Source organism: Arvicanthis niloticus, chromosome 16 (genome assembly GCF_011762505.2).
Source record: "Arvicanthis niloticus isolate mArvNil1 chromosome 16, mArvNil1.pat.X, whole genome shotgun sequence".
NCBI classification, from domain to species: domain Eukaryota; kingdom Metazoa; phylum Chordata; class Mammalia; order Rodentia; family Muridae; genus Arvicanthis; species Arvicanthis niloticus.
The window spans coordinates 65,715,013-66,291,728 of record NC_047673.1 but is presented as its reverse complement, the minus strand read 5'-3'; the positions used below and the strand labels follow the sequence as shown (position 1 = coordinate 66,291,728).

Genomic DNA, 576,716 nt, shown 5'->3' with positions numbered 1-576,716 from the left:
TCGTGTTTGACTATTTCTTTGTGTTTGACTAACTTAGTCTTTGTTTTTTCATAGTTTCTGCTTTGACTTCTACAAAACACTATTTTAACATTGGTTAAACAGTTCGAAGGGGGGATGGGTTATGCCAGCAGATTGGCTCTTCTGCCTCCTCATGTCTGTTCAGCTCCCATGGCTCCACTGTGACTTCCTGCTAGGGACTATCTGGTGCTAACAGGATTGATTTCTTAACATCTCAGGCTTTTCAGCTTCTCGGGAGGAAGGGAGTCTACAGAACTATGGAATCTGTTTTATATGGCCACAGTTCATTAGATAGACCATGGGTAGTTCCCACAACAACTCCTAGATGTGGAGAAAGAACCCTAGCTTTTAAGATCTATGCCAAATGGCCAGAAGACACAAGCTAGAAATGCAATTATATTGAGTCCCTCTGGGGTTTGACTTTGACAAGAAAGAACTAGGAGATGGAGAAGAGCCAGCAAACGGTTTCTCCTTCTGCCCTGCATCCTGCTGCAGGGAGAAGTCCTGAACTGTACTCCTCTCCTTTCCTTATAGTGCATCCTCTCCCCGACCTTATACTGACTGGCCCAAAAGTGTGCCTTTCAGTCACCCCTTCATATGTTTTTACCTCAGGCTTCATATTTCTCTGGACCCTAGGCTAAGCTAGAGACCTGAAGAGAGTTGATTTCAGGACTTAGTGATGGGCCAACTTTTGAAGATCAAGTTCAAACTCCCACCTGCCTGAGAAAATGGCCTGCTGCATTTCTGAGCATGTCTAACACGGGAATGCCCACACTCAGATAATCCCTCAGTTTCTCTGTAGAGAATATTGCATGTGGACATTTCTTTCTTGCCTTGGTACTACATGGAGACCATCAGAGAGGACCACTCGTTCACAGTTTAGGGTCAACTGAAAGTCTTTATTTCAGCCAGCTAGAACTACACTTATCTATTCAGGACCTAAATGTAGTCCTGAGCAAGATATTTTAAAGATTAAAAACCAAGATTTTTTTTTTGAGTTTTTTATTAGATATTTTATTTACACTTCAGATGCCATCCCCTTTCCCCATTCCCCCCTTAGAAAACCCCTATCCCATGCCCCCTTTTCCTTTTTGCATTTATACATTTTTTTTAAAATAATGTTAATCATAAGCTTTATAAGTTTGGAATTGTTCAATCAGAGGTGTAACCCACTGACCAACAACTATCTTTGACTGGTGGAGATACATGAATAACTGCCTCCCTGTCTCCCCCCTCTTTCTCTCTTTCATCACCTAGCTTCTCCTATCCTTCTTCTCCTCCTCTTCTTACTCCTTTTCTTCCTCTCAGTACTCCTCCTACCTTAGCTCCTCCTACACATCACCCTTCCTGTTAAAATGAAACTTTTCTCTCAATATACAATTAGAGTATAATTATGCCAATTTGTATCAGTGAGGTACAAGATAGTTCTAATACCCCGTCCATCCTTTTGTTGACTAACCAGCACCTCTGTCATCTATCTTAACTAAAACATTTAGTTCTGAACCTGGCTTTAGGATGAATGTCAGCTGACGACCATCCACTCAAATCTTTTCTCTTAAGGTAAATAGCTATAAGTTTTCAACCCCGTCAGAAATCCAGAATGACTGCGTTAACTATAATTGTGGGAAGCACAAAGCATAGCTTCTAAAACTTAGCCAATTTATAGAGACCTCTGAACACCTGAAAAGCCCCTATACTACTGAACGTTGGAGTATCAAATCTTCAGTCTTCTGGCCCAGAATCATCTGACAGACTTTGGTGATGCAGGATTATTAAGGACTGATTACTCTGTCTAGGCAGATATAATCAGTCGACTATTCTGCATGTGTGTCCTTTTCTGGACAGTAATTTGTCTGTAGATGGAGAGAGGCAATTCTTGCCTAGTGGCTGTTACCACACAACTGGAGTAACTCCAAGGATGCTCAATTTCTTCTTAGAATCCACGACAGGAAGCTGTCAGGAGCAGACAGGTCTCTAATCAATATGAACATTAATATATAAATATTTGTAGCGTCAGTTCTATGGACTTCTGATGTTTTGAAAACCAACTATTCATGTAAGGTAACCTGGACTGTTGTCGGTTCACTCCTCTCAGCTATTTCTAAATAAAATATGGAAAACACCCTAACAATAAACTCAAAAATATGAATATGCTATAGTCCCTTAACTCATAGGTTAACCGTCCCAAATCAGTTAAAAAAGTTAAAAAAGGGCTGGGTCTAGGCATTGTATTCCTAAATGTGTTATACAGGCACAATGCCCATGAGCGTAAAAATATTCATCTCATTTTTATATTAATAAGAGGCTTGTACCAAGGAAAACCTTAAATTTGAGATCAAAGTAAATTTTGTACCATTTAAGAAATTATAACTTCATCTTGATAATAATTATACAGATTTCTACCAGTAGGTTATGGCTATGCAATAAGTCCTAGCTAATCCCCCCTGTTCCAACAAAACCACTACTTGTCCCTAGAAAGACAGACCATTATTAACCACATTAGTCCCCAAGCTCAGGGAATAGGGGCACTGACTCTTCTTTAACTTCTTCAAGCTGATTAAGGGTGTTGAGATTTTAGAAGAGGGGTGGGGGGAAGAGTAAGTTGATAAGCCTCTGATGCTGTGTCTTCACTGAATCCAGATGGAATTCCAGGACATCAGAGGTTTGGGCAGGTCTGCTCAGTATGCTTGATGAGTAGATACACCAAGGCTGTGTATTCTGCAATATACAATTCTCAGAACAAGTTTTAGTATCAAGAAAAAAAATTTCCCACCCCAGGGGGCTGACATTTTTTTTTAAAGATGTTGGTTCTGAAGACTTTTTTTTTCCCTGCTTGTTAAAATTGTTTGTAATATTTACGTTTCAGATTTTATCCCCTTAGCCTACTTCCTCCCACCACCCAGAAACCTCCTATACCATCCCCCTCTTCATGCTTCTATGAGGCAGTGACTGCACCTACCCCCCCCCCACTATCCCCTCCCCGCCCTCACATTCCCCCCCCCCACTGTGTGTTCATTTTTTTTTATGGGACCAAGAAACTCCTCTTCCACCTATGTCCGACAAGGCCATCCTCCCCTACATATACCTCTGGAGTCTTGGGTCCCTCCCTATGTGTTCCCAGGCTGGTGGTTTAGACCCTGGGGGGCTCTGGTTGTTTGGTATTGTTGCTTTCCACCTGGGGTCAATAACCCTTTCTGCTCCTTCAGTCCTCTCACTAAGTTCTCCATTGGGAAACCCCTGGTCATATCAGTGGTTAATTGTGAACATTATCCTCTGAGTGTGTTAGTCTTTGGCTGACCTCTAAGGAGACAGCTATATCATGTTCCTCACATTATGCACTTCCAGCCATCCACAACAGTGTTTAGATTAGGTGGTTGTACATGGGGTGAATACCCAGGTGGAATGGTCTCCTGATGGCCCCTCCTTCAGTTTCTGTTCCATGTTTTGTTTCCCTATTTGCTCCCTTGAGCATTTTTGTTTCTCGTTCTAAGTAGAACTGAGGCATCTCCTCTTGGTCTTCCTTCTTCATGAGCTTCATGTGGTCTGTGGGTTGAGTCTTCGCTAATCCAAGCTTTTGGGCTAACATCCGTGGAGATATGTTTGTGTAACTATCTTCTTTTGGGGTTTTTGGAAGATTACTTTCTTGCTTTTTCTAGGTTGTAGTTTCCCTCCTTGTGTTGGAGTTTTCCACCAATTATTCTTTGAAGTGCTGGATTTGTGTTGAGATACTGTGTAAATTTGGATTTGTCATGGAATATTTTGGTTTCTCCATCAATAATGATTGACAGTTTTGCTGGGTATAGTAGTCTGGGCTGGCATTTGTGTTCTCTTAGGGTCTGTATGATATTGGTCCAGGATCTTCTGGCTTTTATGGTCACTAGTGAGAAGTCTGGTGTAATTCTTATAGGTCTGCCTTTATATGTTACTTTGTCTTTTTCCCTTACTGCTTTTAGTATTTTTTCTTTGTTTTGTACATTTGATGTTTTGACTATTATATGGCGGGAAGTATTTCTTTTCTGGTCTAAACTATTTGGAGTTCTGTAAGCTTCTTGTATATTTATGAACATCTCTTTCTTTAGGTTAGGGAAGTTTTCCTCTATAATTTTGTTGAGGATATTTACTGGTCCTTTTAGTTAGGAGTCTTCCCCTCATCTATACCTATTATCCTTAGGTTTGGCCTTCTCATTGTGTCTTGGATTTCTTGTATATTTTGGGTTAGTAGCTTTTTGTATTTTGCATTTTCTTTGACAGTTGTGTCAATGTTTTCCATGGTATCTTCTGCACATGAGATTCTCTCTTCCATCTCTTGTATTCTGTTGGTGATACTTGTGTCTATGACTCCTGATTTTTTTTTAGGTTTTCTATCTCCAGGGTATTGTCCCTTTGTGATTTCTTTATTGTTTCTACTTCCATTTTAGATCCTGCATGGTTCTGTTTAATTCCTTTTCCCATTTGGTTGCATTTTCTTGCAATTCCTTAAGGGCTTTTTGTGTTTCCTCTTTAAGGGTTTCTATCTGTCTACCAGTGCTCTCCTTAAGTTCTTTGAGAGTGTTATTTATGTCTTTCTTAAAGCCCTCTATCATCATCATGAGAAGTGATTTTAATTCTGATTCCTGCTTTTCTGGTGTGATGGGGTGTTCAGTGCTTGCTCTGATGGGGGAGCTGGGTTCTGATGATGCCATGTAACTTTGGTTTCTGTTGCTTACATTCTTGCTCTTGCCTTTTGTCATCTGGTTAACTCTAGTGCTGCCTGTACTTGCTGCCTCTGACTGAAGCCTGTCTTTCTAGTTATCTAGCTTGTGTCTGATCTCCTAGGGGTCCAGATGTCTCTGTGATCTTTTCCAGCTGCACTGATTACAGTGGTACCTCTAGGATGCCTCAGGATATGGTGCCTCCAAGGTAGCAGTCCAGCTAGTTGTCTGCTGTTCTGGGTGCAGTGTCTCCTCTAGAATATATCCGGATATGCTGTCTGATGCTCTGAGTTCAGTTGTTCCTCTGTGGCTCTGGGTTGAGTGGACCTTCCAGTATGTCTCAGGTGGAATCTGGGGTCCACACAACAGCAGACCTGGCAGAGGTCTGATCCAGGCCTCAGATCTCAGAACTAGTTTCTAAGACACTGTCCAAGTTAGAGCGCCTGGGATCCCTGCTTCCTCTGGGTTCTTGGAGGTTGGGGACAGAGCTGCCACCCAAGATCTGCTCAGTGCTCTGGCCCAGACCAGAAGGGAAAACCAAGATATTTAAAAGATAAAAAGATAAAATGGAAATATAGATACCATTCTGGTATCCTACTCTGCAGCTGCAGGGAGGAGGTTTGCACAATCAGTCAGTTTAATAGAGGCTAAGGTAAGTTAGCTGGGGCATTTTGGCCTCAGGTCCTAAACTAAAATTGGGTAATTTTCCACGGGTTTCTCCATCAAGGAGAGCAAGTTCTAGTTAAAACTAAAATGGCCTCGGCAAGAATACAAGTTGGAGGAATCTCTGCACTGTTTTGCCCTGTCACACTGTGACTGAAATCTATACTTTTAAAATTCCAATTAATTTAAATATCTACATTCATTAAAATCATAGGACATTGTTTATAAGTGAACTTTTGCTCTAAGTAGGCCTAGCAGACTAGACCAGACCAGACCAAACTGCGGTTACTCACACTAAATGCATTTAATCAAATCAAACATTATGCCTGGAGACCCAAGACATAGACCGGCTGAAAGCACCAGGTTCCAATTTATCTGTATCAGTGTCATGAGAAAAGTCTTTCTGCTTTAGTTCTTATGATGGTTAGTATATGCTCAGCCCAGGGAGTGGCAGTATTAGAAGGTGTGTCCCTGTTGGAATTGGTGTGTCACTGTCGGTGTGGGTTATAAGACTCTCATCCTACCTGCCTGGAAGCCAGTATTCTGCTAGCAGACTTCAGATAAAGATGTAGAACTCTCAGATCCTCCTATGCCATGCCTGCCTGGATGCTGCCATGTTCCTACCTTGATGATACTGGACTGAACCTCTGAACCTATCAGCTAGCCCCAATGAAATGTTCTTATAAGAGATGTCTTGGTCATGGTGTCTCTTCACAGCAATTAAACCTTAAGACAGTTCTCTTACATAGGAAACTGGAAGGTTATAAGACCTGGAGGATGGAGAGGAGTCCCATGAAGCATCATCTTCTGGATATGACTTGGTTATAGCTACCAGCACAAGAGCTGCGTGTGCACACAAGACATCAAAGTAGGCGGTGAAGGCTCATTGGAAAGGAAGGGTTCTGTAGGAATGAGAGAGGATAGTGGGGTGGACATGCCATCTATATAAAATTGTCAAAAATTAGATTGAAATAGTGATAGAAGATAAATGCATTGTGGGCATCAGTCTCTCTTTTACTGTTCTGCTTCCTCTTTTCTTTAATAAAGTGCACTATTCACTCACACCAGATGAGAGCACTCCATGTACCTGCAGGTTGCAGCTGCTCTGATTCATGAACCATAAATCTAAGTCATTTGGGTCTATAATGAAATCTATTGTAATTTGTCCTGTCAAAGCTCTTGCAATTGAATGCCAAACTTTAATGAAAACCATGATGCCAGGGAACCCTCTGGGAATCAGGGACCTGAAAAGGGAGCATCAGCTATCTTTGCACTGCTTTCATCTGTTTGTAAGTATCACTTACAAGAAGGTATTGAAACCAAAATAAGCCCCTTTATTTAATTAACATTCCCAGTTAACCGATGGATAAGTGCCATGTTGTGTTCCTAGTTGGTTTGTCTATCTCTCTGCATTCCAAATGAAGTTTACTTAAGTTGAATAAAGAGTGAGCTGTTATGCAATGCTTCTCTGTGGAGTGTGCTTCAAGCTTGGTTGGTCACCAAAGCACCAAAGTCATTTCCTACAGACATTTTCTGCTTCTCTCCATTCACTGTCTCCTTCTCTTGTTCATGAAATCTGTCTGATTGTTTCCTTCCTTTCTTCATTCATTGTCTTCTTTATTTTCTTTCACAGAGTCTCACATAGCACAAACTGACCTTAGATTCTCTGTGTAGCCAGACATGACCTTGAAACCTTGAGCACAGCAGCTGAGATGGATTGCAGGCTTGCACCAGCATACCTGGGCAACATTATAAACCACTTTTGTTTATGTCTGCCTTTTGCCAAAGTTCAGAACTGCTATCTTCATATTTATGACTTATCACTGTCTCTGATGCCTGTGATTGAGCCCATATCCATTATCCCTTACTTTGTAGACCTAAATATATAAGGTTAACTAATATCCTATTTCTCAACTTTAGGTTTGTGTGTTTAACTTGGAGTGTCTGTGGAAGCCAGGAGAGGAGAAAGATACCATTGGAGGGGATGGAGAAGAAAGATCTTTTTTTTTAATTTAATATTTTTCTAGCCTTTTAAATTATTTTTATTTAATATTTTATTTATTTACATTTCAGATGCCATCCACCTTCCCCATTCCCCTAATCCATTAATCCCCTATCCAATTTCTCCTCCTTCTTTTTTGCCTTTATACTGTTTAAATTACATGCAAGTGTTAAGGTCAGTTCTAGGTTGAGGAACTAGCAATACAATAGATGCAAATAGTCCAGGAAGGCAATTAACCCAGATAATCAAAGAACAAGCATGACAATAAACAGAGTCCCATCATCACTCTTGTGATCACTATTTCTAAGGGCTTATCAGGATGATCAAAATATCTGCACCTACTTCCCGGTCCTAGCCCAAAGTCATTTTCTTGCCTGAAGCCTACTTCTTTGTTCTAGCTTAAGATTTAGAATTCTGCCTATAATTATTTCTTTGTTCTAGCCTAGGATTTAGATTCCTGTGTGAAATTTCTTATTTGTTCTAGCCTGGGATTTAGATTTCTGTCTGAAGTTACTTCTTTGTTCTAGCTTAATGTCAGATTCCTGCCTTCAGTCCATTTCCTTGTCCTTGGCCTATGTCAGACTCCTGCCAGGCAGCCCCAAAAGCTCTCCACATATCTTCCTTTTTATTACATAAACCAGACCGAGCCTTTCTTAGGTCTTTCTGACAAGAATGCCTTCCTTACTCATAGTGGAATATGCATTATTATGGGCAATGTATTTCTGTCTTAGGTTAGTAAGGCTCTGTGCAGAATCTTACCCATGCTTGGCTTGGCAGCCTGTTAAATTAATAACTCTGTTTGGGGGTTCATTTTCAGTTTCAAGTCATATACATTGGCTGCCAGTCTGTTGATGTATTTAGAGACAAGCTTTAACACTATGGGTAGGAATAAAAGTATTCCCAGGACAAGAAGGGCTTGCATAATTAAGCTATATATGCCATTCATGAGGTTTGACCAAAATGGAAATACTGACCTCAGGCCATGGATAATTTTACTGGCATTATCTGCAGCATCAAAGCTTAACAGAGCAACATTTTTTAAATTCATAATCTCACTATGCAAAGTTAACACACCCAGAGAGGTGTTAGGATTATGCCAAATACCCTACAGGGGTCTTTATATTTTTTCTAATTATAATGTTAATCATTGTAAATTTTAGAAGTAACACTTCTCCAATGATATTTGTCATGACACTTGGGATGGCTCCTAACTCTTGAACCCTGAACCTCCTTCAGATAATTTGAATAGGTTATAGAGCATCAATCTGTTGTTCCAGATACCTATATAAATCCTTTTGTATACTCAATACATTAGTAACATTTTTTTTGCTAGATGGTTAACAAAAATAGTTGTCTTAACTCCTTGTTCAATGCTATTGCAGAAGCAGTGGTGCTAGCAATTAATGTAATTAAAGCAATAATCAAGCCCACTATCCTCCTGCTTCTGCTTAAAGCCTAACTCACTTCTTCCAGCACTTTCAAGCTGTTTTCAGAGAATCAAGGTTTTCTACCACTCAGGGCAGTAAGACAAAAGCTGGTTGATAGACCCCCATAACAGACATGCAAGGTTCCAACACACTAACACAACTGGAAATTATATAGTCAATGCAACTTACAATAAATACTGTAGAAGAGAACCAGTTTTAGCTTGACAATTATAAGAGCCTTACAACATACAATAACCCTTGTTTGAAATCCAGATCCTGTTGCAACTTTATCTCTTGCTGTCATAACATCATAGTGAACTACAGCTAACTTCCAAATGTGTCTCTGAAAATGTCCAGCTCCAACCTTCCAAATGTAGTCTGTTATTTCCAATATTGGATTGATTTCTAGGCCAGTACCTGATTGAGTCCTAATAGCTGGTTGCCTTTAAGAAAAATACAAGAGTCATTATAATTTCTCTTTTTGATTCTCTGTTCCACAAGGTCTAAAACCTTGAGGCAAGGAAGCTTGTCCCATCTGGGATATAGGCAAGCAAATGTGGGTCAGGAACATATGTCCAATACAGCTCTCCAGTCACCCTTGCCAGGGCACTCAGTAAGCTCACAGGTCTGCATCATTCTTTGTCCCACAACAGCATGTCTCACCAATCTTTTTAAAGTTCCATGGGCCTGTTCCATAATACCTTATCCTTGAGGATTATACAGAATCCCCATAATAAATTGTTGACAAAAAGTCTCAACTGCTCAACTACAATTGCCACTTCCATTATCTGTTTTTTATTGAATATTTTATTTATTTACCTTTCAAAGGTTATCCTCTCTCCCAATCCCCCCAAAACCCCTTATCCCATCCTCCCTCCTCCTACTTCTATGCAGGTATGCCCTGACCCTGACGCATACACCATTCCAACCTCCCTGTTCTCAAATTCCCCAATACTAGGGCATCCAAATTTTCATGGATCAAGGCTCTCCTCTTCCACTGATGCATGACAAGGCTGTCCTCAACTACCTATACAGGTGGAGCCATAAGTCCCTCCCTTTGTGTTCCCAGGCTGGAGGTTTAGACCCTGGGAACTCTGGTTGAGTATTTTGATATTCCTTCTAAGAAGGACAAAATCACCCACACTTTGGTCTTCCTTCCTCTTCTTGAGCTTCATGTGGTCTATGCATTGTATCTTAGGTACTGTGGACTTTTGGGCTAATACCCACTTATCAGTGAGTGCATACTATGTGTGTTCTTTTGTGATTGGGTTACAGAGGAAAGATCTTAAAGGGCAGTTGTAGAGTACCAATAATTTGATGGAGAAAGAAGAAGGGAAGTGAAGTTTAAATAGGGAGAAGATAGGAAGAAGGAACCGAGGCGGGAAGGGGTAATAATTAACACTAAGGATGCTTGAAAAGGCCACACAGAAACCTACTATTTGATAAGCTTCCTAAAAGAGCTTAATTGAAGTTATCGTATATAGGCTAATCATATAGAGTTACCCTACACAAAAAGTCTCCTTGCAGAAGCTATAGGTTGTACATAAAGAGCCTGTTGCCCAGTGTGAAATTCCTCTTCACAAATGGTTGAGCTAGGGTATTACAGAGACCTCCCAAAGCAATACAAACTATTGTGATTGCTCGTTGTTGGCCATCAGAAGGAGATGGTAAGACCCTATGTTGAAAACATCACGCTTGTCCAGGGACATGAAGAAATGGAATTGGTTTTGTCCATAAAGTTTCCTCCTTGCTGGTTAGTTTTCATGGCTTTGGGTGGTGCTGTCCAGGCTGCTGGGGGAGAAAAGTCATCAACAGCTTTTAACCATCTGTGAGTACTGTGAGGTACAATAACAACCAACCTGGCAAGTTAGCCATGGGTCCAGTAGTGTTACAAATGTTATAAGGCTAACCAACTGATTTATGACTGGATTTAAGGCTTGTTTCACAGGAGTAAGCACATTCCTGGTTTACTATATCTGGCCAAGAAGCCATACCTGGGAAGCTTCCAGGCCCTAATCTACTAATATTATGGTACTATCTGGACATGAAGACTTGAAATCAAACCATCTTCAAATTTGTCTCTCCAAATCCAGCGATTGCTATAGCTCTCAGATCTCATCAGAGAAGTTGCTATGTGCAGTAACTCATGGTTAACACAGAAACTGACAACTGGTCAAAGTTCAGAAAATAAGTTTGTGGGGAGGCTTGGTAATTTTAGTCATACATGGGACATCTAGATCATTCTTCTTTCCCACAAAACCCTATTGACCATTCTATAGTGGGCTGAAGGATTTAAGAGCCAGAGGTCTGGAAAGACTGGGATGAAACAGTGCCTTCTAGGCATGACAGGACCTGCACACTCAGAACTCATAGCGGCTGGGGTTGCCTATACAAGACCTGCACAAGATCAAGCCAGTCAATACTTCAGCACCTAGTGGGAAAGAGCTCATAAGCCCCACCCCTAGCTAATGGCCTCTAGAGGAGGGACAGACAGTTTTCTTTAAGGGTGTGACCCCTGATAGGTTGGCTATTCTCTCGAGTGGATGGCTCTATACTTGTGAATACATGAGTAGCACAAATTGAACTCAGTGGGTTATTAAAAAAATAGAGGAAATAAAGTGTTGGGAGGTAGACTTGAAAGGAGTTGGGGAAGCAAGGAGATGAATATGATTTACATACATTGTATGCAGACATTAAATTTTCAAGGAATTAATTAAAATACATTTTAAAAAGAATATCAAAACATGAGGAACTGCTTCACTGTCAAGTCAGGGTGATTGCTACTGAATTACTAAGACAGGGCACCTGGAAATTGTACTATCTTTTCTAGACTTGAGAAAGGAAACACAACAGCAGTGTTTTAGCATTCTCAGTAATGTTTGGGTGACTGAGCTGAATAGGAAGGTGGCAGCAGAGCTATTTTTTAATTCTCCTCCCCTTTAATTCTTGGCTCGCCTTTGTTTTTCTGACATCAAAGTTCTTTGTCTTCTGAATAGAGCTTCTTGACTCCTCTCCTGGATCTCTGAAGAGGGCCTCAGGGCCAGAGTCTGCATGATTCTCAGAACCATTACCTGTGAAACTTGGGCTGTTTTGAAAAAGCATGCTTGGATGCAGGCACAATGGTATTCTTATTTTCAATCTTTCTTAAAAGGCTTATCCTGACCTATTCTCCAGGACTAAAGTCGGACATAGTTATCATTTTCTGTCTGGTTTTTACAAACGTCAAGTTAAGAGGCATATCTATATAGGAAGAGTGGGACATAGTATTTGAATTTCATTTTCTCTCACTGGTGATGGGCTTGGATGTCTTCATTCACCTTTATCATGTCCATTTCTTATGATGAATGATACGACTTTCTCAATTATAAAATACAATGATAGTTGCACTTAAGAGTGATAATAAAGTTAGGGGCTGAACTACTCCAAGGTAACCATTGCCTAGCTAGCTACAGGAATGTCTACGTGTGTTGTCTGACAAGGGTTAAGAGGTCTTCCTGAGGAAATTGTACTCTTTCACCCAGAATCAAATTTTGAGAATGCAAGTTAAACTTAAAAAAACAAAACAAAACAAAACAAAACAAAACAAAACAAAACAAAACGAGTGTATTAGTCAGCTTTCTTTCACTGTGACAAAACACTGAACACAACCGACTTACAACAAGGAAAGATTTGCAGATTCAGTCTGTGGTTCCTTGACCCTATTTATTTGGGTCTAAAGTGGAAGAATCATGTAGCAGAAGAAGGTATTTACCTCACAATAGCTGTGTGCTGGGCTATATACATCTATAATTATAGCACTTGATATGTGGAGGCATATCTTCTGATCAAGACTTATAGGCCAGTGGTGTTCAACCTTCCTAATGCTATGACCCTTTAATACAGTTTCTTACATTGTGGTGACCCCCAATCATAAAATTATTTTGTTGCTATTTCCTAACTGTAATTTTGTTACTGGTATGAATTGTAATGTAAATATCTGCTACCCAAGATATCTAATAAAAGCAATCCTTAGAGAGGTCTTGACCCATAGGTTGAGAACTGGGGTTGTAGGCCATTCTGTTACTTAGTTTCAGGCCAGCCTGGGGTACATGAAACCAGGTCACCCCAAAATGTAATGAAAATTAAAGGTACAAAATAATCTTAAAAAATTTAGGTCATCCCAGCCATCGGCACCTATGAGTGCTCTATTACTTGGCCAGCAATTTAGCCAGCAATGGAGGGGGATTCCTTGGAGGTTTTGAGGAGGCAGAGGCAGGGGTGAATGTCAAGATTTTCTTTCAGGGTAATATTAAATGAGTAAAGTCCTGGGGAGCTGTTGAGGAGTACAGACTATAGTTAGAGGCAGGTGGAGGAGTAGACTTGTCACTACCCTGTCCAGGACAGGAGGAAGAAGGATAAGCGTGGTAGGTCATGACAAAGTTGTCACATGAAAGCTCAGTTTTGTCATCTGCCTTCTGTCTCCTCCTGACACAAATTTTCTGTATTTACTTTGAGGTAAATGGGACTTGTTGGCAATCAGCAGTGGGAGGAAGCAAATGGAAAAGTCCCTAGCCCACCATCTTCCTTTAAGTAGACTGCCCTCCTAGCTTGGAATCTGTTTAGAACTGTACTGGAGAGTGCTTACAAAACAGCAGAGTGGACCAGTGCCCTGTAATTTTACTCCCATTTCTTCTCTTCCTCTCCAAATTCCCACCCACAAGTTCATCAAAATAATGCCAGAGACTGAGAAATACACAGACTCAAGACTATATTGCTTCAGGAAGGTTCTTCCAGCTCTGGAGCCAACTTTGCAAAATGCCAAGAGAATGTTCAACCTGTTTAAACGTTGCTTTCACCTCTAAGGTTCTTTTTCTCAACCTGAAAATCCAACAATCTTTGCATTGGATCCAACTTTCCTATTCCATCTACTACACAGAACTGGAAAGCACCAGGACAGAGAATGCCTGCATAATATATCAAAGCTAACAGCACTTACTAAAGCTTTATTCATCCCTTGTGCCTACTAACGTAACCCCCTGGATGGCACCATTCATGGCTGGAGACTTGGTTTTACTGCTCAGCTGTCCATTCTTTGAATTTATAATAACTAAACTCTTTTTTTCAGAGCACAGCTGCGGGATGTGTTCATAACTCTGCAAAGTCATGGGGAGCGTTTATGGCCATTATTATTGAATCTGAGGTATCAAAAGCTATAAAATGGAAACAGTCGCACTGTGAAACCTCAGGAGCAAAATGCTGACCAATTAATTCAGTGCCTGAAAGCTGTGGATGAAAGCTTTTTAATATGAAGGAAAATTAATCCAGCTGGGTTCTAAGACACTAAGTAAAATGCCCCCCCCAAAAAAAAAATACAGAAAATGAGCCTTTATCTTTGCTGAAACTCCAGATGTGCAAGGGAGTGTCTTAACATAAGCTGAGTATTGTTAACCTGTGTACTGCTCTGTACTGCTCTGTGGTAGACTTGCTATGGCAGCTCAACTCCCTGGCCCTGTCAACATATGTCATGAGCATCAAAACTGAGAGCCTTAGATAGTAGATTTAGCTCCTTTCCTGCTTCCTGGTTACACTTTGATATAGGATGGGTCATTTAAATGTAACACATCACCTTCTTTGTTTAGAAAGCAAGGTTCATAGAATATACATCTTTCATCCTGTCTATTTAAGACAGAAAGTACTTTTAAGTCTCTACTGATGCCTGTCATGACCCTCCCCTTGGCCTCTGCCTCACTGCACTTCACGGACAGGAAGACAACAAAAGGGAAGGCAGAATGAAGCCAAATATAAAATGAAGCTCAAAGTATGTCTGAAGCAGGAACAAAAGCAGGAAAAACAACGGGCTCATTTCATTCTGTTTTCTCCTGCCTCAGGTCATGCTCAGATCTCTGAGAAGCTGTACACAGTGTTGGAGACCCACAAAGTCATTACCTTCCTGATAGGCATTCCCTTAGTGAAGATGAAGAATTAAAGATGCTGTAGCTGTGTCTACGTTATTTATAATTTGCTCACTCTAGGGTTGTGCTTTGTCTGACCAAGAGTCAGACACAGTAAGGATCAGTCCTTGTTGTGTCTCAGAGTGTCCCCTTATCCTTTGGTAAGTAGCAGATATGGAGGTAGGAATGTACAGAGTTCTGCAGCTAAAAGTGTGGAACCAGGTTGCTACTAGCCATGGTGGTTTTCCTCATAGTTCTGAACTGGATTTTCACCCATGGTGGCCAAAAAGCTGAATATCACATATGATATGTGAATATCTGCCTCCATGTCTCCCTCTCTCTTTCTCTCTCTCATCACCTAGCTCATCCTCTCCTTCTCCTGCTCTTCTCCTTACTCTTCCTCTTCCTCTCCGTAATCCTCCCACTTTAGCTTCTCCTACATATCACCCTTCCTGTTAAAATAAAACTTTTCTCTCAAAATATAATTAAAGCATAACTATACCAATTTGTGTCAGTAAGGTGCAAGATAGACATAATACCCAGTCTATCATTTTGTTGACAAAGCAGAACCTCTGTCATCTCTCCTAACTAAAAGACTTAGTTCTGAACCTGGCTTTTTTTCTTGGCTTTAGAATGAATGTCAGCTGAAAACCATCCTCTCAAATCTTTTCTCTCAAAATAAATAGCCAGACTATAAGTTTTCAACCCCGTCAGAAATCCAGAATGACTGAGTTAACTGAAAATATGGGAAGCACAAAGCATAGCTTCTAAAACATAGTCAATTTATAGATACCGCTGAACACCTGGACAATTTCTATACTACAAAATGTTGGAGCATCCGATCTTCAGCCTTATAGCCCAGGATGATCTGACAGACCTAGTGATGCAGGATTATTAAGGACTGATTACTCTGTCTAGGCAGATATAATCAGTCAACTATTCTGCAAGTGTGTCCTTTTCTGGACAGTAATTTGTCTGTAGATGGAAGGAGGCAATTCTTGCCTAGTGCCTGTCTCACCACCACTGGAGTAACTCCAAAGATGCTCAATTTCTTCTTAGAATCCAAGACAGGAAGCTGTCAGGACAGACAGTTCTCTAATCAAAATGAACATCAATACAGAAATGTTTGTAATTCTGTGGACTTCTGATGTTTTGAAAACCAACTATCCATGTAAAGTAATCTGGACTGTTGTCTGTTAACTCCTCTCAGCTATTTCTAAATAAAATATAGAAAACACCCTAACAATAAACTCAAAGCCATGAATTTGCTATAGGCCCTTAACTCACAGGCTAACCATCTCAAATCAATTAGAAAAGTTAAAGAAGGACTGGGTTTAAGCCTTGTATTCCTAAATGTGCTATACAGGCACAATGCCTATGAGAGTAACAATATTCATGTCACTTTTATATCAGTAAGAACCTTGTACCAATGAAAACCTTAAATTTGAAATCAAAGTAAATTTTGTACCATTTAAGAAATTACAACTTCATCTTAATAACAACTATACATATTTCTACCAGTAGGTTATGGCTATGCAATAAATCCTAGCTAACCCTTCCTGTTCCAACAAAACCACTAATTTTCCCTAGAAAGCCAGCCCAATATTAACCACCTCAGTCTCCAAGCCCAGGGAATAGGGGCACCAACTCTTTATTAACTTCTTCAAGCTGATTATGGGCATTGAGATATTAGAAGAGGAGCAGGGGAAAGAGTAAATTGATAAGCCTCTGACACTGTGTCTTTACTGCATCCAGCTGAAATTCCAGGACATCAGAGGTTCAAGCAGGTGTGCTCAGCTTGCTTGATGAGTAGATACACCAAGACTATGTATTCTACAATATACAATTCTCAAAACAAATTTTAGTATCAAGATAATTTTTTGTTTGAATTCTGGAATCTAGTTTTCTGGCAGCCTGCCTGTGTTATGTCTAATCCATATAATTCTGGGAGTTTCTATGAGGGTGTGCTCTCACCATCCTCCAATTTTTGCCTCCCTGCTCTCAAATTCTCCAACACTAGGGAATCCAAACTTTCAGGCACTGAAGAGAGCCGCGGCGAGCGGTGACAACATGCGCCATTACAAGATGGCGCTGCCATCCGGTGCTCCTATAAGTAAACAACTAAACTGCGCAAGTGCAAGTGGTGAAAGTGCACCAAGTCACTGCCCATCCCAGGGCGTAATATGGGGTGATGAGTAAGCAGCCAATCAGAAGTGAACACGCCACTCTAGGGTGTATATAAGCAGTGCCTTTTTGGGGCCTGGGGTCTTCCGCTTTATCCTGCAATAAAGTGTGCTGTAGTAATACCTGACAACCGCCTCCCGTGTCTCACTTGTGGGCGAGGGGACGCCAAGGAGGTGCAGACCCTGACATCTGGCGCCGAAACACGGGAACTTTGAGGCACCGCGGAGACCCCTTTGGACTCGGGGCGGGTTAAAAGACTACAGGATTCAGGTACGTTTCTGAAAGGTATGTTTGGAGTAGGAGCCTTGGTTGCAAGCGGATTTTCAGCCTCCGCCACGGCAGAGATTGTTGACCTTTCGCTTGTTCTGCTTGTATTTTTTGTCTTTTTGTGTTGCACTCACTCTGCCCATCGTGGATTTATTTAGAACGCATAAGGCAGACGTAGATAGGCTGCGGCATTTTCAGAGGGAGTGTTAGACAGATGCAGATAGACTGCAACCCTCCGTCTTCTGTTGTCCTGTGAGTAAGTTCCACGTAGATAAGTGGACAATATGGGACAAACCCACTCAGTGGTCGTGTCGGTCAAGTCGCTCCTAAGACATCGCGACATTAATCTTTCTGATAAATGTATCTGCTCTTTTGTCAAGGAGGTGGAACGAGTAGCGCCGTGGTTTGCTGTATCGGGCTCACTCACGATCCCCTCTTGGAACAAGCTGAAGAAAGATCTTGAGCGAGAAAAATGCGAGGGCAAGTTACATTTAGCCGCTTTATCTGTCTGGCAGCTTGTATATAATTGTCTAGAGGACCCAACATGCAGCGCAGCGGTTACCGCAAGCCAAGAAATCTTAGAAGAGGTTCATTCCAGCATATCAGAATCAGAACAGGTTAGCCGGTGACAGGCCAAAGAGCCTGGAGGAAAGAAAGATGGTTTGAAAAAAGAGTTTAAGGAAACTAAGGCCACCGCAGGGCCTACCAAGAATAGTAGCCCTCCACCGGCTGGTGGAGAGAAAGTACAGGTTAAAAAGATTCACCTCTATCCTATAAAAGAACTCGCAGCTGTAGGATTGAGTGATTCAGATGATGAACTGTCCACGGAAGAGGAGGAGGATCTTGAGGAAGAAGCAGCTGCCAATGAACAAGATAGATATGGGTCGGCGGCCACATGCCCTAAGGCAAAAACAGGAAGGGCCCTTGGCAGCAGCCCCACTGCCCCCCCCATTGCCTCCACCCTACGCCTCGGGCCCTCCCTCTAGCTCATTTTTTAGCCCCGAAGACCGGAAACAGCTACAGCTGGCATTTCCTGTTTTTGAAGGGGCAGAGGGAGCCCGTGTTCATGCCCCAGTAGAGTATAGACAGGTCAAAGAATTAGCTGAGGCAGTACGCACATATGGAGTTGGGGCTAATTTTACCGTATCCCAAGTGGAGAGATTAAGTGCAGTTGCCATGACACCAGGAGACTGGCAAGATACCGTCAAGGCGGTGCTTACCAACATGGGCCAATGCCTAGAGTGGAAGGCCTTGTGGCACGAGGCACTACAAGCACAAGCCAGAATTAATTCTAACACTGAGGGACAACAGTTATGGACCTTTGACATGCTGGCAGGAGTTGGCGCACATGCCAATGACCAGACCGCTCACCCTTGGCAGGTATACGCACAAATAGCGACAGCTGCTGTTAAGGCCTGGAAGTCTCTCCCCAGGCGAGAAGGGAGTAATCTTTATTTGTCCAAAATAACTCAGGGGACCCGTGAGTCCTTCTCTGAAATTGTGGCCCGTATGACTGAGGCAGCTGGCAGAATCTTTGGGGATCCAGAGCAAGCAATGCCATTAATTGAACAGATGATCTTTGAAAACGCCACAGCTGAATGTCGTGCAGCCATTGCCCCTCGGAGAGCCAAGGGACTACAAGACTGGTTAAGAATCTGTCGCAGCCTGGGGGGCCCCCTTACTAATGCAGGACTCGAGGCAGCTAATTTAGAGATGGCTGCTGTCCTTCTACAAGGTCAGGGACTCGATAGACCCCCGCCACGGCCTGCAATTAAGTGCTTTGCCTGTGATTAATAACAAGGTCTCATCCAAACAATACCATGAAACCTCACCTCAAATTGTGGAATGTTTAGTGGTGTTAGAGGTTCTGGAAATTTTTCCAGGTCCCTTAAATATTGTTTCAGATTCCTGTTATGTGGTTAATGCAGTAAAAGTTTTAGAATTGGCAGGAATAATTAAGACATCCAGTAGACTTGTAGAAGTTTTTCAAAAGATTCAGTTTACCTTGGTTAATAGAAGATTCCCTGTTTTTATTACACATATTAGGGCTCACTCAGGCCTACTGGGACCCATGTCCCGTGGAAATGACCTGGCAGATTGAGCCACAAAGTTGATTATGATTGCTGTTTCACCAAAATTGGACTTGGCTAAAGACTTTCATAAAAGATTCCATGTGACAGCTGAGATGTTACGTTGTCGATTTGACATAACTAGAAAAAAGGCTAGGGATATAGTGACTCAATGTCAAAATTACTGTCAATTCTTACCTGTGCCTCATGTTGGAATTAACCCTGGAGGAATCCGGCTACTACAGATCTGGCAAATGGATGTTACTCACATCCCATCTTTTGGCAAATTACAATATTTGCATGTTTCCATTGATACTTGTTCTGGAATTATATTTGCTTCTCCATTAGCTGGAGAAAAAGCAGCCCACATTATCCAACATTGCCTGGAGGCATGGAGTGCCTAGGGCAAACCAAAAATCCTGAAAACAGGCAATGGACCCGCTTATACCTCTCAAAAATTTCAACAATTTTGTTGCCAAATAGAAGTTACACATCTAACTGGCCTTCCTTATAACCCTCAAGGACAAGGCATTATAGAACGGGCTCATCGCACTCTCAAGTCTTATTTAATAAGACAAAAAGGGGGAGTCGAGGAAGCTCTACCCTCAGTGCCACGAGTAGCCATTTCTATAGCACTGTTCACTCTTAATTTTCTGAACCTGGATAATCAGGGCCATATGGCGGCTGACCGTCATTGTTTAGAGCCTGATAGGCCAAAGGAGATGGTCAAATGGAAAGATGTCTTGACTGGTCAATGGAAAGGCCCGGATCCTATTTTGATAAGATCCAGGGGAGCTGTTTGTGTTTTTCCACAGGAAGAAGATAACCCGTTCTGGTTACTTGAGAGATTGACGAGAAAGAACCTAACACCTGGAAATGAACCGATGGATTCCTTGGAAGTTAATTCCAGTTCTCACGATGATTCTCCAGAATTGGGTTCCTAGTATTTGGGGAGAATATCGTTGGGCTATTCTATCTGCCTTTCCAAAACCTATGCCGGTCAGACATGATGCAGCAGTTTTTCCTAAAATCTTCACAACAAATAAGACTCTAGATTTGCCCTACATGCCATATGACCCTACAAGGGCCCCATTAGGTGAGAGCCGCTCCTTGCCAAAATGAGGCTCTCTTTGTTTTCAAACAACTGAGGACTGAGACTGTATACCTCTCTTGAGGAGGGCTTTGAGATGGTTTTATGATAAGAGAGAATGGGCAAAAATGACAATTAAGAGAGACAATACCCATACATCTACTACAGCCCAGCTAAAAGGCAGGCTGATGGTTGTTAACCAACGCCTTGATTTAGTGGAAGAGAGATTAGACATCCTCTTTCAATTGGCCCAATTGGGATGTGAAAGAAAGCTTGGAGTGCTTTGCATTGCTATCGTACAGTATGCAAATTTTACTCGAACTGCCAATTTGTCTAGAAAATTGTCTTTATATCTTACAGGAAACTGATCTGAAGGATTTGAGGAAACCATGGAGTCATTGAGAACAGCGATTGTGACCATCAACGCAACACGAATTGACCTGTCGCTGACTGAAGGACTTTCCTCTTAGATTTCTTCAGCCTTTTCTTTCTTTAAAGAGTGGGTGGGGGTAGGCCTGTTTGGTGCAGCCCTATGTTGTGGATTAGTGTTCATGTTATGGTTGATCTGCAAGCTCAGAGCCCAACAAAAACGTGACAAGGTCGTTATTGCCCAAGCACTCATAGCCTTGGAACAAGGATCATCCCCTGAAATTTGGCTATCTATGCTAGAAAGTAACTGATGACTGAGACCCTCAGTCGATGCACCCCAAGGGTTCAGCCCATTCCACTGGGTCGATGAGAGGTCTAAGTCTAGCCAGCCCTTGCCTGAACAACCATGGTACCTGAATAGTTTGAGGTGTTTGCGAGTGGGTACTTGACAGGGAATGTTCTACGAGTATGGATAGATTTCCCGAAAGTATGCCTGATTGCACAAAGGTTTGATGCCAAAAACCTCTTCTCCTGGTGGCGCCCCAGGGCGGAGGCTCCCTTTCCCCGTCAAAAGGCATTGAGATGGGTATGGGGAGTATTGCTCATTGCACAACGACAAGAGGAGAAACCCATTACAATATCTCAGATTTCACAGAGGATCAGGCCTCTGCTTTCCCTCACTGAGTTGGTGCCGCGCTTGATAGGCAATAGGCAGTTCCATCTTAATAAAATAAAAAGCGGGAGATGTAGAGAGCCGCTGCGAGCGGTGACAACATTCGCCATTACAAGATGGCACTGCCATCCGGTGCTCCTACAAGTGAACAACTAAACTGTGCAAGTGCAAGTGGCGAAAGCGCACCAAGTCACTGCCCATCCCTGGGTGTAATATGGGGTGATGAGTAAGCAGCCAATCAGAAGTGAACACGCCACTCTAGGGTGTATATAAGCAGTGCCTTTTTGGGGCTTGGGGTCTTCCGCTTCATCCTGCAATAAAGTGTGTTGTAGTAATACCCGACAACCGCCTCCCGTGTCTCACTTGCGGGCGAGGGGACGCTGAGGAGGAGCAGACCCTGACAAGGCACCAAGGCCCTTCACTTCCACTGATGCCTAACCCCTTACCCTATCCCCCCTCCTTCAATTAGTATGAGGGTGTGCTCCCACCATCCTCTCATTCCCACCTCCCAAGCAGAGTCTTTCTTATGTCTGAGAGAAGTAAGAATTCAGCAGGACAGAAACCTAGAGAAGAGTCCAGCAAATATGGATGCCTACTTGAAACTGAGGTACATGAAACAAGACTGGACAGCAGAATAGAGAGTAGTTACAGTAACTCCTGAATGGTCACAGTGACACTGTTTTTTAATATCTTGGTTTTTGTCTCTGTTTACAAAGAACAATGCTAAACTTCAGGTTTTTAAAAATTAATATTAGCTCTGACCTGGCCACTTGGAGGCTAGCCTTGAAGAGCTCACAGGGTAGTGAGACAGTCAGGAATGCTGACCAACTCAGTGTGGTAAAAGGCACAACAGAAGTCTGAGAAGCAGAGGACACAGATATGACTTTGCAAATCCTATCCCCTTCATTTTACCTTGAGTGTGATAGCTCTTTACCTGTCTACTAGGTTTCCTGCCATGGAATGTGTCTGCTAGAATTCTGGCCATTTGTCTTTCAAATACCTCATTACATCAAGCAGCCAATGAATGATCAATAAACACAGAATTGGCTGTCGATTTCTGACTACAGATGATGTTGGGAGTATATTCTTACTAGGAAGCCCAGATGAACAAGAAGAGGGCTGGGAATGTGTTTCCACCAAGGAATCATGTCATTCCTATTCTATAACAACCATAGCTGCTCTTGTGCATATCACCATGTCTTCTTAATTCCTGTGCTTGGAATCAACATCTCCCTGACATGGGAAGAAGAATTTTCCTATGATTTCAGAGCCTGAGACATAGGATGAGTATGTTTAAACAAGTTTAGAACAATGATTAGCCACTTTGAATGAAAAAAGGCTTTGGATATGAAGACTTAAATGATAAGAGATGTTTGCATAGTAAAGGAGTTTTGGAACTTCTTAAATGATTCTATTTATCCAAGATTTACAGACATGAAATTGCAATTATTGTGTGTTCCTTATCTCCCTCTTTGATTAGATAAGTTGCCACGACTGCACCCAATCACACAAAAGCCAGAGGGGGCTGAAATCCCAGGAGTTCTAACATGATCAGGAACATAGGATCATAGGATCACTGGATCTCAGGAGATTGATCACACCAGGATTTCAGGATCCCAGGGGCAGCCTGACTCTAGGAGCTCTTACACCCACAATCTCAGGATCACAGGATCACAGAGACAGCTGGACTCTGAGGAATTCTGATGCAACCAATGTAACAGGAAAGACAGGCACCAGTCAGAGACAGTGAGTGCAGGTAGCACTAAAGATAACCAGATGGCAAAAAGCAAGCACAAGAACATAAGCATCAGCAATCAAGGGTACTTGGCATCATCAGAACCTAGATCTACCAACATAGCAAGTCCCAAATACCCCATCACAACAGAAAAGCAAGATTCAGATTTAAACTCACTTCTCATGATGATGATAGAGGACTTAAGGAAGGACATAAATAACACTCTCAAAGAAATTGAGGAGAGCACAGGTAAATAGGTAGAAGCCCTTAAAGAGAAAACACAAAACTCCCTTAAAGAATTACAAGAAAACACAACCAAACAGGTGAAGAAATTAAACAAAACCATCCAGGACATAAAAATAGAGGTAGAAACAATAAAAAAAAATCACAAAGGGAAACTACACTGGAGATAGAAAACCTAGAAAAGAGATCAGGAGTCATAGATACATGTTGGGGTCCACACTAGCCCCACGTTGGAGCGGCCAAAATAAATGTTGCAGCCCAGGCAAAATGTTGAGGCCCGGGCCGACCCACGTTTGGGCAGCCACTGTATCCTGGCCCAAGCTGCTGCTCCGGTCTGCGGGTTGGGGTTCAGCAAGAGCAAGGGTGCGGGCAGACTCAAAGAATGGAGACCAGACAGGGTGTGATTCAATCCCGTTTATTCTTCAGTCTCTCTTCCTCTAAGTGTCTCCTGTCTGATTCTCCCTCTATAGTCTGATTCCTACTGTCTGCCTCTGCCTTTTATATGTCTTACTTCTAAGCCACGCCTCTAAGTTACACCTTTAATCATGCCTTTAGGTCTTGTCTCTAACTCTGATCTCTATACTTCTAAGTCATACTCTTAAGTCACACACCTTTAATCTCACACACCTTTAATCTCAAGGTATCTAAACCAAGATTATTGGAGTGTGCTCAGCTGTTGTAGGCTATTGTAATCCAAATCTCATGTCAGGGTATATGGCTCAAGATGGCTGCAAAGCTGATAGCTGCTTTCTGCTAAAAGTCGGCCCCCAACAGATACAAGCATCACCAACAGAATACAAGAGATAGAAGAGAGAATCCCAAGTGCAGAAGATACCATAGAAAATATTGACATAACTATTGAAGAAAATGCAAAGTATTAAAGCTCCTAACCCAAAACATCCAGGAAATTCAAGACACAGTGAGAAGACCAAACCTAAAGATAATAGGTATAGAAGAGAGTGACAATTTCCAACTTAAAAGGCCAATAAATATCTTCAGCAAAATTATAGAAGAAAACTTCCCTAACCTAAAGAAAGAGATGTCCATGAACATACAAGAAGCCTACAGAACTCCAAATAGACTAAACCAGAAAAGAAATTCCTTCCATCAAATAATAATCAAAACATCAAATGCACAAAACAAAGAATATTAAAAGTAGTAAGGTAAAAGGTCAAGAAACATATAAAGGCAGACCTGTCAGAATTATAACAGATATCTCACCAGAAACTATAAAATTCAGAAGATCCTAGACAGATGTCATATAGACCATAAGAGAACACAAATGCTAGCCCAGGCTACTATACCCAGCAAAACTATCAATTACCATAGATGGAAAAGCCAAGATATTCCATGACAAAACCAAATTTACAGAGTATCTTTCCACAACTCCAGCACTACAAAGGATAATAGAGGGAAAACTCCAATACAAGGAGAGAAATTATATCCTTGAAAAAGCAAGAAAGTCATCTTCCGACAAATCCAAAAGAAGATAGACACACAAAGCTAATTCCACTGCTAATAACAAAAACAATAGGAAGCAACAATCACCTTTCCTTAATATCTCTTAATATCAATGGACTCAATTCCCCAATAAAAAGACATAGACTAATGGACTGGATATGTAAATAGGACCCAGCAGTTTGCTGCATACAGGAAATACACCTCAGTGACAAAGACAGACACTACCTTACAGTATAAGGCTGGAAAACAATTTTTCAAGCAAATGGTCGTAAGAAAAAAGCTGGAGTAGCTATTCTAATATTGAATAAAATAAACTTTTAAATAAAAGCTATTAAAAAAGATAAGGAAGGACACTTCATACTCATCAAAGGAGAAGTCAACCAAAATGAACTCTCAATTCTGAACATCTATGCTCCAAACACAAGGGTACCCACTTTCATAAAAGAAACCTTACTAAAGCTCAAAGCACACATTGCACCACACACAGTAATAATGTGAGAGCTAAACACCCCACTCTCAGCAATGGACATATCATGAAAACAGAAACTAAACAGAGACAAGTGAAACTAACAGAAGTTAAGAACCAAATGGATTTAAGAGATATCTATAGAACATTTCATCCTAAAACAAAAGAATATACCTCCTTCTCAGCACCTCATGGTACCTTCTCCAAAATTGATCATATAATTGTTCACAAAACAGACCTCAACAGATACAAGAAAATTGAAATAATCTCATGCATCCTATCAGATCACCATGAATTAAGACTGGTCTTCAATAATGACAAAAACAATGGAAAGCCCACATACACATGGGAACTGAACAATACTCTACTCAATGATAGTGTGGTCAGGGAAGAAATAAAGAAAGAAATTGAAGACTTTTTTAGAATTTAATGAAAATAAAGACACATCATACCAAAACTTATGGGACACAATGAAAGCAGTGCTAAGAGGAAAACTCAGCTCTAAGTGCCTACAAAAAGAAACTCCATTTTGGAACTATGAAAAAAAAAAAAAGAGTGAGCATACACTAGCAGCTTGACAACACACCTGAAAGCTCTAGAACAAAAAGAAGCAAAAACACCAATGAGAAGTAGATTGCAGAAAATAATCAAACTCAGGGCTGAAATCAACCAAGCAGAAACAAAAAGAACTATACAAAGAATCAACAAAACCAGGAGCTGGTTCTTTGAGAAAATCAACAAGATAGATAAACCCTAAGCCAGATTAATCAGAGGGCAGAAACACAGTATTCAAATTATTAAAATCCTAGCTGAAAAGGGAGACAGAACAACAGAAACCAAAAAAATTTTTAAAAAAATCATTAAATCCCACTACAAAAGCCTATGCTCAACAAAATTGGAAAATCTGGATGAAATGGTCAATTTTCTAGACAGAAACAAGTTGCCAAAGTTAAATCAGGCCAGATAAACCATGTAAGCAGTCCCATCACCCCAAAGGAAATAGCAGCAGTCATTAAAAATGAAAAGTCTCCCCATCCAAAAACAAGGGGGCAGGGGGCAGGACCAGATGTTTTCAATACAGAGTTCTATCAGACCTTCAAAAAAGACCTAATACAAATTCTCTTTAAACTATTCCATAAAATAAAAACAGAAAGAACACTACACAATTCATTTTAGGAAACCACAATTATGTTCATATCTAAATCACACAAAAACCCCAAAAAAGAAAGTGAATTTCACACCAATATCTCTTATGAATACCAATGCAAAATACTCAATAAAATTCTCACAAACTGAATCCAAGAACACATCAAAACAATCATCCACCATGATCAAGTAAGCTTTATCCTAGGAATGCAGGGATGGTTCAATATATAGAAATTCATCAATGTAATCTACTGTATAAACAAACTTGAAGAAAAAAAAACACATGATTATCTCATTAGATTCTGAGAAAGCGTTTGACAAAATTCAACACCCCTTTATGGTAAAAGTCTTATAAATATCAGAAATTCAAGGCCCATACCTAAACATAGTAAAAGCAATATACAGCAAGCCAGTAGCCAACATCAAACTAAATGGAGAAAAACTTGAAGCAATCTCACTAAATTCAGGGACTAGACAAGGCTGCCCACTCTCTCCCTACCTATTCAATATAGTACTGGAAGTCCTAGCCAGAGCAATTAGACAACAAAAGGAGGTCAAAGGGATACAAATTAGAAAGGAAGATGTCAAAATACCACTATTTGCAGATGATATGATAATATACTTAACTGACACAAAACTTCCACCAGACAACTCCTTTTTTAAACATATGATATAAATTTATTTTCTCTTTTTATGCAAATAGTCATAACAACTAAAATGTACCAACAGATAGAAAGTTAATGAACAGAGCTAAACTGTTTAACATATATAAAATGTATGGAGGAAAGATATGTAATATTAAATTTAAAGGTAAATCATATTTGATTTTAAAAGTGAAATGTATCCATTTACATCACTTCCATGAGGTAATTATACATTATCACTATTATTGTTTTTTTTTTAAATCAAATCATAATTTTTACTTTTTTACACAGGGGTTATAAACACAAAAAGGCAGGATGTAGGGAAGGGGATGACATAGGAGCATAGGTGTTCAGGGGGAACACAGATATCTTTCACAACAGGGTATCGACTGGGTGAAGGTTCAGGGGTCAGGTCACTATGACTCTGCCTATGATTCACTTGTCCTTATCTAAGTTGGTACTATCCACCAAGGCTGCCTATTTACAAGGTCTATGACTACTCAGGCTGGTAAATTTCCATAGAAGCTGCCAGTTTACAATAGCTTATAGCCATCTGTTTCAATGTTTTTCCACAGAGACCCAAGACTTTGTGTTAGCAGGCATGTATGTCTGGCCTATTGCCAATTTTGGGCCTATGGCTGATTTTAGGCCTTCAGTGTATAAGCAGGGCTGCCTCTGACATCTCCTCCCTTCTCCAAGTATAGAAGGGCCACAGCAATTCTGATCTTGTGAAGGTGGGGATAGAGGCCCAATCTCCAGTAATTAAAGGGGACCTTGTAATGGCTCTGGTCCTCCTATCATTGTCCAGTGAGGCATAAGGGCCATACCCATCCGATGTCTTTTCCTGGAGAGGGGATACTTTTGACATCAACCCCTATGCAGTCAGGCTTGTCCCTCAGGGAACACAGAAAGATATTTTTAACTTTTATTTATACTCCCTTGCAGTGCTTAGCCTCCCAGCCTAAGCAAGAATTCAGATAGCCAGTCAGAGGGGGTTCTGGGTAGCCCCTCTCTGCTTGGTCTAGGGGCGGAAGTCCCCCCTTTTAGGTTGGGTGGAGATGGGTTTTGGGAACACCCTGGATAAAGTAACAACTTTATTTTGAGTCTCGTGGTCCTTTATAGCTAACTTATGATAATGTATCTGAATAGGTTTTGCTACCAAATTATCTATCTGTTGTTTCACAAAGTTAGTCAGCCTATTTAAGGCTCAGAGACCAAAAGAAATAAGTAAAAATAACCCAATTAATGTTCCCAAGATGGAAGGAAGTAGGGTTGGCAACCATGGAGAGGTTGAAAACCAATTCTTGTACCAGCACTCATCTTTCTTTTTCTCTCACTGTCTTTTCTCAAGGCCTTCTCCGACCTTTTTCATGCTCCACCAGAGAACTCCTAAACCTGATAAACAACTTCAACAAAGTGGCTGGATATAAAATTAATTCAAACAAATCACTAGCTTTCTTCTACTCAAAAGACAAACAGGCTGAAGAAGACATTAGGGAAAGGACACCATTCCCAATGGTCACAAATAATATGAAATAGCTTGGTGTGAATCTAACCAAGCAAGTAAAAGATCTGTATAACAATAACTTCAAGTCCCTGAAGAAAAAAATCAAAGGCGATCTCACAAGATGGAAAGATCTCCCATGCTTGTGGATTGGCAGGATTAATATTGTAAATATAGCCATCTTGCTGAGAGCAATCTAAAGATTTAATGCAATCCCCATCAAAATTCTAACTCAATTCTTCACAGAGTTACAAAGAGCAGTTCTCAAATTCATTTGGAATAACAAAAAAGCCCAGGATAGTGAAATCTATCCTCAACAATAAAAGAACTTCTGGGGAAATCACCATCCCTGACCTCAAGCTGTACTACAGAGCAATAGTGATAAAAACTGTATGGTATTGGTACAGAGACAGGCAGGAAGATTGATGGAATGGAATTAAAGACCCATAAATGAACCCAGATACCTATGGTCACTTGATCTTTGACAAAGGAGCTAAAACCATACAGTGGAAAAAACACTGCATTTTCAACAAATGGATCAACTGGAGGTCCGCATGTAAAAGAATGCAAATTAATCCATTCTTATTTCCTTGTACAAAGTTCAAGTTCAAGTGGATCAAGTACCTTCACTTAAAACCAGATACACTGAAACTAGTAGAAGAAAAAATATGGAAAAGCCTGGAACACATGGTAGGCACAGGGAAAGAGTTCCTGAACAGAACACCAAAGGCTTATACTCTATGATCAAGAATTGACAAATGGGACCCAATAAAACTGCAAAGCTTCTGTAAAGCAAAGGACACTGTCAAAAGGACAAAACAGCAACCAAGAAATTGAGAAAAGATCTTTACCAATCCTACATTCGATAGAGGGCTAATATCCAATGTACACAAGAACTGAAGAATTTAGACTCTAGAAAATCAAATAACCTGCTTAAAAAATGGGATAAAGGGCTAAACAAAGAATTCTCAACCGAGGAATCTCGAATGGTTGAAAAGCAGCTAAAGAAGTGTTCAATATCCTTAGTCATCAGGGAAATACAAATCAAAACAACCTTAGATTCCATCTCACACTAGTCAGAGTGGCTAAGATCAAAAACTCAGGTGACAGCAGATGCTGGTGAGGATGTGGAAAAATAGAAATACTCCTCCATTGTTGGTGGGATTGTAAGCTGGTACAACCACCATGGAAACTAGTCTGGTGATTCCTCAGAAAATTGGACATAGTATTACCTGAGGACCCAGCTATACCACTCCTTGGGCATATACCCAAAAGTTGCTCCAACATATTACAGGGACACATGCTCTACTATGTTTATAGCAGCCTTATTTATAATAGCCAGAAGCTGAAAAGAACCCAGATGTTCTTCAACAGAGGAATGGATACAAAAAATGTGGTACATTTATATAATGGAGTACTACTCAGCTATTAAAAACAATGAATTCATGAGATTCTTAGGCAAATGGATGGAACTGGAAAATATCATCCTGAGTGAGGTAACCAAATCACAAAAGAACACACATGGTAAGTACTCACTGAAAAGTGGATATTAGCCCAATAGCTCATAATACCTAATATACAATTGACAGACTACATGAAGCTCAAGAAGAAGGAAGACCAAAGTATAGGTGCTTTGGTCCTTGTTAGAAGGAGTAACAAAATACTCATGGGAGGATGTAATAAAACCAAGAGTGCAGCAGAGACTGGAGTATGGACAGTCTGGAAGCTGCCCCACCTGGGGATCTATCTCATGTGCAGTCACCAAATGCAGACACTGTTGTGGATGCTAGGAAATGCATGTTGACAGGAACCTGACATACCTTTCTCCTGAGAGGCTCCTTCAATGCCTCACATAAACAGAGGCACATGCTCACAGCTAACCATTGAACTGATCACAGGGTCCCCAATGGAGGAGTTAGAAAGATGACTGAAGGAACTGAAGGGTCTGGCAGCCCCATGGGGAGAGGGACAATACCAACCAACCAGAGCTCCCAGGGTCTAAACCACCAGCCTGGAAACACAAAAGGAGGAACCCATGGTTTCACCTGTATAGGTAGTTGAGGATGTCCTTGTCAGGCATCAGTGGAAGAAGAAGATCTTGGTCTCTGAAAGTCTGGATGCCCTAGTCTTGGGGAATTCAAGAGCAGGGAGGTGAGAATGGGTGGATGGGTGGGGGGCGAGAATGGGTGGATGGGTGGGGGGCACACCCTCATAGAAGTAGGAGGAGAGGGAATGAAATAAGGGGCTTGGGGAAGGAGTGGGGAGAGGAAATAACCTCTGAAAGGTAAATAAATAAAATATCCAATAAAATAACAGATAATGTAACTGGCAATTGTAGTTGAACAGTTAAGACTTTTTGTCAACAGTTTATTATGGGGATTCCTTATAATCCTCAATGACAAGGTATTGTGGAAGGGGCTCATAGAACTTTAAAACAGTATCTTCATAAAATAAAAAGGGAGGAGATATATTCCCATACACCACAAATTTATTTAAATCATGCTTTTTATTTAATTATTTTTTAAAAATTGCATTTTAAGGAACATTCTGTTGAGTATTTATGGCACCCTGCAACTAGACATACTTATGCTTAGGTATAAAGGAAGGATCCACTTACTGGCATTATGGCATGATCCGGACAGATATGTAATATGGGGAAGAGGGCATGTTTGTGTTTTTCTGCATGATGCTGAAGGAGCATGGTGGCTGCCAGAATGATTGGTGAGACATACTGTTGCTGAGACAAAGTGACGCTGACCTATGAGCTTGCTGAGTGCCCTGACAAGGGTGAATAGGAAACTGTATTGGACATAAGTTCCTGACCCACCTTTGCTTGCCTATATCCCAGATGGGATAAGCTGTCTTGCTTTAAGTTTTTAGACCTTGTGGGACAGAGAATCAAAAAGAGAAATTATAATGACTCTTGTATTTTTCTTAAAGGTGCCCAGTTATTCAGACTCAAACATGTACTGGTCTAGAAATTAATCCAATATTGGAAATCACAGTTTTCTTTTGGAAGCTGGGAACTGGACATTTTCAGAGACACATTTGGAAGTTAGCTGTAGTTCACTATGATGTTATGATAACAAGAGATAAAGTTGGGACAGGATCTGGATTTCAAACAAGGGTTAGTGCATGTTTTAAGGCTCTTATAATTGTCAAGCTAAAATTGGTTTTGTCTCTTCTACAGCATTATTGTAAGTTGCATTGACTGTATAATTTCCAGTTGTGTTAATGTGCTGAAACCTGGCATGTCTGTTATGGGTGTCTATCAACCATCTTTTGTCTTACTGATCTGAGTATTAGAAAACCTTGATATCTGAAAAAAGCTTGAAAGTGCTGGAAGAAGTGAATTAGGCTTTAAGCAGAAGCAAGAGGGTAGTGGGCTTGATTATTGCTGGTATAACAGCTTTAATTATAGTAATTGGTAGCACCACTGCTTTTGCAATAGCTTTGACACAAGATGTTAAGACAGCTACTTTTGTTAATCATCTAGCAAAAAAATGTTACTAAAGTGTTGAGTACACAAAAGGATTTATATAGGTATCTGGAACAACAGATTGATGCTCTATATCCTATTCTAATTATCTGAAGGAGGTTCAGGATTTAAGAGTTAGGAACCATCTCGAGTGTCATAACAAATACAATTGGAGTGGTGTTACTTCTAAAATTTACAATGATAGTCATTATAATTAGAAAAAAAGTTTAAAGACACCTGTAGAGTATTTGGTATAATTCTAACACCTCTCTGGATGTTTAACTTTGCATAGTGAGATTATGAATTTAAAAAAATGCTACTCTCCTTCCGGTCTGGACCAGAGCATTGAGCAGATCTTGGGTGGCAGCTCTGCCCCCAATCTCCAAGAACCCAGAGGAAGTGGGGATCCTAGGTGCTCTAACTTGGGCAGTATCCTGTCTGAGCTTGAGCACTGAGCAGATCTTGGGTGGCAGCTTTGCCCCCAATCTCCAAAACCCAGAGGAAGTGGGGATCCCAGGTGCTCTAACCTGGGCAGTATCCTGTCTGAGCTTGAGCACTGAGCAGATCTTGGGTGGCAGCTCTGCCCCCAATCTCCAAGAACCCAGAGGAAGCGGGGATCCTAGGTGCTCTAACTTGGGCAGTATCCTGTCTGAGCTTGAGCACTGAGCAGATTTTGGGCCCCAGCGCTTACCCCAGTAGTTACACCCACCCCACAAATTCTGATACAACCAAGAAAATAGGAAAGACAGTCTCCAGTCAGGGAGAGGGCAGGTAGCACTAAGGAGATACAGATAGCAAAAGGCAAGCACAAGAACATAAGCATCAGTAACCCGGGGTACTTCGCATCATTAGAACCTAGTTCTCCCACACAAGGAAGTCCTGAAGTCCCCATATCACTAGGAAAGCAAGATTCAGATTTAAAATCACTTCTAATGATGATGATAGAGGACTTTAAGAAGGACATAAATAACACTCTCAAAGAATTTGAGGAGAACACAGGTAAACAGGTAGAAGCCCTAAAAGTGGAAACACAAAAATCCCTTAAAGACTTAAAAGAGAACACAGCCAAACAGGTGAAGGAATTGAACAAAACCATCCAGGACATAAAAAATGAAAGTAGAAACAATCAAGAAATCACAAAGGGAGACTACCCTGGAAATAGAAAACCTAAGAAAGAAATCAGGTGTCATAGACACAAGCATCACCAACAGAATACAAGAGATAGAAGAGAGAATCTCAGGTGCAGAAGATATCATAGAAAATATTGACACTGTCAAAGAAAATGCAAAATGCAATAAGTTCTTTACACAAAACATCCAGGAAATTCAGGACACAATGAGAAGAGCAAACCTAAGGATAATAGGTATAGATGAGAGTGAAGATTCCCAACTTAAAGGGCCAATGAATATCTTCAACAAAATTATAGAAGAAAACTTCCCTAAAGAACAAGATGCCCATAAACATACAAGAAGCCTATAGAACGCCAAATAGACTAGACCAGAAAAGAAATACCTCCCGTCACATAATAATCAAAACACCAAGTGCACAAAACAAAGAAAGAATATTAAATGCAGTAAGGGAGAAAGGCCAAGTAACATACAAAGGCAGACCTATCAGAATTACACCAGACTTCTCACCAGATACTATAAAAGCTAGAAGATGCTGGAAAGATGTCATACAGACCCTAAGAGAACACAAATGCCAGCCCAGGCTACTATACCCAGCAAAACTCTCAATTACCATAGATGGAGAAATCAAGATATTCCACGACAAAACCAAATTTACACAATATCTTTCCACAAACCCAGCATTACAAAGGATAATAGCAGGAAAGCTCCAATACAAGGAGGGAAATTATACCCTAGAAAGAGTAAGAAAGTAACCCTCTTCCAACAAATCCAAAAGAAGATAGCCACACAAAGATAACTTCACCTCTAATAACAAAAATAACAGGAGACAACAATCACTGTTCCTTGATATATCTTAACATCAATGGACTCAATTCCGAAATTAAAAGACATAGGCTAATGGACTGGATACATAAATGGGACCCAGCATTTTACTGCATACAGGAAACCCACCTCAGTACAAAGACAGACTCTACCTTAGAGTAAAAGGCCGGAAAACTGTGGGGAAAAAATCTCGAGGGGGAGAGTCAGGCGGTGGGGGTCCCACCTGAAGGGCGCAGGTTAAATGGAGTTACCTTGTCTAAGGCCCAACATCCCACTCTCTTTTCTTTCATAAAAAGAGGGGCGACTCTGCATCATCTGTAGTCTGTAAGGTGCAGGTTAATGAGAGATGTGGACCGTGTGGAGTAGTCTGGAATCTGGGAGCATGGGGAGATAATTGCCGTCCCTGACAGGCCATGTTCTGTTGGGTCCCCGGCTATCTCAAACCCAGTGCTCTACCAGGGAGACCAAACCATCTCTTTATGGCCCAAATCTCACTCTTTTTTAGTGAAAATTTTGGATGAGGTGGTCAAAAGAAAACACTATGTAGGCCAGAGGGTGCAGCATAACTAAGCCAAGGGTAATGGGAATTGAGAGTAGGGTTTGGAAGGCAGGGGATCATTGAAACAATTAAACACAGGTTGTACAGCTTCAGGGTAATGACATCTGATTAATCTAAATAGACATTATGTTTTCCTCACTAACATGTAACCTTGGCTATGTGACTTTGGCAAAAGAGTTCATTTGTAGCTGGAAGGTCTCGATCTGTCTTCTGTAGTGAGTGTCTCTGGGTTTTGGTGTGCATCTCTGGATCTCAGCATGCTCTGGGGTCTTCAGTCAGACCTGGAAGAAGGCAGCTTGGCAGGTTCCAGGAGGTGGTGCTGTCTCTGGATCTCAGCGTGTCTCTGGAGTCTGTAGTCAGATGAGGTGGCTGGGAGAAAGCAGCTTGGCATCTCAGGCAGGTTCCAGAGGATGGCGTGGACTCTGTTGGATCTGTGGATATACTTGTAGGATAATCACAGCAGGAAAGCAGCATCTCTGGCAGGGAGATGTCTGTAAAGGCTGGATATTGAGCATTAAACTGCTTGGGAACAAGCACATTATGGTCTGTCGTTAAGATCCTGGAAAAGCAAAGGTATTTGAGGAAAGTTTAGTCCTGGAAGGTATCTTTGAGTCTGTTTTTGGATGGCTGATGGAGAAAAACAATGTTAATTATGCATCTGGGATTGGCAGCAACAGTTTGTCTGTAAAAGAAATTAGTTGTTAATTAAGACTCAAGAAATGGTTATCAGCACGTTGACTTAACCTGTGGAAAAAAATCAGATGGCTTTTGAACCTTGAAGAAATTATAAAGGTTGAAAAAAAATGTTGGACATATATCACGAGTGTTAGAGAGAAAAGGCAGCATTAAAACAACAAAAAATAACAAAATTTTTGGTTAAAAAGCACAAACATTGTTGTTTTAGGTGTTCCTGTTAGGGAGAAAAAGATATGTTTAAAATTTTTGGTTGAAAAACAGGAACGTTTGTTGTTGCAGGTCCTCCTGTTGGGGAGAAGGAGCAGTAATGGCAGGCTTAGAAGCAGTGTGTGTGTTGGGGGGGGGGGGGGTCCTTGCTCTGCCATGTGGTGTCTGGGTGCTCTGGCAGACAGGTTCTGTATTCCCCTTTTCTTTTTCTTAGCTGGTAAATTTTAAATGTAGAGAAGAAGAGGAAAGGCCAACTTTGAAGAAAAGTTTAAGGCAAGCAAGAAGCATTGGAGCTTGATAGGAGAGCTAAGTAAGAGTCAGAAAGAGTGAAAGTCTGTGTCTATGGGAAAGACATGTGGAAGTTGGATTGGAGCCAGGCAGAAAACAATTTTTCAAGCAAATGGTCCTAAGAAACAAGCTGGAGTAGCCCTTCTAAAATCTCCAGCCCGAAAACACAAAAGGAGGGACTCATGGCTCCACCTGTAGAGGTAGTTGAGGGTGGCCTTGCCAGGCAACAGTGGAAGTGGACAGCCTTGGTACCTTAAAGTTTGGATTCACTAGTGTTGGGGAATTTCAAGAGCAGGGAGGTAGGAATGAGGGGATGGTGGGAGCACACCCTCATAGTAATTGGAGGAGGAAAGATAGGGTAAGGTGTTAGGAATCAGTGGAAGTAGAGGGCCTTGGTGCCTGAAAGTGTGGATCCCCAAGTGTTGAGGAATTTCAAGAGCAGGGAGGCAGGAATGAGAGGATGGTGGGAGCACACCCTTATAGTAATTGGAGGGGGGTAAGGAGTTAGGCATCAGTGGAAGTGGAGGGCCTTGGTGCCTCAAAGATTGGATTCCCTGGTGTTGAGGAATTTGAGAACAGGGAGGCAAAAATGGGAAGATGGTGGGAGCACACCTTCATAGAAACCCCCAGAATTATATGGATTAGACATGATAGAAGCAGGCAGCCAGAAGACTAAGACTCCAGAATTAAAACAAACAATTATCTTGATACTAAAATTTGTTTTGAGAATTGTATATTGCAGAATACATAGCCTTGGTGTATTTACTCATCAGGCAAGCTGAGCAGACCTGCTCAAACCTCTGATGTCCTGGAATTCCAGCTGGATGCAGTAAAGACACAGTGTCAGAGGCTTATCAATTTATTCTTTCCCCAACCCCTCTTCTAATATCTTAACACCCACAATCAGCTTGAAGATGTTAATAAAGACTCGGTGCCCCTATTCCCTGGGCTTGGGGACTGAGGTGGTTAATATTGGTCTGTCTTTCTAGGGAAAATTAGTGGTTTTGGTGGAACAGTAAGGATTAGCTAGGATTTATTGCATAGCCATAACTTACTGGTAGAAATATGTATAATTGTTATTAAGATGAAGTTGTAATTTCTTAAATGGTACAAAATTTACTTTGATTTCAAATTTAAGGTTTTTATTGGTACGAGCTTCTTATAAATATAAAAGTGAGATGAATAGTGTTACTATCATAGGCATTGCAGAATACAAGGCTTAGACCCAGTCCTTCTTTAACTTTTTTAACTTACTTGAGATGGTTAGACTGTGAGTTAAGGGCCTATAGCAAATTCATGGCTTTGAGTTTATTGTTAGGGAGTTTTCTTCAGCTGACATTCATTCTAAAGCCAAGAAAAAAAAAAAAAGCCAGGCTCAGAACTACGTCTTTAATTTAGGAGAGATGACAGAGGTTCTGCTTAGTCAACAAAATGATGGACTGGGTAGTAGGTCTATCTTGCACCTTACTGACATAAATTAGTATAGTTATGCTCTAACTGTATTTTGAGAGAAAAGTTTTATTTTAACAGGAAGGGTGATATGTAGGAGGAGCTAGGGTGGGAGGGTACAGAGAGGAGGAGGAGAAGAGGAGGAGCTAGGTGATGAGAGAGAAAGAGAGAGGGGGTCAGACATGGAGGCAGATATTCACATGTCTCTGCCAGTCAAAGATAGTTGATATATCTAGATTGGGTATTAGGTTACACTTCTGATTGATATTGAGCATTACCAAACTTATAAAGCCATTGGTTAACATTTTAAAAAATTGTATAAAAGCAAAAAGGAGAAGGGGGCATGGGATAGGGGTTTTCTAGGGAGGGGAAATGGGGAAAAGGGATGGCATCTGAAATGAAAATAAAATATCCAATAAAAATAAATTTAAAAAAGAAAGAAAAACAGCAGAAAAAATCCTACTCTGTTGAGCTTTGATGCTGCAGATAATGCCGGTAAAATTATCCATGGCTTTGAAAGGGTTAAAAATTTTCAAAAACTCCTAGCAGGCTGAACAGAACCAAGAGTGCAGGTCAGCTTGGTCGTGAGCTCTGTGTTTCAGGAACTTGGCTGACCACAAGATAGATGGTTGATTATGAATAGGCTCTTAGAGAATAGCCTATACAAAATGTTCCCCATGACTGTTCCTTGGACCCTGTCACAAACTGAAAAATGGGCTGGGACTTTCCACAGGTACTCTCCAATAACCCTCCTTCACTCCCCCTGGATTGTGGTTTCCCCCCTGAGTTGTGGTTTTTGGCTTTAAATTCTCTCTGTCTCCAATGCCCTGGGGTCAGACCCCACTGCCCCTCCTTGGGTCATGGGTCTTGACCTCAACATGTTGATTGAAATATACCTCTTGCTGATTGCATCAAGTTTGGTGCCTTGTGAGTTACTGGGTGGCCACAAATTCCTGAGGCTTGGGTGAGGTCCTCCCTTCATAGGGGCTTTACAGCTTGAGGTCAGTGTAAGGCCCCCACGAAGGGAGGATGTCACCCAAGCCTCAGGAATTTGCAGCCACCCAATAGCTCACAAGACACTGAACTTAATGCAATCAGCAAGAGGTATATTTTGATCAGCATACTGATGTTAAGACCCATGACCCAAGGAGGGGCAGTGGGGTCTGACCCTGGGGCTTTGGAGACAGAAAAAATTTAAAGGCAAAAACCACAAGGAAAAACCCACAACCCAGGGGGGAAACCACAACCCAGGAGGAGTGAAGGAGGGTTATTGGAGAGTACCTGTGAAAAGTTTTAGCCCATTATTTAGTTTGTGACAGGGTGCAAGGAACAGTCATGGGGAACATTTTGTATAGGCTGTTCTCAAAGAGCCTATTTGTATTCAACCATCTATCTTGTGGTCAGCCAAGTTCCTGAAACACAGAGCTTATGACCAAGCTGACCTGCACTCTTGGCTCTACTCAGCCTGCTAGGAGTTTTTGAAAATTTTTAACCCTTTCATAGTATTTCCATTTTGGTCAGATCTCAGGAGTGGCATATATAGCTTGATCAGGTGAGCCACTTTTGTCCTGGGAATACTTTTTTCTTTGCCCATCTTGTTAAAGCTTGAGTCTAAATACATCAACAGGTTGGCAGCCAACCTATATGACTTGAAACTGAAAATGGACCCCCAAACAGAGTTATTAATTTAACAGGCTGGCAAGCCAAGGATGGGTAAGATTCTGCACAGAGCCTTACCAACCTAAGACAGAAATACATTGCTCATGATAATGCATATTCCACTATGAGTAAGGAAGGCTTTCTTGTCAGAACAACCTAAGAAAGGCTCAGTCTGGTTTATGCAATAAAAAGGGGGAGATGTAAAGAGCTTTTGGGGCTGCCTGGCAGGAATCTGTCATTGGTTAAGGACAAGGAAATAAACTGCAGGCAGGAATCTGACATTAGGCTAGAACAAAGAAGTAGGCTTCAGGCATGAAAATGACTTTGGGCTAGGAAAGGGAAGTAGGCTCAGATATTTTGGACACCCTCATAAGCCCTTAGAAATATTGATCACAGGAATAATCTCAGGACTCTGTTTATTGTCCAGCATGTTCTTTGACTATCTGGGTTTATTGTCTTGCTTGTCCCTTGACTATTTGCATCTATTGTATTGCTAGTTCCTCAACCTAGAACTGACCTTAATACTTGCATGTAATTTAAATGGTATAAAAACAAAAAAGGAGGAGGAGGGATGGAATAGGGCATTAAAGGGGGGGCTGATGGGGAAAATGGGGAAAGGGGATAACATCTGAATTGTAAATAAATAAAATATCGAATTGAAAAAAAAAAAAGTTGCCATGGTCCTTTCTCAAAAAAAGCACTGCAAGTTGGTAATGTTCTTCTCTGTTGTTATCCTTTCCAGTAGGGCTTGACTTTGGTCAGCTTGGACCTGAGTCCCCCATGTGCTTTTCACAAATTTTCTGAATGGCTACTTTTTTTTCTGTCTCAATTTTCAACAAAAGAAAATGGGGCTAAGAGTTAGACCTGTTTTGCATGATGGATTTGAGAATTCAAGAAGAGGTGCTAAGTTTTTAAACACTGAGGAAATAGTACTTTACTCTTGGGATAGAACACGTTCCTGATATGTTCTTAGAGCCATGTCCTCTCCTTTAGAGGTCTCTAGCCTTAAAAAAAAATAGAGGGTTCTAAGTTATTGGTTTTAGGTACACTTAAAGTATAATAAAGTTTTATTGAAGTAGTATATCTAATGTTTATAGATTGGATGGTGTCAGTTTTAATCTTGCTAAGACAGCATTTGTTTTTATACAAAGAAGGATGACTAATAATATCTCCCCCATATGTTTTTGGAAAGATGAAGTGAGCTAATGTATGCAACTTAGCAAGACATTTAATAAAATGGCCATTCTTGGTGTCTGTTGTACTGAAGAAATGGCTCTTCCCACCATCTGCAGAGACTTAAGCAGCAAGTTTTGCAGACTGTCCACTGCTGAGACTTGTTGGATTAGGACACAAGGCAGCAATATACTGATTAATTGGTTGTAAAAAGAAAAATGCCTAAGAAAGATTAGTTGGACTAATCATTTGCTTTCCTTGAAATGTGAATTGAGAAAACAAGGAGACAATTAGCCGTCAGCAGTAGAGTAAATGAGACAGGGAAAGACAATGAAGTGCAGTCCAGACCATGAGGGTGCATGACAAATTTCAATTATGAATCAGCAGAAGCTATGGCTGTGAGGGAAGATACACAGAATAGGAACTGAGGAAAATGGAAAGAAGAAAATAGATCAAACATCTGAAAATATTTGAGTTCCTCTCATGGTCAAATACCTTAGGGGATAAAAGAACCAAAAAATTGTCAATAATTTCTTCAGAGCAGTCTCATGAAGCTTAGAAAATCTCTGATTTTTTTATACAGCCTTGTGTTCTCTAACCTACAGTATTCCTTCTCCAACCCTTTTTCTTTTGTTGAATTAGTTTATAAACAGCCCAAAGAGTTTTAATTGAAATACAAGCACACCAAGACCACCTCCTCTAAAACCAAGCTATCATTATCCACTTGCAAATTCATAGAGCACTAGAGTCACATCAGTGAAGCCAGTAAAGAAAGTGGCAAATGATGAGAGAGGTGAAGGAAAATTCAAAGGACCCATGATTAAATATGTAGTTTGTAGTGGGATATCCTCCATTGCATGCATAGAAAACTCGGCAATTGGGCTGTGTGAGTGGTCAGAGTGAGGAGTCAGAAGGAGAAGAAAGAGGAGGAGGTAAGAGAGAGGACAGAGATGTAGGAGCCATGGAGAGCCATGCATGTACATGGAGAGCAGTCCTGGGTAACAACTTATATATCTAGGTTAGTTAATTGGTTAACATTTCTAATTGTGTGGGCATCTTGATATTTGAGCATTACCAAATATGTAAAGCTATTAGATAATCTTTAAACAATAGAGTCATTTCTACTGGGTACCACATGGATGGTAGGATGGTCTGGGCTAAGCCCAACCTTGTGGAGACAGCATGGGAGATTGGCAGAGCCTTTTCCCACTGTGGCATCTTGTGGTTGGCAGGGCCGATGTCTTTGGCTGCCTGAGCCAGTGGCCTGAGCCAAGCAGCTGCAGAACATACCACAGCCACCACTTGTGGCCTAGGCCTTGCCTAGTCAGGAAGATGGCAGTCCTTAACTACAAGCTAGATCGGGTGCCGCCATTATAAATAATACACTAACAGTAGTTTAGCAGTTTAGAAGCATGCCAGACTCTAAGTAGAGTCATGAGAAATAAGACTCATTTTTTCATCAGAAACACTAGAAATTACACTGTGTAGAGACTGGTCATTCCCAAAAAAAGATGTGTCTTATTTGTATAGAATAAAATTTAAAAGTTTCATGCAGGCTCTAGAGATAGTAAACCCCAGCTAAGATAATGTGCTTCCCACAGCAGAGAGTACTCTTGAATAGAACACATACACACACACACACACACACACACACACACGCACACGCACACGCACACGCACACATGCAGGTGGAGGACAGGTGAACATCCAGTGACAGAAGAAAACACTTCTCGAATGTTAGCATGTCAATGCTCAAACATTCATCCTTCAGCACTTGTGAAGGACACAAACACTATACCAGGTGAAAGTCAGTATCTCTGACTAGGACCAAATCTCCAGGACTGGCAAGGCTCAGAAAGGAGAGTTTTAAGATGAACCCAGCAAGAGAATGCTCTTCTAAACAGCACATTTTAAAATCTTCTGCAACCTAATGTATCATAACACACATACACAAACACACACATATACACACTTATATACATACACATATATGTATATAATACATTTAATCTTGCTTTTTCTGGTGCACCGTCTCCTGCATAGTGAGGCTCTTTTGTATATCAGTGAGATTCCACTTGGAAAGGGCTTTAGGACAAAGGTGAGTCAGCAGAATAACGGAGCCGTAAGTAGAGGGTTGGGATTTTAACCTCTCTCCCTTGTAGCCTGTATCATTGACGTCCATTGGAGCATCCTAGTATGAGTTTAAAGCAAACACATCAAAGGTGGTACCCATTGCAGACTCTTTCTTTCTGACTTTTACTTCCATGCATGATGCTCCCACTGGGGATAATAAACATTACAGTGACCTGGCCCCCCAAAGGTCAACCAACACCCTATCTATCTATACAAAGCTCTATCTATACAAAGGAATAATTACCAGAAATATGACAGAGACAAAGCACAGATTTTCCCAAAACCCACTAGAACAAAAAGCCAATCCATATGTAGTTAAATGATCAAAGGCTCTATGTCCTCTGATCACCAAACATCATCTCTTTAGGAATTTCTCTCCCTTTGGGCTCTTTACACGGAGACAGTTTCCCCTAACCTCATTTCCATTTACAATATTTGTATGGCCAGAGTCTAGGAAGACATAGTTATGAATGCATGAAGCAACCCTATTATTTACATTTTGCATCTTGTTTATTGCTCGGTGGCTGCCAGAACAGGACAGGCTTCACTACAGCTGGCATCCTTGTGATTCTGAGCACAGCAGCTGCCTGCTCATTGTGCACTGCAGTCATGCCCAAGCTGAGAACTGCGTAGGGCAGAGATTCCCTCCTCAGCATCCTCCCACGTCACTGTGCACAGGAGCGAAGTGACACAGTGATTTGTCAAGGCTGGCTTCTGCCACCTCTGGCTGCTCCGTGTACATTATGTATTCTCCACATGCTGGCGACTTTTCCATTTCTCTGTGCAGGTGGTCACAGGTCATGTTCTGAATATGGCAGGAGACCAGGGTGTGGATGCTGAGAAAGGAGGAGACGCATCCTGAATGTGAGCGTTCACTGAGAAGTGCTCACGGACACACTGCAGTGTGAAATGGATGGCATTAGAGAATCCCTGTTTCCTCAGAAACCCTAATGACTGAGCCCTTGAGAGAAAGCCTGAAAGGCAGCCTGCCTTCCAGAAGGTTGCAGAGCCTGGCTATTTGCTCCCAGGGAAACAGGAAAACAGACCTTGCAAACTTGCATTCTCTCAAATGCAAATGAACCCCAGTGGTCCCTTGAGGACTATTATATGTTGTGTTGTGTGCAGACAAATTGCGAGGATGTGACACTTGTGTGGAAAACAAAGCCCAGAGTCCTTCCATTTCTCCCTGCTGCTTACGATTTTTAACTCAGTTCCTACAAATAGAAGCCAATCTCCCACAGATAACTCAGGGTACAACAGTTCTCACTCATCCAGCCTTGGGGCCACCAGATTGCCACTATAAAAGAGGAGCCTTCTTCTATACTCACCTTTGACAAGAAAGGAGGAGGAGGAAGAGGAGGAGGGGGAGGAGAAAAAAATGAGCACCAATGTCCCAAGAATGTGACTTCAAAGTCAGTGGGTGTTGTTTTAATTTTTCTCATGGACGACATGTTAAGCTCTAGAAAAGTAGAGTGAGGTAATGTCCTTCATTATGCAATTGTGCAGTTGTTTAGATGTGCTTAGAGGTCATTTTCTCCACATTTTATAGTCTCATTGATCCATTATTCTCCTTCCCCATCTCCCCTTCCCTCTCCTTCTTCCCTCCTCCTCTATCCCCACCTCACTCTCCCCCTCTCTTCTCCCTCCCTGTCTTTCCATTATGACCAGAGAATTTTAGAACTAGAAAGCTTCACAAGATGGCAGATGGTATAGGTCCTGCTAGTTATCTGCCTGGCTGCTGAAAAAATACCAGTTTAAATCTCCCAGCCTTGTGGTTTTAACATAAAGCCTCTTATTTTTCGATCAGTAGCATCTAGCCATAGTGAGCTGTGGGGTGGCCCAAACACTGAGGCTAACAAAGGTTTATATCCTGTGAGCCATCACTTCAGGATATAGGGAGGGTCCATAACAAACTCTGCTAGATGCCTATGCTGTAGATCACATGACACACCAGAACTTGTTCTGTGACTCTGCTGGAGCTCAAGAGGTCAGAATGTGAGCATCAGGTCCAGCAGGTTCTGTAAACAGTAGCTACTCCCAGATCATCATTCCTTCATGGTCTGCAATACGATTTTGTTTAGCTACCAAAAAGCTACCAGCAAGAACACCCTATCCAGAGGTCACTGGTGGGACTCCTGATGTAAATGGAAAGACAAGTGCACCTGCTGCCAGAGATTTGAGTCTGATTTTCCTTTGTGTCTGCACTATGGTTCTCTAACTTGCTGCTGGTGAACAGCTGCTGGAGATAGGCCTCTTCACTGTGCCTTACACTCTTTGGCTTCAGAGAATCTCCAGCCTGAAGGGATCCAAGAGAACCCACTCAGGGGACCTTCATGGCAACAGTGTCTCTACCCCATGCATCTACAGCTACTGTTTAAAGACATACAAGCCCATGTCCATACCGTTGTCTGATCTTTCAAGCTTGTCCCTGAAAGAGGTTTTCCAAGGTATGCTGGGCTCTACAGTTTTTAAAAGTAGATTAAAATTAAAATAAACTTCTTTCTCTGCCTCTTTCTCTGTCTCTGTCTGTCTGTCTGTCTGTCTGTCTCTCTCTGTGTATGTGTATGTAAAATCTCTCTCTATATTATATATATAATCTATCTATATATAAAATATATATAATCTACCTCCCTTTACCTCTATATATGTGTATATGATATATAACAATGTCCTCTATTGGAAGTTTTAATATATATATATATATATATATATATATATATATATACTAAAACTATACATACATACATATATATATATATATATATATTCATACAACAATGTCCTCTATTGGAAGTTTTAGTATTTTCATTGCATGAAGGTATTCTATATTCAGTATGTCATTACTAATAATTTGTTATCAACAACTGTATGACAGGTTATATATTAATTGTATATGAAAGGTCAGGTGTTCTTTAGTCACTTTAAGAAGGGAAGTGTCCACAGGAGTCTACTCCTCCTTACTATTACTGACTTTCTTGTCAGCTCCCCATAGCTTTTTCTGCAACACAAAATGATACCAACTTTAGTGTCCACAAGAATCTGTACACATTGATTGCTATTTGTTGTGTATCTTTTTCCTGTCTCTTTATAACTTTGTTGAATTTTTGCAACATTTCTCCTCAAAATCACTATCTGCTAAGAAGCTCATATTTTGGGGTGATCAAGATAAATATTATTTCTGATCATTAGAAAGTCATGATTGAAGGACCAGAAGGAATCCCATGAAATACTGTCTAGTTTTTGTCTTCGAAGCTGAAAAAGTAAAGTTTTTCTACTTTTTGGTCATGCATGCCTGAGAGAGCACTGACCTGAAAACTATGTTTCAGCACAACTTGAAATTAGCTATGTGGTTTGAAATTTAAGAGATATATTCTAAGATATCTATTTCCATATATAGATATCCATAAACTAAGATACATACATATAGCTATAACTAAGCTATCTTTGTTTCTTAATTTCTTAATAAAACTGGAAAAAGGCTTGAGGATCTGGCTCTCTTGGCCAGTACTTGTGGAGCACATACAGAATTTTTTTTTGATCCCCAGCAGTACATAAAATTAATTATGGTGGCACATGCCTATAATCCCAACACTTGGGGGATGGATACAAGCAAAGCTCAATTTTAAGGTCATCTTTAACTACCTTGGAAGTTCGAGTCCAAATTGGGGTACATGACATTTTGTCATAAAAAGACAAACCAAAACCAACCAACCAACCAAACAAACAAACAAACATAGTAGTAGTAGCAAGTACAGTAATAAATTGTCTCATTTTTCATATATTCAAGTTTTTCAGAATAAACTCTGCACACTAATTTTTAACTTTTACATTGTAAAACCAGAACTAAATGGACACAAAGACATTTATATTCTGATTATTTCACTATGGATAATATGTCTGTGTCTCACGGTGAAATTATTATCATGTTTGGTTAGGAGTATCCTACAAATGCTTGAGTGTGTGTGTGTTTGTGTGTGTGTGTGTTTGAGTGTATGTGTGTGTTTACTTCTTTAATATAGAAAAGAATTTGAGTTCCAAGCTATACAGAGCATTATATTGCATGAAGGATGAACACTTGATTATTACTCTTCTACAGACAAGGAAACTGAGTGACAGAGACATTGATTCGTCCGAGGTCACATAGCTAAAAGGTCTCAGGATAGGCTCAAGCTCAGTCAGCATAAATAACTGCTTTATGCTTTACTACTTTTAAATAGCCACAATGTTATCACTAGTACAAAGCTGATAGCAAAGAAATAATTACTTCTATTTCTATGTATGTTTTCTGCATTTAATATAACCTTGCCTTGTACCCTCTTCAGTTACTGAAGAATGACCTCGTGGTGTAAAATGCATTGTCTTGGTTATTGCAAACAGTCTCAGCTCTTAAAGATGCAAACACCTTTAAAAAATAATCAAAACACATTAAAATTACAATAATCAATGATGTTCCTCCCTCCTCCAATGATTGAATATAAGACCTCATGCATTCTGGTTAAGTACTCTGCCACTAGGCTCTGTTCTTTAGTGGTTAATAATTGATTTTGATATCAGGAAAGTGAACAATGATAGGCAGTAATAAATTGAGTTGAACAAATTAGATAGATCAGACCTAACCTATGGAAATCATAATTCATAAAGTAAAAGGCAAAACTGAATCAGCTGTGCAATGGGTCAGAGTTAAATAATTGAGGAGAAAGCAAGGCTTTGTTTTGAAAACAGAACAAAGTGGTTCATATTAGAGGAAAGTGTTTTTTAAAAGACCCTAATAATTGAAAAGAGAGGGGCCTGCCTATTCCATGGTTTTACGTGTGAATAGAAATTAGAATTTTCTTCCAAGCACCACGGACAGCCAAAGAGAGCTTGGAATGAGAAATGGCACATTCATAATTATGCAGACTGAGATAATCTCATACAGCAAGAGCATACGGGGTAAATTTGACAAATTTTACAAACATCAGGAAAAGCAAACAAGGAGCCCAAATGCCAGTCAATTGTTCTAAATGACCTTGTACTTGATAGAGGCAAGCCAAGGCTCTCATGGTGTACTGCAAATTCTCCCAGTCTTCCAACACCCTCTACAAATGACATTTCTGGAACACAAAACATTAGTAAGAATACTAAAAATCTCACGGATACCCTAGGAGAAAGAGAAGACCCTCCAGGACTCTATAGATTACAGCCATATTTCAGACTGTTTAATTGCACTTCATATATTCTTGTCTAGATTGGAGAGTTTAGCCAAGGACTAAAACCATTTAAAAAGGGCATAGGTCTGGAGACAAATCAACCAGGAAAATTAAAAATTTAAAAAGTCAAGAGCTGAAATAAAGCATGTGGTAAATGACCTCTGAGATCACACACAGCTGTGTAGAGAGTCACAGAAAGTCCTAGAAACAGTGGTGTACAGACTCTACATCTCAGAAGCTCACACATGGCAACAACAAGAAGAGTAAAGGATGGGGTCTGGAGGTTAGACAGAAGGACCCTGAGAAAAGAACACAGGAAACAAAAAACCCCAAAATACTTACAAGTGCATGTACACATCCCAAAAGGGAGAGACAGATATAGTGAAACTAGTCTTCTACATATATATATATATATACATATATATATGTGTGTGTATATATATATACACATATATATGTATATATGTGTGTGTATATACATATATATACATACATATATACATATACATACACATATATACATACACATATATACATACACATATATACATACACATATATACATATACATATATATCGTATTCATATATTTATTATTCATATATATAACTAATTTTTAAAGTTCTAGCTAGAAGACAACAAACAGTAACTCTCAAGCAGAGCAAATATACTCACATACATACAAATAAATACAAATATCATACAAATAAATACACGATGTGTGTACAATTGTATAAGCACACATACTTAGTCAGAAGATCGTGACTGCTAATCCCCAGAAACAGCACTTAGCACATGGTCATTAAAGCACAGGAGGAGGATGTTATGTGCAATTGAGGTTGATGGACTTGAAACCAAATAAGAGCACTGAAGTAATGAACACCTGTAGAAGGTACCAGTGTCACAGAAGGGACATAAAAAGAAAGAGAAAACTGTGTTCTCTATAATCAAATATATATGGACAAATTACTCATTAGTGATTTGGAATTTATAGATTTAATGGAAGTACACAACTTTTAATCTTATCAATAACCAAATTTATATTAAAATTACTATTTTCATTCACTTCAAAATATAATCTACCCACAAATGAATTTTTTAAAACTAGACAAAATATTATGTAGAGAACTACATTTTGATGGAAACTTCAAATGATCTGAATGAGTCAAGAGATGTGTTACAAGTCTTTTAAAATGTTAATAATTCACAGGTTGATCCAGCTCAATGTAATCCCAGGTGGCTGTTTTATACATCTTGGTCATCTTATTTGAATATGTAGGGGAAAATACGGAGCATAAATAGCCAAAACAGAAATGGAAAACAATTTATGAGAAGCTGTTCTGTCAGCAACAATATTTATTGGAAAGGAATGTCCAATTTATCACTGCCCTGGAAATAGGCTAATAGACATCAGAACACAGTAGGGGTTCCCAGGATAAGTTTCCTTATGCACTAAGTCTTAATTTGGGACAAAGGCAACATGGAAGGACAGTAGGGGGTAAACACCTCTCCTTAATAAATGGTGTAGAAGCAGATAAATATCCATAGAAATGTTGGCTTCACATCAAAACTCAATTCCGGGTCTAAGTGAGAAAATTCCATACAGGAACGTTAGAAGCAGTACACAGAGTCTCTTTAGGTTCTCATGACAATGAAAGAAATTTTAAGCAAAAATAGTAAAAGAAAACTGAGGCGGAGTCTCCCAAGCTCTTCTATTAATCAAAAGTTACAAGAGACAATGGAACACTGACTGGATTTAGAAGATTATATAAAAAGACATGAAGTTGGGAGGGAGTGGCTTCATAGGAGGAAGTGGAGGTACGAAATGTGAGTAGAATTCTCAAAGATAGATCTTTTTAAAGAAGCATATTGAATGATGAGTTGGGCTGACTGAGTGGGTAAAGGCACTTGCCACCAGCCAGAGACGTGAGTTTGATCCCCAGAACTCACACAATGGAGGAAAAGAACTGACTCATGCAAGTTATCCTCTGACTGCCACATGCTGTGGCATGAACTTATGCATGCATACATAGACACGCATACACACACACACACACACACACACACACACAAACACACACGCGCGCGTGATCCACAAGTAAGTTAATAAATAAATAAATACACATATATAGCTTTTAGATAACATGAAAAGATAAACCCTGAATGAGAGGTAGCACACATGCCTATCTGGGTATTATTTCTGTTACCATAACAACCAAAAAAATCCCAGACTGGGTAATTTTTACTGAAAAGAAAGGTTTGTTGTTATTGTTGTTGTTGTTGTTATAGCTGCTGTTGTTTGTTTTGTTTTGTTTTGTTTTGTTTTGTTTTCCAGTTTGGTTTGGTTTGGTTTTGCTAGTAGTTCTATAGCCTGAAAGGTCCAAGCTCTAGTGACAAAGGCCATGTGCTGCAATTCTTGGAAAAAAAATACCAACAGCAAAAAAATGAAAGAGAAAGAAAGAAAAGGAAGTCAAATTCTCAAAATATGTTACCTCTTTCCAAGAGAAAACCATGTATCCACAAGACTCCCATCCATATAACACTAATCTTCCATTAAGCCCCACCACTCAGCACAACCCCCACAGCAAGCAAATTTCAGCATGATTTTTCAGGAGGGGATAAAGTATATTCAGTCATTTCAAGCCAACTAAGGTGCTGGTTCCTGAGCATATAAAGACATGTAAATAAAAAAAAAAAAAAAAAAAAAAAAACCCTCAAGCATCCCATTAGGAATTTAAAAAAATAGATTGAACAAGGAACATCAGAGTAGACATTGAAATGGCCAACAGTCATGTGGTAAGATGTCAGTGCTTTTAATATGAGAGAAATGTCCATTAAAATCACCAGGAGAAACCAACAGCACGAAAAACTTCTCCCAGACATAAGATTGAACAACCTCAATGATAATAACAGGTCAACACTCGAGAATTTCTCCTGTATGATTTCATTTATACAAGGCTCAAGATTAGTCAAGGCTGACATCCTAATTTTGACATTCTAATTTTAGAAGTGCAAACGAAAGAGGTAAAAGTGTGTGGGGAAACAAGGAAATAACAGAGATAGCTATTAGGAGAATGATTCTGTTTGGAAAGGTGAAAGGGATTTGTGATCAGTAGTGAGGAGTGGGGGTGTAGGATGTCAGCATTGCTGACAATAATGCTTTCTATCTTACCTGCGGTTAAGATGTTTGTATTTAAGCTGAACGTTAAGTTGAACAGCTGGCATTCAGATAATCGTATATAAGGGCGGTAGTCAATAATAGTTATACCTTCAAGAAGAGGATTCACAAATACTTTTATAAAAGCTCTTTGAAGCATGGTTGGATGTGGTGAACACTGACTACACGGACAAATAAATGGTTATAGTCAGAGCATAAAGTAAGATTTTAAAATAATATTGGTGGGAAGAGATGGTAATACTGGTTTAAAGACTAGTTAACATGGCAATCTGATTGGTATGAGACTAATGAAGTGTGCATTTTCATATTCCTCTAAGGCATTTTCTTTGCTTCCTAAATATCAGCCAAACCCAGTTTCTGGAACACTGAAAAGTGAGTGATTCTTTCAAGCATCATTCATTCATTTGTTCATTCATTCATTCATTCATTCATACTTTTTACAGACATATGCTTAGTCTCTGCTATGTGCCTAGTGTGTGTGTCTATGTGCCTAGTGATAAAATGTAGGACCATTTCAAGGTTTACACATGCAATCCTGGAGAGCATGACAAACATGCACAGGCCAACATTAGCACTACATGAGACATAAGTACCCAGTACAGTGGAGAAAGCACTAGCTGTCAGCAATGTGCTGGCTGGTATGAACTAAACTATTTGTGTTGGTTGGGGTTTTTATTGCTCTGATAAAACACCATGACCAAAAGCAACTTGTAAAGGAAAAAGTTTTATTTCTCATATAGTTTCCATATCATAGTCCATCACTGAGGGAATTCTGGGTAGGAATTCAAACAGGACAAGAACTTAAAGGCAGGAACTGATGCAGAGACCATGGAAGAACGTTGCTTACTGGATTGCTCCTATGCTTTCTTATAACATTCTGGACTACCAGGCCAGGATGACACTGTCCACAGTGATCTCAGCCCTATCATATTAATTTTCAATCAAGAGTGCATCACAGGTCAATTCTGGTAAGAACATTTTCTCAGTTGAGGTTTTTTCTTCTAAAATGATTCAGTTTGAATCAAGTTGACATAAAATCAACTAGAACCATTGTCCCTCCATTCCATATTAGTACTAGTGAGAGATGCTGAATGGCTAAAATGTACATACATGCTCAAGACATCTTCCAAGGACTGGGTGGTGAAGTGCAACAGGAGAACCACTTGGGTCTGGCATGTGTCGTGTCCCAGGTTTAATTCACACTATTGAAAAATAAAAGAAACTATTGACTTGAGGGTTGCATTAATGGTACTTCCATAAATACTCCCTTGCAATGAGACTTCTGAGTGAAAATAATTTTCTCAGTTAGAGCATTTATGGTATGCAAAAAGCAAAGGTAAGGGAGGGCTTTCATGAACTTACTGCCCATTCTGCTGGTATGCGGGGTCAAGGCAGTGAGCGACAGATTTCCCTGCTACAGCATATGCTATGGTCTAAATGCCCTCTGTAAGACTCATGGGTCAGCAGTGCAAACCCAGTGCTACAGCTCTGAGAAGCTGGAACTTCAAGAGGTGAGCATGCAGTGATGCCTCTGCCCTGGAGGATTAACCACTGACATCACTATGAGAGATGAGTTACTTATTATAGGAGTGGGTTCCTCATAAAAGGTTGACTTGGATCTCCCTATCCTTTTCTGAACACATGCTTTCTGGCCATCTGATCCTTTCCACCATGCCATGATCCAGCCTGGAGACTCTTGATAGCTACAGGCAGCTTGGCCTTAGGCTTCCCAGGCTCTAAAACTGTGTACTGAACACATTTATTTTCATCTTAAATGACCATCCAGTGTTTCATTGCAGGGACATTAACCTGAAAAGACAGTGTACCTACATCTACTCACCAGGGTCATTGGTTTCAAGAAGTCACTGAGAGAGTTCTTGTTTTATAATCAGGCTCCCTAGTTCCTGAATTGCCACTGTCCCTCAACCAATTGGGTACCAGGGTACTACTGCTTCCAGTAGTGCTCCTGAGGTATCTTTGGAGGTAACAATCATTCTAATGAAGTCCTTTTCTATAGTGTCTTTTTCTTTAATGTGTTCTTTTCTATACCTTCCTGCAGGGTCAGCTAACACCAGTTGCCAGTCTCTTCAACATTTCTTATGATATGCTACAAGCTCCCTTCCTCTGTCTGACTCTGTTTTGAGTGACTTCTGCCTTCTACATGTGAGGGTAGGGGTGAGTGCTGGAATTTTCATTTGTTTCACTGAACAACTGAAGTTTAGACTTTAAGACTTTTCTCATTGTAATTGGCACCGAGAGAGCTGCTATGACTCTAATTAGTGCCTTTCTTTAGGAAAAACTATTTTTCAGGAGCTTGTCACTGCACCACCCAAGGCAAAATGAAAACATATAAAAACATATTTCCTTGCCAACAGTGATGATTTAAACACTTTCTTGTTTGTTGAATACCTTTTTCTTTGATGAAGGTGCATAAGGATACATGCTATGATATGGGGGAAAAAAAGGCTTAAGCCGTATACTTTTAAGAAATATCACAATTCAAAGGGTGAATTAGCTTAAGTATCAAGTAAAACATGGTGTGATAGGTTTCCTAGCTTATTCTACAATGAATAGATTAAACAGATAAGTAGGGCACATACACTCCAAGCACCTTTGTTCAAATGATTTTGAGCCTCAGCACTAGGAATTTTCCTCAGGGAAATCTATTCTTTGAATTCCCAAGAGAGAAGGATAAAGAAAGCGAATTTGCAAATGCTGATTCACCAGCCTGGTTCCTTGAAAACTACAGTCCCCTGAGCACAATAAGAAACCAGCCAGGTAGAATTCATTGCAAGCTTCTAATCAGGAAAAGTCATATCTCACTAGTTAACAAGGGAGTCTTTGTCTTTTCTTCTCCATGCTGCTCCCTTAGATATGGGGAGCCTTCTTAATCTCTATTTTCCCCATGGGCAGGATTCAGAAAGATAAAGCAGAGAGCTTACACAGAGTACTCAGAGTGTCTCCTGATCCTGTTGTTACCCGATAAGTAAACCCACAAGCAAGTCCACAGATTTTCTGCAAGACTGGATGGTCACATCTAGTGAGCAGTAACTATCTCAGCATTTATCAGCCCTTTAAGTAATTGTGCTTTGTTTAAAACTCATCAATTCCCTGTGAAATGTATTCTGCCACTATCTTCAGTCCATAGGAAGATGAGTTTTGCTGAGTCAAACGACCAGGAAATTAGAGTCAGAGAGATAGTCATGGGTAGTTCCACAGTTCCAGAGAGTTGGAGTACATGACCATAATGTCAAGGCATGTAAGAAATCAGGGTTCTGTGCTGGAGGAATAATGCACCTAGAACTTGACTTTGTGGCAAGAGTTATACACAGCTCAGGCTCACAATCTCTCATGATTCCACATTTCACAAAGTTTCTGGAACAACTACAGATCAAAGACTGCCATTTCCCAAGGAATATGGGTTTTGACAGAACAAGATCAAGGCCCCATCTCTGTGTGTGTGTGTGGGGGGGTGTCAGAAAACCGGGTTATAGGATGCACAGTTCGGATGGTGAGGTAGATTGTGTTTCTTCTCCAGGCATGTGGTCACTTGAAGAGGGAGCAGTGGTGTGCAGAGGCAGGCAGGCATTCCTATAGGTCTGTACCCAGTGAAAAAAAAAGTTTACTGTGAACTCTTAGGAAATTTCAAAGCCAAAGAGCACAATGTTAACAGTCAAACCAAGAGTTAAAATTCAAAGTTCATCAGTCATGCCAGATACTTTTCTGTTGCTGTGACCAAACAGCATGACCAGGTAACTTATAAATGAAAGCATTTAATTTGAGAGCTCATGGTTCCATAGAGTTAGAGTCCATGATAATAACATCAAAGAGCAGGCAGGCAGGTATGGCACTGAAAACAGCCATAGCAGTAGCTGAAAGCTTATATATCCCATGAGACAAAACTGGCAAGGAAGAGAGAGCTAAGTGTGGGCTTCAGAACCTCACAGCCCAACCTCAGTGACACACTTCCTTTAACAAAGCCATGACTTTTGTTTAAATATTTTATTAGATATTTTATTTACATTTCAGATGTAATCCCCTCCCCCCCCCAGGAACCCCCGATCCCAATCCCCCCTCCTGCTTCTATGAGGATATGTCCCTACCCACCCTCCCATTCTCACCTCCCACCCATGATTTCTCCCACACTGGGGTGTCCAGCCTTCACTGGACCAAGGACTTCCTCACCCACCTATGCCTGACACTGTCATCCTACCTGACATATACAGCTGGGGCCATGGGTTTCTCCCTATGTTCTCCCAGGCTGGTGGTTTAGGTCCTGGAGCTCTGGTTGGTTGGTATTCTTGCTCTCCTCATGGGGCTGCAAATCTTTTCAGCTTCTTCAGTCTTCTCTCTCCCTCCTCCATTGGGAACTCCATGATCAGCTCAATGGCTCCCTGTAAGCTTCCGCCTCTGTATATTTTAGGTTCTGGCAGACCTCTAAGAAGACAGCTATATCAGGCTCCTGTCAGCATGCACTTCCTGGCATTCACATCAGTGTCTACCTTTGGTGAATACACAAGGGGTAGATACCCAGGTGGAGCAGTCTCTGGATGGCCCCTCCTTCAGTTCTGTCCCATGCTTTATCTTCATCATTACTCCCATGAGCACCTTCACAATAGTCCCAAATAATATAAAATACCTTGGTGTGAATCTAACCAAGCAAGTGAAAGATCTGTATGACAAGAACTTCAAGTCTCTGAAGAAAGAAATTGAAGAAGATCTCAGAAGATGGAAAGATCTCCCATGCTCATGGATTGGCAGGATTAATATAGTAAAAATGGCCATCTTGCTAAAAGCAATCTACAGATTCAATGCAATCTCCATCAAAATTCCAAATCAATTCTTCAAGAGATAGAAAGAGCAATTTGCAAATTCATTTGGAATAACAAAAAATCTAGGACAGTGAGAACTATTCTCAACAATAAAAGAACTTCTGGGGAAATCGCCATCCCTGACCTCAAGCTGTATTACAGAGCAGTAGGGATAAAAACTGCATGGTATTGGTACAGAGACAGGCAGGAAGATCAATGGAATAGAATTGAAGACCCAGAAATGAACCCACACACCTATGGTCACTTGATCTTTGACAAAGAAGCTAAAACTGTCCAGTGCAAAAAGGACAGTATTTTCAATAAATGGTGCTGGTTCAACTGGAGGTCAGCATGTAGAAGAATGCAAATTGATTCATTCTTATCCCCTTGTACAAAGCTCAACTCCAAGTGGATAAAGGACCTTCATGTAAAACCAGATACACTGAAACTAATAGAAGAGAAGGTGGGGAAGACCCTCGAATACCTAGGCACAGTGGAAAAGTTCATGAACAGAACACCAATGGCTCATGCTCTAAGATCAAGAATCAACAAATGGGACTTCATCAAATTGTAAAGCTACTGTAAGGCAAAGGACATTGTCAATATGACAAAATGGCAACCAACAGATTGAGAAAAGATCATTACCAATCCTACATCTGATAGAGGGCTAATATTGAATATATACAAAGAACTCAAGAAATTAGACACCAGACAACAAAATAACCCCATTAAAAATGGGGTACAGAGTTAAACAAAGAGTTCTCAACTGAGGAAACTCAAATGGCCGAGAAGCACCTTAAGAAATGCTCAACATCCTTAGTCATCAGGGAAATGCAAATTAAAACAACCCTGAGATACCACCTCACACCAGTCAGAATGGCTAAGATCAAAAACTCAGATGATAGTAGATACTGGCGAGGATGTGGAGAAAGAGGAACACTCCTGCATTGTTGGTGGGATTGCAAGCTGGTATAACCACTCTGGAAATCAGTCTGGTGGTACCTCAGAAAATTGGACATAGCACTACCCGAGGACCCAGCTGTACCACTTCTGGGCATATACCCAGAAGATGATCCAACATATAACAAGGACACATGTTCCACTATGTACATAGAAGTCTAATTTATAATAGCCAGAAGCTGGAAAGAACCCAGATGTCCTTCAACAGAGGAATGGATACAGAAAATGTGATATATTTACACAATGAAATATTACTCAGCTATTAAAAAAAACGAATTTGAGAAATTCTTAGGTAAATGGATGGAAGTCACAACTTCTAATCCTTTCCAAACAGTTCTACCACCTGGGGACCAAGCCTTCAAAATATGAGCTGCAGAGTTCATTCTCGTGCAAACCACCATCTCAGTGAATCCTGTTTTGTCAAAAATGCTTTACTTACCTCTTTACATATGAATCTTGCTAACTCCAAAATTCAAAAAATATGATATAGAAAAAAATTTGAAAAAATTAGTGAATTGCTTCAAATATTAATGGTCGAACTGGGACTTCCCATGGAGGAGTATTTTGTGCATTCTCCAAGAGATAGAAAAATAAAAAGTATCAATCAATACAGGCATCAAATAATTTACTTATTCATTTAGTATCTGTCATTCTAAGACAGATACAGAAGTCATATTTATTGACCAATTTATTGACAAGACCTTTCAAGTCCATTATGACACTTAATAAACCATAAATACTTATATAAATTTCAGTTTTATGCAATGATTGTTTTTAGTGTCTTCACAAATAACATGAGACTAAGGCCAATGCACAGTAAGCTAGCATCCCATTATTTGGATACAGTTACTTTTCTCACTGTGACAAAAATACCTGTCAGAAAGCAAGTTTAAAAATGAGGATTCATTTTAGCTTACACTTTGAGAATGTGCTATCCATCATGTGGGAAGGGTGTGGTGATGAGTTTGATTGCTCACATTTGAGGCAGATCACACAACTCTTCCTGCTTTCTTCTTCTTTTATTTAGTCTGGGTCTCCAGTCCATGGACTGGTGCTACCCAAGTTTAATATGAGTGTTCTTTCCTCTCCTCTGTTTGACCACAGGCATGTTCAGAGCTGTGTCTCCTGGGTAATTCTTAATGCAGTTGAGTTGACCATAAAGAGTAACTAAAGATAAAGTAATATTAGTCTATGCCCTGATAAAGGACTAGGCCACCATTTTGGATTCCTTATTAAGTTTGAGCCATGGAACTACAGATGCTTCAGAGTTTAGCATGATTAGGATTCTCTAGGCTATGGATGGTCATCTATTATTACAGAATGGTCTGAGCATGACTATGAAGCATTCTTCTCTGTCTCTGTCTATAAAAGAATTATTTATACATTTTGTCACTAGACATAGAGAAAGAGCCCAGAGTCAAGTGGCTGAGCCAAGAGTCATTTGGTTTATGGGCAGACATATAAGAATTTCATTGTAATGGCTGAATGTGTTCCTCCAAAAGCCCTATGTTACAGTTTCAGTTCTCCCAGTGTCATAGTACTAGGAGATGGAGACCTTGGGGTGTGATTAGATCCTGAGGGTAGAGTCTTAAAGATATTCGAACCCTGATAAGCTGGGACATGAGACCTTGCTCTCTACACTCTACCATGTGAGGAAAAGTAACTATGTCTATGTATAAACCAGAAAGTATCCTCATCAGACATCAGATCCTTTGACAGGCTGATTGTGGACTGCTAGGAGCCCCAAACAATTAGAAATAAAGATTTGTCTATGGTATTCTATAAAAGCAAACTACCACCTTAACATTCCCAAAACAAAGATTGATGGCTCCATGAGAAGTCAATGTCCTTTTAGGTTTCCCTTCATGCTCTAAGAAGTGTATGGGGTACTGGGTACAGCTTTAAATAGGGCTATGTAAGGGTATGTTTGAGAAGAGGTTCTCTGAGCTTGAGTTGTCACTTAGGTGAGGTTGGAGTAGAGTTTTGTGTTCCAAGTCAAGGTTCTTGTTTGCCCCAATAAAACTTCTAAAATACAGGCAAACTGTATCAGTGGTGTGTATGTGTGTGTGTGTGTGTGTGTGTGTGTGTGTGTAGTTCATCAAGAACTCAAAGGGAAGCAAGATTTATAAAAGAAGTCATACTTGGCCTTCGAAACACAACCAGGAGGTCAACCCCAAAGGAGAAGAAGACATTCATTAAAGGAGCCATTAAAAAGTGGTTTTAGTGAGAAAGATCCCCATAGGCTCATATATCTGAACTCTTGGTTCTTAGTTGGTGGCACTCTTCAGGAGAGGTTATAGACCCGTTAGGAACTTGGCTGGAGGAAATACACATTGGCCTGGGCTTGGGGTTTTATAGTCTTGACCTATTTTCTTTTCTTCTCCTCCTTCCCCCTTCCCTCCCTCTCTTCCTTTCTCTCTCTTTGCTTCCCATGTGTGGATAAAATGTGATCAGAGATCTTTCTGCTTCTGTAGCCATCCCTATCATGATAGACACTATCCCTCTGTAATTGAAAGATAATTAAACCCCTTATTTCCTAAGTTGTTTTTTTGTTGGGGAATTTAATCACCACAACAGTAAAGTAAGTAGAACACCACTTGATCAGAACTATGGATCGGACCCTGAGAAGCAGCATCCTCTTCTGGAGTGATAAACACTTGGCATTATTTCTGGAGCCAGTCATGTTCCTTGCATTCAGACCCCACCTAAGACTGCCCTCTAAATTATGTCCCATCAGATTACTATGACAATGTAGATTTCAGAAGATTGCTGGTCTTAGCAATGGCCCTGGGCATAGCGATGTCATTGTTTTGATGCAAGTTACAACTTTTACTTTGCCAGTCAAGCCACCCTACTTCTCTCATAGTCAGGAAATGGAGTCTTCAGAGACCCTCACAGAGAGAGGCTGTTACTGACATCAGTGCCAAATTACTAGAGGCTTGTCTCAGTTCAATGTACTACTGCACTAGAAAAAAGAGTCAGATGTGCATTGAAGTTGCAGCTCTAATACCGGGTCTCTGATTTGGTTAAGTTATTAAGCAACTGCAATGGGATTACATTCCAATAAGTACATTCTTTGGGCACCTATACCCTCACATTTACATTTGTATGAATTAGTGGGTCTGCCATGTTCTTATATGGTGGTAACCCTCGGGCTACATATATAGGGTAAGATACTGGACACTAGATCACAACCAAATTCTAATTCTGTTCAGTAGCAAAGGATGTAGAATTTGGTAGCCATGTCTACCACTATGTGAAGAAACATGGTCTATAAAGAAAAGGTTGAAAGAATATCAGAGAAAAATTGGAAGAAAAGCGATTTCTTGACTACCTTCACATTGAAGGTTCTAAGGCTCAAATGATTTCTGCTTTTCATACTGTCTGGTTATTTGATTTCTGGTTATATCTTTTCTAAGACATAAACACTTTGGGTCAGATGTTTTGTAGTCTAATCCAAGAACGTTGTCTAAAATAGAATCTATTACTCAGCCAGCTTGCCCAGTTCTACTGTAAAATGAAGAGGAAGACCCCCGTTGAGCACCCAGGCTGTCAACAGTTTAGAGAATATTGATGTTCTCTGATGGGGCATACCATTGTGGTGAACAGCCCAGGAGCTCCAGTCACATCAAGATGGAGCTTCATCTCCTTGGAAAGAAAAACTAAGAGGCTCCTAGTTGAAAAATATAAGGGATAGAAAGGAATGGGCTGTCATTCCCACTACCTGCAGTCATGACCAGAACTCAATCGGGAGTGTCACACTGGGCTTTCATTAAGTCTGTGTATGCTCATGTGGCCATCAGTATCATTATTCAGGAGAATCAGTCTTGTTGAAAATTGAAATGTCTTGGGTGAAAAATACATCTGCAGGGCTTAGATGAGGGCGGGGATTGCTTGTTCTGCATTTCAAGCCCAGAAAGATGAGTTAATCCTCGAAGTAAATGACATTGAACTTATTCAAATTCAGCTGCTTTCGTTCAGCAAGCCATGACTTTTAAAAAGAAGGATAGCCAAAAATTTGGAGATAATATTTCTGTCTCTGAAAAAGGAACAGTTCAGCAGGCTGATAAATAAGAATTAAGAGCTGTTCAGGTACAGAAATAAGAAGTTGGGTTATAAAAATAGATTGTAATACATGCTATGTGTTTGCATGTGAGTAAGTGTACATGAGTGTATGTTACGTTTGACTATGTGTGTGTGCTTGTGAGTGTGACTATATATGTGCATGTGTTGGGTCTGTGCGTGCTTGTGGGTATGTGTGCATATATGATATGTGAGTGTGTATGTGCTTGTGAGTATGTGTATGCTTGTGTGAGTGTATGAATGTGTATACATGTGTGTACATGTGTATAGGTAATCTAGAGGATAATCTAGATTGTTTTTCCTTAAACATTGTTTATGTATTTTATTTTATATTTTATATTATTTTATTTCATTTCATTTCATTTTTATACAAAGTCTCTCACGAGCCTAGAACTCACCAAATAGGCTAGGTCGACTGGTCAGAAAGCTGCCTGTCTCTACCTGCCCAGAAAGAATTACAAGCATGCCATGATGCCTATATTTTAAAAACAGCATAGATTCTGGGAATCAAACCCAAGTCCACACGTTTTCAAAACAAAAACTTGGCCACTGAGCCAGATCCTCAGCTCCCAGTTTGTGTGTGTGTGTGTGTGTATGTATGTGTGTGTTTGTGTGTGTTGTTGTTGTTGTTGTTTTGGTTTTTGTTTTGTTTTTTAATCCAGTAAAAAAATGTTGCCAAAAAGTTTTTTTTAAAAAAAAAAATCTTCCCATTGTCTTTTGGTTGAGTGAGATTGTAACATATAACCCTGGAGGTGTGTGGGATTACATTCCCATAAAACAACCCTCAGGTACAATGAGAGTTGCACAAAGAGTTTAAAATGTGTTCTGTTACTGTACAGTGATTGGGATTGTTTCTGGTGAATTCTTAGGTCTGTAGCTGGAAACGGATAAATGGCTTAAGCAGATGTTAATTTGCTTATATTTTTATTTTTATATTCCATTTTTTTCATTGTGTGTATACATGTGTGACACAAGCATGCCATAGCACACATGTGAATGTAAGGAGGTCAGAGGACAATTGGAAGTCAGTTCTGTCCTGTCATGTGACTCCTGGAGATAGAATCCAGGCACTCAGGGTTGGTATCAGGAGCTTCCATTTGCTGAACCATTTTGCTCCTCACTGTGGGAATGTCTGGTTTACATCTCACGAGAGAGAGGCACCAACTCATCAGTGAAAGTTCATCAGTGACTCAGAGGTAGAAGACTCATTGTCCTTTCAGGACCCCATAAATTTCAGTCTTTCTGTTCTGCCTCACCCTAATTTGGAAAACCAAAAAGTCTTCCTAATTGTGACTTTGTTCCAGTTGTTCCAGACATGTTTGGAACATTTATCATTTTCTTTGCTTTAAAAAAAAAAAGTCATGATTCCTCACTTGTTCAGTGCCACACGTAATTGTCAAGATGTTTCCAGGAAGCAAACTCAAATTTATGTAATGTCTGGCTCAGGCTTTTTCTACTACAGCCATAATTATAACTGATTGATTAGTTTTTACTTGTCTATAGACTTGAATAATTTGTGGTATCTCAGAAGGTTTGTGGATTGGACTGTGTGTGTGCAAAGCTTCTCTGAAGGCTGTAAAAAGAAAGTACACCATTAAATATTATCATGGACCCCAGTAAAGTCTGGGAGGATTTCTCTCTGCAATTTTAAATGGAAATCGGCATTACCCGAGACTAGTAGCCCCAGTCTGGGCAAACCCAGAAATAGTTCTTTACTACAGATGTTTCAATTATCTCAGATTTTAGATTATTTTTCTTTTTTCTATTGTTTTGTTTTAGAGCCAATCAATAATTATTGATTGAATGAGTGAATCTTTACATAAATAATTTAGATAATGTTTCTTTTGTCTACGATCTCATGTAGTAGGATGATTTTGAAACTATAGAAGCTTTTTGCCACTAAATTTCTAAAGAGAAAAATTAATAAATATAGACAAGACAGAAAGAAACAGATAAAAGTCAAGAACCATGAACACTTTCAAACTTCTTTTGATTTACCAAATTAGTAGACTTTACAACTAAATTCACAAGATTTGATCTGTGTGTGTGTGTGTGTGTGTGTATCTGGTGTGTTATACAACCTGCTTCTATAAGTGATGTGTAAAATTGAAAACTAGGAGTCTATTCCAGCTTTTGTTCTGGATCACATCATCTTATGACTGACTACTGCAGCCACAGGCAATCCATCCTTCCATTCCATGAAGTTGCTAATGCAAGAAAGATGTTTTAATATGAAGCCATCATGTTGAAATCTTGGCAATGGATTTGCAAGGTTAGAGACAACAGTTTATCTCTAACTTTGATCTCTAACCTACTTTTCAATTTTTATCAGAGTACAGAGATTGCTATATCAATGTTGATATCTTGCCTTCTCGATACCTTTGTATAATGTGCTCTCTGGCATTTGTTCATGGAATTAACACATTATCCTATGATTTATCCCAACTGTCCTCCATGTAGGATGGTTGGCCTCCGTACATTGGCCTGTAAAGAGTCCAGAGATTAATCTAAGATTGTCTTGTTTGCAGTTTTGGATGAATTCAAGCATATAGCAAGCCAAAGTAAAAGAATGGACAGATAAATACATAGAAAGATAGATAATAGATACATGATAGACAGATAGATAGATAGATAGATAGATAGATAGATAGATAGACTAATGATAGATGAGAGATAGATGATAGAGATAGATAGATAGGAGAGAGAGAGAAAGAGAGAGAGAGAGAGAGAGAGAGAGAGAGAGAGAGAGAGAGAGAGAGAGAGAGAGAGAAAGTCATCAATTAGTTGCTCCAAACACCCCTGGGAAAATCTCCTTAAGACCTTATACAGGAGTCTCTTTGAGCTCTCTCTCCATGGATGAGCATCCCATGGCTGACCTTCTGACTTCTCTTTCCCACTGTAGACACCTTTATATTATCAGATAAACTATAGGAGCCTATAGCAGAGATAGTTCACTTTCCAGCTGTTCTAAAGGATACATTTTTACTCTTGAGCTGTCTTGATCTTCCTCTCTCCTTTGCACAGAATTAGGGGGACCCCTCCACTCCCAGATAAGCAATCTTGGAGGACACTTTGACACAAAAATGCTAGAGTCTGAAATGGGCAAGGAGACAATCTCACTCCCAAAGCCAGCTACTCAGTGGGCTTAAATAGCACATAACAGTTTATCAGTATATTATACATTACATGCACACTGTTCCAAATTCCCAGAGATGCTGAGAGGTCAAATTCCGGTGTCAGTCAATCTAGTCTAAGTGTTTTATCATCCCTTACAAGCCTCATGATCCAGTTTGTTACTTCCCTGTCTGTTTCGTCGTCTGAATACAGACTCAGTACTAACCTCTTAGTGGATCAAGTGATACATCTGGAAGCATTTGTTAAATGTTTACGTGCAGATGCTGTGTTTTTTTGTTTGTTTGTTTTTTTGTGTGATTTTTTTCTCTTGTGTTTTTCTTTTACCTTCCTTTGTCTTCTTAGCATTTCCCATGCTGGGCTCTGTATCACACCTTGTCTCTTCTATTTATCTTCTTCACGCATCCTCATATGATGCAGTTGCATAAAATTGTGCTTGTATTTTCCTCTGGTATGTGCTGCTGTTCTTTCCCCTTAAGTTACAGCCCCTGCAGGTTTCTAGAACTCCATGCTGTGCCTAGACTTCTGGTAACACTCCACCTGCTTAAACCTGTTTGTATTTTTGTTTCTGTGTCTTCTTCTCAGTATCTGAGGTATATTCTTAGTTGTTAATTGCATTGGCAAAGTGTTGGGGTGTTGGGCTGTATTGAGCTTGCCATTGAAATATATGGTACTGATACCTGCATCTACCATTAACTGGATGTGTTGTATTAGAAAAGTTACACAGGTGTCCTGTGCAGATACTATGACTTCTGGAAAATTAAATGAGATAACGTTTGTGAAAATTTCTTTGTAAACTAGGAAGTGCCTCATATAACTTAGTTATTGATCTCTTAAATGTATCATTCTTTTGGACCAAAAAAAAAAAAAAAAAAAAAAAAAAATCCTCCTAGGAAGAGCCATCGGAAAGGTCATGTCTCTAAAAAAAGAAACACATTCTTTTTCCACATGCTTCCCATGACCTGATTTATAAGGTTTTTATGACTCTTGGAGAACTCATTTATACTTTCTAGTTTAAAAAGTATTAACAACTTGTGCCTGGGACAAAAACAAGTATGCCTCTCACTTGCTTACTCATGCAAAGTTATTACTTTGACATTGCCAGTGAGCCTTAATATTTACATCTTTCTCTTTGGGGTACAAGGATACAGAAAAATCCATACTAATTTGTATTCATTTCACTTACAATATGTATTAATCATGCATAATGCATAGCTGTCATTTATCTTTGCCCTATTGATTAGACATAAAGTTTCCTGAATGATAACTATTTAATTAGTAGTACCTAGTGATACTGCATATTTTGCAGTTAACTTAAAAACACAGTTAATGATGACAGCTGGTACTATGCATGATTCTAAGTGCTATGTATAAACTCACCTAGAATTTGGCATAATGGTTTTAAAACATTCTTATCTAGCTAGTCCTTCACAATTTCTGCTTCACTTAAGGTATCTCAGATGGTTCTGGGCCAGAAGGCTGGAAATAGATGCACCAACGTGTTGAAGAATAGCGGACTGTCCAGGTAGTCAGCCACTTCTGCAATTTGTTTAAGTTTTGGAAACTATGTTTTTGTGCTTCTTATATATTCAGGCAATATTTAATTCATTCTCAGATCTCTGGTGGGGTTGACCACCAATTATAGTCTCATAATCAAATTTAAGTTGTTTAGCACTGAGGAAGGTGATGTAGGTTTGAAAGGATGGTTTTCAGATGGTAATGCAAGTTAAAATCAAAACATAATTTAGGTATAGAATTGTAAACTCTTTAAGTTAGGATAGATGTTAGAGAGATGTACCTAAATTGATAAAATTGATGGACTGGACATTATAGTGTATATCATACCTTATAGTTTACATAACTGTTATGACTATATTCATTGTATATTTGAGAGAAAAGACCTTTTAATAGATGAAAAGGGGGAAAATGTTGTAGATTTGGTTTAATGCTTGTATTATGTTATTTGGGTTTCCAAAATTGCATGAGAATCCTGCATATAAGATGCTGAGGGTCACTGCTTCCAGTTGGTTCTGACTGGTAAATAAAGTTGCCAGTGGCCAATGGCTGGGCAGGGAGACAGAGACAGGACTTTAGGATTCATGAGCAAGGGGAGCAGAGATGAAGAGGAATCACCATTTGCCAGGAAAGAAGTAAGATACAAAGCTGAGAAAAGAGCTTGAGAGCTGTAGAAGAGAGAACCAATCACGTAAGAGTTGGGAAAGAGCAGCCCCAGGCCCTGCCCCCACTGGGTCTTGGTTAGCAAAGATAGAATATAGATTTTTACTAAGTAATAACTCAGGAGTATCGGAGAGGCGGTGTTAGCAATGTGGAAGTTGGGGAGTGTCCCGCCATTGAACCATTAAGGCATATTTAAATTTAAGACTCTCTCTCTCTCTCTCTCTCTCTCTCTCTCTCTCTCTCTCTTTCTCTCTCTCTCTCTGTCTCTCTCTCTGTCTCTCTCTCTCTCTGTGTGTGTGTGTGTGTGTGTGTGTGTGTGTGTGTGTATCTTTCATTCGGGAACTCAGAAGATTGGGCAGGTGCCAAGGAATGCTGCTGGGAGATTAGAGTAGATTAACCACCTACTGCTACAATTGTTGACCCCAATTTTTATATAAAATTATTTTTTTAAAATTATGATGATCACTATTGATGGAAATAAATAGTGCAGTCATATTGGAAGACAGTTTCATGGCTCTTTAAAAGACACACATACTGCTGCCAGAGGATCCAGCCAAGTTACATATCCTGTCATTAGCCATCAACACTCCATGGTATTTACTTGTGAGTTAAAGTATGTGTCCCCATGAAAATATGCACATGAGTTTCTGAAGCAGTTTCACTTACGATTCAGAAACATGAAATCAAACAAGATACCCTCTGAAGGTGAATGAGTAATGGTAGTACATTCAAGGTACATCTATGGGAGATGACTTAGAGATAAACAGAAATGAGCATAAGAAGTGGCTTAGTGATAGAGCACATTCTTAGTATGCTCAAGACTCGAAGTTCAATACCTAAAGTCTGAAAAAGAGAGTGAGGGAGAACTATAAAGCTACAGAAATGCATGGGGGAAACTTAGGGACATACTTTAAGTGAAAGAAGCCAACTTATATTGTATGCATTAGGGATATTCAGTTAAAAAATCAGTATGGTATATGTGTAAAGATTTGCTATAATAAGCCCGATAATATGATTTTGGAGGCTGTGAAGTATATCTTTTGTCAGTAAGATGAGGACTTAGGAGAGTCAGTGGTGCGGCTCCACCCCACATTCAAGACTGAAGAGAGGAGACTTACATCCTAGCTTGAGGAGAGACAGTCTATGGGAGAAAATGAGGCCTTGCTCAGTCTTCTTACTCTATATCCAGGCTTTTAATACTCTGACTGAAGTTCAGCTTTGCATGAAGAAGCATGTCCCATATATAGCCAAAATAATGTTCAGCCAGGTATCTGGAAACCATGTGGCTAGTCAAAGTCGATGCATGAGATTAACTATGCCATACAATTCTAACTTCATGGAAAAACCAACCATGATACTATTAAAATGATCATGTTTTGCAGGAATCTCATGGAGAAAAAGATGAATGGATACAACATGGTTTCATTTTTAAAGCATGATAAAACTATTCTGCATGGTTTGGTTATAGTAGTTCACGACATTTTGCATTTGTCAAAATCCTTAGGTTATACAACCTCAATGGGTATGAATTCTCAACTTTTGTGGGGGCTTTCTTGTCTGTTATTTCTGGTCTTAACACATGCTAGACAGGCACTGTACCACTGGTTCCAGCCAAGTTTTCTACTTATGTTTTAAGTTCTCATTACATTACCTAGGTTGGTCTTGAACTCAGTGTGCAGCCCAGGAAGGTCGTGAACTTGAAATCTTCCTGCCCCAGTATTTCTATATGCTGGTATTAAAGGACTGTGCAATTGCATCCAGCTAAAGCATTTTCAGATAGAAAAAAAAAAAAACGCTAAAGTTTTTGGGTTTAACAGAAAACATCACCAAATAGAAGCTCAAACCTCTGGAAGAAATGAAGCGTGCTGGTGTTCACAAATGTGAATAAATGTAAAGAATTTATTTTCCTTATTTTACTGCTCCTCTTAATGATTTTATTAGTTAACATAATGTCACCCCAAGGCTAGTTAATATGAGAGAAAACTGCAAATTAATTTTTCAAAAATAGTCAGTAATGTATATTCTTATCATTTAAAACATCCATTTATCCTAATTAAGTTGAATTTGTAAGATTCCACCAATAGGGTATAAATTGTAATAGAAAAATAATTAGATAAAATAATTTTTGCTTTTGACCTCCGAATTTAGAGTAGATCAGTCTGGTCTTGTCTGGCAACCAAGGGGTGGGAGTTTCTGATGGCTGCAGGAGAGATCGGTGAAGCACATCTGCTTTGTGCCTGTTATTCCCTCTACCTGCAGCTATTGCAGTGCCCTTGGGATTCACAACATCATTCAAGCTAAAAACATGAGAAGATCCTCTCCTGGGCATCTACAGCCAGTGAAAAGGGGGTGGGTGGAGGTAGGGCTGGGACTGTAGGGAATATGATGGGATGGTATAGTGTCCAGACTCAAATGTGAAAGTAAGTCATTGTGTGTACAGGTGTGAACAGAGGGGAAGGGGTGGGAGTAAACCAGCTTATGTTTTCACAGGGTCCCTTTCGCTGCTGTGTCCAGAACAGCCACTGAGTCAGCAAAGGCATGCCCCTGGTCCACTTCTTCTGTGGAATGTGCTTTTTTCCAACACCCACGTCTTCAGCCTCTTTGTTGTCAGGGCTTGATTCAAAGTTATTCAGTTTCAAATAAACTCTTCAGGAAAAAAAATGTTTTGTGTTCTCTAGAATTTTATCTTACTGACGCCTACTAGATTCCATTGCAGTAGGGTTAATAATTTTTGGAGGAGTAATATTGTCTTAGTTTTTCGTGTTTCTTATGTTACCACATTGAGATAACATATCTGCTCTTAGTACTTTGTTTGGTTTCTTTCTTTATTTTTATTGACTATGTTCCTTCAGTTGAAGTATCTCCCATATTCATGTGTTGAATATGTATTTCAGAAAATAGTTCCTCAGATTACAGGCTCTGGATACCTGGTGTGAGCTCTATTCTACTGCCTGAATAGGATATGAACTGGGATAGCAACAACAGCTGTTTGACATCACCACCATACAGTTGTTGTGGTAGCTAATTAATAACTGTGTCCCCTTAAGCTTCAATATTTATTGGAGGATAAATAATGAAGGGTGGTGTGTAGGGGTTGGGGATTTAGCTCAATGGTAGAGCACTTCCCTAGCAAGCACAAAGCCCTGGGTTCAGTCCTCAGCCCTGGAAAAAAAACTGACATATGGTGTGGAGTATACTCAGATATTTTGCTAATGAGATTACAAGTGAGAGAGAAGTAGAGTGGTCAAGGATAAGAATTAAGTATAAGATTGATTTTGACTGCTCCCATGAAGACACCATATCCTGAGCCATCCTAGAGGAACCACTGCACTCAGAGCAGCAGGATTTCGGGGTCCCAGAGGCGGCTTGAGTCCCAACAGTTCTTCTATCCAGGAGCTCAGGATCACAGAGACATCTGGACTCTGAGGAGTTTTGACACAAACAAGAAAACTGGAAAGACAGGCTCCAGTCTGAGACTCTGAGTTCAGACAGCATTAGAGTTAACCAGATAGCAAAAGGCAAGCTCAAGAAAGTAAGCAACAGAAACCAACGTTACTAGTTCTCCCACCACAGCAAGCCCTGGACACCCCATCACACCAGAAAGCAGGATTCAGAATTAAAATTACTTCTCATGATGATGAGACTTTAAGAGGGATATAAATAACCCCCTTAAAGAAGTACAGGAAAATACAGGTAAACAGGTAGAAGCCCTTAAAGAGAAAACACAAAAATCCCTTAAAGAACTGCAAGAAAACACAACCAAACAGGTGAAGAAATTAAACATAACTATCCAGGATCTAAAAATGGAAACAATAATGAAATCTCAAAGAGATTTATTATTATGGACGTAGAAAACCTAGGAAAAAGATCAGGAGTCATAGATGCAAGTATTACCAACAGAATACAAGAGATAGAACAAAGAATCTCATGTGCAGAAGATACTGTGGAAAACACTAAAACAACTGTCAAAGAAAATGCAAAAAGCTACTAACCCAAAACATCCAGGAAACCCAGGACACAATTAGAAGACAAAACCTAAGGATAATGGGTATAGATGAGAGTGAAGATTCCCAACTTAAAGAGCCAGTAAACATCTTCAACAAAATTATAGAGGAAAACTTCCCTAACCTAAAGAAAGAAATGTCCATATACATATAAGAAGCCTACAGAACTCCAAATAGACTAGACCAGAAAAGAAATCCCTCCTGTCACATAATAATCAAAACATCAAATGCACAAAACAAAGAAAAAATACTAAAAGCAGTAAGGGAAAAGGGTAAAGTAACATATAAAGGCAGACCTATCAGAATTATACCAGACTTCTCACCAGAGACTATAAAAGCAAGAAGATCCTGGTCAAATATCATACAGACCCTAAGAGAACACAAATGCCAGCCCAGGCTACCATACCCAGCAAAACTCTCAATTACCATAGATGGAGAAAACAAGATATTCCATGACAAAACCAAATTTACACAATATCTTCCCACAAATCCAGCACTTCAAAGGATAATCGATGAAAAACTCCAACACAAGGAGGGAAACTACAACCTAGAAAAAGCAAGAAGGTAATCTTCCAACAACCCTAAAAGAAGATAGCTACCCAAACATAATTCCAACTCTAATAACAAAAATAACAGGAAGCAACAATCATTTTTCCTTAATATTTCTTAACATCAAATGACTCAACTCCCCAATAAAAAGACTTAGACTATCAGACTGGATATATAAACAGGATCCAGAATTTAGCTGCATACAGGAAACGCGCTTCAATGACAAAGACAGACACTACCTCAGAGTAAAAGGATGGAAAATAATTTTCCAAACAAATAGTCCTAAGAAACAAGCTGGAGTAGCCATTCAAACATCAAATAAAATCAACTTTCAACCAAGAGTAATAAAAAAAGATAAGAAAGAACATGTCATACTTGTCAAAGAAAAAATCTACCAAGATGAACTCCCCATTCTGAACATCTATGCTCCAAATGCAAGGGCACCCACATACATAAAACAAACTTTACTAAAGCTCAAAACATACATTGCACCTCACACAATAATAGTGGGAGATTTTGACACCCCACTCTCAGCAATGGACAGATTATGGAAACAGAAAATAAACAGAGACACAATGAAATTAACAGAAGTTATGAACAAAATGGATTTAACAGGTATCTATAGAACATTTCATCCTAAAACAAAAGAATATACCTTTTTCTCAGCACCTCATGGTACCATCTCCAAAATAAACTATATAATTGGTTACAAAACAGGCCTCAACAGATACAAAAAGATTGAAAGAATCCCTTGCATCCTATCAGACCACCTTGGACTAAGGCTGGTCTTCAATAATAACAAAAACAATGGAAAGCCCACATACACGAGGAAACTGAACAATGCTCTATTCAATGATGGCTTGGTCAAGGAAGTTATAAAGAAAGAAATTAAAGCCTTTTTAGAATTTAATGAAAATGAGGACGCATCATACCAAAACTTGTAGGACTTCATGAAAGTAGTGCTAAGAGGAAAACTCATAGTTTTAAGTGCCTACAAAAACAACTTAGAGAAAGCATACACTAACAACTTGAGAGCACTCCTGAAAAATCTAGGACAAAAAGAGGCAAATACACCAAAGAGGAGTAGACAGCCGGAAATAATCAAACTCAGGGCTGAAATCAACCAAGTAGAAACAGAAAGAACTACACAAAGAATCAATAAAACCAGGTGCTGGTTCTTTGAGAAAATCAGCAAGATAGATAAACCCTTAGCCAGACTAACTAGAGGGCCCAGAGACAGTATCTAAATTAATAAAATCAGAACTGAAAAGGGAGACATAACAACAGAAACTGAGGAAATTCAAAAAAATCATCAGATCCTAATACAAAAGCCTATATTCAACAAAATTGGAAAATCTGGATAAATGGACAACTTTCTAGACAGATAGCAGGTACCAAAGTTAAATCAGGAGTAGATAAATCATCTAAACAGTCCTATAACCCCTAAAGAAGTAGCAGCAGTCATTAAAAGTCTCCCCACGAAAGAAAGCCCAGGACCAGAAGGTTTTAGTGCAGAATTCTGTCAGACCTTCAAGGAATACCTAATACCAATCCTCTTCAAACTAGTCCACAAAATAGAAACAGAAGAAAGACTATCCAATTCATTCTATGAAGCCACAATCACACTCATACATAAACCTCATAAAGACCCAACAAAGAAAGAGAATTTCAGATCAATCTCTCTTATGAATATCGATGCAAAAATAGTCAATAAAAATCTCACAAACTGAATCCAAGAACACATCAAAACAATCATCCATCATGATCAAGTAGGCTTTATCCCAGGAATGCAGGGATGGTTCAATATTCAGAAATCCATCAATGTAATCCACTACATAAATAAACTCAAAGAAAAAAACCACATGATCATCCCACTAGATATTGAGAAAGCATTTGATAAAATTCAACATCCCTTCATGGTAAAAGTCTTGCAAAGACCAGGAATTCAAGGCCCATACCTAAACATACTAAAAGTAATATACAGCAAACCAGTGGCCAACATCAAACTAAATGGAGAGAAACTTGAAGCAATCCCACTAAAATCAGGGACAGACAAGGCTGCCCACTCTCTCCCTACCTATTCAATATTGTACTAGAAGTCCTAGACAGAGCAAATAGACAACAAAAGGAAGTCAAGGGGATAAAAATAGGAAAGGAAGAAATCAAAATTTTACTATTTGCAGATGGTATGATAGTATACTTAAGTGACCCTAAAACTTCCATCAGACAACTCCTAAACCTAATAAACCACTTCAGCAAATTGGCTAGATATAAAATGAACTCAAACAAATCAATAGCCTTCCTCTACGCAAAGGATAAATAGGGTGAGAAAGAAATTAGAGAAATGACACCCTTCACAATAGTCACAAATAATATAAAAATACCTTGGTGTGAACCTAACCAAGCAAGTGAAAGATCTGTATGACAAGAACTTCAAGTCTCTGAAGAAAGAAATCGAAGAAGATCTCAGAAGATGGAAAGACCTCCCATGCTCATGGATTGGCAGGATTAATATAGTAAAAATGGCCATCTTGCTAAAAGCAATCTACAGATTCAATGCAATCTCCATCAAAATTCCAAATCAATTCTTCAAGAGATAGAAAGAGCAATTTGCAAATTCATTTGGAATAACAAAAAGCCCAGGATAGCGAGAACTATTCTCAACAATAAAAGAACTTCTGGGGAAATCACCATCCCTGACCTCAAGCTGTACTACAAAGCAATAGTGATAAAAACTGCATGGTATTGGTACAGAGACAGGCAGGAAGATCAATGGAATAGAATTGAAGACCCAGAAGTGAACCCACACACCTATGGTCAATTGATCTTTGACAAAGAAGCTAAAACTGTCCAGTGGAAAAAGGTCAGCATTTTCAACAAATGGTGCTGATTCAACTGGAGGTCAGCATGTAGAAGAATGCAAATTGATCCATTCTTATCCCCTTGTACAAAGCTCAAGTCCAAGTGGATAAAGGACCTTCATGTAAAACCAGATACACTGAAACTAATATAGGAGAAGGTGGGGAAGACCCTCGAATACGTAGGCACAGGGGAAAAGTTCCTGAACAGAACACCAATGGCTCATGCTCTAAGATCAAGAATCAACAAATGAGACCTCATGAAATTGCAAAGCTTTTGTAAGGCAAAGGACACTGTCAATAAGACAAAACAGCAACCAAAAGATTGGGAAAAAATCATTACCAATCCTACATCCAATAGAGGGCTAATATTGAATATATACAAAGAACTCAAGAAATTAGACACCAGACAACAAAATAACCCCATTAAAAATGGGGTACAGAGTTAAACAAAGAATTCTCAACTGAGGAAACTCAAATGGCCAAGAAGCACCTTAAGAAATGCTCAACATCCTTAGTCATCAGGGAAATGCAAATTAAAACAACCCTGAGATACCACCTCACACCAATCAGAATGGCTAAGATCAAAAACTCAGATGATAGTAGATGCTGGTGAGGATGTGGAGAAAGAGGAACACTCCTGCATTGTTGGTGGGATTGCAAGCTGGTACAACCACTTTGGAAGTCAGTCTGGCGGTTCCTCAGAAAATTGGACACAGCACTACCTGAGGACCCAGCTGTACCACTTCTGGGCATATACCCAGAAGATGATCCAACATATAACAAGGACACATGCTCTACTATGTACATAGAAGTCTTATTTATAATAGCCAGAAGCTGGAAAGAACCCAGATGTCCTTCAACAGAGGAATGGATACGGAAAATGTGGTGCATTTACTCAGCTAGTAAAAACAATGAATCAAGAAATCCTTAGGTAAATGGATGGAACTAGAAAATATCATCTTGAGTGAGGTAACCAAATCACTAAAGAGCACATATGGTATGCACTCACTGATAATTGGATATTAGCCCAAAAGCTCATAATATCCAAGATGCAACTCGTAGACCACATGAATTTCATGAACAAGGAATAACAAAGTGTGGGTGCTTTGGCCTTTCTTAGAAGGAGTAACAAAATACTCATGGGAGCAAATATGGAGACAAAGTATGGGACTGAAACTGAAGGAGGAGCCGTCCAGAGACTGCTCCACCTGGGTATCCATTCCTTGTGCAGTCACCAAAAGTAGACACTGATGTGGATGCCAGGAAGTGCATGCTGAGGGGAGCCTGATATAGCTGTCTCCTAGAGGTCTGTCAGAGCCTGACATAAACAGAGGTGGATGTTCACAGCTAACCATTGAACTGATCATGTGATTCCCAATGGAGGAGTTAGAGAGAAGACTGAAGGAGCTAAAAGAGTTTGTGGCCACGTGGGGAGAGCAACAATACCAACCAATCAGAGCTCCCAGGGTCTAAACCACCAGCCTGAGAGCACATAGGGAGGGGCCCATGGTTCCAGCTGTACATATAGGGGAGGATGACGGTGTCAGGCATAGGTGGGTGAGGAAGTCCTTGGTCCAGTGAAGGCTGGATGCCCCAGTGTGGGGGAAATTGTAGGTGAGGAAATAGGAGTGGGAGGGTTGGTGTGGGCATATCCTCATAGAAGCAGGAGGAGGGCGGATGTGATAGGGGATTCCTGGGTGGGGGAAAATGGGATTACATCAGAAATGTAAATAAAATATCCAGTAAAAAAGATTGATTTTGAAAAGATAGGGGGGAGCTTGACAGACAGATCCAGAGACAAGAGCATACACTGCTGTTTTAGAAGAACCATGTTCAGATCCCAGCACCCACGTTGGGCAGATCACATTTACCTGTAACTGGCTCCAGGAGATCCAACACCCACTTCCAGCCTCCATGAACACTGCACTCATGTGCACACACTTACTCATAAGTTAAAATCTTTTTACAAAAAGATTATAAGCACATACTCATAGTTAAAATCTTTTTTAAAAATTAAAGAAAAGATGGGGCGGGTAAGAATAATGATTAAGTATCAGATGAACTTTGAAAAGACAAATACTGAGGTGTGTAAAGGAGCTGGGAGGGGAAGGCTGAGACACTTCTAGGGTGTACAGATTTTACAGACAAAAAACAAAACCCAAACCAAACCAAAACCCCCAAAATAAACCAACCAACCAACCAACCAACCAACCAACCAACCAACCAACCAACAACAGCTACAAAACTATGGAGGTGATAATTAAGAGTAAGAGGAAGGGAGAAGGACTGAGAAAGAAGACAAAGCATTGGAATAAGGTAGGAGTGCGTGAAATGCAGCTGCGAGACATGTATGCAAAAGTGGAAACCAATTAATAGCAAAAAGGGATAAGAGATATAGTTGTTGGATGAAGGGCTGGCACAGCTATGCTGGCTTGAAAGGTGGACTTCTCAGATCCTCCTGGATCTAACAGGTCCCACATAGTGCTGTGCAACAGAGAGGAACATGGGATACACTTGTCTCTGTAGTCTTGGCATCCCTGAGGTTTTCTGAGGATGCTGGAGTGGGAAGCCTGGTCTCTGGTCCTATCTTATCTATCACCAGGAGGCCTGGTTCCATACCACATACTTTCTTTTTATTTAACTTATTTTTATTTTTATTGTTATTAATAATAACAATCTTTAGAGACAAGGTCTTTATCTCTGTAGCCTTGGTTATCCTAAAACTCTCTCTGTAGACCAGGTTGGTCTCACAGAGATCCTTCTGCCTCTACCTTCTGAGTGCTGGAATTAAAGGCATGGGCCACCATCACTACTTGGCCAAACTTTCTTTTCAATAAGCAAACTGCCTTGTTGTTTGGAGAGAGATTCTTTCCCTACGACCTCAGACTGATTAAAAGGCAAGAAGACTTACAGTCAAGGGATCTTCCTGCCTCTGCCTCCCACAGCTCAGCGTTTGCCATCACACCTTGTATTTTATGTTGGTGCTGAGCATCAAAATCAGGTTCCCATTGTGTGGACACACTATAGAATCTGAGCTCTTAATTTTCCTGTAGTTCTGTGGAGTGCTTACTCACACACACGCACGCATGCACGCACGCACGCACACACGCACGCATGCACGTATGTATGTATGTTCATCTTGATTCTGAAGAGAGGCTTTGAGTAGCATCACCTTACCTCCTTTAGGGTTTTAATTCCACCAGTAAATTTTCACTTATTAAAATAAAATATCTCTTCATTTTAACAGGAAGGGTGATGTGTAGGAGGAGTACTGAGAGGAAGAAAAGGAGTAAGAAGAGGAGAAGAAGAAGGAGAGGAGAAGCTAGGTGATGAAAGAGAGAAAGAGGGGGGAGACAGGGAGGCAGATGTTCATGTATCTCCACCAGTCAAAGATAGTTGTTATATCTAGGTTGGTCAGTGGGTTACACCTCTGATTGAACAATTCCAAACTTATAACGCTTATAATTAACATTATTTTTAAACAATGTATAAATGCAAAAAGGAAAAGGGGACATGGGATAGGGGTTTTCTAAGGGGTGGGGGAATGGGGAAAGGGGATGGCATCTGAAGTGTAAATAAAATATCTAATAAAAAATAAAAAAAATAAAAAAAACAAAAAAACAAAAAAAACAAAAAAAAAAACAAAAAAAAAATAAATAAAATATCTCTGCTTGGGGCTGAAGAGTGGTTAAGAGCACTCACTCTTGCAGATGACCAGGATTAAGTATATAGCACCCCTGTTGTGGCTCATAGTCATCCATAACTCCAGTTCCAGGGGATATGACACCCTCTGATACCTGAGGGTATCCAGCATACCTGCAGCACATATACATACGTGTAGGCAAAACACCCATACATATAAAATGAAATAAATAATTTAAAGTAAAACATCAGTATTAACAAAATTAGTACTTTTTGAGAGAAATAAAATGTTCTCTCCCATATGCATATAGCTTTAAGCTATTGCAGAGTCAGCCAGATGCAGTCCAGATGCGGTGTCCATGGTTTTGCTCTTTCCAAGCTTAACTGTTGGAGTAAGTTGTAAGAAGCACAAGTTCAGGCACAAATGAGCAGTGCCAAAGAGGAGATTGGAATCAGACAAACAAGCCAAGATTTAGAGTTAGTGAGGTGGTTATCATTGACCAGGCTTGACACAGACCACTGTAGAGTGCCAGATGATAAGACTTCTAGAATTGTTCTGGGTGAATCTAACATCACAAACTGTGCATGCTCCTGAGCAAGTCACAACATCTTGTTTCGCTAGCTTTAGAAATGTGGACATGGGGCAGAGCAAGACTTGTCCATGCCATGAAGGTCTGTGCGTACCTAATTTTATCCCAGGCAAAGGTACAGGTTCATGAGTTGTGCCTGCCTCTACACACAAGCACTTCTTTCTCTGTCATGTCAGACTGGATGAAGTTGGAGAGTAGCAGACAGGAACTTGGGGAGTTAGGGAAGAATCCAGCTGAAGTAGTCGCTGGAGCCCTTCTAGTAGAAGGGAGAGTGCCTTTAGCACTAAAGAAGAGTCATTGTGAAGCTTTGGAGAGCCAATGAAACCAAAGACAACCACTGGACATTCCCCTCATCCTCAGGACTGTCCTATTGCTTCTTTGGCACAGGTGTTCTAGAACCACTTCGTCATGGTCATTGACTGGAAGCACCAGGAAGGTGGGGCTTACGAATACAATCTGGCCAATGCAGGGGTGCAACTTTGTAGTTGCATCTCCTGAGCCAGCAAGGTGAGCAGGAGAGAAGTGGGAAGCCCTGAAGTGTTCTACTTATAAAGATCGTGGTCTGCTCAGTGCCAGCTCCTTAGATCATTTTAACATAGGCTATGGAGCTATCACACTTGCTGTGCCTCATGTGTCACAGAACTGTGCTGCTCTGATGAGCCTGAGAGCCTATCTACAGTCTACTAAAATGTTGCCTGAGGAGCCTGCCTCTGATTTATGAAGTCCTTGACTGAGTTTTTTACTTCACAATCAGGAGTTAAAGAACTCTCCGGGGCAAAGACAGTGCTTCAAGGACAAACCAAACACACTAGTTCCTGTCCTCAAAATCGGTATTAATAGGTACTTTTTGGTAATGCCTGTAATTTCTCTTCTGGACTTTGAAGGGACCTCAAAGATCAATCTTTCCAGGAGTATGTTTGAAAGATTACATTATATATTTGTAGGGAAAAAAAAACCACCAAAGGGACTTGGAAGATGGTTAGTTCAGTAGATTGCTTTTCAAAGAAGCATGAGAACCTGCCCAAGATGGTGAGCCTAGCATTGTGCACCTGTAATCCTAGCACCAGGGAAGCAGAGGCAGGAAGATCTTGGGGGTTCACTGGCCAGCATATCTAGCTAGACTGTGACACCCAGGTTCTGTGAGAGACCCAGACTAAAAAAAAAAAAAATCCTAAAATCCATTCCTAACACACACACACACACACCACAAACACACACACACCACAAACACACACACCACACATACACACACACACACACACACCAGATGTTCCTAATGATATAGGCTTTTAATTCCTGCACTCAAAAAGTTGAGGCAGGAGGATGATGTATTCAAAACCAGCCACATATCACGATATTGTCTCAAAAGCCCCAAAGAGACTCCCAGTAGCATACATTTAAAGCTTTGAGACTTTTCTTACTAAACACTATCTGTAACAATATGGGCTGACTATCAATTCTGAGCTTTGGGGGGAGGGCTTCTGAGCTACCCACCCCAAGTTTTAGGCTGCTCAGACACCAATTCCACTCTCTGGATTCTGATTTAATTTTCTGCCAACTTTGATGTGAACTTCAATAATAACATTTACGTCCTTCCTGTGAAGTCCTGTGCTGCCTGGTTGAACCTAGGCTCAGATTTTGATTAATTTTAGCCTTCATTTGTTCTGTGTACTCTCGTGGTGGAATTAATTATTTCTAGGGGCCCCACTGCTAAGCTTGGCAGTACAATCAATGGGTGTCTCCAGAGCCCAGAATGGAGCACTGCTTCCCCATTCCTTCTTTCTCAAGGGCTGTATTTCATCAGAGATGGAAAATTCTCTACCAGATTTATACACAAATGGTCCCAAGTCTTGCAGAAAGCATTGAGTTCTGTAAATCTTGAGAAAATGCTACACACATTTCTACCCTGGTGTTGTAAATATTCTCAGTACTTCCTCTTTAGCAACAATATTGCCTACTTCTAGGGAAATTCCTGTCCTAGCTTCTCTCTCAAGACTTCTTCTGGTTGGTAGAAAATGTGCCTCATCAGTCATTAGTTCCTGGTAATCAAGGTCATGAAAACCTATATTCCATTTAATATCAAATGAGGTGTATTTATGGCCTAGAAAGATGGCACAGTAGCTAAGACCACTTGTTTGCAAATGTGAGGATCCAAGTTCAAATCTCCAGAACCCAAGTAAAAACTGTGTGTGGCTGTGTGTGCCTGTAAGTCCAGCATTGAGGGATGGAGACAGGTGCATTCTGAGAGCTCACTCAGCTTAGTTGAAATAGAAAGCTTCTGGTTCAGTGAATCTGTCTCAGATAGATAGATAGATAGATAGATAGATAGATAGATAGATAGATAGATAGATAATAGGTAGGTAAGTAGATAGATAGATCCATAGATAGTAGGTAGGCAGACAAATAGATAGACAGACAGACAAAAGTGAAGAGACACTGAGACACATCATGTCCTCCTGAACTTCTGTACATGCATGCACAAGTAACGCATATGTATGCTTGAGCATAGGCACCACACACATGTGACCCACATGCCACCCAGGAATACATATTTTTAAAAAGAAGAGTGTTTTGTCTTAAACGTAGAAGCTGAGGTTAAGCATTCTGAATGCTATAGAATCATGGTAACTCTCCCATGTGTTGGGCAGTTGATTAGAACTACAAATGGAACAGAAGAAGAAGCTCCCTTCTGGTAAATGGGTCACACATTAATCATCCTGAGTGGTGAACTTCAATCCTAGACAAATTGCTTCTCACCATGCAGTCTAAGGGCACACTCACATCAGGTTCAAACTGCAGAGCGATCCATCCAATTAATTCAGGGAACTAGTCTCTGCTCCCACTTTCCTTTAGAAATCTTTTGGCTTATTATACATTGCACTAATGTTAGATACCATTGAAAACTAAAATATGACCTTTGGTGGCTTCTAATTTTATAAGAAGCAGGTGATATTAGGTCAAACCAATTCTCACTTAACCATGATTGCATTTTATGTTATCCTATGGTATCACCTAATGTGTCTGACAGTTTACTCAAATTTTGGTCTTTGCTCAGTGGTTACAAGTAAGCATATTGCTATGCTGTGCACTGTTATGGACCCTGTGGCTAAATGCTTACAGATTCAGAACTGCTAAGCATGGCACTGAGAAATACAATTGTCCTTTCATAAGCAGGGAGACTGAGGTTACAGAAGGAGAGGAGCCAGCAGCACACCAGTAGACCAGGCTCTGACAAAAAGAATTGTCTGGAGAAAATTCCCATGGGAAAGAGGTATCTGAGGGCATTTCTACAACTATAATATGACATCAGCATTTCAAGTTGTCACCTCTCTGATTGCCTACTCATCTTATACCATCTTATGATATATCAGAGACCTTTAAACATGAAAGAGCATTCTAGCTGGTGCAGTCTTGTGTCGGTGTGTGAAGAAAATGTAAGAAGTGACCAATAAAGGAAGGCATGAGCCTGTCTGTGTCTACCTGCCAAGCCTCTAACATATCTCCTAACGCCAAGGAGGCCTGGGACACAAGAGCTTTAAGAATAGTAGCCTTCAAGAAGAATCAAAGGGTGTCAAGTCTAGAAGAGACCAATGGGATGGGGGCAGTCACTGTTTATGAATGGGAAGCCTTAGAAGGAAGACTTTCAGTTAGAGATAGGCTAAGCCTGATACTGCTCTCCAGTTATGGAAGGCATTATGAAGTGTCCTTGGTACCTACAATGCTTAAGTTTTACTCCTCAACATACATCTTTAGAGCCTAGACCTACAGAGAACTAGTGATGAACTAGTGATGGTTAACTTTCAATATAAACTTGACAATCACGTACAATCACCTGGAAAAAAATCTAAATAGCAGATTATCTATATCAGGTTGGCTGTGTGCATGACATTATGGGGGTATTATCTAATTAAGTTAATTTGATATGAGAAGACCCACCCAGGTGTGGATAACATCATTTCTTACATGAGAACTACATGTTCTCAACTACATGAGAACAGGAGAAACTGAGCTAAGCATGAGCAAGCAAAACAAGTTGAGCATGAACGCATTCATTCTTCCATTTTTGATGTCCTGAGAACGTGATGTGAGGAGCTGTTTGAATTTCTTGCCTTAACTTCTCCACAACGATGGAATGTAATCTGAAATTATAAGCAGCAATAAAGCTTTTCTCCCCTAACCTCTTTTTTGTCAGTGTTTTATTACAGCAACAGAAACAAAACTGGAACACAAGAGTTACTTGCTTTCATTTCTTTCTATCTGAAAGATAAGACTGTGTGTATTAAGACATGTGTGTATTTAAAGAGCTATTCATTTTTTTTCCCATGACAGAATAGATGGGATGGATCCAGAGTGACATGATCAGTGAGAGGAACTCTCCTATCTTTATCTGCCACCACTCTCTGTCACACTGTCCTGCCCCAACAGGCACACCACCTAGAAAACCGAAAGGAAGCTGGCTTTGTACACTTAAACCTGCAAATCATACGCACCAGTGTCTGATATTTCTAGAAGAACAGTGATTTGTTAGGTAGCTGTTGGGATCTATATCTTGTCAAATGGAAGGTACAGGGATGGCATTCACTGAACCATCACTCACAGATCTCCAGGTAGATCTCAGCACATACACACCACTATCAGATAATTCTCATCCTACTGAGGTCAGTGGAGGGGGGCTGTGCTGAGTCTCAAATTCCATAAGCCAATCTCAGAGAAGGAAGTCTCCCAGGGAAACAGGGGGAGGATAAATCCACACATTGGCCATTTTCCTCAAAGAAAAAGAAAATGAAAGCAAGCACCAGTACCCTGACAGAGAGAAGACACTCCTGCTGAGAGAGTAGGGGAATCTTTTCAGAAGATGAAAACTACTGTATCCATCCTTGCCATCTTTTGTTGTGGAATTGATTTAACAGTTGTATTATGTTAATTGGGTTCCCAAAAAAATTACACAAAAATTCCACATGCCAGACAGTGCTGCAGGTCCCTGTCCACAGTTGATTCTAATTGGTAAATAAAATTGTCAGTGGCCTATGGCTGGGCAGCGAGACAGAGGTGGGACTTTAGATTTCCCGGGCAAGGGAACCAAGTGAAGAGGAGGGATTTGGAATCATCATGCCACAAAAGGAATAAGATCTGGGTTTGAGAGCAGCAGGTGGAGGCAAAGATAGAATATAGATTTTAGTAGTAAGTAATAACTCAGGAGTATTGGAGGGGAGTAGGTAGCAATGTGGAAGTTTGGGAGTGGCCCAGCTGTTGAGCTAATTAAGCCATATTAAATATAAGGCTGCATATGTGTCTCTTTCATTTGAGAATCCAGAACATTGGGGTGGGTATTGAGGAACTAACTTGTGCTACTCAGAAGACTAAAACAAATTAATCAACTACTGCCACAGTCTTCCGTTGGCATAAACCAGTGATGGCCTTGTTGGAAGATGATTTTATTCTGTGCTCTCCAGTGGGAGCATTGCCTACATTACAGAACAATTCTGTCTTATTAAATGACCCTCACTACACAGCTTCATTATGGGAGATTTAAAGTATTTCTAGTCACTCTTCTTGTTTTTTACACCCTTTTTGTTTAGTAACTACCCTTCCTTTTAAAAACTGTGCTTATGGAATTCCCACGATAGAATGGTGGAAGAAGCAGAGGCTTTGCAAATCTATTTGAGTTTAAAAGCTACAGTCAGGCACACGAAGTGCTTTGGAGATGTCGTTTGTCTGATTTTCTCTTCAGTGGAAGTTAGAGACCAGGTGTCTCCTTTTCAGAAAGTGAGTGCCAAATCTGGAAGAGGATTAGTTTGAAAGTTCCAGGCCTGTGATGGGGTCTTCATCAACACTCATCTCCCACACTTTCTTTATCTTTTAGGTTTCTTTCAAAGCATTCTTTGGCCTGGGTTCCTATGCATGAAGTCTAGATCATGGTAACTGTGCCTTGCCATCCCTTCTGGGAAACCAAGCTTTATTTGAACCCACATGTTTTGCACTCCATATTGTCTGCTTGCTTTCCTGCTACAAAGTTAACAAGCTGCTCACAGGGATCTAAGAGGACCCCATAGCCAAAGATGTTCATCATCTCCCCTTTAGAGGGAATATTTGCAGACACTAGGTTCAGAGCAATGATGGGATCAATAGGGATTTGAGTTAGTAACTGAATTATGAATATAACTTTCCTCTACTGATACTCTCCTCAACACACCAACCTATACACAATCAGATGTCTTGTTATAGTACTTAGCTTTATTTGCCTTAGCCAGGAAGTCCAGAACTCTTGTCAGATAAATATTAGATGACTACAATTATAAGTAAAAATTGATGGAAGACATTTATGAGTAGGATCATATTGTGGGTTGCTTTCTTCCTCAGAGTGGAGGTGAATTTTGGCAAGTTAGACTCAAGATGTTCAAATGTTTCGGCAGACTTTCATTCTGAATGTGTATGTCTGTGGATGGAAAACATTGTCCGAGGATGGGATTCAGAGCAAAATTTTTATTAATGGATGAATGGTTTTTCAGCTGTTGATCACATGGGACTGAAGATGAATGCAAATGTGGCCTCAGATGTGCTGATGTCACTTGAATTGCTGTCAGCCCTTCCTTTCTCAGCTGCACTCATATCCTCGGCTTTTGTCATAAATTGCTACATACTGTAGTTTACATAGCAAAACTGTTCCTCAAAGACCCACAAGTCAAAGCTTTGTTCTACAGTATGATGTTACTGGGGGTGAGGGAAGCTTCAAGGTATAGACGCTATAGACATTAGAGACCAGTGCCTTGGGTCATTTGGGTACATAACACTGCAGAGGGATTCTCTCTCTCTCTCTCTCTCTCTCTCTCTCTCTCTCTCTCTCTCTCTCTCTCTCACACACACACACACACTATAAATGACTGCTCAATTTGCTAACTCCTCTCCCCCATTAGGTGCTACCTTGCCACAGGCCCAAAGTATTAGCCCCAACTAACTGTGAACTGAATCCTCTGCAACCACAAACCCAAGTAAACGTACTCTAGGTGTTTATTGGAATGCTGGGAAGCTGTCTAATGCATCATGATTGCCCACACTGAGAGAAACTGGGATGTCTGTGAGAGCCACACTCTAATCTGGATTCTTTGTAAGCATTACAGTACTTTATCCTTTCAACAAGAGCAGGAGGTTAATTTAGTATGCTTATTTAGAGTTATATTATTCATTGATTTATTTATACTGTGGTTAAAGAAAAGAAACTTTCTACCAACCACTCCTACTGTAAGTGGCAACCATGACCATGAATAAGCAGCTCTGAAGCCTGCCTTCCTTCTATAACAATACTCAACCTGAAATCTAGCAGTACACAGCATGCCTGCAATGGTGTCTTATTAGAATTATGGTGTCTATCATGGTTAATATTGGAACTGACAGGATCTAGAATGATGGGAAAGACAGATCTCTGTGCATGTCTGTGAGAAATCAACTACACTAGGTTAAATGACATGGGAAGATGTACCCTAAATTTGTTTTCTTCCTTGGGCTGGTGTCTCTAACTACGTAAAAAGGAGAAAACCAGCTGACCATAAACGTCCACTGCTTTCTGCTTCTTGACTGTGGGTGTCATGTGATCAGCTGTGTCTGACTCATGCCACTGTGACTCCCTGCCATGATGGACTGTATCCTTGAACTGTCCACAAAATAAAGCCTTCCTGATGTTGCTTCTGTCAGGTGTTGAGTTTCTGCCACAAGACAAGCCATTTGCATAACTCTCTCACTGTCATCCCTGTTCACTGCTTAGGCCTTTGCTGGTTTTCATTTTGAATCATAGGCATCTGAGAAATCACCTGACTCAATCATCCATCCACCAGGCTCTTTTCTCTGTAAATAGCACAAGATGGAGACCCATGGCTTCATAAGTCATCCCAGGGAAAGTCTTATCAATAATTATGTTTGTATTTTTACTGGGTCTAATATCTCACCAGCCTGGCCTAATGAATAATCTCATTACAATCTTGTGAGGGAAGGAAATAAGAGTTATTTTATTCCTGTGCTTAGTATTGATTGCTGGAAGCCAGGCCTACAAATATTAAATTGTCTGCTTCTGATATTCATAATATCAGACAGCATCTATGTTATAGTCCCAGCCTCTCCCCCATGATTGTGTACGAAGTGTGTTTGGATAAAACCACCCTACTCATCTAGGCACTAGCTCGCCTGTACCTCACCTACTCAAGACCATTACTCCAGCTACTCTCCTTTGTCTCACCTCTGTTACTGATTACTTGCTCTCCACTGGAGCATTGTGTCTGCATACAAATAAGCTCCTCTATATGTGTGCTTCAAAAACTTCCTCATTAGACCTGATGACAGGGACCAGCTACTTTCTTGATTTCTTCTTCAAAGAATTTTGACTTTATTGATATTCATTAATACTAATCCCATATTCCTAGCACTTAGGCATTTTAAAAAGAAGAACAATTTAACATGAAGGCAAAGGTTTATCAAGTGCATTTACCTGGATAGCCTAGACAAAATATAGAACCTGCCTGCTACAATTCTCATGTGTTCCTTTTCAATTATCTTTTTTCCCTAGAAGTATCCATCACTCTGACTTCTCTTGCTGCAGATTCATATCACTTATTACTGAGTTTCACACATTAGAAATTATCCAGTATTAAATATGTTCGATTTGACTCCTTTTTCTAATAGAGTTTGTTAGAGCCTCAGCTGCATCAGTATTTTTAAGCTTTTTAATGTGAATTGTTACTAATAATGATTTAATTACTAGCCTTAGCTAACTTTGTAAAATCTTCTCACCTTTGTCATATGCTATAACATAATCATAAGAGTGGCAAGCATCAAGTTCTCAGAGCCTGCCCACAAGGAAAATACTGGAGAGGATTTATGACCCATGGGTAAGAACCTTGGGGACCATAATTTAATTATACCATATAATATTTCTCTAAACAGTTAGATGGGTAGATAGATAGATAGATAGATAGATAGATAGATAGATCAAATATCTTCTGAATAAAAGTCTCTTTCACATATGGGTATTGCAAATGTTTTCTCCCAAATTCTAGTTTCAGAACACTTAGTTAGTGGTGTCATTTGTCTGTGCATTGGTTTTGTTTTGTTTCTTTTAAGGCAGGGTCTTGTGCAGCACATGCTGATCTCAAACTTGCTATGCAGATAAGTATGATCTTGAACTCTTGATCCTCCCCCTAACTCCCAAGTGCTGAGGTTATAAACTTGGTCCACCATGCATGACTAATAACTTTTGATGAGCAAAAGTTTTAAATTTTAATAAATAGCAGTATATAATTATGCTCTTTTATGGTGATTTTTTTTTATCTCTTGTTCAAGACATGTTGTCTTCCCCATATATTGCTTTTATACATTGTAGGCTTTTTTCCCCTCAAAGCTACAAAGTGTTGCTTGTATATTCATCCTAGGATCTACTTAACAAACATTGTGTGTATGTGTGTGTGGGTACACATGCTGTGAGATAGTGTAGTGAGCCACTGTTTCAGTGGCTACACATTTGCATTTCCAAGATGGCGCTGGCCGCATGTTTCCCCAGCAGTAAACATTCATTCTGCGCAACTGCCAGGCAGAAAGAGCGCCAGGTCACTGGCCTATCCCGAGGCGTAATATTGGGTGGTGAGCGAGCAGCCATTCAGAAGTGAATACGTCACTCTAGGGTGTATTTAAGGGAGCCTCTTCCGGTTTCTTCGGTCTTTTCCGCTTTTGCTGTTACCAGTAAAGCCTTGTCTGTAGTGATACCCGATTACTGCCTCCGTGTCCTTATTCGCGGGCGAAGGGGACACAGAAGAGGTGCGTGTAACAAGATAGGATTCAGGTTCATTTTTCATTCAAGTACAGTATAATAAATAAAACAAAAGCCAAAAGATCATTTTATTTCTCTTCCAAATTATTTTGATGCCTTCACCAAAAATTAGTTCTTTATAACCCCTTGTCTGTCTAATCTACATGGCAACCATTATGTCAAGAGTACACTCTCCGTTAGTATAAATCTTATAACCATATAATGTCCTCCAGCTATGTTCCCCTTTAAGGGCTGTAGTGACAGCAGCAGCAGCATGTCTTAGTCATCCTTTTTCACACACTAGAGAAAGTCTGTGAATGGGATCCTGGTAGGAGTAGAAACTCTCTATATCACTGCTTCATAAGGACGCTGTCCTATTACACTAGCCCACACTTGCCTTGAAGTCATTCACTGCCCACTTGCATGGCTCTGGCTCCTTGTCTCACAGATGAGAAGCCTCATGTCTTGTCTCCAAGCAAAGAAGGAACTTTCCTTTCTGACATTTTAAGCTTCCCCCCCCCCCCCCGGAACTATGCATCTTTGAATGCTCTAAAACACATTGTGATCGTGTGGTTTACTCAACTTATTTTGTTTATTTGTTGTTATGGTTGTGGTTGTTATGTGATCTTCATTGATGTTTGTTTTTCCCTTCCTGACATAGATAGTCCCGTTAAAATGTTTTGACTTAGAATTTCTAGAATGATACAAAAGTGATCCAATAGCTGGGCATGCCTGTAGTCATAGCACTCAAGAGGCTGAGGCTGGGAGACTATGAGTTTAAGGACAGCGTTGGCTGCAAAGTGAGACATTCAGTTGGAGCTGTATCCCTAATTTTCTAGGTGTGTGGGTGGGGCATGGTGGTGGGAAGGTGCTGGGCAAGTGGAAACATGCCACCAGACAGAGAACTGGTAAGGTCAAAGTTGATTCAAAAACCCCCAGTAAATCTCATAATTCAGAACTGGCAGGTGCTAGAATCAGTTCCTGGCCAGACTACCTATCCTGAAACATGTGACCACGACATCCCACTAAGAGGACCATGACAACTCGGTCAAGTAGCACAAATACCTAGAATTCTCCATGCTAATGAGGTATCTAAGTAGGCCTTGAGTATTTAGCCAATGAGCTTCTCTTCCTGGGCATCCCTTCCTATGAAAAGTATTTAAGCTCTGGTTTACCTTAAGTAAGACATATGCTTCCTCTTCCAACTATGAATAAAATAGTTTGGACAAACAAGGACCTTCTTCTTCATCAAGGACTGCTAGAGGTCGGGGGCTTCATCATACAGAGCCATGCCTAAGTCTCCTGTAGAAGGCGAAGGCACCTCTTCCAACCCCTCTGTATGTTGGCACTCACTCAGAGACAAGTTGGATTCTGCCTTGTCCCAGCCTCAGTGTGGGCCCTTGGACCCATTCTCAACTCCCACTGAGAACTGTGGCATCTGGGCACACAGGAATTTGAGAACCATAACACCCATTCCAGATTCCACTGTTTCTTGAAGAACATGGAATGGGACCCTTGCCCTAGACTGTTCTGCCTTCCCTGAGTACTCTGGGTCCCAGCAGAAACTCAGCAGTGAGAGACGGAAGGAGGAAGGGAGAGAAACAGGGCTTGTGCATACATATGAGAGTTTGGTCTCATAGATAGCCTGTGGACATGTGTGCAGACAACAGAGGAGGATATGGTTGTTTTTCTCTATCATTCTGCATCTTATTCCCTTGAAACAGGATCTTGTTGTGCTAAAACCTTGCCACATTGGCTACACTGGCAGACCAGTGCACACCTAGTGAGTTACAAACGCTGCTGCTGCATCCTGGAGCCTGTGGGTAACAACTCAGGGTCTTATGCTTGAACTCTGATCTCTTTTCTCACTCAGCCATTTTCCTATGCCCCTGATATGGCAATCACAATATTTATGGTTTCTTACTTTTTCTTGATCAGTTTTGTGGAGAGTTTTAAATTGTATTAAGCTTTTTAATTAAATAAATTTCAGCACTGTCAACACTGTTAATCTTCTGTTTCTACCAGTTTTCTGTTTTCTGATTTCCACTCTTATCTTTATTGCTTTCTTTTACAGACTCTGGGTTAGACTTGCTTTTCCTTGTCACTTCTTAACATGAAAGCCTAGATAATTGAGCGTGAGTCTTTGTTCTGCCCTGCTATAAACATTTGTGGTTATAAATTTCTAAGGACTTCCTTAGCTTCATCCCACAAAGTCAGTTTTCATTGAAGCTTTCACTTCCATTCATTTTAAAATAGCTCTTCATTCTTCCTTTATCGAGGAGGACACCGGGGTTTGGCACATGGTGCAGGGAGAAGAGGGTCTTAATCTCCTGATATTTAAAATTTTTTCTGTCTATCGTTTTGTTGCCAGTTTTTAATTTCGATTTTTTGTTTTTGGTCCGAGACTATACTTTTAGAGATTTCAAACTTCAGTGTGAAGATTACTGAGACTTGTTTTTAGGATCTAGGTTGTTTTTTTTGTTTTGTTTTGTTTTGTTTTTGTTTTGGTTTTGGTTTTGGTTAATGTCTTTCATACACTTGAAACTAATGTTTTTACTTTACAGTTGTTAGGTATCATGTACAAATGTCATTCAGTTCGTGGTTCATGGTTGTTGTTCAAATATCTGTGGTGGTTCATCTTCATTGTCAACTTGACTGGATTTGGAATTATGTAGAAGACACAGCTCTAGGTGTGTCTTTAATGGCCTTTCTGGGAAGGCTTAACTGTGAAGATTTGCCCTCAATGTAAACAACACCATTCCATGGGTTGAGGTCTTTATTAAATTAAAAGAAAAAGGGGAGAAGTGAGCAACACACTAGCAGTCTTCTCTGTCTAGTTTTGAGATTGGATTTGCAAGGGGTTAAATATAATGTAACCCAGGAAAACTGAAGCTGTCTTGATAGCTGTGTCTCCTACTGATCAAAATTCCCCTTTGTGATTAAACTTTCCTGACATCACAGTTTGAATATTTGCCAGAAACCCAAGAGTTATGACACTTTCCTAATTGATACCCCCTACAAACACACACACACACACACACACACACACACACTACACAGGTCTGCATTCTCAGAACACTCAGCTTTATTATTGGATAATTTGTATGTGGTTGAGTTCATTTTGTCCTAAAGAAAGCATGTCCTAAGAAGGACACCATGATTTGGAGAAGGAAATAATGCTACCTCACTCTCATGAATATATCATACAACTCATAAATATTCATGAAACTGTCTTGAAAGTCCATAATACAGCACCCAATACCACTCTTTTCTGGTAAGCCTGCTCCCATTTTTTTTTTCTGTCCTTTGCTTCGCTTTCCTAAGTACACTTCTACTTTTAGCTATCTCTCAGCTAAATTCTTTCCTTTGAGAGGAAGCCACTGAGGAGAAACCATCACGCAGGAAGTTTCAGTTTGGTCTGATTTTGCTCACACTCCGAACTCTCAGGAAATAGTTAGCTAGGATGGCTGTACAAGCCTTATGATTTTTTGCTTTTATTGTTCTAAATTGTTTTCCTTCCCTCTAGCTCTGTCTGGTGTCAGTATGATCACCCAGAATGTCTTATGATTAGAGACAACAAGGTGAACTTTTTACACATCTTTTATTTTCATCTGATGGTGCTTTCAGATATAAAATACTTCCTTGTAAATAGCATGTAGTTGAGTCTTTTTAAAAATCCATTTCAACAAACACTTTCTTTTAGTTGTATTATTTAATCCATTAACATTTAATATTTACAAGTATGACAAGGTTCAACTCTACCAATTTTGTCTTTTTGTTTATTCATTCCCAAGTATAAGTTCCTCGTGCTTTTGGGGAGGGGTTGTTATTGAAATAGTAGCTATTCAATTCTGCTAAGAATGACTTTGAGTGATCAGTGTGATGTAGATCTTTCTAAATTGAAGCTGTCCTGGTTCCATCTCTAACTTCTCATATGTTACTTATGCCCCTTTAATTGTGTTATCAGTCAAATTGGAAAGGAACTGGAAACTCCAGTAAAAAACAACAAAAGAAAATAACACCTATCTGAAGGCTGCATAACTCCTCTTTTGCACCGCAACTTTCTCTACAACATTTATGTAATGATAGGCGATGTCTTGGTCAGGGTTTCTATTGCTGTGATAAAACAGAACAACTAAAAAGCAAGTTGGGAAAAAAAAGGTTTATTTCGCCCACAGTTCCATAGAACAGTTCATTATCAAAAGTAGTGAGGACAGGAACTCAAGCATGGCAGGAACCTGGAGGCAGGAACTGATGCAGAGGCCATGAAGGAGTGCTGCTGACTGGCTTGCTCATCATGGCTTGCTCAGCTGGCTTTCTTAAAAAACCTGGGATCACCAGCCCAGGAGTGGAACCACCCACAATGGGCTGGGCCCTCCCACACCAATCAATAATTAAGAAAATGCTTTATAGCTCCATCTTACTAAGGTATTTTCTCAATTGACATCGCCTCCTTTCAGATAACTCTGCTTAGGTAAAGTTGACTTAGAACTACCCAGCACAGGGGGTGAGCTAGGTAAGGTGAACTGATTGTTTCCTTTTCAGTCTGTCACTGCCTGCCTCCCTCCCTTCTTTCCTTCCTTCTTTCTCTTTCTTTCTTCCCTTCTTTCTTTTTCTTTCTTTCCTTCCTTCCTTCCTTCTCCCATTCTTCTCTTCTTATTTTTCACTCCATTGATTTTTCTTGTTGAGCCCTATGCTGGTTTGTTTTTGGCAACTTGCCAAAAACTAGGATCACCTGGGAAGAGCAAATCTTGGTTTAAAAATTTCGTCCATCCTGAGTAGTCACAGACCTTGTAAATAGGCAGGCTTGGCGGATAGTACCAACTTAGATAAGGACAAGTGAATCATAGGCAGAGTCATAGTGACCTGTCCCCTGAACCTTTACCCAGCTGATACCCTGTTCTGAAAGATATCTGTACTCCCCCTGAACACCTATGCTCCTGTGTCATCCCCTTCCCCACATTCTGCATTTTTGTGTTTATAACCCCTGTGTTAAAAAGTAAAAATTATGATTTGATAATAAAAAAATGTGTCCATCAAATTGACCTGTGATTATTATATGTGGGATTTTTTTTTGATTAATGATTGATAGGGAAGAACCAGACCTACCATGGGCAGTGCCATTCCATAGTCAGGTGGTCCTGGGTTATATAAAAAAGAAAGCTGAACATGCCATGGGGAGCAAACCAGTAAGCAGCTTTTCTCCATGGTTCCTGCCTGTGATCCTGGTTGAGTTCCTACCCTGACTTGCCTTCAGTGATCTTCTGTGATAGGTATGTGTAAGTCAAATAAACTCTTTCCCCCTTAAGTTGCTTTTGGTTATGGTGTCTTTTATCACAATCAAAATCAAACTAGGGCAGGAATTGGTATGAGAAAGTAGAATACTACCATGATTAACCTGACTGTGTTGGTTTGGAGGGAAAGATGATTGTTAGTGTTTGGAATCTTGGGCCAGAAAAGTCATCGAGTGCTCAGAGTTTAATGGACTGTTCTCTGAATGATTGTAAAATAGGAACATTGAAGCATTTACATTGGAAACTCACCTTGTAAAGTTTCAGAGGGAAGAAAAGATTCCTTATATAGGGGCTGTTCGTGTTAAATATTTAAGTCAAGAATCCTTGGAAGTTGGAGCTGTGTTCTGCACAAACCATTGATCTGCGCAGTGGGCCCAGTTGTGGTTTTCTATGATTGTCTCAATATGATGTAAAAGGAAGCTTTTTTGATGAGGAGCGAGAGCTATGCTTATCTCTGGGTATAAGAATAAGTTTTATAATGCAGCTAGCAATTATCATGATCTAGAACACTGATAACAATCAATTCTTTTCCAAGATGCATAACCTCACTAGCACTGGGTTGTTGGCTAGGTTTCTGCTACCAGGTGCAATTTCCCTTCTGTTGAGTGGGCCTTGAGACCTGTTAGACAGCTGTTGGTTATTGCAAAGATATGAGTGCCACTCTAGCACCATTAGTGCTAGCTTGCTTTGTTGGTTATTGTTATAGTTCACAGATGAAGAGGACTACTGACTGTTTACTTCCCTTGACAGCTCACCCAGGACTTTCTGGCACTATGGAAGCAAGACTGCAGGAAGAAAGCTGCTTAGATCCAGACAGACTATTCCCCGTGTTGTATCTAAATTGTTCAGTGTATTAAGCAATAGGGATTTACTGCCAACCTCTGAGGGGGGGAACTAAGGGCAACAAAAATAGCCTACATTATTTTGGGAATTAATGGGACTATACTGACCAACAACTCAAAAGAATATTTCTCATGCCTAGTACCATGTTTTTTGTTAACAGTCTATAGCTCTTGTAAGGAACATTGTTAGATTAAGTAGCATTACATAGCAATACAGAGAGAGAGAGAGAGAGAGAGAGAGAGAGACAGAGACAGAGACAGAGACAGAGAGACAGAGAGAAAGTGTGTGTGTGTGTCTGTGTGTGTAACAATAATAAACAAAAATGGCCATTAACTTGACAGGGAGAAAGGGGTAAGAGATGGGAGGAAAGTCAAAGAAAAGGGAAAGTGTGATAATTATATTTTAGTTTTAAGAGATTAATAATAATAAAAGTGTAAAAGGAAACAAATAGAATCTGTGGCAGTTATACCTCTGCTTACTAAGACAAAGGATGCTGGTTACTAGGAACTGTAAAGTTCCTCAGCTGTGAGTAATATGAGGTCAGCATCATCGGGGAACAATGTTGCAAGTATTTCCTGGGAGTTGGCACACAGAATCTGTGGTTCAAAAGAGGCCAAAGCTGCCTCTCAAGCTGGTAGGTGAAAGCAGTGATTGGTATAGTGCTGGTTTTGAAGGCCTTCAGTCTAAGGACAGACTAACTTTTCTTGCTTCTGCCAAGTTTCTCTTCCTGTAGATCTGCTTTTTTGTTTGCCTGGATCAACGTGAATGCTACCAGACTCTCTGACGTCCTCTGCATGATCATTTTTTTTTTTTTGGGTGGGGGAATTCAATCTATCATAATATCTTTGCCTCAAAATTTCTTTGCTAGGCCCAAAGAAAAATATGATTATCATTGCCCCATGTTTTTCATTTTGTTACCATAGGAACAAAGAACTTTCATATCATTCATATGGAAACTAGAACATCTTCCAGGGTCTCATTTTTTTTAATACACTTTAGTTAGGCTTTCTTTCTTTCAGAGTACTCAGGTGAAGCATCCTTTGTCAAAGTCAACAATGATTTTTATGTTATTAAATATATTGGCTAATAATTAGTCTTCTGATTAATCATATTTTTTTCAAATGCTGTCACTGTGCTTCACATGGCTCCTAAAACATCCATTTCTACTATCTCCTGCCTTACACCATGGCTGATATTCATTCTCTCTCTCTCTCTCTCTCTCTCTCTCTCTCTGTGTGTGTGTGTGTGTGTGTGTGTGTGTGTGTGTGTGTGTGTGTGTGTGCGTGCGCGTGATGCATGGGTTTCTCAGTCTTCCTTACTTCTTATTGGAGTGTAAGTGTCCTTTGTTACATCTGTCCATAGTTATGACTCCTCTCCCTGAATAATCCTATCCATCCTTATGACATCAAAATGCCACTCTTTGATTTATATTTTGAGCTTATATTTCTTATTGAACTCCAGACTATTATATATATTTCATATATAATATATTATAATACGTTTAATATATAATTATATATAGTATTATTATAACATAATATATTGTATAGTCACCTATATAATATTATAGTTTAGTATGCAACAAACTAGACATGCTTGGAGTGAAACTTACTGGTTCTTCATCCAAAGTTCATTTTCTCTGTGTTGTCTCTTCAAAATACATGGAAATACCATTTCTTTAGTTGCTCAGGTCAAAACCCATGAATTCCTTTTGATTTCTTTTTTTTAATTTCACTTTAAGAATTTGCAGATAACCTGACAGCAAATCCTGTGAATCTATCTTCAAATCCCAACTAGAATCCTAACACCCTAATCACCTTGTTCCAATGCCCCAAGCCACCTTCCCTGGATCATCACAGACTTCCTTACCAGTCTTCCAGATTCCAGCCTCCCTTTCACTGGTTACCACACTGTGTTTGGTACTCTCATCCATGTAGCTATGAGAAAATCTGGTAAGCCCTCAAGCAAATCATCTAATTGTTCTGTCAAGAATTTCTAATTGTTTCTTCTCTTGTTCAAAGGAAATACTGAAGTCTTCTGGTAGATTTAAAGACCATAGTTGACTTGGTTCCTTTTACATCCTTGAACTCCATCAAGTCCTTGGCCCTACCTGTTAAGTTCCCTCCCTGCTCTGTCCCATCCATGCATGCCTCCTTGTACTTCTTCACACACAGTAAACAATTTTGCTTTGGTCTTTGGTCCCGTTGTTCTCTACTAGAACTTTTTCTGTCAGAAAGCTTCACATTTGTTTCTAATTTCATTTGAGTCTCATATCAAATATCAGGAACTAGTCTTTCCTGACAGTTCTCTATGCACAGTGACATCCCCTACAAGACCCATTCAGCCCGCTGTTCACCCTTCTGCTTTATAGTTCAGTAAAGCTCCCATTTCTCTGTGACGTGGTACATGGAGTCATTTGTCTACTGTCTATCTCTATATAGTATTCTTAATTATAACAAGAATCTTTGTGCTTCTTTGTATAATGTTATCACCAGGTTCTACAAAATGTCAGGTAGTTCACAGTAGATGCTCAAGAATGCCCACAGTGGGTAGGAGACCCCCTTACTCCCTTCTACTGTTCCTCTCATACTGTGACTCAGACTCACACTTGCCAGTGAACACTCTGGAACTTTGAGCCCTGCTGGCATCATTTAAGGAAAACGTTACCAGGTCATAATCACTGAGTCTCACCTCTGGGAAGCCAGTGATGAACATCTGAGGCAGTGACAAGTTGTTCAATGCCAGCTGTGACATCCTTTTTGTCCTACTGTCTTCCCCAACTCCATGTCTCTCTATCAAGTCAGTGACACCAGAGCTCTGTTTACCATGTCGCTTTTCAATCTTTCACTGCTGTCACAAACCACAGTGATCCAGGAGTGGCTCAAAACTCAGCAAATGCTACCTCCCACAGATTAATAGGCATGGGCTATTCTAGTATCTGTAAGTTCTAATGCAAAAAAAAAAATAAATAAAAACAAAACAAAAAAAAAACCAAACAAACAAAAACATGATCCTAGGAATGATTTGTAGTTGTGAGCATATATCAAAAATTAAAATAGAAAGAAAGAATAAGCAATAACCCTCTGTACCATTACACAGTATTGGCTCTTTTCTTTCTCTTTGCAGACCAAAGCAGCAGACTCCAGTGACATGGGTCCTGTATGTATGTAAGGGACTTAGGTCCTGCATTGTCTCTGGCTATGGCTTTGTTAAGTAAAGTGACCTGAGGTGTCACCTGTCCTCTTGGTCTCTCAGGCCTGAAGCTTTGTGTTCATTGCAAACATCCTCTTTCCTTTAGTAGCCTGCTCACCACCCCTTAGGAAACATATGGATTCATCTTCAAATTGTGTCTGGAATTTAAGCACCAGCTTCGTTAATATCCCCTAATTAGAGCCATCGTCTTACCTTGCCTGTGTCTCCATTTTATTTTTCCAAGTTCGATATTGCCTCAATTTGCCTTAATCTCTTTTCCTCCCAGGTGTTATGAACTTGGAACTGCAGAGATTTTGATGTATCTTCCCATTAGTGAACCACTGCACGGCTTTTCCTGGAAAAATGTGGACAAATGTCATCCCAGATAGGACACTAACAACAGACCCTGCCCCCCCCCCCAAAAAAAAAAAAACATTGCATCCCAGTTCAGCATGGTGAGCCGATAGGCTTACTGGGGTTATTTACAGGAACATGGGGGAAGGGTACTTACAGGAGCAAGATGACTTAAAGACAGCTGCATTAGCAAAAATGCTCACCCCAGCATGGGTGACTGTTCATGGAAGGTGGATCTCAAGAGCTCCCGGCACAACTAAAGTCAGTCCTACTGAAGAGATTGTTCTCACCCCAGCAATAAATTTTTGCCTTTATAACCCTACGAAAGATGCTTAAGAATTTTGTAATGTCCTGAGAGCCCTGAGGCTCCTAAGTTCCCCTGGCTTTTGAGCCCTGTAAGGCTGTCTACCCATCTTACGGCTGGATTCCAAGTGTGAGCACTGGACTGAGTTTATTGTTTGTGCATTGAAGCCAGTGCTTGGTGCATGCAAGGCAGCAGTCTGCCAGCTGAGCTACATCTTCAGTCCTCAAATATAACTTTTGACTCAAAAAATTAAATTTTACTTCTTACTAAAAATTAAAATCCAAAGGTAAGCATTTTGGAGGTCTTTTCTGCCATGAATACCTCTACAAATTACAATATACTTATTGACTATTAATTCCCTAATTCAGGGTGAAACTTCATTTTCCAACATAAAATTGACAAGAGTGGAAGTGAAAAGTGTATTTATGCCTCTGTGCTCTCCACTGGGTAGGTAATGAGGCATGGGTTCTCTTTTGCTGCGGCATGAAAGAAATAATAGGAAGGTTGGATAAGGTTGCAAATCTTTCACCTTGGCATTTAGGACCTGCCTAATCTCATTATTGCCACCAGTACATCCAAGAAAGAATGGCAAGACATGAGAAAGAAGAAAAGAAGTCTCTTCCTTTGGTCATTTTAATTTATAGGCTAACAGATTCATTTCCACAGAAATAAACACAAAGATCTTACCCAAGGCAAGCAGTGTGTCATCTTCATAACACTGCAATATGATTTTCATTCTCTCTTCTTCTTGTCTCCAATGTGTCATATCTCAGAAATTCTGTCTTCTCCAGAGCCCGAGTCAGTGTGGGTCCTTTAAGGATTTGGTCAGTAGGAAGGGGGACCTTGCAGGAGCATGCTATGGTGTAGATGGTAGTGGCTTGGAAGCCATCACTTTGCACATGTCGGGTCTGATGTTGTTGCTTTTTTTGTTTGTTTTCTGTTTGGAGGGACAATTTGATTAGGCACTAGGATACAGCCTATCATTCATCCCATGATGATTAGTAAGTCTCTGGAGATTTGTTTTTCATTCTTCTTTTATTCTGGACAGAAATTACCAGCCCCATCTCTCTCCTGTCACAGGACTTCCTGTGGTCCTTCATGTGTTTTTGCTTCTGTATTTGCTATGTCTTTCCTAAATTCCAAGACAGCACATATGAGATTCAGCACTTTTTAAGCAGAGGGAAGTGTTAGCCACTTTAAAAATAAGTCCTCAAGGGTTGTATTAACGTGCATTCTTGATTTTCAAGTTAGTTTTGTACTGGCTGATATCCTTTTCCAACACTCACAATGTTTACAGCAGTCTGATTTGGGGTAGGTTTTCATTCTCATGGAAGTGGAAGATGGGGTGTTGTAAAGACTTGGTTTGGGGGAAACCTAGAAAAAAGATTAAGTAGTGTTATGTATAGACTTTACTATCTTTATGTCATGGTCCGTGTCTGAGGACAGAAGTTTTGGGTCTAGCTATCCAAAGGCTAAAACTTTGCAGCTTATTCCTTTCTCTTCAAATACTTTCCTCCTTGCCTCCTTCTCTTTTTTTTCTTTCTCCCTTTCTCTTCTCATGATCCTGGCAGCATGGTTTTGGCTGTGGATCAGACTTATATAAAACAGATTTTTTTTTTTATCTTTACATAGGAACTCTTCAATTCTTCCATGGGTCTGCAAACCATCTGCAGCTCTGAAGGTTTTATGCAAGGGGTCAGCCTGCCCTTGGTTCTTTTGTAGCACAGCACAGCTTTGGAGTGACACATTAATTCTTGCACATGTTAATTAGCTTTCCTTAGGCAGGCTACTTTGGATCTCTGCACCTCATTCTGTAGACCTGAGAGATAAAGAAAATAATGCTAACTGAGAGGAAACTCATGAATGTTAAAGCAATCGTTATAAAGACTTTGTCCTCAATAGACCCTTGGAAAAATATCTGACTTTATATGTAAGATGTATCTTCACCCAGTCTTGGTATAATTGTGCTATGGAGGCACCCTTATATTAGAAGTTGGAGATTAGTGGGTAGTAGAAGCTATAGGCAAGCATAATGTCTGGGATTGGAATATGAGGGTTTGGGGGAGTGGTGGTCTTCAATTAGCAAAGTATGGTGTGGGGATGGGAGACTAGATTTCCAAAGAGTTTTTATAAACATAGGTCAAGATGTTAGAGTAGCAATAAAGGCCCATTAAGGAAAAAGTTCTTCTAGTCAAGAGACTGTAATCTTTGGCCTGAGCAGAGACGCAATATTTCATTAGGCCTGTCAATCACCTAGCCAAGAGACCCCCTCTCAGAAACAACCCATAGGAAGTGAGGCTTGTCTTAAGTCTTGCTAAAGAGATGAGTGGAATAATGTAATTAAGTACTGAACTTTTCCTTCCCAGAATTCCCACCTCTAGCTCAGCAGCTTACAAAGCATGGGCCTGGCTCTCTGTAAGTACTGCTTTCCTGGGTTACTTAGAAGCAAATGATATTTCCTTTTCTCCAGTCTTGCCTTATTCTAATCACGCCTTCCCAATGCTTTGTGCTTTACTCTTTCTGTAATGTCACAATCCCTGCCTGTCACTGCCTACCACGTGGCTGGCTCCATGCCAGCTTAACTACATACTATAACTTTTTCTCTCTTCTCCATTGTGCTCCTCTGGGCAGCTGCTCCCACTTACAGCTTGCCTGATCTGAGATTCTTCTTCCAATTTCTACAAACTTGTTCTCAGGCTTTCATTTGTCTCTGTTATTACAGTAAGGCCAAGAGCCCCAAAAGGAGCCCCCATTTCCCTAATATCACCTCATAACCACAAAGTACCCACAAAGGGAGGTCAAAGACTTCTCAGCCTTTTCTCTTTCTTTCCTGTGTCCTAGGCTGACCTCAAACTTGTGATGTAGATGAGGATGGCCCTGACATCCTGATCTTCCTGTCTCAACTCTCCCTCTCCTGAGATTATAGGCAAGCACCACCAGGCCTGTTTTCTGTGGTACTGGCAATCAAACCCAGGGGTTTGTAGAAGTTAGCCGATCACTCCGCCAACAGAGCATTACATCCCCAGTCCTTTAAACACAGTCAATTGATTGTCCTTGGCTGGTTTAGGCAAAGATCTTTCTGGCCATTCCATTACTGCAGTCTATCCAGCCAGAATACTGGGGACCTCTACCATTCCCAGAGAGTGTGAAGCAGTAGAATCAGTACCTCAACCCAGAGCCACAGTCCCATCATGTGCTCTTTACTATCCATCACAATTGCTTCAACTGGGTCATGAGAGAAAGACTGGAAAAGTGAAGGTGCACAGAAAGGGAAGCTCCTCATTGTAAAGTCTGGTCTAGCCTCTTGCCAGCTGAGAATCGACAATACAGACACAGAAACACATGCTGTGAATGTTATGGTAGGAGTGTTCTTTTTGCATAGCTCTATTTTAAATATGAATGCTAAAATATCAGTGAATGAGCTAGGCCTACACATAGATAGCCTTTTTTCCTTTTCTAGATGAAAATCTGAAAATTTCTAGGAATCTCATAAGAAACTCCATTTTCATATAAATGTAGTAGAAGTCATGCATTAACTTGCTTGCATAACCCTTGTGAGCCATGACGGAGACCTAAATAAAAAGCCATGTCTGCCACAGAGAACATAGACAAGGAAAGCAAGCAGGGGTCCTTCCCTTAGGAAAGGATTACAACTAAATATTCCTGCTTTTCACCTTTGTCTTATGGCTTTTGATAAATTCAAAATTGTAAGATGGCTACTGACATAGGCATGGTAGAAAGGAAATTAATTTTGCCACCCTCTCTACTTAGCCAAACTGTAAAAAGAAAAGTCCATTTTTCTTTTATCAATTCTGGTTTCCTGTTTTCTTTTGGATCATAGAGAAACTGAAGTGGAAGGTTCATGGACTTGGACATTGAGAAATGCCACTAAGTATTAGTAAACTTAGGAAGAGGTAGCTGGCTAGCTGATCATGGTCTCTCTAATAAAAGGTCCAAGGACCAGAAAACCAAAACAGCCATGATCTCTCCTCAAACATTCTAGAGTTTGTGATGAAGATATGTATGATGATGTAAAATGACCAAGTGTTTATAAAGAACACCTATCTAAACATTACTGTTAAATTTGGGGAGTCCCTTTTTGTGTGTTTAGTATTTTTAATAAAATAAATTTTGAAAACTGACTCAGTAAGAAGTTTGAAGACAATTCTATCAGACTCTGAGATAAAACAACAGAGCAACAAGCTGTAAGTTTTGGCAGCCACTGGGGGAAGAAGAAAGAGGAAAGGAACAAAGCAAGCTATGCTTTTTAGACATGGAGTTCATCAAGCAGTTACCAGGAGGTCAAGCAGATGAATGCTAAATTGGAGGATGCATCAGAGAAAGCATGGCCAGGTTCTGACCAATAGCCAAAAGAAAGAAAAAAGTTTTTTTGTTTTTTGTTTTTAAAGAAAAAAAATTTCACTTTTCTGAGTAATTCAGAAAAGTGGGCAGATTTATCAGAAGAACCCCACGATGGCAGCCCCATAAGTGAGAGTGGGATTCACTGAGGGGATTATTATTCTTTAGATAAATCAGCCTTCCTAGCAGGGTGCTTTGTAGTCAAGTAGTTGACAAGCCAACTGGGAGGAGACAATAGTATAAAATGTTCTGATCTTTGGAGCAAGTGTCTACCCAAGGCCAGAGGTATTATGTTCTTTTCACTATGACTTAAAAGGTGGCAAAGCTGAGTTTTACCTTTCTAGCATAACTATGGTAATGGAAGGTGAGACCCAAAGTTTCAGAGGCCTCCAAGCCTATTGTGACATATGTATCCATCTTTTGTTGTATTCTTATGTGTATGTATGTCTGTAATATACAGATTCGTATGGGGGCCACTATTACTGTAAATTCTATTTGACAATGTAAAAGCTTTCCCCTCATAGTGGATAAGAGATCATTTATTTTGGAGCCAAATATGAGTGAGCACAGCCTGGGAACAGAGTTAAGTTATCTCCACCTCCAGGTTCAAACAAAGAGAGTCATAAGTGAAGACTATTTCCAGATATACTGGTGAGTACATCAGGAAGGTGTGTGCTATATCAAGGTGGAGGGAGTCTCAACTGTAAGCTTCAGATGTTATCTGATGGCACCTTTAATTTTGGGGTTAGTAGAAGGCAGGGTCTCTGTACACACATTTCAAAGGATTTACCAATAGTCACAGAGATGTTCACATGCACAGAAATGATGTATAAATGACTATTTATCGGAGGCTAAGATAACTTAAGATAATTTTTCATTATGCTCTGGAGCTGCGACAGTCCAACCTTTCCACAACTACTGAAGTCCTCCTAATCAGTTATCTAGTCTTTGTGAAATGTTCACTGTTTAAGGTTCAGCTTCTGGCCAGGGACTTCCTTTCATACAACCATGTTGTTATTAATCTCAACTTTTTGTTCCCTTGTCCTATAAGACAAATTCTCATCCAAGCTTGATAACTACTTTTTACTGATCAAAAAGCACTTCAGAAAAAAACTTGAATTGGTACACATTTTCATTTGATATCAGAAAATTAAAATACCTTTGAATAAAATGTAGAAATGGTAAAATAATGAATCACCTTTTTTTTTCAATTATCACTCTTAAGACTTTTTTCTTCAATGTTTAAAAAGTCTCTTGGTTAAAGTATGTTTAATTAATAAACTAATTCAGTCATCAAATTGATGCTATTGGCTATTATGTCCTGTCCTGGTAAATCTTAAGTTTTTTCAGGCAAGAACCAAGTCTCATTCAACTTTCTATTTCTGAATTTTCTCTTTCCCCCACAAGGCCTATATCTCAATGACTTGTACCTAGTGAGTATTCGATAAATGTTCCTGAATCATATTTTGCATGAAAATTGTAGAAGCCCTGGGAATAAAGAGTCAAGTGTCAAATGAAAAATGAGTTTTAAATTGAAGACATAGTAATAAAGTATCTACAATGTTCCCAGGAGACCAGCTTCATTTCGAATATGCACTTGGCATTGGAGTTTCCATTTTCTCCAAGATAAGTATGTTCCAGTTTATTGGGTCCATTCAAGGCACCAGCACATTCCTGTCACTCAAATCAAGTCAGCCTACAGAAATGGACTTAGGCAAGGGGAACATGCAAAGGAGATTTTGATTAACAAATGTCCCTGCTCAGTCTCCCTAAGGAAATGGCAGAATTGCTTTCTCATGATAAAAGAGGATTAACTAAATGAACAACTGCAGCTAATCTCTGAGGATCCAGATTATTCAGGGGTGCTCTTTTCCAAAATAAGGTTGGGAGGTGCCTATTCCACTGGAGTTTTTCATCCAGCCTCATTCAGTCTGCAAAGTGAATGAGTTATAAAGGGTGTGTGTGAGGTGGACATTCTCACCTTAGCCTGAAAGTTTGAATTTTATTTAGTTATTATTTGCTTTTTTCTGTTTTTAAAATCTTGATGTGTGGATGAAGCATGTGTGTGTGCACTGTGTATATACGTGTCTCTATGTCTATGAGCAGGTGCATGAATACACAGTGGAGGTCAAAAGACAACCTCCCCATGTGGAGGTCAGAGGTCAACTCAGGGTGTTGGTCCTTGTGCTCTACTTTGTTTTAGACATTTCCTTTCTGTTGTTCATACTTGAAAAAAATTGAATTCAGAGAGTCCAAGTACTGCTGTCAACCAAGCCTGCCAGCCCTGACAGGAATTTGCATTTGTATCTTCAACCCTGAGGTTCAGACAGATAAATGACTTGTTAAAAATATATCCGATTAATGAAAACCAAGGATTCAAACAAGATTTGTTAACTCCAGATCCCATTATCCTATGTGCCACAAGCCCTTCACTGGTACCCTCTATGCTCACTATCAAGTGTGGGTACAGGTGGGATTGAAGAAGCTATAGGGTACCCAGGTGTCAGGGTTTGCTGAGAACACCAGAAGTCAGACAGCAAGTATGAATATAAGCTTCGGCCATTAGGGGAATGGTAAAAGGCAGACGTCTACTGAGAATCAATTCTATATCAAGCAGAGTTTCAGGAACTTCTGAAGGTAATAAACTGTATGGTAGATTCGATCAACAAAATAATAAATAACTTTTGCTTTTGAAACTTAGTATTTCCAGTCCTAAGATCTATGGAAGACTGATTTTCTTGAGTCCTATACATCCACACATCTCACTCTTGGTGAGGGATTCTTAAATTTTCTCCACTAAGACATATTCACACACTGTGTGCATGTAGCTACATCAAATAGATACAGCAATCAAATACCTACTGATAATAAATCCTAAAGTCATTTATTTTCAAACAGTTCTTTGGAGTTTGAGACTTGACTCAGTGCTTCCTTCCCAGCTAGCACAGGGCCTGGCTTTCAACTCCAGCACCACAAACACAAATAAATAAACACCAACAACACAGACAACTTATATATTAGATATATAAAACAATTTAAACATTAACAATATGATGTGTTCATGTTCACATAAAGATTAAATATTGACCGAATATTTGATACTACAGGATATTTTTAGAGTGGACAAATATTTTCATTTCATGCTTATCAGTTATGAGAAGCTGTGCACAATATATACATATATATCTAAATAATAAGATATGGGTAAAATTTTCTCCCACTTAGGTAAAAACAAAGTTGAATTACTAATGTTTATGGACACTCAGTAGGATCTTATGCTAGAATGACTAGGGTTAAGAAACAAATAAAACATAACACCTTCCTCCATCCACACACAATACAAGATGTATGCACAAATTCATACAGGATGACATATGCCAAGCATCGCACACAAAAAGACAAATGAGGAAAACAAGGAGATGACGGTCTTAAACATAAGAAAATGTGAGAACTATTTCACTGCCCTTGAATTTCAAGACTCAGTTTGCAAACTTAGGGAGAAAAATAAAACCTTTTGTTCTTGCATGTAAAACAACTGCCAAACTACTCACTAAATGACTAATGGTAAGAGCCAGGGGTATGGCTTGGGAGCCATCTGCCAGGACTTACTGCTTGCACTTGGTGCCAGTGGGATTTATAGAGAGGAGAGCGGCTTGTTGAGCTTCAATCAGATGCATGTGTGTGAACAGGCTTTCCTGGCTGACAGTACATCTTTGCAAAATGGATATGGTTGCTGGTATCCTCATGGCTCCCAAGTCATCGCCTGTGGAACCTTTCTTACATCTCCCGGCAAGGGCAATTTGTTTACTCTCAGAGGCCAAATGCAATTGTATATCCCTCCATAACTCTTGCAACCCTGGTGAATTCTAATTGGTCTATTTTCTGATGTTTTGTCTTGATCATTTCCAAATGCCTTCAAATCGTTTTGCAAGAAAACAAATGGAGTTCATTGAAGGTTACTAATGCGATACATGGAAAGGAGAGAAATGCCACGTCTGGATGCTGAGTTTGTTTGCTTATAACGGAAATAACGGAAGGGCCGAAAACCAAAGTGCAAATGCTGTGAAACTCATAAGGTAATAGGGCCATGCAGGGTCATGGGAAACAGCATGCTGGATAAGGACTGTACCTCTGTACTATAATCTAATATTCTGCTAAAATAAAACTTTCATTATAACAAAACAGAAAAAAATCATCCCCTCCCCTTTAATTCTTCTCCCACTCTTCTTCTAGGTATATAAAATACGGAAAGCGTTTTAACACTTGACTCTTTGGAATAGGGCTAGGAGTGAAGTCCTGCCTTGGAGTGTTGACGGGTCCCCAATATATCTTTATCATTGCTGAGGTCATGCTATCAACCAGAAGCCACAGAACACAGAGTCTAGAAGTCATAGTTATCTGGGGATGGCAGTGTTCTCAGTGTTACATACCACACTGCATGAGCAGGAATGTACAAGGGACACTGTAGTCTGGACCACACAGTAGAATAGACCCATATATCTCTTATGGTTGATTCCTGGCTTGGCAAAGCATTGCATTCAACCAAGACAACTGAGTTACTATGATATCATCACAGTGAGGACTGAATTTTTATGTGTTTTCTGTCCAAGTAGACGATAGCAGCATGATTGACCCTAAAAATAAGAGCTACTACTTAAAGCTGATTCCTCATTGCCTATATTTACACATGGCTCTGCGCTTTCCTGGCAAGTCACAGAATTAAGTACTTTGCAGAGCCTCTTCTGGTAAATGATTGTAATTCCTTAGTGTCATTTGTATCCCCAGGGACACTCTGGGATAGCCATAACATAATGTAGCAGGGAATCCCTTCGGAAATATTTTTATCATCAAACAATTTCTGCTGAGGCTCTTAAAATAATTTCATCTCCTTTCCTCTAGATAGCCTGCTCGTGGAGTTCAAATTGCTATATCAGAGTTGGGACAAGAAGACAAGTTATGGCAAATAAAAAGAAATGATTTCTAGGGCTCATGGTCTTTCTTGTCTTTGTTTCCTTTTTCTTTGATGCAGAGCCAGTCATCCTGTGAACTCTTCCTAGGAAATAGACACACACTCCATCACTCTGTGCTGTCAATGTAATGTAACACTTTACACTATGTCCATCACAAAATTCCATGCATTTTTCCACCTTGTCCACTCTTCCTCCTCTCCCTTAGAATTCATCTTAGGAACCAGATGTGTTACAGTATTCTATCTGTGCAAGGGAGTCATGAGATCTGCAGCTATTTAAAATGGATTCATTGCTCTCCCCACAATGCCTACCATCAGAGAACTTAGCTTCCCTCACAGTTTTGGCTTCTTAGCTCTTTGAAACAATTGTTTCCTCTGGGTTCTTGACTAAGAGCTCACAAGGGACAAAACAAGACAAAGAATGCTAGCAGTCTGCCAGTGTAGATCCATTTGAGAGAAAGGACAAGGTGCAGGCAGAGGCAGGGGATTCGTGGCTAGGACAGCAAGGTGCTGATAACACTTTGTAAGGAGCTCAGTGTCTTTGTACATGATGACATCCTTATGTTCTTTGCTTCTTGATTGCATTTGAAGCTGTGAATTCATAATCCAGGATTTCCTAAAAAACACTTGTGGATGTATTGAAATGTAATGAGCCCTTTCCCCACCAGTTACAGACTGTACTTTTGTTTTATTAAAGCCCAGAGGAAGAATTACAATCCTTCCTTCCAAGAGCATTCAAGGTGAGGCTCTTGGTTTTTTTCTTTCCCAGGGCAGCTCTTAACAAGTATAGTTTTTGCAGCTAGGGAGAAGGTTTGGTGAAAAATGGCATTTTCTGCCCAAACATGAACAGACCTGTGTTCAGATCTCCAGAACTCACAGTCACAAATGTAACTATAACCCTGGCACTGTGGTGGACCAAGGCAGGAGTATCTCTGGTGCTTGATGGCTGCCAGCCAGCAGTGCTCTAGGTTCAGACAGACACCCTGTATCTAAGGAATAGAAAACCATAGAGCAGGACCCCTGACATCCTCCTCCAGAGTTTGGGTACGCATAGTCACAGACACACACAGACACACACACACACACACGCATGTGCACACACAGACACACACACACACACACATACACACACACACACACACACACACACACACACACAAACACACACACACACACACTGGGAAGAGAGTATTCTCCAGCTTTTTTTAGCAATACTGTCCAGTGCCTTAACACCCCATGATGCCTTTGAGTCCTGAAACAGAATATCTACTTGATAAAAATATGTTTCATGAATAAATAGAACAGTCCTTGGACTATGATATGGAGACATTCTCTCTTCTGTTTTATGCTGGACAAGCACCAGTAAAGGAGGTACTGCCTACTAGCATCTCTGGGTGATGGTTGTCACCTGAATCTAATGAGTACTTGAGACTATATTTGTTCTTTAGATTTACTTTTTGAAAACCTAAAATATTTTCTAATTATAAACCACCTAATTCTCTCCCTTCCTCTTTCCTTCCTTCTTTCCCTTTCTTCTTTTCTCCCTTCCTTTTCTTCTCTTCTTCAAGACAGAGTCTCATCCTATTACTCAGGCCTGGAAATCTATGTAACACAGGCTGGCCTTGAACTCATGCCAATCTTGCCTCAGCCTTTTAAATGCTAAGATTACAGACATGAGCTTTCATGCCCAGCAGCCCAGTTGTTTCTGTACCCTACTAGTGTTAGCCCTTGCTGACTGACCATGTGTATTTGTTCCTTGCCTTGTCACTTGTTACATAATGGCCAAGGAAATGAACAAATCAATAAATGTACCTGTACCTTTGTAAGCAAGACCAAGTGACTCCATCAAGAAAATAAGCACTTCCCACAGTTTTCCTGAGGAAAAACCCATAACCGGATGGATGCTGTGTTTGCTGGCTCAGATTTGGACTGTGGGGAGTTCCAAGCTGAGTGGGGTTAGCTGGAGATTTGTTTGGTGGCTCAGTATGGTATCAGTTATCCCAACATATTTTACCCAATAATTTATTTATTATGAATGGAGGGATGGGAGTTTCTAGCCCATCTTATAGAGCTATTTAGCTATGCATTGTGGAGACATGAGCAAAAGCAGTTGAAAATTGTAAAGTGATATTAACTCACGGTGATATAAACCAGACTTCTATTGATGACTACCATATAGCCTGTCCTACACTTCAGTCAAGAGCTGTTCTCTTTTAGTTCCTGGGATGTGTTGCCTAATTTCTTTCTTAACCTTAACACCTGCTGTGCAAAGGCGAGCACAGTGTCTTATGTGTTCTTCACACCCTGGATGGCAGAGTGAGAATTGAGCCGAGCCCCTGCCAAGTCCCTCAGGAATGATTAAAACTCTGTGGCCACGACAGAACACAGGCACTCAAAGGCACTAGAAATAGGCACTTGATATTTGAACTATTTTTCCTTACCACTTAAGCTGATAGTCTCCCTAGACCATTTTAGGGTACATATGTATGTTCAGGTCTAGGGTGTGGTGATTGATTATATTCTCTAATACAGAATATATTCTCTGTATAACCCTGTGAAACTTGTCTCTGACATCCTGGCAAAGTACAAGAGTGACCTCATCAGTTCCCCAAATGCAAAAGCGAAGGCAACTCCTGAGTGACTGAGAGCAAACTATCAGAGTAAAGTAAAATACAAATGTCCTTGGTCAGAAAGATCGCCTGGACTTTCTTCTTTAAAATGTGTCGCCCTTAACTTGCCTGTTCTAGTTAGCCTTAAGTGTCAATTTGAGATAGCCTAGGTCACCTGAGAGGGAATCTCAATTGTGGGATTGCTCAGATCAGATTTGCTTGTGGATATATCTGTAGAAAAATGTTGTGATTGTTAATTGATGTGTTCTGCCCACTGTGGGAAGCACTATTCCCTGGGCAGGTGGTCTAGAACTCTCTAAGGATGTCATCTAAGCATGAGAGTTAGCAGCAAGCCAGCAAATAGTGTTCCCCTATAGTCGCTGCTCTGCATCCTTGGCTGTGAGTTTCTTGGTCAGAGGAAATGCTGTATGGAATAGCAAGCAGGCCTGGTTCCAAGTTCTTTGCTTAAGTTCCTGCCATGACTTCAGTTAATGGTGGGTGGTGTCCTGTAAGCTAAAATACACTCATAATCCTTCTAAATTGCTCTTGCTCAGTGTTTTATCACAGCAACAGAAAGGAGAACAAGACAGATCCTGATCTTGACAAAGGAAGTCAAGTTTTAAAATGTATAGGAATGTATATAACTTATTAATAAATCTTATCTACAGAGCCATCATGTTGAAGAGATAGGAAGACAGGGGTATTCCAAAAATTTGATATATAGTACCCTTCTTGTATGAGTCCAGATTGCTTTTTCCTGTAACAGATAAGTTGTCTGCCCTTGACATTCTATAGGAAAGGCTAGTATGGGTGCTACTGACATCTTTACAGTGGCATCCCTCAAAATACCAAAAAAACCTGTTTAAGATGCCCCTGTGAAGGCTGCAATGTCGAAGCCACAAAGTCTCTACTTTTTGCTGGGACAAGCAGAAAGCAGGATGTTGTTGCTTTAAAAATAGACAATGATACTTTTCACCTGTGCTGAATTAAAGACTCATAAAAATGTAGCACTATTTGGAATAAGTAAACTAGAATTCAGATGGGTAGAGATTAATTCTTAAAGTCAATGGTCAAGTCCAGCAGTTTGCTCAGGGCTGATGCCTGCAGAAACTTCCCTCAGATCTGTAAAGTAAGAAAGCAATTTGAGATAGTCCTTGACAGCTGGAGTCCATTCTAAATCAATGTAGTAATGGCATCGTGCAAAAGGAACATATGCAACATGGGACATTGGAGTCATGTCCTATCAGCCATATGATGTATGTGTGTCTGTGTGTCTGTGTGTGTGTGTGTGTGTGAGAGAGAGAGAGAGAGAGAGAGAGAGAGAGAGAGAGAGAGAGAGCTGTAGGCATGTGGAGGTGCCACGAATCTTCCTCTATTCATTTTCAACTTATTTTTTGAGAGAGAGTCTCTTGCTGACTCAGTTGTCTGAACTCACTGACCAGTGAGCTCCAATATCCACCTCTCTCACATTCCCAGAGCTGCTGTTACAGACTTGCAGTACCATTCCAGGCTTCTATGTTTCATCTGAAATCAGATTCTCATGCTCACATAGCAAGCCCTTTCCCTACTGACCCATTTATCTCTCAAGAGCCCCAGTCACTGTTTTTGGAAGGTCTTGTCTTAAGCTGTGAGTGCTCTTCTCTCTTCTTGCTCATTCCATTCCCTTCACTTCCTTCTCTGCTTCTTCCATCTCATCCTCTTTGTCTCTTATTTTCTCTCTCTTTGGTGACCTCTGAGGTGAGAAGAAACCTGCTTTGCTGTGGTAATTTTGAGTACCCATCTCTACCCTTGGGGAGAGCAAGCCAGTTTGGAGAGAGAACTGACAGAGGCAGTCTAATGAGACCCAATATCAAATGATATATTCAGTTTCAGAACTCCAACAAAGACTTTCTTAGAAGAGGATTTCAAGAACTCCCAATGTGCTAGACCCCTTTTGCAACACCCACTCCAAAAATCAATTCTTCCATTATAAGTTCAGAGAGAGGGAGAGGAAGAGGGAGAGGGAGAAGAAGGATGAGAGGGAGAGGGAGAGAATAAATTCCCAGAGGGTTGAAGAAGGCCAGATAGGAAGGATTTTTCAGAGGGAGGAATACTCTTCTCTAGCCAACTCACATCAAGTGAAGGGCCATTCAGAGAGTGAATCTGGAACTCAGCAGGTGATCTCTAAAGTTTTATGGACTCTAAACTTAATAACAGATATATTCCTGGGAAAACCTAGCAGTAAAAGAGCTTCCTGCACATATGGAAAGATAGTAACCAAGATGCCCAATCTTGCGGGCAAAAAGTACTCCCAATAGATATTTCTGACATATCGTCTTTGGGTAATTCATGAAGGATCATGCCTGGAGGGTAAAGTGACCCAGAAGAAAGATGGGCTTAGAGACCAGAATGGAAGCATACTGAGAAGGGATAGCAGCCTCAGTGACAGTGTCAACTATGAACTTGAGGAGAAAGGTGATATATTGCTGAGAAAACCTTCAAAGAACCAGGAAGAGCCAGGAGAGGAAACCTTTGGGGTATGCCACATGTAAGAGCATCAGGACTAGATAACCTTCTTATTCTTCTCTATGGTGGATGTTTTGTGTGCAGAATTGACATCAGTCTTTAATTTTAAAAAATCCAATCCAAGAATCATTTGCAGTTGAAGCACCCTCCTTCCTCCACTTTAGAGTCAGAATCAGACTTGGAAACTTACAGTGGGGGAGGGAGGCACCTCCATGACACCTAACCCTTATTAGCTACTCTGTGTGGCTCCTGTAGGTCTGATATAGAATAAGCAATTTTACAACTTGGGTTCCCCAAGAAGCAGACTTTTTGAGGAAGGGAAGGTGCAACCAAGACCAGTCCCCAGAAAAGAAAAGCTTTTCCCCTAGTTTCAAGAATAATGTGTAAGATGACACTCGGCCTCCGGCCTTCTTTGAATATTGCCTTTCCTGAAGAAGGGGATGCCTTGACCAGTGTTCTTTCTAGTGAAGCATTTCATCTTCCAATTGATCAAAGAGGGACACAAGTGAATCTTCACCTTGTAAAATGTGACCAGCTACTTCACCTTGCTCTGACACCAGATGGACAACTCAGAAGGACATCCTCAGCTGGGTCTTAGGAATTAAATTATGTTAGAATTGTTCAAAGTCTGCCTATGCTCCACCATAAATGTGATCCCAGGAGTATTTTTTGCACCTTTCCTTCCTCAAAAAGTCTGCTTCTTGGGGAACTCAAGTTGTAAAATTGCTTATTCTATATCAGACCTACAGGAGCCACACAGAGTAGCCAATAAGGGTTAGGTGTCATGGAGGTGCCTCCCTCCCCCACTGTAAGTTTCCAAGTCTGACTCTGACTCTAAAGTGGAGGAAGGAGGGTGCTTCAACTGCAAATGATTCTTGGATTGGATTTTTTAAAATTAAAGACTGATGTCAATTCTGCACACAAAACAATCTAGTTGTCCACTGTGTGATGCTACTGGAGGAGAAAAATGATCATCAGCTTCACCCAGCTACAAACCTACAACCTGTAACAGCAGCTTGCCTGCAAGATACACTGCTGAAGGAATGGCACGTATGTTATGGGAGTAACCAACCACTCTACAAAATTATATTAAAGGTCCACTCCATGACATAGAAACCATTTCTGACATGCTTCTAAAGTGGCCAAGATCCTGAGACTAGATAGGTCATGGGCTTAGAGGAAAATTTATTACTATTATTCTGTTAAAGGAACATAGCAATAAAATAACTCCTAATAACAACAGCTGTATTCCTAGATCAGTGTTTCACTCCACATCGAGCAGAGAAGCTTATTCTTGCAGTAGATGGGAATGAATCCAGAGTCCACGACTGGACACTGTGTGGCAAGTGAAAGACTTTGGAACACTCAGTCCTAAATGGGATGTTTTCATCAACCCCCTCCCCTCAAGGCTCAGACATTTATGTGGTGGGGGGGGCACAAAGATAGAGCCAGAAGTGACAGATGATCCCAAGGAAACAGTGTCTTGCTGACTCAAGAAGAATGATGCACATATGAACTCACAGAGACTGTGGCAGCAACACTCACTGTACCTGCACAGGTTCAAGCCACATGATCTCTCAACACTGAGAAGGGAAAGTGTACATGGATCCTACCTTTAACTAAGAGGCTATTTGTAACCAATATTCACTGGCAAAGAGACAATCAATTGTCTCCAATGGAGTGCTTCTGTTATATCAACCACACTCCAGGCCAGGCCCCATGCCCAGGAGTAGCTGCCCAGCACAAAACTAATTCCATATTCTTTTTGGGGGTGAGAAGCATTCATTTTGTTTGTTTGAGCATTTTTGTTTTATTGTGAGGTTATTTGTTTTTTTTTGTTTTTTGTTTTTTGGTTTTTTTTGTTTTTTTTTGTTTTTTTTTTTGTTTTTTTTTTTTTTTAGAGTGGAAGAAGAAAGAGAGCATAAAGTTGGGTGAGTAGGGAGGTAGGAAGGACCGGACCTGGGAGGAGTTGGAGGAGAATAAAATATTTGATCAAAATATATTGTATAAAAGTTAATTTTAAAAATTATGGAAAAAAATTAAAGAATGGATTGACTAGATTAAAAATACAATAAATATGTCTTTCTTGAGCAGGAACATTGAATGTCTTAAGACAGGCTTGGTGTATAGCTGTGCTCATTAGTTAATGAGCCAATTGCAATAGAGTGAGATTAAGAATCTGGATTTGGACTCCCGGCCCGGAACACTGGTTCCTTCCAGTCTGGGCCAGAGCACTGAGCAGATCTTGGGTGGCAGCTCTGTCCCTAACCTCTAAGAACCCAGAGGAAGCAGGGATCTCAGGCGCTCGAACTCAGGCAGTATCTTAGATAAGCAGACAGCAGGGCCCGCCCTAAACAGGGAGTAACTGGGAACCAAAAGGACCCAGGAAGTCACTCCCGGCCCAGAACTCTGGTTCCTTCCAGTCTGGGCCAGAGCACTGAGCAGATCTTGGGTAGCAGCTCTGTCCCCAACCTCCAAGAACCCAGAGGAAGCAGGGATCCCAGGCGCTCTAACTTGGACAGTGTCTTAGAAACTAGTTCTCAGATCTGAGGCCTGGATCAGACCTCTGCCAGGTCTGCTGTTGTGTGGACCCCGGATTCCACCTGAGACATACTGGAAGGTCCACTCAATCCAGAGCCACAGAAGAACAAATGAACTCAGAGCTTCAGACAACATATCCTGAGATATTCTAGAGGAGACACTGCACCCAAAACAGCAGACACCTAGCTGAACTACTACCTTGGAGGCACCATATCCTGAGGCATCCTAGAGGTACCACTGTAATCAGTGCAGCTGGAAAAGATCACAGAGACATCTGGACCCCTAGGAGATCAGATACAAGCTAGATAACTAGAAAGACAGGCTTCAATCAGAGACAGCAAGTACAGGCAGCACTAGAGTTAACCAGATGGCAAAAGGCAAGAGCAAGAATGTAAGCAACAGAAACCAAAGTTACATAGCATCATCAGAACCCAGCTCCCCCATCAGAGCAAGCCCTGAACACCCCATCACACCAGAAAAGCAGGAATCAGAATTAAAATCACTTCTCATGATGATGATAGAAGGCTTTAAGAAAGACATAAATAACACTCTCAAAGAACTTAAGGAGAGCACTGGTAGACAGATAGAAACCCTTAAAGAGGAAACACAAAAAGCCCTTAAGGAATTGCAAGAAAATGCAACCAAATGGGAAAAGGAATTAAACAGAACCATGCAGGATCTAAAAGTGGAAGTAGAAACAATAAAGAAATCACAAAGGGACAATACCCTGGAGATAGAAAACCTAAAAAAAAGATCAGGAGTCATAGACACAAGTATCACCAACAGAATACAAGAGATGGAAGAGAGAATCTCATGTGCAGAAGATACCATGGAAAACATTGACACAACTGTCAAAGAAAATGCAAAATACAAAAAGCTACTAACACAAAATATACAAGAAATCCAAGACACAATGAGAAGGCCAAACCTAAGGATAATAGGTATAGATGAGGGGGAAGACTCCCAACTAAAAGGACCAGTAAATATCCTTAACAAAATTATAGAGGAAAACTTCCCTAACCTAAAGAAAGAGATGTCCATAAATATACAAGAAGCTTACAGAACTCCAAATAGTTTAGACCAGAAAAGAAATACTTCCCGCCATATAATAGTCAAAACATCAAATGTACAAAACAAAGAAAAAATACTAAAAGCAGTAAGGGAAAAAGGCAAAGTAACATATAAAGGCAGACCTATAAGAATTACACCAGACTTCTCACCAGAGACCATAAAAGCCAGAAGATCCTGGACCGATATCATACAGACCCTAAGAGAACACAAATGCCAGCCCAGACTACTATACCCAGCAAAACTGTCAATCATTATTGATGGAGAAACCAAAATATTCCATGACAAATCCAAATTTACACAGTATCTCAACACAAATCCAGCACTTCAAAGAATAATTGGTGGAAAACTCCAACACAAGGAGGGAAACTACAACCTAGAAAAAGCAAGAAAGTAATCTTCCAAAAACCCCAAAAGAAGATAGTTACACAAACATATCTCCATGGATGTTAGCCCAAAAGCTTGGATTAGCGAAGACTCAACCCACAGACCACATGAAGCTCATGAAGAAGGAAGACCAAGAGGGGATGCCTCAGTTCTACTTAGAACGAGAAACAAAAATGCTCAAGGGAGCAAATAGGGAAACAAAACATGGAACAGAAACTGAAGGAGGGGCCATCAGGAGACCATTCCACCTGGGTATTCACCCCATGTACAGCCACCTAATCTAAACACTGTTGTGGATGGCTGGAAGTGCATAATGTGAGAAACATGATATAGCTGTCTCCTTAGAGGTCAGCCAAAGACTAACACACTCAGAGGACAATGTTCACAATTAACCACTGATATGATCAGGGGTTTCCCAATGGAGAACTTAGTGAGAGGACTGAAGGAGCAGAAAGGGTTATTGACCCCAGGTGGAAAGCAACAATACCAAACAACCAGAGCCCCCCAGGGTCTAAACCACCAGCCTGGGAACACATAGGGAGGGACCCAAGACTCCAGAGGTATATGTAGGGGAGGATGGCCTTGTCGGACATAGGTGGGAGAGGAGTTTCTTGGTCCCATAAAAAAAAAAATGAACACACAGTGGGGGGGGGAATGTGAGGGCTGGGAGGGGATAGTGAGGGGGGTAGGTGCAGTCACTGCCTCATAGAAGCATGAGGAGGGGGATGGGATAGGAGGTTTCTGGGTGGTGGGAGGAAGTAGGCTAAGGGGATAAAATCTAAAACGTAAATACTACAACCAATTTTAACAAGCGGGAAAAAAAAGCCTTCAGAACCAACATCTTTAAAAAAAAATGTCAGCCCCCTGGGTGTGGGAAATTTTTTTTTTCTTGATACTAAAACTTGTTCTGAGAATTGTATATTGCAGAATACACAGCCTTGGTGTATCTACTCATCAAGCATACTGAGCAGACCTGCCCAAACCTCTGATGTCCTGGAATTCCATCTGGATTCAGTGAAGACACAGCATCAGAGGCTTATCAACTTACTCTTCCCTCCACCCCTCTTCTAAAATCTCAATGCCCTTAATCAGCTTGAAGAAGTTAAAGAAGAGTCAGCACCCCTATTCCCTGAGCTTGGGGACTAATATGGTTAATAATGGTCTGTCTTTCTAGGGACAAGTCGTGGTTTTGTTGGAACAGGGGGGACTAGCTAGGACTTATTGCATAGCCATAACCTATTGGTAGAAATCTGTATAACTATTATCAAGATGAATTTATAATTTCTTAAATGGTACAAAATTTACTTTGATCTCAAATTTAAGGTTTTCATTGGTAAGAGCCTCTTATTAATACAAAAATGAGATGAATATTGATATGCTCATGGGCGTTGTGCCTGTATAACACATTTAGGAATACAATGCCTAGACCCAGCCCTTTTTTAACTGATTTGGGACGGTTAACCTATGAATTAAGGGACTATAGCAAATTCATATTTTTGAGTTTATTGTTGGGGTGTTTTCCATATTTTATTTAGAAATAGCTGAGAGGAGTGAACAGACAACAGTCCAGGTTACCTTACATGGATAGTTGGTTTTCAAAACATCAGAAGTCCATAGAACTGATGCTACAAATATTTATATATTAATGTTCATATTGATTAGAGACCTGTCTGCTCCTGACAGCTTCCTGTCGTGGATTCTAAGAAGAAATTGAGCATCCTTGGAGTTACTCCAGTTGTGAGGTAACAGCCACTAGGCAAGAATTGCCTCTCTCCATCTACAGACAAATTACTGTCCAGAAAAGGACACACATGCAGAATAGTCGACTGATTATATCTGCCTAGACAGAGTAATCAGTCCTTAATAATCCTGCATCACCAAGGTCTGTCAGATGATTCTGGGCCAGAAGGCTGAAGATTTGATCCTCCAACGTTTGGTAGTATAGGGGCTTTTCAGGTGTTCAGAGGTCTCTATAAATTGGCTAAGTTTTAGAAGCTATGCTTTGTGCTTCCCACAATTATAGTTAACTCAGTCATTCTGGATTTCTGATGGGGTTGAAAACTTATAGCTATTTACCGTAAGAGAAAAGATTTGAGTGGATGGTCGTCAGGTGACAGTCATCCTAAAGCCAGGTTCAGAACTAAATGTTTTAGTTAGGATAGATGACAAAGGTGCTGGTTAGTCAACAAAAGGATGGACAGGGTATTAGGACTATCTTGTACCTCACTGGTACAAATTGGCATAATTATGCTCTAAATGTATTTTGAGAGAAAAGTTTCATTTTAACAGGAAGGGTGATGTGTAGGTGGAGCTAAAGTAGGAGGAGTACTGAGAGGAAGAAAAGGAATAAGAAGAGGAGAAGAAGAAGGAGAGGAGAAGCTAGGTGATGAAAGAGAGAAAGAGGGGGAGACAGGGAGGCAGATATTCATGTATCTCCATCAGTCAAAGATAGTTGTTATATCTAGGTCGGTCAGTGGGTTACACCTCTGATTGAACAATTCCAAACTTATAATGCTTATGATTGACATTATTTAAAAAAATGTATAAATGCAAAAAGGAAAAGGGGGAATGGGATAGGGGTTTTCTAAGGGGTGGGGGGATGGGGAAAGGGGATGGCATCTGAAGTGTAAATAAAATATCTAATAAAAAAATTAAAAAATTAAAAAAAAAAGAATCTGGATTTGAAGTCAATCTTGGGTTCAATTTCAGCCTGTGTCACTTACCTGTAATGTGTCATTGTCTTTAACTTCTTGATGTCATAGTCTTAAAATATGAGACAGGGAGAAGAGAAGATCGCCATGGGAGAAAAGGAGAATGTAAGCAAAGCTCTTAGTGTAGGACATGGCAGGCAGTCAGCATCCAGCAAGGAGTCAACATCCAGATCAGCTCTCAGTGTAGGACATGGCAGGCAGTCAGCATCCAGCAGAGAGTCAACATCCAGATCAGCTCTCAGTGTAGGACATGGCAGACAGGCAGCACCCAGCTCCCTCCTCAGTAGATTCTGTCTTTTCTGCCCATGACAAGAAAATGATGTTTCCAGGCACGTTTTGTCTCTTCTCATGTGCAAAGCACAAAAGAGAAAAAAATCAGGACAAGACTTCATATGGATTCCCTTAGCATTTTATTCCCATAATAAAATTATAAATGGAATTAATAATTCTCTGCAACTTCAATTGGCTTGTCGCAGTATCTTTGACAAGTTGCATTTGGTTTACCAGACCCACTTGTGAGAATAAATGATTTCTTCTGTACTTACATGGCAGGTTCCTGTCAGACTGTTGAGAAGACAGGCATCTGAAGATGTTGTGGACATGTTTCCTGTTCTCTGTTCCTGTTTCTACCCAAGATTGCCTTCTGAAGAGATATGCATTCTCCTCTGTTGCACACTGAAAACTGTTTCTGGTTATAACTTGTTCCATTATTATTCCATTGGAATCTATTTCCTCATTGCTGGCATTCATAGCCTCTCTAGCCAGTCATGTGCAAGTGACCTCACTTCTGGTAAGTGATGGCATGGCAGCCTCTTCATAGTGTGCATACTGAAAGTTTAGAATGACGTAGACATAGAATAGTAGATATAGAACAGTTTAAATGGGTGAAATAAGTTACTAGCTAGTCAGCGAATGAGCCAAAGCTTATAGCCTAGGCATTTGTTAATAAATAATTAGTCGCGGAGTTGTCATTTCAGGAGCTTGGAAAGAAAGAAATGGATTATTAAAATTATTTTAACAAAGGATATTTCAGAATAATTTTAAGAACACTGAAGGCTTACCATGCTAGAACTCTGACGTATGTGTAGATAGGAGATAAAGAATTGTGCACATGAATGACAAAGGAGACGAACAGCACAGGCCCTTTATTGCTGCATAAGTATGAGACATTTCTCACACATCCACTTACAATAAAGAGATTAAGGATGCAGAGCTTATTTTCTCATTCCTAAACTGAAAATTACACATTGTAACTCCAAGTCTAAGGGAAGAGCAGGCTCAGCTGTTTAGTTTTGAAGGCGGCCTGAACATCCATCTTATTCCACAGAAATATGTGACCTGTATCTTTCCAACACTGTCTTTTCTAGAGAAGGTATTTTTCTACCTTTAGCTCAAACAACTCTAAAGACCAACTTCAGACTGACAATGAACTCACTTTCAGCCACTTGGACACTCCCTCCCAAACCAGGATGCACACTCCAAATTCTGGGGGGAAGTATTTTTACCAGCTTAAAATGGCATCTCATTTGGGAACTATTGATTTAACATTTATTTTCTGTGTCATGAACCTTACCATCTTGTCATAAGCTTATGGTATATATGGCTTTATTAGAGCCTGTCTGTTAGGTAGGAATCTAAATCTTAGGCTAGAACAAAGAAGTAATTTCAGGTAGGAATATAAATATTAGGCTAGAACAAAGAAATAATTTCAGGCAGGAATCTAAATTTTAGGCAAAAACAAAGTAGGCTTCAGACATGAAAATGACTTTGGGCTAGGATAGGGAAGTTGGCTCAGATATTTTGGTCATCCTGATAAGCCTTTAGAAACAGTGATCAAGGAAGTGTTCACAGAATTGTGTTTAATGCCTTGCTTGTTCCTTGACTATTTGCATGTATTATATTGCTAGTTCAAGCTAGAACTGATCTTAAAACATGCATGTAATCAAAACGGTATAAAAGCAAAAAGGAGGGGGAATGGGATGAGGGGTCTAGGAAGGGAAAATGGGGAAAGGGGATGACATCTGAAATGTAAATAAATAAAATATCCAATAATAAAAAAGAACCTGTCTGTTTATAAAACCATCAGTCCCTTTAAGCTGGCGATCATGGTTTCTCAGAATTTTGACTCTTCATGGTATTTGCCAAACTTACTGTTCACTAGAAACTCAATACATATTTGTCAAGTAGAAATTGTAAGTTCTAGCTCAGCAAACCCAACTCTCACTCTTCTAGCTAGGATCATCCAGATATCCAAACGTGCAGCCTTACTTTCCTTGAGAACTTTGTCTCCACATATGAAAATTTCTTTTATACCTTCCCCAGATCAACCTGAGTCCAGGCAGATTGGCAAGAACCAGGAGTTGTACTACAGGGATTGTCTGCTTTCCTGAGCAGACTAGGCTGGAGTGACATTTAACCTTGTTTTTTTTTTTTTTTTTTTTTTTTTTTTAATATCTTGTGTCTCTATGGTCTAGCACACATCAGTTTTTAAAATGAATGCTCTCAGAAAGAATAAAAACCAACAGGGCTGACTTGAACATAATTAGAGAAGAAATATTAAAAGAAGGAAATGACAGATATTTAATATGCCTCTTCCAACTTTGTATATCAATTTAATACTTTATATAACTTGGAACCTATCCATCAGTCTGATGTGTTGTGAGGCAGACTTGGTGCATGATAGATTAACTAATTCTTCATCTATTATTTATATTCTGCCTGTATTAAAAATGTCATTAGAGCAGCATAGAGTAAAAAGAAAACAAAGGCCACAAAAATAACATCATTACAGGAAGGTACGAAACCGGAACTTCAAAATCAGGATGGAAATCAGAAAACCTAAGAGCAAGAAAAACTTGAGTCACTAAACATAAAAATTAGCTCTGTGAGCCAGGTGCAGTGGCATGTACCTACAAGTCTAGTATTTGGGAGGTGAAGGCAGGATGGTCAGTTCAAGGTCAGCCTGGGCTACAAGAGACCCTGCCTCAAAAATATAAACAAACAAATGAACAAAGAGGCAAGTGAAAAAAATGACCTCTGGGTTTTCTTAATTTTGTTGTCAGGAAATACAAACCCAATTCCTCCTCTTTTCACCTATGCTGTGACATGGACAGACCTACCAACAATGGCTTAGGCAAGCACTGAGACTGCTTGTTGGGCTACACTTGTTTAAGTGATTTACCATAGGAACATTTACTCTGTATGTCAGGAATGAAGTTCTGAGGTCCCTCTTTAGCACAGCGAGCAGATGGTGGGTGTCAGAGATGTTCGGATTGTTTTATGACACTAATTCTATATTGTTCTTCTCAATAACAACAGGGCCTTAAAGCAGAAGGGAAGCTTTACAGGCTCTGAACAAGAGCGCAGTCAACACCCACTGTTCAAGATGTTCACACGCAGTAAGTACCATTCTCACCTCATTTGATTTAAGAGTAGATATCAGTTTCAAGGATCTACAGATGTGTAAGAAATTCAGTCCCGTTAGAGATTTTCTTCCTCACTGTTGAGTAGGACAAACTTTTTTTCTGGGGAGCATGTTATGCAGATCATCCTAGGTATATTATAGCTTGCATATTGAATACTTCACAGAAGCCTGTGTATTAAAACGTTTATACCCAGCATGGTGCTACCGGAAATGTTAAACCTTTTAGAAGGTAAGGTCTATCCAGTGAGTCAAATTGTGCGTGCATCCTTGAAAGAGATTTTGGGACAAGAGATGTAAGTTGTTTCACTCTGCCATCCAGTCCCAACTCTTGCCACCTCAGTCTCCTACTTGAAACTCCAAATAATGTAGCTCCTCAATCATGGTCTACAACAACCACCTTTCCATTAAACACACCCTTCATCTTTTGAATTAATTTCTTAGCTATTTTGTTATAGTAATGGAAAGTTGACTAATACAATAAATAATTAAAATGAAATTTGGACTATTGGGAAATAACTTTGAAGTACTCAATTAATATTTTATAATTATTTAATCATAACTCCTAAGCCACGGGCACAATGACCAAATGAGATGGCAGTTTAGTCAACTGTCTGACTAATCCATCCATACCATGAGCTGGGAGAACTGAAATGTTGTGTATCTTACTGGAAACTTTGAGGTATACTGAATTATTCAGTTAACTCTATCAACTACCTTCTTTATGCATTTGTTACCCAGTGAAGCATTGTTACATTTCCTGTCCAAGATAGTGACCAGACATTAGCAACCTGAAAGATTGACTAAGCAAATCAACTCACTTGAGTCTCCACATTTGGTACCTTGTAAACTGAGCTGGGCAAACCTCAGAACATTCCAGTGCCATGTGATTTGGTTCCTCTTGTGTTGATAAAATTGTAAGTTTCATATCATATCATTGTAGTTTAGTGTATTGGCTTGTTGCCTGAGTCCTCCATTCTTCCCAGCATTCCCCTTGTGGGCAGTGGGTGAAAAGGTGCTGTATCAGTGACACAGACTCCAGGAGCAGGCAAGAATGCAGAAACAAACTCCTTTATTAATTCTCGGAGAGCGCCCTTTATACCCTCCACCTTGTCCAATTAGTTTGAAGCAAACAGGTCCTCCAAGTAGCAGTTCCTGAGTAGCTGTTATCATCCGTGTCACCAATCTCTACGCTCTCAGGCAGGCTTCAGTTTGACCCTCATGTGGAAGTTGCCTCCCAGCTGTGTGGCCTCACTCACTGTTTACCCGAAGTGTATAAGGAAGCAACCACCACACTGCCAGTGAGGCCCACCATTACTCCTACACTGGCTGTGTGAAAAGGCACTTGGGATGGAGCCCCTATAGCAGACATGATGCTTTTACATCCCTTGCAACTTTGAGTCATTATTTCCTCATTGTCAACATGGTTTCAAATGTGCCACCTCAATTCATTATTAGACATGTGATCCCAATGCAGTGATACTGGGATGTGGCCTAGTGAGAGGTGGTAAGTTTGCTTGTACATAGAGTAGAGCTGTAACAGACAGAGTAGGTTTGTTGCTATGAGAAGGGGTTGTAACAGCATCTCTGCCCTGTGGGTTTTATCGTTTGTACACAATTTCACCGTCTGTTCCAATGCAACATGAAATCACTCTCCATACATGACCTACTGACAGCTAAATAAATTTCTATTCATAACTTACATAGTCTGTGCTGATCTAACAGCAGAAGGCAGATTCTTACACATGGGAATAGCTCTGTTTATCTTGCAGGATTTTTGTGAGAATTAAATAAGATGCCATCAAAGACCAGGCAGCACAGTGCTTAGCACAGACCCCCAAATGGGAACTGCTCATCTGAAGTGTGTGTGGGTAGACACACCTACTTTATTAGTAAGTTAACATCTCTTAGAAATTCATTTTCTACCTAACCAATAACTTTTAAAATAAAGACAATAATACAAACTAAAGCATATGTCTTAGTAAGTATGAATGTTTGCATAGTCACTCAGAAAACATTTTAAATCTGAGGATACTCTAATTTTGTTCAAATTAGAGTACTTCATTTAAATTTTCTACAGAAATAAGCTTGTAATTAACATCTATTTTGAAAAGCAATGTCATCTTAGCCGTTACATATGCTTTTTGATAACAGAGAATAGAGACATTCTTGAACCTATGTTTCAGCACAGGCTTGCAGAGTATAAAAGTCATTAGGATTTATCAGGGAAGTTGTAATTATTGAAATTTTTTGTTCATTAGTGGTAAGCCTCTAACAAAATCCAGTAACACGTAATGAAAATACACATGCAAGAAAAATAGAATTGAGAAGTGGCTGACGGATGGCTCGGTTGGTAAAGCACTTGCTGCACAACCATAAGTCTGGTTGCTCAGCTCCCACATCAAAGGCTGGGTGTGAGAGGTCTGTATTTGTAACCCCAGGTCTAAGAGAGCAGCAGAGACAGGTGAATTCCATGGGCTCACCCGCCACCAGGCAGTCTAACCGAAATGCTTAGTAAAGAGACCCTTGTGGAGAGCAATGGAGAAAGCCACCCAATGTCTACTTTTGGGCTCACACTCATAAACACGTGTGTACCCCCACACACATATACATAGACACTAAGAAATAATCATTTGAGGTTTTTAAAGGCTACGCAATGTGGAATGAATCTTTAGTTAGAATTAGGGAGACATTCTGTGACTTACTAGACAGTGGATTTGAGCAGGTATTTAATGCCCCTGAACTTTAAATTTCTATGTCAAGAAAAAAAAATGGAGCTGGCAGCAAATAGCAAAAGTGCTTTCAGGTCATTTTTTTCCCCCTGAAAGGAATGTGATAAAGGGAGTAGGCATGTGCCACAGATGAGGATATTATGGAAATATCAGGTATCAACATAGCTGTGGGGGCTTTAACAAGATATTCTGTTACTTCTTATTATGTTAGATCTTAGGTTTCATGCTCATGCAGAAAGGTTAGATCCACACAATATTAACAGGTCATGGTCAAGGACATTTTTAAAGTTTGGGTTTGAAATGAATAGCTTTGTGTTTTCCGTGCTACTTCATGTGGTTTTAAAGCATAAAAGCACATATAGCCACTGTACAATAAAACTCTAGAATAAATACAAATATCAGCAAAACATGAGTTTGTGGCTGAATGCAGTTTCTGCACTAAACACTTTTGATTACTCAAGTGATAGAACCATTGATGGGAAAGATAACACGTGTTACGGTAATGCAGAGAACATTCCAGTGCCTGGCAATTCCTAGAACGATAAGGTCTCCGAAGTTCAGGCAATATTTTCTCAGTCTATTCCCATCACAATCATTGAAGCAAAGCAAAAGTGATTACTCTTGTGGTTTTGAATAAGACTTCCTCAAAGGCCCATGTTGCTTAAAGGCTTGGTTTCCAGCTTGTGGGCACATTAGAAGGTGGAGGAACCTTTAAGACATGGAGGCCTGTGGGAAGTATTCTGGTCATTAGGGGGATGCCATAAAGGGATATAGGGGCCTCAGCTACTGCCTCTTTCTTCCTTTGCTTCCTCACTAGGAGGAGAGCAGCTTACCATCTGCTGTGACATGCTGCTTTTCTGCTGGTCCTAAACAGTAGGCAATCAGTCATGGACAAAGCCCTCCAACACTGAACCCAAATAAGCCTTCTCTTTCTAAATGTTGACTGCCTCAGGTATTTCTTACAGTAACAGAAAGCTGACTAATACATCTCCAATTGTTTTGTGAACTTGAAGCTAGTAGAAACCAAATATAAAAACTGAGGAAGTCATAACTAAGCAATTAAAATAGGTGGTTCTAAAATCTAAATATTTCATTTATCTGTTTTGCTTTTGTGGTGGTGGGGCTGTGAGAGGGTCCCATGGAGGGCCTGTAGAGGCAGAGGACATCTTGCAGGAGTTAGTTGTCTCCTCCTACCCCGTGCATTTCAGGAATCAAACTCAAGTTGTCAAGCTTGGTGGCAAGTGCCCCTAATATACTGAGCCATCTAGCTGGCCCTGAACTCTGACTATTCTAATTTTGAATTCTCACAAAGAAAAACACAACAAAACTGGATTATGGGGGTGTTAGCATTCATTAATATGTTCTGCATGGTTTATTGTGTGATCGTCATCAATGAATGAGGCATTATCAGCACAGTAAAGGATCATGTATGGCTTCAGTTTACAAGAAGCCAATGGGCTGGTAAGATAAATTATGCATAATACGTACACTGCATTCAGCAGACCAAAGGGCTGTGAAAATGCTCGAGAATAAGTGTTATGGGGGTAATTTGTGAGTTCCATAAAGTTAATCTTCTCCTAATATTTCTTCCAGTGCAGCAATCCTATATAAACGATCATCTTCAGACATCTTTTTCTTCCTTCCAGTGGTTGGAATCAAATTCAATTTGATATAAATATTCTTTTGAACATCAACCAGAAAGTTCCATATTAATGTCACAAATAATAAACTTGGACAAGAGTCAAAGATAGAAGGAAAGACTGTGAATAAAAATACAGACACTTACTAGACTCATTGAGTCCACTTTAACCCTGGTGTGCTACACTAACGAAGGTCAGCCTGATGCAGTAGGAATTCATGCTTGACCTGATGGTTTTTGAACATAGCAGACATTATCTGCAAGTCGCTGACAATGCTCAGTTCAGTAGTTTACTGTCACATATATGCAGTGCTACATACACACTCCTTTTGCAGTCTTGAAAAACTGGAGATGATAGGAACTTCCAGAATGTTTTCCCTTATAAAAGCATAAAATCAACTCAGCTCAAAAACTGGCTTGACGTGGAAAACATTTGTTTAAATTCTTCTGTGGTAAGACACATCATTACTTCATTATTACTCCGAATTGGCTATTACGCTCCAAGGTGTGGAAGCTACACACTACATTCAGCATCTTCCCTGTGGGCAAAAGAAAAACCCTTCCCAGAAAGGCAATCAGTGTACAGCCATTGTATCTAATTGTATCTCTTCGCAGTGTATGTTTATACTTAAAAGTTGTAATAGTAAAAACTGAGATGATGAATAATACGATAGATTATTATAGTATAAAATGGAAGATATTATACAGTGGAATGTATTGTACAATGGAATTCTTAATCTATTGTTGTAAGGATTGGAGTCAAGATTAGGTAAGCAGTTGACCAAAGAGCTACAAACCTAAGCTTCACAGTGTTTAAAGCCCGGCTCAGGTACTTGTGTTTGCAAGTAGTTTCTCCTTCAGCTACAGATCCCTCACTGGAAAATGGGCTTCATAATGTTTATCTTGCAGAATCAGCTGTGAAGTTTAGCTCCCGCCTATAGGTCACTCTGCCCAGTAGCTTAGACGTTAAAACTGAAAATTGTCTGTTTGTATTCAGTTGCTTCTTCCTCACATGGGCTGCCCACGGATTCTATTTCAGCCATTATTTTTTGCATAGCATTTGGAGAGGCTGTGTGAGCCAGGGCTTGGTCATGCAAAGTCTGGACTCAATCTCCTGGTATAGCCCTCCCGGCTACTTTTATAAAATGTGGACTCTGAACAGATATGAGACGGTTGTCTTCACGAGTTTGACAGATTCCAACATTGGAATGTCTTTCTTTGAAACCAACCTCAGAGTAAGAATGTTGGGAGTTAGCTGGATATGGGGTTGGGGTAGGGGGCACTGACAAGAGCTGGATAAGTTTACCCTCTGTAGCGCAGCGTTTTCAAACTCTCCGGGTGGTTCTCAAATTTACATTGACTTTCCAGGCTTTTAAACCTGGACCTCACAATCATTAACAATAGTTAAGTTTCAGTTTTCTGATTAAAACAACAAACCAAAAAATATTTTCAGCCATGGACTACAAGGGAGAGTGAAGAATAAATTAACATGCCACCTTAATCCTCAGTCTTGGTTGTCTTAGATTAGGCTTGGTGGTCAAGTCCTTGTGAGCCTAGAAGCTGCAGAAAGAACTGTACAGGAGTCAGCCACACACATCTAAGGAACAAAATCCAAGTAGTAGATGTAGGCTGGTGCTGGGTGGCCTCTCCTGAGGTATCACGTCCGGACAGTTTCGGGGACCCTGAGAACCAAAAAGTGACAAATCCTACAAGGTGGACAGGAGAGGACTACCCTGGTTGGTGGAGAGGCATGCATCGCATCGCGACATCCTCAGATGAAGTACAGTGCAAGGTTCACAAAAATGTACGTCCTCTAAGCCATTTTCTGGGGTCACTCTTGGCCAAGTCCCCAGAGATGAGATGCCTGTGCGCCCGAGGTGGGAAGTTAGTGAACTTTCAGAGCAAGGATAGATAGTGGAGTCAGAAGGAACTGGAACTGTGCGGAGCGAAACGGAGGTGGTGGATTCCTGGATCGTCGTTCTCCCAAGTCTTGCCCGCAATCGCGCGCGGACAGCGCTCACTTCCCCAACGCTCGGTGGTTTGCCGGTGAGAACCGGCGCGGGTGAGGGCTAGGGCGAGGGCAGGGCGAGGCAGGCAGGCTGGGGAGAGGAGCGCGCAGAGGGCGGTGGCCGGACTCAGAGCTCGCCTCCGGGCGGCTCCTCACTGCATCAACCTGCGGGCTCCGGCTCGGCCTCTGGGCCCCTCCCACCGCACCCCACCCCCGCCGCCCGCCCGCCTCGGGCCCGGGTTCCAGTTGGTGCGGAGCAGCCGCGAGCGGAGCTCCTGCTCGGGACCGCTGCGACAGGCAACGTCGCGGCCACCTCCGCTGCACCCTGACTTCTGCCACTTGGGAGCAGGCATCCACTCCTTCCCTGTCTCCCTTTGTCCAGTCCCCCCTCCCCACCACTCCCTCCCCCATCCCTTCTTCCATCCCCTACCCTGCGACACCCACCCTCCTCTATCCCTCTCTCCTTGTCCCCGCTCCCGTGCCTCCAGCCAGCGTGCTGCACACCCCTTGGACGATTGCACCCCGTGCTTTCCGAGGGCGATCAGCACCCTGTGCACCTCTCTGTCTCCTTCAGCTCCATCTCACTGCCCGCCTGGCCTCTTGCTCGCCGGCGGCTCCCTGCTCCCATCCCGAGTGGGTTGCGCGTCAGGCAGCCGCCTGGTCATGTCAGGATGGAGATCCGGCAGCACGAGTGGCTCTCGGCCTCCCCCCACGAGGGCTTCGAGCAGATGAGGTTGAAAAGCCGCCCCAAGGAACCCTCGCCCAGCCTGACCCGAGTGGGCGCGAACTTCTACAGCAGTGTCAAGCAGCAGGACTACAGCGCCAGCGTCTGGCTCCGGAGGAAAGATAAGCTGGAACACGTAAGGACCACTCGCTCCTGGGAGCACTGGGGGAGGCTAGGTGGTCGATCGATCGGAGCACTAAGGGTGTAGGAGCCCCAGTGGGGACTCCAACGGGCACCCCGCCGTCAGGGCCAGGGTGCTTGTGTAGTTTGTCAACCCTGAGGCATCTCCTGCACTTTCTTGCTTAATGACTCAACTGCATGGAGAAAAGAAAGGTTCACTTTAGGTACCTGGCATCCTAGAGCTCTCCTGACTGGCTAGTCCCTGTAGGGTTTATGTTCACCGTGAATTACCTGCGAGAAGAGTGGTTGATTGCAGGACTAGGCTTTGCACAAGAAGGGTTTCAGTGGGATGTTCACCTGGTTCTTTGAAGCTGTTTTACTCGGTGCAGAAACTACAAAAACACTGCAATAAAGTTGTCGCTGGCGAACCAGAGCTTTTGGCAGTGTCTGCTGCGATGCTAGCAGGAGTTTTTAGGTAGTCTCTCCACCTGAGCCCAAGTGGAGAGAGACTGTGCTGAGAAAGGACCGATCAGAGGTCCCCAGCAATCTGCCACTCTGAAGTGAGACCCAGCAGATGTGGATCCCCGCCTCACCCTTCTCTTTCCAGTGAGGAGCTGGGTCTTTGGCTCTAGGGCTGAGTCCTTAAGTTTAGAAAGAAAACAAGGACCTTTTGGGAATCCACACTTAAAAAAATCTGACCCACCAACATCTCCTTAACCAAATGTTAAAATGAAACTAAGAATCTCGAGTGGGCCAGCAGTAGGTGAGAACTGCGGTTAACCTCAACAGACCTGCAGAATCCAAACTGAGCCTGCTAAAGGGAGGTGGAGGTTTCCTGGTGTTTGGGTCACCACATCATTAAGGATAAAAGATAAGGTGATGGAAAACTCTGGAAACTCACAAATCCCCCAGTGCTGTACCACCTGAATTCCGTCTGACCCCCAAACACATTCCCGAGCTTTGCCTCACCAACAGTATCCCTAGGGAGAAGCGTGGAAGTGGGTATTTCTGTTAGAAGCCGAAAGGACAGCCAGTGCCTTTTAGTGGGCCGGATTAAGTCATAGCAATGACTAATTCTAAAGCCCTTATTTAAAGCTCCTAGTTGAGTTGAGTAACAGGCTGTGTTTTCATGTAGGGAACCACAAGGATGCCTTGGATCCTTAAGATGGGGTGGGGGGGGTGTCTCTGAAGGATGGCTAGGGCAGCAGTGCAAGTTGGCTGTTTGAAAGGCAACAGCAATACCTGTTTCAGAACCCTCACTCCAGGGTGATGCCTTAAAGGAAGTGATCAGTAATGTCTGGAGTTTATAGAGGATAGATAGAATTATTACCTTCAGGTAACATAGCTCTGGGGTCAGAAAACTGGCCCCAGCCTCAGGCCTCAGAGTGGTAACAGAATACCCTCTATTTTCATTTAGTCATAATTTTGTGTTCATTTGCAGTGGGTGCTCTAGGCTGCCCCATTTCCTTTATACTCTTAGTGAAAATCGATAGCGCAACCTTCTGCGAGTGTGTCATCCGGAGTCCCAGACGCTGCTGCATACATTACACGGAAATGCTTTTCTACTTTTTGATTTGCGTTGAAAATGTTAGGTCTACCTCGTAGACCACAGCAGCTTTCTGCTTTGAGTGTAGAATGCTTGGCTCTCCTGAGGATGAGGCACGTATGTGAGCATCTGCACTTCTCCCTCAGATGTCCTAAAGAGAGCATGGCATTCTTAAAACAAAAACAAAAACAAAAAAAAAATCGTGTGCCTCGTTTGATGTTTAAATCAGAGTATCATTTGTTTTGCTTTTAAAACTATAAGATATGTGTTCTATCTTCTATATTTGTATTCTATTAGAAGTGGAGCTTTTATTTCGAATGATTTTTGGTATATTCTCTGGCCTCTTTAAAATATTGTCATTTTAATGAGTTAGTGTTTATAAGCATGTTATGAAAAGATAAAGTTATATAAAGATACAAATTTTATTTGAACTCAAGTACTTAGTGTTTATATATCCTGTTTTGTGTGCTATGATAGTTAGGGAGATTGCTGTTAATTCATATTTCAGTATATGAGATTTTAAAGTCTATAACATATGTAACCTGGTATACAGGTTACTACTTAGAGCATGGAAATATCACATTTAAGTTCATTATAAACCACATGCCTCTAGTTTAGGTGTCACAGGAAGCAAGTTGAGTTTGTCATAGAAAGTCAAGGGTAAGTTAGAAATCATTTTCCTGGTCTGTTTAATCAGATAGATGACCACCATTTTTTTATTATGTTGAAAAAATGAAGAAATAATTGTGATGGAGGTGGTGGAGATAATATGCCTGAAAACAGCCTACTTGGCTGTTTGGTGCTTTGAAAGCCAATCTAAATATTTAGGGAATAAATAAATTATGACTTCAAATGACACATGCATTTAGTCATCACAGTAATGGGATTCCCCTAGATGAATTGTGGCACTATGTGGATTCTAGCCAGGCTTTAGAGGCATGGCTTAATCCGAAAGTCAATAACATGGTATAAAGTGACGGCTAAATACTATATTTCTGCCCACTTTGCTAAAAATGAGACTAAGTTATCTCTTACTTTGGCTGAAAGACATCAGATGAATCTCAGGCTGTACCAGAAGAAAGTGACATAAGCTGGATTAGAATATATTCACTTGATCTTACACTTGATTACATTAGTTAGTTGACTTAAAATGAAGATTTGTAGGTAATGCCCCAAATCCCAGTACTGGGTGCTGCTAATGCAGGGACAGTCTGGGATGCTTAATGCTTTCTGGGTCTTCGTGGGGCCTCAGGGTGAAAATAAATACCTGTTCAGACATAGTGTCACCTGTCCGAGATCCCAGTCTTTAGTATGCTGAAGCAACAGGATCTGCAGTCCAAAGCCAGCCTGGGCTACAAAATGTGCTATCTCAAAACACTGACATAACCAACAGAAAGACAGAAATGTACATAGAGAAATGTCCTATTCCTAAGTCACAATTAGAATGTGCAAGAAGGCTCTGTTCTGTACCGTAAACTGAACTTCAAACTCTGCGTGTACATTTGAGAAAATTGTAAGTTTTGGTTGCACTCAGAATATTTTCTTACTTGTTATGAGTGAGGCTTTTGGTGCTTAAAACAGTGGTTCTTAACCTTTCTATTGCTGTGACCCTTTAATACAGTTTCTCATGTTGTGACTTCCAACCACAAAATTATTATGTTGTTGCTTCATGACTATAATTTTGCTACTGTTATGAGTTGAAATGTAAATATGTGATATGCAGAATATCTGCTATGTCATGACCTCTTTGAGGGACCCACAGGTTGAGAACTGCTGGTTTAAAGTGTTTTGCATCCTGTTCTGTTTCAGAATTCCTACAGCTTGAGAGAGCAATGGGGTTGGAAAGCAATAAAAGCCTTATTTAGTATAGTATTCTAGTATTTTCTTGAGGGATATTATGAAATGTTATGGTTTAGCATATGGGTGGGAGCCACCCCTGGAATCTCCCTAGGTTGGGTCTGTTTGAAGATTTTGATTGTTTCAGAGGACAGTGTGACATTTGGTGTCATTTGTCACTGGATTCTGTTCTTGAACTTTCTGCTATAGTTTTCTGTTGGGGAGAGGGTGATATGAGTTTGTTCTGCTCAGTTGTCTGTTTTATGACAGCAGTGTGAGTTTCCAGGTTATATGGGTGAAGGGGAAACCTTGCTTTGTTCTCTGGGTAGTCCACTGGGTCTTGTTAACATGGTTGTAAAAGAAGGTTCTAGTTAGACAGACCTGACCTCAAATTTCACTTCATTTTCAGAAACAGAGACAACTATTGGTGAAGGGCTTCAAGTCATACAGTCACATTTCAAAAGCTAAGCAATTGCAAAGGTCATTACATGGGGTATACTCTCTCTGTATTTCAGAAACAGATGTCCTATATGTGTCAGGCAGACTTTTTATTGCCCTCCTCATCTGTAATAGCCGGTAGGATTCCTCCTCTTCTGAGTCCACCTGACTGGCAGAAGGAAATGCCAGTGCTGTTGTTCATTTCCCCTATTGCCATGGAAGCTTAGACGTTAAGAGAATCTAGAAGCTCCTGAAGCTTCTACGCACAAGTGATGCATCTGTATAGCACAAACCTATTAACCAAAGAAAGTTTCATGGCAGAGGTTCACTTGAAAGGGATGTAAAAGAGGATAAGACAAAACCCAGAAAGAAGGAAGTGCATCTTTTTCTAGCTCTCCTTAGGACCACCATGAAGCACTCAGTGTATTCTTAGGACTGTGTTAGATGATCGTTCCCTCACCTAGAGGTAAAATGACTTCTCTGGTCTTTGCTGATCTCTGCCTAAGCATGTCTACTCCTCGTGGTTTTTACATTTAGCATCAGCTTGCCTGTATTATAATCCTATCCTCAAAGCATATGGACTTTTGGGCCGTTAAAGATGCTTCTTGTCTTTGTCTGATTTTCTGGGAATTTGACTCTTCCTGGCCAGTGGCTCTTGGCTTAACACCTGCCTGATCATTCTCATCTGGCTTCTTTGCCTCTCTTGATCTCTGATGGCCAATGCAAGTGAACCCAGATCTTTATAGCTGTCCCTGATTCCTGTTTCCTTCTTGGCTTGTGCCAATGAGAGAGTTACAAGATTGGTCAGGGAATTTCTTTAAACTGGAAGGAGAAAGATGAAGAGGAGACTGGTGATGAGTAAATGACAAGGGACTGGCTCTGTTGGTAGAGGGCTTGCCACAAGCATGAGGGACCAAGTTGGGATCTTTAGCACCTACATGAAATCTCAGAGCTGCAGTATGTATCTGTAATTTCAGAGCTGAGATAGATGGAGTCAGGCAGATCTCCAAAACTCACTGGCAGTCAGTCTGGATGACCTGGCGAAGCTCCAGGCTCACTGTGTGGCTCTGTCTCAAAAAAGCAGTGGAGGGTGACTAAAAAAGATACCTGTCATTGACCTCTGGCTACAAGCACACACCCTTCCTCTTACATGTCTGTACAAAACGCAAGCACATAAACACACACACACACACACACACACACACACACGATAATTTCTAATATTCTCACTTAGAATAAGCATTGTATCTTGGTCTAGTGTCTTAACTTAAAAAAAAACCTGTCTCCTCTAAGTGTGTTTTTTATACCTGCTTTAATTGTTTGTGTTACCAGCAAATAGTAAATAAATGTCAAGTTCACACTTGCCTCCTGCAATGAATTATTCACATGGTGGGCAAAGAATAGAGCAAAATTGGCCACTGTGGTGTAGACTTGTGTTATATAATGCCATTAATGTCCTACAGAGCACACCCATGGAAGAACTGTGCCCCACTGAGCCAATCAAGTAAAGCATGGAGACATAATTCAACCCCAGGGGATGAATCTTTAAAATGCTCCATTAAAAAGCAACCAAACGCCGAGATTGGCAAACCCTGAAGGACAGTGATGTTCACCAGGATTAGTTCCTGTGATTTTAAATAAACGAAATGGAAAATCTGGGCAGAAGTAATGTTCTCTGCCTCTCTAACTCATCCACCGAGAAGGGTACATTAGGTGTCTCAAGGGCTCTTTCTAATGGATATTAGTGGGTCCATATATTGCCCTTGTCCCCACCACAGTTAACATGTATTTTGCACTAATGGACTTCTCTCCCTAAGGATCAGCACAACAGCTTGTTTTGAAGTTTTGTTTTCTCTGACTTTTATTGGGTATGGCTTATTATTGATTATTGAATTTAACCATGGTCTGTGACATATCACATTCAATACATTGAATTTGAGAAGCTCAAGATGATTAAACTGAAGCTTTATCTTCTCATCTTTATAGCAGTAAAAAATAGCAATTTCTGATTCGTATTTCTAAGTTTTCCTTACAGACTTCTGTGTCTATCTCAGGCATACACCTGTAGAACAATTTTCAATATTTCTATTTTAGCTTGAAGGTTCAAGAGATCCAATAATGGTTTTTAGCCTCTAGCATATGACAGTAGCAATCGTATGTTCTCATACCAAATTGACAGGAAAATGGTATGCAGGTAGAATGGTGTGCCAAAATCTTACCCCAAAAATATCACCTGAGCTGGCAACATCTGGGCAGTGAGTTAGCTGGAGTCTATACCTTTGCCATTTGTGCTGTGAAATCTTAAGATGCAACATAAACACCCTGGTATAGTAGAGGTGTCAAACTGCCATGCTTAAAAATACAATACACACCTTCTAAACAAAAGGTACGCAATCGTTTCTCTCTTCCTCATTCTTTTCCCTTTCCTTTCTACTCACCTCCTTTCTCTCTCCTTCCTCTTATCCTCTTTCTTCTTCCAATATTTTCTCTGGCTCGTCATGTAATCCATTGGTCCTGAAACTCTCAGTGTAATTCAACTTTTAAGTGATTCTACTGTTTCTGCCTCTCTTGCTCTGGGGTTACATGTTTGTGTCACAAGGCCCAACTTTATAATTTTTGTTTGAACCTGGAAAGATTAGTTATTTTTTTTTAAATCACAAATCTAGCCCTTAATTTAAATGGAGACTGTGGCAAATTTTCCCAGGTAGCCCTACCTTCATTACAGCATTCACTCTCATCTGACCTGTGTGTAAGATTCAAACCAAAGATGGATGCTATGACCACTGGATGATAAATGTGCTGCTTTATTCTCCAGAACATAGAGAGCCTTGTAGACACGGTATTTACCTGCAGTGAGCTGTGGCCACTGTTCTTCTCCCAGGAAGCTGTGAGATTAGATCCAGAAGTAGCCTGAAGATTTAGATTGGGAACATGGTACCCACTGACACAAAACCACCATTAATAATCTCACCATGGAGACACAGTTGCTGAGATTCACTTTTATGTGAAAAACAATGTTTTTCTGTGAGGTGAGGGCTTCAATTCAACAAGTATTACCTGAAATATAAACTTGTTGAACCTCAGTAATATGCAAAGACTAGGCTAGGGTACTTTTTTGCAACCTGTTTATAGTTTTATAAGTACAGTTACAATATGATTATAGTTTTGTGACTAATAAAGAAAAAGCAAAACAATATAATACTGTTGTCAAGAGAATCATTGTTTAGAATGGGATAAACTACAGTTCAAAATAAGTAATTAATACTCTTAGATGCTGATAAAATAACTTGACAAACTAGTTTCTTCCAATAATATAAAATTTAAACAACATTTTATAATTAATTAATTTTAAAATTATAATTAATTAATTAATTTTAAAATTATAATTAATTAATTAATTTTAAAATTATAATTAATTAATTAATTATAAAATTATAATTAATGTAATTTATCACATTATCAAGACTAATAGAAAAAGATATATCTGTATATCGGTATCTGTGGTAGTTAGTTTTAACTTTTAACTCAACACAATTTAGAATCACTTGGGAAGAGAGTCTCAATGAGGAGTCTTCTAGATCAAGATGGCTTGTGACATATCTGTGGGAGATTGGCTCCATTACATTAATTCAGGTGAGGAGGTCCACCTGGTGTGGAGAGAACCATTCTCTGGTTTTGGATGTTAGACTTTGTACGAGTAGAGCAAGAGGAGATGAAAAAGAGAAGCATGCATGTATCCACTTCTCTCTGCTTCTGTGTGCAGACGTGGTATGTCTAATTGTCTCAGGATCCTAAACTCTTGACTTCCCTAAAGATAACAGATGGAGAAAAAGTAATGCGTTTGATTATTTGATGAGATCAAGTATCTAAACATGATAAAATTCTCAATGAGAAATAAAAAAACAACCTTAATATTCTGATAATGAATTTCTTGGAGAAGAATCCATGTAACGGTGAAACATTAAGAATTATCTGCCTAGATTGTGTGTGAGATGCATAGATCATGCTTCTATTCACCAATGCATCAGAACTCATAGGCAATGCAACCAGGCAAGAAAAAGAAATAAAAAGTATAAAAATTAAAAAGAAAATAATAAAAAATTATTGTTGCCAGATGATGTGATTATCCACATTTGAAAATCAAAGATTAACTATAGATATCCTATATGAATAAATAATTCTACTGGATTCGACAGGTAACACAATCAGATAAGAAAAAGACACTTAAAATGAGAATTTTAAAAGGAAGTTATTGGTTCTTAGGGGACAGTGCAACTGTGAACATCAAAAGTAAGCTGCAGACATATTTAACAAATTAGCAATGTCTTTGGACTTATCATGCTCACTGGATTAAAAGGTCATTTTGTAAAATTAAGTACTAAAAATAATTCCCAAGTAAAATTAAAGTTGGTATCACTTATATTGTCATAAAATAACAAACACTAGGAATAAGTTTAATATAAAGGCTCTTTTTAAATCTTCCACCAGAAGCAATTCCTAATTAAGATCTCAGCAAGTTTGTCTGTATATGTATGCAAACTAAAGTTTGTATGGAAAGCAGAAGTTTGAGAACAGACGAGACAATGGTGAAGCAGGAAGAAGACTGATTGTAGACATCATCACTTGTAATAAAGATGGATTCACTTACTCAGTATTGTGGCAGTGTGTATGAAAATGGCTTCATAGGCTTATGGATTTGAATACCTGGTCCCCAGTGGGTGGCACTGTTTGGGGAGGTTTAGGAGGTGTAGCCTTGTTAGAGGAAGTGTGTCACTATAGGGGAACTTTGAGATTGTAAAGACCAAACATGTTTGCTGCAGCCATGACTGTCTCCTGCCTTTCCTCTGCTTCGCCATCATGGCCTCATATCCCTCTAGAACCATAAGCCAAAATAAAATCTCCTATAAGTTAATGTGGTCATAGTATTTTATCACAGCAGCTAAAAAATAATAATATGAGTATGATCCTGGCACAGGATGAACAGATGGATTGATATTTGTGAAATGTAGGAAAAGATCTATGACCAGCAACTGTCAGTTGAATGTGACTTACAGACTTTAAGTATCAACTGAAACAATGAAACTCCTAGAATCAGTAAGAAAAAAAAAAAAAAAAAAAAAAAAAAACTTCATTAACTTGAACCAGAAAAAGAGTCTTAGCATTTTTAATAATCACAATGTATTAGGATAAATAAACTTGACCACAGTGAAATTACTCACTTTATCTCTGGAAAATTACATTTAGAAAGTAAAGGCAAGTCACATGCTAGAATGTTGTATTTTCCATTTATACTCTCACAAAGGGTTCATATTCAAATTTATAGAGCACCTACCTACAAATCAGTAAAAAACATACAACCCAACAGAAACTTGAGTATGGCATTTGAAAAGGAACTTAACAAAACAGTACATCTAAATAACTCTTGTCACCAGATATCAAGAATATACACTGGTTTGGTCTTATACCACATAACCATCAAACAGCTAAAATTAAAATGATAGACAGTATCTAAAATGTTAATGAAAATAAAGACCATCTATACTTCAATATCTCCTGGTACAACTTTAATACATAGAGCAATTATAGAAGACTGCAAAATTAAGTGTATGCATATCTTGTGAACCAGTGATTAGGATTCTATGTGTGTATTGATTACATGTATACTCATGTACACCAAGGATAAACAAAAATATTTATTTAACCACTAACTTAACAGCATCCAAAAAGATATATCTCCAATATGCATCCATAGCTGAGTGACAATGTAATTTATTTGTGTGAAAAGGGATGACACATGTATGTTTGTTGCACATGCATGTGATACTGTAAATGCCTCATTTAGACACAGTAGTAGTGAGAAAGAGAAGTCACATACAGATGGTACGATTCCATCTGTAATGACAACAGACAAATCTTAGTTAGGGAGATAAAATTTTAATGACCACCTTTGGGGCTTAAGTGAGTCTTAAGGGAGGAGTCTGCACAGCCAGTAATGTTTCCTCTTTTTTGAATAGTGGTTATAAACACAGATGACTCCTAAATTCACTTCCTTCATATGGCCTCTTCCTGGGTCCTTTCCTCAGTTCAGCCTGCCATGCTACCCTGTGCACATTTTAGAGTTCATTTGAGTTGAGTGTTTATTTACCACCTCTACTAGAGGGCTCTAGTAAATTCTTACTAAGCTCTCTACAGGAGCTCAGTGAACTGGCACTTGAGCAAAGATACCTCTGTACTTGCTACATTTTTGTCAACTTGACACAAACTAGAGCCACTTGGCAAGAGTAACACACAACTGAAAAGTTGCCTATGTCAGATTGGCCTCTGGTTATGTTTGTGAGGGATTTTCTCAATATCTAGTTGATGTACAAGAGCCCAGGGCACTGTGGGTTGTACCATCCCCAGATAAGTGGGCCTGGGATCTCTAACAAAGGTAGATGAGCAAACCAGGTACAATGAGCCTGTAAGTAGCCTTGTTCCATGGTTTCTGCTTCAGTTCCTGCCTACAAGTTCATGCCTTGACTTCCTCTGATAATGGACTAAGTATTAGTCAGGGTTCTCTAGAGGAAAAGAACCAATGGGATGAGTATTTATATTCAGGAATTTATAAAATTAACTGTGTAAACATAGTAAAGCAAACAAACAGCTGAATCACACCTAAGAGCCTGAGAACCCTATAGTTGCTCATGGTAGAGGCTGACTGCTTCAGGAGTTGGAGTCCTACAGTGATGGTCTGCCTCAGCAGTTCCAATCTGATGTTGAGAAACTAGATGGTTTTTTGAGGGCTACTGCTCCTTAGCCCAAGATGGAAACCTGGAAGTGCTGGTTCTGAAATCAGTGAAGGAATCAGCAGTGAGTAAGTAAATCAACTCAAGAGGCAAGAGGGAAGGCCAAGCAAGCAAGAACCCAGTTATCCACCTTATTTATTTGGACTGCTATGAGAGGGTGCCTGAATTTGGGATATTGGTATTAATTCTCCTAGAAATCTGTATTGGAATTGTCAAAGAAATCACAAGAAGTGTTGGAAGAATTAAAGAGGCACAGATATAAGACATACCATCAATTAAGAGTTTTAAGGTTTTGGTGCTGGGTTATATGTTGAGTGTCTTAGGAAGCACTTTCATTTGTTGAATGCCATGAATGTTCCAAAAATTCCAGCTGGCATTATGAAGCCAATAATGAACAGAACAGTTTTGAAAAAAATCACTGAGTTGGAATTCTGCCATGTTCAGTTTTGTTTGTTGGACCCAAGACATTGGTATTGTCTCAATCTATATTATCAATATTATTATTGATCATCACTAGGTGCCAGTACCTGCTTGTTACTAACTTCAAGCTATGAAAGATTAAGATGTATACAACTAGTCTTTTCTCTTGGGTCAGTTATGATTTAATTGTCCTTCAGAACTCAAATGACATTTCCTAACCCATAAATCTAAAGTCTGGATGGGTGCCTACATTTGTTGGATTTTTAAAAATGCTGTCATGTATTTGACAAAAGCAGTACAAGATGGGAAGAGCTGGTTTTGCCTCATGGTTTTAAGAGGAAGGCGTGGCAGCTGGGAAGGCATAGCAAGCAAGCATAGCTCTGTGGTGGCTGCAGTGTGAAGCAGGTGGTCATGTTGCATCTGTGGTCATGAAGCTGAGAGAGATGAAGGCATTTCAACTCACTTCCTCTTCTCTTCTCCCCTTTCATCCAGTCCATAAACATAGTGTTGTCAATATTTAGGCTGTGTTTTCCCTCCTCAGTTAAATCCCCATAGAAACATCCTCACAGACATGATCAGAGGTATATCTTCAAGGAGATTCTCAACTGACAGTCAAGATTAAGCAACACAGCTCCCTTGTCTTATCCTCCAACACCTTGACAGGCATCAGTTACATCACTCAGCAAAACTCTTAAAAATTGCCTCATGGTCTATCTTCTTTTTGGTCACTTGGGAAAAACCCAAGCATCTGGCAAGTTTTGTCATTGTAGCATTGTTAATTTTTTTTCTTTTTCATGCTTATTGTCCAAAATTAAGTCCCAGATGCCCACATTCAACAGCTCCTGGAATAAAGAGAAATGGCATTTATTTTTTGAATATATTTTTAGGGAGATTTATCTTTTTTCCTCTAATATTAATTTGTCCAATTTTTGTTTATATTAGTAGAATTCTTCTATGTTTATATGTTCAAAATGATTTGAATTTTGTGTATATATGTGATACAGGTCCTTGTATGTGTATGTCTTTGTGTCAGTATGTGCTCTTGAGTGCTGCCACCCATAGATGCCCAAGGCATTAGATTCCTTTGGAGGTGGGGTTATAGGTGGTTGTGACCCACCTGATGCTGGGAACCCAATTCGGGTCCTCTGCAAGAACAGTACACATGCTTAATTTCTGAGCCAGCACCTGGTGTTTCTCTGATACTGGAATTATGAACCAGTTTTTGTTTGTTCCTTAAAGTTTTTCTGGTTTGGTCATTGGGGGCCAGCAGATTGACTCCTCTAATCCTGGGACAGGCTTGCATCCTTTCATTTTGAAACTGTTCCTTACTTTCTGATGTACCAGAGTTCTCCAAGCTTGTTTTGTATTTTCCCTACTCCTTCTTAATATATTCTTAGAAACTTTAAAAAAAATAAGTATTATTTGGTTTAACTAAGTCTAATCTCACAAGGCTTCAGCAAGAGAGGTCTTCAGTTACATAACATTTCTAATAAAAGCTCAATGTACATGTCCTGAAGAGGCTGAAGCATCTTTACTTAAACTGATTCTAGTCTTTAGTGTATATATGCAAGCTGATGTAAGCCTGGGGAGAGTATAATATTTAGAAAGGAGGAAAAGTCAGGACACTCTTAAGTGATGGGAAAACGGAACACAGGCACATACACATGAATCATAAGACAGGATGGAACACTAGATACTTTCTAGTTTTAATTCTGTCTTTTTTTTGTAATTGGTAAATGCATAGAACATGTAATTGATAGTAACCCATAAAATCCTAAGTGAAGCTCCATAGCTACAGAATAGCTGTTCTAACTGTATAGAAGTTCATTGAGCTGGATAATGTTTATATCATAAAAATTAAATAATAGCAGAGATTCCAAGTAACACAGTGACTTTATGGTGTATCTCAAGGTGTGTGTGTGTGTGTGTGTATGTGTGTGTGTGTGTGTGTGCTCATGTACATGTGTATATGCCTGCAGTGCATAGATGTATTTATGTACTTTTTCTGTTGTCAGAACATCAACCCCTACCTGTGAGACTTAGGATCTTTATGAAGCATTGAAGAATAAACACAGGGCTGTATGTACTAGGTAAGAACTCTCCCTCTGAGCTGCAATCCCTAGCCCTGTACTTGGGAATTAAATTCCTCATTCATATTTCCTGTTTCCTAAGTTGGCATCATTCCTCCATCCTCCTTTTTAATGCTTAGAATGTTTGGTCAGGGTACAGAAAGGGGGTTTTCAGTGATCATGTGTCTTCTTGTTTTTTATGTTTTGAGTTAAGATACTGACATCTGAGCTTTGAAATTTTCTTCAAAAACTTAGCTTAAGAACTTCTCAATGCCAACATTCAAAACCAAGAGAGGATCTCCAAAAGACCAAGAAAAGACATGGAAAAAAAGAGAAAGAACGCTCATGAGATAAGCATTGAACTGTTTGTGTCTTGTAGCACAGCACAGACACTGACTTTTGGTGGGGTGCTTCAGGAGAAGAAAACCTTGAAGAATGACCTTTATGTCAGTTTCCCACCCAGTTGTAGGATGCTTGTCTTCCATTCTGCCTTGCCTATAAAAAATGGAGTAACAGACAAGTCCCGAGGCTTTGCAGAAAGCAGCATGAAGAGTGGGTTTCATATCCCTGCCTGTTTTTGCTTAGCACAGATGAATTGGAAACCCATCCTGTGAGTGGGAGGAAGAAGAAGAGACTGCAGGTTCCTATGGCTCCGGGGGAACAGAGGATAGGTGATGGTTGCATCAGTACTATAAGGACTTCAGCAGTGAGCTATGTGCAAGGAGACATTCAAAACAGGCAGCCACTGGCGCTCTATGGCTTCTCCATGGTCGTGGATCTTATTTTATGAGACTATTGTTTTCTGTCTTTCGTTTCAGGGAAGTTTTCACTAGGTTTAGAATAACTGTCACAGAGTTGGTAACAAAACCAAGGAAAGATTGATATGCTTGAACAAAATAGGAATAGTAAGAAGACCATATTTAGGCAGAAGGCTTACAGATGGCAGTGAGCCAATGGGCATGGGTAACCTAGTTGCCTTCCTTAGGTGTTTATTTCCTGTGTCTGAATGGTGAAAAGGAGGGGTATATGCTTACCATCATATTAGCTTAGAGAGCCTCTTGATATCAGACAGAAAGCTTTGCAATGTACTTGATCTTTTCACTTATGCATTTAATTTTTGTGGTTTAAAAATATATCTCTTTAGTTTAGAAACCAGCTAGCTATTGGCTAACAGATATTTCTGTAAGATTGCAGATCGGTATTGGAAAAAAAATGATTAAACAAGTCTTCCTTGATAACATTATTTAGAAGGAAAATGTTAATGTCTTTCATGGAGGGAGAAAATAATTCCCACAATCATTAATTAAATTTAATTCTCACTAAAACAAGTCAGTCAGTGCCAAGTCTGGTTTGCATGCTTCTACATTGAAATAAAGATAAATGCTTTTGGATAAACTACTAACTTGTAGTTTGAGCTGTTGATATAGAAAGACTTTTGGAATTGTATCATTGTAGTCAGTAGGCTTATTTAAATGAAAAGGAGACCTGATTTAATAGTTGCCAGACATACTTTCAAGATTAGTCATCTAGTTTGAAGCTATACTAGGTGTATAGATTTAACGTGGCCTCAGTATTTACTTCGACAATAATCCACAAGGTATAGACACCCACGTGGAGAATATGACACTGTTGGCTGTCACCAACACTGTGACAGCCCACTAAGTATCTACCCTAAAGACATATTTCTTCCTAAAGAAATGGTGAAGCCAACTATTTCTTTCTTAAACACAGGAGCAGCAAAGCTGCCTTCACCTGTAGAGGGTAGGAAGCCACAGGCCGGAGTCGCTGATGTGTGACATCTAAGATTCAGATTCATGTGCCAGGATTTCATAAATTGCTTCATTGCAGTGATCTCAGGATTGCTTGTGAAAATTCCCGACCAACTGTACTAAGCAACTGTGTTGTTCTTGTACCTTTCTACATTTACTCATGTTTTTCTCTAAGTTCTTACATATTTATTTTTGAGACAGGGTCTGGTGCTATAGCCTTGACTGTGTTACAACTCAAGTTACTTCTGACTCAACCTCCCAAGTGCAGGGATCACAGGCAGGTGTCACTCCATCCTGCTTGCAGCATTTAAAATTAGGAACAAAGTTATCTTAGTGTTAAGATTTTTAGTGACCAGGCATCCAAAGAATTTCAAGATACTAGCTTTGCCAGGGATCACTCTTCTAATTCCCATAGCTGGGTAGAGTGATAATGAATCACAGAGGCAGCCTGGCAAGTCAAGGTAATAGACCCTTGCTATAAGGATAATATGCCCAGCTGCCCGCAAAGCTGTGGAGGCACCTACCTGCCTATGTCTCTGCTGCTTCCTCTGCTGAGCACAGTGGCTGCACTGTGTCACCTTCCTCTTGGCCATGCTGTTCTGCTATTTACCCCTTTTCAGACTGGGGTCTGAGGCCAGTACTTCAATTCAGTCTGCTAACTGATGCTGTCTTACCAGAATTGAATTGCTGTTTCCACTGATGTTTGGATTTTCTAGCAATGGTGCTTTACAGAATCTCTGGAATCTTCTGAGGAAACCAACTACTGTCTCCATCTCCATCCCCTTCTTAGGACCAATATCTTTACAGAGACAAATCTTCTGGTAGAGCCGAGAGGCAAGAAATACATCTCCCCCCCCCCCCCATAACTTCGTGTGTTTGCCCCTCCTACTCTCTTTCTGCCATCTTCCCTCGCTGTCAGCATGGTATGAATGAATGTTCTGGTGGATGCTCTCAAGAGCATCAACAATGCTAAGAAGGGAGGCAAACACCAGGTCCTCATCAGGCCATGTTCTAAAGTCATCGTTCGGTTCTTAACTGTGATGATGAAACATGGCTACATTGGTAAATTTGAGATCATTGATGATCACAGAGCTGGGAAGATGGTTGTGAACCTCACAGGCAGGTTGAACAAGTGTGGAGTTATAAGCCCTAGATTTGATGTTCAACTCAAAGACGTAGAAAAATGGCAGAACAATCTGCGCCCATCACGCCAGTTCGGTTTCATTGTGCTGACAACCTCTGCTGGTATCGTGGACCATGAAGAGGCCAGACTAAAACATACCGGAGGGAAAATCCTGGGATTCTTTTTGTAAATGTAAAGCATAAATAAAAAGCCTTCGTGGACTGTGAAGAAAAAAAAAAAAGAAATACATCTTTCTTGAAAGTGGCTCTCAAGTGCCAGGGGCACATCTTGACCTTACATTTCTGCCCTCAACCTTCCCAGGGTGCATCAGTTCCTTGGAATCCACCAGTGCTTCATACATAATCCCCTTCCCTGGTGGCTCTGCCTAGCAAGTTCCTCTTCGTTGTCTGAAGTCTTTATGGGTAGCAAAGGTAGATGGTTCAGGAACAGGATAGCATCACTACCTGGTCTCACATCCCAGAACCTCACACTACGCAATAACTGCCATGCAATTTAATGTCCCCAATATAGACTACTAACACATGCATGCAACATGCATATCAGCCTCTTCCTCTTTCACTGTTTCACTTCCTAACTACAGTGATGTGCAGAGTTGAGCAATCTCCTCCACTATGGGCTTCTGCCATGGGCTGTGCTGCCACAGACCCCAAATCAACAGGATCAAATAACCATAGGGTGAAAGAATGAGGCAAGAAAACCTTTTTCTTTTATTAAGTGGATCCTGTCTGGTATTTTGCAGTAGAAAAAGAAAGCTGACTAGTAGAAACAAACTAAAGCACAATTAGTCAACTCAATAGTTTATTTTTTAAAGGAAGATGTCTTCGATCCATAAGAATAACTTCATAGTAATGTCAATTTTATAATTTTTGATTCAGATATTATTATGCTACATTTAATCAAAGTTATAATTTGCAAGAGATATTTTGAAGTTAAGAATGATTTAAAAAGTTAAATTTTCAAAATCCAAATAGGGTAACTTATCATTTATTTAGGGAAAGTGCTCAATACTTTATTTTTTTTTAGAGTTAACAATCTAAGATAAAAAGTAAGCTTAAGCAATGAATTGGTTTTAGGAATATCTTAGAATTTATTTTTATAAGTCACATATAAGAGATGTTTTCATGGATCTTACAATCATCCTCTGAGTATTCACCTTGTTTAAACTGAAAACAAATTGGGGATCCTTCTGGCTTCGTGCAGGGATGATGATACCAAAGGGCCCTGTGGACTGTAAAATCCTAGAGTTTGCAATGATGTACAATTTGAGTTTAATGGAACCCGTAAGGATGGTGAATGATACCAGTATCTGTCCCTTTGAACTCAGAAAAGTCCAAAGAAATCAACTGAAGGCAGATAATGCCCTTGATTTTGACAGGAGTCAAAGGACCACCTTGATTACTTTTGAAAGGCATCTAAACATTCAGTTCATTTTGTCTTTTTTTTTTTTTAATGTCAATGGGACTTCCTCTCTCTCTCTTTTGGTATATTTAAGCTTTGATTATCTTACATCTGCAAATTATGTAAAAATCATTTCCTATTGTTTTATGAGAAAAGAAATGCCATCTATTTTATTACATGCAAAAAATGCACACTAGAAAATAAAAATGTTTTTCTCTACAAGAGAATGTTCTAGAAAACACTAGAAAAATGTTCTAGAAAACACTAGAAAATAAAAATGCTTTAAGTTTTCCTAATGCTGGCATATTTAGTCCTGTTGTAATTTCAGGCTCATTGCTGTGATAAAATGTCCTGACATGAAGCTACTTAGAGAAGAAAAGGTTTGTTTTGCTTACAATTCCAGCTTACAGTTTATTTCTGCAGGAACATCAAGGCAGGAATTTAAAGTGTAACACCCATAGTTAACAGCAGAGAGAAAATAATATATATAAATCCAATAAATGGGTTCTTCTTTGGCGGACTGTTTTCAGCCAGGTTTCTCCTCTCATACATGGCTGAGGACTGCCTCCCTCTCCCAACCTAGGACTTACAATGGACCCTGTCTTCCTGTATCAGTTATTGGTCAAGATAATCTCTCATTAAGACTCTCTTCCCAGGCAATTCAGGCCAAATGAAGTTTATAGGTAAAGCCAACCAGTGTAAGCCTTAACTAAGCAAATACCCAAATAAGGAAGTCTTAAATAATAAGAGAACCTGTTATATCACATAAAAATTTTGTTGGACTGATAATTCAGTAGCTTCGCAGCAAGGTTGAGGTTTCTGAATTCTTCATCTTTCTACCGTATCCCAACCTCTAGCTGTCCCAGATGAGAAAATGCCACCAGTAGTATCCTTGTTGAGAAAAACATTAAAGGCTGGTTTACCACCTGACTTTATGTCCCTGGCCAGAGCTATACAAGACCATTTCTAAACTAATTGTTAGGAGGGGAAACTACGAACCTTTTATCCTAGGCTAGTGGCAAGGTGAACTTCTTTAAATGCAGGGCTTGTAAGAACATCCAAACTGGGAACCTCTTCTCAATGAAGATGGCAGAGAGACTAAGGAGATGATACAGTAACTTAGAGGTTCTTTATGCTATGCTTTATGCTTTTATCTTTCTCCACCTCAAATTGTCTGCAAAAGTTAGGAGATGCACAAACCTGCATATATACATGAACATATACCAGTACCTACAAATAAGTAATTATATATGATTTGATGGATTACTTATAGACATCTTGAGGCCATCTTAAATAATAACAAGAAAATATATCTTATATGTAATAATGCTATGTGACCTATTATACTTTTAGTATTTGAAAAATAGCGGTTTTACTATTTACTATTAGAGTATATAATCCTATTGTGTTACTATTCTGCATCAGACTCTTGTTCCCTGATCTTCTTTAAGGGGGGCCATATGTGTTCTTGCTTGCTACTGGATAAGGGGTGTGATCAAAGTATTAGCTTTCCTCTGTTAGATAACATTCTAGACAATGGCTGTCAAGGCTGTTAGCCTAAAGGCAGGCTCAGAATTTCAAGTGACTGATGATGACTTATGTTTTGAGTGTGTTTAGTTTGAGGTTCTTGGGAGGTAACAAGAAACAGGTTTTGGTTTCCAGTAAAGAGCTGGAAGTATGCACAAGATTCCAGAAGATGAGGATGTAGGAGTGGTCAGCACAGGACATATGAGATGACTCAACTGCTTCATAACATCATAGTCTAAATCTTTCATAGTTGACCATAGCTTTCAAGTCTCACCATCTCTATGCACAGTGCTATTAAAGTTTGAATACCTTCATTTTCAATTGTCCAATTGATTTCATTCAATGCAATTCATCATTCAATGACTACCTTCATTGACCAAACATTAGAAAAATAAATCTTTTATGTTTATCCCCTGCTCCCCACCCCCCAGTACACAATGCGTTCTATAGTTTAAAAGATGCAATATTGGAATTTTTTTCCTTGCCTTAGTCCTCAGCAATGCAGATCTCTCAATCCCAGTAAGAAATGTTTGGCCTCAAGACAAATAGAGGACTGTTTGGCTTACTCCATTTCTATTATGAACATTTGTGATTAAGAATGTATAGTGTCTGTCTCAATGAAATAGAAGGATAGTGGGCCCTAAGGAAGACTGTAATCATGGGAAAGCTAGAAGAGAGAAGAGAGACTGTTAAGAGAGTCATGAGTTGAGAGCAGCAGCTAAAGCTATGGCCTGACGTGTGCTGGTGTGGTGGGAGGTGATTCCTTGAGCAGCTCAAGGCTGTGTTCTGAGACTTTTCATAGCTCCTGGGAAGGAGAGAATTTAGGAGGTGTAGGCTTGTTGGGTAGACTTGAGTATCTCTCAAACAAAAAATAATTCCTTCTGTTCTCTTTTAATGTTGCCCATGAAGCAAAGAGGGAAAAAACAAAACAAAACAAACAAACAAAAAAAACCCAAAACAAGAAACAAGCCTCAATTCAGTTTACCAAGTCTTTGATAACTGTCAGTCATTAATCTCTCTTATTGGTAGTTAGAAAAAGACAGGGAAAGAAAAATCTAGAAGTAATAGTTTCCCATGTATGATACAAATACAAACTTTCTTCATTTTTATATAAACATATAGTCTGCCTTCTGTATTTTTGGGTTATAATTCATAGATTCAACCAACATTGAGTCAAAGGTACTGAGGGAGAAAGTGCCGGTATGAACACGAAGACCTTCCCTCTTGTTGTCATTGTCTTCTAGACCCCCATCTGTGACACTTATAGTTCCTCATCTTGTGGTGACACTAACCATAAAGTTATTTTGTTTGTGCTGTTTCTAACTGTAATTCTGTTACTTTTATAAATAAGTAATGCAAATATCAGATATGTAGAATATCTGATATGAAACCCTCAGAAGGGTCATGACCCACAGGTTGAGAACCACTGTCTCAGACACTGCACTGTGACAACTATCTATGTCACAATCACATTTATTAGAAATGAAAAACCTAGAGATAAGTAGAGAGAGAGAGAGAGAGAGAGAGAGAGAGAGAGAGAGAGAGAGAGAGAGAGAGAGGAAATTTGAGGTTAAATGCAAATAGGACACTTTAAAGGATTTGTCATCCATGGACCTTGATGCTGAAGAGAGTCTAATAATGAATCATCTGAGACTACCCAGATGATATAACTACTAGCTATATTTAGGTTTTAAAGAAGTGAGCTGACTTACTGTTAAATAACACTGTGATATATAGTAGGCATATGGATTCTAATGTTAAAGATTTATAGATGTAGATGCAGATAGAGAAAGAGAAGATACAGATAGCAAGGACTTTTCTATACTTTTAACATAGTTCTTTTATTAGTACATTTTACCTCTCAATTCTTTGTATGTTTATATCTATTGAAGTTTCTTCCCAGAAATTGTCATTATTTCTGTTAATTTATGTTTTCTGTGGAAACTACTTGTTACATGTAAAAGCCTAAGAAAGAAGAAACATCCAAACATCTCCCTGAGTCATTCTCTTGCCCATGTTAGTGAGCAACTCATACATGAAATAGCTTATCTCTTCAAGGACTAGAGTTGGAAATAAAAGAAGAGCTTTTAATGTTCTAAAAATAATACTCATTAAACACTGAAGAATATGAGTTTGGTGGCTTCTCCCTGTAAACTTAACTAGTGAAGAGTCTGAGGCAGGAGGATTATCATGAGTTGGAGGCCAGCCTGAATTGCAATGTGAAACTGTGTCTCAAACAAGAACAACAAAACAAACAAAAAATATAAATTATTAGTGAAGATACAGAGAAATGAGATTTTTCTTTGGGGGTGAATAATTTATAACCATTATTGTCTAATAACTTGATGCCATACATCAAAAGTTAACAATGCTAATTCTTTGGCTCTCAAGTCTTTCCCTCTTCCAGTCATTTACTTAATAGTCATGTTAATACAAGCAATGGTCTTGATCTCAGAGGTGTTTTACTGATGATGGTCAACTCAGTGGCTGTGCTGGGCCTCGGTTCTTGTGAGGAACCAAGCAATAAGCCATCCACATATGATCTATTTTTAAAATTCTAGTTGTGATGAAGAGGCAAAGAACAGCTGTGGAGAGGGGAAAATACTTGAAAGCCATTGGGGAAATACCCTCAAGAATGTATTGTTAGATTAGCGGCAGTCTTAATGGAAAGAGGAAAGGATTCAATATCCTCCAGCAGGGACTTTCAAATGAGCACCAGTACTTCTAGGCAAGGGAATATAACTGAACGGTTGAAATAGTAATAGCATATGATTTCACAAATTAATTTTGATAGTTTTTAAAAAGAAAACAGTCTAATGTATTTTGCATATTTTTATAGCTTGTCTGAATGTAAGGCTACATTCAACATAGATGAAATAAAAGGAAGGATATATTCCCAGATACTAGCAATGCTTATTTCTGAATAGTCAAATTAAGAAAAAATATGTACTCTAAAAGCACCACAATTTATATGGATTGCCTCATAAAAGGAAGTTTTTTAAAATGTTATTGAACTATTCTTTTAAACTATAGCCATTTTTTTTTCCACCCATGAAAAAGCCCCACAAGGACAGCCACCCTCTGCTAAATTTTCCAATTATTTTCCAAGACCATGGTATGTGGTACTTTATAAATAATTACTTAGTGAATAACTATATACAGGTGCAAAAGAAAGTATTTATTAAATACTCCTTCGTATGCCAAGTGTCAGTACTTAAAATATATGCTATCCCAATTAGCGTCTGCAGCAACAGCTTGGTAGGATGAAATTTTTTCCTGACCAGCAAACAGGCTTATAGAAATTAGGTAATATATTTAAATAGATAAGGAGGGAAACTGGGACTTAAGCCCCAGCCTATTGCATTGGATGGTAGGTCTTAATTTTGTCACCCCAGCATCAGCACTACTTTGTCCCAGCTCCTGGCAAGTCTGTGGAGCATTTTCACACACACACACACACACACACACACACACACACACACACACACGATGTGACTCATAAATAAATAGGTTTTTTTTATAAAAGAGAAACATCTTTTGGGGTATTTTTTGATAATTTGAATCTAAGAGGTCATTTCTCTTTTACTAGCAAGAATATAATATGTTAGTCAGTTTCTTATTTTGTGATAAAATACTGGATATTATCAACTCCAAAACAAGAAAGAGATTTGGAATTGGGGTTGTGGGTCAGGGAGAACAGTTGCCTAATGTGTCCCTAGGCCCTGGGTCCAATCTCCAGCTCTGCATAGAGTCAGAAGGAAAGATATATGTCTACAGCTCATGTATTCAGACTGTAGCTTGGCCCTATTGCTTTCCTACTGTGTGGTGGTACAGCTCTTCATGACATCCAGGAAACAAGGAAAGAATAGAAGGGGCCACTTTCCCCATGTCCCTTGGGCCAACACTCTTCATATGACTTGACTTTCCCCTTTAAAGATGTGATTCCCCAAGCTTCTGCCTCTCAGGAGCATCAAGACATGTTTGGTTTTTCTGTTTGTTTGCTTGTTTGTTTTGTTGTTTTGTTTTTTGTTTTGGTTTTTGGAGGAGCAACAAGGTAAGACCAACTCCACAAGACATAGACTTTGTGGGAGGGTCTATTTCAGATCCAAAATCTAATAATACAGTATAATGAGACCTAATTTGGTGTAGGTAAATATTAAGAAATTATTAATAGTTTGTAAAATGTGACAGAAGAATATAGTTTTAAACATGTCAACTATTTCTTAGGATTATTTGGTAGATGTAAAACTGGGTTGGGATGGGGTGGAAAGAGAGTGTGTAGCTTAGTGGCAAGACATACTTGACACACAGCATGCCCGGAGTTCAACACCTATGCCCTAGTTTGTTTTCTATTGGATTGATAAAACATCAATCAAGACCAACTTTTGGAGGAAAGGGTTTATTCAGTTTATATGTCCCAGGTCATAATCAAACCCTGAGGGAAGTCAGAGCGGGAATTTAATGAAACAACCTGGAGTCAAGAACTAAAGCAGAGGCCAGGGAAAATGCTGCTTATTAGTTTGCAAACCATGAATAACTCAGTCTTCTTTCTTATACCATCTAGGGCTACCTATGTAGGGGATGATACCTCCCACAGTGGTCTGGGCCCTCTCACGTCAATCAAAACATATCCCATAGATTTCCCTACAGGCCAATCTGATGGAGGCTTTTTCCTCAATGAAGGGTCACTCTATCCAGATCACTCTAACTAGTGTCACTTTGACAAGAAACCAATCAACACAGCCTAGCACTATAAAAACAACCAAACAACAACAGAAACAAAACCAATCCAAACCAAACAAACAAGCAAAACCCCTTAAAAAAAACTGTAAGAAAAATGCGAAAGCAAGAAAACTGGTGCCTAGGAGGCCTGGATGTCAGTCTCAGGATAGTGTGGCATCTTTACTGTTACAGTTTGGGCCACATGTCTCAGAACACTGGGCCCAATGACTTGCAAAGCTGGAACTTCATTTCTCATGCAGGAGCAAGTTGGAACTTCATTTCTCATGCAGGAGCCCACATGCAGGCAGCTCATGAGCTTGTGCAGAGACTCCACTATCTCTCTGAATCCGCCAGCTTCTACAGTATGTGGATCCATTTTTTTTTTCAGCTTCAGGATGGCAGATATGCAAGAAGAGGACCTCCTCCTCCCTGTTAACTAGAAAATGTATCATTGCAAACCCCACTCACCTCATCGTCTAGAGCTCAGTCGACTGCACACATCACAGCAGGGGAGGCTGGGTAGCGATGTGCCTCTTTCTCTTAGGAGTGCAGGGTCCTGAACACAGTTGGGAATCCATGCCACAATTTCCTAAAGGTCCTTAGGTTCTTAGTTCCTAGTACTCTGGTTCTTTAGTTATCTCTAAAAACACCTGTTTTGTGCGTGCGTGCGTGCGTGCGTGTGTGTGTGTGTGTGTGTGTGTGTGTGTGCATGTGTGAGTTCATGTGTGTGTGTGTGTGTATGTGTGTGTTATATATATGAAGACAAAAGGAGAGAATTAAAATGAGAATATAAGTAGTTTTTAAAGTTGCCATTCTAATTAATCATCCAGGCGAAACAATCTTGTAAAAGTCAGATGAAGTGCAAAGAACCCAAATCCACCCAGAAATGGCTTTGTAAAAAAAAAAAAAAAACTGGCAGCAGGCACATAATCAAGCAATGTTTGATAAGGCTGCAGTAGAAGCTGTTACATTTTTACCTTATATGACATTAATGAACAGAAACTTTCATTTTGAAAGAATTATTGAAAGGAGTGTCAGCCTGTGCTCACTGAAGTCAAAACTGGCATTTTCAAGAGTAATTATATGGAATAATATTTCCTTCAAAGCTGCTTTCTGTCGTGGGAGAACAGAAAATTCAAGCAAGACAGGTCTTTCCCTTTTCTTCCTGGCTTTATCTGCGTCTACAGTTAAAAAGACAATTAAGCCTATTTTAGTTGGATGACTTTTTTTTCTCATTGAAAAAAAAAAATCCAGGAGGCATATAATTCAGAGTTCTGAGACACTGGTGTGGTCTGAGAAGCATTCCTGGTTGTACAGCAGGTACACTAAAGAGAGCAGCGCTTCACCTGCCAGTGATGGCTGCAAAACTAAAAGGCAGCATTGGAATGTAAGTCCTCACAATAATTTCTTTTCTTACATTTTGCCACTTTGATGCTCAGAGTTAATGGGAGGTGTTGTGGTTCTATAATTTAATACAGATATGGCATGTTAGGACCTTATGCTAATACTCTTTCTATTTTTTTTTATAACACAGTGAGTTCTGATTATAAATAGCATATTCAGTACTGTGGTATTTCTAACATGTAAATGAATAATGGGAATGTCGTTTCTCTGAGGAAGTGTTCTCTGAGCCACTGGAAGTCTGAGTCCAGATGAGGCTGCGCTGGACTGCTGGCCCACAGTTATTAGAAATGCAAATCACACTAATCATATTTACCCTCTGAGGCTTTTCTTGTCTCATTCATGGTCCCATTATTTTTTTTCTCCATATTTCTCCTTCACCCATTTTCTCATTCAGAGATTTTCTTTGAACATGCACATGTCTGCAACAAGATTATGTTAAAGGCGTTCCAAAATAGACATAACAGCTGAGCAATAGTGAATGGATTATTTCACATCTAATTTTAGAAGGGTTGCTCCATCTTTGCCTGTGTTTCTGCCTGGGATTGTGCTGGGTCTGCTTGGTTGTTTTCACTTGTGTATTTGTTTAGAATCCAATTCTTCTAGGACTTCCCTTTTTTTTCTCTTCTTGAAAAAGGAAAAAAAAGAAACCAATAGATGGGTGTAGGAAGAATCTGAGTTGGTCCAGATCAGGACTCACACTGGGCAAAGAGTGCCAGGTTCTGGTGGACAACCAGCTAGGGCCACATCCAGGAGCTGCACAATGGGTGGGTCACTGGGGAGAGGCTTGGATACTGAGTAGTAGAGAGGTTGGTCCCTTCTTCTAGAGGGAGGGATCTGAATAATTTGTTAAATTTGGCTTTTGGTCTAGGCTTATGCATCTGACTTGGCAAAATGATGTTTCCATGTGTGCAAACATCTCTTAAAGTAGACAGAGTAATAACATTATTTTTTTAATGTCTTAGGAATCTAGTTACTACAATGACAGTATAGGCTCTTGCTTTTACTGGGGGTCTTGAGGACTAACTGGTGTGCTAAGAGAAAAAAAAAACCTGACAAATGAGAAGCAAATGAGAGTGTCCGGAAACAACTATAACAACAGCAACAGATAAGGCAAGAGACAGGCACTAGACACTGAGGGGTGACTGCAGGCTCTGATTTCTCTCCAGACTGGATTTTCACTTGAACTTGATAGAGCTTTTAAGTAAGTTGCAGTATAGGCAGAATCCACATGAGTGAAACTAACAGATTGTAAGAATACACCGAAGCAAGCATGGGAAATGTGGCTGTATTCTTCATAAAAGTTAAAAGAGCAATGCATTATCATGCTCACTGATGGCCCTTGACTCACAGTGAGATTACACCCTGATATTCTGATGAGACATTGAGAAGGCAAGTTAGTCTAAGTGACCAGACTTCAAAAAGGCACACATAGGCAGGTTACACCCTCTTTGGTAGTCCCAGTGACTTGGGAGTTGTGACTTGTTGGCCCTGCCCAGCTTGACAATAGAAAATTGTTCCATCTGTCACTAGCCTGGGAAAAGATCAAAATTTGGAATTTGAAGTGTGGCTTCTCCTGAGGGCACATTGTTAACCATTGCAAAGCTGCCAGTGGAGTCATCATAAGTTGAGGATGATCTGTATTCTGATAATGGAGAGGACTGGGGGGAGGGAGGTGATGGAAACTGAGACACGGACATCATGCTAGAACCTTCTTCACAATAGTTAATGAGGAGGTGATATTTCTTCCTGTTGTTGCAGTTCTGTGGGTGAGAGCTGTGTTTGAGACTGTTTATGGTCATTTTAGAACAACAGATCATAAACCTTGCAGGGTTGAGGTGATATACAACAAAGAACTCCTTATGCCAGGTAGGTCTCTTATGTAAAGCCTGATGTCGGGGCAGCCTGGCTGGCTTTGGGATCTGCAGGGTAGTCGAGCAAGTAATCCCTGAGATGGGAGAGCAAGGATGATGGGAAACCTGTGTCCTCTGAGTCTGGGATAAGTTATCTGTGCAGGAAGTTAGCAGGAAGGAAGGGGTCTCCACTGCAGACCTCCACTGCAATTCACATGGATCTGCTGGGCATGTTATTAGGGACCATCACACACCAAAGTGTGCTGAGATGACAGAGGGGGGATTCTGTGGGTTGACAGGTAGAAATGGCATTTTGTGTGACCTATAGGAAGAGTAAGCGTCGGTGGCTAACGTTAGAAGCAGGAAGAGAAGTCAGGAAGGATGCTTAACCTTAGAAATCAAAAAGAAAAACAGGAGTACATCAAGGTGAAGGCAAGTTTGTTAGAGGTAATGAAAGAGAAAGGGTGAAGGGGTTTGTTTGGTTGGTTGGTTGGTTTTGTTTGGTTGGTTTAGTTTTTCTTTTTTTCTTTTTTCTCTTTTCTCTTTTCATATTTTTTTTTGAGATGCCTGGAATGCCCTAAGGGCCATAAATGCAAAAGCTCATGGCTTTGTTCCATTCTGGCAGAGCCCAGTTGTGACAGAGGCTGCGGTCTAGAATGCTAAGAAGGAGCTGGAGTGGACATGGATTAAAATGCATTGAATTGTGAGCTCCTTCCCACCGGGGCTCACTAAGGGGTGTCTTAGTTAGTGACATAGACAGGAGCAATGTCTCATTTGAGGCGGCTTGGGTATGGGGACGAGTGATGTGTTCTGACTCCCATGAGGCCCAGCCTGCTCACCAATGGGCCATCTTTCTCAAGAGGTTCTCCTGGAGAGCCCTGGACTAGCCTCTGACTTTTTAGATAAATGGGGGATCCTAACAGCAGTCACGTGGCTTTAACCAGCCTGCCCTCTTGCTCTGACTAACCCTTGTTGCTGAGGCTTGACTGAGCTGAGGTTTACTGTGACATCAATAGGAACTGCATGAAGGGGTGAGCTATCTCCTTGTCATCCCTGTAGAGTTTTCCAAGTTTAATTTTTTTCCCTTCAAGTCTATAGCTTATTCTGCTTTCTCATTCTAAAAGCAAATTAGTGTGCACTGGCAGTCACTGGCACATGAGGGCAGTAATTGGAAATGGCCAATGACATTCTTAATACAATTTGGAAAACTGGGGAATCCTAAGTGTATTAGTCATTTCTGTTGCTGTAAAAATACCTGAGACAAGAAACTTAACAAGAAGAAAGGTTTCTTTTGGCACCTAGTTTCAGTGGCTTCAGGCTGTGCCCACTAGCTTTGTTGCTTGAGGTCCATGAAAGCACAATGCATCATAGCCAGGAAGGAAGCCACTTGAGGAAGATTGCTTGCCACATGGTAGCAGAGACAACAAAGGATATCAATGGGAAGGGGTCACTGTTCCAATATCTCCAACAGGTCACACTTCAGTGGCCTGACTTCTTCTTACTAGTTCCCACCTCCTAAAGGTGCCACCACCTCCTACCATAGCCTGGGGTCTAAGCCTTTGATATACAGTTCTTTAGAGGACATCCATGATATACACTGTAGCAGAGAGTAAATGCTAGGCTATTTCCGACAGCTTTTCCTAATGTGCCTTAGCTAGAAAGGTGTGCATGTGATGGGTACAGATGACTGGTCTAATGCTGCCCTGGTCTTGGATTTCCTCATATCCAGAACTGAAGAAAGTAATGTTTCTCATTAAATCACCAAGTCCCTGGCAGTTATAGAAGCCTGACCTACAATATGCAGGTTGCTTTGCAAACTTATCTGTTGTGTGGGGTTGCAATTTTTTGAAATCATATACTGTGCAATGCATAACACAGTCATAAAATGCTCTGCTCATTGTTATGACACAGTAGCACACATGCTTTGGCACTGGTGACTAGGAAAAGGAGACAAAATGTTAGAGAGTAAGGTGTGTGCATAGACTCCTGGTCTGTCCAAATGGACAGCAGATGCTCTTGGGAAAGATTATTTAATACATTGAAAAGCAGTAGACTAAGAGGACAATAAGAAAAAGACATGTTGAGGCTGATATGTTGCCTACACAAATGAAAGTAATGTTGACGAGCAGAGAGATGGATTGTGGATTTCAGGCCTACGATAAATAACTGGAGTTCCAGCTCAGGAGCCACAGATGCTGTCAATTGCTCAGTCTCCTGTAAGGAGAGTGAGAAGAAAAGACATAAGTGAGCAGAGGTTTCAGAATATGCACAGAAACAAACTTCCATGACTTCATCCACATGTCTAAAGAATGATGCTCCATACAATAGCACAAAGTCAATTTTCAAAGCAAAGAGCAAAAGGCTGTCATCAGGAACATAGAAAACCCCAGAGGCAGCTTTAGGAGAAAGGAGAAGGCAACCATCAGTGGGGAAGTAAGAGCAGGGAAAGTAGATGAAGCAGTGGGAAACTTCTCCAAAGGACAAAACTAATCTCGTGGAGCAAGTTAAATTTCTGAAGTATTTAGATGTTTTTATTTTTCTACTATTTTATTACTTGGGTTTTTAAACAATTATTTTACTTTGATTAACATGTATTACTTATAGACATTAATTGTGTCTTGGTATGGTGTTTCTTCAAAGTGCACTCATGCATGGATTAGACTCAGCCCACCTTGATCTACCTCCCAGACCACACACCCTCCCAGCTTCTCGTACTTACTAGTCTACATTTTGAGTTTTCTTAAGTCTGGAATTGGAGCAAGTTTTTTCTGTAAAGATGTGACAGCTTTTCCAGTTTTTTTCCCGTAAGAGGGGGCTCTTTTGAGATTGAGTGTCTTCTAACAGTCCTGGCTGTCCTAAAACTCAATATGTAGACCAGACTAGTCTCTAACTCACAGACATCTGTCTGCCTCTGTCTCCCGAGTGCTGGATTTATAGGCATGTACCACCACACCTGGCTTTTTCCAGTTTTCTTAAGCAGTGATATGTGTGTGTGTGTGTGGATAGTCATTACTGATTCTGTGTACTCTATGACTCTCTGTGGATCATCTGTCAATCAGTCGATCGATCCATCTGTGTATCTTCCTACCCATCTATCTAGAGTGATATGGAAGAGAGGGAGGCACTTCACTTTTACCTTCTCTTCTAGAATGTGACTTGAAAACCCAGAGAGGAAGGGACTTAACTTAGACATGACCACTGCCTGTGGTGATGCAACCTCAAATTCCAGCACTTTGGAAGCTGAGGAAAGAGAAGGAAGAGTTCTAAAGCAACACTAGCTCTACACTGTGAAACCTAACCTCAGCACAACAATGATGGGTCTGGAGTGGTTAAAAGCACTTGCTGCACAGCATGGGGATTTGAGTTCAAATCCCAGAACTCACATAAGGAGCTGAGTGCCCAGTACAAGCCTTAACCTGAGCCCAGAAGAGACAAAACCAAAGAGAATCACTTACTGGAGCCTGCTCACACACATACACTTAAACATGAGACACAAACACATGACAAATAAATACATGTTTGTGAAAAACAAAGACAAGAAAATATCCTAAAAGCATCAATATGAGATGAAATTAGATGATGAAGAAGAGGGGGCACTGCCAAGACGTTCCAAGCATACAAGATTACCTGTGGGAATTAGAAGTATGATTGAGACCAGCTGAACCTGAAAAATCTTTTAGTCAAGGTTAAGGCCATTCCCCAAGGGTCTATGTAGTTTTAAAAAAATCATGCTTGGAAGGCTGAAACTCTTGGCAAACCTTTCTGCTCTAAATGTCTGCAAAGGGCCAGCTGCTTCTTCAGGAATCTTGCTGGAAATGCAGAATCTCAGATGTCTCTTCCAACAGAACTAGATCAGGGATGAAAATAACCAACCATGCTTTGATTGACTCTAAATTCTATTCCACAAGATAAAACCCGTATCTGGCATCATATCTGGAGCAAGAACTTATGGCTAGATAAGTCATAGAGAGAATCTATTACCATTCTTTTGGCAGATGGACATAGTATTAAACCAATGATTATTATAGCTATACATAGAGTAATACATATGTGTATATATATATATATATATATATATATATATATATATATATATATGTAAAATTATAGTTACATCTGTAGATCAAGGCACCTCTCACCCTCATCTGAGAGCATTTATTTGCAATAATGGTGATTAACATAGAGACCTGCTCCCTGCCCCTGACTGGCCAAGGTACAGAGAATAAGAGACTAGAGAATACTCATTCCTAAATGGAACATATAAACTGCACACCTGCCCATCTACCAGTGCTCAGGGATCATTGCTGAAGAAGAGGCAGAAAGAGTATGAGAGTCAGAGATGATGGAGGACGGAGACAGAACAAGATTGGGGGTTACAGTTACTAAGTTTGCAGTACTACTTGAAGGACATTAGAACATCTGAACTCTTCTTGGGGTCCTGAGTGGTTTTGCTAGTCAGAATTTCTAGGCACTGATGAAATCCTCAAGACTGAAGAAGAGATGTACAATGAGAATACTCTATAATGTAGATTCAGGCTCAAGACAAAGTGTGGGTAAGAGTGTACCCTCACCATGTTCTCCAGAAATGAAATGGACAGTTCAGTTCACAGGTTAACAGAGGCACTTGGGAACACTTTACAGATACACCAGAAGTCCAGTTAGGTAAAGTAGAGATAGCAAACATGAATTTACAGCAGTGGTACTACCCAGGAGAGTCTGCCAGGCTTCAGCCTCAGCACAAGTCAGCAGGAGGGACCACAGTTAGCAGGAATGCCAGAAGTTCTCAGCTGTGCCTCTCTCAGTGAAATGAAGACCAGCAAAGATGCAAGACCAACAAGCATTGCATAGCTAGCTCAAGCCCTACAAGTAAGCCAAGCTCTGCCTTTACCACTGCTCATCGAGTCCTATTTACACCCTCCAAACATCATGTGTCCTCCATGGATCTTGCCTCAGCATGTGTGGAAGCAGCAAAAAATTGTGGTATACCATCAGAAGTTTTTTGGTGCATTTCTCTATATGGGGTCTCAACAAATGGAGCTCAACTACATAATGTAAGACAGACTGACACATGCATGTAGTTAGCAAAGAATCCTTCATCATGTGTCCTTTTATGTGCTTGCTTTAGTAGACCATTCCTTCACCTGTGTCTGCTTCAGCCAAATGTTCCTTCATGTGTCTTAGCCTTACATCTCTGCCCATTTTAGAACAACATTTTTTTTCATGTGTCTGCTCCAGCAAAACACCATCTAACACAACTGACTTTTGAAAGAACCCTTAAGTTTCCACTTCAACTTAGCATGTATCATTTGTGTACTGGCTGCTTTCTCTTAACCTTATGCACCCAGAGACCCCTTTGTCTTTTTATGACATTATCATTCATTTCTTGTCAGTACCGAATAATGGTCCTTCTACATGTGTGTTATAGGATGTGTGTGTGTATGTGTATGAGTGTGTGTGAGTGTGTGTGTGTGTGTGTGTGTGTGTGTGTGTGTACAGGCATACGTATGCTAAAGTTAAACAAAAAATGTTTGTGCCAAACAAAGGCCACATATAGACATTCTAGGTGTTTTATAATTTTATATTTTTATGAAAAATGTATAGCTTTGACTCACTGAAGAAGTTTTGTGAAAGGTAAAAGATATAAACTATATTCCCCTCTCCTATTTGTTTGTTCTGTATGTTTTATAAGCACATGAAATTCAATCTTCTTTGTTGATGATAAGTAATAACAGGGAGTATATTCTGATACTAATACACCACATTTTCCTTGCTATTCATCCATTGATATAAATTCTCATTGTCTGTTGTAAGTAGATGCTAGTGTCCCTATGGTCACATCTTGTGTTTTGGTTACTATGAACAGTCAGGTTAGAAGTCTATAGGGTTGAAGTTTTTACTTATCATACATCAAAACCTAGGATTGTGATGGGCAGGTAATGTGCTAAATGTACCCTTATTTTATTATAATTGATTTTTAAAAACTGTAAACTATTTTTCAAATGGTCATATCAATTTAATCCTCCACTATCAATGTAAAATAGCGATTTTCTCCACATCCTTGCTAGCACTTATTGTGTTACTCCTTCATTAATATGTGTACTTGTAGTTCATCTTATTAAATTTATATTTGCCTAATTACTAATGGTGTTGAATGTCTCTTTATTGGAAATTTGTATTAAGTATTCACTCAGGTATTTTGCAAATTATGATAGATCATCTTATTCTAGGAATTTCTCCCTGGGTTTACATACAAATCTTTTTTTTCAACTATGTAATACAAATATATTCTCTCTCTCTCTCTCTAGTTTGCACGTTCACTTTCATAATGGTGCCTTTTGTAGAACAGATCTTTTTCACTTTGACGACATCTACGGTATTGCATCTTTTTTATGGTTAATAGTGTTTATGCCTTCATTGAGGTATTTTTGGCATCATGGTCTTGGTGGCACATGCCTGCTACCCTGGTACTCAGAAGGTCAAGGCAAGAGGATCATGAGTTTGAGAGCAGCCTCGACTACCAGTAAAAACCTGAATTTGTCTCAAAAAAAAGGGTTTATGAAAACATATTTTTGCTTACCCCAAGTGTTTCAATGTTTTCCTCTTCGAGGTTTAGAATATTGGCTTTTACACTTGCCTGCTATCTACATTTCATTGAATAGTGTGAGATAGAGGCCTAAGTTCATTATTTTTAAATTGAGACTGCCGTCCCTTAGTTCCAGCAATGAGTTTTGGAAAACACTACCCAGGCTCCATTAATTTTTCTTAGCACCATTACAAAAATTAATAGACCAGATTTGGGTTAATCTGTCTCTTGAGTCACTGTGTCTTCCATTAATCCATGTGCTACCCCATGCCAATATGACTCTTTCTTGATTACCTCCATTTCCCAGCCACCCTTGAAATCAGATTTTGTAAGCGTCCCATGCTCCTCCTCATCTCAAACATTGGTCCTTGGCTGATCTACACCATTTTCATTCTGCAGAAAGTTTGATTGCAATTGTGTTAAATCACCAACCGGTATAAGGGAACTGAATTCATAACAAAATCCATTCCTTAATCTTTAAGCATAGAATGTTTTTCCATTTATTTAGAGTTTCTTTTATTTCTTTCATTCACATTCTAACAGGGATTGTTCAACTTAACCTAAACCACACATGCTTTAGTGGTTCAATAAATTGTGATCTTAATCACCTTCACACACTTGCAAGTTCCTTGCTTGGATATAAGAGTATGGTTTATTTTTGTTTGTTGGTTGGTTGGTTTGTTTGTTTTAAATTTGTCTTTGGTTAGTTTTATTGATTATTATTATATGACCTTTCTAAACTTCAGTTGGTTCTAGTGGCTTTATATAAATTCCTCACTTCTGCAATCCATAGGCTCCCATTTTGTGTGGGAGTAGACAGTTGAATTCCTTAGTGTGCCTACTGCATTCCTTGCCTCATCTGCTGTGTTGCCCACAGTCCTGTGTCTAAAAACAAATTCCATAAGTTTTGTTCAATTTCCCAACTGCTCACACTGGTGAGTTTAATCTGGCTAATAGTTTATCATCACTAGATAATGGTATATTAAGAAATTAACTTTAACAGAGTCTTACTTATCTTACTTTGTTTGCTACTTTTAAAGTGGATGTTGTTCAATATTTTTATGTTGTTAAAAATGTTTCCATAAAATCTCCCCTTGAAAGGCTGTCTAGTATTTCACCATGTGAATTTAATGTAGTTTATTCAGTAATCCCTTAGTGTCAGATTATTAGAAGACTTTTATTAGTTGAAATATTGTTATCACAGATCTTTTAAAATCTTGTTTCCCCCAGAAAACAAATAGGTCTTGGTTTTCTGTAAGAAGTGGCTTACCTGGAAATATGTCTTCAATGTATGTAAGTTACAAGATTTTCCAGAAACATCTACTAACTTACATATATCACATATATCCACTCCTGTTTCTATTTCTATCAACTCAGACTGTGTCCTATGAATCCACACAGCCACCTGGATGTCTTGAGAGTTTGTGCTCCGATGTTGAATATTTTTCTCCAGCATCAGACAAACACTATGAGCCTTCTTATGACATGTGCTATCCCATGGTTGAATTCATAGTACCCTCTCTTTCCTTCAAGCCAGTTTTCATGTACAACTGGAGCCAGCCTTTGATAAAATCCCACTCCTTACTTGTTCCAAACTTGATGGCCAGGTATTGGCTCATCCCATCAGTCAAATTTGCAAGGCTCTTAACCACCAATTAATACGAGTAATTACCTATTGCTTACCTAGGTACCACCCTTCACCCTCTGCTGCCTGGTTCCTTGGATCTGATATCCCGCCCTCCCAGAATACTATTCTACTCCCATCTGTGTCTTCTGTAGGTGTAGTTCAGTATTCTAGTTGGGGAGTAGGTCATGGCATTCTTCCCTTAATCACCAGGAAGCTATACTTCTCTATACTTATTGTTTTAAGTGTTTCCAAACCATGTTGCTAGGTCCAAACACTGTGCATGGTATGGGAAGGCAGCTTTATCAACCTTACACATACCCTGCTGTCTTCTTGACACAAGTGTGATCAGCATTACATTCAAGCACTTATTAACAATTACCATGAAATAGCTTCCCTTCTGTCTTAGTTAGGTTTCCTGCTGTGATAAAACACCATGACCAAAAGCAACTTGGAAAAGAGTTTATTTCAGTTTACAATTGTTATGTCACACTGCATCACTGGGAGATGTCAGAGCAGGAACTAACAGAAAGGGACAAATGGAAGCAGAAACTGGAAGAACGCTGATTACTGCCCTGCTCTCCGTGGTTTATATATCCCAGGACCAACTGCCCAGGCATGGATGGCTCTCCACATCAACCGCTAACTAAGAAAATGTCCCATGGGCTCATCTTCAGGCCAATCTTATGCAGACATTTTCTTGTTACCCTCTTCTCAGGTAACTCAGACTTGTAACACGTTGACAAAACACTCACTCGGGATACCCTTCCTACACTTTTTGGTCCTGAAAAGAATGTCTTTCTAAGGGTTTCATAGCTACTTCTTCTGTTGCTTTATTCATATACACCACAGTAGGCTTCTATGGTGCTTACTCTATATAGTGCATAACTGTCATTTTGTGGTCCAGAAAGTCCTATGCCTTTCATGTCAATCAATAGAGGAGAACAATTCTACTGTGGAGGAAAAACAGAAAAGGTAACAAAGAACCAGAATTCCAGTTTGATCTGGTCGTGATCTCTGCCATCCTGTGTTACTTAAGTGAAGTCTTACCTAAGATACAGTCTATTTACAGAAGTGCTTTGAACACCTGAGGGTTGATCTTGCCCCTGGGTGTAATTGAAGAGGATGTCTTTTTCAATGATCATAGAATATCAGTACTAGATGCTATCTTGACAGTGACCTCATCCTAATGATTGGCCCTTCTTCATGTTGAGCTGAACTACAAGTCAAATGGAATATGATTCCAATATATTTCTCTACCTAGCGTCAGACTTTCTGATACTTACAGACAAACCTCATTTCATGTAGGGGCCATATTTGCCTGAGCAGATCTTCCACATTGGGTACATATATGTATTGTATTATAACAGATGAAATTACACAGAGGATGTGTCTAAAATAATAATAATAAAGTTTGCCATCCTCACCTGTTCTTCAGGCCCAAGACCAAGGTGTGAGCAGGTCTGGTTTCTTCTGAGAGTGCAGGGGCAAACATGTTTTACAGAACTGCCCTCTTACCAGTCACAGGGTGATACTTCTTAGGAAAACCTCAGCCTCACTCTTGATTTGATTGTCTCTAAATATCTTACCTGTTTGGTTTCTTGGGGATGCTTCTTTTTCCTTTTTTTTTTTTTTTTGCCTGCCTGCTCTCTCTCTCTCTCTCTCTCTCTCTCTCTCTCTCTCTCTCTCTCTCTCTTCTTTTCTTCCCCTTTCCCCTTCTTTCCTCCTCTCTCCTTCCCTCCCTGTTCTCTTCCTCCTTCCTTTTCTCCTTTCTTTCTTTTTCTTTCAATTTCTGGGCTATGAAATCAAGGGGTCAAACCCCAGCAAGACATAAAATCCAGATTGGTGTTATTCACCTGTAATCCTAGTACCACTGAGGTAGAAGACTTCAGGGATAGCCTGGGATTCCTTGTCTTGACTACATAGCTAATTCTAGGCTAGCCTGGATGAGGCTCTGGGAGAGTGGTTTCTACATTGCATTTTGAAGAAAAGCATGTTACTGAGAGTCTCTGCACGGTTTGGTTGTTAATATGATGCTTCTGGACTCTGTCTTGAACAGGTTGTCTTAGGAACAGGCACAGGTAATTTCAGACACAGATTTTGTTTGAAAAATAATAGGAAGCCTCAAGGTAGAACTTGACTATTATTGTTTTCTTGATCTTTGTTCTCTCTCTCTCTCTCTCTCTCTCTCTCTCTCTCTCTCTCTCTCTCTCTCTCTCTCTCTCTCTCTCTCTCTCTCTCTCTCTCTCTCTCTCTCTCTCTCTCTCTCTCTCTCTCTGTGTGTGTGTATGTGTCCAGAATTATAGGACAGAAGTCTTGATTCAGGAAGCTTCAACATCCTACACTCTGACACCTGTCCCAGTACACCAATTAAAGAGTAGGTGAAAAGCAGAAAGAGATTTAATCAGTGCTTGTTTGGATGTTTGGAAACAAATTCCTTTAGGCATCCAGTGACCCCAGGACATCTTCATGGGATAGCTATGAGCTTCAGTATGAGTCTAGGAAGAATTAGCATAGGGTTAGGAGGTATGCATAATCAAGTCTCTTCAAGGTGCATTCTTGAAGATTCTTGGCTCATCTCTGGTCCTGAAAGATGGACTCATAAGAAGTTATTGCTTGAGGGGACAAGCTGATTCTTAGCTAGTGCTCCATCCTGCTTCAAGGTACAACCTCAGATAGTGGCTATATGCCATTGTTTGGCTCTGCTGCTCCTAGAATCAAAGGTGATTGACTGTATGTTAGGATGATGACTAGAGAATTTAAGTGCCCTTTGGAGATCGGAACAGTACCTGAAGCGTCTGTAATCTTTGTGTCTTGATCTCTGAAGGAGAATGGCATAGGTTCATGTTACTATTCTCATGTTAAGCTCCTTGTGGGAACTTACTGTGTGATTTACATGCCTACATACATACACAGCACTTTGCCCAACATAGAAAAAACAGATGGTATCTCTGTCTTCATCTCCATCTCTTTTAACTTAGCTTGTAGGCCCAAGTGAGGAATCCATGCTTTTTAGCAAAACAGCTTCTAACTGTATGTTATTTGTGTGTGTGTGTGTGTGTGTGTGTGTGTGTGTGTGTGTATCATGTGTGTTTGTGTGTGTGCAGGCAAATGGATGCCTTGTGTCTGTTGCTTAGCCACCAAGATCAATTTCTCTCTTATCTGACATAGAAAAGTAGCTGGCCTTTCCCTCCTCACTGGTGCAAACTTTCCAGCTTAACATTCATTTCTTGATTTCTGCTTCTCCAGGTGTCATGGACCCAAGAGACAAGAAATAGCTCTGGCCATAAACTCATAAGTTATGGACAATTTGCATATTTACACATATTGCAATGCAATGTGCTAACTGTAGTAAAGAATTAGGAGCAGCCTACAGACCTGGCACAGCAAAGGTGCCGACCCACAGAGAGCAGATGTGGAAGAGGTTGCTAGAAAGGGTTTCAATTAGCACAGTATTGATAGATACTATGGCAGCTGTATATGCTTTGGAAATACCCATGATTTTGAGAATGGCAATACATAAACATGGAGATGAAGGAAAGGTGAATGATGCTATTGCTTGGAAAGGAGTAGCTCATGCTGGATCTTCTGCTTTCACTGAGCGATGTTCAGAGACGTACAGTTCTATCAGGTTCTGTATTTAGCTAATAGTTTGGTGATATTATAAAAGAACATGGCAGAGGGGTCAGTTGAGACTGTCTCTATTGCAGTATTTTGCAGTATAAGAGGCAATAAGGAGCTATGTTAAAGAAATGGCCATTGATATGAGGGACTTGATGTGAGGGACTTGATGTGAGGGACTTCCTTGAGGAATGTCACAGGAGAGACTTGGAAACCGATGAAATTCAGATTAGCGGCAGGGAGGAAGGGTGGCTTGTATCTTGGTCCTGAAGTTATTGGCTGAGCACTGGGCATAGAGGAAGCACAGATTTAGGCTTTTGGATGTAACTTTTGCACCTGGGTGCACACTCACCTTGGAGTCCTTCTACTCATGGCCAAGAAGGTGATATGGGCCCATCTCTTCTTCCCTTGAAGGTCCCCATTCAGAGAAGTGTCTCTTTGGAATTCATTCTGTCATGCCTAAGTGATAAAGCTATTATGGCACAGTTTAACAGGCCATTTGGTACTGGATTTATTTGTATTAGAAACTCAATAGATTTACAGTAATTTACAGTAATTCTACAGGATTACTCTCTTGAGAAATAACACATTCTCCAGCAGCTGAACCTTATTTTAAAAATAAAACTGAAACTAAAAACTACGACTTAACAGTCATGCATTAGTTTCTGTAATTTCTTTATTCAGATTCCTTCCCATTATTAGAGACCATGTCAATACTTTGATCCAATACTAGCTTGTATTAGCCCAGTAAACCCTCTTAACAAACAAACCTGCTGAGTTTTCTTCCCTTGTTACCAGGAAGGATGAAGCCCTTGCCAATACCCTGATGCCCACACCTCACCTGTGAATCTTGTGGTCTGTTCCCTTGTCCATTTGCTACAAGATAATTCTATTTCATGGGGGGAAAGCCTTTATATGATAATGTATATTTCAATGAGCTCATAGCACAGCATAGAACACATCTACTCTCATATTTAGCAAGACTTGAAACCCAGTGGAGTTCCTTTTTCTAATATCATTAGTGTTTTAGTTACCCTATGTCTCGTGGTTACACCATACACGGTACTTACTGTGTCCCATCTCTTTTGTCTTCACACTGTCCCTCCAAAAAGGAAAATGGATCAAAATTGAGAAGCTGCATTTGACTCAGACTTATTGCAAATCAGCATTGAGTCAGAGAGAGCCCAGATTCTAGTTTCTTTTGTCTTCTCAATTCTATTTCTATGTACTTGTTTTAAGTTTCTCTAGTTATTTTTAACACAGAAGAACGATAAAATGTCTTTAAATCTCAGCTTTGGGAATCTGACAGCATGACATGTATTGCTAATTGAAACGTCCTTTGGGGGCTCTCATGACACATCTTTGCTCTACCGGATGCTGGCATGCTATTTTAGACGGTTGCCTCTACTGATACTGGAGCTTTCTTCTCTATGTTCCTTCTAACTCTTCTCTTCTTCTATTCTCTTCTTCATAAAAGTCTCAAGGGACTTGGGGATTAAGAACATAGAGGGGAAGATTTGCTCCTCACTATTGCCTTGCTTTTAAAACACTCTTTAAGGCCTAGATGATCCCAAAATTGTGTATCCATGTTTTAAAGGATGCACTAAGGCGTTCCGTCCATCCATGGACTCTGTACCTGGAAGCCCTATGTTCCGGATGTATGTATTAGATAAAATGGAGACTGTGAGCTAGGAAGGCAAGATATTTCACTCTTGTTTTTTTTTTTTTATTTCAAAATGTTATTTGGCTGTTTATGTTTAGCCTAACAGACTCACGGAAGTAGGACATATTAAAGGGGTGCACCAGTAGCCTTCTTGCCATTCACTTTTTACTCTCTTGTAGGCAAATGAGAGAAGATGGGGTCCTCAAGAGAATAACAGAGAGAAGATGGGGTCCTCAGGAGAGTTACTGAGACAAGATGGAGTCCTCTTCCACAGATGATAGAAAGAGGAAAGAAAAACCCTAGAAAATGATCATTGATTTTTTTTCACCTGAAATAATTACTTGTATTCTGCAACAGAAAAATGTCACAAAAAAAGAAAAAAAAAAGTCACGAGCTGTAACAAAGAGATTTGTAGGTTAAGGACAGGAGCAGCAAAGTCCACAGGATCTTTCTTTCTCTGTCTCTCTCTCTCTCTCTCTCTCTCTCTCTCTCTCTCTCTCTCTCTCTCTCTCTCTCTCTCTCTCTCTCTCTGCCACTCTGGGCTATGGAGTCTAAGTAGGAATCTCAGGCTGGCTGCATGTCAGTTACAAAGATTTTTTTTTTATCAATGTAAGATTATGGATATACACTGTTTTGTTTAGGAATATAATTAGTAATACATCCTATCTATTTTCTCCCTGTTCAAAATTATGACCATTTTCAAGTTATCTCTTAAAATGACAACCTATCTACAATTTATAAAATAACCATAACCAGACACCCAAACCCAAGGGATTGAGATGATGACATCTCCATAAGAGTGATGAGAAATTCTTTAAAGGGGTGGGGAGGGGTAGGAAAATTAGAAAAAAAAAGTGGTTAGACTTAAGAAAGTTGGCTTTAGCATCTGCTATCCAGTCTCTGTATGCTTAGAAGGCTCAGGACTTGACTGAAGTTTTGACTGGATCTGTCTGAAAAGCTAGATGAAGCAAATCCATGGGGAATTAGCAGCAATCCCTGAAGCTGTTCTAGAAGCAAGTCTCTGAACAGCATCAAAAAGCAAGAGGCTGGAACAGTAGGTCAGTTCAGCATCTTGGACAATGAATTTTGCCAAAGGTGTACATTCTGTAATATATGAATCTCATAATCAAAATCTTAGTACCATTAAGATATTTGTATGGATTGTGCAAGATAACAAATCAGTTAAGGATGAATTTTGTTCCTTCTTTGAGCCAGGTAAAAGACATCTTTTTATGAGTTAATTTAATCAATAACCAATTATAATAAATCTCTATTTGTGCCATATAAAAAGGGGCACAAAGAATCTTAACCAACAAGAATCCACAACTAACAAGTTTTATTGTCTAATTTTAGCTTAAGTTTTGGCTAGAGACATTTTCAGGTCTAGGCCAGTTACTGGGCTGTCCCTAAGTCGAGGAATCAGCAGATCAAGTAAGTCCTGTTTGAGTTTTTTCGAATTTTTCTTTTCAGTACCCAAAATCTTCAGGGGTTCTTCCCCTGTCATATCTGATCCATATCACTCTGGAAAGGGAAGGAGAGTGTTTGCTAGCCACAGGAAGGATTAGAAGTGTCCAGTGAGCTATCCAAGGCATTTTAAAATTATCTGGTGTGTGTGTGTGTGTGTTTGTGTGTTATTCAAGAATTCAGAAGGCTCTGGTGGGTGGCTGGGAGCGCAACCTGCCAGGAGCACAAAGCAGTTAGCCAAAACTACCGTCACACACACACATGCACATTTTAAAAACTCCAAATACCAATTTCTAAGAAGACTTTAGAACAATTTATATTCAGATATGCCCTAACTTTTGACATTGTCATATATAAGGTTCACACTTGAGAACCCTAAAATCAAGTCACCAAAACAAAATTGCAAAATAATAATAATAATTAGTTTAAAAATCTCATAATATTTTAAGTGAGCATATGGTTTTGCATTGGACCATGCTCTTAGCTGTCCTCAGCTGCAAATCAGACATGTCAAAATTAGTGTAGCCTGGTACTTGAAAGCATTGAACTGGTTGCCCCTATCTCACTATCTCTGTGACCTCTGAGGATATTACTGATACACCAGTTTTCCTATCCATGGAAAGGAGTAAGTAGCACTGCCTTACAAGGTTCTTGTAGTGAGATTGAACTAGAATGCACACACCTTCGGAAACAGGTACATTGTAGCATAAAAGAAGTTTTATGGTCTCCCCTTGCCTAGATTTTCACACTCAGTAGTTTTTGTGAACTGTAACCTAACCTGAGTAACAAAATACTAAGTAGCAAATCCCACAAATAAAGGACTTCTGAGTTTAAAACAATTTTCATTATAGTATGCTATTGTAATTTTTTTGCATTATATTACCGGGGGTTGTGATTCTTATTACCAGTGGTTGTTAATCTCTAGGTGTAAACAGCATCACCACGGTTGTCAACAGGGAAGGGTTGTCAATTCCTATATCATTCTTGGTCTGGTAATCCTCCATCAGCTAGTTTTCTGCCACTAGAGTAAAAAGCCAGATGCATGCCCCTTTGAAACCACAGGAATTAGGCTTTAATTGTAGTTTTGGCGGTGTCAAAGCACGAGATAGGCAACCCCATAGGTTTGTTCTTGGAGAGTGTGTGGTAATCTTGGTTCTTACAGCTGGAGCACAGAGAGGAGAATCGGGATCCTCCACCTTCAGAGGACACAACCCCTCAACCAAACAGCTTCTATAGGACCTTACCTCTGAAAGGTCTTCTACAACACCTCAAGTTAAACATCATTGTGGGTACCAAACCTTCAAGGACAGTGAATGTTGCAGGAATGTTAGTTATTTTTTTTTTAATGGTACCCAAGTGACCTTCAGGGGGCACACATGATTCTACTATGAAACGTTAGGGATGTGGAGGGCTGTTCTGGAACAGTGTGTATGGTGACATTCCATTTAGTAAAATAAAATTATATTTAAAGGTCTCCAAGTGACTGCATGGAAGCAGCAGCGGAGATGGAGGCGGGAAGCTATGTAAATAATTAAGTAAGACTAGCAGGATAGGAAATAAGGGGAAAGGGAAACCCTACATCTCACTGTCCAAATCTCTACGCTACTTTCATTTTCTGTAAGACTCTGTCACTTCTGCTGTGAGGAAGTCAACAGAATTTACCATCCTGGCAAGAACGTCATGAGCGTGTTATATAACCTATGAAGGGTTCATCTAAGCTCAGTGCTGGATTATCTGGCAGTTGCTGGCATAGCTGAAAATGAATGTATTCAAAATTTGGTTCCGTTAGAGTCTACGAGTGCGTAAAGCAGTGAATTAGTAAAAACTCTACCATTTGGGAACGCGACTTGTTTTGAAACTCAAAATTCTTTGGCTAAGTTAAAAGACCTTGTTTTGAAAATAACAGATTTTCGTTTCCTCTCTAATTTTATGACTCTTGGCAATGCAACCTGTGTTTTGCCGTGGAATGTTAGAGGAGGGAATGAGTGCAGACAGACACTGAGGATTTCAGTTTTCTTCTTGTTGTTGTTGTTTCGAAATAAATCCACATTTAAGGCTGCCTACATATCATGGTGCTATGAAATATAGGGTACTGCTGAGAAAGGGACCTCAGGAAGTGTGGAAGGGGCTTTCCTGGGAATTCTGAACTTCAGTTCCATGACCAATTCACACATAGACTCAAATAGCTCGAGAACTCTGCTACATGGGATATTTACAAGCAGGTTTCCTGGGATGCTTGGGAACCCGGTATTCCCGAGGACAGACAGCGACGCCCGTGCACGCACGCCACCTGGTGGGCACTCATAGCAACTTCACAGTGGGCCGACTTGGTTGCAGCTTGCCGTTTCAGAGGGTGATGACCTTGTATTTGTATCCACAACTCTGAGGGATCCTTACATGACAAAGAGATGGCTGAGGTAACTGGTAAACGACTGTATGTTATCAATAAAGAAAATTTCCATGGGAAGTCTAAGAGAAGGACCTTGTTTTTGTTGTTGTGTTATTGCATTTGTCCTAGAAGAGCAAAGAACGTTTCAGCAGTCAAAAATATTTATTTTTAAAATCTTATTTTTAGTTAACAAATGATAATTGCACATACTTATGGAATACAGGATAATACTTTGATGCCTGTTTCTACAGTTAAATGTGTAAATTAAAAGGATTGATAGAATAAACCCACCACCAGAGTCCTGGGGTTCACACTTGGAATCTCAGCTACTCTTTCCTCAGAGCTGAGACAGGAGGATGGCGTGGGTCTGTGATCAACCCAGGCAGCATGACAAGACAACTCCAAACAGATAAAAAAAAAAAAAAAACATTTCTGAATTGATATTCCTATGCTTGTTATTACGGAAGAATATTTTAAATACACTCTTTCTGCATGTTTGCAATCTGTGTTAGTAGAGTTAGCAGGAGCTGCGCTGTGCACTCAGTCTCCAAGGCTCGCCTTCTAACTGAACCAGTACATCCTTTGTTTGTTAGCTCCCTGTTACGCTGTCCTTTCCAATAATCCCATCCTCCTTAAAATGGATGCTAATCTTACTTTTATGAGTTTGACTCCTTCAGAGTCCAGAAGTAAGTGGGACCATACGGTATTTGTCTCTCTGTGCCTGAAGTCCTTCATTTAGCCTATTATCCTCAGGGTTTACCCACAAATTTCTTAATAACAGGTGTGTGTGTGTGTGTGTGTGTGTGTGTGTGTGTGTGTGTGTGTGTAGTGTGTATTGCTTAGACTCAGACCCTTACATCTGATGGGGCCCATGCACTACCCACTAGGCTACTGTTCTTTCTTTAGAGGCTAAATTACATTCCACTAAATAAATACATGTTTCATGGTTTCCTTATCTTAAACGAATCTCCTTTGAACCTATCCATAGTCTCATGTGATTCCTAATTTCCTTTCAATCACTACTATTATTTGGGTTAATATCTTTAAGGTAAGTTTTTCTGTTTGGAAGTTCAACTCAATAAATTTCACAAATTATCTTGTATTGACATCAGGTACTACTTTGGTACCTAGAATATGTTAGAGAATAAAACAGAGTAAGAGACAACTCCTACTCACAATGTTTTCACTCTAAGAAGGGAGTGTAAGCAACATATTACTCTTAACAAGGGGATATAAGCAATCTATTGCATTAGAAAAAAAGCACACAGTGGGGGAAAATAAAATCGGAATGGGTAAAGGAGAATCAGAATTAATGTAATACATGGACAGTTTGTAGTACAAAATGGGTCAGTCAGGATAAGCCTCTTTGACAAGGGGAGATTTGAGCAAAGACTTGAAAGAGATGCAAGAATTAACTGAGAGATTTCTCAAGAAGAAAGGCATCCAGGGTAGTTTCTGTATTTCTGATCTGTAGGAGGCAACCAGGGCTGCTTTGGAGAAAACAAATCAAAGAATAAAAGAATAACAAAGTAGAAGCACCCAGGTGGAAACTGGATCCCACCATTATGGGCGGGACTTGGGACTGTCCTCAAAACTTTAGCTCTTACCCTTAAGAAGGATGGGAAGCCACCCCAAGGTTCAAATTGGCCACTGCCTGAGCCAAGTTGTTCCCAGTGCTGAGAAGTCATCAGAAGAAAAATGAAAGAGAGTGACCAGGAGTGTGTTGTAGTCACCTAAAGAAGAGAAATAGCCAATGCTGTTTAGTCATGTCTTGTACAACAAGATAAAAAGGTGAAGTGACCAGTTCTGGCTGTGTCCTGAAATTAAAGGCAGAATTCTGACAGATTCAGAACATCAGGTAAAGAAGTCTTTTCTAAATTATTATTGTTGTTGTTGTTGTTGTTGTTATTATCATTATCATTATCACTATTATTGAAGTGAGACTTGCATAATTTAAAAAGTGCTTTTGGGGAGGTGTTTTTTATTTGTTTGTTTGTTTGTTTGTTTGTTTGTGAGACAGCATTCCTCTGTGTATCTTTGGTTATCTCAATGTCCTGGAACTCACTTTGCAGACTAAGCTGGCCTCAAATTCAGAGATCCGTTTGCCTCTGCCTCCCAAGTGCTAGGATTAAAGGCACAAACTGCCCAACTAAAAGTGCATAATTTTAAAGCATATGATTCAGTGGCATCTACACTTGCACAAAAAGTCAGTTATTTTTCTTGATTCACTTGGCATTAGATTGGTGTTGCTAAAACAAATACCTTAAATTATGCCCACAAATATAACTGAAAATCTTACTCAGATTTATGCATAAGCAGACCCCCTTTTCAACTCATCAGATTTGAGGGTTTGTGTGTGTGTGTGTGTGTGTGTGTGTACCTGTATTGTGTGTGATGTATATATTGAGTGTATGTATGAATGTGTGGTATATAGTGTGTACTCTATATCAGTGTGGTATATGTATGTGTATACATACCTACATGGTATGTGTATTATGTGGTATTTATGAGATTAGCTGTAGATAAATATGTAGTGTGTGTGTACGTGTCTGTGTGTGTGTGCACGCACGTGAATGTGTTATTACATGTGTGGAGATCAGAAGACAGCTTGCAGGAGTTGGTTCTCACCTTCACTATGTGTGAGCCAAGGATGAAATTCAGGTAAGGTTTAGTGGAAGTTTCTTTACCCACCAAGTCACCTCACCAGCCCCAAGGTCCTCATTTTAAAGGTTGGAAACAAGTTCTACCATGTTGCCAACAAAGCAGAAGCCAACTAACACACCCATCCTACAGGTGGCCAGTTTCCTCGGGCATCTTCAAACAAATGCTCTCACTTAAAAGCATCAGTATGCTGTAGGCCGTGAGGCCCATGTGCTGGCCTGTACACAGGCTGTGAAGATGTTTCTGCCTTCTCAGATTTCACAAATTCTTAAAGTCCTGCAGAACTTTTGTGCCTAACAGAACATCCTGAGGTGATGTTTGAGTTCTGAAAGAGCATTGTCCAGCACAGCTCCACCCCGGGATCAACTAAGGTCTTGTGACTCAGACCATGTGACTTAAGGGACTGAGTTTTAAGTTTTATTAATCACAGTTAATCTATACTTGAGTTTAGATGGCCTCACACAGGAACTAGCTATAAAGCCTTGTCTGGCTGGGCGGTGATGGCACACGCCTTTAAGCCCAGCACTTGGGAGGCAGAGGCAGGCGGATTTCTGAGTTCGAGGCCAGCCTGGTCTACAGAGTGAGTTCCAGGACAGCCAGGGCTACACAGAGAAACCCTGTCTCGAAAAACAAAACAAAAACAAAACAAAACAAAACAAAAAAGCCTTGCCTGGAGGTCCCTGTGTAATTCTCATTCCTGCAGAGACTCAGCCTGGAGTCACTGACTTGTTCAACAAAACCAAGATACACTTTTGACGAAACAATAGGTAAGAAGAAAAGAGAGCAAGTCTACCCAGCAAGGGTGGGGCCATGACAAAATTTCATGTCTAAATAGATGAAATTTAACATTCAGGTTGGTACAGCCTTAAACAGAATATTTCCAGCCCAGTCTCCAGCCTATAAAAGCATCCCTTTAGCAGCCTAGAAGGCCAGTGCAAATTTAGAATTCCTATACTACTAGAGTTCTACCTCAGAACAGTCTGAGGGCATCTGTCCTCTGACCACACACATGTACCTTGGCCCTGTGTAGCCTGGAAAGAATGAACTTAACAAAGCTGGCGCTCAGGGACCGTCTTAGGGTAGCTCCTGAACCTCTTATGAGGTGACATTTTCTGCCCCATAGATGTAGTAGTGGCACTGATGTGAACATAGGGCACAAAGTTACATGGAACTGCCACAGGATATGCACTCGTATAGTGATCTGAGGACCAGCTCCCATGGGGACAACCACTATGATCTAATCAATGCCATTTGGGATTCTGTGTGAGCACTCACGTCATTGCCTACTAATTAAGGGATAATCTCTGTGTGTGTATGTGTGTGTGTGTGTGTGTGTGTGTGTGTGTTGGAATGTTTGCTTTGTTTGTTTGTTTTCTAAATGGGCATGTGTTGAATTCCTCTGAGGCAAATTATAAGTAGTCTATTGGCTGCTGCTTTGAGTGCGCTGAAGAGCTGAAGCAAGGGGCAGGTACCAATGTGACTTTGAACAAAGGTTATTAAGTAGAGTTTGCTTCATTAATTAAATTGCTCATTCGCTGTCACTGAATGTCCTCAAAGTGTGGACACTTTGGAAGACTTTGTGCGCTTGGATTAATCATTTATGCCTAAGGAATCAGTGAGTAGAAGATTAATTACAGACTGCTTTTAATCCATGTTTTTTAAAAAAAAGATTAGTCCAATGAATTCCATTGGATTGCAGTTATTAGTTTAAGAAAATCAGGCGTAAAGTGTATCTGGATTATAATTTAAATAAAATCTTTCAAGTGATTTGTGCATTCTGGTGTAAAAGTAGACAGAAGAGGATTAACAATGGTCACACTTTTTGCACACATGAATGTATCTGTTGGAGGACAACTGATGAAGCTTTACGTTTTATTTTGTCTGAGCTAAGGCCTCATGGAGCCCAGGCTAGCCTCCAACTCAGTATGCAGCCAAGGCTAGTGTTGAACTCTTGATCTTACTACTCCTGCCTCGCAAGTGCTGGGTTTGCAAACATGTGGTATCACACCTAGCTCTGTAGTGTGTGTTGAAGAACAAATGTATCACTTTTGTTGTTGTTTTGACTGTAGGCATGCATGCCAGGGTTGCCACTCTTAGTAAAAAACCATTCTCTTAGTGGACATGCAGCCGTTACACGTTACAGCTCCCTCTTGTGGAGGAAAGGGCTGGGTATACAGAAGATTGGTTCTGAGTGCAACTGAAAATGACTACTGGGACTGGGGTGGCCTCAGAGACTGTTTATGTGTAATGCACATTTTCCCCCCTGAACAGAAGACTCCTTGTTTTCTGGAGGACTCAGTTTCCAAAGCACTGTGGTACATGACTGCAACTTCCTGGCCAGCAGTTTGCATTGCTGCCTTAGCTTCTTCCCTATTGTGGTTGGGTTAGAAACCATCCTGTTTAATTTTGTATCTCAGAAATGATAAACTAATTTATGCCAATGTGAATATTTTCCTGAAATGCTGAAATGTAACCCCACATCACTCTGTTCATACATGGGAATGCTGGCAACTTTCCAGTGGTTTTAGGAAGTGATTCTCTTCCTCCTCCTCCTCCTCCTCCTCCTCCTCCTCCTCCTCCTCCTCCTCCTCCTCCTCCCCCTCCCCCTCCTTCTTCCCTGTCTCCTCTTCCTCCTTTTAATCCTTTCCTCTTTTTCCTCTGCCTCCTCCTCTTCCTTCTTCTCCTCTTCCTCCTTTTCCTCCTCCTCCTCCTCCTCCTCCTCCTCCTCCTCCTCCTCCTCCTCCTCTTCCCAGCTCTGACCTATTCTGTCTCTCTTAGCATTTATTAGGTTCATTGAAAGAGAAACTCTTAATCCCAGCACTTGTGAAGCAGAGGCAGGTGGATTTCTGAGTTCGAGGCCAGCCTGGTCTACAGAGTGAGCTCCAGGACAGCCAGGGATACAGAGAGAAACCCTGTCTCGAAAAACAAAACAAACAGAAAGAAAGAAAGAAAGAAAGAAAGAAAGAAAGAAAGAAAGAAAGAAAGACCTTTGAAATCATACTAAGAACTGAGAGGCACCCCTTTGTGCTCCATGCCTCTCCATGCTCCATGATTCCTTGACTTATGTGATTTGAGAGCACCCCTTTGTGCTCCATGCCTCTCCATGCTCCATGATTCCTTGACTCATGTGATTTGAGAGCACCCCTTTGTTTTCCATGCCTCTCCATGCTCCATGATTCCTTGACTCATGTGATTTGAGAGCACTCTTTTGCCTGGGTGATAACTCTGTAGTCACTGGTCCATGAAGGCTCTCTAGCCAGACACCTTGGGTTGTCTGTGTTGATAAAACTGGGAAGAAATGCATGAGTCTAAATATATGGGATAGGGGATTGAAACTGGAGACAAGAGAGGCCAGCAGGAAAAAAAAGAAATAGTCCAGGCTTTCTCTAGGGAGCAGGGTGCATGGATGTTAGGTTGCTGGTTAGGAGTAACTGAAAGTTTCTGTTCTTCATTTCTTCTACATTTTCACCAATGAGAGAGGCCTGGTTTGAGTGGGTGTCACCACAAACTTAGAAGGGTCCAAAGTTGTGACTATGTGTTAAAATATGTAGTAGTACATTCTCCATCAATACCTGTTCAACACTCTAAGATATTGAACAGGTGAATTATGAGTATTCCATGGGGAGAGGTAATCATTTTCATGTTAGGCTACTCAGATACATTTTAAACACCTTTTAAAGGTGTAATAAAGTTTTTGTTAAAAAGATAAGACCTGACCATCAGAAAACATTAAATGAAATAGGTGCTACTAATGTACACGTTGTCTTTGTTCAGATGCCAGATGCTGTCAGTTAGGTGAATCACAGGCAATGATCACTTATTGCTCACAGTGCTGGAAGCTGGGCAGTTGAAGATGAAGGCCCTGGCAGCTTAGGCTTATAGTGAGGGAAGACTTGGTCTCTACTTCTTAGAGGCAGTTCATACCTTCTAAGAAGTGTGTGTGCTCACGGCCAGAGGAGCAAGTAGACTCCCTCCGGACTCTTGTATAAGGGCACATGTCCTCGTCATCTCCCATGGTCCCACCTACTCCTCCTCTGAATACCTTTAAAATGGAGTGTTGAGGAGGAAGGCAAAAGGCAGACACCATGCCTGGTGAGGGTCGTCCCTCCCTCGCACCTTTCACACTCCCAGTAGTTCTCCCTGGGTCCTTTACACTGTTGATGTTAGGCATTTCACTATTCCAGGTGGGTGTTCCATCTGTTAAAATGTGTGCAGGGCTGTGGTTTCAGGGCTGCAGAGAAAAGACTGGCCTCTTGGATATCCACATTCATTTTAATGAAAATATACAAATTTCTCATTTATAGAAAGTTTCACATGTTTTTCCACTTCTCTCTGCAAACATTTAAATTTTTTCTTACTGTTGATGTCTGGGACTCAGACACTGAGATGACTCTAACAAAATCAGGTGAAGAAGTCTAAAAATTTTGAAGAACACAAGTGCTCATCTATTTTTAAAATCAGTAAAATCACTCTCCGGATCCCTGTGGCTGGAGCAGACACCCAGCCAGTCTGCTTCCGAGTGGAAACCATATCCTGATACATCCCAAAGAGGCCACTAACCTCAGAGAGGCAGGTAAGATCAGCTGCCCACTGCCCTATGCCCCAGAACCACAACTGGGAGCAGGAAGCTCGAAGGATCCACCAGACACCCAAACCCCGCCCCTGTGGAATGCCACTCCCCTTCCACCCCTCTCCAGATCTGTTGCTTCTCTATCCGACCAGCAGACAGGAACGACACAACTCGGAGTTCTTCTCAATGCAGTTTATTCAGGATCCTTAACCATTCTCTCTTTCTCAAAACCCCTCTCTCCTCTCTCTCTCTCTGGAAGCCCTTCTGTCCTCTCTTTCTAGAAGTTCTTCTGTCCTCTCCTCTTTCTGGATGCCCTTCTGTCCTCTCCTCTCTCTGGATGCCTTTCTGTCCTCTCCTCTCTCTGGATGTCCTTCTGTCCTCTCCTCTCTCTGGATGCCTTTCTGTCTTTTCCTCTCTCTGGATGCCCTTCTGTCCTCTCCTCTCTCTGGATGCCCTTCTGTTCCAGCCCCTTAACAGCCATCCTTTTTATACCCCTGCCTGTTCCAATCAGCACCTGCCATGTGGGCATGCCTCATTGGTGCACCTCAAACAGCCCGATCCTGCATGGTAGTGAGTCTGCACAGTAGTTCTGCAGTTGTGGCTCAGTTAGGGAAAAGCGTGCGGGGTGCAAACCGCCAAGAAGCAGCGCTCGAGTGCACCCGCTCCTCACAATTTTGCACCAAGAAGAGGCGCTTGAGCGCACCTGCTCCTCACAATTCCCCCTTATTTATTAATTTTGGCAGAGAGTGCCTGTCTTAGGTTGCCCCTTTCAAGCAACACTCCTTACCCATCATGGGGAGTCAAACAGCTTTGGGTTGGTCCCTGTCTTAGGTTGGTGCCCAAGGAGTCTTACCCATCATTGACTACCTCTCTAGCATGCCAAGCCACACTTGGGGAGACTGTCCGTCTCCACTGCTGCAAATGCTTGTTCTGAGATGTTTTCTGTTGGGCTTTCATCTGACACATGCACCAGAAGGCAAGGCAACTGATATGAACCAAGCACATAGCAACCTCCCTGATTCCCACTCACTCCTTGATGTGGGACATTGTTTGAGGAGTCCAGCTGGTTAATTCAGAGGCCAGGGAGGCATCCACTCTGGTAACAATGGACTGTCATAATTCTCTTGATCAATTTTCTGTAAGAAACTGAGAAAGGCTTTTGAAAAGATTATTAGCATGGCTTATAAAAGAAATACTGAGCTTTCAAAGGTGAGACTTCCATAATAAAAACTAGCATTGCTCCTTATCGCTGGTAGCATCCACATCAGCAGAAGAGTCTTTCTTAGCATCTCCATTCCTGTCTTTTTACTGTATAACTCTAGTAAGTCTTTCTGGAACCCAAATTGGCTGATGCTGATCCTGAGGAAACACACAAACAGACCCTCTCGCCCACACCAATACTGGGTCAGGGCCACTCCATTTTCCTGTCAATATGTCCTTCCACATTACCATGCCTTTATGGGTAGCATCAGGATCAGCATGGCGATCAGCTGCAGACCGTCCCTGCTTATCCAGAGTCAAAAAATTTAGGGTAAAGAGGGCTATAGCCACTCTCTCTCTCTAGGCTTGCGGCCAAAGTCTATTCTCCCTCTTTGTTTAAGAAGACATTCCTTTAGGGTGCAGTGTGCCTGTTCAGCAATGCCCTGCCCCTGAGGATTATAAGGCAAACCATGGTTAAGGTGAACTCCCATGGTCTTACAAAAGGACACAAAGAAAGTAGAGGTGTACACCGGTCCATTATCTGTCTTTAAACATTTAGGCATGCCCCAGGCTCCCCAGGCTTCAAAACAATGAGCAATGACATGGCAAGCCTTCTCCCCAGAATGCAGGGAGGCAAACATAATTCCAGAAGCAGTATCTATAGATACATGAATATATTTTAATCTTCCAAACTCAGGGAAATGGGTGACATCCATTTGCCATAAATGTAGGGGGCATAGGCCTCAGGGATTAACCCCAATTCCCATCTTGGGTAATAATGGGGCAGAAGCTTGACAAGCTTTCACTATATCTCTAGCATCAGCACGAGAAATGCCAAAGCAAGATGATAGGGTTTTAGAATTTACATGAAACTGGCTATGAAAGTATCTTGCTAACTCCAGGGAATCATAGAGCACAAAATTTGCAACATTAAAACAGGTCTTTGAAGCTTTATCAACAATATCATTTCCTTCAGTCAATGAACCAGGTAAACAATTATGGGCACGAATATGTTGAATAAAAAAGGGTTGTTCCCTATTCCAAATAAGAAATTGCAATTGGGTAAGTAACTCTCCTATGGTGGACTTTAGGCTTATTTTACCTACAATTTCCAATTGTTTAATAGCATTTACTACATACTGACTATCAGATATCAAATTAAAGGAACGAGAAAATCATTCAAAAATCTTTATCACAATCTGTAATTCTATAACTTGAGGGGACGCTGGAGGAAATTGGATGGTTACAGGCAATGATCCTGCAACCAAAAACGCTCCACATCCTGTCTTAGAACCATCTGTAAAAATAGTAGGGCAATTTAACAAAGGCTTTCTATGGGTGATCCGTGGAAAGACCACAGGATGAGCATTAATCAATTGTAATATAAGGTCTTTTGGAAAATGACTATCCATTGTCCCATTAAAAGTACATCTCAAAATTGCCCAATCATCCACAGTGGCTGTCAATACTTCGAGTTGAGTGGCTGTATATGGTACAATTAGGCTTGTAGGTTGAATGCCAAAGTGTTGAACACTCTGATGAATTCTGAGCATGGCTAATTGGGCTACTGCAGTTGGATAATGAGTGAGTGTCTGAGCAGGAGAAACTTTTGGATGCACCCAAAGTAAAGGGGCCCTTTGCCATAATACTCCTGTAGGCTGATATTCAGTTGGCAATATGCATAATGTAATATCCTGGGATTCATCTCTACACCTCAAGGCTGCATCTTGTATGCCCCTTTCTACTAATGTTAATGCCACTCTAGCTTCATTAGTTAAATGTCTAGGGGAGTTGAGGTCCGAATCACCTGGTAAAATATTATATAATGGCTGTAGCTGCCTATTGGATAAGCGAAGGTACAGTCTTACCCATTGTTTATCTCCCAATAATCTTTGAAAGTCATTCAATGTCCACAGGACATCTGTACAAATATGAATCTTTTGGGGAACTATCTATTCGGCTGATATCCTAGTTCCCAAGTACTCAACAATACTACCCTTTTGTACCTTTTCTGGGGCTATGACTAATTGTTTTGTCTTTAGACTGGATAAAACAAAATTGTAGGCATCATCAAGCATTTGTTCTGTAAACCATCTATCATTCTGCAGTCTAAAACTAGTGAGACTTCCAAACTACAACAGTCTGACTTAACAACGTATTAATAATGAACACATGACCTGAACTTTCACTCTCTTGCTTGATGCAATGTTTGTCTTAAAAGTTAAGAAATCAAGTATTAGAAGCACAAGGGCCTTTTATTTTTAATGCAATTAAAAAAGAAATCCCTTAAATACTGTGTGTTGTTCTTATTCAAGGGCTAGGCTAGTACCAAAGTTTACTGAAAATTAAGAGGGGTGCATCAATTCACTACACTTTCTTAAGCCAATTTAAAAACACCCAAACTTTTGCTGACCTCGTTCCTTCGATAGATACTAATAGAGGGGGGAAAAAGAAACAAAGATGGTTTCATACTCCTGGAAAAACTTCTGTGGTTGGTATCGAGTGCCTTTTACTCCCGTGACTAGTACCCCTCGTTCCTTGGCTGTCTTAAAGTCCTTTCCCAAAACTGAAACCTTATCCACGGCCTGTAAGAACTTTTCCTTTTGCTTTTTACTTGTCCCAAAACTGAGAACTTATACTTTCGCTTTCAACTCGTGGGAACTTATATTGTCTCCTATCCGAGAACTTAACTTGTCCTACTTGCCTGGGAACTTTATAGTCTCTGAACCGAGAGCTTTCTTTTGTCCCACTTACCTGGGAATTTACCAGCTAACTGCCCTGACTGCATTGAGTTCTGAACTCTCCCCATACAGGCCACCACTTGGCGCTTCTCTATCTGACCAGCAGACAGGATCCTTAACCATTCTCTCTCAAAACCCCTCTCTCCTATCTCTCTCTCTGGAAGCTCTTCTGTCCTCTCCTCTCTCTGGATGCCCTTCTGTCCTCTCCTCTCTCTGGATGCCCTTCTGTCCTCTCCTCTCTCTGGATGTCAAAACAACCCTGAGATAACACCTCACACCAGTCAGAATGGCTAAGATCAAAAACTCAGGTGATAGTAGATGCTGTCGAGGATGTGGAGAAAGAGGAACACTCCTCCATTGTTGGTGGGATTGCAAGCTGGTATAACCACTCTGGAAATCAGTCTGGCAGTTCCTCAGAAAATTGGACATAGCATTACCTGAGGACCCAGCTATAGCACTCCTGGGCATATACCCAGAAGATGCTCCAACATATAACAAGGACATGTGCTCCACTATGTTCATAGCAGCCTTATTTATAATAGCCAGAAGCTGGAAAGAACCCAGATGTCCTTCAACAGAGGAATGGATACAAAAAAATGTGGTACATTTACACAATGGAGTATTACTCAGCTATTAAAAATAATGAATTTGAGAAATTCTTAGGTAAATGGATGGAACTAGAAAATATCATCCTGAGTGAGTTAACCCAATCACAAAAGAACACACATAGTATTTAATCACTGATAAATGGATATTAGCCCCAACGCTTGAAACAGCCAAGATTCAACTCACAGACCACATTGAAGCTCATGAAGAAGGAAGACCAAGTGTGGGTGCCTTGGTCCTACTTAGAATGAGTAACGAAATACTCAAGGGAGCAAATATGGAGACAAAGTGTGGGACAGAAACTGAAGGAGGGGCTGTCTGGAGACCATTCCCCCTGGGTATTCATCCCATGTGCAGTCACCAAAGGTAGATGCTGATGTGGATGTCAGGAATTGCATGCTGACAAGAGCATGATATAGCTGTCTTTTTAGAGGTTTGCAAGAGTCTGTCATATTTAGAGGCAGATGCTCACAGCTAACCACTGATCTGATCAAGGGTTTCCCAATGGAGAAGTTAGAGAGAAGACTGAAAAAGCTGAAAGGGTTTGTGGCCCCATGGGGAGAGCAACAATACCAACCAACCAGAGCTACCCAGGTTTTAAACCACCAGCCTGGGAGCACATAGGGAGGGACCCATAGCTCCAGCTGTACATGTAGGGGAGAATGGCCTTGTTGGGCATAGGTGGGAGAGGAGATCCTTGGTCCCATGAAGGCTGAACACTGATTGAGGGGGAATTCAAGGGTGGGTAGGTGGGAATGAGTGATAGGTGGGGGCACATCCTCATAGAAGCAGGAGGAGGGGCGATGGGATTAGGAGGTTCCTGGGTGGTGAGGGGAATTAGTAAGGGGATAAAATTTGAAATGTAAATATAATATCCAAAAAGAAAAAAATAAATCAGTAAAATCCTATTTCTCTTTCTTTTTTTTTTTTTTAAAAAAAAAAAGGCAAATGATTGCATGGAAATATTTTTCCATCGTGTCATCGGAAAAAAAATGAATGGCCTCTTTCTTATGAAAAAAAAAAAAGGTGCCAATACACTGCATGAACATTTCTTAGTCATACAGAGCACTGATCCTAAATCTACTCATGTTTCTGTGGGGCTCTGACAAAGCCACAGGGACAGTACACACTGAGAATTAATGCACATTCTGTCTTCAATCTGTCATTTGGGGATGGGGAAGGGAGATGGCAAAGACTGTGCTGGTAGAGCAATGATGTCTATGGGGACAGTTGTTCAAAACCATCCCTGGTGGAGAGCACCAGGTAACAAAGCCAGGTAGCAAGACTAAGCACAGTATTTCAAGGGGGCTGTGAAGAGTTCTTTGCAATTAAATATAAGGAACCTGTAGGGGTGTGGAAGAAGTTTCAAGGAGTGCCTTTGTGTAGAATCTTAAACAGCACAAAGAATAATCGTGATGTGTGTTAGTTACCAGTAAGGATTAAATCCAAGAATTTTAAACAGAATCCAGGGTGCAGGAGAGAATAATTATTAAGCATGTAGGAGGTCCCTCGAACACAACAAAAGTAACCTGAGATTAAATGCATGATTGCTAGACCTGTGCCTCTCACACTGGTGGGACAAGTTGTCGTGATTGCAGTCATCAGAGAGGTTGTCCAGAAGATGGAAAGTATAGTGCTGCCTTTGAATAACCGATAGAAGAAAAGACAGTGTTTCCCTAATGGTGTGTTGTGGGCTTCCATTGTCTGCAAGAACAAAGGTTAGTGGAAAGGGGAAGATAAGGAAGAGTTGAGGCTGTGTACCCATGTGTCCTCAAGAAGGGGATTAAGTTATATCTCAAAGTAGGCAGTGTGGGTCATCCCAGCTTGGGAACAAATATCTGACCTCCCAGAACTGAGTGGCACTTTGCAGGTGTTATGAGCATCCAGGATGTGTCTAGAATACAAGCACCAAGCTATATCTTGTCCATATACTATCTTCTCTGGGTACCATATTTGCCCTCTCTGCCAGGTTATCTGTTCTGAATGACTGGCTGCCCACAAGAAGCAGAAATCTGAGAGATTGTCCCAGAGTGTTGAGTTAGCTATGTCTAAATGCTATCCAGACTGATAAATGCCACAGAGACTTCTACAGGCTCAGATTCCTTGGTCATTGCATGAATTTCAGTCCTTGGCTTAATCAGTTCTGAGACATGAGCTTAACTGTGCTGGAACTTTCACCTGCTCTTTCTAGATCTAACTAGAAGTGTGTTTCCTACCTCTGTTCACCTGTGTGTGATGTATGTGTGGATGTCAGTGAGCTGACTCATGCAGGTGCATGGAGAAGTCAGACTTCGACCAGTTTTCTACCCTACGTGTTTGAGACATGGTTAGACTGGCTGACTAGCTGGCTCCATGTGACTCTGCTTCTCAGTTCTGGTATTATAGGTCCATGTTACTGTGTCTGGGTTTTTTATGTGAGTGCTGGATTTGAACTCAGGTCCTTATTCTCACATAGTAAGCACCTTATGCACTGTCATCTCCCCAGATGCCAAATATTACCTCTTTGAAAAGTGGAAACACAATTATGGGAGGAATTCAGGGTAAGCTGAGAGTATTCCTCTAGTAAATAGTTATAATGATATAAATTCTGTGCCGGGAGTGATGAACGTGGTTAGCTACCCTGTTAGAACTTACAAAAGGCTGAGGCAGGTGAGTGATTTGAGCATCAGTACAGCTTTTTACTTACATATACTGCTCCTCATGAGCTGAATTTTGGTGGGGAACCATCACTGTGTAGTGATTGAACCCTTAATAGTAGTGTAGTGTAGACATGAAATATTCAGACAGTAAAACACAGTCAACACATAGGGAAAGGAAAGAGCCCATTAGCTTGTTGTGACAGGACAAGAGGAATGCCTTTTAGGAAAGAAAGCCTTGCATTTGAAGAAGTTCGAGTTTATTCTGGAAGGTAGGCAATCTCCACGGAGAACTTTTCTTCCCACCTCTCCAAATCAGACAGCCTCACAGAATGAATTAGTCTGGTTTTTGCATAAACTCCAGAGGCTGTAGCCACAGAGTGCTTTGCAGCCCAGTTCCTCTGCCTTGCTCTCTGTCTAGGTAGGTTTCTCCTTTTCTCTGATTTAGGAAGCAGTCTTTTTTTCTTTTTCTTTTTTTTCTTTTTCTTTTTTTTTCCCCCTCAGGTTGATTTGATGGCATGTGGCCATCTACACATTGAGTGCCTGCATCTTCCATCTCCAGGGTCAGTGTGAGCCTGTGCTGTAATTTCACTCCAGGAAGCTGCACGGCTGTTCTCAACTGAAGAGGAAAAGCCAAAGAAATGTGACTGAGCTCTGCAGCCCTCCGTGTTTGCTAAAATGCTAAATGAGGGGCCCGTGGTTTTCAGAGCATATTCCATGGGAAATGCGGAGCTCATGAGCTGCAGCCCTCTCCCTTCACGATTGGGCTGGCTGATTGCCAGAGCATCCAGGCCAGTGATTAAGGGACTGAAATATAATCGGTGGTGCTACGTTTGCACCACCACATGAGACCTGCTCTGCCTTGGAAAGCTCCAGTGGCCGTGGGAAGCAGCAGCTGGGGGCAGCTAAGACTCTGCGAGGCAGGAGGATCTCATCGCAATGGTAAGGCTCTTGGGAGTTTTCTGCAGACCTCATTTGTAACCTGGGGAAGGAGGATTAGTGGGTGTTGGCAACCATGGCTATTGGTAGCCTGAGAGTGAGCAGTCTTGAGCTCTGAGACACAGTCAGGTATCACTAGAGGATAAAGGACACCCTTCACGCCAAAGCCTGATTTTTTTTCTTAAATGACACCTTCATGCTAGGGGTAATAGGTAACTGTGCCTTGTAATGAATAATAATTAATAAGAAGCACTTGCTGGCCTTTGTCAGGAAAGGACATTTCCGTGGTGACCTGGAATTTCAGCCCTCTCTTAAGACTGTGTCTGAGTACACTTTTCCTCTGAAAATAGCTCTAATTTCCATGTGACTCTTCAAAGAACTGATGGGTTGTCTTCTCGATGTTTTCATGGGGGCACAGGCTCTTTGTACTAAACCAGCTTTCTTTTCTGCCTCCTGAGTTGTCAGAGTTCTGTGTGCCTTGCACTCTCCTGCAGATATGCCACAGTCCTGGAGAAAACTTCTAAGTGGTTTTCTCTTTCAAAACTGTTGGCAGGTGACAGCAACAGGAGCTCAAGAGGTCAAGGAAAGCTTTGTGTGAAGTTGGTTCAATTCACTCCAGCCATTGCCAGAGTGAAGTGCACCTTACCATAGATACGGTCTTGGAATTCTCAGGGGACGTGACAAGAGGCTATTCCATGGTCTCAGTTGCCTTTGTGGCTTTTTTAACTACTTCCCTAGTCATTGTCATCCCTGACACAGGAGGGACAAAGTAGAAAAATTTATATTAAGTGAAGACTTTGTTTCCTCTGAAGAATGAAAGGGTGAAGGATGTTGGTAACCACAAAATTATATAACATTTAAAAGAAAACAAAAACTACAATTACACAGGAGGGGTGCCTGAAATATACTTATCTGACTGCACAGCTGATGTGTGGGAAATCATTATTCTGTGTCTAATGCAGATGAATGGAGAGACTTCTGATGGAGTGAGGGGATTTTTAGATGCCTGTCTGTCTTTCCAATTATTCTGAAAAAGAGAAAACTGAAAAGCAGACTTCCAGGGATACCTCCCTTCCTTTGCTGAATCCCTGCTGGGCCCTGAGTGTCTCCTAAGGGAAATACAGCAGCAAGGCCAAGGTCAAGGTCTCCACTCTCTTGTGATCATCATCTGCTGCCATTCATTCTTGTGAACATTTTAGCAGCTTCTTCAACCTGTTGAGAAAAATAAACCTCATCCCTTTCTCCCCAGCTATGAGGATGGGAAAAACAACCACAAAACAAAACCAGCATTCTCAGCCTGAACCTGAAATGAGACTCTTTGTGTTCTGATGCGTTTTGCTTGAATTCTTGAAGCATCATGATTTTCCTTTCTTCTTTCTTCTGAGAACATTCCTTTGGGGATTACCAAGGACCAGGCTGAACTGTTGCCAGTGCTCTGCTGTACATACTAGGCATAGTCACAGGCATAAACACAAGGCCAGTGTTTTACAGTTCAGACATGAGACGAGGAAGAAGTCAGGGGCTAAGGTTGTTGAATTGTTATAGTAAACTTGTAGCATGGAGGAATGCAGGTCCTTAAGGACAGCCGACTTCACCTTAGAAGTGAAGGAAAGTATAGTAGGGATGGTAAATTCAAGATGCTTGCATCTAGTCATCCTCCGGGTGTGGTGATTAATTGCTATTAAGAAGTTGGAAAAAAATTCCTGAGTTATACCTGGTCTGAATGGGCTCTTCTTAATGACAGACTCCAAAATAGAAAGTGCTTACCGGGAAGACATTGTAAGCAGTAATTCCACTTCTAGACTAAAAACTATGAGTTGGAGGTGAGGCAGTCTTTGATTGGAAGGGAAAATTAGTTCCTCATGAAGGTTTTTTTTTTTTTTTTCCACAAGGGAAGAAAAGCAATCAGGCTTCTCACCATCCAAACCTGATCAGGTTTCCTATTTCCCAGAGAGAAGACATTGCTTAGAATGTTCTCCTTGACCTCATTAGAAACGGGAGCCTGTTGGGGCTTGCTGTGTGTTATAACAAATAACCAGTCCCTCCAGGACTCTGTCCTCTGATTCTTCTTTTTTTTTTTTTTTTAATTTGTTTTATTTAGAAACATAAAGGGCATGTGAATAATGAAAGCCAACCTGCACGGTTGCAAACAGTTTAAAGTTATTTCAAAGCAACAGAAATGTGTGGATACTTCCAGACAGTAGTTTACAAAAATGTACTTAGTAGTTTGGTTTTTTTTTTTTTTTATCTTTGTCTTGAAGTATATATTTTAGAATTGTTCATACTTGCATTGATGGATGGCACACTGAAGTGCTTTTGTATAGACACACAGCTAACTATTCCTTGATTTTATAGTGTGTGTGTGTGTGTGTGTGTTTGTGTGTGTGTGTGTGTGTGTGTGTGTGTGTTTATGTGGACTTGTACACCTGTGTGTGCATGTGTAAGGCCAGGGATTGACATCGATTGTCTCTGTTAGTCTCTTTCCACCTTTTGCTGCTGCTGTTGTTGTTGTTGCTGTTGTTGTTATTCTTTTGAGACTGGGATTCCTACTGACCCTAGAGCTCACCGATTAGTTAGACTGGCTGGTCAGTGAGTGCCAAGTACCCACCTTCCTTCCATGCCTCAGCACTGGGAGATTCAAATGCACATACAGGGCATTCACACTGCGTCTCCATGCTTGCATGGCTATCACTTTACAAATGGAACCGTCTCCTTATACCAGAAGCCCTACTCAGCACACCGTCTTGCAAGCTTATAGGAGGAGAGCCAGACCTAGACAGGCTCATGGCAGGAAGTTATGGAACCCTCTGAGACAGTCTCAACATTCAATTCCCTAGATTTCTTCTCCTATGTTCTCAGTGTCACCTATTTGAGTTTTTTGTCATTTGTTTGGTTTGGGTCATATAATGAAATAGCTTACAAAAAACAAAACAGGCTAATTTTGTAAAGAAAGAATGCTTATTTAGCCCCCAATCTGGAGGTTAAATGTTGGGATCAGCTCATGTCTGCTACGGACTTCCTGGTGGACAAGATGGTGGCAGAAATGAGTATGAGAGTGAAGTTGCCAGGCAGGAAGGTTGAGAGCTATTATTGTCAGTCTCAGCTTTTATAGTAAGTTGATGTTTTGAGATCTAAGTCAAGGGTCCTACAAGAACTACCTTGATCCCTTAAGGCTCTCGGAGACCTAAAGACTTCCTTCCAGGCCTCATTTCCTTAGGTGCTACCCTGATAATCCAACACACAAAGTATTTTGTGACATACTGGGTTAGATCTATTGGAAGTGTCCTTCAATCGGGACTGCTAGGAGACATGAGAAGGAAACCGAAGCAGGCTATGTCATAAAGGAGACATTTGTCCACACTGGCCACTGGTCAGAGCCCAGTGTGAAAAATGGCAAAGATTGGCATGTGAAGCAAGTAGCACAAGAAGTGTGAAGGAAGGGCCCCTTGTAATTCATCCATCGCTGGTTAGGGTCTCTGCCTTAGTCTCTTCAGATTATTATAACAAAATATTTCAAAATATTACAAAATTTCTTAGCCTTCCATGGGCCACAAGTCTAACGTCACATCTCCTGTATCTTTAGTGTCTGGTGACACTTCATAGATAATCTGTTCTGGCCTTGTCCCCATAGGGTGGAAGAGACTAGCTTGTTCTCTGGGCTTCTGTGTAATTGTACCCATCTCATTTATATAGCAGGTTCTATAGGGCCTCATTGCCTCCCAAATATCCACCTTATGTTATTAGCAAGCTACAAGTCAGGATTCAGTGAAAGATGATTGGTGGAAAAAGAAATATTCAGATTAAGGGCAGTGTCTTTTGAATAGAAGGTTCTGTGTGTGGTTCATTAATAAAATTAAAAATATAAGTATAGGAAGAAAAATATAAGCATATACTTCTATGTATCATATAGTTATATCACATCATATCTAGATATATCTATACATGGTATATATTATTTTGTTTATTGTACCATAGATAACAGGCAATAGAAGACATATCATATAGTTAAATATGTATATTGAAATTGTGAAATATATATACCTCTGCTTTCTGTCATTACTCATGTATGAGTACTCACACATAATATGAAGCCAGTCCTATAGATTTTTACCCAAAGTCTAATGAAGTGTCTTGAAGTGATTTGGTATTTACTTCAACAGTGTAGTGTGTTCTGGGAGGATGCTGTAGGTTGAAAGTATGAACTAGCATTTTGATTATGTTTCCAGTCACAGAATGTGGATGAGAGGAACAGAGGAATACAGAACACTGTTCACACATCCACAGGTTGTAGGTTTAGGGACTGGTGTGTAGAGGACAAATTGAATATGGCTAGCTATTAGTGGTGACTGCAGTGCTGTCTCCTTAGTCACTTGAAGCCACATGGGTGATGAATGAAAGATGAGAAGGACAACGAGTGTCTACAGAAGACCTTGTCCCCAGCCCCAAACCAAGGCACGTACAAGAAAAGTATGCATGGCCTCAATTACATGGACAAGCTGCTGACTGTTGGGGAAGGAGAACTGAATATGTTGTTTGGCTCTGAGTTTCTTCTTAAAGATCGTGCCAAAAGCATTAAAAATTATAGCACACATGCCAATGCTATATTGAGAGCAAATGTCTCTCTTATTTATTTTTTGTAGTATTTTAGGAAGGGCCCGCTCATAAAGCTGAAAATAAACAAATTGGAACTTGACTCATCTTGTCATCCTATAGAACCACTGCATGGACACTGATGGCCCACTGTGGAGACTGCATCAGTCCCATGAGGTCATGAGGCAAAAAATTCTATATGTGGAGTACTGGAGAAAATGTCACTGACCTAGTTAATGACTACAATGCTTTTGTCTGATGTTGGGTGTAAAAATCACTATGATAGACACAAGGCTTTGAAAGACATGAAGTAGCTGGTAGTTAGAGTTTAAATAGGCTTGATGAGTGAAATCTCTAAGGAGATGCTGGTAGCATTTGTCCCCATCCTTGACTGCAGCTGAAATGTCTTTCTCTAAATATGAGCACAACAGTAGCATGCAGGCTTCCGGGATCCTTTAGCTTAAGCTCACACTGCCATCCTCTCTCCTGTCCTTACTCTTTGCTTGCTTGAATTCTCTTCACTGGTTGACCCCCTCAGGCTCCCGTTAGTGTTTATTGTACATCACCTTGATTAAGTACTTAAGTAGATGAATAACTGTCCCAATTTATACCCTATTGTTATATGTAAGACTCCTCCAATTTTTATTTGTAGGTTATGAATATTCTTTACAAAACTGTTTGCAACTTAATTATAATACCAATGAAGAAAAACCAATACTCATTTATCCAACCTAACACTTGTAAGAGCTGCCTGTTTAAGTTGTGTGCAAATGCATTAACAAATAATGAATTAATTTTTTAAGGCACAGAAAATTAAATGCTACACAAAAAATTGATTTTGCTGCACTCAGGACTGTATACATTTCTCCCTGCCTGTCTTCTTAATTTGTTTGGCATGCTGATTTACTTAATCAGGGTTCTTTTGAGTAAAGTGATCTGTTAAGCTAACATCAGAACTGAAAAATGTGCATAAATCATAAATGTACAGATCATATGTTTGCAAATTAAGCTCAGAGAATATGCTATCACTGGCTCCTGGAAGCCGTGGTGCAGCTGCTCACAATCCCCTTTATCACCCTCAAGTTCAAGTTGACTTATTTCTGAGCTGTACATGCACTTCTTTGTTTTAACTTTTAAAAGTAAGTGAATGGTCTCATTGCTTAAAATCCTGTTGGGGAATGCTGTTTGTGCAGGGACAGAGGTGAGGAGTGAGCTTCCCACAACACTGACAGTGCTAGAGCTGGGAGCATGGATATACATCTTCTACAAAGAAAAACTCATACAAACACTTTTCATGGGGACTATGCTGTTTAGAGTAAGCTCTTGGGGTTCTCTGGAATGGACTGAACTACAACACCCTGTATATTCCCTGGAGGCCAAGGCCAGGCCACACTTTATGCCCCAGGATATGGGTTCTGGGCCCATCAGAGAGTCTCTAAGCAGTCAGCAGGAAGGCCCTTCCCTTTTGCTTGAAAGGGAGAACTGAGCTTGTAAAAGTACCAGGGACTTTTAAATAGAAGAGATAAATTATATATTACAAAGACTAAAGTATGTCACAAGTTAATTTCTGCATATCTTTATGAGAACTCAGAAATAATTTAATAGCCTTTTGAGGGCTGTCATATTGAGATGTAATGGATGTTTTGGTGTTGGCAGAAATTCAGTTATACAGAATTGCCAAGTTCCAGCATCAGCCTCCCTGGACCTCTGAGAACTTTTCTCTCAAAGCTTACTATTACTCTTGCCTTTCATTGTTTTCATTGTTTAGTATGTCTTTTGTTTCTTTAGTTAGGGTCTTGGTATGGAACACAGGCTGTCCTGGAACCTATGACCCAGCCCCAGCTTTCTTACTATTGGGATTACAGGAGTGAACTACTATACCTTGTTTATTTAAATGTACTAAAGAAGTATATACTCAAAGGTCAGGATGTCTAAATTTTTTACTTACTTTAAGGGAAAATCAGAAGAGCTTGTAACTCCAAATGTAAGGATAGCCTAATATGTAATAATAATAAAGCAAGAGAAGTTTAGTGTGTGTGTGTCCATATATATATATATATGTGTGTGTGTGTGTGTGTGTGTGTGTATGTATACATGTATAAGTGTATTTTATACAAATATATAATTTACATTTATTCATATATATATATATATATATATATATATATATATATAATTATATATATATTCCAGACCTGAAGAGATGAGTGGTTAAGAGTGCTTGCTGTTTTTCCATAAGACCAAAGCTTTGAAACTCAAGTCAAGTCAGGTGCCTACAGCTTTATCTCCAAGAGGTCCAGTACACACACACACACACACACACACACACACACACAAATAAATTTTTAATAAATAAATAAATAAAATTTTTTCAGATTTTTAAAGATGCCCATGATAATTACAGAATATTGATAATGTGCTGAAAAGGTTGAGATCACTCAGGACCAGCAGATGCTGGATTCTGAGCTTTGTTCTTGCACATCTACACATACACACATGCAGTTCACACACATGCCCAAGCATTGATAATGGCCATTGGTAAGGTTTCCAGTTTTTCTAAACTGTATCCTGCCATTTTGCCTCATGTTGAGGGTCAGTTTAAAAGGGTTAAACCAAGTGTGCTGACCTGTGCGTGTCAAGTCAGTGCATGGGATGTGTACAAGAGGCAGGGGCGGGAGGAGGAGTTTAAGGCCACTCTGGGCCACCAGAGACTGTCACAAACAAACAAGCAAAAATTTTAAGTGAACTGGTAGACAGAGTCATGAAAGCAGGCAAGTTAAGGAAGAGATAAACATTTTTGAAGAGGATAGAGTTGTATATTTAGATTGTGGGTTGTGTTTACTTTGAATATAGAGAAGGGAGTGGCCAGTCAAGAAAAATTAACATGGATGGGTCCAGCAGTCAGATGCTTTGTAGCTTAAGTCTCTAACTCTGAAACTGGACCACCTTGAAGCACAGACTCTCTTACCCAGCTTTGTTCCTTCTTTGGTTCTGTTGGTTCAGACATATAGACTTTTGCAGATGAGTTATGGTCTAGCCTTGACTAGGTATAGGATACAATCAGCCTTGTGTACTTACTGGCCAGCCTCTAAGCATTGCACATTGAGCATGATGATTTAAGAACAGAGCTCAAGTGGGGTGTAGCCTGTCTACCCTGGATGTGCAAAGGAATCATTCCAACTTACCCACCCAGGACAGAATAGTTGACTCATCTTGGTAAAGTCATGACCCACTAGTAACCTGATTTTTCAAACTTCTAACTTTTTGGAAAACCAGCGCTTGCTCTCTAGAATTATTCAAAACTATACAGTTGCCTAAAAAAAGATGAATTATAAATTTTTAAACTTAAAACTACTTTTAAGGACACACTTGCAGAATAGTCGACTGATTATATCTGCCTAGACAGAGTAATCAGCCCTTAATAATTCTGCATCACTAAGGTCTGTCAGATGATCCTGAGCCAGAAGGCTGAAGATCAGATGCTCCAACGTTCTGTAGTATAGGGACTGTCCAGGTGTTCAGTGGTCTCTATAAATTGGCTAAGTTTTAGAAGTTTTATGCTTTGTGCTTCCCATAATTTCACTTAACTCAGCCATTCTGGATTTCTGGTAGGGTTGAAAACATATAGTCTCATAGCCAATCCTGGCTATTTACTTTGAGAGAAAAGATTTGAGTAGATGGTTTTCAGCTAACATTCATTCTAAAGCCAAGAAAAAAGCCAGGTTCAGAACTAAGTGTTTTAGTTAGGAGAGATGACAGAGGTTCTGGTTAGTCAACAAAATGATGGACTATCTTGTACCTCACTCATACAAATTGGTATAATTATGCTTTAATTGTATTTTGAGAGAAAAGTTTTATTTTAACAGGAAGGGTGATATGTAGGAGGAGCTAAGGTGAAAAGAAGAGAAGGAGTAAGGAGAGGAGGAGAAGAAGGAGAGGAGAAGCTAGGTGATGAGAGAGAAAAAGAGAGCAAAAGAGGAGCGGGGCATGGAGGCAGATGTTCGTGTGTCTCTACCAGTCAAAGATAGTTGATACATCTAGGTTGGGTATTGGGTTACACTTCTGATTGAGCATTACCAAACTTATAAAGCCTTTAATTAACATTTTAAAAAATTGTATAAAAGCAAAAAGGAAAAGGGGGCATGGGATAGGGGTTTTCTAGGGAGGGGAAGTGGGGAAAGGGAATGGCATCTGAAATGTAAATAAAATATCCAATAAAATTTTTTTTTTTAAAAAAAAGTACTTTTAAAATTTTTCAACAAAGCACTTCATGTTACTGGAGCTTGTCTAGTAAATTTCAGATTGAACTATATCCTGGAATTTGTTTGCCAGTATCAAGGTCAGAAGACCTATGAAAACCTCTTTGAAACATTTTGTATTCCTACTCATTATTCAGGAAGATATTTAAAGAATTGAAGTCTAGAGGGAAACACACACACACACACGCACACACACACACACGCACACACACACACACACACAGTGCTGGCCCCAGCACTCACTAGCTATTGGGCATGTATGATGACATCAAGCCTCCCAGTCTGAACCCTGGTCTATGTAGAATTTAGGGCTATCCAAGGCTTCCGGCATCCCTCGCGCTGTTTCTCTTGATACTTAAGCAACATAAAGATTTTGCTTTGCATTTTTTCCCTTTAAAAATTTATTTAATTTATTAAGCACAAGCATGACTTACATGAGCTTATTTTAGAGAGCTGGAATTTAGGGAAAGGCTCTGAAATTTTTTGGTGTTTGCTACATGTGGGAAGACATGGATAAAACATACGTTCATACCTACAGTAACAGTGCCGTGTCAGAGCCAACTGGGTGGTCCTCAAGTTTGGATACTATACGTCCTCCCAAAGACTATGTGTTAAAAACTTAATCTTTAGCTTAGCATTGTTGGAAGGTAGTAAACTTTTAAGAGGTGGGACCTAAGTAGATGTCTGGTAATTGGAATGGATTAGTGGACCTAGGCCCTTTTTTTTCTTCTTACTTCACCATAAAAAGCTTTGCTTTCATGTGTCCTGTCACAAGAAAGTGTTCCCTCACCACAGACCCAAAAACAACAGAGCCAATGACTCACAGACCCCAACTTTTAAAACTGAGATTGTCTGAGTAGAAAATCTACCTTTTCCTCTTACAAGTTGCTTATCTCAAGTGTTTGGAAAAGTAATGGAAACTGAACAATGGGTGGACAGAAACTGCTGTTCCCATAGGAAAAGGTGCCATCTACTCAAACATAGCAAGGGCAGCCTAGCTTCCTTCTTCCTTGACCCCTTAACTACTTCTGGAACAGGTATTTGTGGCCGTCTGACTGCTCACCAGCTAGCGGGCACTTGCCTCCCATCCCCAGACATACAAGTATACCCCATTTCCCTTGCTTTCCCAGTGATCGGGTATGAAGACCAGGTCAGTTGCATATGGATATTTCCAGACCTGCATAAGCACTCCCTACACATTCTTGGCCAGTGACAGGAATGCCTACAATCCATGTTGCAAATGTGGCAAAGCTATCATCAGTCTTCAGGGGACCATTCTAAGCAAAACACTCTTCTTCCACATGTGCCTCTGACTTGATTTCTGCATGAGCAAAAGTAACATTTCCTTTAAGCTGAGCCATTTCTCATCTTCCTCCATTTTTTTTTTTACAGCAGCAAATGATCTTTGTTTTATCTTCTAGGTTTAGACTTTATGGCACGTGAAGAGGAATTATTAATGCCTAGGAAAAATGAGGTCTCTGCCTAAGACTTGGGTCTCCATGGGGGAGGGAAACAGAAAACATGAAAAGAATAAACAGAAACTTTATATCTGGGGATAAATGCTACTGTGGAAAAAATTAACAGGGCGAGAAGCTTGTTAAGTCCCTCAGAAGCTGCCTGGCTTTATGGGAAATGGAGATCTTTACACTAAGTAGGAGTTATTTGTGACAGTCTGAAAGGAGGAAAATAAGTATTGATGAACTATCACAGAAACATATGACAGCATCCCACACTTACCTTCTCAACCTAGCCTCATAGTTTTCATGAAAATTAAAAAAAAAAAAAAAAAAGTGCAGGTCGTGTTACAACCAGCAAGTTGAAGGTGGTTGTTTAGGATGTGTGGTCTGGGATAGTATCCAAGATGGCTCTTGAAGATTTCAAAGGCAAGTGCAAAGATGATTGCTCTCAGTGGTCCCAACTGGCTTGATTTGTATTGATTTTTGTTCCTTTTGATGTCTTTAATGATCAAAGGGAAAATAGCATTGAATAAAGGACACAAGGGGATTTCTATAAGGTTTGAATGACCCTTTGTAAAACAGTAATTTGAGAAAGGTACTTTTTCCCCCTTTTTTTTCTTTTTGAAGGATGCCCTTCAAAACACAGGTAAAATCAGGACTTTAAGTTTACATTGAAAGTACCAACTTACCTGTGTCACAGGTTAAAAACCTTTTTTCTTTTTTCTTTTTTGGATATTTTATTTTTTTTACAATACAGATGTCATCCACTTTCCCATTTCCCCTATCCTATTCCCCTCTTCCTTTATGCTTTTATACCATTTTAATTACATGCATGTATTAAGGTCAGTTCTAGGTTGAGGGTCTAGCAATACAATAGATGCAAATAGTCAAGGAACAAGCAATACAATAAACACAAATAGTCAAAGAAAAAGCAAGGCATTAAACCCAGTTACATGAACACTCCCATGATCACTGTTTCTAAGGGCTTATCAGGATGACCAAAGTATCTGAGTCTACTTCCCTATCCTAGTCCAAGGTCATTTTCATGTCTGAAGCCTACTTCCTTGTTCTAGCCTAAAATTTAGATTCCTGCCTGAAATTACTTCTTTGTTCTAGCCTAATATTTAAGATCCTGCCTGAGATTACTTATTTGTTCTAGCCTAAGATCTAGATTCCTACCTGAGATCATTTCTTTGTTCTAGCCTAATGTCAGATTCCTGCCTGAAGCCCACTTCCTTGTCCTTGGCCAATGTCATATTTCTGCCAAGTAGCCCATTTCCTTGTCCTTGGCCCATGTCAGATTCTTGCCAAGCAGCCTCAAAGGCTCTCTGCTTCTCCCCCCTTTTTTATTTCATTAATAAGACTGAGCCTGTCTTAGGTCATTTTGACAAGAATGCCTTTGTTACCCATCATGGAATATGCATTATCAAAGGCAATGCACTTATGTCTTAGGTTGATAAGGCTCTATGCAGAATCTTACCCATACAGGTTAAAATCGTATTCATGGAAGTTTATTGTTGTTGTTGTTGTTGTTGTTGTTGTTGTTGCTACTGCTGCTGCTGTGTTGTGTTTTATCTAAGATATGGAAGAATGCTCAAAATATCCTAAGTTAATTTTTAAAATTGATATTATGAGTAACTAGGGTTTTCTGACTGTGGAGAGTCTTCCAGCAGGGGCTTCACTATCTCCCTGTCTCACATCTCTGTTTTATCAGCTCAATTCTGTTATCACTTGCCTCTGTCTAGACCATGTTCTTGGCATCTTGTTTAAAGAAATGGAGAATGACATACAAATAGCAAAGCAAAAAAGAGTTTACTCAGAAGCAAAGTAAAAGCAGAGAGAAGCACCACCGCTAGGGAACAGCAGCCTCCAGATTGGATTTGCTCAAGAGTCCCTAGTTACTGATGGAAATTTTCCTCTGTGGGACCTGAAGGAGGAGTTACTTGTGCAGGCTGGGGTGGAGGTTCTGTTTTAATAGATAGTATTATATATACTCCAGGCAAGCTTGGTGCACTGTTCCTAATTCTAAGATAATACACAGGATGTGTTTGACCACAAGAAGGGAGTAACTAGAGGCTGCCAGGGAGTTGCTAGGAATTGTTGGGGTAGAGTGTCCTCAACTTTGTTTGGAAAGTGTATGTGTATAACTCAAAGTAGGTAGGAGTCACATGTTAGTGAGCTATCCCTGCAAACTCTCTGCCTCAGTTCTCCTGGTTTTCTTGAAGACTTCTGTTCACAGCACATTTATTAACAAGTCAGTACACAAGACTGTCTCTCACTAGACCTTCTGACATAGTTGTCAGATCTAGGTGATTGGAGTGTCTGCACCCCACCCTCAGATACCTCAGCACTATAATGTACACCCTATCTTCTCTCTGTGTAGACACTGATTTGGTTAGCTGTGTCTGGGAGCATAGCTCATCCTGGTCAAACTTCTGCTTCCCAGGAGTCATGTGAGGACCTGATAAAAGATAATGTCAATGTGAAGGTGAGGAATAACACATCTGTCATCTTCCACTGAAAGACCATACACATACCTTCTTCTCATCTATACAGCCCTGCTCTTCAGGCCTAGTCTTACAAATTCCCAAACAACCAATCAGCCATATATGACATCACACCCCTTCCCAACTACATGTGCGCTAAATATACCTAGTGCATCCAGAGCAGATTTGGGGACCTTTGAGAAGTTCCTTGTTAGTTTTAGACATAACATCCAAACATCTCTAGTCAAAACACTCCAAAATGCTTGCAACTCCTTATCCCCACTAAAGTATAAAGACCTGAGAGAAAAAGAAAGAAGTACAACTTTCAAATAAAGGAATGAGAACAGTCCTTCATGGTATCACCATTTGTGAGTTACAGAGTGTAATAAATGCTTTTCTGTTGCTAAAATACTGTGACTAGGCTAAATTACAGAAGTATGAGTTTATTTGAGCTCATGGGTCCAGGAGGCCAGAGTCCTTCACTGAAGAGAGGCATGGCAGCAGGTAGGCATGGTAGCTGAAGAAGAGAACAGTGTGCTCACATTCTCAACAGCAAGAATGAAGAAAACAAAGCAAGCTAGAAGTAGAAAAGTTTGCTGGCTGTCAGTGTTGATTTCCCAGGGACAAACTTTCTCCAACAAGGGTGCACTTTTAAACCTCTCTATTCAGCACCATCAACCAAAGACCCTGTGTGCAAATATCTGAGCCTATAGGAGACAGTTTCATTAAAAACATGATACTAAGTCAAGCAACACAAAGGTGGGAGTGTGAGAGTGGGGAGACCAGATTTGGATCTCAGTTTGCCAGTCACTGAGTGTGTGGCCTTATACAAAGTACTTCTCTGTATCTCTGTTTCTTCAAAGTCATTGCTGCCTTAGAGGATGAAATGTAAATAAGTAAATACTTATGAAGTGCAGAGGGTATTTATAATACTGCCATAGTATTTATGTAAGCTCAGTCAACTCTCAGAGAACGGAAGTAGGAGGGGAAATAAAGAGGAAGGATGAGTCACAGGGGTCAGTTTTTCTAGTTGCTTCCTTGGCAAGCAGGATTGCTGTGATCTTAAAATGACCTTAAAATGTCAACTACTACAGAAACTACTTGCTGAAAAGACCACAGTTTTCCCCAGCGTCCTTTGCCACCTGTGAGGACTTGGGAAAGACTCCTTCACAAACAAGGATACCACTGCTCCCAGGCCTGAAACTTGGCCACCAGGATAGAGAACTCTGACTCCTTGTATGCTATAATAAAAACGCAAATACTTTATCTTTGTCCCTGTTATCTGAGACAACTACCCAAGGCGTTTGGGATTTCCAGAGTGGTAGAAATGAGTTATCCATGAAACCCTTTGCCCTGGACTCCAGTTATAGTAATTGCAACAGATGACTCCAGGCCACCCATAAAAATTTAAGACATGACCAAAAGGAACTAGCATTAATTTACAGTCAGAAACTGTCACCCTCACCCTTTACATGCTCCTTCCAGTACCTCTTGGGAGGGGAAAGGTACTAGAAATTGAGTTGACTTGCCAGTAGCAATCCTATTAATCATTTATGTGACCATAGTAGACTTTCATTGATCTCTGAGACAGCAAGGCTAGAGAGAGAGTTTCCATCAATATGTGGGGCACATAGTGATGTGCTGGAAGGCACTGCTCTAAAGAAGGCATTGGAGCAAGCACCTTTCCTCATACTTTGCCATACAGGTCTCTTCCATTTGTCTATTCCTCTGCTCTATCCTTTATAATCAAACTGTCTTTGTAATTGCAGTTCTTCCCTGTGTTTCATGAGTTATCTTCTAGAACTACTGAACTTAGGAGAAAGAAATTGCAGGTATCCATTGTTGAGAACAGTCCCCTGGACAGAAGTACAGGCATATAAAGTCTTCATTCCAGGCAGGTGTGAAGAAATGACACATGGTGTTGATGTGCCCTCTTATCATGTAGGATATATGCTAATTCTAGATAGTCTCCGAATTGCAGGACTCTATCCTTAATTTTTTTTCTGGTGTGTGTGGTGTGTGTGTGTGTGTGTGTGTGTGTGTGTGTGTGTGTACACTAAGTAGTAATGTCAAGATTGAATTACAGGAAATAAAACAACAGCAGCACTGGCCAGGCTACACTGGAAAATAACTGGCTTGATCTACAGATGTGAGCTGTGGCATTGTATGGTAGACTCTTTAAAGAGGCAAAACTGGAAAACTCACAGGTAACCCCATCTATTCTGGCTTCTTTTTTTTTCTCTAATAAAATATTCTGACTAAAAGTAACTTCAGAAAGAAAAGATTTCATTTCATATTATAATTTCAGGATACAGTCTATCACTGTAGAGGAATCCCAAGGCTGGAATGTTATACATCTAATCACATCATATCTAGAGTTAAGGACATATAAAGATATATGTCCTATGCATATATTCTCACTTGCTTGCTTTCTTGAGCTAAGTTCAGTTTCCTCACTATAGAGAACTCCCTGCCTAGAGAGTGGTGCTACCCACACTTGACTGGGTCTTTCAACATCAATTAACTTAATTAAGACCATTCCTCATAGACATACAAACAGACGAACCCAAATGTAGACAAACCCTCTGTCCTATTTAGAGTTCTACTACTGTGAAGAGGCACCATGACCAAGATAATTCTTATAAGAAAAACATTCAATTAGGGGCTTGTTTACAGTTTTAGAGAATTACTCTACTATCATCATGGCAGGAAACAGCAGCAGGCATGGTGCTGGAGTGGTAATCGAGAGCTGCCTGATCCACAGACAGAGGTAGAGAGACACTGGGCCTGGAATGGGCTTTGAAACCCCAGTTAACTCATCTCCTCCAATGACACAACTACTCCATGTGTAATCCTTCCAAGTGGTTCACCAATTGGGAGCCAGACATGCAAATATGTGAGCCTATGGGGGCCATTTTCATTTAAACCACCACATTTGCTCCTTGGCCTCCACCAGCTTTTAGCCATGTCATAATATAAAATGCATTTGATACAACTTTATAACTTCCCATAGTCTTTCAGTTGGGCCTTCTTTACCGTTCTTATCCAAACCACTATGCTGTCATTGAGACTCTCTTCCCAGATGATCCAAGATTGTGTCAAGTAAGCAAGGCTAACCATTATCCCATATTCACCCTAGGAATTTAACTTTGATGACCTATGTAATTTGTGCTGTCACTATTCTGTGTCTAAACTTTATAAGCATAGGCTGTGTGTACATGCCATCCACTTTGTTTTGTTTTGTTTTGTTTAAAACAAGGTCTCTCGTTGGCCTAGAGCTTACCAAGTAAGCCAGGCTTTCAAAGATGCACAGAGTTTGCTGGTCCATCATAACATGCTTCGATCCCAGAAACCCAAGTGATTCATCTGAAGCTTCTAGTAAAGTGTTCCAATTCCCAGGATCCCTAGATGGTACATTAGTCACTGTTTTGCTAACCACATGATGGTTTAGCTTTATAACCCAAGGAATTTCTCTTTCTCTTACTGCTTTTAATTTCCAGGCTCATTTCTTGGAATATATAAATTTATTTTCAGATTCAAAGTCTTATGTTGCCCAGGCTGGCCTTGTACTGGCTAGGTAGCTAAGGATGACCTTGAACTGTTGACCCTTCTGTTTCCACCTCCCAAGTGCTGAGATCACAGGTATATAACACCACAGCTGCCTCATTGGAATAGTCATTATCCAGGATAGAGAAATACTTAACAACACAGTGGTAGACAGGAAACAGTGCAATTGAACCAATGTCCAAACTATAGGATTTATTTGTCTCTTCAAAAATTGAAGAATAAGATAATTACAAGACACACTGCCAGTTAGGACTGAAAACAATTGATACCTGATCTTTTACTTGGGTCCCCAAACCCCCAAAGTGGGCCTGTTCTAAAAACAAGTCAATAACCCATCAAAACCCCTTGTAATTAGCTTGCATTTATAGGATGAGAGTCTTTATTTTTATTTGTTTTTTTTTGGAGGGGGGGTTGATTAAAAGCTTTTATTATCTGTATGCCTGAGTTATTGTATTTAAAAATTAACATGGTTTCCTTTAAAGGTACATCTAATTTTTTAAAACTTTTTTTTAAGTACATCTAATTTTTAAAAAGCAAATCTTTAAGTAGGAAAAGCAAGAGAATAATTACATATTAAAATAGTTGCTAATGGGGAGCTTCCCAGTTAAACGTTAAGGACTAGTTGTGGGCTCTGGAGTAGCACATAGAAATAGCCATTATCAGTGGATCGTTCAATGGGGAAGAAATTAAAGGATTAAAAAAATAAGCCCTGAGAAAGAATGTTTAAGGTGGATAAAGACAATTTTATGTAGAAGATTGGAAAGCATAGAGTGGTTGAATATGCTTGAGTGTATGAAGGAATAAGACCAGACCTAGTGACTAATAGTTTTGATGTTACCATAAACTGTGTAGAGGGTTTGGATTGACCATCTCTTTATGGGTCTTCTGGTTTCTCCTCATCAATCACTGTAGTTGGAATGGCCATTCTGAAGTCCATCTGCTAGGCTGCTCCTGTGCTCTCAATGTGTCAGTGACTGTCCACATCACTCAGAATGAAGAGTGTTTGGCTTTCAGTTACCATTATCTTCCCCCCGCCCCCCCCCCCCCACTAGACGCGGGAGGAGGCGAGCGGGAGCGAGCGGGATTCGAACACGCGGGTCAGAGAGAGAGCACAGAGGGACCCGCGCCCTCTGCAGGCGGACGCCTTGCGGATGCCTGACGGGCTGCGTGCGCCCTTACTGTCTGTGCCACCGCCTGTTCACTGACCATTATCTTCATAATCTGGTTGCCATTCCTTAGTCTCTGACCTCACTTCCTGTCTTTCTCTCCCCTGTTAATCTGTGCTGGCCATGATGAGCTTGTGTTCATCCTCAGTAACTTGAATATTTCTGAGACCTTTATAGATATTCTGCCTTCTCTCTGGAAAGATTTCCTTCTGATATCTGCATGATCTGCTCTTGAGGTCATTACTGATGTGTCTGTAGGTAGGATGAGCCTCTTCACTCCCAAACCAAACTATTTCTACGGATACAACTGGAAACGACCATATCAAGGGAAGTTCTCAGTCTCAGAGACTGTCATTTGTTATTTCTTTTGTGTTTCCTAGATTTTACAGAGATATGTAAGGTTGTTTATGAATATGTGACACAAGAGCAAAGTGATACCATGTAAAGGGACAAGGAACCAATGGAGTGATTTAAAGGAGGAGCATATTCAGTATACAGTATAGGTACATGAAAAAACTTAAAGAGGCCCTGGGTCATGTAAGTGGTAATAGAAACAAAGTTTAAACTCTGCCTTAAAAAAGTCACTGTTGTGTCAAGTTGTATTTACATTCTATCCCATGAACATTTAGGGATGCTTCAGACACATACTACATACATATATACCCAATGCTTTGAAAAATCAAAACATGACAGCTTTTTCCATTCCCCTGCATAAATTCCCCTGCATAATCCTGACCCAGTGTCAATTTTCTGGACACTGGTTTGTTCTATGACATTCTCAACTACATAGAAGGTCCTTCAAAGCAAAGACATGTTTCCTGAAGTATCAAGTTTTCAGATTATGAATAGGGGCACATTCAGTTGAATGAATGAATGAATGAATGGTACCTTCAAAACAGTACCTGAGAAAAACGAGGGCACAGAGAAGTTGTTTAGATCTCACTGTTTTCATATGAAGGGGACCAAGCTTGTACCCTCTCTATCTTAATATTATAATGACTTCCTGGAACCTATGATCCAGCCTCAGCATTCTTCTGTCTAGAAAGGACTGCTGAAAGAGGGAACTGTCTTGAGGGGGGATGTAGCCACATTCACTAAACATCACACACCTTTTAGAACCACATGATAACCCTCCCTGGAAGACTCCAAGGGGACAGGTTAAGCTCAGCTTCACCCTAAAGCACTCTATTAGCAGAAGCCATGGTGTATGAGTCACTTCAGGAAACCAGTATATGTTTCCTCTTCCTGAAGTATTCCTGAACTCGTCATTGCTTTGTGTATTTCAAGACGTGTGTGTGTGTGTGTGTGTGTGTGTGTGTGTGTGTGTGCGCGCGCGGACGCTTTTGTTTATGTGTGGATTTTATTCTTTTTATTATAAGAAAAATAATAAAATGATTGACATTTCTGGGTCATTCTGTGCCCTGCCATCTGCCGCTGAAGGTTTGAGACTAGGAAGAGATGGGCAGTGAGTCAAGTTGGCAGTGTCTTGAATGCTATTTCCATCTGTAAATTTGAAGTGCTGTGTGGCAGTCTTACAGTACAGTGCCACCTTTTATGGTGAAAACCTTCCTTCTGTCTCTTGGACTTTTCTTGCTTCCTGTGGCTTCCCCCCCCACCCCCCGATGGCCTTCCAATTGGGTTACTGGAGCTGCAAATACACTTGGGCACAATGAACAAAGATGGTCTGAAGGTGGTCTTTGTCAGCCTTGTTTTATCCTCTGCTGGGCTTCACTCCTGTGACCTCAAACACTCAGCAGCCAGCCAGGCTGTCCGCTTAGACCTCTTCCTAAGCATACCTTGGAATAAGGTGCATGGTATTCGCTTCTTTATAGTCATGCTTCAGCCTGAATGTCCTCAAAAAAAAGTCCCCAAAGCCATCAGGAGGGCCAGCTAGATTGTGTAGTGGGTAAAGGAGCTGGCTGCCAAAGCTTAGTGAGCTAAGTTCATGCCCCTAGATACACACAGTGGAAGAGGATTGCAGAAACTTGTCCACTTGTCCTCCAAACATGTGCTGCAGCATGCACGTATATACAAATAAATGCATGTTTTACAAAAGGACAAAGCCATCAGGAGCTTCCATTTTTGTAAATGGCAGGTTTCTAAAGCTCCCTTTATCAGCACAGAGCAGAGGTGAGTGAAGAGCCACCTATGGAAAGATGAGTCCTTAACCACATGAGGAATCCTCTACCGAAGTAGAGTCTCTCCTGCCTTTGTCTGCAAATGAACTATTTTCTCCTGACTTCATGATCTGGTTTTTATCAGCTAGAGAAAAACAAACAAAACAACAACAACAAAAACGAACTACTTAAGGCATTTTCTTTTTAGGCCATTGGAACCAAACTTCACTAAGATAGAATGAAGAAGTACCTCAGAAATAATCAAAGGCTTGACAGTTCATCTGATGCGAATTTCTATGGCTCTAGTGAAAAAGTCCCATTTGTTGTGAGGCAGGTGATGGACAAAGTTCACAATTGCTATGAATTCCTCTTGTGTTTGTTTCCACCTAAAAGAGTAAGAACAAAACATACACACAGGCCATAAATGAAAAACAGCAGTGCCATGGTGAGTAAGACTGGTCCACTCAAACTCACTTCATCCACTGAGATCCAGAGAGTTCGTGTTAGTAGGAGCATGGTGGAAGGATTCTATTACCACAGAGAACTGACTCAGCTCATACTTTAAATCTCTGCTAAGCATCACCTGAGAGCATTCTTTTTCTCTTTTAAAAGAGATCCTGTTATGAAACATAATACAGCAGGGTCAGGGGAGTACCTGGCGGGCCAATGTTGCCCTCTAAGAAATCCCGCCATGCAATAGACCTGGTATAAAAGGGGGGTTATTTGAGGGGAGGGAGGCCTGGAAAAGAAGTAGAAGCAGACAGACAGAAGCAGAGCTATGAGGGCAGAGACCAGGTGACAAAGAAAGACAGAAAGGGGGGAGAGGAGGGAACACTTGGGAACAGAGAGAGGGAACCATCTGGAGTGGTAAGCAACCTTTACCTGCTGCAGCCCTCAGAGCCTGGCTTAATGATGATGTAAACCATTGCTAGGTCCCTGGGAGGAGCCTAGTGGAATCACCTGTAAGCTAACAGACCCCATGGATGTCCTACTCAGGCATCTGTGCTCCTCCAAAGAGAATGGGTTGATCCAGACTTATTTGGTTTTTTGTAATTGATTAATCTTTTTTGTGTGTGTGAGAATTTCATGTGCAAGTCTAGTATATATATTCTGATGGCTATCCCTCTGTTAAGTTTTCTTATCTTTCTCCTATCTGTCTGTTTTCCCGATCATGACTTTGTCTTTGTTTTGTGACCCATTCAGTTGAACTAGTGTCATCTCTGTGACTACTGGTTTGGAACCATTTACTGGAGCCTGATGGAGTCATGACTTTACACAGCAATATTTAAATGAAAACTCCTTTCTCTAGAGAAACTATGGAATCATCTTAAATAAACATTTACTAATAGATTAGTTAATTTGGAGCTCTGTAGCTCAAACCTAAGGTCTCAAGCATGCTAAGGAAGTGTGCCCCACTGGGCTGACCCCAGTCTTTTCCTGGTTTGTTTTTCTGTATATCCTCTGCTTCTTGGAGTGGGGTTTCTTTTTATTCTTCGAAAAATTTCATGAATCCTCTGCAGAGATTTCACACATTCCTATGGCATTTATTACAAGCTAACTGAAGAGTTTAAGTTAGTATCAAAAACTGTTCTGGGATTTAGTTCTCTGATTACTGCTGCTCTATAGGAAAGTAGCAGAAGGTTCCAGCTGGACATGGTGATGCATGCCTTTAATCCCAGCACTTGGGAGGCCGAGGCAAGTGGGTCTGTGAGTCTGAGGACAGCCTGGTCTACAAAGTGAGTTCCGGGACAGCCAGAACTAAATAGTGGGACCTTGTTTCAAAAATAAAATGAAATAGTTCCATCCAGACTTTTCTAAGTATCAGTGATTTGTGAGAGAAGACTCTGGACTTTTTTTTTCCACAACAAGATTACCAGTAAAAAATGATTTTGTTTCCTTCCAACTCTCATATTTCTCCTCACTTTAATACAACCAGCAATATTAATATAAAGCTGGATAGAAATAATGATTGTGCATATTTTTTTATAATCTCTAAATACAGATGGACACTATCAACATTCATCATTATGTAACATTTGGGAAGTAAAGCCAAGTAAATTTAATGATAAAAACAAAGAATATCACATACAATTCTACTAGCCAAAGACAAATCACTATATTAATATTTTCAGTATTTATAATTTTGAAATTTTAAACTGTATTCCATTGTGTAGCCTAATATTTATATACAAACACATGTGATTGTAAACTAGGATCCACACATGAGAAACTGTGACTTTTGCACTTAGTTCACACAGTTTATGTTTAATGGAGGGTGACGGTTTTATGTGATAAAAAGGGTTCATGGATGGTGGTGACAGTTACACAACACTGTGGGCATATTAAATGACTTTGCATGACACTTGTCAAATGGTAATGATTGGGTAATGTATGTTGTCTGTATTTAACCACATATTTTTGAAAAGTATTGGAGACATGTGTAATGATTTGGGGCTTAGACACAAAGCTTGTGGTTGGCTTCCAAGAGCACAGAGTAGACAGGACCGGGAAAAATGGCAGGCACAAGATCAGTTCCTGCTTCCCAGTGCAAATTAAATGAATGCCAAGCATCAATTTCAGAGTACACACATGCACACACACACACACACACACACACACACACACACACACACACACACACCCCACACACAAGGCTTTATGGAAAATGCACTGTCAGAACTCATTCTGACTTGCTGATTGTTGAGAACAAGTGTTGCAGATGTAACTCCTAAGCTGAGCAAGACTCTTAGCCTTTGTTGGGGCTGCCTCCATAAGCTGGGTGTTACACTCCAGACATGGGAAGTTACTCTGCATCAGGAAGGAACGACTTATGAGGATATAGAAGGGTGCAGGTTGCCTATGCAGATAAACAAGGCAGCCACTATGAGCAAGATTGGGGGTAGGATAAGGACAAGCACTGGATGATCCACAGTCAATTTTGGGTGCTATGAAACTGAATGCTGCTGGTGCCCTCAAATTTTTATACTAGGATTCTTAGCAGACAGGGCTGTTGAGGGATGATAAGGTTCAGATGATGTCATCATGGTGGATCCCATTAATAGAGGAAAAGAGACGAATAAAGACACAAAGAGAAGGTGGCCTTTGTAAACCAGGAAGAAGGTCTTACCTAGGACCTGAATTGACAGCCACCTTGCTACTGAATGACTGATTCCAGAACTGTTAGAAATCTATTTCTCAGGGGCTGGAGAGATGGTGCAATGATTGAGAGTACATTTTGATCTTGCAGAGGACCTAGGCTTGGTTTTCAATACACACATGTTAGCTCCGAACTATTGATAACTCCAGCTCCAAGGGGTCCAATGCTCTCTTCTGACTTTTGTGGGCACCAGACATGTATGTACGTGATGTACAGACATACATGTAGGCAAAACACTGCTACACATAAAATGAACACATCTAAAAATTAAGTTAAATGTTTAAAAATTTTTTAAAAGTCCATTTATTGTTGTCTAGGCAACCTTCATTTTCCCTAAAATGAAGGCTTTCTCTTTACTACAATGCACTGTGCTCAGACCTAAGCAATGGGGCCGAGTGATTTGGACATAAACTTCTGAAGCCAAACATTTCCCTATATTGAACTTATTCTCTCTAGTGTTTTGTCACAGTAACTCAGTCATAATGGTGTCCTCCCTTTCTTCTTCCTCTACTGCTGCCACTTCAGAGCATGTCCTTTTGCAGTAGTAATCCAAACAGAAAATGACATCTAGGATGTCATATGCTGAGCCTGAAGCCCCTGCAAGGGTCTGGAAACTAACAATATCAGTATTATTTTTGGATTTAAGAGATATGCAGATTCCAAAGTGGCAAGAGCCACTAAGTGGATGTTTAAGCACCGTGGCCTAAGTCTTCGCTAGTGTTTTTTCTGTGGTGAAGCTAGGTACTGAAAAATATTGACTCTTGTATCTTTGGTTGGGGTATTAAAAAGTCAGTGGTGAGGAGAATAAATTGTCTAGAAAAACTACTCATAAATGAATTCCAAATTTGTCTCAGGAAGAAAAATTGCATTCATATTATAAATATTCTCACTTCAAGATTATTGCGTAACTAAATGTTATTTGAAGAAAGAATGGGGATTGGCTGTTTTAATCCACTTATTTGCATTTGGCCTTTTACTTTATGGTCAAATAGTTGTGCTGACTTAACCAAGCAGAAGCGGTGATTAATCTTGATTAGAAAAGAAGGAAACAGTGATTTAGATGCTGTTGGGAATGTACTCGGAAAAAAGGAGTAAAAAATGCAATCAGGCAAGCAGCTAAAGGGCTTCATGCTGCTTTCCTGTATGGTTGCTGCTCTCCAGAGCCTTGTTGATAAACCCATGAGAAACTATGCCATTGTTGCTCACAGCTCCTGCCGTTAAACATAGATGGTTGATGTGCTTTTCTGTAGCTTTATTTCTGGAATATTTTCTTTCTCACTCCTGGGTTAAATGCAAACGTTCTCTGCCAAGCCAAAGAAGTCAAATGGCTTCTGGCTGACTTTAAGTTGGATCAGCATCCAAGGAAATGCCGTTGGGTGTGGAGGGTTATTTGAACTTTCTTGAGATCAGATAGATGTTCCTTTCACTTCAGTAGGACAGGTGATACCTTGTTTCCCACAAGATGAAGGTTTTATTGCTGTCGTTTGATTTTGATCCTTCATCTTTGAACTGGAGTTCAGTCCCTGATCCTGACTAGTTGAATGATTGTTCTTTCTTTTGTCCTGTGTGTGCCAGTGTCTATTATCAGCGTGGCTGTAATTTAATCTTTACTGTTCTCCAAATCCCAGGTGAATACTTGGTCTCCAACCTGTTCAGGATAAATAAATAAATAAATAAATAAATAAATAAATAAATGGCAGAGATCCATAAGAGATGGTCCAGCGGGAGGAAGATGGCTCATTGGAACATGCCCCCAAAAGGATATCAGGACTGTAACCCCTTATCTCTGCTCTCTGTCTAGGTTCCCTAAAGTAGAGACCTCCTCTCTATCATGATGTAATGTGCTTAGACTTAAAGCAATGGGGCCAAGTAACCATGGACAAAAACCTCTGAGAGCAAACCTTTCTCCATGTTAAGTTCATTTCCTCTGGTGTTCTGTTACAGTAGCACGATTACCGAGACCTCTCCCCATTTCCCTGTTCTTCCACTGCTACCACTTCCAATCCCCAAATCAGTACAACGTAAACTCCATTCTATGAGGGCACGTGTCTCAGTATAAAATCATAATGCGTGGTTATGAAGCTCTAAGAAAATACAGTCTGGGGAACTTTGTGTCATGGAAGAAGCTGATCAGGTTAACTATGATGTTGAATGAATAATTAGCCTGCAGCTGAGAGCCGAGCCAACTAAAAGTGTGTGTCACACCCCCGAATTTGAGAGACAACCTGACATTTTACAGAGATAGCAGCCTTGCTTAAAAACTGGGCTAAGGTGCCTCTATTTTGGAATGGAAGCATCCATCCCCACTTCTGACTACACAATAAAAACTCTACTTACTAAGCTAAGGTTTGTTTTGAGAGTAAATATTGGGAGAGTGATTGGGTTATTTTTCTTTCCAACCATAAAATAAATACTTCCTCCATCCAGAGCAGAACTATGAGAGTCTGTGATTGGTTTATAAGCTGAGACACTAGAAGGCAAGCTAGCAAGCAGCCTCAGCTTTCACCTGTGTCTACAGCAGATTTCAGCAATGGGCATTTTCATTTACTTTAAAAGCTCACTGTATCAGAGAATCTAAAATAGCTGTTCCTGGAGGCTTTGATGGCACCTTTCCTAAGCATCTGTTAGAATTCCTTATGTCTGCTTCAAATGGAGACAAGGGGACACCAGGATTATCACAGAACTGCTTGTGGAAGTTTCTGAACAACTCCGAGGGTGAAGCGGCTCCTATATTAGTTCAGAAGAAATTCACCTGGGATTCAGAACAGTTTTGATCTGACTACATTCTTTTCTTCTTTGCTTTCCCATCTTTTTAACTTTTCTTGTTATTTATATTTTTATTAATTTATTTATTCATTTTACATCTTGATATGAACCCCCCCCCATACCTCCTCACACAGATCCTCCCCCATCCCTCTCCCCTTCTCTTCTGAGGAGAACCCCCTGGTTAGCACCTTAGGCCACCATTCACCAAGTCATGCAGCTGTGTGACTGGCCACCCAATAAGGAGTCGTGGCCCACAGTATAAGAAGCTATGATTTACTGCCTGGAGGGTAACTTAGTTGGTATAGAACTTGCCACTCAAGAAGACTTAAGTTCCATCCCCAGAACACACATTAAATAGGCCAGATGTGATAACAGGTGCTTATTATACCATCTCTTTGGAGAAATGTGTACACACACACACACATACACAAGCGTGCATGCAGAGAGAAATGAGAGAGAGAGAGAGAGAGAGAGAGAGAGAGAGAGAGAGAGAGAGAGAGAGAGAGAGAGAGAGAGGAAGACAGGAGGCAGGGACAAAAAGAGCCAGAGATAGAGGCAGAGACAGAGATTTGGATGTCCTAGTATTTCCTCCTCATCAAAATATAAACAAAGGAACTTAGTTGGGGGAGTTTTTAATTTGGCAACAGCAGCAATTCAGTTATCAGTGACAGTTAATGAGGATGCTACCATCTGCAGTAAGACTTTTGATCCTCCGAATCAACAACTTAATACTTAGTAGACAATAATTGTAGTTCACAATCATGTGTCCATTAGGATATGTTTCAGCCATTCTCAAATAGCAGTGATTTAGAAAATTTTGTCTGTTTTTGTTTGTTAGTTTGTTTGTTTGGGTTTTTGTGGTTTTCTTTTTTGTTGTTTTGTTTTTTATTTTGTTTTTGGTTTTTGTCTCCACTGAAGTTCAACCTCTGTGGCCCTTTGTCTGAACAGTGATGCAGGGGCCATCCACCTTGTCTTATCACCTTCATCTTGTGGCTCACAGGTGCCGAAGTTCATTAACTGAAGCCATGGAACCATGAAAGAACAATTTCTATTGTCTGGGGTGGGAGAACTGGAGCTGTGTTAATTTTGCTCACACCCTATTGGCTGACTCTCAGGCACAGGGCCACACCCATCTACCAAAAAAGGCTGGAGATGCAGCTTAACTGAATTCTCAAAACAAAAACAACCAAACAACAAAATAAACCAAAAACTTCTCTTTCCTAATAATCTAACAGCAGATTTATATAACCTTTGTTGTTCCTGCTGCAGCTTTTATCGCCTTTCCCAAGTTTTAAATAGAAGGTCCTGTCACATTTATGCTTAATTTAAAATAGAGAAATATTTAGGGAAGTTTTTAGTTGTGTAGGCAGGAAGCAAGGGAGGAAGGAAGGAAGAGAAAGATATGTGAGAAGGGAGAGAGAGCCAGTGGGCGAGGGGGTAAGGAGGGAGGGAGGGAGGGAGGGAGGGAGGGAGGGAAGGAGGGAGGGAGGGAGGGAAGGAGGGATGAGTGAGCTGCTGCACGAACACCCTGGCAATGTACTCCATACCTTTTAAAATGCAGTTAGCAATATTTGTCACTAAGTAAAGCAATAGCTTTGTGTCTGAGAGAAGGGACTTACTTCAAGGAGAATTCCCAGATACAGAGGAGGGGACTTGATTTTTTTTTTTATTAGATCTGAGGTTTCAGGAAGAGAGGAGTCAAGGATCAGTCTGATTTTCCCCTTAGAAAGCAAAGCCATTTAGAATAAAGCTTAGGAAAATGACAAGAGGGATGAACTCAGTTCTATCCATGAACTGGGTGGTAGCCAGAGGGAGGAAATGTTCTGGAAACAATTGGAAGTTACATCTGTAATTGAGAGAAGACCCAGGGCTTGGATCATTGCCTATCAGCAGGGTCTTTGAAGTCGGGGGATCAGCTCAGTTTATCCAGAAAGTGCAAGTTGGGGTGTATTAGGGGCTTCAGGCAGGCTGGTGGCTAAGAACCCTGGCTTGGCATTTAGGAGACACTGAAGAAATTATCATTAGGGAAGATAGGGCAGAAGTTGAATAGAAGTGGGTTAAAAGTAAAGTGGAAAATAAGTTTTAAAAAAAGTGGAAGTACAAAAGATTAGTATCTGGATAATAATAATAATAATAATAATAGATAGATAGATAGATAGATAGATAGACAGACAGACAGATAGACAGATATAACATATATTATATTAACTTACCTATTCTGCATATATGTTATGTGAATATGTACCACAGCATCTGAGTGGAAGTCAAAAGACAACTTTCAGGATTTAGTTCTTTTCTTCTACCCCTGGATCCCAGGCATCAAATCCAACCACACTGAGGCAAGCGCCTTTACCTGGTGAGCCATCTGGGCAGAAAGCAGTATCTATAAAGAAAGGGACATACACACGAATCTCATTCTCACCATGACCCCCAAGCAAATGCAGAGCAGAGGAAAGTGACCCTGGTCAGCAGCATTACTGTCACCGTGATGACATCGTTTTTTGCCCGTCCTATGTGGAGTCAGTCGAACATCCCAAGGAGTTTTCTGGCACCCGCCTCATTCAAAAGGGGAGTACCTGAACTTTACCTGAACGGTGAGAATTTATCAGATGATGATGGAGGTGAGAGGGAAAGCATTTCATCTCTGTGATGAATGACCTCCCTTCTAGTATCTCTCCAACCATAGTCACTGAATTCTCCAGTGCTGTGTAGAATGTTCCACTAGAAAGCCCAGGCAGGGCAGTGAACCAGAGAGCGCCTTGCTCATGGAGTCTAGCCTTCCAAAAACTGGTGGACATGGCAGTGTGTATAAGCAAACTTTATGATAGAAGCATTTACACACCAGGTGCCATTGATGTGAGGTTTTGGCCACGAGGCTGAACAGCTCATTCCCCTTTTATAAATAAAGAGGGTGCAGGGCAAATAGCCTAAGAGTCTTCAGGGTCACCAGTTAAGTCTCCAGTGTCTAAATATAAAGGTAACTCAGACTGCATCTCCAGTACCTTTTTGGCCAAAGTATTCTATCCTCCCAGAAATGAGACTTCTGTCACTCTACCATGTGTCACTATGATCTCACATCTCCTACATCACCTTTGAGCTCTGCTGAGATGTCATCCTATTTCTCACTTTCTGATGCATTTGCATTTATCGTCTGCCATCCCCAGGTATATATACATATGCACCTACATATATGTGTATGTGGACACATATAGACATATACATATACACATGCATGCACATACACATACATATATGCATACACATACATATATACATACATGTACATATATACACATATATATCTACATGCAAATATATTTGTACAAGCTGAAATCCCAGCAATTTCTAAGAAATGTACCTAAGAATGACTTACTATACATATTCTCTTATTACAAAAATGTTTTTTCAATCATCCTTCATGTTGAAGTACAACTTTTTTCCTCCTAACATAGGATGATGATCTAGAAGCTGGCATGGTCTGGAAAACAACGTTGAGGTAAATGAACATACCAGCCAAAAATGTCTTGCTAAGCACTTGGTAGTTTGTTTTTTAGCAGATGCTGCCTTTCCCATGCCTCCTTTCCTGCCCTTCCTCTTCACGGTAAATATGTAGGGAACAGTATGTATATATTTGGTATTTTCCATAGTGCTTTGCATAAAACTAAGCATCACTAGCAAAAAGGAAATAGACTGACTCATAAAAATACTTAGGAAGCAGACTGGAGAATCAGGACCTTTTAGAACCAGATGGAATTAGAATCAGGTCTAAGGGTTGGATTGCAATTCCTTTTTGTATGTCGTGTTTTCTTCGGTTGAATTGCATTATGCTTCTGCAAGCAAAATAGGGGATGTTGTGATTGAGTGTACCAAGGCAACTCCAAGAACCATGCTGCTAATCACACGTGTTCATCCCAAAGATACAATGTAGGGAGGAATGCCACAGACTCAATATCAGGGCCAAATTAGTTAACAGAAGCAATTGATTAAAGCAAGTGTTTTTATTTGTGTACACAGGCTGCCTTCCCTAAAGGTGGGATTCAAGAGATCAACTTTGGATGTAAAGAAGACAACGATTTAATAGCTCATGGGTAGGAGGTTTCTAAATGGGGTATTTTGAGGGGAAACAAGTAGCCAGGGTTACAGAAACAGAACAGAACAAGGAAGTCATAACAGTGTAGTCATAACAACCTTTTAAAACAAAGGAAGGATTGCAAGGTGTTTTTTTTTAATAAAGAAATTGTTGCCATTTTCTAGAACAAGCAGTACAGAAACATTTGCAGTTAAAGTTACAGCTCAAGCATAGCTCAATCCTTGAGAAAGAGAGGTTTAATCATACACAGGAATGAGCCTGCTTTGTCTTTATTATAATATGGCTTTCCAGCCCAAGATGGAGACAAGCTGGCTCCTCACAGGCTGCAGACAGCATTTGCACTACACAAGAACTCTTTGTTTCATCAGGTTTTTTTTTTTTCTTTAAAATTGGGGCTATTTTAATATTTTCAACATGCATTTGAGTTTACTGAAAGCACAGCAAGGACAGTGGGAAACTTGCATGTAACACTCCATCTATAGCAACTAGGACTAGGATCTCTGAAAAACTTCTAAATGTTCTTAACTGACACAATTGCATGGCTCTTCATGTCCTGGTTCCCAGGCCTTTAACTTCCACATCCTGTGATCAAGCTTGGCTATGATCTGTTTGACAAATAGAAATTCAGTGCTACATTATACCCCATGGGGAGGAATTGCATCCCCAGAAGCAGTTTCTTCAGCCTTGTTTCCAGAGCCCAGCTTGTTACCTGGAATATAATTTACTTATTCAACAAACTGTTAGGAAATGCTTAGGTGACACAAAAAGATAAAAACATCTTTATTTTCATACAGCTAAAATTAAGTAATGTAAGTATTCCTATTAACACTAAATACAAAAACCATTAGGAAGAAGATTGATTGTTATTTTTTAAGGTCTCACTATGTTGTCTAGGCTAGCCTGGAAGTTTCAACCTTCCTGCTGCCTCATCCACTGGAGTGCTGGGATTATAAGCATGCCTACCATCCCCAGGTGGCATTCCTTTAAAATAGAGAGCATTACAATGTTGTGAATATTTATATTTCTGATTCAACAAACTCCTCATAGCCTGAGGTACATATCATGACATCCATTTTAGCTGGAAAGTTCAGGAAGCTTTGACTGGCAGGTATAGGTATGAGGTGAGATTGGGGTGTTTAAATAGAAGTGTTGGAGGCTATGCCATACATCTATTGAGTCTTTCTAATCCTGGAATCATTGTATCTATGTAGGAGAATAAATCATAAAAGGCATGGAATTTTCCATTGAATTATATCAGGAGAAGTCGGTATAAAACCAAACTTTTAGGAGCATTACCACCATTGTTCATAGCATTAGTAATTCCATTTCTGTATTGTGAAATCTATCACTTATATATCAGATGTAAACATAAAATTTATATACATGATATAATTTGTGTTTACATTTTTCATATTTACAGAGTTAAGTAACAACCCAGGAGTAAGAAATCAGTCATAAAACATCTCAGTTACACTGTAATGTAAATGTAGGGTTTGAGGTTGTAAAACTGAAGTGCCACCTCATTCAGGACCCCTTCCCAGAAGTAGAGGAAGCATGACATGTGACTGGAGACTGAAAGCCTGGGTTGGTCCTGTGTTTGATGGTTTGGTGATTGTGAGAGCTTGGGAAAATAATCTTTCTTAATCTCCGTTTTCTCATGTATTTGATAGATCCAGCTCATGAAGGCTTTGTGAGTCTTAATGAGATCATGCACAGTTTCCTGTTGGGAATGATGCCAAGGTTCCTTGTAATTAATTGCCCAACACAGGTCATTGTGTCTGCAACCTCAACAGAAAGGCTGGAAACCTTTCTATAGCAAGAATCAAGAATCTCATATGCAGTGAGTTTAGTGAGGAATTCTCCAAACGTCCCTGGTATGGTTTTATTTCTTGCCTGGGAATCCCTAAGCAAATGCTACTTTTTAATGAGATTTGTTTGTATTACTGAAGCAGAAAAGCTGTGGATTAAACTTGGGCTGATATAATTCAACTTTGATTCAGGGGTATGAGTTGAGCTACTAAAGCTTTTTAAAATGCGACAGGCAAGGGTGGACTCAGGGACTCATGAACTACTTTGTACTTGGGCAGTCTGAGCCCAGTATTCCCAGTTGCTTATAATCAAATTCAGGAACATACTCAGAGTTCACCGTAAACTGAGTCTAATATGAGACAGCATGAGAACACACTAGCCTTTGTTATAAATGCTCTGTCCTCTGATGACCACTGAGAGGAGTTCTCTGCTTTCCTTCATGATAGGAGAAACATCGCTCAGGTGATGAGATTAATACTCTACCTGTCTGTCACCACCATCCTAAGAATGAGCCTGTGCTGTAGGTGGGAATCTCAGTATCCCCTTTGGACTATAGATATTGTTTATCTTCCTTTTACCTTCAGAATGATCCTAAGAGGCAGAATTAAAGCCTGTGTTAACTCTAACTTGATGGGAACTCAAATTCTCTGTACAAAGTCTCATTCATTTAGGGCTCATTTCTAGATATAGCCCTGGAACTAAGATACTGATTCTGAATCTAATAATGTGTAGATCCCAGTGATCATTTTACAGTTTAAGTTATTAAACAGTGCTAGCATTGCCACAAGCCTCTGGGATAAAGGAAACCTCTTTTAGGGACCCTTGGTCAAGAGTGTGTAGCCGTAGCTTCATAGATAACAGAGGCATTGCTGGGTGGAGCAGAACACAGGATGCGTGGTAGGTGTTGAATTTGTCAATGAAACTGAGAAAAGAAGTCATGTGCAAGAAGGCTTTGGGTGCTCAGCCACTGTTGTGTAGTCTGTTGGGAGCCCTGGGCTGATTAAGTAGCTTGATTTCTGCTCTAAGAAATGCCAGCCTTGATGAGCTTCCAAATTCTCATCTCCTGGCTCTCCTGAGTTCACTTTCGGTAATCACACTGCATTTAACTGATATTGAAACATTGAGGTAGCCTAATGTATTTCTTTTTTTAAAAAAAGAAAGTTATTTAATTCTTTAAAAATATGTGCACATGTGTGGGGGCATGTGCACATGAGCAGTGTGCCCATAGAGGCCAGAAGAGAGAGTCAGATTCCCTTGGAACTGCAGTTACATGTAGTTGTGACACACTGATGCTGGGAGCTGAACTCTGCTCCTCTGCAAGAGCAGTAAGTCCTTGTAAGCTCGGAGCCATCTCTCTATCACCAATGTACTTATCTGAATCTCACCAGCCAGTGTCTCTAAGAACCACGCCCTTCAACTTTGTTCCCACTGCTTGCTCATTCCAGGCAAATGCTCACTGTGTCTGTCCAGTGGCCACTTGACTTTACCAAGCCCTTTGCTTTTACCTCAAAACGAGTTAGACTGCATCGTTTCTCATCTAATCAGTGGAAACTCTCTTCTTTTAGTTGTTAAAGTCAAAAACTTCAGAGCTTCACTTGTCTCTGATCTCTGCTCTTGGACTCTAGGTCCTTGTCTATAAATAAATATAGAACTTTTCAAAGCATATTCCAATTTTAATAATTTTTTCAGAACTTCTGGTGGGATGTCCTACCTTAACATCAGGTCCACTGGTGGGAAGATGGATGCAGTCAGAAGCAGGTAACAGGCATTCCTTACGTTGCATCTTATGGGGTGCCTCTTGGATAGCAAACCTTGGGTCTTAGAGTTAAGTGAGTAAGGACACCTGGTGATGAACCTCTTCCTGTTCTCACCTGATGTCAGCTGTCTCCAGAAAATATGAGTAAGGATGAAATGCCAGAGAGGCATAGGACACAGAGGGCATACACAGAGGTTTGCATGTCATACTTGCAACTAGTGGCACAGCTGTTAGGAAAGTGTCACTGCTCCAACTGTTAGAAAATACACAGGAGAAAGAAGAGGGACAGAAAGGAGTACATTGTAGTCAGAGGATGTGCAATTGCACTCAAGAAACTACAAATATCCTGTCAGATCAAATGAAATCATTAAATTTCTGGCTTCTAAGGTCAAACTGGCAATTTCATGGAGTGCAAACTACCATTTTCTTGTGGCTGCAGAAGAGAAAGATGAGATGAAATGGCAAAAGGTGAGTCACAAGCTGAGTGTGGCTAGATGTGGACAGAGCATCCACACACTTTAAGTTGAGTAATTCCAGTTGTGTAAATTATAAAATATTTAACAGAATCTCTGGTCTCCAATCAGGTACCCACATCTTTCTTTATCAGCTCTGATAACAACAACAATAAAACAACCAAAACACAGACTTTGAAAGAAGTCCTCCTAGGAGTCCATTGGCTCAGTTGAGAAACACCACAAAAGGAGCTGAACCCAGAAAAGCATGGACACAATTCACTGAGAATATTGGGTTTGTTCTGATACAAAATGCATTCTCAGAGAACAGAAAGGGATACAGAACCACATGAAGCTATCGTGACAAGTGTGCAAAGAGGAAGGACAGACATAGGAACAGCAAGGAAGAAGATGGTGTAGTTTGAAAACTTGATCATGAGAGTCTGGTAGGGGAGAGGAAAGGTGGATGGAAGGAAGGATTCCATCTCAGATCACATTCATGGTCAGAGGGAAAGAGAGAAAGCCTAGCAGTCAGGGTTTGGCCACAGTCAGTAGTACCATGTCAGGAAGGAACCTGATAGAATGTTCCTGTCTGAGACAGGATGGAAAGGTGATCGTTGGAAGTGTTCCTGACCAATGCTCACAAGGACGGCCCCTCCAGTCTTTTCATTCCTGCCCTGCACATCATCTTCTAGAAACCAACTGTAAACATTAGATCTTCATATTGTCTAAGAGTAAAAAGGACTGATTCTCTTGGGACCTCCATGTGCCTTTCCTGCCCCAAGTAATCTCAATGTCAAATTCTTTTGCCATTTCTTCATCTGCCACTTTCTTGGAGGTCCTAAAACCTACTTCATCAGGAAATCCTCCCATGAACTCTCTCCACAGTCCTAGTTTAGATGTGCTTTTATAATTATTTCCTACCGTGTGTGTGTGCATGTGTATGTGTGTGTGTGCATGAGTATGTGTGTGCATGTGTGCATACATGTATGGTGTGCATGTGTGTGTATGTGTATGTGTTTGGTACCTTCCTCCAATGATGGTTTGCTTGCTTTGCCTCTTTAGTCTGTAAGTTCAGTGGGAACAGGGAGACATTAACATTGCTACTGCTTGGTCAGCAGCATCTGGCATGGAGCCTGTCATACAGACTGTGACCAGGGCTGGGGATGTAGCTAAGTGACAGAGCATGTCCCTAGGTGTGCAAAATATTGGGTCCCATTCCAACCACTGTAAAACAATAACATTTTGTAATAATTATATAATAATGTGGATGACCAACAAATAAGTTTGAACAACTGTTCCAATTTTGACATGTTTCTGAGGTTGGGGACAGTGTAGATTGTGTGTGTGTGTGTGTGTGTGTGTGTGTGTGTGTGTGTGTGTGTGTGTTTACACAGAATTGGCAGAAAACTCAAAGCTCTTCACATTCTCACTAAGTGGAACTGAAGACAGGGGTCAAAGGAAGAAAAGCCCACCCAGAGCTTGTGCTCTCAAGGCCTTCCTGTGGGCATATGGGGCCCATCCCAGTGAGGAATACAGCAAATCCATACCCAGTGACTAATGGAGAGAAGCCCAAATTCATGTATTCTTGAAGAACTGCTCTGGGTGGTAATCGCCCCCATGATTTTGGCATGCACTTCTATGCTCCTGTAGCAGGATTGTGTTCAGTGTTTCAAAGACATTCTGTAGAGGGAAAGGAGTTTGGAACTACATAGGCCTAGCCACAGCCAGTAGCAGAGACTGAAGGTCCATTGGACAAGACTGAGAGACATATAGTAATTGAACTTGTACAGCCTCTAATTGATGGCCTTTGAATCTGGAGCTCAGCTGCTAAGTCATGGGGAAGACACTACTGTGCGTTCCCCCAAGGAGGTAAGCAAACGTCTTTCAGAAAGTAAACCACCTCCACAAGATCTCTCTCTCTCTCTCTCTCTCTCTCTCTCTCTCTCTCTCTCTCTCTCTCTCTCTCTCTCTCTCCCTCCCTCCCTCTGAGGCGCTGAGGCTTGTGCTTGAAGGATCAGTGGGTAAAGTGAGAAGAGGGTTGTAGAAGATTCTGCTCTGGAAGTGACATGAAAATGTGGACTTTAAAGTGGTCTCCTGTCCTTTTTGTTTTGAAATGAATCTTAAAATTATATTTTAAAGGTAGAACACATATAGTTCATCACACAATGAAATATCTGAGACAGTGTTCTCCTGTTCCTATTCACCACTGTGTATTTGATTACTGTAGCAGAATGCATGTAACTCCTGTCACCATTATTGGACTCTAAAGGCCTTCTTCACTTCTCAGTCACTGTGAAGCATGATTAGTCCACATAAAAATTTCATCCACTCTATCCCCAGCTCCCTTTGTATCCACAGTGAGATGTGATGCCATTTTTCATTTTGAATGGAAACTTCCTCTTGAATGCTTTCATATTATCTGGAAAAATGCGCCTGGATATTAAACAACAAAATGTTTTGATTTATAGGGAGAATTATCTCATTTGTAGGCATCGAAAATAAAATCTATCTTCCATCGAGACATTAAATCCATATTTTATAAAATAGTACCAATACTGTGTTTGTGTGAATATCCATGGACAAATAAATAGTAATTTAATACTATAATTCTTCCAATATATAAGTAAATGTTGTATAAGGTAGGCAACCATATACTTTAATTATTACTCCTATTTTAAATGACGTCCTTTTGTGTTATACAGAGCTACTTTGACATTTATTATTTTCCTTCTAACTCTATATTCTGTCTTTTTATAATGTGCAAGAAATCTTCGGTAAAAATAGCTCTTTGGAAGACTTGATTAATGCAACAAAGGTCAATGTGGCAAACATTGTGCAAAGATGTGTTCTGTTTGTAATGTTCTATTTTTATTATGGAAGCTGTAAAACTATGAATAATCTTATTTATTCCATTTATTCTCTAGTTTATATAAAATTATATCCTACAGTTATCCTGTCACAAACATAATTGACCAGCCTGCTGCCTGAAATGCATTCCATTTTATCTTCTCAGCATGAATAGACTTGAAATCTCCTGGTCATTTTTTAAAGGAGCCCTGATGGTTGGGAGAATATCATGTGTAGAACAAAGGCTGAAGCACATGCAAGAAAACAATGCATATGGAAAACAAATAGATTCGTTTTCTTTAACCTTGGAACATGACTCCAGTGTCCTACATTTCTTCATTCCACAATTGCTGACCCTATGCCAGCAGCTGCTGTAAGGACTGGGCATGCAAAGGTGAACCCAGGCAGGTTTGATGCCTTACTGGGGGTTCTGTGATCATGAAAGCAGAGTGCGTGAGAAAGTGCTAGCATTCAAACCAATAGCAGCCATGGAAGAATAAAATGGATTAGGGATAGAGAGCATAGAGTTGTCCTTCTTGAGCAGGTCTGTCAAAGGTGGTCCAAGTGAGTGTGCAGAGATTGGAAGAATGACATCCACGTGTCTGAAAGAACACGTAGCGAGATCCTAGAGAAGAGCTGTTAGGGTCCTGTGTGTCACATCCACATGGCTAAGGAACCCTGAGGTGAGAAACATGGTGGGACAAGGGAATGAAGAGTCGGCAAGGACCAGATCATGGTGGCTCCCATGGGCCATAGGAAGGAATCTGGGTTCTAGCGCAAGAGTGATGGGGAAGGTAGAGAGGAGACTTAGAAAGATCCCCTTTCAGGCTACGTAGACTACTCCAGCTACTGGCTGGACATAGGGTGTAGGGTTCTCAATGGACACAAAAGATCCATCAAACTACCTGGGCAAGAGGTAAGGACAGTTGGGATGACCTTGTTGATGGGAATGAAAGGACGAGCTCCAGTTTTGATGGGAGTTTAGAAATACGGCTAGCGTGGATCAGTGATGCAGTCAGTACAGAGAAGACACAATCAAGGATCATCCCTAAGCTTGGTACTTACAGGATTAGTTGCCTTCAGTGGTGTGTGGTTTGGTGTGTGTTTGTGTGTGTGTGTGTCTGTGTGTGTGTGTGTGTGTGTGTGTGTGTGTGTCTGTCTGTCTGTCTGTCTGTCTCTGTGTGTGTCTGTGTGTGTGTGTGTGTGTGTGTGTGTGTGTGTCTGTGTCTGTGTCTCTGTGTGTGTGTTCTATTAATTCCAGATTTTTCTCTTGTGTCATAGCCATAGTCTATCTAGGCTTATGCCTTCTCTGGTCTATCTTTCTCCCCAGTATTCTCTGAAAAATCCAAATACATTGATTTTAACTGAAGTTCCCAGGGGGCGCTGAAAGAGCATCCAGATGCTGGGGAAAAATTCCAAGACTTTGAACCAGAGACCTTGAATCAAGGTCTGTCTTGGGCCATTCTCCCTTTCAAGCTCAAGTGCTTTATCTGAAAAAATTGCGGAAATAGTAGTTACCATGGAATGACAGAAGAGTTTGTGTAAGTTATAATCATGGTTGCTTAACATTAATTGACTAAGCCTTGTGTGTATGCTGTAGTCGTGTGTTACTTAACAATGGGATGAGTTCTGAGACATGCATCATTACATGATTTTAATGTTGGGAAACACCATAGATTATAATATATTGATTGTGCTTACACAGCTCTATATGATATCAATCTGTCCCTCTGTGTGATCTCTTGATGTAACCAAGTGATTCCTTACACAAATGATTTATGAGGAAGCTGATTGCTGAACACAACATACCATTTTACAGTAAGAAAATTAGGTAGAAGGAATGACTAACATACAGGAGTCTAAAAGCCGCTGGTCAATGAGATAAGGCAGAAAATAGGAGATGGGACATTTGCAGGAAGAGAGAGAATCCTGGGAAACAGTAAGAGATAAAAGAGAGATGTGAAGAAAGCCTCAGGGGACGAGATGAGAGATGAGGCAGGAGACAGAATGAGGAGAGACTTAAATCAGCAGGTAGAGGAACTCTGAGATGCTGACGAGATGCTAATGGAGAAAGAAGCAGGCCTGGACTGAAGGAGAGGTAACTAAGCAAGTGGTAGACATAGAATAGATTAAATGGTTAAATAAGTTAAGAGCTAGTCAGGGAGTGAGCTGAAGTTTATGGCCTAGGCACTTAATAATAACTAATTAGTCTCATTCTGGGAGCTGGGACTGGGAAAGGAAAACTAGCAACTCAAAAATTAGTTTTTAAGAGAAGGCCCTGCATTTGATCCCATTAAAACAAAAGAAAAATTAAAAATGAGTAAGAAAGTAAAGTGTATCCTGAGACAGTGGACATCCTGAATAGTAAAAGGAAGTGTTTGCCATTTTTCAACATCTCATACTGAGTATAATTTGATGATGTGCACACTAGCACCCTGCCTACACCAGCCTCACCGCATTCAGAAGTAATAGATGGCTTTAAAATATTACAATTGCTATGTCAATAGGTAATAGGAATCTTTATTTCCATTGGGTTTTTTCTCCTCCTCATCCCCCTTTCTTTTCCTTCCCCCACCCCCTGCCTCCTCCTCATTCCTCTCCTCTTTCTCATTCTTTTTCAAAACAGGGTTTTTCTCTGTGTCCCTGGCTGTCCTGGAACTCACTCTGTACCAGGATTGCCTCAAACTCAGAGATCTGCCTGTCTCTGCCTCTCTAGTGCTGGGATTAAAAGTGAGCATCACCTCTGCCTAGCTCTTTTTTTTTAAACAGAGTCTCACTACGCATCCTGGCCTGGCCTTGAACTTAACTACTGTTCTGTCTCAGCCTCCCTAACATGAGAATTATTGAGTTGCATCACTCTGACTAGCATTTCCTGAATCACAGAAACACTGTTGTGTATGAGATTTGCCAGACCACAGATAAGTAGATGGAGATACAATACATGCTTGGAGCTTTTAATTAAAGATGAGTTTTAATCTTATCTTAAGATATCCATCTAGGATTACACATTTCTTTCTTTCTATAGCTAAAGTCTTAGGGAAAGTTTACTTTTCATCAGAAGCAGCTTCAATACAGTAACTTTATTTTTTAAAGCATTATACCAGAATTGTTTGACATTCTGTACATTGTAAGAAAAATATTATCAAAGCTGGCATGTTTTTTTTTCCGACTTAGCCACCATTGCCTCCCCAACAAAGCCCAGAGATAACAGGTTGACTCATCACTAAGAATCCTTTTTTTTTTTGTTTTGTTTTGTTTTATGATTAAAACCCATTTCTGAGAGCCAGTAAGGCTTTATTCTCCAGTAGCATGCCAGTGATGGGGCTGCACGGAAAGCATAAATAGGCTCAGCTAATCTTATATATCCTGCATTTTCTTAATTGTTGTTAGCTGGTTTTATTTTATTTTATTTCATCCAGAACACATTTAATTTGGAATCATTCCCAAGACATGTAAAAGGGAGTGCCAACATCTTTTCAAACACAAATTGGATTTAATAACGTTTATGTTGAACACGAGCAATTTAGTTATTTCTTTTCACATAAATGTCTTCTCCTCATGCTGAGCAGACCTCCAGGAGACTGACACTTATTATAGATTTTCTCAATCAATTAATATTTATTGAGCCTCTAGTATGTGTGGAAACCAGCACTAAGCATGGGAGGAATTCAGAAATTAAGTGTAGTTTGCTCTCTAGCTTACAAAAATTAATTATTGAGAGGAAGCTGAGCAGCCAGCCACCTCTGTGAGGAAGAACATTCCCAGAGGAACCTAAGGCTGAAGGAGCCCAGGATCCTCCCTCCTCACCTCCTGCTCAACTGGATCTATACACAGATTCTTCTCATCTCACCCTTTCCTTCCATTTGGGGGATGATCAAGTCTCTGTGCTTTCTTGTGGGGGTTTCAGAAACATTTGATGCTTAAAGTTATGTTATAGTCTGGTATACAGATCTCTGAGAGCTTTTCTTGACCTTCATATTCCCATTTACTTCCAGATCTACAAAAATTTGGAGATCTCTAAAGTTTCATGTTTGGTGTATTAGTGTTCATATAATGTTGAAAGTTTGTAAAGGGCATTCCATGCTTTCTCCATACAATGGTAGTGAGACATGTGCTAGCCTTCTGTTACGGTAACAAGTATGTGAAACAATCAGGTTATAAGGAAGAAAGGCATGTCTGGATTCATGGTTTTGAAGATTTCAAGTTCTTGTCTTTGAGACCATGGCAAGGCATTGTATGGCAAAATCCTTTGCCTCATTTCCAGGACAGGGATGCAGAGATCGGGTCCCACAATAGTCTTTAAGACTTCACCTTCTAAATATTCCACAACTTCTAATAGTGCCAAGGGCTGGGGACTGGGCCTTTAACACAAGAACCTTTTATGAACACTTATCCAAACCATAGCAAGGATAAAGTACTATTTCCCCATTTATCAGTAAGGATACCATACTTTAGAGTTCAGCTGCTCAGCTATGCACCCAGCTAGACAACAAATATTTAAACTGTGAGGTTATAACTCTGAAATCTGTGTATGTTCCACCTAACCATGACATCTGCGATTACAAGAGGCACTACAAAGTCCTTGATGATCAATAGCCAAACACTAGGGGAGAGACACCTGCTATGCTACAGGCAAATCAAAGGGCTGTATGGAGGAAAGGAAACACATCTCTTCTCCATCCCTGCCTTGCTGTGGCCCGAACATTATAGAGGAGATGTTTCCAATGGATTGTAATATTTTTAAAGAAATAATTTAAAGATTGTTTGAGTAGTGAGAACTTTCTGTGGATAAACACGGCCCTTAAAGTATTTTATCTATAGTAAGTATATTTAATACGCCACAGTAGATTTTATCCACGGTGAGCCTATAAAGTAGAGGAGAAGTCACCTTAGTCATTTTCGCCCTTAGCTTACATGTAACTGCCTGTATTTCTGGGTGATGTGTGTGTGCTGTATAATGCTGGGTCTTTTGGCCACCTGTGGTATAAACATGTGAGGGGTTTTCTGCTGTTCTGTGCCTTTATTTAGTCTTTTTTTGGGGGGGGGGGGCATTGACTTATCCTTATTTCCTGAGAGTCTGTATTTGATTCCATAATTAATAGGGGAGCTTTAATCTGGGAAGCAAATCTTCAAGTGTTTTCATGAGAAGCGCTGGAGTTTATGTGTCTAGAATTGAGGCTTTTTTTTTTTTTTTCATGATTCTTAGCTCTGCCAGTTGTTGCCCAGCTTTTAGAATGGCACGAACGGCAATCTGAAGCACGTCCTACCTCATACATCTTTCTAAGTAAATATCTGTACATGTTTCTGCTCTGTGATAGAAACTCCGGGATGTGCAAGACGTTCCCAGGGAAGGTGATAATAGGGAAATCTTAAGTGGCCTAGATAGTGAGCACATTATTGCAGAAAGACGCTGTGTCTCCTAAGCTTTGTTTCTACCTAAACAGAGAACTCTTTTCTCTTGTTCCTCTTGGAACAGAACACAGATCATGGTGGTTTATATGCTTTGGCCTTGTGGGTATTTCTGACTGCAGGGTCACAGATTCTTCTTCTATACTGATATGTTGTATACTTCTCTATTTCATGCTTCTTCTCTTTTTTATTAATTTATTAATTAATTATTTATTAAATTATTTATTAATTTTCAGTAGTTTCATAGATTACATAATTTGATTATTTCACCCCCTGTTGCCTTCTCTTGGTGCCTCCCACTTCTACTGAACCCCTTCTTCTTGACTAAGCTTCTATTTCTGTGTTTTGGGGGAGACCATTGAGCTTAAGTAGTAGGGTGGTTTGCATGAGCGTGGTTGGGAAGTTATCTGCTGGACCATGAGAAATCTGCTGAAGGAAACAGCTGTTTCTTCTTCTAGAGCCCATAGCCAATAGTCCCTTAGGAGAAGGGTGTGAGGGCCCATGCTCCCCTCTCTACCTATGATGGAATATCTGTGAGCCTGATCTTGTACAGTTAACCATGGATGGTCTGCAGCCATGAGCACAATGCCCACACTGTGTGTTGAGGATGGTTTCATAGCACTGTTCCCCACTTACCAAGCTCTTACATTCTCTCTGCCCACTCTCTTGTGTAGTTCCCTAAGTCACAGGATGGGTAATACAATCAGAAATATCCACAAGACCAGAGCATACAAACCACCATGATCTGTGTTCTGTTCCAAGGATGGGTGCACTTCTCTCTTATTCTCAGCTCTTTGGGCAGCTATGAGTTTCTGAGACCTTTCTCTACATATAATGACAATTTGATTTTTCCAGTTTGGATGCCATTTGCTTATTGATGGTTTAATAGTTTGTTTATGCTGTTGTCCACTCACTCTACTTAGAACTTCCAGTATTGTGTTGTAAGAGAGTTTGAGCATGAGCATCCTCTTCTTGCTCCACATCTACAGGAGAACGTTTTTGACCTTCCTTCATTCTATAAAGTTAGCTGCTGTCTTATTATAAGTGGGCTTGATTATATAAGAAAATCCAGCCTTCCATCTTTGGAATGGAATATTTTAGAAGAATGAGAAACATTGTTATTGGTAGAGCAAGGAAAGTGAGAGCTGAGAGCTGTGCCGGCCATATGGAGGTCCTGGGATACCTGGCACTGACAGTCTGTCTCCAAAGTAGTGACAGCCAGAGACAATGATTGTAAATACTGTGAAATAATTATTGTGGAAGTCTTAGTGTGGTACCAAGAGAGGGGCAGTAAATATTTATTTTTTTAATCGTTACTTCTTAGAGGCATTTCTGCTATTGACACAGCTATTCTATTGTCAAGCTCACTAGAAATTATGCTGTATATTTTGCTTTAGTAGCTTAAAAAAAAAAAAAACTTGATTGCCAGTGTGGTTGCTCTGTAAAGTCTGTTTAGTTCTCTTTCACTAAGGTCAATATCTGTTTGTGGTCTGTGTGGCCATGAGTCATTATTCTCTTCTTATTGCCAGAGAGTTCCAAGACTACCCCTCCCTCTCCCCCCAGCCCTCTAAGCATCTCCAATATTTAGCGTATACTGCAAACCTTGGTTGCTTTATACCTCCTGACTCCTGGCTATTATTACCCACTTCTTGTTCCCTAATTCTGTAATGAGTCTTCAAAAAAAAAAAAAACAGAAGGTAACCTAAATGTTCAGTGCTTGCTTTGCTTTAGTGTATAAATAAGGTCTGTATTCAAACAGAAAAAAATAGGCAGAAAATAAATTTCATGTAGGGAAAAGAGATAAGAACACAGATGGACTGGAGGGTACTGTATCAACTGAAATTTGTCAAGCACAGAAGGACAGACGCTGTATGATCTCACTTATAAATATGATCTAAAGCTATCAATCATATAAAAGCTGAGAGAAGAGTGGTTACTAGATATATAGACAGAGGTAGAAGGAAAAGTGGGGGGCATCCATCAACCAGCAAAATACCATTTGGTAGAGGGAGTAAGTCCTGGTATTCTGTAGCCCTATGGAATGAATGCCATTAACAGCAATGCATTAAATACTATAGAATGCTTAAGAGTATTCACATTGAGAAAGTATTTACCAAACACGATAGACATTTAGATGAGAGATATGCTACTTACTTTGTGTTGAGTACCACTTTACATATATGAATCAAAGCTTATATGGGGCTGTGGATGTAGCTCAGTGGTGAAGGGCTTGGTGGAAAGGGCTCTAAGTTTGATGTTCTTCACTGCAAAGAACAGGGCTGACAATACTGTGTTGATTAAAACAGTTAAAAACTGAATTGGTACCTAAATACCAGGTTGAACAGCTTGAAAACTAATTACTGCCTATGAAGCCAAATTTTAAGAACTAATTTTCGAGATGGTAAATGAAAACACCTAGGATAGTTAATGGTTTTTGTTTTGGAAATGTTACAATTAAACACATTTAAAGGCTCATCTAATATGACTTGTGAACCGTCTTCACTGTAAACCACATCTGAGCAGAGAAAACAGGAGTAACACGTGTTCAAAGCTTCTCTCTTCATATTTCCCTGTCCCCCAACTGGGAACTTCCTGACTTACTCCCTGCCTCCCTGTCCTCCCTTCCATCTTCGTGGGCCTCCAGCTTCTGAGAAGATGTCAGGTTAGTTAGGTAAAACCAGTTTTGATCACAGACTGCTAGAAATGTCAGAAGCACAGAGAGAAAGGGCCATGTGCTTTGTCCCATGGGCTGGTTCTCCTCTGAGCCTCCTTGCTGTCATGAGCCAGGTGTGATTCCCCAAAGACAGCTTTTGCCCAAGGCTTCCTCTAGCCCCAGTCTTCAGGAGACAGCACAGATAACTTGGGGGAGAAGCTTGCAGGCTGATGTGCTCCCTTAAATGGCATTACTTTTGACAGACTGGTATTTCCTCTTACCCCTCTCCAAAGCATGCCCTGAGGCAGAGAGAGTATCAGTGGTGCCAGACATCACTTGCTTTATTCATAGTAAACCTCACTTCTCAACATGGATGCCCTGTTTCTTAGACAACCTTATATAGATACTATGAAGTCCCATGGAAACTTTTGTTTGGTCAAATTATTTCATTACTGACTACCTTCACTTGTGTGAGCTAAAAGAATATAAACACTTTTCTTCAGTTAAATTCTTGGTATCTCCACGCCTATAAGCTAAAATCCCCTTTAAAACCAGTATTTAATTTTATCATTTGCCAGACATTAATATCTTTCCATACTTTTAAATTGTATTTAAAAATTTCTAAACAAGCTAGACAGTGGTGGCACACGCCTTTAATCCCAGCACATGGGAGGCAGAGGCAGGTGGATTTCTGAGTTCGAGGCCAGCCTGGTCTACAGAGTGAGTTCCAGGACAGCCAGGGCTACACAGAGAAACCCTGTCTCAAAAAAACAAAAAACAAAACAAAAAACAAACAAAAAAAAATCTAAACAATCCTTTTTGCCTCTCATTTTCTATTTGCTGTGTAATAGAATTATTGAAATAATGATCACCCCTTAAAAACTGTAAAAATAAAATCAATGTACACATCAGGTGGAGCCCCAACTTTTGACCATCATAGAAGCTATAGCTTTTCTGTCATTTTAAACAGACATGTTTTCGTGAACATTTTCCAAGGTCTTTTGCATGAGGAATGGGGATAAGCTCATTAGGGTAAATACAGTCTCGCTGCAGACTAAGCTAGATGTATTCTCCTGGGTCTTACTGAGAACAGAATTGTATAGTGGGCTGCATACGAAAATGAAAAGATTGTATATTTTTTTTCATTGCAGTATCAACACGCTATTGGATATTTGTAGTCTGTTATTTTCTCCTTCAGCAGCAAATAACCATCTGTGTTATTTTCAGGTTTTTAGTGATTGGGATAAACAATCCCACCAGGGTCATCAAATACCAGACGCTTTATAGGGTTTGGCTCACACAATGTTGTATACGCATATTCCTTTGTTTGGTATCATAATAAAGACTGAATCTCACATCCGAGAGCTGAAAAGAGTCCGAGCATCGAACAGCAAAAAGATACAAGCAAAAGTTTTTCACGTATCTTTTCGTTATCTCTGCCTGACTCGGGAATAAGCATCACTTGGTGAAGTCTTTTTCTCCCCAGATGGTCAGCAGGTGACCTTCTTCACTTATTAGTACAAAGTCCTCTGGGAAGTGCCTTTGCTGATTTGTATGTTTATGCCCAGGACAGGGTGCCAGAATGGCTACCTACTCTAGCCACAGCATGGCAGAGTCTAACTGTACCTCACAGTATGGAGAACATGTCCTCTCATTGTGATTATATATGGCTTCTTTAGAAAGGTTGATATGTCCAGGTTTAGTGGGTTGTATATAAATACCCACACTTTCCTGCTTCTTGGAGCTAATATATATATATCTCCTATTGTTTATTAATCTCCCAATGAAACTTAACTGCCCATTGTAGAAAGGTGATTGGTATGCATGCCTATTATTCAAACTAGCTTGGCTCTAGTTATATCAGTCTATATTAGACAAGAGAGCATAGGAAATCTAAAAAGGCTGTCTCCTTCTTGTTCTGTTTCTTTAGATATATTACCAAAGATCTTAGTTACCCTTTCCTTTAAAGCTGCGATTCTCAACCTTCCTAATGCTGTGACCTTTTAGTACAGCTCTTCATGTCATGTCATGATGACCCCCAACCATAAAGTTATTTTGTTGTTACTTCATAACTGTAATTTCTCTACTGTTAGGAATTGTAATGCAAATATCTGATATGCAGGGTATCTGATATGTGACTCCTAAAGGGGTCATGATCCACAGGTTTGGAACCACTGCCTCATTGGATACTTAAGAGGTTTTCTTCCCAGTATAGTTTCCATCATCCTATAAAAAACTTATTAGGCGTAGTTGTAGATACCATGTATAACCATAGTGGTATCATTTAAAAAATCTAAACAGGGTTCTTTGTAAGAGATACATAATTCTTATTCTGTTTGCTCAGCTTATGCAAATTATCATAGATAGCAAACCTTTTGAGAATAAGACGTGCATTAAATTACAAATCCTCTTTTTATTAATTATCCAGAATTTAGCATGTACATCCAGGAACTGGTTTTTAAAGTTTGTTAATTATTATGTTTTTATACTCAATGTAATAGGTCCTTGTGAAAAAAAATGGAGCCTCAACCAACAGCACATGGAAGCTCTCACCTCATGGTTTACATGAGAGAATACAATGTAACTTTATGGTACACTTTTTACAAAATCAGAACCAAAGACATCATCCATTCATGTCTGCATGTGCGATGGGTTGGGATATTGTAAGAGGACTCTGGAGTCCCTGGTACAGTCGAAAAGAATGTGAAATGCAAATACAAATAGCACTGGTTACAAATGGAATCATAAAGCCCATGACTGCAATGGTTCATGAAATAGCCATCCTTTGGGTAAACTGGGCTTTACAGTGGATTCAATAGCAATGCTCACAATTTTGTCAAGCATCCATCCCAGTGATTGCACTGACTCTTGTCACAATGAATGCCATGATCAGGGGATTTTGTCATCCAGGAAGAGCTAGACGCTGTGTTTGGACAAACAAACATACATCAGGTCTTTCCAGTCAGTAACCCATGACAGCAAAGGTTATTTTGAAAAGATCGCAAAAGAACACCAAAGCACTTTGTGTCATGTGTGGAATTGTGCGACGTGTGAATGCAGCCTTGTCTTTAAATTAAAAACTCGTGATTTTTCTAGTGTTCTGAGATTGTGCTAAATGTATGTATTAAAACAAAAAAGTGAGCTGATGCTGTGTTTATGAAAATTAGCACAGACAGCTTCCATAGAAATAGGAAACAAAGCCAAGCTTATGCAGAAGCTTTCAGAGCAGTGAAGGAGAAGAAAACTAAACAAAGGAGAACTTAAAGTAGAAATCCCAGGAAGGAAAATGGGTGGTGGGGAGGTAAATATAAAGCGAAAATAAGACGGAAAGAATTATGTTTTACACGTAAGGTGTGTGTGTGTGTGTGTGTGTGTGTGTGTGTGTGAAAAATCTTAAAAGTTAAAAGAGAATTAGATAGGGAAAATTTTGAGAAGCACTCACTCTTGAGTGGCAAATAAAATTCAAGGTAAATGAAGTGGGAGTTTCAGCTGAGAACTGCTGATTCCGTTTCAGCAGCCACCTCTTGTGAAGAATGGGAGTGGAATGAGGTGCTAGACCCACATACGGTAGACAGCTGATGTCTGCTTCTAGTCCAAGCCAAACCGTCCATGGAGAAGCTAATTCTATCTTGAAAGCTATCACTTCTGACCCAAAAGAAATGATTTTACAACTGCAAATAGTTCATGAAAATGTAAGGCCCTCACAAAGGGAGGGCCTCACCCAAGCCTCAGGAATTTGCAGCCACCCAGTAACTCACAAGACACCGAACTTGATGCAATCAGCAAGAGGTATATTTCAATCAACATGTTGAGGTCAAGACCCATGACCCACACAGGGGAAGTGGGGTTTGACCCCAGGGCTTTGGAAACAGAGAAAATTTAAAAGCAAAAACCACAACTCAGGGGGGAAACCACAACCCAGTGGAAGTGAAGGAGGGTTATTGGAGAGTACCTGTGGAAAGTCCCAGCCCATTATTCAGTTTGTGACAGGGTCCAAGGAATAGTCATGGGGAACATTTTGTATAGGCTATTCTCAAAGAGCCTATTCATAATCAACCATCTATCTTGTGGTCAGCCAAGTTCCTGAAACACAGAGCTCATGACCAAGCTGACCTGCACTCCTGGTTCTGCTCAACCTGCTAGGAGTTTCTGAAAATTTTTGACTCTTTCAAAAACACAGCAGTCTTTGAAGAAATTTGAGACATCACACACACACACACACACACACACACACACACACACACACACACACATATGATAAAATATATACTTTAAGCTCTTATTTTCCTGGGGATGCTTTATTACTTACTTCTGAGACCCTTTGAAATTTTTAAGTATGTGTATGTGTGTCTGGGGAAGGATGTGTGAAGATGAGTCAGGTGCCTGCAAAGGTTAGCTCCCCTGGAGTCATGGGTGGCAGTGAGCATCACAGTGTAGGTGCTGGGGACCAACTCCGGTCCTCTACAAGACCAGAAAAAGCTCTTAAAGGCTATCTCTCCAACTCCCCAGACTTACTTTTAAAGGCACATTAATGAATCTTTTGTGGACTATTTCAATCCGGAAGATTTCTTTTAAGTTCTCCATAATGTTGGGGAAAAATGTCTTGTATTCACTCTTCAGTGACCTGTAGCCATTCTTTCATGCCTACATGTGATGTATGTACAGACACATGCAGCTGCATGTTAAGGCCAAAGATCATGAGTGTGTCTTCCTCTACTATTTTCTTTCTTACTGTGAGACGAGATCTGTCACTGAACTGACACCAAGTGTGCAAGCTACTTGCAGGTCCTTCTCAGTAAAGCTGAGTTCAGACCTTTCACCCTCACTAGGCACCCTGAGGACTTGTTGTCTGTAGGGACACAAGTCTGGGCTACTCTGTTAATTAAATCTGAGGTAAGCTGCTTGGGGCTCAACCAAACAACCTACACAAAGTAATTCGCAAAGTGAAATGGGTTTATTTGCAGTTTGGGCTATGATGCAGAGAAAAATTCTAGGCTTTTCTCAGCCTTGCCCACAGCAGTGTGACACATGAAACAAAAACCAGAAAATGTTCATGTGTGGATTTAGCAGTGAGGTAAGCCACAGAACCACAGGATTCTCCCTCCTCCTCCCCACCCCATGTGACAACTTCCTTCAGCAGCTCTGGCCCTGGTGCCAGGGCTTGGGGCTATCCTCGTGCTGGGTACTTCCTCAAGAAATTTTTATTCTTTAGGGTCTTTGACACATAATTATGGTCTGTGAGGTTTGCTCTGTTGCTATGAATTGTAATTCTAAATACTGGCCCCAAGGTCTGGTTGCCCTCGGGGATGAGGAGGTCCTCATGTACACCAAGTGATGCTATGTAACCTTGTTCCTTAATTTAAAACTATTGGTTGAACAAAGATGCCTACAGCCTGTGGCTGGGCAGAAGACAAGTAGGGGGCCTCTTCAGTTTCTGGGCTTGAGGTCTGAGGCAGAGACCACAAGGCAGAGAGGAAGAGACAAGACACCATGAGGTAAGGGATTGTGAGACCAAGCCATGAGCGCTGACCAGCTGCAGTAAGGTCGGCCCAGACAGAACATGGGAAGTTATCCTGGGGTGATTGGTCGATACTAATAGTTTAAAGGGAGACACCTGCCCAGCTCTAGTGCTGACTCAGGCTTATTATAAATATAGACGTTTGCGTCTTTCATCTGGGAACTGAATGATCTAAGATGGAGTGGAAACCCCCGACTGAGATTAAATATTTACCACAACAGTGATCCCTCTTTTTTTCTTGTCCGTCTTGAGAGATTTGGGGTGATTCTGGAAATATGACTGTGCTGAAACACCATGAACAGAGTATAGTAGGAGAAGTACAGTGCTGTCAGAAGATGCCCAGTTGGTACTGGGTGACCATGCTTAAGAACTCTTTCTTAATAATCTCTCGGCTCCATTTTGGAAAGGTTGGCATAAGTAACTCCATTTTGTGTGTGTGTGTGTGTGTGTGTGTGTGTGTGTGTGTGTGTGTGTGTGTGTGTGTGTTTATATTGGTTGTTGAGATGGGGCCTTGCTATGAACTTGTAATCCTCTGGCTTTGTCATAATGTCTGTCATAATTCCATTTTGGTGCTGACAACTTCCTTCTTGTCTTTTTGCTAAAGACATTACTGATAACCAACCTGTGGTTTGGTTTTAACTGTCCTTTTGGTGAGATGAAATCTGTCCCAGTCGGTCTGACCCCACACTGGTAGTTGGCAGTTAATGCCAAAAAGACCCTTTGGGCCAAATTCAAACATCTGAGAGGTCAAAGAGGAAGGCTTCTAGGATGAGTTTATCCAGAAGCCATTTTTTTTTACATTGAATTTGTCCATTGTCTTTGCTACAAGTTGTTATTGTGGAAACTAACATGCAATAATTATAAGACTTTACAAGGAAATTACAAAAGCAAACCAAGGAAGATCTAGTCACTTAGAAAACACTCTTTTCTGTTTTTAAAATGGCACTGTTGGAATGTGCGTAAGCACATAGAATTATTTGTACCTTATACAGTGATTGTAATATAATAGTATGACATTGGCTTGGTGAGTGCCTGCCTAAGCTTTGTATCTTAGAAGGCTTCACTAGTGGAAGGATACAAATTTATAAACCAAACCAAAGTATAAGGGGTAATCTATACATCAAAAGTAAAAGTTAACTTCATATACGTGTGTGTGTCTGTGTGTGTGTGTGTGTGTGTGTGTGTGTGTAAAGCTAACTTTCACTTTTGAAGTAAAATTTAAAACATTTATAGCTTTAGACCTATACAAATTTAGTGAAGAGTACTTATGATCAAAGTAGACTTATCATCTTATATACGAGTACATCTCATATGCACAATGACACCAACAATTATTTAGTTAGTTAGACCAAACAGATGTAGAGCATCTTCTCAGTATCAGGACTACCCAAGTAATAAAGTCCCTTTATCAGAATGCTAATGAATGCAAACAGCAGAAAAGCCAAGACCTTTCTTATATTGGAGGTATTTAAGGTCTAGTCTAGATGCCGCATGTCCTATATAAAAGCCAATATGTATTGACTACCTTGTGTGTATTAAGCCTGTGTGCCCTTAATGCTACAGACTTTTCATAACATTTACATAAAGCTTAGACACACCTCATTCTAAGCTCTCTGATGCATATACATCTAGAGTTACAGACATACATAGGCACCAAGCATAATAACCTAAAGCAGTGTTTACTTAACCACTCTTAAAATGTAATCATGGAAGACTTTAAAACACATGCCCACTTTTGATGTGATTTAGTTTGTCAAAGCAGCAAAAATATACTATAGAGCAGAAGTCAAAAGATATTATCTTGACAAACACAAAATATTAGTGCATTTTCTTTAAACAAGTTTTTGTACGCATTCCTAATGGCAGATCAGTGTCTTCAGAAAGCCTTCAGTGGCTTCTTACAATTTAATAAAGTCTCAGGAAGCTTTATTTGAAACATATAAAACATGGACCCTGTGTTTTAAGGAGTTAATGGTTATAAATATAAATACAGGCAAGACATGTGTTAACATCTTTGGAATTTTTTCTATTTTTCTCTTGACAACAAAGATAACATTTCTTAAACATCTATCTGTTTAAGTCCTATGCGCTAAATAGAGTTTGGGATAATTTAACAGTTTCAATTTATGTGAGCACTTATTTACCTGTAAGTTAATTTGGCCCCATAGAAACAATACACAAATATAACATGTGTGCATTTAGACATTTATTGTATACATACACAGCTGTACATAAAATACACATGTGGATTTCACTGTTGGAGCCACTCTCTGATGGTTTTAGAGAGCTGCTCTGCTCATTTCCTCCACAGCACTAAGCAACCCTCAGTCCTAACTCTACTTCAAAACCATGGCTGTAGTTCAAAGACACTAATGATACACAGGACATAACCTCAATGTCACAGAGAAGGGCCTAAGAGGCCAGTGAATGCAAAACAAAAACAAACAAAAAGCCAAAGCTGAGACTTGTCATGTAGATTTATGATCCTTATTTTAAGAGTTAGCCAGACTTGGGAGGCAGAGGCAGGTGGATTTCTGAGTTCGAGGCCAGCCTGGTCTACAGAGTGAGTTCCAGGACAGCCAGGACTACACAGAGAAACCCTGTCTCGAAAACCCAAAAAAAAAAAAAAAAAAAAAAAAAAAAAAAAAAAGAGTTAGCCAGATGGACATGGTGGGACATCAGAACTTGAGAGGTAGAGTCAGAAAGGTTACTAAGTCCAAGGTCATTATTGCTATGTGAGGGTATTTTAAAGTTCTGTTTGTAGGTGGTATACGCACAGCTGTGTGTGCATGTGTCTAAGCCTGCGCACGTGAGCAAAGCCTAGATGGGGGCGTCTACTACCCTGCTCTATAGCATCCCAAACTTATTCCCAGGAGACATGGTTTCTCACTGACTAAAGCTAGACTGGCAGCCAGGAAGTCCCAAGGAACCCTGCTGCCTCCAACCCCCACACTGAACCAGGCTACAGGAATGTGCACTGCCACAGTGAACTCTTTATGTGGGTATTGGAGACTCAAATTCAAGTCTTCGTGCTTCCTCAGTGCACGCTCTTACCCATGCCAGCCGTTTGTCCTGCTTCTACACAGGAATTTTAAAGCCAATGTGAGTTACATGAATCCTTTTTTAAGAAGGGGGAGGCTAATAAAGCCTCCCTTGAGTTCACTCTTCTCTCTTTCTCATACCAGAGTAGGTGAGGCCCAGAATCTGAAAACTGTGTGTCTAGAATGCAAGAAAGCAGACAAGAAAGCAGGATCTTCTGTTGGGTCCAGTACAAAAATCAAGCAAATCAAAAACCAGTGGTTCAGTGAAAACAGAGAATCTAATATTGCTTCTTCTAAGTAATACTGACTCTATCCCAATAACCTTGTAAGCGTTTCCAGTAGTCATAATGTATATGGCCAGTTAGGTCTTAAAATACTTAGCCAAACATAGGCCAGGTGTGGTGGCACACACTTTAATCCACGTCCTTGGGAGGCAGAGGCAGGTTGATCTATGTGAGGTTAGGACAGCCTGGTGTGCACTGTGAGTTCCAAGACAGCGGGGCTATGTAGAAAGAACCTGTTAAAAGCAAACAAACAAGCAAAAAATTTAACCAAACAGCACTGTTTATGATCAGGCGTACAACATATCCATCAGCAAAGAGCTAATGTTGGGTTGTCTTACTGTTGAGTAGCAACTCTACGCTCGTGGAGGAAATAGCCACCCTTAACGTCTATAAAATATCTGTGTGTCTCTTGTATTCTCACATGCATACTGGAAGCTATGCAAGACTGTCTTTGCATGTATACCCAGCCTCTTAGTTAACAAATCTTCATTTTAAATTTGCCTAGTGCGAAGTCATCTTGAGACTCCTGAGAACTGGCAAAGTCACATTTTATAATTTACCCCTCAAATGCAAAACATCTGTCACCTCCCTTCTTGGCAAGACTTTATATTATATTTGGAACAACAACAAAAGCCTACCCAACCCCAAATGCTATTGTTCAGACAGGCTGGGTATCTTCCAGAACTTCATCATGAGCATGAAGGTTTGTGCCATACAAATTTATCCAACATCTTTGACAAACAATATATGGCAATTTTTATAGAAACAGCAGTATTAGTTAGGCACTATAATCTTAGCTATGGAAGACCACTGCTAGACAAAGGATCATTGTTGTAAGTTAAAGCCCAACCTGCCTACATAGCAGGCCCTGTCTTAAAAAAAAGGCAAAAAAATTCCTAATAAAATATTCAATTTAATAACTGTATATTAAAATATGCTTAGCTATTTTAAACACTAGTATGTTTAACATTATATATATGACATCATATGTGTGTGTAGATATGTATAGATAAACACACACATACACATATGGTATGTGAACCAATCATTCTTAAAAATCAAAGACTAAAACTTTAAAGCAATGGCAGTTACTCATTTGACTATTTTATAACACAAATACCAAGCAATTTACCCTGATGTCAGTTGTTAGATAGGAGACAGAAGGCAATCACAATACATAGCTGATAAGGGGAGGTCAAACCATTATTCCTATTTGCTAGTTTAAATGCACTTGCTCACTCTTAGCAAGGCAACAACAGGATGTGTTAACTACAGGCATGGGACTAGGAGGCTCTGATACATATTTGTTTCCTGGATGAATTTTTCTACCCCTGCATTTGTAGCTATTTTGAGACAGGAGACCTATGTAGCCCTTTCAATATGACCACAGACTTGTAATGTGGCTGAAGAGGCTGTGGAATTGCACTCAGTCTTGCTTCTAAGTGCTTGGTTACGTAGCCGCCTCACCCCTCGTTGGTTACCTCTGCATTTTAATGATTAGGCATTCTACATAATGCATCTTCAAAATACATCTATGAGAATATTCCATAATGTGTAGCTTCTGTCTTGGGAAATGGAAGTCTACCCAAAGCTATGAACTATGTCGCTGTTCCTTTGCTAAGTCAAGTTCCTATCTATGGATTTAGTTGCTTATTGTGAAATAAGCAATGTCATTAAAAAATCTTGGTTTCCATGGCTACTGCTTTTTACTAGACCTTGGCTTGGGAAGGAAGGTTCCCCCTTAATAATGATCCTTTCTGCCAGGTAGGGGTGGCACATGCCTTTAATCCCAACTCTCTGGAGGCAGAGGCACATAAATCTCTGAGTTCAATGCCAGTCTGGTCTACAGAGCAAGTTACAGAACAGCTAGAACTACAGAGAGAAACCCTGGCTTGAAAAATCCAAGCAGAAACAACAACAAAAAGAATAATGACCCTTTCCGTTTCTAACTCTGGCCTTAGGCTCATTCCTACCCTCCACTGATTAAAATATATACCAAGAGTATGCTGATAGTTGCCTTATCCATTCCATAAACATTATATTTGTTGTTTCCGCATGGTTTCATTGGGGGAAAGTCTTTTATTACTGAATGCATTATAAATGTTAAAATAATACAATACAGTATACACTAGTGAAGCTTCAAGATGATATAGATTCATCATGACCTTGGTCATCTCAGTTTCATTGTAACTATGGCATAGAGAATGATATCAATTGGATTCTAAGTTAAATGTGCAATTCTCATTAGTAAGAGGAAGTTGTATACTTCACTAAGATGCATTATCTTTTTGTTGTGTGTATGCACATGTGTGTGTATGTGTACATGTGTGTACTGTAAATCATAAACAATGGTACTATGAATTCACTGCAACTTATTGCTTAACAGAGTCTCTGTTGATTTATGCTATTCTTTGGTTGGAATTGGTAAGTCTGATATTTTATTGTTGTTAATCACATCTTTATCTGTTTTAAGAGGCTTTTGACATTGTTAATTCTGGGGAGATGATCTCTTCCAGGGTGTCTAATTCTTAAGTATAGAAAATGATTTACTTGCAGATATTCTTTTCATATGCAAACTGTTTTCTTTATCTTAATCTTTCACCCCAAGTTAGTATGTCTCCTGCCCTGATTCACTTGAGGTTTAGATATGAGACAGCTAGAGACTACCTCTGTGTTCCAGAGCCCTCTAGCATTTCTCTAACTGCCCAGAGCTAAACTTGCTCAAGTTTGCCTACCCTGCCTTTTTTATTCCTTCCCACATAAAGGCTCTGGCTTCTGCTCTCATGTCTGCTAACACTGCTTTTTCTGTGTGGCCTTAGACAAGATGGAGTGCCTCTTCCTTTTGGTTACTGTTCATACTAAACTCTTCCTTCATGTTATTAATCTCTGCATCTGTTGTTTTATAATAGCTGAGAAAGAAAAATCACAATTATCATTCAAACCAGTTATACAACACAGAAAACATATATTCAAGCCATCTTCTAATCCCCAAGGGTTTGTGGTTCTATTGTTTTGACACCTTTGATGGAAACGAAAATAATTATCTGTCTATTTCCTCTCCATTCCTCTTGTTCTTTTTAGTTATTTTTTCTTTTCTGTGTAAATTCATGTAGAGCAGTGAGCTGTGTCTGGAAGTAGGGCTTAATTATACTGTAACCTGAAGAAACATCATTCTTTAGTTTACACATACCCTGATTGCAACACTGAAGGTAAGCATTTGCACACAAGCAAAGCTTTGATTCACAAAACCAGGCCATAACCTTTATATTTTGCTGGGAATACAGCATAACCATGGAGATAGAAAATGTACTTGTTTCTCCAACACCAACCACAGGCCCTGGAGACTACACTGAGTATACTCATGGAAAATATACTAACACAAACAGTAGGGTTAAAGGATGTTACAAAATATCAGATAGCAAGGGGAGATAGGAACTGCATTAAAGGATTTCCCAATGAGTGGATCTCAAGGTACTTTGAACATAGAGGTACTAAAATCTGAAAATGAGTTAAAATGCTTTATAATGAGCTATAGATGAAATTTTTTCAAAGAACTAGATTCCCTAAAATGGGCTCTGGGGTGCTGAGTCAGACCCGGGGAAGGGACAGGTCTCTAAGAAGGGAATCCAGAGTGAGTGCCCCTGAGATCTGAGGCTATCTCTGGGGCTATAGTTCAGGGTTGTGCTGGGCTATGTTTGCCCTCACTGCAGCACATCTGTAGGCTCATGACTCATTCCTGGCCGATTCCATAATCTATCAGCATGACAGTGTTTCTGTAGGATCGACAAATAAACTTCCTGCTGGAATACTCCAAAGGCAGGAAAAAGCATATACCATTTCCACGAGTTTAAGGAATTTCCCCTCTGCAAATAGGATATTTCCTATTAATATCATATACTATCTAAATAAAATATATGTGAACATTTCACTCTGTACCAAATATGGAAGAGTCAAGAACTTCCATAGATGTTAACTTTGATACATCATCCTATTGATCTGAAATAGGCCCCAAATGTTCTGAAAGGGTCATCAAGAAAGAGATCAAAAGGAAATGCTTTCAAGGCTGGCCCTTTGGCACTGGAGAAGACTACTTCTCCCAGTTTCAGCATTCCTTAGTTTCCTGTAATTCCTTGTCTATGCTTGAGGCCTTGTGGGCTTTTTCCCATTAATGTTAGCAAGTCTATGGGTGTCTCATCATTGTTCAGGTCATGCTTAGGTGACACTTCTGACATTCCTAGGAGACATGTGCCACAGCAAACTCTCTGTTTCTTTGGCTCTTAAAAGCTTTCAGCCCCACTCTTTTACAATGATCCTCAGCCACACACACACACACACACACACACACACACACACACACACGTTTATTATGTTTATATATTTATATGTATATATGAACCATATATGTGTATAATATATTATATGTATAGTACATGTATATGTATGTATATGCATATCATATCAACAATTAAAGAAAAAGAAGCCACAAACTAGAAAGAGACAAGGGGTGGATACATAAATTGGTTTGGAGGAAGAAAAGGGACAGAGGAAATGAGGTCATTATACTTTAAACAAAAAATTTGAAAAACATATTTTTAAAACAAAGTATTCTGAACAAAGTTGTTAACATCCATTAATGTATTGATATGGGCTTACTTTTGTAATTTGTGGAAGAGTGATGTTACAGTGTTGGAACTCTAAAAGGGTGAGGGCAATAGAAAGCAGAAGAGAAGGCTCCATGTTTGAATGAGGTCTTTTGCACAAGCACAATAGAAAGCAGAAGAAAATGGGCAAGGATATCCATCTTCTCCAAATATAACTGTTGAAATGTCAGGAAAAGAAACAGCAGCCCAGTTTGATACATTGTCTCCGCCTCTCTGTTTGATCTCAGACACCGTGGAAACTCTTTGTAACAAGAGAAAGAGACTAGGGTGAAGGGAGCAGAGACTTGCTGCTGCCTGCTGGGATTGCATAACTGAATTACCCTTTCCTGGAAGCCCTTGTGCTGGTTATTCAAGGAAGAATTCTCATAGCTCCATGGTTCTTGGAACACATTCCCTCCCTTATCCTCAACATCTCATATCTTAGCAGTGCTGGTTGTGTCTCCACTCCCTCTAGAATGTATATACACAGTTTATTCACATAATCACTTGAGTTTAGGGGATAAGCAGAGATTGATTGAAAGAAAGCCAAAACCAGGTTAATTCAAAGGACAGTCTGTGAAGATGAAGGCTGGTCCCCAGGTATCTAGGTACATTCCAGTGCACCCCAGCACTATGGAGCCTAGTGGGTTATTGGTGAGAGCGCAGTTTGTCACCCATGATGAGTTTATAAAAAGATAAAGAGAGAGGGGGTATGTTTGGTGGAGTTGTAGTCAGTTATGGGGGAAGAGGGTAACTCTGTGGGCCCATGCTGAGGCATCCTTTTCTCCTGAGGGACCAGCCAGAAGGTATAGTATAGAATAGAGTTTATTTGGGGAATGGGGAAGGGAATTAAGAGGGTAGTAGAAGCAGAGAAAAGCAGAGAGAAAGAGAGGAGGGAGGGGGAAAAGAGAAGAGAAGAGAAGAGAAGAGAAGAGAAGAGAAGAGAAGAGAAGAGAAGAGAAGAGAAGAGAAATAGAGGAGTAGAGGCCAGCTATGAGTGCATGGAAAGGAGGTGGGGAGGGAATGGGGAGAAAGGGGAAAGGGATGAGAGGACAGAGTGGGAGCAGGAAAGTACAAACAAGAGCAAGAAAGAGGAGGGAGCAAACAACCCTTTTTATAGTGAGTCAGGCATACCTGTTGGTTGCCAGGTAACTGTGGGGCAGAGCTTAGACAAAATGCTAACAATCCAGGTTATCAGCCCTGAGCACAGGACTGAACACCGCATGCAGAGTGCAGTGTCTACCACTTTGTGTATATTGATGTAAATCTGTTAACCCCAGGTTCCTCACAGCTGGCTTAAACAGTTCTCTTGCTGTCCCATGGGCAGGAAGAGCACGGAGCAAAATCTAAAATTACTGAATTTGCATCGCATAGAATGAAAGGAAGGTTTGGAAGTTTTGAAGGTCATGGAATGAGATGACAGGGAGATAAGGTCTCAGAAGGAGACTTTGGTCTCCTTATGATTTCTCCTGTAAACTACTTTTTTTATTGTGATGTAGCTTGCGTTCTAACATGTCTGTATAGCTCAGTGGTGTGAAATGCTTACAAGACACAACCATCATCATATCCAACCCTATTCTATACCCATACTATACTCCAGCCCTGGTCACTGTTCATCGTCCATATGAACTTGATTCTCTTATGTCTCATATAAATGAAATTATTCAGCATTTATCCTTTTACGTGGGTGTTAATCAGTTTAGCAAGTCTAGGTGCTGTTGTACATGTGTCAGAAGCTCCTTAGTAGGGATAAGTAATATTTCCTTGACTATATATACAACATTTTGTTTATTTATTAACCTGCTGATTTAAATTGTTTCTACATTCAGCAGTTATAAATCAAGTTGCCATAAACATTGGCACACAGATCTGTGATGGGCATGCTGTTACCCATTCCTTTGACGGTACATTAGTCCTTACTTAACCACAATTTTCCCTTTCTGTGGCTTTAGTTACAAATTTTCAACTGTGATCTGAAAAATGTTAAATGGAAAGTCCTAGAAATAAGTGGTTCATAAGTGTGACATGTGATCTGAAGGTCATTAGTATGGTAAGGTCCCTTTACAATGCCTGTGTCAGTCTGCTTACTGCTTCTCATCAAGAAGGTAGTATATACTCTCACATCATTAAAAGATACAAAAGCAGCAAGTACAAGACACATAGTTCCTTTCATAGTCTTTTCATATGACATTGTTATAATTATTCAATTATTAATTACTGGTAATGTCTTGCTGTGCCTGTTATAAATAAAACTTTATTATAGGCATGTGTTTCCCAGAATTCTCTTTATATATTCCTGCCATCAGTGTACAAGGGAGGGATCCCATTCCTCTACATGGTCAAGACCGATTTCTATGCTTTGGATATTGTTGTTTCACTTTGCTCTTTTTGTTTTAAGTCTTGCCCCTATTTGTGTACGTGTGGGTGAGCACACATACACACGTGCACTCATGTCATATAGTATATGTGCCATGCCATGTGTGTAGCGGTCAGAAGACTGCGTGTAAGGGTTAGTTATCTCCCTCCATAGTGTGGGCTCTAGGCATGACACTCAGGCCCTCAGGCTTGGCAGCAAGCATGCGTTACCCACTGAGCCAGGTGACCAGCCTGCTACTGGCATTTCCAATGAGTGTGAAATTATCTTATGGGTTTTATGTATAATCTCTTTTAGAGACATGGGATGGTATTTATGTACCTATTGGTCATTGCACATCATCATCTTTGGAAAATGCATCTTCAAGTCCTTTTCCAGTATTGGACGGGGTTATTTTGTGGGTTTTGTATTATTTTTGTTTACTTTGGCTTTTTATCAGCTTTTTGTATCCATACTTCCAGAGCTGTTCACATCTGGTATAAGAAGCCTTCACTGCATAGTTGTCCTAAGAATGGAGTCACAGCCCTAACCAGAATGCAAAATCCCATTGTTTAGATAAAACAGCAGAAAAGTACTCACTAAGCTTTTGTGGAAATCACTTGTTTTTTCTGTTGTTGTTGTTGTTATTATTATTTTGTTTGTTTGTTTTGATATGTTTTGTTTTCAAGACAGGGTTTCTCTGTATAACAGCCTTGGCTTGCTTTGTAGACCAAGCTGGCCTCGAACTCACAGAGATCTGCCTGCCTCTGCCTTCCAAGTGCTGGGATTAAAGGTGTGTACTATGCCTGGGTCATTTGTTGGTTTCTAAAGATTAAATTGTGTTGTAGGAAAATTATGCAACCCTCAGTCTGAAGTCTGACCTCTCAGAGAACTAAAACCACAGGTTCTGGAGCCAGTACCTGTATACCCTTGAGAAAAATGGGGTCCCTTTACACATTATGGACAGACAACACTGCAAGAAACTTATGAGGTATCATCCCTCAAATTACATACTCTGCCAAGATGCAGCCCTAATCCTTTAATCTGTTTTCATCATCTGAGAGAGAAACTAGGGGTGCATGGTGAAGCCAGACTGGAAGGTCAGCAGCTCAGAAAAATGGTGATCAAAGAGAGGGGACAGGAAAGGTAAGAAGAGGGGTAATTAGACTGTCACCTCAGAGCAGAGTATGAAGCTGTATACTGGTGCTGTGTGGGAAACCTGAGCTCTAAAGTAGAGCCTGAGGCAAGTGGCAAAGAATGGAGAAATAGAAGGAACGTTTATCTGAGGAAAGAAAGAATATATAAGCCATGCTTACTCCTTGCCTCTTTCTAGGTCCATAATAGTCTAATAATTTATTCTGTGGTTCAGGAGTTTGTAAGGTATTTGTGCTGCTTTTGAAGAAGTGATAAATATTTATGTCCTGCTACAGAAGCATGGAGGGATGAAGAACAAGGCTGTCAATAACTAAGCCAAAGATTTATGAACAGCCTGAATGTCACTTAGACCTGCACGAGCCACAGCCACCCTCCCAGTAGAAAGCAATAGCTGTAAGAAGGCCAGTGGAGGAAGCTTGGTGGCCCAGGTTACGTTCCGATTTCCTTGTACTGACTCCCTGCCATGAGCCAATGGATTGCCCCGCTGTGGATGGAAACAGCAGAGCTGTGTGGACGGCTTGTGATGAGATTTTTACCTGAGTCTTTGAACACTGATAAATTAAAGGTGAAGGGTGGATAGTGTTGGCTTCCACAGAAGCAACAGGCTGTGTTTCATTCCCATGGTGAGGTCGACTAGACAAGATTCTCTGCATCTGTCACTCTAGCTGCTAAAATATTTAGCCTTGCCTTTCCTCCTGGCTCAATGACTCCACTGGTCTCTGCTATAGAGACACCTTTCTTCACCTGTGCTCAAGGATACTCCCATTGTGTGTCTGTAGACCTCATGTGATGGGGACAACAGGCCCCCGTGTCCTGCAGGAAAGCCCAGTATAGACTTAGTTGTAGATGTAAGCCAGAGGGGACACCATAGAATGAAGAGAGAAATGGGGCAGCACTGAGAGATTTGAAAGGGAGCAAAAATAGAGGCTGATTTGGAAAAAGCGACAAGAGAGAGGTCGTAAAAGATGATGTCTTAGTTAGGGTTTACTGCTGTGAGCAGACACCATGACCAAGGCAACTCTTATAAGGACATTTAATTGGGGACGACTTACAGGTTCAGAGGTTCAGTCCATTATCATTATGGTGAGAACATGACAGCATCTAGGCAGGCATGGTGAAAGCAGAGCCGAGAGTTCTACATCTTCATCTAAAGGCTGCTAGACCAAGACTGACTTCCAGACAGCTAAGACTAGGGCATTATAGCCCACACCCACAGTGACACACCTACTCTAACAAGACCACACCTCCTAATAGTGCCACTCCCTGGCCCAAGCATATACAAACCATCACAGATGATATAAAGCTTTTTGTTTTCTAGTTTCAACTCTATCATAGATTTTTGGTTATTATTCATTCATTCATTTATTCATTCATTCATTTGTTTTTTGACTTTCTAGTTATCAAAGTAGTAAGAACTATGTTTGCAACCAGAAGACTTTAATGCAAGTTATTTCTTAAAGTGGTACCTGTGAACACTGGGTTCGTCTTTTGTTATTATTATTGCCTATTTGTTTTTATCGTTTTTTATGAGTATGTGTGTCTATACACACACGTGTGTGGATGTCCACAGAGGGCTTCAGTTTCCCTGAAACTGGAGTTAGAGTGGTAGAGCTGTATTTAAGAGCTGAATGATGTGGGTGCTAGAAACTGAACTCTAGTTGTCTGCAGGAACGGCACATACTCTTAACAACTGATCCATATCTCTAGCCCCTGGGATTTCTTTTTAATATCAAGTTAGACATGAGTGGTAACTACATACATTTGTTATATCGAACCACTTACAAAGAGTGATTTTTTTTAAAAAAATATATTTTTGAGGGAAAGGTTTTGTAACCTGAAATTTTTCATCTTTTATTTTTTTCTATTCAAAGCATTCTAGTATAGCATTATTTAATATATAAATATATAATATTTAAATAATATATAAATCATGCCTTTGTTAAGAAAAAGAAAAATGTCTCAAAGAAGAGACATATAAGGAAGCCAGAAGGTGGGATAGGGAAGAGAGATCTCAGGAAGAGTGCGCCCAGGAAGATGCTCTTAGAGGAGCAGGGCCTGTCCATGAGAATGTTTACTTGTGATGTTCAGCATCCTTTGCTCATCATTGTTTACATTTCTTGTTGCTATGACAATAGCCTGACAAATGCAGCATAAGATGAAGAAGGCTTTATTTTAACTTACAATTCCTCCTTTAGGAAATATTCTCCCTGCTAAAGTTATTGAGAAATACTCTCCCTGCCAAGGTTATTAGGGAATGTCCTCTCTGCCAAGGTTAGTGACTCCATGATAATCAGAGACAGCATGAGTCTAGAAGGTGAGGGTGTGTCTATGTCCTTAGCAAAAATTAGGGAGCAATGTGGCCTTTGGGACAGCCCTTAAGGCTATGGGAAAGAACTCTGAAAATATAAGTTCAAAGAATATATAATTTTTCAACTATGCAAAATAAAAGGATGCAATATGAATTGTATAAGGACCCTCATGGACCTAAAAGAACAGAGGCAGCTGCACTATGAGCCAGTTTGTCAGAATATTAAGGAAGGAGACAAAAAGATTTGAGGAGTAGTGATCACAGAGCAAGATCCTGCCCAGCTAAGTTTATTGTTTCTGATTACAAAGGCAGGCAGATTCCTGAGTTCAAGGTCAGCCTGGGACAGAAATGTTTAGGCCCAAGTGTGGTGGAAAAGGCAATCTCAGAGTGATATCCCACCCAGCTAACTTAATGTCTGTGCTTACAAAGGCAGGCAGATCTCTGAATTTATTTGCAACATTAAGAAAAGAGAAAAGAAAAAGAATATATTTTCTGTTGTTTTCTAAGAGTCTTGGAGCTGGGGTCAGGGGATGCTGATTTGTGGAATAATCAAAGGGGAACCTGGGGTGAACTACTAAATTGATATGTAAATAAAAGACTAGGCTTTGGTCTACAAGAGCTGAGCTATCTGGATGAGCTGTGTGGAGATCTCCCAGAATGCTTTCTCAAGTAGAACACAGGCTATCAGCTTGTTTCCAGGATTTGACTTTGAGCTATTTCTCTCATCACTCTCAAACATCCCTTTCTCAGGACCCCTGACCAAGGCAAGGCTGGTCTTTGGCAGGCAAACATTTGATTGGGGCTGGCTTACAGGTTCAGAGGTTCATCATGGTGGGAAGCATGGATTCTTTTAGGCAGACTCGGTTCTGGAGGAGCCAAGTGTTCTACATTTTTCTCTAAAGGCAGCTAGAGGAGACTATCTTCTGCACTGGGCAGAGCCTGAGCATAGAACCTCAAAATCCACCTCCACAATGACACACTTCCTCCAGCAAAGCCACACCTCCTAATAGTGCCACTCCCTATGGCCCAAGCATTCAAACACATGAATCTATGGAGGCCAAATCTATTCAAAGCACCATACACTCATTTATGCTTTCTCCCTTGTTTCTTTTTAATCAGCCCTGGACTCTAGCCCATGAGATGGCATAATATACATTTAGGGTAGGTCTTTCCTCCTCAGTTAAACCTCTCTGGACACTTCCCTCTCAGATATACCCAGATGTGTATCCTAGACCATTCCAAATCCAACCAAGTTAACCATATAGGTGATGACATATTACAAACCCGTGAAGAGAAACCTAGAAACCAGTGGTGCCTCACTAAGTAGTGGTGTGGGTGTTAGTAGTGTCAAATCAGAGGATATTGTAGGTCCTCAAGGCAGGAGTACTTAAGGAAAGGTCTCAACCACTTTCCCTCCCATTCCTTGTTTAAGCTCAGAGTGGATGCTCATGAAGGTATCTGTGCTGTAACCAGGCATTTTCTTTTTTAAAAGAAATAGAAAAATGAAAACCAGGGACACCAAGCAAGATGAATTTTTGCTTTTTAATTTCTTTGCGATTTTGCCCCAAGTCAACTTTGCATTTGATTTAGTATGAAGGTTATTGACTTTTGTCAACCGTGCTGTTGGATTTTTTTTCCTTACTGATTGGATGAACTATCAACCTTTGAGGCCACTGGAAAATAAATAACTTAGAAAAGAAACCTGAAACCATTGTGATCAGCTATCTTCAGAATAAATCTCCATCAAAGCAGAAAGAACCTTGACTTGGTTTGATGTATTGAAATGTTCAAAGCTTTCTTCAGCTTGTTAAGGCCAAGTGTGGAGCTCAAGTTGCCCAAACAGCCATCCATTTATCAAAGGCCAACTGGCAATTTCTTGTCATTTGCTGCTTGCTTTTATCTGTAATGAGTGGGAGGGATGCTGAGAACATGAAAGTGTAGCGTCTTAGCTGTTGAATCCTGGCTGCTTTGTCTTGACATCCACAGTGTTCTTAGTCATATGCTGATATTCAACATCACTCTGTCTGCTTTGTGAGTACAAGGGGAATCCTTTATTCTATATGGAGGAGTTACTCGAATTAAGGAAGATTCAACTCTTTTGTGAAATGGAACACTTAGCCTTTTCTGTCTCTGACTCAGTTCTTACAACACTAGAATGATATCTCCACCCTGAAACACACACACACACACACACACACACACACACACATACACACACACACACACACACACACATACAGTTCAATTGCAAAGTCCTATTGTCAAGAGTTTCCTTTCTTTTTTTATTGGATATTTTATTTATTTACATTTCAGATGTTATTCCCTTTCCACACCCCCCCCCACCAATCCTCATCCAATCCCTACTTCTCCCTTTTGCTTTTATACTATTTTAATTATATGCAAGTATTAAGGTCAGTTCTAGATTGAGGAACTAGCAATACAATAGATGCAAATAGTCTAAGGACAAGCAAGACAATAAACAAAATCCTGTGATCACTCCCATGATCACTGTTTCTAAGGCCTTATCAAAATGACCAAAATATCTGAGCCTACTTCCCTGTCCTAGTCCAAAATCATTTAAATGCCTGAAGCCTACTTCTTTGTTCTAGCCTAAGATTTATATTCCTGCCTGAAATTATTTCTTTGTCCTAGTCTAATGTCAGATTTCTGGCTGAAGCCCATTTCTTTGTCCTTGGCCCATGTCAGATTTCTTCCAAGTAGCCCATTTCCTTGTCTTTGGCCAATGGCAGATTCCTGCCAAGCAGCCCCCAAAACTCTCCACATCTCCTCCTTTTTTATTTCATAAACAAAACTGAGCCTGTCATAAGTTGTTTTGACAAGAATGCCTTCCTTTCCCATTATGAAATATGCATTACCAAAAGCAATGCCCTTCTGTCTTAGGTTGGTTAGGCTCTGTGCAGAATCTTACCTGTTCTTGGCTTGACAGCCTGTTAAATTAATAACTCTGTCTAGGGATCCATTTTCAGTTTCAAGTCATGTACTTTGGCTGCCAACATGTTGATGTTGTTAAAGACAAGCTTTCACATGATGGGCAGGAATAAAAGTATTCCCAGGACAAAAATGGCTAGTGTGGTCAAGCTATATATGCCATTCTTGACGCTTCATTAAGAGTTTCTCAATAAAGGGCCATGAATGTGAATTACCTGTGTGTGTATAACATGCATACACTACCTTCATAAAATAAGGAAGAAAATAAACACTAGGGATATAAAAGACAAATTTTGTTCTTTGCAAAATCCTCTTTTAAATATCCAGAACACCCAGAAATCATGTGATCATGTTGTTCAACCCTCCACTTTATCTTTTTCTTGGTAAACATACATTTGTTACCTGCTTGATATACATTTTTAATTGAACAAAGCACATCTTTCTTCTCTTTCCCAGTGCCTCCAATGACTACAAGCTAAAGCAAGGCACCAGTGAGATTTCTTTAATATTTGCAGGGTCCAACCCACTGGGGAGTGTCAGGAACACTTGCTGTCTAGGCAGACTGACACACTGGTCTTTTGTGAAAACTAGAATTCCTTTGATATGAGGGAATAACATTCAACTAAGTAAATATAGGGGCAGGCAGAAAAACAACTGGGAACCAGTCCCCTACTGCCAGTGACTTCTTTACCGAGAAAAAGATAAAATAGAAGGTTGAACAAGATGATCTCTAGGTGTTCTGGATGTTTAAAAGTGGCTTTCCAGTTGCCCTCATAGTTTGTAAACTGTGTATTAGAGTATATCCTCCACTTAAGTAAATGTAGAGGTCATGCCTGATTATGATTAGTAGTAAGTTGAGACAAATATATAGTGGAGCTCTGGTAGTGTAGCTTAGTGGTTGAAAACTTTCCTAGCACACACAAGCCCTGGGTTCTATCCTCAGTATTCCAAAGTCAGTCAGTCAAGCAATTAATCAACCAACCAATTAACCAACCAACCATGGGGAGCCAACAGAAGGCAGCTATCATCCTTGTAGCCATCTTAAGCCATATACCCTGACAAAAGACTTGATTACAATAGCCTACAACAGCTGAGCACACTCTGATAACATCTTGCTTTAGATACCCAGGATTTCCCTTGGGTGTGTGAGACTTAAAGGTGTGTGACTTAAGCTCGTGACTTAGAGATCAGATTTAGAGACAAGACCTAAAGGCATGACTTAAAGGCATGGCTTAGAAGTGAGACATATAAAAGGCTAGAGGCAGACAGAAGAAATTATTATTAGGTATTAAGTATTAGGCACTTGGAGGAAGAACTTGGAATTAGACATTAGACACTGAGCACTTGGAAGAAGAAACTTAGAACTTGGAGGCACTAGGGACTAGGAACTAGGGACTAGGAACTCAAGGCTAAGGACTTGGAGAAAAGAAGAGAGACTGAAGAATAAACGGGATTGAATCACACTCTGTCTGGTCTCCATTCCTCATCAGTCCTCATTCTTTCTCTTGTTGAACCCCGACCTGCAGACCTGAGCAGCTTGGGGCAGTGTGGGCTTTAACAGTTTAGCCCCCAAGGCTTTTGGCAGTGCGGGTTCCAACATTGATAGAGTGGTCCCCGACATTTTGGCCCCCAAACATGGGCCAGAGTGGTTCTCAACATTTTTGGCGCCCAACGTGGGGCAGCTCGGGCTGCAAAACAAACCAACCAACCAATCACCCAACTAATCATCCAACAATTCAATCAACCAATCAATCAAATAGCATTGTATTGTGGATAAATAACTTGTTCTGGGGCAGGTGTAGTCCAGTAGACAGCTAGTTCTCTTCTTTCTTGCTATGAGAGATAATTTAGATTCAGGTCTTATATAAAATTCCAAACAGTGAGGAAAAATGCAGATTAAACTTTGTGTACCATAAACAGTGCACCTTAGTCTCCCACACAGGCCTCTTTCTTCACCACAGATATGCACTGATGGTGTCATATTTGATCCCATGATTTTTCTGTTATTCACAAGCATACATGAAACTATTAGGGCTGAAAATATGACATAGAATCTCTGAATGAAATCTTCTGTTTTTAAGTACATTACTTCACAGATTTACTCTTAATCAAAGCACTGCAGTCGACTTCTTTACGGCTGTACATCTGTGCACATGTGCACAATTGCAAACCATTTAATGAAATTAAGTCTTGAAATGTGAATGTGAGAGACAAGCATATTGCATACTTTCAACTGTTATCCAAGCAAACTCTGTCGAGTTGAGTGTTTAACAAATGCTCATGACCCTAATTCCTATTACCTCTTAGTCAGTCTCCTGGATTTTTACCAGACTAAAGTGAAAAAGAAAAGCATTCATTTGGACAAAATCTATTCCACGTATTGAAGTTTTCCATCCTCTGTTTTTATTTTTGTTTTTTTATGAATAATAGTCCTACTATCTCAGTGTTTGCAATGAGGAGAAATTACTTGATAGGTACTGACTCCTAGATTTAATCTCTGCTTCCTGAGTTTTGCCCACACATTAAGACTATTTCAAGATTAACTGGAGCACATTACATTTACTGAAAATAAAAACCTATTGGTAATATAGTGATTCATGAGTTGGATGTTCTTAGAACACAGGTACTTTTGCTTATTTTGAATTTACCACAATATTTCATTATTCCCACTAACTTGCCTATTTGGACTTTAGCAGACTCTTTTTCTGTCTAAATTTTTATAATTAAATTTATAATTAAATAATTTTATAATTAAAATTAAAGGCTACTTATTTAATTCTGTAAACATACCTGTAACCATTTCATTGGCCGACTCTCATGCAGCTTTGATATAGTATACTTTTATTTTCATTCAATTTAAGATTCTGATTCTTTTCTTGATTTTTTTAAACCTATGGTTTATGCAAATTAGTTTAAAATTCCAAATATTGGAGGATTTATCAGAGACCTTTCTTTTATTGGTTTATATTTGATTTTGTTATAGTCCTAGAATTCAGGAGTACTGGAGTCCCTGTTGCTCCACTGAGACTTGTTTGAAATTCAGAATGTGGTCTTTTAGGTGAATGTTCTATGTGATCTCAAATAAAGGCTGACTTCTGCCAAGTCTTTACTAGAATGCTCCATAAATCTAAGTCAATGAAATTAGTCATTAGTATTCTTCAAATTTTCTACATGCAAACTGGTTTCTCACCACATAACTCAACTCATTAATGAGAAAAGGTTTTTTTTAAAAAAAAAAAAGTCACTGAATAGATGAGAATTTTAAATTTCTCATTCTGTTTGAGCCATTTTCGTTTAATGCATTTATGTTAACTTATTAGTTGCATATATGCCTTGCATTAGCCCTCTTGGTTCTGTGTTGGAGAGTCCTGCTATTAAGGTCAAAGTCCACTATGTCTGGATGACTCTTCGAGCACCTCACAAAATGGAGGACTCCCTTTCTCAGTGAGGCTTTCCTTTAGCTACCTAAGTCTACTTGGAGAGAGCCTCCGAACATAGATGACCAATATTATCTGAAGAACTACCCTGTGCAGAGCTCTCCAGAAGTGCTGCATGATTCAGCACAGGATTCCCACTCTGGTTCCTCACACACATAATTAAGCGTTGTGTTATGACCAATCAGCCCTTTCCACTTGTAACCCTAAGAGCCCTTATATACCATATGCCTGGAACAATAAAGTTCCTGAATGGATACTGATAGTAAAATGTTTTCTATTGTATTCTTTATTTCCATACAGGTCACTACATTGTTTCTTATGTTGTAGTTAATCTGCTAATTCTCTTCGATGACTTTTTTTAATGTCTAAAATTTAGATTATGTTACTTATATACTTTATTTATCTTACTTTTTCATAATCATCTTTTTTAACATCATGTGGTTTCTGGGGCTTGGTGCCCATGTATTATAGGATACTCCCTTCACCCAGATACTCTGGGCATCAGGAATAGTAGCTCTCTTTGTTCCTATTGTAACTCAAAGGTTATTCTACTCATTTCTTTCAAGTGCATCTCTTACAAGTGGCTCACCCACATATGTGTGCTAATCTGTATTCAACTCAAAACTCGGTGAGACTTTCTGAAGCTCTTCTGTGGATCTCTCTCTCTCTCTCTCCCTTTCTCTCTCTCTCTCTTTCTCTCTCTCCCTCCCTCCCTCCCTTCCTTAACCCCCTCTCTTTCTTTCTCCTGCTAGCTTTAGCTGACTTGATCTTTGTAAACTCCCTTTGCTATACTGTTTTTCACAGGGCTTATTCAGCATTCCTCTGGTGTGCTGGTGTGCAGGATCCATGCTAGGTCACTGACCACATTTTATATGAGTTTGGCAGAAAATTAGCATAGTTCATGGAAGGGCTGCAGAGGACAGAGGTATCACACTAAGAACCCTAAAGAATATGAGGAAGAAATGGTGTTCACAGTAACGATTCCCTCCAAACCCCTTTTGCAGTACATAGTCTAGATTCTACCTAGAAATCATTTGGTTCTACCATGAAACCATTATCCTACAACTTGGTAAGTCACCGAAAAAGATGACTCTGGATCTTCTAGGGACCATGGGTAAGAACTCAAAATATAATATATCCTGAATTAATAATACAGATCCAGCAACTCTGTGATGTCACAGCACAGAGCCAACTGTTCAACCTTGGTTTCTACCATTGGAGATCTGTTGACTAAAACTAATGACAATAACAAGATAACTACATTTGATGTTAAGTAGAAAATGAAGGCAAAAACTTGAAAATCATAAAGAAAAATACTTAAATTTATAAACATATCTATAGTATCTGGATCTAGAACCCCAAATTAACCAACCAGATTATTTCCAACTTTTTGGGTCATCTTTATCATTGAATCACTCAAATGTCTTTGAGTCTTTGTTGATACATCTCTCCTTGGAAAAATTTTTTTCTAGATATCCCAGCTTTGCAGGGGTTAAGAGGTAGATAAATAAAATAAGTGTGTTGTATTTTTAAACCTGACCATGTTTTTAAAACCTTGTTAATTTGTTTTGAAAATAACTTAACACTATATAGACTGAGTGGGTTATATTTAGAAAAATACATATATGTACCATATATTTAATATATATGTGACAGCATTTAATGACAGAAAAGGCCATGATTTGAAGGAGAATTTAGAGGCATACTTGGGGAAGTTTGGAGTGAGAGAAAGAAAGGGAGAAATATTATAATTATATTATAAACTCAAAAATAAATAGAACTTGTAAATAATGAAAGACAACATGAATTTTTAAATTTCACCTTTATGTTTATGGGTGCAAATTTCTCACTGCTTGTTAGATAATATAGAAACCTTGTTGGAAATATTTCTAATTCTCAAGTATAATACTCTATCTCTAGTCAGAGATAGTCTTATGTATCTATTTCTTACTTGAGGTAAAGTGCATATAATAAACATATAAACTTTCAAATACTTTGAATGTTAGTGTAAGTGTATTTCTTGACCAAGAACCCAACTTATTTGCATTTATAGAAGAACTTCAGTGGAAAGCTTGACTAGTTGATTTTTTTCAATCTTCAGTTTCTTTTCACATGCTGAGTGTATCAATGAAGTTGGGATTGTATGCATGTCTATTGGTTCTTCTTAAAAACTATTTCCTTTGAGTCAGTTCAATAGAAACATGAAAGTATGGTTTATACCAGTTTCTGGAATGATCTATTCAGGAGTTAAAATGAAAAATTCTCTTTATAACCCGAAGTTTGGTCTCATGAGACTTTTACACAATCATTTGAATATATTTTTTTCACTTTGATGAGATAGAAATTAAATGAAATAGTCTTAGTGACCTTATATTGTTAAAGTACAGTGCTCCAAGGACTCATTTTGAAATGAGTGTCAGAGTCTGGGCGTCTCTTCTTTGGTAAATTAAAACAAAAATACTAGCTAAACTGCTCTAACAGAATTTAATAACATGGAATTAAATTAATAGAAGTTAATGAGAATGTGAAGGTTTATTACATCAAAGAACTTCCAATAAAAAACAAATTAGGCAGGGTTTTCATTTACTGATTTGCCATGACATTGAGAACAAAGAGAAACAAATCAATATTGTTCTAGTTTAGGCATTTAGTTTTCACTAGGGCCCATTTGTCAGCTCCTACTCTAACATATACTCCTACTGTAACATATACTCTTGGTATATGTTACAGATGCTATGTACAGGTTTGTTTTTTTTAGATAATGTGTAATTATATTGTCCATGTTTAGCTCCCTGTACTGGGGCTTTTAATGAGTAAATAGGTTTTTATTAGTTTAAACTCTTCTAAAAGCTTTTGTTGTTTATTTCTGTGCACAGCTTCTAGCAAAAGTGTAGGAAATTAATCCAAGCACATGAGAGTATGAGGCCAAAGGACTATGAATTTGAAGCTAATCTAGACTGTACAGTGAACAAAGACCTTAATGGAAGCCCTAAAACTTTGAAAGTCTGGGAACAGAAAACTAGGGGAAATGGCTCAAAGTATAAGCACAGAATGACTTTTTGAATAAGACTCCAACCATTCTGGAAATAATTATAAGAACTGACATGTGGGCTCACATGAAGTTAGAAAGCTTTGACAAAGTATCAGAAATGACCCCTGGAATGGGTGAAGAATCCTTGCCAGCTATTCAGACACAGAGGTGTGTCTCACCAGTGAGCAGTGTTCATGGAGTGTATCACCTAGTCATGACACAGGTCATCTGCATAAACTAACTCACTTCATTTGCGTTGATTCCTCACTGCACCCTTAAAAAGCAGCTGATGTTGTTATCCCTGTTTTACAAGCAGGCAGGATGAAACAGGCACAAAGGGCATCATTCCTGGCTCTGCCTCCTAACACATTACAAAGGACAGCGATTCTCTCTAGGATTCTTACATCACTTCTTGGTTAAGGAAGGCTCTACTTTCACAACCTACTGCCTTCCAGAAAACTCTAACCTCAAAAGCCATCAATGCGGAGGGCACATGGTGGGTTGATTTAGCATAAACTTGAGAAATGAGCACAACCAGTCGGACACCTGCAGAGGGAAAGCAGGCTACAACCATTTGTCCAGGTGCTCATGAATCTCACCCACTTACCCCTCTCCACTATCTTGAGCCACAGGACTCTATATAGAAGCATTTGAATTGCAGTGTTTGGACTTGAAGAATGAGACAACTAGTGGCCTTCACAGCCAGCCCCTTCAACTTCTAATTGAAAATCAAGTGTTGAATGTTATTCATGGCATCGAGAGAAGGAAAAAAAAAAAAAAACAAAAGCTATGTCCATTGCATAGGTCACCACTCTGGCATCTGTACTTCTAGATCGTGTGGCTACTGTTTGTAGCCATCATTTGTAGCCTGTCTTTGGGTTGGAAAGGACAGGCTGGTCCTGAAGCCTGCATACATACCACTGAGAGTTGTTTAATCTACTAGGGTGTTGAAGACTGTGTTGCTGGATAAACATAAAAACCTTCGGCATTTCCACCTGAAGAGTGACCCTTTTCTAGTCGCTACATAGTAATGAATCCCAGAGGACACGCTGGTGTTTTGAAAAGTCTCAGCGTCCTCCGGCCCGCGGCCCCTGACGTTTCTCCCTTCTCCCTTTCCAGTCCCAGCAGAAGTGCATCGTGATCTTTGCTCTGGTCTGCTGCTTCGCTGTCCTGGTCGCACTGATCTTTTCAGCTGTGGACATCATGGGAGAGGATGAGGACGGACTCTCAGAGAAGAATTGCCAAAATAAATGTCGGTAAGAGGTAACAAACAAAAATTCTCTTTTAGGGGGTGGGTAAGAAATCCAGGGATGGGCCTGGACAGGGAAGAGAGAAGTGTCTGCTCGGATCTTGCTTTCAGCAGGACTTAGCTGAGGCCTGGCTGTCCTCGGAGATGCTGATGTTTAGGTCAGGCCCTAGGCATGATTGGCGGTTTCATTCGCTCTACAACCTGGCCCTATTCTACATAGAGAGCAGGTTGGCAATACAATATTCGAGCAGTCTCCATTTCTAGAGACTTCTGTGTATGACATTTTAATTCACTCCCTGATAAAGCCTGGCAAAGGCAGGTGCCCCGATGGACAGAGAACATAGTTCTATTTGTTTATGCAGTAGAAGTTAACTCATGCATCTTAAGATTGGCTGCGCCTTAGCATGTAGTTGTTTATGTGCTTATTCATTTTAATCTAGATATTATACCAGCTTTACTAATCACTTCTTATCACAGACCATATCTTGAGATCTCAGTAGCTCAGATATTCCTGGGAACCCACAAGAGTCATTGCATACTGATGGAAATGCAAATATACTGTGCTGTTCACATGGTGATGAGATCAAGTAAAGATATGTTTCTCAGAGCATGTCTTTTTGCATATACATGGTTATATTGTGTGACTTCAGTTGTGTTATGTAATGTATTCCTGGGACTCTTCCTTACCTGTAGAGCCCTCATGGCATGAATTCAGCCCAAGTTTTCACTCTTCCCTGAGCTGTGACATTTTATACTTTGTATGTATGTATGTATGTATGTATGTATGTATGTATGTATGCATTTAGTGTGTGAGAGGTGTGTGTGTTTGTAAATATGTGGACACATGAGCCAGAGCTCTCAAGTGGAGGTCAGAGAACAAGCCATGAAAGTTGATTCTTTCCTTCCAGGGTGTGGTGGTTTAAATATGCTTGGCCCATGAGAAGTGGTACTATTAGGAGGTATGGCTTTGTTGGAATGAGTATGGCCTTATTGGAGGAAAAGTGTCACTGTGTAGGCAGGCTTTGAGGGCTCCTAGTGCCCAAATTCCACTCAATGTAGAGTTTCCTCCTGGCTGCCTTCAGATCAAGATGTAGATCTCTCAGCTCTTCTATCACCAACACTATGTGTGCCTAGACGCTACCATGCTTCCTGCCACAATGACAATGGACTGAACCTCTGAAACTGTAAGCCAGCACCAGTTAAATGTTTGTCTTCTAAGAGTTGCCTTGGTCATGGTGTCTACTCATAACAATGGAAACTCCAACTGAAACACAGGGATTGACCTCAGGTTGTTAAGGCCCTGCAGCAAACCCCTTTACCACTAAGCCATTTTCCTGCTCCTGACTTTTTTTTTTTTTTCATTTTGGGAATTGGAGACTGAGGTAGAAACATACCAAGAAGAAGCTGTTGTTGATGTTAAGCTAGAAAACATGAGTGCTCACTCTGATATAAACTACAATTTAAACGCATGCTCAGCTCTCTTCAATAATTGCTATCTGAATTCTGTGGCCTCAGTTCAGCTCTACAGTGACATCTCCATAAAAGAGATCACATTGGACAGAAGCCTGATACTGGATACACAACATTTCACCCCAGATATTTTTCCTGGAATTCAAATGTTCTAGCATAAGAAATGTCCTGGAAAAAAAAATGGACTCTTTCTCCTCTTTGATCCATTGCTCTGCATTCCTCCAGGCACTGATGCAACTAATAAAAATGACCAAGCCTCTCCAACAGAGTTGGAGTTCCTGAGATGCCCACCCCACCCCCCAGTTAGGTCAGTAGGTGCTCCTTAGAAGGCTAGCCTCAGCCTCCCCTTCATCATCATCAACCTTCTCCCTCTCACTGCCTCACTGCTCTGACTCTTCTTAGATTTTACTCTATTGTGGCACTCACTAGATCAACTGACTTTACTCTCCAATTGTGTGATCCCACAGAGGTAGTTTCTCTGTAGTCTTCCCTGCTTTGGGGGGTGTTACTAAAAACAGTGCCATATCCTCACTGCAACCTTTGCTGAGATCTGCAACTTAGAAATTCAAGTCTGCCTGTGTTTGTCTCTCCACTCACTCCTGAAAGTCAAGTGCAGCCTGGCAGCTCTCTTCCTCTGTGTTTTGATAGCTTCTCCCCAAGTTCTTTTTTACACCCTGTTCTTTTCCAAGTCTCTCCCTGTAATTCATCTCACTCCACTCACTAGCCCATCTATCCTGTGATGCATCTCTAGTCTGAATCACACTGCTCAGTCAGCTGCCCCAACTTTTATGCTTTTATTAATGTGTCTCACCGTGGTCTTTTCTGTCTGCTTTGCTCTATTTCTTTGTCCCACATGTTACTTTTCTGCCATGTGACTTTACTAATAGAAGATAATCATACATTTACCTAACAAAAATTATAAAATGCAAATTATTCAAAAATGCTCCTCTCGATACCTTTTATTGAAGTTTAAAGATGGGATTGCTCAGCACTAAGCTTTTACTAGGCAATAATTTTTATATGATCCAAGTCTAAATTTATGAGATTTTACTGTTCATTGGGGTGATAATGCCTGACATTTCTTATGTCTCCATAGTAGAATTTTCTGTGGGGTAACAGCTGAGGATTATGAAAGCAAAGACCAAAGTGTATAGTCCAGTGATACAACTGGAGACTGATGAAAACACAAAGTTCTGATCTTCCACTTCTCAATGACAGAGTTATGGAAAAAGAAGTAGCTTTACAACAACAAGCTTTGCCTTTGGATGATAACAGCCCCCTTTGCCCTATGAGGATAATCTTTGGTACAGTGTTTCAAAGGAAGGCATATGAACTCCAGGCAGATGGATGCCTTGACTGTCAGCAGAAAGCAGCTCTTTGTGGAAGGTAGCTGTGCCTTACCTCATTTACATGGACCCATGACAGTAGGATCCAGAGCATCTCAGGAAGATTTAATTGATAAGCATTCTGTGGTTAAAACACCCTGTGCTTAGCTTTCATGACCAGAGTGCATGACAAGTTCCTCCCCTACCAGCAAACTTCTTCATTAACCTGAGACCAGGGACAGCGGGTGTCAGGGACAGGGCTTGTGAATCACTAGCTAACCTCAAGATTCAGTGGGTGGGAGCTTATCCCTAAGAGGCAGAACCAGCAGGAGCAGAAAGACAATGTCCTACTAAAGTGAAATTGAATAATTTAAGACTATGATTTCTTTTTCTAACTGGCATTGAGTAAATAACTTTCAACAACAATTAGAAGCAGAAGATGAAAGCTTAATTCTGAGTGAAGGCAAAGAGAATCCTCTAAACATATTTCAGTACAGACATTTTTAGCTCTGAACTTGACTTTCAAGCATAATAGCACATATTAACATTTTGTTTCACTATTGAGTCCAATCAAATTTATATTTCCTACATTATGAGAGATTTTTATTAGTAATATTACTCAGAAAATTTTGTTTATATAACCCCCAGTTAAAAAATATCTGAGATTATTTTTGAAATAATTTCTTATCTTTAACACATGCTGCTTTAAAAGAGGAAATCTGGGTGAGCATGACACTTCCTTGTGGTCTGTAATTACCTCTCGGGGAAGCAGCAGAAGCTAATTATTTCAAAGTTTTGATTTTAATGAAACTTAATATACAACTAATGATGCTGACATTTCCTGTTGCTGGTTTGGTTCTCCAGGAAGAGTATTTGAATGTGGTGTATATTTCTCAAAAAGTTCACTGAACTCTTATAGGCAGAGCCATACCCAATAACCATGACAAATGCCAAGAACAGTTGTCATTGATGGACAGCAAGGATCATATCCCTGTGAAGCCATTCTTAATGTGCCAAGGAGAACACAGAGTTAACCAGAAGCTCAGAAACATTGGCAGAAAACATTACTGTTGCTATGTCATGTATCCCAGTAGAGGTCAAAGGCATGCATGCATGTGAAGGTCAGAATGGCAACTTGTAGGAACCAATTCTCTCTCCATCATATGGGTCCCAGGGTTCAAACTCAGGTTTCTAACCTTAGTTTTAAGTCCCCTTACCAGCTGAACAATCTCACCAGCCCTTTGCTATACCTTTTGAGCCCAAAATTTATTTGCAGTATTGGTTTAGACCAGTGGTTCTCAACCTCCCTAATGCTGCCTTTAATACAGTTCCTCATGTTGTGGTGACTCCCAACCATAAAATTGTTCCATTGCTACTTCATAACTGTAATTCTGCTACTGCTATAAATCTTAATAAGATTCCCTGATATCCAGGATATTGGATATGTAAACCCCAAAGGCATTGCAACCCACAGGTTGAGAACCACTAGTTTAGAAGATTGTTTTTCTACGTAAGTTAATTTTCTTGGAAATCTCTCTGCTTTACTACATATATGCTCTGCTCACATCCTGCCATCCCAACCAGCTCCATTTCTAGATGTTCCCCATCTTTGCCAATGTCCACCCACAGCTGTGCTTGCTGCACATGGCTCCCTGAGCTGCAAACACCAGATCTCAGTGTCTGTCTGTGCATCACTCGCTTGGCTGGATGCAGCCTTTGTGCCTGTCTCCATCTCAGAGGTAGCTCGGGCTACCCTGCTTCTGGAAGATTTTACGCTGCCCAGAGCTGACCTCTGCCAGAATGCCCTAGCTACTGACAAACACTAGTGTTAGTTATGGGTTTTTACTCCCAGTCATTTAACTCATCCTATCACCCACAGTAGTCTCATGTTGCCAAATATGTATATTGAAGTCCATGAAAATTCCCATTAGAAATCTGGATGAGGCAGGCTTGGCCATGCATGGCAGTAATTCCAGCACTCGAGAGGCTACAGTGAAGGAACATGGGTTCCAGAAGAGCATGAGCTACAGAGCAAGACCCTTCCTCAGGGAGAGAGAAAGAAAACTTAGTAGAAGATGGATAAAAAAGGAGAAAGGGAAAAAAAATAAAGAAAAAGAACAATAGACACTTTTAGCACAGCCCACAGTATTAACTGAACTTCTGGATGTAGGGAGTCTTGAGTCTGATTGTCACTCTTTGTCCTGTTGTTTATTTTGTTTGTTATTAGAACAACCAAGCAAACAAACCACAGAAGCATGGCTAAGAGGGGAAACGTTCCTTCCCAGTTTGAACACATCATGAGTACTGCACATTGAATGTTCTAGAATTCCCAAAACATTCAGATCAATGCCTTTTTATCTCTCAAAATGCTCTTAGACGAGTATTGAGTTTGGATCTCACTTTGCTGTAAGTGAAAGTTGAATCAAGGATGTTTTAACTTAAGACACGCTCAATGGAAGTAGAATCAGTCTAGCCTGGAAATGTGATATTACAGATTGATTACATTGCTTTGTATCTACCAAAACTCCTTTCAGGTTTAAACATTGATAATTATACCCAAGCTGAATTTAGATTCCCAGAATGCAAATAAAAGTCTTCGGAGCAGTGTGCACCTGTAACTCCAGCACCAAAAGACAGGAGGTTCCCAGAGGTTCATGAGCCAGACAGTCTAGAAAGAGAGACAGGTTCGATTGGAGACCCAAGCACACACTTACAAACATGAAAAGCAATAGGGGCCTCAATGCCTTCCTCTGGGATCTATAGGTATACCACAGGTTCATACACACATACATGTTCAAACATACACACACACACACACACACATACATGTGCGTGCACACACACACATGCACAGAGAGAGAGAGAAAGAGAGACAGAGAGAAACAGACAGAGAGGAGAAAAGTATTATGCCTTCAGATGGCACAGTTTATATTCTATTAAAACAGTCTCCCTTCAGACATTGTTCCTCCTCTTCCTCTTCCCTTCATCTTCCTCCTCCTGCTCTTCCTCCTCCCTCTCTCACTTCTTTACTTCTTCTGGCATTTGTCTGACAGATGAGACTAGACAAGCCTTCTTGTATATATGTTTAATCTCTCTTTATCTGATTGACCTTTTGGTCCCTATTACAGCTTTAGCAAATAATGGAGAAGCGACATTTGTCTTTGTAAACATTTATCATCAAATTTGCATTTCTTGTTGGGTCCCAGGGATGCTTGCCATGTCAAGGAGCACACCCTTTTTGTCACTGCAAGCCCTTGGGAGAATCCATCCTAATTGCTGCATCCCAAGCTGTCTGCTCTTCTAGACTACATGTTTGCTAGAATTGGAAATGCCTCTTACTGATATTTGAGTTTCTGGCAACTGGCACACTGCCAGAATGTTTGAAGTACCTAAATGCTGAGAACAGAAGGGATGAAGGAATCCAACCCTGACATAATATGTCTTCTAATATTGCCCACAAAGAGTGGGCAGTCAAATCAGTTATAAACTAGGCTATGGAGGAGAACAAGATAATATGAGAAGAAAGAGAAACCAGGTCAGAGAAAGCAAAACTCATATATCTGCTGAACTAGTTAAGGAAACCTCTTCTGGATTCAGATATTCTTATCTGGTTAAAAAGAAATAAAAAGGCAACCATCTAAGATGACCTATTAAATGTTTTCTTTCTCTAAACTATTTAAGTTTATAAAATACCCAGAAACTAAGAGAGATGATGACATGTTTCATTAACACATTGGCAAAATGCCTAATCATAGCTACATAATTTTTAAGCTATTTGGATTATCTGTCAAAGCTTAATTGATGGATGGGCTGGGTTTTCTATCAAGGAGCTGTGTTGTGGGGGGACTATGTTAAATCTAAAGCTAAAGAGAAATGATTAGTCACTATCATTAAGAATACCTGAGATGGATGAGTTCAGACACATGCTCATCACTCATCACTGTGTAAGAGTCTTAAACTGAAGGATGGCTACTGTCAAGGAGTCACAGACAGGAGCCAATGACTAAGGAACAGCAAAGCTGGTCACTGCATTAAAACATTACTAGCAAAGACTTGAGATGCAAGCTCAGCCTAAGGACAGCAGGTTCTGGGCTCTGTGCTGGAACACAGAGTGTGAGCAAAATCAAAGGAAGAAGGAATACTTTATGATCACTACACTGGGCCACACGTACCAGGCTTGGAAACCTGGGCTTCGTTTTGAAACTCACTGGGAGCCACTAAATAGTTAAGACTTCAGGAACTGGAGAGTTGACTCTGGTTAAGAGCACTTGTTCATCTTGAAGAGAGCTCAGATGTGGTCTATGCCATGCACATGCTGACTCTTAACCCTCCATAACCCCAGTTGTAGGAAATCCAATGCCTCCTTCTGACCTCTATTGATCTCCATAAGCCCAAGTTTCTAAGCCTGGTACATGTGGCCCCATGTAGTGATCATAATCTAGTCCTTCTTCCTTTGTTTCTTGCTTACATTCTGTGCTCCAGCACAGAGCCCAGAACAGGTACACACATGACATACCTACAAACATGTAGACAAACCAGCTACACACATAAAATAAATCTTTTAGAAAATCTTTGGAAAGAATGTGGATATGATTCCATTTGCATTTCAGGAGAACATGGTGATCTGGCCATGGTAGGTAGACCAATGAATTATTTCTCAAACACATTCTTAAATGCCCGCCTTAGAATCATGTAAGTAATTGGAAATACCCATTACTGGGCTTGACAAACCATAAACATCCCATGAGTTTGACTTAGAAATCTTCATTAATGAAATACAACTTGCTATTGGCAGATTACAGCATGGGAAGTTGTGGGAAAGTTGGTGCAAAAAACCTCACAAGATTTTGAAGCTAGGTAAACACCAAGTCTCAGTTCTATCTAATACTGGTCTTATTTTAATCAAAGTTACTCCTCTCTCTGAGGCTGTTCTTCGCTTTCAGTAGATGGGTTTGAGAGTCCCTACTTTATAATGTTGCAGTTAGGGTTAGTTAGGATAGTATATTTAAAACACCTAACAGTATGTGCCATGCAAAATCTCACAATTAAGTCACTCATATGACATGCAAGAAACTCTCAAATAATTCTAGTTAGTAACCAAGAATCAGACAAAATGTTGCCTAGCTCCTGCTAGCTATAGTTTGGATCTTATGTGGTCCTTAAAGATCTATGTTTTTCAGGCTTAGTCCCCAGTCCATGATACTACTAGAAGATGGTAGAAGCCTTAAGAGTTGGAACCTAATGGAAGGAAGTTGGTCTTTGGGCAGCATGCCCTTGGAGGAGAGATGAGATCTCAGATCCTTCCTGCCTTTTTCTTTGCTTCCTGCCTGCCAGGAGGTGAACAGGTTCCTCTGGCACATGTTCTCTCCATAGTGTACTTCTCTGTCTCATGTCCAATGTATCAGGGCTAAGAAGCCATGGATTAAAGGCTCTGAAACCACGAGCCAACATAATCCTTTTCTTTGTAAAGTGATTAGTCTCAGGTTGATTGTTAGCAGTAGAAAGCTAACTAATGTCGCTCTTTCTTGTGAAAGACAGTGGCCATGAAGATAGTCAAAAGCTGGAAGTTGTCCTTGTTTTTGAGACAAAGTCTGGCCTCAAACTCCCTATTTAGTCCAAACTGACTTTTGACTCCTATTCCTTCTGCCTCCACCTTATTCACTCTGGGACTACAAGACTGTGCTATCACGCCAGGCTAGAAGGAGGTAAATTTAAGATTTAAAACAAACAAACAAACAAACAAGCGTAGATGACTGTTCAGTTTTTGACTGTGTCAAATGTGGATGGGAAGTTCAGTTCTGTCTGGTACTGTATCCTCTTATCTATGTGGAAAGGTTAGGGTGCAGCTTGCCCCCCACACACAGGGCTCTGGGTTCCAGCCACATAACCACTGTCTTCTATGTGGAGATGTCCAGAGCTAATGCAAAAATGTGAGCAGACACTACTGGTGGACAAGGGCCTATCTCAAGTGTGAGACATCACAGTAGTAACACAGAGGGGTGTGGTCTCCCAGGAGTCCAATAAAGAGTACAAAAGGGTCTCATGAATGCCTCTAAGTCAATACCACATTTTAAAGTTTTTCAGAGAAATAAAAATGGCGAGGGAAATTGAAAACAAATGCAAAGAGAAAGAGAGCCAGAGAAACACACTAAGAGGTGCTGCATAATGCCACAGTAAGCCAAGCAAGACAGAAGCACTTTAAAGCAGTAATCCTGTTCTGCCCTTTTGGAACATAGTAGCTGGTTACATGATATTAATTCCGGACAAACATGGTGTCTTTTGGCTTTATATTCTTGCCAGCAATATCTAATAAAACCAGAGGGAGAAACTTGTTTGTGTGCTACTCTTTGAGTGGAGAGAATATTTCTGAAGATCTATTAGTCTCTAAAATGATCTTACATGAATAGCTGACAGGAGGGATAATCTTGGAAAGGCTATGTCCTCTAGAAAAATCATGATGCTTTTTAGTCAAGAACTCATGCCTCCTCCTAATGGGTTGATTTCTCTCTAGTTAGTTATCTAATAACTTTTGTCCAATTATTTCTCTATTCTTCCATAAATGTACTTATTTATGCATGCAGCTTGCTGTATTTTTCAGTGTGGATTTAAATTGTCAAGACTGCCTGATTCACTCATTTCTTCAAAATCAATTATATTAAATGAGCCGAATGTAGTCAGAGCAGCAACATTTCTTCATAAAAGATAGAAAAGGATCCAAAACAACTCCTGCCCATTAAATTTCAAGCAGAGAATATCCAAAAATAAAAAATAAAATCAACTGTTAATTTTTTTTCAAGCAGAGAAAGGGTACGGGTACAGTGTTTACCTTAGTTTTTTCTTTTCTGAAGTCAGGAATAGAAATGGTAAATGATCCAGTGATTTTGTATCATAGCCATTGTCTTATTAGAGTTTCTACTGCCCCAGTGACACACTTCCTCCAACAAGGTCCCATCTACACCATCAATGCCATACCTCCTAACACTGCTACTCTTCTAAGAGCCTACAGGGGCCATTTTTATTCAATACACCATAGTCATGTGCAAGAAAAGTTAAATAATTGGTGTCTTCTCATGCTTTAACTAGGCTTGGAGAAAAGACATGATGTAACCACACACAGATTGCCTAGCTGAGAATCCAGGCCTGTTACCCAGGAGCCCAGAATCAGCATGTGGCCCTACTCAAAGTAAACAGAGCAATAGCATTATTTATCATTTGTTTAAAAATAGCTGCCAGGTTTGACTCCCAGAGTCCTGAAAGTCTTTTTGCACTCTCTTGGCTTCCTGGAAAAAACTCACAGTAAGCAGATTCACAGGAGGAGAGGCTCTAACAAATGTACTAACTTGGAGAAACAGAAAGTCACAAAAAAGTATGAGACTCCAGGAAGCCAGAGGGTTGAGGGCTTAAACCTCATCTTCATAGGAAAGAAGGAGATGCAGTTGGGTGTTTCAGGCAATTTTAGAGGGATAGTCAATGATGGTTAGAGAGGTGGGATGGACTGGGGAGGCAGAAAGGACTATGATCCTGTGGGATTTGCATGAGTACATGGACATGTCCAGACATGGTTATAGTCCTCTCTTGCTTTCGGTAGTCCTCTTCAGCGGGTCGAGTGAGTTCAGGAGAGAGCCTCTCCCTCTGCATTGGTTTCTGGGAGAGAAATAAGACAAGGTTAGAGGGAAGGGTCTTGACTCTGAGGCAGCTTCTAAGGCTGCCTTGTCATCATGCCAATCTATGGAGTATCTTTTTTCTGAACCCCAACAGAAGCATAATTTTAAACAAATAGAAAAAGGACAATGTGGATGCTTTAATTTCTAATCAGAAATGCTGCCTAACTATGATACAGTAAGACTCTATTTCAAGTTCTTGGCTCTTGGCATAACATTAAAATGGATCTCTGATGTAAGTGTACTAGGTCAGAAACACACTTGGACATGGTTGTTCTCCAGTGTCTGTATTTATTGAGCAACAATAAGCTGCAATGGGTTTGTTGGCCCCAATTCACTACGTTTTCCAGATTTCCCTTGATAGCTGGCTGGGGCAAACACAGATTCTCTTATCTAAGTCTTATTATTTTCTGACCACACATGAAACATCATACAGTATATTTCTCTATCTATATGACATGTCTATGTTACAGAATGGTTATAAGGAGTGAAATCAAATACAGCAAAGCTCAAGATAAGAGAGACAGAGACAGAGACAGAGACAGAGACAGAGACAGAGACAGAGAGGAGTACACTTCCTGAGACGCAAAGCAAGTCTCTGTAGGAATTAAATAAATCTTTTTGGAAGTCTGTTGGAGACATAACTGTCTAGGGCAGCAACAGAACCACAGTAACCAGAGAGACAAAGGAGAGGACTGAGCTGAAGACTCTGGGACAGATAGAGCACTCCTGGGTCCTTTTATGACACTGGGTGATCAGATGGCAGGCCAGTGATGGCAGTCACCTCACAGTGATTGCTATCCTCTTTATGAAAGACAGGTGAGGGTGTTGCACATCTTCCTTAGTCTGGTGTGTTCAGTAGGTCCTCAGGCCTGGTTTTGTAGATAAGATTTTAATATACCAACGTGCTCACAATTTCACTTTGGTAAACTGATAGGATGGCACCCTTTTTACATTTAGTAACAAATTACCAGGCTTTGCCTAATGGATGGTTCGGGACAGATGGTGTTATTTGTGTGCTCACTGAGGTATAATCATTCTGCCTGTATTTATACTCAAATGGAGCTAAATACTGCAAATAGAGTTGCCCAGAGCAAGGCGCAGCCTGAAAACCCACAGTTTTATACAACATCAACTAACTTAGTGCAGGCCATGGCCTGATCTTAGCATTCTAAATAGTTACAGAGAGCTTCAAGATTTCAAGGAAAGGGCACACCTCCTGAGAGGTCCTGTGTGGGTGTGTTTCTGTCACTCTTGTTACTCCAAATGACAAAGACTTCAGGCTCCAGGCATAATGGAGAGTGATAGCTGTATAGCAAGGGCTGGGGTCTACTGAGGATCAGCATCCTTTCTTTTGAGAATATAAGAATTAAGATGTGTGTGTATATGTATGTGTGTGTGTCTGCGTGTGTGTATCTGTGTCTGTGTGTGTGGGTATCTGTGTGGGTGTCTGTGTGTGTGTCTGTGTGTGTGTCTCTGTGTGTGTGTGTCTGTGTGTGTCTATATGTGTCTGTGTGTGTGTCTGTGTGTGTATCTGTGTATCTGTATTGTGTCTGTGTCTGTGTGTGTGTTCACTCTTCAATTGCTTTTCTTCTTTTTTTGTTGTTTGTTTGTTTGTTTGTTTGTTTTTCGAGACAGGGTTTCTCTGTATAGCCCGGGCTGTCCTGGAACTCACTCTGTAGACCAGGCTGGCTTCGAACTCAGAAATCCGCCTGCCTCTGCCTCCCAAGTGCTGGGATTAAAGGCGTGCACCACCACCGCCCGGCTTCAATTGCTTTTCTACTTTATGGTTTTTGAGACAGCATCTCTCTTGAATCTAGAACTCACTGATTTGGCTAGACTTGGTCAGCAAGCCACAGGAACCCTTCTCTCTCTGCCTTCCTGGTGCTGGGGTTGTAGGCACACTGATGCTGGACCAGGTTCTTGTGTGAATCCTAGGGATCCAATTCAGATCTGCATGCTTGTGCAGCCTGCACTCTATTGAGCAAACCATTTCCCCAGTCCTGATGTTTTTTAAAGCAACTGTAGACTCAGAAATTTTAATCCATGGCATTAGCCATTCATCACTTGGACCTTAACTTTCCTTTCATAGCTGGTTGCACAATAAAGGGGGTCCACACAGAGCCTGCAACAGCCTGGAGAGTAACCTTATAGACTCTAGAACCTCTGCTTATTTTTGTGGAGGATGTTCTAGAGGCATGGCATGTTTTTGACCTTTGTGCTCAATAAACACTTTACCCATGCAAGTATGTACCCCACACTCTGCTTACCTCGTGTTTAACAGAGAATAGTTGAAATCATTTCTGCTTAGCACACAGATTATCTTTGTCTTTGAAATGCAGTTCTGCCTTGGATCGCTATAATGAACCCAGCCTGACTTACCTAGATTTATTCTCATATCATATCGTGGGTTGGCACTTAGTACTCCTTTTATATTTTAGGCACCCCATTTGTCTAAAAATAGTCCCAAGGGTTGCCTCTCAGAGTGCAGTTACAACAGATTGCTTTGTTGTGAAGCAGAAGGTAAAGTCTGTTTTCTGTCTCTCACTCAAAATTTTGTTTCTCATTTGATGCACTCGAAGATAATGATGTTAGCACCTGGTTGCGGAGATTTGATCTCTTCCTTTGAAAATAAAACGCTTCTCCAGAATCCAGCCTGGAGGACACTCCATTAGCTAACTTTATTTCTTTTCTCCTTGAGTTGTCCATGGTTTCCTCCTCCCTTGAAATAATCACCTAGTGACCATCTGGGCAACCTCTGATCCTAGATACTTAGTTCATTAAAATAGTTCAGGGCTAGAAGAGGTCAAATCTTGTTAAAATGCCTTTTTTTTTTTTTTTTTTTTTTTTTTTTTTTCCATTACACTGGAAGCAAAACTAAGTGTTGTGATGTGTTTTCCTAATGGGTAAGTGCTTAAGAGTTTACATGTAGAATTCTAAATAGGGCAGCATCCCAGAGAACTCAAGAAAAGCTATAGGCATTGCTAGCAAGGGGCTGCCAGGAATCTGCTGTGTTACCCTATCAGAATAACACCTGATAGGAATCAGAGCTGTAGAAAGAGGAGCATAACCATAAGTGTGGTGCTCTCTCCTGATCTCAGCACTCAGGGGAATGCCTGTTGACAGACTGGAAGGTGACTATCAGATGTCTCCTTTGGAAATGACACTAGCTCACTAACTTCAAAGGAGGGAGGGGAAGATCACCAAAGAGAGAATTAGCCAGCCCAGTTGCTGCAAACCCCATGCAGGTCCTTTGGCTGTCTTGCTGTAAGAACCCAGAAGATCAACAGCCAACGAAAGCTTTCTCACGTCCCTTAGGCTTGTAGTTTGGAATCCGATTTTATCTGTTTTGCTTTTTAACTGAACAAGCTTTTTTTTCCAAAAAAATGATTTCTGTCATTGATAATAGAAATAACAGGTTTCAAGTTGGCTCATTTCACACGCTGCCATGCCTTGTAAGTTGAGTTTGTTGTGTATGCAGAGACATGAACTAAATACAATAAAAATTAAAAATAGAAATAACAATATACTGTAATCTTACCAAAGCTTTTGTCACTCAACAATTCACTTAATGACAAACAAGACTGAGCTTTGTCTGTTGGAAAAGAGGAGACCAGGGAGAAGGCACAAGACAGGTAAGACAGCTCTGTCCTGGGGACCTTAGACTGTAGCAGGAGATAACCAAGAATCAACCAAAAGAGATCAGCAGGTAGAAAGGCAGACACAGGGATGGATGAGTAAATAATGCTAGAGAGTGGAAATGCACAGAAAGAAGGAAGTGCCTACATAAGGAACATGGGATAGGAGAGTGAACTATTTTGTACATAATTTTGTTTTTACCAATGATTTTAGAAACCTCAACATAAGGTTATTTGATTTTCTTATTAAGCAGAGAACATTTGCCCATTCACTTACTGGAGGCACTTAGTAGGTATTGGCTGATGTAGGACTCACAGGAACCATTGGGGTGGTGCCAGATTCCTAGGTCTCTGTGCAAGAACTGAGCAAAGACACCCAGTTGCAATAGAAATATAGGCAGTTTATTAAGTGACAGAACATTTCTGAGGCTGGAAAGATGGCCCAGTCAGCAAAGTGCTTGCCGTGCAAGCCTGACTTCAATCCCTAGAACACACATAAAAAGCCAAGCATTATGGCCTACACCTGCTATTGCAGCCCTGAAGAGACAGAGTCCAGAGCATTCCTGGAGCTTACTGGCCAGCCATTGAACAAATTTAGTGAGGTCCGAGCTCAGTGAGAGAATCTGTCTTAAAAAATGATGGAAGAAGATACCTACCATCAACCTCTGACCTTTAACATGCACATATGCACACAGATACGCGTGCACGCAACAAACAAAACAGGAAAGAGGAAATATAAAATAGAGAGGTAGTTCACATTCAAGGGAAAGAAGTTGAGAGAAACATTTAAGAGCTCAAAATGGCTTGGCTACAAAGGATGGAGGATTTTATGTCATAAGGAAGGCCTTGGGAACATTTGCACAGTGGATGCTTTCAGATTCTCTGCTGGATGCAATTCTCTATACAACTTCATGCTTGCAGGTCTTGTTAGCATCTTGCATCTCCACCAGGGGGTTGCATAAAGCCTTCTGAACCTCCACTCTCTGTCTCATTCCCCTGCCTCAAGTTAATTGCTTTTTTACTTACACATCTGGGTTGCAATTGTGGCTAATCTCAAATGTTGGTGCCCTTGTTCAAGTAAGCAAGGGTTACAAGAACACAAACCTGTTCTGTCTATCTAATAGCTAGGATAGCTGCTGGTACCCACAACCCAGATAGCTGAACAAAACAGTGATGCACATCTTTCTGGAACATAGTGGTATTACATTAAAGTTCGTCCTGCTTTCTAGAATAGCCTATAATGTATATTTTATGAAATGTTTATTTATGGCATGAATAGTTTCGTATCACAGTTGACTGAGTCTGTAGACAGTGGACCCATGAATAGGAAAAGACAGCTACTCCACTCAGTTCATCCTCAGATTTGGAAGGTACTCAGACATGAAGGAGATGTATATGAAGGAAAGAAAGTTCTGGAAGGAATGGGGTGCTATATGGCTGGCATGTTGGAGAAATGACAGATGGTACAGCCACAACAAAATGAATGATCACATGGCATAGGGTCAACCTGTGGATTTTGACCTCTTTGAGGTTCAAATGACCCTTTCACAAGGGTCACCTAAGGCTGTCAAGAAAACACAGATATTTACATTACAATTCATAACAGTAGTAAAGTTATGGTTATAAAGTAACAATGAAAATAATTTTATGGTTGGGAGTCACCATAACCTGAGGGTATTAAAAGGTTGCAGCATTAGGAAGGTTGAGAACCACTTTATCTATAGCAAGGTATCTGGTATAGAACCAGGGCTGCAGGGACAGTGGGAGCATTGCCTTCAAAGAGCCCTTATCAGCTAGAGAACTATAAGACTGTCTTGAAGTAACTTAGGGACTGTCCTAGGAACTGCCTTGAAGACTTGTGTTGCTGTGACGGAATACCTAGGAAATAGAACTTAAAAGACGAAAGGTAAGCATGAGTAATAGCAAATGCCCATCCTTCCAGGACCTCATAGGCTGCAACAAGAGAATTCCTGAGTCCCAGGCCAACTTGCACTATATGACAAAACCTTGTTCTCCCTATCCTTCCCAACAGTATATATATATATATATATATATATATATATATATATATATATATATATTCTGGTTCAAAGATTCACAACAACTTATAGCTACTTGGGGCAGAGAGTGAGAATGTACACAGTCATAATGCCCCTTTTCAGGGCATGACTCCAACAAGCTTATTTTCTGCCAATACTAGTAGGCTCCATCTTTTAAAGTTCCACCAATTCTCAATAGCAACAGGCTGGAGACCAAAATGTTTAACACATGGGCCCTTAAGGGACATGCAAGATATGAATAACAGCAGTGGTCTTTGAAATTTTTTGTGACATTGACATCTGTCTTGAGAACACCCAGGCACTTCATTTGCATTGTCCACCACTGTCTCTGACACTTTGATGAACAAACTATCTTTCAGGTTATTAGACCCATCAAGGTTTTATAGTGAAAAAAAATGTAAATGACTGCTTATGGCCTGCTTTATTTTATTCTACTCTGAGTCATTTGCAAATTAGTTTAAACATCTCTTCCAAGGGGATCTTTTTCTCAACTCACTGGGAAAGAATTCTCAGCTGTGTCTTAGAGCCACCTGAAGAGCTTTCCAGCCCCACCCTCTGGAGATTCAAATCGGGATCTTTATAAGTTGCCCTTAAAGTTCTACCAAGCTGAGAACCCCTACTCAAGTGATTGGACCTAATATGGCTGCCAACTTATTGTAGGCAAGTGCCAATAAGGTTTGGTTTTTTTTTTTAATCTATTGGTATGTTGGTGTCTGCTTTTTCAATTTCTATGACTCTAAAGGCCAGACCTTAAAACATCTCATCCTATCTTCTCAGCTTAATTTATGACTTGTTCACACACTCCAGGTCCAAAACCAGAGCTGGCATGTGATTCAACTTCTGTATGCATGCGACACCCATTCCAGCTGCTTGTGTTTGGGACAGCTCTCCAGATATAGATCTAGGGCCTCTGAAAGTAGAACAACTCACTTTGTGGCTCGACTGCCAAGGTTCCCCTCAGCTCTGCCTGGTCCCTACACTGCTGTCTCTATGGCAGCTGGCTGTATTCTGCCATTTTCATTAGAAGGCCTGTGAGAGAATGTAGGTTTAAAATGTGACTAGACAGAGTATCCCCAAGTCACATGTGAGAACCATACTCCATACTTCACTATGCAGCGTGGTCTCACTGTTGCCTTTATTGATACTGGAGAGCAATCACCAAATATGTAAATACCACAAATTGATGCAATATTAACATTATCTAATTGCCTTTGCAATAAACATCTATGTATGTCAGCATGTGAGAGAACATACACAATCCTTACATCTGTATGTACACAAGTGCTTATGTGTGTGCATGTATATGTATCAGTGTACATGTGTATTATCATTACAAATACAATTTTCCTGAAAACCAGCTACAGTAGCCACCTGTGGCCGTGGACAAGCTCGGTCCACCTGAAAGGGGGGCTGGAAATGAAAAAGGATGGAGAGGCGAGAGAAGCATAAAGCCAAGACAAAGTTTTCTGATCAAAGCTCAATGTTTAATGTTCATCTCTTGTAATATATAGAAAAAGCCCCACCAAACCCATTCTTTGTTTCAGCTGCAAAGCAGGCTTAGCAGCAGTCTCTTCTTTAAAGTTCTTGCTGAAAGTTGCAAGTATAAACAAAGCAGCAGGATTCACCTAGGTGTTAAGGTCTTGTACGAAGTTACAAGTATAGACACAGCAGCAGGATTCACCTAGGTGTTAAGGTCCTGTGTGGAAGACAAGGTCTGTTCAGACTGCTCAAGGCTGGGGAGGGCACAATTCTCCCTTTTTAGATTTTAAAGATGAGCAGTGCCAGTAGGTGGATGGGGACACAAGATTTTATTTGTTTTCCATTATCCCATCTAGGGTAAAGAGTGGCCAGTCGACTGTGCCTGTCTTAGGTTGGTGTCTATATTTCTCCTTATTACCTGTGCTGGAGAGCGTACATAGCATTGATGTATGCCTCTGTCTTAAGTTTATAGGAGCTCAAGAACACTCTTACCTGTCTTTGACTACTGGCCATCAATAGCACACTCTTTCCCATGTAAATCAAAGCCACATAGGCATACAGACCAAAGGACCTGTGAGCATACACTTAATGCATTTCTTTGTAGCGATGGATTACTGCCATGGTGAATAGCCCGAGATTGCTGAAAGTAATCCTGTGTGAAGGCAACCAATCTGTTTAAGATACAAGGTTGAAAGGTTAAAAGCAAGTGGTGTTGAAAATAAAGTTGTAAGTGAGAATGTTCCAGGTATCTAATCCAGCTGCTAATTGGCAGGGATCAGACACAAAGTCTGGCCACCAGGCTTATACAGAATGGCTTTAAGCATTGGAAAAAAAAAACACTCTCCAGTAAGAGTGGAGACTATATGCCAGGTTAACTCAGTTGGCTGATAGGGATTTTGAGCCATCTTCATCATTAGTATCATAATTATTAGGCTCAAGATCTGTGTCCACTTGACAAACCAATCTTTCAGGCAGCCATCAAACTCCATTTACTTTTTGTGAAAAAACACAGACAGAACCACAACTCCAAGTTAAAACAGGGTCGGGACCATTCTATGTATTAGTTAGGGGGTCTCTCCATTTGACCCTGGCAAATGAGCTGGAAGTGACTGGATGTCTGTGGCAATCTGCTGAAGACTAGCCTTTAGCATCAGTTTGCAAAAAATTTAAAACAAATAAGACGAAAGCAAGGTGTGCTTTTGGTGACCTTGGAGGGTATAATTCCTCCTCTTTAGTTTTTAAAAGCCAATTTTTCAGAGTTTCTTGGAAAAAAAAAAAACAGGGCAGAAGTGCCAGTAGCTGTTCTTCCCACACTCAGAGAGTTATGAAGATATTATTTATATATTATGAAGAATTATTACAAGCTACCATATCTTCAGAGGGCTACTTTTATCCCTGAAGAGTTTTGCCATTGGGTGAAGGATGTGAAATTTGTGCTTTATTGATAACATTCCGACTGAAGTTGCGGGATCCCCTCCCCCCCTTCTGAAAAATAAAAAGTAAACAGTTCAGTCTTATCCAATGTTACTTTTCTTAATTTTACTGGTTCATTATTTTAAAACAAAACCAACGAAAATTTGATGTAGGGCTCCAGCATCCAGAAGAGTTTCTTGAGTTTGTTCCTGCCCCTCCATAGCTCACAGTGTCAGCCCTTCAGTAGCATCCCTAGACCTCAGCTCATCAAGATGGTTTCATCATCCTTTGATTTCCTTTCATTTTCTAAATGCCTGATTTTCTCAAATTCCACATTAAAAAAGAAAATACAAGGTTGGGAATATAGCTCAATGATCTAGTGTGTGCTTAGCATGTCTGGCCCAAAATGTGATCCTCATAACCTTTTAGAAATGTGTTTATTTACAGGTGAGGTTAACATTTTCCGGAAGCATGCTTCTCACAGCCCTGCCTGAGAACAAAATAGTTCCATGCAATCCAAAATGCAATGTAATAACTGTGTGACCTCACAGAATGTAGGATCTTCTGTGAAGGCAGAGGTGGACTCCCACCCCCACCCCACATGTTTGCCTGAGAGTTGGCACAAAGATATCCAGGTCCTGGCAGTAGATAGTGGGTAGCACAACGGAGAATACTGAAAGATAGTAAACTCACCTCCTGTCCTATAAAGCGAATATAATGGCCTCTCAGGGTCCCAGGGCTTGGCCTGTTGGCCTGGAGTGCTTATATTGCCCCTTCTTAACTCTTCCTTCACAGCCACAGGGCACATTACACTGTCTATTCCATAGTATTCCAACATCCTCATTTTACAGCTTTCTCCTTCAAGTAGCAGATAAAATCTCTAATATAGGCAAAACATATTGTTTGTTTGACACAGGGTCTCATGTAATTCAGACTGAATTGGAACTCACTACATAGCTGATGCTAAGCTTGAAACCCTCATCTTCTGTCTGCTACCTTCCAGGTGCTGGGGTCACAGGTGTTGGCTGCCATGCCTGACTTAAGTAAAGTGTCTGTATACTGTCTCCTGGACCAGGTATACTGACCTTATTTTCTTCAGCCATAGGACTCAGAAGCATTGACTGAGAGTGAAATTCACTGACCCTCCATCCAAAGAAGGGCAAGGCAACTTCCTGGCAGACTCTGTGCCCTCCATCTTTAGCAAATACTTCTTTGGTACTTTTCTTAGAAATCTCATGATTGCCCTGGAATAGAAAATAGCTTATTTTGAACAGGGAACACTGCCAAGGCTTTTTTTTTTCTTTTTTTTTAATGAGGTTCTTAGCTATGAATTTATTTCTTCTTTAACTACCTTCTGACCCAGTTCATAGGATTATCTGCAAAACCAGAGCTTAACACAGAATGTAGTTCCTGCTTCATGAAGTTGAAAAACGAATGGGATAAAGTCTTATGGGAAAAGTGTTGTTCATTCTGAGATGAGGCAACTGGCTTTGGTTTGAGCTCTGCTTTATGACTATCCGAATCAGAGTAGGAAAGAGGATGAATTTAATGTTTTTCTAAGAAAAAAATACTTGAAAAACTTGTGACTATTTCTCAACTATAGGTTCATTTATAAAGATAATTCATAGTTTATTTATTGAGTAATTATTAAATAATTGATAACTTTAGATTTGCACATTCCCTCATTGGTAATGATGGTAGCCAGAAATGAAGCTAACCATATCTGAAAAGGTATCTCAAGGTCCTCTTATCCACAGATTGCACTATTCCAAAGTGATTGTCACCTTGCAAGTGCTATGGTGTCTTGACAGTGACCCTGGCTTCATTGGCTTAACCATGTCTTCTTCACTAGAAGATCAACGAAGCATGTTTTCTATAAAGGTAGTACATACCTTTTGAAAAATAATTTATTGTATTTGTTTATCCAGAGAGAGGGAGACAGAGAAAGGGAGAGAAAGGAAAAAAGACAATTGGAATGAGAGAACCAGGCTCTTTATTTAACTACATGTACTTAGTAAGGCAGCTTCTTACTAAAAACATGGACAATCCTAAAGCTAGGACCAGAATAAAGTGATTTAATCTTCTACTATTTTGTCACATGTAAGCGTGCTAAAATAAAGTCTGGGCATCCATAAGTGAAAGATAATATGAGCATCTATGTGCAGGATCTACACATCACCAAGATAATGGATGAGAAGGAAAACTGCTCTGAAAACTGGGAAACAAATGTAATCTGGGAATCCTGAAGCAGGACAGCCAAATGTCTTCCCTATAAGAGCAGGTTACTTCCCTTGTAACACGTACTCTTTGTGGATAACAGAGACACCATAGCAGAGCAGAGAAAGATAGGTGCTGATGTGAATTAGTCAAATGTCAGTGTTGGGAAGATGTGCTGGTTTGAATGTGCATGGCCCAGGAAGTGGCACTATTAGTAGGTATGACCTTCTTGGGGTAGGCATGGCCTTGTTGGAGGAAGTGTGTTATTGTGGATATGGGCTTTAAGACCTGAAAGTCAGTCTTCCACTAGCAGCCTTCAAATGAAGAAGTATATCTCTCAGATCCTCCTGTACCATGTCTGACTGGATGCTGCCATGCTCTAGCCTTGATGATAATGGACTGAACTTCTGAACATATAAACCATTCCTAGTTAAATGTTGTCTTTAGAGGAGTTGCCTTGGTTATGGTGTCTGTTCACAGCAGTAGAACACTAAGACAGAAGAAAATTAGAGACATATATTGTATGAAAAGCCTTCATTTTTATTTAAAAAAAAAAAGAAAAAAAGAAAAATGAGCTGCCACCTACAAGGGTCCTCAATAAGAAGCGCATCAGCACTGGATGACCAGGAACAGTTATGTAACTTACCTGGAATCAGTAAGTAACAAATAGTGGACTTGAACTCAAGGCCCCACAATTCAAGGTTATGTTTGTAACTAGTGGTTCTGAGTGTGGCTCTGGGGCAACAATAGCAATATGACCTGTAAAGTGGTTAGGAGTCAGAATAAGAGACTGCAGGAGAGTGGCAGCAATCTTTCTATTAGTATGGAAACCACTGTCAACCATCAAAGTACAACAGCTCTTCTACTTTGAAATGCTGGAAAATTTGCCTTCACCCCGCTTCTGTGGAAGATGCTTAGTTTTCATGAAAGTACAATCCATTAAATATAGCTTTAAAAATCAAAACAAGGGCTGGCGAGATAGTTTAGTGGATAAAAGCACTTGGGACCAAGCCTTAAAACCAGAGTTCAGTCCTCAATAGCCACATAGTGGGAGGAGGGAAGTGACTTTTTAAAGTTTTCCTCTGACTTCTGCAATGTGTTACCTGCATACACACATACATACACGCTACATAATGTACATACATACTAAGCATACACAATAAAAATTAATTTGTGGTGACAAAAATTTAAAACAATTGGCTACTTAGGGTTTCATTTGCAAACTGTGAAAACTTTCATTTACCTATACATTTACCTATAGAGTGGAACATAGTCTACCCAAGGTATTACCTCCAGAGTCCACCAAGGCTTTTTGTTTGCAGTGTAGGCATGGTGAATATACATGGCACTAAGGTTTTACACAAAGAACTATACATTGGCTTGATAATGAAGAATTACTAGGCTAAGCTGCTGGAAGCCTAAGGCTAAACCAGACCTTCTTCTAGAGGAGGCTGGCTCTGCTCATTTGAAGGCAAAAGGCCAAAGTTTTTCAATCTTCCTTATGCTGCAACCCTTTAATATAGTTTCTTGTGTTGTGGTGACCCCCAGCCATGAAATTATTTCATTGTCACTTTATAACTGTAATTTTGTTACTGTTATGTGTCATAATATAATTATCTGAGATGCAGGATATGTGACCCCATGGGAGTTGTAACCTATAGGTTGAGAACAAGTGCAGTAAACTCTCTTTGCCTCATTTTCTACCCTGAAAATAGACATTGAAATAGCCAGCCACACAGTCTCTGGTACTCCTATTTATGTGGGGGGGGGGGTGCAGGGGGAAGGGTAAGGGAAGATGGGGTGGGGGTGTACCAAAGCATTGGCTTATTGCTATATCCATAATTCTATCCTTACTCTTCCCCAGCTTCTGCCCACCTGGGGCTCAGAAAGTAGATATTCTGACCACCCAAGAACTGTAAAATAAAAAATTCTATGCACTTCCCAACAGACATGCAGTTATTATCATTCATATCATGGAATAATAGTCCTAGTAAGTTTGAAAGGTATTGTTGCTATACTCAGAGTTTAGGGAAATATGGTTCTATCAAGTGTGCTTGCAAAGAAATGAAAGAATCCCATTGGTCTCCCTCGGAGGATATCTAAACCATAGGAATCACGTAGGCCTGTGTACATCCTGCAAGGGAGAACAAGTAAGACAGGTGCCAACATCTTGGGCTGACTAATCACAGCATGTATATGCAGGGAACTCAACCTGCTTGAGATGGAATCTCAGATTCTCACAGAATCTTGGTAGCATTGCTGCTCAATAGCCCTGATAGATTTCACTTTTTGTTTAAATAAATAAATAAAAGTCCATCCCATGACTAAATCATGCTTGGCACAAAATCAACTATCCAAAATCAAGCTTTACATGCCACAGTTTGCCTGCTAGTTGTTGTTCTGGTTTTTATTTCTTATGTTTCTTTCTTTGAAATTGGGTTTCATACCGCAACCCAGACTCTATCCCTGACTAGTCTTGAACTCCCTGTATAAACCAGTCTGGGTTCAACTTCAAGGTGATCCTCCTGCTTTCATCTCCCCAGCTCTAAGATAACAGATGCGAGCCACCAGGCTCAGCCTCCATTTGTCTTTCACCATAGTGTTCCATTGACCTTCTCCAGGTGAAATTTGCTGCCATGCTGGCAAGGATAAAGCAGCCTCAGCAGATCCATTCTTCCCAGACAAGAGCTTGCCCAAAATGTCCATATTGAGGAATTTTAGATGTCTTGGAGGTTCCCATTTTCATCATGAAATGTGATCAGAAATAACTGGTTGAATTCCAGAGAGGGAACAAGGGAAAGGAAGATACATACGCAGTTCCAGTGACAAATCCTGAAGGATAAAAGGTGCCTGCAAATTCTTCACAGCCTCTTCCTCCTTAAAGAACCAATGTCTTTAATTTTTATCAGGCTTTTATTAACCTTAGTTCTTGCCTCAGGCTAGACCACCATCTAGTCTTTCTTACAAGTCTTCTCCCACACACCTCCAAAGTCCAAAGTAACAAATTCAGAAGAGGATACCTGATTGTTCAGTGGTAGTCAAGATTGAATAAGCAGGAATGAGGACTCTTCTTTTTCTTCTTCTTCTTTTTCTTCTTCTTCTTCTTCTTCTTCTTCTTCTTCTTCTTCTTCTTCTTCTTCTTCTTCTTCTTCTTCCTCTTCCTCTTCCTCTTCCTCTTCCTCCTCCTCCTCTTCCTCCTCCTTCTCCTCCTCCTCCTCCTCTTCCTCCTCCTCCTCTTCTTCTTCTTCTTCCTTGTCTTCTTCTTCCTCCTCCTCTTCTTTTTGTTTGCCTGATCAAAACACTGCTTTCCTATAGTGTATAAGACTGCATTAAAAAGTGACTAAACAATTTAGAAGAACTAATTGGGTAAGCCTTTCCCAGTAATAACAGCTTGAAAAGGCTAAATTTACTGTTTAGAACTGAATGGTTTTTAAACCAAGGAACTGGTAATCCAAACATTTAGAAACCTGTGGCTAGTGTCTGAGACCAGCCTGAGCTTCATAGTTAAGACCCTACCTTGAAAAGTTTTTAAAAATTAATAAATGTTTACTTTACATTTAACATATTTCAACCTAGAGCCTACTGTCAACATTTACTGTAGTTTCCTTATTATAAAAAAGTTATTTCTGATATCATATGTGATAACTATAATACACATATATAAACCTATATTTTACATACATGTATCTATATATCTATAGATATATATCTAAATTTTTCATTATTTTAATGAATTTAAATGATCTTATTAATTTAAAAATGAATAACATTTACATTATTATTTCTAAGTCTTTACATGTTTATATTACACAGAGAGGGACACCAAGAGTGCCCACTGTAACCTCATCATAGTACAAGGGGTAAAGCTGTAATTTGAATGGGAGACAGACTCCAGCCTGGAGTCAGGTTCTTGTAACTTCAAGCTCAGCCTTTCTCGGCTAAATTCAGTATCCTCTATAGAGATTCTAATTTTGCCTTATGAATTTTTAAATTTCCAAGATTAGAGAATTATAATATTGAATTTTTTCATAGCCTTGTTGCAATGAGAGCAAATATAAATTAGGAGGTGATTGGAAGTGAATCAAGAGTCCAAATTTATAGCTTCTAGGGTGCTACTTAAATTAAAAAGTTAATTATAATGTGAAATGTGAATACGGATGAGAGGTTTATTGCTCATTATTTAAAATATTTACATATTTATAAGAAACTTCATAGAAGGTACTTGAATGTTAATTTTTCTTGTGTCTATACTAACATAATAACTTCATCATATTGTGTAACAGAGTTCATAAGTTTTAAAATATGTTACAATCCATAGAGACATTAAGGAGAGAAATTATACTCCTGAGAGCATTGAATAGTCTTTTGAAAGACTGATAACAACTGTTGTAGCTAGAATTGGCTAATTAATATAGTACTTACAGTGTTAAAAATTTACCAATGTATTAATGGAGTATAAACAATATTTGAAAGAGATAATAAGTATGTTTTTTATCAAACAAAAAGGAAACAAAGAAAAAGTCTAGCTTGAGAACATTCTTTTGAGCTCATGCCCACCTGGTGGCTCTTGCTCATTCCCCTTGGGCTGCCTTTGCATGTTCCCTGGCATGGCAATATACATTACAAACAATACAGGGGACATCAAGGGTGAGATATTAATCAACAAGGTAGACTTTGGCACCAAACAGAACAAGCTAGGGAAAACAAGACTAGCCAATGAAAACAGAGCATGGGAAAGACTGACGAATGGGTACAAAGCTACAATTCAGCCAGAGCAAGAAGCTGTAGTGTGCTGTTGCATGACAGCGGCCCTACATGTAGCAGTTATGTTCTGTGTATTGCAAGCTAGAAGACAGGAGTCAGAATGTATTCACTACAACGAACTGCCTGAAAGATATAGTCTGATTTGAGCATTACACAGTCTATCCCTGTATAAAAAACAGCACCTGGTACTCTGCAAATCTGTACAACTTTTATGTTTTTAATCTGTTCATTAGATAAACAAAAAATTACAATAAGATAGCCAATACTTACATCACACACACACAAGTGATGTGATTGTATAGCTGACACATGTTCATTTTTAATCCTTGCCACCGTATCACCGTGATCAGCATTGTATTCATTATCATCATTGCCGTTGTGATTCCAATATCTAAGAGTAAAAGGCTATAATGGCACCTACATTGCATTTTTCCAATGATTTCTAATGTTTACAATATTGCTCATTCTCTGAGATGAGAGGCATCATCTGTTGACAAAAATAAGCTTGTGCAATTCCGTTGACAAAAACAAGCTTGTGCAGTTCCTTATTGATGTTTGCTGCAGAAACAGTAAAGATACAGGAGGATCCAACTTAGTATTCTGCATCTAGACCAGACACTCCACGGTACCTGGAGGATTCCTTTTCAGTAACATTTAAATCTCTCACCAGAGACAAATAAGCCATCTAATGAAGCTTTGCCCTATAAATCAATAATGAGTCAGGAGCAAATAGCAGCTCCTTCCAAGACACACAACTTTGGCTCCTTTGATCCATCCTCTGGGAAGCTTGCTGCAATTTCTCTATCAAAAAGTTAATGGGAAATGCCACCTCCCAACAAGGGAATTGCTGTGTCACTGCCATAAAATTAAGAGTTTTGTGGGATGAGTTAAGGTTTGCCCAGGTAAATTTCTGTTTGCATCCTGTACTTAAAAAGATGTTTGTCCATAAGGATGTCCATAATGATGTTCATTACAATTGTTACAAAATCCGATTTCCCACAAAGCATGGTGGCTCTCTAGTCTAAGCCCTCAGGAGGCTAAGGTAGAAGGCATGAGAGGTCAGGGCCAGTCAAAGCTATAAAACAAGACCCTGTCTCAAAAAATAAAATGAACCAAATTTAGATTCTCATCTGTGTAATACTTTTGACAATAAAACTTTTCTGTTTGTTTCCCTGATAGAGTTGGCTTGTAAAAGGGAAAGCATAAATTATGCTGGGTGTAGTGGCTGCCATTTGTAGTCCTTACCACTTCAGTGGTGATGGCAGGAAGATCACTGAGCCCAGGAATTCAAGGCCAGTTTGAACAACATGATGAGCCCCCTCATCCCCTAACAAAATTACAAATCTAAACATCCTCTAGTCTTCCCTTTATTCTTAGAGGAGCAAGTGTTTGTCTTTGCAGACAGACTTGTATAAATTATATTTAAAAGACAGCATTGCCTAGAGAACGTCTTTAGTTTTTTTCTTCTATTGACCTCTGGTCTATACCCATAACTAGGTGCAGCCACAGGATGCTCTGTATGTGTCATAGACTTGTTATAGCCTACTGAGCCGGCAGCACAGGAAGCGACTCTCGGGATCACCTTAAAGTCTGACCAAGGGCTGCATTTATGTCACAGCTATGAATCTCAGCTCCTAAATTTCCATGCACTGGGGAATCCGATCATTTGAAAAATCAGATTTAAATAAACCTGGATTGAACAACAAGTGTTATTGACCTGCCAGAGTGATGACTGTAAGAATTTAGGCTCAGCACTGACTCCCCAAGATTCTACAAAATCCTACAGATTTCTCAGCATCAATCTTTGGAGCCCTTGGGCTATTTCCCAGGCCCTGACTGCTGTATATGGATTATAATCCATATACATTGTGTCCTTTCAGTCCTAGAACCTATAAAACTGGGTCCCTAAGCCTAGAGACATATTTAATTCTTGCTGCCCTGGGAGAGGTTTCTCTCTGCTAGGCTGTCCTGGGTGCTGGTCATAAATCTTTTCCTACTTGCAAGACAGTATTGCTCCCCCAGTTTTAGGCATGGCAACGTACTCCTCTCTATCCCTGTTTCTAGCAGCATTCCTCTATCCCCTTCTGCCCAGGAGCATTCAGTGTCATCTCTCCACAGTTCAGGATTTAGGACAACAAAGTACAGAAAGAGAAAGGTTATGTCTGTAGGGAGCCTTAGTTTGGGGCTCTTGAATAAACCTATCCTAAAGTTTCTCTTTCTTCCTGATGAGTACAAGAAGAAAACAAGTGTATCTTAAGGAACTAGTCTACATGCTTCGAAAGATCAAACCAGAGTTGGTGGGTTCATGAGTGTGAATGCAGAGAATAGTTCAGTTGCAGGAAATAACTACTACTAATAAAGGCTGACTATGAACTAGAGATCCTGGGCACACTGCCACAAGAAGTGGGTTTGCTTTATCCTGAGGACCATCTGCAGCATTTGAATTTATTTAACCTATGCATGCAAGGCTTCCTGCATATATAGAGAAGTTTCTTTGACTCTGAGAAATGAAACAGGATAATTGATTTAAATAACAATTCTCTTTGTTATTAAAAAAAAACAAAAAACTGTAAGTATGGTGATGTAGGCCTGTAGTCCCAGAATTCTGGAGGTAATCCCAGAAGAGGCAGGAAGAACAGAAGTTCAAAGTCACCTTCAGCTACAGCTTAAAGTAATAAAACAATATGATCTAGACACTGAATCTCAGTTAAAAGGACTCCTTCACTCATAGAAGCATCTAATATATCAGTTTCTTTCAACAAACTGTTTGAAGTTATTTTTCTCCATTGATTGGTTTAAAAAATATGAATGTTAGATTTCATTCAAATTTAGATTTGAGTGTTAAAACTCTTTATGCATATAAAGTTGGCAGAAACTAATTTAGTGCCTTGTTCTGGTTAGCATTTGCCATCAACTTGACTCAGCCTAGAGTCATCTGAGAAGATAGTTCTCAGCTAAGGAATTGCCTGGATCCGTTTGGTCTGTGGGCATGTCTGTGAAGGGCTGTCTTGATTCTGAATTGATGTAGGAGGACCTAGGCCATTGTGGGTGACAGCATTTCTCTAAGCACAAGCCAGTGAGTAAGCCAGAGAATGAGCCCAAATTCAATGTTCGGTCTGGTTCTCGCCTCAAGAACTGCCCCGAATTCCCTCAATGATGGATTGTGACCTAAAGATAAAAGCCAAATAAATCCTTTTCTCCTAAGGTTGGTCAGTTTTTGGTCAAAGTATTTTATCATAGTAGAAAAAGGGAAGAAATGTGTTAAGAAAAATCTTTGCATGTAGGCTTCTGTGCTGCCAGTCTTGGGGCTCTGACAGGCAGAATTTATTTGATCGTCCAAGCACAATTCAGTCATGACAAAGTCATTCCATCCTTTCTCCCTCATGAAGAAGCTTAAGTCACATCTGATCTGTAAAAAAACACATTTAGAAGGACTATTTTAAATCTCTGTTGGTGGCACATGTTTGAAGATGAGGAGGACCGAGCCTGGTGAACGTGGAGTACAGCCATTTAAAACATCTTCATGCTGATCGATGATGGTCTCCAAGGATGAGGCTGCTGAAGGGCTCAGCAGGCACCTGATGGCTTGAGTGTCTCATTCCAGCTGGGCCACTGCTTTCACACTTATCCTTCTCAGAACCCTCCATGTCAGTTTCCAAGTAGTGCCAGTGACATGAACCTTTACTGAATGAAAAAAAAAAAAAAAAAAAAAACTCGGGTTGCTTTCCTGATCCTAGTTCTTACAAGAGTGAGTCTTCTCACTTGAGGAGTCTTCTCAAGGAATAGAGAATTTACCTAAGCAAGGTGTTGGACTCCATGGAGGCCAACAGTCACCAGTGTCCATGAGGTACACATGCTCAGTGCAGCACAGCTTTTGATGCAGGGGAAAAAAGAATTTGCCAAATAATATGATGAAATGAGATGGCTTTGAGTTCTGAGAGTTGCTGGGATTCAACATCAGGGACAAGGGGGGGAAAGATGGAAAAAAGATGAAGAATATGGGGCAAAAGACCAGACTGCCACTCTCCAGTTGTGATGGAGCAAAGTGTAATTGCTTTCTGGTTATTGGGTAAAGAGTTAGTATCATGGCTGGAATGTGGCTCGTTGGTAGCTCACAAGCCCTCTGGGTTCCATCCCTAGCATGGGAAGAAGAACAACAACCATGCCAGTATCAACCCCTCTACCTAGTTCCTGGTCCTTACTTCAGAAGCAGCCAATCATGACAGCGACTCTCAATTAACTAAAAATCACCAGGCTTTAGTTTAAATCAGAGACAACTTGGATCTGAAGGTTATTAGTTTAGAATTTATTTTAAAATATATAAATCCAGCTAGAAATCAGATTCACAGATGCCCCAATATAGAGGTTGGGGCCCTTACTTTAAAATACTCCACATCTCCGTACTTGTTTCTATCTCCAAAACTCAAGCCCCTAACTTTTATCCTATTCCTGGGTGACTCTTCCTCTTCATCCTCCCCCTCATCTTCTTCCTCCTCTCCCTCATTTTTCTCTTCTTCCTTTTTCTCTTCCTCCTCCTCTTCCTCTTGTGCTAGGGATTGAAACCAGTACCTCCCCTGTGTTAAACATGGACTGTACCACTGACCACATCCCTGCAGGGCCAGCTAACCGGCCTCCTGCTGAGCTCCTCACTCCCCACTTTTCTGTCAGTCTTCATTTCCTATTTGCTCCTATGTGTGGAAATACTAAACCAAGAAAATATATAACTTTCCGGCCTTGTAGATTTCCTGGCTGCTATAGAGTGATAACATAATGCATAGAACGAAGGGTCTCAGGAAAGAAGCCACTCGTTCACATCTTCCTGCCCTTCATCTCCAGATGAGATCAGAATTTTAGTCCAAGCTAGTGCTCCATGGACGCAAGAGCCTCTTCTCTCTATCATCAATCTGATTTGCTCGCTGCCCATGGACTCCACTTAGAGCAGACTCCTTGGGAGAAGACATAGCACCCGCCATGGTGCATCCAATATACAGAAGCTCAGACAGTGCTGAGAGAGAGGCTGGATCTGTAGCATTCTCAATAGCTAGATGACATCTGACCACAGCATCCATTCCCTCTTCATGTTCAATGTGAAGATTCAATGCCCTCAAAACTGCTGCAATGGCTATTTCACACAGCTGGACACAACTGTGGGAGATTTTTTTTTTTTTTTTCTTATTTGATGAAATGGGAAGATCCACCTTTAATCTGAAGCACAATTTCTGCTGGCAAGCCTATATAAAGGACATGGGAGAAGGAAGCTTGCTCTCTCTTTACCTGCTTACTCTCACTCTCCCTAGCAAGTCCATTTCTTTTCTGGCATTAAAGCCTACTTCTTCAGGATTCTGGCTTATACTAAAGACAAGCTACGATACCCAGCCTCATGGACAGAACAACTACTGAATTCTTGGACGTTCTATTTGAAGACAGCCATTGTTGGACTGACAGGCTGAGCCACAGCTGTAAGCCACTTAATAAATCCCCTTTCTCTAGATAGATAGTGTTGGCAATTCCTCTGGCCTCCACGCAACAGCTACATGGCAACAGTTTGCTAGCCACCAGCCAGTTGCTCGCAAACCTGGTGTATAAGGACAGCTCAGCTACTCTGTCTCCATGTCTCTCTGTTTTTTTCTCTCTAGATATGGATAGACAGACAGACAGATTCAGAGAAGCCTGGAAAATACAAGTACATTCCATCTATAATCTGCAGAGATACTAGATATAATTATAATTCTCAACAGGCACAGTGCCTTTCTCTAAAGCAACAGAACACGCCCCTTCCCCATAGCTGTTCTTCATTTAAAACAATCCCAGGTTTTCATCTGCCCAATTCATCTATGCAGAAGGAAGGCCAACTCAAACTCAACTTGAGCTCTCTGCAGCTGCTCTCCTTTTTAAGCTATGACTGGTAATCTGACACCCTGGAGGCTGAGGCAGGATGACCAGAGTTGGAGGCCAGCCTGCATTGCTTAGTGAGATTCTATCTCAAAACAAAACAAACAAACAAACAAACACCCACAAAGGAAACTGCAAACAGGCAAGAAACAGATATCATTTTAAAAGTTAATAAAAATAAAACCACTGTGAGAAAAAGAAAGCATCAGACATGGAAGCCACAGGCTGGAGGAGTTGGTCATTGTTGGGAGCACTTACTACTCTTGCAGAGGACCTGGGTTCAGTTCCTAGCACCACCCCAAGTGGCTCACAGTCTCCTTTAACTCACACTCCTGGGGATCTAAGGAGTGTTGTCAAGATAATAATAATTTTTAAAATGCCAGTTGGCGAGCAGCTCAGTAAACCTGCTCATTCAAGAATCACAGGTGGAAGTGTATTAAATCACCAAATGAAATATTAAAGAGGAACTTACTTCTGCCACCTAAGCCAGCTGTGCACAAGTGACCCATTATAGAGGGGAGAAAGGCCCTGCTTAGTTGAAGAAAGAGGACATACCTTCCAATGAGTGTGAATAAACTTAGTGTCACTACCAATGGGAGAAACCAACATCCCCCAGAACCTGACATAATACTCTGAAAACAATACACCATCCATGCCGTTTCCCTGCCAAAAATATTTAACCTCAATCTAATCATGAGGCGAGGATCAAGCAAATCTAAATCCAGTACTAGTCAGCAAAAGAAGTGGCCCGAGAGATAGTGAAATACCAGTGCTCTGGGCTCTACTTGTAAAAAGTGGGCTCTCCAAGGTTAACAGAGAGGAAAGACACAGCAAGCAAGTGTACCAAGTGTAGTACAACAAAACTAATTAAGAAACTGGGACAAAGATGTAGCTGGGACAAGGAAATTTGAATGTTAGACAACAAAGCTCTATTAATGTCCTATCTCCTGTGTGATATTGTATTTTGGTTATTTAGAAAAATTGACTTTCAGAACATGGAAGCCCATACCTATAATCCCAACTTTTAGGAGGTTGGGTCAAGAGAATGAAAATTTCAAATCCAGCTTGGTCACCACAGTGAGTTCTCCCCTCAAGAAAACGACAAAGCTCAGGCTAACACCTAGAATGCCTGTTAAAGCTCACAACTACAGATTTCACCTTTTACCAGCTTAGTACAGGGACACACACACACACACACACACACACACACACACACACACACACGAGATTGGACAGTCTCAATTCCTAGATTTAAAACGTTGTTTGATCACAGTAAGTTTAGAGAATAAACACATACTATTAATGAGGGAATTCTATTTTAAACTTCGTAACAAGGTAAGAGGATTTTTCTTACATCTGGTCCTTCTAGTTCCCTCCGCTTCCAGGGTCCACAGCATCCATAGTTTATTTTAAAGCATCATGAAAAGAGACATAAGCCTGTTGCTGCCTCCTGTCCTCCTACCCCTTTCTTCCCTATTATTTGGTGTCAGAAGGTGCTGTGGCCTTAGGCTGAGTTCTCCTAGAGACAGAGCAACCCTCATAGGGATTTGCTCAAAGATGTATTTTAATGGGCTCTGCCTACTTCTTTATTTCTTTCCTTTCTGGAGATCATAGCTGGGGTGGTAATGGCATGCAAATGAGTTCTGAGCATCAACTAATTAGAGAGAGCCCCTGGAGAGTAGCCAGCTGTTGGTTGTAAAAGGAAATAACAGGTCACAGCAATAAGTCAAATCGTTTTGAAGCTGAATTCCAGGCACTTTCCCTTGCTGGAAATACTAAGCAAACAGAGGTGGCAGTGAAGACCTTCAGGTAAAGGGAATCACTGTTTCTGGAATCTTCCCCTGGAGTCCCTTTCCAAAGTGAATCTGAACACACGCCCTCCTCCACCCCACCCCACCCCCCAACACACACACCGTGAGTGCTATCTCCATTTGTATTTTTACTCTAAATTCATAATTTGATAGTCATTAAAAGTAAAAATAAAGTTGGTTTCCCCGACTTTCCAGGTAAATGTGCATCTCCTTCTGTTCAGTTCTCTCCTGGACTTTCTGTCTTTCTCCTGTCTCAGTTTCTCTACTAACCGAATCAATTAGGCATTTACTATATTTGGCTTTGACCCAATTCTCTTGAAAGTCGCTTCCGTTGCCACAATGTCAGACATGAAGGAAATAAAGCTACGTGAAATAAAGAAAGGGGATCGATGGTCAATGATCTATGATAAAAAGGCTCATCCATTTAAGGACATCTTTTTTACCCTTCCCATGCCGGGGACAGCGCACTGGGATCATTCCCACAGTTCTAAACCGGTGATGGCATCTTGGGAGCTCTTGGCAATAGCTGTCACTGTAAGAAGTTTTTGCTTTATTTAACTTTTCTTTTTTTCTTCTTCTTCTTCTTTTTGAAGACAGGAGTCTCACTCTATAGCACTGGCTGACTTCAATCTCCCAATCCTCCTGCCTCAGCCTTGTGAGTACTGGGATTATAAGCATGCATGCACTATCGTGCCCAGCTTATTTTGAAAATTTAAAACATCTTTATTCATTTATAGGACAGATACAGCTCTCCACTAAAATTTTTCTTTCAATATGTCTGTCTATCTATAGCTAAAAAAAGAACACACAAGGTCATAGATATAGTTTCAAAAATGAGAAGACTTTTGAGAGGTTACAATTGCAAATGGGCACAAAGTTATTCTGTGCACATCAATGTGCTAAACAAAGTGTGTGTGTGTGTGTGTGTGTGTGTGTGTGTGTGTGTGTGTGTGTGTGTTGATTTGATTTCTGTTAATCAAATGACTTTCTGTGAATTTTAACGCAGTTCTGAATCTTTACCTATGTCTAAGTCTTCCAGCCTGGAGGATACTCTCTTTAGGAACACTCTTCCTGGCTTCATCCTGGTTTCTGCTTGTTTTTTCTCTTCTCTTCTCTCCTCTCCTCTCCTCTCCTCTCCTCTCCTCTCCTCTCCTCTCCTCTCCTCTCCTCTCCTCTCCTCTCCTCTTCTCTTCTCTTCTCCTCTTTTTGATTTCTTTCTTCTCTTCCTCCTCCTCCTCTTCCTCTTTCCCCTTCTTTTTTGAACTCAGTTGATTCCAGGTTCTTCTTTAGATCCTATTGTAATCATTTAATTAATTACTTAAATAATCCATTTATTTGGATCCTTCATAAGGTCTTCAGAAGTTGACTGAAAGGCAACTTCCCATGATTGTGTCTACAGGACAAGAGTGAGCTCCAGGTTGGGTATACTCCAGTGCAGAGTCCTTGCCTGCTGTGTGGAAGACCCGGGTTCAATTCTCAGCACTTACAGAAAACGAAGAATGAATAACTGCCAAATCTTGACTCTTGTTATTTCTTGCTTCCTGCTTTGTAGCTTTCAAATCTCCCATGATTGATTGATTTGTATTTGTTTTTATTTTTTCTCTGCATCTCTCTCTGTCTGTGTGTGTGTGTGTGTGTGTGTGTGTGTGTGTGTGTGCGCGCGCACCTGCCTGCCAGCCTGCCTGGCTGTTTGTTTTTATTTTATTTTGTTTTAAGACAAGGTCTTGCTGTTTACCCAAGACTCTTCCTTAACTAGTGACCTGTCTGCCTCTGCCTCTGCCTCTGCCTCTGCCTCTGGCTTTCAGGGACTATTGTGCTGATTTCTTTAAGCTGAGATCTGTAAACAAGTCTAGTCTCTTTGCTGAGTACTTCAAGTGGAACTCCTTGGTAAGCTACTGTTCTGTGGAAATACTCCATTAAAAACTTGCAACCAAGAATCCTGCAGTAATTCTGCATCTAACAGCAATTCTCCTTGGATGAGGCATGGTATAAAAGCCAAATTATGTACCCAGCATTAAAATGTGACCTGTGAGCACAGGTTGATGACAGTGTGGCTGACTATCTAAACACAAGAAAACTGTAGAATCACAACCCACAATAAAGAAATAAATATGCAGTGTTTAATATTTAATTTAAATAAAGTCCATTTATTCTGTCAGAGTCTCCAATCTAGCTAGGCCTAGAATGTCTAGTTTTGACTCATTGCAAGGACCAATTCCACAGTCAAAATTCAGGATCACATTTCAATTTGAAAATTTTCATTTTGAAAGCATAAACAACATGAAGCTCAGTAGAACTGTTATTCAAAACACAAACTAAGTCATGTGGCTTGGTGTCTGTAGCTCTACAATATTTGCATTTATATAGGGTATTTAGGGTAAGAAATTATTCCTTTTGGAACCAGTGAGATGTCTCCAACAGATAAAGGCACTTGGTTGCAAAGCCTGAAGACCTGACTTCAATCCCTAGAGTTCACATGGTGGAAGGGACAGCTGACCCCTGCAAGTTCTCTACCCCCCCCCCAAACACACACACACACACACACACACACACACACACACACACACACTCACATTCACATTCACATTTATGCATATGTGCACACAAACACACCTTACATATAAACAAGTATTATTGAAGCATGGAAATTATTTCCCTTGATAAGTGATGGTCTTTCAATGTTTTATTTTTTTCTTTTCCTTTGTTAGTATATATTAACTCTACAGAACTTTAGGTTTCATTATGACATTTCTTGCATATAATGACCTTTGCTCTTGCTCACCTCCTATGAGTCTCTCTGCCTATGCCATTAGTACTTGTCCTCCTCCCCCTTGTCTTCCTCTTCCACATTCTTCTTTCTCCTCTTTCACCACTCTTTAAAGACTTGCATGTGCCATCTTTGGGACTTGTGCAGGAGCTACTTTGAGGTATGAAATAGGAGTGGCCATCTGCATCACACACTTCCATTATTCTTCAGAGCTGTGCCCAGTCATCCTTAAAGGTGCTTTGCTGGCTAAAGGTCTGTGACACAGTGCACTGTAGATGCAGGACTACAGCAGTCTAACATGTGAGGGTCCATCTTTACTTGTTGGGATGTAACACCCTTATACTTGCACTAGAGATGATATCATGAACCATTAAATGTTCTTCAAATGTAATTTATCTGGAGTTGTGTTAGAGTAGATGTTTTCAAAGAATGAAACTTCACCAGTAACATTTGAGTCATGAGTGATTGCATCTTCAGGTCTGGATTGGTACCAGATGTCTTTTGTTTTCTTTCCCTAGGTGGGAGATTCTAATGTAACCCATTTTTTTACATTCTAAATTATAGGTTCAATATCTATATTATCTTGACAGTAATGAAAAGTTGCCATGTGGTTAAGACACTAGTTCTTGGTAAGAATTCATACCAAACTGCCTTTGGGAAGATCATGGAACACAGTGGTCTATTGTCTTAGGGTTTTCATTACTGTAAAGAGACCCCTCGACCATGGTAACTCTTATGAGGAAACCATTTAATTGGGACTGGCTTAAAGTTTCAGAGGTTCACTCCAGTATCGTAATGATAGGAAGCATGGCAGTATGCAGGCAGACATGGTGCTGGAGGAGCCAAGACTTCTACCTCTTGATCGAAAATCAACCAGGAGGAGACTCTTCCAAAGCCTACCTACACAGTGACACACTTCTTCCAACAAGGCCAGACCTATTCCAACAAAGCCATACCTCCTAATAGTGCCACTAAAATTTCTTTGTTTTATTTGCTGTGTTGGGAAATGCTGAATTTGAATTAGAGACTAAGCAAAATAAAAATTTCAAAATCCAAGTTTATAAATCATCCATGAATTCTATATAGATTCAGTGAAAAGAATACCAGGATTTCCAAATAAGGTGAGGGATCCTGACTTATTTATATGCTCAGCCATGACCACATGACACCCTTGAAAGAATGGCTTGGTGTAAATCGATTTACAATTGCACCATCGTTCTGTAACCTTCTATTGTGTTTTCAGATTGATGGGTGATGCTTTACTGCTTGTTGTATGGTTTTTAAATGTGTGAATTGCTTGTCAGGAGCCTGAAACCGCTGATGATCTTGAATCATTTATTCCCACTCTGTCTACCTTCTAACAGATAATTGGAGTTCACATGTGGATGAAATTAAAATACCTACCTTGAGCCACTGTTCACTGCCTCTGTGTGTTTGAGAGTAGACAACTTTTAACCCTCTCTCACCCTGACTTCCCAAACACTCATTTCTCCTGAACCTGGCTTGGCTCCCTTCATGAATGGTCCCCCTGAATCTTCTCATTGGCTTCTCATTCTACCAACCATAAAAACAAGCATTACTTTTACATCAGACTTTAAAGTGGTTTTCTCTTCATATTTTCTACCTTTGTAACCATGTCAAGTTTCATCTTACCTTCTATTTCAAGTTTCTTATTATCTTTAACTGACCCAATCACCATCTATATCCAGCTGTTCAGATTTTAATGAAAGATGGTTTACAGATTTTTGGGCACCTTCTGCACAGTGTGTTAGGTACTGGGGATGTAAACCTGGACCAAATAAACATGTTCTTTGTTTCATACATACGTATATACACATGGACACATAGTCACACACAGAGAGATGCAAATATACACACAACATACACAGAGACATATACACAAACACAGATGCACATATACAACAAACACACACATAAAACGTGACACACATACACACAACATTGTACTACACAACACAGATGCATATACACAGAGATGCATACATACATACAGATGCACACATACATGCACACACATGCACATACACAAATACATGGGCACAGATGCATACATACACAAATACAAACACAGATGCATAGCATACACACAACACATACACACATACACACACACAACACACACAGCAATGTACTGCAACACAATACACACAGGAATACACACATACACACACACACACATGCACACACATAACATACAGACACAGACACACACAGACCACAATCTAGGAAAACAATCTTGAACATGAAAATTTTGAGAGTAATACATAGGATGACAGGGGAAGAACATGTTACCTTGGACACATAATAAAGAAATGTCACCTATGTTGTGGTCATAGAGGAGCCTATTGAGAAATGATGTTTAAATCAGAAATTAGAAAGTTTAAGAGATCATGCATGGCTGGTATAGGAATTGGGACATGGGGTGCACTTGCTGCCTTAGAGACTAGAGAGAAGAGCAGCAAAGAAAAAGAAAGATGCTACTGTGGTTGAATCCTCAGACACATCATTTGAGTCCAAGGGAGCTACAGAGAATCAGGCAGCGGGAAAATATGTGCCATCCTCAGTGTGGGTAGTGGGTGGAAGCAGCCTAAGGCCAGTGGGAACCGTCAAAGGCAGGTTCAAATTGGGCAGAGCCCTTGAATTCACTCTTTCTTAGTTCAACCATGGGGGAAAATGGCTTGAAAAAGAACACAAGTCTCTGTAAGGAGACCATTGATGGTGACTCTAGAGCCAGCTCAGAGTCGACACGCTATCCCTTCAGGAAAATCAGAGTCCATGTGATCTGTCTGGTTCTCATTTACACATTCCTGTGCTCATAATACCAGAACATATTTAAGATATGGCTTTTAAAATGCCCGCTGCATGCTTTTTATCCCCATGTACTTAATTCAAACTCCCCGTTTTTCTTGCCAGAAGTATTGCAACCTTCTCTACCCTTTCCTAGTCAACAACTAATCCCCCATGTCTCCCTTCAAGTCATATGCAGGTGTACTGGCAGAGTTAGCTCTCAGAAACACATCCACTTGCTGCCAAATGCATCAAAACCATGTCCAAACTCCTCCCCTCTGTCCACAGTCTCCATGGGATTGGCTCTACGGATGTTTCTGGTCTCCACCTCATGAGCTGCTACCTCACGTTCCTACCTCACTTGCTTCTTGGTTCACCAACTCAAAAATGTTCAGATATACTAAACATTTTCCTCAACCCTGATCACCTTCATCTTCTGGCTTACTCCTCAAAGCTCCCAAGTCTCAGATTCATGTCAAACGCAGTCTCCTCCAATTCCAGATGTCCTGGCCAGAATCATCATTTTCCTCTTTGCCCGTGTTCTGGACATTTCTACCCATCCACATCTTGTCTCTCACCACGGTGTGCTTTCTACTCAAGTCAGTGTGGACTTGAGTAGTTCCAGACTCAAGTCTGGAACAAGCTTTCTAGCAGTTGTAAATTCCTGAGGACTAAGGAGGATGTTAACAGTCACTTCTGTGTTACATGTTGTGACTTGATTGTCCTTTCCTACTAGGAAATCAATAAACATTAGTGAGTTTATAGGTAGATGTAGAATGATAGCTCTCCAACACAAAGAATGTCTTGGGCCATGAATTCAAATCTTAGTCTAGCTCTGGCATTCCAGATTCATCCCTCATGAATTTGTTTTTGCAATTGTTTTTTTATTTCTGGTTTAGGCTAAATAGAGTTTTAAAAAGAGTACCAGTTTATAATTTTACTAAGAAATGCTAAACTGTGTGGTGAAAGCTAAAATTCATTTGATAATCATTTACTGAGCGAGTGTTTGTGTGTGTGTGTGTGTGTGTGTGTACTAAGAATCAAACCCATGACCTCATGTATGATCAGGATATGATCTACCACTGAGCTCCATTCCAGCCCTGAACTATCTGCCATCCAACTCTCTGGTCATTCAACTGTGAATAAATCAGATACTTGTGATGCAAACATTTTAACACATAATTCCATTCTCCATTTACAGAAGAATGTACATTTAGTAAACTGGAAACAAAATTTCTATCCTTTCATTAAGAATCTATGTGTCTGCAATAACAGTTGATGAAAAATAGGGGGCCATGAATTTGTAGAAGAATGGGGAGAGGTGTAGGGAAGGGCTTGAACAGAGGAAGGGGGAGGGAGAAATATAGTGGTTATAAATGCAATCTTACAAATGAACAACAACCAAAGAATCTATGTGTCACCTAAATCAATAGTGGGAAACAATTTGAAGTGTAATGCCAAAGGGAGCTGCCCATGGTAGACATGTTACCGTTATATTAGAAATATACAAGCAGAAAGAACTCTAGGATGTTGTTGATTTATCTAAGTTATAATTATTACCATCATTTTACATATTCTTTTTAGTGGGAAGTTCTACACAGTATTTATTTGTGTAGCCCTGACTATTCTGGAACTTGCTCTACACACCAGACTGGCCTCAAAGTCACAGAGATCCACCTGCCTTTGACTCTGCTTCCCAAGTGCTGGGATTAGAGGTGGATACCCTTACCACCTAGCTATTTTACATATTTTTTATCTCTGACTTTAAGGCAGTTCTAAGTTTTATAACTTCTATCTCAATGTTGCTTTTCTCCTTGAGCTGGGAGGCACCTAGAGGAGAGTTAAGCTGTAATAACTACATTTATTGAATTCCAATAGATCCAACATTGTATTAGATACTGTGGATATGAAAAATTTAATGCATGCTCTCAAACAGCTTTCAGAAGTGGTATATTATAAAAGAATTGGATTGTGCCAGGGGAAACATTAGGAGCATGATTCTAAAGAGGAAAATACATTCATAGGAAGCACTGGTATATTTTCATTTTCAAGATTAATTTAAAACACATTAATGGCATGTGCTAGATTTTTCTGAAATACAGGGGAATGCAAACTAAAGAAAAACAACATCAACTTTCAAAACTCCTCAGGTTAGGGTACAGAATGTGTAAGGGGAATTTGATAGACAAACAGAAATTTTTAGAAAAAACAATATATAACTGAAAAACTTAAAGATCACTTTCCATGTTTCTCTGAATGCAGGTGATAAGATCAATGGCTTCAAATTTGACACGTTTTTGTTTGTTTTCAAAATCTTTTTAAAGAATTGCTCTTGTGGAAAACATTCCTGAAGGCCTTAACTACTCTGAAGATGCCCCATTTCACTTACCGCTTTTCCAAGGCTGGATGAACTTACTCAACATGGCCAAAAAGTCTGTTGACATAGTGTCTTCCCATTGGGACCTCAACCACACCCATCCATCCGCATGTCAGGTAAGCCACATTCTCTATGCCTGTGATGGTTTTATGTGCACTTTACCCTCCTTACCGTCCTTACCCTCAACAAGACCAGAGCAGCTCAGTTTACAAATCCCATCTCCCCTGTGAGCATATGGACAGTTATGTGTTTATGCATGTATGGAACTGTTCCATTATTAGTCATGTGTCATTCCATTACTATGATCATCCAAGGTTTGTTCAAGGCAAGATCATGTTCCATCTTTGTCTACAAGAGGCTCTGTGTACAGTGCTGCCAAGCAGCATGGCTTTGAGGATGCCACCCACATCATAGCACCTTCCTACAGCATGGCCTAGAATTCTGTGTTGTGTAGTTTGTGGGCTTACAGATCTATCTGCCTTCTGAGATGTGTATTGGGTCCAATTGTGTTATACAATTCATCTTCATGTCTCTGAACTAACTTTTTAAAATAACGAAGTCAAACTTCTCAGGATAGTTATATTTTTTGGCTCTGTCACTTTTGTGTAGATAAGAAACGGTGATTTCTGAATTAAATACTCTGAAGGAAAAATGAAAAATATCCTTGTAACCTTAATGTCTTTTTCTTTATATTGGTTAACTATAATGGTTTACATTGAGCTCCTATCCATGTATATGAACACTGGCCTATATTTAAATGCCCTGTATGGGTTCTGGGTCAAAGAAGTTTTGTTTCTTTGCATACAAGTCATATTGACAAGCCTTATCAGCACTCTTGACTGCTATCTTGAAATCTGTTATTCATCCAGTTATACCACTTTGACTGTTTTAAAGTTATCAGAAAATAAGTAAAAAGAAACAAAAACCATAACAGTCATACTGAAGACTTTGAGTAAACTTATTAAAAGTATATTGTGTTCAACATGTTCCTACTTCTACCATTTCAAGCATATGTTTCAGGTTTTATTACTACATAATGTATCATCCACAACTTAGTAAGTGGGAGAACAAAGATCACTTACTTACTTGTGGTTTGGGCCAGGGTTTGGCAGACAATAAGCTATGCCGTGACTGGGGGGTGGATTACCTGAGGCCAGAGGAGCCAGATTGAAAGGAATACATTCAGCATTTCAACTGTGAATGCTGAAATGTGTGGAGTGGCTGGGTCTCTTGCTGGTTTTCTCTTAGGATTCTGTAAATGAACTTGAGTTCTTTATATTGTGGTTGGATCCATTAAAGGAGAGCAGAAGCTCAGAGACCCGTTAGCTTGATATCTGGTGTTCCAGGGTGTGGCGTCCATCTATTGTATTTCATTGGTTTAAGCAAGTCAAGTACACAAGATAAGAGGAGACACATCTAGGAACTGAGTGTACAAGTTGGTTGCTGTCTTTGGAAATGGTACAACACAAACCACTTTCTGACCACAGCAATTTGCTCTCTTTTACATACAAAATACAAATCAGTACATCCTCAAATGTAATTAAATCTGTGGCATGAGAGCCTCATGGCTCTGGATCTGCATGCGGGATTCTCTTGCTTTGGAAACATGTGAGTTTAATAGACTGTTTATATGCCCAAAGGACATCCCAAACACCCAGCGTCAAGACAGAGGTAAAATGATCATGGCCACTTTTGTTCATAAGGAAAGAAAAGGAGAATATGGGCTAAGAAAACTCATTCATTATTAGTCTGTGGTGAGGCCAGATCCAGCCTGGCACAAATCTTGAGTTTTACAACTTTAGATGCAGGAATGTGTTCTAGGATCTAACCGTGGCTCTTTTGTTGTTCATTTGTATTTTGTTTGTTTGTTTTGAGACAGGATAGCCTAGGTATTCCTGGCTGTCCTGAAACTTGTTATACAGAACTGGCTGGCCTTGGATTCTCTGAGATCCTCCTGTATCTGCCTTCCAAGTGCTGGGTTCAAGCCATGGGACCCATGCTCAGCTAGGATCTAGTTCTTTACAAGAGGTTTCCTAACCTGCTCATTCCATATGCTGCAGCTGACTGTGTGTTTTTCTTTAATTGTGCAGAGAATAATTGAACCCAGGACCTTGTATATGCCAGAAAAATGTTCCATTGTGAAGCCACACCCTCAGCCTATATTCTTTTCCCAAAAGAAACGGATCAAGTTTCCTTCATGCTCTTTGTTATGATAGTGGATTTCTTTCTTTCTTTCTTTCTTTCTTTCTTTCTTTCTTTCTTTCTTTCTTTCTCTCTTTCTTTTCCTTTTGTTTTTGTTTTTTGTTTTGTTTTGTTTTGAGATGGAGTCTCAAGTATCTTAGGCTGCCCTTAAACCTGCTGTGTAGCCAAGGTTGTCCTGAATGCCTGGTCCTCTAGCCTTTACCCTTCATTGTATGGGATAGCTGAAGTAGGCCACCACATGTATGCAGTGCTGGGATTGAAGCCAGGGTCTCCTGCATGTAAGACCAGCTCTCTACCCACTTTCACATTCGCAGCCCCTTCTTCATCGCTTTTAAAGAAACTATCTTATCTAATGGAGAATAGTCAAACATGACAGTTATTTCAAAACTAACAGAGCATTCAGAGTGCTCAAGGGGACCATAAGCAGCAGAGAGATGAGCAGGACTTATAACCCAAAGCAGCTATTTATTACAATGTGGTAAAATATTTCATAGAACTTTACACTCTGGCAGGCAAGCCCAGCTCAGCAGCAGACAGACACAAATAAACACATCCCTGGGGTCAGTGTCTCATCTAGATGAGAGGTGAGCTTGTAAGAAGAAGTGGCAGCTGTTATTAGCAAGAATGATAAATGTGGACTTTACAAAAGTATTGCCTAGGAACTGACATTGCTTAAAAGTGTATTATATATTTGACTCCGAAATACTGCACTGTATGAATGTATGTGTGTGCACATGTATGTGTGTGAGGGTTCACATGTGTATGTATACTTGCCTGTGAAAGGATAGAGGTCAACTTCAGGTATCATTCCTTAGAAACTGCACACCTCGTATACAAAGACAGAGTCTCTGAATGGGTCACCTCAACGGTAATTAGGCTGGACTGCTGAGCCAGTGAGCCCAGAGATCTACCTTGGCCTACTTCTCCAGCACTGGCATTACACTAGCACTGTACCAAGCCCAAATTATCATGAGTCCTGGGTATTGAGCATGGGCCTTCACGTTTACGCGAACAGCACCCATTGAGCTGTCTCCAACAGATGCTGTCCTGATTCCTATCCAAATTTTATCTTCCCTACACCTAAATGGGGTCATCAGCCTTCACGCCTGTTTCCTTCTGTTCTTTGCACTGTCTCGATACACAGTTGAAGGCTAGTGGAGCCTACAAAGCCATGGCAACCATACCTTGAAATTAATGAAAACACTTGGTTAGGAAAAAGAGATTTTACTTCCATGATGATAACTTCTTCTAATACAAATATTAAAATTTCTAGGAAATTTTGATTGCTAATTTATGAGATAAAATGATAGGATTTTTATGAAATCAAGATGTTTTGGGGAAAGTCGAGAAACATGGCTACTGGAGGCTGATCAGTAAACCTACCTGATCTGTGCAGAGAGAGTACCCATTTTTTCCAATTTCACTGTGAGATACCAAATGAAATAATTAATGAGCTGAAACAATGGAATGTTGAAGAGATGCATTTATGGGAAGTCAATTAGATGCTGGCCTCCCAGAGAGCTCCCAACTGGCATGATTGCCAACTGATGATACTTTGAAATTGTTTGATTTGGGAAAATTTGGATAGTTTTTAAATTGCACAGGATTTGGCCGAGTTAATGAGGCATGAGAGAGCGCAATGATCCAGAAGGTCATTTGCAAAGTACAGCTCGGGTCCTCTCTGCACACATTAGGTGATTAGCAGATTTCAGAAAGCTTGTAGGATTTGCCTACAAGCAGCTGTGTGACCTCAACCAGGATACAGGACCGCCTGTGCCTCCATTTTCTCAGCATCACAGCTAGGGTGTATATTCACTCCTCTGTGCATACACCACAGCTGTGTTCCAGTCAGTTTAACACTGTTCGCCATTAATGATCTAGAAACTTCACTGTGACGGAAACTTACCTGTTTAAAAAAGAAAAGGCAATTTTTTCCAAAGGTGAGGATTAGATAAACTATGATAATGTGTGTGTGAATTCTGACCTTCATTTTATTTGTCATGGATTTTTACGAATGCATACACACACATTCACACACACACATACACATAGGGGGGAAGGAGAGAGAGAGAGAGAGAGAGAGAGAGAGAGAGAGAGAGAGAGAGAGAGAGAGAGAGAGAGAGAGAGAGAGAGAGAGAGAGAGAGAGAGAGCGCTAGCAGATAGGTAGTCTTACTCTCAGCCATCTGCTTACCCACTGAAGAACATCTTCCCTCCCTCTGGTGTTCAGGAAGTCAGGGTCCACTTTGTCTTCAGTAAAGATCTGAAACATATGCCCCCACCAACATCTCAAAACCCGCTCTTCAGAATTCTATATACTTTTCTCTTTACCTTTCCATTGGTTTGTCAGTTGTTATCTTGTACAGTTTTTATGTGCTAATAATATTTTTGACATGTTAGATCCTGGAAAAGTAATATTTTATTAGAAAATAATCTTCAACCTCAATCTTTATTTTCTGAGATGAAAACTAAAACAAGCCAGGCTTGGTGGTACCTGTCTATAATCCCAGTATGCAGGAGTATGAAGGACTTAAAGCCAGCCCATGCTACATGGCACAGGGAGGGTGTAGCCTGATGTCCTGACTCATTTGGCTGTACCCGTGGTGGACTCCTATCTCCAGAGTCTGCCTGGAGCCATGCTCATTCCTCCCTTGCAGTACCCAATGTTATAACTGACTCTTGCTAAGGCTTGGCCAGTGGCCAAGGGCCTTTGTTTCCTCTAACTTATAATGCTTTTCCTTGGCATGCTTGTTTCACAACCATCTTATGATTAATTCATAAATGATACTGGCATTTTTTATTATAATTACTTCTCATATTAGTCCATATCCCTTGTTCCCAGTCTCCATCTCCTCAATTCTCCATCATCAGTGGCTCTCTAAGTCCCTCTGCCTTCCATCTCTGTCCCTACCTCTCTTGATGGTCCTTATTCCTTCTTCAGGTCTTGCAATCTGAAGACTTGTGATATTTCTTCACCTCTCATATCCATGGTCAGATTCCACTTTGTAATAAAATACTATGTCTGGAGCCCAGAAGAATCCTATTTTTCAGTGGTATTATAGGTTATATATTATTTTTTATATTTAATGTTTTTTTTGAGTGGCACATATTCATCCATATTTAGGAGATATGATGTATGTACTAAATATGTGAAATAATGATTAGCTCAGAGAAATTAGTATATGTATTTCTTCTGTCATTTCTTGACAGCAAATATATCCAATTTTTTTCTAGCTATATTGAGGTGTATAAGTCATTAGTGTCAGTTATATTCACCCTGTGAGGCACAGAATAATAGAACATATTTCACTTGTCAAACAATGGAATCACACCTCTTGGTCCCAAAGGTCCCTTTTCCCCTTATGCCACCAACCTATTCTCTGTCTAGTCTCTGGTAACCACTGTTAGTATTCCATGAGTTTTGTTGTTTACATTCCACTTATGAGGGAGACCATCAGCATTTTTATTTCTGTGCCTAACTTATTTCACTCAACATAATGCCCTTCAGGTCTATCTATGTTGTCATGGTGACAGACTCTCAAGTACTGGGGACCATTGCGAAGTAGTGGAAACTTGGAAATGTAGGGGCCTTGTGAAAAGTCCTTAGGCCAGTGAGGGTATGCCACCAGCTCTCAAAGAGGATTGTGAGATGATGGATTTATTTTTTCCTCCTCTTCTTCTGACTTATAACCCATGTGGTGAGTGGCTTCTTCAGACATGGCTTCCACTCTGAGGTGCTGCTTCATCTGAAGCCCAACGTTATGGAGCCATTGTTCACAGAAGCTCCAAAAGTAAGAGCCACATGAATGAGTAAATTCATATTTGCCATATATTCTGTTGTAATATGAAAAACTACTACTATAATCACAGTCTTTTCACTATGATATATGCCACTGACTATAGGGACCCATGGGGGACCTACAACATACCACAGATATAGAGTTTGGCATTTGATGTATTTTATATACTTAGTGGTTTAATAGCTGTGGCCACTTTGAGCAAGTGCCATAACCCCTACAATTCTTATTTCTTCATCTAGAAAACATATAGGAGGCTGGACAGTGGTGGTGCACTCCTTTAATCCCAGCACTTGGGAGGCAGAGGCAAGTGGATTTCTGAGTTTGAGGCCAGCCTGGTCTACAGAGTGAGTTCCAGGACAGCCAAGGCTAACAGAGAAACCCTGTCTCAAAAAAAAAAAAAAAAAAAAAAGAAAGAAAGAAAGAAAACATACAGGATAATGTCTACTTCATATTGCTTTGTACAGTGATGAAACAGGGCTCAAGAAGGCACTACTTCTGTTTTCCACACTCATGACCTTAAATTTAGTGGATACCCAACTCTGAATCATTGTAAGACAGGAGTGATATCTGGTGCCCACAAAGACTTCCGCCTCTGTGAGAAGCGGCTAAGCTTCTATCCAGAACATGCATTTCTATTGTCCTATAGGCTTAGGTAAAGAAAGGAGAAGGACAAATGTGCTTTGTCCTCTGTAGGTCCTCAGTTTCCACTCCTGATGTGGCCGTTTATAACCATGACTACCCAGAGTAACCTGAAAATAGATGGATGTGCCCCCCCTCCACACCACTAGAGCACTTTTACAGTATAACATTTGGAAAGAGGCCAAGCTTAGAATAACTAGAGGAGTCCACTGGGCAGCCAAGAATGGCTGGTAGAAAATATGCCAGCGTAATAAACATAGTTTGAGTTCCATGGTTTAAGACAGTCCCAGGTTGTTCCTTTCCCCAGCTGGCTTGGCAAGCTGATTTTTGCTCACTTCAATTTAATCCCGTGCACCATCGTTATTCTCTCAGGAACCAGACAGCAGCTTATGTTTGAGGAACTCATGGATTCCTGGACTGTGGGGCCTGGGTGGTATTTATCCCTGTGTCTTGATTGTCTAGCATCCACCCAGGAGGAGCTGTGGGTTGATGTCAACCATAAATGAGATCTACCTGTCATCTCCAGACTGAACATAATTTCAGCAGACTTCCTGGTTCAGTGTCAGCATGAGCCAGCTGAGCCTAAGAGGAAAGGTGTCTCTTGTCAAAATACCACCTTTCCCCAGCTTTGCACTGGCAACGCTAAGCAAATGCTTACTTACATCAGCATTCTCCAATTTTAAAAATGTGACAACGAACCGTTTTCAATGTGCCTCCATTGAGCAGAATGTTTATGGGGGATTGTGCTGTTTGATGGAAATACAAAAAATCAAATACACAAGGGAGACCCCCCCCCAAAAAAAAAACCCACCTATGAACACTCAGAAAGAAAATACACGCCATGCTAGGAGCTGCAAGAGAATGTTCTGAGAGGCCTGCCTCTGCCCTTTGGGACTCAGCAACTCTCCGGCTTCCATGGATTCTGTCCTCCCCTGATTTTCTCTTTCTGTACTTAGTTTGTACTTTCTGCTGCTTCTGCATGCTCCTATCTCCCCATCTGTTGACAAATTATGATTATGCTCCTGCTTGCATTCCAGTATATTTCCAAGGGAGATCATTTTTCTGATACAAATGCATAAATAACATTCTTGGCAGGTCTTTAACCTGTGTTATTTCTCCCAAAGCCAGTGATGTAGGTGTCAATAAATCATGGTTCCAAAGGCATTGTTCTTCATTCTCTGGATCAAATGAAGACTAGGCTTGTCCTATAGTCTTAGGGCTTTGTTTGTTTGCTTGTTTTCTCTTTTCTGCCTCTATGCATTTCCTATCTTATAATCTCTCTCTCTCTCTCTCTCTCTCTCTCTCTCTCTCTCTCTCTCTCTCTCTCTCTCTTCCTCATACACACACACACACACACACACACACACACACACCCCTCCTTTCTCTCTGATGTTGTGTTTTTCATTTTTGGCTTGATGTTTTGAGTTATGATGAGGTCTCACTAGATATCTGTAGATGACCTCAAATTTGCAGCAATTCTCCTGTCTCTACTGACTGAGTGCAAGGATTATTGGTAGGCACCAGCATCTGTGGCTCAGTACTTTATTTATTTTCTCATTATGTTGCAATAGCCTCTTGCTATAAATATCTGGAAAAGCTGCAGTTTGAAAAAGGTAAATCATCTCTCTGTGGTTATTAAAAAGTTTTGGACAGTTTATAGTCCATGCATAATTTATACACACAAATGCATACAAAACACACACATATAGATATACACACTCACATGTGCACACACTCTCACACAACACACACACACACACACACACACACACACACACACACGGATTCATTACACAGGAGACAACTTCTTTTCTGGCACCACAACTCACCCTGCATGGATTCCCTGGAGAAATTTTAATTCTTTGGGGTCTATTATTTCAGGGGCCCTGATGCACCTGCTCCTGTTTTACATCATGCATTACTTCTATTAAGAATCTTTATTTAGCAAATGCATTAAATATTAATGCAGAAAATATTATGCCCTGCTCATCATTTCTTTTCCCTTCCATCTTCTTTTACAGTGTTCAGAGGGTTTTTTTTTCTTCTTACATTCGATTAGAGCCTTTCCTTAAAGCTTTTCCTCATATAGGATATGCAGGCAGGACAGTTGCTAAGTCTCTAAATATCTACAAATTTTTCTGTTTCACCCCCACATGTGAAGTTCTTGTACAGCACAAGATTCTTGGCTAGGTCTACCCACTGGTGGAACTTAGCGCTGTGGCAGCTGGCTCCTTGCCAGTCACATATGAATTCCTTCTGAGTCACCCCCTCTCTTCCTTTTATCAGAGGCATATAAGAATTCCAATCTCTGATGTCCAGCTGCTTTACAAAAGCATCCAGGTCTTCTCTCCCGGAAAATGTGCCTCTGCTCTCAGTTGTGTTTTAAGCTCCTTTTTAGATTTATGTCTTTTCTGAGTTGGACAGTTTTTTTTCTACTTCTTCAGACTTACTTTGCCTACTTCTTTTTTCTTCCACTGCATTGATTAGCTAAATATTCCTTCTGCCTAGCAGATTATTCTCCTCCTGTTTGTGTGTGCATGTGTGTGTACATATGTACATATTATGAATGTATGTATATTTATGTACATGTATACATACATGCACATGGATGCTTTAAAACAGTTCAAAACTTGGTTCTCAGGCTGTGTCTTAGTTATATTTTTCATTCCTTTGAAGAGACACTATAACCAAGGCAGCTCTTATAAAGGAAACATTTAATTGGGGCTAGCTTGCAGTTTTAGAGGTTTAGCCCATTATCATCATGACAAGAAAAATGGTAGTGTGCAGGCAGACATGTTGCTGGAAAAGGAGCTGAGAAGTCTACATCTTATCTAAAGATGGCCAGAAGGAGACCATCTTCTGCAGGCTCTGGATCACACTGGCCAGACTTGAGCATGTATATGAGACCTCAAAGCTTTGCCTCCACACATCCTCTGACAATGCTATATATCCTCCAATAAGGTCATACCTCCCATCAGCCAAGCATTTCAAATGACCACAGGCCACTAGCTTGAACCTGAACCATGGCTGTAGGTTGTCTAAGTTTGTGCTGAAGTTCTATTTTCCATCCCAACCACATCTCTGCATCTTGGAGTATTCACATGTAGTTGGGTCTTGGCTTCTGGCTTCTGTATCATCAGGTGCCCACTTTGTTTGTGTTAAGTCAGCTTTCCATTCCTCTGGTGAAAACTTAAGACAGTAAGTTTATAAAGAGCAAAATTTTATTTCTACTCACAGCATTGCAAAGTGCAGGCCATGGTCGGGTGGCTCTACTGTTTAGAAACTTAAGGCAGATCAGTAGGACTCGGCTGATGGATAGGCAGTAGAAATGAAAGGTGGAGGGATGTCTCCCACTCCCTTCAAGGGGCATCACCAAGATCTGAAGACCTCTCAGACCTCTTACTAGGCCCCACCTCCTCATGTCCCCCTCTCCTACCAGTAATGTCAACTAGGAGACCTAGATGGTAACATATAATATTCTGGAGGACACTCAAGACTCCAGCCATGGCAATGTTCAAACATTCATAACTTTTGTGTTGGATCAATTTCAATGTATGGGTACTTCTCTTTATCAGAATGCCAAGGCTTTTTTTTCTTTCATGTGGATACTAGTAAACGCTGGAAGAATTTACTGGGGCATGTGGAGAATGATTGATTCCCATCAATTCCTTCTTCTCAGCCCCAGGCCTGGGGATGCTACTGGAAAATAGAACATCTCTGGGTCATTCAAGTGAGGTGAAGAGAACTCTCAGGTGCCTTTGCTCCCCAGACTTTAACTCTGCTGCTGTGGGAATGTTTTTTCTGAGAAATGCTGTTTAAACCACCAGTGTTTCATCCAACCTATAACCAAGTTAATAATCTACTTTGAGATTCTTTACACCTGTGTGCTCATTCTGCTTATATATTCTGCAGGCAACCTGTTTAGAGTTAACTGACTTCTAAGAAAGACATTGTAATCAGTCCTACTCTACTGTGGATATTCAATTTCATTAACTCCTCCAAACTCTGTGGAATGCACAGCCTTGGCTGTATCACATTGCTTACTTTTCCCTTGTGACCCATTCCGGCCCCTGACTCAGAACAATGAATGTATATGTGAGTGAGATGTGGTGACCAGGTCTAAAAGACACTCACTGTAAGTAACAAGGCATTGAAAGTACTTCCTACACACAAAAGATGTTGGAAGCAACATTGTGGTGTGATAAGACCAGAGTGTGGCTTTGTGTGCTGTCCTGAGTCAGACAGGAAAAACAGAACATGCAGATACACACACACACACACACACACACACACACACACACACTCCCTTGAGGCACCTGTAAAAGGAGCATAGAGATAAAAGTTTCTTATTGCTTTTGTTATCACATTTCTAGTTTTCTGAGGCTAGACTCTAGTTAGAACAGACCAAAACACTGCTGAGTAAGTCAGAACCACTCTAAGGCAAACAGCACCAAGAGTAAGTCTTTCTTCTCTTAAGGTGCATCTTCGAATGCTAGTCAACAGTTGCCCCCTAGCCTGAACTGTTTGGCTTAGGAGACACAAATAAACTGTAGCTCGGGAAAAGGGAGCCAAAAAACCTGAAAGTAACTCTTTCGCAACAAAATGGCTCTGTAGGCAGAGCTGCAGTGACTGAGGACAGGGCTCTTAGGCCTGCCTTGCCACCAGCAAGCTTGAGTATCATCAGCTCTCCCTTGTGTTCTGTTTCTTTGTTTTTATTGTGTATTTTTTGTTGTTTTGTTTCTGTTTGTTTGATTGTTTTGCTGCTCTTGTTCTTCTATGTCCTTATTTACAAAAAGAGATTGGTAGATCTCTAGAGTATCTTCTATCTATGGGATTCCCATTTAGTTATCAAATCTTAGAATCTTGCTTCTATACCATACTTCATGATGAAGAGGTAAAACTCAGTGGCTTTCCCAAGTGCTCTGTGGAGCCCCTGAGTTCTATACAGAAGAATATAGAAAGGGTCAAGGAAATGTTAAGTGTAAGATTTTAGGGCCAAGGGAAATAGTTCTATTGGTAAAGCACTTTTTTTTTTTATAATCATGAGGACTGTCTTAGAGTTTTATTGCTGTGAAGAGACACCATGACATAGCAACTCTTATAAAATTATGTAAATATTTTATTAGGACTGGCCTATAATTTTAGAGGTTAGTCCATTATCATCATGGTGGGAAGCATGGCAATATGCAGGCATGCATGGTGGTGGAGAAGGAGCTGAGAGTTCTACATTTTGATCCTCAGGCAGCAGGAGAGATCTTATGTTACACTGAGCATAGCTTGAGCATAGAAGACATCAAAGCCCGCCCCCACAGTGACACACTTCCTCCAACAAGGCCACACTTACTCCAACAAGGCCACACCTTCTAAATGTGCCTCTCCCTATGGGCCAAGCATTCAAACACATGAAACTATGTGGGCCATTTCTGTTTAAACCACCACAAGAATGTAAGTTCAATTCCCAAAACTCACATACAAAGCTGGACATAGTGTGGTAAGATGGAGTTACATTACATTACTATTGCCCTGAAGCGTGCTGGCCAGCTAACTTTATATACTTTGAGAAGTTCCAGTCCAATGAACAACCCTTTAAACAAAAGTTTGAAGGCACGTAAGAAGCAATACCCTAGGTTGCCTTCTGAACTCCACACACATACACATGTGTACATGTACACAAACATGAACACTTGTGGGGCTGTGGGCAGTGAGAGGCAGCTGCGTACTTGGTTGAGCACATGCCTCGAACCCAGGATACCCTAAAGGGACAGTAGGTGTTTGGCCTTGCTCCATGACCCTGGTTCCTTTCCCTCAGGACAGCCCTCTACAGCCCCTCCCAAGGAGAGGTTTGTGTCACATAGTACATGTAGAGGGCATGACTACAGGCCACAGAGCCTCAAGAGATCTCCATATTAATGAGATACCTAAAGGCCAGAGGACATAGCCAATTAAGCATCCCTTCCCAGATTCTCATCCTTTCAAAAGATATTTAACCTCAGGCCCACTCTGAGGATGCGGGGTACAGCTTTAGCAGCTTCTGCCATGACAATAAAACCATGGACTTCTTGTCTTTGCTTTGGGCCCACCGTGGAGAACCGTAGAGGGGGCCTTCAACCAATGAGCCTCTGCCTAATCTCCCGTCCAAAGACTTCTCTGTGTTCCAGCCACGGAGTCCACCAACTCAAGCAAGCTAGCTAAGCCAGCCATGACCCAGCCAAGAGAGTCACCTCAACCAAGAGTCTCATCTACCCCAAGGAGTGCCACCAGAGCTTCTCTCCCTCGCCTCTCCCCCCACCCCCAGTCTTTCTGCAGTCTCTCAGCCCCACTTCTGCCCCCCTGAGACACCTGGGGCAGCAGACATGTGGGACCCACAATTCAGCTGAACAGGACTGACGTACACTCATGGGCACCACAGACTCACAAACACTCACATGTACATACACATATGAAATAAAAACACATGTAAACAGAGTGTTAGATTGTAAGGCAAGGTTGAGAACAATAAGTGACACACTTCCCTAAAAATTATTTTACCAAGTTCATTGTCCCAAGCATGACTTCTCTGCTGGGCTGAGTATTTTTGCTTTTTCCTTTCATGCTATATTTGAGCATTTCATTCTCTGTTCTGGTTAATTTGAGACAACAGATACAAGAATAGATTTATTAACTCCACTCATAAGTCATCAAATGGTACCAGAATCAAAATACGGTGTCCCAAAATATGCATCTTAAACATACAGATTATCTTGCCTAATGACAAGTGAGAACCAGCATGTGTAGGTAAAGCTCCTTTTACCTCTGAACAGTGCATTGTCTCTTTTTTATTGTAAAGGGTAGTTTCATTTATAAAGGAAAATCCTTCCATACAGCACTGGCAAGAGAGCTACTCCTGAAGACAACTCCTATCATCTGAGAGACTTGTCTCCTGTAGGCACAGCAAGGCTACCTAACCTGATCACACATGTCCTCTGATCACTTTCCCCTAAGTGTCTTCCTTGTCTCAGGGATCCAGCTTCATTTTCACTGTCTATGTTAAGATGTGTAAAGACCTTACTCTTTTGGCCACATCAAGTCTCATTTCTTTCTGGGGAATCTCTCTTAGTTACTTTTCTGTTGGCTGTGATAAAATACCCTAACATATCAGGGACTGCTCTGCCAAATGTTGGAATCCTCACTGCCAAAAGCTTAGGGGCCAAAATTGTTAGAGCCCTCACTGCCCCAAGCTTTGGGGGTTAAATTGTCCCGGCTCATACTGCTGCTCCGGTCTGCGGGTCAGGGTTCAACAAGAGAGAGAGTGAGGGCAGACACGAAGAATGGAGACCAGACAGGGTGTGATTCAGTCCCATTTATTCTCAAGTCTCTCTTCTTCTCTCTTTCCAAGTCCCTTGTTCCTAGTCCAAGTCCCAAGTCTTGAGTTCCTAGTCCCTAGTGCCTCCAAGTTCCAAGTTTCCAGTCCCCAAGTTTTCCAGTCCCCTCTTCTGTCTGCCTCTTGCCTTTTAAAAGTCTCACTTCTTAAGTCACACCTTTAAGTCACACACACCCAAGGGAAAATCCTGGGTATATAAAACAAGATGCTATCAGAGTGTGCTCAGCTGTTGTAGGCTATTGAAAACAAGTCTCTTGTCAGGGTATATGGCTCAAGATGGCTGCAAGGATCATAGCGGCCTTCTGTAGGCTCCCCACGCCAACAAAATTAAATTAAGGAAGGGTTAATTTTTGGGTCATAGCTCCAGAATATAGTAAATGATGATATGGATGTCATAGTGGTAGGAAACTGAGCCAGCTGGTCATGTTGATAGTATCCACTGCAGGAAGCAGAGAAAAATGAGTGCCAATATTTAACTCACTTTTCTCCCTTTTGTTTTCACTAACTCTCAGGATGGTGCCACCCACAGTTAAGGTGGGATTTCCCACCTCAATTAACCTAATCTAGGTAATCTCTCAATGGTTTGTATCCTGGGTAGCTATAGATACTGTGAGATTAACAATCAACTTTAGCCATCATAGGATCCCATATATTTGTCTTGATATATGAACATAATTTAAAAATCAATCATACTTTCATGTTTGGTTCATGAGTCTAGCAAGTGGCTAATAGTTTTCAGCAGAAAGGATAAAATTTTTACTTAAAGGACAAGATGCTTTTTTTTTTTTAAGTAAATTGAACACAGAGAACATTATTGGAGACCCATGCACAGCACAGTTCACTTTGAAAGTGTGGGCTACAGAGATGGTAAAGAGTATGTACTCCTCTGGCAGAGGACCCAAGTAAAGTAGCTCATAAGCACCTAAAATTTCAGTTCTAAGGATCCCATAGCCTCTTCTGGTCTCTGTGTGCCCCCACACAGACACACATACATAAGCATATTTAAATCTGTAAAACTTGTACATTCTGACGTTGAGAAGATGGCGATAAACTGCTTGATACGCAAACATGATGACTAGAAATTAATCCCTAGAAGCCATGCAAAACAAAAATGAACAAACAAACAAAAACAAAACAGACATGATGGCATGAGCTTGTACTCCCAGCACTTGAGAGACTGAAATAGATGGATTCCTGGGACTTGCTAACTAGCCTGCCTAGCTCTGTCTCAAAAACAACTCAAAAAACAAGGTAAATGGTGTCTGAGAAATTGTAGAGGGATTTTAATTCAGCAACATGGCTGCTCTGGCAAGGGATTACATCCAAAGATCTGATCCAAATGGAATGCAGACATACCCTTAATTACAATATGATCTGGCTGAAATATGGACCTACCCTTAATATATATGTTTAATCCCTAATAAAGAAGGTAAGGTTTAGTTTGTAGAAGAAGCAGCCATGTTTGAAAGTGACATCTAATTGAGGGGCAGACAAAGTGATGAATCAGAGAAAGATTTGACAGAATGAGTCAGAGATAGGATACGCCCAACTCTCAGGAGAACTTCAAAGCATGGAGAGACAAAAAGATGATATGGTATGTGGTGAGTGTGTATGGCAGTTCTACTCAGACAGTTTTATAGACTGGTGGCAGAGAGAACAAGCTAGACACAGTGAAGACAGAACGAGCCAGAAGATTAGAATATATTGCCAAAGTCAGTATGAGGCCAAGCAGAACAATTCAATGAGAATCTGAGAGAAGCTAAATTGAATCAGTCAGCCTGGAAGATAAGATTATACAGAGGGTAGAATCTTCCAGGCCTGGACCTGGGATAGTTAGAACAGAAAAAAAAAAAATGCTCTGGGCTCAGCCCAGTGTATTTACACAGCTTGGGTATTGTTGGCCCTCATCTCATCACTTCATCTAAGGAATAAAGGAAACATTTATAAAGAATGATATCCCAAACTAACCTCGAGTTACCATATAAACACACAGAGAGACACATGTAGCTTCCATCATATGCATACGTATTATATGCACATACATACTCTACACACACACACACACACACACAGAGAGAGAGAGAGAGAGAGAGAGAGAGAGAGAGAGAGATAGAGAGAGAGAGAATGTTGACACATTCTAAATGTTAAAACAAAAGTGTTGGGACAGAAACATAACATGTCCAAAACAGATGACTTAATAGAAGTTCCACTCAAGTCCATGTATAAAAGTTCCACAGCCCAAGTTTATCACGGTGAGTGTTACTGCTGAACTGTTCAGAAGCCCTAGCATAAGTAACTGCCACATTCTAAAGGCGGAAAGCAGCTTCATTTAATGGCAGCCTGCCTGTGTCTGTAGGTTTCAGAGTTTCTATTTTCATTCATGTATAAGAGTTCTGGTCTTTGTTTTAAATTTCACAAAAGAATGCAAGGGGAGTAAGCTCAAAATATAGGGCCATGAATGAAGACAGTACAGGTGACAGCCTATATTTTATTTGTGCTAAATATGTTTTGTTAACTAAAATTCTAAAAATAAAAGAACTTAAGAAAAATACTGGTCTACTATTTGGATATTGCCAAAGCACAAAATGGATTTTGTGTGTGTGTGTGAAAGAGGAAAATGCAACCAACTGGTGTGAATATATGTTGACCAGGGTGAGGGGTGGGATAGCAGTCTGCCCCATGCAGACAGAACCTAACTTTCATCAGTATGTGGCAGGCACAGCATGGGGCCAAAGTTGACAAGACTTGCTGATATGGAGCAGAAAAAGCCGTAGGCCTCGCAATGTAGGTTCACCCTCATATTGTGTTTGAAACCTCTTCTAGACTATTCCATCACTTAAAATTCACACTCCAAGGGGAATGGAGAAGGGCTCAATGATTAAGACCACATGGTGCTGTTCCAGAGGACGAAGGTTCAGTTCCCAGTACACATGTTCAATAGCTCACAACCACTAGTAGATCCAGCCGCAGAGCATCTGATATTTGTGTCTGGGCTCCATCAACCCCTGAATACATGGAAGACATTGGTTCACACTCATACAGACGTACACAAAAAATACAAAAAGATAAAATAAATTATATGGGAGAAAAAGCCTCATATACCAAGACAACAAACTAGCAAACCTGCCTAGGGGTCACTATCTTCCACTTTCTCTTTAGGCCTTTATTAAAAGGTGTTTGCATCTATTAATTACACCCCTACACATACACTATTTGTTAGGGGTGAAGTTGCCCCAGGCTCTGGAGTACTGAGAACTTTCAGGGTCTGGGTTAAGTGCCACAAGGTCAACCTTAACCTCTACTAACAGGCTGCGTGACAGAGGGTGTCCTTCAGTACCCAAGGGATATGGAACTTTGGCTGCTGGCCAGCTCTGGGCTAGAGCACACTGCCAGGTGACTGTGCCAGACACCTTTTTCTGCTGTCAGCTGTCACACCAGCTCCTTGGAGTATTAGATTTTTAATCTTTGATCTTTCTGCTCCACCAGGAGGTTTTTCAGGAATCACTGCTTGGATCCTCATTTGTATCCTCATTTGCATGTTCATTTGCATGCTCATCTGAATCCTCATTTGCATCTTTATTTGCTTCATCAACTCCTCCCAGTCACCAAATCCTTTATAAATAATCATTACCAACCACAGATTTTTATCAAGATAAGCTTAATAGTACACTTGGGGCCCATTAAGACCTAAGCCTTTTTATCTGGCTAGCTCTTCTGAAGGTATTTGTGTTTGAGGTCCATACAAGCAAACATGGAAAGTCAGAAACAATAGACCAGTTCCTTTTTAAGATAAGAAGTGTCCATCTAAACACAGAGAGAAAGCAAATACTATAATATTGCAGTCTCGTTCCTGGAGATAAAATCATACCTGAATCCATCATCACTCAGTCTACCAGAAATAAATCTTATCAAGATTACATGCTTGTAAGCAAAGCCTACATTTTACATTTTTATTTAGTTTTATACAGAGCAATTTTTTCTGTTCAATGAAATAGGTTTTAAATAAGACAAAGTAAATCATAACTGCCCACAGTAGTTTCAAGGATTTCTGTTGACACTATAGAAACCTTTCAAAGTTAAGTAGAGTTTGCATTTACAAAGAAAGGAGCTAGAGACCAGTGAGGTTAAAAAGCACGATTTGTAAATGAGAGGAACACTTGGTTTTCCTGTGCCAAATGCAATGACTGAATATTTTAACTGTCTCTTTAAAAGGAAAAGGGAAGTAAATTTGCATTGTGTTATCAAAATTATCATTGCTCATTGCTGGATTGCACAGGGCTGGAAAACAGAGTGCCTTCTACGTTTGTGTTTCTATTCTAGTCATGAAACCCGGGGAATTTCACACATCTGTCATTGAAGCGCTTGCCTTTTACAAACTGAATACATAAAGTTTAAAAAGTTTATTTATACCAAACTCAAAATGGCAAACATTTAGGTTTCTCTCTTCCTTTGTCTCTGAATATTTTTCCCAGGGTCAACGTCTCTTTGAGAAATTGCTCCAGCTGACGTCGCAAAATATTGAAGTCAAGCTGGTGAGCGACGTGACTGCAGATTCAAAGGTATTAGAAGCCTTGAAGTTAAAGGGTAAGGCCAAGGTTGATGCTACTTACCATGGACGTTCTGTGACGATTCCTTGAATTTCACATGAAAATGATTTGTCATTTCTCTCATCAGTACATTCCACTTAATATGTTTCTTAGTTCTCCTTGACAAACAAACAAAAACAACAACAAAAATCCAGCCTGATTAAAGCTTCTGAGGGAACGAATTAAACAGTGCTACTGGCTTTGTAAAGCGGTGTTTTGTATATTAGTTTACAAGAAAGAATCTACTATCCACTAAATGATATTTAGTTAAAAAATCAGTCCTTTGACACATGTCAATAATTTGACCAGAAGAAACAGAAGAAAAGAGCCACTTCCAGGGAATCAAGTACTCTGTTCCTGTTTCTCTCTCCCCCAGTGCAGTGGAAATCTTCTTTGTGTTATGCAATCCTCATTGCAATTGGGTCTGGAGACCTTTGAAGCACGTGGTTTCTGCCTTCAGGACAATCCCACAGAAAACACCACTCACCTTGCACACATTCTGTAGTGTGTCCCAACATTGGCCATCCTGGAATCTCTTCCTGGACTCTAGTTGGACTCTCTTCCAAACATTTTTTAGATATGTAGTACAAATCATTTATTCAGCATTTCCTATGCAAACTGCTAATCTAGAGAAAAGATTGACACATGTAAGCCAGTCAGAATGTTCACACTGCAGGAAGATGAGCAGGCGATATACTCAGTGACTCTTCATGTTTTACCTCGTGGTGGTAGAGCTCAGGTATTTGCTGTTTGAACATAGCGGCCATGCTTTTTTGTCACTGTTCCTACATCATGACATAACAGTAGTTTCTAAACCTAGACAAATCGACACAAGTAAGTGAGCCCAAGTGGCATTAGACATGTTGAAACAGGGAAATAAAAATATCCATCACTTACTTGTGATGGATACATACATCGTCCTTGTATAGTCTGGCTTACATGGCTGAAACAAAATATCCAAGACAACTAACTTACTAAGGAAATGTTTTCCTTTGACAGATCGCTTTTGTAGTTGAGTCTATTGTCACTTGCCCCTGTTGCCTGGCCTTGTGGTAAGTAGTTCAGCGTGGGAAGAAGCTCATGGTAGAGAAGGTTGTTCAGCTTAAGCCAGCTACAAAGCTTATCAGAAAAACAAGGAGGGACCAAGGTGTCAATATTCGTTTCAAGGGCCTGAATTCTGCAGTGTAGCTGCCTTCTTCTAGGCCTTAGGACTCCTAAAGGCTCCTTTCCATATGATACCACAGGATGAAGACCAAGCCTTTCTCACATGAGGCTTTCAGGAACATTTGTCACAAAAACTATCACCATGTTACTATGGCCAATGCTATTGTTTTGTTTCATTTTGCTTTGGTCTTTTGAGATAGAATCTCACTATACAACCCTGGCTGTCCTAGGCTTCACTATGTAGACCAGGATAACCTCAAATTCTCAGCTGTCCTCCTGCTTCTGTCCCTGGAGTGCTGAGATTCCCAGACATGAGCAAGTACACCTACAGTTGTTTAGGTTTTTTTTTTTTTTTTTCTGTGTATAGGAAAGTTTAAATATGTACAAGATATTGCTGAATGTCAAATTTTTCAATTATCCTTTTGTTTTTCAATCAGCTATACCATTTTAAAACTAGTCATGCCCAGCTCATATACAGTCAGTGTGGCTTTGAAATATGTTGTTACTTTTCTCATTTGAAAATATCGAATTGAGTCCTTGCCATCCAAGCATTTGCTAAACTAACACACACTTTTTAGGAAGGGATTCTCTTTGGTTAACTAGGGAGTGGGGCTGCACTTGTAGTTTGCAGGCTGTCTTTCTCAATGAATCTGTGTGGGAAAAAACTGGCGGGGTAGTCCAGCAGCAGGGACAAAGTTGCGAGGGCCAGTGGCAGAGACCTGAGTGGGCTTCCCACACCGTTGGCGGAGGGTCCCACATTCACGCAGCCACTGCAGGCAGGCTTGTAGCTGCATCAGGAAGGTTCAGGGTTCCAAAGGCTGGGAACCTGGTGGCAGGCCCAGGAGACACGTGGAGTCCTGGTAGTTTTCCAAAGCATTTTTGTTCATGGCATGGTGGTGAATGGGTGTAGATGGTTCCCGCTCCCCCCCCCCCCCAAAGCCAGGGGAGCCTGGCTTTTATAGGGAGGGAGAAAAGGGGAGGGAATAACTTAATTAGCTACGCCCTCCCCCCGCCTTTAGATAACTCATTAATATTTTAATCTCTGGAGGTGGAGACCTCTTAATCACGCCCTCTACCTGTGTCCTACGTGACTGAAGGGTGCAGGTTGAATAGAGATTAGATCTGGTGTCAGGAGCCTGCGTTCTGGGGGCATGGCTGACACTCACAACCCAAGAACCAGGACACCCTTCCACGGCCCAACAAATCTGCTTGCATCTCCTTGTGTATATAAATGGAGAAAGAGGAGACCTGAGAGTTATCATGTCTTCCTAGTTGTAACCCTAGCTAAATCTTGAAAACTCAATCAAAAATTAAACTGAGGCATTAGGGGAGCACATTGTCCTAGACATTGCTGAATGAGAATCAACACAGCTGTTGACAAAGACCTGTTTTCCTTCCTGCTGTGAACTGAGGTTAAACTCCATGACAGTTATTGTGTCTCAGAGAAAAGAGGCTGTCTGAATTTCAAGCCTATGCAGGTCCTGTACATAAGAAAAGTTTCTATCACAACAAGAAAATAACTGCCGGGGTGGTGGTGGCACACACCTTTAATCCCAACACTTGGGAGGCAGAGGCAGGCGAATTTCTGAGTTTGAGGCCAACCTGGTCTACAGAGTGAGTTCCAGGACAGCCAGGGCTACACAGAGAAACCCTGTCTCGAAAAACCAAAAAAAAAAAAAAAAAAAAAAATAACTGGTTTGCTTTTACATTGGTGAGTCAGTAGTACCTTTGCACCTGGAGTTAGGCATACCTGGCTTGTAGTAGGTGCTGCATGTATGTATAGCCTCAGTATGACATACCTACTATGTATAGTCTCAGTACAAGATACCTACTATGTATAGTCTCAGTACAAGATACACAAAACTTTACAGTCCAGTCACTACTGCTGTCTACCATCTCCCCTTAGTATATTAAATAATATATATTAAATAATATATATTAAAGAATATTAAATAATAGCCTCCTATGCTTACAAAATCATCTAACATTTGTTTTTTAGTATCTTGCTTGAGAAAGAGCTTTAGCCTTTTTAGGGAGAAAGTAGCCTTTCAGTACACTTTTTAAAGTTGTATCCAAATATACAGAAACCAACACAAAATATATAAAAGCTATCCATGAATTATTGCAGTTGCCGGGGTGTTACAGAACACAGAAAAGAATCAAATATTTTGTAAAAAATAGGAGGATGAAGCTTACCAATAAGGTATGGAGAAAGAGACAGACAAACAGATGATGGTTAAGTGGATGGATGGATGGATGGATGGATGGATGGATGGATGGATGGATGGGTAGATGGATGGGTGGATGGATAGGTGGATGGATGAATGGGTAGATGGATAGGTAGATGGTTGGATGAATAGGTGGATGGATAGGTGAATGAATGGATGGGTGGGTGGGTAGATGGATGGGTGGATGGATAGGTGGATGGATGAATGGGTGGATGGATAGGTAGATGGGTGGATGGATAGGTGAATGAATGGATGGGTGGGTGGGTAGATGGATGGGTGGATTGATAGGTGGATGGATGGATGGGTGGATGGCTAGGTGGATGGTTGAATGGATGGGTAGATGGATAGGTGGATGGATGGATGGGTGGATGGCTAGGTGGATGGTTGAATGGATGGGTAGATGGATAGGTGGATGAATGAATGGGTGGGTGGGTAGATAGATGGGTGGACAGATGATACATAGGCAATATCATACTCAGATTATGTTGCTCTAACTAAATGTCAGTGGCTGACAAATTTATAAAGAACAGAAACATATATTCTCACAGTGTGAAGTCTGAAACTTCAGCATCAAAGCATTCAATAGTGTCTGGTAAGAGCCTCTTCTCTATTTCTAAAGTAGACCCTTGTGTCAGTATCCCCCCCGCTCTGTCACTATGGGAAAAAAAAGATAAAGTGATAGACATCACATAGCAATTTCCAAAGGCCACTTCTTATTGCCACCACAAGAGGATAAATGTCTACATGAGAATTTGGGGGAAATTTTAGATCATAGCCAATACAAAAATGTAGTAGGTAGGTAGGTTAGTAGGTAGGTAGGTAGGTAGGTAGGTAGGTAGGTACAGACAGACAGACAGACAGACAGACAGACAGACCGATACACAGTGACAGATAGGTCTTCATATCTTGCTATGAAGTTTTAAAATTAAAGTTCCAGATTTTTCTCTTTTTTTTCTTTTTATTCATATTGCCTTCTTTAAAAAAAAAAAATTCTGTAAGAGGTTTCACTATATTGCCCAGGTTGACCCTGAATTCTTAAACTGGAGCAATCCTCCTGTCTCTGGAGTAGTGCAATTACAGGCATGTACCACTGACCTTTCTCAATTCTATTATCCTTTGTTTTAAGGATAATGCATGTGGGCCTGGGTAGACTCTCCATCACCATGACAATGCTCAGACTCAGTATCCTCTGCATCATCATCTGTGTCTTTTGTGACTAAGATCTTGTTAGGTGATTCATATATATGCCAGCTGTGGTTTCAATGGAGTTGACATTTGGGACTTCCTTCATTAGCAGGTGAGCTCAGTAGACAGGCTTCTCTGTGTTGCTGAACAATGGACAGACATGGGACCTTACTGATCACCAGGGAATCTTCAACATCAGTCATTCCATGATCGTAATTCATTTGCGAATGTTTTCTGAGGCAGTGTCACACTGTGACCCAGACTGGTTTAGAACTCACAGTGTTGCCCAGGCTGGCTTAGAACTCACAGCATTCATTCACCCTCAGCCTCATAAGTACTAGAACGAGAGGCATCAGCTACAGTAGCTGACTTTACATCAAAAATTTAAATGTGAAACGATACTAAAAAGTCCTTTTACCAGTGACAACGTGTTTATAAGTTACCGTGCTGTGGCTTTCTTTTGCTACTTATTTAAAGAGAAAAGCAGTGAGTTTCTGTTATCAAAGTCCAAAAGCCATCCCCACCTTTACTTATTTGAATCCAAGGGATCTGTACTCATCCTCCCATGATAACTTGCTTTCATTTTTTATATCCACTGGCTGGACTTAACAAGACTTCAAAGGAAAGCAGTTTATGTCTAAGGTTTGACGTTCAAACTTTAAAATCAATAAAGTCGATGTGGTTTCCGACTTGAACATTTTATGGTGGCCTCTGAGCCAATTACTCCAGATGAGCAGATTATAACTTAAGACGCTGTGACTACTGAGTGTGTGTGACTCAGGTCATGCTGATTTGTCACTATTACAAAGTCTAGCTCTCAGGTATGTAAGGGTGTCTGCCTTAACTTCACATCAGTATTGAGGAGTCTGTTTTGGTGGTTTCGCTAGAGGTCACACCATCTGGAAGCTTGCCGATGGGAAAGAACTTGAAGGTCGAAGTGGTCCTCTGTTGTAAAGAAGCTTTTCCCCATGTTTTCTACACAGTATGGAAGCCTTGAACTAAAGCATCTGTCATGTCTTCAATCTATCCTGGCAGTGGCCCAGACAAAGGTCAAGATGTCCTACTGCCACCCAGGTGTAATTCTCTACTGGCCCTGGCTCTTATAACACCCCTTTCAAAGGTGATGCCCTTGGACACATGCTAGAGAACATAAAGCTGGTACTTTCGCTTCATATCTGCCACTTAGCATTCAAAGAGCTCTGTCTTCCTGTCTTTTTCACAGCACACTAAAATATTTAGAAGAGCAGGTATGCATCTGCACACAGTATGCTCTCCTGCTATCAGGCAGTGACCAGCATAGCATTTAGACACAGGTCCTTCTGTGTCATACACAAAGGCTGTGCTAAAATGCTGGGCTTGCCATTTACTGTGAAGTAAAGTATTAGGTAATTATTTTTTCTGAACCTCAGTGTCCTTTTCAATAAAGCAGTGACAATAGTGATTTTCCGAAAGGGTATGGGAGTTAAACCAATGTTGTTTGCCTTGGCCACTAGTGTAATTTGTAATATTATTCCACGCCGCCCCAAGCCCCCTTCACCCTCGAAAGAGACACGAGAGGCAGTATTCGGGTAGTTACCACAGAGAGGCTTTATTCTCATACCAGTTGAAGTGGAAGACCCCGAACCCGGAAGAGGCACTGGTATATGTACCCTAGAGTGTCGTGTTCACTTCTGATTTGCTGTTCACTCATCACCCCTTGTTACGCCTCGGGATTGGCAGTGGCTTAGTGTGCTTTCGCCTCTTGCACCTGCGCAGTTAGTTGTTTACTTGTGAGAGCACAGGATGCCAGCGCCATCTTGTAATGGCGGATGTTATCACCGCTAACCACAGCTCCCTACATAATATGTTACTTTAGTATTTTGTGTCTTAGTCTATACTGCTTCATTTCTTCCCCTACAACTTACCCATAGCCTGTGATCTTCTAGTGAATGGGAAGTCCAGTTTTAACTCTGTTACGGGCATCTATGAGAAGATCATAGGTTCCCCTACATTTATGTTTAGGCAGTGGCTCTAGGTAGGCACCAGCTTGACTTCTCCATGTTCAGTAAGTTCTGCAGGTGTTTCAAAACCCAGGCTTTTGCCAAAACAACCTCTAAAATTCCTATTCCAATTTGGGCTTTTATATTCTGTCTCTGGGAACAAGCACAAATGACATTGTAAAAACTCTAGCCTTCTGTGTTCTAGTCTCCACATAAAAGAACGCTGCTAAAAAAGGATACAATGAAATGAAGAGGCAAATGCCCTCCTTCCTTGCTTATCTGAACATTTCTCAGCAGCTTACACTCATCATTAGTCTTATGCCCCAACCAAGAGCACCAATTGCATAGGCAGTACGTGAGTTGATTTTTAACGTTCTTTTTGGTTTGATTTTTTTCATTGTTTTAAATTTGAATGTGTTTGTTTACTAAATATTGGGATAATATAACTAATATGCTAGACATGTTATTTTATAATATGATGACAAGAAAAGGCTAAGTTACAAACTGAGTCACTTTAAATTTGACTTAAACATAATTAATGATGCACAGGTCTGAGACAGGATTGGGAATGAGCCACGCTAGTCAGTCACAGTTCACATGTGGAAACAAAGGAAGGAAGGAAGGAAGGAAGGAAATAAATAAATAAATAAAAAAGAAAGACACTCAAATGGCTGATGAGAAGAACCACTCCAGATCCTTCCTCAGGGTTCTCCCTTCACTAAGCTCTAGGCTCCTCTGCATAGCCCCAAGCACCAAAACATTCTCCCTCATGGATGTCACTGTGCTGCAACACCATTTCTTCCTCTAGACTTTCACTTAAGTGAGGGCAGGAAGAGTAGTTGGTGTCCAGCATACCTAGGCAATAAATTGTCTTAGTTAGGGTTTCATTGCTGTGAACAGATATCATGACCAAGGCAACTCTTATAAAAGACAACACTTAATTAGAGCTGGCTTACAGGTTCTGAGATTCAGTCCATTATCATCATGGCAGGAAACATGACAGTGTCCAGGCAGACATGGTGTTGGAGGAGCTAAGAGTTCTATATCATGTTCCAAAGGCAGACAGGAGCAGACTGGCTTCCCAGAAGCTAGGAGGAGAGTCTCAAAGCTCACCCTCACAGTGACACACTTCCTCCAACATGGCCACACCTTCTAATCCTGCTGCTCTCTGGCCCAAGCATATTCAAACCACCACATAAATGTTTGATGCAATAACTCAAGGCTGCCTATAGAAGATCACAGACCCTTTTGACTCTTCCATATCTCCCTGGTGTCTATAAAACAGGTGCTGTGTCTGTTTGCCATGTTTAAAATCAGGAGATTTGATAGAGCTGGACAATTTTACCCAATGTGATAAAGACCTGGTGAATTTCAAAGGAATGTTTTCTCTGTGATGAGAGAAATCTACTAAACAGTGATGACCTACAATTGTACCTTAAGATGCTTCTCAGTGGCTGTCCTAGTTGCCAAACGATGTGACAAGCATTTGGATGCATAAATGCTGTATGTTCTGCAATACTGTTAATGCTGACTGTCTCGCCTATGTGCATGTGTTAAGGAACAGGACCAGTCCATTGGGAGGCAGTACAACCTTTAAGAGGTAGAGCCTGGTGGGCAGATATTTAAGTCACAGGGACATGGGTCTTTGAAGGGGACCATGGGACTCTGGTCTCTTCCTCAGTCTGGCTTATTTTCTGGCCATCAGTTTTTGTTCTGCCACAGGCTCCCGGCATCAGGCAATATGACACCACATGACCCAAATGGAGTGACTAGATCATAGACTGGAACAAACTGGAACTGAGAAAAGTAACTCTGACCTTCTCACAAGTTCCTTGTCTTAGTTGCTTGTTACAGTAACAGAAAGCTACCACCAATGCTGACTCAATGGAAATGCGCATGGTGTCTTCCTCCTAACAGAAAAGGATGGCAGAAGGGTTATTGGAACTCAAACTAGTCTGGCTTGTCAGTATTATTTTTAATAAGTCCCTGTGGAGATCAGAGCCAAGTGCCTTTCCCCATGGTCACATGTTCAGGTGGATGGGCAGGAAGTCTTGCAGTTTGCTGAGGTGTCTGACTTCTTCATCCATGTGGCTAATTAACGGAGACAGGCAGAGGCATGGCGTGATTCCAGAACAGAAGGTTAAGAACACAGATGCTTGACTGCCTCCCTTGTAGCTTTTTGCTGACTGTCCTTTTTATTTGGAAGAAAGCTTAATGCTGTTTTATCCTGCTATGGCAGAATACTCAAAGACTGGGTCATTTTAAAAGAACAGAAGTTTCTCTCAATTTGAGAGGCTGGGAAATATAAGGGCAAGGTCTAAGCAGCTGGTGAAGGCTTTCTTTCTGTGTCATCTCGTGGTAGAAGGCAGGAAGGCCAAAGAGAGGACCAAGTCTTATAAGGACCTTAGTCAAAATCCCAAGTGGTATGCATTATATAGTCACATTTTAAACCCCACCTAGTTATAATATTGGTCATTAAGCTCTACACATGTTGAAAGAACGACAGTTATATCCCACTGGAAGAGAAATGGAGATACATAGTCTCCTAGAACTTGGGTTCATCTTGAGTAAAGGTCACGTGCAAACTAACTATGTGGCAACATGTAAAATAACTAATAACTATGAAATCACTGCATTGTAGTTTTACAAACAGACAGAATAAAATTATTTTTCAACATGTGCTTTTACCAGAGTTGTGACAACTTTTACAGAAAGTTGCCAGACCAGTGGCGGTAGCATTTTGCTAGTAAATTTGTCGTGACCTCAATAGAAATGAACTTAAGGTGGAAAATTTCTTCATTGTTTTCCAGGCCTGTTTCCCTCAGGTTGCCATAGCAGCTGCTGTGAGAAAGGTTCACAAGAAAATTATGCACGACAGGGAGCCAGTCATCCCATAGAGAACACGCTGAGGGATACCAATCAGCGATGTGGGAAATGCTCAGATGCTGTTGCTAAGAGAAAAGCAGTCACTGCAAGATGGAAGCCACTGTGTCATTCCATCCTTTCAGGAATGACTTTAGAGTGTTCATATGGTTGTCTATAAGTGATGAGATCACAGCTGCTTTTGTTCGTGTGTGTGTGTGTGTGTGTGTGTGTGTGTGATGGTGGTGATGGTAATGGTAGTGATGAAGGTTAAGATGATGGCATGATGATGGTGATAATGTGATGGTAATGGTGGTGGTTGTAGTGTTGGTATTGGTGGTGGTAGTGATGATGGGTGGTGATGGTTGTGGTGGCATTTCTATGGAACTGTAGGGTATAAGACCAAAAGCTCTAGAGAGAGGAATGTGTCCTTGGCTTTGCTCTTATGGAACTCTGAAGTATTTAACTTCTTAAAATTTGTCTTCTAATTTCTATATTGACTAACAGTAGCAGTTGCTGTATAATGCTATCAATGAAATAATTCACAGAATGTATTTAGCATGGTACCTGTTAGGAACTTAAACAATTTTTTTTTCAAAAACAATTTTCTTTTGGCTTTTTGAGACAGGGGTTCTTTGTGTAGCCTTGACTATCCTGGAGCTTACTCTGTAGACCAGGCTGGCCTTAAACTCATCCTGCTTCTGCCTCCCAAATGCTGGAATTAAAGGGGTGTTCTGCCACTACTTGGCTCATAAATCTTTTTTAAAGAGGATTTTTCTCTAAGTGTGGAATGCATGTCTTTACTCTAGTACTTGGGAGGTAAAGGCAGAAGGATCTCTTGTGAGTTTGAGGCCAGCTTGGTCTACATGGTGAGTTATAGGAAAGCTAGGGCCATATAGAAAGACCCTGACTCAAACCAACAGCAACAATAGTAATAATAATAATAAATATTAAAATGATAAACATGAGCACTTTTATAAAGGGAAAATTATTAGGAAAAGAGGGAAGGGAGAAGAAGAAAGGACCACAGGGGAGAAGAATCAGGGTGGACATTAGTCCATGAATGTTGCCTGAAGATTTGCTAATGGTCTCTGTAGTGAGGGCTACAGTGCTGAGCCTACAACACCAGAGCAGAGTCTTGGTCAGCACATATCATATGTCCTTGGGGCTTGTAGCCATAAGGGCAGCTCTGCACCCCTCCCCTGATCTCCTGAGAACTTTCCTCTCATATACCCTAAAGGATTTCTTGGCTAAAAATTCCAACACATAAATATTAGATATGAATCACCTAAACCTCCAGTGACAACTAAATCTTTTCCTGCTTCACAGAAGATAAGACCTACATCATGCCCCAGCCTTGAGTTTGTGTCTGTACTTTTTTATGAGACCAAATTTTCCACATGGGGCCTGCACCTTGGGGCTGCACAAAGTGTGAAGAACAAGAGGGCTCTGATTGGAGGCTGTTACATTCACTAAAAATGTTGATGAACAAATCTGTTCCTATGCAAAGCTAAAGAGAAGGCACATGCAGCCTTGGGAGCTCAGCCTATGCCTCTTAGTTTCCTCGGTTGTCCTCAGTGCCGGCCATTCTTAACTTTAAGTTACCCTTCTAAAAGGCTTTTACTCCCCCTGCCCCGCCCCCACCAAATCAACACTTAGTGCTATAGTGGTCTGAGGAGGAAAAACAGGAATATGTCATATGTTATTGGAAATTTAACAGCATAACAATTCGCTTGCAAGAATTCTTGAGATTCCCAGAATAATTGTTATTTCATAAAATTCATTTATAAGTTTAATTTAATATGACTTCAATTGGGGATGGGGTTATTGTTTAAAGAGCAATTTTTAAGTGTGTGTGTGTGTGTGTGTGTGTGTGTGTGTGTGTGTGTGTGTGTGAATACCACCTGTAAGTGAGTGCTCATAGCTGGCCAGAAGAGGACATCGGATTCCCGGAGTCTGTGGTTAACAAAGTACTTGTAAGTGGTCCAACTTGGGTGCTTGGAACCAAACCAATGGGCTGGGAAGCTGACTAAGGTGCTTAATTGCTTTGATGTATGAGCATGAGGACTTGAATTCAGATCCTCAGTCTCATTCAAAAGCTGGTCACAGCAATACATTCCTTCAATCCTAGTGCTTGGGGTGGGCAGGACAGGAAGGTACCTGGAACTCGCTGGCCAGCCTAGTGGATCCATGAGCTTCAAATTCAGTGAGAAACCTGCCCAAAAAGCACAGTGGGATGTGACTAATATCAAACTCTTATCTCCATGTGTGTATGTATGTGTGCACATACATGCACACACACACACATATTATGCATTCTATGGCCATACTTACATATAATCTAATTATTTTATAACTTCTCTTATGGCATTTGGCAAAGCACAGTTGTTGGCTTTCAGAAAAACTAGCTAAAAAGCAAGGGCTGGCACTATTCCCAGATTCTGAGTAAAGCTACATGGTGTGATAAACTAAGAAAGACCCTCTAGACCAGTGATTCTCACAGTCCTAATGCTGTGAACCTTTAATACAGTTCCTCATGTTATGGTGATCCCCTATCATAAGATTATTTTTGTTGCTACTTCATAACTGTAATTCTGCTGATAGTCAAATCATAATGTAAATATATGATTTAAAAGATATCTGATATGCAACTCCATGAAAGGGCCATTTGACCCCTAAATGGGTCACAACCCACAGGTTGAAAAACCACTGTCCTAAAAGCTTCAGCAATATAACCATCCATCCATCCATCCATCCATCCATCCATCCATCCTTCCATCCATCCATCCATCCATTATTTTAAAGAATATTTATTGTGTTTCTGCAACCTGGCAGGCTCTGTTGGAAATTATCTGAACTTTTAAAGATGATTTTGGCTATTTGTAGAGGATGAGCTAGAGGGAATTGAGGTAGGGAAACAAACTAGTGGTGTGTGGGTGAACCCTGGGCAAAAGACAAAGGTGCCCTGGACTAACACGAACAGAAGGAAATACACATACATATTCAAAAGTACATGTTGGGACTAGAAATAGAAGAAATTATATATATACATATATATATATATATATATATATATATATATATATATATATATATGAGAGAGAGAGAGAGACTATGAGGATGGTTAGAGATGAATCAAGAATGGCTGTCAGAGTTTTCCTATGAATGACAGGATACAAGCTGTCACCATCTCCTGACATGGAAGTTTAGTAGGAGAAACAGCTTGCCTCTTGGGGCAGATGCAGAGCACTGTCTGATTTAGTGATCTCAGCTTTGTGCTTCCTACATAGCCAAGCAGAGAGATTGATTTAGGTCTTGTTTCTTGTGAGTTTAATGTACAAAGAAGAGTCAGGATTAGAAATACAGTCTGGGAAGTCACCAGCATCTAGATAGTATTTGTAGCCACACACCTGGATAAGACTCTCGCTCCTGAGACTTAAAACATATGGGAAATTAACATAAAGACAAAAATAGGGCAGGAAAGCAGAGAGAGGCACAGAGTTTTTGCTAGTGTGAGTTTGTGCCATGCCCATAGTATGTAGTAGGTCCTATGGAAGTATCAATTTAAGTTAGCTTCTACTGATTCAAAAACACAGTTATAAAGTTCATGGTTACTACTGAATGAGTGGATTAGACAATTGGAAAACTAATTGCAGTTTGATGCTTTTAATATTTTATCAATTATACTAAATAAAAATTGTCTAAATCCTCAAGCTAGATGATAAAATCAAGTTGGATTAATATATGTGCACATTCACGTATCTATACACATCCCACTTCATGTATTTTAGGTCACAGAAAGTGTGGCAGAGAAAAGTACTGGTAAATATCTTACATGGGATATTTACTACAGAAAAATTAATATGCCTACCCTAATGCCAAATGACACTATCATTTGTCATCACCAAAAACAAAGCAGTTTTTCCATAAAAATTAGACAGCACTTGCAGAGAAAAACCATAACTCTAATAAATTCATATGAAGAAAAGTATCAAACAATGAAAAACATAAGCTGGCAGAGTTAAAAGGAGACACATTTAATTAGAAATTTAAACACTAATAAAGCCACAAGGAAAGTCAGTACAGCGCTAACGGCTTGAGCAGTGCTAAACATGACCTAAGTAATGTATTCAGAAAACTTTGACAAGCGCACACTGTTTCCAACTGGAGTGTCCTAAAAAGAATACAGCCTAAAAATGATGATCTAGAAAGCAAACTCAACACATATCACAGAATTTTAATTATGCCGAACATGTTCTCTGACTACAGTGAAACCAAGCTGAAAAAGTTATATTGTGTATATATACATATATACATATACATACACATACATACACAAACACACACACATATTTGCATATATATATGTTCAACCAAAACCTCACAATATAAATAAAGAATTCTTAAAACTTTTCCATAACATAACATATCAAAATTTGCAATAGCTAACTTGGTGTTTAGAGGCTTTCGCTGATCTTTTTGTTTGGTTTGATTTTATAAGACAGGGTTTCTCCATGTAGCCTTAGCTGCCCTGGAACTCACTCTATAGACCAGGCTGAACTTGGACTCAGAGATCTGCCTGCCTCTGCCTCCCAAGTGCTGGGATTAAAGCCCTGTGTCACCAAAGCCCAGTCGATGTTGTCTTCTTAAACACCCATGTGCTAAAAGAAGAAAAGCTTGAGAGATGTCACCCATGCATCATCTATCTCAACAAAATCCTGATTTCAAAAACACAACAGAGAAGACAAATTATTAAACACAAAATTTTTCTAAATTAAATAGATGCACCACAGAAACCTCAGTCAAAGCAAAGTTGAGTTTTGAGGTAATTGATAATTCTATAACCCACTTGGTAGGTAGACTACAATAATAATAATAATAATAATAATAATAATAATAATAATAATAATAATAATAATACAGAATACAAATACAGAATACAAAATGGAAAGGAAAAGCCTTGCTGATACTGGGAATGGAAAAAGGAACATGACACAGAAATATCAGGAATTTGCTATACTTAGAAACTAGTGAAAGAGTAGTGTTGAACATGGACAAATACCTTGGGAACTAAGTAACTGACACAGGAAATAATAGAACATAGAGTAGACTCCAGGAAGGCTTTGAGAATTTGAGGATATTGTATGCAAAGCACCAGGGTTGAGATTTGTCTTGTGTCGTCTCCTGATGAGTGACTGTTCATGTCAATGGATCAATACAGAGAAGGCAACAGAGCTCCAAGAATCCCTAGCTCTAGTCAACATTAACTTTCAATTTGTCACAGCCTAGAGTCATCTGAGAGGCAAGAGTCCATTGAGGAATTGTCTGTGAGCATATGTGTGGGGGATTGCCTTGATTGATAATTGACGTAGGTGGCCTTAGCACACTATGGGCAGTAGCATTCTCTGGGCAAATGGTCTGGGAATAGCTGAACTTGAGCATGAGTGAGCCAGCTCACACAGTAAGCCACCAAGCAGCATGGTCCCTGCCTCCAGGCTCCTGCCTTGAGTTCCTACCCTGTCTTCCTGTAATGATGGAGTGTGAGCTGAACATATAAACTGAAATCACTCTTTCCTTCGCTAAGCTGATTTGACTATGGTGTTTATCACACCAGTTGATGAACTAGAGCACCCAATAAGGAAATGACAATCATACATGATCAAGACCACTGGGGTCTTTTTGTAAATTCCCAGGTGTAGTTGTCATGTGAAATACGGAGGTTGGGACAGAGCCCCTGGCACAGGCTAGATCTTGAGAAGCAGCTGTAGAACAGGCAAAACATTGACCATGATCCTTGTCCTTAAGAATGTCATACCGACGTGAAGGTACATTGGAAACCACACCACCAGGTGTCCGATAACAACTGGAATGTATAAGGATATATAACATCATGTTAGAGGCCCAGCATGAAAACTTTCCAACTTTACCTTATAAAATTCATTATCAAGTAATAGCTGCACACCTACCCTTGCTCGTGCTTGACCTCACTAATTTTTGTGATGTTTCACAGGCACCTTTTCTTGAATTTAAAATGTATGAAATGAAGCTGAGGGACTATCAGTGGGGGACTCTTATTTGGCATGAGCAAGGCCCGGAGAGTTCTCTATCGGCCGCACAATTAATTGATTACATTCTGCATAAAAGACAAACAGCTTTTATACAAATACACTTTACAATTATAATTATTTGTCATTATAAAAATATGAATAGCCACAATTTTTAAATGGATAGAAATGAAGACTAGAAGAACCCTACTTTGAACTTAAGACAGATGGCTACTCAAGAGGGCCAAGTAAGGGGTAAGTCTGAGATAACCACCAGACCAGTTCCAGGCAGGCCCAGATGAGCTCCCAGGACAGGAAGCAAGCCAGAGATTAGTGAGGACCCCACCTTGGATTTGAGACATGGCATCTCAAATTATTGAATATGAAAAATAGAGAAAATGTAAAATAGAAAAAAAGGGAATCAAGATTTTAAAAAAGTTTGGTTGACTTGACTTGCCATCACCACCTTTCCTGCCTCCCTACTCCATTCCGCTTTAAGCCTTCCCAGGTCGAAGATCCCCCTTCTGTTTCTCTTTCTCTTCCATTTCTCCACCACTTACTTGCTCTTCTTAGTGGTGCCCAGAGTGAGCAGGGGTCATCTCAAATATGGTCTGTCCCTGCAGGCCTGTGTGGTGATGACAAGTGTTCATCTGAGGTCCATCATCTCGGTCCCTGTCCAGACCCCCTGGTGCCAGTCTGGTGGTTGTCTCAAGCTTGTTTCTCTCCTGGCCTGCCTGAGTGGCCATGTCTCAAATCCAAGGTGGGGTCCTCACTAATCTCTGGCTTGCTTCCTGTCCTGGGAGCTCATCTGGGCCTGCCTGGAACTGGTCTGGTGGTTATCTCAGACTTACCCCTTACTTGGCCCTCTTGAGTAGCCATCTGTCTTAAGTTCAAAGTAGGGTTCTTCTAGTCTCTGGCTTGCTTCAAGTCCTAGGAGCTCACCTGGGCCTGCCTGGCACTGAACTGGTGGTTATCTCAGGCTAGCGCCCTGTCAAAGTCCCCTAGAGCCAGACAGATGGTGATCTTAGGTTTGTTTGTTTGTTTTTACAGGGAATGGTAGGCTACTTATCATTCATCTGTTCATAGGTGAGAACACTATGCGTAGACATAGCCTTCTCCTCTTTGTCACCTACTGATGTGCATGTGACACAGCAGCTACAACCGCAACACCTATAGGGCAGGGTGTATTATTTTTAAAAATCAATGAAGTAATGTTATCAATGGCTCTTATATTTAAAAAGATTAAACAATGGGCTGCTGAGATGTCTCAGCAAGTAATGGTGCTTGCTGCCAAAGCTGATGACCTGAACTTGATCCTTGGGAGCCACATGATACAATGGAAGTGAAGAACTAACACCCGAAAACTGTCCTGTGACCTACACACGCTTGCCATGGTGCACATGCATTCCAGCTTAAACACACTAAATAAGTAAATCACTGCAACAATCAAAATGAAGATAAAAGCCAATGAGATTTTTTTGTGTGTGTGGCTGATGTGAATGTAATTGATTTTGGATAATTTAACTTCTGGGGATTTGTTTCCTTCTCCATAAAAGTATATGTATATATGTGTGTATGCATGCATGCTTATGTGTGTGTGTATGTATGTACATATGGATGTTTGTGATATATATATAAATAAACTGATATAAAGCAATTTTTTAAAAATGTCTTTAAGATCCTCATAAGTAACCCAGAAATAAATAATGGAGAATCAGCAGAATTTGAAGCAGGTATAGATGCCATTCTGAGTAAACTGGTGGGCATGAAGGCTGGAGAAACCTCTACCTATGCCAGCTTGAACACATGTCCAGCCAGTGGCCCCTTGGATCTGCCAAATGTCATGAATTATTTTTTGTCCTGCAGAGATGGTTTCCAGGCAGCTAAATCACCATAGTTGACAGAGCAGCAGATTCTAGCAAATCACCTTATCTGTCACATAGCTCGTTGAAATAACTATGCTGTCAGGTCTGGGATGCTGCCTACGAGATGCGCTCCAATGAGATTTGTGAAAGTTCTGTTGTCACTTGGAAATGACATGTGCTATAAGAAAAGAACATTGTGTTCGGATGTTTTGCTTCTGTGGTTTAAACATTAGGTTCTTGAGTTGAAAGAAAATTTAGAGACTTTCTGAGATACTTATAACTCATGGGGACTCTTAAAAGGTAGTGTTTGTCTTTATTTTTCTTTTTTTTTTTTTTTCCTGATCTGATTGAGTACTTGGTTACCACAATAAAAAAAATAACTAATACATGACTTAGAGTTTTATGGCTTAAAGGTGTCTCATAAAAAGAAAGCATTCAACTGGGGCTGGCTTACAGATTCAGAGGTTCAGTCCATTATTCCCATGGCAGGAAGCATGGCAGTGTGCAGGCAGATATGATGCTGGAGGAGCTGAGAGTTCTACAGCGTGATCTGAAGGCAGCCAGAAGGAGACTGTCCTTCTTCCAGAAGGAGACTGGAATTCCATACTGGGTGTAGCTTAAGCATAGGAGATCTCAAAGCCCATCCCCCACAGTGACACACTTCCTCCAACAAGGCCACACCTCCTCATAGTACCACTCCCTGCAAGCCAAGCATTCAAACACATGAGTCTATGGGGCCAAACCTATTCAAACCACCACATAATGTGGATAACATTACCCAACTAATGTTTTTGCACATGCCATTTTCTCTTTTCTCCTGCAAGTGTTGTACACTTCTCTATGTGTTATTGGCCGATAGAGACCACAAAGAGCGTAGAATAAAGGAAAATTGGTGTGAAGAATTACTTCCCTTTGATGATTCAAAATTGACTGGATACTATAAAAATTATGCACATTACCTTGGAGATGAGGGAAACTAAGGACAGAGTTCAGCCATGCTGGAAAAGGTATGCTTGTGATCCAGTGGGTTTCAAAGTCCCTGGTTTGCATAGTCTATAGTGACTGGGAAACTGAAAAACAGCAACTAAGTCCTACCAAAGCATGCTAATATGCCCAAACTGTAATGGTAATGGCAGGCTCATAGGCTATGTTGCATGTATTAATGTATGGGAATCGAAGAGTAGCCTTCCTCAGATTAATGTTAGTAGAAAAAAAATGTAAGAGTCAAAATGTAAGTATGACTCAAATGCTATGTGGTCTGCACTTCTAGGAAGTACTACATCAATGCTATTGCTGTTTACTTGAGATTCTAATTTAACTGGGAATTTGTCTTATTCTCTTCCATCTGGCAGTCTTGAACTAGGGTACAGGCAGAGTACAGGTGAGCCATGGTGGGTACCCAGCAAGCAAAGAAACCAAGAAATTGGGAGTTCTAGTAACAGAAGGAGACTCCAATCCAATGTATCAACATGGGAAGGTTTCTTGGAAGCATACTACCAGGCCAGGGTTCAAAGTTGTGTGTGTGTGTGTGTGTGTGTGTGTGTGTGTGTGTGTGTGTGTGTGTGTCTGCTCATCCTCATACCCATACCACCCTGAGACAGCTGGATACAGCGAGAGAGTCCTCCCCTCTACATGGTCCCGGGAACACCTCTACTCAGAAAGCTGAAGAAGTGCTCACTATTTGGACAGGACACTTAGGAGAATTGCTTCCATCAGTCTGGAGTATGTACTGAAGAGCAAATTGGAACAAGAAATAATAAGTTATTAAGCACCAAATGAAGCTTTTTTTCGCTCCCAGCCACCAACGGAAATATTTTTATTTACCTGTTCTATAAAGTTCCTTTCCTGTGACATGAAATATAATAGATGTAATGCATTACTCACATGCATTTTTTCACAGAAGAAAATGACACACTATCTTTGGTATTTGTACAGGGTTGTGGAATCTGTTCATTTCTTTGCCCAATCCCCTCAGTATTTTTTTTTCTTCAAGCATTTATACTTGCTTTTATTCAAAGTCTCGTGATCAAGTATCTTGTAACCATCTGTCATACGTGGTGTGCCTTGCATACCACAAGATTTTATTTCTAAGAGGAATGGAAGTAGAAACATCAGGGACCAAGGCATCAGTGGATTTGGTGTCTATCAGGGATCTGCCTTCTGATTCATAGATGGCATAGGTGTCTACATTGGGTACTAGAAGGGGATTTCTTTATGAGGATACAATCCTATTCACGTGTGACATGTGACCCCATCTAGACCAGAGCACCCACCCATCTCAGTCCCCTGTACACCTACCTGAGAAACGTTTTTGCTGACCACAATGGTCAGGACAGGAACTGGTTTAAGCTCTCTCTTCCTTATCAGTGGCCGTTTCCTAAAGAATTCCTCCCATTCTCTGCATTGACTGTCATGAGGGAGGAGCCAAAAGGATTGCAGTCTATAGTGTAGGTATCTGGGAGGTGTGTGACAGGGAGCTCAGGCCAGAATAGCCCTTCACTGAAAGGAAGCAGGGTACCAACAACTGTAGGAAGAGCAGGGAACATGACAAGTTCTCAACTTCCTCATCATTATCTGACCTGAATTTCATACGTGTCTGTTTATATGTGTTCATATGTGTTCATAACACAAATTCACATGTTTTCATTCTCTTCCATGTACTTTCCTCTCCTCCCCTCACCTCTCTCTCCTCTCTGTCTCCCTCCTCTCTCTCTCTCCTCTCTGTCTCCTCCTCTCTCCTCTCTCTCTCTCTCTCTCTCTCTCTCTCTCTCTCTCTCTCTCTCATATTTTTGGTTCTCAATTTCTTTCATGTCTTGGAAACATTTTCTACTTCAAACTTTTGAGTTTCCCAGGCTGAATGATGAAGAGTTGGGGGCTCCCTGGTTATGCCCTGAGTTTTCTGCTGGGTGTGGTCGATCAACATTAATCATGAAGAATTTAATTTTAGAGTTTGACTACTCCCGGTGACTCGGTATATGATTATTTTGCCATGAGGTTATAAAGTGTGTGCTGTGATCTCTCAGTGATTTTTGAAGGAAGTGTATCTATATGAGGTTCTTCTACAGAAATTGGCTACATGTTTCCAAACGATATAAGCCAGAGCTCGTTCTTCCCTCATGAGGCTTACACTCTAATAAGGAAGGCTGGGTTCAGCAAGGAATAAAATGACATTGAAGGATGGTTACAGAAAACAGTTTCACATGGCTTCACATTTCACAGCCTTCACTGAACGAACCTGCCTCTGTCTCTTAGAACAGAGGTCTCATGATAGTTACCTAAGAAATCTGTTCTCATCAAATCCCCACTTATACAGAGAAAACTAAAGCACAGAAAGCTAAAAACTGTTCCTCAGAGACTCTCAGCCGCTAAGCAGCAGAGGTTCAAACAAGGAGGTTTGACACAGGACCCTTTCTCAAGGCTAGGACTAGCTAGAGATGTCTTCCATATTTATGATTTCCCTCCTGACCTGCAGTTTTAACTCCCTCTCTCATCTTGTAGTCTTTTCCTTCCCATCTAATCCTTCCATTAGGTTTACTGGTAGAACAGATAAATATAGGACAGTGAGTCAGTACAGGCATGTCTAGTGCTAGGATGTGTATGGAGATGCCTGGATCCTGTTATGCGGTCAAGATTCAGGCAGACCTCAATAGGCCAGTAAACTCCCAGAAGACACATGCTGAGTTGATAGGTCAGATGCTGAAACCTATTCCCTAAGTTGGGAGAGTGTGCTGTCTTGCCACTGGGGTGCCGGGAGCAGCGCCAGCATGATGCTCAGAGGAGGCAAATGTGGTCTGTAATGGGGTCCTCAGTCCAAGTTTTCTTAGTTGGGAAACAATTGAGTCTGGAACGATTGCCGTGGTTCCCAGTCTTCTGTGCACTCTGGTGCCCCTGGTTGGTGGACTGCTGGGCGTTGGGAACAGGATCCCCAATCCAGGCTTCCCCAGTGGGTGTTCATGTGCCAGACAGGAAGGGGAAGACAAAGCCCCCAAAAGGGGAGGAACCCTCTTTGGTTCCAAGTGAGTGCCAAGAGTACAGAGGAGCTGGGAGAGAGGCCCTCTTCAGGAGATTCAGGCTCAGCTCTTTCCAAGAAGGCCTCCTCCCCACAGAGATCCTTGGTGAAGAGATGTCTCTTGCATATTCAAATTGCTTTATTTGATGGTGGATGTGAATGCATACACCTTCCTGAGGATGAACCAAGGATTAAATACCCTTTGCAGGAGAGAATGCCAGAAAGGAAACTACATTGACTGAACACTCAGGGCCTATCTAGATACCTCATTCGCATGGAGAACTCAAGGTTTTTATGCTACCTGACTGATTGCCATGGTCTTCTCAGTGGTGTGTCATGGTTACATGTTCCAGAGCATGTAGAGTTAGGTATGAAGTGATCTCCTACTTTTACTATTCTCAATTCTGAGATTTATGGAGTTTGAGTCACTCAGTCTGTCTGGTAGTATGCCCCATTGTCTTAGTCAGGGTTTCTATTCCTGTACAAGCATCATAACCAAAAAGCAAGTTGGGGAGGAAAGGGTTTATTCAGCTTATACTTTCACATTGCTATTCATCACCAAAGGAAGTCAGGACTGTAACTCAAGCAGGTCAGGAAGCAGGAGCTGATGCAGAGGCCATGGAGAGATGTTACTTACTGGTTTGCTCAGCTTGCTCTCTTATAGAACCCAGGACTACCAGCTCAGGGATGGCACCACCCACAATGGGCTCTGCCCTCCCCATTTGATCACTAATTGAGAAAATGCCTTACAACTGGATCTCATGGAGGCATTTCCTCAAGGGAGGCTCCTTTCTCTGTGATAACTCCATCTTGTGTCAAGCTGACACACAAAATAAACCAGTACACCCATACTAAGTCACTGTTTTCTGCCCTACCAACTATCTCCCCAGTGAGTGGCTTTAGCTCCCCCATGCCCACAGTGATTTGGTTCTCACTGTTGTCTGGTTCCTCTGCACAATGTTCTCATCTCATATTTTATTTAATTTTTACCCATGGCAACTTTACAGAGTGTTTCAATATCCTTGTCTTTGTGCTGTCATACATACGGACGGACGTACAAGTACGTACGTGTACACACACACACACACACACACACACACATTTAATAGGAGCTCAGAACTAATGGCCACTGGGTGGGTTGGTAAGAAGACTGAGAAAAAAGCAAATAAGAACTTAAGGCCCTTTCTTCCTTCCCTTTCTGTGAGTTCTGTGAGAAGTTGATAAAAGAATGAATTTCTATCTCTTTTGCAAGGGAACACATCATTCTTGAAAGAAGAATAGTGTTGAAACTATTGGTTCTCAAACGAAGGAAGAATTAAAATGTCAACATTTGAGAGTTTTATTTAAATCACATTACTAAGTACTGTCTAGTTGTCTGATGTTTCCTTTTGTTATGAATTTGGCTTGGAATGGAAGCATACTTCCCACATGCAAAGGATTCTCCTATCTTATTTGCTTCACAGTGCTAGGGCCTTTGCTGCTCACTAGGTCTACTTGGTCTTAATGGAGGTCACAAGTGATTGCCTAAGCCCTAAACAGACATGAGGTGCTCACATTCATTCATTCATTCATTCATTCAATTTGTCTCAGTGTCTTTTCATGTCTATTGGCCTAAAACATGGCCATCATCCAGCTACCTTCTCGGGTTAATGAGTGAAGCCCAGACATTGAAGGTGTTCTAAAATGAATGAATCCTAGACATTGAAGGTGTTCCACGTTTTCCTTCTTTCCATTATTCTGTTCTTCTTCCCCTCCTTATTTTTCTTATTTTCTTTTCACTTTCTGTTAAGAATATTGAGTATCTTTTGATTTGTTTCTTTCAAGCGTCTCCACTTGTAAGAGTCTCTATAGTTATAAGAAAAAATTGTCATGTGACTCTGATTATGAATTGAGCTGAGTCCTGACTTGGCAGTCAAGACCTTGGGTCCAGGGCTGAGGTTGTATCTCAGTGCTTACTTATCACATGCAAGGCCGTGGATCCCCAGAGTACTGCAAAAAGAGAAAGAGAGAGCGAGCAGGGGATGGGAGAATTTACCAGTATGACATCAGGAAAGTCATAGTCTTCCCCTGAGACACATTTCCTTGTGCTTGCCATAGATATAAAACTAGAGGAGAATGAGCTAATTCTTCCATCCAAGTACTAACCAGGCCTAACCCTGTTCAGTTTCTAAAATTGAATTGGCCATCCTCAGGGCAGTATGCCTATATATAACAATGAGCCAGTTCTCTGTAATTCTTTGGTGTCTTTTTTATTGTCAAGCATCAAGTGAATACAGTGACTTTAGTAAGACACTCATAAGCGTTGGCTTGATTGCATGACATTGATCATGCATTTAAAAATTAAAATCTAATGAGTTCCCCTGCTAGTGAATATGACAAAATTTGCAGTATTACAGTTCTGACCACTGTTGTCCTCAGTAAAATTAAATTCACCTACCCGGAATTACATAGGTATAAAAACCTATTTGTAAATAATATTTTAAAATTTTATCAGTTCCTAGAAGACTTTCTTAACTAGAAAAACAAAATAGTTTTACCTTCAATCTTTGTTACAAGCACAAATTTATTTGCTCCCAGCTTCCTAGGTTTTTGTTTTTACCATTAAAAATCATGTTAAATAATTCTTGTATGTTATCATTTTGGCTTGTTCAATTCACTCCAACAGCTTCTGGGATCTCCATTGGCAGCTTATGATGTGTGGGGTCTATTCTATTTTCTTATCAGCTATCAGTGGGCTTTTAAACTTTTTTTCTTCAGTTTTTAGAGATTTTGCTTTATTTTATAGTTTCTTCCACTCTAACTTTGGTTCTCTCTAGAACTGCTAGGACTGGATTACAGACATAGAAATAGTGACTTTTCTGGTTACTTTGACTAAAACCCTGCCACAACGCAATTTTAAAAAGAGATGTATTTGGACTGATACTTCCAGGGGCACACTACCATAGCAGGAAAGCATAGCTATGGGAATAGGTAGCCATCTTGTCACATTACCTTAGCAAACAGGAAGTGAAGCAGCAAGTCAACAGGAAATAGGAAAGGTTAGAAATTTTCAAAGCCCCTCATCAGTGATCCACTTTCTCCAGTAAGGCTCCATCTCTTAAATGTTCTACCAACTTCCAACCCAGGGTCACCAGCTGCAGACCAAGTGTTCACACACATGATCCTCTGGGAGACATTTTAATCACATGAATCATCTGTGTCAAACTCTGCCATTTCTTACTTCATGCTTCAGTCACCATCTTTATAATTTCCCTGCTTTGGAGGAAATTTCTTTTTCTTTCCTTGAGAGTTCCCTTGAGGTTTTAACTGGCCCAGACAACTCTGTCATGCATGGACTTTTTCAATATGTTTTAGTCTCTTTGTGTACTGTGTTGTCAATTATTAAGTTATTAGAATGTTTGGATCCTCACTTGTTTCCAGCACTGCCAATCAAATAGCTGATTGCTTTGATTGAATTTTTAAAACTTCTAATCATGAGCATACCTTTAATCCCAGTAGTCAGGAGACAAAGATAAGTGAATCTCTATGAATTCCAGGCCAAGAGCTGCATAGTGAAACCCCATCTCAAAAACAAAGACAAGAACAAAAACAAAAAGTTTCTAATCATTTCACTGTGTTGGTTTTTGGTTATTTCGAAAGAACACTTGGGATTCCTAACCAAGATGCAAGGAAGGTTTCTTTGGCTTTCAGTTTCATAGATTTAAATCCAGAGTCTTAGTCTCTTGTTCTCGAGCCTGTGGCTTCTCATGTCATGGTATTCAGGAGGCAAGGAGAGGAAAGACTCCTGCAATCCCTTTCATATGCATATCCCAGCACCCTAATTTCCTTCTGCTAAGTCTCACTTCTAGGAGGTTGCATCAGCTCCTAGTAGCAACACAGAGCAGTAGCTAACCTTTAACATGGGAGCCTCAGAGGATATTCAACGTGTCTTATTCTTAGATTATTCTTTATTATTTTAAAAATGCCCTTTTTAATGTCCCAATGAATACTTGTGTCTTTCATTCAATCTGACCAGTGGTAGTCATGTGACTCTTCTACCTGGTGAGCCTCCAAACTGTTGAAGTGTCAGGTGTAATATAAGCACATGAATCACTCTCAGACTCTTGGGATGCAGCCTCTGGAGGCTGGCCCTGCTGGATAGTAAATGGCAAAGCAAGCAAAGTCTTGTGGGGATCAGAAGTGTTTCTTAGCCTTCTCTCCCCAGCTTGGTGGTTGAGAAGGTAGCTATGGGGACTCGTGGAAGGCGCATGTGTATGTCACAAGCATGGGTCCTTGCTACTGGACCTTATCATCATCTCCCTTAATGGTGAGCCACTGTAGTAAAGAGCTCTGCTTGTAAATTTTGTGTTTAGAATTTTGCATGTTTAAGAATAATTAAAGGGTACTATTAAGAAAATTTTATTTTCTGATCAGAGTGATTCTTAATCTTTTTTAATTCTTAATTTTTTTTAAATCAGAATTTGTACTAATGGTTTCTAAAATCACCATTTCTATAGGTAACCTAATTGATAAAGTATGAAATAATAATCAAAGCATAGTTTTCTGAAGGAGTTAGGATATCCCAATTGTTAGAAAAACATGTAGGGTGGAAGAAACAGCTTCTAAAAATTGCCCCTGTGAGTCCAAACGAGAAAAGTAAAGACAGACTTTTATGAGCCACTTAAAAAATTCCTCATCATGGTTTCAAGATATTTGAATAGATGTTGGAACTGCACTGAGCTCTTAAGTTTCACTATGTGTGCATGTGTGTTGTATGTACATGTAGGTATGTACATACATATGTGTGTATACACATTCATGTGGGAGAGTGTATATATGGGTATATGTACATACATATATGAGTGTGTAATACATGTGTATATATACATATGTATGTACAAAATATGTATGTATGCATATATGTACATATATGTGTGTGTTTGTGTACATTTGTGTGTATGCCATATGTACCATGATGTAAATGTGGAGGTCAAAGATAAACCTTGGATGTTGGCTCACACTTCATCTTGTTTGAAACACAATGTACTGTTAGCCTCTGCATATGTCGGTTGAGCTTGCCCACAGCTTCCAGGGAGTCTCCTGTCTCTTTTCCATCTTACCATGGGAGCACTGGAATTGCAAGTGTGAGATACCATCAGGGATGTGGGGCAAATGCTTCAAGCACTGAGCCATCTCCCTAGCCCAGGATTCATTCTTTCCACGACTGGAGTTTTAACTGACACTTTTAAAGTTTCCTATCCCTTACTGAACAGTTTGAGAGCAGAGAATGTGTCATTATACTCTTCAATACTCCCCTTTAGCCTTCAAGCCAATGACTTCTAAATGCTATGAAGTAAATTGATTGAATCATGCTGGGTAATACAAATGAAGCTTATAAGAACAGACTGACTGTGATCCTTTTCTGAGGAGAAGATAGATTAATAAGATAGATTCTGCCACAGACCTGTGAAAACATCTTTCAGGAAACATCTGAAAGCCTTTCCAGAATCTATAATAACTGATGTGACTCCTGTTGATATAGTGTGAGGCTCATTAGTCACTGGTTCAGAAGTTAGTGACAAAGATATTTTTGTATTGCTATTTGGGACCCATATATATATATATAATGTGTGTAACTTTAATTTTTTCTTTTTCTTTTTTTCTTTCTTTTATTTTTTTTAATTTATTTTTTATTGGATATTTTATTTACATTTCAGATGCCATCCCCTTTCCCCATTTCCCCTCCCTAGAAAAGCCCTATCCTATGTCCCCTTCTCCTTTTTGTTTTTATATAATTTTTTAATGTTAACCAAAGGCTTTATAAGTTTGCTAATGCTCAATATCAATCAGAAGTGTAACCCAATAACCAACCTAGATATATCAACTATCTTTGACTGGCAAAGACATGTGAATGTCCTCCTCCATGTCTGTCCCCCCAACCCCATTTCTCTCTCTCTTGTCACCTACCTCCTCCTCTCCTTCTCCCCCTCTTCCTCTCTGTACTCGTCCCACCTTAACTTCTCCTACATATCACCATTCCTGTTAAAATAAAACTTTTCTCTCAAAATACAGTTAGAGCATAACTATACCAATTTATGTCAGTAAGGTGCAAGATAGACCTAATAACCAGTCCATCATATTATTGGCTAAGCAGAACCTCTGTCATCTCTCCTAACTAAAAGACTTAGTTCTGAACCTGGCTTTTTTTCTTGGCTTTAGAATGAATGTCAGCTGAAAACCATCCACTCAAATCTTTTCTCTCAAAGTAAATAGCAAGGATTGGCTATGAGACTATAAGTTTTCAACCCCGTCAGAAATCCAGAATGACTGAGTTAACTGAAATTATGGGAAGCACAAAACATAGCTTCTAAAACTTAGCCAATTTATAGAGACCACTGAACACCTGGATAGTCCTTATACTACAGAACGTTGGAGCATCAAATCTTCAGCCTTTTGGCCCAGGATCATCTGACAGACCTAGTGATGCAGAATTATTAAGGGCTGATTACTCTGTCTTGGCAGATATAATCAGTCAACTATTCTACAAGTGTGTCCTTTTCTGGACAGTTATTTGTCTGTAGATGGAAAGAGGCAGTTCTTGCCTAATGGCTGTGTCACCACAATTGGAATAACTCCAAAGATGCTCAATTCTTCTTAGAATCCAAAATAGGAAGCTATCAGAAACAGACAGGTCTCTAATCAAAATGAACATTAATACAGAAATGTTTGTTATGTCAATTCTGTGGATTTCTGATGTTTTGAAAACCAACTATCCATGTAAGGTAATCTGGACTGTTGTCTGTTAACTCCTCTCAGCTATTTCTAAAGAAAATATAGAAAACACCCTAACAATAAACTCAAAGACATGAATTTGCCATAGGCCCTTAAGTCACAGGCTAATTATCTCAAATCAGTTAGAAAAGTTAAAGAAGGACTGGGTCTAAGCCTTGTATTCCTAAATGTGTTATACAGGCACAATGCCTATGAGAGTAACGATATTCATCTCACTTTTATGTCAGTAAGAAGCTTGTACCAATGAAAAACTTAAATTTGAAATCAAGGTAAATTTTGTACCATTTAAGAAATTATAACTTCATCTTAATAACAGTTATACATATTTCTACCAGTAGGTTATGGCTATGCAATAAATCCTAGCTAATCCTCCCTGTTCCAACAAAACCGCAACTTTTCCCTAGAAAGACAGCCCAATATTAACCACCTCAGTCCCCAAGCCCAGGGAATAGGGGCACCAACTCTTCATTAACTTCTTCAAGCTGATTATGGGTGTTGAGATATTAGAAGAGGGGCAGGGGGAAGAGTAAATTAATAAGCCTCTGACACTGTGTCTTCACTGCATTCAGCTGGAATTCCAGGACATCAGAGGTTTGAGGAGTTCTGCTCAGCTTGCTTGATGAGTAGATACACCAAGGCTGTGTATTCAGCAATATACAGTTCTCAAAACAAATTTTAGTATCAAGATAATTTTTTGTTTGAATTCTGGAATCTAGTCTTCTGGCAGACTGCCTCTGTCATGTCTAATCCATATAATTCTGGGAGTTTCTATGAGGATGTGCTCCTACCATCCTCCCATTTTTGCCTTCCTGCTCTCAAATTTCCCAACATAAGGGAATCCAAACTTTCAGGAACCAAGGCCCTCCACTTCCACTGATGCCTAACCCCTAACCACATCCCCCCCTCCTCCAATTACTATGAGAGTATGCTTCCACCATCCTCTTATTCCTGCCTCCCTGCTCTTGCAATTTCCCAACACTAGGGAATCCAAACTTTCAGGTAACAAGGCCGACCGCCCACTCCCACTGATGCCTGGCAAGGCCACTCTCAACTACCTATACAGGTGGAGCCATGAGTCCCTCCCTTTGTGTTCTCGGGCTGGATGTTTTAGAATGGCTACTCAAGCTTGTTTCTTAGGACCATTTGCTTGAAAAATTGTTTTCCAGCCCTTTACTCTAAGGTAGAGTCTGTCTTTGTCACTGAGGTGGGTTTCCTGTATGCAGCAAAATGCTGGGTCCTGTTTATGTATCCAGTCCATTCGCCTATTTCTTTTAATTGGTGAATTGAGTTCATTGATGTTAAGAGATATTAAGGAACAGTGATTGTTGCTTCCTGTTATTTTTGTTATTAGAGGTGAAACTATCTTTGTGTGGCTATCTTCTTTTGGAGTTGTTGGAAGAAGGTTACTTTTTTGCTCTTTCTAGGTTATAATTTCCCTCCTTGTATTGGAGCTTTCCTGCTATTGTCCTTTGTAATGCCGGGTTTGTGGCAAGATATTGTGTAAGTTTGGTTTTGTCGTGGAATATCTTGGTTTCTCCATCTATGGTAATTGAGACTTTTGCTGGGTAGAGTAGCCTGGGCTGGCATTTGTGTTCTCTTAGGGTCTGTATGACATCTGTCCAGCATCTTCTAGCTTTTATAGTATCTGGTGAGAAGTCTGGTATAATTCTGATAGGTCTGCCTTTATATGTTACTTGGCTTTTCTCCCTTACTGCATTTAATATTCTTTCTTTGTTTTGTGCATTTGGTGTTTTGATTATTATGTGACAGGAGGTATGTCTTTTCTGGTCTAGTCTATTTGGCGTTCTATAGGCTTCTTGTATGTTTATGGGCATCTTGTTCTTTAGATTAGGGAAGTTTTCTTCTATAATTTTGTTGAAGATATTTATTGGCCCTTTAAGTTGGGAATCTTCACTCTCATCTATACCTATTATCCTTAGGTTTGTTCTTCTCATTGTGTCCTGGATTTCCTGGATATTTTGTGTTAAGAACTTTTTGCATTTTGCATTTTCTTTGACAATTGTGTCAATATTTTCTATCGTATCTTCTGCACCTGAGATTCTCTCTTCTATCTCCTTAGTGCTACCTGCCCTGTCTCTGACTGGAGCCTGTCTTTCCTATTATCTTGGTTGTATCAGAACTGTGTGGGATAGTTGTTACTACTGGGATAAGAGCTGGGGCCCAAAATCTGCTCAGTTCTCAGGTGCAGACAGGATACTGCCCAGGTTAGAGCTCCTGGGAGCCCCACTTTCTCTGGGTTTTTAGAGATAGGGGGCAGAGCTGCTGTCCAAGATCTGCTCAGTGCTCTGGCCCAGACTGGAAGGAACCAGTGCTCCAGGCCAGGAGTGATTTCTTGGGTCCTTGTGGGTCCCAGTTACTCCCTGTTTGGGGCGAGCGTTGCTGTCTGCTTACCTAAGATACTGTCTGGGTTAGAGCTCCTGGGAGCCCCGCTTCCTCTGGGTTCTGTGCGATTGGGGGCAGAGCTGCCATCCGGGATCTGCTCAGTGCTCAAGCCCAGACCTTTTAATTTTTTTCAAAGCAAACTTTTAATGATGGTTCTTAAACCTTTAACCTCCCTTTTAGCCCACCACCCACCAGAGGTAGTGGGGAAAAAGGATATGAGGACAGTGGACCTGTTTAGCAAGGTTCTTTGGAGCAACTCCTACTGTCTATGTTGTCTGGAAATTGACAGTTCAGTTCACAGGTTAGCAGCAGCAGGCAGCTCTATCCACTCACAAACACACCAGCAGTCCAGTTTTGTAGAGTCAGGATAGCAAACATGAATCAGCAATGGTGGCACGACCTAGCAGAGACAGCCAGACCTCAGCCTCAACAAAAGTCAGCAGAAGGGACCAAGGAGGAACACCAGGAAATGTTTTCAGTTGTGCCTCTTGAGGCAAAGTGAAGATCAGTGAAGATGCAAGACTAACAAGCATTGCACAGCTAGCTCTATAAGCAAGCCTAGCTCCCTCTCCATCACTGTCCATTAAGCCCTCTATATTCTCTCCAAACACTACGTGTCCTCCACTAGTCTTGGCTCAGCATGTGCATCTGTCTCAGTTGACATCACTCTGCCAATCAGCCTGAGTCAGCAGAAACGGCAAGAAGCAGCAGCACACCACCAGAAGTTTTTTGGTGCCTTTTTCTCTATGGAATCCCAACAATGCAGCTCAACTATGCAATGTAAGGCAGACCAATACTTGCATGTCCTTAGCAAAGACTCCTTCATCATGTGTCCTTTCATGAGCTTGCTTTAGCAGAACACCCTTTCTCCTGTGTCTGCTTTAGTGAAACATTCATTCATGAGTCTGCCTTAGTCTTTCACCAATGTCTGCTTCAATGAAATGCTCCTTCATGTGTTTGCCCCCAAAAAACACCATCCAATATAACTGACTTTCCGAAGAACCACTTCATATATGAGAAAATACGTATTTACGAGCAAGAAGATGTTGGGCAGAGAATTTTGAATATGATTATAGAAACAGCAGGGATACAGGGTCACACACACACACACACACACACACACACAGAGCTATATACAGGATTTCTCATCCTAGGGATTGATTGACGCTGAGGACTAGGTGACTCTTTTCTGAGGCTTAGTCTACACTTTGAGGAATATTTAGCAATCTATTTACTGAGTGGTAATAATATTCCCTTGAGGCTTGCAATCTAGGAAATGTCCCCAGACATTGCAATATGTCCTCCAGAGAAGTTTAACAAAAGAGAAATGATATTATTATGTATTGCTTGGTCCCCACTTTTGTAAGAGTGCCTCTAGCCCTGGAATAAGTATGAATCAGTCACTGTCTTTCTTGGTCTCAGCCTTCTCATGGTTTTCCCTCCTACAGTGATGAGGACTGTTCCTTTCTTATCTCTCTCAAATGAACCATGTCCTGGTTATTGTAATGAGTGCACTGTTCTGGTCTGTGAAAAATTTCTATGTTGAAATCCTGACATTTAAGGCAATGGTTTTAGAAAACAGCATTTTTAGGAAGTTATTGAATCATAAACATGAAACTTTTTAAAATAAGATTAGTGACCCTAGATGAGGTTATACATTTTTCTAGTCTCTGTACTCTGGAAGCTAAGGCAGGAGGATTGTGAATTTGAAGCCAATGTTGGCTACATAGTGAGGCCTTTTTAATTAGAGACAGATACAGAGAGACAGACCTGAGAGCAGCTGTCTGCCACTTCCACTATGAGAAGACAAAATAAGGACATCTATGAAAGAGAAAGCAGACCCGTGGCCAATAGTGAATCAAATGATGGCTGGATCTTGAGCCCCTCAGCCTCTGGCACTATACAAAGGAAATCTCGGTGTTTATAACTGTCCAGTTTAGAGTGCTTTCCTGAGGCAGCCTGGGTGATCTGAGAATACATTAGCAAGCCTGAATTGTAATCAGTCAGGTTATACCTTTTATCTTGACTTTTATCCAGAAGTCTAATATAGTAAACATTTGCCAAAGAAAAGTCACTTTCTTTGTAACATAATAATTTTAGGTATCTGTAAGTATCTACAGAGGCTATAGTCAGAGGTTCAGCCAAGTCCCAATGCACTCCAAATGCAAACTATATAGTCTAAATTGCAAGTGAAGTTGCTCCACTTAGCAATATGCAGCAACATGTAAGCAGCATGAGGTGAAGTCAAAGAGGAGAGTTTCCATGGACCTTTCAGATTAGACGTTTTAGCTCCAGTGGCTTAGTGAGCTGGGACTTCAGCCGACCTAGCAAGAACAGATGGGTAAGTTAGAACCTAATCAAGAGTACCCAGAAGATAACAACTGGTCCTCAGCCAAGATTTAAATGCTGTATGAGTGGCAGACAATATCTCAGAGAGTTCAAATTGTTTCTAGACAGGATAAAAAGAATTTGGCTGGAGCTAGGTACTACAGATAGAATCTGGGCCAGGCCCCAAAGGTGCCTTTGTTCTCTTGCAGAAGAAGGGAATGTCCTTCTTTCAGTGCCGGCCATTTTATTACTGTCGAAAAGTTACAGCCAGTTAAAGTTGAATTACATTCCCTAAAAGACGCACTGGAGACTTTTCCCTCTGTGCCAAAGAAAGTCACCTTAGGTGAGACTAGTGCTATTGCAAATATAAGTAGTTTAAATGAGGTGTCTATGGAAGGGCTGGTCCTTCATGGAGTGTGACTAGTGTCCTGATAAGAAAATAAGCCCAGGAAGAAGATAACAAGAGAAAAGAAAGGCAGACTGAAGTGTTGCAGCCAAAAGCCAAGAGCACCTAGAAGCCAGGCTGGGGTAAGGGAGATTCTCACTAGTATCAGAGGAAATGTGGCCCTCCTCAAAGCTTTGAGTTTAGACTTCCCTCAGGTAGCTTGAGTTGGTTTGGTTTAGTATGTTCTGATCTAGTCTGATCTATTCTGTTCTGGTCTGGTCTGGTCTGGTCTGGTCTGGTCTGGTCTGGTCTGGCAATGCTGAGAACAGCCCAGGGCCTCATGTGTGCCAGGCAAGTGTTCCACCATTACACTCAAGATCATCCTTAGTTTGGACTGCAAACTCCCAGAAGTGAGACATTCAGTTGTTTTAAGCCCCTGTGGCACTCTGGCATAGAAGACCTATGCCATCTCCAAGGACAAACATCATTGTTCTCTATGTCCCCTCCAAGCAGACTCAGATCCCTCCACAGTTGTCATGGATGATGACCTCTTGATGTTTAAATTCTGCTCTACCTGGTGGCTCCTCTTCTGGGAATTACCACTCTTCCTCAGCTGTTCTTACACCTCCAGGATGACTACAAGCTAGGAACCACATAGGCATTGCTTCCAGAATGAAAAGGGACAGGAAGAACAAAGATGGTCCACTCTCAGAGAAAATCTGCTTGGGTGTCCCTGTGTCCCTGATGCTTCTCTATGGCTCCTCTTTTCATCCTTGCCAGGAAGCATATCTTATGTTTTCCCTGGGAGAGGCCAGGTTCATGTGTAAACCAACATCAGTGGCCATCAAAATGTCTGCATCCAGAGAGCACTGAGACACTTACAGCATTTCTTTTTTAAATTTGGGATGCCAAGGACTGAGTTCAACATGCTTTCTACCACTGGGGTACATTCCCCCAATCTTCTTTCCTTTCAATTATCCCAGCAGTGTCCTAATGTGTGTGATGTTATATGTTATATATCCCTGGTAATCATGAGCCTCACAAGGAGATGTATCAGTGGGATGTGTTCTCTTCATTACTTCTGAATATCTAAAAACAGACTCGCTTAGTTCATTATCTACATACATGTAAGCCTGCTCTTTCGAGAGAATTTACTTTAATACACTTACAATGGCCTTGTGTCAGAATGACACAAGGGAGGGCAATATTTCAAGACAGGACAGCAGATTGTACCACATTCTGATTCAAACAACTGGTCACATCCAGCTGTTGGAGTGTTTTTGATTTTTGTATCAGTCTTAGTGACAGTTTACTGCTCTGCGTTCTATCTTATTAAGACCTGGAGAATCACGGCTTGAATTAGGAAGTATTAAAGAAAGGGCAAGAAGAGATGAAATCCCAATTACAATGTGACATAGTAAGTGAGGAAGCAAGCAAAGGCAACGGAAAGAGCAAAATCATAAAATAAGGGATGGGAAACATGAGCCAGTTGGTCTCCTACTGGGGCAGACGTAACAGTAAATGAAATGTTCTTTGAAAAATTACTAATTTTATTGCCATTATTCCAAAATCTTAAGGAAGAGGTGTGTGCTGTACTGACCTCATCATCCAGGTAACCAGCAGGAATGGGGTTTTCTTGCTGATCAGCATGACTTGAGAAGCCATGGTCTTGTCACTGTGGACAAAACCTTCTCTGTATAAACATGGCAAATGCTTTTATTTCTTTTAGCATGGGGAGCAATATAGCATTATAAGAGCCTTCATTTCCAAAGCCTTGTGCAAGTACCTGGCTCCCCCAGTATCCACTGTGCTCAGCACAGCCCTGGGTACCAGTGTTTGTAGATGCTGATTGCTGATGGATGCAGGGTCTGAGAGTGGAGGCTGACTGGAGTCTGCTTGACCTCCTAGGTGCTGAGGTGACATACATGAACATGACCGCCTACAACAAGGGCCGGCTGCAGTCATCCTTCTGGATTGTGGACAAACAACATGTGTACATCGGCAGTGCAGGTTTAGACTGGCGATCACTTGGACAGGTAATCGACCCACTATACCTAAACTCTAAGTCTGTGACCATCAAAATGTCTCCCTCCAAAGAGTGCTCTCAGATAGTTACAGCTTTTTTTTTTTTTAATTTAGAATGCCAAGGACTGAGTTCAGCATGCTTTCCACCATTGAGGTACATTCCCTAATCCAGTGTTTCTTATGTTTAGCTGCCTGTTTCCAAGAGGCTTGACTTTGTTTAATGTGGAAAGACAAACTTTTCCTAGGGAGAATCATTTTATCTGATAAACAACATGACCACCGTTGGGTCAAAGCTTAGGAACTCAGATGCTACTGTGAGCATCTTCAGACCAAGTTCCACATGGGTTATAGTACCTAGACTCCAGTACTAGGGATGATATTGCACCATCAGTGAGGTGGGAAACCATGCCAGCTTAACACAAAACAGTGTGATTTAGGACAGAAGTCATGTGGAGTATGATAATCTTAAGATGGAAATGTTATCATACTCTTCACAGCCAATTAATGTCAAATGTCTTGAAGATAAATTTGCATAGTCCTCTAATTTTCATATATTTGTGCTGGCCAGAGCTGATCCACAGAGGATTATAAAACTATTGTGTTCCGGTGTGTCTATGGGAATGAGAACCTCCTAGTCACTGGGTGCTTCAGGCACCTGACCACTTATACTGCGGAGCCCACACAAGCCCATCCTAGCCAGGTTTTGGGTAAGGAGCACTAAGGAGAGACAGCACCAAGATGCCAGTAATTCTTTGACCCACAGAGAAAGATGGCAACTGGCATGGGAGGTGGTGTGAGTACTGACTGCTTTACGTACCTAACCATTTGCCTCTCTGGTTCCATTCGTTCCTTCACCTTCTTAAGCTTCTGTCTTTTCTGTTCCCTCTCTTCATCTGGTTCTCCTAGTTTATGGTGAGGCAGGCAAGCACGCTCAGGTATAGAAGAAACAGGCAGTATGTAAATGGGGTGTCAGCAACTCAGTTGTTTTCCTCTGCACTGAAGTGTTGGTATACTTCTAAAAGAAAACTTACTAAGTGTGTTGATATCACATTAAGAAATAAGACCAAGCTTCCTCTAGAATAGAATGATCTAGAGCAAGCCCAAATTTGAATTCTCATTTCTTTCCATGGGTCATCCATCTTTCTGTGATTACTAGCCAGTCTGTAGGTTCTCTCTTGTGTCTAACCTGTCTCTGCTGCCTGTCTGCTGTGCTTATGTATCACATGGCTGTGTCTTTTTGTCTATCTATCTATCTATCTATCTATCTATCTATCTATCTATCTATCTATCTGTCTCTGCGTGTGTGTGTGTGTATGTGTTTGCATGCATCAGTCTGTCTGTCAGTCTGTCTGTCTGTCTGTCTGTCTGATGTCTGTCTGTTGTATCTGTGTTGCCTGCCCCTAGCAAAGGACATTGTTCTGTATTTGTTGAACACTAAAGAAAACATACAGAAAAACAATGAGAGTTTCTTGTTTGGTTGGTTGGTTGGTTGGTTGGTTGGTTGGTTTTTTTTTTTTTTTTCAAGACAGGGCTTCTCTGTGTAGCCCTAACTGTCCTGGAACTCACTTTGTAGACCAGGCTGGCCTTGAACTCAGAAATCCACCTGCCTCTGCCTCCCAAGTGCTGGGATTAAAGGTATGCACCATCAGCTTTACATTTTGTGAGTTTTTCTAGTGAAATCTAGATTGTTGCTAATAATGGTCTCTGAAATCTATGCTAAGTGACAGAAATGATCAGAGCTGATCTTCCGACTTCTCTGTACCTTGGCCCTTCTCTATGTCAGGCTTCTCTCTCAGCACATGGAGGGCACAAGTTCCTTCCATTTTCACCATGTCTCTTACTTGTAAGTAATTCTACCATCATTTCATTCTACAGTGGAAGAGAGGCCATAGGTCAGTTTGGGGTCCTGTGACCTTAGAGGAAATGGTGACGCTAAAATTCAAATCTATGCCCTTCAATACTAAAGTTTTCACTTTTATTTGACCTTGACCACCACTAATTTTTAAAAGTAAGATATGCTTACTGAAAACTATGTTTATATTACTTCATTAGGGTGAGAAAAATCAAGTCGTAATTCTTTCAGAAATCCCGTTTGCTTGCATCCAACAACATGCCCTGCATTGCCCCAGCAATATGCAACGTGGTGGCCCTGAAATGGCATCTCTTATTCATTTCTGAAGCTTTGCAAACTCCCTACATCTCAGGGTTAGATTCCAAAGCCCTGGAGGCCCTGCATATATGTTTGCTTCTGTTGGTTTTTTTTTTTTTTTTTTCCCAAGGACTCCTTTAGAATTCCCACAGCCCACAAGGAGTCCTGCGGGAAGAAAGAACACCTCTGTACACTTCTCACTTTGTGAGCACCTCAACACACCAGGGAGGAAAAGGAAACTGTAGCTTGCAAAAAGGGAACAAAAGGCCAGCTAGTTCAAGAAAGGAAGGCATTCAGCAGTCTCAGGCTCTGGAGGCGAGAAGCTGAAATGGGAGAAGCTGGGGAGGGAAATATGAAAATCAGGCTTTTAGAAAAAGTTACATTTATAGTCTTTGAACAAACCTCTTAGCTTGGAGTCAAAAGGTGGGATTCAATAGGTCCATTGACATCAAGAACCTGGCAACTAGGAAAGGGAGAGAAATTTAAGTATTGTTCTTTAATAAAATTATTGTATTATACTATATGGAGTTATTTAAATAGTGTTCTTTAGTGAGAATGCAACAAAAAATAGGCCTATTTAAACCCTGAGCATGTGCACATTTTCATCATAGCTACTTTCATTGTGGAAGAAATTAAAAGGTACACATGAAAATAAATCAGCTTTTGGCCAGGGGAGTGTAGGGATGGGGAGAGCAGAACTTACATGAGTATCTTAGTCAGGGTTTCTATTCTTGAATAAACACCATGACCAAGAAGCAAGTTGGGGAGGAAAGGTTTATTCAGCTCACACTTTCACATTGCTGTTCATCACCAAAGGAAGCCAGGACTGGAACTCAAGCAGGTCAGGAAGCAGGAGCTGATGCAGAGGCCATTGAGGGATGTTACTTGCTCAGCTTGCTTTCTTATAGAACCCAGGACTGCCAGCTCAGGGATGGCACCACCCACAATGGGCCCTCCCCCTTTGATGACTAATTGAGAAAATGTCTTACAGCTGGATCTCGTGGAGGCATTTCCTCAAGGGAGGCTCCTTCCCCTGTGATAACTCCACCTTGTGTCAAGTTGACACACAAAGCCTCCCAGTACAATGAGGAAGACTTCAATACTCAGCACTTTGCTCAGCCTCCTGCTGCATGGCAAGGGAACCAACCACCTGACCAGCCCAGGACCTGAGTGATAAGTTGGATCATAAGCTTTTAATCTTGGGGCTTTTAATCTGGCACTGACTCATTTTCTAAGCTGTATATTATAGCGTGTCATTTCAGGGACACGGTCTTGGTCATTGCCTGGGAAAAAGACTCTCACCAACAAAGACTGAGAAATTTTAAGTTTCCTTTATATAGATTTCTTTAGTGTGCTAAGGCGATATGGAGAGGGTGTGGCTGTCATCATGCCTGATTGACTTTGAAACACTTCTCATGGTTAATTTTATAGATCCTTAAAGCCTACACTTAGGGACACTGAGATAGAATCTGGAGCTGAAGGCTACCTCTAACCTACAGAGGTCTGGGCTCTGTAACTGTTTCATAGCCACAAGTTCAAGCAACTGCAATCACTGTGATACAGACAGTGAGCAAGAGCAGAAAGAAATATTTGATGGGAGAGAGAGCTGGCAGAGTGGTGTCACAGTGACTGGTGGGCCATGAAGCAGGAAGCAGAGAGAGCAGGTAGCACAGTTCCCAGCACCTGGAGCTGGGCCACCAGAAGAGGACAACACTGTCAGTAGAGACAGTCTGTCTTCAGAGGGTATTCCTGACGTCCTGTGGGCTGTTAGAGAAACGTAAGGAGATGGACCACTGTAACTATCACTGGAGCACCTGAACAGTGATAACGCCTCTAATGATGCTGAGTTTATCACAGCTGCTGTTTCTAGCAATGACCACTTGGTGGACATTAACAGGAGTCCAAGTCACAGATGTCACTATAGCCTGGGATTTATAATGAAAAAGTCACTAAGACCTACCCTGTCTTTGAGTGCCTCTCTTGTGTATTTGAGTGTGTGTGTGTGATATATATATATATATATATATATATATATATATATATGCACATGTATACATGTATACATGTTATGTATCAGAGGACAGAGGCCAGCTGCATGTGTTGATCCTCAGGATGGTATCCTTATTCCCCCTCCCCCATCCCACCCTACCACAACCCACCCTACCTTTTGAGACAAGGTCTCCCACTTTTATCTGGAGTTTTTCAGTTAGGCTAGTCCTGAGAATCCACCCATCTTTGCCTCCCCAGCTCTGAAGTTACAAGCATATGCTACCTTGTCTGGTGTTATATAAAGTGTATTCTGAGGGATTAGGGATGACAATGGGGTCCTTCATGATTACCCAGCAAGTAATTTGCTGACTCATCCATCTCCCCAGCCCTTGAGTCTGTCTTGTTTCTGATGTTTTTTTTTTTTTTTTCTATTCACAGAAAAGGTCACAGGCAAAGCTGGAGCTCCATTGAGTGCAGTGGGCAGGAGTCACTCAGGCCACTGAGTGCAGGAGCAGGCGGCTCAGTCTTTCCTATTTGGTGCTGGCACTGAGCTGATGTTTTTCTTAGAATTTACAAGCTTCTGAAGGCAAGGCATGCTCCAGCACCTAGGGAAGGGGTGCACCAGTAATTCAAGTAACCAGTTATCAAGAACGAAATGTAAATGAAAAGGCAAAAGGCAATTCAAGCGCAAATACAGCAGGGAATAATTAATAGTGCTTAGAAAACATTTAACAAAGGGAAGCAAATAATTAGCTCTTCCTTACTGGTTGAAAGATTACCTGTGCAGCTCGGAAAAGCCATTTTGTTTGCACATGCATATTAAAGTAAATGAGGGGGTGGAAGTCCATGCTTTTAATAAAATATATGTATAAGGAAACAGTGTTTTCAATAACAAAGCTATGCAAATTTTCTACAATTTCTATAGTGGCAGTTCCACAAGTAATATTCGAAAGAGCATAAATAAATAAATAAATAAATCTTTTCTTCTGTCTCCTATGGGAACCGTTCTTTCAAAGTTCCTGAATCGTCTCCTGCCTCTGTTTATGTGATGTCATGGAGGAACAAGAGCTTGTTTTGCCTTTGTCCTGCCTGTCCTAGCACAAGGAACAGTCATAGCTTCGTTTCTGAGTAAAGTGTATGTCTGAGCTTGTATTCAGTGTCCTATCCACTTTCACTTTTCTTTTCTAAAGGGCATGATGGCCTGATGTCTCCTGATGTGGCTTGTCTTGAGATATCTGTCCTGTTCACTTAAAAAAAATTCATATATACATATATATCTATATGTATATATAGATATAGATATAGATATAGATAGATATGTTATTTTGTGTGTGACAGACCGTGTGTGCTATGCCTGTGTGTGTGTGTGTGTGTGTGTGCAGGTTTCTTTACATGGGTTTCTGTGATTGAAATCCAGTTCCTTCCTTCAGCTTACATTGTCAGGCAGCAAGAACCTTTGCCTGCTCAGCCATCTTGTTGGCTCCTGATCATTTCCCCCTACATATAGAGCACTGGATTAAAGGCTCTTCTAACTTATGACTCCCTTGAGTTCAAGTGAAAGACTTGCCTTCAAACCAATTCAAAAATTCCCCTAGCTGTGAACTTTCCTCTCTTCAGTGATGCTCTGACCCTGGGAGCCAGGTGCTACTGCTAGGTTTCCCGTTCTCGCATCTCATTGTTTGTGTTGATTGTTTCTAAGCTGTTGTCCTGCACTGAAACACAGGTTGAAGTCAGAATGGAAACTGACTTTTTTTTTTTTTTTTTTTTTTTTTTTTTTTTTTTTTTTTTTGCTCTCATGCCATCTCTTTGAGTTTTCATTTGTTCATTTCTACAATTGAACTAACAATAATCATCTATGGTGTTGCTGGGGAACCAAAAGAGTTCCTAAAACTTACCTGGCATCACACCTGAAGCATGGGGACTGTCAATAAGCTATGCATTGAGCTGATGCCTGGGAACCAGAGTTGTTTAAACCGAGAAGGAATGCCAGTATTAATGCTTATTTCCTGGCATCGATGATGGGGCCATCCACCTCTTTCACAAACAAACACATGGCCTTCTTAACAGCACAGTATGGGGCACAATAGCATGACAGGAGCATGGCCCACTGACTGCGACCCACTGAAGGCAAAGCCTTAATGACCTGCCATAGAGCTTTATTTTGTGGTTATTATCAAAGGCAATGCCTAGATAATTAAGCAATCTTAAACAAATATGAAAAATGGAGCCAAAGCCATAGCATTTAGAAACTAGACTTGAATGTTCACATGAGTCAGGCCAATGCTCACCAGAGAAAGTTGAGGGGGGACACAGACATAATAGAGAAAAGTCTCAAGCTGGACTCAAGATGTGGAAGCTGTATCATACATGCTTTTTATATTAGTCATAAGTTGGAAGCAAAGACAAAAGCCAAGGAAACCGGAAGTCACTAGTCAGGCTCTGGCCACTGGTGCTGATTGCTAAAACCTGATGTTGTTGACTCGCTGCAAGGACAGTGGCAGCCAGGAGAGCTCTGGCTGGTTGCTGCAGGTTGTAGGTCAGAGTTCCAACTTTACATGTTGTCTGGCTGTCTTCCAGCTGTGTCTTAGTTAGTTAGAGTTTCTATTGCTGCAGCGAAACAAATAACCAGAAAGTAAGTTGGGGAGGAAAGGTTTTATTTGGCTTACACTTCTGCATTGCTGTATTGCTGTTTATTGCCAAAGAAAGTTAGGGCAGAAACTCAAACAGGGCAGGAACTGGAGGCAGGAGCTAATGCACAGGCCATGGAGGGGTGCTGCCTACTGACTTCTACTTACTATTCCTCTAGACTTGCTCAGCCTATTTTCTTATAGAACCCAGGATCACTAGCCCAGGGATATCACTACCCACCATGTGCTGGACCCTCTCCCTTGATCACTAATTGAGGAAAAGCCTTACAGCTCGATTTCATGAGGCATTTTCTCTACTGAAGCTCCTTCCTCGCTGACAAAACCAACCAGTACAGGCTGTGTTGTATATTCAAGATCAGAGATCAGATAAAAACATCAAAACATCCTCACGTTCACACACTGTCTCCTCCTAAATTGCTTTTTTTCAATCTCTTGTGGGTATTAGGAGCCCATACTGAAGATTGTGATAGATGTCTCCTGAGTGTGGTTAATGACATGAAATCCCAGTTTCCTTCATTTCTGCCGGTTATCCCCTTTTTTCTCTTGCCCCCTCCCTACCTCAGTCACTTGGGTTTCAACTTGTATTTGGGTTTGCATCATTGGTTAACTCTTACTTTTGAATCCTTGCTTATCAATTTTTGACTTATCAATTTGACTAAGTATCAAATAAGATGATGATTATTCTTCCTATTCTGTGATCTTCTCAGAAGGAGATTTCATTTTCCCAAATCTCTTGAATACCCTCCTGAGTAGAGGCATCAGATAGAATCCTCCATGAGATGCAGACACACATCCACGGGGGCGGTAGGGGCTCAGACTCTGGCACTAGATCCATCTCTAAGTGTAGAATTGCCTGCCAGAGTCTCCAAGATTCATCTCAAACAGATGGAAAATGTCAGCCTTAGATGTTTTTGTTTTCAAGTTATTTTTAGTTGTCATTGTCATTTCTGTAGTGTTTGTGCACAACACTCAGAAAAAGAGTTGTCACTAAAGAAAACGCTTGGCTCACTGTTTCAAACACTAACAGGAAGAACTAAAGGACAGGAGAACATGGCCTGAGAATATTTTCCAAGAAGAAGAAAATGCTTTAGGGGAGCTTGTCTCTCTTCCTATTTATACCAGAGCTCTCCTAGACAGCACCCTCCATTAGTGACAAGCTCCCACTGCAGGCACACAAGTGATGGGGTACACTCCTGCCTGAGTATTTTATTCCTGGATTTCTCTTAAAAATCATCTTCCTTGGTGTTAATCCCAAATCTTTTCCTAAGCTCTTGGTTAAGGTCTGGCATGCATGCTCCCATAGACTTCAGCAAAATGACATCAATTCACACTATGGTATAAGTGAGCATCCAGTGTGAAGATTATTACACCGTAAGAAAACAGGAAAGTGAGGACCTGGCCTTTGAGGCCATACGTTCCAGTGTTGTCTGGGATATAGTGGGGTTCTGGTATTTAAATGGAACTCTATCTAGACCTTTCATGGAGAAGTGTAACATTGGACCCTTCATGTCTAAACCCACCACAGATGCACAGAGGAGATAATGGTTATGTATCTGAGGTTTTCATAAAAAGTTCCACATTTTGTCAGCTCCTTGGAGGGAAAACTCTTAAATAGAATACTGTCACAGCAAATAAGAATAATGACTTTTGTGGATTTTGCATAGTTCCTTTCACATTCATTTTTCTGATCCTCTCAAAGCCTATGACAGCAACAAGAGTCACAGAGGCTGAGAATCAGATGCTAAACAGCTAGCCCAAGGACATGGTGCCAAGAAGGGGCTACACTATGGCAACAGGTCTCCTCTCCACCATAGAAAATGAATGGGTAGCAGCCTGGTGAGAGGCACTTAGACTATTGGCTTACTGCTCCAGCTTTTAGCCAAAGTTTAAGCAGAGGAAAATGCTTCCTTTGGTCCCAATTCTAGGAGCAATCTGGAAAGCAGTGGCCCTGGCTCTGTATTATTTGCAAAGTGAGCCCCTCAGTGGAGACTGTTCCACTGTGGCTGACCTTCTCCAGGAAATTTGCTCTCTCCCCAGAAGAAGCTATTTAAACCCCTTGACTCTTTTCTTATTATCTTAGACATGCACACACACACACACACACACACACACACACACTCAAAGTCCTCCCCGAATCCTCAGATGTCCCCAAAACAATATTAGGAGTCTGTTAGCTTTCTGTTACTGTGATCAATACCTGCTATGATTAATTAATAAAGAGAAATTTTTGAATTTTTCTAAAGGTGATAAAGACAAACTATGCTGCCAATCTGAGGGTGGATTTCAGTATGCAACTGAGCCCAGTTATATAAATAAATGCAGGGCTGGGGATTTCTTTCTTGCAAGTAGGGTCAGGCACATCAGTGGATAGACAGTTGTAAGAGGAGCTCTGAGTATACTAAACTGGCCTAACAGAATTCGTCCTAAGGCCAGCTTATAAATATATAGCAAGCAAAAGTAAAAGAACAAATAGCAAGTGGTGAGTACATAGCAGAACATCTAACCAGGCATGATAGCATCCAAAAATAATAGTCTTGCTCATCCATACCCTAGGATACACAATAGTAACCTCTATTGGAAATGATTTACTTCCTAGCTATTCTCAAAGGTACAGTGCTTCTAATAACCTTTGCCGGGTTGCTGTTCTTTCTCTTTATCACAGTGCCAGGGAGGCAGCCTGTTCTAGGACAAGAAATCTCAGAGGTACTTGAACAAACAGAAATCTGAGACAAAGGTTCCTGTTTTGTTCTCAGAGTCTGCTCACAAGAAACACAAATAGCTCATGACAATTTACCGATATCATTTATGCTATAGAAATAAAAATAGAGCAACAGAAAAGTATTTCTTTGATGTCAATGGGTGTGGAATTTGAAGGAAGAGTTTGACTACAGAAGAAATAGCTGAAGGAATAAAGTAGGTTTTGACTGACACCGAGAAAGGAATAAATAGAGTGTGGTGATAAATGATAAAGGCACAGTAAGAAGAGAGTATTCTCTAAAAATGGAAGACATAAACCTACCTGGTAGTAATTATTATCAATGAGGAGATGGCAGAGCAGGAGTCCCTGTGAGAAATGAAGGACTTGCAGAACTTCCCTAATGTCTTATCATTATGGCATGATGGCAAAGCCCTGAATATCCAACACCAACACAGTAGGTTGGGGACTAGGAAGAGGCCACACATTCCCTTGGCCCCTTTCTTTTCCTTCCTTGCCATTCTGGGGTCTGTATTCCATCTCCCTTCCAACATGCCACTGCCAGAACCTTCAATAGCCTCAAGCGTGTCAAGAACTTTATGGAACTGCTTCCTCTGCTCCAGTAGCATGCTGTCCATGTAATGTGGCTCCTGGGTACAACTAGCTGCTTCCTTGTGAGCGTTTTCTTACTTTTTGAAGAACGTTCCCCAACAAAAATGCCGTGACTTAGACACAATAGGAATGTGTTTAGCCTCCCCTCCTATGCATCTCTCTTGTAGCTTTCATTGGAAGTGCAGTGAAGGATTTGTGTCAAAATGTCTGAACTGTCTGTGATTAGGTCACTCTTATTGATCTATGCATGGGACAAGGATAGGATGAAGTATGACTACAAACAGCATGTGGGGACAGAGACTGTTTGTAACTTCTGGTGGACAGTCGCACACCTAGACTCAGGGAGGCCCAGGCAATGATGATGTCAACCTCTATTCTGACATCTGGGTGGGAGGGAAGAACTGGGATTTTTAATTTTAAGATACCTATACGAAATCTAAGAAGCAATGTCATCTAAGCAGTTAAGCAACAAGCTTAGTGATGAAGGAGACAGATGTACTACTGTGAGACCTCACAACCTGATAGAACACTGTGCTCTGTCCAGCTGCCAAATTTCTGCCTAGTCATACGTTCTAGTTCTAGTAGTCTCTGTGAAAGTATTAGCAGACGGACATGGGTCTCTATATTCTTGTTCTGCTCACATATCCTCGACCTACCATTGCCTTACAAATAAATGCAGACAACATTTTTCATCTCCTTCCTCCCCTCAAAATAATCTCTCTTTCTACACTTTAACTGTTCTTCATCCACTTTGCCTCAAAGCTCCAGCCATCGTTAATTTCCCTCTCCTTTCTCCTTCCTCGTCTATACATACAGTTAATTCCCAAGTAGTAAGAGGTCTTTACTCTTCATTCCATGGATAGAGTTACGTCACTTATATGCACACTTGAGTATGATGTCAGCCACTTTTTCTGGAACTGATGAGTCTCAGTGGCTTATATTTGCCTTTGGCTTCTTATTGTCACTAATTCTGATCTCTATTCAGAGATCATATTCCTAAGTGACCCCATTTCCCAGTACTCAGACACTTCAGGAACTCTCCTCATCCTGACACGAAACGTTCTCCTTGATTTCATTCTTATCTATCAATAGCTCTTCTAGTAACTTCTATGGCCCCACCCATGAGCCAACTGATGTTATTAACTATTCACCGAGCAAAACTTTAATTTCTCATCTCTTTGTCTTTGTGCATCCTCCTCACTTCCTGCTCAGTGTCATCTTTAGCCCATTACATATTCAAAATGTAAAAAAAAAAAAAAGATAGATACAAGGATTAATGTATAGTGACTGCAAAGGCAAAAAAAACTATGCATGTAAGGGGGCTAAAATTAATAGTACCAACCAAATTTACTTAAACCATGTGCAGGCATTAGATATTACACATTTAGAACATAGTTAATGAAAAGCTCGATTTTCAAAATTATATGTATGGAAGGGTGTCTGAATATATAATAACATTAATAGTGTATCTCAATATCAAAGCATTTCTAAAAATAACAATAAAAGCTAGTATAGATTTAGTGTGTGTGTGTGTGTGTGTGTGTGTGTGTGTGTGTGTAAGCCAGAAACTAACATCTCAGTGACATATTGTTGTCTATCCCCCACCTGACCCCTCTTCCTCTCGATGAAGTAGGGTCTTCAGAATCCAGCTGTTTTATGTAGGAAACATCTCATAGCCATAGTCATGTCTGTGTTTTCATCCTCATGCTCACATTTGGGACTTTATGCTTAAGGGGGAAAAGTTCACCTTCTTTTATTAATTATCACCAGATAATAAGGTGACAGATAGTGCACTAGGCAGAGAACAAAGTTTCTAGGAGTGTGAGTCTTGGCCTAGGTGACCTCCCTAGCCTCTATTCTTACCTCCAGGTTTCTGGAAATGTCTAACTGGGGAAAAGATGTTATGATTGAACACTGAGCCAACCAACCAACCATGCTTACCTGGATATGCCTGGGGAATTAGCCTGTGGAAAATTGCCAATCACTTACAGTATTAGACAATTTTGCATGTGTAATTTTTATATGAGCAAAGCAGACAAAAGATAGTTTTACTTGAAAATGGTAAGAAAAGAAACTCCCCATCTGCCATGCTCTGTCACAGGTGAGCCTGTTGTGAAGGCCTCATTTTAATGAATTATTGTATTGTTTTCTTTTGTTTGCCTCAAGTGACATGTGAAAAGAGAATAGTTTCTTAAAAATTAGAATTCTATTCCTTATGTATCCATGACAAAATTGCACAGACTTTAAAAAACCTGTTTCCAGATCTATAAAATAGTTGTTTACTTCTCTTATGAACCTTTTGAAGAATATATGGAAATTCAATGAAGAAATACCAAGGGTGCTTAGTAATTTCTCCATAGCTACTTCTCTTCCTTGTAGGAACTCACAAAATACACAATTTTTTTTCATGGTGCCTCTATGTTGCCTTCTATGGTAGCTAGCTGCATAGCTCAGCTTTTTCCTACAAAAGCAATGACATTTTCTTTTTAATTCCCATAGAATACAAAATAGTCTCTAGCCCTCAATACATGACCAATAAATAGATTAAGCTGCTAGTTAATTAATTGAATTATCCATTACAGGCTAAGTGCAACTGCATGGTTCCTTCCTTTATCCCTGGAGCTGCAATATGGGTAATGACCTGGGACTGTCACCAGGCACCTATTTCTGGTTGATCCCTGAAGCAGTGCTGACAGATGCTGGCTCCACAGCAGTCATCAGGGAGATGAAGGGGTCCTGGGTCTTCTGGAACACTGTCAACACCACAAGCTGTGAAGATTTTTTTTTTATTCTTTCCAAGAATTTTTAAAAAGAGAACAAAATAAAATATCAAGTTAAATTTAAACCACCAATCTTTTCTGGAAAAAAAAAAAAGAAAGAAAGAAAGAAAAAGAAACAAGAAAACAACTACTCAAGTGAAGGCTTTTTTTTTTTTTTTTTTCATTTTATTTTCAGTGACATACGGAGTTTAAATGGCAAAGAGATGCATTAAAGTTCTATTTAAGAGAAAGAGAGCCACCCAGGAGATTGTGAGTCTGATCCTCTGGCAAATAAACAACTTCCCTTCTATAATCTCTTTAAGCCCCAGGCAAGCCCTGTGGTACTTTCTTATCTGAGAAAGTAACAGAATCTTCTATCAGGCCGTCTAGAAAATAGCCCTCAAATCAAAAATTATAAAAAGGATATATATTAGTCATCATTATTATTAATATTCTTCAAAATAACATATGTGTGTATTCATTCTCTTCTCCAAGTTTTTACTTGGATGCAGTCATAATTGCTTTTACTGAGCTTCACTCCCCTTACTCTTTAGCTTCACATGTTTGGAAGCCTTGAGCCTGTGGTAGGTTTCCATGGTATCTAAGAAATAAGGTGTTCCTTGTGTGCATGGTGGTGTGAACTGCTTTGAAGTTTTGAGGACGGAATGAGCTCTTGTGTGGATAGATGGTTCCATATGACATAAGCATAGACAGTAAGGTCTTTGTGAGTCATCACTGCCCAGGTCTTCAGCTCATTGTTTTATGAAATGGGATCTAAGTCAATCCACCATGCTTAATAACCCAGCTATGATGTTGAGAAGAAGTGAGAATAGCTTTGGATTGCTTGGAAGTTTGGGTGGTCCTCCCCCAGACCTGATTATTAGATAATATCTAAGAATGTGTTGCCCTGCCCCACTGACACAGTCTTGTTCCTATGTACAGCCTACTTTTTCTTAACATTCCATCTTTTCCTGCTAGAACATTAAGTGGTGAATACCATCAATGAAGAGTAATGAGTTTGAAATTTCAATTTTTTATTTTGCTTTACTGAGATTTTGTCAAGGACTGCTCTGCCAAATGTTGGAACCCACACTGCCAAAAGCCTTGGGGGATAAGTTGTTAGAGCCCGCACTGCCCCAAGCTGCTCCGGTCCATGGGTTAGGGTTCAGTGAGAGAGAGTGAGGACAGAGTCCAGAGTCGAAGAATGGAGACCAGACAGAGTGTGATTCAATCCCATTTATTCTTCAGTCTCTCTTCTTCTCTCCAGGTCCCTAGTTCCAAGTCTCTAGTTCCTAGCACCAAGCCTCAGGTCCTAAACTTAGTCCCAGCTGTAATAAGTCTCAAGTCCTTGCTAGTCTCTTGCCCAGTTCCAAGTTCTCTTCCAAGTCTCAAGTCTCAAGTGTCTAGTTCCTAGTTGCTTTCTTCTGTCTGCCTCTCACCTTTTATATGTCTCACTTCTAAGTCATGCCTTTAAGTCACACCTTTAAGTCTTGTCTCTAAATCACATCTTTAAGTCATGCCTTTTGGGTTTGTTGGAAGATTACTTTTTTGCTTTTTCTAGGTTGTAGTTTTTCTCCTTGTGTTGGAGTTTTCTATCTATTATGTTTTGTAGGGCTGGATTTGTGGGAAGATATTGTGTAAATTTGGGTTTGTCGTGGAATATCTTACTTTCTCCATCTATAGTGATTGAGTGTTTTGCTGGGTATAGTAGTCTGGGCTGGCATTTGTGATCTCTTAGGGTCTTTATATCAATCCAGGATCTTCTGGCTTTTATAGTCTCTGGTGAGAAGTCTGGTGTAATTCTCATAGGTCTGCCTTTATATGTTATTTGACCTTTTTCCCTTACTGCTTTTACAATTTTTCCTTTGTTTCATACATTTGAAGTTTTGATTATTATGTGATAGGAGAAATTTTTTTCTGGTCTCATCTATTTGGAGTTCTGTAGGCTTCTTGAATGTTCATGGGCATCTATTTCTTTAGGTTAGGAAAGTTTTCCTCTATAATTTTGTTGAAGATATTTACTGACCCTTTAAGTTGGGAATCTTCACTCTCATCTATACCTATTATCCTTAGGTTTGGTCTTCTCATTGTGTCCTGGATTTTCTGGATGTTTTGGGTTAGGAGCTTTTTGCATTTTGCCTTTTCTTTGACAGTTGTGTCAATGTTTTCCATGGTATCTTCTGCACCTGAGATTCTCTCTTCTATCTCTTGTATTCTGTTGGAGATGCTTACATCTATGACTCCTGATTTCTTTCCTAGGTTTTCTAGCTCCATGGTAGTCTGCCTTTGAGATTTCTTTATTGTTTCTACTTCTATTTTTAGATCCTGGATGGTTTTGCTTAATTCTATCACCTGTTTGGTTGTGTTTTCTTGTAATTCTTTAAGGGATTTTTGTGTTTTCTCTTTAAGGGCTTCTACCTGTTTACCTGTGTTCTCCTGTGTTTCTTTAAGGGAGTTGTTTATGTCCTTCTTAAAGTCCTCTATCAACCTCATGAGAAGTGGTTTTTAAATCTGAATCTTGCTTTTCTGGTGTTATGGGGTGTTCAGGACTTGCTATGGTAGGAGAACTGGGTTCTGATGATGCGAGTTAACTCTGTTGCTTATGTTCTTGAGCTTTCCTTTCGCCATCTGGTTAACTCTAGTGCTACCTGTACTTGCTGTTTCTGACCGGAGATTGTCTTTCCAGTTATCTTGCTTTTGTCAGAACTCCTTAGGGTCCAGATGTCTCTGTGATCTTGTGATCCTGAGCTCCTAAGTGGAAGAGCTCCTGGGACTCAGGCTTCCTCTAGGATCCTGAAATCCTGCTGCTCTGAGTATAGTGGTTCTACCACTGCTGTAAGATGGTTCAAGATATGGTGTCTTCACAGGAGCAGACCTGCTAGGTCAAAATTTCAATTTTTAAAAAAATCCTTTTTACTTCTCAGTGTCAGCACATAATATACAGATGTCCCAAACTACATATTTAGGTATTCTGGGAGATTGCAGCAGATCCACGTCTGTAAAACATGTACAGCAAAAATTATTGCTGTATTTGATCACCTTGGAATTCTTGAAGTAATTCATCATTTTAGTTGCTTCAATAAACCCTGTTGTTGGTAGAAATTACAATTTTGACTTTCCCAACTAAGTAAAGATTAAAATAAGCTACCCCAAAAGCACATGGTAGGCCAGACTGTTCTAGAAAACACTTTCTCAATATTGATCACAATCATCACTAGTCAAACAGAAAGCTGACACTTCAGGCTTTGTCTTGAAAGAAGCAATTATCCATAAATTGGAAAAGAAGATTAGGTAGACTACTGGTGGTCTGGAATGCTGAGAGTCAAACTTAACATTTACCTTTCAAGGCAATGGAAAGCCATTAATGCTATTAGATATTGGCTTTATGCATCACTTAAAGAGAACTGTCATTAAAAGCAGCAGGAAGAAGACAAAACAGTCAGTGATGCTTTAAGAACCTTCATTTTGAAGCATCTTCAAGAATAATGTTGGACTCACTGGTAGAAGGCAATGCCTGTGCTCTGCAGCAGTGCTAAACAACAGCCTCACAAGAATCATGCACACTACTTTACATTTTCTACATATGAAAAAATAATTTAAATATTAAATAATTAAACTATAAGATAGATCCAAGAGTAAAAGTACTTGTTACACAAACCTACCACCTGAGTTTGATCCCTAAATGTCACATAAAGATAGAAGGAGAGAAGCAACTCCATAAAAGTGTCTTCTGGCCTCTACACATACAACATAGGACATGTTGTCCCCCTCCTCAGCATCATCAACACATACATAGAGTAGTAATGTTAAAATTAAAGTCTAAGAGTAATCAATGTTTTATTTAACCCAAGATATCACTAATGCTAACATTTTAGATATAATCAGTATGGAATACTTTGAAAGTTTTTCCCTCTAAATTCAGTGTGTGTGTTATACTTATCCATACTTCTCAATTCAGACTAGGCCTGTCTTAGGTGCCTAGTAGCTATGAATGGCTATTTGCTGCCACACAAGGAGAAGACAGCTCTGGAGCTTCACTCTGCAAGTGTGATCTACACAGCACTTACCATAGTAATGTCATCGGAAACATCCTAAAAATTTAAAATTCTCGTACTTGTCTATATCTGACCTGTTGACTCTTCATCTAAGTTCTAGTGACATGTTCAGATGTGCATGGTAAAGTTTGAGAATCACCTTCTTCTAGAGCAGTGGTTCTTAACCAGCCTACTGCTATGACTCTTTAATACAGTTCCTCATGGTATGGTAACCCCCAACCATAAAATTAGTTTTGCTTCTACTTCATAATTGTAAATCTGCTACTTTTACAAATTGTAATGTAAATATCTGTGTTTTCCAATGGTCTTAGGTGACCCCTGTGAAAGAGTTGTTCCAAAGGGATCATGACCCACAGGTCAAGAACCACTATTCCAGAACAATGACAGTTTCTCACTATCATTACTCAAGAACATATGTCTTCACTGACTTCATAGGGAGGGTGACGGGGTACAGAGTCAAGAATACACATGGCTCACAGGAGAAGGGAATATAACATTAAATTACTGACATCATTCCCCATGAGAATTTCTCACTGATCTAGACTAAAAGCTACCCTCTGCTCAGCACCTCTTGTCTTGGGTATTGTATTGTATATCTTGCTCATATTTCCTCTCACCTCTTTCAAACTCTTTGCATGGTAGACAGGAATACCCACACCCCTCCAGGTAAGAGCACCTAGCTGACCAAGGTCACTTTAATGCATGTTCATAGCACTTACTCCTTCCCTCAGCCTTGCCCTACTGGGTTTAAATATTTGAAACTGAAAGCCAGAGTGCATGAGGTTCCATGAAAGTGAACATTTAAAACTGTAAGAAAAGCCCTCAGGGTAACTGAATAAGCTGCTCCCCTCATCATCACCCATGCCCAGACTGTGCCAGGTAGAACCACTTCAGGTTAGAACCTACAGCCCAGGGCCACCCAGGAACAGAAGACCAAAGACCCCAGGGGCAACATCTTCTACACTGAATTCATGGTGGGAAAGTAGTGAGGATGTTATGGAGGCATAAGAAAGGGGCAGAAGACATCTAGCTCTCTGTTGGTCCAGGAAGATTGCTTAATCACAGACTTTGTTTCAAATTGCTGGTTCAAGGTAAGCAAGTGGATCTTGTCTGTTTTAACATCCTTCATTTCCCTGGAGAGAAATATTCTCTTACTGTCCTAGCCAAGGCAAACGTGAGGCAAACTGATTCACATTGCCCTCTCCATCCCCTGTTCTTCCTCTTCCTTACAGAAAACCATGGTGGAAGGAGGGGTTGCTAAAGGTCTCCCTTGTTGATTTCCCAAAGTATGAAACACTTACCTTTGAGGGCATAAGAAATAAATTCTAAACCAGATGTAAGCTCACACTCATAATCCTAACACTCAGTAAACAGAGGCAGGAGGATGAGTTCCAGGCCATCTACATACTGAGTCTCAGACCATTCATTCTGAACTATGTAAGACCCTGTGTACCCCACTCCCAATCAAAAAACAACCAAACAATCAAACAACCAGACAAACAGAGAAACACCAGGGCCTGGAAGATGCTCCAGTTAGTACAATGTCTGCCACCCAATCACACAGACTTAAAGTTCATGTCCCCAGCATCCAGCATCCATGTAAAAGCAGAGCAAGGTAATGAGTTTCTGTAACCTCCATGCTCGTGGGGAAAGCGCAGAGTAAAGCAGAATGCCAAAACTTCCTGCCAGTCAGTCTAAATGGTCAGTAAGCTCTAGGCTCAGTGAGATATTCTATCCCCAAAATACAGTAAAAAAGTGACAGAGAAAGACAGTAACATCAACTGCTGGACTCTAAAGATTCAAAACCAGGGGACACCTATTCCGAGCCCCTCCGTGTCCCCTTCGCCCTCGAAAGAGACACATGAGGCAGTGTTTGGGTGGTTACCACAGTGAGGCTTTATTCTTGTATCAGCAGAAGTGGAAAGACCCCAAGCCCGGAAAAGGCACTGCTATATGTACCCTAGAGTGGTGTGTTCACTTCTGATTGGCTGTTCAGGCATTACCCATAATACGCCCCGGGATGGGCAGTGACTTTGGCGCGCTTTTTGCCTTTTGCACCTGCGTAGTTAGTTGTTTACTTGTGGGAGGACTGGATGCCCGTGTCATCTTGTAATGGCGAATGCTATCAGCTCATGCGGCTCCTAACATCTCCCCCTATCAATTTTATTAAGATGGAACAGCCTTTTGCCTATCAAGCGCGGCACCAACTCAGTGAGGGAAAGCAGAGGCCTGATCCCCTGTGCAAAATGAGATATTGTAATGAGTTTCTTCTCTTGTCATCGTGCCATGAGGAATACTTCCCATACCCATCTCGATGCCTTTTGATGGGGAAAGGGAGCCTCCATTCTGGGGCTCCACCAGGGGAGGGGGTTTTTGGCATCAAACATTTGTGGAATCAGGCATAATTTCAGGAAATCTATTCACACTCGTGGAACATTTCCTGTCAAGTACCCACTCACAACACCTCTAAATATACAGGTACCACAGTTATTCAGGCAAGGGCTGGCTAGACTTAGACCTCTCATCGACCCAGTGCAATGGGCTGAACCCTTGGGGTGCATCGACTGAGGGTCTCAGTCATCAGCTACTTTCTTAGCATAGATAGCCAAATTTCAGGGGAAGATGCTTGTTCAAGGCTGCGAGTGCTTAGGCAATAGCGATCTTGTCACGTTTTTGTTGGGCTCTGAGCTTACAGACCAACCATAACATGAACACTAATCCACAACATAGGACTGCACCAAACAGGCCTATCCCCACCCTTTAAAAAAGAAAGAAAAGGCAGAGGTAAGCCAAGAAGTAAAATCACCAGGAGTAACGGGGTCCACTCGTGTTCCATTAAGGCTCGAAATCCAGATCTGCAATTGCTGCTGCATCTGGTCCAGCTCCCTAGTCCACTTCCCTTGTAAATAAGCAGAAAGATTATGGCTTTGAATAAATGTAGCATTCATAAATCTCAGAGGTGTAATACATAGATGTGGGGTTGCTGACACGCAGCTCATTTGAACCACATCCGTGAGCTGCTCCACATGGGCTTGGAGCAAATCAACTCTCTGATTGACCAACAGGATGCCTGATGCCAGGTATGCATCCACTTTCTGTAGAGTGGTCAAAGCCTCAGAGGTCTTTTCTGAAATTTGATTAACAACAGTAGCTGCTGTAACCTGATTAGCCAAGGCCATGCCGGCTGTCACAGCTGCAGCTGCAGAGATGGCAACAGCAGTGATAATGGCTGCAGTTATATCAAAATCTCTCTTCTGTCGAAATAAGGTCAAGGTCCCAGATGTCTGAACGGGGATATGGATCCATAGTGGTATACTGGCTATTAGGGCCTGCTTATAGACAAGAGCAGACCAGCACTGGGACATAAAGCAAGTTACATTGGTACAAGTTAGCAGAATCAGCGCCTTTTAAGAAGGCAAGGGCATAGGTTTTGGAAAAGCAGATAGGATAGCCATCTAAATTCACTATATATACTAGGAACCCAATTTAGGAGAGTCCAAATGAGAACTGAGAGCGTCTGCAGATGAATCCTTCGGAGGGTCATTTTCAGGAACCGCGAGTCGCCTCGTCAGTCGCTCTGGCAGCCAAAATGGGTTGTCTTCTTCCTGTGGAAAAACACAAACCACTCCCCGGGATCTTATTAAAATAGGATCTGGGCCTTTCCATTGACCAGTCAAAACATCTTTCCATTTTATCATTTCTTTTGGCCTAGTTGGTTCTAGGCAATGGCGATCAGCCGCAGTATTGCCCTGACTGTCCAAATTCAAAAAGTTGAGAGTAAAAAGTGCCAGAGAAACAGTAGCTCGTGGCACCATGGGCAGAGCTTCCTCAACTTCTCCTTTTTGTTTTATCAAATAAGTTTTAAGGGTACGATGAGCACGCTCAATGATGCCCTGTCCCTGAGGGTTGTAAGGAAGACCCGTCAGGTGTGTCACCTCCATATGGCGACAAAATTGTTGAAATTTTTGAGAAGTGTAGGCTGGTCCATTGTCAGTTTTAAGGATTTTAGGCTTTCCCCAGGCACTCCAAGCCTCGAGGCAATGTTGAATAACATGGGCCGCCTTTTCTCCGGTCAATGGAGAGGGGAACATAACTCCAGAACAGGTCTCAATGGAGACATGCAAATATTGTAATTTGCCAAAGGATGGGATGTGAGTAACATCCATTTGCCAGATCTGTAATGGCCTAATTCCCCGAGGGTTAATTCCTGTATGGGGAACAGGTAGGAATTGACAGCAGTTTTGGCATTGAGTCACGATATCTCTAGCCTCCTTTCTAGAGATGTTAAACCGACATCGTAGTGTCTCAGCTGTCACATGAAACCTTTTATGAAAGGCTTTAGCCAAATCTAATTTTGGCGAAAGGGCAATTGCAATCAACTTTGTGGCTTGATCTGCCAGGTCATTTCCACGGGACATAGGTCCCAGTAAGCCTGAGTGAGACCTAATATGAGTTATAAAGACAGGGAATCTTCGCTTAGCCAGGGTAAGCTGAATCTTTTGAAAAACTTCTACAAGTCTGCTAGATGTCTTAATTAACCCAGCAACTTCTAATGCTTTTACTGCATTAACCACATAGAAGGAATCTGAAACAATATTTAAGGGACCTGGAAAGATTTCCAGAACCTCTGACACTACTAAGCATTGCACAATTTGAGGTGAGGTTTCATGGTATTGTTTGGATGTAACCTTATCATTAACCACATAGGCACCCACTCCTGTTTTTGACCCATCCGTATAAACTACCATTCTATCTGGGAGTGGCTCCTGAGACACAATATGTGGAAATATGATAGCTTGAGTTAAGGCAAATTGTAAGATGGGATGCTTGGGATAATGATTATCTATCTGACTATTGAAGGAAGTAACCAGCACTGCCCAAACATCAGAGGTCGCCATTAATATTTGGACTTGATGGGCAGTATAAGACACTATCAAAACCTTAGGCTCCCTTCCAAAATGGGTAATGGCTGCTTTTAGTCCATGAAGGGCAAGTTGAGCAACTGTATCTGGATACCTTTCAATAATCTTTTGAAAGATTATTAAGGCCCTCGGTTAAGGCCCTCGGTGAGGAAATATGAGCATCCCCTTCCAAAATATCAAATAAAGGTTTCAGCTCGGCTGAGGGAATTTTTAAAAATGGTCTTAACCAATTTATATCACCTAATAATTTCTGAAGATCATTCAAAGTATGTAAATGGTCTCTACGAATCTCTAATTTCTGAGAAATTATCTTTACTGGATAGATAACCATCCCTATAAAGGAGCCAATTTCTGAAAATTGAACTTTCTCAGTAGCAACATGTAGACCCCACTGCATATAAGTAAGTAAGTAAGTAAGTAAGTAAGTAAGGGGACCTCCCAAGCTGCAACAGACTCTTAACCAGTCTTGTAGCCCCTTGGCTCTCCGAGGAGCAATGGCTGCACGGCATTCAGCTGTGGCATTTTCAAAGATCATCTGTTCTATCAATGGCATTGCCTGCTCTGGTTCCCCAAAGATTCTGCCAGCTGCCTCAGTCATTCGGGCCACAAAGTCAGAGAAAGACTCATTAGATGTCTGAATTATCTTGGACAAATAAAGGTTACTGCCTTCCTTCCTAGGGAGGGACTTCCATGCCTTTATTGTAGCTGATGCCATCTGTACGTAGACCTGGCAGAGATAAGCGGTCTGGTCATTCGAATGTACGCCAACTCCAGCCAGCATGTCAAAAGTCCATAATTGTTGTCCCTCAGTGTTTGCATTAATCCTGGCTTGTGCTTATAGTGCCTCATGCCACAAGGCCTTCCACTCTAGGTATTGGCCCATATTGTTAAGTACCACCTTCACTGTGTCCTGCCAGTCTCCTGGCATCATAGCAGCTGTACTTAATCTCTCCGCTTGGGATACAGTAAAATTAGCCCCAATTCCATATGTACGTACTGCCTCAGCTAATTCTTTGACCTGTCTATACTCTACTGGGGCATGGACACGAGCGCCTTCTGCCACTTCAAAGACCGGAAATGCAAGCTGTAGTTGTCTCCGATCTCCTAGGCTGAGAAATGAATTAGAGGCGCTGCCCGAGGCATACGCCAGAGGCAAGGGTGGGGCCGAGGGATTCAAGGTCTTTCTTATTCTTATCCCAGAACGGCTATTTTTTGCATAGGCGGCTGCTTCCTGCTCTAGGCTCTCTTCCTCTCCTTGTGTTAGTTCTTCCTCGGAGCTGCTAAGGTCTATGGAAGCAGGCTTCTTAGTGGGGTACAGGAGGGTCCCCTTGAACTCCACTCTCTGTTCACCAGCCAGTGAAGGGTTCTTAACCTTAACAGGCCCTGCAGTGGCCCCTGTTCCTTTTGAGTACTCTTTCCTATGACCAGGCTCCTTGGCCTGCTTCTGTTGCCCAGGCATTTTTGCCTGCTTCTCCTTTCCAGGCTCTTTGGCCTGATGCTGGCTAACACGCCCTGTTTCTGATACTCTGGAGTGGACCTCTCCTGAAACCTCTTGACTTGCATTAATAGCTGTGTTGCAAGCTGGATCTTTACAACACAAATAAGCTAAAAGCAAAAGCAACACAAGCAAGAGGCCAACTATTGCTGCGGCGGCAATGGGTGAATATCCGCCCGCAACAAAAGCTTCCACCCCAAACATATCTCTCAGAGACATACCTCGATCCTGTAGTCTTTTAACCCACCCTGAGTCTTGGGGGGCCTTCCGCGGCGCCTTGAAGAACCCGGGTTTCGGCACCAGATATTCCGAGCCCCTCCGTGTCCCCTTCGCCCGCAAAAGAGACATGTAAGGCAGTGTTCGGGTGGTTACCACAGCGAGGCTTTATTCTTGTATCAGCAGAAGCGGAAAGACCCCAAGCCCGGAAAAGGCACTGCTATATGTACCCTAGAGTGGCGTGTTCACTTCTGATTGGCTGTTCACTCATGACCCATAATACACCCCGGGATGGGCAGTGACTTTGGCGAGCTTTTTGCCTTTTGCACCTGCGTAGTTAGTTGTTTACTTGTGAAAGGACAGGATGCCCACGCCATCTTGTAATGGCGAATGCTATCAGCTCACGTGGCTCCTAACAGACACCCTCCCCCAGAGACACTCATGGACGGGATTCACTGCAATAGCATGAGGTTTATTGATGATAAGATGACAAGATGACAACCAGTATACTGGGGTTCTCTTGCATGCAGGGAAGAAAAACCCCGAATTAAAGCTAAGGGCAGCTTATATACTATTTTTACAGAATTTATGAGGGCAGTTATACAATTACTTCTTAAACAATAACCATAAAGGCCAAACTCCAACAGCTGTTCCCAGGCCTGGTTTCTAAGTAACTCAAATTTGAACCTTATTTTTTTACAACAAAGAAAGTCAGCTTAAGTAGCTTCTTTTTACCCAGGTTTACTGTGTTAAGGGCTCATAAACTCCTATCTTGGGTCTTTCTTCCTGAAATGTTTGTTTGAGTCTTTGGAATGTGTTCTTCCTGGGATGTGCCTCCAGGGCAGCTAATATTTGACTCAAACTTAAGGATTTTTTAATTTTTAAGTTCAAGCTGAGACCTGAAATTACATTCTTACACAACCTCTGCCTTTTATATGAACACATACTCACTTGCCTATACACATATGTAGTATGCATGTTAGGGACTGGCTATGGTTCCACATCCTCTTTTTCCTCCCTCAGGGTGTCCAGACATTGCTGTACACCAGGCTAGAAGGTTGAATTAAAGTTGGGAATGGATGGGGTCTACTGCATGATCCTGGTCCAGCTGCGAGTGGTTAGGGGGAGAGGCACTTCCCAAGGAAGGTCTTCTCTAAGGACTTTTAATATTACAGCTCTTTTAGGCAATATTCAATGGACTAGCTCTCTTAGATGATCTTCAGTGACATAGCTGGTGCATGTACACATTATTGGGGTGACCAAGGGCTGTGTATGAGCCTTGGAGACTAGGAAAGACAGAGGAAGTTGAACTTGTAGGCCTGCCAAGGACTACTTGACCTTCCTCAGGTGGGATTCTGGCTCCTTTATTAATGTAACAGAAGGGAAACCTTGCTGAAAAAAGGGAGATCTCTACTTTGCTCCAGGCTAACAGGAGCTACCTGGACATGGAAGACTTCAACCTTAAGTAGCAGGGCTTCCCAACACAAACACACACTTGTGCGTGCTTGCACGCATGCACACACAGAGAAACCAAAAAGGGGGGAGGGGGAGAGAAACAACAAAAACACCATAGTGAAATCTACCCTATAAAAATCTTCATCTGAAAAGACATCTTTTTACCTCCTCTCCCTCACATGCCTTTGTGGCTCACCTGACAGGCTCATGGCGTTATCCAGAGCAATCATGTCAACATTCAAATATAACTGCTGAAATAGTCTCTTTGGAGTCCCTCAAATATGTAGCTTCTAATATGAGAAGGAATGTAATGCTAGGGAGAAGCCTGACATTTTCTCAGCTCTTCTCACAGTGTGTTTTCAGTGGAAGGCCATTTTCCTAAACCATAAAATGTGTGCATCCTTTCTTCCTCATAGAACGGTCAGTGGCTTTGTGATGGAGCCCAATTCAGTACTTGTTTTCTGAATCCAGCCATCATTTTTGTTTCTTTCTGTAACAGCATGAATTCTACAACATGGCAGCAGATTGTAATTTGGTGGAGATTACATTGTGCTTTGAGTGCTAATTAATGCATTCATAGCTGGCAACAAAATATGAACATCCTGTTCACCCAACAGAAACGTGGAAATGGAACCTTCTTGTCTTCCTTGAAAACTTAATGCTTGACAAAGGGGAAAATCAACACCAAAGTAGTTAGAAGAAAGGCACTATAAAGAAAACTCTGGCCTTAGAATGAGTTCATAGAGAGAGATTTCCATTTACTCCAGGGCACAGTATTGGACCCCATAGAAAAAAATCAATAAAACAGGGCACTGTGTGAGGATGTAGGGGAGATGCAATTAGTGGGAAGATCTGTTCCGCCTCCAGTTGAGTAGAAGAAGCAGAAACACCTACAATACCTACAGAAAAGTGGACAAGTTAGTGGTCCACGATGAATGTGCAGTGCTTAATTCTAACAGGGACAGACACAGTAGCAGTTCAGTATGCAGAGAGGCATGAAGGTGGTTCTAGATGCCAAGTCTTTAACCCGGAGGCTGCATTTGAATGTCGGGCAGCTTAAAGGATTCATTTGTCCTCCATCAGCTCAATTTACAAGATGCAAATAAATAACTTGTCCTCTGAGAGTCGAGAGGTGTGGCTCCCAAGAGTATTCTCAAAAGAAGAATAGTTACTCACAGATTTTAAGAGAAAGTATGAGTTTATTGGGAGTTTTCAGTGTGCAAAGATGAAGTCAGTTAAGGTAGACTTGCCAAATATAATTTAAAGCCACTTGGCCAGGACTATTCTCTGGGTTTTGAGATATAGTAATGGTTGGAAAGTGTCTTAATATTTTATTGCTGTGAAGAGACACCAGGAGGAAAGCAACTCTTATAAAGAGAAACATTTAATTGGGGCTGGCTTACAGGTTCAGAGGTTTAGTCCATTATTTTCACAGTGGGAAACATTGTAACATGCAGGCAGACATATTGCTTGAGAGCTAGCTGAAAAGTTCTGCATCAGGACCAGCAGGCAGCAGGAAGAGAGAGACTCTGGCCCTAGATGGAACATTTGAAACCTCAAAGCCCACTCCCCAGGGATACACTCCCTGCTTCCCCCAATAAAGTCACACCTACTCGAACAAGGCCACACCTCCTAAAAATGCCACTCCTGATAGCCCTCTGGAAGTCAGTTTTATTTGAACCACCACAGAGAGAACGGAGGCGCCTGTGTACCTTCTAACTGTTACTCTGAGCTGGTTATGAAGGAGTTAAATCACCTTTCTATTACTTATGATTGGTGCTGATGTCCATGAAAGCCTCCTTATTCTTTGTCTTTATGAGGAGCAGAGGCCCAGAGGCTCAGCGTATAAAACGAAATTAATTTGGAAATGTTATGGGTAATCTGTGTGGATGAGTGAAGGTTAATATATGGAATATACTAAAGGAAATGCTAGTTTGATGTTTAAAACACATATTTCATACACAGCACCACAGTGGCCGCAGACACTGCTCCCTAACCGCTGCGCAGCGGCAAATTGCTCTCTTAATGAACCAATAACTCACTCTTAACCAGCCTCCTTTGCACACCAGTGGTGGTATTCAAGTCACACTGATGTGATTAAGTTCTCACTGCTGTCCCGGTAGCCCTCCAGGTCCTCTCTCTTCACTATTAACTATGGTTCCAGCATCATTCTTACCAGCTCCCCTCCCCGACCCCTGTTTTTTACTGAAGCTTTAAAAAACTAATTTCTTGAAATTATACTATAATTTTATCATTTTCCTCTTCTCTTTCCTCCCCATTCTATATCTATATGTACCTGAGATAGAGAGAGAGCCTAAATATATAAATACAACCTTCTTAGACTGTATAATAATGTTACTTGTTATTATGGCTTTATGTGTTTTTATGGCTGCCTGTTTGGTGTTGGATAACCAATTACTGTGCTCTTTCCTGGGGAGGAGGATCTCTCCCACTCAGTATTCCTTAGTTGTTTTTCTGTTTATGGTTGAGGTCTGATGAGCCTTCCCCTGTCCATGTTAACAAAATCATCATAACTTTAAATTTACAGTGTTAAAAATGAACAGGTAATTCCCAGGTCCTCTGTGAACATGGACTTATATACAGGCAGTAGGGAGGTAAGTGGGACTGCTGTTACAGGAAACAGTATGGAAATGCCTCAAAAACTAACAAGAAAATCCAATATGATTCAGCAGTTCTACTCCTGAGTACACAGGAGATGAGATTGCTCTATGAGAGAGGCCTGCGGATACACACTTATTCACTACAGCTAAAGCTATGAACTCAGCCTAGATGCCATCAGTGCGTGAGTGGATGAATGATTTTAAGCAGACAGTTCATACACAGGTTATTATTCAGTTATAGAAGAAGAAATGCTTTCATGTTTAGCAACATGGACGGAACTGAAAGCCTTCAGGTGAAATGCACCAGTCACAGAAAGACAGAGATCACAAGCTCTCATTCATGGAAACGAGACTTGGCCTGGAAAGAATAGATGAGGAGGGGTAGACGTGAGACTAAAGGGCCGGAGGAGTTGACAGGGAAAGACGCAGATAAAGGGCACCAGATCAGAGAAGAAGGATTAGCTGTGGTTTTCTATAGCACAAAAAGGTTACAGCAATGGATGATGTGTTACAAAATGACAGAAAAAGGAAAGCACAGAAAGCAAAACACACAAAAAAATGATTTCACACTGACAGCGATTAAAGGGACCTTTTATCCCCAATGTGATTTATTATGGAATCTATGCATGTGCCAAGTCTCCATAATACACATAACTAGATACAAATACTTTCTCTATTTAAAATAAAAACCATAGTAGCTAATGAGATAGAAAAGATCTTGGCGAGTAAATTCAGTAGCTTCCCCAGTATCTTCTCTTTTAACTGTCTTGGAGTCTAAGGAGCCTGGTTCACTGCATGCTTCTATGCCAAAGACAAAACAGTTGAATGTGTGGGCCATGCTGTCTATGTGCCTTGGTTTTCATTTGTCCTTTGATCGAGTACATAGGTCCAGGAAGGACCTATGGGTAGCTTGTTGTTTTCTGGATGTTTCCTTCCACTTTGTGAGGGTTTGAAAGACATTTCTGCATAACCTATATTTCATGTTGTACTAGACACTAGGAACCAATTGTTCGCTTTAAGGCCACATACACGTGCTATTTATCTGGATAAAGATGCGAACAGACTTTTCTTAATTTTCCATAAAGAAAAGCTACATCTTGTGGTAGAAGAAATACCCCCTGCAAAAGGTCAATGAAACCTCAATTTAGTGTGATCTGGCATCCTGTCAATATTGCTGGGCCAGGCATCTTCAACCACAATCCCTTGTTTTTCTTGTAGAAAAGCCAAACCAGGTCTTTGTTCTCTCTCACTAGAAAGAGAGCTTTACTACCTTGTAAATGAAGATGTGAATGAGAAGAGAGGGGTGGGTAGAAAGGTCATCAGGGGGAGAAGTCTTACCACAGTATTGTCTTCCCCGTGGAGAATGGCTTCTTCTGCCTGGAAAGAAATGATACATTTCTTGTGAAGCCTGGGTGGATAGTAGCAGGTGGGACAACAGTGGGACCTGCTTTCTGTGCCAGGCTAGAAACAGAATGTGCCCTTTAGTCAGAGCAGCAGGAAATCCATAAAAGAAAAGGACCGCAAAGATTTACAAGTGGGGTTTAAATGCACAGAAATTAATCACATACAAACCGAGGGCAGAGGTGTTAGGCAGCTGTACAATAAGTTACAGATGTAGTTGGAGGCTCAAGTGAGACTTAGGAGGGGCTCCCAATGTGTGTTCCACTCTGAAGGCTTGAACCTGAAAAGACTCCTTCAGGTACAGGAGAGGTGGGAGTTCCCCTATAGTTACAGCCGTCACAAAGACCCAGCACCTCTGACTAATGAATGCATGCACTGAGTGAGCATTAACTTCCACACTTAAGAAAAACATTGTGCTTAAGAAAATCATTTTTCTAATTTTCAATTCTATTCATTGTTGTATTATGTGGGTGTGTGCCCTATGGCATACGAAGCTGTCAGAGGACTTTGTGAAGTCAGCTCTCCCCCACCCCCTTCTGTGGGTTCCAGGTTTGGGTTGTGCAGCAAATGCTCTACCCACTGAGCCATCTGGCCAGTCCTAAAAGAGACATTTTTGAAGCTCCCTTTCCTCACCTTCTTATGCATCTTTCTCTTGCTTTAAATTTCATTGCAAATGGAATATCCACGCCATGGTTACTCACTCATTGACTGTTCAGTATTTGCAAGATTATCAGTGAATTGAGACACTGGCTGTGCCTCAAGAATGATGCTGGAGAACATTCTTGGAGCTCTAAAACATCCCCCAATGCACTGGATATCCTAGGGAGGGTTTCTTTTTCTACGATGAAACACCATGACCAAAAGGTTTATTTGGTTTATGCTTCCATATCACTTTTTATCCTTGAAGGGAGTCAGAGCAGGAACTCAAACCAGACTGGAACCTAGAGGTGAAAAACCCCCGAGAGGGGAGACCCTCACTTAAGTCTCGGGATGTCACGGCCACCCAATAATTCACAAGACACCGATCTAGATGCAATCAGCAAGAGGTATATTTTGGGATCAACTGGCTGATGGTCAATCCATAACTCACGCAGGAGCAGAGGAATTGACAAGACAGCCAGGCTAGGGGAGGTCTTATATAGGGGAACCCACAAACCGGGTGGGGGCAGTGAAGGGGTAACTAAGGAAACATAACATAAAAACAGTGGAAAGTCCCAAGAAGTCCCAACCCATAATTCAGTCAGGGTCATGCGGAAACATCTTGTACACTCATCTTTCGAAAGAATGTAACCTTGCCCAACCATCCGTGCTTTGGGCCTTCCCCACCCTCAGGTGGGTTCTCTTCCCTGAGGTCTGAGGAATGTTAATCAGCCTCTCTCTTCCTCTCCTGAATGTTAATCCAGCAAGTGTCCTCTGACTCAGGAGTAATGTACTCCTCCCAGAATGTAGAATGTATCCAGGGGCAGTGAAGACCTAAAATCTCACATTTAGTTCTTCTTTCTTTGTGGAACTAGTGAACTGGCTGGCCTGCATTTATTTTGCTCAGGTGTAGGGGGTCATAAAAACGTTTTATACTTTTAAGTTTTTGATACCTTTAAGAGGCAGGAGCTGATGCAGGGGCCGTGGAGGGATGCTGCTTACTAATTTGCTCCTCATGGCTTGCTCAGCCTGCTTTCCTATGAAACCCAGGACTACCAGTCCAGGAATAGCATCACCCACAATGAGGTGTCCTCTCCATATCAGTCACTAATTAAGAAAATACCTTACAGATGGATCTTACACAGGCATTTTCTCAACTGAGGTTCCTTTCTTTCAGGTAATTCTAGCTTGTGTCAAGATGAAAGGAATCAAGCCAGCATACTGGGGAAACATGGTGGAACCTTATAGCTCCATTTGCATAAAGTATGGAAGTCCCCACAGTTTTAACATCCATGGGGGCTGATAGAGCAGCTTTCATTTAAAATAGTTTTCATTAGAACAAGAGAGACATTTCAGTGGTTAAGAGCACTGGCTCATTTCCAACACCTGTATGGTGTCTCACAACCATCCATAAGCCTAGTCAAGAAGGATCTGCTGCCCTTTTCTGGTGTCCTTGGGCACAAGGCATGCATGTGGGTAAATGGGCACACAGACAGACGTATATATAGCTCAAACATCCATACACATTCAAATAAATAAACAACAACAACAAAAACCTTTCCATAAATCACTCATAACTGCATGCATTTACGCCTCTATGTTCAGATACAAAATCAATGCTGAGACTCCCTTGTCCACTAGCATGTCTCTCAGTCCTGGCATCATTTGGTTCTTGTTTATGCAGCCATATTGTTACAGTATCATGGGTGGAGATACAGTCACACAGGAAACTTCCTATTTCTCTGGCTCTTGCAGTCTTTCGGCTCCCTCCATGGTGTTCCCTGAACCTTAGACACAGGCACTGGCAATACCAGGATCTTGATCCTAAGAGGGAACTGAACGTTTGCTGGAGATAGTCAAACAGAAGCACATTGATATTCTGTGTAGTTGCAAGAGACTCTTCCTGAGGCAGGTTTCTTATTTCTTTTTAATACATTCAAGTTGTCCATAGAACTAAGCAAAACCAAATAACTTAGCCTCAGAAATAACAGACACTAGCTGCCTAGGAGTCCCAGGCCAGACGGTTTCCTTTGTATATCAGGTTTCTCAGTTACAGACTGACAATTCTCCTATTGACCTGCTTCATAGGTAATGGCTGTAGTCTTGCCTAGTAGCTGTTCAGCTGACAAATTAGCGACCTGCTGAGGATGAACAATTGATGGCAGGTAACAAAGGAAAGGCCCTTTAGCTGCTACTACACACAGCAATAAAGCTTCCTTTTATTCAGAGGAGAAAGAGCTGCTCTTCCCTATTGAGTCTAAACAAAGGCTTCCACTTTCTCTCTTCCTGATTCTTTCCTTCCCGGATGTCAGCCTTGGGAAATTGTAATTGGAAATCCAGTTTTGTTTAAAGACTTAAAGCAGACTTCAACTTCCAAACCAATTTGTTACTTGAATAAATGTCATCTTGATGAAGTTTATTTTGCTTAAAAAAGTATGCCAAGTAAGGAGGTGGGAAGATGGTTCAGTAAGAATGTTAGAAGTGTAAGTATAACGACCTGAAGCCAAATCTCTAGCATCTACATGAAAACTGGGAGGGATTATGCATGTGCCTTGTAATACTGGTACATTCTAAACTCTTCGTGGCTGCAAGAAACTCAGGTCTTTTTCTTGAATAAAGCATGGAACTGACAGTGTAATCAATCACTACAGGACAAAGAAACATGACACAGGCACTGAGTTGGCCTCCTTCTGTAGGTACTGATAACTAAGCATTGTTTCTAATGATTTCATAGAAGCAAATTTGTCTCCCAAAAGACCAAAGTGCTGAGGATAATACTTCTGTATTACCAAAAGATACAGAACCCAGTCCCAAGTTTTTCCATGGACCTTGCCATGTATCAGGAAAGTTACTGTCGAGACTCATATGGAAGCTGCTTATCACATGAGTGGGGAGTATGTGGAAGGAAGCCTTGCTTGTCATGTGAGTGTGGGTTCAGAAACAACAACTGCTGCTAAGAGATAAGTGGGTTCTTCTCCCCTGGCTGTTCTTAGACTACTAGGGAGGTGGTAACAAACTATGCCCTTAGGGGATTGATAAAAATAAAATTTATGTTGTGGGGATAGAACTCCAAACCCTCTTCCCCTAGTAGGTAGGGAAGGTGATATTCACCAATCACAGACCCCAGTTGGAGGTAGAAGGGTATGACTTGAAATCCCCTACCTCTGAGAACCATACACACAGTGACTGAGAGTAAAGCTTCTCAGAAAAGTAAGTTAATTTCTACTAGGAGCTAGGAGGGATTTTCTTGTTAGAAAAGGGAAAAGCATGTGGAAAATGGTACTGAGAGCCAGTGCAAAGCAGAGTCTGGAGCTGCAGAGGAGGCACTGATGTCACCCCTTTTTGTAAGCCATGCTCACCCCAAAGCAGTGTGGGAATATGAAGGTCCTGATTGGTTCACTTTTCCCTCACTCAGTAATTAAGTGCCTGTCATCTACAACCATAAAAGTTGTTTGTCTCCATCTGTGTGCTATCTCATGCAAGACAACCAGCTTTCATGAAAAAATAAAAATGTCTATGTTATACAATATAAAAGCATGGTTTTTACAAAGACACAACAATTCAAAGAATCACAGTCATGCATAAAATAGGTATCACCACAATCAGAGAATTAAAATAACTATGGCTAATATATTAATACGGTTATTAGAAAAAGTGACTCCATGCTGGGACACATGGACAATTTTGTTATAGAGGTGGAATATGTTGAAACTTTAAATGAAAGTGCTAGATCCCAAAAGCACACAGACAACAAAGAATTCTGTCAACTAAGTGCATCAGACTACTGGACGTAACTGAAGAAAGAATGAAAAAAAAAAAAAAAAAAAAAAAAAAAACTAGACCACTGGTCAGTAGAAACTACTCAAGCTGAAAGGACAAAGGAAAATATTCTAAAAGCTAAGTGGGTCAGAGCCCAAAAGCTGAACCATGTCAAACACTGGACTTTTAGTTGAATTATCAAAAAGAGAAGAGAAAATGAGACAGAAAAAAAAATCTAAATAACTAAAAAGCTCCTGAAATTGATGGTCACAGGGAATCATGCCTCCAGGAAGTGAGACCATGGGGCATTAGCAATGCAAAGGGAAGTGTTCATTCATAGCCTTCTCAGCCAGGTGGGGATAAAGAGGGCTTATGTAAGCAGGAGGAAGACCATTAACACATCTATGACAATGATTTTAACAATTTAGATGGAGTGTCTTGAAAGCCACCAGCTATCAAAGTCCAATTAAGAAAAAAAAAAATGACCAGAATACCATTACTTTGTCTGCTAAAGAAGTTGAAAAGGAGATAAATAATTCATATCACAAAAATGCCAGCCCCAGATGGCTTCACCTGAATATTCTATTAAATATTTAATGATAAAACAGAAGCAGTTTTGCATAAACTTTTCCACAGTATGAAAGAAGAAAGAACTTGCCAGCTTCTTTCATGATGCCAGCACCTCCCAAATACCAGAATTAGACAGATATCTGATCAGGAAGACCGATTATCATGAAGATCAGCTATCAACACAGATGTGAAGGTCCTAACAACCCACAAGTAGATCAAATGCAATAATATAGTAAAAGATAGTACACTGTGATCAAGTAGCATTCATCCCAGAAATGCAAAGTCACTTTAGCATTTAAAATCTAATCAGAATAGTATATCTGAATGCTTTAAAAGCATTATAAAATTATCATCACAAGGGGTACAAATAATACCTTTTCAAAAGATTTCTAATACTGTGTGTGTATGTTCATGATGTTTGTGATGTGCATGTCACAGTGTGTGTGTGTGTGTGTAAATCAGAAGACAACTAAGTGGGGTCAGTTCTCTCTTATCTTTCCATAGGTTTCAGAGATTGAACTCTGCTCAGCAGGTTTGTTTGATGGCAAGTGTCCTTACCCACTGAGCCACTGTTGGACTCAAAAGATTCAAAACCAGGGGATGCGCTCCCCCAGAGACACTCACGAATGGGATTCACTGCAATAACATGAGATTTATTAATAAATTGATAAAAACACAGGCCTACAGAAGTATAGCTCATTTCTTTTTAACAAAAGCACAAAACAGCTAAAAATCAGTTAATAATACTGCTGTAGAAGCTGGCTGTCTGTGGGCTGGAGAGGTGGCTGGTGGTTCCCAGCTCTTGATACTCTTTCAGGGCCAGAGTTTGGTTCCTGGCATCCACATTATGGATTGCAATCCCTTGTAATGCCAGCTCCCAGGGATTCATCGCCCTCTTCTGGCCTCCACAGATACTACAATCTCATGCACAACCCGTTTACCCTACACTGCCAAACACACACATACATGGAATTTTAAAAATATTTTTAATTGGATGTCCATAAACAAACTTAGGAAAGATTCAGACTTCATACCTTTTGAAAGAAACAACTCAAATGTGTTGTAGACTTAAACAAAAGGATAAAAACTACTAAAACTTCCAGAAGAAAATATAGAAATATTTATAACTAGATGATAGAAAAATTTTTCTAAAAACATACAAACCAGTGTATATAAAGGAAAAATGGCTAAAGATTGGAACTGATTAAAACCAAGAGCATTTGGTGTAAACTGCTTTTAAGGTAAAAATACAAACCTATACCCATAAAGAGTTTCTTTCCAAAGTATGCAAGAGTCTTAACATGAATGAACCTCTCAAAATTTATTGATAAAAGAAACAATCCATTTTTAAAATGTGAAAAATATACAAACGGCCACTTTCTTTGTGGAAGGTGAGAAGCTCACAACATATACCATCAGTCACCAAAGAAATGTGAACTCTGATCACAGTGCAGCACCACAACCTGGACATTAGAAAAACAAAATGAAACCTTGGAAAACCTAAAATAAAAAAAAAATAAAGTTAAAAACATCAATATCAGCCAGGACATCAAGCAACTCAAACTAATGTGTGGATTACAGAATGAAAAAGGGACACTGGTAATTTTGTGTAAAGTTAAGCGTGTGTTTACAATATGTCTCAACAGCCTCACTGGAAATGAAGCCAAAAAACTGTGTCCTCATCCCACCCACCCCCAAAATATGTATGAGAATGTGTGTAGCAGCTTTGTGTGCAGTAACACAAAGCTACACAACTAGAGAATAAACTGTGGAATGCCATATACAATGAAATAATATTGAGTAGATAGAGAGGAAGAGGAAGACACACAGAGAGAGAGAGAGAGAGAGAGAGAGAGAGAGAGAGAGAGAGAGAGAGAGAGAGACAGAGACAGAGACAGAGACAGAGACAGAGAGAGACAGAGCTAGGGAGAACAAGCTGATACTGTGCTCAGCATGAGTAGCTCTCAATGTCTCCTGCTAAGTTGAAGAAACCATGTTCTAAGGACCATGTGCTCTGCCAACCATCATTATGGCATGCTTGTGGATATAAATCTGGGGAACAGAAAGCCATATGAATGGTTATCCATGGCTGGGGTATAAAGAGGCATGGGTAGAAGGTTCTAGTGGTGGTGCTATTTTGTTTCTTGAGTTGTAGCAGTTTCCTGGGTAAGGTGAATTGTATAATATATAAATTGTACCACAATACAAATGAAAAATAATTTCCTTAAGGCCTGTGGTTTTATAATAGTATTGGCTTTAAAAACTGTCACTGGGAGCTGAAGAGACAACTCAGCAGTTAAGAGTACTTGCTGCTGTTTCAAGGGACCAAGATTTGGTTCCCAGCATCCACACAGCAGCTCATAGGAATTTTGTGACTCTAGTTCCAGGGATTTAATGCCCTCTTCTGGTCTCTAATAGCGCCAGCTTTGCACATGGTACATGTATATACATTCAGACTAACATACACATAAAATAAAAATAAATATTTTTCAAATATATAAACACTGTCATTAAAGTGAATATATTTTCATGTATTAGCAGTCTGGTGGTATAGAGCAGTCTGGTAGGTCCTGAACAAGCAGGCACATCAGTTCCTCTGGGTCCTGTGTCCTGTGGAGGTGTAGCAAACATTCATGTTATGTGTTTACTCTAGTGTCCAAGGCCAGGTTCTGACTCAGAACACAGGCAGCACTCTAGACTCTTTGGTCCTACAGACTGGAGCCCATCACTCACCAGACACCCTCTGCATCAACCTCTGCTCATGACTGTTCCACGCCCCTTTTTGAGTCCCCTTTGCCCGTGAAAGAGACACGTGAGGCAGTGTTCGGGTAGTTACTACAGCGAGGCTTTATTCTTGTATCAGCAGAAGCGGAAAGACCCAAAGCCCAGGAAAGGCACTGCTATATGTACCCTAGAGTGGCGTGTTCACTTCTGATTGGCTGTTCACTCATCACCCCATATTACGCCCTGGGATGGGCAGTGGCTTGGCGCTCTTTTGCCTTTTGCACCTGCGCAGTTAGTTGTTTACTTGTGGGAGCACAGGATGCCAGCGCCATCTTGTAATGGCGAATGCTATCACGCTCACTCGGCTCCTAACACATGACCTTTCTGTTCCCTTTGAAGTGCATCTTCCCAACTATCTTTTGAGACTTTAGCTATAGTTTCAAGGTAATTTCAAACCTCCCAACCTCCACACATTCATTTCAGCAGAGATCTGCCAGTTGAGCTTGTAGCTATTTTAACCCCAGAACATGATGAAAAAGCCTGTAAAGTATCTCCTTAAAGCTGTGTAGGTGCACACTTCACTGCTGAGCCCCACACTTAGTTCAGGGCTTGTAAACCCATCCTAATCTGGTAGAATTCCTTTACATCAAATCCTGGAGAACAATGGTGGTATCTTCTTTACACTGCTTCTTCAATTCTCTTTTGCCTCATTGTTTTTCAGGTGTGCTTTTTTTCCCTCCCTACTTAACATCACTGACTGCTTCACACAGACACCCCTTATACATCAGGGATGTCAGCTTATCCTATGTGCCTAACTCAGGGCTTCACACATCAGAGATGCCAAATTTTTAATTGTTGAATTGAATTGTTTTACAAACCTTGAATACCATGCTATGGGCTGATTAAGCAGCTGCCAGCTTTCTATACAAATGGCATTACTAATAAGATTAGGGAAATTATTTTGTTGTTACATATGACAGCACACCTTTCTGGTAATCTTTGATTGCCAAACTGTTTCCTTTGATATAACTGCCCTTAAGCCTTTGTTCATTTGAATTATTGATGACAGCCATGTCTTAGTAATTCCCAACCAGGTTTTTTAAAAAAGGAATAATACAGCTTTCATTGTCAGTCTAAACAAGTAATTTGAAATCGGCAGACATGGCATCTGCCATCTCCTTTCTGGGCATCCAACAGGCACTGTCTCCATTGACTCTTCCCCTGGTATCTGGTCTTTCTGAGGTTGCAATGTGTTTCTGAAGGTGTTCACAGGTGGGACCCAGGTTCTGGATTCTGTTGCTGTCCCACCCATGCTAGACTTGGACACACTCTATATGATGGCTCTAACGATGCAGAATTCTGCATGTTCAAACCTTCTTGGGCTGGCTGATGGACAACACTCCAACTTTTCTTTCTATTGGATTCTTTAATACATTCCCATCATGTACATTTGCTAATGTACTTCCGAGTAAGAAGCCTCTAAGACCCGGATGTTATTGTTTGATTTAAAGACAATATTGGCCCTATTCCTGGGGAAGCACTATTACATTGTTTGCTGTTTGCTGTATGCTTTCCTACTCTTATCTATGTGCCCCTTCCATAGCTTCTGGCAGCCTCTGTCAGCAGCTTTTTGGATTGTCTATCTCCTGCCTCCTTTCAAGATGGATCCACTCTGACTCTTAGGAGAATTCCATCTTGGGAGCTGCAAAATTGATTCTGAGAACTTTGAACCTGTGAAGTTCCTACAAGATAAGATCCTGGGATTTTGATTACTTGAGAGTTTTGATACTTTCTCCAACATTGCTGTTTCGAGATCAAGAGATGGACACTGCAGGACAATTGGTGCACCACAGGGTCACAAACCTGTTGCCACAGTCTCACCTGGCTCTGTATTGGCTACTTTATGGAAATTAAGCTTTATGAACATGGATCTAGGATTAGCCAAAGATATAGTCTATGTCAGTTGTGTTTTCATAGTCTAACCTGTGGGTACAATTTCAGTTTATTTGGCACAGCCATATCCACTGGAAATGGTAAAAGTCATGAAGCCAGCATAGCTGGTTGACACGGCTCCAGCAAAGCTGACCCGAATGCTACCATCACTGTCATTATGTCTCTCACTTCTAGGTTTTGGTCTCTATGTGTTGCATTCTTGGAGACTTTTTGCATTATGAGTCATTTTATGTCTTTTCTGGAGAAAATTATGTCTGAGTCTGTTTAGAAAAGGCCTAAACTAACTATTCTTTCTGTTTTTTTAGGGAAATAACTTTATCTGGCCTTATTTGGAAGCCTTTCTCATGCCCTGGAGATCATAATAAGCAGACAAGCACAAAAAAGCTAGGGGTTTCTAAATGAGACTGTGATCCCAGGGAACTTTTGGGGTATCTGCCCTTAAGCAAACTGAAACAGTATAATTGGGACAGGGTAACCTTAGAGATGGGTGACAGACTCTGACTGGCCAGGATTCAGATTCAGACAGGTAACAGATACAAGGGCTTTTTTTTTTTTTTTTTTTTTTTAAATATGTATAAAGGTTTCTGAAAATGTAGTTTAGACATAAGGGATCATACAGGGTACACCTCAGATGAATAGAATTCAGTAAATAAGATAGATGGACTAAAATAATTGTTTCCTACTTAATAATCTAGGCAATGAAAGACTATCAGGAGTTAGATGTTAGTATTTGCTATTCCTAAAAGACTGGTTCAGATATTTATTTCTATTTGTGTGAAGCACTTTAAAGTGGCAAACACGGCCAGCCTAAAAGCAGGCTGTCTTATAATAAATGCGTTTGCTTTGGTGGAGACATTCTTTAGATTTTTGAATTGCAGTTATAGAGCTGGTAATAAAAATAAAATTTGTTCAATTTGTACTTTCTAGTTGTGACTGAACTTGTGACCCTAGACATGTAATGAAAAAAATCCAAAGCATGTCCAGAAACAAAATGATGTAATCTGCACTTCTTGGGTAATCATTAGTCTGTTCTTGTTCTGTGAAACCTGTATAAACAAAGAAGCAAACTGATTGCTAGTCAGACAGAGCTGCAAGATTCCCCTTACCAGTGCTCCTGACTCCTCATCTTCTCTCAGAAACTGTATCAACTACCAGTGCTGCTCCCTGGCACTAGCAGTTTAAAATTAATAGTTATAATTATTATTATATTAATATTAATAATTATAATTTAATATTGATATTAATCAATAGTGGAACCTATCAGTCAATGCTCCATTCAGATCATTGCGTGGGGAGTGGTAGCAAATACTAAGAAAAAAATTGATTGGAATGTTCATACCTGATTCAAACCAGTGAGAATGATCACAAGAAGGAGAATATAGCTGAGAGTGTTGGATACAGAGACTTTGGAACTTTTAAGATGCCAAAAATACTATCCTAATTTCATGAGCTCTGTGACATTTTTTAATGTCTCTAAGAATCAGAAAACGATAGACAGATGTCCTTTTGTTACTGGTAAAGTCACAATGGAAGGTGTCGTTTAAGATATGCTCTGTGTGTGATCAAGCCTGGGCCTCCTTCAACTTCCCTAGCATTGACTTTTTTAAAGTTAAATGAATGTACCATCCATACATCTGTGGGTCATTTCTAGATAAGAAGATCTCATTTCTGTGCAGGCCCAAGATACCCAGAGGCTAGGCTGCTGGACTAAGGAGAAAACAGGGAGCTGCACGCTGAGCTCATTACCAGTCCCTCTAGATGGCCTCATTCTGCCTGCCATAGGAAGAGGAATGCATGGTAGTGAGAAGGTAGAAGTTATGGTTCTCAATACTTCCAATTAAGTGCAAGTTCTTAATCTTTGGACCAAAGCAAGCCTTAGGCAAGGTGGGATAACTAGGAGAGGAGAGTATGGATGTGGGAGTCTGGATAGAGACACTGATGACCAGGTACTATGGGAGACTATAGGTAGGGATTCAGTCACGAGTCACCATTCTGTATTTTAGACAATCTTATTAACTATTTTTATGTGAATGGCTCATCCTGCTATAATCTGCAACCCCCTTCCCTCAATTTCTCTTAGGAAGCTTCCCTGGATGTTTTGTTTATCAGCTTGCAATAGTGATAATCTGAGTTGTGGAAAATACCTAATCAGGTGAATTTCCCACTTGAAACTAGGAAGAGAGAAAAGAACAATCTGAGCCAGGGCACAGAGAGTTCTCTGTGTTTTCCATATACAAGTGCAGCAGGTCACTGGGTGTCTGACAGAAGAGTGTGGATTTACTGATGAGTGTAGATGTGACAGAAGTGGGGAGCCAGCTGTTAACCAGCCAGCATGATCACTTCTGATTCCTGTTTGCCTAGAAGGTGGATTGTGGAAAGGAGGAAAAAGATGCTGAATCGGGGAAAAGAGGAGAAAGGATAGCAAATACTTATTATTTTATGTGCAAGACTTCAACCTGTACACACACACACACACACACACATACCACATGAATACTGTGGTGGTTCAAATGATATGTTTTCCTCCTCCCCCAGTCTTAGGCAGTTTGTAAATCTGTTTGGGGAGATATAAGCGACATAGTATAGTCTTGATGGAGGAAGTATGTCACTGGGAGGAGGCTTTGAGAGTTAAAAGATTCACACTGTTCCCAGTTTGCTCTTCATTTCCTGCTTGCAGTTCCAGAACTTGAGCTCTAGGCTCCACTCACCATACCTGCCTGATGCCACAATTGCCTCTTATTCCTGTGGAATCAAAAGCCCAGTTAAACCCTTCTATAAACTTCCTTGATTATGGTGTTATATTACAGCAATAGAAATGTAGCTAATACATATACATATATATGCATATTTATGGATATGTATATATGTATAAATAGTCAAGCATATATTTATTTTGTTTTTTAAATTAAAATATAATTACATGATTTTCCCTCCGTCTTCTTCCTCCCATATCCTTCTCCTGCTCCTTTTCAAATTATTTCATTATTAGTGTGTATGTGTTTATGTGTGTGTGTGTGTGTGTGTGTGTGTGTGTGTGTGTCTGCATCTATGTCTGTGTGTGTACTATGTCCATTTGGTGTTGTTTGTATGAAAAATTTTCAGGAACTGACCACTTGTGAACAGATAACTATTTGGGGTGCTCCTTTCTGGTGAAAGCTAATTTTACCTGTCTCAGCAGATTTTCAATTACCTATAGCTCTTTACTAGGGGATTGGATCCTTGAGGTTCCCCTCATCCATATTACCTGTCAACTGGGTTGTCACTGTTCAGGTTTAGATTAAGTGACCGCTATACTTGTCTGTGGGGATAAGGTTGAGGATTTACAGTACCCTTGGGAATTACACCAGGAAGTAGAAGAAAGAGGTTCTTTGCAATGTACCCGACATGATGTCCCTCCGTCCAACTGGCCTAAAGGTCAATTAGAACGCTGTTGGTTACCTCCCAAATAGGAGTACCACTATTACACCTTGGGGGATATTATTTGCTATGCAGATATAATTGTTGTGATTCCCAGGTGTCACAGCTTGGTAGGACCACTGAATGCTTTTCTCCCTTGGCAGATTTTATAGCATTTTCTGCTATTATAAAAGCTAGTCCTCAGGGAGGAGCCTTTTGAGTCAGATTCTTCTAAATCCTATGTTCTTAGTTCTTTGTCCACAGATATATTAAGGAAGCTGTCAGTTCAGTTACAGGCACAAAAGGGTGAGAAGCTTTCCCCCAAGCAGGAGGGAGGTAGTTAAAATTCAATCCTGAGCCCTTGTTCACCTCACCAGCCAGATGAACTCCAAGGATGGCCATCTGTTGCAAAGAGTTTCACCTGGTCTCTAGAGGCAGCCCATCCCCAAAATAAAAATTCAAGATTTTTTTTAAATAGTTAAATTATCTTTTATTGGGACAAACACATAAAGAAACAATACTTAGCTAAAGTAGACCCAGGTGAAAGATGAAGACAGACTCATAATCATTTGGCTAAAACTAATACAGAAAAATAGAATGCTTTGCTAAAACAAACATGTAAAAAACATATAATAGATGCTTTTATTAATGACATATATATATATATATATATATATATATATATATATATATATATATATATATATATACCGGTCACCTTACACTGAGTAGTTGAGCTCCATTTGTCAAGAATCCATAGGAAAAAACTCACAAGTCAAGAAACTTCTAGGGGTGTGCTGTGGCTTTTTTGCCACTTCCTCGGACTCGGGCTGATTGGCAGAGTGATGTCAGCTGAAACAGAGTCACATGCCGAGGCGGGACACATAACGGACACATGATGTTTAGAGGTGTATAAATGAGACTCGATAAACTATAACAGAGACTGAGCGAGGCTTGCTTATAGAGCTAGCTATATAAGACTGTTGGTCTCATGTCTTCACTGACCTTCGCTTCTCTGAGAGAGGCACAGCCGAAAACTTTTCCTGACATTCCTCCTGGTCCCTCTTATTGACTTGAGACAAGGCTGAGGCCTGGCTGTCTCTGTTAAGTAATGTCACCATCACTGATTTGTGTTTGCTATCCTGCCACTGTTGAACTAGACTGCTGACGTATCTATAAAATGTTTGTGAATAGATCAAGCTGCTGCTGTTGACCTGTGAACTGAACTGCTGATTTTCAGACAACACAGACGGGAGTTTCTCCAAAGAACCTTTTGAAATAGGTCCACTTCCTCCAGATCATTTCTTTCCCAGTACTTCTAGTGAGTCATGGGATAACAAAAAGGTTAAAGCATTAAAGAAATCATTAAAAATAAAATTTAAAAAACTTAAATTTACAGAGCCCTATGGTCTACAGAATCCATACATACTTATCTCCTCTAGTCATCCTGGGATTCCCAGAGCCATGTGGGCAGGAAAAAGGGGAGACCGATGATGTTGGAAATCTAAGTGTGATATTTCTTTCTGAAAGACTCGCCAAACCTCATTTGTCCTACTGCTAGGGTACAAGTGCCTTCCCAACTCAGAGGCAATCTGGAAAAGACTGGGGCCCTGCACTCTGAATTTAGAAGGAGCCAACAGGAGGAACAATGGGAGTCATTGTCCTCTGAAAAACGTTCAAACCAAAACCTTCCTATATCTCAAGACTTCCAACTAGGTCCTGAACATTTAGTTAGTTTTGCAAAAATATAAACTATAAGTTGAAAGTTACTCATTCCATCCACTTGTCTGTTTCCCTCTAATCTGATGACTTGACTTTAACAATGAAAAGTAGAACTAGATCCACACAGTTCCCAAGGTACTTGTAGAGGAAATGTTCTCTCCCCTTCTGGCTTCCTCAATAACTTCGTCTCTACATGTCTGATGATGATGATGATGATGGTGGTGGTGGTGGTGGTGGCAGTAATGGTGATGGTGATGATGATGGTGGTGATGGTGATGGTGGTGGTGGTGGTGGTGGTGGTGGTGGTGGTGGTGGTGGTGGCAGTAATGGTGATGGTGATGGTGATGGTGATGATGATGGTGATGGTGATGATGATGATGGTGATGATGGTGATGATGGTGATGGTGATGATGATGATGGTGATGATGATGATGGTGGTGGTGGTGGCAGTAATGGTGATGGTGATGATGATGGTGATGGTGGTGGTGATGGTGATGATAGTTAATTTAAGGAATGGGATGTTTTATAAATGTGAAGGGAAGACAGAGTTTCTCAGATCTGGCCCCATGTTTTATCAGAGCCGGCATATTTTCAGGGACTTGAAAAGATTACCAAATACAGTCACCCAAAGCTGAGATGATTTCAACTTGTCTGTGGTCATTGAGAGAGCAAGAAGGCAGAAGACAGGTGTGGTGGTACATATCTCTAATCCCAGCACTTTGGAGACTGAGGGAGGAGAATGAGAGTCTGAAACAGCCTAGGCTACACAGTAAGACCGTCAGTAAGACCACAGTAAGATTTCTCCATGAAAATTCCACTGTTCTTAACCTGTCAAAGTTTTGCCTAATTATTTTTTTCTGCAATAAGATCATGATATTTCTGTATGGATTTTTGCAACAGAACTGAACTATTAATTAAAAAATGGTAGTCTGGAAAGTTGTGAGATCCTTAAAAAAGATGAAGCATTGGGAACAGTGAGATAGCTTAGCAGGTAAAAGTACCTGCCCCAAACCTGGCAGTTTGAGGGTGATCTCAGAATACACAGAGTAAAATGAGAGAAGTCACTCCCATATGTTAGTATCTGACCTCTACTCGTGTGCACGAACATAAAGCATGTTTTAAAAAATTAAGCATTGTTGAAACTGGGATAAAAGAAGGGAAGAAGAGAGGAAAGGGGATGGAACTCAGGTAAACAAATGACACGGTGCTTCCATAGCTTTGGAAAAGCTCTTGCTTGAGTCCCAACTTTAGGAGGCATCATTTCATGATAAGATAACGAACAATCTTATCATAAAATAGTAGCTTCCATTTCCTTAGTTTTGAAGCAAGGTTGGGCTTGCTGTCCTGAGATTCTTGCACCTTTGCTTGTCTCTTCCATTAGGCCTGTTCCTTCAGGCAGGCTCTGTTATTCCATGTGACAGACATAAAAAGTAGACAAATAGAAAATAGTGAGTTAAATGGTACCAGCTACGTACTTGGGAGTAAGAGACCAGGACATTGGGTGTGTTTCTGGACAGGAGCTGTCTTGGAGCTCTCAAGGTGGTATTATTTATTTGTTTATCATGAGTACCAAAGAGTTCACCTTCAAGGCTGAAATAAAATGAGGCTAGAGCTCGAAGTGATTAAGTTTCCTGCAGTAACTCAAAATAACAACCAGTAGCTAACTGGGCACCTGGAAGTTGTCCACACTTGCAGGATCTTTTGTCTTTGTCAGGAAAAATTTTTAAATACTTGTTTACATTTCTATGAAATTATGAAAACAACAGTCTGGAATATGCTGATGATAAATTAGACTGTAGTTGGCTAGTTGCAACAATTACTCTGAAGTGCAGCCGACAATGAGGCTAATGCCTCTCAGTTCCCTGTGACACTGACAAGAGCATCTGTCAGATGCCTGCCCTGGCTGCTGAGCTACAAACCCATCCAGCCTGGCTGATGTTAAGCTTCTACTGGTGTCCTACTGACAAGGAGTCTCTTCACTCCGATCCCTGCCCTCCACCAATCTTAAGAAAACAGTAAATAGTATTCCACGCCGCCCTGTGTCCCCTTCGCCCGCGAAAGAGACATGTGAGGCAGTGTTCGGGTAGTTACTACAGCAAGGCTTTATTCTTGTATCAGCAGAAGCGGAAAGAACCCAAACCCGGAAAAGGCACTGCTATATGTACCCTAGAGTGGTGTGTTCACTTCTGGTTGGCTGTTCACTCATTACCCATAATATGCCCCGGGATGGGCAGTGACTTTGGCGCACTTTTTGCCTTTTGCACCTGCGTAGTTAGTTGTTTACTTGTGGGAGGACAGGATGCCCGCGCCATCTTGTAATGGCGAATGCTATCACACTCACACGGCTCCTAACAAAATAGAAATGAGCACTCTGCAAACCCTGAAGTAAGGGATAAAGGTGGGGGGATCACTATTCATCCAAGGCCAGCCTGGTCTACATGACAACTTCTAGACCAGCCAAGGCTACATTGTGAAACCCTATTTCAAACAAATAAAAGGTAAATGAAAAAGAAAAGATTTAGTGTGATATCACGTTTTCCCTAAGTTTTATTTAATTTTGAGATGCAGAATGCCTGATCAGACAAAAGGAGGACACAGAACCAACAGTGAACTTGGCCTGTACCTCCATTTGATCTCCTCATACATCAGTTTCCTTGCACATGAAGTAGATGCCACAAAAAGTTTGAGAAAGCACATGTGTTCATGGTAGCCAAGTTACAGATGAGGCTAGGTGTCCACCAGCAGCTGGACAGATGAAGAAAATGTGGAATAAATGCACAACGTGGTATTATTTGGCCATGAGAGAGAACAAAGGTGGGCATTTCCATGAAGATGAATGTGACAGATCATGATATTACATGAACTGCATCACTCAGGAAAGCAAACGTCATGTTTTTTCACATTTGTAGATCTTCTGTTTTATGAGGATCTATGAAACCATGTTCTATATAAGACATGAAAATCCAGTGAGATGGCCTGGCCTAAAGAAACGGAGATAACAAGACGGAGAGATAAGAAAGGGCAGGAGAGTAAATGTGGTCCAAGTACATGACAGACTTACGTAAAAATGTCTCTGGAAAACTCAACCTTGTGTGTGCCAGCATAAAAAGGATGCCTACTAAAGAAAACGACTTTAAACCACGGGTGTGGGAGACATTTGCAGCAGTCCCTAGAACACAGTGACCAATACATGCTGCTTCTGTTATTTTTCCCCAAGAAGCTGGTTGAGCTTACGCCCTAGATCCTATGAAACCCAAATGCCCTTTGCTAAGACTCCTGCTCTTTAGTGCCCCAGTGCAAACAAGGAAGAGAAACATTAGGACAAATTTATTAGGCAAAATAATCACTGTATTGCAGCATATTGATCATACAGAGTGGTCACCTGAGACCTTGGGCCTCTCTTAGCGCCACTGAATAGTTTGTCCATTTTTTGGAAATTAAAAAAAAAAAAAGTGACCTCATCCCCAGAATAATCCTCTTCCAAGAGTAAACAGCAATAAGCCATCAGCTTTTTCAAGATGGTTTCATTTTGAACAGTTGAACTACCCATCAACCAACAACTGTATTGATCAGCTGAATACCTCAACTGTAAAGTCAGGGGAGCCAGCAGGATTTCCAGTTGCGTGTGTGCTGAGGCTGAATCGGGCTGGACATCAGCCACCAGGCTCAGGCAGTCGCTGGCAGGTAAAATCGGTCTTGCTGCCAATTTTAAATATTAAATATGGCTACCACCAATCTACTACGCCGTTAGCTTTTTTTCTTCTTTTATATGTACCAAAATTCACCAGAGTGATTTCATGCAGAGAATTTATGCAGAGTTTGCTTTCTATATTAAAAATCTACAAGACAAAAGCCAATTTCAAAATTATATCTTCAACAGCAGTCTCAAGCCAATATGTATGTTAGGGTTAGAATGAGCATGGCTCTCCACAGAATCGTGTTTGAACACTTACTTCCCAGCTGGTGAACTGTCTTCGGAGGTTGTGGAGCCTCTTAGACATGGGGCCATAAGCAGCCTAGATCCAACTTAGGTGCCCTCAGCTTCCTCTTCTCTGGAAGGGTGGGTCACAGAAGCCCTCAACCCTGGACCAAGCTAATCCCACTGCTGCTCTTTCCCTACCACAGTTGACCACTTCCCCATAGACTAGAGCTCAAATAATCCTTACTCCCTTGATTTACTTATTGCCCGTCAGGTATTTGGTCCTGGCATAGAAAAAAATTATTGCAATATACAATAATTAGAAATGTGCTTATGCCTCTTGAGTTTGACTCTCTGCATCTTGAGCAAGTGAGGCTGAGCTCTCTTGTGCCTTCAGATCCTACAGCTGTCAGTAAGTCCCAGGATAGAGTCTAGGCAGTGCAAACAAGAGCTCCCAAACCACTCTACAGTTCCCACAACAGGGGGTAGGGGAGGCTGAGGCTTTGCTTGAAGTTAGTCACTGAAATAAAGAAGCTACAGTAAGAGAAACCCTAAAAGGAGCATGAAGAAAGCATGCCTGCTTGTGTCTTCACAGTGACCATCGGGTGAGGAAAGGGAGAGTCAGGGGCTGAGAATGTCACTTCCCTTCACCTGAATACATCTAATGGGACAAATATCACACACAATTGTGGTGCCATAAAAGAAGCACTTTTATTTCATGCTTCTAATGTATTATTCCCATTCGCCGTTGAAGATTTGACTCACCGGATACCCTGATTCAAGTGGGTGGTGGTACAGGTTTCAAGATGAACTCTTGTCACAAAAAGAGGAAACAGAAATATCTCAAGAGCACTATTTGGCTGTATGTGCCAGTGGGCAAGCCCCTTCCAAAGACACCACACTCCTCTATGCTTGTCCACAGGCAACACTATTGCCTTCATGTGTTTATTTCCCCTGAGTAGTTTTGCACTGCTGCCAAACAACTTGACACTTTAAAGTGATCCCGGATACCTAGCACTTTGTCTGAAAGTAACTTGTAGAGCATTGCACACTCTGCTGCTACACTGGTCTGTCTGCCCTCACAGTCCTATGACATGTGTGTAAGAATTAGGTAGTGTCACTGCCCTCAGCCAAAGGCCAACAGGAATAGGGAGACAGCCAGCTGTTGTGAGGTTTGTGAGACATCTCAGTAAGGGGGTTCTAGGGTGTGTTATGGTTTGGGGGTTTCTGCTGGGTGGTTTGAGGAAGTGCTTGAGAAAGCTTTGTTCATAATTAGATGCTGGTGGGAAGAGATGGAGATTCTGTTTGGATGTTTTAGTAAGTCTCATCGATATGGGTGGCAATAAGAGAGTAAGCTAAACAATAGAGAATAAGCCATAGTGGGTAGGCTTGGCTGAGGGAGGCTTGATCATTTTCATGGATTGAATGATGGTTACGTTTGCATGTGTGCATGTGTGCGTGTGTTCAGACATGACTACTCAGTCTTGCTTTCAGCTTGATTCATCCATGAATGCCCACAGAGTGACCTTGTCTGTGACAGTGTTCTATGGAACCGTTTGACAGCAAGCTGAAGGTTCAGGCCAGATGCCAGAAACACAAAGTCCTGCTGTGGATTGCAGGCCAGTCCCCAGGTGTCATGGTGGTTTTTCTCTTTCTCAGGGATAAAAAGAAGCTGGAGGGCTTTTCTGCAGTCACACAGCTGATGAACTGATGGGCCATGATGCTAAAACAATTCTTCTTTGTCCCTGAGTTTACTCCTACAGTGGTGATACAAGCTTATGAAAAAGTCTATTTTATCTGCCTGATTTCCCAGGAGAGTCCCTCTGTGCTTGTTGGCAGAACCCATGGAAAGAAGTGCATTTAGCATGGAGAACAGTGCTGTCTGCTGATCTCAGCGAGACCCCAAGCCTAATTAACTTACCTAATTTCAGTGGCAACCGGTTTCTCTCCCTTTTCCACATCTCTGATTGAGATGGGCTTTTGCTCACCTAATCACACCTATATGAAGAAACAAGGCGAACTGATAATCTCCACTGAGGCTTATTTTAGAGCGCATCATGATTTCATGATACATGTTATTTCTCTTCTGTGACTGTATGCTGTGAGTGTGGAGATGAGAACTGTGTCAGCTTTGGGGCTAGGTAATAGGAGCTGCTCAGAATTTGTCTATTGTGTACATGTCTGGCCCTGGAAATAACTGTCAGTCTGAAACGCAAACAAGCCCTGTTCTAACCAGACGCTGATCTCAAGACTTGATTTTAACAGAACAGGCTTTGTGGTGCAAGCACCCAGAAATAAAAAAGCTGAAGATGGTCATAGAGAGACCACCTGGTAAAGCTACCCTAAGACCCATCTGGAGACTTCCACAAGCCTGACTGAGGCTCAATCATCATTAAGAAAGTCTAGCCTTAGATGGGTCAGTGAGCCATCTCTCCTCTGCCGAAGCTCCCGACACCTACAACAAAGGGGTGGAGCCTAACACAGGGTGTGGCTTTTAAGCCATGGACTGAAGGAAGCAGATGATGTCCTTGGTGAATGCGTCTTGTAGACACGTAAAGGAGTGTTACTTAAACACTCAGACACACAGATGTTTGTCTCTGCGACAAACTCTGCAAACAGTTAACTTGAGCTGAGAAATCATTAAGAGTTAATGTGGGGTGCTGGAGAGCAGGCTCGGCAGCCAAAAGCACTTACTGCTCCTGCATAGGACCCAGGTTTGGTTTCTAGCACCGACATAATGGATCCCACGCATCTGTAACTCCCGTTCCCGGAGATCTGTTGCCCTTTTATGGCCTCTGCATGCACTTCATGCAGATGATGGCCATGAAACTCACAAAAGAACACAAATATAAAATTGGAAGTTTTTTTTTTTTTTTTTAAACAAAAGGGTTCCTTTGGCCTGAAATGGCTCAGTGGTTAAGAGTGCATACCGCTCTTGCAGAGAACCGGAGTATGGCTCCCAGCACCCACGTCAAAGAGGCTCACAACTGCTTACAACTTCGGCTCCAGGAGATCTGATATCTTCTAGACTCCTCAAGCATCTGCACTCATAAAAACATGTCCATAGGAAGATTCACATGTATTCACATAATTAAAAATAAAAAAAAATATATTAAAGGTGTTACTGTGGGTGGTTTCTGTAAATCTCTGAGACTAGCAGACACATGTGAACATGGAAATTTCCCTGTCAGACACTGCCAAAGCCCGAGGACTGAATCCCCTGACTTCAGCTGCCCATGTTTTGCACCTCCTCTTCACACTATACCAAGGAAAATCTCCAAATCACAGCCTGACAGTGTCCGTCCCCTTGTTATCTGTCTTCCCATGGCCTTCAGTACAAACACCAAACTGTTCCTCCCAGCCCCAAAGTCCCTGGGGTCCAACATCCTCACCCTCTAGTTTTGCCCTGTTGCCTAGAAACAGATGTCTGCACACATAGACCTGCATATTCATTCTGCCCTTCTTCTTAGCTCCAGCCACTCAGCTCTGATTAGATGCCTGGTGTTAATGGTGTCTTTGTATATTCCTGAGCCACCTGCCCACTTAAACCTTTCAGTTTCTTAACCTTAATGTATCTGTCCCTCTGACTGTAATACTCAATACTGAAGAAATACTGGTACAAACACAGACAGGAATACATTCAAGGATGTTCATGTTATTATATTTTTTTGCATTAGCAAGAAAATGGAGACATGTTCTTGAGTGGGTTAAATAATCTCTGTATATCTATTTTGTGGTTGTTGTGGACCTAGAAAAATGAAGACAGGTCAGAATAGATGACCATAGAAAGGCCCCCATAGTATGTTGTACTGGGACCCCTAGGGGCAATGGCATGCATATCCCTACACCATAGACAATCTCTCTTGCAGAAAGAGATAGATGGGCAGGAAATTTCATCTTCCTGGGCTTTGGCTCCTCAGTAGCTCAGGACTCCCAAATAACCCTTAGCTGAGAGATGAAGTCACATGACTAATGCACATCCCACTCTTCTCCAATCAAACTGTTACACTGTTAATTTGAGTAAATCAGATATAATGAATCGTTTCCACAAGGCACTGAAATTCAGAGAAAGCCATTGCAGTCTTCGTACATCTGTTCACCATTCACAAAACCTGAAGTCCAACTCTTAACTTGCACCAGTTCATTCTCTGGCTTGTAATTTTTCTTAGCTGTTTGGATTTCACTTTCCTTCTCATTCACTGAAGAAACAGGGACAAAAGTGACCCCCACAGACTCTTTGGTACAGGGTGTTAGTCTACTACTGTCAAAGGATATGCAATTTTAGTGAGAGTAACACTTGCCATTTTTTTTCAATTTATTTTATTGCTTTTATTTCTTTTACAGTCCAGCCATCTCCCCCTCCCAGTCCCCCATCCCAGAGATCCTCATCCCATTCCTCCTACCTCCCTGTCTCCAAGAGGATGCCCCTCACCCCTGTCAGGCCTCCCTGAGGCCTCAAGTCTCTGGGGAGTTAGGCGTGTCTTCTCCCACTGAGACTTTTTAATGATTATAATCACTGTTCTTATGTATACTAGCCAGTCTATCATAACAACTCTACCTATGCAGTTAACATATTACCACTACTTTATGAAGGAAGACATTGAGGTCCAGAGATGAAGTATATTGCCCTCAAATCACAGCTCTGTGGAGCTGGAGACCAATATCTAGGCAGCAGGGCTCCAGAATCTATGATGATAACCACTCTGCGATGTTGCAATGGAGGGTCATTGTCTTGCTGCTGAGTTGTTCATTTAAAAGATGGTGTTGAGGGGGAAAATATGAGAAGCCAAATATTAAAACTGTAGCTGGTAAGATTGTCTCTGTAAAAGGCCAAATGCAAAAAGGGAGGAAAAGTTCTATTCCTGTACATGAGCATTTTAGGATACATTTCTTCTACATGCTATACTGTGGTTCTATCTACAAACTTCTATGTAACAAAAATGCATAAAAAGATGTCTCTGCTACAGTGTTCTTATGAATTTTTCCTCTGAAAATAACAGCATCAATTGTACCCCACGTTAATGCTCTTGATTTTAATTTCACAGATGAAAGAACTCGGTGTCATCTTCTACAACTGCAGCTGCCTGGTCCTAGATTTACAAAGGATATTTGCTTTATACAGCTCATTAAAATTCAAGAGCAGAGTACCTCAGACCTGGTCCAAGAGGCTCTATGGAGTCTATGACAATGAAAAGAAGCTTCAGCTCCAATTGAATGAAACCAAGTCGCAGGCCTTTGTGTCGGTGAGTCATGCTCCTCCACTGCTTCATTCCCCAACTTTTGTCCTCTAACGGCTGTGTTTCCTAGCCTCTCTGACTCCATCAGGCTCCCCCTCACATCTCGACCTCAGCCTTTTTCTTTCTGTCTCTTCCAGTTAGCACTGCTCATGTGGGCATGGGTAAGGCCACAGAGTAAAGCAAGGGCAGCATACCAAAGGCCTTTGAGGAAAACTGACCCTTCCTCTCCTAGACACCATGAATTGCCAATAGACTCAGTTAAGGGTGGTGCCTTGTGAACCCCTTCCCCATCCTGGAATGTTGACTGGTGGGTCAATCATGAATGTCTTACAGACAACCACAATTGCTGTGTGAGTTCATAAATAAAACAGCGCTGTCGTGTCCAGAAGATACTACTGTTCAACAGTTCCTACTGACCTCTGGCTCTTACAATATTTCTGCACCCTCTTTTGCAATTTCCCTGAGCTCATGGGGATGGTGTGATAGAGAAGACACTAAAACTTTCTGGTGGTACAAAGTTCATCTCATGGAAAGCATCATGGAGGCCCCAGCTCCTGGGGATGACTGATACCACAGCTAATGTGCCCTTAATCCATGATTCCCAGATGTATCTAACAGTAGAACCCTTATAAGACAAATCTGAGGCAACCCAATATGTAAAACAGACAAAGCCAGTGCTAATGCTTGGGGCAGGCCAGCACAAGGTTACCCCTGATGTCTGAGGCTTCTCTGACTCTGGTGAAAACTAACACTCCATCTTCACCCCATGTCCCAATACCCCACTACCCACCCAATCAAGCTGTCACTAGGAACTGTGAGTGTGTATATCTGGGCCTCCAACCCTGGTCTCCAACTTCTAGAACAACTAAGAATCAGCTAGGGAGCATTTTACAGTGTAAATTTATAGGCCCCCAAAGTCACCCTGGATCTCACCCACAAAATGTGGGGTGGGACTTCACCAGTCTGACCTGGGTCATACTCTTGAGTTCATCCTGATGCTTGGCAAGGACTCTCTAGACCATGTTCCCAAGTGACTGTTGTTCTTTGTCCCTGGATGGGTACCAGGGTGCTTATGTACTCCAGAGTAGAAAACTACATCCTCTTTACCTTTTCACATGAAAGCACTCGTGATCTGAATATTCGGAAGACAGTACAAAACAGTCGAAAGGAGGTTAAAGTTGTTTGTCTAAAATAAAAGAATGCATATAAATGAATTCTGTGAAGAGCAGAAAACAGATATGAAGGATTTTAGTGGAGCTGTGGGACATTTTTTTTTAAGGTGGAGAATGCAGTAGCAAATAGAACCACTAGAGGAAGCCTTTTAGAAGAAGCACTTTCATTGTTTCTCAAGATAACAATAGTACTCGAAGTGGATTCCTATTGTTCAGAAGCAGCAGTAGGAAACAAGGTGATGCCTCAAGCAAGGGATCCAGAGAAACAGATTAGAGGCAACAAGAAATAAATTAACAAATGAGCAGTGCTTTGTGCTATTGTATAGCTTGATTTTAAGGTGTGAATCTTAGAGATAAGCAAGTTTTGGTCTACATTTAAAAGGGAGGTCTTTGCCACTGTTGATTTTGTTAGACAATGAAGATATAACTTTGCTATAGCTACCACAGAGCACCCTGGGTCTTTAGTTAAATCCTTTGAAACTACAAGGTCTTTGGTGGTTTGTTTGTTTGTTTGATTGATTGATTGATTTTGTATTTTGAGACAGAGTCTAGAACTAGCTCTGTAGATCAGGCTGGCCTCAAAATCACAAAGATCTGCCTTCCTTTGTCTCCTGAGTGCTGGGATTTAAGTCATATGCCACCTGTGTCACCACCACCTGGTTTCTGAGCCCTGTGCATTAGAAATGACAGTGAAATCTTTCCTTTAGTCTAAGCAAACTTAAAAATTGACTTTTCATCCAAGAGATAGCCAACCAATGAACTGAAAAACACATATTCTGGTAGGTTTTTTTTCAATTACATAATGTTTATTTTCTATTTTCATTTATTAAATTTGTTATTTTATTTTTTAATTCATAGTATCAAATCTACCTTTAATTTAAATCTCATTGATACTGAATAAAAACTGGATATCTTACAGAATATCTTACAGAATTATATCTTACAGAATTAGTATATCTTACAGAATTAGTATATCTTACAGAATTAGTACTGATAATCTATAAAGACCTCAAACATTAAACATCCCAAAACTGTATCATCCAATCAACAAATAAGGTGAGTCAAGCAGACAATTTTCAAATGAAGAAAAACAAATGGCCAATAAAAACTCATTTAAAAAAATAATCAACATTTTTAGCCATCAAGCTAATCTCATGAAGAGATTTTTTTTTCCCCAGTTAAGATTCCCTCTTCCTGGGCTGGAGAGATGGTTCAGCAGTTAAGAGTACTGACTGGTCTTCCAGAGGTCCTGAATTCAATTCTTAGCAACCACATGGTGGCTCACAGCCATCTGTAATAGGTTCTGATGCCCTCTTCTGGCGTGTCTGAAGACAGCTACAGTGTACTCACATACATAAAATGAATAAATAAAAAAAAGATTCTTCCTGATGTGTTTAGTCCTTCAACAACTTGATGTCCCAGGATGGGGTAGTACCCAAGGGAGCGGGTACTGAGAAGAGGGGTTTATGAGGGTAGGACTGGAAGGAGGGGAGGGAGCGTGTAAAGTGAATAAATAAATAATGCAAAAAAAGGTTAGAAACAACAACAACAAAAAAGTAAAGTGAATTTACAGTGTTTTATTTATGGTTTTTAGACAACTGATATTGAACTCACTACGTAACTTCAAGAATGGCCTTGAACTTCTGATCCTCCTGAGTGCTCTGATTGGAGGCCTATGTATGTATATATAAAGAGAAAGAGCAGGAGAGCTGTGAATTTATTTATTTATTTATTTATTTATCATCTCCCTCAAAATTAAAAAGGACTGAGGTATAAGGGAAGGAAAGATTCCCTCTCCCCAAATATGTTTAGGTTTTATATAAAATTGATAATAACCTACCAACATACTGTATACAGTTTAAATATATGTGTGTGCATATATATATCTGTCTATGTGTATACACACACACACACATAAACCTAGTTTTGAGTAAATATCAAGTCTTATCTTTATTTAAAAAAATCTAAGAGAAGTCTTACCATCAGAACTGGGCTCCTTGCTCTCACCCTGGTGTTTACCAAGACTGAAATTATTTGTTTATGATGATTTCCCTATAATTCTGTAAGGCTCTGAAAATTCCACACCCTCTTTATAACTGATATTTCCAGGACCCAACTCAATGCTTTGAAAGCAGCAACAAATAAATAAATGTTAGGTTGAGTTTATTGGTAGTAATATTGGTGGGAAATTACAGAATATATATAGCTTTTCCAGTAATATGTGCCAAGCAAATGCCAAGGCAAACTAATTTAAGTTCAATATATTTGTTGTATAAAAAAAATCTTAAAATAGTACTTCATATTTTTGGAAGCTGACAGTCCTAAAACTAAGTTGAACACATGCAGAGAATATGTTCTGAAGACTTGGAGAATCCTCAGCCCTAAAATTACAGTTTTGATAATTGCTAACTCACTACAATTAAATATCAATTTCCAGTTATGATATAGAATTTTCATCATTCATAACTCAGTTCTATTAATTTTCAGTTAGAATATAAGTAGGGATTATTTATAATTTTCTCATGGACCACAAATTGGTACTTGGTTAGAATTACCTGTATGACTTCTAGTGACTGGGTTCCAGATAATTGAAGTAATGTACTTGAAGGACAGAGCTTAGTTTGTCCACAGTCTTCTTAGGTTCATCTGGGTGTGAGGTAGGCTTTATTTCTTGTTCTTATTCCGTTCAGTTGCCCATCCATCATGGAGACAGAGCTGAATTTCTGAGAGGTGAAGACACTGAGAAGAACTTATGTCTGCCATGGGAAAAAAATATGCCATCTTCCTTCTTAAAGCTTCCCCTTTATTTTACTACTCACACTTTAACACCTTTATTGACATACAAGTCAGTTACCATAAACTTCTTCCTTCTAGAGCCCCATGAGCTTGTGGTGTGACACTGTCAAATTTCAGAATGCTTTCTTCACCATAAAAGAACCCCCATAATCATTTAGCAGTTACATCCTGTTTTCCCCTCTCTGGGCCCTGGAAAACTCGGACCCAGACTTTCCTGTATGTACCCTCCCAAGGAGACTTTTGTCTAACTACTACAGTATTACAAAATGTCTACCGTCTTTCTCCACCCTTACCCCTTCCAACCCCACAACACTGGGTGGGAGAGGTTAGAGGGGAAAGGGGGTGTCTGTCTCATCAGACTACTTCCTGCTGATTGGGACATCAAGTTCCTTGGGGCAAGTCCAATCTTCATTGTCAGGATGTCCAATTTCTTCTTCTAGTCTCTTTGCTAATGATCACTTGACAAATGACAGCTACAGGAACCAACTGCAGAAGGAGCAACCACCACTTCTCTCGGGGCTCTGGCATTTTTATACCCTCTCAAGCACTCCCAGAATTCTAAATGTAAACTATCTTCAGCTGGAGGAATCACGCCCCTGCCAGAGCCCAGAATAAATCATAGTCGGCTCTTGTGGATAATCTGAAGCAGCCCCATGTTCCACACCTGGGAGTAAAACAGAAAACATATTCACATAACATAACTGGGATTTTTAAGAAACCAAAATATCACTACAGGGTTAGGAAGAGCATTTGGCAGCATAAAGTCTCAACACCAGGGACTGAGTGATCCTGAATAAGAGAGAGGATCAAACAGACCAGATGTCCAAAGGATACGGAAGTTCTCTGTTTCAGTGAGATGGAGTATATTCTCTCTCTCTCTTTCTCTCTTTCTCTCTCTCTCTCTCTCTCTCTCTCTCTCTCTCTCTCTCTCTCTCTCTCTCTCTCTCTCTCTTTCTCTCCCTCTCTCTCTCTCTCATGTGTATGTATTTGTGTGCGCGCGCACATGCTCTCGCACACTGGGGAAAGCACAGGACTGTCCTTGCTCTGATGTTTTTTTTTTTAATACATCTTTCCCACTAAAGAATGAAAATTTATCTTCATTCTCAAAGAAAAATAACTAATCAGAAGTATACCCTGCCTATCACTGGCCAAGAGGACTTTATTACTTACCTTTAACACTGCTATGTCCAGATATCTGATGAGAACAGCTTAAGGGAGGAGGGGTTTATTTCGGCTTACAGTTCAAGGGGAGGTCCATTCTGGTGGGGAAGGCATAGCAACAGGAGCAGGAGGCTGCGGCTCACATCACGCCTGCAGTTGAGAAAGGTCGAAAGAGGAAAGCTGGGTCTCGGCTTGCTTTCTTTTTTTATGCAGTTTAGGATCCCACCCACAGAAGAGGGCTACTCACAGGAAGGGTGGGTCATCTCAGTTTACCGAATCTAAAAATTCTCTCAAAGGCATGCTCACAGGCTCATCTCTTCGATGATTCTAGAGCATGTCCGGTTAATCAATATTAACTATCACAAGGACTTTTTGCCCCTTCTGTCGGGGAGGGCTATCCATCCCGGAACCTTCATTCTGTGAACCATGTAGTTGAATTGGATTCCTACCAACGCAGGTCTGGAACTGTGGACAAAGGACTCGGGGTTGTTATTGTCTGGTGCTCCCCTTCATTCCAGGCATTCCAGAAACTTTTATCCTTTCTTTGGTGTTTCTATGCTTAACTCAGGCAACTTTTTGTCAGATAAAGGTGAGACTTACAGGAAACACTCTCTCCAATCCTCTCCACTGGAAAAATAATGAACACTCTGAAGTATGTCTTTTTCTTGCTATACCAACTCCATCTAAAGACAACCTATTTTTATAAGAAAGTTCGAATGTATGAAAAGTACCTCCAGAATAATTTTTCCTCTTTTTCCATTTTGCTGATGTCTGGCAGAATATCCTTTTCCTCTGCCTCTCTTGATGAATTTGGGCATCACAGTAACTTCTGTTTTCCTTGGAGGGTTATTGATGGCATTCTATACAATCAGCATTTCTCTTCCTGGCCCTATGAAAGATCCAGGGGAAAAAATAGAAGTTTTTAAACTTGTGTCTGGAATGTTTTTATGGCCAGTATCACTTCCCAGATGATACGAATTTCTCGAATAAATGTCTTACTATCTGTGTATACGTCTGTAAATAATACTTTAGAAAAATCATCAGCCACATAAAACAGGGAGGGATCCTAGAATCATATAAGGTTGAAGTAGGCTACTCTCAAAGTAGCAAGACCTACACTGGAAGCAAAAATTCCCTCTTGAGACAGCCCTCAAGGACATGAAACAACTCTTGCCTCAGCTTTGAGAAAACACAAAGTATCTTTGTTGTAATCTGATCAAGAAGCAAAAAGGAGGTTTAAATACCATGTAATTAACAATGTACCAAGGCCAACCAACACAAATTCAAAAACACTTTAAATGTTTTTAATGTTTAAATGTCTACAACTCAACTCTAACGTCTTGGGTTTTATATCTTCACAGAACTCTCCCAAACTCTTTTGCCCTAAAAACAGAAGCTTTGACATCGATGCCATCTACAGTGTGATTGATGATGCCAAACAGTATGTGTACATTGCCGTCACAGACTACCTGCCTATCTCCAGCACAAGCACCAAAAGGTCAGGGACTTCCCAATGTGTATCATGGGGTCCTCAGGCCTCTGGGCTCTGAGATGCTGTCATGCTGTATGTATCAGGAAGAGCACACACTCTTCCAGTGTCCCTTGTATGCAGCTGCAATTTTCCCATCATGCCTTTCTTCTTCTAGTGTGTCCAATTTAAATGTTCAGGGTCTCACTCCACAGGAGTAAGTCACTAGTTTATCCCACAATTACAGGAACAGTCTCAGAAAGAAGGTTGGGTAATTAATAGAACATTGTATTCCTCTGTGCCTTCATTTCGAGGGTGAAGGAGATTTAAAACACATGCTTTCAAAAGCAAAAAGGAGGTGGGGGGAATGGGATAGGGGGTTTCTAGGAAGAAGAAATGAGGAAAGGGGAAGGCATCTGAAATGTAAATAAATAAAATATCCAATTAAAAAAAAAAATCACATGCTTTCAGAGAGCGCACCCTTCCGAATGAGAAAGTTATCTTTACAGTGTATAGCTTCTCAATTCCTGTTTGATCACACAGTAACTTGGAAATGATTCAGAGACAGAAGATACTACACAGTTTCAGGGAGAATAATCACACATAATCCGGGACCACACCCAGGCATTCCCGCTCTTGCTTGCGGGAAGGGCAGCTCTTTGGGTGCTTGTCAGTGTATTCAACAATTAAGTTTAACCAGGAAATGCTTTTCAAAATGCACGTTTCTGACTGCAAATGAAGACTTTCATCATCCAGAAAATTATAATTTCAAAGTAGCCATTTAGTTAGCTTAAATGATTAAGTGTGCCAAATATTACTCGAATACCGTTTCATCTGGCCAATCCCACATATACATAATATGTAGCATCTTTATGCAAATGGTTGTAAGATTGCAAAAAACCTGCCAGAAACGCATTGCTTTATGACAGTGGGAAAGCATTTTGAGCCATAAGACTCACATTATTAAGACAGAGCTACTTGTGTGCCTTTTGAATGTTCATGGATTTTCCCACATGCTTTCTCATTGTCCCCCTCTTTGCACTTCTCTCATTTCATGTTTTTTTTTTTTTACTTTAGTCTAAATTTTAGATGTCTGCTTCTCTTTGGAAACAACACTCACATGGTGTCTGGTTGTCCTATAACCAAAGAGGATGGGGGCCAAGTTTATGGGGTTCTAGTATGTTGATGGCCAAGACTAAAACTTTGTTCGATGGCTTCCCACAGGCAAAGCAGGTCTTCCATAGGGTGGGAGGTTTTGGTGGGTGGTGGTACACACCTGTAACCCCAGACCTTGGGAGGCTGAGACAGAATTTTATGAGTTCAAGATCATCCAGGACTACATAGTTTAAAACGAGGCTAGGCTACCGGGTAAAACCTTGTCTCAAAGAAACTAAAATCTTACAATTAGAGGAAATGTAAAGAATGTGAAAAGAGATAGAGAAACTGAAATGTTAAAGAACCAAACAGAAATCCCATGTCTTGATTTCCATTCTGGCTATTATTTAAATTATTTAAGTACTCCCCATGCAGTGTGTGGAGATGCCATGATGAATGAAACTCACTGTTTTGTGTGCTAACCTTAAAGAATTAATTTAAGAAAATAAACATTTATTCACCTCAAATATAGAGAGACTCAACAAACCAAAGAAAGATTCCACTAAACCCAGGTCAGCAAATAAATAAGCTTATTGGGGCTCCTACATGGATGTGATGGAAACAAAATAAAATATCAAGCCTATACTCGTAGCTTTCAAAACAAAAGAGAAATGTAGAGATCAGACATTTGGATTATAATTACATTCTTCTCAACCATATGAATGAAATTTACTTAGAAATCAAACTGCCTTGTGTTTACATAACCCGTAAAGAAGGGGAGGTTCAAAAGCGAATTCGGTGTGTTTGTAGAACTAATTAGTATCTTTGACTTAAAATTTAGTCTCTTCTCTGACAAATACCTAAATGAAAGATGGTAAGTCATGAACTTTTGAGTCAGAAATTATCTAAACAGACATCATCTCTTGGAAAGGATGTTGGAATTTCTGCCTTTCAGGGTAACAGAGAGTCTCATAGTGATGCAATAAATCCTGCAAAGAAAAAAAAAATCAGAAGCCCAGACAGAGAGCCCTTGCCTAACATTTGCAAGTTTCTGAGTTTATCCCCAGCACCATAAACCAACAGTGACAGCCAAAAGCAAGAAATGAAAGCAAGGCACAATGGCAGATACGCATGAAGGTGCCATGGTGAAACCTGTTGCCTTTGATGCTAAACTAAAACGTTATTTTTTAAAATTACAATAAAAAGAAAAAAAACCAGAAAGGCTGATTTCAGCTGTTCCTTTGAGAACAGACAAGCACTCTTTCTTTCCATGATTCACCACCTAGGTCTCAGCTTGGAGCTGTCCCTGATTTGTCTTTTCAGTAATGTGAGGTGCATCTTTCAGAAAGAGATAGGTAAATGTGTGAAGGACTAGTAAAAATGTGACCTGATTCACCTTTAAGCTTCAATAACCCTCTCCCTCTGCAGTTTAACGAGAGTCTGAAAATATCAAATGGAAAGTTCCAGAAAAAAAGCTATTAGTGGAGGAGGATGAATATGATCAAAATATATTGTATGAAATTCTCAAAGGAGTAGTAATATATACTTTTAAAAAAGAATTTATGAGTTTTAAATAGATTTTTATCATAGTATAAAATTACATAATATTGCTAAAATTGTATTAGTTGTTATTGCCAATTCCTTATTTGCTGAGTCTGCACATTGAAGAACAGAAGTTTTCCAAGACTCCATTTGGCCGGGGGTTTGGGGGAGGTGTCCTTCTCAATCCTGGGAAACTACTATGCTAACTGTTCTCATTTAACAAGTGTCTGTTGACATGTATGCATTTATGATTAAAGCGTGAACACACATGGTCCCTGAAACGCCACCTAAAGGGGACAGAGGGGCACAGGGAAAGTTATTAGAATACAGATGTGTATATGGGAGTGAAGGTATGTACAGAGAACAGGACCGTGAAAGGCACCCACGATGCCATGGCAAATTTAGAGGAATTTTTTCCAGGTGGAAGGGACAGTATGAACAAACATCAGGATGGAGACACATGCCTGCCAGGTTCTGTGCTGGGTTGAGAGCCTAAGGTAAGGCCCTGGAAAACCACACTGGAGAGGAAGCAGGGATGGGAGTGGAGGAGGCGGCTTGCTAGAGAGTCTCATGGTTTGGGTGAGGCTCTGGTGTTCTAATGAAAGGAGTAACAGGACCACGCTTGCTTTTAGACAGTCACATTGGTGGTCACAGGGATAAGAGCTGAGGCACAGTAATCAATGTAGAATACAAGACTGAGGTGACTGTTCCCAGCAGTCCCTGGAAATTGACAGAATTCTAGCACTGCCCAGGATTTAGGTCATAAAAGGATTAAGAGGGAGGTAGAGGGACAAGTACAGGTGGACGTAACTGGAATTGGGTTGCCCAGGCAAGAGAGACAAGGAGGAGCCGAGGAAGCTGGAAATCGTAAATCTGTCACCCACCAGGACTAAAGAATAGGCTGTATGTGATAAGAGAGGGAGCTCCCAGGGCAGGAGCATCAGATACAAACAGCAGCCTCCGGGAGATGTTGTGGTTATAATACTGACAGGCCACCATGCCCAATAACATGGCCTGAGTCCAAACAGTGACAATGCCTGGAATAAGGGCAGAATTTGAGTGAGAAAATAGAATCCCTACAAAGAGATGAGAGAAGATAGCATGAGTTGAGGCTTAGTTAAGATAGGACCATGTTCTGATTTGTCTTAACATGGCACTTCTGAGGTGACTTGATGGAAAATAGAGAGAACAGAAGGCTACACAAACTCCTTAAGCCAGGGGGTTAAATGGTAATAGGAACCCACAGCAAGAGCCATGAAGCCATGCCTTCTGGAAGACTCAGTGTGGGAAGAAGCTTAGGTGATAGAGGAGACAGATGGCGGATTCTAGCATCCAACTCAGAGGAGGGAGAGAGGGGAGCTGTGGGAGGCAGGTTTGGGAAGGTGGTGCTAAGGACCATCAAACATGGGACAGCTCAGATAACCAAACAGAAGTCCATCGGTGAACGGGGGTGTTTTCAAAGAATCCCCATGACATGGGGATAGCATGAAATCCAGGAGGAGGGATGCAAGGCTCCTAGATAGAATTCCACTCAAAAGTGAATGCTCACACCATGATGAGGCCTGGATAGTGTTGAAGGTCTAGTGAAGACAACCCAGAGTGGTGAGTCCATCTGATTACTAGATCCACATAGCTTCATCCTATGGACTTGAGACCTTCTATAAGGCAGCAAAAGGTCCCAGAAAAGTCTCATCTCTTGGTGGCTAACTCCAAAGGCCTGTATCATCGTCAATCTGCAAGATGGCTGACATGTTACAGAATAAAGTAACATGCAAAGTAACAACTAAACATGCCATTGTCTTGTAAAATTTCTTTCACAAAGAGTTTTCTTTATGTGTCTTTCTGCAGGACATATTGGCCAGATTTAGATGGGAAAATAAGAGAAGCATTAGTTTTACGAAGCGTTAAAGTCCGGCTGCTCATAAGCTTCTGGAAGGAGACTGATCCCCTCACATTTAACTTCATCTCGTCTCTTAAAGCTATTTGCACTGAAGTAGCCAACTGCAGCTTGAAAGTTGTAAGTGTTATATTGACTGTGTTATTAAATAAAAAGGGCTTATTCCCTTTGCATGTCTATGAAAGCTATTGGTGCCCACACACACACACACACACACACACACACACACACACACACACACACACGTGCAAGCACACATGGCAGGGGAGTGCATGTAGAGGCCAGAGGTCAACATCAGGTCTCTTTCTCAGTAACTCTCCACCTTACTGTTTTGAGACAGGGTCTCTCACTGAATCTGAAGCTCACTGATTTGGCTGGAGTAGCTAGTCACCAAGCTCCATGGGCTACCTGTCTCCATCAGTCCCCCAGGACTAATGTTATTGACAGCTGCCGGCCAAGCTTTATGTGGATGCTAGGAATCCAAGCTCAGATTTTCCTGCATGTGCAGCAAGCAGTTTACCTCCTAGCCGTCTTCTCAGCCCCTTCAGTACACACTTCATCTGAATTGCTTCCTTCACCTACTAACCTTATTTGTAACATTGACAAAGAGTTGAATCATCCGTCAATACACACGGACCCTGCCCACTAATGCGCTAGTCCAGACTCCTGGGCTTGTTCCAATCTCTTGTGTCACATGCTAATCCATCTCAGGATGCCTAGAGGAAAGCAAAGTGGGGAACTGCTGGTTCCTTGTTTCTGTGACTTTTGTCATTACAGTGACTGAAGACCTGACAAGAAGCTATTTAAAGGAGGAATGATTGATCCGAGTCCACAGTTCTAGGGTGGCTAGGACTCGTGCCAGGGGCTGGCATGAATTGATAATTTGACTTGTTCCATCCTACCCTGTCATAAAATACAGATCTGGCACTCTTTCTAGGGACAAGATGTAACCCATAAATCCCACTCCTGCCCATAAACCTACCTCTTCAGATAGGTCCTTCTCCTAAAGGTTCCCCATCCTCCCAAAATAACACCACCCACTAAAGACTAAGTGTTGAAAACATGAGCCCATGGGAGACATTTCACATTCAAACCATAGAACACATGAAATGTGTGAATGTAACTCTCAGGTTCCTTGAGTTTTCTTGCCTCCTCCCCTCAGGACTTTTGTGTGTGCTTTCCTCTCCAGAACACCCTCCTCCACCTTCATCTGACTGATGCATATTAATCATTTAGGCCTCAGTTTTCAAACCAAATCTCCTATGCACTCAACAGCTGTGTGTTGAGACCACACTCTGGCAGGCCTGTGCTTCCTGAGGCATTTGTCTACATGTGATGACAGGGTCTCTGAAGTATCCATCTTGAGTCAGCTTCCAGCAAGTCCCCGACCATCTGTATCCCAGAGACAAGGGGGAGTAGTGGGAGACTTGAGGGTCAGACCTAGAGGTGGTTTTCAGCTTTTGTTTCGTTACAGACATTGCTCACAGGGTGATACCAAAGGGCAAGGGAGGCTTATGGGTATGTTCAGAACAGTAGCTGTGCCCCACCTGGTCAAAGGAATAGGCTTAAGGATTAACCTGGTAAGACAGTCTTAGCACCTGTGTCACTTCTTCCCACAGAGAACCCTAGAACTTCCCTTCCTACCTGTGTACAACTCTACACTTAACTGTTTGATTTTAAAAGCTGAAGCAGGCACCCCTATGTAAATAAGTTCTTAAATCATTGTAAGTGTTGGAAATATGAAAACAGGTCTGTGACTACCATCAACCATCTGTCTTGTAGGTCAGATTTAAAAGAATATATGACATGGCCATAGTGTAGATGCTAACTGAGATGCAAAGTCAAATACTGGGGGTGGAAGCAGAGGCTAAAAAGAGGGGGCCAAGAAAGGCCTGAAAGACCAGCCCAGCTGTGTTTGATACCTCTTCATAGAGAAGAGAATGCTGGGGTTGATTCAGCTCAGGGACAGCATCATCCAGGACACTGAAGTAGCATTCAAGACTCCAGGGAACTCATATGATGCAGAAACCAGATGCCTAGTCACTATCTGTTCCTAATGCCTGCCATGAGGCTAAAATGTGCTAAAGTGGTAGATTCACAAATGAAGGCAGTAAAAGAAAAGGGCTGAGAAAGGCAATGATAGGAGAGATTCTATCATCAGTTAGGAAAGACAAGAGAACCTAGAGCCCAAGTCTTTTCTCCCCAGTGAGTCTCACTGTAGCTGTCTGCAGAAGCATGGGTGGTAACTTGTTTACAGGAGGGAGCATAGGCTCCCCTTATGAGTAGCTATGCCCCTAAAGGAAATGCTTCTCCCTTTCCCCACCACCCATGAACTGCTTATAAATCATCAGGGAAGGGTGAAACCACACGATCTCATCCCACCACACCTCTACCCCCACCTCACTTCCAAAACAGAGCGCTATATAGAAATTTTGTGCACATTATCACTTTTTTTTTATTTTAAGGATGTAACAGGCATGTCACTCCCAAAAATGTAAGGGTTTTCCACCTCTCCATGCTCATTCTCCCAGCTCTTCCATACTTTCTGATGTTCCCTGTGCCTTGAAGTATAGATGTTCCATCTACTGGGCATTTAATAGTCATTTCTCTTCAGTACTTTGACCAATTATGAGTCTCTGTATTAACTACTGACCCCTGCAGAAAAATGCTTCACAGACCAAAGTTGATTGCAACATGAATCTGTGTACATAAACATAGCTATTTGAAGGCAATTTGACAGGCACATCATGCTCAGTAAGCAAAACAAAGGCAATAGCTTTCCTAATGGGGCGTACAGCCTCCCAGACATGGGCCTTCGCCTGGGTTTGCAGTACCAGACATGGATCCCGTGGCTCTTGTGGATCAAGCATTTCCCAGAGGTTTCTTTTTTTTTTTTTGGTTTTCTTTTTGTTTTATTTTTTGGTTTTTTGTTTATTTGTTTGTTTGTTTTGTTTTTCGAGACAGGGTTTCTCTGTGTAGCCCTGGCTGTCCTGGAACTAACTCTGTAGACCAGGCTGGCCTCGAACTCAGAAATCCGCTTGCCTCTGCCTCCCAAGTGCTGGGATTAAAGGCGTGCGCCACCACCGCCCGGCTCCCAGAGCTTTCTTAATTGTCTTCTATGATCTGGTATCCCCAGTGTGCATCATGCATCCTGGAGGTCAGTGAGGGAAATCAGAGGATCTGCTGTCAAGTTCATGAAGTTTCCAGGAGCTTGTGCATACAGCCTGACACATTCACTCCCATGGTTACTCATGATCTCCCTTCATCCAAAGTCAGGGGTTTTCCCCACTATGCTGCTTCCTGATCCACAGCATTCTTGAATCTAAGGCCCTTGCATCTGAAATCCTACAAGGAAAGAAAATTCCATGATAGGAGCCCTTGCAAGATTTCATCCGCATCACCATTTAGACACAGATGGTCATGAATCTTGAATAAACCATACATTAAATAGCTTACTGCTGGCCATTTTATAAAACAGAGGCCATGTATTTTTAAATGTCAAGACAAGCCTGGGTGGGAAGACAATTTATGGCCCCATCTAGGACACAGATGGCTAGTGAGCACTTACAAGAAAAGTAGAGTATAGCAACTTTGGAGACAGTATATCTTCAGGAGGCACGGAGCCCTGACTAGGCAGATAACTGACCTGGGACCCGGCAGGATGCTCTGACCTTGGAAAGTAGATGCTTGCATCACCTATCCAGATGTGGCTTGGTATCATTGAGGAAAACAGAAAGACTGCTGCTTAGAAGATTGTCTCAGTTCAGGGCTACAGAGATGGCTCAGCAAATAAGAGCATGTACTGCTCTTGCGAAGAACCAGAGTTCAGTTCCCAACAGTCAGATAAGCTGATTCGGGTGACTTACAACCATCTATACCTCCAGCTCCATGGAATTAGACACCTCTGGTCTCTGTAGACACTTGCACTTATATGCATATACACACACTTCAACATACATACATACATACATACATACACACACATAATTTCCTAAAAAATTTAATCCAAAAATAATATTTATTATGGCTGACTTGAGTTGGTTTACTTAGTAAATTACCCAATTGTTTTTGGTCATTTTGCTTTTCTTCCAACATATTAAAACCTCTAGTAATGTCAGAGACTATAGAGTTTGGGAGAACATCTGGAACCTTAGTGATCACCAGGTTACCCTTCCCCCAGCATGAAGCATAGTGCTAGACCAACTCTCATTACCTCTCCAAACCAAACAGGAACAAGCAGACCTTTGAAATTATACAAAATTATCCATGAAGAGTCATCTCCCACAGATGCCCTCTGCCTCTGCTTCCCTCCCAGCATACAGAGACTAGAGCTGAAAGACATTCTAGACTCCAAGTTCTCCACTGCAGTGGAGACCTGAAATCCTTGTCTTCAATGTGTGTCTCCTCTAAGCTCAGTCCTTATAGTCCCATCAGCTCATCCACAATGGACACTTAATCCAACACTGCCCAAATTTCTAAGGCCTTTCCTCTCTGTAGCTCATTTCCCACATTCCTCAAATTCCTCCATTTGAGGCCTTGGGTGAATTAGACTCCATCATCCTCACCATCATCATCCTCATCATCATCATCATCATCATCTGGAGTCATACCAACCTTAGTTCAAATTTGTAATTTTTTTTTTAAGTTGCCTATTCAAAAATGCCCTGAAGGTGTTCCAACAGAAACTATTTGTTCTTGTGACAAAGTCTCTTTTGACCTTTGCAGATTCTCAGATGAATCAGTTAGTCATTGACATAATATATGTACTGGGTAAGAATATTCATTCAGTTTGTTGTCATGCATGACACAGAGCACCTGGAGGCTGCTCCCAGTGCCAGTGTGCCCTGCTGAATAAGACCATGAGAATTAAGCAGACTTCTATCCCTCACCCTGCTCAGAAAATGAATTTTGTGTTCATTTGTTAGCTTTGCAGAGTTAATTATAGAGCTAATTGAACATGCTAATTTTCTTTGTTGTTGCCTATATGGATGGAAAGTAAAAATAGCTTCCTCTATACAAAGTAACAGGGGCGCCATTTTAATAACCCAATATGAGGTCTATTGTTGATATTTGGATAATAGACTCCTTTGTGCTTGTGAACAAGACCCAAAACATTCTCAATTGACCTGCTTTGCTTTCTTACTTTTCTTTTGTCTTACAGAAATTTTTTGATCTGGAAAGAGAGAACGCTTGTGCAACAAAAGAACAAAAGAACCAGACCTTTCCCAAATTAAACCGCAACAAGTACATGGTGACAGATGGAGCAGCTTACATTGGTAGGTATGGGGGTTGAAAAGCTCCTCAGGGGTCACAGGAGGACAGCCGGGGGAGGTGATACCTTGGAAGCTGTAGCCACTGAGGAGGTAATGCAGGTAAGAAGCAGGAGGCTGGAGCCAAGAGCTCTTTGGCTCCATAGACCCTCTCTCTACTCCATGGCTGGAGATCATGGAAAACAGTTTTCCATCTACATTCTGCAGACATTCTCTGGTCCATTTGGCTGATTTTATAAGTGAGGAGACACAGGGCTCATCAGAGGTGAGTTCCAGCAGGGGACAAACACAGTGCTCATCCACTTGTCTACAGTGTCATGGGACATCCCATCTTGGGGTTCTAGGAAACAATTATTCTGTCTGGGCAGCAAAGACATCCACGCCATCTTCTCATGACACCTCTGCCATTGTCTAAATACCTAATGTGGAACAATTCCCTGGAGCTCCCTGAATTTCAGTTCACTGATTTGTAAGATGAAGCTTGTGTCAGTTTTGACTTTATAGGGTGACGTTTAAATGAGAGATAATATACACAAAGCACCTGGCATGTGGATGATGCCTAATTAATGTTAGCTATTATTATTAAGGCAATAAAGTTCCATTATTACATTGGTGGGATTATTCTAAGTCTTCACGGTGTGTGGGAGGCAAGGGTAATTCCTTCACTGGAGCTATCACAGATAGAGCTGACATTGTCTATAAAAAGAGGTCGTTCAAACCTGAAGAACGAGGAGATTATTACATCACACAGATGAAGCCGTGGCCTCCACAGAAAAGAGAAACACATCTGTGGGATGCAAGAATTAATATGGAGTCCATATCAGTTATTTCTCTAAGTTTCATGGGTGAATTTAAAAAAAAATAAAAACCATACTTCAGGAAGCACTTTTGCACTGCTATCAACGGAGAGAAGATTGTATTCCAGGCTTAGAAGTAAGGCTATGGGGTGTGAGGAAGGAGGTAACTAGGCCACACAGGTGTCCAGTTCGAGCTACGAGGTCACTGAAATTTCAGACTCAGAATATCAGTCTCTATTTTTCCTAATTATACCATTGCCTTCTTTAAAATAGAGTATTTAGATAGATTTTCCTTCCCTCTTTCTCTCTCTCTCTCTCTCTCTCTCTCTCTCTCTCTCTCTCTCTCTCTCTCTCCCTCTCTCTCTCTCTGTCTCTCTCTCTCTCTGTTCTTTTTAATACATGGGGCTGCATGCAGAGATGGCTGACTGGTCAGTAGCATTTGTTGCTTGTTCTTCTGAAGTTCAGTTCACAGCACTTTTTGTTGGGAGTTTCACAACCTCCTTTATCTTTGGCTCCAGTCAATCTGACACTCTTCTGGCCTCCAAGGGTAGTATACTCACATGCACACATCCATACACAGACACATACAGATATGCACAATTAAAGATAAAATAAAGTTTCTTTTAAAGACGGTTTTCCCAGGCATGAAGTGCATGTTTTTAAACTCAACACTGAGGTGGTGGAGGCAGGAGGATTTCTGTGCATTCAAGGCAAGTCTGGTCTACATAGTGAGTTCCAGAACAGCCAGGGCAATATAGAAAGACTGTCTCAAAAAAAAAAAATTTAAATATGTAATTGTTTTACATTACAAGCACATTCAAAGATGATTCAAAATGATATTGGTTGAATTTCCTCATTTTTCTCAGTTTATGATGGAAAATAAAATGAAACTAGCTTTTTTGGGGGTGGGGGAGGGTTTTTTTTTTTTTTTTTTTTTTTTTTTTTTTTTTTTTTTTTTTGAGTCAGGATTTCTCTGTGTAACAAGTCCTGGCTGTCCTAGACTTGCCTTGTAGACCAGGCTGGACTCCCTTGAACTCACAGAGATACACATGTCTTTATTTCCCAAGTGTTGGGATATTAGAGGCATGTAACACCACTCCTGGACTTTTGTTTTGGTTTGGTGCTCTGAAGCAGGGTTTCTTTGTGTTATCCTCTCCGTCCTGGAACTTGCTCTGTAGACAAGGCTAGCCTTGAACTCACAGACATGCACCTGTCTTTACTTCCCAAAGCATGCACCATCACACCAGAGATAGCTTCTTTTTCCTGTTTGTTATTTCTTTTTTAAGCAAGGAGCAAGGAGCAGAGAGATGCTCAGCAGTTTAGAGCACTTGATGCCCTTGCAGAGAAGACCTGGAACCCATTGAGGGGGTCACAACATCCATTAATGCCAGTCCTAGGGTATTCATTGCCCTTTTCTGACCTTTGAGAACACCTGGCACATAAGTGGCACACATATATACATGCAGGCAATACATTAAAAAATATTAAATAAATAAATAATAAACCACGTAAAAATTTGAAAAGCAAATGAAGAAAAACCACCAAAATTGCTTATTAAAAAATAGAAACTTCTAGCTAAATTAGTCAAAATGTAAGGATGAATCCAGGTGTACTCAGTTGGTTAAGACCACAAATCAAAATATTTTATTGTAGCATTTATTAAAAGTAAGGTGTCATGTGCACATTCAGTGGCTCTTTAACCAAAGAAGAAAACAGAACTCAAGCAAGACCAGATGTAGGCTGGCAGTAGATTGTAAACTAATGTTTATTGATCTTGAAATGGCTCACCTGATGTCCAAACATTTCTTGGACAAATTAAATAAGTGTTTTGGAATCAGAAAAATCTATATTTGAATTACAGCAGTGATACAAACTAGGAGATGGTAGCAATCCATGTAATCTCTTGTAAGCCTCAGTCTCTCTATCTGTGAAAGGGGGATAATAGCACCCACCCTTTGGTGGTAGTGTGGTAATTAAATGAGATAATATATGAATGGCTCTAAACAGGGTCTTAGTAAACATGGGCTAAGACATTATTAAGTAACTTCATTTTATAGACAACAGTTTTAGCAAAGCACTGATTCTCTAGAGAGAAGCAGAGTTCCAATACAAAAATATTCAAAGCACATAAAAAGGGAAATTCAGTGATGCCTTAAATAATTCCTAACATGCTCTAAGATGTCCTAAGTCATTTCGTAGATACTCATTGATAGTGTGGAAACAAGAAAAATCCCAGGGTGTGGGAGTATAACTCCATTAAGTTTGTATGAGACTTCCAGAAGACTTTTCAGACAGCATGGTCTTTTTCATTTTAAACTGTCCAAAATGTATCTGAGTTAAACTTAGAAATTTTGTTAGAAAGCTGTCTGAGCAATTAGACAGCTAAGGGGGATGGGGAGGTAATTGAAGGTGCTGGAAAGATGTCCAAGGCTGCCTACCAAGAAGGTGAGCTTTCTGGTACCCTAAGACAGACAGACAGACAGACAGACACACACACACACACACACACGAGGGGGGAGGGCACACTACATTCTGGATATTGAAACCTTAGTGTGCATTCTGAAAAACTAAAATAATCTCAAAAAATAAATTTAAAAAAAATTATAGCCCAGCTTCAAAAAAAAAATTATGGAAGCATGTCACCTTGAAGGTCCGCCAAAATTTCTGTGTCAGCATGAAGTTTCCCAGAGCTGTCGCGAAAGAAGCCAACTAAGGCATTTGAAATCCACAAACAGCCTGCTCTTGGCTCATTTTCTGTATGGCAGGGAAAAAGCTAGGTTTACAAGCTAAGGCCCCAAACTCCTCACCCCCCTCTATCCTTTTTTCTCTTCCCAGGGATGCCCCTTTAGTATTTACCTATGTGTGTTTTCTCCAGAAATTTTGATCTTTCAGTGCATACAGCAGAAATCTCAGAATGGCTGCAAAGCCCCAGAGCCTGAGGTTAAGTCATTGTCCAGGGTGAAGTGGGCAGTGGACACCTTTAGAGTCAAAGGTGAAGTACAGGCTCTAGAGTTAAATTTGGCGTTGAACTGCAGCTCCAATGGTTCTCAGTGAAGCACTGTTGGTTAGCCATGAACCATGGGACAGCTGTATGGATCTCTCTGAACATCTCCTTTCTCATGGCAAATCCCTCCCATCATACAAAATATTGTACATAAACACAAGTACTATGCTTTGCCTAAAGTAGACGGTAACTCACAGTTGCTCTTCCCTCAGACTCTCTTGCAGCTTGACTACATCCCCTAATAGTCCAGACTTCCAACCTGTTCTCTGCCTACAAGATATCACCCTCCTTCTTAGAACCTGGATTTCTCTTGTCCTAGTTAAGCTTGAGGGCATCTCTCATTAATCCACATACAGCTTCTTCTTGACACACTAAGCCAGGGACAAAAATTTTTCTCTCTGGTGCTTGTGGCACTGGGTATGAAATCCTGGTGTGCTCTTTCTTACCATCTGTGTTCTAGTGACTCTTTCTTTCTAGAATTCCTTTTCAGTTTTATAATCTACACTCTTAAAATCGGACCTGGTAGACATTAGGTAACTCAGTGAACAACACAGAAGAATGAAGATCTAATAAATAATTGGTACTGCCCCCCTTCTAAGGACAGACCTTGGTTTTGACACCAAAGAAAAATACATGGGAGATGAGCCATGTCCTGTACCTTTGTTTTAGCTGGTGTTCTATGGCTATGAAGAGACACCATGACCAAGGCAAATCTTACAAAGGAAAGTATTTTAATTGGGAGCTTGCTTACAGTGTCACAGGCTTACTCTGTTATCATCATGGTGGAGAGTATGGTAGCATGCACTCAGGTATGGTGCTGGAGAAGTAGCTGAGAACTTTACAACCTGACCCTATTGCAGCAGACATGCAGACAGAGGAAGACACTGGAGCCTGGAGTGGGTTTTTGAAAGCTCAAAGCCTACCCTTAGTGTCTTCATTGGGATTTCCATTGTTGTGAGAGACACCATAACCAAGGCTACTCTTATAAAAGAAAACAATTTTATTGGGGCTGGCTTACAGGTGCAGAAATTCAGGCCATTATCAAGGCAGAGAGCATGATGCTGGAGGAGGTGAGAGTTCTACATCTTATTCTGAAAGTAAACAGGAGAAGACTGGCTTCTAGGCAGCTAAGAGGAGAGTCTCAAAGCCTACTGCCACAGTGACACACTTCTTCCAACAAGGCCATGCCTACTCCAACAAGGCCACACTTCCTAATAAGTACCACTCCCTGGGCCGTGCATATTCACACCATCTAGTGACACCCCACCTCCAAGAAGACCACAGCTCCTAATCCTTTCCTGACAGCTATCCAACAGGAGACTAAGCATGCAAATATATGAGCCAGTGATGGTCATTTTTATTCAACCCCTCTGAGCCTTAGAGATAGATACAGCACTAATAGCATAGCCATTATCAACCTCTTCCAAGATGGTCCCAACCTCAAAAACCATATGTGGAAGTCCTGATTCTTAGTATGAGATATTGTGGTTAAGGAAAATCACTCTCAAGTGAGGCCATTCAGGTGAGCATTAATCTACTGTGGCCAATGTCCTTTAAAAACAAAACACAGAGGAACTGTGTGTGCATGGTGCCTCATGCCTGTAATCCTAGCTCTCAGAAGGCTGAGGGGGAAGGATTGTTGTGAGTAGGAGGCCAGCCTGAACTATCTAATAACACCCAGCTTCAAAAACAAAACAAGGAAGAAGGCTAATAAGGGCATGCGTAGAGGAAAGATGATTTGGAGAGACAGGGAGAAAAGCGCCACCCAGGAGAGGGAGTTGGAGTGCATCCTCTCCCTCCTAGTTTGCTTCCCCGTTCCTGTGATGAACAACGAGAGCAAACGCAGTCTAGGAAGGAAAGGGTTTGTTTCACTTGCAGATTATGGTCCAGCATCAAGAGAAGGCACTCGAGACAGGGTCTTGAAGCAGCCAGCACAGGCGCTACACTGCTTTTACTGTCTTGATCTCAAAGCTCATGGCCAGCTACCTTTCCTATCCAGCCCAGGGCCACTTACCCAAGGATGGCGATGCCTACAGTGGGCTGAACCCACCCTCTGACATCGGTTAGCCATCAAGGGAATGCCCCTTTCACATGGCCAGAGGCTAATTTGATGGTTATAGTTCTTCCTAGAGGTGTTTAGTTGGCAACAAAAATTAGCCATCACACTTCCCATAGTTCTCAGAAGGAACCAACCTTGATTTTTGTCTCTGAAGTCATGATAATACATTTTTTTTTCTGTTTAAACCAACTAGTTTCTGGCACTTCGTGAAGACGGTTCTGAAAAAAACAAATCGGCCATCTATCCTGGCTGAGCTGCCGGTCCTGCCCTGGGGAGTGCCTTCCAGTCTCTTTAGGGAGTGCTGTAGTCACATCTCTGCCTTCTGCTTTGTCTCAATGGCGAAGCATCTCTGCATGATAATGTTTATACATATGGATTCGATGTTGTCTCTTTGAGAAGGTAGTAATGGTTCACAGGATTTTTAAGTGTATTCCTATATATTTTAAATGTTGCTGTATTTAGTGTGTCTTGTGAACATCAATAAAAAATAACATTTACAGGAAAAGGAACAGCAGATTTCTTGTTTTGAGTTTCGACTTGAGAGAAGCTGAAGAAAATGCCAAAATAATATGCAAATATTATCCACCAGATGTGGAGCTTCTTGTAATTTTTTTCCCCCGGGAACTGTCAACAATATTCTGCCTCTCTTGTTATTCCTGGGTATTTATTTATTTATTCATTTATTTTAAATCCACTGTGTATTTAATTATATTGGGAATGTTCCCAGTGGATCATACCTTCTCATCATAATTTTTTTATTTGCAGGAAATTTTGACTGGGTAGGGAATGAGTTTACCCAGAATGCTGGCACGGGCCTTGTCATCAACCAGGCAGACGTGAGAGACAACAGGAGCATCATTAAGCAACTTAAAGATGTGTTTGAGAGGGACTGGTATTCGCCTTATGCCAAATCCATACAGCCAACCAAACAGCCGAACTGTTCAAGCCTGTCCAAACTCAAGTCTCTTTCCAACCAACCTGCCATTTCCAATGCCACGGGGAGGGAGCCCTGAGTGTATAGCTCACTAAAAGACACGCAAGGCTTCAGACCAAACACAGGGAGGACTAGAGGAAATGATTTACTACATCTTTTCTTTTTAAAAGAGATTAAAAAGCACACTTATTAAAAAACGTTCTCTGAATGACATGTAATATCTAGCTAACAACATCTTAGCATCGTGTATTAAATTTAAAACTTTTGTATCTATGAGCTCTGACAGAGAATGTTGTTCTGGCATAGGAGTTAGTTTTTAATGACTGCAAACACATTTTACAACTTGGTTCTTGTCTCCTGATTCTTACTGGTTTTAGAACCTTTTCTGCTGACCTACCTGCACTGGTTGTAAGAAGCATAGCATGAAGTGAGCCCTTTCCTTTAATATTGCTGAATTCTGGAATTAGAGGAAGGGGGGAGAGACACAGACAGAACCAAGCATCTGCCCTGATAGATCAACTCTAAGACCTAGCCAGGCAGCTGAGTACAGGCACCTCCATTTCATGCTAGCCATCAAGACTCCTGAGAAACCCTCGTGTCTGTCCCCTTGTTCCTTGTCTTTTGATACCAGAGTTTTTGGAGTTATCAGTCTGTTTTCTGACAAACATGTTCTGGTTTTACATTGGCCCTGGATTCACCTCAGCACTTGCTCAGAGAGTGATAATGTCTTAGGGAACAGTTTGAATTCCCAGAATGTATACAAAATGGAAATCAGTTTTTCACTTTCTCCTCCCAATCACATTTTTCCCATCCCAAATTGATTATTTTTAAAAACCACAGTCTTCTCTCTCTCTCTCTCTCTCTCTCTCTCTCTCTCTCTCTCTCTCTCTCTCTCTCTCTGCCTGTCTCATATCTCATATATATATGAAGAATATATACATATATGTGTATACACACACTATATATATATATATATATATATATATATATCCTTTCCTCAAGCTCAGAAAAATGAAGTGACCCTGCTAATACCCAGCAAGCCATTAAGTCTGCATTTGAAGAATAAAGCAGTTTCACATTTGTGTTTGGTTAACAGTATTATAAAGGAAAGGTCTATGCGTTGGTGGATTTTAATTTATTTAGAATTATTATGCTGTTAAGAGTTTAAGAGTATGCCAGCAAATGTTTATAATAGAGCTATTTAATATACCAAATGCTTTTCAGACAAATGCAATTTAAATATTGTGCTTAACATATTTTACTAAGAAACAGAAATATTGGATTATTGTTCTATAATGTCATTGTGTGTTGTTGTTTTATATCTATCTAATATATAATCCTGTATTAACGGAGACTGTTGCTACATGAGAGAGGTGTGACCTCTTCAGGGCCCAGAGCAAATAGCCAAGATGCCTACACCCAGTATGGCTCCTGACTTTATGCTCAGAACAGAGCCCGTCCCTCGTTGGCCTCTGGTTTCTATTGTTAATGTAGACAATAATACTCACCTACCTCGCAAGGATGCTGTCATGGTAGGCGATATTTATAAGTTGTTTTGGAATCAAAAGAACCTATATAAATGCTAAGCATTACATGGCATAATCTTTTTCTGGAAATAATCTCTGTGGTATCCTGGTAGAACCAGTACCAGGCACTCCCTGCAAGAATCTGGAGAGGGAAATAAAGCATCTTCTATTTGCAAACACAGGTGATGTGAATGGGGGAGCCAGGGTGGAGAAGGTTGGTCCAAGTGACAATCTGGATTGTAGATATTTGAATGGAACATTCAGCCTGGTCACCGTGACATAAATAATAACACATAACTAGATGCTGTGCTGCAAATTGACCATTAGCAGCAGTGTGTACATGGGTTTTTAGAACAAGGATGCGCAATCTCATTATTTACACTTATCTCTCGAGACTTGGTTTTAAAGATGCCAAAAGAGCTCCTTACTTACAGGCCTACTGACACAGAATGGTTGTCCCCAGTCCTACTGATCACTCCTATTCCTTTCCTACCATGACCACCTGTCACCTCACTGGGTGTTTAAAATCAGTCAAGGGAGCTGGGACAGTATCTTTGTGAGTTGGAGAGTTCATAGAGTGTTCCAGGACAGCCAAGGCTACATAGAGAGAGACCCTGTCTCAAAAAACAAACAAATAAAAAATAACCGAGAAAGAAAAGGAGAGACAGAGATGAAGAGAGAGACAGAGCATCCCATGAGAAAGCTGTGATTTAAGGGTATCAAGTTTCATGAGCTGATTTAAAGACTCAGTGATATTTTTCGTTAATAATTGCCAGCCCACAAGACTCTAAGTATTTACTATATACTCCATTCTTGAATTGGGTGTCATCCTGGCAGTTGTCCAAACGTAGCTTTGGGGATAGTTTTCAAACAAAGGAAGAAAGGCAATAATTTGAGGTGGGGGCAAACCAGCCTGTTTACTCTTGAACAGAAAAAGGGAACCTGGGTTGATCCAAAGGTGAGTGCAAGGAAAACTTCAAAGATTGCCTCTCTTTGGGCTCTGCTGAGGTTTGAGGGCATGGGCCCTTTCCCTGTTGCTGTCTTGGGTATTGTGCAAATGAAAGGAGAACATTGTCACTTACGAAATGACCAGGATGTATGTCACTTATTTCCAAACCAACCAGCATGGCAGCTCTAGACATGTGTCACAGGCATCTGCCACACACCAGCATCAGTGGAGCCCTGCCTGACCTGGTAACCCATCACAGCTAAGCACCTCTCCCACCATGCAACACTCTCCTTCTGCAGCACCCAGGTAAATAAGCCCTGTGCAGTGCCCAGTGTCATCTGTTCCCTGAGACTAATTCAAAAAAATCTAATTCAGGAGACTGATCTCTTTCAGGAGGATGCTGTCCTACAAAGGGGACCTTTATCTTTTAGACTTTAAATCTCTGCTAGATAAATAACTAACTTATATTCTTTCCCTTCCAAGTAGCTTAGGATCCATTTCTCAAAAACACTCTGAGACCACTTATAATTTTGGGATATAACCCAATGGAAAATATGAAGAAGGTAACTATGATCTTACATATTTTTTTTCTCCATGAATATTCTGGGGACTGTTCTCCAAGGGAATGGAGACCAAACACAGTTTGAGATACATTTTGGATTTCTCCACTAAAACTTAGTGCCTTGTTTATTCTCAAACACTGGTTTTCAAAATTCAACAGTGACCACATATAGGCCACATCTGCTCACTTTGGAGTCCAGTATGGCCTCAGACAGACCAACTTGTTGAAAGCAAGCATGTAGAACCCACAGTTTCTATGGGTCCCACTGGTTTCCCAAGAGACATAAAATCCTCACCAGTCATTGGTACACACTTTCCTATTGGCAACACTGTCCTGTTGGCTTCTGCTACACTGTCACTGGTTGCTCATATATGAAGTCACAGAGCTAGCAGGCCACAGAAAAGGAAGGGGAACAAGGAATTGTAGCTACACTCTGCAAATATTATATTTTGTGAGCCTGAAAATGACAGAACTGAGACACACTGGAAATGCCTCCCCAGTCCAACCCCCACTTCTGTGCTGTCTTTAAGGAGCCTGTAAGAAATGCTGCCAAAGTCCTGTGGAACATAACTTGAAAATTAATGTCTTTGAGTCTCACAGGCTCAGCAAGAGAAATGAAAGATGAGTGGAAGCTTCTGCTTTTGTGTTGCTCCGGGCAGTGTTTCCCTGGAATCTGCTCAGTTTTATCTGAGACTCTGAGGTCATTCTTAGTCGGATTGGTTGGATCACATTCTGTTGATTGATCTTACTTTACTCTTTGAAAAAGGTGTTTTATTAACACACAAGGTTACTGGCCTGTCAGAAATATTTCATTGAACATGGGATGAGCAGAGGTTCATATCTCACTGACCTTAAGTGACTTGGATTCGTTCATCCTGAGATTCCTATTTGCTTATAGAAACTTATGAAACTAAGTTCCAGGAGGAGAAAATTAAAAAAAAAAAAAAAAAAAAAAAGACAGTGTGTGAAATTCTTGGTGGGATCAGACCCAGAGTCCACCTGTCTCAGGAATTCTATCCTTTTGAAATCTATATTTTTCCCCTAAATGCATGAATTTTTATAAGGGTCTTTCTCCAAATTCTATTCTATTATTTTTTAATTATTTTTAATTCCATTAAATTTAAATTCCATTATAATTAAATAAATTCCAATATTTTAAATTATTTAAAAGTTCCACAAATTTTAAATTTAAATATTTTAAATATTATTTCATGTGAAACTGTGCCCTTCCCCTGCATAGAACAGTCAGCTTCTATAATGAAAACACTTCGTTGTAATTATTCAAACTCCATCCTATCAACAGCCCTGTGGATAATGGGTGAATTTTTCTCCCTTGCCTTTGTATTCTCAATGAATTGCTGTACCCTATTATAAGAAGTATGGCTAAGAACATAGATTGGATAAATTATTCTGTAGCCCATGCTTTCCAGCTTGCTATGGAGTCATACCCTTCTTTGTCCCCTTATAGCTTGTCTTAGTTAGGGTTTTACTGCTTTGAACAGACACCATGACCAATGCAAGCCTTATAAAAGACAACATGTCATTGGAGCTGGCTTACAGGTTTAGAAGTTCAGTCCAGTATCATCAAGGCTAGGACATGGCAGCATCCAGGCAGGCATGGTACAGGAAGAGCTGAGAGTTCTAGATCTTCATCTGAAGGCTGCTAGTGGAAGACTGACTTCCAGGCAACTAGGATGAGCATCTTAAGCCCACACCCACAGTGACACACCTACTCCAACAAGTCCATACCTCCTAATAGGGCCACTCCCTGGGCCAAGCATATACAAACTATCACATAACTCATTAACCAGAGAGCTACCTGTCATTTCTAACCTTAATGAAATAAGGAAGGCTACTCCCAACTCTTAGTCTACTTTTTCCATTTGAGAGAATCCCCACCTTTGGATAAACTAGAATGCATTGCTTTTTATGGTAACTAGACGGGTATTCTAAAGAAGTCTCTTGAGACCGTGAAATTGAGTCTTCTTACTTTTGACCCACAGGCAGTCTTATACCTGGGATTGTAAAAGTCCACTGGTCACTTGGCTTCTGTTAGAAATCTAACAAAGGGAAATGTGATACTTAACTGTGTGAGGAGGTGTGTATGTAGGATCCCAGAACTTAAGTGGTAAGGAGTCAGGAATTCTATGTCATCTCTATCCACACAGTAACCACAAGACCAACCTGGACTACATGAGACTCTGTCTGGCAAAATGGCTACGGGTGAAGACACACACCACCAAACCTGACAACCTGAGTTCAACCCCCAGAACCTGCGGATGGAAAGAAAAACTGACTCAGCAAACTGTTCTCTAACTCCCACAAATGTGCCTTGGCACAAATGCTTTTGTGTGGTAAACACAAACACACATACACACACACATACATGTATGCACTAAATGAATACATAATAAACATCTAAAATAAACAAAAACAAAAAAGTTAAGAAATGTAAGATTTAATAAGTTCTTCTGCATTTTCTTTTGTTATATGCAACTACTGACTTAACTCTGGTCCAAGGGACATTTGTGTCTCTAATACACCCTTATATAAACTGGATAAACTTATATCTGGGCATATCAATCTTCCGATAATTAACTAAACTGGTTAATAAAAGGCTGAATGGGGCGGGGGCTTTATAGTGATCAATCCTTCTATGTAACCAAACACCAAGGCTTTCTTTTTCAAGCACAAGTATTATAAAACTTTGTCATACTGTGAAGCTAGCCATTTCTTTTTCCCTCAGCTTGATCTCAGAAGGCAGGGACTGCTGTAAGCAGCGAGTAAGGGAGCTACAGTTGACCCTGCAGAGCTTGGACCACTGTGGAGTGTTTCACCCATCAGACATCTTTGTAATACTATTCTCATCTGATGATTTTTTTTTTTAAGTTTGTCGCCAGGATATATAGACTTTAAGAAAATAAGCAATCACTGTTTTATGAAAAGGTATCATATAGATCATGTCCTGAACTATAGCCGGTCCAGCTGTCTATACTATTCATGCATTGCCCAATCTCAGATCTATGCCTAAAATCTATAGTAATACACCTGTGTCTCCTCTGCAAACTTCCTTTGGTTTCGGGGTAATTTGCAATGCTAAAAATCAAAGCCAAGGCCCTTGAGGACATTAGCAAGTGTTCTGCTGCCAAGCTACACCCTGCCCCCATTGAACCCCATTTGTGGTCTGAAGTTTAGAACTTATTCTGAAAGATGTCTAAGCCAGCAAACTACCATTATATGAACAGCCTTTCCAGTTTGCCATGCAGAGGCTGAGGAAGCTCTCCCATTCAAACAACCCAAATCATGTAGTACAAAGCCTTGCTCGGGACCCATATGAATGAATTGTTGATTTACTATAGTAATTTGTATATTCTATGGCAAGACTTACCGCTGAAGGAAGGTATTCACACATGCATAAGGTGAGCACCCTTGAGGGAGACATCTGAGGTACACTTTCTTCAAAGTTGTCACTTGAGGTTTTAGCAGAGACTTAGTAAAGTAAATTTTCTGAATCTTCAAGTCAGTAATTTTATTTGATCAGCTGTATCTGTGTCTTATAGCTTCATGTTTTTTAAAAATCAATATAATACAGCTTTATAGAAATATATGCAATTAAGTCATAGCAAGGTAAAGATTACTTATAATTTATTTTTATTTCCCTCTATAGGAACATTAGTAAAGGGGGTATTGTTTTTGCAAAACTGATAACTGGCTCTCACTAGTCCTCGGGGCCACAGATATACTGACAAGTTAATTCAACTATCAACTCTACCTTCCTCCACCCCCCCACTGCCATAGGTAGAAAATCCTTAGGTACAGCAGAAACACTGAGCAGACAGACAGGCTTGGTTTCTAATCCAGAAGTTCTTGTCTGGGTTCGCAAACCATCTTGGGAGCAATGACCTCAATTTCCAGGATTAAAAATATTGAAATTGCATTTGAATTTCCAGCTTAAATAAAGATGGACATTTTAAAGGACAACTCAGACCATCTAATTTAACATCATCCGTGAATAATGGTTTCACCTACACCTCCATCTTCCTTCACTTTTATTTCTTTATCAAGTGCTTATATGATTTATATAGGCAGCATCCAAGACACATAGCCCCAGAATGGTGATAGCAAAGCTTCAGAACCCTCATAGTACTGTGCGAGTACTTTATGCCACTGGGAAACAAAGGTATTCAGCTCCTAGTAAAGCTTTCTGTTACTTCCTATGCTCCAAGGCAGGATTTAAGTTTCCTCCAGCGATCAGACAGACCTCCATAAAGAGAATCATGTTTTATGCCTTGTGAGCTTCCCACACTGGTCACAGATGCCCACTTTACCTCCAGGGACAGATTGACAGATAGGTGGCTGTCCTAACCATCTGAGTCTCAGTATGAAAGATAGAAAGTAAGCAAGAAGCAGTAAGATGTAGCCAGGGCAGGCCTCCCTCCCTGTGTGGCCATCTTTAAGCAGGAAAGACAGTTGTGTCCACATTGACAGCCAGTGTCCCCTCTGAGTCACCGTTACTGCTTTTTATTACTAAAGAAATGGCTGAGTCTTAACAAGGACTTTGAACTTGTGGATACTGGGTTGTTTTCCTATCTTCCTTACTTTCATATGTGTTGGCGTAAATAAACTCATAATAACTGGCATATCTTAACTACCTGTTTATTCTTTGTGGTCCAGGGGCTCCTGACTTACAATGGAATGAAGTGAAAGCAGTTCTTTCTTAATTTCTGGGGTTTTTTTCCCCTTTCTTGTTTTGTTGTGTGTGATTGGTTAACTGGGGTGGGGGTGAGTGGGAGGGGTTAGCTCAGTGCTCATTGTAAAGCACAGGCTGATCTCAAAGACAGGATAATCTTCCAGCCTCAGCCTCCCAAGTGTGGGAAATACAGTTGTTTGCTGCCTCACCAGGCTTGTCCCCATAAACGACCTGAAAGTAGAGCAAGAAAAAGAACTAACAGTAAAATGTGACCTGATAGTCGTGGATTCCTGTCTTTGTGATGAACCATGCTGATCTATCTCTAAGTATTAAATATAAAATCAGTAGTAACAAAAAATGCTGGACTCATAAAGATGAATTAGGGTCACGGAGCACAGAAATCATACACACAGGCAATAACTACATGACAGAGATTGTTGGACTAGCGCTCAGTAGGTAGAGGCAGATGGATGTGTGTGAGTTTGAAGACATCACGATCTACAAAATGAGTTCTGGGCTAGCCAGAACTATAAGAAAGAGAGAGAGAGAGAGAGAGAGAGAGAGAGAGAGAGAGAGAGAGAGAGAGAGAGAGAAAGATTGATTGTTGGGATGGAAAAAACTAGAAGTCTTGAAGCATCAGCTGTTACTTTTCTCATGAGGGCAATAAAGCACAAAACACACACCTAGTTAAATAAAGGCAGATGTGTGGCAAATTTAGATGTTTTTAAGCATAAATTCTAATGACTAAATAAATGCAGAAGATGTTAATAATATGCTAAATATTTGATATAAGTAAATAGTTTACAGGACTTTGTAGAAGACAGGAGAGAAAGCCGGTTTTAGAAACGGGCTTGGAGGTGACTTGGGAGAGATGGAAGAAGTCTTGGCGAGATCATGACCATGGATTCTGGCTTTGTTCCAGCTCAGTTTGACTACATGTTGGTAAGATCAGAGGCCCTAGAGTTAAGTTTGTCTCTCTAGTGAGGGAGCAAACACTTAAAAGTGAAAGGCAGTTATAAGCTACTATCTTAGTTATTCCTCTTTTTGTATGTTAGGATACAATGACCAAGACAACTTATAAAGGAAAGTATTTGATTAGGGGGTCATGATTTTAGAGGATTAGAGTCCATGATCATCAGAGCAGTGAATATGGCAGTCAGCAGGCAGGCAGCTACAGTGCTGGAGCCTGGAGCGGTAACTAAGAGTTTACATCTATCTGATCTACAAAACACAGGGTAGAAAGAGAGAGACAGCTAACTGGGACTTGCACAGGCTTTTGAAGTGTCAAAGCCTGCCCCCAATGACACACCTCTTCCAAGACCACACCTCCTAATCCTTCCCAAACAGTTCCACCAGCTGGGAACTAAGTTTTCAAACATATGAGCCATGGAAAGGCCATTCTCATTCAAACTACCACAGTTATCATGTCTCCTCAATAACCTGTGAGAGCTTGGGCCAATCAATGCAAAGACTTAAAGACAGAATTTCATTCTCAAGAAGAAACCCCACTGTGGGTCAGATTCATCCCTACCTGAAGCCCAGCACCAGAAAGACAGGTTGCCCTCTGGTTTTTACTCTTGCCAGCAACCCACACAATCTCGTGACAGTACATGTCAACAATCATGTTTGTGCATGAATGTATGTGTATGTATGGTATATGTGAATATGTAGTATGTATGTGTGCAGTATGTGTGGTATGTGTAGTATGTGTGTGTGTGTGTGTGTGCACACAGTACATGTAGTGTGTATAAAGTGTATGTGGGTAGTGTATGTACATGTGTAGTGTGTGTTTAGTGTGTATGTGTAGTATGTGTATTGTATGTACATGTGTAGTGTGTTTAGTGTGTATATGTTATATGTGTAGTGTATGTACATGTGTAGTGTATGTTTAGTGTGTGTGTGTGTATACTATGTGTATGTGTTTAATGTGTATGTTTTATTCCTATAGCAGAACACTGATACAGATGGCTATAAGCAGTCTCAAAATGTTAATCACCAAAAACCACAAAAGATATTTTTTTTCTCAATAGTGAATATTTACTGTGAGTCAGCCAGAGTTCTCTATTCATTGGGTCAAAATAGACCCAACTCAACATGAAGGAGGTTGCTGGAGGAGCTTATATGCAAACAAATTCTCTAGCCAGAAAGTAACATGAGTCACTTTTGCTGAAAATATAAGGATCTCACCCACACTGATACCAAGAAATTTCATCCTACTAACACTTCTAAAATGGTAGAGTATCTGTGGCATTCAGTGAGTACTCTGACTAACTCACACTATTAAAGACAAGTCACAGACTTCAGTCTGTCAAGACAAAGTCATGGGGACAGACAGGAACAAACATTTACAGTTCCTAATAGAACAACAGATTTATTTTGTCGACTGATTTCAGGGATCCAAGACTGAGGGTCTGCATCAGGTGATGACCTCTTGCTGGCAGAACTGGGAGACAGCATAGGTGTCATAGTTGAGATAGCAAGCATGGATACATACTTTCCTAAGAATGATTAAGAATATAATTCTAGAATGAAGAATAGACAATGGGCCACCATGATGATAATGAACTAAACCTCTGAAAGTGTCAGGAAACCCCCCAATTAAATGTTGTCCCTTGTAAGTGTTGCCTTGGTCATGTGTGTCTTTACAGCAATAAAACCCAAACTAAGCCTTCTGCTAAGTGGTTTTAAAAAATAGCATACTATTCATTACATCCAAACCCAAGTGAAAAGTTAGTGCAGCTATTGATTTACTTATCAAATATTTACTTGCCATGTATCCTGCCATGCTCTGAAATGAGAGCATATGACGAATAAAATAGTTCTAAGAGACCTGAACTCTTAGGAAGAAAAGTAAAATGAACTACTGAATCAAAAAACTTTAATACCTTGCCAGGTGTGGTGGTGCTGGCCTTTAACCCCAGGGCTTTGGAGGGCAAGAAAGGTGGAGCCATGTGAGTTTGACATCAACTTGGTCTACATAGTGAGTTCCAGGCCAGCCAAGGCTACATAGTAAAACTTTAGCTCAAAAAAAGCGGGGAAGGAAGGAAGGAAGGAAGGAAGGAAGGAAGGAAGGAAGGAAAGAAAGAAAGAAAGGAAAGAAAGAAAGAAGGAAGGAAGAAAGGAGACCCAACTATATGTTATAGTTTGAATCTTGAGTGTCCCCAACTGGCTTACATCTCTAGTAATTATCTCCTAACTGGTACTATCTAGAAAGACTGGAACCTTTATGAGGTAAAGCCCATCTGGAGGAAATAAGTCACAGGGGTGGGCCCTTGAAGGTTATAATGTATCATTGTTTCTGCCTAGAAGTTCCCTGCTCCCTGGTCGGCTGACATGTAACTAGTTAGACATGGCTCAGAACTCCTGCTGCCATGGTGACATTTTGTATTGTCAGCTGTGACAGACTGCAACCTTCTGAAACCATGAGCTAAAGTCAGTCTTCCTTCCTGTAAAAAGCTTCTGTGGGTATTTGTCACAGTGACACAAAAACAATCAACACACTCTGGTGAAAAATTAATTTGGAACTTCACATGTAGAAACCAAAAGTCAATCCCAACAACAATAAACAGAGAAAATGCTTACTAGCTTCAAAAAATCAACAGTAGAAGCCTGGTGGTAGTAGCACAAACCTTAATCCCAGCACCACGGAAGCAGAGGCAGGTGGATCTCTGAGTTCGAGGCCAGCCTGGTCTACAGAGTGAGTTCCAGGAGAGCCAGGGATACACAGAGAAACCCTGTCTCAAAAACAAACAACAAAAGAGAATCAATAGCAAAAATAATGGTTGATGGGAGGTTGAGGCAGGGGGACCATGAGTTCTGAGTTGGAGACTAGCCTGAACTGTACAGTAAGACGTTGCCTCAAAAAAAAAAAAAAAAAAAGTATGATTAAATTTTCAACAAGACAAATCCGGTAGATGAGGTAAGGAAAGAATAGATTAAAATTATTTTAATTACTTCCAACCATTAAAGGGAAATAAAGAAAACAAAAACAAAACTATTACTTGTTAGGCTAAGGAAGTAGGTCAGGGCAGAATACTTGCCTAGAAGGCTCTGGATTATACCATCATTAGATTAGCCGAAAAAGAAAACAAAAATCAACAACGAAACACCAAAAAACACAAAAAGTAAAAGAAAGCAAAAAGCTGAACACTGAAGGATGGGGTGGGCACAGTGGCACGTGCCTTTAATTCCAGCACTTAGGAGGCAGACAGATCTCTATGAGTTTGAGGCCATATTGGTCTACCTAGAGGACCAGGGCAGCCAGGGCTACGCACAGAGGCCCTGTCTTAATGGTTTTCATGTGGAAGGCAAATGAAGCTGGGTACACATACAGGACCACCTACTCAAGAGGCTGATGTAAACCTGGACAATGGAGACATCCTGCCTCAGAATATATAAAAGTAAAGAGACCCAAATGGAAGCTCAGAAATGCAGAAAAACAAGGAAATTCAACAGAAAGACTTGATATATGGGTCTATACTAATAAAACTGGAAAGTATAAATAGTGATTTATTATGTGTTATATAGAGAAAGATGTAAGAAGAGAAAATTTAAAGTCATATCATCAAGGGCATTGGTCTAGAATGAAGGTATTGATTTAGCTTAGATTTTAATAAATCTCTTCCCTTGGCTGGGGAGCTGACCAAGTCAGTAAAAGCTGCCAAGTTTGACAGTCTGAGTTTATTCTATGAACACACACAATAGGAAAGAACTGACTCTCATAAGCTGTCCTCTGACCTCCACACGTATACCCTGATACATGTGCATACACATACATACATATATACATACTAAATAAATAAATGTAAAAGTATCAAAGATGCACATAATAATGCATGCAACATTCAATAAACAGTAAAAGGTTAAATAGTCAGTAAGCTAATGAGAAGACAGAAGGTTTAAAAATAATTCATTCCGGGGCTGGACAGATTCTTCAGTGGTTAGGAGCTCTTGACGCTCTTCCACGGTACCAGAGTTCTATTCCCAGAACTCATACTGGGAGATCCACTTCTAAGACGTGCTCCAGGGAATTCAACATCCACCTGTGGTTTTCACGGGCAACAGTACTCACATACGCAAACCCACACAGAGCCATGAATGTCACCTATACACATAATTACATAAAAATAAAATACTTAAAAATAATCCTTTAGAAGCCAAGGATAGGGGGGAAAAGGATGAAAAACCAGGTTATATACATAGAAAGTAATAGACAAATGGTAGCTTAAAATCAAATTAGCCTTTAATTATCTTTTATTTTAGACAGAAGAAATACCTATATGTTGGGAGCTGACTTTTAGCAGAAAGCGGCTAGACAGCAATCCACATGCTATCCACGCATACATGCCTGCAAGGCGCACAGTGCACGTGCTATCCATGCCTGTAAGGCTTACATCATATCCACGCACCTACAAGGCACATGGCAAAAGTGTATAAATACCCCAGATTTCCCTTCAATAAGTGAGACTTGATCAGAACCTCTGTCTTGTCTCCATTCTGTGCGTCTCTTCCCCTTATCCCCTCTCTCTCTCTCTCTCTCTCTCTCTCTCTCTCTCTCTCTCTCTCTCTCTCTCTCTCTAGACCCTGACCAGAAGACTGGAGCGGCAGTTTGAGCCGGGCAGTGGTGACGCACGCCTTTAATCCCAGCACTTGGGAGGCCAAGCCAGGCAGATAGGAGCAGGTCACAACATTTTTGTTATAGTAACTATTCAGGCATTGTTAAGTCTTTTGTCTCTAGCCAGGCAGAGCAGGGCACGCCGCAACACCTATCCTATTTAAAAGATGAGATTTTCGAATTTTTGTTTGTTTGTTTGTTTGTTTGTTTACCAACACGGACATGTCTTAATTTCCCCTGTGTCATCCTGGCTTCCTAGCTGTCCTGGAACTCTCTTTGTAAACCAAGTTGGTCTTGAACTCAGAAAGATCCACTTCTACCTTCAGGGTAGAAGTCTACAAAGAAAGTTGGGGTGTGTCTCAGTCTTAGAGCACTGGCTTAACATGACAGGGCTCCACCCAGGTGTCAGCACCCAGGGTAGAGCCCATGCAGTGGTTGATGTCTGTCCCCATCCCCACTCCATTTCCACTGATGGGCTGCGTGCCCACTCCCATAATCACCCCTGTATCATTTGCTTCTTTACATTTCCATGCCATCTTTCCTGTGGACATCCTGCTCCTACATCTACTGACACCTGCTTACCTTGGGTTCCAATCATGCTCTCATTTTCCCTGCCCTCCTTCCGCACTCCTCCAGACAGCGTGTGCCTCCCACCAGGCTTCTCAGATACTCAACCACTGCCTTCACCACACAGCTGCCCTCAACCCAATAGTCGTAGGGCAGAAGGCAGTGTTGTTTCTCTGATCACTTGGGGCTCACTACATGTCTGTGTGAATAACAACCAAATCCGGTCATGAGAGCAACAAAGAATTGTACTATTAGCAAAGATGTGGATACTAGTTTTGCTACTCCATGTAGGGCTGTGTAGGGCTTTGGCCTATTAACTAACTCTGTACTTTTCCTCTCTTACCTGAAATAAAGGCATTGTAAGAGACCCACTTCAGGCTTAATCGTGGTCTTTCAGTCTGCATACCTCATCACTCTGGTGGGATAACAGCACACAGCATCCTGAGACTACACATTAGTCCTTATGACTAAGTGGTTTTTCTTAAACCTCTTCCAGTATCATTCACCAACAAATACTCTGATTCTATAGATGGATACTCACACCTCTGAGGTCAATTTTACTGGTTTCTTTTTTTTTCAGCAGATAGTTAATTTCTAAGTAATTGCCAGGCACTTCATTGACTAGATATTTGCTCTTCACCTCAAGGTCAATTTGGATGCCATTTTCACCGACGTGAAGGCTCAATTCTCTCCTCATCCCCTTCCTCCGTCCCCCCAGCTTTCACAGGCAATGCTGTGGAAAGTCTTCTGTGCACACTGAGTTCCTAGTGTCACCTCAGTCTCTAGGTCAAGTGCTGGGAATATAGAAACATCATGATAGATCCTGTCCCTCTGTTGATGTTAAGAGTCTCTTTGGATCAGTGCCTAGTAGCAGAACTTTTACTCTGCTGCAACTCTCCTTTTCTTTTTCTCCTCCCCTGTTCTATCCCATGAAGGGAGGAGGAGTGGGAAACAGAAAACCAGAGAGAAGACACTATTTTAACCTTTTGCTATTGGTGGCTCCATTCCCTTCCAGGGCTGTTCAACTCTGATACGGCTCAGGAAACTCAAGAATTCCAAGCTTCATGGGACACTTAAATTGGATCAGGCCACTCAGAACCCCTTTACAAGTACACATATGTGTCACCAATTAAATACTTCTGCAGAGTGGCAAGAGGCAGAGTCTCCTCTGGAAAGAAATGGAAGTATATTGCCTCTGCCCTAGACTGTCCACTGTGACTCTGACATGTATACCCAGCGTGAATATGCCCTGAGTAGGAAGACTTGAAATGAATATAGAACATGCTCAGATATACAAAATAGTCAGATGCAGGGGGGAATGTGACATTTTCAGGAAATTAGATGCAACTGGAAATCCTTACAATAAGCAAAACAAGCCAGATGCACAAAAACAAACACCATATGTTTGGGGCTGGAGAGATGGCTCAGTGGTTAAGAGCACCTACCATTCTTGCAGAGGACAGTTGCCAGCACCCACATAGTGGTTCACAACCAAACATAACTCCAGTGCCAGGGAGTCTCATGCTCTCTTCTGCCCTTTGCAGACCCTGACATGCACATATATGCAAGCTAAACACTCATGTAAATCAATTTTTTTAAATAAATAATTTTAAAAATACCATATGCTCATATATGAGGGATAATTAAAGGATACAAATAGATCCTAAACAAGGATAGGAGAGCAAAAAAATAAATATAATGTTATTTCCTAATTTATTATTTGGATTTCCTCCACTAAAATGTATCACCAGACAATTTCTTGCAGTCTTTGTACATACGAAGCATCCTATTGTACCAAAGCTTTACACAAATGCTGAAGTGGTGTTCAGGATTTAGCACAACTTTGAGATGCAGTACTTTTTGTTAGCTTTGGTTTTCTTAAAATGCCACATTTTTACAGTATGACAGACCATAACACTATTTTTGTGTCCGTGCAGGAACTGGGCCAGTATCCACACACTTTATTTTAATAACCTACTATATAATAGGTGTTAAAATCTATTACTGGGTTGCTCTGAAGGAAAAGTTTAGAAATGTGTTGCAGGAAAAGAACTTCTATTTTCTCCTTCTAGAAGGAACTGCGGACCTTCACACCACAGCCAAACTTCCATGGTAAAAGTGTTTGAGTCTTGAGTGCCTCCCTGTGACAAGGACTGTGGGACACAACTTCTCTCTTCTTCTCTTTTTTTTTTCTTTCTTTGTTTTTTTGTTTTGTTTTGTTTGTCTTTCAAGACAAAGTTTCTGTGTGTAGCCTTGACTGTCCTGGAACTTGCTTTGTAACCAGGCTATCCTCAAACTCACAGTGATCCGCCTGCCTCTGCCTCCCCAGTGCTGGGATTAAAGGCATGCACCACCACTGCCTGGCAGGACACAATTTTCAAAGGATCCATACAGAAGGTAAAGCAGCCTCAGGGGAAATGTTAGAGTTGATCTTGTGCACTGTATATTAAGATGCTCAGTTCTGTGCCCCCAAATCAAGTTATAGTCTGGACATGGGCATTGTATTGACCAATGTGCTGTAAAGAATGTTCCCAAACAATCTCTGGCTGAGTAATAAAAGGCTACAGCCTGTGATTGGGCAGGAGAGAGAGGAAGGTGGAACTTGAGATAGAGTAGGAGGGTCTCAGGTAGGGACCGTGAAAGAAGGAAAAAGAGAGGTGAAGAAGGAGGTGGCTCTGAGGTAGGATGGACCATGAGCATGGACCATGAACATGTGCCCAATAGAAAATCACCCTGAAGACTCACATGGAGCAGAATAAACACAGCAAGACTCAGTTGGCAAGTAACATGGGGCCTATGGCTGAGGTGTAAGAATAGCTCAGAACCTGCTCAGTCTAGCTTGTTAATAAAAAATACCAGGTTTGTGTGTCTTTTATTTGGGAGCTATATAGCCTAGTCCCCATCCATAGAATTACTTCAATAGTTTCCAAAGTAGGAAAACCCACAAATGCTCCACATAGCTTTAACACTTTGAGCCTCTTTCTGACCAGTAAGAACCCAACACAAACGCTTCTGTTGGGTCTTTTAGCTCCTCCCTGAGTCCTGACAGCCCTGCTCATTCTTACAGTAGACAGAAAAAGGGGGCTCACTTATAGATGTGATGGAACTCAGCATGACCCCAGTCCCTCTTAACCCAGAAGCTGCATCTCAGTGTATGTCTTGGAGCATAAGGAATATGTCTGGTGGTCACGTGGACCTCTGTTCCAGTGAGTGGCAGATATAATTATGACTACACTGTTAACTCAGAAGGCATGACCTAGTTTGGGAAGATGCCCTTTCTACATGGAACAGTACAGCAAAAGGATAATGGGAAAGGCACTGAAATTTTTCCACATAGCTGTGGGGCCTGGGAAGTCCAAACTCAAAGTCCTAACAGCTTTGGTGTATGCCAAGGGCTTGTTTTTTATGGCGTCTTTACATATTAAAAGGAGCAGGGGGGCCTCTGCAGCCTGAATCTTTAAAGATTTATTTATTTTATGTATATGAGTAAAATGCCACTGTCTTCAGACACACCAGAAGAGGGCATCAGATCCCATTTCAGATGGTTGTGAGCCACCATGTGGTTACTGGGAATTGAACTCAGGACCTCTGGAAGAGCAGTCAGTGCTCTTATGCTCTGAGCCATCTCTCCAACCGCTGCAGTCTGATTCTTAAGAATACTGATCCCATGTACGTTAGCTGCTTGTCATGCTGTTGTAATAAAATACCCAACAAATGCAACGTAACAAGCAAAGGACTTATTTTGGCTCACACTTTCAAGATGCCACCCATCACTGAAGGAAAACATGGTGGTAGAAGCGTGAGGCAGATGGTCACGTTGTCTCCACACTCAGGAAGCAGAGGGGGGTGTACTGGTTGGTTTTGTGTGTCAACTTGACACAAACTGGAGTTACCTCAGAGAAAGGAGCTTCCATTGAGAAAATGCCTTCATGAGATCCAGTTGTAAGGCATTTTCTCGATTAGTGATCAAGGGGGGAGGGCCCATTGTGGGTGGTGCCATCCCTGGGCTGGTAGTCTTGGGTTCTATAAGAAAGCAAGCTGAGCAAGGCAGGGGAAGCAAGCCAGTAAGTAACATCCCTCATGGCCTCTTCATCAGCTCCTGCTTCCTGACCTGCTTGAGTTCCAGTCCTGACTTCCTTTAGTGATACATAGCAAGGTGGAAGTGTAAGCTGAATAAACCCTTTCCTCCCCAACTTGCTTCTTGATCATGATGTTTATTCAGGAATAGAAATTCTGACTAAGACAGGTGGTGAATGGGTTTGCTCATATCACTTTCTCTTCATAAGAAAGTCTTTGTGTGTGACCCTGCCCTGACTTATGTGATCTCAGGAGGGGTCATGGAAAGACTGGGGAAGGAGATACCATTCATATGGCCATTTTCCCATGTCGCAAGCTTTCATGTCTGCTGGGTTAAATTTTTTGATGTAGTCTTTTGGGTAAAGAACACCCACAGCCCTGAGATCTACAAAAAAAGACCCAGAAACTCATTGGTCCCCAAGAATTAATTTTAATAGAATTGTATCTTAGTTTGTCATCAGAACACTAATGGGAGACCCCTCCCATTAGATGTTGCTTATGATTTCCTAGGAAGGGATTTTAGCTACATGGGGGTGGGGGCAGCTAAGAAAAAAAAAAGTCATGAGAGTGAAACCCTAGTAAAGCAAAAGCAAAATAGTCCTACAAAACATCTGGAAAGGCATCTGGAACCTCTCCTTCTACCACAGGAGGCCACAGTGAGAAGATGCTTCTGCACAAGCCTGAGGGCAAATCCATCAGCAGTCTGATCATGTATATACAGCCTCCAGAACAGAACAAAAAAGAGACTCTCACATTGCTTGAACCACAAAGTCCACGTATTTTATGTCAGTCCAAAGGAAGAACTGACACAAAACCACCCTTGCTTTAAATACCAACTGCATGTTCAGGGGGTTCTCACAGTATGCTCAGTAATTCATTAGAAGGATTCACAGAACTTAGTGAAGGATATTGTGTCCATGGTATTGCTGCCGGGGGAGACAGAAATTAAAATCAGCCAAAAGAGGAGATTCGTGGGGCCTCTGGAGCCGGCTGAAGATGCATGTGACTAAGCCATCCATTGTCCATTGTGTCACGACTAGAACACTAGCTCATCTGTGGGAAGAAAAAAAAAACTGCACCAAGCAGTCCACATCATGTGATTCTGACAACTGAGAATGGAAGACATAGAAGAAAGATGGGCTTGTGCGTTTTCTCATGCAGCTTTGCATTATCTGGCTGATTATAACGAGTGTGTACAGATCCCTTCCCAAACCATTGTTTCAAAACAAAAGCCCCAGAGCTGCAAGAGCCTGATGGAAGGAATTGCCCATGTTGTATCTGTGGCTTTTAGCTTAACATTCTCTGATGCCCAGAACCCAAATTATTATTAGCTACTCTCCTGGAAGATTTATGATCTCCAGCGCTCAATGGTGTGTGGCAACTATTTACACAAAGTGACTGGAAGACAAATGAGGGAAGAGAGCCTGGTTGTCAGACAGGACAGATCTGTACAAGAAAAAACTTTTGCTGTCTACCACCTATCCTGCCTTGAGGCTTGCTATACAACATACTTGTGCAAAAGGGCACATTTACTTCACTGTAAGTGCACCAAGAGGGTGAGACTTCTGTGTATACTGGTACGTAATGCTGGGAAAATAGATCTAAAAATACTACCTCAGTACATTCTAGAGTTTCCAAAGTATTTTCACACATCTTATCTCAATGGCTCTCATGACAGTCTGTGGCATGTGTCCAATGACAAGCATTAGTACTACACATAAGCCTTACGATTTTGTATATAAAGATGAGACATCAAGGCCTGGAGAGACGGCTCAGTGGTTAAGAGTGATTGCTGATCTTCTAGAGGATCAGAGTTCAGTTCCCCGTGCCCATATCAGACAGCTCACAACTGCCTGTGACTCTAGCCCCAGGGAACCTGATGGGCTTCTGACCTTTCTTGACCCCTGTAAATACCCATGTACATAAACCTAAACACACACACACACACAACATTTTTAAAAGATCAGGAATTGTGGGGAAACTCACTAAGAGAAAATATGGGCACATTTTTTATAATTCTATGTGCACTTTACTATTGAGTCAATCACGTTAAAGGCACTTAGGTGTAAACCAAAACTGCCTTCTGATTTATTCAGCTATGAAGCGATTCCCTTGTGTGAAGCATCACTTATGCTGTCTAGTAAGCCTGAGCTATCACCACACACTGTGGCTGATCCTCATCTGCAAGGAAACCTTACCAACTCCAATTCAAAGACAAAGTGAGGTTCTCAGTGACTTTCTGCCTTTCTCGAGGTTATGCTATTTAGTGCTGGTGTGTTAGTCAGCTCTCTACCACTATAACAAAGTACCTGAGGTGGTCAAATTAGAAAGATGAAAGGTTATTTTGCCTCACAGTTTTAGTGGGTCTGGTCCATAAAGAGTTGGCCTTATTGCCTTGGATCTGTGACAAGACAGCATGATATGGTGGAGAAAAGGTGCTCAAACTCTAAGTCAGGGGCCAAAGAGAACAAAGAAGAGACTGAAGTTCCACAGTCTCTTCAAGGACACACTCCCGACGACTTAAAGACCCTCCAATCATCCCTGACTACTCTTAAAAGTTCCTCCTCCCAATAGCACCACGCTAGAAACCAAGCCTTCATCCCATGACTCTTTGTACGACATAAGAGATTTAATCCCACTCATCTTTAATTTATAGACCATGGTTTATTTTTTATCCTGAATCCTCTTGCTGCTTGGGAATCTAGTATTGCTAGAGCAAACCTTCCTCCCAAAACCTATTGCATTCCAATGAACCATTTTCTACCGCTCCACTAAGCATCTGTTCTTTGAACAGCATGCCAGTGATTTCTCCTTTGCCATGTTTCTAGCAGCTCCCGTTGCACTGGACTCTCTCTAACCCACAAAACAGGTTCCCAAAGTTAAACTGAAGCCACGTCTTGAGATTATACTACATTGATTTCTTTCTCACCTAATAACCATCCATCTTGCCTACTCATTGCACTTGGGGCTGCATCAATATTCCTTGTTGTTTAGAGGGGGGAAACACTTGAGTAGAGACAATTTATGATGTCTTGCCTGGTCACTAACAAAGACAGATGAGACACACTGAAATGACAGACACATATGCAGGAGCACTTGGCTCCTGACCTTAGACTCTCTACTCTGTGGATGACAGATGATGATGAAGTGGACGAGTCATACACCTCAAGTGTTTGGTGATAACCAGATCCTGAACTCACTCAGACTCATCAGCGTTGTCCTAAACATACTGGAGGAAATGGGAACCGAGCAAAGAACCTGTGACCCTCCCTGCTCCTGGGATCATTGGCCAATAGTGGTCCACAGGGTTAAATAGAACAAAGAAGACTGATGGAGGGTTCAGAAACCTTGTATATGGTAACAACAACACACTGGGACCAGCTTTGGGGTTACAGATCAACATGACTTGGGGTGATTCATGGGTTATATAGTTTGGGGGACGTGGGGTAGGAGTATCCAGGATGGGCAAAGGTCAGTGACTGAAGGCTTAAGGTACAGAGATGCCTTGTTAGCATGGCGAGACATTCCAGGAATCCCAGGTGCTAGATGAACAGGTTGTCAGGAGAAAGAAAGTTGAACCTATAATCTAAGGCTACCTGACATTACACAGGGAGAGGCATGTGGGGAGTTTTGAACTCCCCAGACAAAGTCAGAGAAGGGAAAGCCCTGCTGATAAAGGGAGTTAGCTATTTTACTCAGAGCCCAGAAGGCTATCTGGACAATGGTAGACTTTACCCTTAACTAGCAAGGCACCAAGAACCCTCAATTTTCTCTTCACCCTTTCATTCACACCCTACCTGCCCACCATACTCCCTCCCCTGCCCCTGCAAATATATATATATATATATTTGATTATATATATATATATATATATATATATATATATATATATATAATCAAAGTGGAGACTTTAAGATTACTTACTAGATTGGGAGCTAGAGAGATGGCTTCATGGTTAATAGCACTGGCTGGTCTTCTAGAGGACCCACATTTGGTTCCCAGCACCCACAGGGTAGTTAGAACAGTCTGTAACTCCATAGACTCTGATGCCCTCTTCTGGCCATCCTGGGCACTGCATGCACACGGTACATATACATGCAGGCAAAATAAAATAAAACAGAAAATAAAAACAGAATTTTTTTTTAAATAACTAGATTGTTGGTAAATTTTATATAGGAGATCTATAAATTCCCAACTCTCAAACCAAAAAGCATGTTAGATGAAGTCATACACCACTTCTTGTCAAAAGTCAGCATCACAGTGTGGCTCTGGAGAGATCCTATGATGTCATCAGAGGCAGTATTGAAAATGCCTTGGGGCCACAAAACCAGAGTTCTGCAGTCAGGCAGCTACCCCATAACAACAGAGGAAGAGAGGATGAGGACCATGTGCACCTGCAAGCTGCGGTCCCACCTGGCACAGATCACTGAAGTGCCTCTGAGTCTAGTGCACTCCTGTTTTGTAAGTAAGGCATACGGCCTGCACTACTCAAGCAGTGTGTTTCTATAAAACCCAAGTGACATCCCTCAATATTGGTGTGATTAGTGCCGGGGGGGAGGGGGGCTTCTGCATATGCTCAAGTCATAAACTGCTGCAGGGCTAATGTATGGCCAGTGCCTGCCCTCCCACACACCAGAACGAGCTCTGAATAACTGACAGTTCCTAAAATGAAGTAAATGATGTCAAATAGCTGTTATTCTGCATTACTTAGGGACTAATGAGAAGAAATGTCCCTGTTTAGTTAAAGTGTGACATTCCCCAAACATTCTTATGTTGCAGGGTATTTGATCACACTGTGAACTGCGAAATTGTGTTATTTACTGAAGAAAAAACAAACAAACAAAAACCCTGTTTCTGGTTGTGGTGTGGCTCAGCCCTTTGTACTCACCTTTAATCCCAAACAATGAAGGTAAAGTTAGTTTGTAGAAGGAAGCAGCCATGTTTGAAAAGTGATGCATAATTGAATGGCAGAAAAAGTACCGAATCAGAGAAAGATTTGACAGAATTTGCCCAACTCTCCTGAGAAGAAAGAGGAAAGGGAAGCTACTTAAGGGAGAGACAAACAGTACAGGAAGAAGAGAGTACAGTACAGGAATACAGTAGAGTTCATGGAGAGCAGTGCAGTAGAGTTGAGAGGGAAAGTAGAGCAGCAGAGAGGGAGAAGAAGGCAGTTTTACTGGGAGAGTTTTACAGAGACAGATTGAAGAGAGAACAAGCTAGACACAGGTGAAGACAGCATGAGCTAGAGAACGAGGAGCCGGAAGAGTAGAAAAGATTGTTAGAGTTAGTTTGAAGCCAAGCAGAGCAAATCAGGAGAAACTGAGACAAGGACGCCAGATTGAATGTTGGCTAAAAGAGGAGTTTGGACCAGAACAGCTGAGTTAAACCAGTCAGAAGCTCAGCAAGAACTTAAGTGCATCAGATCTCATTATGGATGAGATGGTAAGCCACCATGTGGTTGCTGGGATTTGAACTCATGACCTCTGGAAGAGCAGTCAGTGCTCTTAACCACTGAGCCATCTCACCAGCCCCACCAGAGCGCTTCTTGTTACTTTCCAGCCAATCTCTTGAAGACACACAAGACCCTCACCTTCTAGCAGCTTCTCAGCCACAGTCAGGCAGATCTTCTGAAACTTCAGGTACCGGTGTCAACATGCATCCACTTTTCTAGGTTTATCTTCCTTGAATCACTGATGGTTTCAGACAGAATCCTCTTTTCTACTTACATGCAATGCTACAGTTCTCATCTCCCCTGGTCTCTTCCATACTTAGGAGTACTTGGATTTCTTCTTTTCACCGTGGAGACTTCATCTTGGGGTCCCTTTTCATGATGTCACTGATGTTGTTCTCATTAAGATAGTGATGCTGAGCCAGGCAAGGTGGTGTGTAATCTCCAAACTTCAGAGGTTAAGGCGAGAGGACCATGAGTTTGAGACTGATCTAGGCTACAGAGTGAGACCCCGTCAAGATTAGTCTTAGTCAAGTGTCAACGTGACACAGACTACAGTTGCTTGATACGGGAATCTACTGGTTTGAGGGATTGCCCAGATAAGATCAGTCAGTCTGTGGACATGTCTGTGGGAATTGTCTTGATTCTTACTTGATGTGGGAGGACCCAACTCACTGTACTCCTTACGCAGATGATCCTGGGGTATATAAGAAGACTTGTTTAAACATGGATCTGTGAGAAAGCCAGCAAGCCACATTCCTCCATATTTTCTGCATGGATTTCCTACGTGGGTATTTTCCTTTATTTCTGTCAGTGATGAACTGTAAGCTATAAGCCAAATAAACTGCCTCCCCCAAGTTGGTTATGGCCATGGTATTTGCCACAGGAACAGAACAAAGTTAGAACAAGGTCCATCCCTTGACCTCTACTCCTCAGAGGTTCTTTCAGATCTCCATGCTATTCCTTTGAATTTCCTCTTGGATGTCCCATCTTTCAAAGCCACTTTCCCCTCCCTTGGCCACCTGCTCCTTATTCCCAACACCCTCACATTTCTACCAGTTTTTAGACATGGTCTCATTACATAGTTCGTGGTGGGTTCAAATGCATAATCCTGGGTGCTAGGTTTACAGGTGTGCATAGCATGCCAGGCTCCCAACTGCTTCTTGCTAGTTCCTACCTCTAGTTTTGTACTTTACTGTGGGGCAAAAATCTCACGGGCGGGGGGAAGGGAGGGAGTCCGGCGACAGAGTCTCAGGGCGGTCCGGCACCAGAGCTTCCCGCACCGCCAGCAGAGGATCCCACATTCACGCAGCTGTCGGTGGGTGGGCCAGAGGCTACATCGGCAAGATTCCAGGGTTCCAAAAGCTGGGAATCAGGCGGAGAGACCATGGACACGTGGAGGCCGGTTTTCCAAAGCTTTTATTGTTCATGGCATGGTGAATGGGCACAACTGGTATGCTTCCCCCCCTAAAAGTCAGGGGAGACCAGTCTTATAGGGAAGGGAGAAAGGGGAGGGAACAACTTAATTAGCTACGCCCCTGGCCTTTTGATAATTCATTAATATTTAAATCTCTGGAGGTGGAGACTTGTTAGTCACACACTCTACCTGTCCTACGTGACTGAAGGTAACAGGTTAAATGGAGTTACCTCGTCCAAGGCCCAACACTTTACAGTAACTGAGGAATTCTTCATAAGGCATCTATGTACCTATGTATCTATATATCTATGTACCTACCATCTATTTAGCTATCACCTATCATCTTTCTATTATTTATCAATTAATTATGTAGCTATCCAAACTTTCACTTATTTATCTCTACTTATTCTTCTGTATATCACTTCTTGGACAATATGAGGTGAGCAGCCTCCGTGGCCAAATACTTCCTACCATGTGTTCCTGTGTCACAGTTCTAAAGATTATCAGGCAAAGTGACTTGTAAACTGAAACCTTGAGCCAAAATAGACGTTTCATCCTTTGAGTTATCTGCCTCAGTGCGTGTTGTCAAAGTGATGGAGAGCTGTCTCTGCTTTCATTATTTAAGGATTTAAAATCTTTATAAATCTTTGTCAACTTGTTAGAAACTGAGTCTCATTTTTAATTTTTGCATTCACATTCTTATTAATGAATCTGCATGAATTTTCTTGTCTATTAGCTGCTTTATTCCATCATCTGTGAATAATCTTTCCATATGCTTAGCATTCTACGGAGCAGAGCCTTAATATCTTATAAATATGCATAAGCTCTTTATATATTAAGGTTATTGTCATTTGCAGTGATCATTTCCCCAGGTTGTGATCTGCCTCTCCTTTCTATGTGGTTTCTTCTAATTAAAAGTCAGAGAACTATATTAAAGCCTCATGCTTACAACAATAACAATTCAACAGGTATTTTCAGCTGCTATAACATGTGATTATCAGCAGTTCCTTGTGAGTATGGTCTTTCTGATGTGGCATCAGTAGTTTAAAAATCAATCCCCTGGGGCTGGAGAGATGGCTCAGTGGTTAAGAGCACCGACTGCTCTCCCAGAGGTCCTGAGTTCAATTCCCAGCACCACATGGTGGCTCACAACCATCTGTAATGGGAGCCTATGCCCTCTTCTGGTGTGTCTGGGGATAGTGACAGTGTCCTAACGTATGAAATAAATAAATCAATCTTTTAAAAAAAAATCAATCCCCTAAGAGCAATTTGGAGCAATACAAAACACAAAACAAGAGGCTAATGATACTGATAGAACTCTAAAAGCCATGGCACATGCCACAAAATATGGAAAGATATTGTAATGAGAATAGAGAGTGAGCTCAGAGGTCTTTACCCCCATAAGCGAAGTAGATATTTCTCTCTCTCTCTCTCTCTCTCTCTCTCTCTCTCTCTCTCTCTCTGACTAGACATAGTTTGACCAGCTGAACCAAATTCTTGGCTGCATTTCTGAAACAGTGAGAAGATAGTTTCAAACCTAAGTAAACAAACAAACAAAACAAAAAGGCAAACTTACTTTAGTAATTTGTTAATTTAGAAATTTAATTGATCTTATAGATCTTCCTATTTTACATTTAGCATGTGTGTGTGTGTGTGTGTGTGTGTGTGTGTCTGTGTGTGTGTGTGTGATGTTAACATGCAGGAGTACTCCTGAATGTGCAATCTGTGTTCCATGGTTCATGTGTGGAGATAAAAGAACAACTCATGGAAATTGATTCTCTCTTCTACATCTTTTCCAGAGATTGAACTCAGATCATCCGGCTTGTCTTTACCCGCTGAGCTACCTGGCTGCCCCAGATCGCCTTATGTAAAAGAAAACTTTGCCTTGCCAGTTGTGGTAGCACTTGATTGTACCCCAGCATGCCATGTGGAGACTGAGGCAAGATTTCAAGGTTAAACTGAGCTGTATAATAAGAATCTGTGTCAGCCAAGCAAGTGATGCTTTTAATCCCTTTAGTAGCAGGCAAATCTCCATAAATTCAAGGCCAGCCTGGTCTACAGAACAAGTTCAGAACAACCCTCTCTGGAACCCCTCTCCCCCAAAAAAGGAATCTGTGTCAAAGAGAGGAAGAGAAAGAGAGAGAAATTTGATGCATGTTTGCATACACGTCACTAAATTCTCTTTATTGATTTTAAAAGATCAATTACTGTGATAATTTCAACTTGTATGTTAAATTCTCATTAAAAGTGGAATGTTGCTGTCATGTGCTCAGATTCAAGCAGCCACTATAATTAATAATGAGAGATTGGATTGTCCCGTAAGTAACCAGGGTTCACTACTAGTATGGTGGTTGATATTATTTGTTACCTTGGTAGAATCTAGAATCATCTAGAAAACAAATCTCTGTCATATATGTGAGGGAGTTTTAGGCTGGGTTAGTTGAAGTGAAAGTTCCACCCTTTGTGTGCTTGGCACATTTCATGAGCCAGTGTTCTAAGGAAAGCAGACTGAACACTAGCATGCTGCTGCCCCTGTTTGCTTAAACTCCTGCCACTGTGGTATCCCCACCATGACAAAATAAAACAAAATAAGCTCCACCCTCCTTTAACTTGTTCTTCTTGGTTTTTTTTTTTTTTAAAGTTTTTTTTATTGGATATTTTATTTATTTACATTTCATCTCCTTTCCCATTTCCCCTCCCTAGAAACCCCCTATCCCATACCCTCTCCTCCTTTTTGCTTTTATACTATTTTAATTACATGCAAGCATTAAGGTCAGTTCTAGGTTGAGGAACTAGCAATATCATAGATGCAAATAATCAAGGACCAAGCAAGACAATAAACACTAATAGTCAAAGAACAAGCAAGGCAATAAACAGTCCTGTGATCACTCCCATGAACATTGTTTCCAAGGGCTTGTCAGGATGACCAAAATATCTCAGCTTACTTCCCTGTCCTAGCCCAAAGTCATTTTCATGTCTGAAGCCTACTTCCTTGTTCTAGCCTAAGATTTAGATTCCTGCCTGAGATTACTTCTTTGTTGTAGTCTACGATTTAGATTCCTACCTGAAATTACTTCTTTGTTCTAGCCTAATGTCAGATTCCTGGCTGAAGCCCATTTCCTTGTCCTTGTCCAATGTCATATTCCTGCCAAGCTTTTCTTGGGTTTTTGTCCCAACAATAAGAAACGTAACGACACAGCTGCGTTCCTGACTGTCACAGTGCATGCGTCTTTACATCCCATTCTATGTACAGTGGGTTATTTTGCATAAGAGAAATTCTGACTCTCCTCCCAGTGGCAATGTGACGATTAAATAAGGCCGACATTTGAGAAGCAGACAATGTTTGCTCACTGTTAGCTCCCAGTGCCTCCACTTTGCTGAAGTTAGATGTGCACACCAACATGAAGGGGCTGGGCCACCTTAGTCACAGTCTAACACTCAACAACTAAGACCAGCACAGACGTCCCTCGGTGAATGAGGAGGTGACCTCCTAACAGACTTATCACAGCTGGAGCTATGGTTGATACACTGACCATAGAACAGTGGCCCAGAGTGTGCCCCACTGAAGAGCAAACTGCTTCATCCTCATGCCCCACATGATAGAAGAAGAGAATTAACTGACTCCCACAAGTTAGCACGGATAACACAGACATGCACACACACGTGCATACATGTGCACACACATGTATTTATTATTAATAATGCATACCACATATATAGGAGAAATCCAGGCCACTATAGAAGAATAAACTGTGTGGTCTTTGAATAAGAAATAGTGAAGTCATTAGGGGAGACTTAGTCAGAGAGAAACTGTCTATAATGTAGGTCTAAGGCCCAAAGCCACTAGAGTACTGGCCCTTCGTAACTCCTACAGGGACAAAGTCTTCCTAGGTAAAATGGAAGGCATGAGTGTGTGTGCTGTCTTCAGCTTTGTCATAGTAGCAAGCAGATATGGGAAACCCCAGGGGTCTTGCGTACATACATACATATAAGTATAAAAAGTAAGTTAACAATGTGAATGATAACAGTATAAAACTTGTATTACATGCATGCATGTATATATAATAGAAAAGAAAATGAGGCTTAATTATGAGAATGGCATTACTGAAATGGAATGGCATTTTGCTGATTCCATTCCAAACGAACCTCGTGTTCCTCATCTTTTAATTTTTACATACTTAAAAATGCAAATGGTGGTACACACCTGAAATCTCCAGCCCCAGGGAAGCTGAGTCAGGAGAAACAGAAACTTAAAGATGGCTTACTGAAAGAAAAAAGAGAAAAGAAAGAAAGAAAATAAAGGAAGGAGGAGAGAGAGAGAGAGAGAGAGAGAGAGAGAGAGAGAGGAAGGAAGGAAGGAAGGAAGGAAGGAAGGAAGGAAGGAAGGAAGGAAGGAAGGAAGGAAGGAGAGAAAAGAGGAAGAAAAAGAAAAGGAAGGAAAGAAAGGAGGAAGGAAACCAACAAATAGAGAAGACATCTCATGATTATTTTACATTATCAGTTCTAAACCCAAGTCAACTACAAGTGATTGGAGCCTTCGCCTGCCCATCCTCTCCCCTTTACAAATGAATAAATAGAGTAGACCTTAATAGGAAAGAAGAGCCTGGCCAGTCTTTTCCTAAGTATTGCTGGAGTAACCCAACCCCAGTGAAGTAACTAAACAGTTCAGGAACTCAGCGTTGAGCATCGAGTGTGGTGTGACATCTAGTGGTGAGAGTTGGTAATTCCATTCCCCTCTTGCGGACCCCAGAAAGTATTGCACAAGTGTGGCATGTAAAGCACCACATTGACTGCTGAGGGGGATTTAAGGGTGAAATGTGCTGCCTGTGTTGCCTTTGGACCTCGCGGCCCCGAGAGAAGATAGAGAGAGCAGTCTTTAGCTATTTCAACACTGGGAAGACACTGAAGTGCTTGTTAACTCCACCTTCTAGCAGGTTATTCTAGCCACCAATAGGAATGAGGGAGGCCTGGGCTGGAGGAAGAGATTCAGGGACCACCGACAAGCCAGTGGCTACAGAGACCTGAGTGTGGTTGACACACAGGAACACTCAGTGAGTACAGGATAGTCGTTTAGTATGTATATCCTATTAATAAAAAGTATTCGATTTAAAATGTCAAAATCACCACAGTGTGTATTTGTGAATACATACCTACAATCCTGGCACTTGGAAGGTAGTGGCAGGAGAACTACAAGTTTCCAAAGTTGAGAAAGCCAGACAAACTGAATTTAATCCTCAGAACCAACATAAAAATAAAGGGAGAAGCTGGGCAGTGGTGTCACATGCCTTTAATCCCGGCTCTGGGGAGACAGAGGCAGGTGGATCTCAAGTTCAAGGCTAGCCTAGTCGACAAAGTGAATTCCAGGACAGCAAGGACTACACAGAGAAATACTGTGTAAAAAAAAAAGCCCAAAACAACAAAAACCCAAACAAATGAAAACAAAATAAATCTGTACTTTGTTATGACTAAAAAGCAAGTCAGGACTCTAAATTGAGTATCTGGAAGATGACTCCTGTTTTCAGAGATGTTCGAGTTATAAAACAAGAAACAGAACCTGACAGAAGCTATCAACTGAGATATGTAACATTTTAAAAGGAGACATGAGCTTTGCAGCAATGGCGAGATGGCAGTATATGAGAATACTAAATTTATCAGTATACAAAATATATTAGCTCATACCCAGAAGAGAAGCACAGAGGCGGTGCAAGAAGAGGGGTTGATCAATTTACTAAGTATGTCTCTTTGCTTAATCTGTGCCAGTTTGGTTTTAAGTAATAATAAAGAATTCTCGTGCATGGTGTACGCATGTGCATGTGCACTAGAGTCTCTCTCTCTCTCTCTCTCTCTCTCTCTCTCTCTCTCTCTCTCTCTCTCTCTCTGTGTGTGTGTGTGTGTGTGTGTGTGTGTGTGTGTACCAGAGGTCAGCTACATGTATCTTCTCTTTTACTCTCCACCTTATTGATTTATTTATTGATTAACTGATTGATTAGACGAGGCCTCACTCACTAGGAAGCCTGAACGTCACTCTGTAGACCAGACTAATACTGAACTCACAGAGATCCAGCTGCCTCTTCCTTTTGAGTTCTGAGATTAAAGGTGTGTGCCACATGCCTGACTTCTACTTTTTTTTGAGACAGGGTTTCTCTGTACAGCCCTAGTTGTCCTGGAACTTACTCTGTAGGACAGGTTGGCCTTGAACTCAGAGATCTGCCTACTTCTGTCTCCCTAAAGGTATGGGCAGCCTGGCAAAATTGTTTGTTTGTTTGTTTGTTTGTACATTGGTATTTTACACTTATGTATGTCTGTGTGAGGGTGTTGGATCCCCTAGAACTGAAGTTTCAGACAGTTGTGAGCTGCCATGTGGGTGCTAGGAATTGAACTCAGGTCTCCTGGAAAGAAACCAGTTTTTAACCACTGATCCACCTCTCCAGCCCCTCTACATATAGTTTTAAACAGAGTCTCTCACTGAACCTAGAGCTTGTTTTCAAATTTCTAATATTACTCACAAATATATTATCCTAATACCTTTGCTTGACAAAAAAGAAAGAAAGAAAAACCATGCTGGAGAGATGGTTCAATAGTTAAGAGCACTGACTGCTCTTGCAGAGCACCAGGGGTTGGCTCCCTGGACTCCTGTGGCAGCTGATAATGGTTTATAAACTCTAGTTCTGAAAATCTTCTGCCCTGTTCTGACTTCTCGGGCACAGAAGCATAGGTGTGCCACACAAATATACATGCAAGTACAACATTCCCATGCATAAAATAAAAATAAATAATGAAGTTAAAAGCATATAAGGAAAAGCCAAGATTTTAGAAAGAAATTTAAAGACTGCTGGCAGTCCTTGGGAGGCTGTTCAGTGCACCCTCTTCAGTGGTGCTGATTACCCTGTAATGCTCTCCTTGCTGGGAACATGCCCAGCTGTGCTCTTGGCCTGAGCAGCACCTCTGAGGCCTGGGAACAAACAGGCCAGCAGCTACACAAGCATGACACCAATGGAGAAGAAATGGCCCCCACCTACCTTCCCAAGGACGGGAGACAATGGGCGTGCACACCGGCATTATCTCTCACAAACCTCACTAACTGTTGGTTGAGAATAAGCCAAACCCAATCGTGATTACTGAACCCAGAAGCACACTCAAAGTTAAATGTAAACGTGTACCTGGCAACAGTGTTGTTACAGGAACCATGTTAGGAGAGAAAGCCTTCCCTTGAACACAGTTAAGGCAGCAAACTGGAAGGAAACAGATATAGCAAGAACACTCAAGGCGTGGGAACTAAACCCAAAGCTTGCAGAAGGAAACAGGGCTGGGCATGGGGGCCTGAGCTGGAGGACATGCTAGGAATGGTGACAGAGACTCCACTGAGAGTCCTGACAGGGATCGGCATTTGACTCTGGGTATGAGGAGTCATAGTTAAGATTTTACACAACGAGACCTGTCTTCCTTTCTCCATCCTTTGATTTACTGTTCCAAAGGAGAGTTTTTAAAAAATGTATTTACATTAGTTTACTTATTTGTTCGTTTATATATCGTGTGCCTCTGGGTGGCAGGAGTCTGTTCTTTCCTTCCATCATGTAGATGCTGGGAACTGAGGGTCTTCGGGCTCCCAGTGTTCCCGAATTCTCTGTTATCCTCAACATCACTCTGTACCTAAGCAGGGTGCTGTTCCAGCATACACAGAACCCTGGGTTGTATCTCTAGAATACCATAAACCTGGCATGGGAGCACACACCTGTAATCCCAACATTCTGGAAGAGGAGGCAGGAGAAATGACTGTTCCAGATCATACTGGATTGCACAAGGAGTTTGAGGCCAGCCTGAGCTATATGAGACTGTCATATCCCAAAACTTTGAAAAGAAAACCTTTAAGTAAACAGCATGTGGTAGGGAAATTACAGCTATTGCCAAGGTGATAAATGAATTAAGAGAGGCTAAGAAGCCATTCCTTAATTGCATTGGATCTTCAGACTTCTGCATGGTAATGCAGACCCATGTGCAATGTTCAGTTTGCAAGGTCAACATGGCAGAGTAGGTCAGCCCAGGACTCTTCTCACTCTGTTTTCTATGTAGCCACGCAAATTCTACCATGGCTACAGCTCACTTGATTGTAGACACTTAACTCCATAACTGTCACCTGACCCTTCATCAGCTGCAGTCCCACGTCTCAAAGGCACTCCAATCTAACCATGACTGATGCCCATCATCAACTTGACACTAGCCCAGTTTTCCAGGCAATTTAACACTGCTCCTGCAGCTGCAGCCATAAACCCACTGATTATGGACATGCGGCTTTCTATCTGCTCTCAGCTGTCAATGTTACCCTGTTCCCTCATTTCCTTCATAATGTTCCCACAGTGTCTAATATTTCACTCTAGGTCACTGCCTTCTTAGGCCAAACTTTCATTTTTTCTTCCCTCACCCACTCCAGTGTTCTGCCTCCTGTCTACATGCCCCATTCCCATCTGAGCAGGTTATTTTCAAGGTACAAATTTAACCCATTGTACTTGAACCTGAACCGGGAGGTTCCAATGGCTCCCGTGGACTCACCCTTAGAACGATGGGATTCACTAGAACCCTTCATCCCCTTTTGCATGAGGTTCTCCTGGGGCATTTGGAACTCTCAACTACACTGCCTTGTAGCGATTGATTGCTTAAACACATAGTGTCCACAGGAGGCAGAACACTGGAGTGGGTGAGGGAAGAAAAAATGAAACTTTGGCCTAAGAAGGCAGTGACCTAGAGTAAAATATTAGACACTGTGGGAACATTATGAAGGAAATGAGGGAACAGGGTTCTTTCTTCCCTCCGCCTCAGTCTCACCCCTTCCTCATATTTCCAGCCCCATCTCTGCCTTGTTTTGCCTGGTTAACAAGTTCACATCCCATGCCCCCTGAAACTTTCTCCCACTTTCCTCTATGTCTAAGGAATTATAGTTCCTAGCAAATCCTTCCCCAGCACCTACACAACTCCTTTCATGGCTGGCACTGCTGTGGACTCCCTTGGCCATCTCTGTCTGAAGTCAGAGAACATGTGCATGTTTCTTCCTTTGTCCTCTTCCCAGAATCTCTGAGGCCATCGACCACAGGTAGGCAGCCAATAGTTTAGAAGGCAGGTGTGATGGTACATGCACAGAATCCCAGCACTTAGAGGTAGAGAGAAAAGACACCCACCACTATAGGTTGCTAAAATAATTTTCCTCTTACAAAACAAGTGCATTTCCAGTGTCCTTCAGGGTTATGTAGACCCTGACTATAGCAGGAAATCCCTCCAGTTTTCAGAAAAACAGGCTTAATTCTCCTTTTCTGGTTGCTTCCAGAAAGACCTCCTCCTCCTCTTCCTCTTCCTCTTCTTCCTCCTCCTCCTCCTCCTCTTCCTCTTCTTCCTCTTCCTCTTCCTCCTCTTCCTCCTCTTCCTCCTCCTCCTCCTCCTCTTCTTCTTCTTCTCTCCTCTCCTCCTCTCTCTTTCTCTCTCTCTCTCTCTCTCTCTCTCTCTCTCTCTCTCTCTCTCTCCCTCTCCCTCCTTTCTTTCAGTTCCATCTGCATCTGAAGGATTAGTAAAGCATGGGATGCTTCCTTTTGTTAGTATATCATTTTCCACCCAGGGTGGTAGGGATTGGAGTCAAGAACCAACAGCTGCACAGCTGAGTCAGGGAGAAGGGGAGCCAAATTCTCTGGCTGTGGATGTGGGATTTGTGAAGCCAATCCATAGCTCATGTCCCCTGGCAGTAGAGACTCTGGAAAGAGCTTGCTCAGCCCCAATCTGAACCACTCAGCCTTATCCCCGACAAGGGGTGTAATAAAAGAAGCGTCTTCATTTGGGCTGTGTGTACTTAGGGGGCTATCAGGCACATAGTAGGACCAACTTAGGGGGCTATCGGACACATAGTAGGACCAAAGTCAGGGACCTTGTCAGCAAAGGAAGAGGTTTCTGTGCATGTGACCTTGTAATCCCGGCTCTGCCAATAAGAATGCTGCAGGAAGTCGTTTCCCAATGACCATCCTGGCATCACTTAAAGCTAGTGTAAAATTCTACAATTACGTTTTGAAAGGGTTTGGTAGCATCTGGTCATGGGCTGAAATCTCACCATCTGTGTGATGCTGACCAAAATACTTTAACTCTCTAAGATACAGGTGCCTTTTCTCCACCCCAGGAGAACTAAATACTAAAGTGAATCGGCCATCCCAGTGTGTAAGCTAAAGCTCTCTGAATGTCATCTGATGACCTAGAAATGATAAACTAATTAGAGAAAATAATGGCAGTGGTTTCAACTGAGGTCCCGGCTGCACTGAGGGGAGCACTAGCGAATTAGGTGGCAAATGGTGGAAGGAAATGCAGGGTGGTTTAAGGACTAAAAATCAGAGTCATCATACATATCATGGGATTTCACATCTAGTGCTAATGACGCTTTGGGGCACTGAAAAACGTTAACAAAATAGACAACAGGGGAAAGAAAAGAAAACAAGACCACCAATTTAAAAAAATAATCAGCCGGGCAGTGGTGGCATACGCCTTTAATCCCAGCACTTGGGAGGCAGAGGCAGGCGGATTTCTGAGTTAGAGGCCAGCCTGGTCTACAGAGTGAGTTCCAGGACAGCCAGGACTACACAGAGAAAACCTGTCTCAAAAAACCAAAAAAAAAAAAAAAAAAATCAAATAAAAATGTAATGATAGATAAGGGCCTCGGGCCTTATAACGTTAACATTAATATTAGCAAAGCAGGAAAATTGTCTTACGGTTTGGCTTCTATTGCTGTGATGAAGCACCATGACCAAAAACATGAGGAGGAAAAAGTTTGTTAGGCTTACACTTCCACATTGCTGTTCATCACCAAAGAAAGTCAAGACATGAACTCAAGCAGAACAGGAACCTGGAGGTCAGAGCCGAGGCAGAAGCCTTGGAGGGGCGCTGCTTAGAGGCTTGCTCCTTATGGCATACTCAGCCTTTCTGTAAAACCCAGGACTGCCAGCTCAGGAAAGGCACCATCCTCAATCCCCTGAGCACTCCCTCATTAACCACTAATTAAGAAAATGTCTTATAGCTGGATCTCATGAAGGTATTTTTGTTTGTTTGTTTGTTTTTGTTTTTTGAGACAGGGTTTCTCTGTAGCCCTGGCTGTCCTGAAACTCATTCTGTAGACCAGGCTGGCCTCGAACTCAGAAATCTGCCTGCCTCTGCCTCCCAAGTGCTGGGATTAAAGGCATGCCCCACCACCGCCCGGCGAAGGTATTTTCTCAAATGAGGTTTCTTCCTTTAAGATAACTCTAGCTTGTGTCGAATTGACATAAAACTACCCAGGACAAAAAAAAAAAAATGATCATCAAATATAAGAACAATAAAAAAGAAAATCCAGGGTAAAGTGCAGGTGGAATCCATCATCAAGACTCAGAGGAGGCCGTCTCTCAAGAAGCAGAATGCTCAAGAGGGGCTGGTGGTAGACAAATCTTTGTGAAGCAGTTGAGTCTTAGAGAAGCTGTACTTTCCCTATGGTTTCTTGGTTTCTCAGTGGTGCTGGGCCTGGTGCATATCCTCATTTGCTTCCTAGGTCTCCTGCTATAGGGATCTCTCCTGGTGATGGATAGCTATGGTAGTTTGAATAAGACATGCCCATTCCAGGCCCAGGTATTTGAATATTTGCTCCCAGTTAGTTAAGAAACCTTTAGGGCAGTGACTGTCAACCTTCCTGCCGCTGTGATTCTTTAATCCAGTTCCTCAACTTGTGGTGCTCGCCACCAATCATAAAATTATTTTGTTGCTATTTCACAACTGTAGCTTTGCTCCTGTTATGAATCATAGTATCTGATATGCAGGATATCTGATATATATGACCCCCAAGTTGAGAACCGCTGCTTTAGGGGGTGAGCCTCACTGGAGGAAGAGCATCACTAGGGGCAAGCTTCGAGGTTTTATAGCCTGGCTGTACTTTCTGTTCTCACTCTTCTTTCTTCGTGATCAGCCAGCTCCCTGCTTCATGAGCACTGCCTGTTGCCACATCTTCCACGATGATAGACGCTACCCTTCCCCATGACAGACCCTACCCCTCTAGAACTGTAAAACAAACTTTCTCCCTAAGGTTGTTCTTCGTCAAGACAGGAAAGTGATGGGTATGGTCCTTGCCCTCTCTGATGTACCAGATCTAGGCAGCTTCTCCATGCTTCTCTTTCAAGCATCCTTGACATATGCCAGACTAATTGTCCAAATACATCTTGCTGCTGTTCTCTGATCCAGTGACTATTGTCCTCGAATTGACTCTAAACTTAGCAGACTGGAGTTCTTCACAGGCTCATAACTGCCTCTGGACAGCTCTGTCTGACCCTCTTGAGGCCAACCTTCTCCACTTCTCTGGCTTTCCTGGGATTCCAGCTTTTAAAATTGTGTTGTCCCACTGCAAATACAGGGTCTGGATTGAGTGAGCTTTTGCCTCAAAGACTCACTAATGGAGATTCCTCTCACATCATAACTTCCTTGGCTGGTGATTGTAAGGATGGTTTGAAACCCTCTGTTGGGGTTGGCATTGTTCATTACTAAGTGAACCTTAGTATACAAAGCAAAAAGTAACTATTGTTGCATACAACTCAGAGCCTGTGGGCGAAGGGGCTAGAGTGAGCTTTTGTGTCATGTGCATGTCTCCACGTGCAGACAAAGCTAGACTCTGTTCATGTGTGTACAGGAACTTGGCCATGAAGACACAGAAGACTTAGTACTGACTTAGGACTGACAGGAGCAACCATCTGGAGGCTTTTCAGACTCAAGCCTGAGCCCAGCGGGACTGAGGGCTGGAGTGACTCCAAGCGGCCTCTCAGAGCACAGTGGCCAGATTCCAAGTCCTTTAAAGCAACAGCTGGAGAACATGTGATCAGGAAGCCAAGACAATAGTAGCCAGCCTGTCTGTAGGAGACAGTTTCAGACCACTTTTAGTTTGGATACAGTCTTTCTTTTTTCTTTTTTTTTTTTCTGTTTTTTCTTTCTTTCTTTCTTTCTTTCTTTCTTTCTTTCTTTTCTTTCTTTTTTTTTTTTTTTTTTTTTTTTTTTTTTGTTTTTGTTTTTGTTTTTCAAGACAGGGTTTCTCTGTGTAGTCCTGGCTGTCCTGGAACTCACTCAGTAGACCAGGCTAGCCTTGAACTCAGAAATCCACCTGCCTCTGCCTCCCAAGTGCTGGGATTAAAGGTGTGTGCCACCACTGCCTGGCCAGTCTTTCTTTTCTTAGCACCCACTCACATAATTGAAACTAATTGGCAATTTGTAGTCAAAGTGATACATGGATTGTATCACTTTGCATTTAAGTTTATGATTGTTAGTTTTTAGCTAAGTAATTCCTTCATTATAAGCCATGTGTCTTAAAGCTAAGTCCACAATTCCCTCTGACCAGAAGATCAGTTTTTCCTTCTAGGTTCTCTTCTGATCTTCATTTTGGAGCTTCTGAGGGTCGTGTTTCTAAGTAGACTCTCCCAGTTCTGACTTATAGAAAACAAATGGGTATCCATTCTGTAGTCATGAGTTTTTGAAGGAACCATAATATATTTGAGTAACAAAAGAGCGTGTCCAGGTCCTGAGATTTTCCAAATGCACAAGCAATTGTCAGTGTACATTTACTGACTGATCTCTCCATGAACGTTCGGATTCACTGAGTCTGTGAGTCTATTTCAGTACCATGCTAATACCAAGAAAACCCCCTTAAGATCACGGAGCAGATCTGTTTTAGGAAGTTTATCAGGGCACCCAAGAAGACTGAGAACAACTTAGGTAGTAGGCCATCTGATCTAGCCTCTTTATAGATTTTGTTCTGCAAGACTTTTCCTGCAGCTTAACAGAGGCATACATGAAGAACACAACACTTCTTGGGTCAAAAAGCATTCTTAGTTGTGATCTTGCTATCACAAAATGGCCTCGGAACCCGAATCTCCTCATCTTTCTTTGCTCCTAAAATATGTACAGAATGTTTCTAAATGTATTGTTTTCTTTCTTTTTTAAATTAAATGTATTCACTTTACAACACCAAATCAGCCCTTCCTCTCCTTCCAGTTCCCCCTCACTTTAGTCCTCTCCCCATTCCACTTTCTCCTTCTCTTGAGAAGGAGAAGTCCCCTTCTGGTCATTACCCCCACACACACACACAAACACACACACTCCTCACTCCCCGTATTCTTTTCTTTCAATGTTGGGAAAAACAAGTGACACTTGTATCCAAAGTTGCTTTGAGGTTATAGCTGAACTCACAGAAGTCAGACTTGGGTTATACCCAGTCTGGGACAAAAATTCCAAGTTTTCATATATTAGACATCTAGGCAAATATTCTTCCTGGTGAAATGTTCTACAGCATCCCTGGACTGTTCCTACAGTGATATCTAAACTGTCTCCCAACACTGTCAAGTGTGCTCTGAGGGAAGAACACTCGGAAGAAACACTGGTCTAGAGTCCACTCAAGACTACAAGTTCCATCAGCAAGCTGGCAGCATCAGCATCACCTCAGAGTCTGACAAGATGTAGAATACTCTAGTCTCTTTCTTAGAACTGCTTCCAAAATCCCCAGTTTCTCAAGATTTTCAGATGGTTTGTATGCCCTTTAAAGTTGGCAGTTCCTGGCATTTTTTGAGAAAGAATTGCCAGGATGGTTTGTCTCTGTGTATCTTGATCCATCTCGAGTTCCAATCAAAGTATGGAACACATACCTTCAGCATGCTACCCTGGGGAGAGCAAGGGTTTTGGCGTCAAATGGTCCTGGGTCCAAAAGGGTCTTTGCTGCAAGTCTAATAGATTATTTATTCTATGTAATTTTATCCATATACTAATTTAAAAAATTCTATCTAGGTTTCAAAGCAGGAAAATCTTCTGAGCAGGCTACTTGAGACCTGCACCCTTTGACTCAAAGTTACTCCTTCCCTTGTATTGATTGTTTTCACAAACGGTAAGAGCATCTAGCTCCCTCTGCCAACCAGTTCAGAACTTGTCAGTTCGGAGCTGACAAGTACCACTAGAGGACAGTAGCGACCATTTGAACCCTCAATTTAAAAAATTGTTGGATATGTGTATAAATGCCATAAAGATTATCTCTAGCTAAGTGGAATATTACATATAAATGTTGATGGTGATGACTAGTTCAACTTTACACAAGCTAGAACCAGAGAGGAAAGAGCCTTAACTGAGAAAATTCCTACAAAAGATGGGGCTGTGGACAACTCTGTAGAGCATTTTTAGTTAGTGAACCCATTAAGGGTGTGCCACCCTTGGCCTGGAGGTCCTGGATTCTATAAGCTAACTGAGTAAGCCACACGAAGCAAGCTAGTAAGCAGTTTGGCTTCTCAATGGCTTCTACAGTAGCTCCTGCCTCCAGGTTCCTGACCTGACTTCCTTCAGATGATGAATAGTGATGTGGAAGTGTAAGCCAAAAATATCCTTTCCTCCCCAACTTGTTCTTTTTGCCACTATATGGTGTTTCACCATAGCAAATAGTAACCCTAAATAAAACAGGAATAAACAGAAAAGTAAATGCATCTTCTTCAGAATGCTTGCGGATCCTCGGAAAAACTGAGGAGCAAGGTGTTCTTGCCGGCTCCAGATACAGCATGCTAAGGTAACCAGCATCTCTGGTTTCCTTCGTATGAAGGGGTGCTCGCTGATGAAGGGCACAGGTTGGGGAAGTGAGGGTTTAAGACTACAATAAGCGAGATGAGGGTAAGGATGAAAGCAGAGAACCTCTGGCTGCTGAAATAAGTACTTTCCCAAATATGGATGCAATTTTATCTTTACAGGATGCTTTTGCTGAAAGATTAGTTATGAATTCTTTCCTGAGTGCCTAGCAAGGAGTGTGCAACCACCAGCTGATGAAACACTAAAACAGAATAGAATGTCTCTTGAGTTTGGAGCAGGGGTTGGCCTGTAATCTTTGAGGAGATACTAAGGCAGGAGTATCGGGAAATTCCAGACCTGAGATACATAGTGAGTTCTACCTAGGCCAGTTGGAGCAACAGTTGGAGCGTGAGACCCTGTCTCAAAACAGAGAGCTGGAATTTCAGCAGATCTTCCCGTTCTGTGCTATCACATTGGTTTTCCTTTCTTTCTTTTTCTTTTTTAATACAGAAACTATGTAGCTCTGACCGGGCTGGCCTGGAACAAACTATATAACCCAAACTGGTCTTGAACTCACAAAGACCTGCTTTCTGAGTGCTGAGATTAAAGCCATGCACCACCACGTCAGTCATTAATACATTTGAGAAAGTCTGAATCAAAAAAAAAAAAAAAAAAGAAGAAGAAGAAGCAGCTAGACATGATGGTGCATACCTTTAATTCTAGCACTAGAGAGGCAGAGGCAGGTGAATCTCTATGAATTTGAGGCCAGCCTGGTCTACATAGTGAATTCCAGGACCACTGGGGCTATATAGAGAGGTCCTGTTTTATAAAATATAGTAATAATGATTTCTCTGATTTTCAGATATGTTAATTTCATTTGCAAGATGTAGTCATGAAAACCTGAAAAGAAGTGATGAATACTTTACTGTATGTTTGATTAGTAATCATCAATAATGCTTCAGAGTGAGTAGTAAACTTAACAGATGACCAGAAAGGGACAGAATGTCTCCCTGGAAACGAGTCCTTTTCCATCTCAGAGCTTTCTCTGAACTTCTCACTCCTATGTCCAACTTGGGAAAATTACTTTGTTGTGGGAACGAATGGCCCCAGTGAAACCATCATTTGACATAGCCTAATTAAAAGATACCTCTCAGTAGTAGAGGCACATAAATTCCAGCATAATAGAGGATCAAGCAGCAAGGAAATAGCGAATGCCAGCAGGGTTTCAGCTTAAAGACCTCTCCCCCCCCCCCCTCACACACACTCTCATACACATAGTCACACTTTTCATTTTTAATCTTTAAAAAAATGACATTTATTGAAACAATCTTAGAGATAAAAAGGAAAGACTTATACAACAACAAAGACTCAGTCCCCGAACAGTCGAACTCCATGACCGCTGCCCGCCCCCAAACTCCTCTGCACACAGTGGAACCGCCACAGTATTCTTCAGGAAGTTCAGACCTCAGCTGTTTCCCGAGAGCTCCTGGCAGGTCCTCCTCCTCTTTATCATTGTTGAATGCAGGGGTGTCTTGTGTCTTGTTCATTCTCCCATCATCTTGAATAACTGGGTGTAGAGGAACAAGAGAAAAAGATACAAGGGAGAGAGATGTGAGTATAAGGACAGCAGCAGTGACATCTGGGTCACCCTGAGCAAATACACGTAATTGGTGCCAGGGCTCAATGATGACTGAGGCAATATTTTAAAACTCATTCTCGGCTGGTTCATACAATTCGAGCACTCAGGCGCCTAAGGCTTCGTGGAAAACCCATCTCAAAAAGGACAAAAAAAAAAAAAAAAACCAAAAAAAAAGACGCCAGGAGGTGGTGGCATACGCCTTTAATCCCAGCACTTGGGAGGCAGAGGCAGGCGGATTTCTGAGTTCGAGGCCAGCCTGGTCTACAGAGTGAGTTCCAGGACAGCCAGGACTACACAGAGAAAACCTGTTTCAAAAAACAAAAACAAATAAAAAAAGACAAAATGGTATCTTTTAATCACAAACAAGCATTCTTGAGTCATACCACCTTATTTGTATAGTATTTTCGAAAATACGTTAATTCTAACAGTACCTTAAGGAAGCCCAAGCAAGGATCAGCTTTAGATCAGTGAGCATGAACTTCAGAGCCCTCGACCACTCCTCCTCCGTGTTCAGATGGGTCCTGATGGAACAGCACTCCCCACTGTCCCAGGCATCCTCCATCACCCCTTCCTTCACATGGATGCTATAGGGCAGGCAGGGGCATCTCTCATCCTTCTCGATCTCCTTCACAAACTGCTGCAGACAGTCCAGGAAGGCCTTCATCGCACAGTCAAACTTGTTATTCAAAAAGACGCTGTGGCTCCCATCGGAGAACAACGGCAGCACCTCGTCACCAGTCAAGGATTTGAGATAGGAGTGGTCCCCAAAGGGAACCAGTTGATACCTCTGGAATTGCAGCCCAGCTATCTTGGACAAGCTGAAGAGCAGTAAGACTGTCTGTCCCCAGGCAGCATTGATCTCAGTCCATCCCACCCGGACCCCGGGGAGGCAGCCCATCCTGAAATTGTTGATAACGCCCAAGGGACCCTCATCTAAAATCGTAAATGTGGCGTTGAAGATGTTGGTCTCCCTTAAGTGGCACAGCTGACTCAGGGCATACTCCAGCTGGTTCTCCACACTGCTCAGCTGGTCCATCAGCTCCAGCTGTTCCATCTTCAAAGCAGAATAGTCGGCCCTGTGCTGTTTATTCTGTTGATACAGCTCCTTGCTCTCAGCCTGGACTGCTCTGAGTTCGGCAGCTACCCTTGCATGGTGGCCGTCTAGGTCCTCTAGCTCCTGAGTCAGCCTTGCTTCCTCCTGCTCCAGACTGGACAGTTCAGCACAAAGCTCCGCGTGTAGCGCCTCCTTCTCTTCCTCACTCACCAGCAACTCTTTCTCCAGGAAACTTCTGTAGCTCTGGTTCTCAGATGCAACGCGAGTGAGCTGGTCATCTAGTTGCATCAGAAGATTGTCGGTACAGTCCACACACAGTGGGTGGTCCACCACCTTTTGGTCAGAGAGTATTTCGAAGGTCTCTAAGGTAGTATTTTGGATAGTGTCCAAAGTTCTCATGGAGGAAGTCTCACCAAGCAGAGTAAAGGTGCAGCAGACACTTCCCTGAGGCATCTTGCCACAGTTAGAGTAGGGTCTGCTGGAGGTCCTGACCTGGGACTCCCCAGCAACTGGCATCTTTGTTGGGGGGTTGGCATGGCGCTGGACTTCCAAGGGTGCCCCTTGCTGCTGTAAGAGTTTCAGAGGCTCGTTGCAGCTCTGGCACAGGAAGAGGGCAGGAGACATCCTGGAGCTCTGCACTCCCACCAGAGTCAAAGTTTCTAGCACATTTGGAAATGGACCTTCCCTCCCTTCACAACCCCCTATTGGGCTACCAGTTGACCTGTAGCATCCTTCAGGCAAGTCTCTGAAAAGGGAAATGCTGCTTATCTTGTTTTTCTCCTTGAAAGTTTTCAAGGCACACCTTAAACGATTTATAACCTTAAAACACTTACTGCATTAACATCATCTTTAGAAAAAGTCTAAGCTGGGTATAATGGCACGTGCTTGTAATTCTAACATTCAAGATATAGAGGCAAGATCTTAAATTTGTTTATTTATGTATATTTGAGGTGGAGTTTGACTGTAGAGATAACCTGAACTCCTCCCTGACCTTCACTTGCCTCTGCCTCCCAGGTGGTAGGATTTAAGATGTGTATCACCACACCCACTGAATGTTGAATTTGTCATCTGTCTAAACTACACAGTACCAGGACAACCTGGAGTACATACTGAGACCCTGCCTTGAAAGAAAAAGAAAAGTCCAGGTCTACTGACACATGCCTGTGATCCTAGGATTGTCACTAGCTCTAGTTACATAGTGAGTACCAGACTATCTGGGTATAGCAAGACTCTCTCAGAAATAATAAAAAAAAAAAAAAAAAGACACATACCTTTAATCTTAGCACTTGGAGGGCAGAAGCAGAAGAATCAGGAGTTCAAGGCCAGCCTGGGTTCTAAGTGGCCCTATCTCAAAATATAAACTTAACAAGAATCCCATTCATATCAACCCAACTCCAAGATCCGCCTGCTTTCCAGCCTCTCTCTTCTCCTGTCTCTCCACAGGACATGATTTTAGTTTGTTAGTGATTCATACTTCCCACCGCTTACATTGCTCTCCACTCCCTTTTAAAATCATGTTATTAAACCATATTTATTGTGGAGGAAGCATCCACGTACTACTGTCATGTGGAGGTCAGAAGACATCTCTCAGGAGTTAGTTATCTTCCAGGGATTGAACTCAGGGCATCAGCTGGGAAGCAAGGACCTTTCCCCATAGAGGCATCTCGTCTAGGATGCCTTCTCTGACCTATAAAATCAGACTGCTTTCACAATGCACTTGGCATCCTCTATCACACAACGATATAACAGGCATTCGTGGGAAATATTCTTATTCAATTCATGAAATAAAAATAGTCTGGCGATGTACATTTTTTACCATCATCTCAGCCACGGACTAAAACGTCAGTCAACACTGTAATCCCAGACTTCAGAGGCTGAGGTGGGAAGACTGAGAACTTAAGGCCAGCCTGGGCTACATGTTGAGAGTGGACTCAAAATTAATGAATTAATTACTAAGTAGCTTTGGCTGTCCTGGAACTCACTCTGTAGACCAGGCGGGCCTTGAACTCAGAGATCCACCTGCCTCTGCCTCCCAAGTGCTAGGATTAAAGGCGTACGCCACCACCGCCTGGCAAGAATTCTTAATTCTATTAACCCTTATGACCTCTTGAAAATATCTCTGAAGTAATAAATAAAAGGAGTCTCCTCTTTAAGCTAATTATAGAACCTCTTCTCCAGTGGGTCAATATTCCAGAGCGAGCCTGGCTATAAACAAGGCTTAAAACCATCGTGGACCAACCATTTGCTGTGAATTTAGCAATAGCAGCTGCAAAGGCATTTGAAGCCCCTGTGCTCTCAGAGATGGGCAGGATGTCCACAGAGCCTGCCCTTCCTTTCCCTATGTTTTCAATATCACAGTCCCTGACCTATGTGATTACATAAAGAAAACTCAGTGATGAGGACCGCAGCCATGTGTACTGACCCTCCATTAAAACTAACAACAATCGCAGCATGTCTGACTAAGTTTGGGTCTTTTGAGAACAGTTCATCAGGAGACAGAACAAAATGATCAGGGAGAAAGACAGTTCAGCCCTCCTTCAGTGGAGGAGTAAATGGATCTAGACTGCAGCTCTTGGGAGAAGAAACCCCTTCTCATTTCTGTAGGACCCCCACCCCCAAAGTCCTGCCTTCTCATCCCCACATCCTGAGGCTGAGAGGAGCCAATGAGACCTCCATGGACTGGACAGTGACCCAGGGACCTGCGTTCAATTCCCAGCACCTATATGGCAGCTCATAATTGTCTATAACTCCACTTCCTGACATTCTCACACAGACACACATACAGGCAAAATAACAATACACATAAAAGAAAGCTTTTAAAAAATTGAACTGTCAAGATACATGATAGACACCTGACAGTGGTGGTGCATGCTTTTAATCCCAGCACTTGGGAGGCAGAGGCAGGCGGATATCTGAGTTTGAGGCCAGCCTGGTCTTCAGAGTGAGTTCCAGGACAGCCAGGGCTATACAGAGAAACCCTGTCAAAAAAAAAAAAAAAAAAAAACCCAAAACAAAACAAACAAACAAACAAACAAAAGATACATGCTAGACATGTGAGGTTTGGGGGTAGGAGAAATGAGAAGAACATAGAATTTGTCTTCCCGTCTGCAATCTTCCATCTCCATTCTAATACAAATAGCCAATCTTTAGTACCTCCTGATGTGATACAGTATTTGGATCCAGATAGCCTGTGATGCTAATTTTGTTTCACTAACAGTTTACTTAAGAACTTGATGCTCAGCTTCTGTGTTTGGGATTGACTGAAGCACAAGCTATCTTAGAGTGCAGTGTGGACAACCAGGCAGTGTTCAACTAGACACAATGGTGCTTAGAAACTGCCAGGTGTGGTACCTCGCCTCCAATTCCAGATGAAGATCAACCTGGGTCCAGAGAGAAAGCAGGAATGGGTGAGTGTCTGGGAAAAGAGACTCGTATATTCAAAGGAGGAGACGAGGGAAAGAAACACGTTGCTCTGTAAGTGCAGACGAGCTGTGAGCATCCGCAGGCACCTGTGCTGAAAGAAGGCTTCTCAAATAGCTAAGTGAGTATCTCATTCCAGGGAGCATTATTATTCTCTCCTCATGGCTTCAGGTGTATTATGTCTCTTTCCACTTTCTGGCTACAGGCTGGTGCCAGGCAAGGGAAGCTCCTGCAGTCTGCATGAAAACTGCATTATCTGCCATTGTCTTGAAGGAATCTGCAGTTTGTCTTGGAGGAAGCCAGTTACTGACTCTCATGGATCTCATTTATTGCTGGGAAATACTTGGCTACCGAAGGTCCTTACATTCTCTTTCTCCCTGCCTAGCTTTAAGATAACTGGGATTTGGAGCAGGACTGTGTATAACTAGTCCCAGTCCCAGGGTGGCCCCTCCTTCACTGTCTTTGTTCATGTCCTGCAAAGTCTCTATGAGATATTGTTGTGTATTGTTAGCTCAGTTAGTAGGAGGCATGCTTGTCTAACATTCAGGAGGCCTGGGTTTGGTCCCCGGCAGCACAGAAACCAGGCATTGATGCAACATGCTTGTCACACTAGCTCTCAGGAGGTGGAGACAGAAGGATCAGAAGTTCAAGGTTATCCTCAGAAATTTAGCAGGCAGATTAGGATGCAAAAGACTTGGCCTCAAAACAAACAAGCAAAAGGGAAGGTCTTGCAGCTGACAAGTTGCTTCCCTTCTGAATGGCTGTCATTGCCCGAGGGGACAATCTGGGCAGCTCTCAAATGCAGAGTACAGACTGCCCAGTTTAGATCATTTCCTCCTCTCTGGGCTGCTAGCCATAGCCTGCCTGACCTTGTTCTTATCCCTTTCCATCACCCTGGGAAGGGACTTCAGGGTGTATCCCCGGGGCTGACCAAACCTGTAGCTCTTATCTAGCCAGCCACATCTCTAACAGATTAGATGTACAAAATAGGGCCTTGGAGCCTTGAGCTCTCTTGGCTTTTCTACTTAGCTATTTGATTTTTTTTCTTCCATTCAGTTCTTTTGTGGGTATGTGTACGCACTTGTATGCCATGGTGCATGTATGGAGGTCAGAGTGCAACTTGCAGGACTCACTCACTCTCTCCTCCGCCTGTGGATTTCCAGAATGCCTCGATGGCAGGAGTCAGTATCTGCAGAGGCGTCTCACAAGTCCAGTGTTTGATCTTTGACAAAACTTGAGCACCTTTCAAGGAAGCATGTCTAACCTTTTGATATTGTAACAGGTCATTTGTTATCTACAAACTGCCCAAAAAAGTTACAGGAAAAGCAACACAAAGAAAACCTCTAACTGTTCTTCCAGAGGTCCTGAGTTCAATTCCCAGCAACCACATGGTGGCTCACAACCATCTTTAATGGGATCCGATGCCCTCTTCTGGTGTGTCTGAAGACAGTGACAGTATACTCATAAAAATAAACCTTTTTTTTTGGGAGGGGGGGAGGGAAGGGAATTGAGACAGAGTTTCTATGTATAGCCCTGGATGTCCCGGAACTCAGTCTGTAGACCAGGCTGGCCTCGAACTCAGAAATCCACCTGCCTCTGCCTCCCAAGCACTAGGATTAAAGGTGTGCGCCACCACTGCCCGGCATAAAAAAATCTTAAAAAAAAGAAAAGAAAAGAAAAGAAAATTTCACAGTATTCAAGAAGCTTAGAGTTTTGTATTGGGCTGCATTCATAGTTATCCTTAGTCACAGGCAGCCAGAAGGCTACAGGTTGAAGGCACCTGATAGGCAATAAGGGACAGACTCCTTGATTTTAATGTGGTCCCAGACCTTAGTAACCTCCTTCCCCATTAGCACAACTGACTTCATGAAGTACCACTAAGGTTATAAAACTCATCACACAGACAGCACCACCTGACAAAACTAAAACAAAAGCTTAATTCATCAAAGTTCTGAGAAAGTCTCTAAATCTACTAACTTTGCTTTTGGCTTCTGTACTTCCGCTTCTGGCTAACTGTTCCTGTTAATTGAATGTCACCCAGTATATGGTTTTTGCTCACCCCCAAAAAGGCTGTGTTACCTTGTGATCCTGAACCCCCAGTGTAGACACTGGCAGCCTAATACTTTCTATTGGCTTAAACCCTGTCTGAGTGGTTTTCTCTGGTCAATACCCCATATTGATCCTCTCCATATCCAGCACAGAACCTGTTATCTGTAAACTACGAGCTTCTAGTGATTGTAGCTGAGCGTGGAACTGGTCAGTTCACAGGGAATTGTCCCTCGGTAAAGCTTGGAAGCTTTGTTCAAATGACACCTGGGAAACCCGATGTGTGGAATTGATGAGAGAACCTTATTAGTGAACCCCAGCAAAGACAGCCCCCCCCCCCCCCATCCAACCCCTGCAGGCCTTTCTCTCCTTTGGTCATGCATTTAAAAAGCATATTCTCCCTCAATAGGTGGGATCTCAAAAACTGGCTTTAAACTCAGCATGTAGCTAAAAAATGACTCCTGCCTCTCCCTCCCAGGCGAGGAGTACAGTTGTGTACCTGTTTGGTTTATGCAGGACAAGATGAAGCTTATTATTATTTATCATTACTGAGATTTGGAGACAAGGTTTCTCTGTTTAGCTCTGGCTGTCCTGAAACTCGCTTTGTAGACTAGGCTAGCTCAACTCAGATCCACCTGCTTCTACTTCCTGTTTGCTGGGATTAAATGCATGCACCACCAGGCTCGGAATATATGGAGATAGTTATTTTAATTCATGACCATAGTTATTCTCAAAAGACTTAGGAGCTGCATGCATGACCACAAGCACTGTGAGAGATGCCAAGGATTGATTTTGGGTACTCTCTTTCTATCTTTATTAGTTGTAGCTTCCTATGGAGAAAGGGAGAGAGAAAATGAACAAAACCCAAGGCAAAACTGCAAGTGACACCTGGGATAAAGATGGATGAGGGCTGTGTATCCTCACATTGGAATATAGTCCAGCCAGTAACTCCTGGCCTCACTCATGCCTACCCTCTTCTGCCCACTCATACAATAGCTCAATGAAACTTCAAAATTAAGAATGGAGAAGGGAAGAGATACTACTGGCCACACAATGCTTTCTCTCATGACTTGATTTTGAGTCTTCACTCCAGTGTCTGATTTTTTTTTTTTTTTTTTTTTTGGGGGCGGGGGGCTTGGTTTTTTGAGACAGGTTTCTCTGTATAGCCCTAGCTGTCCTGGAACTCACTCTGTAGACCAGGCTGGCCTCAAACTCAGAAATCCGCCTGCCTCTGCCTCCCAAGTGCTGGGATTAAAGGGTAACCACTTACCCGGCTGTGTCTTAACTTTTAAACTCTGACCTACACGAATTTCCAGCCCTTTTCTTGTTCCTCCACAAGTGACACTTTTATCCAGTTTTTTTCAATAATGGTTTATAAAATTAAAAATATATAACATAAAAAACCTGGACAAACAAAACCAGAACTTTCCTTCTTATTACCAGAGGACTCAGGTAGACTTGCAGGGAGTGCTCATTAGACCGCTAAAGAGGAGCAAGATCAGAAAGGGCCTGAACCACACAGCAAGTCTGAGAGGTTGGTAAGAAGAAATTAGTGAGACCCTGTCCAAAACAAGAGCAGCAAACCTTACCACCATTCCATCAACTTGTTCATGTCCCTTGCTCAGTGTAGCCCAATCCCCACACCTGTTCTTATGTGCTCCAAAATAAGCTACAAGAAGCCACATTTAGAGGGACTCTGGTTGGCCTCAGTCCTCTGGCCCTTACTGTCAATAGCACAGTTCTCAGGTCCAGTCTCCTGTTGTGATATGTGGTTGTCTGTGGCCTATCCTATGGTCTGTGGTCAGATACTATGGAACAATTTCTATTTGGGGACTATGAAAACTGTCATAGAAACTAGCTGCTAATGGGGCTTGTGTTCTGCAGTGACTTGGAGACTGTAAAAGGTGCCATTGCCACTATCACCTTGCTGGTTTTTAAAGATTTAAAAAAAAAAAAAAAAAAATTGTTTCCAGTCTTGCCCTCTACCCTTAGCCTACAGGAACTTGCCTGTCTCTTCACTGATAGAAGCCATCTACAACTATCTGCTTGGCTGCTGCTGATAGAGAACCCGCCCTTCCTGGACTGGGACTCCTCATCCTTGCCTGATGGTCCTCTTCCATGCTATGTAGCACATAGTTTCCTGACATTTCAGAGATGAATACCTGTAGATGGTGTCTGTTTGACCTGTGTGGTGACAGGACTGTTCATGGGGTCTCAAATCTGAGCTTCAGATTAGGATTTTCCAAATTCATCTGACTGTGTTTGCCCCTCCCCTACTCCCTTTTAAAGATTCCAAGTCTTGTTCTCCTTTGAATCTTAGATGCTTTCATTATGTCTCTCCCTCTGGTTTTATCAGATTGGTCCTTTCAAAACCTCTGCCTCTATCTTTGCAGAATATACTGATCACAGGCTCTGCAGCTTCAGCATCTTGCACAGGGTTAAGTAAATGCTAAGGAACTTTTGGGCCACACTTCAGAGGCACACTGAGAAAACCAGGTGGCAGCTTTGAGACCTAAGCATGCTAACAATCATAAGCAGAAGGCTCCTCCTACTGGCCTTCCAACCGCAGCTTCACTGTTTTCAATTTACCCTGAAAGGACAGACAGGAAGGGCAGCTGGAGGGACTGAAAGCTGGTGAGTCACCATTCTAGGGTATAAGTGGCTATAGACATCTGTGGCTTTCTAGTTATAATAGACTAGATGTTATACTACATGGTAGAGAATCCTTTAGATCGCTATTGATGTCAGGAGATTTGCCCAATTAGCATTTCAACTTCCCAGAAATGTCAAAGACAGATTTATTCTTCTATTTAGCTTTCTATGAAAATATAAAAAGCTGAGCAAAAGAAAGTCACAAAGTTAATAAACAAAATGTATTCCATTTAAAAAATGGCATTGAGAATAATACATCTTTCCAGTTGATAAGATTTATCCTGTAGGCAGCGGCCTGCACTTAGTGAAATATTGCTCTCTGAGCATGTACACACTCGGGCTTGTTAAAGATCTCATCTTCTGTCTCTGGAGTGAGCTGGATATTGTCCTTGACTGGAGACAGGGGCTTCTTACAAGAAGAAAGCTTTTCAGAATCTCTGCAAAAACATAACAAAGTAAATTTGGTTCAGGTACTATTACAGAAGCAATAACCCAAATGGAAACAAAACAAAGCACATAAACCTTTACTGTGTCGTCTATGTCAGCTCCCATGGAGCACATTCAAGGCTTTATTCTGAGTTCTTCCAATATAGTTTAAACTTTTCTTCTTTGTGTCTCTTCTGGCTTTCAAAACCACTTTCATGTAGGTGCTAGTCAATTAACACACACACACACACACAGTAGCAGAATCAAGAATACAGCAAAGAATATATACATACATACACATACAGATATATATATATATATATATATATATATATATATATATATATATGTATATATATGTAAAAACAGGCTGACTTGGAACTAGCTATGTAGATCAGGTAGGCCTTAAACTCAGATTCTTCTGCTACTGCCTCCCAAGTGCTGGATTAAAGGTGTGCATTTTAATAATCTCCTTCAAGTTGGCTATGGACGAACATAAATAGAGCAAGGCTAACAACATATATATATATATGTATATATATATATATATATATATACATATATATATATATAAAATCAAATGCCCTTCTGCTGGACTTGTGCTCTACACACCCTAAAAATCCTACTATGAAAATAACACGGTAATATTTGGTTTCTTCTCAATGAAAATCAAGAGCCACTTGGTTATTTTTCCCAGTAGATCTTTAAGAATACCACTGTGACTGATTCTTCTAACATCAGCTCTGTAAGGTCCCTGGGCCCTCAAGATTTGAGTCCCTCTCAGGAGCCTTGTAAGATCAAATTACTTTCATAATATTTGGAGTTTACCTTTCCCACTGTGCTGATATCTGTACCAATAAATGCCAAAGCAGAATCTGGTAAAAGCTGCCAGCAACACAGTGTGAGTGCAGAGGCAGGAGGATTTCTGTGAGTTGAAGCTAGTCTACATAGTGAGTTCTAGGGCACCCAGAGCTATATTGTGAGATTCTGTCTCCAAAGAAAAACACAAAAGGAAATCAACTTAAGATGGGCATGGTGGTATAGACCTTTAATCCCACCATTTGGAAGGCCAAGACAGGTGTTTGAACCAGGCTATCAAGTCTGCCTACCTCCATCTCCCAACGCTGGGGTCACAGGTCAGGCAGCCACACCTGAATTGATTAGTAAATGTTGGGGGATTCACACTCAGGCCCTCATCCTCACAGATCAACTGAGCCAGATCCACAACCCCATAATGGCGAACTTTCCACAAATCCAGATCCTCCCATCATATGGGCCCTGGGACCCTCAGATCAGTCTGCCTGGAGGCAAGCATATCTGATGAGCTATCTCAATGGCACCTTTAAATCAATCAATCAATCTATCTATCTATCTATCTATCTATCTATCTATCTATCTATCTATCTACCTATCTACCTACCTACCTACCTACCTACCTACCTAATTTTTTTTTTGAGACAGGCTATCTGTTTGTCTGTGTATCTATCTAGTTCTCTTTTGACAAGGTTTCTCTGTGTAGCTTTGGCTGTTCTACAACTCACTATGTGGACCATACTCGCTCAACTCTGCCTTCTGAGTGCTGGGATTAAAAGCATGCACAACCACTACAGAGTTTCTTTTAAATTTATGTTAAACATTTTCTTTTGAAGAAAAGGATTATTTTTTTTAATTATGTATTTGTGTCTATGAGTGCAGAGAGCAGTCCAGAGACTAGAAAGAATGTAGTATCCCTTAAAACTGCAGTTAGTTACAGGAAGCTATGAGTTACCCAATGTGAATACTGGGAGGCTGGGAACTGAACTCAGGTCTTTTGAAAGAGCAGCAAGTAAGTGTTCTCAAGGAAGCCATCTCTCTAGCCTTTCTTAAGATTTTTTTTTTTTAAGTTTAACACTTTATTTTTTAAAGATTTTATTCATTTTATATATATCTATCATATATATCTATATGTATCTATATTTATATATGTGCTATAGCTGTCTTCAGACACACCAGAAGACGGCATCAGACCCCATTAGAGATGGTTGTGAGCCACCATGTGGTTGCTGGGAATTGAACTCAGGATCTCTGAAAGAGCAGTCAGTGCCTTAAACAGCTGAGCCATCTCTCTAGCCCAAGATTCTTAATGTATGTAACAAGCACTGTCTGTAACAAAGGAACCCTTTCTATAGGCACACTTAACTACAGTACTTCTTTGTGTTAGGTGCAGAGTCAGAGAAGCACAGTTTACAGTTAAGTTTATCCCCTCTCAGCTCCTGCCTTTGCATTCCAGTCCCGAGCAAGGAGAAGGAAAGGATCTTCTGCTCTGGAAAAGAAGCTCCAAGATGGACTGGGAGCTGAAGGTGAGAGGCCGGGACTGACTGCAAACAGACAGAACTGGGGACAGGGCTGCAGAAGACAGAGTTCTGACTCAGAAAGGAACCAGGAAACTCACTTTTTAAACCCAAAGTTTTTCCAGAGCTCGCTGATTTTTATCTGTAGTCCAGGCTTGTTCTCGGCATCATGGTGTTTTCTCTTCTGGATGCTTCCTAGCTTCTTGCTCAGGCCACTGGCTCTGGCAGGCACCAGGGGCTTGATCTTGGTTGTAGAAAAAGAGTCCATAGAACTAGACCTACAGAGCCCAGGAACCTGAAGATAAATTGGAATTTTTGTTACTTTTATTTTGCTTGTTAGAGATGGGAGTGTGGGTCTACCCAAATGCCCAAACTCCCTGTGTTCTAAGAGAATTGCTTTTAACTCCAAGGTGTTCTTTATATACCAGCACAGGAAAAGAACCCACATGCAATGTAAAAATTCCCTAAAGATGTCTACTACAGAAGCCATAACATATTACTTCGTTTTCCTTGATCCCACTTAAGGATACATCTTAGAGATTCTTGCATTTCAATGGGAAATGGAATTGTATTTTGAGGAAGTTTGTCTGTTCTACCATTGTGCAAAGGTAGCATAGCTGACTTACATTTCTTGATATTTTTGTTTCTACTTGAGGGCTGATTTTCTGTTTGTTGTTTTTGACAGGGTCTCTCTATACATTTGTGGCTGTCCTGGAATTCAGCTCTTTCCACCTCAGCATCCCATGTGCTGGAATTAAAGGTGTGTGCCAGCACACTGGGCCTTTAAGGCTAATTTTTGTCCTGTGCATATGTTTCTCAGGATAGAGAGGGAGGTGTGTGAATAGGTCTTTAAAAGTGATTAATCAGCTGGGCGGTGGTGGCGCACGCCTTCAATCCCCGCACTTGGGAGGCAGAGGCAGGCAGATTTCTGAGTTAGAGGCCAGCCTGGTCTACAGAGTGAGTTCCAGGATAGCCAGGACTACACAGAGAAACCCTGTCTTGAAAAAACAAAAACAAAAACAAAAACAAAAAAAAAGGTGATTAATCTGGCAGTCTGGCAGACTGTGTATAAAAGTCGAAAGGTAAAACAGACAGAAGCCCACAGCTGTGTCTGGCTCCAGTGTTTAGGTTTGTGGAAACACCCAGCAAATCATTCTCACTTTAGGAAGAGCCAGTGACCCCATGACTTCATTCTCAGAAATTAATTAAAAATCTTAGGGTAAACAATTATAAATTGGATTATGTAACATACATAGTACTAGTTACTTACATACATAGAAAAAGTTCTTTAGAGAAAACAAATTCCAACTAACACACCAAACATTCAATTTAGCACAAATGCCATCTGAAGATGTTTGAAAGCAAATATTTGAGTGTTTTTTCTCTTTCCTTCCTTCCTTCCTTCCTTCCTTCCTTCCTTCCTTCCTTCCTTCCTTCCTTCCTTCCTTTCCTTCCTTTCCTTCCTTCCTTTCTTTCTTGGCAAAAGTTGCACAATGCTTGTGAAATTTGAAAAAAAAAAAAAAATCCAAATGTTTTACCTTGTTCCGTCCAAGTATGTCTTTCTTTGAAAAGTGAGGTAAGTGTTGCTTGGAGTTTTGATTTCCTTGATTATCAAGTGACTTATCATTACAATCCGATTCCTAGATTACCCACAGGGAAAACAAAAATTTACTTGGACTTTTTATGGTAACTCATCCAACACTCAACAAAATATGCAAAATATGCAGATAAATAACACAATTTCACAGAAAGACATAAAAACACGGTTAAGAATAAAAGGCAATGAATTGAAATGGAAAAGATACTTACCAATTTCACTCAAGAAAGTACCAAAACATTTTACCTGAAGAAATACTGTATAAAATATACACTTAAGGTTTGGGAACATTTTTTATCAGTGACTTCAGGAGCCTGTGAGATGCTGATGTGTAGCTCTAAATGGGACCTTTCTCAGCCCCCAAGCTCTGCCAAGTCAGCGAACTCCCCAGAAGAGGCAGAAAGTAAGTGTTGGAGGGCCGGGGTGGGCGGAGCACTGTGACATGCTGCCTGGACGTGACATGGCTGCCGCACCACAACTCACACAGCTGTGTACCAAGGCAGCAAAACTCCCCCACAACTGTTTGCCATGACCCCCAGGCCCCACCCCTCCCTCCACTGTGGGCCTACTGGCAGGTGACAGCTTCAGGAGAAGGAGTCATTGCCCAAGTGCTTAGAGGGTTTCCATGCTCCATGCATGGCCCACACCTATGCTCATATAAGAAGCACTAATTACACTTAGGGTTACAAAAAAAGACATGGAGTGAGGAGTAGTGGGTGCTGGGGTGGGGTATAGGGAGAGACAGTGGGGAAGGAAGGGTATATCTGATCATATTTCATTATGTATATGAAGTTCTCAAAGACTAAAATAAATATGCGGAGGCAGGGGCTGGGTTCTCCTGCCATCCTGGCAACAGCTCTCAGTCACTGACTACACAAAACCAAACCAGTACAGTCCTACATACAGTGTCTTAGCTGTGCTGTAAAATGGTCGACACTGAAAACAAAAAACACACCTTCCTTCCAGATGGGCCCTACTCTGAGGTACTGTGTCAAATTCTCCACTTACTTTAGCAGTGATTTTGAGGGCTCCCTCTGCCTCAGTTCCACTCAAGACTCTCCACATAGTGAAACTTCTCTCAGTGTTTTCTCCCACATATCAAATAGGAAGGCCAGTAAGTGTGGACTGCACCTGGCATGTCTCTGAGGTTCCCTGTATTTCTCCTGGGATTCTACAGTGTATCAGGACTTCAGAGCAAGACAAGACTGCCTTGAGCCTTGCTCATTTCTCTGCTGTAGCTAACACAGTGGTGGTAAGTGGTGAACTCTGCTATTTTCTTTTTGGAGACAAGGTCTTTCTTGCTCTACAGCCCTAGATGGTCAGGAATTCATGACCTAGACCAAGAGAGCCTCAAACTTAGAGCAACCTTCTCGCCCTGCTTCCTAATTTCTGAGATTATGGGCATACACTATAACACCCATCTTAAGTGACTTATTTTTCAGACAGGATCTTGGTGTGTAGCCCAGGTTGTGGACTAATTTGCAGCCCTCGAAATCTGAGATTAAATCGCTGTGACATGCCCAACTGGCTGAACACTTTCTTATAAGAGGGTCATGAGCAAGATTCTGAGATTACTTAAGACTCTGGCTGGTGAATGGCTGGATCTAGTTGTTGCCCTTTAATAATGAACTTTTCATGAAGGCTGTAATACTGAAGCTCTTTAGAAGTACAGACTGAAAACTGATATTCAAAACAAGGCCTAAAGATAGTAAAAACAAATAAAAAGGGACCAAAACTCAACAGTACTGTGGCTTGGAAACATCTGTAAATCCAAGAAATAGTAAGCCTAACCATATAAATTCAGTTTTTAGTTGTGTAAGATAGGGTTTTGCTACATAGCCCAGGAGGGTCTCAAATTCATGATCCTCCTGCCTCAGCCTCTCTAGTGCTAGAATTGGCAGCATGCATGCTCACACCTGGCTGGGTCCCTATCTCAATACCACCTCAGGGTAGAAGATATTTATTCTGGAAGACAGAATGGCTCTCAGCATGGGTGAGCTGATGAGGACCTCATTATTCAGCTGAAAGCTTACAAAGTAAGTGAGGCAGAAAGACGTGTTCTGGGGGATAAGAACCAAGCTCCCCTCCCCACAGGAGCTCAGATGCTTGCAATGTCCTCCAAACAGATGCTTCTGTGGAAAAATGGTGGAGAGCTGGCCAACTGTCCTGGTAACTCAAATGGCCTAAGAGGCAGCATTCCATGTAGTGGTGGTTCATTAAATGAAACAAAGACTTCCAGATTACAGGACAGAAGTCAACATGGAGTAGCTGAAGGCAAAGCAAGAAAAAGAGCTGGTGAGATGGCTCATTGAGTGGGGAAGTCCTGACAACCAAAGTTCAGTCCCTAGGATGGATGTGGTTGAGGGGCAGAGCTGACTCAAGTTGTCCTCTGAGCCTTCCTTGTGCACCAGGGCACATGCCACCCCCTCACCCTCAACACATGCTCATAAGATAAATAAACCCAATTTAAAAAAAAAAAAATTAAAAAAATGAAACAAAGGGAAATGAGAGGCAGTCTCAATGGCAGCCAGAAGCAGAGCTGGCGAGGTCCTAAAACTGCAGACGTCACCTGGCAAGACTTAGAATCCAAAGCTGTGACCTGATTTCAGTTTTCTCCAAGTGGAAACAAGGTACTTCCACATTTCAATGGATATTATCTTTTTTCTATCCTTCCTTCCTTCTTTCTTTTTCTTTCTTTCTTCCTCTGTAGACCAGGATGGCCTCAAACCCAGAGATCCACCTGCCTTTGCTTCCCAGGTGCTGGATGACACATGTGTGCCATCACTGTCTGGTTGTCCAACAGTTCTGAGTATCTTCAGGCTAGCTTGATGGCTAGGCTGGTAAAGTGAGTATTTTGTCAGGCTATATGGATTTATTACATGCCATTCAATATTCAATATTGTTGGGCATCAAATATTTTTGTCAAATATTACTGTGAATTTACAACTTGGTAGTTATACTGGAGTTTTAGACAGTTATAAGCTGCCACATGGGTGCTGGGAATTGAATCCAAGTCATCTGGAAGAACAGTCAGTGCTCCTAAATACTGAGCCATCTCTGCAGCCCTGAACATGGGAGAATTTTGAATAAAAGTTGAGGAAAACCAGTTCACTTTTACAATAATGGCAAAATTTCCTCAACTGTCTGGTCAACACCCATTTTCCCCTGTGTTTGAGCCTGAAAGCAAAGACTGCAGAAGAGACTTAATTACCTCTGAATCTGAATCCTTACTGGAAGGCTGTGAGAGGCTCGATGTGTTTAAGCTGCCTGTGGAGTCTATGCTTTCCTGAGACCATGAGGAGCAGCCCAGCTCATGTAAGGGCTGAGACTTATCACCTGACATCTCACGCTCTGAATCACACGTGTCAGTGACAGCACAGGCCTCAGGAAGACAGGCAGGGGGCTCACTCTTTCTCCGGAACTGCTGCAATGTAGTGCTTGTTGAGGGACTTGGAGTTCTTGAAAACTCCCTGAGAGTACCAGACCAACTGAAACAACTTCTTAGTGTCCCCAGAGTGGGTGGGGACATGGTCCCTAAGGATTTGCTGGTCTCAGAAGACTGACCCTCACCCTCAGGAGACACAGTTGCATTGCCTGGAATCTGAGGGTCTGGACTGTGTGTCCCATCTGTGCCAACTGGCTTCTGGCCTTCCGTGTCTGAACAGTCCAATGCACCGAGGAGGCTGGTGGTGGCTTTGCCAGTGGCAACAGTTTCATTTAGAGGCTGGCTGCTTCCTTTTTTTGGTATGAAGTTGTCAAAACCTGGAGAACTGCAAAAAAACCTGACAAGAAACAGGAAGATGAGTGAACTTAAGTTTTCAGGGTCTCCTCACAAATCTATGAGAGTCACATATCTACTCTCATACACTAGAGACCACAATGACCTTCCATGTTAATTGAGGTTTACATTCTCTCTCTCTATTTGTTGTTGTTGTTTTGACACAGAGTCTCTCTACATAGCTCTGGGTGTCCTGGATGGAACTCACTATATAAACAGGGCGGGCTCAAATCCAGATCTGCCTCCCGAGTGCTAGGATTAAAAACTTGTGCCACCATGCCAGGATAAGGGATGCATTCATTTATATATATGTGACAACTAATACATTTTTAGAAACTTATTTACATAGTAACACAGGACCCAGGGTTCTTTAATCCTTATATTTGGAAGATAAGAGACAGGGGGATCTCTAAGTTTAAGCCTAGTCTATCTACATATTTCCCCATCAAACAGAGAGTTAAAACAAAAACCAAACCCAAATCCCCTGCCTCAGTTCATAGCTGCTCTTCCCCAATTCATCTATGGTGCTATTTACTATATTTCTAGATCTTAACAGATAAACTGAAATATTTATAGGAAAAATATTAACATTAATAAAGATAATTAAGACAGATCAGGGCCTCAAAACACTATAAAAGGAGAAATGTCAGAAAGGAAAAGAGAACCCTAAAGCTACAGAATCCACCCACAGTGTGTATCTGCAGGAACTACAGTCATTTTGTACTTTGTCCGTGTGGAAGATCACAGAACTAACAGGTGTGGAAGGGATTCTGGTCTAAACTATGGCCTAGTGACTAAAATCACCTAAGGAAGGAGTCTCCAGCAGGCCTGTGAGAATCTTCAGACTTAACCCTACATGTAGCTGGCAGCATTTCATGGGCCAGAATTCTGAACCAAAAGACTGGGCAGGCATCCACGGTTTTCTTCTTCCTGACTGTAAGTCCAATGTGACCAGCTACCTCCTGCTCCTTCTCACAGACATGAGGTACTCTTGAAATGTGACCTAAGACAAACCTTTCCTTTTGTTAAGTTACTTTTGTTAGGCAATCTTGTTGCAGCAACAGTAAAAGTAACTGAGATGTAAGACATCTAAGAAAGCCAGCATGCAGCAGGCTTCTGCAAATAGTGATGCACCTGGCTTCAACAGCAGTGGCTCAAATGGTGCCCTGCAGATGCTATACCTGCTTCTGGTCCCTGGAACTATGACTGCACCACTTTCTTCATTCCTCCTCTGTAAGAACGCTGCAAATTTATTCCTCGTCTTAGACGGGGTGTGTGCATCTGTCTTGTGAGCAGTCCCAGCATCAGGGCAGGGCACGGACATTTCAGAAGAGCTAGGTGATGTGCCATCCCCACAGCCATTTTCCTTGATCTTCTTTGTAAATGGCGAATACTGGCTCAGCAGGTCATCTTCAGACAGCGCTTCTAAACAACAACAGAGGCACAGGTAAACACCAGGGGGAATCCCTTATTGGCTCTATGCCTTGGACGTTACACCCCAAGTCCTGCTGCCCTAAAGGCAAATTGTGCTCTTTCCCCTGCACATGCTGAGCAAGGATTCTACACGGAGTTAAATATTTAGTCCAGTTTTGGTTTTTGAAAGCTACACCTCGCAAAAAAAATAACTGAAAAAAAATGATTATCTTAGCTGTATTTTACCATTTTCCAAATTGGTTAACATTTAATGTCAATTATATATATGATTTCATATGAAATTATATCAATCAGAAGATTTCAGGGCATAATGGATTCTGAATGACTATATTTTTATTTAAGTGTAGAAAAAAATTGGAGGACAGCTTATATATAAAGCTATGATTAATTATTGAAAGTTTTTAATGCTCCAATAAAACCAGCAATCATTTACTGTTGTGGTTTCTGAGATAAGGGTGACTGTGTTCTAGCTTGGCTCTTTATTTCCAAGCCATGAGGCCAAGGAAGGCTGTGGGGTCAAATGTCAAAGGTGACAGCCTAGGAAAGCAAGAACACAGCAGTGCGGAGGACTTTAAGTGCAGCTAGCTGGGATTCCTAGTGTCTTAGTGTCCCAGTGACAGCTCCTGTTACCTCAGGACAAGGATCTGCAGTGAGCCTAAGAGACTGAGTCTGGGGCTCCAGATTCCTAGACTTTCTCTAATTCACCCAACTATTTTATACACGAACACAATATAATGAAAATGTAAGATACAGGGGCCATGGTTTCAACAACCTACACGGAAGTTTAAAATGTCACAGTGCTCAGCTCCAGCAGCAAACGGAGGAACGCAACCTAAGCTCAGGTGATGACAGAAGAAGTGATAAGCAGGCTGACTCTGCAGCAGGAAGAGCAGCCTGGAGCAGAGCCTGAAGTGCCACCAGTGCACTTGTCTGCAGTAGCAGAGCACACCAACCACCACATCCACTGTCACAGCTATGCCACAACTAAGGAGCTCAATTCCATCCAACACACAACCCAATGGAAAGGGAACTTGCAGCCTGAAGAGAAAGTTCCTTGGGTCACAGTTGCAACCTCAGCATATCTGAAGGGCAACATGGACTGACTCAGTCCAATACTGGGGGTTTCAAACTACAAGATTAACACGGAAGAGTCAACTGTACTGAGCCGGTGAGACGGCTCCATGGTATTTGCTGTGCAAACCTGATGATGAACTGAGTTCCACACCCAGAACCCATGTAAACCTGGAAAGAGAGATGGGAGTTGTCCTCTGACCTCAGCGGTGCATAGTGGCAAAACTGCACTCCCACACACATACAATAATAGTAAATAAAAATAAATCAGCTGTATTTCTATATTCTGGCATCAATTAGAAACTGAAATTACCATCTTCAGGATAAAAAAAATCTGAAAATATAATAAACTTGATATAACTGATATTGTAACTGATATTCAACATCGTTACACAGAACATGAGATCTCTGAAGTCTTCAATAAACAGAGTCACTATTAATATGCCATTTGCTCTGAATTTATTGATTTAGTTAAATCACCGTAGTTTTTTTTTGCACCCTGATACTAAGGTTGTAGTCTACCATGTTTGGATAGTTCCTCTGAATGCAATATAAAATACAGGACTCCCTTTTCTTAGCAGGGCTTCCTCTTCTCTGCTAGATTTGGGAAACCTAACCCCAATGTTCTACCTGAGGAATGTCAGTCTTTGGCAAATTCACAAGTTTAACTGCTCTCCCCACCCCCAACCCCAAGAACCCACCCAGACAGTACCTGGGATTCCTGGAATGTCTCTCCATACAAAGGAGGCATTCACAATAATTTAAACTCCAGTCAATAAAACGTCACCCCAAGAAGAACTGCTTCCCACTCTCCAAGGTTCATATATAGTCCAGGTTCACCCTGAAGTGTATGCGTACAAGCTCCTCCCCTCCCACCAGATCAGAATCATCACCTGAAAGGGGCTCTGCACCATCCTTTCAGCCTGGTGTGCAGCCTTGGTGCCTGGACACCCTGAGGGAGGAAGTGAAGCACAGATGGCACAGCCAACAGGCAGACCACAGTTTTTCTTTTCTAAGACACGGTTTCTCTGCGGATCTGTATAGCCCTGGCTGCCCTGAAACTTGCTCTTTAGACCAGGTTGGCCTTGAGAGTTCCGTATGCCTCCTCCCAAGTCCTGGCACTAAAGGAGTGTGCCACCACCACCTAGCCCCATAGTTTCTTTTTAAAAAGACAAGTTGGCAAGTTAATCCTAAGTTACACAAAACCAAAAAGCACCTCAAACAGCCAAAAGTAACTTTTGAAAAGCAGAGCCAACTCCAAGGATTTACACTATTTGACTTTAAGACGTGCTGAACTACAGTAAGAAAAGTGTGTCTAACAGGAGGAGCATGGAGTGAGCCCCCAGCCAGGATGCACTGCATGGTTAGGGATTTCCAGTAATAGGGGCAAGGCAGCTACATGAGAAAAGGGAAACTCTGGGGGGCCAACAGCGCTGACAACCGCACTGCCATATACAAGTTAAGGAGCCTGCAGTCTCACGGTCCACCATCTATCTATACAACAGAGTCACAAGGGCAAAACTAACATGCTAAGTCAAGGAAAGTGCAATGACTCAGGCTTGAAAAAGACTTCTTAGATCTGACCAAACACCACCAGCATTTGGAAACCATGACATACATACATACCATTTCTTGGTCTCTTCAACACGCAAGACTTCCTCGGAAGATTTAACCCCTTAGTACTAATCACTTGTTTAAGGCCCACAGTACTTGGCTTTTCCTTCAACTGAGGAGCATGGGAAACACTATTCACCTCCAGTCTAGGGCAATAATTCTTGTGCCAAATGCTATTGGCAACAGGTGACTTCTGATGTGCTTTGTCATTCCAGCTATGGCTTCTTGAGTGGGCTGGCTAGAAAAGAACAAAGAAAAAGGCTACCTGAACAGGAGAAATGACCGTTTCCTTCTGTGTCTGCTTACAGTAATGTTCAATTGCTGTTCAAAAGAAAAACTTCTGAGACTGGCCTGGTGAGGCAGGAGAATTGAAAGTTCAAAGGCTAACTAAGTTACAGTGAGTTGAGGCCCAGTCTGGGTGACTTCTTGAGCACTGATTATTTTATTTCAAATTAAAAATGGCTCAGTGGTGCAGTACTTGCCTAGTACTTGAGGGGCCTGGTGGGAGAGGAAAAAGGAAGAGAGCGAGGGAAGGGATCTGATGGTCTTAGCTCTAATACTTTTGTCTTTCTTCTGCTAATTTTACCCTTCTCTCTTGAATATATGTTAAGTTCCTGGGTCTGTCGACGGTTCATTTCTAAGACAGAAAACCTAAATATTCTTAAGTAGAAACTCAACGAGGCCAGCAAAGAAAGAGTGTCCCTAAAGTCTGAGCATCACTTCAGCAATGGCCCCATGGCACATGATCACTGCACAGCCTTCAAACAGCACTGGGGCACAAAGGCATGCGTTCAAAGCAGTCACCCACCTTACTCAGAAATCTGTTTAACTTTATTATTATTCTAAGATTTATTTATTTTATGTATATGAGTACACTGTCGCTCTCTTCAGATACACCAGAAGAGAGCAGGGTATTAGATCCCATTACAGCTGGTTGTAAGCCACCATGTGGTTGCTGGGAATTGAACTCAGGACCTCTAGAAGAACAGTCAGTGCTCTTAACCGCTGAGCCAGCTCACCAGCCTGAAAGCTGTTGAACTTTAATTATTTGTTTGAGACAGGGTCTCCCGTAGTCTAGGCTATCTGAACTGATCCTCCTGCCTCAGTCTCCCATGTGCTGGGATTACAACCATGAGTTCACAAGCCAGGATAAAAATTTGTTGAGTTCAAACCAGAATAAAAGGTTTAAAAGTTATAGTTTTTATCAGACTCCCTTGGTACCATGGTAAAAAAGAGAAAGCTGTTCTTGCAGACATTGAATCTTACATAAAACTTTGGAGAAAGCATTTAAGCCAGCTAATACCCACAAGGTAACGGATTCACTGATAAGATTTATGATTACAACTGTTGCAGAAGACTGCTAAAAACGCTGGTAATGCTATCACAATAGACAAAACAGCCAAGACCAAAAAGTTAAGACAGAAAGTTGGGCCAAGTGGTGGCGCACACCTTTAATCCCAGCACTTGGGAGGCAGAGGCAGGCAGATCTGAGTTCTGCACAGTGAATTCCAGAACAGCTAGAGCTATGTAGAGAGACCCAGTTTCAAAACAGAAAAACAAAACAGAAAAAATCTTCAAGTATGAGTATCACATAACCAATTCCAAATGTACTAAAACCAAAAAGTCTTTTTTTGCTGAAAGAAAAAAGGGGGGAAAAACAAAACAACATTCAAAGCATGCTCTGAGAATTGTCAAGAAGGTTAACTTAAGGCTTGAGAACAGGAAAACAGCCTCAACAGCATGACTCTTGAAATTAAATCACACAGATGCATTTACTAAGAAAAAGAAATAAGCAAGGAAAAAAAAAAAAAAGACTAGAAAACCCACACTTCAGATGACTAGTTTGCTGGATAACTAACTTCCCTATAAAAAGGAGGAGGCAACAGAGTTGGGTTTTGAATCCTAGCCATCTTAGCAGCTCAGAACCTACAGTCAGTGCAACGATCTGTGTGGGGAAATTACTGAACTGCTAATTCAGATGTGTAAATACAACACTTTCCAGACTCCCACCTCAGTAATGATTCCCAACAAGACAAACTAATGCAGGTTTGGTGCATAAATGGCTTAACACTGTATACATGTATGGTGCTATCAAAGAAGAAATTACAGAAGCAAAAAGAACTTATTGAAGAAATAAACATGACCTTAGGAGGTGGCAGATGCTAAGAGGACAAACAGGACACTAGTTGTAAGGAGTGTATACCACGAGACAGCAGTGAAGAGTTCAGACACACATGGAGGGGGAGCTCACTGAGAATTTCATGAATCTAAGACAGCTCATACTCAAGGGTCATGTTTTGGATTTTCTTTTCTTTTCTTTTTTTTTGTTTTTTGTTTTTTCGAGACAGGGTTTCTCTGTGTAGCCCTGGCTGTCCTGGAACTCTGTAGACCAGGCTGGCCTCGAACTCAGAAATCCGCCTGCCTCTGCCTCCCAAGTGCTGGGATTACAGGTGTGCACCACCACTGTCCGGCCATGTTTTAGATTTTCAACAATGCCAAGTGCCATAGAGTCTGAATGATGTAAGATGAGATAAAAGGTGCTGAATATATCATATGCTGGTCTTAAAAATATCATGTAGTCAGTTTTTAGTATTAAAAAACTAACTAATACACCTGTATTTTAAGAGATAATTTCTTTAGGATCAAGTTAATCATTTTGAAAAGTAACTGGCTATATGTGGTGGTGTACACCTTTAATCCCAGTACCCAGGAGACCGAGGCAGGCAGATCTCCATGAGTTCAGGGACATTCTGTTCTACATAATGAGTTTCTCAACAGGACTTTATATTGAGAATCTGTCTTAAAACAAAACCAGAAAGACAAGATCTCACTGTATAGCCCAGGCTAACCTTGAACTTGTGACAATTCTGTCTCAGGGTCCCCAGTCCTGGGATTACAGATGCCTGCCACACCAGATGAAGTCATTTTCATGCACACTCTGCATAGCACTGAGTACAGAAGTACTTCACAGCTGCTGGGCAAAGAAAGACCCATCTCAAAGTTGAGACAAAACTAAAACATGCTTTTATATAACAGTTGTTAAATGTTACCATAGCGTCTGGACTGTAGTCATCAATCTGCTCAAAAGTATTTATATCTGTATTTCCAAGTGCCATTTGAAGAGCTACGGAATCATCGACATACCTAGGTTGGTAAGGTTAAGGAAAAATGTCCCTATCAATAGGCAACCGATTCATACTGCACTAAGATATGAAAATGCTCTATTATCAGAGAGTCCTCAAGGTTAATGATGTACATGGATCCCAGTTACTGCTCACACCAGCACCACTGAAACAAGAGGCAGGGTTGCTGGCCTGTGTCCCTGCAGGACCTACCCACCTTCTTGAAGAGATGCCTGAGTCAATCCCCACCCGCTCTCCATCCCCCCCATTTCCAGAGAGATATGGAGAAAGTTCCAGCCACTACCTAAGAGATTCAGGATTCTGCAGCTGCCTGAGTACTGGAGACCAGTGTCCCCGGAAGAGGGAGTGGCCCTGGTGTAGCAGAAACCGTCCGGAGGAATCAGGCTTGCCTCAGCAGCTCTCTGGTGACACCGCTGACGCTTACTCAGAGCACCTGACCCGCTGTGGAGGCTGTCAGTTCCACTGGAGCAACCACTCATCACCACAGACAAGCCTTGGGTTTACACTCCAAACTTTTTTACTAACACAGTTTTTCGAAGATTAAGTAAAACAGTACAATCTGCCCCATGAAAAATAAAAGCAATTTCCAAGTTCTTCTTTCTTGTTCACTGAAGTCTCACTACTATCAATAACATTAACAGAGTAAGTGAAACCACATGGCTCAGAAAGGATACTGCCCAGCATAAGACAGTGTTTCAGGATTAACGTCATCTCCGTAGGCATTCAGAGGGACGAGCTTCCTTTGGATGGGGTCGAACACTAGCTGGTAGAGGAAAGTATTGTTGGCGCGAATAAATCCTGTGATGTAATCCTCCGGCACCGTTATATTCATCTTGAGATAATGCCCAATTTTCTTGATAACCTAACAATGGATATAACAAGAGTACATGTAAAGCTAAACAAACACAGGAGTGCAGGGAGTTTATTGATCCCACACCTGACACTGAAAAGTCAGAGGCAAACCCAACTGCTTTTGTCTGCACTAAAGAGACTTAACAAAAAGAAAACACAGCCATGCCACATCACTCAAAACTCTAGTCTCATAATCAGTCTTGCACTGCTCATACAAATGCCAAATATCCAGCTTATGTCAAGTACACACTTCTAGTTTTTAAAGTCCATTTAATCTAGAAAAAAAAAAAAAAAAAAAAAAAAAAAACAAACAATTTGAGAATCAAAGAGTTCAAGGCCATCCTTAGCTACACAGCAAGTTCAAAGGCAGCCTGATATTCACAAAACCTTTTCTCAAAACATCTGGGTTTGAGACGATGCAGGAAAGAGTCAGAGTGCTGGGTTTGGGATTTCTATTAACATATAATCAGCTTTGCGCTTAACTTACGTGAATTAATAGTCACATTTTTGCTTAGGTTTCTAAATCAGTATGTTGATAGCTATAACCCACAGGAACAAAAATTCCTACCACACAAAACTATTAGACCAGAAAGCCCGAGAACCACTCCCAAGTTCTAGGTCAAAGTTCTCATCTTTAGTCACTTTCTCCCTTCTATTAACACTCACAGGCTAAAGATGTAGTATTTAAAGCCCATTTTGAACTCCTGCCATTGAACTGCTGCTTCATAAAGCAAAGGTCTTTCCTACCTTCACGATATCGGGGTTGTTGGCCAGTCTCAGTACTTTGCAGGCCTTTGCTAGGCCAATCCCGCGCAGGGAGGCGAGGTAGTCACAGCCTGACAGAATACACATGTACCGGAACTTCTCCTCCGTGAAGACATCCCCAAGCTGCTTGCACATGCCTAGCCGTGCCTGGTCCACTTCCAATCCATTTCCAAACTGATCCATTTTTAAAATCACCTTCACACAGAGGAGAAATGGTCAATGCCCAGAAAGGGACCTTTATCACCATTGTCCAAGTCACAACAGTAATTCCAAGGAATCACCAGGGCTCTGCACTGCAACCCGAAGTACACGTATCTCCTCTTCTTACCTTCTTTTACGTTCTAAAGTGGTCAACCTTTGATTATTGCTATTGAGGAAATGTATGCTCATTGCAGGATATATGGAAATTTAAAAGAACCTGAAATTATCCACACCTCATTTATCTGTCACCCACTGTAATATTTTGATGACCATCTTGCAAGCAATCTCTGAAGATGCATATACATATTATAACTGTTATTAAAAGGTATGGCTTTATATCTTAATCTCCGCTTAATAGACCATTATAAAGTTTACTTTTAAATTCATTTATACATTATTTCTAAGTAACTGAGTAATATCCCAGTCATGGATAAATTTACCAAACCTATTAAGTTTACCAAACCAAATAAAAAATTCAAGGACTGTGTTATTAATATTAAAAAGTAAAGCTGGTAGCCTGGTCTGGGAAGGAAGGCGAGTTCAAGCAGTTCAAGGCCTGCCAGGTTCCAGTGTGAGTCTGAGCCCGGGTTGGGCAGAGTACAGAGTTAAGAGGGCTGTAGCTCAGTGGTAAGGAGTACTTGTCTAGCAGTCAGGACCACATACATATGCAGAGTCAACCAATGGGCTAAACACCCAAGAATCCACAGATTGGATGTAGTTTATGGTACACACTTGTCTGGCATGAATAAAGCCCTGGGTTTGATCACCAGCACCCGAAAAATGCAAAGCAAACCGAACCTTAAATGACAAAAGAGAGCTCTTCAACCAGAAGGAGCACAGAGCCCAAAGCATCAATTACCAAACCCGAAAATGAACGCCATTTAAAACAAAAACAGAAACATAAAACCTAAGTCACAGACATTACACAGGTATTCCAGGAGTGGAAGGTTTTAGCTCCTCAACACCCACAATCCTCCCCAACACCGTGCCATGTGTAACAGCTGCAGTGCAATACCTTCTTACAGCCAAATGCGAGGAGGTCAGAGTCCTCTGTGATGACAGCTTGCACAATGCCAGCCTTGTTAAGATAGGCCAACTGAGCATCAGCCTCATATGGAGCCACAAGGCAGTCCACGCCCAGGGCCCGGGCAGCCTGAGAGAAAGAGAGAAAGAGAGAGAGAGAGAGAGAGAGAGAGAGAAAGAGAGAGAGAGAAAGAGAGAGAGAGAGACACCAGTGAGCAGCAGCACGCCACCCGAACAACACTGAAGGGCACAACCAGCCTCCAGTCACAGGCGAATACAACCTCCCAAAATAACATTTCCTTTTAAGCAGAATCTTTCTACTTTGACTTATATTTTACCCTGATCTCAGAAGTACTTTAATCCAGTGATAGGCTTGGGTGATAGCAGACTTGCCACAGGATTCTGAAGATCTTAGTTCTGATGCTAGAACCCATAAGAACGTTGAGTCTAACAGCCTATGTCTAATTCCAGCACCACTACAACACAATGGAAGGTGAGCAAGGAGAATCCTTGGAAGCTTGCTGGCCAGCTAGCATGGATAAACGCTGAGCAGTAACAGAGCCCTGCCTCACACAGGCTGGGAGAAGAAGGACTGACAGCCAATGCTGTCCTCTGACCTGCCTGCAATCTGTGATATATGCATGCCTACCCCTCATACACACACCATACACAACTAAAAAAAAAAAAAAAACTCAAGTTGATGGTTAAACAGATGTGACCACAGTGGCATAAGAAACCAGCCCATGGGAATCTGTCATATCCACACACAATATCCCAATGCAGTGCACGCATGCAAGGCAGCAAAGTGAGAGGGAGTATTGCTTACCACCCTGCCCTCCTCTCTTTCTGACATCTGCCCTTTACTTGAGAACAATTCCCTCCCCTGCTTTCCTTGCTGTCTCATTAACGAACAACTTACAACAGCTCAAGTGAGCTAGCCATCTGTTCCTGTGGTTTGGCTGTTTCTCACTCACTTTTATTACTTTGTGGGCCATGGCGTGCGTAATGTTGACAGAGCGAGTGAAGCAGTCTCGGGCTTCTGACACTTTCCCCTCTCGAAGAAGCTGCTTCCCTTTAAGAAGGTTGCTTTGTCGTCTCCTGAAAGGGAAAACACGACTACATATAAAGAAGTACTTATGGGCAGACTCAAGAAACAATAATAAGACAGCAACTATAGTAACTTTCCTACAATGAAAGAGTTGAATTCCTCTGAAACTGCACTTCGGATCTGCGGGCATATCAGCCCAGACCAGAGTAAATGAGGTAATTATTACTACTGCTGCTGCTGCTATTGGTTTTAACATGTAACAATGCAACACAAACGCAACACTTAGGGGAATCTGTTGATGTACCATGCCATACACAAAATTAAGGCTTTAGAAATTTGGTATCATATGGCCTACAGCATCCGACCTGCCTGCAGCTTAGCCAGATGTTAGTAGGAAGTCACTCACTCTCTTCGAGAACGCTCCACTTCCTTCTTCGAAGGTAGAGTACAACCGTCAAATACGAGAATCGGTTTGACCCCGTAAGACAGCAGCATATTAACAAACTTCATACAAAATCCCACATACCTACGGGAATAAAAGGGAAAAAGCATTTGTGTGCTTTGAGTCTCTTAAAACTTTTCTTTTTTTTTTTTTGATACTAAACTTTCCAAAAGGTAGTCAGGAAGTAATGTGATTCTTAGGCCTTTCTCGACTGCAAATTAAAAGGCTTTGACGTCCTTTGATCCTCACATTTTATTGTTGTTCCAAATACCTTTTACTTCTATTTAAAAATATGGCTTGAAACATCTCAAATCTATTGACAAGTTTTAAGAATACAGCAAACACTTGACTTCTTTCATAACACCTTATTACACCCAAGAGATTTGACAGTTATTATTTACCCTACAGAAAATTCTGTTTTCTTTTTTTGTTTTTGTTTTTTTTCCCCGAGACAGGGTTTCTCTGTATAGCCTTGGCTGTCCTGGAACTCATGCTGTAGACCAGGCTGGCCTCGAACTCATAAATTCACCTGCCTCTGCCTCCCAAGTACTGGATTAAAGGCGTGCGCCACCACCGCCTGGCTCTACAGAAAATTCTGTACACCCTGCCGAGAATGTCTCTCAGGACCAGTGATCTCCTGGTCAGTGTTGAACAACACGGTGCTCCGGGTGTCTGTTTCTCACAACATTCCACAGCAGAGCGTAAGCTCGGCCAACATGCAGACAGAATATGGGAAAGAGCTGGATACTGAGCTCCCGAGGGAGGATGCAGTACATCTTGCCATTACTATTCCCATAGCCAGGATCTAATGGCACTTAAACTCACCTTTCAAACCAAAGGCAGGAAGACAAAGTAAAGCAATTAATTGTATCAAAGATGACTTCTGAGTTGTCAGGGGAAAATTTAAATCCACAGCAGATATAAGCATTTTAGTTTAAAAAAAAAATCCAAAACTAGAAATTAAGTTTTCTTGGTTAAGGAACCATTCAAATACAGCCAGTTGTGACTTAATGAGAATGGTTCATGTCTGAATGCTTGGTCTCCAGTTGGTAGAACTATTTGGGAAGGATTACGAGCAGGCTCTTAGGATTTAAAAGCCATACCAGTCATTCTGTTAGCTCTCTTTGCCTCATGCTTATGGCTCAAGATTTAAGCTCTTAGCTACCGCTCCAGAACCACTCCTGTCCCTTGCCTGCCTTCAGCCATGCTCCTTGCCAAGATGGACATGGTGTTATATCATAGCAACAGAAACGGAACTAAGACATCGGTTGTAGTCTTGTAGTCGTACAGCCCCATAAGTCCAGAATTTAGGAAGTAAAGGGTCATCTTGGGCTAAAATGTAGGGTTGAGGCCACCTGGATTACACAAAACTCTGTCTTGAAAATACAAAACTGCCGGGAGGTGGTGGCGCACGCCTTTAATCCCAGCACTTGGGAGGCAGAGGCAGGTGGATTTTTGAGTTCGAGGCCAGCCTGGTCTACAGAGTGAGTTCCAGGACAGCCAGGGCTATACAGAGAAACCTTGTCTCGAAAAACAAAAACAAAAACAAAAACAAAAAACAAACAAACAAACAAAACCATAGAAAATAGTAACAAAAAACATATGGGTTTTCTTTTTGAAAAGCTAAAATGATACAGTTTTTCTTTTCAGAAAATAAAAATAAATAGATATGTACAAGGGGTTAGGGGAGGTAAAAACCAGCATGGTTTTATATATGAATACATGTGAACCGTCTTAAAATGAGGTCACTGAATAAGTCTCTTATGCTTGTTTGAAAGCTTCCTGTCAAATGAACATCATTCTAGAAGCTTGAGGACAAGAGGGAAAAAACTCCACTTTTACAAATGGCATCCACCACTGGACTTATAACACAAGATTAGTACACCAGTTTCAGACTTTAGCCAAAAAGTCTGGACACCAGTAAGCCAGGCAGTTTGGCTTTCAAAAAAGACACAGGTCTGCTGCCTCAACTGCAGACAGAATTCTGTCCAAAATGGACAAATGGGACACAGGGAAGTCAACTGCCAAGCTTTGCAAGAACAAGGTAGGCAAGTCCTTCATAATTCCTGCTCACAAAAAGTCTGTCAGATATTCTGGGCCAGAAGGCTGACGATGGATGCTTCAACATTATAGAGACGATTTTTAGGGACAGGCAGTCAGGTAGCCAGCTTTCTCTGTCATCTCTATAGTTATAAAACTACCAAATACATATGGACTGGGCTTTGTGAATGTAATTCTTACCTGACAGTTTTCATAATTGTTACTATATGTAGTATATTATTGTACGAGAAAGAGCCTTTTATTAGACTAAAGGGGGATATGTAGAAGGAATCTTATATTTGTTTGGAAGCTTCACCTATCAAAGCTGACTGGCCTATAGCAGAAGGAAGGAATCTAGAGGCAGGAAAAAGAAGGGGGGAGTTCCCAGAGGAAGCAAGGATTTTGGGACAGGCATGGGGGATTCGGCTAGGAACATAGAGAAGGGCAGAAGCAGGAGAGGTGAGTAGAGGTAACCAGCCACACAGCAATATATGAGCTAGTCAGAGCACAGCCAAAGCTCATGGCCAAGGTATCTGTAAACATAATTACAGAGTCTCAGAATTGTTATTCTGGGAGCTTGGTGACAGGAGGAAAAAAAAATGCCATTTTCCAGGAGATAATATTTGATCTTTGCCTATTTGTATCCTTCCATTCTGGCTTCTTATTAAGATCAAACATTAGACCTGCACCACAGAAGGAAGTCTGGCAACGCTCTAAACATACGCCCTTAATAAATGCTAGTATTTAATGAAACAATGACCGGAGAAACAAAGATGAAAAATAAAAAAGGACTGAGATGCTGGGGACATAGCCCAGTGCATAGACATGTTTACTAAGCATACATGAAGCTCTGGGCTCAGTCCTAGCATACAGGGAGCTGGGCATTGGTGGCACAATGGGTAGGACTCCTCCAGGAAGAGAAACAGAGGTCCAAGGTCATCCTTGGCTATAGCAAATTCCAGGCCAGCCTGAAATACCAGGGACCGTCCCAAAAACAAAAAGCACATCTTTCTAGTTCTTGGACCAAAAAGCACATCATTCTAGTTCTTGGACCTCTCAAAAACAAAAAAAGCACATCATTCTAGTTCTTAAACTAGACACATATTCCAAACTTACCTATCTGTAGGCTCCCCTTTGGCTAGCTTTTCAGCACAGGCAATAGCTCCTTTGTGAAGCCAACAATAGGTATCCACAGCTACTGCCTGTCCTTTGTATTTCTTCACACTGATGGGTTCCGAAGCTTCTTTGATGAACTGAAGTAACCCCTGAATCCCCATGGTGCCAACTTAACTACATGATACAAAAGGGAAAACAAAAACCAGCAACATTAAAGCAAAGCTTGTTTACCAAAAAGCTTTAGCAATTCAGCCTGGAGTCTGGCACTGAAACTAACATTTAGCTAACACTGGCCTTCTCCCTGGCAACTTCTGTAGCTAAGAACTTCATTAATCACCAACACTAACCTGAACACCACTGTGGAATTCCTTCATGGTTACTCTTTCCAAAATGCTTTCATACTTACAATCCCAACATGGGCTCTCAGCTCTTAACGGTCCTAGGCACTTGGAATTAGGCATTAAAACTCTGAGCCTCTCCTTTCAATGATAGTATTATAAGCCTATAAAACTGCATGCTATATTAAAGGGCAATATCCAAAGTTCAGCGAAGTTTGGAGACAGACATTCCAACTGAAAAGTAATCAGAATTATGGAAACAAATCTGTGCTTTTACATGACAGCAATCCTACATCATCAGAATGGCTTACTACAAACAATACTCTGGTAATTTGCCACGGTGGCATCTAGGAGTAATTTCACCAGATTCACCGAAGGCTATACCAGTGCCACACAAAACCATGTTTGCTGTGCATAACAGCTTCAAGAAAAAAAAAAAAAAGGACCCACATAATTTCCATTCCCTTCTAGCTCCTTACACGGAAACCCTAGAGATGTCAGCCCTTTCAAAGCAATTAACCCTCCCCACCCTCCAGCAGCTGCTTGGCATTTCCCAGTACAAGTATTTTTATCCAGGATCGTGTTTTTGTGTTGGGGATGTGTGTATGCAGAGACCTTGAGGCAGGGTGTTATTGAACTAGCTAGGAATGAGTTCTTGGGATTTGCCATCTCTGCCTCCCAACGGCTGGGGTTACCAGCAGGCATAGGCACCCGGGGTTTTAATGAGAGGGTGTTCTAACTTACATCCTCATGCTTGCAAGAGCAAGGTCTCTTACCCACTGTAATTATTGTGTGTATGATGGCATGTGTGATGGACTTTGAGTTGGAGCATGTCTCCTGTTTGAGACAGTCTTAGTTGCTTGAGCTGCACATGCAGGCTAGTTGGGCTTTAAGCTGAGCTTCCTGAGATTTTTCACTCTTAGCCTTCTCCCCCCACCCCTCTCTCTCTCAGTTGTAGAGTCACAGCGGCAGGAACCTGACTCAACAGTCTCAATAGTCTTAAAGACTATGGGATCAGAAGCCAGAGGTGCCCTGTCGACACCAGAAGAAACTGGCAATGTTCTTGGCTAGCGGTCCTAAAACTTGAGAGTTCATTTACTTTTAAGGCCATGCCCATTACCTATGATTCCCTAAATTGGGCATGAATTATTAACTTTAAACATCAGAATTTGGATGCGGGTGGGTCTGTGTAAAGCAAGTCCACTGCGTTTAAAAGACAACGTCTCGAAAACGTGGTTTTATGGATGCTGAGGGGAAAAAGGAGATAATTACATTTAGAGAAATTTCTGTAAGTTTCTTCTAGGCCAAGTAATTCTCGAATAAATATTTCCTCTTTCGTACAGGAGTGACTGAGCGCCATGTGGCGCATCAACACCAGAAGGTCGCCGGTAGCACCCGAGGTAATAGCAGCAGCGGCTTCACCTTAGTCCTGTCTCCCGAATGAACAGGCATGGCATGCAAGCCCATTCCAGGTGCCGTGGCTCTTTAAACCTGCATATGAAAGGACACTTTCAAAGGAAATTCGTCGCTAGATATAAGTGTGGGGTGGTAAGGACACTCGTCAGCCCGCCTCTGCGGAAAGCGGGAGAACTGGAGGCCAAGGCAGTTGCCTACTGACGTCCACCGTGCGCACCACACTCCCGCCCACTTCCCGGAGATCTGGGTCTCGCGCCGTGGGGCAGGGTACACGTAGATCGGAGCACTGGGGACCCCACTTTCCTCCACACAGCCCGCTCCTCTACGGACCGCCCCGCCGCCCGCATGGGGGCTCACTCACCTGGTGGGATTCAGAACACCCGCGAGCTGCTGCAGCTGCCAGTGCAGCCATGGAGCTTTCAATTTGCGCGGGATCGAGAGGCCCCGCCCAGCGGACATGACGTCCATTGACGCCCTGAGCCGTAACCTCCACCTCTCGCGTTCTATGACCCGACCCTCCTCTTATCCGGGTCCTGAGCCCATCTTTGCGAGGTAGAAACTCCCCCCGCCTGTGGCCAATGCCAGCTCGAACTCGGTGAAGCTAGAACCGAAATGTCTTGCTTGTCCGTGAGAGAAGTGGGGTGGTGGTGAGGCGGGTGAGACAGACCCTCGCCCCGGAAGTTGCGCTTTCGCCGGTGCTGCTGGGAGTTGTAGTTCTCCCAAGACCAAGCTGTCGGATCCAGGTACATGCATTCTGAAGAACTCCCAACTTGGGGTCAAACTTGTTTTAAACCTGAAAAAGAGCGCGGTTCATAGTTGCTTAGTTCCAGACCAACCCCACAATCTTTCGTCTCCGAAACGTCCTCACCTCTATGCAAATAGAAGTTGAGTTTTCTAAAAGGCTTTCATGTTGCAATAGTATGATTATAGTCTGCTCTTACCCACTTGTATCCATTATCTGGCCTTATTCTAGTTGGGAATATGTTATCTTTACAACTAAACAACAAAATGAGCCTTATGGGTTCACAGACATTAAACCCTGCATATTGATGGCTGTCTTGGGTCACATTTCCTAATGTTATCAAGGAAAGAAAAACCCTGTAGTTTCACTTCCTCTTAATGAACTTTTAAAAACTCACTATTTTTTTTTTTAGAAGCCACACAGCCGGACTGTACATAATTTAGTCTCTCATTATTTTTGCTCCAGCAGATTTCTCTGACTGAAGCTATCTAAGTGTAAAATAAGAATCTTCCCCATCCATTGTCCTTTGAAAAAAAGCTTTTCTCTCTTGCTCTCCAGATAAAGGCCTCCCTGCTCTCTGGGTTCACCTTTAATGTCCTAACAATTCAGTGATTCTCTGGGAAAGGAACTCAAAACACACAAGTTTGTATTTTCTGTTTGATTACCTATTTTTAGACTTATAGAACCCCAAACATCCGTTTTTGGTTTTTGTTTATTTGTTTGTTTTTTGTTTTTAAGATTTATTTATTTTACATATGTGAATACACTGTAGTTGTCTTCAGACACACCAGAAGAGAGCATCAGATTACATTAGAGATGGTTGTGAGCCACCATATGGTTGCTGGGAATTGAACTCAGGACCTTTGGAAGAGCAGTCAGTGCTCTTAACCACTGAGCCGTCTCTCCAACCCCAAGCATCCGTTAATACATAAATACTAACTAACACATAGCACCTGGTGCACTGGTAAAATAGACTACTACCCCGGTGACCCTTCATGTGTTCCCCCAACAAGTCCCTAGAAAATACTCGTGACTGCAGCCCCAAGGAAGCTGGTCTTTGTTGGGGAGCTACTCCATCTTTGGTTTGCTAGCTTTCCAAGTAAATCTTTTTCTTTGCCCAAACAAGTTGCCTTTAAGTCATTAGACTTTCTAAATGAATGTGAATTTACAGTTATAGAAAATTCCCAGCTGGGTGGTGGTGGCGCACACCTTTAATCCCAGCACTTGGGAGGCAGAGGCAGGTGGATTTCTGAGTTCGAGGCCAGCCTGGTCTACAGAGTGAGTTCCAGGACAGCCAGGGCTATATAAAGAAACCCTGTCTCGAAAAACCAAAAGAAAAAAAAAAAAAAAAAAAAAAAGAAAATTCCCAGATCTGGCTAATGTCCTCTTTTCTTTGTAATATTGCAGTAAAACATACACACACACTATATTGACTTATGTAAATTTTTAAATGTATATTTAAAATATGCATATTTCATAGCTCATAGAAGCAGAAAAATAATCATTTAATATATTAAGAAACCTGCTCATGTATGTGCATGAAACATGAAAAAAAAAATTGGAGTCAAGAATGGAAATATTGGGCCTGAGAGATGGCTGAACAGTTTAAAATTGGCTGCTTTTCCAGAGTACCTGGATTCAGTTCCCAGAATCCACATGGTGACTCACAACTGTCTATAACTTCAGTTCTCAGGGGGTCTGACTTCTCTTCTGGTCAACCAGGCACCAGCCATCCATGGAGTGTATAGACATACATGCAAGCAAAACACCCATACACACAAAATAATAATTTAAAAAAATCAGGACATCCTGGGGCTGGAGAAATGTCTCAGTAGTTAAGGAGGACCTGAATTTGATTCCAGCACCAACAATGGATGGCTCACAACCACCTATAACTCCAGCTCCAGAGAATCTGACTCTTTTGGACTCTGTGGAAACCCATCCCACACTTCTCTCTCTCTCTCTTTCTCTCTCTCTCTCTCTCTCTCTCTCTCTCTCTCTCTCTCTCTCTCTCTCACACACACACACACACACACACACACACTAGGATACTTTATTTTATAAAGCAGGCTATCCTAAGACAGGCTTGGAGCTCTAGCACTGAGGAAACTGAGGCAGCAGCAGCATGAGTTTGAGGTCATCTTGAGCTGCATAGTGAAACCTCATTCAGAAAAGAGGCCATAACAACCTAATGGAAGAGGATGGACAAGAGAATCTAAAGAGGGATCTGCAAAATAAATGGAAATAAGGAAGAAATGCACATCTCTATTTCCTCAGGTCAACTTCTTGGCATTCATAGAAATAAAATGTAAGAGGAGGTTGTGGTAGTATTTATACCATTTATATAGTGAAAAATAGTTTTACCAAAAATATCTTGGATTTGGAGTGCTAAAAAAAACTCTCCTAAAGTGCTGGTGGGTCAAGTAGATAATCGTTTCCTGCAAGACAATCTGGCTGTGCATACAAAGAACATAAAAGAAAAAAGATGAAAACCTTGTAATTACTCTTGAAGGAATTTATCCTAAGAAGATTGCTGTTTTAGAGGATAAAAATATGTGTCCATCATTTACAATAAAAACAAAAACAGGTAAAGTGTAGTGGGATATTTTCCCCACAAGTTGGGAGGAGCTAAGGTGGGAGGAAGAGGAGTAGGAAGAGGAGGATCGAGAGGAGGGACAGGCAGAGATGTAGGAGGAGCCATGGATGACCATGAAAGTCCTGGGTAACAACTTATATCTAGGTTAGTTAATTGGGAAGCATCTAATAATTATGTGGGCATATTGTTATTGAGCATTACCAAATATATAAAGCCTTTGATTAATATTTAAGCATTAGAGTCTCATTTCCTACTGGGCCCGCATGGATGGCGGGATGGTCTGGACACAGACCAGCTAGATGGAGACAGCATGGAAGATTGGCAGAGCCATCTCCCAGGCCATCTCTGGTCACCTGAGTGGATGGCCTGAACTGAGCAGAGGTGGCATGCTGCTGCTACTCGTGGCCACAGGCCCAGGCTAGTCAGGAACATGGCAGCTGATTAAGAAAAGCCAGACTGAATGCTGCCATTTTAAATATGTCCTGCTATAGTAAAGTATCCAACGGCAGGTGAAAAGTTAAATCAGCCCCACCTATAATGAAAGAACACAAACTATGGCATTAACGCAGAAGAATGCTCAGAAAGTCATGATAGAGAAACAACACATAGTTCATTTCCATGGACTGTACAGGCAAACGTATCCAAACAAGTTCATACTCACACATTAAAAACAGATAAAATGGGCTGGAGAGAATGGCTCAGTGGTTAAGAACACTGAGTATTCTTCCAGAGGTCCTGAGTTCAATTCCCAGCAACCACATGGTGGCTCACAACCATCTGTAATGAGATCTGATGCCCTCTTCTGGTGTGTCTGAAAACAGCTACAGTGTACTCATTACACTAAATAAATAAACAATTAAAAAATAAAACAAAAAAAACCCCAGATAAAATAAGAAGTTAATAGTTGATAGTTTCTAAATAATAGTATGGTAGATTTTTTTATTCCTTCTCCATACATTTCTGTATTTTCAATTAGGCAATTAATTAATATACTATATGTGTGTGTGCTTGTTTCTCTCTGTATCTCTCTCTCTCTCTCTCTCTCTCTCTCTCTCTCTCTGTGTGTGTGTGTTGTGAGGAGCCGCCCTCACATTCACCGTTGCAAGATGGTGCTGACATCCGTTCGACCAACTGACAAATGGTTTGCGCGTGTGCTAGTGCACTGCCTCACCTGTGACACAATACCGGCCAACGGGCTACAGCCAACCATTGGGTGCCACGTCCTAGGCGGGGAGCAGTTTCCTATATAAGGGCTGGGATTTTGCCCCCTCGGGGTCCTCTTCATCTGTAAGCTTATGCTCTCCCTCTCAAGACGCATAAAAGCTTTACTGCAGAAGGATCCTGTGTGTGCCGCGTCGTTCCTGCTGGCGGGAGGTTGCGCGGGCCATCTGGTGCCGAAACCCGGGATATCTCGACCTCGTCATCGTCAGCACCTCAGAGGACCCCTCGATTCAGAGGAGGATTCAGAACTGCAGGGAGGTACATTCGGAGAGGTATGTCTGCCCCTGAAATTTATGGCCTGATCTTCACTGTGATTTTCATGGTCCTTGTTCTAGTTGTTAAAAACTGTTTAGGAGATGAAAACTATAAGGAAGCAGTAAGTGAAGGGCAGGTTACTCTCGAGGGAGTTCAGGACAGCATGTCAGAAACCGAATGGAGTGAGAGGTTGGGCGCGCGCAAGAAAAAGGACGTCCCAAAAAAGAAGGATAGGCACCCTCCTAAGACAGGAGAGATACCCCTGATGGAGTCCAGTATCCCTCGTAAGGAGAGAAAGGGTGGGCTCTACCCCTCTTTGGAGCTGGAGGCACTGACCCTCGACAGTTCGGAAAGCTCCAGTGATGATGACACCTCTGGTAAGGATACTCTTAACTCGGAGGAGGAGGCTGAGTTAGATGAAGAAGCAGCTAGATATGAGGCAGAGAGATATCACCCAGATGATAACAAGAAATATAAAAAATTACCTAGAATTCCTCCTCAAAAGACGGTGCCCTCTGCACCTCCGCCTTATGAGGCGCATCCTCCATCAGGTTACTCGCTTGTACCAGAAAAGGTGAGGAGAAAGATCAGGACTGTATTCCCTGTTTTTGAAACAGAAAATGGAGGGCGAATTCATGTGCCAGTAGATTTCAACCAGCTTAAGGAACTGGCCGAATCTGTTCGCAAGTATGGGACCAATGCTAATTTTACCCTGGTACAGCTTGATAGACTTGCCAATTCAGCATTAACACCAGCCGATTGGCAAATGATTGCAAAAGCCGCCCTCCCTAATATGGGTCAATATATAGAATGGAAAGCACTGTGGTATGAGGCCGCACAAGCACAAGCCCGGGTCAACGCTACTGCCTTGACCCCGGAACAGAGAGATTGGACTTTAGACCTGTTAACAGGTCAAGGGGCTTATACTGCTGATCAAGCTAACTATCATTGGGGAGCCTATACCCAGGTCTCTGCCACGGCCATTAGGGCATGGAAGGCACTTTCCCGAAAAGGGGAAGCGAGTGGACAACTCACAAAGATAATTCAGGGACCCCAAGAGTCCTTTTCAGATTTTGTGGCCAGAATGACAGAGGCAGCTGGGCGTATTTTCGGAGACATAGGTCCAGTCGAGCCCCTAATCCAACAGATAATTTTTGAACAAGCCACTCAGGAGTGCCGAGCAGCCATTGCTCCACGTAAAAACAAGGGCTTACAAGATTGGCTTAGGGTCTGCCGAGAGCTCGGAGGGCCCCTTACTAATGCTGGGCTGGCGGCTGCTATTCTTCAATCACAGAGGCGTCCCCTGATGAGACCCGGTCCAAAGGTCTGCTATAATTGTGGCAAGCCCGGTCATTTTAAAAAGGATTGTACAAATTTGAATAGAAAGGTAGAGACTCCCACTCTTTGTGACAGATGCGGCAAGGGATATCATAAAGCTAGTGCATGCCGTTCAGTAAGAGATATTAGGGGCAGACTCCTCCCCCCGCTGGATAATCAGTCAGACGAGATGCCAAAAAACGGGACATCGGGCCCCCGGTCCCAGGGCCCTCAAAGATATGGGAACCGACTAGTCAGAACCCAGGAAGCCAACAGAAAGAGAAATCAGGAAATAACCCAGGAAGACCCACAAGGGTGGATTTGCGAGCCGCCTCCAACTTCTTACTAATGCCACAAATGAATATTCAGCCAATTCCGGTGGAGCCTATAACACCCTTGCTTCCCGGAATCATGGGCCTTATCCTCGGCCGAGGATCACTCACCCTGCAAGGTTTAATAGTGTACCCCGGGGTAGTGGATGGCCAGCATTCTCCTGAAATACAAGTCTTATGTTCTAGCCCTAGAGGAGTTTTTTCTATTACAAAGGGAGATCGAATAGCCCAGTTGCTATTCCTCCCTGAGGTGGGAAGGGTCAATAGAATGGGAACAGAACAGATGGGCTCCTCAGGTAGTGATCTAGCTTACTTAATGATTCCCTTGAATGAAAGGCCTAAACTGTGTTTAAAAGTAAAAGGAAAAGATTTTGAGGGTATTCTAGATACTGGGGCTGATAAGAGTATCATCTCCTCACACTGGTGGCCCAAAGCATGGCCCACCATTGAGTCATCACATTCGTTACAAGGCCTAGGATATCAGTCTTGCCCCACCATCAGCTCCACAACCTTGACCTGGGAATCCCCCGAAGGACAGCAGGGAAAATTTATACCTTATATTCTTCCTCTTCCCGTTAACCTCTGGGGAAGAGATGTCTTGCAGGGTATGGGTCTCACCCTGTCAAATGAACCTATTCTTAAAAAACCATATTCGGACCAGGCAAGAGACATGATGATTAAGATGGGCTACAGGGAAGGAAAAGGACTGGGAAAGTTGGAACAGGGCAGGGTGGAGCCTATATCCCCTAGTAGAAAACAAGATAGAAAAGGGTTGGGTTTTTCCTAGGGGCTGTTGGGGTAGTACAGCCTATACCGTGGAAAACAGAGGACCCGGTGTGGGTTCCCCAATGGCCTTTATCCTCTGAAAAACTAGAAGCTGTAACAAAATTGGTAAAGGAACAATTAGAGCTCGATCATATTGAGTCTTCTACCTCACCTTGGAATACTCCCATCTTCGTGATTAAAAAGAAGTCGGGAAAATGGAGATTACTCCATGACCTCAGAGCTATTAATGAACAGATGAAATTGTTGGGCCCAGTCCAGAGGGGCCTTCCTGTGCTCTCTGCTCTCCCTTGTGGCTGGAAGCTCCTCATTATAGATATTAAAGATTGCTTTTTCTCCATACCCTTGTGCCCTAAAGATAGGCCTAGATTTGCTTTTACTATTCCTTCCATTAATCATATGGAACCAGACAAGAGGTATCAATGGAAAGTCTTACCCCAGGGCATGGCCAATAGCCCCACCATGTGTCAAATTTTTGTTCAAACAGCCTTGGGACCGCTAAGACAACGATTTCCCACCTTACTTGTCATCCATTATATGGATGACATACTTTTGTCACATAAAGAGTTAAAAATATTACAAGAAGCCTACCCCTGTTTGATACAAACTTTGGCACAATGGGGGTTACAAATAGCAGTGGAGAAGGTTCAGATCTCTGAGGTGGGCACCTTCTTGGGGACTGTTATTTCTCCTACCAATGTAATTCCCCAAAAATTGGAAATCTGTAGAGACCATCTGCACACCCTCAATGATTTTCAGAAATTATTGGGAGATATAAATTGGCTCAGACCTTTTTTGAAAATTTCTTCAGCTGAGTTGAAACCTTTATTTGATGTTTTAGAAGGAGACCCCCATATCTCCTCTCCTAGGGCCCTTACTCCTGCCGCAAGTCAGGCCTTAAAGAAGGTAGAGGATGCCTTGCAAAGAGCTCAGCTGCAGCGCATTGATGAATCACAACCTTTTATCCTGTGTGTTATGAAAACCATTCGGCTGCCAACTGCCGTGTTGTGGCAGAAAGGGCCCTTATTATGGGTTCATCCGAACGCCTCTCCTGCCAAAATTATAGACTGGTATCCCAATGCAATTGCCCAGCTTGCGCTTCGAGGAATAAAGGCAGCCATTACTCATTTTGGACGAGAGCCTAACTCTCTCATTACACCTTATACTGCTGCGCAAGTACAAGTTCTGGTGGCCACCTCTAATGATTGGGCAATCTTGGTTACCTCCTTTTCAGGACAGATTGATAATCATTATCCTAAACATCCTGTTTTACAATTTGCATTGAATCAGGCTATAGTATTTCCACAAATTACAGCTAGGCAACCTCTTAAGGATGGGATTGTATATACAGATGGGTCAAAGACTGGTCTGGGTGCTTATGTAGTAAATAATAAAGTGGTGTCAAAACAGTTCAGTGAAACATCACCTCAACTTGTAGAATGTTTGGTGGTACTGGAGGTCCTTAAAACCTTTCCAGGGCCTCTTAACATTGTGTCAGATTCCTTTTACGTGGTTAACGCAGTTAACCTTCTTGAAGTAGCTGGAATCATAAAGCCCTCTAGCAGAGTTCATGGCACCTTTCAACAAATACAGCTTGCTTTGTTGAATAGAAGATCTCCTATGTATATTACTCATATCAGAGCCCATTCAGGACTCCCTGGCCCTATGACTTTGGGAAATGAGCTAGCAGATAAAGCTACCAAGCTCGTGGCTGTTGCGTTATCATCTCAAACAGAAGCAGCAAGGGAGTTCCACAAACATTTTCATGTGACGGCGGAGACCTTGCGTCGCCGTTACTCACTTACCAGAAAAGAAGCCAGGGAGATTGTTATTCAATGCCAAAATTGCTGTGAATTCTTGCCTGCTCCTCATGTGGGAATAAACCCACGTGGCATAAGGCCTTTACAGGTCTGGCAGATGGATGTTACTCATGTCCCTTCCTTTGGAAGGCTTCAATACTTACATGTCTCTATTGATACATGTTCTGGTATCATTGTTGCCACACCTCTAACAGGTGAAAAGGCCTCACATGTGATCCAACATTGTCTGGAAGCATGGAGTGCCTGGGGGAAACCCAAACTCCTCAAAACAGACAATGGACCAGCTTATACCTCTCAAAAATTTCAACAGTTCTGTCACCAAATGGCAGTAACTCACTTGACTGGACTTCCATACAACCCTCAAGGACAAGGCATCGTAGAACGTGCCCATCGCACACTTAAATCATATTTAATAAAACAGAAAGGGGGAGTTGAGGAGGCTCTCCCCCCAGTACCAAGAGTAGCTGTTTCCATGGCACTCTTTACCCTTAATTTTTTGAATCTTGATGCTCAAGGCCACACTGCGGCTGAGCGTCATTGTATAGAGCCTGACAGGCCAAAAGAAATGGTAAAATGGAAAGATGTGCTAACAGGAAAATGGAAAGGCCCGGATCCTATTTTGATAAGATCCAGGGGAGCTGTTTGTGTCTTCCCACAGGAGGACGAGAATCCCTTCTGGGTACCAGAGAGACTGACCCGCAAGATCTTTGAACATGAAAAACCGATGCTGCCAAAGTCTACAGTTGATCATCATGATGAAGATGTTGATAAGCCTGAGGATGGTAACAGGGACACCATGGTGGGGGATTATGACAACCTTCCCAATTCCCATGCCGGTAACCAATAAGTCTTTGGGCTTGGCCTATATCCCTTATGATGATCAGATTCAGAGCGTGCCCACCAATAACAGCTATCGCTTGTTAGGAAGTTTATGTTTTATATTTTACTTTCTCCCCAGATATTAGCACATATTATAATGATACCTTTATGGGATTTAATTTCACATACATGAATCCGAGAAAGGCAGATGTGAATCCGTTTGACCAATGGCTCCTTTGTGGGGTAAACGGAAGTTGCACCGATCTGTCACCCCTTGTTATGCTAGGGAAGGGGGCCACCGCTAAGGGACAATTGTCATTTGACTGGACGGGTACCCTTGGTGGCTCCCTTGGTAAAAGAAAATCGGGGGGTAGCTTTAGTTGGCAATCTGCTAACACCAAGTATACTGAGTTTAAGAGCATCACACTTGGACCTACTCCGGTCTGTGTATGGCCACCTTTTGTTTGGATAGTGAGCAATGATAGTTTTATCTGGAATGAGACCTTGACATGCGCACCTAATACCTGCTTTTTTGTTCTCTGCTGGAATGCTACAATGTTCCCTTTTGCCATGGTTACCCGCTTGCAGAGATTTGTTCTTGTGCCAGTAGAGGCACCCAACACTTTAGCCCATTTTAGAATTAGGAGAGATTTTGGAATTTCTGCCATTATAGTGGGCATTATTGCAAGGGCCGCTGTAATAGGATCGGTTACAGCCTCTGCCCTTGCATTATCCTCCTCGGTGCAGGCGGCAGATTCTATAAACCAACTGTCTGCATCAGTCACTCCAGCATTGGATGTACAAGCCTCTGCCAATTCACAAATCATGGGGGGATTGATGCTAGTGAATCAGAGGATTGACCTGGTTCAAGAGCAAATTGATATTTTATGGCAGTTGGCTCAATTGGGATGCGAACAGAAGATGCCTGGGTTATGTATAACATCCATACCTTATGATAATTATACCCGCACCACTAATTTGTCAAAAGTTTTTTCTCAGTTTTTATTGCAGAATTGGACCCTAGAATTCGAAGAAACGCTTCATAAATTGCGCTTTGCCATAATTGAGGTGAATTTGACCCGCCTTGATTTATTCTTGACCGAGGGATTGTCGTCATGGATCCATTCAGCCATCTCCTTCTTCAAAGAGTGGGTGGGGGTTGGCCTGTTCAGAGCTGCACTCTGCTGTGGGGGTGTGTTACTCCTCTGGTTGGTTTGCAAGCTTAAGGCACAAACGAAAAGAGACAAGGTGGTTGTCACCCAGGCACTCACGGCACTAGAACAAGGTGCCTCCCCCGATATTTGGCTCTCTATGCTTAGGCAATAGATCGCTGGCCACTCAGCTCTTGCACCCCAAGAGGCTGCCCTCACTGCACTGGGTAGAGTGAGTGTGCTTCAGCAGCCCAGGAGAGTTGCATGGCTAAGCACTGCAGCAGAATGGCCCTGCGGTGTTAAATGGGCCTATTCTGGGGAGATATGTCATCTTGCATGAAGGTTGAGTGCCTAAAATAACCTTCCCCCAGGAAAAATGGCACAGAGAGAGTTGTAGGCTATATCAGCCCTTGCACATCGCTGGGCGTTGCCCATTGCACGCGATAGGGTGATCTTGCCTTACTCTAATTTGCTTACTGGGGATTTGACCTCTATCTCTGCTCTCAGCATTGGGTGGTCTATTGCTTGATGATTAAAAGAAAAGGGGGAGATGTGAGGAGCCGCCCTCACATTCACCGTTGCAAGATGGTGCTGACATCCGTTCGACCAACTGACAAATGGTTTGCGCGTGTGCTAGTGCACTGCCTCACCTGTGACACAATACCGGCCAACGGGCTACAGCCAACCATTGGGTGCCACGTCCTAGGCGGGGAGCAGTTTCCTATATAAGGGCTGGGATTTTGCCCCCTCGGGGTCCTCTTCATCTGTAAGCTTATGCTCTCCCTCTCAAGACGCATAAAAGCTTTACTGCAGAAGGATCCTGTGTGTGCCGCGTCGTTCCTGCTGGCGGGAGGTTGCGCGGGCCAGTGTGTGTGTGTGTTGGTCAGAGGATGGCCAACTGAGTCAGTTCTCTCTTTCTACTATGTAGATTCTGGATTCTGGAGATTGAACTTAGGCCTTGAGGCTTGGTGGCAAGTATACATAGCCCTGAGCCATCTTGTCAGCCCACAGACAATATTTGAGTTCTACTATAATTAGAAAATAGACATTCATCTAGAGGTCAGTGGACATCTTGACTTGTGATGAATTAGTGACATGAGAAGGAAGGAAGGACATGACATATGGTTCAAGTGTAGTCCTGCCTCAGAGGATAATAGTAATTGCTGCAAGCATCTCTGTAGAAACTGTTCTTTAGGAGCCAGATATTTACAAAATACACAGGAGGAAAATTTAAAATAAAATCTAAAGGTGGGCAGAGTCACTACTGCCACTGCTGGATGATTCTAAGGAGCTAAGGTGCGCACTTGAGACAGACGATGAGGACAGACTGCTCTGTCATGGAAGGTCATCCAGAAATAAGCCATTGATGAGGAAGACTTGAGCATCTTTTCAAGCATGAAAGTGTTTCACAGAAGCTATAGTCTCTACCTCAGGGATGATTTCTAAGTAGTTCTCACCATTTCTAGGAATCTCTATTCAGCATTTGACCAGTACAATTTACAGATACTCCTGGGCAGTCAGTGTTTAAGTCATTCTATCATCTGAAGAGTTAGTGAAGATGGAATTGCAAAGATAAAATGTCATGGAGAAAAAAAAAATTTCTACGTTGTACAAACCTAGAAATGTTTATATATGTTAGAGATTCCATACTGCCATATAGGAATTGTGGAAAATCTAATCTGGTACCTAACAGACACACTGTGTGGATAGTAATGTAGAAGTACAGAAATAGCTCAGTGTGGAAAGACTAGCATTTATTGTGTATAAAGCAACGGAAAACAACTCAGATAGCTAACAAACTCAGATTCAACTCTGGGGAAGAAAGCAGGGTTGTCAGACCCAGCAGTGGTCTGTGGTCCTACCAAGGACACTGGGCATCATAAAGACACAAGTGAGCAATGCCATACCACAGAAAGAAAAGGGATTCCTGAAAAGAGAGAGTAAATATGGGAGATGTGGAAGTCAACCTCATGAAGGAAAAAGGGGGATGGAGAGCAAGGCGCCATAGGCTCCTGCCACTCCTGGGAGAGTCTGATCTGCTGTACACAGCATTGGATCAAAGATGTCTGCTCCCCCATGGAAGTCTTAACAGGTACACACACACACACACACACACACACACACACACATCATTCCCTGCTTCTGAGTTACCTTATCAGGCAGCACTTTCATTGGAGCAAGGTGACGGTATGGTGAGATATGATTGGGGCTTGGGATTGGCTTAAACTCTTTATATAAGCTTATGTGCTGTACAATAAACTCAGATGCTGCTCTCTGGTGTCTGACTCCCTGGATTTGTCATGTGACTCTGTTGCCTCTCACCCCCCCCCCCATTCTAGGTCCTATTCCCACAAGGGAAAAAGAATAAGGAAGTATGGCAGGACACTGTGACATGTCCTTCCCTGTCTAATCATCCAGAGTCAGTGTAGGATTGAGATAAGAAGTATGTATCTCCTCTTACATTTGAGACACAAAGGTTCCTGGAGGCCAGTGTATTTCCTAAAATTGTGTTTTTAAAGAAATTATTTTGGAAAATACATGTATCAGAGCAGAGCAGCAACAAGCTATTATGACTTAGAAAAAAATGAAAGCTAAATGCTTTGAAAAAGAAATTCAGTTAATATGGGAAGTTGATTCATGGTGAAACAACTTTTTAGAAAAAGACCAGGAGAATGCTGTCTGGTGTTCAGATGAAAAGATGGCACACAACTCAGGGCTGTGACTCCCCTTTCTACAAGATTGTTGGAGTCAAGTGTGGTGGTGCTCTCGGGTGACATGGTTGACCCTGTAAGGCATAACACCTTTCAGAAACATCCAGATCCTTGGAATAAGATCCACCCCACCCTTCAATCTACTCTCTGCCTCATTCCTTAAGCATTAATAAGTATTTTCCATGTACCAGGCTTTCTATAAAGTTTACCAGTATCATTGTGTCTCGAAACTTGATGCCAAATTTACTAGGAGTTTAAGAAAGTTTTTCTTTTAAGGGGTATGAACAGAACCAACCTTTCCTAGTTAATCTCACTTCATCCCAGGCCCCCTTCTTGCCAAAGCAGGTTTAGTTATTTTCATAGCACTGGGTTCCACTTGAAATTGGAAACAGAATTTTGGTATACCTTTTATCTAAAAGTAGCTGATTGGTGCTTTGAAGCTCTCACCGTTCTGATCTCAGAGCATCTTAGGCAGGAGGACAGTAAGCATCCTTCTTTATGGAGATTCTTGCTCATTGTAAACACTCTTACATTTAAGCTAGTAATATTGGTTCTGTTTGTAGGTAGGTAGCCCCCTGACCCTCAGTTTCCAGATTAGTACAGTGGACAAAACAGTGTTTTCTGCTTTACAGAATTGTAATGGAAATTAAGCCAGAGTCACTCTGTAACAATGTAGAGAACATGGATGACTGGGGCCTTCCAAGCATAGAATGCTTCCTGCTTTGGTAACAGTATTTCATTTCCCTTTAGGAAATTATTCTTTGGTATGTGATCAAGCAGTGCTAAGTCTTTCTGCCTCTTTTCCCAAACCACTTTCTAGTGTGGGACCTTCCACGCGTCACATCAGTTGCAGCTAAGGAACATTTGCCTGGGGCCTCTTACTGAAATAATTGGAACAGCATTTCTTATTCCACTGGTGTCAGGGAGTAACTGATCTATTAAGATCTGAGACGATAGACAGGCCAGACAGATGGCTCAACAGATAAGGACACTTGTTGCCATGCCCTATAAACTAAGTTTGATCCCTGGAAGCCACATGGCAGGAGAGAACTGACTCCTTCAAATATATGACATATCTGCCACATGGCACATGTATATTCTCTCTCTATTCTTTCCCTCTGTCCTTCCATCCCTCCCTCCTCTCTGAATAAATAAATATAATTTGTTGTTGTTGTTATTTTATCAGGACAGGATCTTGACTGTCCTGGAACCCACAGAGTTAATCTTTAAAATCTTTAAAATAAGATTTGAGCAATGATGATTGTTTACTTGGTGAACCCTCCTGTAAAATTCATTTCCTAGGGTTTCCTAAAATGTCATCCATGTTCAGACTGCCATTACTTTATGCACAGTTAACAAAAGAAATTTAATGTAAAATGGCAAGTTCTCTCTTAGTTTCAGATGTATACCAAAAAAGAAGCAAAAACATTTTTATGATAGATGAAATATGACAAAGCACCATCATAAAGAAAGATGAAATCCATATCACATCTTAATGATGCTATCCCCGCTTACCAGTCTACACCAACACTCTGGAGAGAGTACTGAACTTCTGAAGTAGTTGAGGGTGGATTTATTAGAACTGTAGTTGGCTTTGGCCATAGGCATTTATTGATTCATAATTCTGGAGGCTGGAAGCCTAACATTAAAGTGTCACGAGGGTTGGTTTTTCCTGTTGCTGTCTTGAAAGGTCTGTTTAGGATTTGCTCCTGACTTTCACAGGCAGAAGGTGAGGATGTACCTTAGTGGTAGAGTATTTGCCAAGCTTGCAGGAAGCCCTGGGGGTCCAATAGCCAGCACAGCATAAAACAAGAAGCATGGTGGTTCGTACTTGTAATCTTAGCACTCAGGAATTGGAGGCAGGAGGATCAGAAGTCCAAGGTCATTCTGTAATCCACATTGAATTTGAGGCCATCCTGGGTTACATGAGTCCTGGTCATAAAATAAAATAAAATAAAATAAAAATAATAGATGAAACCTACAGACATATAAACCTAAACATGCATATGTAATCACAAAAGAACAGTGGGAAAACTGGCCCCAGATGTCTTAGTGCAAATACTTATTAGATTTTAAATGGCAGGATTAAGGCATGTGTTTATCCTCTGCTCTGAAAATAGAACTGCTGGCTGAGTAAGTCCCCCAGAGGCAGAAAGGCCAATAACTGGACAGAAATTCATTATGGTGTCATTCTGAGAACAGCTGCTGCATACAGATTTTGGCACTGCCCTGCCTCGTGATCAATGTGACTCCTTTGTGCCTAGGAGCCTCTGCATCTTGGATTTCTCCTCACTAAGCATTCAGCTACTGGTTGTCCCACTCACTCTGTTGATGTATTGATGTTTGTTTCATGGTTCTAGGTTTTGTTTCACTGAGGTTTCTGGCTATCTGTGAAATGAATGTTCTTCATCATCTTCCCTCCTTGGAACTATTATTCTGATAGCCCATTACAACTCTTCCATTAAATTCAAAGGACCTGAATATCTAATATTACCTAGGATGGAGTCCAAAGCTCACCAGGAAAATGAACAGCACTCCTTCAACTTCAGTATGTGTGTGTAACATTGATACACCAAGACAGATGAATTCCCCCTGAGCTGAGACAGAGCCCTGCCATCATGGAGTCATTAGAGTCGTGTCTGCTGCTCCAGGTGCTTTCCCAGCCTGGAGCATTGTGTTCTTATTAAGGATCTCACCAAGGATGAAGAGTTGAACTGATGCTGTGGTTTGGAGGGGGTTTGTTCCCCCAAGGATTTGTATTGGTCTGCAACATAACCATAATACAACATTGTGGAATCTCTAAGAGGTGAAGCTTATTTCTGTGCCTCTGAGGTAATTAGGCTGTCTGTGGTGCTGCTTTAAAAAGGGACTAATTTAGTGCTGTGGGATGCCCACTAGTCCTGAAAGTTGTTACAAATGGGAAAAGACTGGCCCCTCCCTGCTCTCTGGCTTCCTGTGGTCTCACCATGTGACCTGTTGCTCTACCATGTATTTCCACCATGCTGCCATTAGCTATGCTATAATGCAGCCAGTCCTTCACTAAGCCAGCTGGATCATGGCACTATAGTCTTGAATACCCCAAACAGTAAGTTAAATAAGGTTCTGTTCTTTGCAAGTCATCCCTTCTTGGATATCTTGTCTCAGAGACAGAAAATGGACAAGACGCTTGGATGTGATCCCAGAGGACATGCCCCATTTAGTTATGTTGACTTACCGGAAAAAGAGTTTTGAAGGCCAGGGTCAGAAAGCACAGAAGCATTATTGATAATATGTGGAAATAAGTGGAAATAACTCAGATCTGTCAATAATAGAAAGAATAAATTGCATTTACATAATGGAATACTGTGTAGGAAAGCAAAAATTTATAGGTTCTCTTATGGGTATATTTCCAAAAAACAGTTTTGAGGTAAAAAGGTCAAATGCTAAGGTCTAAAACCATAAAATTCTCCTAATTCCAAGGGCACTGTAGCCCCTACCAACTGGATCTGAGTATTCCTCCTCCATCCCGGATGCTCCCTGTTTCCTAGGTAACTGTCTCCAATTTATCATGGAGACGAATACAGGCTCCTGGAATGAGGCAGGTCCAGTTTGAGTCACATTTTACTCACATCCAATAATAGCCTTAGACCATAACAACACCTGTTTTGCCTGGCTTCGGTTTTTCTTTTGCAAAAGAGCCAATAATAATAATAGAGATATTTCTCAGATTTGCCTTGAAACTCCCATGAGGGAACATATGCCAAGCATGGTTCTAAATAAAAGTTGATTCTTTTCCGTTTTCTCTTCCCAAATCTTAGTCAACAAAGAAACTCATAAAAGGATTTGGTTAATTGGTAACTTTGAAGAAGTTAGTGTGGCCCCTTTGTGTTTCTGCCTCTGAATGGTGGCTACCCAAAGGCACCAAGTGTAGAGCTGAAACACTGGCTTCCGGTCCCTTTGCACTCCAGCTGTGTCACCTGTAAAACTGGGATCAAATATGCAACACCACCAGTGGGCGCGCATGAGCATTAAGTAAGTGTGAAATTTGTCTGACACATTTGGACCATACAAAGTGCGCCTGTGTGTCACAATTTAGGCACAGTCAAACTTGTTACATTGAAAGGCAGAGAAATAGGCAAGGTAGGTGCCAGTATTCCAGTCCTCTGAAAGACAGCTCTGCCATATGCCTCCTCAAAAATATACTTTTGGTGCCAGCCACATTAATTTTCAGAAGTGTCACTTGGTGTTAAGATGTTATATGGTGATTTTATTTTCACAGTAGAAAAAAAAAAAAAAAGGAGGCTATTGAAATCATTTTCACAGTAAAAGGTAAGAACCAACTCTTATTTCTTCCAAACCTTATATTCTACAGTGTTTGTCTAATACTCATATAGATAATGTTTGGGTTAGTTTCACGGAAGAACATTTACAAGTAGCTATCTTAATCAAACGTCTAAGCTCTGAAAACGCCATGAATATTTTATTTCATTTGTTTTTAAGACGGTGCAGTGGCTAATGCTGATTTTTCATCTCAGTAGAATCACCTCAGAAGCTAGGTTCTGAACAACACATCTGTAAGGGATTGTCTAGACTAGCTTAACTGAGATGGGAGAACTGGTCTAAATTATGTGTGTCGCCATTCTGTCGCCTGGGATCGTGGTCAGAATGAAAAAGTAATAGGGAGCTGAACACAGCATTCATTTCTGCTTCCTGCCATGGATACAGTGTGTTATCATGCTTGGTGTATACGGAATCAAACCTAAGGTTTTCTGCATGCTAAAGCAAGCACTCTAGCCACTGAACTATACTCCCAGCCCATTTGTAACTATTATAGATGCAGACTATTGGCTAATTTAAATGTTTATCCATCATTCTGTCAACATGCTCAACAGACAGATAACTAAAATATAAAATATGTCAAATTATTATATGTATCACGGAGAAACATAAGCCAGACAGTGGAAGATTTGGGTGATTCAAAGTAGGATTAGGATCTTCCAATTTAAAATGGCTTGGCATGACTAAGATTGACTCATCAAGAAGGAACCCATTGTCAAGGAAGGCCCCAAGACAAGTAAAGGACATGTCAACTGGGCATCTGATTGAAGAGTATCCTCAGAGGAAGGAATGGAAACTGCAGAGGCCAAGCAATGGAAGTGTACCTGGGAGGTTCCCAGAATGGCAGAGGCCAGCACTAGTGGAAGTCGGAATAGAGGCTGGTTTCTTGGTTCGGTTTTTAACTTCTTTTTCAAAGAACTGAAGACGAGGGTTCATACAGATTTTGCAAAACCAAGGTGATAATTTTACTTAGAGCAAAGAGATAATGCAAGTTAAGGAGAGAGACGCTGAAAAGATGGCAGCTGTGGAGCTAGTCAAGGGCCTGGTTATTTCTTGCTAATGTAGATGTCTCTGTAACATTTCTATTTATAAAACACATCTTTCTCATTTATTTGCCTGTACGTTCACAGACACATTTTAGAAAAGTTTCTGTGGTTTCCCTGGAAGAAGATGTAAAAGTTTGAATGTTACTGTGTAGTACTTGGGTTAATTTAGCTTACTCTGGAGAACTTGGCATCTTTATAAAATTAAATCAACCCATTTTAAAATCACATGCATATGTGACCATCAGTGCCCTCTATACTTAAATATCCTCCCAGCAGACTGGGCATACCAGGTTAGATCAGCTTTAATAATTTGTTGCTTTGCCTCTGTAGTTTGTCTTTAAAATGTTCCCTGTTGGTTAATACTGACGCAGGAGAATACAAGAGGACATTATGTACAGAACTCGTATGAAAAGATAAGTTTGCATACTTTGTTTATTTGTGAAAGCTCTTTATACATTAAGAATGTCCACTGCTTATATGTCATAGTTATTTTTCTATGTTTGGAATTTTTTTACCTTTTTAAGCCTTAAATTGACCAAGGAGTCAATTCTGTTGATAACAACATGTGATTTCCTTCCATTCATAAGTTTTGCATATTTTCCCAAATGCACTGCATTTTGTTTCGCCTCTCTTCTGCCCTTGCAATGTGCTTTCCCCAAATACGGAATGCCAGACCTGCCAAAGAATTGTGTTTTCACTCTTGATCCACTAGGGGCCAACACTTCATTGAAAGATTCTGCAGTGCTGTTCTGAAACTTGTATTTTTCCCTCTGAAGAAGAAAGAAGAGACAGGCTAGTGAAACCTAGCAGAAAATAACCAATTTCCATTCAAATTAGATGGATCAGAAATGAGTCAAATTAGATATCAGAAGAGTCTAAACAAAACCTGAAAGGTACTTTTGAAGACAAGAAGGGACATAAGGAGTCAATGTTGTTTTGAAGTGGACAAAACAAAGATACAAAATACAAATAAGTTGTCTTGTTAAAATTTAACATAGAAGGAAAAACAACTACAGAATAAAGGGTACCCAGTCTCTGCTCAGAATCCACACTAAACCTTAGGGAATGAAAAGGTGGTGAGAGAAGCAAGAATAGTTTTTCTTCCTTTTCCTTTTTTCTTTCTGTCAGGCCAGGTGTGGGGCTAGCCTGCTCCCACAACCTTTAGGGTTCTTGTACAATTTACTGAGGAGCAAACAATTTCCAAACCCCAAGCAACACAAAACAAGAGGAGATGGCTTCAATTTAGTGAGCATCTGTAGGCAAGGATGCTCCCGAGGGACTGAGCTAGCCCCAAGCAGGCGAGAAAAAGTGATTTCTCTCTGAATCCTATTAACGTTCCCAAAACCACATTTATCACATGAAAGGAGACAACTGAGAGATGGAGTGAGGGGAGGTGGGAAGGAGGAGTGGGGAGGGAAAATGAGAGGTGGGAGGGAAGAAATTTGATCAGACCAATGGACAGGGCTACAATTCTCTTATTTGTGAAAATGAAAACATCGGCTTTTTTCCCCTTACATATATGACTTCTTATATTTAGGTCTGGTGTGAAGGGATCAAATAGCCAACATGCAAACTGCTATAAAAAGCAAGTACCGTGGTTACAAAAGTGCATATATCAGCTTGGGACTTCACTTCTGACTACCCTTTTTAAGTAGGACAAGTACGTCATATCAAATATGAGGACTCATTCCATAAAAGGAATTTATTTTTACATCAATTAAAATAAACGTATGGGCTGGGGAATGTAGCTCAGTTAAGCAGAGTGCCCTCCCAGCATGCATGAAGTTTAATCTCCAGCACAGCACTGATCACAACTAGAGGCTGCTACCTATAATCCTAGCACTCAGGAGGTAGAGGCAGGAGGATCTGAGCTTCAAGGCCACCAGGTATTTAGGGAGTGTAAGGAAGCCCAGGCTAGAGACCCTAACTCTAAAAAACAAACAAATAAATGATAATTTGCACATAAGATAAAGTCTAGTTTTAAAATAGAATCTTTTATTTTATATTTTATACCTTTGTATATGTAAATAACACATTTTTTAAAAAGATTTTATTTATTTTATATACATGACAAGTACACTGTAGCTGTCTTCAGACATGCCAGAAGAGGGCATCAGATCCCATTACAGGTGGTTGTGAGCCACCATGTGGTTGCTGGGAATTGAACTCAGGATCTCTGGAAGAGCAGTCAATACTCTTAACAAGATTGTGGGTTTTAGTGTAAAGTTTTACTCTAATCTTGGTAGGAGTGAGACTCTTCAGTTCTTCTTTGGTTGTAGGTGCCAGGGGCTTTTGTTTCTCCTTCCCCCTTCTGTTGTCTTTGCCTTTTCATAGTAAATACAGCATGCATCCGTGTTTTCCTCACTTATTGTTACACTGAAGCCCAGTTTCTGGCCTTTCTATTCACTGTCTCTATGTTTTGTGGTGGGGTCTTAATTCATTGATGGATTTTCAGCTCATTTCTCTTTTTTAATTGACACACCAGAAGAGGGCATCAGATCTCATTACAGGTGGTTGTAAGCCACCATGTGGTTGCTGGGATTTGAACTCAGGACCTCTGGAAGAGCAGTCAGTGTTCTTAACCGCTGAGCCATCTCTCCAGCCCGTAAATAACACATCTTGATCATGTATACCCCAACTTCTCTTTCCTACTACCTCAGACACCCTACCTCTTTAAAACTAAACTAAATGTGTCGTAAATATGGCCAATTGAATAGAAAGTACTTTCAAATTAATCCCCCCTCTTTTGATGCTTTTGATTTAGTACTTTCCATGACTGAGCATGCCCACAAGAAAGAATGCATTTAAAATACTCAGCCACATCATAAATTACTTAAGATTAATTTACTTAATTCTCAAGTAAACTTTTTGAAAATTTTATTTATTTTTATTTCATGTGCATCAGTGCTTTGTCTGAATGTATGTCTGTGTGAGGGTGTTGGATCTTCTGGAACTGCAGTTACAGACAGGTGTGAGCTGCCATGTGGGTGCTGGGAATTGAACATTGTTCCTCTGGAAGAGCAGCCAGTGCTCTACTAAGCCACCTCTCTAGATCCCATAAACGTATCTTTGTGGGTAATAAATGCACCAGGAAGAAAGCATAAGAAAGTGATTTTCTTCTTTTTAAGAAGCAGGCTAGGGCACAAGGATCACTGGGTGATTGAAAGAAGTCTACACTACTGAGTGGATTCTGGGCTAGCCTCAGTTTGGACCACCAAGTGAGTTCCAGACTTGCCTTCACTCTGGGTTACTGAGACCTTCAAGGTTGTGTGTGTGTGTGTGTGTATGTGTGTGTGTGTGTGTGTGTGTGTGTGTGTGTGTGTGTGTGTGTGTGTGAGAGAGAGAGAGAGAGAGAGAGAGAGAGAGAGAGAGAGAGAGAGAGAGAGAGAGAGAGAATTAAATGAACAACCAGAGCTGACTTATCTCCTCTCCTATTGAAAGGCATTTGTCTCATTTTCAGTCATTGCTGATTACGAAACCCAAAACAAAAAACCAAAACAGCAGTTTTGTAGCTCTATGTGTCTTATTTAGAATGTCATTTCAGGACAGATACCTAAAGAGAAATTGACCGATCAAAAGATACCACCTTCATTACAGTTTCTATTTCTGTAATGAAACATAATAACCAAAAAACAATTTGGGGAGGAAAGGGTTTATTTCACTTACACTTCCAGTAACAGCCAGTCAGAAAGGGAAGTCAGGGCAAGAACTCAAGCCAGGCAGGAACCTGGAGGCAGGAGCTGATGACCATGATGACCATGGAGAGCACTCCTCACTGGCTTGCTTCCCATGGCTTGCTCAGCCCGCTCTCTTATAGAACCCAAGACAACCAGCCCAGGGATGGCACCACCTACAGTGGGCTGTGTCCTCGCCCATCAATCACTAGTTAAGAAAATGCTCCACAGTCTCGCCTACAGCTACATCTTACGGTGTTTTCTCAGTTGAGGTTCCTCCTCTCAGATGACTCTAGCTTATATAAAGCTGACATAAAACTATCCAGCACAGGTATGGATATTTTAATATGCAGAGAATACTGCACTTGTGTGGATGGTAGCAATGTATAGTTTCACCAAAGGGGTTCTTTCCCATCATATTCCCTCCAAGATTGACATTTTACCAAATATAGTGTTGTTTTCCGATCTGATGGGTTAAAAAAAAAAGCTTATTGTGATTTTATTTTATGTTTACTTTATTAATATAAGAGTTTTGCATCTTTTAGTTTTAAAGTGATTTGGAGAGATATGAAAAGGAAAGGACCCAATGCTCTCTGTCAGTGTTTGGCTAAGTGTCAGGCACTGTTGGATAACATTAAGGACATTTAGTAAATCTTTGCTGTAAGCAAAGATCTTACTATATACTTTTCCATTGCCAGGGTCAGATAGTTTAACTATTTAACTGATTGACACTTGTCATTCTCATCCTTTGTGATTGGCTATCCTGGGGCTGGAGCTGCTGACTGAGCAATCCCTGTTAGCCACCAGCTAGACTGTCAGTCATTATGACAGCAGGGCTACTTTGAACTCTGTGGATCCCTTGAGGAAACTCTATACCAGCTATAAGAAATACCAGTTTGCTTCCTCTTCCCAAACAATCTCTCTTTTATTTTTAGGAACTATTTAAAACTCAGAGTATAGACAGAGAAAAGAGATGGGAAAGGAGAAGGGGGTAGAGGAAAGAGGATGAGAATTTATTAGAAAAAAAGAACTGACATCTTGACAGCCATATACATAAACAGAGAGTACATGGAAGGGTGTGAACGTTGATGTCTGGTCAGCCTTTTGCATTTTGGCATCTCTATTGACCTTTCTAATGAAATCCTCAAAATTGCAACAGACACAGTCAAGCTCTGTGATGCATCACTAAGGCTGCTGTAGTGGCAAGTGACGCAGAGCCCCTTTCTTCTTTTTTTCTGGGACAGAGGATTGCTGCTCGTGGGTAACATCATTCAGGTCTGCTTCTTATTCCTCCCTAGCTGGTGATGAGAGAACCATTGCAGACTCCTAGAAAGGGGAGGTGGAGGTAGGAGGTCACCTCTGGACTACGTTGAATCTGACTTGGGGGTCATTTGGTTGTCAGCATTATCAGGATGACCAGGGCTGCAGGGCTTCCTGTCTCTTCCCCACTGAGAAAAGTCATCTCTTCTTACAGGCAGTGTGGGCTCTCCCTCTCCTCTTGGATGCCCCTCCCTCAGCTGGCTTACTTGAAGTTGGCATTGTACACTAGCAGGCAGGCTGCTCCTACCCTTGACAAAGAGTGTTTTGTATTTGATTCATAGCCTGCTTCTGAGTTTATTTATATACTTAAAAATATTGGGTACCAAATATGTCTAAATATATTCCATGTTCATTCAAGCATTTCCGTTAAGTCAATGATGTCTTCAGACCTTTTAATTCATTTCACATAGGCATAGAGCTGGTTGATGAAAGGGACAGGACAAAAAAAAAAAAAATAGAAGCTTACCAGTTAAAGAATCTTCACTTCACAAATGGTCTTACACAATAACCACTCAGATTTGTTCTTGTCATTTTATCGGTCAGTAGAGACAGTACATGTAAAAGGAACTCACCTTTTTAGACTGTATGTGTACTGTGATGTATTTCATCAGCTCTCACTGATGGGTGTTTGGCTTGTTTGCTAAAATATACTATACTGGGGCTGAGGGCAGAGCAGTAGAGTACCCCTTAGGCTCCAAACCCCAAGTTTACTCTCCATACCTCTTCAAGACACTGCCCAATAAGCTCGTTTTAGTTCATGGTCTGTTGCCAGAGTTGAGAACAAGAACAGTAATACCAGCATCTGAGCTCTAGCTAGATCGGCATCTGAGCTCCAGCTAGACCAGCACCTGAGCTCCTGCTACACCAGCATCCAAGCTCCAGCTAGAACAAGAAATGTTCTAGTTAGAGCAGAAGCCATCACATGGCAGCTGGGTCAGGGAAGACCTGCTGTGACTACAGTCATCATTTTGATGACCTTGGTGAGTGACTTGACATTAAAAGCTACAAGAACAGCCAGGTTTATAACTTCAAGTAGTCAACACTGAAACAAGTGGCAGAATACTACTTTCATCACCCTATGACTGAAGCAATGCTACCCTTAACAGCAGTTTATAAAAGTTGTCATTATAATGGTGCCAGAACTGTCTAACCTCGTCCTGACAATATAATAAATTTGGGAGTGAGATCAATAAGAGCTATTCTTCTTTTACCTAAATCCTTTTAGAGTGACTGGGGGAGTAGGATGAAGTAATTTCTTGTATGGAAAAACAGCCTATTTATTTTTATTACATTTAAAAAAAAATTTATTCTCCTCTCATATATTACATCCTGATCCAAGTTTTCCCTCCCTCTTCTCCTAGTCCCTACTTCCAACTTCCTCCGTATCCACTCCTCCTTCATTTCTCTTCTGAAAAGGGCAGGCTTCCCAAGGATATCAACTAAATATGGATTGTCAAGTTGCAATAAGACTGGGCCACTCCACTCATAAACAGTATCATATTTCTAAACAAATAGGTTTGTGCCTCTCGGGGGATAAAGGGGGACAAAAAAAGCCTTACAAATTTATTAACCTCCTTCAAATTTTCTTATCCATTTCTCTCTAGCTCTTCATTTTAAAAAATAATATTTATGTGTGTGTGTGTTTCTCTACATGTTTGTCTGTATACCACAGGTGTGCCTGGTACACTTTGAAGTCTGCAGAAGGCATTAGTATTAGGTCCCACAGGACTGGAGTTACAGATGGTTGTGAGTCACCATGTGATGCTGGGAATCAAATCCAGGTACCCTACGAGGGCAGTGCTCTTAACCACTGAGACATCTTTCCAGCCCTGTTTCCCCAATTCTTCTGTCTTACCCCCTTTTCCCTAGGGTCACTTCCTAAACCACCATACCCATTTCATTCAAATTTATATTAAAGGTTTCTAGAAACTGCTTGGGCCAGGACAAATTATGGGGAAAATAAAAATTCCTCAAGGAAACAAAACAAAACAGACTCAGCTTTATAAGTCATTAGGAAATTGGAAAATAATACAACCAAACAGAAATCTGAATAGGTTTTGTGATGAGAAGTTATACATCCCCAAGTGGTTTTTAGTTTCTCATTCAGAACTGATAGAAAAAATTCAATTAATGACTTTCTGAATATCTTAGAATGCATATGATTTAGACTTTTGAAATACTGAAAGATTAGTATTATACTAAGAAAAATAGTAGAAAATATTTGGTATAGTGGGTTTGACTCTAGAATATTTTAAGGTATTTAAGGTTTTGTTTCCAGACAAGTAGAAATGATAACAGGTGGAGCCTTAAGGGAGGTCTTTCGGTCACTAAAGGTGACCATAGAAAACTACTCTTTTTTTCTTTTCCTGTACATTTGTGCTGTGATGGCTTCCCATGATTCTTCTGTTGTGATGTCCCACCACAAGACCATCACATCTGTGGACTAGAACCTCCCAAATGTGAGTTGAGGCAACTTTACTACCTCAGGATTTCATCATATTGATGGATGATGAACCTACCTGTAGCAGGATATTTCCCCCTCTACATTTTACAATAAAGCTTGGTAATCTGAGAGGAGCTAAGGTGAGAGGAGTGAAGAGAGAGAAGGAGAGGAAGAGAAGAAGGAAGAGGAGGAGCAAGGAAAAGGAGGAGAGATGTAGCAGCCATGGAGAACCATGCATGGGTCCAGAATAGTCCTGGGTAATGATTTATATCTTGAGGTTAGATATTGGAAAACAACTCTAATTGTGGGGGCAAATTGTTAATTGAGCATTTCTAAATATATAAAGCCATTGGATAATCTTTAAGCATGAGAGTCTTCATTCTACTGGGAGCCCCGGCATGCATGGCAGGTATTGTCTAGGGTTCAGTCGAGTATTGCGGAAAGTGTGGTGGATAGCCACTGGGTGCCAGGGCCAGTGTTTCTGGCTGGCTGCAGCCATGGTCCTGTGGGTCTAGTTGTGGCACATGTGGCCTGACCGAAGCAGAGCTGCCTCTACTTAGTTGGCCCACACAGTGGCATTCTTTAAATATTAACCACAACACCCACCTGATTCTTCTCTTTTTTATTCTCTTATACATTGCATCCTGACCACAGTTTCACTCACTCCCTTCACTCTTCCCAGCACCCCTACAACCTCCCTTCTTCCCCAGATCCAATCCTCTTTCATTTCCCTTCAGAAAAGAGCAGGCCTTCCAAAGATATCAACCGAACATGGCATAATAAGTTACAGTAAGTTTAGACACAAACCCTCATAGCAAGGCCAGACCATGCAACCCAGTAGGAAGAAAAGGGTCCCAAGAGCAGGCAAGAGTCAGAGACACTCCCCACTCCCAGTCTTAGGAGTCCAACAAGAACACTAAGCTACAGTACCATACTATATATGCAGAGGACCTAGCTCAGACCCATACAGGGTCCATGATTGTCAATTTAGGTCCCATGATACCCTGGGAGCCCTGCTTAGTTGATTTATAGTATTATCATGATGTCATCGGCCCCTCTGGTCAATCCTTCCCCCAACCCATTCCAAGCACACCTGATTCTTACAGAATAAGAAGCTGTTCTAGAATAGCACAATGATGTAAAAGTGTATTTCTTTTTTTTATTGGATATGTTATTAATCTACAGTACAGATGTCATTCACTTTTCCCATTTCCCCTCCCTACAACCCCCCATCCTATCCCCCTCCACCTTTATGCTTTTATACCATTTTGATTACATGCATGTAATAAGGTCAGTTCTAGGTTGAGCGTCTAGCAATACAATAGATGCAAATAGTCAAGGAACAAACAAGACAATAAACACAAAAAGTCTAAGAAAAAGCAAAGCATTAAACACAGTTATGTGAACACTCCCATGATCACTGTTTCTAAAGGCTTATCAGGATGACCAAAGTATCTGAGCCTACTTCCCTATCCTAGCCCAAGGTCATTTTCATGTCTGAAGCCTACTTCCTTGTTCTAGCCTAAAATTTAGAATTCTGTCTGAAATTACTTCTTTGTTCTGACCTAATATTTAGATTCTTGCCTGAAATTACTTTTTTGTTGTAGCCTATGATTTAGATTCCTACCTGAAATTACTTCTTTGTTTTAGTCTAATGTCAGATTCCTGCTTGAAGCCTGCTTTCTTGTCCTTTGCCAATGTCATATACCTGTCAAGCAGGCCCTTTCCTTGTCCTTGGCCCATGTCAGCTTCTTGCCAAATAGCCCCAAAGGCTCTCCACCTGTCCCCATTTTTTTATTTTGTTAACAAGACTGAGCCCGTCTTAGGTCATTCTGACAAGAATGCCTTCCTTACCCATCATGGAATATGCATTTTCAAAGGCAATGCACTTCTGTCTTAGCTTGGTAAGGCTCTGTGCAGAATCTTACCCATCCTTGCCTTGCCAGCCTGTTAATTTAATAACTCTGTCTAGGAGTCCATTTTCAGGTTTAAGCCATGTACTTTGGCTGCCAACATGTTGATGTTGTTAAAGATAAGCTTTAACATAATGGGCAGGAATAAAAGTATTCCCAGGACAAGAAGGGCTAGACTGATCAAGCTATATATGCCATTCCTGAGGTTTGTCCAAAATGGAAATACTGAGCTCAGGCCATGGATAATTTTATGAGCATTATCTGCAGCATCAAAGGTCAACAGAGCAGCATTCTTTAAATTCATAATCTCACTATGAAAAGTTAACACACCCAGAGAGGTGTTAGGATTATGCCAAATATTCTACAGGTGTCTTAAAATCTTTTTCTAATTATAATGACAATAATTGTGAATTTCAAAAGTAACACTACTCTAATAATATTTGTCATGACACTGGGATGGCTCCTAACTCTTGAACCCTGACCCTCCTTCAGATAATCTGGATAGGTTATAGAGCATCATTTGTTGTTCCAGATACCTATATAAATTCTTTTGTATACTCAATACATTAGAAACATTTTTTGCTAGATGGTTAACAAAAATAGTTGTCTTAACTCCTTGTGTCAATGCTATTCTAGAAGCAGTGGTGCTAGCAATTAATGTAATTAAAGCTGTTATACCAGCAATAATCAAGCCTGCTACCCTCTTGCTTCTGTTTAAAGCCTAACTCACTTCTTCTAGCACTTTCAAGCTTTTTTTCAGAGAATTAAGGTTTTTTTAATACACAGGGCAGTGAGATGAAAGCTGGTTGATAGACCCCCATAACAGAAATGCCAGGTTTCAACACACTAACATAATGAGAAATTATACAGTCAATGCAACTTACAATAAATGCTGTAGAAGAGACAAAACCAATTTTAGCTTGACAATTAAAAGAGCCTTAAAACATGCACTAACCCTTGTTTGAAATCCAGATGCTGTCCCAACATTATCTCTTGCTATCCTAACATCATAGCGAGCTACAGCTGGCTTCCACATATGTTCCTGACAAAGTCCAGATCCCGTCTTTCAAAAATAGACTGTTATTTCCCATATTGGATTGATTTCTAGACCAGTACATGATTGAGTCCTAATAGCTGGGCACCTTTAAGATGAATACAAGAGACATAGTTTCTCTTTTCGATTCTCTATCCCACAAGGTCTAAAAACTTGAGGCAAGGCAGCTTGTTTCATCTGGGATATAGTCAAGCAAAGGTGTGTCAGAAACATATTTCTAGTACAGCTCCCCAGTCACCCTTGTCAGGGCACTCAGCAAGCTCACAGGCCAGCATCATTCTTTGTCTCAGCAACCTTATGTCTCACCAATATTTTTAAAGTTCCATGGGTCTCTTCCATAATACCTTGTCCTTTAGGATTATACAAAATCCCCAAAATAAATTGTTGACAAAAAGTCTCGACTGCGCAACTACAATTGCCAGACCCATTATCTGTTTTTTTTTTTAAATTGGATATTTTATTTATTTACCTTTCAATGTTATCTCCTCTCCCATCCCCCCCAAACCCCTTATCCCATCCCCCTCCTCCTATTACTATGAGAGTGTGCTCCCACCATCCTCCCATTCCCGCCTCCCTGCTCTTGAAATTCCCCAACACTAGGGAATCCAAGCTTTCAAGCACCAAGGCCGTCCACTTCCACTGATGCCTGGCAAGGCCACTCTCTACTACTTATACAGGTGGATCTATGAATCCCTCTCTTTGTGTTCGCAGGCTGGAGATTTTAGTGGCTACTTCAGCTTGTTTCTGAATACCATTTGCTTGAAGAATTGTTTTCCAGCCTTTGTCTTTGTCACTGAGGTGGGTTTCCTGTATGAAAACAAAATGCTGGGCCCTGTTTACATATCCAGTCAATTAACCTATGTCTTTTAATTGGAGAATTGAGTCCATTGATGTTAATAAATATTTAAAAAAACAGTGATTGTTGCTTCCTGTTATTTTTGTTATGAGAGGTGGAATTATCTTTGTGTGGCTATCTTCTTTAGTATTTGTTGTTAGAGGATTACTTTCTTGTTCTTTCTAGGGTAAAATTTCCCTCCTTGTATTGGAGCTTTCCCACTATTATCCTTTGTAATGCTGGGTTTGTGGAAACATATTGTGTAAATTTGGTTTTGTCGTGGAATATTTTGGTTTCTTCATCTTTGGTAATTGAGAGTTTTGCTGGGTATAGTAGCCTGGGCTGACATTTGTGTTCTCTTAGGGTCTGTATGACATCTGTCCAGCATCTTCTCACTTTTATAGTATCTGGTGAGAAGTCTGGTGTAATTCTGATAGGTCTGCCTTTATATGTTACTTGGCCTTTTTCCCTTACTGCATTTAATATTCTTTGTTTTGTGCATTTGGTGTTTTGATTATTATATGACAGAAGGTATTTCTTTTCTGGTCTAGTCTATTTGGCATTCTATAGGCTTCTTGTATGTTTATGGGCATCTCGTTCTTTAGGTTAGGGAAGTTTTCTTCTATAACTTTGTTGAAGATATTTATTGGCCCTTTATGTTGGGAATCTTTACTCTCATCTATACCTATTATCCTTAGGTTTGGTCTCATTGTGTCCTGGATTTCCTATATGTTTTGCGTTAAGAACATTTTGCATTTTGTGTTTTCTTTGACAGTTGTGTTGATATTTTTTTATGGTATCTTCTGCACCTGAGATTCTCTCTTCTATCTCTTGTATTCTGGTGGTGATGCTTGCATCTATGACTCCTGATTTTTTTTTCTAGGTTTTCTATCTCCCTGGTAGTCTCCCTTTGCAATTTCTTGATTGTTTCTACTTCCATTTTTATGTCCTGGATGGTTTTGTCCAATTCCTTCACCTGTTTGATTGTGTTCTCTTGTAATTATTTAAGGGATTTTTGTGCTTCATCTTTAAAGGCTTCTACCTGTTTACCTGTGTTCTCCTCAATTTCTTTGAGAGTGTTATTTATGTCCTTCTTAAAGTCCTCTATCATCATCATTAGAAATGATTTTAAATCTGAATCTTGCTTCCTTAATGATATAGGAAATTCAGGATTTTCTAGTGTGGGAGAACTAGGTTCTAATGATGCCCAGTACCCTGGGTTGCTGATGCTTATGTTCTTGCACTTGCCTTTTCCATCTGGATCTCCTTAGTGCTACCTGCCCTGTCTCTGACTGGAGCCTGTTTTTCCTATTATCTTGGTTGTATCAGAACTGTGTGGGGTGGGTGTTACTACTAGGGTTAGAGCTGGGGCCCAAGATCTGCTCTGTGCACAGACAGGAAGGAATCAGTGTTCTGGGCCAGGAGTGACTTCCTGGGTCCCAGTGGGTCCCAGTTACTCCCTTTTTTGGGGCGGGTGTTGCTGTCTCCTTACCTAAGGTACTGCCCAGGTTAGAGCTTCTGGGAGGCCTACTTCCTCTGGGTTCTGTGAGATAGGGGACAGAGCTGCCGCCCAGGATCTGCTCTGTGCCCAGGCCCAGACCGGAAGGAGTAAAGGTGTATTTCAAATCATCTGCTAGATCAAATCAGGAGAGACAGGATAGGCAAAGTATCAAGGTGGAATTTCAACAAGCAGGTAGAACAAGCCTCAGGAAATGGGGCTGAGAAGTGAAGACTTGGGTTTGGAGCCTGAAGGCATGGACTCTGGAAAATGGATTCTCTCATCAGTTTTAAGTAACTTTTTCTTCTCTTCATTATTACAACAGACACAGTAGTATTCCTCTGCCTCCGCCACAAGGCTATTACAAGGTACACTGGATAAAACTTGCTAACCAATAGCTGTAAAAGTAGGTGCTCAGCCTCCAGTGAAAAAAACGTTAACATTGGAAAATAAACGTCAGCTGATTTTAGTTTTAAACACCCTATGTAAATGTTCTCCCAAACCCCTTTTTCTGGAATGCTCCTTTACTCTTAATCAGCTTCCCTGACCTCTGCTTCTTCCAGTAGGTCACATCCTGCTTCTCAACACTCACATCCAAAGTCCTGGCACCACATTATCACCACCAGCTCCAAGAAGGAAGTACACAGTGTGAACTTGTGACCATTGAATTCCTCTTTCATGTATCCTTTGATGCCATGTTTCTGGGTTGTTTGTCAGTCTAAGTCTTCGTGCTGCCATCATAGTAACCTCTGGGAATATGGGAAGTCTCCTTTCCTCTTCTGCATTAGTCTCTGACATCATTTCTCATCAGGAGAGGTGTCTCTATGTGTCTCAGGCTGTCTTTGAACACCCAGTCATCCTACCTGAGGCTCCTAAGAGCTAATACTACAGGTGGGAACCAGCACACCATCATTTTATGTAGCCTTAAGAACCCTGTGGTTTTTAGACACTTTAGGTTATTCTCTTTTCCTTTTGACTTGGTCTTTGGAATCCAGGCAGTCTGTTGTTGTTGTTGTTGTTGTTTTTTTTTTTTTTTTTATCAGTCTAAGGAGGAACCCAGAGAGCATGGCTCCCCGGGGCTTCACTGGAAAACAATTGGAGGAACACTGGATATGCATCATTAAAAATCTTCCATCACAGCCTTCCTGGACTTTTTGAACCTGAAATGTCTTGGCCCCTCTTTCATCTGTTTAGCAGTTTGCCAATACAGGTCACAATGCTGAGTCCAAAAGACTTTGATTCCCAATATCCCTGAAAGAGTTGTCTTAGCTTTGGAACTAGAAATGAGTTCCAAGGCACCAGGTCCTTTACTCATACCTAAATCTGGGCCCACAAGCAGACCAAGAGGCCACTAAGGCATCAGAGGTCCCCCTCTTTGATGTAAAGAGTGACTTAGTTATTTCAGAGACCAAGTAACCGAATGAGGAAGCCATAGCATCAAGAGCCTTCTTACTTCCCCCCTCCCCCAGGTGTTTGTCTAAGCCATCTGTTGTGGTCTCAATGAAAACTATCACCATAGACTCATAGGACTAGAACTATTGGGAGGTGTGTTTTTGTTGGAGTAGGTGTGTTCTTGTTGGAGAAAGTATGTCACTAGGAATGGCTTTGAGGTTTCAAATGCTCAAGGCCCAGTGTCTCTCTTTTGCTGGCTGCTGACCTGGATGTAGAAGTTTCAGCTTCTTCTCCCATACCATGTCTGCCTGCAAGCTACCATGCTTCTCATCATGACAGTAATATAGTAAACCCCAATTAAGTATTTTCCTTTATAAGAGTTGACATGGTCATGGTGTCTCTTCACAGCAATAGAAACCTTAACTAAGACACCATCTCACCATAACCCAAGCCACCTAACACTTACTATGTAGCTCAGGCTAGCCTTGAACTAGTGACCCTTCTAAAATCCTAGCCTCAACAGGTGTAACAGCAGGCATCCCCCCCCCACCCAACTCCATTTCAACTTTCCCAATTCACCTTAGTGGCTGGTTATGCATTTCTTCAGCTTAGACAGAGAAGTCACAATTATTTCCTAAAGAGATGCTGGAATGCGATGGAGAGTAAGATTTCTGTGGGACTGTCTCCTCTTCTGCCCAGTCCTACACTTATCTCTCCTCTAAGGAACTTTACCTGTCTTAGATTCATTTGGGTTTGCTTGGAAGTAAACCAGGACCCCTGAGAGAAAGGATGCTCTCTCCAGGCAGACAGCTACCTGGGTGAGTTTTGCTTTCTGCTTTCTGAAACACACCTGAAACTCCTCCGACTATTCCCTAAAGCCCCAGAATTCCAAGTGGTGATGGAAAACTCATATTATCAACTGCCCAGTGTGGCTTTCTTTCCCTTTTTTGCTAGTGTAAGCAGCTGAAATGTCACGGCTGACATAAGGGAAAGCCTGGCAACATCTAAGCTGGGAGGCTGAGAGCTGTTTGCTTCTCGGTTGTGTTTATTTGGCAAAGGGCAGACATCAGAAAGTTGTGTCAGATGCAACCTCTGTAAGACAAGAACATGGTAGGATGACTGACTAGTTGAAGAGAAGTTGAAAAATATAAAAGAATATATATATGGAAGTAGGCATGACATGGATATTTGTATTTTCCTAAGTAGCTTCACATGAACTACATAACCTTCACAGACCTCTATGGTGTAGGTGTTACTGCAATTGTTATATTGTAAATGAATTAACTCATGCACAAAGACAACTAACATTTCCTGGACCATTTATCTGTGAAATAGATCTGAACCTAATGAGGGTAACTGCACAGCCCTTATTCTTTGCCACAGAGTTTACATTTAGCTCTCTGAGCTGTGAAGAATGGGAGTTTAAGAAATCTCTTTGAGGATTCGGTGCCACTCAAGGACAGTAATCTGGTATGTTTGTGGGCAGGGGCACCTTGTGTGACCTCCAGAGTCAAATACATCCTGAAGGTGGTATCTCAGCTGTGAAACGGATTTAGAACCAAATTTAACTGGCAATTTGAATGGGGGAAGAGGACTGTGTTACTTGAATTATTTTGTAGACAACACCCTGTTGTCCCAAGGCCCAGAAATTTGAACTTTTTTTCTATGACTCTAACTTTTGTCCCAGTTTTCCAAGTGACAGCATTTAGCATTCTGTATCATGCTGCTGCTGCCTTTAGGGGCATAAATAGTAAAACAACAGCCTCCAAGTGACCACTCCAGCAGGTCACTTCCTCAGACTTGTTGGCTATATATAACTGTCCTCATTAGAAAAATCTTCTGTTCCATGTGGTCAAAACCTTTTTTTTTTTTTTAAAAAAATCTTTTCTTTCTGAGTCTCTAGTGTCTTTTATTCATCAGTGATTAAGTGAGTGCTGCTTGTTCCCAGTGAGGAACTGAAATGCAGAAATTGAATTTCCTAGCTGAGCAATATGCCTGAGTCACTGTGTGTTTGTGTGTGTGAGCAATCCATAAACTCATTCACGATGCCCTGACATCACAAGACTTTTCGAGGACCATCAGGGACTTGTAGCTCATTTTTGTCCACTGAGAATTTTTATTAGCACCTCTCTTCTTCCCTATGATTTTTCATTTTTTTTTTGTAGAAAACAGATCTAAAGACAGATATTCTTTTTAAACATCAAATGTAGCCTTCAAAGATGTTTCCATAATAAAAATAGTGACACAGATGGCATGTAGCTATGAAATCTATTTTCACTGAGATGCAATCATCTATTATTTAATAGTATAAAAGTGGGGACTGGTAATATCACGAACCCTCTTAGCTAGACTCTTTCATCTCTGCTTTGGGATATCTAAATCTTGTCAACTTTTTTTTTGGCTTTTCGAGACAGGGTTTCTCTGTGTAGTCCTGGCTTTCCTGGAAGTCACTCTGTAGAACAGGCTGGCCTCGAACTCAGAAATCCGCCTGCCTCTGCCTCCCAAGTGCTGGGATTAAAGGTGTGCACCACCACTGCCTGGCTCCAACTGTTATACATCTATTTTCTTTCTGCTTTTGAATACTATGTGTATTTCCTGTAAAAGTTGGGGATAGAGTTTACTTAGATCACCAAGCACAACTTCCTTCTCTTTGAGGCCCATGCCCATGATGTCTGTAACTCACATGAAGAGGTATTCCCCTGTCAGAATGGGAGAGGCTCTATGCTGTGTCACCTGCACTGGTCTGCACTGCTGCTTCCCCAACACTGTTGCTCCTATCTGCTGCCAGCCCCTAGGTGATGGTACCTAAAGAGCAGAGGTCGGTTTACTTTCCAGAGAATCTCTATTTTTCTGCAATAGTAATTTGAGCAAATTCATATCCCATTTCATCTTTTATCCAGTTTTTTCTATGTCTGGTTAAAAAGTTGCTGTCTCTAATAAATACATGAATATGGACTACCCATGGATAGGCAACTAACATGTTGGGATAAGAATAGTGTAAAAATATCTGAAGTATATAGTAAGGGAGATAGGAAGGAAATGCCAAATACAGTGTCCCTCCCTCCCTCCCTCCCTCCCTCTTTCCATCCCTCCTTTTCACCTTCCTTTTATTTTTCTTTCTTCCTTCCTCTGCCATGGAGATTGAGCTCTAGACTCTGTACATTCTAGGCAAGTGATTTACCAAGAGCCATCCCTCATCATGTTTTCTCTGAAGGCCTTCTAGATTAAAAGACAATACAACTCACACAATACACTGTTTCTTTTTTTTAAAAAATTAGATATTTTATTTACATTTCAGATATGATCCCCTTTCCCCATTTCCCCCCTCAACCAGGAACCCCCATCCCATTCCCCCTCCTCCTGCTCTATGAGGATGTACCCCTACCCACCCATTCATTCCCACCTTTCCACCCTCAAATTCCCCCACACTGGGGTATCCAGCCTTCACGGGACCAAGGACCTCCTCTCCCACCTATGCCCGACAAGGCCATCCTCCCCTACATATACAGCTGGAGCCATGGGTCCCTCCCTATGTGCTCCCAGGCTGGTGGTTTAGAGTTCTGGTTGGTTGGTATTGTTGTTCTCCTTGTGGGACTGCAAACCCTTTCAGCTCCTTCAGTCTTCTCTCTAACTCCTCCATTGGGAACCCCATGATCAGTTCAATGGTTAGTTGTGAGCATCCACCTCTGTATATGTCAAGCTCTGGCAGAGCCTCTAAGGAGACAGGTATATCAGACTCCTGTCAGCATGCACTTTCTGGCATCTACATCAGTGTCTACCTTTGATGACTGCAAAAGAAATGAAACAGTCTCTGGATGGCCCCTCCTTCAGTTTCTGTCCCACGTTTTGTCTCCAGGAAAGCTCCCTTGAGTATTTTGTTACTCCTTCTAAGAAGGAACAAAGCATACACTTTGGTCTTCCTTGTTCATGAGCTTCATGTGGTCTGTGAGCTGTATCTTGGGTATTGCATGCTTTTGGGCTAATATCCAATTATCAGTGAGTGCATACCATGTGTGTTGTTTTGTGACTGGGTTACCTCAATCAGGCTGGTATTTTCTAGTTCCATCCATTTGCCTAAGAAATTTTCAAATTCATTGTTTTTAATAGCTGAGTAATACTCCATTGTGTAAATGTACCACATTTTCTGTATCTATCCTCTGTTGAAGGACATCTGGGTTCTTTCCAGCTTCTGGCTATTATAAATAAGGCTGCTATGAACATAGTGGAGCATATGTCCTTGTTATATGTTGGAGCATCTTCTGGGTATATGCCCAGGAGTGGTATAGCTGGGTCCTTAGGTAATGCCATGTCCAATTTTCTGAGGAACCGACAAACTGATTTCCAGAGTGGTTGCATCATCTTGCAATCCCACCAACAATGGAGGAGTGTTCCTCTTTCTCCACATCCTCACCAGCATCTGCTATCACCTGAGTTTTTGATCTTAGCCATTCTGACTGGTGTGAGGTGGAATCTCAGGGTTGTTTTGACTCACATTTCCCTGATGACTAAGGATGTTGAACATTCTTTAGGTGCTTCTCGGCCAGTCTCAGTTTCCTCAGTTGAGAATTTTTTTCTTTAGCTCTGTACCCCATTTTTAAATAAAGTTATTTGGTTGTCTGGAGTCTAAATTTCTTGAGGTCTTTGTATATATTGGATATTATTCCTCTATCGGATGGAGGATTGGTAAAGATCTTTTCCCAATCTGTTGGTTGCCATTTTGTCCTATTGACAGTATCCTTTGCCTTACAGAAGCTTTGCAATTTTATGAGGTCTCATTTGTCAATTCTTGATTTTAAAGCATAAGCCATTGGTGCTCTGTTCAGGAACTTTTCCCCTGTGCCTAGGTATTTGAGGGTCTTTCCCACCTTCTCTTCTATTAGTTTCAGTGTATCTGATTTTATGTGAAGGTCCTTTATCCACTCTGACTTGAGCTATGTACACGGAGATAAGAATGGATCTATTTACATTCTTCTACATGCTGACCTCCAGTTGAATCAGCACCATTTGTTGATAATGCTGCCCCTTTTCCACTGGACTGTTTTAGCTCCTTTGTCAAAGATCAAGTGACCATAGGTGTGTGGGTTCATTTCTGTGTCTTCAGTTTTATTCCATTGATCTTCCTGCCTGTCTCTGTACCGATACCATGCAGTTTTTTTTAAAAATCACTATTGCTCTGTAGTACAGAGGTCAGGGATGGTGATTTCTCCAGAAGTTCTTTTATTGTTGAGAATAGTTCTCACTATCCTTGTTTTTTTTGTTATTCCAAATGAATTTAGAATTTTTCTCTTTCTATCTCTGTGAAGAATTGAGTTGGAATTTTGATAGGGATTGCATTGAATCTATAGATTGCTTTTGGCAAGATGGCCAGTTTTACTATATTAATCCTGCCAATCCATGAGCATGGAAGATCTTTCCATCTTCTGAGATCTTCTTTGATTTCTTTCTTCAGAGAAAGGAATTTCTTTCTTGAAGTTCTTGTTATACAGATCTTTCATTTGCTTGGTTAGATTCACACCAAGGTATTTTATATTATTTGTGACTATTATGAAGGTTGTCATTTCCCTAATTTCTTTCTCAGCCCGTTTATCCTTTTAGTAGAGAAAGGCTGCTGATTTATTTGAGTTGATTTTATATCCAGCCACTTTGCTGAAGTTGTTTATCAGGTTTAGGAGTTCTCTGGTGGTAGTTTTGGGGTCACTTAAATATACTCTCATATCATCTGCCAATAGTGATATTTTGACTTCTTCCTTTCCTATTTATATCCCGTTGACTTCCTTTTGTTGTTTAATAGCTCTGGCTAGGACTTCCAGTACTATATTGAATAGGTAGGGAGACAGATGGCAGCCTTGTCTAGTTCCTGATTTTAGTGGGATTGCTTCCAGTTTCTCTCCATTTAGTTTGATGTTGGCTACTGGCTTGCTGTATATTGCTTTTACTATGTTTAGGTATGGACCTTGAATTCCTGATCTTTCCAAGACTTTTACCATGAGGGATGTTGAATTTTGTCAAATGCTTTCTCAGCATCTAGTGAGATGATCATGTGGTTTTTTCTTTGAGTTGTTTATATAGTGAATTACATTGATGGATTTCTGAATGTTGAACCATCCCTACTTGATCATGATGGATGATTGTTTTGATGTGTTCTTGGATTTGGTTCTCAAGAGTTTTATTGATTATTTTTGCATTGATATTCATAAGGGAGATTGGTTTGAAGTTTTCTTTCTTTGTTGGGTCTTTGTGTGGTTTAGGTATGAGCATAATTGTGGCTTCATAGAACAAATTGGGTATTGTTCCTTCTGTTTCTATTTTGTGGAGTAGTTTGAAGAGAATTGGTATTAGGTCTTCCTGGAAGGTCTTATAGAATTCTGCACTAAAACCATCTGGTCCTGGGCTTTTTTGGTGGGGAGACTTTTAATGACTGCCACCATTTCTTTAGGAGTTATAGGACTGTTTAGATGGTTTATCTGTTCCTGATTTAACTTTGGTACCTGGTATCTGTCTAGAAAATTGTCCATTTCACTCAGATTTTTCAGTTTTGTTGAGTATAGGCTTTGGTAGTAGGATCTGATGATTTTTTTGAATTTCCTCAGTTTCTGTTGTTATCTCTCCCTTTTCAGTTCTGATTTTATCAATTTGGATACTGTCTCACAACAATTTCTTTACAAAATAAATACAGCCACCCTGTACATATAAAAACCTTAGCCACATAAATAGAGCCTGTTTGATTGACAATTCAAGTGACTGAACCTGAGGTCACATTTTCCTCCTTAAATACATGGAATTCTAGCCAAGTTTCTGCTGCCATCCAGCAAATGTTATAGCCATATTCTCCCCAGCTACACAGATGGTATAAGTGTAGTGGGTAGCATATCTCTTCTGTGTTAAGCTATAACAACATTCAGGAGGATCTTTCATTATGAAGAATGTTGGCATTTTGTCTAGGTTCTGTCCCACAGTTATCTGGCAATAGCCATGTTTGCCTGACTCACTATAAAAGGGGTTGCTTGCCCCCTCCAGACTCTCTTGCTCTCTTCTTTTCTCCTCTTGCTCTTGCCCCTTACACTCTTCCCCCTCTCTCCCCATTCCCCATTCTCCTTCCCTCCCTCTCTCCACATTCTCACGGCCAGCCTCTACTCCTCTACTCTTCTACTCCTTTCTCTCTCTCCTTTCTTTGCCTTTCTCTGTCTACTCCCTCAACTGCCCTCCCCATGCCCTAAATAAACTCTATTCTGTACTATACCATTATGTGGCTGCTACCTCAGGGGGAAGGGATGCCTCAGCGTGGGCCCACAGAGACATCCCTTTCCCCCACACCATACAGTGCCTCCACCAAACATATCCCCCCACCTTTCTTTTTATAAAGCACAACAAAGAATATCACAATATGCATTTCAATGCCAGATAAAAGCCATGGGTGGAATCCCAGACTCTTTCTAGTCTATTGTTCTAGGGACCTTGCCAAATTACAGTCTGACTGGAATTTTCCTTTTGTCATTTCTTATCTTTACTCATATCTTTTGAGAGAACTTTTTTCTTTGTGCATGTATACATATATGTGTGCTCATGTGTGTGGATGTGGGTGTGGATGTGTCATGGTGTGCTTGTGGAGGTCAGAGGACAGTGTTGGTTGTTGGTCCTCACCTTCTACCTTATGTGGGGACTAGGCCTCTTGTTCTGTTGTGTGCTTTGGACAGCTGACCCAGGAGCTTACAGGGATTCTCCTGTCTCTGCCTCTAGTACTGCCATGGGTGTGCTGCAGTTACAGATGCGCACCATAGCATCTGGCTTATGTAATTACAGCTGTGCATCACTGCATCAGGCTTCATGTAGATTCTAATGATCCAAACTCAGGTCCTCACATTTGCATGGTATTACCCACCGAGCTATCTCCCCAGCCAGAACTTAAAACCTTTTAAAAATGCTTATGGGTGGTTTTGCCTACATTTGTATCTCTGTACCACGTGTGTGCCTGATACCCACAAAAGTGAGAAGAGGATGTCAGATCCTGGGTGTCTTTAAATCCCCTGGAACTGGATTTACAGATTGTTCTGAGCCACCATACAGGTGCTAGGAATCAAGTCCCAGTTCTCTGGAAAGGTAGCCAGTGCTCTTAACCTCTGAGTTATCTCATTAGCTTCAGAAATTTTTTTCCAAGAAAAGGTCTTATTATATAGCTGAGGCCAGGCTTCAACTCTCGAGTCTCTATTCTTGCTCACCCTCCCAGGTGTAGGGACTGAGCTTTTAATTGCTTCTCTCTCTCTCTCTCTCTCTCTCTCTCTCTCTCTCTCTCTCTTTCTCCTTCAAATACATTTCTCTATCTCCCCTCCCCTCCTCTTCTTTTCCTTCTTCTTCTATTCCTATCTTACCTTGTCTTTTCAGACCTTTTGAAGTATCAGGCAGGCTGACAAATGATGAGATTCCAGAACTCTGACAGTCTGTAATTATACAACACAGCTTTATATTTCATCAGTGGGAACTTCGCTCCCTGCTGATGGTGTACTCATGAATCCGGATACCATCTTGACCACATCCTTACATGGATTTTACCCGAGAAGCTGGCCACCAGGGGAATGGTATCAGTTATTTGTCTGATATAGTATTATGACTGACATGATATTTGTCATAGAGGAGGTTTGACTGAAATCTGTCCTATCATAGAGCCTTGGGCTTGAGGCTTGCCTATGTAACCACATAACTGAATCTACAGTCTGTGCAGAACAACCTTCTTTGAACACTCTAACATCTGCCAAGCAGTGACCAGGCTGGGACAAGAGATTCCCCCTTTGTCAGGATAAACACTAACCTCTCTTTCATGTGTATTGTCTTCATTATACCATGCAAAAGTTAGGCTTTTCCATTGTTTTGATTGTTCATCAAATTTACATGGTGTTCATTTAATTTTTATTATTTTATGGAGGTTTCTGGAAATTACAATTACATGTTCTGCCATTATATTTCAGATGTAAAGTTGCTGGTTAAAGTAAGAAATTAAAGAAGATGGAAAGATCTCCCATGCTCATGGATTGGTAGGATTAACACAGTGAAAATGGATATCCTGCCAAAAGCAATCTACATATTCAATGCAATCCCCACCAAAATTTCAACACAATTCTTCACAGATATAGAAAGAGCAATTTTCAACTTCATATGGGAAAACAAGAAACCCAGGATAGCCAAACTAATTCTCAACAGTGGAAGAACTTACAGGGGAATCACCACCTCTGACCTCAAGCTGTACTACAAAGAAATAGTGATAAAAAACTGCATAGTATTGGCATACAGACAGACAGGTCTATCAGTAGAATAGAATCGAAGACCCAGAAGTAAACCCACACACCTTTGGACACTTGATCTTTAACAAAGAAGCCAAAAACATAGAGTAGAAAAAAGAAGGCATCTTCAATAAATGGTGTTGGTTTAACTGGCAGACTGTATTAGGAGGATGAAAATAGATCCATGTTTATCACCTTGCACAAAGCTCAAGTCCAAGTCATCAAGGATCTCAACATAAAACCAGATACACTGAATCTAATAGAAGAGAAAGTGGGAAAGAGCCTCAAACTCATTGGTACAGGGGGAAATTTCATGACATAACACCAGTGGCTCAGGCTCTAAGATCAACAATTGAAAAATGGGACCTCATAAACTGAAAAGCTTCTGTAAGACAAGATACATACTTAATAGGACAAATCGACAACCTACAGATTGGGGAAAAAAACTTCACTAACCCTACATTAGGCAGAGGGCTAATATCCAAAAAATATAAAGTACTCAAGAAGTTAACCTCCAAAAAACCAAATAACCCAATTAAAAATGGGGTAAACCTAAACAGATTCACAACAGAAGAATCTCAAATGGCTAAGAAGCACCTAAAGAAATGTTCAAAGCCCTTAGTCATCAGAGAAGTACAAATCAAAATGACCCTGAGATTCCACTTTACACCCATCAGAATGGCTAAGATCAAAAACTTAAGCAACAGTACATACTGGAGAGGATGTAGAGAAAGAGGAACACTTCTCCATTGCTAGTGGGATTGCAAACTAGTACAACCACTCTGGAAATCAATCTGGTGGTTTCTTAGAGAATTGGAAATAGTTCTACCTGAAGACCCAGCTAAACCACTCCTGGAAAAATATCCAAAAGATGCCTCACCATACCACAAGGACAGGTGCTCCACTCTCATATTCATAGCAGCCTTGTTTATAATAGCCAGAAGCTGGAAACAACCCAGATGTTCCTCAGCTCCAGAATGGATACAGAAAAGGTGGTTCATTTAAACAATGGACTACTATCCAGCTACTAAAAACAAGGACATCATAAATTTTGGAGGAAAATGGATTTTATCATCTTGAGTGTGGTAGGTAACTCAGACCCAAAAGGACATGCATAGTGTGTTTAGACTGATTAGTGTATATTAACCAAAAAGTACAAAATACCTAGGATACAACTCACAGACTGTAAGAAACGTAACAGAGAGGCCCAAATGAGGAGGCTCCGATTCCACTTAGAAGTGGGAGGAAATAATCACGGGAGGCTGAGGGAGCCAGCTAGGAGAGGGGAACGAGAGGAGAGAAGGGGAACAGGATCAGGTGTGGGGGAGTGGGGAGGAGACAGGAGAGAAGCCCAAAGGGCCGATAGAATGAAGATAATGAAGAATGGAGATAAGCAGCATTAGGGGAAGAGTGCCCCCCTAGAAAGTACCAGAGACCTGGGAGGTGAGAGAGTCTAGGACCCAATGGGGGTGACCTTAGCCAAAATGCCCAACATTGGGGAGAGGGAACTCAAAGAGTCCACCTCCAGTAGATAGACAGGGCCTCAAGCGGAGGGACAGTGGTAGTAACCCACAGTCAAAATTTCTGACCTAGAACTATTCCTGTTTAAAAAAATTACTGAGTAAAAATGAAGAGACTGAAGGAAAGGCTCAACTTGGGATCTATCTCATGGTGGGGGGCGGGCACCAAGGACTGACACTTTTACTGATGCTATGATGTGCTTAGAGATGGGAGCCTGGTATGGCTGTCCTCTGAGAGACCCTACCAGCAGCTGACTGAGACAGAAGTTCAACTATTGGACTGAAGTCATGGACCCTTATTGCTGAATTAGGGGAAGGATTGAAGAAGCTGAAGAAGAGGGTGACACCATAGGAAGACCATCAGTCTCAACTAACCCAGACCCCAGGGAGCTTCCAGAGACTGAGCCACCAACCAGGAGCATACACAGGCTGGTCAGAGGTCTCCGACACAAATATAACAGAGGTCTGCCTGGTCAGGCCTCACTGAGAAAAGATGTGCTTCATTGTTGAGAGACCTGAGGCCACAGGGAAGGGGGAGACCTGGTCGAGGGGGGGAAACACACTCTTGGAGGCAAGGGGGAAAAGGGATGGGATGAGGAATTGTGAGAGGGCAATGACTGGAATGTAAATAATAATAATAATAATAATAATAATAATAATAATAATAATAATAATATCTCTTAGTTGGTGCTCATGCAAATTTCAATTGCAATTCACATACTTGTTTCCAGGTGAATAAGTATATTTTATTATCAAATCCTTTTTTCTTTTTATTAAATTTAGTTTTTTAAAGTTGTTCAGGAAAAGAAAAAGAATGAGAATTCCTGTAGCTGGCTATGTGCTCTGGGTATATTAGCTGATCATTTAGTGTTCTTTACAGACTTGTAAAGGATGTTCTCTTTTGAAGTTATAAGTGGAAAGGCCAGGCTAGAGAGATGGCTTAGCAGTTGGGTTCATGTACAGATGTTCCAAAGGACCTGGGTTTGGTTCCCAAACATCCACATTGGGCGGCTCACAAGTGACTGTGACTCCAGATCCAGGGCTTCGGTCAGCTCCAGGACATGCTCAAACACAAACACACCTGTACACCTAATTAAAAGAATAGTTTAAACAATTTTAAGGAACAAGAAAACAGTCTTGAGAAGGCAGAGTAATTTTCTCAGTTACCAACTTTTAAAGAAGCCAGCAGGACTCAACACCAGATCTCTCCCAGTCTCTGGTTTTCTCTTTCTCTGTCTCTTTCTGTCTCTGTCTGTGTCTCTGTCTCCCTCCCCACCCCCCCTCTCTCTCTCTCTCTCTCTCTCTCTCAGTGTGTGTGTGTGTGTGTGTGTGTGTGTGTGTGTGTGTGGTTTTTAAAGACAGGGTATCTCTAGTTATCCTGGAGATAGCTCTGTAGACAGGCTGGTCTTGAACTCAGAAATCTGCCTGCCTCTGCCTCCCAAGTGCTGGAATTAAAGGTGTGTGCCACCAGTGTCTGTCTTTCATTTTCTTTTCCTAGGTGTATCTGCTCTGGAAGGAACTTGTAAACTTTAGTTATATCACTGTTTTCTTTTAAAGTGATTTATTACTATTAGAAAGCAGGTATATGTGTGGATGTGCATGTCACAGAACTACTTTGTGGAGTAGTTCTCTTTCCACCTTTATGTGGGTTGCAGGTCTTCAGGTTTGCATGACAGATAGCAAGTATCTTTATACCTGAGAAGACGGCTTGCTCACCTGAAAAGTGTATCTTCCTCTGTCCCATTTCTTAAGACTATTACAGAGATGTTTTCCTCAGTCATGAGCAGAATAAAACAGAAATAAATAGGATAGAGTTGAAGATATCCCTCACTATACTCAATTAGTCAGCAGACACTGGTGGGACTCTTAGTGAGCAAGCCATTGTATTCAGCACAATGGGTGAATCAAATAGGGAGAAAATGTTATTTTCTCTTTTAAGGCTGTCTGTATGCTGACTCACTCAGAACCCGATTAATGACCAGAGTCAGTGCTAACACCTAAAACTTGTCTGCACATCATGATCACCTTGGTTCTTTATAATAATAAGGATACTTTGGCTTCTTGCTGTGAACAGTGAAGCCAGCATATAGGCAATTGGGCCTGGGAACCTATTGTATTCTGAATAACAGCAACAAAACAAATGAACTAAATCTCCCAATAAGCCACGGGATTTAATTTTGTTTGTCCTTCACTGAATCAGAGGTTTATGTCAATGATCCTGGTACGGCTTTTGCTCGGGTCGCTGTTACTCATGCTAACGGCCTGGATTTATTTCACAGCCCACTTCCTTATGTTTTACAGTATGTCAGTGATCCTCACACTATGTCTAGAATACAGTAGGTACTATGTAATAGTTGGTTCTGTAACTTCCATTTCAGGACTAGCATAACCATGTTCTTTTCCTACTGGCATCCATTCACAAACCTGCTCCCAAGTCGTTCCATCGTGGCAATCATATAAAGTACACGAGGGAAAAGACAGAGTTGTCATTCAGGATAAAAATATTTTCCTTTTCCCTGAGCTTCAATTTTACCAAATTATAAACTAAAAATTCTGAAAATTGTCTCACTAAACATGGAGACATCATAATGGCTTTTTAAATTTTTTTTTTTCTAAAACCAGAAACTTCCTACCGGCCAGGGGGCTATCACAGGAAAAGATGATAGAGAAACTAAGAAGGGAGTTTGAGAACAAAGTGTGTGCTTTTGAGCCTTTTAGAGCTGCGGCCACTTTGTGTAGACAGACTTTTCAGGATGGTGAAACTACTCTACGTGATACTCTAATGATGGATACAGGGAACGCACGATGTAAAAGTTAACAGCAAGGCCAACAATACTGGAACTTAATCTGCAAGGTCAGCTTGAAGGTGTTTAGAGTCAGCATGCAAACACCTCTGGGCATGTTGGTGAGGGAATTTCAAGGTTGGCTTAAGGATGTGGGAAGACCAACCGTAAATGTAAGTGGCATCGTACAGTGGGCTGAGGTCCTGGGCTGGGTCAAAAGGAGAGAGGGGGCTGAGCCAGTGTTCCTTGCTCTCTACTTCCTGTCTCATATTCAGTGTGGCCAGTGGTGATACGACCCTGCTATCACCCCGTCCCCACCACAATGGACTGTAGCTTCAAACAATGAGCCTAGATACTCTTCCTTCCTTCCTCGAGCTCTTCCTTCAGGTATTTTGCTATAGCAAATCGAACAGTAATAGATGTAACAATGGACTCTGAGTGACAGTAGTTCACATGCACTCATGGGCTGTAACAAGTTATTCTCGAGGGATGGCAGAGAGACTGTTAATGTGCCAGAGCAAGTGGAATTCAGAAAAAAAAAAACCTGCAGCTTTTCTGTTCAGTTTTGCTGTGAATCTAAAAATAATAAAAATCACACACACACACACACACACACACACACACACACACACAGAAACATCCTTACAACACATCACACACAAACACTCACATTCTCACATACATATTCACACACATACATATGCATCCTTACAACACACTCTCACAAACATACACATGCGCACACACACCTACATACCACTCAAACACACACATTCTCTCTCTCTCTGTCTCTGTCTCTCTCTCTCTCACGCACGCACGCACGCACGCGCGCGCGCACGCGCACACACACACACACACACACACACCACAACAGACCTTTGCCACAAAAGTCCTGCATTAACCTTACAAAACATATGTATAATACAAAAGTGTAAAAAGAAAAGGAAGTTGAAAATCCGGGAAAGAGGACATTAGTGAAAGAATGTAACTGAGCCATTACAGGTGATATACACATGCCATCCTAGCATTTAGGGGGTCTGAGGCAGGAGATCATGAGTTCAAGGCCATGTTAGACAACTTAGCAAGACCCTGTCTTAAAAATAAAAATTCCAAACAGTTGTTGGGGAAGACAATATAACATAATCAGATATTCTAGGTGTCAGAGAGAGGAGGCAGCACTCTCTAGATGGAAGTATTACAATGTCAGTAGATCAAAACTGATTGTTTTGAGGAGAAAGCATGTCTTTTCCTAATCCCCAAGACGTGAGAGAACATGTTCTCTTGAATCTCTGTAAGTCTGTGTGTTGGGATGATCGCCCATCACTGTGTCTCTGGAGTAAGTGCACCACTGGGTCCTCTTTGTCCGTTTGTCAGTATCCTTCAGTTAGGTCCAACAAAGGCAAAGCCAATGAATTATGCATATGAGAGTTCAAGTACCCAGCTTCCAAAGTGTGTGATGTAAATTGTCAACTGTTCTGCTAATAGACAAAAGGAGGGACAATTTAAGTTACAATAGCAATATTATAGAGAGCCACGGCATGATTTTAAAATGCAAGGAATAACTTGCTTTATATTGTACAAAATAACACCTTGATTTTGTCCTCCTGGCACTGGGTTATAAGCTTTCCTGCAAGAAAGATGCAGTGAGCTAATAATTACCAAAGGCACTCTCTATATCAGGGAGGTAGCTGCAGGCATCAAACCCTACCGACCCCACAATTTGTGTTTTTCTATGTGTCACTAATGTTTGACGACCCATTTGTCTACTGATAACAAAAGGCTCCTTGAAGGGTTGGCTGTAGTGTGTTCTGCTTGTGCTTGTCCTAATCAAGAGGACTGATGGGTCAGGTGTTCTGGAGGTCAGTTACTAGGGATGGCTGAGTTGCTGAATAGAAAGATAACAACCCATCTTGTCTGTCCTTTGCTTTCTTTCACTTTTATTCAACACCAGGGAATTGGAAATGAGCCACCCAGTGAAAGACAGATCTTTTCTTCTCTAGTTTCTTTCACTGGCATGTGATGGCTAGAAGACAAAACTAGTTCAGTAGCCACATCATACTGTGTTCAACAAAAACAGCACTTGGGTACCACATCAACCGATCACTGGATAGCTTTTGAGGATGCAAATAGATGAGGTAGGCAAATAGAGGAAAAGACACCCCAATTTTCCAGATTTAAAGAAATCCAGAATTGGGATATTAAATAACTTCTCTGATGTTAGACAGGTTGTAACTTGCCACAAGATGGACTCTCAAATTTTTGTTTTCAGTGTTGGAGATATGGCTCAGTGGTTAAGGGTACTGCTGCTTGCTAAGAGGTTCAATGCCCAGCACCCACATCATAGCTCACAACTGTAACTCCAGTTCCAGGGGATCTGACATCCTCACCCAGTCATATGTGCAAGCAAAACATCAATGCTCATAAAATGAATAAATCATTAACATTTTTTATATATGTTCACTGAACATAGTACTGTGTTCTATAAGGACATTTTCATACATGTATACATATTTTCCTTGTGTATATCTCCCATATACACCATATTCTCCTTTTCTACTACTTTTACCTCCCTGTTAGTCTCCTCTGTCCCCTATTTTTGCTTCAACTGTCATGAAATAGATGCTTATACATCCTTTTATGGTACATGAGGGAAATATTTGATATTGATGTGCATGTGTGTTGGGTTGTAGTGTGCACGTGGGTCCGTTGTTGGGTTGAATTGTGGGTCCCACATCTGCCCACTTAAGAAGCTAGGGCAGGGGCTCAGAGAGGCAGAGGTGCAGAGATTTGATTGTGTTATGTGAGCTGCAGGATTCTGCATGTGGATGGGGAACAGAGTCAGAGGTCCTGCGTGGAGCCAGAGCTCTTAGGTTGGAGGTCCCCAGGGCCAAAAGGTGGCTGGGAACCAGTTGGTTCTCAGGCCTGTGGGCTCTCAGGTGACACAGGAAGGCAGCCGAAGGGCTAGATCGCCTGTAGCCGAAGAGCAGAGGCGGAGGGATGAGCTCCAGCTGCGTCTTGTGGGGACGAGAGTCTTGGTCACAGCTGGCTCGGCTTGCTTGGGTTTCTGGGCCTCCATGGCTGGAAACAAAGAGGTGTCATCAGCGGGAGATTAGACAGCTTGGTAGTTGAAAACCTTTTCTACAGTTCCCCACAGCGGGTCCCGAAGAAGAGAAATAGGCTATGGTTTTAAGATATTTATTGTCATGGAAGAAAATGGATGAAACAATACCCCAGTATTTTCGGGGTGGACCTGAGGTTAAATACCTTTTGTAAGGAGGTGGGTTTGGGAAGGAATGTTTAATTGCTACGCCCCTCTGGCTTTTAGGTACCTCATTAATATGGAGATCTGTCTTGAGGCTCTGTAGCCTGTAGTCATGCCCTCTACTTATGGAGGGGCTAGTGGGCATGGGCTACTGTGCCTGAAAGGTCCGGATCGATGGAGGTTTGTGGTCTCATGTCAGGAGCTTGGAGTCTGGGAGTGTGGCAATATGCATGCAGTCCTTTACGATCTCCTGGAGTTTCTGGTGATTTCTAGTCGGTGCTTGACCAGAAACCATGCTGTCCTTTCACGGCCCTACACATGTGATATGTTGACATGGAATCTTCTGGGTAAATGCCCAGGAATGGTGCAGATGGGCCATAAGGTAGACCTAATTTTAACTTTTAGAATATTCTCCATTCTGACTTCCATAGTGCAGGCTGAACTCTTCCCAGAAATTCAATTCCAATCTCTTTGCTTGTTTCACTGCTTGATTGTAAAACTGTCGTCCAGCAACTATTTATTGATGTCACTCTGCCAGGCCGAGCACTACAGCTGGAAGATACTGAGTGTGATCTAAGCAGAGTTTCAACCCTGATTACCTTCCATAGAAGAAAAGGCAGCCAAGGGCAGAGGTGGCAGGTGAAGGGTGTCATTTAGAAGGGGAGGTGGGACTCTCTTATAAGCATATTTTTGGGTAGAGATCTAAAGGGAAGTGAGTATGTCCCATGGGGGAAATGTCTATCATATATGCTGACCAAAGTATATGGCTCTCTCTTTTGAGACTGTGTTTGAGGGCGTGTTGTGGCCTACATATTTTAGATATTTTTTTTGTTTCATGTAAAAATAGTCATCAGTGATTATTATCACATTGGTAATTATTATGAAGTGTTCTCAGCTTGGTGGGAGTAAAATCTGCTAGACTAGAATAAATTTAATTATGTCCTTAAATGTGACAAGATATGGCAAAAAATATCCTGGCCACTGAGAGGAGGGTGGGTGGGTTTGGCCTCGAAACTGGAAGGATTTGAATCACAGATGGGATTTCAGGATGCTATAGGATAAAGATAGTCGGCATCATGGCTGATATTTGTATCCTCCACTGGGTTTATTCTGATAGCTCAATTCAATAAGACTGTATAAAGTATAATATTGCCTTACCCTCAAAAAGTTTGTAGCTTAGTGCCTCTCAGTCTATTATCTATCTATCTATCTATCTATCTATCTATCCATCATCTCTCTCTCTCTCTCTCTCTCTCTCTCTCTCTCTCTCTCTCTCTCTCTCTCTATCACCCCCCACCTCTGTGTGGTGTATTTGTGTATATGTGTGTGGTACATACATGTGTACATATTTCTCTCTCTGCTCTCTCTGCCTCTGTCTTTCTCTCTCTCTCTCTCTCTCTCTCTCTCTCTCTCTCTCTCTCTCTGTAAGTGTAAGACCACAGGTTGATGTTGTATGACTTCCTCTATTGCCTTCCATCTTTGATTTTGAGACAGTGTCTCTCACTGAACCTGGAGCTCTCCAATTTAGCAAGGCTAGATGGCCATTGTAGCAGTTTGAAGAGGTATGCTACCCCCTCTCCCATAGACTTATGTGTTTGAATGCTTGGCCCATAGGAAGTGGCATCATTAGTCCAACAATGGCTTCTTCATATCGAGGAGCTGAGAACTTTTGGCAGCTCAGTCCTTTAGGCTGAATACCCAACAGTTGCAGAGCCACTGGTCTGTGGTCCATGTTGGGTAGCCAAATAAGATAGTTCTGATCTGATGAAATCTGAGTCAGATCTGAGTCAGCAACTGTGACATCAGGAGAGACAATACACTCGGGAGCTGAAGGTGAGGAGGCTCAATGCAACTGTTTCCCTCAGCTCTTCTCATGTCTGAGATGTCACTGGAATGAGTAGCTTTACTTTGTAGAAGGGTCTTCCTCATCATTACCTCAGGAGATTAAAAATAACCATGTTTATCCCAGTTGAAATGTAGTTCCATGTACCTCACCCTTCTGCTGCTTTAACAAATTAACAGAATCTTAGGGTTGAAAACACTAATTATTGGGGCTGGAGAGCTGGTTCAGCAGTTAAGAGCACTGACTGCTTTTTCAGAGGTCCCAAGTTCAATCCCCACCAACCACATAGTGGCTCACAACCATCTTTAATGGAATCTGGTCCCCTCCTCTGGTGTGTCTGGAGACAGCTACAGAGTACTCATATAAACAAAACAAATCTTAAAGGAGAAGGAAAGAAAAGAAAAGAAAAGACAAGACAAGACAAGACAAGACAAGACTAATTATCTTAAAAGTTTTTCAGGCCAGAAGTTTGAAGTGAATATTACAGGGCTAAAAGCAAAATGGCAGCAGAGCTCATTCCTTCCAGTGGTTTCAGGAAGTATCTACCTTTGTGCTTTTTAAACTTTGGAGGTATGGGGGATGTGGAGGTCAACCTTGTGAAAGAAAAAATGGGATGGAGAGGGAAGCACCACAGGCTCCTGCGACTCCTTGAAGAGTCCTGATCTGCCATGCATTAGATCTAAGATGGCTCCCAGAATACCAGTGAGACAGAAAAAAGAAACCAAGGCTAGGGTGGTGGCTGCTTCCGCTGTCTACACGGAAGTCCTAACAGGTGACAATGCCCCACCCCTTCCCGGTTGCCTCATCAGACAGGGCTTTCATTTGAGCACAGTGACAGTGTGGGAAGAAATGATTGGACAAGAATTTAGGGGTGTGGAATTGGCTCAAACATTGTATATAAGTTTATGCACTGTGAAACAAACTCTGATCTGCACTCAAATGCTAGTCTCCAGAATTTGATTCCCTGTATTCATTATGTGACTCCATCACCTCTCACCCCTAATCCTTCATCCTATTCCCACACAGGGGTACCCCATATTTCTTAGACTTACAACTCCTTCATTCACCCTTGAAGTATCTCCCTAAAGCTTCTGCTTCTGAGATCAGATCTCTTGCTATTGGCTTAGAAGTTGTCTTTCTCTTGCAGGAAACTTTGTGGTTAAGTTGAGCTCACCTAGATAATCTTCCTATCTCAGAGATTTTTATTCATATCCAAGAAGTCCCACATCATATAACTTATCAACAGACTGTGGACTGTAGTATGGAAATATTTGGAAAAATAATGCTGTATATCTCCCATTAGTGTTATTGTTAAAGCATGTTGTATTTAGTTGGTAAGTAAAATCTAAATGATTTTTATACTTTTCTTATTTATTGATGTAAGAGGACACAATATGAATGCCAACAATATTAGTAAGGATGGTGATAAGAACATCGAGCCTTTGTTGTGTTTTCTAGCAATGGGGCATTGAGCACTCTCACGTAAATTAACACACTAATTCTCACTACAACCCTAAAGGCCAGTGGTCATTCAAATGACAAGAGGGGTGAAATGTCACCTTATATTTTCTTCCTGCTCTCAATTCAGCCCCACTTAGGACTCTGCTGAGGAACAATGAGGCATCACTACAATTCACTTGCATGGTGCTATAACTCAACTGTGAGTCCTACTGACATCAACATTACTCAGCTGGACCCTTCATGTCATCCTCTCGTCTCATCTCTGTTCCCAGCTTTCATCATCTTGGCTTGTCCAATCACCCTGACTTATTTTCTGGTTCTTTCTACTAGGCTTGTCAGAATTTCCATTCCACTGTAAATGCTCCCTTTTCTTAAGACAAGCATGGATGTATTGGTCAGGGTTTTACTGCTGTGAAGAGACACCATGACCAAGGCAATTCTTGTAAAGACAACATTTAATTAGGGCTGGCTTACAGATTCAGAGGTTCAGTCCATTATCATCAAGGTGGGATCACGGCAGCATCCAGGCAGGCATGGTGTAGGAGTTCTACATCTTCATCTGAAGGCTGCTAGCAGAATACTGACTTCCAGGCAGCTAGGATGAGGATTTTAAAGCCTGAATCCATAGTGACACATCTACTCCAACAAGGCCACACCTACTCTAGCAGGGCCACACCTTCTAATAGTGCCACGCCCTGAACCAAGCTTGTACAAACCATGATAGTGGGTCAGATGTAGATGAGGACACATTCCAGGTTCTCTCTTTTGTCCTTTAAGAGCTCTCTCTCTACTACTCTTATATGAAATGGTCTCTGAGGCCTTGTTTTCTTGCTGTGTCATTTTTTTCCTTCTTTCTAGTTATGTGGTTTCCTGAACTTCTAGTGCTTGTTCACATTGGCTGTGAACATCTCAGGGTATTTTTGTATATACTGCTGTAGACAATTAATTGGCCTCTGAACACTAGAGTTCCTTGATCTCAGTTTTAATGAACTCTAATTTCAGAAACCATCACTGTAGAGAGTTAGGAATCATTCACTGTGGTCATTGCCCATGCTTTGTAATTACCTAGAGTTGGTTCATTCCTATACTCTTAAATCTCTTAAATTTCATGACCTCACTCTGCCCATAACCTGCCACATTTTTTGTTTTTGAGACAAGGTCTCTTCTTATGTTCTCAAATTTGTAATTCTCTTGCCCCACCCTCCTGAGTGGTGGGATTAGAGCCATGGACTTCCATTCTCATTCTCTCTCTCTCTCTCTCTCTCTCTCTCTCTCTCTCTCTCTCTCTCTCTCTCCCTGTCTCCCTCACTCCTCCCCTTCCTCCCCCCTCTCTCTCTCTCTCTTTCTTCCTTCCTTCCTTCCTTCCTTCCTTCCTTCCTTCCTTTCTTTCATCTTTTCTTCCTTCTCCCCCTTCTTTTCTTCTTTTGAACTGGGATAGAACCCAATACTTGGACATGTTATTTTAAACTCCCAGCCTCGGTCACTATGTCACTATTTTCTCTCTCTCTCTCTCTCTCTCTCTCTCTCTCTCTCTCTCTCTCTCTCTCTCTCATAATAGGAACTCACGTAATTCATGCAGACTTCAAATTCACTTGAATTTGGAATTTAAGTATGATCTTGATTCCAGGAATGTGCCACCACTTCAAGCTTCAAGCTTTCCTTGTACTTCCCAGGGCATCCTGGACAATAATACTAGGTTCATGGTCACTCATTACCCTCAATGGTCAATATTATTCTTTATTCACTGTCTTCCCTAAAAGCTGTGTCCATAAAGTCACTGCTTTGCCATACCACAGAATCACTGGCTCCTCATTCTTCTGATTCATTTTGCATAATCTGTTAGATTGCAAGCCTCTCATCTCTGAAAGAGCCTTAGAAAAAATATACTGGCTGTACCCAGGAGCCATTTACAAATTCTTGATTCTTAAAAATCAGCAAGACCGATATGCTATATAAGAATCTATTATATCTAAATAAAGTTATGCATAATGCTTTCTTCCACCTTTCATGAATATGCAAGTTTCCTCACTACTATTAAACCAACTACCAAAACCCTGGCACTATTTTAGGATTCTTGTAAGGGGATCATTCCTGGTGTGGGCTCTGGAGTTAAATAGATGCCAGTAAAATTTTCAGCTCCTCTGCTTCCCACAGAGGGGATTTTGGAGAAAATTGTTTGTAGAGGATTTTTAATCCAATAACATGGCTACTCTGGCTGGAATATAAACAATCCTTTAATCCCAGGAGAAGATCTCCAAGATCAAGGACTGCCTGGTGCAGAGCAAGTTCCAAGTACAGAAAAGCTTGGGACCAGGTGTGGTGGGGTGGTACATGCCTTTAATCCTAGCATTCATGGGTCACTGAGAGTTATTGCAGTGGACTGGAGTTTGTGGCAGTTCCATTCATGGAATTCAGAGGCAGTTTTTATTGGGACAATTTACAGAGACTGTTTGCAAAGAGAACAAGCTTGACACAGGGGAAAACAAAATGAGCCAGAGAATGAGAAGGAACCAGAAAATAAGAACAGATTGCTCGAGTTAGTTTGAGGCCAAGCAGAGCAATTCAGTCAGAAGCTGAGAGAAGCTTAGAGAGGAGTTTGAGCCAGGACAGCTGACTTGAACCATTCAGTGAGAGTTCAGAAAGAGCTAGAAAGGGTGAGCTTATTCAGCAGTAAGTCTCAGAGGCTGAAAACATTCTAGGCCTAGATTAGATTGTAAGGAGGCTAGAAGCTTCCAGGACTAGGCCTAGGTTAGCAAACAGAGTTAGTAAGCCTTGGAGATGACAATTGTATCAGGGAAATAAAAGTAACATTTACATTACATTATTTCTCTAAGTCTCTGTTTTCTTGTATATAAGTGGAGATAACAATATCATTGAATAAATGTGTACTTAGTGCTTAACACAGCCTGGGAAAATAAACACTTTAGTCAAACCCTTTCTATAAATAATACTTTAAATATTATTTTTATAAGTATTTATATAAATAAATACAGACGTTATTATTAATCAGGGAAACTGAGCCAAAGTGGCAGAAGTTTTTTCCAACTTTCTCCTGTCATAACTAATTCATCTTTATTGGTACACATATTTTTATTGTTCTGTAATGCAATGAAAGATAAAAATGTTCTCTGTAATCTGGGGGTGGAACTCAATAGCACACCATTTTCCCAGCGTGTGTGAGACTCTGGGTGTAATCCATGTATGTATGTATGTATGTATGTATGTATGTATGTATGTATGCATGTAGAGAGAGAAAGGCAGGGAAGAGGAAGAAGAGGAGGAGGAAGAAGCAGAGGAAGAAGAGGAGGAAGCAGAGGGAGGAGAGGAAGGTGAGGAGGAAGAGGAGGAAGAGGAGGAAGACAAGGAAGAAGAGGAGGAGGAGGAGGAAGAAGAGAAAGAGGAGGTGGAGGAATTGTCTCAGGCCTAAGTCAAACCCTGCTCTATGCAGTCATACTATTATCCCCTCTGCCCATCTTCAGTTTCTCCCAAGCACCCTTGTTCAGTTTCTCACAGATATGCCTCACTTCAGTTCTTCTTTCTGCCCTTTCATGATTTACTTCTCAAAGTCTTTCAACAAGTCCCAGCCCCTCCCAGCTCAAAAGAACCCTCTAGCCAGTCTATATCTAGCTCTCCTACTTTCACAGCCAAAATATGTTATTTTTAATAGAGAAATATAGGCTGGATGACTCAGCATCATCAGAATCCTGAAAGAGCTGAAGGAAAACAACACAGGCCCAAGCGCTTTCCTATCATTTGACTTGATCTCGTCACCAAGTTGAATCATCACATGTTTTTTTTTTTTTTTTTTCCTTGAAAATCTTTTTTGAAACTCATGGCTTCTAAAATGTGAAAATTCTCTCTGGATTTTTTTTCTGTGTCTCTGTTTTAATTACAAGCATCTTTCTTTTCGTAATGATATACTTATTTTATGTGCGTTGCTGTTCTGCCTCCATATATGTCTGCGCCAGATCTCTTTGAACTAGAATTGTAGAGGAGGAGAAGGAAAGGAAGCAGGAAGAGGAGAAAAAGGAGGAGGAAGAAGAGGAGGAGGAGGAATTGCTTTAGGTCTAAGGCAAACTCTATGTGAACTGCCACGTGGGTGCTGGGAATTGAACTTAGGTCCTCTGGAAGAGGAGCCAGTGATTTTAAGCATCTCTCCAGTTCCATTTCTAAGCATCTTTCTAAGCAAGTCAGCCTGTTAATGCTGGCATTTGGAGAGATCCTGTCTCTGCTCCCATCACCTCTGCATTCTCCCTGAAGCTAATTGGTACTCCCTGATACCAGTGTGCCTAAGACTCAGCTTCTGATGCCCAGCTCTCTCTCCACCCCAGAACTCCCCCAAAGCATTCGAATCTGGAAGGACATATCACCACCTAAAATAACTAATTTCATGGAGAATGTGCTAAACAACATAAAGGAGATTCTAGAAAAACAACACATTGCACTGACAGCCAAACAGATAGAAGCCCGCACTGCTGGTCGAGTCAGTAATAAGTAAAGAATTTTGGTGGTTGTTCTTTTTGAATTTTTAATGTTATGTGTGTGGGTGTTCATTCTATCTATCTATCTATCTATCTATCTATCTATCTATCTATCTATGAACTATGTGTGTCCAGAGTCCATGGAGACCAAAGAGGGTTCTGGATCTTCTGGAATTACAGATGAGAGCTGCTGTGTTGATGCTAGGAATTGAACTCGGGACCTCTGGAAGAGCAGTGAATGCCCTTAAGCCCTGAGCCATCTCTCCAGAACCAGATAAAGATATTTTATGGAGGTGATGTAGTTGCTCAAGCTTTAAAGATATTGGAACTGTCTGATGACCAGTAGCATAGGAAAAAGAAACTAAGAAGGTTAAAGCCTGCCTGGAGTGGTGAGTAACCCAGGTTACCCAGGACTCTGATGTTGGGATTTGATGGGGACCTCCAGAGAAGTTCTTGGTTTTTGTGTCCAGAACAAAGAACTGAAGATACCTGGAATGGAGTTAGCAAAGCAAGGGGATCCTTTATTAATAAAGGATCCAGTTCCCAGGAGGGAGGGAGGCCCTAGTGGCTCAAATGGCAGTGGTACACAAATGATCAAGGCTTTTGTGTCACACAGTAGGAGCTTTTGAAGGGTAGTCATTTACATAGTGAGGGCTTGTCCATGTATGTTCTATTTCTGCTACATGTGGTACTTCATAAAACTTCATGTATTGCACATATCATTAGTATTTTTGGATTTCCACACAGTGGGTTTGGTGTTTTAAGGAGCCATAGATGACCCTGAAACATCCAGCGTACCCCTTCGCACCCCTTCACACCTGTACCAATGGCTGGACTTAGTTGGCTGCTGGTGCCAGGGCAGGAGGTGGGTTAAGAAAGGTTGAGAGCTGCTCAGTATATAGAATGGGGGCTTGTGTAATGGCAACTTTGATTTAGCGAACATCCTCAGAGTTCTAGCGAGATACCTGCATTCCGCCCATCTGATCAGAATTCTTAAATAGCACATCAATGAGCCTGTAACATTTCAAACACAGAGAAGCAAATGCCATGGCTGTTATAATTAGTTTGACTTTATACATCTTAAAATATATTACAGTCCCAAATGTGTTCTTCACAGAAGAACCTGCAGTTAACAACCTGAGTAGTCCTCTCATAGTTCATAATTCAGGAACAAACATTAGGTAAAAGAAAAGTTTACCTCTGCAGGTTTGACCACATGCAACAGTTGTCAGCATCAAGCATGAGAGCAGTTGTGTTCTGTTTTGATGTTATGACAGATAGTTCTAAAAACGTTTATTCTAGAAGATAGTACACCACCGGGCAGTGGTGGCGCACGCCACCACTTTGATCCCAGCACTTGGGAGGCAGAGGCAGGTGGATTTCTGAGTTCGAGGCCAGCCTGGTCTACAGAGTGAGTTCCAGGACAGCCAGGACGACACAGAGAAACCCTGTCTCGAAAAAACCAAAACCAAACCAAACCAAACCAAAACAACAACAAAACAAAGATAGCACACCAACAGAAAATCGAACGAAAGGTGGACATGAGCCCTTAATTTCTCATATCACAGAACAATAGGGTGACTACTCCCAGGAGAAGAACCCAAAAGTTTCCAACACCAAGGGACATAATAGCCTCTGTGTGTTCATCAGGAGCCTGTCTGAAAAGACAACATGACCATAGAAGACAGACAGGGTTTGTTAATGCACTTTGCCTTAATGCATTCTGGGATCTTGGTATACAAGACATTGCTTCTGGGTCTCCTGAGTTTGAGATCAGCAGCACAGGCAACCAGGAAACAGAGAAGCTAAAGGTGTGAGCCTGGTGATGGGGTAGAGGTTGCTCTGAGGTAAGAGCCCAGACTCAGACACGGCACATGCTAAAGGCAGACACATTAAATGTTATAGTGCCCGGTACATCTATCCAGCTTCTGTGTGTAATAACTGGCTGCTGCCTCAGTTCTGCTTTCCCGCAGCATCCATGTTCTGGTAATGATGCTTGGCCGGAATTGCTTCTTTGGGTCTATTTCTGGGCTCTGTTGTTCCTCTGATTTATTTGTCTCATCTTTAGGCAACGGTGCACTCTGGAACATAGTGGCTATATCATATCTATATATCAGTCTTGAGGTTGGTTCTCCAGCTTGGCCATTTCCCTCCAGTATAGTGAGGATTTGTCTTGCCTTTCCATACAAACCTTAGAGCTAGTTTGTTGGGATTCCCAAAGCAATTTCTTAGGGTTTTAGTTAGGCGTATACTGACCCCTTACATCGAGTTGGGAAGCACTGGCACATGGGTAATATCAAGTCTTACAATCTTTCCAGTTAACTGGCTCTAGTCTGCTGCCTTTCATCAGTTTTGCCATTCTTCATATTGATCATTTATGCATTTTGCTAAGATTTATACCCAAACATTTAATTTTGGTGGGCATTAATGGAAGTGGCTTTGTTATTCTAATTTCAATTCTGTCTGCTCAGGGGTGATATATCAAAAAGCAATTTACTTTTGTGCATTAATCTTGGGTCCTGCAACCTTCCTGGCTGAGGGATGATTTTTGTTAATTCTATTGAACGTGATTTTGATTAGTGTTATCTTGACTAAAGAGTTTAGGCATCTTTGTTTAGAGGTGTTCATAATTTGGATAGCTTCCATTGTGGAGTGTTTGTTCATACCAATTGTTTGTTCAGTTGGACTGTCTTGATTTTACTTATTGATCTATTGGCATTCTGCATAGATTTTTGGGTCTTCCATTTCAAATTTATAAGTGCAAAAAAATCTCTTCTACTCCCACGCTTGCTTTATTTTTCTTTCACTTTCATGAGAGTATTCTTGGGGAAAATGGATTTTTAATGATAACACAGCTTAATTTATCATTTTTTGTTTCCACCCTCAGTGCTTTTATGTATCTCTTTTTGTTTTCTGTGCTGATGCTTGAGCCTAGTGCCTTGTACATGCTACACAACTACTCTGCCACTAAGCTATATCCTGAGCCTATGTGTGTGTGTGTGTGTGTGTGTGTGTGTGTGTGTGTTTTGTTTAAAAGCCCTTGCCCTGGGCTCAGGAAAACATTCTTTTATTTAAAAATAACGTAATATTTTCCCTTTTATATTTAGAATTTCGATTATGTGACACTATTTTTTTAAAAGATTGATTTTTTCCTGTTTGTGGGTATGAATGTACATGTGTGTGGGTGCCTGTGCAGGCCTGAAGGACTGTTGGGTCCTGTGGAGCGGGAGCTCGAGGCCTTACAAACTGCCCTGGTGTGAGTGCTGGGAACTGACCTCAGATCCTCCCACAGAGTACTAGGCACTCTTAATTTCACAGCCCCCTTTCCAGCCCCCATGATTCTGATTTCTATGTGTGATATTGGGTAGGGAGCATTTTCATTTTATTTTCAGTATAGCTAGGTGTCCCAGTGCTGTGTATTGAAAAGTGGCTCTTCTTACTCTGTGCTGCGATGCTGTGCTAAGAGGCAAGTGTGGAGCTAGACATGTGTGCAGCTGCATCTACACTCCCTGGTTTCTCAATCCGCTGGTCTATTTTTGTATTCTTATGCTAATTAACCCACACTATAAACTGCTGTAGCTTTGCTGTTTATTTTGTCTTTTCAGGATTTTTTTTTTTTTTTTTTGAACAAGGTCTCACTGTGAAGCTCTGGGTAACCTAAAACCCACTTGGTAGAACAGACTGGCCTTGAACTCATAGAGATCTACCTGCCTCTGCCTCCCAAGTGCTGGGATAGAAAGTATGTACCACCATACCCAGCTGCTGTCTATTAAGTCTGATATGTAATGAAGCAATCACATACTTTATGCCTTGTTACAAAGCATCCTACCTAATGATGGCCGTTTGTATATTCTTTTTCTTCTTATGCAGCTGAATTTATCTAGACATTTAAAAAGGAAGAATTGGGCAGGACATGTGGCTCAGGTCGTAAAGTCTACAGGAAAGCACGTATGCAGAAAGGGGATGAGCAGAAATTGTCATGGGAACTAATCTAATCCAAGACCTGACCCACAATCCAGAAGACTGTACTGATCCATGAAGGTGGAGCTCCCACAAAATAAGGAAAATTCAAATATCCCATACTTTGTACGTAAGCTCCTCTATCATGTGACTTTATAGCAGGGACAACAGGCTGCAGCTTCTGTGCTCAGCTTCCTGAGAGCATCTAAAACCATCATGACCCAGCCTCTTAACTGGTGAGGGATGGCACAGAAACAAGAGGTCCAGATAAAAAGCCATCACTAAACACAAGATGTTGAGGGAAGCCATCCAGACCACACAGTCACTTATTGCATAGTATGAGGAATAGAGGGGAGACCAGGAAATGCCCAGCTGGGCTTACCCCAGATTACCACCTATAGTTGCAGGTGAAATAATAATTGTTTGGGCCGATTTTTGTTGTTGTTGTTTTTAAGCTGTATTAGATATAACACTGAAAGAAGTAGGATCTTTCCAACATTGATTCTTCAAAGCTATGAGCATAAGGGTTCATTTGAATTCATATAAGAGGTCTTTTATTTTTCTCTAAAATGTATTGATATGACTTCTTTCCCAGCTTTAATTATGGGAAAAAGGAATATTAAGGGACATTAAAAGAATTTTTATTGGATATTTTATTTATTTATGTTTCAGATCTTATCCCCTTCCCCCACTTACCACCCCCCAGAAGCCCTCTATCTCATCCCCCCTCCTCCTACTTCTCACCCATCCACCCACTCCTGCCGTCCCACTCTCGAATTACCCCTCATTGGGACACCCACCCTTCACTGGACCAAGGACCTCCTCTCCCACTGATGCCCTACAAGGCCATCCTCCACTACATATACAGCTGGAGTCATGGGTCCCTCCATGTCTGTTTCCAGGCTGGCGGTTTAGACCCTGGGAGCTTTGGTTGTTTGGTATTGTCGCTCTCCCCATGTCGCTCTCCAGATCCTTCAGTCTTCTCTCTAACTCATCCATTGGGAATGAGTTCAATGGTTAGTTTCGAGCATCCACCTCTGTGTATGTCAGACCTGTCAGACCTCTAAGGAGACAGTTATATCAAGTTCCTGTCAGAATGCCTTCCTGGCATCCACAACAGCATTTGCATTTAGTGACTGCACATGGGATAGATCCCCACATAGGGCAGTCTCTGGATGGCCCCTCCTAAAGTCTTTGCTCCACATTTTGTCTCCCTATTTGCTCCTGTGAGTATTTTGTTACTCCTTCTAAGAAGGATCGAAGCACCCACAGTTTGGTCTTCCTTCTTGAGCTTCATGTGGTCTGTGAGTTGTATCTTGGGTATTTCGAGCTTTTGGGCTAATATCCACTTATTAGTGAGTGCACACCATATGTGTTATTTTGTGATTGGGTTACCTCACTCAGGATCCAATAGAGAGTTAATATTCATTATATACAAAGAACTCGAGAAATTAGACTTCAGACAATCAAATAACTAACGCTATTAAAAAATGGGGCACAGAACTAAACAATTCTCAACTTGAGGAAACTCGAATGATTGAAGAGCATCTAAAGAAATGTTCGACATTCTTAGTCATCAGGGAAATGCAAATCAAAACAACCTTGAGATTCCACCTCACACCAGTCAGAACGGCTAAGATCAAAAACTCAGGTGATAGCAGATGCTGGTGAGGATGTGGAGAAAGAGAAACACTCCTCCATTGTTGGTGGGATTGCAAGCTGGTACATCTACTCTGGAAATCAATCTGGGGGTTCCTCAGAAAATTGGACATAGTATTACCTGAAGACCCAGCTATACCACTCCTGGGCATATACCCAGAAGATGCTCCAACATATAACAAGGACACATGCTACACTATATTCATAGCAGCCTTATTTATAATAGCCAGAAGCTGGAAAGAACCCAGATGTCCTTCAACAGAGGAATGGATACGGAAAATGTAATACATTTACACAATGGAGTATTACTTATCTATTAAAAACAATGAATTCATGAAATTCTTAGGCAAATGGATGAAAGAATTTTATAATGAGTACCTACATAACTCCCACCTAGAGTGTACAATTATTATGTTACTAGATTTGATCTTACAGATCTAGTCTATTCCCTCTATTCATCTTTAATTGAATTTCAAGGTAAATCTAAAAAAAAATCAACAATTACACCAACATGCATGTCACTAACTGGAATATTTTAATGTATATAGAAATATCAATTTTGAGATGTATACATACCTATATAGCTCAAATTCCACTACAATAAAGAATATTACAGTCATTCCAGAAAGTTCTTTAATTCTCCTTTTTAATACATCTGTCAGGCAAGGGCTATAGTAGTGGTAAAAATACTTGCCATGCCTTCCTGATACTGTGGGTTAAATCCTCAGCACGGTTTCTAAAAGTCACATAATTAATATGTAATAACTGCTCTCTCTTCTAAAACCCACTGCTGTTTAATTTTTTTCACTTTAATATATGCAAATGAAAATACAATTTATACTGTCTTAATCTTTAAAGTTATATAAGTAGAAACATGGAAATTGAATTCTACTTTTACGAATTGGTCAGTGTCGACTGGCTGCCTACACACTAGACAGGGCTCGTTCATTTTCTTTAGCCTCTCTGAGTGGCAAGTGTGCTCTGAGATGTTTTGCTTTATGATGGACGTGCTCTCATTTCCTTTTATGTTGACCTTGGCCAATCACACAAGGTCTAGTTGCATTACAAGGAACCTAGATTCTGTATTTCTTTTTTTATCTTATGCTTTCTTCTTCTCAGGTTATCTGACATCATGGCTTCTGTAAATAATATGACTTATTTCTATCATGTTCCTTAACTAGTGACTCTTTGGAATTAGATCTGTACTCACTGAAGTACATATACATCCAGTAGTCAGCTAAAGACCTTTGAGGATCTTTTGCAAGGAGAAATGGGCTCTCATTATAATAAAGGCAAGCACATGAGATCTCTCTCTCTCTCTCTCTCTCTCTCTCTCTCTCTCTCTCTTTCTCTCTCTCTCTCTGTGTTTATCATCTGTCTCTATCAATCATCTCTCTATCACCTATCTAGCTTATTTGGTTACAAAACAAGACTTAAAGATTAAACAAAAATTTTAAAAGTAAGTAAAAATATCTAGCATGTAACCTGTTTTGATTATTTCTCTCATCTTAAAGATGTTCCTTTTGTATACTGTAAGGTAGCTTTAGGAGATGTGTGTTGGTTACGTTTCTGTCGCTGTGATAAAAGATCAGAATCTAAAGCAATTTGAGTATTTATTTTGGCTTATGACACCTCAGGGCTTGAGTCTATAATGTCCAGGGTAGGAGGAATGCGAGACAGAGGCGCAGGAAGCTAAAAGATCCCATTTCAGCCTCACACAGGAAACAGACAGAGAGAATAGGCTGTCCTCAGTGACTGCTTCCTCCAGAAAGGCTCCAACTCCTAAAGGTTCCACAAACTTCCCGAAAATACCACCAATAAGGGACCAAGAGTTCAAAGCCTATGGGGGATATTTTTCATTAAAATCCCCACAAAGTATTTACTTTTAGGCACAAGAAAGAATTCTGACGCTTCTGACACAGTTAAACTCAAGACCACAAAACACTCTGGACCTAAGCACAGCTTGTCTGTCGCATCCGTGAAACGGTCATATTTGATCTAATCGGTTTTTGTTGCTGCTGCTATTTGTTTTTGAGATGAAGGCTCACTGTAGAGCCCAGGCTATCCTGGAAATCTCTCTGTAGACTAGGCTGGCCTTAAAAGTCATAGAGATCTGCCTGACTCTGACTCCCAAGTGTTGGAGCTATTTTTGGGGACTACTTTTTTAGGTTCTTATATGTACCACCCTTCCAACCCTTCTAACCCCACCCCAACAGTAGGTAGGAGAGAAAGAAGCTAGAGGGGAAGGAGGGAATAGACTTTAGACTATTTCTTGCTGACTAAAGGTGTCTGATTTCAGTCTCTATCATCAGGATATCTATCTCCAACCAGCAATCCAGCAATAGGAAAAGCAGCAGCGGGGAGTGAAGTGCAGCAGCAGAGGAAGCAGCCACTTTAGAGCATGCCTCCTCCCACACGGGGTTCTAGCATTTATACTCTATCTAAAGTTCCCAGAATTCCAAAAGGAAACTATCTGCAGCTGTGCAAAAATCAGACTCATCCAAGTGCCTGAAACAAATCATAATCACCGGCTGTGCAGCACGCTCTTATTGCACACCTGGGGTTAAAACAAAAACACATTCATATGACATAACTAGATTTTAAAAAAGAAACCAGTGTTCTCACTACCCCCAAGTGCTGTAATCGACAGTGT

General features: G+C 41.0%; 3 protein-coding genes, 1 non-coding gene and 1 pseudogene across 9 annotated transcripts; 2 read left to right on the top strand and 3 right to left on the bottom strand.

Annotated features, from left to right (window-relative positions):
- Positions 1–128,505: 128,505 nt before the first annotated feature.
- Positions 128,506–436,315, top strand: Pld5 (phospholipase D family member 5). Of its 6 annotated transcripts, none has more exons than XM_076914551.1 (10): positions 128,506–128,939; positions 262,948–263,084; positions 304,707–304,875; positions 323,231–323,342; positions 358,476–358,603; positions 411,337–411,534; positions 418,019–418,155; positions 422,611–422,779; positions 427,821–427,935; positions 433,983–434,525. In XM_076914551.1, exons 1-10 carry the CDS (start codon positions 128,751–128,753, stop codon positions 433,997–433,999), a joined length of 1,371 nt encoding a protein of 456 aa, XP_076770666.1. In that variant the 5' UTR covers positions 128,506–128,750; the 3' UTR covers positions 434,000–434,525. The 6 variants fall into 6 exon arrangements, with proteins under 6 accessions (XP_076770666.1, XP_076770665.1, XP_076770667.1 ...); XM_076914550.1 differs by lacking the exon at positions 433,983–434,525 and adding an exon at positions 434,555–436,315 and having other exon boundaries at positions 128,510–128,939; XM_076914552.1 differs by lacking the exon at positions 433,983–434,525 and adding an exon at positions 434,555–436,315 and having other exon boundaries at positions 128,802–128,939; positions 262,948–263,091.
- On the top strand, positions 144,707–145,099 carry LOC117722025 (small ribosomal subunit protein uS8 pseudogene; annotated as a pseudogene).
- LOC117722083 (small nucleolar RNA SNORA17) lies at positions 339,859–339,988 on the bottom strand. Its single transcript, XR_004608490.1, has one exon. It is a non-coding gene; the product is annotated as a small nucleolar RNA SNORA17 (small nucleolar RNA).
- Positions 436,316–477,198: 40,883 nt separating the features above from the next.
- Becn2 (beclin 2) lies at positions 477,199–478,455 on the bottom strand. The gene has a single exon (XM_034519886.1). The coding sequence runs from the start codon at positions 478,453–478,455 to the stop codon at positions 477,199–477,201; it is 1,257 nt and encodes a 418-aa protein (XP_034375777.1).
- Positions 478,456–486,071: 7,616 nt separating this feature from the next.
- On the bottom strand, positions 486,072–511,031 carry Exo1 (exonuclease 1). Its single transcript, XM_034520587.2, has 15 exons — positions 510,945–511,031; positions 510,440–510,658; positions 508,830–509,003; positions 505,638–505,757; positions 505,158–505,281; positions 504,176–504,313; positions 502,942–503,154; positions 502,017–502,204; positions 501,250–501,343; positions 498,212–498,437; positions 495,262–495,505; positions 493,514–494,084; positions 490,244–490,345; positions 488,807–489,000; positions 486,072–486,386 (listed from the first exon to the last, which is right to left on the bottom strand). The coding sequence occupies exons 3-15, from the start codon at positions 508,988–508,990 to the stop codon at positions 486,251–486,253; spliced, it is 2,511 nt and encodes an 836-aa protein (XP_034376478.1). The 5' UTR covers positions 508,991–509,003; positions 510,440–510,658; positions 510,945–511,031; the 3' UTR covers positions 486,072–486,250.
- Between the last annotated feature and the right edge of the window lie 65,685 nt (positions 511,032–576,716).

Coding starts and splice junctions, on each gene's coding strand:
- Becn2 (XM_034519886.1), bottom strand. CDS start 478,455: ATGTCTCCTGCCCTCTTCCTGTGCCAGAGCTGCAACGAGCCTCTGAAA.
- Pld5 (XM_076914550.1), top strand. CDS start 128,751: ATGGAGATCCGGCAGCACGAGTGGCTCTCGGCCTCCCCCCACGAGGGC. Junction 128,940..262,947: donor GGAAAGATAAGCTGGAACAC/GTAAGGACCACT, acceptor CTCCCTTTCCAG/TCCCAGCAGAAGTGCATCGT. Junction 411,535..418,018: donor AGTCGCAGGCCTTTGTGTCG/GTGAGTCATGCT, acceptor ATATCTTCACAG/AACTCTCCCAAACTCTTTTG.
- Exo1 (XM_034520587.2), bottom strand. CDS start 508,990: ATGGGGATTCAGGGGTTACTTCAGTTCATCAAAGAAGCTTCGGAACCC. Junction 501,344..502,016: donor ACACTGTCTTATGCTGGGCA/GTATCCTTTCTG, acceptor TTACCAACCTAG/GTATGTCGATGATTCCGTAG. Junction 489,001..490,243: donor ACATACTTGGACGGAACAAG/GTAAAACATTTG, acceptor ATTTATCTTCAG/GTTCCTGGGCTCTGTAGGTC.